The sequence below is a fragment of the Apiospora phragmitis genome, assembly GCF_038363925.1.
Source record: "Apiospora phragmitis strain CBS 135458 chromosome Unknown utg000001l:1.0-2902119.0:1.0-2906034.0, whole genome shotgun sequence".
Classification (NCBI taxonomy): domain Eukaryota; kingdom Fungi; phylum Ascomycota; class Sordariomycetes; order Amphisphaeriales; family Apiosporaceae; genus Apiospora; species Apiospora phragmitis.
The window spans coordinates 758,944-1,246,512 of NW_027117399.1; the positions used below are offsets into that span (position 1 = coordinate 758,944).

General features: G+C 52.8%; 161 protein-coding genes across 161 annotated transcripts; 89 read left to right on the forward strand and 72 right to left on the reverse strand.

Annotated features, from left to right (window-relative positions):
* Nucleotides 1-1,875: 1,875 nt before the first annotated feature.
* PG994_000221 (uncharacterized protein) lies at nucleotides 1,876-2,925 on the forward strand (the record flags this gene model as incomplete). The annotated part of the gene is made up of 1 exon (XM_066851630.1): nucleotides 1,876-2,925. The coding sequence occupies one exon, from the start codon at nucleotides 1,876-1,878 to the stop codon at nucleotides 2,923-2,925; it is 1,050 nt and encodes a 349-aa protein (XP_066722262.1).
* Nucleotides 2,926-3,214: 289 nt separating this feature from the next.
* Nucleotides 3,215-5,382, reverse strand: PG994_000222 (Transcription initiation factor IIF subunit alpha; the record flags this gene model as incomplete). The annotated part of the gene is made up of 2 exons (XM_066851631.1): nucleotides 3,215-3,922; nucleotides 3,985-5,382. The coding sequence occupies 2 exons, from the start codon at nucleotides 5,380-5,382 to the stop codon at nucleotides 3,215-3,217; spliced, it is 2,106 nt and encodes a 701-aa protein (XP_066722263.1).
* A 4,123-nt stretch (nucleotides 5,383-9,505) lies between these two features.
* On the reverse strand, nucleotides 9,506-10,660 carry PG994_000223 (uncharacterized protein; the record flags this gene model as incomplete). Its single annotated transcript, XM_066851632.1, is given in 4 exon segments — nucleotides 9,506-9,748; nucleotides 9,794-9,860; nucleotides 9,875-10,399; nucleotides 10,467-10,660. The coding sequence occupies 4 exon segments, from the start codon at nucleotides 10,658-10,660 to the stop codon at nucleotides 9,506-9,508; spliced, it is 1,029 nt and encodes a 342-aa protein (XP_066722264.1).
* Nucleotides 10,661-15,490: 4,830 nt separating this feature from the next.
* Nucleotides 15,491-16,829, reverse strand: PG994_000224 (uncharacterized protein; the record flags this gene model as incomplete). Its single annotated transcript, XM_066851633.1, has 4 exons — nucleotides 15,491-15,683; nucleotides 15,749-15,941; nucleotides 16,039-16,334; nucleotides 16,546-16,829. 4 exons carry the CDS (start codon nucleotides 16,827-16,829, stop codon nucleotides 15,491-15,493), a joined length of 966 nt encoding a protein of 321 aa, XP_066722265.1.
* Nucleotides 16,830-18,724: 1,895 nt separating this feature from the next.
* PG994_000225 (uncharacterized protein) lies at nucleotides 18,725-19,976 on the forward strand (the record flags this gene model as incomplete). The annotated part of the gene is made up of 4 exons (XM_066851634.1): nucleotides 18,725-18,747; nucleotides 18,806-18,943; nucleotides 18,999-19,096; nucleotides 19,156-19,976. 4 exons carry the CDS (start codon nucleotides 18,725-18,727, stop codon nucleotides 19,974-19,976), a joined length of 1,080 nt encoding a protein of 359 aa, XP_066722266.1.
* Nucleotides 19,977-20,388: 412 nt separating this feature from the next.
* On the forward strand, nucleotides 20,389-21,826 carry PG994_000226 (glycosyltransferase; the record flags this gene model as incomplete). Its single annotated transcript, XM_066851635.1, has 3 exons — nucleotides 20,389-20,539; nucleotides 20,613-20,857; nucleotides 20,927-21,826. 3 exons carry the CDS (start codon nucleotides 20,389-20,391, stop codon nucleotides 21,824-21,826), a joined length of 1,296 nt encoding a protein of 431 aa, XP_066722267.1.
* A 26-nt stretch (nucleotides 21,827-21,852) lies between these two features.
* PG994_000227 (S1-like domain-containing protein) lies at nucleotides 21,853-22,315 on the reverse strand (the record flags this gene model as incomplete). The annotated part of the gene is made up of 3 exons (XM_066851636.1): nucleotides 21,853-21,949; nucleotides 22,004-22,077; nucleotides 22,103-22,315. 3 exons carry the CDS (start codon nucleotides 22,313-22,315, stop codon nucleotides 21,853-21,855), a joined length of 384 nt encoding a protein of 127 aa, XP_066722268.1.
* Nucleotides 22,316-23,466: 1,151 nt separating this feature from the next.
* PG994_000228 (MFS efflux transporter) lies at nucleotides 23,467-25,326 on the forward strand (the record flags this gene model as incomplete). Its single annotated transcript, XM_066851637.1, has 3 exons — nucleotides 23,467-23,912; nucleotides 24,005-24,270; nucleotides 24,392-25,326. The coding sequence occupies 3 exons, from the start codon at nucleotides 23,467-23,469 to the stop codon at nucleotides 25,324-25,326; spliced, it is 1,647 nt and encodes a 548-aa protein (XP_066722269.1).
* Nucleotides 25,327-26,199: 873 nt separating this feature from the next.
* On the reverse strand, nucleotides 26,200-27,053 carry PG994_000229 (2-3-diketo-5-methylthio-1-phosphopentane phosphatase; the record flags this gene model as incomplete). The annotated part of the gene is made up of 2 exons (XM_066851638.1): nucleotides 26,200-26,333; nucleotides 26,417-27,053. 2 exons carry the CDS (start codon nucleotides 27,051-27,053, stop codon nucleotides 26,200-26,202), a joined length of 771 nt encoding a protein of 256 aa, XP_066722270.1.
* An 892-nt stretch (nucleotides 27,054-27,945) lies between these two features.
* PG994_000230 (uncharacterized protein) lies at nucleotides 27,946-29,346 on the forward strand (the record flags this gene model as incomplete). The annotated part of the gene is made up of 1 exon (XM_066851639.1): nucleotides 27,946-29,346. The coding sequence occupies one exon, from the start codon at nucleotides 27,946-27,948 to the stop codon at nucleotides 29,344-29,346; it is 1,401 nt and encodes a 466-aa protein (XP_066722271.1).
* Nucleotides 29,347-31,475: 2,129 nt separating this feature from the next.
* On the reverse strand, nucleotides 31,476-34,004 carry PG994_000231 (calcium-independent protein kinase C; the record flags this gene model as incomplete). Its single annotated transcript, XM_066851640.1, is given in 6 exon segments — nucleotides 31,476-31,487; nucleotides 31,510-31,950; nucleotides 31,961-32,207; nucleotides 32,220-33,201; nucleotides 33,249-33,522; nucleotides 33,555-34,004. 6 exon segments carry the CDS (start codon nucleotides 34,002-34,004, stop codon nucleotides 31,476-31,478), a joined length of 2,406 nt encoding a protein of 801 aa, XP_066722272.1.
* Nucleotides 34,005-36,226: 2,222 nt separating this feature from the next.
* PG994_000232 (uncharacterized protein) lies at nucleotides 36,227-37,174 on the forward strand (the record flags this gene model as incomplete). Its single annotated transcript, XM_066851641.1, has 3 exons — nucleotides 36,227-36,516; nucleotides 36,563-37,040; nucleotides 37,094-37,174. 3 exons carry the CDS (start codon nucleotides 36,227-36,229, stop codon nucleotides 37,172-37,174), a joined length of 849 nt encoding a protein of 282 aa, XP_066722273.1.
* Nucleotides 37,175-37,426: 252 nt separating this feature from the next.
* Nucleotides 37,427-39,362, reverse strand: PG994_000233 (uncharacterized protein; the record flags this gene model as incomplete). Its single annotated transcript, XM_066851642.1, has 4 exons — nucleotides 37,427-38,805; nucleotides 38,914-39,000; nucleotides 39,052-39,108; nucleotides 39,164-39,362. The coding sequence occupies 4 exons, from the start codon at nucleotides 39,360-39,362 to the stop codon at nucleotides 37,427-37,429; spliced, it is 1,722 nt and encodes a 573-aa protein (XP_066722274.1).
* Nucleotides 39,363-40,717: 1,355 nt separating this feature from the next.
* PG994_000234 (retinol dehydrogenase 13) lies at nucleotides 40,718-41,596 on the forward strand (the record flags this gene model as incomplete). The annotated part of the gene is made up of 1 exon (XM_066851643.1): nucleotides 40,718-41,596. One exon carries the CDS (start codon nucleotides 40,718-40,720, stop codon nucleotides 41,594-41,596), a length of 879 nt encoding a protein of 292 aa, XP_066722275.1.
* A 556-nt stretch (nucleotides 41,597-42,152) lies between these two features.
* On the forward strand, nucleotides 42,153-42,723 carry PG994_000235 (adaptor protein complex AP-2 small subunit; the record flags this gene model as incomplete). Its single annotated transcript, XM_066851644.1, has 3 exons — nucleotides 42,153-42,184; nucleotides 42,251-42,320; nucleotides 42,394-42,723. The coding sequence occupies 3 exons, from the start codon at nucleotides 42,153-42,155 to the stop codon at nucleotides 42,721-42,723; spliced, it is 432 nt and encodes a 143-aa protein (XP_066722276.1).
* A 3,985-nt stretch (nucleotides 42,724-46,708) lies between these two features.
* PG994_000236 (uncharacterized protein) lies at nucleotides 46,709-47,670 on the reverse strand (the record flags this gene model as incomplete). The annotated part of the gene is made up of 3 exons (XM_066851645.1): nucleotides 46,709-47,111; nucleotides 47,144-47,589; nucleotides 47,647-47,670. The coding sequence occupies 3 exons, from the start codon at nucleotides 47,668-47,670 to the stop codon at nucleotides 46,709-46,711; spliced, it is 873 nt and encodes a 290-aa protein (XP_066722277.1).
* Nucleotides 47,671-48,401: 731 nt separating this feature from the next.
* PG994_000237 (ubiquitin conjugating) lies at nucleotides 48,402-49,493 on the reverse strand (the record flags this gene model as incomplete). The annotated part of the gene is made up of 1 exon (XM_066851646.1): nucleotides 48,402-49,493. The coding sequence occupies one exon, from the start codon at nucleotides 49,491-49,493 to the stop codon at nucleotides 48,402-48,404; it is 1,092 nt and encodes a 363-aa protein (XP_066722278.1).
* A 999-nt stretch (nucleotides 49,494-50,492) lies between these two features.
* PG994_000238 (leucine carboxyl methyltransferase 1) lies at nucleotides 50,493-51,709 on the forward strand (the record flags this gene model as incomplete). The annotated part of the gene is made up of 2 exons (XM_066851647.1): nucleotides 50,493-50,760; nucleotides 50,859-51,709. The coding sequence occupies 2 exons, from the start codon at nucleotides 50,493-50,495 to the stop codon at nucleotides 51,707-51,709; spliced, it is 1,119 nt and encodes a 372-aa protein (XP_066722279.1).
* A 765-nt stretch (nucleotides 51,710-52,474) lies between these two features.
* Nucleotides 52,475-53,434, forward strand: PG994_000239 (Spt3; the record flags this gene model as incomplete). The annotated part of the gene is made up of 1 exon (XM_066851648.1): nucleotides 52,475-53,434. The coding sequence occupies one exon, from the start codon at nucleotides 52,475-52,477 to the stop codon at nucleotides 53,432-53,434; it is 960 nt and encodes a 319-aa protein (XP_066722280.1).
* A 1,224-nt stretch (nucleotides 53,435-54,658) lies between these two features.
* Nucleotides 54,659-55,295, forward strand: PG994_000240 (ubiquitin-conjugating enzyme; the record flags this gene model as incomplete). The annotated part of the gene is made up of 4 exons (XM_066851649.1): nucleotides 54,659-54,700; nucleotides 54,757-54,821; nucleotides 54,887-55,111; nucleotides 55,172-55,295. The coding sequence occupies 4 exons, from the start codon at nucleotides 54,659-54,661 to the stop codon at nucleotides 55,293-55,295; spliced, it is 456 nt and encodes a 151-aa protein (XP_066722281.1).
* A 1,450-nt stretch (nucleotides 55,296-56,745) lies between these two features.
* Nucleotides 56,746-59,660, forward strand: PG994_000241 (uncharacterized protein; the record flags this gene model as incomplete). Its single annotated transcript, XM_066851650.1, has 3 exons — nucleotides 56,746-56,865; nucleotides 56,940-59,371; nucleotides 59,426-59,660. The coding sequence occupies 3 exons, from the start codon at nucleotides 56,746-56,748 to the stop codon at nucleotides 59,658-59,660; spliced, it is 2,787 nt and encodes a 928-aa protein (XP_066722282.1).
* Nucleotides 59,661-60,590: 930 nt separating this feature from the next.
* PG994_000242 (Acetyl-CoA acetyltransferase) lies at nucleotides 60,591-62,009 on the forward strand (the record flags this gene model as incomplete). The annotated part of the gene is made up of 3 exons (XM_066851651.1): nucleotides 60,591-60,743; nucleotides 60,814-61,758; nucleotides 61,812-62,009. The coding sequence occupies 3 exons, from the start codon at nucleotides 60,591-60,593 to the stop codon at nucleotides 62,007-62,009; spliced, it is 1,296 nt and encodes a 431-aa protein (XP_066722283.1).
* A 647-nt stretch (nucleotides 62,010-62,656) lies between these two features.
* PG994_000243 (uncharacterized protein) lies at nucleotides 62,657-64,388 on the forward strand (the record flags this gene model as incomplete). The annotated part of the gene is made up of 4 exons (XM_066851652.1): nucleotides 62,657-62,985; nucleotides 63,062-63,375; nucleotides 63,434-64,071; nucleotides 64,107-64,388. The coding sequence occupies 4 exons, from the start codon at nucleotides 62,657-62,659 to the stop codon at nucleotides 64,386-64,388; spliced, it is 1,563 nt and encodes a 520-aa protein (XP_066722284.1).
* An 801-nt stretch (nucleotides 64,389-65,189) lies between these two features.
* PG994_000244 (uncharacterized protein) lies at nucleotides 65,190-67,533 on the reverse strand (the record flags this gene model as incomplete). Its single annotated transcript, XM_066851653.1, has 4 exons — nucleotides 65,190-65,773; nucleotides 65,904-65,943; nucleotides 65,991-67,181; nucleotides 67,234-67,533. 4 exons carry the CDS (start codon nucleotides 67,531-67,533, stop codon nucleotides 65,190-65,192), a joined length of 2,115 nt encoding a protein of 704 aa, XP_066722285.1.
* A 1,314-nt stretch (nucleotides 67,534-68,847) lies between these two features.
* Nucleotides 68,848-69,527, forward strand: PG994_000245 (uncharacterized protein; the record flags this gene model as incomplete). The annotated part of the gene is made up of 2 exons (XM_066851654.1): nucleotides 68,848-68,965; nucleotides 69,025-69,527. 2 exons carry the CDS (start codon nucleotides 68,848-68,850, stop codon nucleotides 69,525-69,527), a joined length of 621 nt encoding a protein of 206 aa, XP_066722286.1.
* Nucleotides 69,528-70,474: 947 nt separating this feature from the next.
* PG994_000246 (uncharacterized protein) lies at nucleotides 70,475-72,310 on the forward strand (the record flags this gene model as incomplete). Its single annotated transcript, XM_066851655.1, has 3 exons — nucleotides 70,475-71,027; nucleotides 71,098-71,387; nucleotides 71,513-72,310. The coding sequence occupies 3 exons, from the start codon at nucleotides 70,475-70,477 to the stop codon at nucleotides 72,308-72,310; spliced, it is 1,641 nt and encodes a 546-aa protein (XP_066722287.1).
* Nucleotides 72,311-72,982: 672 nt separating this feature from the next.
* On the reverse strand, nucleotides 72,983-76,869 carry PG994_000247 (uncharacterized protein; the record flags this gene model as incomplete). Its single annotated transcript, XM_066851656.1, has 7 exons — nucleotides 72,983-73,129; nucleotides 73,180-73,313; nucleotides 73,381-75,171; nucleotides 75,231-76,022; nucleotides 76,321-76,530; nucleotides 76,696-76,726; nucleotides 76,804-76,869. The coding sequence occupies 7 exons, from the start codon at nucleotides 76,867-76,869 to the stop codon at nucleotides 72,983-72,985; spliced, it is 3,171 nt and encodes a 1,056-aa protein (XP_066722288.1).
* An 8,344-nt stretch (nucleotides 76,870-85,213) lies between these two features.
* Nucleotides 85,214-85,483, reverse strand: PG994_000248 (uncharacterized protein; the record flags this gene model as incomplete). Its single annotated transcript, XM_066851657.1, has 2 exons — nucleotides 85,214-85,316; nucleotides 85,374-85,483. 2 exons carry the CDS (start codon nucleotides 85,481-85,483, stop codon nucleotides 85,214-85,216), a joined length of 213 nt encoding a protein of 70 aa, XP_066722289.1.
* Nucleotides 85,484-88,743: 3,260 nt separating this feature from the next.
* PG994_000249 (isocitrate nad-dependent) lies at nucleotides 88,744-90,255 on the reverse strand (the record flags this gene model as incomplete). Its single annotated transcript, XM_066851658.1, has 6 exons — nucleotides 88,744-89,145; nucleotides 89,196-89,534; nucleotides 89,606-89,728; nucleotides 89,788-89,874; nucleotides 90,043-90,114; nucleotides 90,169-90,255. The coding sequence occupies 6 exons, from the start codon at nucleotides 90,253-90,255 to the stop codon at nucleotides 88,744-88,746; spliced, it is 1,110 nt and encodes a 369-aa protein (XP_066722290.1).
* A 914-nt stretch (nucleotides 90,256-91,169) lies between these two features.
* Nucleotides 91,170-94,349, forward strand: PG994_000250 (exocyst complex component Sec5; the record flags this gene model as incomplete). The annotated part of the gene is made up of 3 exons (XM_066851659.1): nucleotides 91,170-93,599; nucleotides 93,664-93,921; nucleotides 94,008-94,349. 3 exons carry the CDS (start codon nucleotides 91,170-91,172, stop codon nucleotides 94,347-94,349), a joined length of 3,030 nt encoding a protein of 1,009 aa, XP_066722291.1.
* A 1,395-nt stretch (nucleotides 94,350-95,744) lies between these two features.
* PG994_000251 (uncharacterized protein) lies at nucleotides 95,745-96,863 on the forward strand (the record flags this gene model as incomplete). Its single annotated transcript, XM_066851660.1, has 1 exon — nucleotides 95,745-96,863. The coding sequence occupies one exon, from the start codon at nucleotides 95,745-95,747 to the stop codon at nucleotides 96,861-96,863; it is 1,119 nt and encodes a 372-aa protein (XP_066722292.1).
* Nucleotides 96,864-97,173: 310 nt separating this feature from the next.
* On the reverse strand, nucleotides 97,174-98,031 carry PG994_000252 (uncharacterized protein; the record flags this gene model as incomplete). Its single annotated transcript, XM_066851661.1, has 1 exon — nucleotides 97,174-98,031. One exon carries the CDS (start codon nucleotides 98,029-98,031, stop codon nucleotides 97,174-97,176), a length of 858 nt encoding a protein of 285 aa, XP_066722293.1.
* Nucleotides 98,032-99,327: 1,296 nt separating this feature from the next.
* On the forward strand, nucleotides 99,328-102,977 carry PG994_000253 (uncharacterized protein; the record flags this gene model as incomplete). Its single annotated transcript, XM_066851662.1, has 2 exons — nucleotides 99,328-100,892; nucleotides 100,952-102,977. The coding sequence occupies 2 exons, from the start codon at nucleotides 99,328-99,330 to the stop codon at nucleotides 102,975-102,977; spliced, it is 3,591 nt and encodes a 1,196-aa protein (XP_066722294.1).
* A 1,332-nt stretch (nucleotides 102,978-104,309) lies between these two features.
* On the reverse strand, nucleotides 104,310-107,103 carry PG994_000254 (uncharacterized protein; the record flags this gene model as incomplete). Its single annotated transcript, XM_066851663.1, has 4 exons — nucleotides 104,310-104,407; nucleotides 104,465-105,094; nucleotides 105,165-106,932; nucleotides 107,092-107,103. The coding sequence occupies 4 exons, from the start codon at nucleotides 107,101-107,103 to the stop codon at nucleotides 104,310-104,312; spliced, it is 2,508 nt and encodes an 835-aa protein (XP_066722295.1).
* A 775-nt stretch (nucleotides 107,104-107,878) lies between these two features.
* PG994_000255 (NADPH--cytochrome P450 reductase) lies at nucleotides 107,879-110,069 on the reverse strand (the record flags this gene model as incomplete). Its single annotated transcript, XM_066851664.1, has 3 exons — nucleotides 107,879-107,896; nucleotides 107,953-108,231; nucleotides 108,285-110,069. 3 exons carry the CDS (start codon nucleotides 110,067-110,069, stop codon nucleotides 107,879-107,881), a joined length of 2,082 nt encoding a protein of 693 aa, XP_066722296.1.
* A 3,282-nt stretch (nucleotides 110,070-113,351) lies between these two features.
* Nucleotides 113,352-121,332, forward strand: PG994_000256 (cell morphogenesis N-terminal-domain-containing protein; the record flags this gene model as incomplete). Its single annotated transcript, XM_066851665.1, has 5 exons — nucleotides 113,352-114,146; nucleotides 114,200-115,244; nucleotides 115,286-117,593; nucleotides 117,743-118,509; nucleotides 118,610-121,332. Coding segments are annotated over 5 exons (7,638 nt in total), but the record flags the coding sequence as incomplete, so codon positions are not given.
* A 935-nt stretch (nucleotides 121,333-122,267) lies between these two features.
* On the reverse strand, nucleotides 122,268-122,771 carry PG994_000257 (uncharacterized protein; the record flags this gene model as incomplete). The annotated part of the gene is made up of 1 exon (XM_066851666.1): nucleotides 122,268-122,771. The coding sequence occupies one exon, from the start codon at nucleotides 122,769-122,771 to the stop codon at nucleotides 122,268-122,270; it is 504 nt and encodes a 167-aa protein (XP_066722298.1).
* A 529-nt stretch (nucleotides 122,772-123,300) lies between these two features.
* On the forward strand, nucleotides 123,301-126,736 carry PG994_000258 (uncharacterized protein; the record flags this gene model as incomplete). The annotated part of the gene is made up of 2 exons (XM_066851667.1): nucleotides 123,301-126,586; nucleotides 126,609-126,736. The coding sequence occupies 2 exons, from the start codon at nucleotides 123,301-123,303 to the stop codon at nucleotides 126,734-126,736; spliced, it is 3,414 nt and encodes a 1,137-aa protein (XP_066722299.1).
* Nucleotides 126,737-129,503: 2,767 nt separating this feature from the next.
* Nucleotides 129,504-130,949, forward strand: PG994_000259 (uncharacterized protein; the record flags this gene model as incomplete). The annotated part of the gene is made up of 2 exons (XM_066851668.1): nucleotides 129,504-130,514; nucleotides 130,596-130,949. 2 exons carry the CDS (start codon nucleotides 129,504-129,506, stop codon nucleotides 130,947-130,949), a joined length of 1,365 nt encoding a protein of 454 aa, XP_066722300.1.
* Nucleotides 130,950-131,315: 366 nt separating this feature from the next.
* PG994_000260 (LolP protein) lies at nucleotides 131,316-132,842 on the forward strand (the record flags this gene model as incomplete). Its single annotated transcript, XM_066851669.1, has 4 exons — nucleotides 131,316-131,343; nucleotides 131,684-132,290; nucleotides 132,499-132,562; nucleotides 132,654-132,842. The coding sequence occupies 4 exons, from the start codon at nucleotides 131,316-131,318 to the stop codon at nucleotides 132,840-132,842; spliced, it is 888 nt and encodes a 295-aa protein (XP_066722301.1).
* Nucleotides 132,843-133,030: 188 nt separating this feature from the next.
* PG994_000261 (uncharacterized protein) lies at nucleotides 133,031-133,629 on the forward strand (the record flags this gene model as incomplete). The annotated part of the gene is made up of 2 exons (XM_066851670.1): nucleotides 133,031-133,345; nucleotides 133,510-133,629. The coding sequence occupies 2 exons, from the start codon at nucleotides 133,031-133,033 to the stop codon at nucleotides 133,627-133,629; spliced, it is 435 nt and encodes a 144-aa protein (XP_066722302.1).
* A 559-nt stretch (nucleotides 133,630-134,188) lies between these two features.
* PG994_000262 (uncharacterized protein) lies at nucleotides 134,189-134,585 on the reverse strand (the record flags this gene model as incomplete). The annotated part of the gene is made up of 2 exons (XM_066851671.1): nucleotides 134,189-134,371; nucleotides 134,445-134,585. The coding sequence occupies 2 exons, from the start codon at nucleotides 134,583-134,585 to the stop codon at nucleotides 134,189-134,191; spliced, it is 324 nt and encodes a 107-aa protein (XP_066722303.1).
* A 732-nt stretch (nucleotides 134,586-135,317) lies between these two features.
* Nucleotides 135,318-138,866, forward strand: PG994_000263 (uncharacterized protein; the record flags this gene model as incomplete). Its single annotated transcript, XM_066851672.1, has 5 exons — nucleotides 135,318-135,378; nucleotides 135,438-136,681; nucleotides 136,737-137,842; nucleotides 137,910-138,432; nucleotides 138,567-138,866. The coding sequence occupies 5 exons, from the start codon at nucleotides 135,318-135,320 to the stop codon at nucleotides 138,864-138,866; spliced, it is 3,234 nt and encodes a 1,077-aa protein (XP_066722304.1).
* Nucleotides 138,867-140,027: 1,161 nt separating this feature from the next.
* Nucleotides 140,028-140,654, forward strand: PG994_000264 (uncharacterized protein; the record flags this gene model as incomplete). Its single annotated transcript, XM_066851673.1, has 1 exon — nucleotides 140,028-140,654. One exon carries the CDS (start codon nucleotides 140,028-140,030, stop codon nucleotides 140,652-140,654), a length of 627 nt encoding a protein of 208 aa, XP_066722305.1.
* A 1,308-nt stretch (nucleotides 140,655-141,962) lies between these two features.
* On the forward strand, nucleotides 141,963-143,558 carry PG994_000265 (uncharacterized protein; the record flags this gene model as incomplete). The annotated part of the gene is made up of 6 exons (XM_066851674.1): nucleotides 141,963-142,077; nucleotides 142,125-142,273; nucleotides 142,540-142,675; nucleotides 142,758-143,187; nucleotides 143,273-143,354; nucleotides 143,430-143,558. The coding sequence occupies 6 exons, from the start codon at nucleotides 141,963-141,965 to the stop codon at nucleotides 143,556-143,558; spliced, it is 1,041 nt and encodes a 346-aa protein (XP_066722306.1).
* A 522-nt stretch (nucleotides 143,559-144,080) lies between these two features.
* Nucleotides 144,081-144,344, reverse strand: PG994_000266 (uncharacterized protein; the record flags this gene model as incomplete). The annotated part of the gene is made up of 1 exon (XM_066851675.1): nucleotides 144,081-144,344. One exon carries the CDS (start codon nucleotides 144,342-144,344, stop codon nucleotides 144,081-144,083), a length of 264 nt encoding a protein of 87 aa, XP_066722307.1.
* Nucleotides 144,345-144,883: 539 nt separating this feature from the next.
* Nucleotides 144,884-145,426, forward strand: PG994_000267 (uncharacterized protein; the record flags this gene model as incomplete). Its single annotated transcript, XM_066851676.1, has 2 exons — nucleotides 144,884-144,939; nucleotides 144,988-145,426. 2 exons carry the CDS (start codon nucleotides 144,884-144,886, stop codon nucleotides 145,424-145,426), a joined length of 495 nt encoding a protein of 164 aa, XP_066722308.1.
* Nucleotides 145,427-145,971: 545 nt separating this feature from the next.
* Nucleotides 145,972-146,805, forward strand: PG994_000268 (chitin binding protein; the record flags this gene model as incomplete). Its single annotated transcript, XM_066851677.1, has 1 exon — nucleotides 145,972-146,805. One exon carries the CDS (start codon nucleotides 145,972-145,974, stop codon nucleotides 146,803-146,805), a length of 834 nt encoding a protein of 277 aa, XP_066722309.1.
* A 470-nt stretch (nucleotides 146,806-147,275) lies between these two features.
* On the reverse strand, nucleotides 147,276-148,671 carry PG994_000269 (glyoxalase family protein; the record flags this gene model as incomplete). Its single annotated transcript, XM_066851678.1, has 6 exons — nucleotides 147,276-147,465; nucleotides 147,555-147,702; nucleotides 147,765-147,861; nucleotides 147,949-148,101; nucleotides 148,244-148,531; nucleotides 148,591-148,671. 6 exons carry the CDS (start codon nucleotides 148,669-148,671, stop codon nucleotides 147,276-147,278), a joined length of 957 nt encoding a protein of 318 aa, XP_066722310.1.
* A 1,671-nt stretch (nucleotides 148,672-150,342) lies between these two features.
* Nucleotides 150,343-151,119, forward strand: PG994_000270 (magnesium-dependent phosphatase-1; the record flags this gene model as incomplete). The annotated part of the gene is made up of 1 exon (XM_066851679.1): nucleotides 150,343-151,119. The coding sequence occupies one exon, from the start codon at nucleotides 150,343-150,345 to the stop codon at nucleotides 151,117-151,119; it is 777 nt and encodes a 258-aa protein (XP_066722311.1).
* Nucleotides 151,120-151,458: 339 nt separating this feature from the next.
* On the reverse strand, nucleotides 151,459-153,092 carry PG994_000271 (uncharacterized protein; the record flags this gene model as incomplete). Its single annotated transcript, XM_066851680.1, has 4 exons — nucleotides 151,459-152,078; nucleotides 152,147-152,426; nucleotides 152,555-152,798; nucleotides 152,890-153,092. Coding segments are annotated over 4 exons (1,347 nt in total), but the record flags the coding sequence as incomplete, so codon positions are not given.
* A 1,165-nt stretch (nucleotides 153,093-154,257) lies between these two features.
* Nucleotides 154,258-154,818, reverse strand: PG994_000272 (uncharacterized protein; the record flags this gene model as incomplete). The annotated part of the gene is made up of 1 exon (XM_066851681.1): nucleotides 154,258-154,818. The coding sequence occupies one exon, from the start codon at nucleotides 154,816-154,818 to the stop codon at nucleotides 154,258-154,260; it is 561 nt and encodes a 186-aa protein (XP_066722313.1).
* A 2,904-nt stretch (nucleotides 154,819-157,722) lies between these two features.
* PG994_000273 (dihydroxy-acid/6-phosphogluconate dehydratase) lies at nucleotides 157,723-159,715 on the forward strand (the record flags this gene model as incomplete). Its single annotated transcript, XM_066851682.1, has 4 exons — nucleotides 157,723-157,887; nucleotides 157,970-158,150; nucleotides 158,242-158,453; nucleotides 158,525-159,715. The coding sequence occupies 4 exons, from the start codon at nucleotides 157,723-157,725 to the stop codon at nucleotides 159,713-159,715; spliced, it is 1,749 nt and encodes a 582-aa protein (XP_066722314.1).
* Nucleotides 159,716-159,909: 194 nt separating this feature from the next.
* PG994_000274 (OPT oligopeptide transporter protein-domain-containing protein) lies at nucleotides 159,910-162,752 on the reverse strand (the record flags this gene model as incomplete). The annotated part of the gene is made up of 7 exons (XM_066851683.1): nucleotides 159,910-160,099; nucleotides 160,191-160,390; nucleotides 160,504-160,765; nucleotides 160,834-161,528; nucleotides 161,612-161,917; nucleotides 161,974-162,350; nucleotides 162,440-162,752. 7 exons carry the CDS (start codon nucleotides 162,750-162,752, stop codon nucleotides 159,910-159,912), a joined length of 2,343 nt encoding a protein of 780 aa, XP_066722315.1.
* Nucleotides 162,753-164,618: 1,866 nt separating this feature from the next.
* PG994_000275 (atp-dependent rna helicase protein) lies at nucleotides 164,619-166,893 on the forward strand (the record flags this gene model as incomplete). The annotated part of the gene is made up of 3 exons (XM_066851684.1): nucleotides 164,619-165,004; nucleotides 165,064-165,584; nucleotides 165,707-166,893. The coding sequence occupies 3 exons, from the start codon at nucleotides 164,619-164,621 to the stop codon at nucleotides 166,891-166,893; spliced, it is 2,094 nt and encodes a 697-aa protein (XP_066722316.1).
* A 686-nt stretch (nucleotides 166,894-167,579) lies between these two features.
* On the reverse strand, nucleotides 167,580-168,275 carry PG994_000276 (uncharacterized protein; the record flags this gene model as incomplete). The annotated part of the gene is made up of 2 exons (XM_066851685.1): nucleotides 167,580-167,912; nucleotides 168,027-168,275. 2 exons carry the CDS (start codon nucleotides 168,273-168,275, stop codon nucleotides 167,580-167,582), a joined length of 582 nt encoding a protein of 193 aa, XP_066722317.1.
* A 3,428-nt stretch (nucleotides 168,276-171,703) lies between these two features.
* Nucleotides 171,704-173,952, forward strand: PG994_000277 (uncharacterized protein; the record flags this gene model as incomplete). The annotated part of the gene is made up of 5 exons (XM_066851686.1): nucleotides 171,704-172,699; nucleotides 172,750-173,141; nucleotides 173,286-173,583; nucleotides 173,636-173,712; nucleotides 173,778-173,952. 5 exons carry the CDS (start codon nucleotides 171,704-171,706, stop codon nucleotides 173,950-173,952), a joined length of 1,938 nt encoding a protein of 645 aa, XP_066722318.1.
* Nucleotides 173,953-174,434: 482 nt separating this feature from the next.
* PG994_000278 (uncharacterized protein) lies at nucleotides 174,435-175,442 on the forward strand (the record flags this gene model as incomplete). The annotated part of the gene is made up of 1 exon (XM_066851687.1): nucleotides 174,435-175,442. The coding sequence occupies one exon, from the start codon at nucleotides 174,435-174,437 to the stop codon at nucleotides 175,440-175,442; it is 1,008 nt and encodes a 335-aa protein (XP_066722319.1).
* A 1,075-nt stretch (nucleotides 175,443-176,517) lies between these two features.
* Nucleotides 176,518-179,789, reverse strand: PG994_000279 (Importin-beta domain-containing protein; the record flags this gene model as incomplete). The annotated part of the gene is given in 6 exon segments (XM_066851688.1): nucleotides 176,518-176,894; nucleotides 176,944-177,065; nucleotides 177,126-177,712; nucleotides 177,788-178,864; nucleotides 178,925-179,544; nucleotides 179,558-179,789. The coding sequence occupies 6 exon segments, from the start codon at nucleotides 179,787-179,789 to the stop codon at nucleotides 176,518-176,520; spliced, it is 3,015 nt and encodes a 1,004-aa protein (XP_066722320.1).
* A 1,319-nt stretch (nucleotides 179,790-181,108) lies between these two features.
* Nucleotides 181,109-181,918, forward strand: PG994_000280 (mitotic spindle assembly checkpoint protein MAD2; the record flags this gene model as incomplete). Its single annotated transcript, XM_066851689.1, has 1 exon — nucleotides 181,109-181,918. The coding sequence occupies one exon, from the start codon at nucleotides 181,109-181,111 to the stop codon at nucleotides 181,916-181,918; it is 810 nt and encodes a 269-aa protein (XP_066722321.1).
* A 58-nt stretch (nucleotides 181,919-181,976) lies between these two features.
* PG994_000281 (ankyrin repeat protein) lies at nucleotides 181,977-182,783 on the reverse strand (the record flags this gene model as incomplete). The annotated part of the gene is made up of 1 exon (XM_066851690.1): nucleotides 181,977-182,783. One exon carries the CDS (start codon nucleotides 182,781-182,783, stop codon nucleotides 181,977-181,979), a length of 807 nt encoding a protein of 268 aa, XP_066722322.1.
* A 994-nt stretch (nucleotides 182,784-183,777) lies between these two features.
* On the forward strand, nucleotides 183,778-184,827 carry PG994_000282 (DNA damage-binding protein 1a; the record flags this gene model as incomplete). The annotated part of the gene is made up of 2 exons (XM_066851691.1): nucleotides 183,778-183,874; nucleotides 183,974-184,827. The coding sequence occupies 2 exons, from the start codon at nucleotides 183,778-183,780 to the stop codon at nucleotides 184,825-184,827; spliced, it is 951 nt and encodes a 316-aa protein (XP_066722323.1).
* Nucleotides 184,828-184,913: 86 nt separating this feature from the next.
* On the forward strand, nucleotides 184,914-187,081 carry PG994_000283 (uncharacterized protein; the record flags this gene model as incomplete). The annotated part of the gene is made up of 2 exons (XM_066851692.1): nucleotides 184,914-185,203; nucleotides 185,272-187,081. The coding sequence occupies 2 exons, from the start codon at nucleotides 184,914-184,916 to the stop codon at nucleotides 187,079-187,081; spliced, it is 2,100 nt and encodes a 699-aa protein (XP_066722324.1).
* Nucleotides 187,082-188,053: 972 nt separating this feature from the next.
* Nucleotides 188,054-189,117, forward strand: PG994_000284 (uncharacterized protein; the record flags this gene model as incomplete). The annotated part of the gene is made up of 3 exons (XM_066851693.1): nucleotides 188,054-188,324; nucleotides 188,481-188,720; nucleotides 188,936-189,117. The coding sequence occupies 3 exons, from the start codon at nucleotides 188,054-188,056 to the stop codon at nucleotides 189,115-189,117; spliced, it is 693 nt and encodes a 230-aa protein (XP_066722325.1).
* A 3,287-nt stretch (nucleotides 189,118-192,404) lies between these two features.
* On the forward strand, nucleotides 192,405-193,844 carry PG994_000285 (uncharacterized protein; the record flags this gene model as incomplete). Its single annotated transcript, XM_066851694.1, has 1 exon — nucleotides 192,405-193,844. The coding sequence occupies one exon, from the start codon at nucleotides 192,405-192,407 to the stop codon at nucleotides 193,842-193,844; it is 1,440 nt and encodes a 479-aa protein (XP_066722326.1).
* A 737-nt stretch (nucleotides 193,845-194,581) lies between these two features.
* Nucleotides 194,582-196,314, reverse strand: PG994_000286 (uncharacterized protein; the record flags this gene model as incomplete). Its single annotated transcript, XM_066851695.1, has 3 exons — nucleotides 194,582-195,009; nucleotides 195,059-195,822; nucleotides 195,887-196,314. 3 exons carry the CDS (start codon nucleotides 196,312-196,314, stop codon nucleotides 194,582-194,584), a joined length of 1,620 nt encoding a protein of 539 aa, XP_066722327.1.
* A 535-nt stretch (nucleotides 196,315-196,849) lies between these two features.
* On the forward strand, nucleotides 196,850-198,637 carry PG994_000287 (uncharacterized protein; the record flags this gene model as incomplete). Its single annotated transcript, XM_066851696.1, has 3 exons — nucleotides 196,850-196,937; nucleotides 196,991-197,076; nucleotides 197,132-198,637. The coding sequence occupies 3 exons, from the start codon at nucleotides 196,850-196,852 to the stop codon at nucleotides 198,635-198,637; spliced, it is 1,680 nt and encodes a 559-aa protein (XP_066722328.1).
* A 1,229-nt stretch (nucleotides 198,638-199,866) lies between these two features.
* On the forward strand, nucleotides 199,867-201,040 carry PG994_000288 (uncharacterized protein; the record flags this gene model as incomplete). The annotated part of the gene is made up of 2 exons (XM_066851697.1): nucleotides 199,867-200,750; nucleotides 200,776-201,040. The coding sequence occupies 2 exons, from the start codon at nucleotides 199,867-199,869 to the stop codon at nucleotides 201,038-201,040; spliced, it is 1,149 nt and encodes a 382-aa protein (XP_066722329.1).
* Nucleotides 201,041-203,281: 2,241 nt separating this feature from the next.
* On the forward strand, nucleotides 203,282-205,549 carry PG994_000289 (uncharacterized protein; the record flags this gene model as incomplete). The annotated part of the gene is made up of 3 exons (XM_066851698.1): nucleotides 203,282-204,536; nucleotides 204,598-204,839; nucleotides 205,055-205,549. The coding sequence occupies 3 exons, from the start codon at nucleotides 203,282-203,284 to the stop codon at nucleotides 205,547-205,549; spliced, it is 1,992 nt and encodes a 663-aa protein (XP_066722330.1).
* A 74-nt stretch (nucleotides 205,550-205,623) lies between these two features.
* PG994_000290 (uncharacterized protein) lies at nucleotides 205,624-206,178 on the forward strand (the record flags this gene model as incomplete). The annotated part of the gene is made up of 1 exon (XM_066851699.1): nucleotides 205,624-206,178. One exon carries the CDS (start codon nucleotides 205,624-205,626, stop codon nucleotides 206,176-206,178), a length of 555 nt encoding a protein of 184 aa, XP_066722331.1.
* A 1,187-nt stretch (nucleotides 206,179-207,365) lies between these two features.
* PG994_000291 (glycoside hydrolase family 2 protein) lies at nucleotides 207,366-210,004 on the forward strand (the record flags this gene model as incomplete). The annotated part of the gene is made up of 4 exons (XM_066851700.1): nucleotides 207,366-207,631; nucleotides 207,664-208,486; nucleotides 208,552-209,679; nucleotides 209,714-210,004. 4 exons carry the CDS (start codon nucleotides 207,366-207,368, stop codon nucleotides 210,002-210,004), a joined length of 2,508 nt encoding a protein of 835 aa, XP_066722332.1.
* Nucleotides 210,005-210,412: 408 nt separating this feature from the next.
* PG994_000292 (uncharacterized protein) lies at nucleotides 210,413-210,892 on the reverse strand (the record flags this gene model as incomplete). Its single annotated transcript, XM_066851701.1, has 2 exons — nucleotides 210,413-210,698; nucleotides 210,774-210,892. 2 exons carry the CDS (start codon nucleotides 210,890-210,892, stop codon nucleotides 210,413-210,415), a joined length of 405 nt encoding a protein of 134 aa, XP_066722333.1.
* A 1,107-nt stretch (nucleotides 210,893-211,999) lies between these two features.
* On the forward strand, nucleotides 212,000-216,759 carry PG994_000293 (Rho guanine nucleotide exchange factor gef2; the record flags this gene model as incomplete). Its single annotated transcript, XM_066851702.1, has 5 exons — nucleotides 212,000-212,428; nucleotides 212,484-214,275; nucleotides 214,335-215,280; nucleotides 215,357-216,105; nucleotides 216,149-216,759. The coding sequence occupies 5 exons, from the start codon at nucleotides 212,000-212,002 to the stop codon at nucleotides 216,757-216,759; spliced, it is 4,527 nt and encodes a 1,508-aa protein (XP_066722334.1).
* A 1,731-nt stretch (nucleotides 216,760-218,490) lies between these two features.
* On the reverse strand, nucleotides 218,491-220,840 carry PG994_000294 (mfs general substrate transporter; the record flags this gene model as incomplete). The annotated part of the gene is made up of 4 exons (XM_066851703.1): nucleotides 218,491-219,639; nucleotides 219,724-220,065; nucleotides 220,132-220,542; nucleotides 220,607-220,840. Coding segments are annotated over 4 exons (2,136 nt in total), but the record flags the coding sequence as incomplete, so codon positions are not given.
* Nucleotides 220,841-221,936: 1,096 nt separating this feature from the next.
* On the forward strand, nucleotides 221,937-222,899 carry PG994_000295 (uncharacterized protein; the record flags this gene model as incomplete). Its single annotated transcript, XM_066851704.1, has 1 exon — nucleotides 221,937-222,899. The coding sequence occupies one exon, from the start codon at nucleotides 221,937-221,939 to the stop codon at nucleotides 222,897-222,899; it is 963 nt and encodes a 320-aa protein (XP_066722336.1).
* A 305-nt stretch (nucleotides 222,900-223,204) lies between these two features.
* Nucleotides 223,205-226,078, reverse strand: PG994_000296 (Rad4 transglutaminase-like domain-containing protein; the record flags this gene model as incomplete). Its single annotated transcript, XM_066851705.1, has 1 exon — nucleotides 223,205-226,078. One exon carries the CDS (start codon nucleotides 226,076-226,078, stop codon nucleotides 223,205-223,207), a length of 2,874 nt encoding a protein of 957 aa, XP_066722337.1.
* Nucleotides 226,079-226,791: 713 nt separating this feature from the next.
* On the forward strand, nucleotides 226,792-227,730 carry PG994_000297 (uncharacterized protein; the record flags this gene model as incomplete). Its single annotated transcript, XM_066851706.1, has 1 exon — nucleotides 226,792-227,730. One exon carries the CDS (start codon nucleotides 226,792-226,794, stop codon nucleotides 227,728-227,730), a length of 939 nt encoding a protein of 312 aa, XP_066722338.1.
* A 295-nt stretch (nucleotides 227,731-228,025) lies between these two features.
* On the reverse strand, nucleotides 228,026-228,817 carry PG994_000298 (uncharacterized protein; the record flags this gene model as incomplete). The annotated part of the gene is made up of 1 exon (XM_066851707.1): nucleotides 228,026-228,817. The coding sequence occupies one exon, from the start codon at nucleotides 228,815-228,817 to the stop codon at nucleotides 228,026-228,028; it is 792 nt and encodes a 263-aa protein (XP_066722339.1).
* Nucleotides 228,818-229,595: 778 nt separating this feature from the next.
* Nucleotides 229,596-230,001, forward strand: PG994_000299 (uncharacterized protein; the record flags this gene model as incomplete). The annotated part of the gene is made up of 2 exons (XM_066851708.1): nucleotides 229,596-229,643; nucleotides 229,765-230,001. The coding sequence occupies 2 exons, from the start codon at nucleotides 229,596-229,598 to the stop codon at nucleotides 229,999-230,001; spliced, it is 285 nt and encodes a 94-aa protein (XP_066722340.1).
* A 603-nt stretch (nucleotides 230,002-230,604) lies between these two features.
* On the forward strand, nucleotides 230,605-231,427 carry PG994_000300 (uncharacterized protein; the record flags this gene model as incomplete). Its single annotated transcript, XM_066851709.1, has 2 exons — nucleotides 230,605-230,878; nucleotides 230,955-231,427. The coding sequence occupies 2 exons, from the start codon at nucleotides 230,605-230,607 to the stop codon at nucleotides 231,425-231,427; spliced, it is 747 nt and encodes a 248-aa protein (XP_066722341.1).
* Nucleotides 231,428-231,499: 72 nt separating this feature from the next.
* On the forward strand, nucleotides 231,500-232,527 carry PG994_000301 (uncharacterized protein; the record flags this gene model as incomplete). The annotated part of the gene is made up of 2 exons (XM_066851710.1): nucleotides 231,500-231,567; nucleotides 231,714-232,527. 2 exons carry the CDS (start codon nucleotides 231,500-231,502, stop codon nucleotides 232,525-232,527), a joined length of 882 nt encoding a protein of 293 aa, XP_066722342.1.
* A 430-nt stretch (nucleotides 232,528-232,957) lies between these two features.
* On the reverse strand, nucleotides 232,958-233,947 carry PG994_000302 (ribokinase; the record flags this gene model as incomplete). Its single annotated transcript, XM_066851711.1, has 1 exon — nucleotides 232,958-233,947. The coding sequence occupies one exon, from the start codon at nucleotides 233,945-233,947 to the stop codon at nucleotides 232,958-232,960; it is 990 nt and encodes a 329-aa protein (XP_066722343.1).
* A 910-nt stretch (nucleotides 233,948-234,857) lies between these two features.
* On the forward strand, nucleotides 234,858-236,278 carry PG994_000303 (monooxygenase; the record flags this gene model as incomplete). The annotated part of the gene is made up of 2 exons (XM_066851712.1): nucleotides 234,858-234,900; nucleotides 234,978-236,278. 2 exons carry the CDS (start codon nucleotides 234,858-234,860, stop codon nucleotides 236,276-236,278), a joined length of 1,344 nt encoding a protein of 447 aa, XP_066722344.1.
* A 552-nt stretch (nucleotides 236,279-236,830) lies between these two features.
* On the reverse strand, nucleotides 236,831-237,211 carry PG994_000304 (uncharacterized protein; the record flags this gene model as incomplete). Its single annotated transcript, XM_066851713.1, has 1 exon — nucleotides 236,831-237,211. The coding sequence occupies one exon, from the start codon at nucleotides 237,209-237,211 to the stop codon at nucleotides 236,831-236,833; it is 381 nt and encodes a 126-aa protein (XP_066722345.1).
* Nucleotides 237,212-239,459: 2,248 nt separating this feature from the next.
* PG994_000305 (uncharacterized protein) lies at nucleotides 239,460-240,335 on the forward strand (the record flags this gene model as incomplete). Its single annotated transcript, XM_066851714.1, has 1 exon — nucleotides 239,460-240,335. The coding sequence occupies one exon, from the start codon at nucleotides 239,460-239,462 to the stop codon at nucleotides 240,333-240,335; it is 876 nt and encodes a 291-aa protein (XP_066722346.1).
* Nucleotides 240,336-240,713: 378 nt separating this feature from the next.
* Nucleotides 240,714-242,409, reverse strand: PG994_000306 (purine-cytosine permease fcy22 protein; the record flags this gene model as incomplete). The annotated part of the gene is made up of 3 exons (XM_066851715.1): nucleotides 240,714-241,410; nucleotides 241,467-242,033; nucleotides 242,102-242,409. 3 exons carry the CDS (start codon nucleotides 242,407-242,409, stop codon nucleotides 240,714-240,716), a joined length of 1,572 nt encoding a protein of 523 aa, XP_066722347.1.
* Nucleotides 242,410-255,205: 12,796 nt separating this feature from the next.
* On the forward strand, nucleotides 255,206-257,170 carry PG994_000307 (uncharacterized protein; the record flags this gene model as incomplete). The annotated part of the gene is made up of 6 exons (XM_066851716.1): nucleotides 255,206-255,317; nucleotides 255,394-255,703; nucleotides 255,759-255,817; nucleotides 255,870-255,909; nucleotides 255,965-256,483; nucleotides 256,534-257,170. The coding sequence occupies 6 exons, from the start codon at nucleotides 255,206-255,208 to the stop codon at nucleotides 257,168-257,170; spliced, it is 1,677 nt and encodes a 558-aa protein (XP_066722348.1).
* A 3,281-nt stretch (nucleotides 257,171-260,451) lies between these two features.
* On the forward strand, nucleotides 260,452-263,682 carry PG994_000308 (c6 zinc finger domain containing protein; the record flags this gene model as incomplete). The annotated part of the gene is made up of 4 exons (XM_066851717.1): nucleotides 260,452-260,768; nucleotides 260,875-261,744; nucleotides 261,794-262,721; nucleotides 262,780-263,682. 4 exons carry the CDS (start codon nucleotides 260,452-260,454, stop codon nucleotides 263,680-263,682), a joined length of 3,018 nt encoding a protein of 1,005 aa, XP_066722349.1.
* A 1,276-nt stretch (nucleotides 263,683-264,958) lies between these two features.
* Nucleotides 264,959-265,603, reverse strand: PG994_000309 (Flavin-binding monooxygenase-like protein; the record flags this gene model as incomplete). The annotated part of the gene is made up of 1 exon (XM_066851718.1): nucleotides 264,959-265,603. One exon carries the CDS (start codon nucleotides 265,601-265,603, stop codon nucleotides 264,959-264,961), a length of 645 nt encoding a protein of 214 aa, XP_066722350.1.
* Nucleotides 265,604-266,748: 1,145 nt separating this feature from the next.
* On the reverse strand, nucleotides 266,749-267,545 carry PG994_000310 (uncharacterized protein; the record flags this gene model as incomplete). Its single annotated transcript, XM_066851719.1, has 2 exons — nucleotides 266,749-267,440; nucleotides 267,509-267,545. The coding sequence occupies 2 exons, from the start codon at nucleotides 267,543-267,545 to the stop codon at nucleotides 266,749-266,751; spliced, it is 729 nt and encodes a 242-aa protein (XP_066722351.1).
* A 1,430-nt stretch (nucleotides 267,546-268,975) lies between these two features.
* On the forward strand, nucleotides 268,976-270,055 carry PG994_000311 (uncharacterized protein; the record flags this gene model as incomplete). Its single annotated transcript, XM_066851720.1, has 1 exon — nucleotides 268,976-270,055. One exon carries the CDS (start codon nucleotides 268,976-268,978, stop codon nucleotides 270,053-270,055), a length of 1,080 nt encoding a protein of 359 aa, XP_066722352.1.
* Nucleotides 270,056-270,348: 293 nt separating this feature from the next.
* On the forward strand, nucleotides 270,349-271,587 carry PG994_000312 (glutathione-dependent formaldehyde-activating enzyme; the record flags this gene model as incomplete). Its single annotated transcript, XM_066851721.1, has 4 exons — nucleotides 270,349-270,582; nucleotides 270,654-270,756; nucleotides 270,956-271,191; nucleotides 271,267-271,587. The coding sequence occupies 4 exons, from the start codon at nucleotides 270,349-270,351 to the stop codon at nucleotides 271,585-271,587; spliced, it is 894 nt and encodes a 297-aa protein (XP_066722353.1).
* Nucleotides 271,588-271,651: 64 nt separating this feature from the next.
* Nucleotides 271,652-273,066, reverse strand: PG994_000313 (GRF zinc finger domain-containing protein; the record flags this gene model as incomplete). The annotated part of the gene is made up of 2 exons (XM_066851722.1): nucleotides 271,652-272,380; nucleotides 272,473-273,066. 2 exons carry the CDS (start codon nucleotides 273,064-273,066, stop codon nucleotides 271,652-271,654), a joined length of 1,323 nt encoding a protein of 440 aa, XP_066722354.1.
* Nucleotides 273,067-273,632: 566 nt separating this feature from the next.
* Nucleotides 273,633-274,772, forward strand: PG994_000314 (uncharacterized protein; the record flags this gene model as incomplete). Its single annotated transcript, XM_066851723.1, has 2 exons — nucleotides 273,633-274,031; nucleotides 274,110-274,772. The coding sequence occupies 2 exons, from the start codon at nucleotides 273,633-273,635 to the stop codon at nucleotides 274,770-274,772; spliced, it is 1,062 nt and encodes a 353-aa protein (XP_066722355.1).
* A 795-nt stretch (nucleotides 274,773-275,567) lies between these two features.
* PG994_000315 (uncharacterized protein) lies at nucleotides 275,568-278,528 on the reverse strand (the record flags this gene model as incomplete). Its single annotated transcript, XM_066851724.1, has 10 exons — nucleotides 275,568-275,614; nucleotides 275,687-276,269; nucleotides 276,390-276,435; nucleotides 276,495-276,754; nucleotides 276,807-276,875; nucleotides 276,932-277,526; nucleotides 277,645-277,834; nucleotides 277,897-278,038; nucleotides 278,107-278,155; nucleotides 278,239-278,528. 10 exons carry the CDS (start codon nucleotides 278,526-278,528, stop codon nucleotides 275,568-275,570), a joined length of 2,271 nt encoding a protein of 756 aa, XP_066722356.1.
* A 770-nt stretch (nucleotides 278,529-279,298) lies between these two features.
* PG994_000316 (uncharacterized protein) lies at nucleotides 279,299-280,076 on the forward strand (the record flags this gene model as incomplete). The annotated part of the gene is made up of 3 exons (XM_066851725.1): nucleotides 279,299-279,616; nucleotides 279,760-279,859; nucleotides 279,901-280,076. The coding sequence occupies 3 exons, from the start codon at nucleotides 279,299-279,301 to the stop codon at nucleotides 280,074-280,076; spliced, it is 594 nt and encodes a 197-aa protein (XP_066722357.1).
* Nucleotides 280,077-281,851: 1,775 nt separating this feature from the next.
* On the forward strand, nucleotides 281,852-283,557 carry PG994_000317 (uncharacterized protein; the record flags this gene model as incomplete). Its single annotated transcript, XM_066851726.1, has 2 exons — nucleotides 281,852-282,434; nucleotides 282,482-283,557. 2 exons carry the CDS (start codon nucleotides 281,852-281,854, stop codon nucleotides 283,555-283,557), a joined length of 1,659 nt encoding a protein of 552 aa, XP_066722358.1.
* Nucleotides 283,558-284,243: 686 nt separating this feature from the next.
* PG994_000318 (condensin subunit protein) lies at nucleotides 284,244-287,984 on the forward strand (the record flags this gene model as incomplete). Its single annotated transcript, XM_066851727.1, has 4 exons — nucleotides 284,244-284,311; nucleotides 284,384-284,504; nucleotides 284,562-287,650; nucleotides 287,720-287,984. The coding sequence occupies 4 exons, from the start codon at nucleotides 284,244-284,246 to the stop codon at nucleotides 287,982-287,984; spliced, it is 3,543 nt and encodes a 1,180-aa protein (XP_066722359.1).
* A 273-nt stretch (nucleotides 287,985-288,257) lies between these two features.
* PG994_000319 (uncharacterized protein) lies at nucleotides 288,258-289,831 on the reverse strand (the record flags this gene model as incomplete). Its single annotated transcript, XM_066851728.1, has 5 exons — nucleotides 288,258-288,717; nucleotides 288,798-288,903; nucleotides 288,987-289,127; nucleotides 289,202-289,314; nucleotides 289,374-289,831. 5 exons carry the CDS (start codon nucleotides 289,829-289,831, stop codon nucleotides 288,258-288,260), a joined length of 1,278 nt encoding a protein of 425 aa, XP_066722360.1.
* Nucleotides 289,832-290,956: 1,125 nt separating this feature from the next.
* PG994_000320 (uncharacterized protein) lies at nucleotides 290,957-292,806 on the reverse strand (the record flags this gene model as incomplete). The annotated part of the gene is made up of 6 exons (XM_066851729.1): nucleotides 290,957-291,016; nucleotides 291,068-291,209; nucleotides 291,268-291,408; nucleotides 291,521-291,878; nucleotides 291,941-292,410; nucleotides 292,556-292,806. 6 exons carry the CDS (start codon nucleotides 292,804-292,806, stop codon nucleotides 290,957-290,959), a joined length of 1,422 nt encoding a protein of 473 aa, XP_066722361.1.
* Nucleotides 292,807-293,289: 483 nt separating this feature from the next.
* PG994_000321 (uncharacterized protein) lies at nucleotides 293,290-295,874 on the reverse strand (the record flags this gene model as incomplete). Its single annotated transcript, XM_066851730.1, has 6 exons — nucleotides 293,290-293,373; nucleotides 294,538-294,834; nucleotides 294,889-295,348; nucleotides 295,453-295,549; nucleotides 295,608-295,703; nucleotides 295,760-295,874. The coding sequence occupies 6 exons, from the start codon at nucleotides 295,872-295,874 to the stop codon at nucleotides 293,290-293,292; spliced, it is 1,149 nt and encodes a 382-aa protein (XP_066722362.1).
* A 704-nt stretch (nucleotides 295,875-296,578) lies between these two features.
* Nucleotides 296,579-298,143, forward strand: PG994_000322 (Mob1/phocein family protein; the record flags this gene model as incomplete). Its single annotated transcript, XM_066851731.1, has 2 exons — nucleotides 296,579-296,680; nucleotides 296,740-298,143. The coding sequence occupies 2 exons, from the start codon at nucleotides 296,579-296,581 to the stop codon at nucleotides 298,141-298,143; spliced, it is 1,506 nt and encodes a 501-aa protein (XP_066722363.1).
* A 15-nt stretch (nucleotides 298,144-298,158) lies between these two features.
* On the forward strand, nucleotides 298,159-298,455 carry PG994_000323 (uncharacterized protein; the record flags this gene model as incomplete). The annotated part of the gene is made up of 1 exon (XM_066851732.1): nucleotides 298,159-298,455. The coding sequence occupies one exon, from the start codon at nucleotides 298,159-298,161 to the stop codon at nucleotides 298,453-298,455; it is 297 nt and encodes a 98-aa protein (XP_066722364.1).
* A 1,178-nt stretch (nucleotides 298,456-299,633) lies between these two features.
* PG994_000324 (uncharacterized protein) lies at nucleotides 299,634-302,025 on the reverse strand (the record flags this gene model as incomplete). The annotated part of the gene is made up of 5 exons (XM_066851733.1): nucleotides 299,634-299,877; nucleotides 299,991-300,790; nucleotides 300,850-301,586; nucleotides 301,641-301,668; nucleotides 301,720-302,025. The coding sequence occupies 5 exons, from the start codon at nucleotides 302,023-302,025 to the stop codon at nucleotides 299,634-299,636; spliced, it is 2,115 nt and encodes a 704-aa protein (XP_066722365.1).
* An 8,160-nt stretch (nucleotides 302,026-310,185) lies between these two features.
* On the reverse strand, nucleotides 310,186-310,629 carry PG994_000325 (transposable element tc1 transposase; the record flags this gene model as incomplete). Its single annotated transcript, XM_066851734.1, has 1 exon — nucleotides 310,186-310,629. One exon carries the CDS (start codon nucleotides 310,627-310,629, stop codon nucleotides 310,186-310,188), a length of 444 nt encoding a protein of 147 aa, XP_066722366.1.
* Nucleotides 310,630-311,336: 707 nt separating this feature from the next.
* PG994_000326 (MOSC domain-containing protein) lies at nucleotides 311,337-312,857 on the forward strand (the record flags this gene model as incomplete). Its single annotated transcript, XM_066851735.1, has 3 exons — nucleotides 311,337-312,263; nucleotides 312,327-312,438; nucleotides 312,511-312,857. The coding sequence occupies 3 exons, from the start codon at nucleotides 311,337-311,339 to the stop codon at nucleotides 312,855-312,857; spliced, it is 1,386 nt and encodes a 461-aa protein (XP_066722367.1).
* Nucleotides 312,858-313,152: 295 nt separating this feature from the next.
* On the reverse strand, nucleotides 313,153-315,861 carry PG994_000327 (alpha-L-fucosidase 2 precursor; the record flags this gene model as incomplete). The annotated part of the gene is made up of 6 exons (XM_066851736.1): nucleotides 313,153-314,388; nucleotides 314,447-314,456; nucleotides 314,521-314,950; nucleotides 315,016-315,242; nucleotides 315,306-315,462; nucleotides 315,534-315,861. The coding sequence occupies 6 exons, from the start codon at nucleotides 315,859-315,861 to the stop codon at nucleotides 313,153-313,155; spliced, it is 2,388 nt and encodes a 795-aa protein (XP_066722368.1).
* Nucleotides 315,862-316,870: 1,009 nt separating this feature from the next.
* PG994_000328 (cytochrome P450) lies at nucleotides 316,871-318,861 on the reverse strand (the record flags this gene model as incomplete). Its single annotated transcript, XM_066851737.1, has 6 exons — nucleotides 316,871-317,324; nucleotides 317,393-317,766; nucleotides 317,826-318,260; nucleotides 318,316-318,475; nucleotides 318,528-318,630; nucleotides 318,795-318,861. 6 exons carry the CDS (start codon nucleotides 318,859-318,861, stop codon nucleotides 316,871-316,873), a joined length of 1,593 nt encoding a protein of 530 aa, XP_066722369.1.
* Nucleotides 318,862-320,122: 1,261 nt separating this feature from the next.
* Nucleotides 320,123-321,418, forward strand: PG994_000329 (uncharacterized protein; the record flags this gene model as incomplete). Its single annotated transcript, XM_066851738.1, has 3 exons — nucleotides 320,123-320,237; nucleotides 320,300-320,852; nucleotides 320,908-321,418. 3 exons carry the CDS (start codon nucleotides 320,123-320,125, stop codon nucleotides 321,416-321,418), a joined length of 1,179 nt encoding a protein of 392 aa, XP_066722370.1.
* Nucleotides 321,419-322,267: 849 nt separating this feature from the next.
* On the forward strand, nucleotides 322,268-322,936 carry PG994_000330 (RING/U-box; the record flags this gene model as incomplete). Its single annotated transcript, XM_066851739.1, has 1 exon — nucleotides 322,268-322,936. The coding sequence occupies one exon, from the start codon at nucleotides 322,268-322,270 to the stop codon at nucleotides 322,934-322,936; it is 669 nt and encodes a 222-aa protein (XP_066722371.1).
* A 292-nt stretch (nucleotides 322,937-323,228) lies between these two features.
* On the reverse strand, nucleotides 323,229-324,412 carry PG994_000331 (S1 p1 nuclease; the record flags this gene model as incomplete). Its single annotated transcript, XM_066851740.1, has 4 exons — nucleotides 323,229-323,497; nucleotides 323,601-323,799; nucleotides 323,875-323,931; nucleotides 324,047-324,412. The coding sequence occupies 4 exons, from the start codon at nucleotides 324,410-324,412 to the stop codon at nucleotides 323,229-323,231; spliced, it is 891 nt and encodes a 296-aa protein (XP_066722372.1).
* Nucleotides 324,413-325,142: 730 nt separating this feature from the next.
* Nucleotides 325,143-327,186, reverse strand: PG994_000332 (ATPase synthesis protein 25- mitochondrial; the record flags this gene model as incomplete). The annotated part of the gene is made up of 3 exons (XM_066851741.1): nucleotides 325,143-326,285; nucleotides 326,396-326,809; nucleotides 326,890-327,186. 3 exons carry the CDS (start codon nucleotides 327,184-327,186, stop codon nucleotides 325,143-325,145), a joined length of 1,854 nt encoding a protein of 617 aa, XP_066722373.1.
* Nucleotides 327,187-328,102: 916 nt separating this feature from the next.
* PG994_000333 (DNA-directed RNA polymerase) lies at nucleotides 328,103-332,066 on the forward strand (the record flags this gene model as incomplete). The annotated part of the gene is made up of 4 exons (XM_066851742.1): nucleotides 328,103-328,841; nucleotides 328,900-330,156; nucleotides 330,222-330,974; nucleotides 331,045-332,066. The coding sequence occupies 4 exons, from the start codon at nucleotides 328,103-328,105 to the stop codon at nucleotides 332,064-332,066; spliced, it is 3,771 nt and encodes a 1,256-aa protein (XP_066722374.1).
* A 757-nt stretch (nucleotides 332,067-332,823) lies between these two features.
* PG994_000334 (ATP synthase subunit C-domain-containing protein) lies at nucleotides 332,824-333,652 on the reverse strand (the record flags this gene model as incomplete). Its single annotated transcript, XM_066851743.1, has 4 exons — nucleotides 332,824-333,244; nucleotides 333,320-333,411; nucleotides 333,475-333,509; nucleotides 333,589-333,652. The coding sequence occupies 4 exons, from the start codon at nucleotides 333,650-333,652 to the stop codon at nucleotides 332,824-332,826; spliced, it is 612 nt and encodes a 203-aa protein (XP_066722375.1).
* Nucleotides 333,653-334,283: 631 nt separating this feature from the next.
* On the forward strand, nucleotides 334,284-335,492 carry PG994_000335 (tRNA-aminoacylation cofactor ARC1; the record flags this gene model as incomplete). The annotated part of the gene is made up of 1 exon (XM_066851744.1): nucleotides 334,284-335,492. The coding sequence occupies one exon, from the start codon at nucleotides 334,284-334,286 to the stop codon at nucleotides 335,490-335,492; it is 1,209 nt and encodes a 402-aa protein (XP_066722376.1).
* A 207-nt stretch (nucleotides 335,493-335,699) lies between these two features.
* On the reverse strand, nucleotides 335,700-336,159 carry PG994_000336 (uncharacterized protein; the record flags this gene model as incomplete). Its single annotated transcript, XM_066851745.1, has 2 exons — nucleotides 335,700-335,938; nucleotides 336,000-336,159. The coding sequence occupies 2 exons, from the start codon at nucleotides 336,157-336,159 to the stop codon at nucleotides 335,700-335,702; spliced, it is 399 nt and encodes a 132-aa protein (XP_066722377.1).
* Nucleotides 336,160-338,229: 2,070 nt separating this feature from the next.
* Nucleotides 338,230-339,465, forward strand: PG994_000337 (uncharacterized protein; the record flags this gene model as incomplete). The annotated part of the gene is given in 5 exon segments (XM_066851746.1): nucleotides 338,230-338,581; nucleotides 338,715-338,899; nucleotides 338,913-339,103; nucleotides 339,167-339,214; nucleotides 339,339-339,465. 5 exon segments carry the CDS (start codon nucleotides 338,230-338,232, stop codon nucleotides 339,463-339,465), a joined length of 903 nt encoding a protein of 300 aa, XP_066722378.1.
* Nucleotides 339,466-340,389: 924 nt separating this feature from the next.
* PG994_000338 (uncharacterized protein) lies at nucleotides 340,390-342,234 on the forward strand (the record flags this gene model as incomplete). The annotated part of the gene is made up of 7 exons (XM_066851747.1): nucleotides 340,390-340,895; nucleotides 340,990-341,067; nucleotides 341,147-341,558; nucleotides 341,616-341,674; nucleotides 341,743-341,786; nucleotides 341,912-341,998; nucleotides 342,071-342,234. The coding sequence occupies 7 exons, from the start codon at nucleotides 340,390-340,392 to the stop codon at nucleotides 342,232-342,234; spliced, it is 1,350 nt and encodes a 449-aa protein (XP_066722379.1).
* An 851-nt stretch (nucleotides 342,235-343,085) lies between these two features.
* PG994_000339 (Inner centromere protein-related protein pic1) lies at nucleotides 343,086-347,236 on the forward strand (the record flags this gene model as incomplete). The annotated part of the gene is made up of 5 exons (XM_066851748.1): nucleotides 343,086-343,261; nucleotides 343,326-343,416; nucleotides 343,475-344,709; nucleotides 344,757-345,352; nucleotides 345,411-347,236. 5 exons carry the CDS (start codon nucleotides 343,086-343,088, stop codon nucleotides 347,234-347,236), a joined length of 3,924 nt encoding a protein of 1,307 aa, XP_066722380.1.
* A 2,908-nt stretch (nucleotides 347,237-350,144) lies between these two features.
* On the forward strand, nucleotides 350,145-353,163 carry PG994_000340 (DnaJ domain-containing protein; the record flags this gene model as incomplete). Its single annotated transcript, XM_066851749.1, has 4 exons — nucleotides 350,145-350,241; nucleotides 350,340-350,797; nucleotides 350,832-351,450; nucleotides 351,503-353,163. 4 exons carry the CDS (start codon nucleotides 350,145-350,147, stop codon nucleotides 353,161-353,163), a joined length of 2,835 nt encoding a protein of 944 aa, XP_066722381.1.
* Nucleotides 353,164-354,501: 1,338 nt separating this feature from the next.
* On the forward strand, nucleotides 354,502-355,449 carry PG994_000341 (uncharacterized protein; the record flags this gene model as incomplete). The annotated part of the gene is made up of 1 exon (XM_066851750.1): nucleotides 354,502-355,449. One exon carries the CDS (start codon nucleotides 354,502-354,504, stop codon nucleotides 355,447-355,449), a length of 948 nt encoding a protein of 315 aa, XP_066722382.1.
* A 273-nt stretch (nucleotides 355,450-355,722) lies between these two features.
* Nucleotides 355,723-358,139, reverse strand: PG994_000342 (uncharacterized protein; the record flags this gene model as incomplete). The annotated part of the gene is made up of 2 exons (XM_066851751.1): nucleotides 355,723-357,962; nucleotides 358,040-358,139. 2 exons carry the CDS (start codon nucleotides 358,137-358,139, stop codon nucleotides 355,723-355,725), a joined length of 2,340 nt encoding a protein of 779 aa, XP_066722383.1.
* Nucleotides 358,140-358,409: 270 nt separating this feature from the next.
* Nucleotides 358,410-358,784, reverse strand: PG994_000343 (uncharacterized protein; the record flags this gene model as incomplete). The annotated part of the gene is made up of 2 exons (XM_066851752.1): nucleotides 358,410-358,602; nucleotides 358,771-358,784. 2 exons carry the CDS (start codon nucleotides 358,782-358,784, stop codon nucleotides 358,410-358,412), a joined length of 207 nt encoding a protein of 68 aa, XP_066722384.1.
* A 902-nt stretch (nucleotides 358,785-359,686) lies between these two features.
* On the reverse strand, nucleotides 359,687-360,535 carry PG994_000344 (uncharacterized protein; the record flags this gene model as incomplete). The annotated part of the gene is made up of 1 exon (XM_066851753.1): nucleotides 359,687-360,535. One exon carries the CDS (start codon nucleotides 360,533-360,535, stop codon nucleotides 359,687-359,689), a length of 849 nt encoding a protein of 282 aa, XP_066722385.1.
* A 722-nt stretch (nucleotides 360,536-361,257) lies between these two features.
* Nucleotides 361,258-362,166, reverse strand: PG994_000345 (uncharacterized protein; the record flags this gene model as incomplete). The annotated part of the gene is made up of 1 exon (XM_066851754.1): nucleotides 361,258-362,166. One exon carries the CDS (start codon nucleotides 362,164-362,166, stop codon nucleotides 361,258-361,260), a length of 909 nt encoding a protein of 302 aa, XP_066722386.1.
* Nucleotides 362,167-362,934: 768 nt separating this feature from the next.
* PG994_000346 (uncharacterized protein) lies at nucleotides 362,935-364,418 on the reverse strand (the record flags this gene model as incomplete). The annotated part of the gene is made up of 2 exons (XM_066851755.1): nucleotides 362,935-364,107; nucleotides 364,167-364,418. The coding sequence occupies 2 exons, from the start codon at nucleotides 364,416-364,418 to the stop codon at nucleotides 362,935-362,937; spliced, it is 1,425 nt and encodes a 474-aa protein (XP_066722387.1).
* Nucleotides 364,419-365,044: 626 nt separating this feature from the next.
* On the forward strand, nucleotides 365,045-365,640 carry PG994_000347 (vacuolar ATP synthase subunit F; the record flags this gene model as incomplete). Its single annotated transcript, XM_066851756.1, has 4 exons — nucleotides 365,045-365,101; nucleotides 365,186-365,221; nucleotides 365,295-365,432; nucleotides 365,500-365,640. 4 exons carry the CDS (start codon nucleotides 365,045-365,047, stop codon nucleotides 365,638-365,640), a joined length of 372 nt encoding a protein of 123 aa, XP_066722388.1.
* Nucleotides 365,641-366,114: 474 nt separating this feature from the next.
* Nucleotides 366,115-366,824, reverse strand: PG994_000348 (phosphatidylglycerol phosphatidylinositol transfer protein; the record flags this gene model as incomplete). Its single annotated transcript, XM_066851757.1, has 3 exons — nucleotides 366,115-366,219; nucleotides 366,291-366,507; nucleotides 366,622-366,824. The coding sequence occupies 3 exons, from the start codon at nucleotides 366,822-366,824 to the stop codon at nucleotides 366,115-366,117; spliced, it is 525 nt and encodes a 174-aa protein (XP_066722389.1).
* A 1,067-nt stretch (nucleotides 366,825-367,891) lies between these two features.
* PG994_000349 (uncharacterized protein) lies at nucleotides 367,892-370,897 on the reverse strand (the record flags this gene model as incomplete). The annotated part of the gene is made up of 6 exons (XM_066851758.1): nucleotides 367,892-368,463; nucleotides 368,609-368,842; nucleotides 368,894-368,971; nucleotides 369,041-369,361; nucleotides 369,411-370,645; nucleotides 370,713-370,897. The coding sequence occupies 6 exons, from the start codon at nucleotides 370,895-370,897 to the stop codon at nucleotides 367,892-367,894; spliced, it is 2,625 nt and encodes an 874-aa protein (XP_066722390.1).
* Nucleotides 370,898-373,537: 2,640 nt separating this feature from the next.
* PG994_000350 (uncharacterized protein) lies at nucleotides 373,538-375,198 on the forward strand (the record flags this gene model as incomplete). The annotated part of the gene is made up of 2 exons (XM_066851759.1): nucleotides 373,538-374,764; nucleotides 374,791-375,198. 2 exons carry the CDS (start codon nucleotides 373,538-373,540, stop codon nucleotides 375,196-375,198), a joined length of 1,635 nt encoding a protein of 544 aa, XP_066722391.1.
* A 1,113-nt stretch (nucleotides 375,199-376,311) lies between these two features.
* PG994_000351 (uncharacterized protein) lies at nucleotides 376,312-379,570 on the forward strand (the record flags this gene model as incomplete). Its single annotated transcript, XM_066851760.1, is given in 2 exon segments — nucleotides 376,312-378,349; nucleotides 378,363-379,570. 2 exon segments carry the CDS (start codon nucleotides 376,312-376,314, stop codon nucleotides 379,568-379,570), a joined length of 3,246 nt encoding a protein of 1,081 aa, XP_066722392.1.
* Nucleotides 379,571-386,167: 6,597 nt separating this feature from the next.
* Nucleotides 386,168-387,653, forward strand: PG994_000352 (uncharacterized protein; the record flags this gene model as incomplete). Its single annotated transcript, XM_066851761.1, has 4 exons — nucleotides 386,168-386,297; nucleotides 386,359-386,636; nucleotides 386,880-386,951; nucleotides 387,069-387,653. The coding sequence occupies 4 exons, from the start codon at nucleotides 386,168-386,170 to the stop codon at nucleotides 387,651-387,653; spliced, it is 1,065 nt and encodes a 354-aa protein (XP_066722393.1).
* Nucleotides 387,654-388,807: 1,154 nt separating this feature from the next.
* On the reverse strand, nucleotides 388,808-389,504 carry PG994_000353 (uncharacterized protein; the record flags this gene model as incomplete). The annotated part of the gene is made up of 3 exons (XM_066851762.1): nucleotides 388,808-388,856; nucleotides 388,983-389,112; nucleotides 389,249-389,504. The coding sequence occupies 3 exons, from the start codon at nucleotides 389,502-389,504 to the stop codon at nucleotides 388,808-388,810; spliced, it is 435 nt and encodes a 144-aa protein (XP_066722394.1).
* A 2,124-nt stretch (nucleotides 389,505-391,628) lies between these two features.
* Nucleotides 391,629-393,518, forward strand: PG994_000354 (Transmembrane protein; the record flags this gene model as incomplete). The annotated part of the gene is made up of 4 exons (XM_066851763.1): nucleotides 391,629-391,671; nucleotides 391,863-392,270; nucleotides 392,354-392,439; nucleotides 392,505-393,518. The coding sequence occupies 4 exons, from the start codon at nucleotides 391,629-391,631 to the stop codon at nucleotides 393,516-393,518; spliced, it is 1,551 nt and encodes a 516-aa protein (XP_066722395.1).
* Nucleotides 393,519-394,987: 1,469 nt separating this feature from the next.
* PG994_000355 (uncharacterized protein) lies at nucleotides 394,988-402,273 on the reverse strand (the record flags this gene model as incomplete). Its single annotated transcript, XM_066851764.1, has 4 exons — nucleotides 394,988-397,424; nucleotides 397,479-397,567; nucleotides 397,619-400,648; nucleotides 400,699-402,273. 4 exons carry the CDS (start codon nucleotides 402,271-402,273, stop codon nucleotides 394,988-394,990), a joined length of 7,131 nt encoding a protein of 2,376 aa, XP_066722396.1.
* A 966-nt stretch (nucleotides 402,274-403,239) lies between these two features.
* On the forward strand, nucleotides 403,240-404,879 carry PG994_000356 (Homoserine; the record flags this gene model as incomplete). Its single annotated transcript, XM_066851765.1, has 2 exons — nucleotides 403,240-403,751; nucleotides 403,805-404,879. 2 exons carry the CDS (start codon nucleotides 403,240-403,242, stop codon nucleotides 404,877-404,879), a joined length of 1,587 nt encoding a protein of 528 aa, XP_066722397.1.
* Nucleotides 404,880-407,342: 2,463 nt separating this feature from the next.
* On the forward strand, nucleotides 407,343-409,757 carry PG994_000357 (major facilitator superfamily domain-containing protein; the record flags this gene model as incomplete). Its single annotated transcript, XM_066851766.1, has 5 exons — nucleotides 407,343-407,879; nucleotides 407,924-408,544; nucleotides 408,599-408,883; nucleotides 409,026-409,200; nucleotides 409,279-409,757. 5 exons carry the CDS (start codon nucleotides 407,343-407,345, stop codon nucleotides 409,755-409,757), a joined length of 2,097 nt encoding a protein of 698 aa, XP_066722398.1.
* A 265-nt stretch (nucleotides 409,758-410,022) lies between these two features.
* Nucleotides 410,023-411,635, reverse strand: PG994_000358 (glycosyl hydrolase family 43; the record flags this gene model as incomplete). Its single annotated transcript, XM_066851767.1, has 2 exons — nucleotides 410,023-410,257; nucleotides 410,284-411,635. The coding sequence occupies 2 exons, from the start codon at nucleotides 411,633-411,635 to the stop codon at nucleotides 410,023-410,025; spliced, it is 1,587 nt and encodes a 528-aa protein (XP_066722399.1).
* An 838-nt stretch (nucleotides 411,636-412,473) lies between these two features.
* PG994_000359 (uncharacterized protein) lies at nucleotides 412,474-415,036 on the reverse strand (the record flags this gene model as incomplete). The annotated part of the gene is made up of 7 exons (XM_066851768.1): nucleotides 412,474-413,075; nucleotides 413,165-413,740; nucleotides 413,782-413,942; nucleotides 414,017-414,704; nucleotides 414,790-414,850; nucleotides 414,907-414,929; nucleotides 415,024-415,036. The coding sequence occupies 7 exons, from the start codon at nucleotides 415,034-415,036 to the stop codon at nucleotides 412,474-412,476; spliced, it is 2,124 nt and encodes a 707-aa protein (XP_066722400.1).
* Nucleotides 415,037-415,988: 952 nt separating this feature from the next.
* Nucleotides 415,989-417,965, forward strand: PG994_000360 (Vacuolar protein sorting-associated protein 17; the record flags this gene model as incomplete). The annotated part of the gene is made up of 3 exons (XM_066851769.1): nucleotides 415,989-416,501; nucleotides 416,595-417,018; nucleotides 417,088-417,965. The coding sequence occupies 3 exons, from the start codon at nucleotides 415,989-415,991 to the stop codon at nucleotides 417,963-417,965; spliced, it is 1,815 nt and encodes a 604-aa protein (XP_066722401.1).
* A 5,249-nt stretch (nucleotides 417,966-423,214) lies between these two features.
* PG994_000361 (uncharacterized protein) lies at nucleotides 423,215-424,648 on the forward strand (the record flags this gene model as incomplete). Its single annotated transcript, XM_066851770.1, has 4 exons — nucleotides 423,215-423,286; nucleotides 423,389-423,607; nucleotides 423,668-423,759; nucleotides 423,811-424,648. 4 exons carry the CDS (start codon nucleotides 423,215-423,217, stop codon nucleotides 424,646-424,648), a joined length of 1,221 nt encoding a protein of 406 aa, XP_066722402.1.
* An 832-nt stretch (nucleotides 424,649-425,480) lies between these two features.
* On the reverse strand, nucleotides 425,481-426,806 carry PG994_000362 (uncharacterized protein; the record flags this gene model as incomplete). Its single annotated transcript, XM_066851771.1, has 3 exons — nucleotides 425,481-425,996; nucleotides 426,025-426,476; nucleotides 426,545-426,806. 3 exons carry the CDS (start codon nucleotides 426,804-426,806, stop codon nucleotides 425,481-425,483), a joined length of 1,230 nt encoding a protein of 409 aa, XP_066722403.1.
* Nucleotides 426,807-427,787: 981 nt separating this feature from the next.
* Nucleotides 427,788-429,614, forward strand: PG994_000363 (uncharacterized protein; the record flags this gene model as incomplete). Its single annotated transcript, XM_066851772.1, has 1 exon — nucleotides 427,788-429,614. The coding sequence occupies one exon, from the start codon at nucleotides 427,788-427,790 to the stop codon at nucleotides 429,612-429,614; it is 1,827 nt and encodes a 608-aa protein (XP_066722404.1).
* Nucleotides 429,615-429,813: 199 nt separating this feature from the next.
* On the reverse strand, nucleotides 429,814-431,084 carry PG994_000364 (uncharacterized protein; the record flags this gene model as incomplete). The annotated part of the gene is made up of 2 exons (XM_066851773.1): nucleotides 429,814-429,819; nucleotides 430,104-431,084. 2 exons carry the CDS (start codon nucleotides 431,082-431,084, stop codon nucleotides 429,814-429,816), a joined length of 987 nt encoding a protein of 328 aa, XP_066722405.1.
* An 868-nt stretch (nucleotides 431,085-431,952) lies between these two features.
* PG994_000365 (cyclin-like protein) lies at nucleotides 431,953-433,007 on the reverse strand (the record flags this gene model as incomplete). Its single annotated transcript, XM_066851774.1, has 2 exons — nucleotides 431,953-432,711; nucleotides 432,780-433,007. 2 exons carry the CDS (start codon nucleotides 433,005-433,007, stop codon nucleotides 431,953-431,955), a joined length of 987 nt encoding a protein of 328 aa, XP_066722406.1.
* A 455-nt stretch (nucleotides 433,008-433,462) lies between these two features.
* On the reverse strand, nucleotides 433,463-435,091 carry PG994_000366 (uncharacterized protein; the record flags this gene model as incomplete). The annotated part of the gene is made up of 3 exons (XM_066851775.1): nucleotides 433,463-433,713; nucleotides 433,758-435,012; nucleotides 435,068-435,091. 3 exons carry the CDS (start codon nucleotides 435,089-435,091, stop codon nucleotides 433,463-433,465), a joined length of 1,530 nt encoding a protein of 509 aa, XP_066722407.1.
* A 1,143-nt stretch (nucleotides 435,092-436,234) lies between these two features.
* PG994_000367 (GRAM domain-containing protein) lies at nucleotides 436,235-440,837 on the forward strand (the record flags this gene model as incomplete). The annotated part of the gene is made up of 3 exons (XM_066851776.1): nucleotides 436,235-436,539; nucleotides 437,427-440,020; nucleotides 440,074-440,837. 3 exons carry the CDS (start codon nucleotides 436,235-436,237, stop codon nucleotides 440,835-440,837), a joined length of 3,663 nt encoding a protein of 1,220 aa, XP_066722408.1.
* Nucleotides 440,838-441,944: 1,107 nt separating this feature from the next.
* Nucleotides 441,945-443,566, reverse strand: PG994_000368 (uncharacterized protein; the record flags this gene model as incomplete). The annotated part of the gene is made up of 6 exons (XM_066851777.1): nucleotides 441,945-442,648; nucleotides 442,784-442,971; nucleotides 443,020-443,083; nucleotides 443,126-443,241; nucleotides 443,310-443,336; nucleotides 443,421-443,566. 6 exons carry the CDS (start codon nucleotides 443,564-443,566, stop codon nucleotides 441,945-441,947), a joined length of 1,245 nt encoding a protein of 414 aa, XP_066722409.1.
* A 2,538-nt stretch (nucleotides 443,567-446,104) lies between these two features.
* PG994_000369 (Pre-mRNA-splicing factor) lies at nucleotides 446,105-448,441 on the forward strand (the record flags this gene model as incomplete). Its single annotated transcript, XM_066851778.1, has 1 exon — nucleotides 446,105-448,441. One exon carries the CDS (start codon nucleotides 446,105-446,107, stop codon nucleotides 448,439-448,441), a length of 2,337 nt encoding a protein of 778 aa, XP_066722410.1.
* Nucleotides 448,442-449,053: 612 nt separating this feature from the next.
* On the forward strand, nucleotides 449,054-451,303 carry PG994_000370 (major facilitator superfamily domain-containing protein; the record flags this gene model as incomplete). The annotated part of the gene is made up of 4 exons (XM_066851779.1): nucleotides 449,054-449,913; nucleotides 450,022-450,304; nucleotides 450,379-450,403; nucleotides 450,456-451,303. The coding sequence occupies 4 exons, from the start codon at nucleotides 449,054-449,056 to the stop codon at nucleotides 451,301-451,303; spliced, it is 2,016 nt and encodes a 671-aa protein (XP_066722411.1).
* A 355-nt stretch (nucleotides 451,304-451,658) lies between these two features.
* Nucleotides 451,659-453,424, reverse strand: PG994_000371 (hexokinase family; the record flags this gene model as incomplete). Its single annotated transcript, XM_066851780.1, has 2 exons — nucleotides 451,659-453,048; nucleotides 453,243-453,424. The coding sequence occupies 2 exons, from the start codon at nucleotides 453,422-453,424 to the stop codon at nucleotides 451,659-451,661; spliced, it is 1,572 nt and encodes a 523-aa protein (XP_066722412.1).
* A 1,115-nt stretch (nucleotides 453,425-454,539) lies between these two features.
* PG994_000372 (uncharacterized protein) lies at nucleotides 454,540-455,384 on the forward strand (the record flags this gene model as incomplete). The annotated part of the gene is made up of 2 exons (XM_066851781.1): nucleotides 454,540-455,175; nucleotides 455,241-455,384. Coding segments are annotated over 2 exons (780 nt in total), but the record flags the coding sequence as incomplete, so codon positions are not given.
* PG994_000373 (uncharacterized protein) lies at nucleotides 455,350-456,430 on the reverse strand (the record flags this gene model as incomplete). The annotated part of the gene is made up of 2 exons (XM_066851782.1): nucleotides 455,350-456,266; nucleotides 456,355-456,430. The coding sequence occupies 2 exons, from the start codon at nucleotides 456,428-456,430 to the stop codon at nucleotides 455,350-455,352; spliced, it is 993 nt and encodes a 330-aa protein (XP_066722414.1).
* A 603-nt stretch (nucleotides 456,431-457,033) lies between these two features.
* PG994_000374 (uncharacterized protein) lies at nucleotides 457,034-458,219 on the forward strand (the record flags this gene model as incomplete). Its single annotated transcript, XM_066851783.1, has 2 exons — nucleotides 457,034-457,528; nucleotides 457,587-458,219. 2 exons carry the CDS (start codon nucleotides 457,034-457,036, stop codon nucleotides 458,217-458,219), a joined length of 1,128 nt encoding a protein of 375 aa, XP_066722415.1.
* A 158-nt stretch (nucleotides 458,220-458,377) lies between these two features.
* On the reverse strand, nucleotides 458,378-459,256 carry PG994_000375 (uncharacterized protein; the record flags this gene model as incomplete). Its single annotated transcript, XM_066851784.1, has 2 exons — nucleotides 458,378-458,743; nucleotides 458,801-459,256. The coding sequence occupies 2 exons, from the start codon at nucleotides 459,254-459,256 to the stop codon at nucleotides 458,378-458,380; spliced, it is 822 nt and encodes a 273-aa protein (XP_066722416.1).
* A 1,564-nt stretch (nucleotides 459,257-460,820) lies between these two features.
* On the forward strand, nucleotides 460,821-464,796 carry PG994_000376 (uncharacterized protein; the record flags this gene model as incomplete). The annotated part of the gene is made up of 3 exons (XM_066851785.1): nucleotides 460,821-460,876; nucleotides 460,982-463,999; nucleotides 464,082-464,796. 3 exons carry the CDS (start codon nucleotides 460,821-460,823, stop codon nucleotides 464,794-464,796), a joined length of 3,789 nt encoding a protein of 1,262 aa, XP_066722417.1.
* A 979-nt stretch (nucleotides 464,797-465,775) lies between these two features.
* Nucleotides 465,776-467,140, forward strand: PG994_000377 (La domain-containing protein; the record flags this gene model as incomplete). The annotated part of the gene is made up of 2 exons (XM_066851786.1): nucleotides 465,776-466,129; nucleotides 466,187-467,140. The coding sequence occupies 2 exons, from the start codon at nucleotides 465,776-465,778 to the stop codon at nucleotides 467,138-467,140; spliced, it is 1,308 nt and encodes a 435-aa protein (XP_066722418.1).
* Nucleotides 467,141-467,682: 542 nt separating this feature from the next.
* On the reverse strand, nucleotides 467,683-469,721 carry PG994_000378 (MFS general substrate transporter; the record flags this gene model as incomplete). The annotated part of the gene is made up of 3 exons (XM_066851787.1): nucleotides 467,683-468,614; nucleotides 468,718-468,983; nucleotides 469,099-469,721. The coding sequence occupies 3 exons, from the start codon at nucleotides 469,719-469,721 to the stop codon at nucleotides 467,683-467,685; spliced, it is 1,821 nt and encodes a 606-aa protein (XP_066722419.1).
* A 1,450-nt stretch (nucleotides 469,722-471,171) lies between these two features.
* Nucleotides 471,172-472,028, reverse strand: PG994_000379 (uncharacterized protein; the record flags this gene model as incomplete). Its single annotated transcript, XM_066851788.1, has 2 exons — nucleotides 471,172-471,319; nucleotides 471,559-472,028. The coding sequence occupies 2 exons, from the start codon at nucleotides 472,026-472,028 to the stop codon at nucleotides 471,172-471,174; spliced, it is 618 nt and encodes a 205-aa protein (XP_066722420.1).
* A 661-nt stretch (nucleotides 472,029-472,689) lies between these two features.
* On the reverse strand, nucleotides 472,690-475,404 carry PG994_000380 (uncharacterized protein; the record flags this gene model as incomplete). The annotated part of the gene is made up of 2 exons (XM_066851789.1): nucleotides 472,690-473,773; nucleotides 473,831-475,404. The coding sequence occupies 2 exons, from the start codon at nucleotides 475,402-475,404 to the stop codon at nucleotides 472,690-472,692; spliced, it is 2,658 nt and encodes an 885-aa protein (XP_066722421.1).
* A 1,618-nt stretch (nucleotides 475,405-477,022) lies between these two features.
* On the reverse strand, nucleotides 477,023-477,719 carry PG994_000381 (uncharacterized protein; the record flags this gene model as incomplete). The annotated part of the gene is made up of 3 exons (XM_066851790.1): nucleotides 477,023-477,350; nucleotides 477,422-477,524; nucleotides 477,614-477,719. 3 exons carry the CDS (start codon nucleotides 477,717-477,719, stop codon nucleotides 477,023-477,025), a joined length of 537 nt encoding a protein of 178 aa, XP_066722422.1.
* Between the last annotated feature and the right edge of the window lie 9,850 nt (nucleotides 477,720-487,569).

The following is a 487,569-nucleotide window of genomic DNA, read 5'->3' on the forward strand; positions in this document are numbered from 1 at the left end:
CACGACACACTATGTTCCGAATGTAATGCACAAATCCGGAGGTCACTTTCTGGGCTTTCCGCAACGACCTCCAAGTGTCCATCGCGATTCAATGCCCAGGGTCTCTCAGAGATTAACTTCCGACCCCCGTGGCCCTTGTACCAATGCGCAGTTGGTATGGAGAGTCTTCATACATACAGGCTGTCGACACAACAACCTTATCGCGGTATCTACATCTACCAGGCTCGAGACATACCTCTTGCTCTAATAATAAACACTGCAATCGCTGTACTTGGTGAGTATCCGTTATTGATCTGTACATAAACTATTGAATTGGTGGGGCTTATTGCCATTACGATGTACGCGGTACGGCCCCCCTTTCTGCAGGCAAGAGGGGGGCGGGGTTGCTGGTGTGCTGGTGTGCTGGTCGCCTCGATATTGTCTGTGATCTGCTGCCCCAGTCCAGTACCCAGTCCCCTGCAGCTGCTTGGCCCTGCAGGCTGCACGGGGGTGGACATCCTGCAACGTGATTTGTTGAAGCTACTGAATAGGAAACAGGCACACACTTTGATGGGTTCAAGCGTGCAATCTGATGGATGGATGGTGATGAAGGCGCCGTACCGTATTACCTCATTTCCCGACCCTCGATAATGCCCACGACGGCGAAAATGGGATTACTATTGGTGTCGGTGGCCCAGGTGGCCCGGCCTTGGGGTCATCTGATCATTTCATGCTTAAGCTAGATGGCGTCAGAAGGCCCAGCGCCACTGGAGAAAGACCTCGAGGCGTGCCACCGGTTTCAGCTGACGACCTGGGCTAGAGGCTCCGAGACGTTCAACGCGAATCCAAACAAGTTTCCCAAGGTTTCAACATCAAAGTCAAAAGAACATACCGGAGAAGATGAATTACCGTTCTCGTCAACGAAAAACCAATAGGAAGCCATGACGCTGTCATTCCATCCTTAGCAGGCTGAGCCATACCTTCTGCTAATGCCTGACCCAGCCACAGCATTGGATGCAGCTGACCTGGAACAATGTACATCACGATATCCATGCCAGTCAGCTCCGAGGAATCTTGACCGTAAGGAAGTGTCGAGAAAACGCCGAATTGCATGTGTACCTAATAAAGTTGAGGATATCATCACCTTCAGCAACCACAACCACAAGCCAGCACTGGTGTACTCTGTTCATCGCAACTGAAGATTACGTCATCTCAACTGATACGCACCAGGCACACCATCATCACAGGTCTCGGATGAGACGAACTCCAGCAGTAGCAAATCTATTCCAGACCTCAGGTTTCAAGGTAATTTAGGTAATGGTTACTTACAGTACCCATCCGAGTAATTTTCTGTGTTTCGATTGCTCATGGCAACACTTGACAAGGGGATGTGTGCTTCCCGCAAGACAGGGGCTGTCTTAGTCCCGAAGCGACCAGATAGTGAACGAAGCGACCAGATACTGACAATGTTGAACTTCATCAATCTCCCATTGCCTGATATACCTAGAAATAACCACGCGCATACGAATCTAAATTGACATATGTTATATTGAAATCCCTAAGCAGGCTTTCAACGTACGTTTCATTGCTATCATCAGGTGGGCTTGAATTAGCTGGCAATGGGATACTGAGTCCCCTAGTGAGTGAGTGTAGGCCGTCCCCAGCCTTATTGATAACGATAAGAAACTGCATGGGCGCAATGGACTTCACCCAAACACATCTAGATTCAGCAGCTTTGTATCTACAGCCTCGCCAAAAGATAGCCATCTTTCAACAGCCGACAACATTTACAGCAATACCTTGTCCGAATTCCATTTTCGCCAGAAATAAGTTTTACTTGGTCCCATTGATCGCCCAACGTTCGAATCGATTCGGGCTCGCATTTCTCCCGAAACAATGCCATCCGACCTGTCGTCCTACCTAGCGACACGCTACCTGACCGCCGACCCCAAACCATCATCCAAAAAGCGCAAGCGCAAGCAAGACCCAAACGCCGGTCTAATCATCGCAGATGACGAGGAGACCGGCTGGTCGCGGACAGCACAAGGCGACGAAGACGAGGACGGCGAAGGCGGCGGACCCGCGACCGTTGCAGGCACCTCGGCCGAGTTCCGCAAGGCCAAGAAGTCCGGCTGGAAAGTGCTGGGGGCGCCGATCCCCTCCACCTCGGAGCAAAAAGGAAATAAGGATGCCGACGCCGCAGCAGCTGATGCGATCCTAGCCTCGGCGGCGCAGGAATCGGCCGAGACGGGCGGCGGCGAGAACGGCGACGATGACGGCAACGCGCCCGCCGTGGTGCAAACCATGTCGGACGGCACGCACGCGGGCCTGCAGTCGGCGGCCGCGGTGTCGGCGCAGCTTGAGAAGCGGCGCCGGCTCGAGCGCGAGGCCTACGAGCGCGACCACCCGCACGCCCAGGAGGCCGAGACGGTGTACCGCGACGCGACGGGGCGGCGCGTCGACGTCAGCATGAAGCGCGCCGAGGCGCGGCGGCTGGCGGCCGAGGCGGCGGCCCGCGAGCAGGCCAAGAAGGACGCGCTGCGCGGCGAGGTGCAGCAGGCGGAGGCCCGGCGCCGCCGCGAGGAGCTCGACGACGTCCGTGTCAAGGGCGTCGCCCGCCACGCCGACGACGAGGACATGAACGCCGAGATGAGGGCCCAGTCGCGGTGGGGCGACACCATGGCCGACTTCGTCGGCAAGTCGGACGGTGGTGGCGGCCGCCGCCGCTCGGGGGCGCTGGTGAAGGCAGGGGCCAGTAAGAAGAAGACCAAGGATCGACGGCCGGTATACCAAGGTGCGGCGCCACCGAATCGGTATGGTATCAAGCCGGGTTACCGATGGGATGGCGTGGACAGGGGCAACGGTTTCGAGGCCGATAGATTCAAGGCCATTAACCGAGTAGTGCGGAATAAAGACCTTGATTATAATTGGCAGATGGACGAGTAAAGATCCTCACAGTACCAGGAGGAGGCAGGAGGCAGCTTTGCATTTAATGGATATACCCCTTTTTGAGCGTATGGCTCTATCACCAATTATGCCAGATCAGGAAACGCAGTGATACACAATGCCTCGAAGCAGATGATAGTTCATGTATGATTGATTAGCAATGCGATCTTGAGCTAGCGCATGCGGAACTATGTGTTTATACAGAATTTCTATTGAATCACGCCGAAACCCAAAGAATTGTTGGTTGCCTCTCACGAAGCCATCTAGGCGGCATTTGCTCCACGGGGGCCTAAACCTTCCTCGAAAGGAGCTTGGTCTTGGAATCATACTTAGTGTTTTCCTTCACCAGCTTGATCCAGAGGTTTCTCGCCATCTGTCCTGGCTTGTCGCCGACACGTCTGTCGAACTTACGCAGCAGCTGTGCAATACTAATGCCCTGCGGTGGAATGTGTTCGATGATGTCGGCGCCCGTCACAGGCTCCATAGGCGAGGTTGCCGAGGGCGGGTTGGGACTACCAGCACGCGAGCCTGTCGGGGTACCCTTGGAGTGGGTGCCGATGCTGAGCTGGTTGCCGCCGGCCTTCTTCTTCTTCTTGATGCCGCCTGCGCCGTCAGACATATCTCCTCCCGTTGCCTCGCCGTCACTCGTGGAACCAGAAAGATGCGATGGGTTGCCGACCATCAGGGGGGTTGAGCTGCGGCTGCCAGTAAGTGAAGCCGTACTCGGGCCAGTTTTGGCCTTCTTCTTTCGCGTCGACTCGGTGCCACTAGAGTCGGAGACACCGGGTGAGCCAGCACGCTTCAAAGACTTGCCCTTCTTCCCCGATTCGGCGGCAACCTTCTTGGCATGGACTGTGTCGCTGCCTTTGTAAGCACCGCTTTTGTCCTTTTCCTTTTCTTTATCCTTGTCCTTGGCATCCTTATCGTCTTCCTTCTTGGCCTCATCATCGTCACTATCGGAATCGGAGTCGCTCTGGTCCAACGTGTAAGCATAGCTCTCCTCGCATCCAAAGGGACGAAAACAAGAAGGGAAGCAATAGGAAAATAAGAACCACTCACGGAACTAGCAAATGGATCCCTTTCTCTCTCGGAATCATCACTATCGTACTGGAACTGCTTGTCGCGTTTCTTGAGGGCCTTCTTCAGATCCTTACCCAGCAGCTTCCTTTCCAACTCTTCCTTCTTCTCCTTCGCCTCTTCATTGTCAACCTCACGCTCATCTGCGTCGCCAAACAGATTAGCGCCAAGCTGCTCGCGACGGACCCTGTCTTTGCTGTCTTTTGCATCTTCATCGCGATCAGGTTCAAAGCCTGCGGTCTCGTCATCGTCCTGGAACTCGTCGCCGGACACATCTAGCTCGTTGTGGTCTTGGACCTCACGACGAGAAACGGAGCGGAAGGTAGCACTCTCCTGCTTGACATTGGGACCACCATTGACGATTCGACGGGACTCAACCATAGCCTGTTCACTCTTCTCGCGCTGGGCATCTCTCATAGCCCACCTGGAGACTGGTGCTTTTTTGCTCATTACCTTCTCGGCTTCCTCAATGCTCAATGCGTTCACGTTGGCCCTCTTTGATACGAATTTGTACCATTTCTCCAGTGGAATCATCCGGCAGACTCCATTCTGTACGGCCAGAGCGAGTTTGGCATCTGAAAGAGGTGCCTCATACTGGCCTGTCCACACGTGCTTGCCATCAGCATCCTCCAAGTGCCATGGAAGAGCTTCCTCGTAGCGAATTTCGTTCTCCTTCTTCTGCTTCTCGGTCCGAGCCCCGTAGTGCACCTGAGTGCCTGGCTTCTTCTGCTTTGTTTCTTTTGGGTTCTTCTTGGGCGCGGTGTCTTTCATAACGGGCGCCTTCATGGCATTGTCGTGCTCGCGCTGTGCTTCTCGCTCTGCCTTGAGTTGTGCTAGCTTCTCGGATTCCTCAGTCTGCTCAGATGTAGGTTCTACTATCTCCTCCTTAACTTCGCGACCGGGCGGAGGCTGTCTTGGGTCCCGTCGGTGCAGCGTAACAGGGCGGACGAAATCATTCTGGTCTGAGGGATCCAGGCCTTGAGTCTTCTTGTCTTTCTGCGGAGGAGCAAGCCGCATAACGTGGTGACGCTGGCCTTCCTTTGAGCCCTTCTTGCTCAATATCAAAGGCAACTCTTCGCAGCCGGGAGGCGCAGGTGTCGACCAGCCGCCAAAATTGGCTCGCGCGGCCTCGATTTGTGCCATTGTTGGTATGCCACGAGGCTGAACCATCTTCTCGGGTGCGACTTTGGTTGGAGCGGCGGTGTTCTTGGAATTGGCATGCATTGGTGTCCCCGGGGCATGAACACCTGCCGGACGCGGCTTTGGTTTCTGTCGCGGTACGAGTGGGTTTCCAACAGGCTTTCGTTTGCGAAGAGGTGCTGCGCTTGTCGGAGGAGTTGGCCCTTGGCCATTAGGGCTACCCGGAGGTAACGCGCTCATGATGGGCGGCTTTTTCTCCAAGCGCGGTGTAACTCTCTAGAAGCGTAGAGTTAAATGGAGTTTGTTTCCGAGTTTGTGGGAGGAGCACTGGAAGCCCGAGTTTATCGAGCGAGCACGTTCATTTACAAACAAGAGGCGGATCTGGAACAAGCCAGACAAGAATGATGCAAGAAGAATGTGATGCCGGTAAACCAAACTACTTCGAGAGAAGGGCGAGACCTTGGGCGACGCGAGGCAAAGAACCGATCAGAAATGCCAGGCCGCAGCAATTTGGATGCAGCTGCGGGCGACACCAAATATTATGAGAAGTGTTGCAGGAGAGTTGTAGATGCGCCTCGCGACAAGAAGGCAAAGATGGGGAGATGTGAGGTTTGCCTGATGAATGCGGCCAACATTTGATTGATTGATGCCGCATGACAAAGAAAACAGCCAGTGCCAGCCATGGGAGCCGCAGTAGCCTAGCCTGGCAAGCCTGGCACTTGGTCCCCACTGCTGGGGGGGGGGGAGCTTGAGACGTCCTTATGAAAGTGGGGCACTGTCCCAGGCAGCCAGGAACAGATCAACATTGAGTACAGCCCTACCAAGCCATAGAGTATGCTGCCGGCAATCATGTGAGTCTTACATGTAGTATGTAGAAATTGACTTGATAAGAAGAGTCCAATACAACCATGCAGCATTATAGAGGAAGGTATGCAGCATTGTCACATATGGTTTATGTGCTGCGGATAACATATGAGCCACCCCTATCTCGGCTTTGTGCTGCGCTGCTATTCTTCCTATGGTTTTCGAGGAGCAACCCAAACGACATCTCCGTGATTCGTTTGTTAGTTATCAGACGCAGAGTATCATCTTCGCACCAGAAACCGCACTATGTCCCGATGGCCATGCCTGAAACCGCTGTAGTCCAGATACTCATGTTGTTGACCTCCTAAAAGGTTTCGGCAAAGGAGAATCATTTCAGCCTGTTCCGTGATTCAGGGTCTAGAATACCGAATAGTTCTAACAATATGGCTTCAAAGACGCCACGTTTTCTTGCTGGCAGGCCTGGAAGGGGTTCTCATGAATGGCCTCGCCGGCTGTGGCCTAGTATAGATCAATTGGCCAAAGGATCTCAAAATACGAAAAGGCCCAAGTGCATCTATTGAGCTGTTTTGGTATGGGATCGTGTGAATATAGTGCCTGTTAGGTAGATGAATAGTAGGAAGCTTTCCGATATGGCAGATACAGTCACTTGGATAAGCCTTGAGGGTATCTGTTCCCCTCGTCATCAAGCACAGGACAATGGCAATAATATCATACCCGTCTGAACAGACTGTTCCGCAACCGTCATTGGACTGGTTCATTTTCATTCACCAAAGGATGCAAGCTCGGCCAGAGTTGATCCCAAACCCACACACGTCTCATACTCCTCGACTTGAAATGCAAACAGCTTGAATCTACGTGGTAGTTTCATCAGCGTATTATATTACCCGATGTCAAATCTTCGAAGCTTGTTTTATCATTAGAGGAGTATAAATTCAATGAAGTCAAGCTTTCGAGAAGTTTTTTAAAATACTGGTAATTGTAGATATATTAGATAGATTAAGTAAGTGTAGTGCATATACTGTTCTATCCCGAAAGGGCTGCGGCATCAATGGATCAAGAATACACTGCGTATCGTAGGTACATGGCATCGATATACGGTGCCATTGGGGATACGGAGTTCCCTGAGTCAAAGGAGCAGACGTGGAATCTACTAGTCACTGTAACCCTATCTCGCTATGGCAATAGCCTTTGCCGTTTCTGAGGTGGTGTGCCATAGTGGTGTATCCCCATTGCTTCAAGGTGCGTCGGAAATATATCACGACGTATGTATTTGGTCCGTAATAGCATTTGAGGATGCCTCTACTTTCTCAATGCCCGAGCCAAGGTCCCCATACTCCCTGGATATCAGCGTGTACATCAATGTGTTTGTCAATTACTTACCCATATACCCCTTTCTATTAATCTAGAGAGGTCATATGTCTTGTTAGATGCCAAGGCAAGAGCTAAGTGGCACATTCGCTCTGATCATTTTGGGGGAAAGTGAGTTAAACGAGCACAAGAGGTGAGCGATATGGCCTAGTCGTCATATCCCCAGTGCTCGATTCGACAATAGTGAAGATCAATACCTCAAAGTACTCCTATTACTGGACTATTCTTAGCACGCCACGACTACTACTCCTGTTCATCATAAAGGGTATATGGAACCCCTAAAATAGACGGATAGACATATCAATTACGGGCCACCTGCAAACCTATCCTCCAATAGTCTTTTATATGTGGGTATACGGAGCCTCATCACTGATGTGCAGATCTCTGGAAATTTCCCGGTCTACGTTATGCCTCTTTCGAACCCATGAATATCAGGGGAGGTTGATCGACGCGACTAGCAGCTCCGGTAGTATGACTTGCAGTGTAGAAGCTAATCTAGATACCCTTCTTCTTCTCACCATAGTAGTATCAATACAAGAAACTAGCTAAAGTGTCGTGGAGGCTCTACGCGCGGCTTGATTCACAGCCGCTTTCCATGGCAGTCCTTTAGCACCAACACTACTTTCCTAGCCGTCTCCTTCAGTGTGTTTCTAGCCTCTCCAGGTCTTTCCTTTCCGCCTGCGGTGCCGATTCCGCCCATGCAACACCAAGCGCCAGACCAAGCCAGACCAACCTATACTTAGCCAGGGGCGCCCCCCTTTCTTTTTCACTCGACTTCAGCCCCGTGAAGTGTGAGTCCAGAGAAGCTTGACTCCGGACAGGCACGCGGCTTGTGGCGCTAGGCTTTGACAGTTCGTGTTGGCTGGCGCAGATAACAGAGCGGTCAAAAGAAGAAAGAGAAAATCCTGACTGTCATTCTTTCTTGGAAGCTGTCGGTGTTAACCTCATTCAGGAGGTGGTTAGGACGATCAGGGTTCTAGTAAGTAAGGCAAGCTTAAAGTCAATCATTGATAGCGTTGATCAACATATATCGTATCTTAGTAACCTAGCCGGTGGTTCTTTAGCGCCTCGTCGGTTAGGCGGCCATACCCTATTCACCTAAGTAGGTGACCCTTCAGCCGCTAATAACGTGTAACCACACGTGGTATGTGAATCCAAACCCGAAGGAAACCCGGTTTGACTGTATGTTGGACGGAGTTCTATCGTAAGTATCGGGACACGCAATCTGCCACCGAGTATGCTCTTGGTTGACCAGAAACCATCCACAGCAGACTTACTTCAGATTCTTTGTCGCACACGCGGTCATCCCTCGTAAGGCAACTACAGATGCACACAAGAAACGCCTAGATTCCGTAGCCCCGGGTTACCTACCTGGCTCTAGTGATACCTGCCAGGCTCATGTAGCGTGAAACGCCGGCATGAAGTCCAATGTGACGAATGAGATGAAAACTGTCAGCTGTGCTTCTACACCGCAAGACAGGGAAGCCTTTCATTTGAGTACGGCCTCGTGCCGGAAGGCAAGGGAGGAAAGTGGATGGTAGTGGCCCTTTGTGGCTCCTTCGCTTCTTAACCCATCTGTATGGATGCATCACTTCGCGGTGAAGTAGATTCCAGTAGAACGGCTCCGGTTGCCTCTCACCCTCCACACTCTGCTGTATGCCATCCCCGCCGTACCAGGGTCTGGGGCCCGACCCGGCGGCTTGTCACGCACATGGCTGCCGCATTGTCTTTGCTTTATTTGGTGGCAAAGCCAATAAACTTGTGTGTATCACCAGATTGGTCAATTCTATTGGTCGTGTCGCTTATGTCTTCTTTGAGGTTCTCAGTCATATACCGATTATTCCGTGATTTGGGGTATCACATAAGCACGCCGCTCTTCTTCAGCTACTTTGCAGCTGTCACGAGGGGCCAGGTTGATGGAACTCTTGTTACACCACGCTACCCATTACCCGTGACACAGGTTTCCAGGTAATGCATCTTCGAGCCTACAAAGCTGACAGGAGCAGATAACAAATGAATATGTCTATATTGGCTCTGATAGTATGCAGTGTTATATATGTGAAATAAGATAAGTATAAGGGTATCAAGAAAAGAAAATATGAATGTAGCACGCTTCGGCTAAAACCCCAACAACTCCATGCAAGCACAAGTGAGGCCCCAGCCAAATGTGTTATTCGACAGAGAGTTGGGCTAAGCGCTCGTGGAGGAGCATTAATTCCTCTGGACTAGGCCCAGGCAGACCCTTTTTCGGTGCCAACAATGGGCAATCTGAGCAAAGCTTATGAGAGCAATTGCCGCACTCGGTAGCCTCCAAGGCATCGGCCGGGAATCTCCCATTACATTCGTGGCATATATGCCTGGGCGACCAACTTGCCCCGGGCTCATCGTTCGGATACCCCTGGGGGTATTTCTTCTGTTTGAGACTGAAGAGAAAAAGAGTGTTAGTCAGTATGTGTACCTGGTCTGTAGTGGTATGGTTGAACTCACGGTATTCGTTCACAGTCGCCACAGCGCTTGTGGCCGCACTGGTCACAGATACGGGAAGGCGCCTTGAACAATGCTTGACACTCGTGACAATATCTCCTTATCCGCATCCGATGCTTCTTGTGAACTTGGTCTTGGCCACCGGGATTTCGGCTCGGACGGCTCAGTATAATAGGGGTCCTCTAGTCCATAGTGAGGAATGATTGGTGCTAGGTCTTGGTTTTTCTGAGCCGTAGCTGTAGCGTCGCGTCTTTGTCGGCTGGCCTTCTTCTCCTCCTCGGTCCGCTTGGGTGGGCTGCGGGCACACTGGTCACAACGGCGGTGTTGGCATCCAGGGCATGAGTTGCCCGTGCCAAAGGTTGCTTGACACTTGTGACATGTCCTGTGAATTCGAATCCGTACCGGTTTCTCAACCCGAAGGACATCGCCCCGGGCCGCATTCCACTCAGCAGGCTTTACTTCCAAGCCGAACCTGTCGCCCAACCTCCTCGCGCGCTCATCATACACCTGAGAGCGAGGTATCCTGGTGGCGTTCTCAGGTGTTGCCGTCTTGAGGGGTGCACTAGGCACAGCGGAGCTACTGTTACGTTAGATGCTTTATAGAACAAGACCATAGGCATAAAGTGTTGGAACAATGCAGTACGTACCTTGCCAAAGGATTCACGGGTGCTTCTTTTCTTGTTCGCGGATCGCTGGTTGGTGCTTTGTGTGATTGCTCGCTAGGCCTCTTGAGGATTGTCCTCATGCGCGAAAGGCCACGAAGAACTTTGCCCAAGCCTTTCCTATCCTTCCCCTTGGCCCCCTCCGACCGCGCCGATGCTTCCATTGCTGAAGAGCTCATGTTGTTGTCCGTATTTCTTGACAAGCTAGAAACAGATCTCAAGTCCAATCGTACCAACTCCGTCCCACTGGTAAATATCTTCCAGATAACTGACCAAGGTCTTGGGGAGCCGCTCTTGCAGTCCTGATCTGACCAGTTACGACAATCGTCATATACATCCAATGAGTAAACCAAATTCGATTTGCATAATCCGGATTTGCAGCAGAAAAGACCTCTTGCAACGGCCTGGCCGCTGAACAATGTTCTGCGTAACGAAGCGGGCAGGTGTTTGCAGCTACCAGTCAATTGGTGGCGGTATCCGGTGTCGACAAAGTAAATGTAAAAAAAAAAAAAAAAAAAAAAAGGCGGTGCGAGAACTCCGTAGCGGCCGATATATCATTTACTACTTGTGGTATCAGATCGCGCTCTCCTTCCGCGCAAAGGCGATATCGATATCCACTAAACGAAGAATTGCCGAGAGACGTCCTCTGCTTTGTTTGCAGCGTGTGAAGTCGAAAAAGGAGATATTTCAGTGGAATTTGTGAGACATAGAATTCAAAGATCAACAATCGATCATTTACTGCCCCGCGACGAGGCCAGGCCAGAGCGGTCGAGGGTCATGGAATGAGGAGAAGTGGGAAAGGAAGCGAAAGAAAACCGACAGGTTGGGGTGGACGGGGCCTCGAGTTGTACTGAAAAGCCATACGCACGTGCTGGGTACAGTGCAGTAGGAGCATGTATGTATGAGGTGTAGTATGTAGGCAGGTTATTTAGGATGTAGACTCTTTCTTCTTTTCTACTCTTTCCCTCTTTTACTTTTCTTGGTAGCTACAGCTAGGTTACCCTCCTACTGTACCTAATCTATTGCTAGTTTTCTCGACTTTCCCAGTACAACCACACCCCCATTCAGACCCTGGTTCCCACCTAATGCTCTTTTGGGGGCCTCTGTCCGCCGCAGGGTGACAGACCCGGCACAGGCTACAGGGTGTCAAGTACCCGAACACCCAAACGGAGCTTGCCCAACCAGGCCTTGGACTGCCCTGGAGTCCTTTGAGTCTTTGACGACTGCTGGATGTGGAGACGTGCATAGGAGGGGCGGGTCTTGCAGGCAGTGTCTTCCGGAATGGTGGGATTTGCCCATCAAATAGATCTTGGCTTTGTAGCAAGTACATATGCCTAATACCCAGAGCAGACATTCGTCGGCGACGATCACGAAACATATAACTGGAGTTGCTCGAGAGAGAGCGTCCGCATAGGACCGCACCTCCTCATAGAGCATGCAATAGGGCTACTAGTAGATGGATCAAATGGAGGCCCTTTTTGAGGGGCTTGCGAGCTGTGTTGAATCAGGCACATACATGACACACATCTGAATGGACAGGACCTACCTGCACGAGTCAGAATAGATTGGTCGTGCGCTTGCTTCAATGGTAGGTTATCGATGCCGCCCCAGAAGCCGCCGTCCCCGCGCTACTTACCAAGTCCACGGAATTCCTCCAGGACCCCAACCCAAACTCAAAAACTTCAAAAACTTGGTGAGGGCTCATCAGAGGAACTGGCAGACGGGCGTCCCTGAGACGAGTATCCCGTCGGACATATTGCTCCCCTAGGTATCGTGTGCGGCTGGCCTAGCACTGTTCTTTACGTACGTTGTGCCTTCTCAGCTTAGCTACATATCTTCAACACGAGAGATTCCAAAAGCTAGCAGCTTTGTTTCACATGCGCCACTGTTCAAACATACAGGCATACGCTGGCTGCTCACGACAGGTACAGTACATACCTTCCCCCCCTACCCTGCCATGCCAGCTCTGTACCACCCATCAGATCAGCCCATTATTGATTTAGCGTGTTCACCAGAACGGGCACTTCTGATGTCCGAGCTCTCTCCGATGGCCCCCCTGATGGTGTTGCAACAAACTAGGATAGTTGGCTGGCTCCATAGTTCAATAGGCTCATCTCCCCAGGAGAACGTTACAAGCAACATGAAGGTGGTGGGGGCTGCCGTCAGCACTGTATTCTCTGTTATGGTTCATGAATAATGTTATAAATCCGAGATCGTCGGTTCGCGTGCGAGTGACGTTGTGTTGGTCCGTTTGCGCAAAATCATGGAGAGAAAACCATGAAGAGGAGGGCGTACTCCCTAGGGTGAGTCGCGAATTGTTTAGCGAATTCACAGCTACTACTAGGTCATGTTACTATAGTATAGGGACTTGTCATGCGGACGGCATCAGCTTTAGGACTACTGTAATAGTAAGCAGCGCAACTATACTATACTAGTGCCTAAACTGGGTAATGAAGCTATTCTACTACTATTATCTTATGATAATCAAACAAGATACGCATCTGCAATGCAGTCTAGTATAGTACTATTTATGCTGTCGCATCGCACATGGAAACGACTGTCTGCTGGTCTAGTTGGGACGTTAGCTGCAAGCTACTGTGGCCAACGTGGCAGACACTGTTTTGCCCGTCGTGTCGCATGTTTCTTCGGAGCATATTACTCCCTACTGTCTAGGCTAAGGTACGGTACACATATCACATCCAAAGGCGTTGGGTTATAGGCATCTGGAAACCCTACACTGACTTCTGATTTGTTTGAATATCCCGGAAGTATATTCCTGATCACCGTCGAGTCTGACAGCCAATGACGAGGTCTCTCCAAGTCAGCGATCTCATGTTCTCGCAAATCCGTCAGCAGCCGAGATCACGGTACACCCACTTTTGACGCAACCCTCCCTCACCAAGAGCGACAGCCGACTGGGGCATCGCGCCAAGACCCGAAGCACTATGACCTCTTTCTCGAACCATTTCGGAAATAATGGTGTGGAGGTCGGGCGCTTTTCAATTTTGAAGAGATGGAAGTCGCCTCAGAACTTAGAAGGAACCGGATATATTCATGTTTGGTTTATGTACTGAATGGTTGGTGATATATCAGTAGTATATTCTGACTTACAAAAATTGCTACTTGAACAAGACAGAAAATGTGACGAGAAACGCTCGAATTAGAACAAATGCGAAGGATTGCCTTCTGTTGTTTGACTTGATCGTTTCGTCCGAGTCCACACTTGACCAAATCCCAAATACCTAAACAAACGGTCGGGATTTGAAATGTACGTACTGTACTGTACTCATCTCAACCACGGAGATGTTGCTGCGTATCCGAAGCGCTGGAAAGCATGATCCCTGCCAACCTAAGGTTGTGAGTAGCCGGGCGGCTGTACCTCATCTCAGGCACTCCGTTCCGCCGCTGGTAAAAGTACGATGGGCAATTGGGACAACACACGACTGCATGTGGTGAAAGCAATGCATACGCCCATACGCCCACTTGGGTGTTGGTTGATGAATTGCATGCATGCAAACCAACGGCCCCCGTTCCATTCCCGGCCGTCTTGGATGTCCGTGAATCCTCTCTGCTCTGCCTCCCGGTTTGCAAGCCGCACGAGTCAGCCAGCCAAGTCAAGCCGCTGTTCGTTCCTTGCATTGCATGTGTATGGCCTTCCTTGGCTAGGTTCGGCACTTACATATATACCTCAGCTTCTAAACATTTGGCGGAGTCTCACCGCATCGTGCTGCTTCGACATTGTGACGAGGGGGCCACGGAATAAAACCGTCTACCATGGGCGGGCTAAGAGCAGCCACAGTATGTAAGTAAGATAGAGTTACGCCACCAAAGTCCAGAATGGTGTCAGATCATTAAAACAGTCGGAGAATTCTTTGAAAATCCAATGCGTCGGGCTAAAGGAGAGCTGAACGCTGGGCTAGGGGTGGCTGCACCGCTAGAGTCTCGTTGGTTGTCCGTGTCCATGCTGCCCCAAAATAGAAGAATCCTGATACGTCAACGGAGGCTCTACCAGTAATAAGTTTACTCTTCTTGCCAGCACTTTCATGCCTTAAAAACAAACCAATCAACTCCGGTCCCAGTAACTAACTCACATCATGATCCTCCTCCGTGCATTACATACATGAGCTACAGATACGGGTGTGTGAGACAAGCATAATCAAGCGTTCCGCTCCCTTGGGTTAATCCAGCGGTCAACCAGGAGCAGCACGCACCAAGTTCGCCACGTACCAGTTCACCGGAAGCCCCAAGCGACCCGAGGACCCAGCTTTGCCTTTCCGTTGAAGAAAGAAGGAAAAGCATGACGAAACCCCTACGTTCCCCCTCTCCCTTGACCGACAAAGTTGCTCCTCTTAATTTAACGACTGGCTGGGTGCACACATTGTCAGAAAACGGTCCATGTCTCAAGAAGCAAATAAAGAATTGACTTGTCATCGTTACACCGGTTTCTGTTCAGCCGTCGAGTCGCACTCGCCAAAGGGATCGGTACCGTCGAACCGGATCGTCAACGTTACACACACACGCTTCAACCGGTAGTTTGGTTTGCAGGAGGGAATGAGGGGAAGCTGGAAGAGTATAAATTGCTTATTCAGCCCGTGCCACTGCACTGGATTTTGCTTTATTGCCAATGGGAGCGGGTGGACTGGAGAATTAAGTCGGTCAGCCAGTTGCCAGTCGTCATCTCACCGCATTCTTTTTTCTGGCTCATTGCTCATTTGTGCCGAATTGAAAGAGGGCGGCCAATGAGCGCGCAGATTCCAGCAATTCCCCTAGATCGCGTGTATATACCAGCAGCGTGTCGCTGCTGCTAAGATCTCACCTGAGATTGCTTACGTATGCTGTGTGTGAATGTAACTCTGGCGCCTATTGTCTCGCAAGATCAGCCGAGCACCGAAGGTCTGTGGCTTGACCTGTAGAGGGGAGGGGAGTAAACTCCGTCAGCTCAAAGTGGATTGAGTATTGATAGAAAGGGGTTGGTCACTTGGTGATTTATATACAGAGAAAAGAGAAGGTTAACAGGAAGAGAAAAAGAAAGCCCGTCTTACGTATTCCTTGTACTGGACGCCGTCCTCGAGCTTGAACATGTCGAGGTTGCTGGACCAGCCGCCGGCGCTGATGTCGTACGTCTCGACGCGCTTGAAGGCGAGGCACAGCTTCATGTCGTCCACGACGTCGTTGAGGCTCTGGTCGACCTTGGACTCGCGGCTGCTCGAGGCGTCGTGCTCGCGACCAGGAAGTTGTTGGGGCCGGACTGCGCCGCGCTGCTCTACTGCCCGAAGGCCTCCCACTTGCGGCTCTCGGCCTTGCTCGCGCTGATGTCCCAGACGACGTTCTTGGAGTCGGCGGCCGCGAGGCCCACGATCTGCTTGGCGTGCGTCTCGAAGCCGCCCAGCGTCCAGGCCGGGCGCTGGTACACGTTGGCTGCGTCGACGGTCTCAGAGGCCGTGTACTCGCAGTCTGTGGCTTGCATGGTGATTCTGGCCAGCAATAATCAGTGACAAGTCAGTTGGCCAATGCCTCCTTAAACGTGAAAAAAAGAACAAAATGCGAAGAAACATACCCGGGCGTAGACGTGGCGCCTGGTTCAGCTTGCGGAGGAGGTTGGCGTAGACCGCGCCATAGATCTCGCGCGTCTTGTTCTCGACCTTGACGGCCGTGTTCCACCAGCCCTCGCGCAGGTTCCCGAGCTTGTCCGAGACGCGGTCCTCGTAGGGTTCCGGGTCCTCGGCCCGCTCGCGGCACTCGAGCACGTACTTCTTGTACGCCTGCAGCTCCTTCTTCTCCTGGTTCGCGTAGCTTTGCTTCCGTGTCTCCAGGTCCGAGCGGAGCTTGAAGAGCTCCTCCTTGGCTGTCGCGCTCGTGGCATTCTCCTGCGAAGAGAGGTGAGAATAAGTAAGGGATAGTGCTAGAGGGGTAAAGGAGGCAAGGGAATGAAAGAGTGGTTCGGGTTATTGGGAATATCTCACAGGCTTGACGAACTCCATCCATCTTATTGTATTGTTCAAGTTAGTTTGTATAAACCTATTATACACGATAGCAAAGCGGTCGTTGAGACGTGAAGACGTACCTGGCCAGATGCTGGATGTAGTCTATATCCGTCTTCACGTAGAAAGGTGATCCGTCATTCTCCATCAGGTAATTGGAGTAATCGTGGATCCGCTTGTTGAAAACGGGCAAGGCGCTGTTGGCACCGCCGCCGAATGCACGCGATGGCGGTGCGATATAGAGGCGCTGCTTGGGACTGACCTGGGTCGCCCCAAGAAGGTAGCCCTTGACCTCGTTGGCGTAGGCAAACCAGACGGCCTGGTTGTTGTCAGGAATCTTGACGCACTGGGGCTCCTCGACAGACATTGTGTGTATAGGGTGTGCGTGAAGATTGGGAATCTTATAAGATGGATGTTGAACAGAGTATGGGGGTAATCAGGTTGTGCTTCACTATGGTGATGATGAGACTGGATCTTTAGAGTAAAGCGAAGGGGATACAGCCTTTTATAATCCGGCTATCATCACGATGTGAAATTTACTCACATCGCTGTTCTAGGGCTTCCAACAAAATCTTCAGCATACAAGCTCCTCCTGGCCGCTATCTGCATCTGCTGTTTACCCGCCCATCGTATATGACAGCTTCTCTGGAACCATGGGCCGGTTCAGAGCAGTTACAGGTCTGAAATGATGTGTATTGGCATATATCTGATTCAGACACCATACACGATGAAGCATTCATCAAGGGCGACATCCACTTGCCAGTAGTACCTCGTAGAATGCGGAACTTCTGAGGCAAATTTACTTTATGGAGAATGCAGCAGCCATCCCACCCATTGTACCAATAGACTGGTTGAGCCAACGCCGGACTTACATGTCTTTCGTCATTCTTGTTTGCACATGATTCCTTTCTCATCTATCTATAAACCGTCAGCTTCCTTGAAACGACATATTAATAACACAAGCTGGGCACGAAGGTGGTGAATCTGATCACTGGGTTTGCTGTTGCAATTTGCAACCTCTGCTGCCAGAAGCAGCAGCAACAAGAGTTGCGAGTGTTAATAGAAGAGAGGAGTGCTAAGGTCGCTAGTCGCTCAGACGTAAATTATCCCATATGAAGCTCAACCCCTTCCTGTGCTGAGTCTGCGTTCAGCGTTACATGATACGGAGGAGGTTATGGCGTACGCTAGGAGCAGGGGCGTGGTTTATCAGCATATTGCTGTCACAATATGAAACTGTTCTTTGTCTTTAACATCGTATGGGTCTAGTTCACGGCAAATTATGCCCCCCCCCCCCATCAGTCAACTGATGACCTGGGAATAGACCCCGTTCATGGTCATACCTACTCACCGCAGACCTATGAGCCGTGGCTTCGAGGGGCTGGATGTGACATGTATGGCATGTTCAACTGAGCTCTTTTGCCGTACTTGGGGTATCACTTCGACAACGACATCCTAAGAGGGGCCTAGGGGTGATGTGCGACCAGAGGTTCGAACACAGATACCTGCAAAGGCTCTAGTGCTGCAACCTAAACTCACGAAACATACTTATCATCTCTCATACTTCATTGTACGTGAGACTAACAGGACAGCCAATACTGAAGACCCTGGGGTCTCGCTTCATCTCTATGATGTGTGGGCCTTGCACCGGTACTGTCCGATACAGCAGGTATATCCATTTCCGAAGGAAGAGAAGGCCGAGTAAGATCATATCGACCCAAGTCTCTGGGAAGAGTTGTTCAAGTTGCGATACGGCAGGATATTGGCAGAATAACGACAAGAAAGCCGGCGAGGTGAATAAGGATTCGCCAAGGCCAATAGTATATGAGTCACACCGAAGTAGAACATGCACACGATCTGCTGTATGCTGCTGTTGCAGCGTATCAACCATAACGAATACGACTGACATGAGCTTATCTCAATGACTAAGGTACGGGAATGTTCCGAATTTGGTCGGCTCGGTACTTTTGATAGCGCAAGGGCCCCGCCGCCGATGGAAGCCGATTGGCCACTGGATGGACACCAACAACCTATGCGTGCCCTATTACGATACCGATTGCTTTACTACTACGGAGTACATATCCGTTATCTCAGCTATATATATACATATAGTTCACCTATTCATGTTGAGTTGGAACAGATGTGTCTCGCATTCATCGTTCCTGTCGACAAATCGATGCATCTCGAGTAGGCGCAATAGAGTTACTGCCCATCGAAGAACCAAGCCATCCCTACTTTGGCCGGAATCGACTTAGACTAGTGACCATGCCGAATATCGTGGTGGTTGGGTATGTAGAACCAGTCCACCAGCATTCACAAGGTCAAGGCTAACACGATTTTACAAAGCGCCGGAGTGTCTGGACTGACATCAGCCTACCTCTTGTCAAAAAATGGTGCCAACACCATCACAGTCGTTGCCAAACATATGCCCGGAGACTATGACATAGAATACGCATCTCCATGGGCTGGCGCAAATGTTCTACCGTAAGTAAAGAGATCCCATCTTGCGCCGCATAGGTCCGGTGTTGACAAAACCAAGGATGGCCACCAAAGCTTCGAGCCGATGGGAACGGCAGACATGGCCAGAATTGAAGAGACTAGCCGAGGAGGTGCCCGAGGCAGGCATTCATAAGATGAGTATGTACACAGATAAAGGTTTTGTTGATCACCGCCCATGCTGACAAGGCCAAATAGAGTCGCGGGTGTACCGGCGGGAGAAGGACCTCGAGAAGCTACGCAAGGGGAGTACGCTTTCGATGGTCTATTCAAGGAAAACCCCTGGTACAAGACGCTGTTTGAAGATTTCCGCGAGCTGTCAAAAGACGAGCTCTCGCGCGATGTTGCTTCGGGCGCCGAGTTCACCTCCGTCTGCATCAACACCATGCTCTACCTGCCATGGCTCGTCGGCAAATGCCGCGCGAACGGCGTCGTGTTCAAGCGAGGCGTCCTTAAGCACATCTCGGAGGCTGCCGCGTGGAGCCACGCGGGGGGCTCCAAAAAGGTCGACTTCGTCATCAACACGACGGGGCTGATGGCTTCGCGGCTCGGAGGCGTCGCCGACCAGGACGTCGTCCCCGTCCGGGGCCAGATCGTGGTCGTCCGGAACGAGGCGCCGTACATGGTCACTAAGTCGGGCACCGACGACGCCGAGGATGAGGTCTTCTACATCATGACGCGTGCTGCCGGAGGCGGCACCATCCTGGGCGGCACCTACCAGAAGGGCCAGTGGGAGAGCCAGCCCGACCCGAACATCGCCATGCGGATCATGAAGCGCGCAGTAGAGATGGTCCCGGAGCTGGCCGATGGCAAGGGCGTGCAGGGACTGGATATCGTTCGCCACGGAGTTGGGCTTCGACCATATCGAAATGGCGGCGTGCGCTTAGAGAAGGAAAGGATTGAGGGTACCTGGGTTGTCCACAATTACGGCCATGCTGGTTGGGGATATCAAGGTTCTTATGGATGTGCTGAACGCGTTGTTGAGCTGGTTGATGAAGCCTCGAACCAGCCCAAGCTGTAAGAACCTGTGGGCGTATACAAGAAACAATAGTCTTCAAGCGTTACTGGTATGCAAGAAAACATCTATGGGTGCTATAGCCTACTTCCTTAGGTGTTCCTATGTATCTGTAGTACAAGCACACCACCCAACAGGGTGAAGTTATAACCGAGGAATCAATCGAAGTGGTGAACCTACGAAATCCATTAGTAGAGATTAGCGGCTTACCGTCTGAACCCCAACCGCTACCATCTAATTTTAGCGTGCCAAGTCCCATCCAGCGCACCCGCACGGGTACCCAATAAGCAAACACCCTTGACAGTTCGTGTCTCGATCTGCCCTTAAACTGAACGTCATTCTTTCAATACATCAACGCGGCTGAACGCGTAGCGCAGCGTAGCGAGCATCCATCTAGGCCGCTAAAAACAACACCACGATGGCAGATCAACAGCCAGGACTCGTTGCGCAGGCTCGAAATCTCGTCTTCGACATTGCCAATCGTCGCCATGTCCTCTCCAAGCTGGTGCCCGTCGGCCTCTTCCTCCTGGATGCCGTGCTGTGCGCCTTGATCATATGGAAGGTCCCCTGTAAGATGCAATGCCAAAACAAACCTTACTCTATTCTGAAAGGGACCAAGTACTAACAGAGTCTACCTTATAGACACCGAGATTGACTGGAAGGCATACATGGAACAGGTGGCCCAGTATGTGTCAGGCGAACGCGATTACACCGTCATCAAGGGAGGCACCGGCCCCCTCGTCTACCCGGCCGCCCATGTTTACACCTATACCGCGCTGTACAACATCACCGACGAAGGAAAGAACATTGTTTTCGCACAGGAGCTCTTTGCGGGTTTATACATGGTCTCGCTGGCACTGGTCATGACGTGCTACTGGAAAGCCAAGGTAGGTTAGGTTGTCCAGATGGCAGAACTTCTTTGGCTGGCGCGCGAGCAGATATCTAACCTCGAACAGGTTCCTCCCTACGTCTTTCCTCTGTTAATCGCATCCAAGCGACTGCACAGCATATTCGTCCTGCGTTGTTTCAACGATTGCTTTGCCGTCTTCTTCTTTTGGGCCACCATCTGGTGTTTCCAACGCAAGGCATGGACTCTCGGCTGTATGGCTTTCACATGGGGTCTGGGGATTAAAATGACTCTACTGCTGATTCTTCCCGCTATTGGCGTCATCTTACTCCAAGGCCGGGGTTTCGCCGGAGCTCTCAGGTCGGCTGCGATCATTGCCCAGGTCCAATTCGTCATTGGCGCTCCCTTTTTGAGGGAAAATGCACGCGGCTACTTGTCACGAGCTTTTGAGCTGTCGAGGCAGTTTTTCTTCAAATGGACTGTGAATTGGCGTTTCGTAGGCGAAGACGTCTTTCTCAGTCGACCCTTTACCCTCTCACTTCTAGGTCTACACGTGGCAGTCCTGGCTACTTTCGCCATCCAAAAGTGGCTTAAACCTTCGCGCAAGTCTCTGGCGGCGATCATAGCTCCCATCCTGCAATTCCACTCGCCTTTCAGTGCCCAGGAAGAGCCTATGGTGGCCTCGGGTGTCACTGCGACGTACATCATGACCACCATACTTTCGGCCAACATCATCGGACTCCTTTTTGCTCGGTCCCTTCACTATCAATTCTATACCTATATCGCCTGGGCCACCCCGTACCTCCTGTGGCGAAGTGGTACTCACCCCATATTCCAGTATGGTCTGTGGGCAGTCCAAGAATGGGCTTGGAATGTCTTTCCCAGCACGTCTGTCAGTTCCGGTGTCGTAATCGCCGTGATGGTTATTACTACGGCTTCGTCATGGTTTGCTGCAAACCAGGACTTTGAGTCTGTGCCGCGGATACTGCCGAGAGCGAAGAAGACATGATTGATGCAAGAGACGCCGTTGATAATTCAGTCGTCATCCTCCGAATCGGAAGGGGGCATCTTGCCGACGTTGGATTCTCCTTCATCCTCGTCGTCGTAAGTGTTCTTTGCGAACTCCTTGGGCCTAAGGTCGGATTAGCGTACAAAATTCGTCCATGGCAGGAAGGATTGGAGGTACCAATAGCTCTGCTTGCGCCATGCTTTCTCGTCGCGGACAATATTGGAAATGCCGCCCTCGGCTCTACTTTTGGCCTCGGGGGTAGGGGTATAGGTCCACCAGGACGTAACCGCCGCGCTTAATCCAGATGGTGTTTCGGAAGCGATCGGCGAGTTCCACTACCACGGTCTTTCGGCTGGGCAAGAGACAACCGTACATATTGTTTCCTTCGGCCTTGATGACACGCGCAAGAGACTGGTTCTCGCTGAGCGTATCCGGAGGGGTCATGGACTCCTCGGCCGCGGCACGAATATCACGCTTAGGCCTGCCCATCTTCAAACCTAGTGTCTGCTTCCGGGTTTGATGTGCAGGGTTCAGTCCGAGGTGGTATGGAGAAAAGTGCGCTGATGGAGGATTTGAGGGCCCAGGAACGGGCAATTTTTGGCAGCTACTATGGGTGCGGGATCTACCGGGGTTCTTCCGATCCATAAGTTCAGACATCAAAGTTGACCAGCAGTAGCCTAGATTTGTCTGTACACGTACATACAACAAGAAATAAGACAAAAATCTTGAACCATATCATATGGAAGATCTGCCGATGTTTTCTATGTTACCCTTCTTAAGCTTGCTGTGGGCAGGTAACGGTGCCACTCATGAAGACGAATTCATACTTCGTGTCACCTTCGTGTGTTGAGAGATCAATGCCCACCATTGTACGTCCAAGCTATCGGTCTTGTGGCAAGATAATCCATGAGATTCTTGATGGTAATACAGGCAAGCTTCCGTATTTACCTACTTGTTTATTAATCTACGATGGACTTGGAAGTACACCAGACATATTGGTCAGCAGCCAGGCCCGCGGAGCTGGGCGGAGTTGATTACAGCAAGACCCCATTCCCCCACGCCCGCCATTAATAAAATGCGGGGGATCCATACCCGCTACAACTCTCTCCTTGAACCGGGACTGGTTTCTGGAACACCACCACTATCAACCCCAGGGGCCGGCCTTGCGGCTGGTTGGCCGCCGCCGTAGTTTCTACGACGATTTCCCTGTAGCATGTGCCACTGTGCCACCTCACTTATCTAGGTGCGTCTTTGGCCATCCCTGTTTATGACCATGATCGGAACGATACCTTGTGAGATAACCACAACAGCGTTGCCTAAGAGAACTGGCGCCCATGAGTTCAAGGATTCGTCATCATGTGTACGTATTTGCTATTCCCCGCTGCCAAGTACAAAGATGGGCCAGAACCCAGGGTTCACCGATGAGCCTCATTCACTACTTGATTACAAACCCCTTCCTGTTTCCCAGTCTCGAGAAGCCGAGAAAGCTGTTACGGCCTTGGCTTCAATATATTTATTGTTAGACGTACTTTCAGACCGCTCCTGAGCCATTGGTGCTCGTTTGGTGAATCCTTTCCTTCCGCGCCTTCTCATTCAACTGTGCTCATCAACCAAATAAACAATCTTTACAAATAATCAAGATGGACTCGCCCATGTTCGGGGCTCTGGTCCACGTGGATTCCGCTGCCGCTCCCTTGTTACCGGCCACTCCTGGGCGAGTCGTCTCGCGTACGTATCCCGCCGTGCCGCAGCAGGACGACGATATCGAGCTCCAGGCAACAAATAAGCCACGGATTCACCACCAACACACCAGCTCGTCTTCGGGGCCACCGCTGTCAAGCCCCGTCGGTTGCCGGGATGAGGAAGCAATGCCGGCACGGACTTCTGCTGCTGGCGGCGGCATCTCCGGCTCGTCTTCTCCTACTCTGAGCACAGGCGGAGGGGGAGAAGCAGACGCCGTGGAAGCCATGCAGAGCCTCTCCGACCCGCCCATGAACTGGTACAGGCTGATGTCGATCTGTCTGATGCAGCTCCTGGGCGGACTCAACGACGCCGCGCCCGGTGCTTTGATCCCATATATAGAGACGTAAGAAAAATTTAAGCCCAGCCCCAACCAATCGTTTGCAATTGTCATTACCGTATTGTTTTAGTCCATAACTAAAACGAAAATTGATGCAGCCATTACAATATTGGCTACGCCGTGGTATCGCTCATCTTCATCGGCAATGCCCTCGGCTTCATCATGGCCGCGCCCTTCATTGACACGATCCGGGCCCGGCTGGGCCGAGCCAAAACGCTGGCCCTGAGCCAAGCCTTGATGGCCTGCGGGTACATCCCCATGGTCTGCACTGCGCCATTCCCGCTTATCGTGATATGCTTCTTTCTTATCGGGTTCGGCTACGCCGTGAGTCTAGCTATCGGGAATGTGTTCTGCGCTAACTTGCGTGAGTTCTCTCTCTCTTTATACTATACCTATCTTCATATCTGCACTGGACCTACTCCCCGCCGTAGTCTATTACTCTAATGGGGTATTCACTATGACTGGAAGAACTCAATTCTGTAAAGGGAGGGAGGGCATTGACTCGATACATCTGCTATGCTACAAGACTAACAGCGACCATAAAGGTCATGGAACCGCCATGCTCGGCGCCATGCATGGTAGCTATGGGGTAGGCGGTACTGTCGGGCCCATCATCGCTACCACGATCGTGACCGTCGGGCATACCATCTGGTCGCGCTACTACTTCCTCACGCTGTCCCTAGCCGTCATCAACCTTGTCTTCGCGACATGGGCGTTCTGGGCGTACGAGAGGGATGTTTCTTCTCTGCCCACAACGACGATGCCGCCGACTACTAATACCTCCTCGGCCGCGGCGCCACAGCCGGTAGTCGGCAGTAGCAGCAGCGCCATGTTCGCCGCATTCAAGTCCAAAGTGGTGGTCCTGGGCGCACTGTTCATCTTCGCCTACCAGGGCGCTGAGGTGTCCATCTCGGGCTGGGTCATCTCGTTCCTGATGACGGAGCGGCCCGCGAGCGGCGTGGACCCGGCATCCATCGGGTACGTGACTGCGGGCTTCTGGGCGGGCATCACGCTGGGCCGGTTCCTACTGTCGCCGCTCGCGAGCCGCGTGGGCGTTGGCGAGAAGACGTTCGTGTACATCCTCGTGGCCGGCTCGGCCGTCTTCGAGGCCCTGGTCTGGTGGGTGCCCAACGTCATTGGGGAGTCAGTGGCGCTCGCCGTCGTCGGCCTCCTGCTGGGCCCCGTCTACCCCTGCGCCGCCTCCGTCTTCACCAAGTCGCTGAACCGGCGCGAGCAGGTCAGCGGCCTGGGCGTCATCAGCGCGTTCGGCAGCTCCGGCGGGGCCGTGGCGCCCTTCACCACGGGCATGCTGGCGCAGGTCGCGGGCACCTTCGTCCTCCACCCCATCGCCATCGCCCTCTTCGCCGCCATGACGGTCTGCTGGTACGGCATCCCGGCCGTCCGGAAGAGGACCGAGTAGAGCTCCCGCGTGTAGAGCGGGGAGGCGATCCGGTGGGACTTCTTCTTGGACGAAATCATGGACTTAGTGATCATGGTGTGCTGGGAGATGCTTTGCTTGGAAGCCATGGCTTCGACTAAACTGATATGTGTTCAGAGGTCTGGTGTGTGAACTGGTTGGGCGTACAGATGGATATGTAGAAAGCGGTATATAGATGCTATAAGATGGTGTGGATTTGTTCGAGTTTGTGCGGTGTCCCGTCTCCAGCTTCTTGTATTCGGCGCGAATCTCTAAAACATCTGAGGATCCCCTTTCCGGTCATTTATTCGGCGTCTCTTTTGGAAACGCAGGCCTGTGTGGGTCAGCTTGCTCAGTATACATCGTGCCATAACCACACGATCAAGAATTCCCAGCCCAGATAATAGCGAGACATTTTCGTTCTTGTGAGTCTCGAATCGCTTTGAAGATAGATCGGAGCTCAGTATCAGTTCTAGGTGGCAATCGAACGAACGACATCACGATTATGTGGATCTTCGTTGCAACTGCGGCATGCCGACGCCGGCACATATCGAGGGCACGGTGACTGACTCCTCTAACCCCGGCCTTTATTGCGGCCTTGTATGAAGATGATAAACCGGAAATCTCTGGCATCCACCACAACGTTAAAAATTGTGGAATCCTCTCGGTCTACGCTGTTATACGCGAGAGTAACCAGTTCAGTAAGGCGTGCTGTTGTTGTAGCTCTCGAGTGGTGTCTGTAGCGCAACCCATGTGAACGCCGCGTCTATTCCTCTATTTTGTTTCTATCATGTCTATTTGCATGAATTGTAGATGTCTGAAAAATGCTCAAATCTATCGCATACCGTCCTGACAAGTGGCACCATCATATATACTTTAGTCGCGGCCAGTGGCAGCCTCCTGGACGGTCTTCTTGCCCTCGACGACGCTCTGGACAATCTTGTGGATGTCTGCAAAGCTGTGGAAGACAGTGAAAGGCACCTTCTCTCTCTCGCAGTATAAAACCAGATCTGTTTTGGTGAAAAGGACAAGTTAGCAAGTTTTATGAACGGCATATTTCTTCGCGACACCGATAAAGGGCCGATATGCTTACCCCGGCCGGCCCTAGCGAACAGCAGATCCGTCTCCTTGGCGGCCGAAAGATCCGACACACCGTCGCCGGCGTAGAACATGACGGGGCGGTCCTTGAGCGCGGCGTACGGGCGGATCTCGAGGCTCTTGTCGTGGCCGTGCTCGCTCTCGTCGTGGTAGGTGATGGTCCAGCCGCCCTCCTCGTTGATGTCGGTGTGGCCCGGGCTCGGCATGACGTCGCTGCTGACGATCTGCATGTGCTTGACGGCCTCGTCGCCGACCAGGTGGGCCAGCAGGGCGCGGATGACGGGCTGCATGCCGCCCGACAGCACGACGACCGGGACGTTGTTGGCGCGACACCAGCCGAAGAACTGCTTGAAGGCCGGGTCCAGCTTGATGTTGGCCGTCAGCACGCGCAGGCACTCGTCGAAGGGCGTCTGGACGCTGTCCAGCATCTCCTTGAACGAGTCGGCGAAGGTGCGCTTGCCGTCGAGCACGTCGTCCATGCACTTGCGGCGCTTCTCGTAGCCGAAGCCCAGATTGTCTGTCATGTAGTCATTGCTGTCCTCCAACGTGATGGTTCCATCGAAGTCGGTGAAGAAGATGGCCTTGGGGTTTGTGGCCAGGGCAGGCAGGTTGGTCTGGTTGGTTGAACCCATGATTGCTTGCCGGGATTTGTCTGTGTAGGCGTAGTAATTCCTTTCTATGCCGGTCAATGCGATATAAGCAAAGGTTGGTAAATGAAGTACCAACCCTGGAGTGAGAGAAGTTGCGACTTTGTTTTTTTCCAGAAAGAATCTATGAAATGACGTCACGCAGAACGGATGAGATGTGAAACGAGTGCTCCTATAAGAGAAGATATAAGACGTCTATGCTTTCGGGGTGTTTTGGATAGAGGGAAGAAGAAGAAGGGGAAGAGGGAGAGAGGGAGGTAGAGGAAGGGGGTAATCAAGTGTTGTAAAACTTGTCGCGACTCAGAGCACTCACCCTCTAAAAGAGTAGGAGGTACTTCCTATTCACTCAGCTTCCAGGTAGGTAACTGACCGAACCAAAGATGGTGGGATGGATTTCCTGTTACTCGCTCCGTACTAAAAACACGATATAGTCCCGCCAATTGAGCCGGTGTAATAAGAGAAAGCTACCCCTCCATCCGTCACCGATACCTACCCAAGCAGGTGGGGTGGATAATCAGAAGGGCCCTCGTTGGACGATCGCTGCATCGACCAGTCAGTCCCTACTCCCTGCACATGCCGTCTTGGATGGGCAGGCGGTGAGAGCCTTGGCCAGCATCAATCGATCTTACCGGGGATGACGGAACGGACCACTGGATAGTGGACTGTGTGCCTCGGACCTTGGGTTTTTTACAGTGCTGCGTGCTACGTGCTACTAGACTACAGGCGACAGGGCTACCTATTGTCTCGGCACCCATTGGAAAATACTCTCTTAAGGTTAGGCATTTTGACAGACCCGAGGAGTCTCGAGCTTCGAGCAAGCCAGGCCTCCAGCACCTAGAAGGTGTTGCGAGACTATTTCAATTGCCTCAATTGGAATATGCCACCTTCTCGAGTATGGCGGCCCATACTCGGGATGAGCACACGCTTGCTGCACGAGCAATCGCCAACAATATCCGTCGTGCCGGCCTCGAAGAGGTTCAAGCTCGTGCTTGACGACTACAGCTTCAATCCCAAGTATAAGAGCCAACTACGCTGCTTTTCGTCCAGGCCTCCTCCCGACGGTGGACAGCCCCCCGACTTTTCGCATCTCGACCCCAGCAATGCCTCGCAACCGCCCCTGCCGCGAACTACTCCATCAGCATCATCGTCTCGCCCTCCGTCCTCGTCACCATCTTCCACCTCTTCAGAATCCACTGCCAATGCCGGTCCTTCCTCCAAAGATGGCACCGCGTCGAAAAAGGCCTCCTCCGACCAGCAAGGCTCCGCCTCCAGTGACATCACGACCGACCCCTCTCTGCCCTCGCAATCCCCGAACGCCTCGCCCATGGCCGATAAGTTCTCCTCCTTCATGGACCGCTTCCAGTCCTCCCTGTTCCGGGCCTCGCAGCGCGTCAACCAGCTGACCGGCTACACGGGCATCGAGACGCTCAAGTCGCGCATCTCGGACCTCGAGGCCTCCCTGGCCGCGGCCCAGGAGCACCTGCACGAGACCCGCAACACCTACAAGTCGCGCGTCGACGAGCGCTCCGCGACGCAGCGCGAGGTGACGACCCTGCTGGCCCGCCAGAAGACCTGGACCCCGGCCGACTTCGAGCGCTTCACCAGCCTCTACCGCTCCGACTACGAGCTCGAGACGGGCGTCGCCGACAGCGCCCGCGAGCTCGAGGAGGCCGAGCGCGAGACGGAGCGCCTCAACCACGACCTCAGCTCCGGCATCCTGGCCCGCTACCACGAGGAGCAGATCTGGAGCGACAAGATCCGCCGCATGAGTACCTGGGGCACCTGGGGCCTCATGGGCGTCAACGTCCTGCTGTTCCTCGTCCTGCAGTTCGGTGCCGAGCCCTGGCGCCGCGCCCGCCTAGTTAGGGGTTTCGAGCAGAAGGTCCGCGAGGCCCTTGAGGAGGAGCGCATCGTCCGCGAGTTCGAGAGAGAAGAGGATCGACGACAGCAGAAGCAGCAGCAGCAGCCTGAGGTATTCACGACGGCAGCCGACGCTACTATCCCGGCGGAAGCGGAGATAACCAGCAGCCCTGATCCCGTTATTATGGCGGAAGGGATACCCGTCGAGATCGATACTGCAGAGTCGACTTCTACGCCGGCGTCCTGGCGGGAGCTGTTAACAACACCGTCATCTTGGAAAGAAGCCGCCCGCGATCTGGTGAGCGATCGCAAGGTCGCCATACGGATGCGGGATGTATCATTGGTAGCATTAGAAGGCGTCGCGGCTGGTGCCGCCGTAGCGGGTACCGTTGCCGTTTTCTTGATGAGGAGAACGTGAACAAAGAAGGAGAGGCCCCTTTTGGAGACGAGAGAGCCATCTCCTCTCTTCCGTCTTACGCAGAGAAAACTACATGTATATATATGTATAATGTTTGAACAGACGAAACCTGTAAAAAATGAAATGTACTTATCGTCACGGTCACAAAGTCGACGTGTACCCATATCAGGGCAACACTGCATCAGACCATGTCGCAATATAGCATTGCTGCTAAGATCATTATCCAGGGCACAGGGCTGAAGAACAAGCTCGAATGAGTAAGGGGTTGTATTAGCAATCGTAATCCATTGACATCAGCCGCTACCGGTATTTTCGCTTTCTATTCGAGTATGGTGATGGATACCTCAGAGCCTGAGGGTGGGAGGAAGGGGAGCAACTGGATGCGGCTATGTCCCGGATGCATGTTTTTCCTAAAAAGACATTCCCGTATAGCCATCCCCTTTCTCCTTTCCGGTTAGGCACATGGACGAGAGGCCTCCGCATCCTCCATTCTTGCAAAAATGGTATAGTGGCACCTGCGCTTCCATATATCACTCTCTAAAAGTGCTACCTTGTATATTCTCACTTCCGACTCTTCCAAAGAGCCGTCCGTCATTCAGCACATTCTCCTCGCTTTTTTCCATCCGGCCATACTAATTCAAAACAACGAACGCTTTCTCGTAGAACATGATGGAAGAGTGAATGACGAAACATGATTAGGCCCAGGATTGCTCAACACCTCCCGGCATTCCCACTATCGGCAGCCGTGCGAAGAGAACAGGGCAGCGATAACGAACTGGACTTAGCCCGCTGTAAATCGACGATGTCCGGAGTCGAGGATCGATCGAGTCCTGAATTGGATATCATCCGCGTTGCACTGACCCAAGGAATTAATGTTGGATATCATGGACAACAGTTGCTTAATCAAAGTCGGACGTGTACGAGAATCCACGGAACTCCTCTTGCATAGCTTGCGAAAGCACTGTAGGAAACTGTTAGTGTCTGTATAGCGAACCAGAATTGGCACAATAAAGAGTATAACTTACCCGACTGCACGGGAGTGAGTACAGGTGTAACACTAGTAAACTCTGAATCGAAGTTGCTGGTATCCGTTGCATTCTTGATCTGCGGCATGAACGGCGGGGTCTCTCGCTTGTGGTAGATATCATCCCAGTTGATGTTGCGGAAGAATGGCTGGTTCATGATCTCCTGAGCATCTGTGGGACCGCTCCCAAGACGTTGATCAGGTTCTCGTGTGAGGAGTTTCTGCAGAATGGACACAGAGTCTCGCGGCATATGAATAGGATACAGCGGCTCGTCTGCCAGAATAGCATCGTAAATCTCGTCTTCATCCTCACCTCGGAACGGAGACTGTTGTAGAAGCATTTGGTAGATCAACACTCCGAAAGCCCACCAGTCGACAGCACGGCCATATTTCTTATCTAACAGGATCTACAGAACACGTTAGTACCGGGGCAGCCCAAACAGTTCTCGCAGCTAAAACTTACTTCCGGTGCCATGAACTCAGGGGTACCGCAGAATGTGCTTGTGGTAGAACCGTACCACATGTCTTCCTTGCATAGACCGTAATCAGCGATCTTGATGTGACCATCCAGGGTCAATAGAATGTTATCAAGCTTGAGATCACGGTAAATGACGCCATTTTCGTGGAAGTACTTCAAGGCCAAGCAGACCTCGGCGGCGTAGAATCTGGAGGAGGTTAGCCGCGAGTAGTTACAACGTAGCAAGCATGACTTACTGTGCGCGCTTTGGCCCGAATTTGCCGCGCTGAATGTGCAACATCAAATCACCACCACTGATGTACTCCATGACGAAGTAGACTCGGGTTTCTGTCTGGAAGCAGGCATGAAGGTTCGTCAGGAACGGATGTCGTTCGCGGTTAGCAATCAAGAAAACTCTCTTCTCCGAACGTATGCTTTCCACTTCGTCGTTCTCGATGATAAACTCCTTTTTCAATACCTTGATTGCAAAAAGGCGCCTCGACTTCTTCGTCTCTGCCAACATGACCTTTCCGAAGTTACCCTTTCCAAGGACAGCCAAGAAATTGAAATGATCCAACCCAATTCGTTGGCCGGTTCCCGGATCTGTTGCAAGAGGCAACGGCTTTCTTGAACTGGACACAGCGGAAGTCACAGGTTCAACTGAAGATGGCTTGGGGATAACGGGGGCACTCTGTTGATACATAGGCTGCTGGGTCTGCTGCGGGGGCAGCTGCTGTTGAATGGGATGAGTCTGCTGCGGTTGCTGCATCTGTGGCTGGCTGGCATAGTTATCGACGTTGGCATACGCTTGAGGATTGTACTTGGGCTGCTGGGGAGCGCCATACCCCTGGCTTTGTGCATACGGATCTTCATAGGGATCCACGGGACCACTACTGTACGTCCCAGTCCGACCGGCGGATGGATCCGAATACTGTGAGCCCGAGGTTCGCGCGCCCTGGGAAGCCATCGTGCCGCTCATAGCAGCCGAGGCGGCGGCGGCGGCAGCCATAGACCCACCCGTTGAGGTGCGTTCTGGATGCATGGGCCTTTGCGGAGATGTTTGGCCATACATGGCCTTGGCTGCATTGGTTGCGTCTTGCGATGCCTGCGAGGCAATACTTGGCTGGTAGGACGGAGCACCAAATGGAGAGGTCGGACCTTCGCTTGACGGGCTCATTTTCCCCTGTCGCAGGGTTCTTATCGCTCAACGATGACACCTTAGACTGTCGCTGCTTTTGGGTTCGAATACCCTCGAGGATTTGATTGGCCACAGCCATACTCATACCACAAAAGTCGGGTACCAAATGCACACACGCAGCGTGAGCTGTGAGATTGCATTCTGTGTGGGGATTAGCCTCTGCGGTCAGCCAAAACAAAACGCTTTCTTCTTACCTGAACACTTTCGACAATTCTTCTTTGCCAAATGGAAGCATATAACCACAGTGACAGCACCAGTTGGCAGTGACGTTGGAGAACGGCGTAAACCTGTGAGGAATGCGGTGGTTGATCTTCTCTTCGTCCGGGTCCGTCTCGGCGTTAGACTTGCTAATACACTTTGTGACGACGCTGCTGTAGCATTTCGTATGGCAGGTGTACTTGCAGTCCTCGCACTGCATACCGGCGGAATATTTGAGGAAGTCACCGCAAAGCGCACATCGCATGATGTTGTAGAACTGGTGCTGGACAAATTTGTGGCCGTACATCTCATGGACCTCTTCCTTCCTCTGGCGCACAGCTCCTTTACGACCAAGACCAAGGTCTACGGGGCGACGATCCTTATTCATCTTCGTGAAATTCAGTTGCAGGTGAATTCCACCAGATGGCTCCAGAGCAAACCAGGCATCGATCGGCTGGTTGGCAATCTGCGGGGTGGCTTGAGCGCCAAAAGATGTCTGTTGTGGCGGGCTCTGGAAGCCAGGAGATCCAGGGGGCGGGCTGAACTGAGGCTGCTGTGGTGTCATCGGGAATTGCGCAGGTGGTGCACCCGCGTTGCCAATCTGGTTCGCGGAGACCCATCCTGAGTTGTTGACCTCGGCCTCGATTCGTTTGCGGCGCATCTCCTCAATGATATCGGAAATCCGAACCCAAAGCATACCGATGGGAAGGGCATGTTCGCCAGGTTTATCGTAGACCGTGAGCTCCATCTCGTTGGCTTCCCGAACTTCAATGTTGTGATATTCACCTTCCCATCTGTCATTGCGTGCAACTTTGGTACGTGCGACAATGTTATCCTCGACCTTGACAGCAACAAAAGTCTCGGGGCCGCGGGAGAATCTTGCGGTACTAGCATGATCTACGTCCCTGACCTGAATGACCCTGAATGAGAGTTGACCAGTAAGGGGCTTCCTCAAGTTAGGCATGTTGATGCTGTCATCTAGACATGCGTTAGTCCAAGTACACCACAGAAATCAAGAGACGTACCATCGGGAGAATCGCCAGACTCAAAATCGTCAATATGCAGTTCCTCGTATCTCTTGAGCGCTTGCTTGAGCAGCTGGATCTTCTGTTTGCTCTCGACCCGCTTGGCAGCTGCGTCTGCCTTGCTCTTCCTATCGCCGTCCATCCCATACAGCTGCACCATTTTCTCGATACCCTTGAGGTACTGCTCTTCGACGTTCAGTTTGAACTGAATTTGACTCAGCATGAGCTGGATGCGCGGGCCAAGGTATTGGGTGTCGTATTTGATGAGATCGAGCTTCGTGAAGTTGGGCCTGGTTTTAGGCATACCTGAGCCAGGTCCAGGGGAGCATAAGGATGCCGGGGAGGCATGAGGTCACCATGGCCTCCGACCTGACTATACTGAGCCGAGCCGTACGATCCACGATCACCGCTTTGTCCCGTGTAACCACCACTGGAATCCTTGGGCGGCGGCGTGGGTGGACCTTCGCTGTCGTTCAGCAGATCCGAGCCGCTCTTGGGTCGTAGCGAACCAACTGCTGTTGAACCGGAGCTGAGACTCATATTATCGACTCCTTGCCCCAAACGCTTCACTTGGAGGTCTCGAAGCTTATCCTCAAAGAAGCTGATATTTCTCCGGGCATCGCGTATTTGACTGTTAATCCGGGATCTGACATCTTCGTTGCCCGTCTGCTGAAGCATCGAGTTTGCAGCATTAAGCAAAGCTTTCTCGCGCTCAATCTTCTTGTAGATCTGGGACATCTGTTCTTCTTCGTTCATCCTGGCGGCGGGTTGCGCGTCGTCACGCGCGGGGCCAGTCTTTGTGGGAGGGCGCGATCTTTGTTGGTTGAGCAGAGACGAGGGAGGCTCTGAAGAGAATGGCTGCCGAGTGGTGCGGCTAGCGTTATCGATATTATTGCCAAAAGATCATCAAGATCGAGCGACCAAGAGATTCGCAGGCTAATGGATTGCAAAAAGTGGAAGACTGCAGTCTCCGAGAAGGAGGATCTTGACCTTACGGGCCGTAACGTTAGTGGGGGGGGGGAGACAAAGCAGTTTAGTGGCTGCGGTCGCAATAAGGTGGTAGAGAAACAGGTAGAAATGCAAACCCCCCAAGGCGGCTGGGCTACATTAGCCCACCAAGGTAATAGGTCGGGATTGTTGGGCCGGGGTTCGAGAAGGAGTGGCGCGAGGATGAGCGCTATGGGAGAGCGTGTATGGGTGTGTAATGATGGGTGGTGTGCGTGTGAGCGTGTGCGAGTGTGTGGTGTGTGTACAGTAGGAGGATGATGACGAGATGGCGGGGTTTTCTGTGTTGTGGGTGCCCGGATTGGGATGGCCAGGATGAAATGGGGTGAGCAGGTACAGAGATGCCAAAAGAGAGGGGGAGCAGCACGCAGAGAAAGCACAGACAGACAGATAGGCCAACACTTGGAAGTCAAGTAGAACAAAGTACGTACTAGTAATAAATGCGGTGGGGATAGGGAGATCGAGTGTCGTAGTGGCAGCTTGAATTCCCTGTTTGAACTCAAAAGAGGTAGGAATCCTGTCTTGCCATGTGCCGTCGTCCCTAGCGATTCGAAGGGTGGGAATCAGGTAAAAGCGATGCTGTGGACAGGCTAGGCCGACTGTGCGAGTTCAACATGCGCGGGGCGCCGGATGAGTGCTGCGAATGTTTCCTGCTACAAAGAAGGAAGTCGACACAACCCGAGCTGCCGAGAGAGTGTTTTTAAGGGCGTAGGTAGAGAAAGAAAGAGACGGTCTGCACTGGAGGATCAAAACTTCCTGTCCCTACTTACATGTACCCGACCAACCGAATTGGTGCCCTCAGCAAACCTCAGATTTATTAGGACCATTCGCATTGGGAAGTGAGATTCTAAAAGGGAACTCGGCAAAGAAGCCCCTCCCAAGTGGCAGAGAGGTGGGTTCCTAGTATGTAGAGGGGGATTACGGAGTACTGTAGACAATTATGATATGAGGGTGGGGGAGAGAGAACTTGAAGACAACAGAATATTATTAATAAATCCCAAAGTCAAGTTATTAATCAACATTCAGTTTCAAGATTTGAGACGATGGATTTCGTCTCCTGCCCGATGGCATTGAGGATGCCCAACCTCAGCGACTACCCTGATCAACAGATCGCAACATACTGTTGCTTAGCGAATGCATTCGAAAACAATGCTTCATGCCGGGAGGGTTCTAAAGCAAGTCACCCGTAAGATTTCTACATACATTATGTAGCTATATTTTGTGTAGGTATGCAGGTATTTGGTATTCTCACTGCTTGCTACCTACGCATTTCCTCTCAACTTCCAATACCAGGCGCAAGTAGCCAGTCTTATCTACAAGACGAAGCCCTTCTTTTTGTATCACTTGTATTGCCGTGTAGGACTCACGAGTCGCGCCATGAGCTTTGTGCATACTTAGGCCTTAAAGTCCTTGAGTCCGCGCCATCCATGCCGCGTTTCAAAGCCATATCCATGTCGCAAGTCGGACTGCGGGCAGGAGGGAGCTTTGGCCAGGGAAATCGTCTCATAGCATGTGAGTCAGGTTGCATTTTGACAGGCCCGGTAAGGCCTATCGATGTCGGGGATAGCCTCGGAAACAATGTTGGTTTACCGTGGTATGTAAACATCATGCCCAAATGCTGAAGTTCGGTTCTAATGGTAATTCGGCCAGACCGCCATGCATTTTCTTTGGGCTCGTAAGTAGAAGCATACAGGAATCAGCCGATTAAAACTGCCAATCTTTTCAGCGTGTCAATTTGTTGCAACAAACCATCAGTTGGCGAAGTCAATGCAGGTGTGTGTGTGTATGCGTGTGTCAAGTGCTAAGATCTTACCTCCTTTTTACGAACAATCGCCAACCAATCCCATGCCCCCTGTAAAGACCCCAGTAAGATCCGATAACCATCTCCAAATCCTCAGAGAGCACCACCGACCTTTTGCCTCGCTCCGACTGAAGTATCTGTAGGCCATTAAGACTACCCACAAGCAATCACCATGACATCAGCAGACCTAAAAGCCCTCCTCGGCCCGGAGGTTCTCAGCCTGGCCGTGGCCGAGATGCTACCCTGGGATAAGCACGCCGCGATCGACTTCGGCGAAGCCATCGACTGGATCTTCTTCGGCGGCGCCCTCCGCGACACGCCGCACCACCTCATCACGGCCGAGGAAGAGGCCTTCCTGCACCAGAAGACCCTCTCGGCCTTGGAAATCCTCGCCTCCATTGGCCTCGCCAACATCGACATGCCGGGCCTGCTCGAGACCCTCCTGCCGCCCCCGGCAGACCCGTCCTTCCCGGAGCAGGCCCTCGGCCTCCAGCTGGTCCTGGACTAGGCGCCCCGGGAGCTCCTGGACGGGCCCCTGGACGACCGCTGGGTCTACGGCTACTTCGGCGAGCTGTCGGCCGCCCTGGCGCAGCAGCTCCGCGCCCTTCCCGAGGCCCAGTCGCCGCACAGCGCGGTGGAAAGACAGCGTATCGCTTGACTACTTCGTCTGGGCGCGACTATGGTTTGCGGCCCCCATCGTGCACCATGAGGCCCTGGCGCACGAGGCCGTGGCCATGACGGAAGAGCTGCGCGTGCTTGTGGAGAGCGAGTACGAAGGCGGCGCCCGTGACCCGTATCGGGATCTGCCCAACGAGGTGCGCTGGGATCATTACGGGTTCCCTCGCATGCTAGAGGCGCGCCAGGGGCCCCCGAAAGGAGAGGACGGAAAGAGCAGCGTGACCGCTGGCTGTTTCTGGATCTGCGCCCTGCTCGATCTGCATTATCCCATCTTGATCGGTATCCCTATCGAAACAGCGTGCTGGGCTGTGTGTCGACGCCGGATGAGGCAGATTGGTTGCAGAAGGCCGTGTTCTTCAAGTCACCGGCGCCAGAGGTGGTGAAGCGTATCAAAGAGGATGTAGAGGCTGGGTGTTGGTCACCTATAGGAGCAGAGCTATAGATGGGGCAGCAAGACACATGAACCATGGCATATTTTTAGTTACGAACACATACAACGCATGTGAAGAGCTATGCGTACCCTACTTCAAGGTAGTGACAAGGGCTTTCATTCATGAAGCTGATACTATGCATTGCTATAGGCCATTGATTTTTTAACCCTCCAGGGTAATTGTGTTGTCCTTCATACAGTCATCACGATATTATGCAGTGCTCTCTCTGCCTCAGCTGGAGCCAACATCCGCGGAACCGACCGCTAGCTAGCCTCCTGGATGCTCGGAGGCAGGGGCAAGACGAATTCGTCGGGAACTGCACCTGCCAGCATTTCCAGCCGGCTATTCTTCCGACCAACATATACGCCTTTGGAATCTGCACGATTGTTCAGATATGCCTGGACGTCTTCCACCTCTCTCTTAGCTAGAGCTGCATCGAATTTATTCTGATCAAGAATAGCCATCAGCCGTGAGGTTTCGTAGAATCTGCCTCTAATCACCGTTTCGTCCTTCGTTACGTTTTGAAGGACAGGTACCCATTGAAACTGAGTACCAGTTGCTGCTCTGATTCCATCACGGAAAGCCTTCTCCTTGAACATTGCAGATGGTATTTGAGTCTGTTGAACGACTGGTTGCTGAAGGGGAATCTCCTCTAGCCGGTAGATGTCACCGGTGAAAAACAAACCATCGGTTTCGCCGCTCTTGGCAGTGAAGATCTCTTTGAGAACCATCAGGATAGGCATGTTCTTGGGCCATGCCGGGTCCATCTCTTGCGGGGTGAGTCGGATTCGAACGGCCTCACCAACATTGATTCTTTCTGCGCCGAGAAATATACCTCGAACGAATAGTTTACCGCCACTGGACCTCGAGTCTGATATGACATTGAACAGTGAATACGAGTGGTCAATCTCGATCAAGGCTTTCTTGGATCCTTCCACTCCAACAAGCTCCTGCCTGGAAGGGTTGTCTTGGGCATACTTGGCAACAATTTGGCTCCACGGCGCGTTTCGTACCCAAGTGTTTTGTAGTTCAGGGAGGTTAACGGCAGGAACACTGAACGCAAGGAAAGGCCGCATCTCGTTCTCAGGTCTGAGGTGAGGTTCCAGCTGGAGGAGTGAGTGTGCTAACTGCTTTATGCTATATCGCAATCTACCGTCTTGAGTCGCAGGTTGAAGCTTCTGCAGCACTATACCCAAACGCCACGTAGGATTTGTTAAGAACCACACAGCTTCGCCCTCCCGAAACACGGCTTTATCATCTGGTTGAGGAGTGGCCATCGTTTGGCTGCCAACAGGGGCGAGATTTTGTGCATGGGTAGAGGGATCAGTGGCCACAGGTCCAGGGATTGTCTTGAGCTGAGCAGGTGCAACCGCACCCATTGGTTGCTGTACTGGCTTTACAGCTGGGGCAGGCTTCGTTGCCACGGAAGACGCAGATGCGGTCCTACTCATCGGCGTTGCTGAGACAGCTGCAGTTCCTGTAGATATAGACGAACCCCTTGGAGCCGCTATAGACGACGGAGCTGATGGTGCAGGAACAGGGGCTGGCTGCGGCCACCACGACGGCTTTGCCTGTTCAGGGTTGCAGAGCTGACAAGAGCAGAGGCCTTTATCTTTGCTACCGCCAACAATCCATAAAAGATCTAGTTAGGTTAGAAATGTTGATCCTGCAACTCACATAATCTTTCCGCGTCGTGGAAGGATGACGAAGCGACGGAGGGAAATGACAGAACAAAAGAATTTGTGCTTACGTGGGAAAAAGTCGTTGGGTGAGCGAAAAGCCTTGGGTTTGTTCCCGTGAGGGTAACCATACAGATAGTAATCTAGACGGTTTTGCGCTGTACCGAGTTGTCAGTGGCAGGCTCTAGAACGTGATCAGCCCATCATACCTGTCTTGTAGCGTATATGGTAGTGATCTGGCAGTTTGTCGAGGAAATAGCCTCGATCTGTTATGATTAGTCCATGTTCCCCTTGGTATATACTAAGCGATGCGATTCATACCTTGGTGTTCAGGGCCTGGCAGAAACTGGTCTCGGAGCAGGGCCCCGAGCCTGAACAGCCAGGCGACGTAGCGTTTGTCATCTTCCGGTAGTTTCTGGTGGCCTGAGTTGAAGTCGCTTTCTGCCCAGGCCTTGCCGTCGCTGCTGCCAGGAGCGAGCGTAAATGGGTAGGCCTCACTGCTGCCGGATCCCGCAGCCATGGTGTCGGTGATAGCAATAGCGATGAGGATGGGTGAAGGTTCCAACAGCCAGTATGGAAATGCATTAGGTTAGAGCTGGGAGGTAACATGGGTCAGTCCAATGGCACGCCGCGCTTGGGCCAGAACGCCAATATTCTTTTAAGGCCTGAGCCTGGCTGGGGTACTTGCACGGCGACAGCACTTACGGAGTAATAAAGAAGTAATAAGCACCTGCAGTGTCTCACTTTCCATTAGAAGAAGCCTACAAGGTGTCGCAGTTTACGTGTGACACTATTTCTACCTGCTCAAGAAGACCTAAATTATTACTCAACTTAGAACTGAAGACGTAGGTACGTAAAGAAGTAGGTAAGTATACTCACATGTATACAAGTAGGTTCCTAGACAGGGTAGGTTACTGTAGAGACTTACAGCAAGACGGGCACCATGCAACGTCAAAAGGCGATGCATAGTGTCAATTAGCTGCCAGCCTCCGTCGTTATCCTATGACTAAATTTAATACATCTGCAACATCCTTTAAGAAAACATTTAAGAGTCTCTGGAGCGACCATAAGGCAAACTAGAGAACTGCGCTTATATTGAAGTGTTCTTACATAATTGGATTCGCTGTGAGACCACTCCTGCAACTAGCGGACTTAAGCGGCAACAACCACGGACCCTGCAGGAGATGGACTCAGCCGCATACATATGCTGATCTTGGGATAGTAGTAACAATCTGGTATGCGTTGCCCCATGTGACCCTTTTCAGAATCATTATACTAGTTATAGCCTTGCTCGTCCAAGTTTATAGGAAGAAAGCCCATGCAGGGTCACGGCGATTGCATGTCTTATTACCGCCTCCACAGCCACAACGATGGTGGTGGGAATTCGAGGTACTGTCGAAACTCGCCAAAGTAGGCTACACTTGTGGTATCAGTACTGCTATACAATGATTACCCACGGTCCTTACTAATATAATGGAGAACCGACGAGTTCAGGCTCGGGCTTAAAGGAATTAAGTCACCAAAGGGGGTCTATGTCGACGAGCACTCTGGTATAAAAGACAGCCCGTTGCTGGCTGGGTTGAGTTAGGAAGTTGCATCGTCCATACCATATTATACAGCAAGCGTTCTGTCGAGACTCATATATCACACCCAAACACCATGGATGCAACCTTTGGAGCTACTACAGATGGTATCACCGTGGTCCGCCACTTCGCTGATCAGGTTAAGGGAAGAACGTGTAAGTTTCTCGAGCATGGCCCAGTCAACGTGAACTGAAACTGTACTAACAGATGCTGCCAGTCCTCTTGACTGGTCCTAGCAAAGGTGGCATCGGCTCGGGAGACGGTCATCAGCCTCGCTCATGGATCCCCGGCTATGATTGTCCTCATCGGACGGTCCCTGGCTAAAGCGCAAGACGCCATCAACATTATCGAGAAAATCAATGCAGACATCCGAGTGAAGTTTGTCGAGACCGACCTGGCCTCGTTGAAGAGCGTCAGAAAGGCGGCCGAGACTATCCTCGACGACGACGAGATTCCCCAAATCGATGTCGTCATCAACAACGCTGGCATCATGGCCTGTCCCTACACGCTGACCGAGGACGGCATCGAGCTCCAGCTCGCCGCGAGCCTGACCGGCCACTTCGTGCTGACCAACAAGATCATGCCCAAAATCTTGGCCGCCGGTGCCGGCAGCAGAATCGTGTTCGTGAGCAGCGCGGCTCATCGGTACCGCCCCTTCAACCTGGAGGACCCCAACTTCGCCGCCGAGGGCGCCTACACCGAGTACGACGGCTACAGCTCGGCCAAGTCGGCCGAGATGCTGTACGGGGTCGCGCTGAATCGACGCCTGGCGGCGTCGCGCGGCATCCGTACCTACGCGTTGCACCCGGGGGGTATCGCGACGAATCTGCAGGACCACGCCAAGGCCGGGGGCGAGGCGCACATGATGGAAGTGTTCGACAAGGTCTGCCGGGTCATTAACGGCATCTCCATCGCCGACTACCTCGCGCAAAACCCCTACAAGACGCTGCAGCAAGGCTGTTCCACGACGCTCGTCGCGGCTCTAGACCCCGACCTGGTGAACCGTGATGGCTACTTCCTGGAAGATTGCACCCTGACCACGGACCCGGCCTTGGCTAAGCCGTGGGCTACGGATGCTGACCTCGCGGAGAAGTGCTGGAAGAAGACTGAGGAGTTGGTTGGGAGACCTATGAGTTCTAGCTTAACCAACAAGGGTCCATTTGGAACATAAATATAGACAATTCTTTTCTGTAGGGCTTAGATATAGATGAACCTGACAAGCAAGCCGTCTTCAATTTTGATGAGGTCCAGATTTGGGTTATGTATTTCAACTCATCTCAAGCAGGTGAGTCTCAAGATGGCTGTATACCTAACAGTACCAAGTTTATTGTTTGTGATTTGTCGCAATAGACTTCATCAAAAAGAGTTATTAGTAATAGCTAGTGCCCATTAGATTTTGCTTCATTTCGAGCAACGCATCGCTTTCTTCCTCCGATTCCGGAATCCAACTTATTGTAGGTACATCAGGTGTGTGATGTGAAAGCGTTGTTGTAGGCTGGTAAGGGGACAGTCCCGGTATTATCCTGGGGCATGTACAGGTAATTAGTGCTTCTTAGGTAAGGGTATTCCCCCACTACGGATTTGCGCAACGGGAGCCGGGATCTTGCATCTCTCCTTTCTCGAGAATACCGTCCTCCAGCTTTTTGGACCTGGAACAATCCCGCCGCGGTAACATCAGTATTCTCTGGGCAAGTACAGAGAAAAAAAACGGATAGGGAGCTACAAAGATGCTCTCCTTCATATTAGTCCAGAACCGGCAGTAAGAGAAGACGAGTTCCCAATTGCTCCCGCATTGGCGCAACAACTAACAAGAGTGCGAGCGCAGAGGCAAAACGCGCCTAGCGAAATGGTACTCCCCGTACAGCGACGACGAGAAAGTCAAGCTTAAAGGCGAAGTGCGTACCTATCTACCTCAATCTCTCTCGCCGCTAGAAACACCGTCACTAACAAACATTGGCCGACAAATAGGTCCACCGCCTAGTCGCCCCGCGCGACCAAAAGTACCAGAGCAACTTCGTCGAGTTCCGGAACCACAAGATCGTGTACCGCCGTTACGCGGGCCTGTTCTTCTGCGCCTGCGTCGACACCAACGACAACGAGCTGGCGTACCTCGAGGCCATCCACTTCTTCGTCGAGGTCCTCGACGCCTTCTTCGGCAACGTCTGCGAGCTCGACCTCGTCTTCAACTTCTACAAGGTCTACGCCATCCTCGACGAGGTCTTCCTCGCCGGCGAGATCGAGGAGACGAGCAAACAGGTCGTCTTGACGCGCCTCGAACACCTGGACAAACTGGAATGAGAAGTGGCAAAGAACAAAAAGGAAATCTTAAATCATTGGTAGCAGGGAGGGTGGCAAGCAAACGACTGCACACGTCTGACCGAGCTGTAACCCTTGAGGTTGCAATACTGTCCGATCGGTCTGGTTTATTTGCCGGTATGGCTGTATAGGGGAGCGCAAATCCATTGGCATGGCGTCTGGCGTAACTGGCATGGAAGAGAGGTTCAGTCTGAAAGTCTGAGGATCAGGATACGATCTGGGCATTTTGAATGCATACGCAGTGCTGGTGAAGCAGTTACACGCATCACCAATGGCCGAGTTTTCGATATGCGGTAGTCTATTCGACTACCCATGTTAAGGTCATCCAGATTGCAATACCGCCCACCCTCTCCTCAAACATGCTCCAGGAGTGAACACAGTGTTATGCCAGTCCTGATTTGTGGCATTTTCCCGTCTGTGGCATGTATGCCATATAGGTGTACAAAGGGATGCAACCAACGGCGAATGCTTCTTCAAACGATACATTCATGCCAGGCAGTCAAACGTCATATCTTGTTACAGGAACCCTGGGTGCACAAACAATGAATAGCGGTGCTAGACCATTCGATCTTCTCCTACACCGCTTACAGGTGCCGTCCAGAAACATGAATTAAATAGCAATTATCTCGGTACTAAGCTTAAGAGGAATCCACCGCCGCCATCATGGGAATAGGAAGTGACAGATCACGCCGAACTCCCTGTTATTGCTGCAAAATGCCAAGATTATAGCAAATCCCCTGGGTTACCTCCACCCCCCTTGGCAGCAATTGATGGGCGGCCCTCAAATCGTCTACCATGGGCGACCACTACGGCCGCCTCAAGAAAAGTGTGCGAGAATCACTGTTGCTGGGATTCTCAAGCCCTTACCGGGATTGGCTCTCCTGAAACAACTTCAGCAACTGTTGATAGATTGGAGGCCATAGGAGGGCATTAGTGGACAATATACCTTTAGTATCTGAAGCCGTGTCATCCAAGCATCCCATCATCTCAGCCGCTGTTTTCCTTCTCAGACGAGGATTCACGACCAGAACCGTCAGTCCGGGAAACAGACGGATGACTGCTTCACTATAGGGAGGACTTGTTAGTAGCCGGTATTGGTTGCCATCTGGATCGACCGTCAACGTCGAATCGCCAGTCTCAGTAGCATCAATGACCTCCTCCAACATGATGTCCATTTGCGAAGCACAGACAGCCTCTATATAATCTTCGTCTTCTCCCATCTGTGCGCCAAGTGTATGAAGGAAGTCGTGTGCTTCAGCAGCAGCTGGCCTATCGGGTTCTCGATCGAGGCTACGTGTGCCAGGACTGGCCATAGGTACGTCCTCCTGGGGCAAGAAGTTTGACATATTGTCGCGATATGTTTCACCTACTCCAAAGGACAATGCCTGGATGTTCTGCATGAACGAGTCCCCGTCATCATAAGAGAGCCTGCCTTCTGTATCTGGCTTGCGTAGTATCACGGCGTGGCTTCCGTCAGGCTTGGGAGACCTCGAGCGATCATCACGACGGCTGTTCTTGCTAGGCCGATAGCTATCTCTATCCCTGTTTCTTCTGTTCTTGCTTCTCCTAGTCTCTCTCGCCGGAGTGGCCGGAAGGGGAGGCGCTTCGTGGAAAGGTGATGATCGGGTAAGAGGCGTTGGTGTGTTAAATCTACCTCTGTACCATACGATGGCGAAGTGTCGCCTGGGGAAGAGAGTGATCTCTCTCTATAGCTGGGGCGGTATCTATCTGTGACCTCACCACGAGCTCGAGGAGGGCTTCCCGGGCGGTAGCTGTCAGAATACTGACGAATTGGCAGGCTGAGTTGACTAGATGATCGTTCTCTGCGACCTTGCCAATTATCCGAGTCCTCGTCCAAGCGCTTAGCGGCAGCCTCCTTTCGTTTGGTAGTGAGTGACCAGTACATGCTGTTCTCTGGGCAGAGGGTTCCAAGATGAACCCCCAACTTTCCGCAAAAGTTGCATTGATAGTCAGGGGCAGGTGCTGTATCATAACAAGGGTCTAGATTGGTTGGACAGTCCTGGACTAGGTGGCCTTATCAAGGGTCAGTAGAGTAATCTGCCAAAATTCTGTAAGGGACTAACCAGACTTGTGGCACCGTTTGCATATATACTTCTGTTGCTTCGAATGTGCCTTCTTGCTCTTCGTCGCCTCTGATCCGGAATCTACGGGTTGTTTCTTCTTAGTTCTCGATGAATCCTACTTTGAGCTGCCGTTGCTTTCCTTGGAAAGGTACTCCGGGCTGAGCCTGATAGCTATTGTTCGGTTACGCAGATGCATATACCTCTGCTCTTGAGCTCTCGAATTGGCAGATGGCAGTTCTTCTGACCGAAGTGTATGACCATTAGGAAATATTAGCTTACCTCCTTTGTTCATCAAAGGCAGATCCTTCGCAAGTTGCGAGTTCTGACAGGGACTTTGAGGTGACCTTGCCCTTTTATTATTTACGATTGGGATGCCATTGGCACCAGTCCTTTTCCTACCAACAACACCCATGGTCCTTTTCTCAGTGCTGGAGGGTGAAAAGGCTTTCAGAGCTGACTCGGGGTGGTCATTGATACCAATCAGATGGGATCGGGAGCTGTGAATATGACTGTCAGGTTGAGATGGTGTATGCTGCTTGCCTTCGAGGATTTGACGTATTTCGTCTTCGACCATCAAGTACTTGCGACAGCTCGAGGGGTCTTTTTGGACAGCGAGGTCCTGCCAATATTTGAACGAAGAATAGAGGATGTTGTCCTCAAACCCGCGACTTCTGAGTGAATAAATCCAATACCGGACGAGTGAGTCCCCTCGCACAAGCATGTCCTTCACGACTTGCTGGTGAAGCCATTCCAGATACTTGTCAAGCACCTCCTGTCCGTGATAATCGAGTCCAAAGTCAACATCAATACTGTGTTCGAGCTGGGAGAGGGATATTTGATCGAGGTTCAGAGGAGCGAACGCATCGGAAATCTGGTCTGGATCCATGGCTTTACTGTAGACAGACTTCGTCAACAACTCAATGATCACGGATCGAGAGCTGGGAGACTGGCCAAATGTCTGCGGCTTTCAGGAACAATAGATGCTGCGATCGTGTTTGGGTGTGCGGTTTCTGGGTACTTCGTAGGTAGATCAAGCAGAAAAACAAACGCAGCTGGAAGTCACCAACACAGTGGCTCGAAGAAGGTCGCTCTTTCCTACCTTTGCACAATGTGACCAGTGAGTGACTAGTCCCACATCATCTGATTGATTATCCGCGGAATTCAGAAGATAGAGAATGGGATAAAAAGGAGGCCACGGGGAAAGCTGGACGTTCCTGAAATAGCGGTAGGGACCGGAATGTTTTCCAGTGCTACTTTGAGGGGATAGTCGAGTGGAATTGGGCGGCAAGCTGCTCGGTTCTGTCTGATAAAGTACGGCAAAATTAGACCAAGCCATCAGCCAGAATTCATTGCAAGGAGACTGAACTGGCCCGTTTGGCTGATAATGATGTCCTCGCCCACTGTCTCTGCATCAAGCATCTCTGGAAATGGGAATTGAAAACCTGCCTGACTATCTGGTAGGCAGGTACCTCACTTAAAGCAACACTGCCGAGCATAAAACCCGCCCGCTCTTCGTATCTGATGATCTGGGGAAGACGGGAGATATCCGATGCCTAAACAATACACAATGACATTTGGTTTGAACAGCAAAACCCATGAGCGAAATAGAACAGACCTACAGTATCCATCCATATTGAGACATTTGGTTGCAAGGCATCGCCGTTTGTAAGACTCGGTCATCAAAGGAGACCTCGCTGCAGCTTCCCGCTTCACAGGCACTTGATTGGCAACAGAGGTTTGTTTGATTGAAGCCTATGGAACTCGGAGCCCCAGGCAGTCCTGACAAAGATGGTGACAGCTTATTTAATACAGAAATCTCCGAACGCCACCCATAACATTGACGAATACAAGATGCGCATGAAAACAAAGCATATTTGCTACCCCTAGCGCTTCAACGCTGCAAAGCGGGCTGCAAGATCATCCACGCTTGGCACATCATCTGCCAGCCCCCCCTTTCTTTCCGTGTTCTTGCTGGCTATGCCGGCATCGAGCATCTTCTTGCTGGGCTTTAGCTCGGCCGAGTTAAGCGTGATTTTGGGCCGAGGATTCTCCGTAGATGGACTTGGCGGGTTGACGTGCAGAGGGCTTTGGGGGCCCAAGGTGCGTGGTGGTGTGGCTCTGCTGAGGTCTTCCCTCTCCTGTGCCGCTTTGCTGTCCGCCGGTATTTCGGGCTCTACAATCTTCTGTGCCTGTCCTCCGCTGGGGTTGTCGTCCACGTCGTCGTCCACGAAGTCCGGAGGGTCGCCCAAGTTCGTGGGGCGCTTCGGCCAGTCCACGCCGTATGCCCTTGCGATCTCTTCCAGTACCCCGTAACTAACTCTTCTTTTGGCGGGGTCACGCTGAGCTTCTTCACCACCTTCTCCGAGACCTTGTCGTCCGAGTTCTCCGTGGCGGTCACGACGAACTCCTTGCCAAACTTCTCCCAGAACAGCAGCCGAACCGCCTGGAGCTCCTTGATCTCCGTTTTCGGTGCCGCATAGATAATACTCTTCACAGCCTCCTCCAGTCCCGGGTCGCACTGCGGCGCTTCTAATAACCCTGCACGCGCGATCAGGAGTTCGCAGTACAGTTCGAGGATCTCGTGGAGTTCTGTGATGATATCGGTGCGAATGATGTTCTCGACGCGAATTCTGGCAGAATCAACCTTGCCCGTCTCTAACAGTTGGGCCATGGTCCGCCGCGCGGCTTTGGAAAGAGCCTCGTCTCGTTTCTGCACCATGCGCAATCTTGCGATCGCAAGTTTCAGTTGAACTTTGATCCTTGTCTAATCCCGAGGAGTTAGCTAATCGTGTGCCACAGATCGAGAGGACGTTTCGCATACCAGCAGTGTCGCCGAGGGTGCCATGATGGATTAGGATACGGGGTGATTCCCGGGGCTTCTTGATATGAGCTCTTATGATACGGTCAAATTGGGGGTAAAGGTAAGGTAAAGAGAGGCAGAGTTGACAGAGCGGTTTGGTTGGAGATCGGTTGCCCCGCGGCCGTTATTTGGTATGATCGTCGGGTCCTGCCTACGGCTCCACCTGAGCTGTGCTGGTGTGGGGTAAAATGATACTGTATGTAAGCCTCAAGTGTCAAGGTCGGGCCAGCTTCTGGATCTGGAAGGCTACCTGGTCCGTCTCCGTACCTAAGGACCCTCTACGTCACCCCTTGTTCTACTTTGAATAGACCGACTTCGAGACAAGCGACCAATCATTGAACATTCATCTAAGCGGATGGCTTGTGATGTGCCATCCAACCATGTATAGAATGGGCTTCATACATTTATACGTGACGTGAAGTATCAGCAGCTATGGCTAGACAGAAGGGTGTTTTGTCAACTTATTTTATAATCCTAGGCGTGCAACAGCACAATACATAAAAATTCGAAATATATAAAAATGCAAGTCTCTTGATCATGGCTAGTTCCAATTCCCCCCTTTAAACCATTTGCGCCTTTGTCTTTTACACTGTTCAAAACAACGCATCTTCGCCATGGCAGCATTCATCAGCTGTGAGTAAGATTCCGAATTCTGATCTAAGTCAATGCACGTATAGGGAGGAGAGCCGTTTTAGCTAGCTTATGATTTCCACCACTTAGTCCTGGGTTGGTTGGCTAGCCTTGATCATAAATATGACCTGGGGGACGACAATAAGCGAGAAAATGAAGTTGAGAGCAATGCCAACACCGAAGATCTTCAGGTACAGCTTGACAAGGCGGACCCAGGAAGTACGCGAGAAAGTGTTCCAAGCATCCTTCATGCTCACGAAACCACGACCACCAACAATGGCGGGCTCGAGAGTGCCCTGGAAGGAGCGGTCAAAGGGGATGATCGTCTCATCTTCCTCGGGCAATAGAGACGCCTGGACCCGAGTAAGCACAACGTGTGCCGGGATCGTCAGGAAGATAGTAAGGAGCAACATGACGATCATGACGACGAGGCCTTTCCACACATCACTGCCCTGAGGCTCGGGGACTACACCAGGTCTCTTAGGGTCCCAAACGCTCATACCCATGACACGAGCAAGGAATTTCGGGAAACCCTGCTGGATCTCGAGAGTGACAAAGTACACGGCGGTAGGCAACGCGCAGGCGCGGAAAGCCTGCTTGAAACCGGGCAGACGCTGCCAAAAATGCTTGTCGGAGGGGGCCGAGATGACGATGTGTAGCCAGGCGGCATAGAGCTGGACAAGAGCGACGGCCGAGATCAGGGCGGCGACAGGCTTGAAGTGGCTCAAGATAGGCAGCACGCTGACAACACCATACACAAATAGAGTGCTGAACGAAAGCGCAATCCAACAGACAAGACCACGGAAGTTAGAGCGCCAGCCGCCAATACCGATCAGTGTGCGGTGGATGTTGCGGAAGCTGGCGGTAATCTGAACGGTCTGCGGGGATGCACGAGCAGCCTCGTCGGCCACGGGAGCGGAATCTTCAACAACGGACTGGTCATCCTCGTTAAGCGATACAGGGTCGTACGCAGGTGGAGCCGGGTCCTCGATCATGGCGAGCACCGGGTACAGGTTGTTCATGGTGTACCCGACGTAGATGAAGAGGGGAATGAAGATGAGGAAATCGATGAACATCAACGGCCAGGACCAGCCAGGCAATTGACGGACGGGCCTATCGCCATCCTGATAGGCGACAGCGGCCCGCTTGTAGACGGCGGCAGCAACGTCTTTATACATAATAGCCGAGTCTGCAATGGTAATTCGAGTAGACAGACTTTTTGGAATTGTGAAGATTGTAGGAAATGCAATTGAAACCAATGAAAAGCAGCTGGACTTGAAGGAATAAAAGGCCAGAAAAAGATGAGACAAACAACGAAAGAGGCGGATGACGGGTTTTAATAAAAAGAACCAAAGGAATGAGTAATTGAGAGTCGATCCTCCAGTCCCCTTGAATGGATGCTGTTAGGCAGCACCTGCACACTGCGCCACCCGACGCTTTGCAAGCGCCCCCGTAGGCTAGCCGCTTACCTGCCTAACTCAGTCCTACATCATCACCATCGTACAGGCTGCAAATCGAATCGAACCCCACCAGACTAACGATTCCTTTCAGTCGGGTCTGTTGGACGCCTGGTATTTATGACTTGCTTGTCCGTAAAGCTTGGCTGGCAACAGGTGCAGAATGGAGGTCTTTGATATTGAACTACTATGGTTTCTTATATGTAAGCGTCTGTGAGCAATCGATCCCACGCACCTGTCTCAGATAGCGCATACATGTTGCGAATACGGTGTCATCAGCACCTACAGACTTGCCTGCCGTGCCGTAATCCGAAGCCATCCTCAAGCGCCACTCCACATTATGTAGCCGCTTACGTTACCAGAGATCTGGTTAAAGTAGCAATCATTTGGGTGATATTCATCCATAAATTCAACATCGTCGTCGATGTTTTGAAGATGGCTCGGGGTTGATAGTTCTACCCATGTCTGTCAACAGGTGGACATCTTACAGCGCTGATACATGCATGTAGTGGTGTTGTCTCAGTGCAGTAAGTCCGAAAATAGCACACTACATGCAGCAGCAGCTACAAGCTAGGACCCTTTATGACCCCACCTGTATCCGTTCGCCGATCAACCTCATGGCGGGGGTTTGCGTCACTCCAGGGATACCTTCTGCGCAAAGCTACATCTTCCTTCAAGACCAGCTACGGCCAATAATTCATGTCATTCGATCAACATATAATGGCCGCCCCTTCGATACCTAACCTCCTCTCTCTTCGGGGCTCAAGAGGTGGCGGGCGTGGTCGGGGAAGTCGTCGTGGCGGCCCCTTTGGGGGTACTGCTGCATCAGGACCGAGCCACGACACCACAATCCAGGGCACCGACACTGACGCGTCCGTCTCACGCCTGAGTGCTGTAGATATGGGCTACTTGGAAGACCCATACGCACAGTACTTTGTGCAGAACCAAATGGGCCCGGCGACACGGAGATTACCCATAATCAATCGAGGTGAGATGAATACGACTAGAGAACGAACAGTAGTCTCTTCAACTATTTGCCGCGGCGAGTGCTAAGGCTAAAGGCAGGGACTTATACGCGAACCAAAGCCTTGGATCGGCTTATCGATGCTTTCTTGTCTTCTGATCTTGGTTCTGGCACGGGGAAGAAGCAGATTGTGTCGCTTGGGGCGGGCACAGATACTCGCTGCTTCCGATTGCTCTCCCGCAACAATGTGACGGGGCTCATCTATCATGAGGTAGATTTTCCCACAATATCTTCCAAAAAGCGACAGGTTGTTCAGAGTACACCAGCTTTGCGGAACACCATTACCCCTGATCCCCCGCACGCTGAGCACGATGCTTCCTCAACCTCGTCTTGGAGCAGCACCCACCTACCGAACAATTGCGAGTACTGGTGTCATGGGATAGACCTGCGTGACCTCGCACAAGCCACGACCCCCCCTTTGCCAGGCCTGCAGCCAGGCGTCCCCACGTTACTAGTATCGGAATGCTGTCTGTGCTATCTTCAGACAAGTCAGGGCAAGGATGTCATTAAGCACTTCACCGAACAGTTGCCAGATCTTTCCATCATAATCTATGAACCTGTCAAGCCCGGGGACCCCTTTGGTAAGCAGATGGTGGCTAATCTAGGAGCTCGAAGGATTCATATGCCCACGTTGGAGGACTATCGTGAGCCCGCAGATCAGGAGACACGACTCAAAGAGGCCGGGTTTCAGACTTCCAAGGCTATGACTGTTGAGGCTATCTGGAAGCAGTGGATCAAACCCGAAGAAAAGAAAGGGTCGATGAGCTCGAGGGCCTCGATGAGGTTGAAGAGTGGAATTTACTTGCCGACCACTATGTCGTGGCATGGGGTTGGAGAGGTAATGGCTTTCAAGCTTGGAAGAACATATGATGACGATCGATCAGCCGGTTCCTTACGGTCTGTTCTATCATGAGGGAGACCAAGAGAGAATTGATCATAGTCCCAGAATCTGCGTAGGTACCCTGAGTTACTACTACATTGAATCCAGAGGGGATCGTGGTGTGACCAGTGGCTAATATCCTACCGATTCACCTAGAAGACCAAGGGCAGGGAAACAACTAACAGGCCAACACTTGGTATGTCCTAAATACAGAACTATAAAAACCCCATATTGAAATACTGGTGTATATTCTCTACATTTACCAAGTATATTACTTATGTAACCTCACTACGGATAGGGATAACCACAAAGCTTCTGCGGGTCCACAAATGTCGTCCGCCACAGATCAATGTCTTGCAGCTGGATCATCAGCCTCAACCCCAGCCACCATCTATACAAAGTGGGTACATGTGCCTTGCTGAACCAAGCGCGCCCAAAGCTTAAAGTGACTCTTTGGGAACCGTGGAACCTCGCTTTCTTTGTGACGATTAAGCCAGCAAGCTACCTCTTTTGAACGGTTCACTTGGAAGCCTCATAAACTCTGTGTCTCCGGGCTGGCTTAAATCTATTCTCGCCAGATCTTTGCTGCCTCATAAGTGGATCAAACCTTGCTCCGTTCTACATGTATTTATTTCTCGGGCCTTACTTTGCTCGATCTATCTTATTTCTAATTACCTCTCCTCCCAGCTGAATCTCATCCTTGCCGACTCTTTATCAACTTGTTTTTGGCAACAAGTATACTACATCACATCACATATCCGATTCCCACGTCTGTAACGTCAGCTCACCAATTTCAACATGGCGGATTCAAAGCAGCACAAATACCGCCAGGAGATCCAGCAGATGATGTATGTCTCAGGGGAGGCTGGTGAACCATCAGTTGAGACCACTGCTATGATCGAAGAAATTGTGCGTCAGCAAGTCATAGAAATGCTACGCAGCTGTACAGAGCTAGCAGCACGCCGAGGCGCTCGTGCCATCACCATCAACGATCTTATCTTCCAGATCCGTGATGATGCTCCTAAGGTCTCACGGCTACGCACATTCCTCAGCTGGAAGGATGTACGAAAAAATGCTCGTGATTCAGACGAGAAAGGCGGTGACGTGGAGATGGGCGTGGCCGATGACCCGGCCGGCGCCGGTGTCGTTGCTGGTCCCGCTGTCGAAGAGGCAACCAAGAAGAACAAAAAGGCCAAGGTGAAGCTACCTTGGGAGCCTTCTAGCTTCTACAGCCAGGAGGTCCCCGAACGGGATGACGAAGAAGACGAGGAGGAGGAAGAGATGAACATCATCACTCTCCAGCGTCTCCGCAAGGCCGACGAGCGTACGAAAGCAATGACCAGAGAAGAGTACGTCACCTGGTCCGAGTACCGCCAAGCGTCATTCACCTACCGCAAGGGCAAACGCTTCAGAGAATGGGCTGGCTTCGGTATCGTGACGGACAGCAAACCTTCGGATGATATCGTCGATATTCTGGGTTTCTTGACGTTTGAGATGGTCCAGACTCTGACCGAGGAAGCCCTCAAAATCAAAGACCAAGAGGATAATTGGAAGGAACGCAGTGGAGGCGAGAGCACTGGTAGCAAAAAGCGCAAGCTGGCCCAAGGACTATTCGACCCGCCAAGTGAAGGCAGAGCACCAGTTGAGTCGAGGCATATCCAGGAGGCCTTCCGTCGGCTACAGACTAGACCCAAGAGGTCGCGAGCAATGCTCAACGGCACCCGACTTCAGCAAAGGACCAACCTTAAGCTGTTCTAAAAAAGAAAAGAAAAACCCCAGTACAGCTGCTGCAGCCACAGTCGAGGTCGCTATATGTACGACTATCATATCCACTTCGAAGTTCGACCTGGGTTCAAGCATCAACGGACTTACGTTAAGGGTTGCTTTGCTGTTGAGAGCTTCGGGAGAAAAAGAAACCACCGCACAAAAGTTCGGCAAAAGACCACGAGCAAGAGAAAAACGAGTTGCCCTCGCGGCGTTGGCCTTCCGCCCTTTGGATATTGGAAGTTGAAGCGAGTGCTGGTTAGTCTGGTATATGACTTGAAGTCGATGGGCTACTATTGTCATAATTGGAGGATTTTTTAGCATATAACGGTGCAGGCGATTTGGGACTTGGAGGTTCGGGTTTTGTTTGGCGTCATTGGAAAGGACGGCGGGATACCCATTTCTATAATTGATCATTCAGGGTTATTTGATCAGAGCAGATATTAAATGTTCAATCCTATCAACAACACTGGCACTGTCTACTTCGTTCGTACTGTGCTATGCAAGACACAAGAACTGTCACGATGTTCTAACTAACGTCCATGTCACAGCTGCTCGGCTTCAGATGCCTATAGGTATTGGACACGCTCCAATTGCTGCCAATGGCTGTTGTTAATCCGTCCCAATTATTTTTACCCATGTCTGGTTATCATACTGCCATCAGTTATCCCGGAAACAGCTGCCCCGGATCGCGTAAAATGACATTTTTTGCCTTGTCTACCTACTAGTGCAGTGCTATAGAGGGGGGGTCTATCCTCTGTTGCTTTTGTGTTTTTAATCAGGTATGGCAGGTGTAAGACTGAATACAACAGAGTGCTCTAAATTGTTTACTCTGCATTGTGATATCCCAAATTTCTTTTGTGCAATCATTCTCAAGCAGACGCAGACAAACATACGCCCCCTGGAGTGCGGATGTCCAGCTGCCCCGCATTGCATTGAAGCAACCAGATACGACCTTGGGTACTTGCATCACGTGGGGCATTGTGCTTATCGGTGGTGTTGCAGGTCGGCTGTTGCGTGACTACCACTGACCGAGGCGTCCCCCCCAAACTACTTTTATTCCAGGAGGCCTGTATCAACTTTCTACAGCCTTCAGAAGCAATCGCCATCTTCTTCTCTACCATTTTCTCCCGGGGCTTCTAGAAACGTATCTTCGAAGTCTTGCTCCTCTCTGGCCGAACTCCATTCATCGTCATCCACCGACCATAACTTGCCACCATGTCTACAGCCGCTCGTCGCCGTTTGATGCGAGACTTCAAGGTGCCTTGTCTCCCTACGATTTTTTTACGAGGGCTCCCGCTGACATTTAGATACAGCGCATGCAAACCGATCCTCCCGCTGGCGTATCTGCATCCCCCGTTCCCGACAACGTCATGACCTGGTATGCTACTACTGACGAACCTTCCGAGTTTTGGACCCCGCGCAGTACTGACACCGGAACATCAGGAATGCCGTCATAATAGGACCTGCGGACACTCCCTTTGAGGATGGAACCTTTCGCCTCGTGATGCACTTCGAGGAACAATACCCAAACAAGCCGCCCGCCGTCAAGTTCATCAGCCAGATGTTCCACCCCAATGTCTACGCCACGGGCGAACTGTGTCTCGATATCCTGCAGAACCGATGGAGTCCCACGTACGACGTCGCCGCTGTGTTAACCAGCATTCAGAGGTAAGATTACGGGCATGCAAGTCAATATTCACAGGAATCGGGATCTGACTGAACGAATAGTCTTCTGAACGACCCGAACACGGGCTCTCCGGCCAACGTGGAGGCGTCGAATCTCTATAAAGATAATCGCAAGGAATACACGAAGAGAGTCCGGGAAACCGTCGAGAAGAGCTGGGAAGATTGAGGGTTACATTTTCAAAGTTGGAACGGTCTATGTTCGCCGCATGTGTTTGGCTCTGGGTTTACGGAGCAATGCGGCCGACATCGGCAAGTCGAAAACTCACCGTTCTTGCATCTTCGGTGGAGAGCGTAACTCAGAGGACGGCGACCTTGCCGTTATCGCGATGAGGCTTTGATTTAGGCGTTACGTCAGGCGTAGGTTAGGGATAGGCGCGTGATACCGGATGAATGCTGCTTTCTTGTCACGGTCTCTTCAAGGCTGGTTTTCTGCTTCTTTCCGAGGTCTTCAGGTAGTCTTCCTCAGTGGTCTGGCACATGGCATAGCTCCCGGAGTTTCTCAATGAACATGAACATTCAATCATACCTGGTCTGGCAAGTAAATATGTAGGCGGTCTGAACACGAAATAGAGGCTTGATTTCCAGCACTCATGCAAGTGGATATGTCAAGTAAGTAGTCACAAGTACGGAGTACGTGTAGGTGAATGGCGACCTGTCTGTCCCCTGTTTGTTGACGTAAGTGCTGCGAATTGTCGGTACTGACGCCAACAAGTCGGTCGTCAATGCCGCAATATTGAATGGATTCGAATCGTTGGGATGAAGTTTTACAGACGTTTGCGGTTGCATTAATAGGGCAAATGAGCATCATTACATACCGAGTCAATGTTATTGTTATTTACATCCCGTCAGCCACTTGCACTTTGGGTACATGCAATTACATGTAAACATGCAGTGCCCAATGACTTGTTCCACGACCCCACTAGACTGCTGCTAATCACTTGACATAACCCATCGCTAATCGACAGTTTGTACAGCAAGCAGCCCGCTGTAAACACACCGAAACCCCCCCTGAACCCCTCATGGATAGCGCAATAGCGTGACCATCGATGAGTAAAGTGAAAAAAGTAGGGGACCCATGCCCAGCACGCCAGCCAATCCAGGCACAATAGGCACGGACAGACAAGGCACCACCGCCTAGTCAGTAGAAACCGTATCCCCGATGTCAAACAGATCCGGCCCCCAGACACTTGTCCAGGTGTGACTGCCCATCCCGTGTGAACCCTGTTTTCTTTTGCTCTGCACCGCAACCTCCCATCTCGTCCCCTTTACTACGTTCCCTTCTCCAAATCGGCTCGGGAAACGCGACGTAACGGCTGCACCTCCTTTATCCACCACACCCTCTGTGCTGGGAGACACGAAAAAGCCATATTGTCATATTTTTATGACCTATCCGCCGATCTCGTCGGCCGAGATAGGTCTTCTTGATATCTGTTCCTGTTCCCTTGCCGAGCAAGCTGCAGCGAGCCGCATCCTGCATCGATTTTATCTACGGTTCCTGACATGATTTTGAGGGCACCGAGCGCCCTTTATCATCGTCCTCTGCACCGCTGATTGCTGAACCCAGTATCGGCTTCGTACAGCACCCCCAAAGATATTCTCTTTCGGCGCCGTTCACCATGTCGGCCCCAAATACGATCAAGGTCGTCGCCCGCTTTCGACCTCAAAATAAGGTTGAGCTGGCCTCGGGTGGCCAGCCTATAGTTACTTTCGATGGCGACGATACCTGTAAAATAAACGTAGGTACCCGACTGCAACCCATGGCGGAGGCGGGGGCGATGCGCATCCATTCTAACCATGATATATACATTAGTCTGCCGAGGCAACTGGCGGCTTCACTTTCGATCGCGTCTTTGATATGCAATCTCAGCAATCTACTATATTTGATTATTCCATCAAACCAACAGTAGACGATATTCTTAACGGTTACAATGGAACCGTCTTCGCTTACGGGCAGACGGGTGCCGGAAAGTCCTATACCATGATGGGAACAAATATAGAAGACGAGGAAGGGAAGGGTGTCACACCGCGTATCGTGGAGCAGATCTTCAGCAGCATCATGGCGAGTCCTGGAACCATCGAGTACACCGTCCGAGTCAGCTATATGGAGATCTACATGGAACGCATTCGAGATTTGCTACAACCCCAGAACGATAATCTGCCGGTACACGAAGAGAAGAACAGGGGTGTATATGTCAAAGGTCTTCTCGAGATCTACGTCTCAAGTGTGCAGGAAGTCTTCGAGGTCATGAGGAGGGGAGGAAACGCTCGAGCAGTCGCCGCCACCAACATGAACCAAGAGTCGTCGCGATCACACTCCATATTCGTCATCACGATTACCCAGAAGAACATCGAGACCGGCTCGGCCAAGAGCGGCCAGCTTTTCTTGGTAGATTTGGCTGGTAGCGAAAAGGTCGGCAAGACAGGTGCGAGTGGGCAAACGTTGGAGGAGGCAAAGAAGATCAACAAGAGCTTGAGTGCTCTTGGTATGGTCATCAACGCCCTGACCGACGGAAAATCATCCCACGTTCCTTACCGAGACTCCAAGTTGACAAGAATCTTGCAAGAATCTCTAGGAGGGAACAGCAGGACAACCTTGATCATCAACTGTTCGCCCAGTAGTTACAACGATGCCGAAACGTTGAGCACCCTACGGTTCGGTATGAGAGCCAAGTCGATCAAGAACAAGGCGAAGGTCAATGCCGAACTCAGCCCGGCCGAACTAAAGGCTATGCTCAAGAAGGCGCAAATGAGCATCTCCACATTCGAGAACTATATATCGAACCTGGAGGGCGAGGTGCAGCTTTGGCGTACTGGCGACAGCGTTCCCAAAGACAAATGGACACCAGCGTTTTCTGCCGAGGGTGTGATGGTTACCAAGGCCGACGCCGCAAAGGCCGCCAGGCCATCGACGCCATCGCGTTTGGTAGCTGATAGCCGGGCGGAGACACCTGCCCCGGCAGAACGATCTGGCACTCCTAGTATCCCTCTGGATAAGGACGAGAGAGAGGAGTTCCTTCGAAGAGAGAATGAGCTTCAAGACCAACTGTCGGAGAAGGAATCCCAAGTTGTCAATGCAGAGAAGAGCCTTGCCGAATCAAAGGAGGAGCTCAGCTTCTTGAAGGATCACGACAGCAAGCTAGGCAAGGAAAACGAGAAGCTCACGACAGAAGTCAACGAGGCCAAGATGCAGCTCGAGCGTTTGACTTTCGAGAGCAAGGAGGCGCAGATCACCATGGACGCTTTGAAAGAGGCCAATGGGGAGCTCACCACAGAACTGGACGAAGTCAAACAGCAGCTTCTAGATGTCAAGATGAGTGCCAAGGAGACAACTGCTGTCACTGATGAAAAGGAGAAGAAGAAGGCAGAGAAGATGGCTAAGATGATGGCCGGCTTCGATCTCGGAGGCGACGTCTTCAGCGAGAACGAGAAGTCTATCGCGGAAGCTATTAAGCAGCTCGATACGTTGCACGAGCTCAGCTCAACGGGTGACCCGATACCCCCTGATGACCTTCAGGACATCAAAGCCAAACTTGTCGAGACACAAGGCATCGTCAGACAAGCGGAATTGTCTCTTTACAGTGGCATGTCCAGCGATTCTGAGGCGCGCCGGAGGATGGAGCTGGAGACCAAGCTGCAAACTCTGCAACAAGAATACGAAGACCTCCTGTCGCGAAACCTGAGCGAGGCAGATGCGGAGGAAGTCAAGGATCGCCTTAAGGATGCTTATGCTAGCAAGCAGACTACCCAGATGGAATTGGTGGACGAGTTGAAGGCAGACATCGCGCAGAAGGCTGCGGAGAACTCGCGCATGAAGACGCTCATCGAAGACCTCCAGGGTCGCGTCAAGGCGGGTACAGTGCCTACCCCTGGCCTGGCAAATGGCAAGACTGTTCAGCAGCAAATTGCCGAATTCGATGTAATGAAGAAGAGTCTGATGCGCGACTTGCAGAACCGCTGCGAGCGCGTTGTAGAACTCGAGATCAGCCTCGACGAGACTCGCGAGCAGTACAACAACGTCTTGCGGTCGTCCAACAACAGGGCGCAGCAGAAGAAGATGGCCTTCCTTGAACGCAACCTCGAGCAGCTTACCCAGGTGCAGCGCCAGCTTGTGGAGCAGAATGGTGCCCTCAAAAAGGAGGTAGCGATCGCTGAGCGCAAGCTTATTGCAAGGAATGAGCGTATCCAGAGCTTGGAGAGCTTGCTACAGGACAGCCAGGAGAAGCTGACAGCGGCGAACCACAGGTATTTGCGATTGCTCAAACCCCTTAACTTACATGGTACTAATGATAATTCTAGATTCGAGTCTCAGCTTACAGCTGTCAAGGAGCGTCTCGAAGCTGCCAAGGCAGGCTCCACGCGCGGCCTCGGCTCACCCACCGGCAACGGTGGCTTCAGCTTCGGCAGCCGCATCGCGAAGCCTCTGCGCGGCGGGGGCGACTCGAGTGTTCCTGCCCCGGTTCCTACTATTGCCAACCTGCAGAACGAGGGTGGTGGTGGCAAGCGAAGCAGCTGGTTCTTCCAGAAGTCCTAGGGACAGTTATAAGGAGATTGATTTCCATCATCGAGGCAGGAGTAGTGCCAATCAGCGACAAGGCTTTCTCGCCCAGACTTTGTCGTGGTACTAGTCAACTGTTTCCCATTTCACTTGTTGCCCCTAAGGTAAACTGGGCGAGGTAGAGCAGACGATAGACCAGAACGTTGGGCCGGACTTTATACCCTATACCCTGTTTGGTGTCGTCCTTGTTGGATGAACATCAGGCTTGGGCCGACGTGGAAAATCAGCGGAGGTAGACAGATTACGATGGGACACGATGGGAGGCCAGAATGTTGGATTTCTATGCATGAAGACTAGGCGCGGTAGGAGTCGCCAGAGGATCACTCTCGCCACTTGTGTTTTCTTGATGATACGCGGACGTGCGGCTTCTTACTGGTAGGATGACGACGAATGGGATATGCGATATGCCTGTGTCTTTTCCTTATTTCTGAACAACCCTGCTCCGATGGTTCCGGCTATATAGGTCGTATACTCCCAATTGTGCTGCTGCGATCTGGTCGTGAAGTAACAACTAGACTCATACCACTAAATGCATTAGTAAGACAATTCACCCAAAATAGGGGGGGTACTTGCTCTACATGCCAGTCTGATTCCAGATACGTCACCGTCTCACATGAAAATAATACCGAGGGAGGCAAGTACTGTAGGTGGGTTAGCGTAGTACTTGGGCGGCGAGCTACCCCAACATTGGGACCCTGTCGGAAACGCGGGGCCGACTCAAGCCGGGGAACGTGAAATGTGAAGCTGATCCATGTTGACGGCTTAACTCTCTCTCCCTTGCCTTCTGAGCATTCTTTTCTTCTCGTCCCAATTCTGCTTTGTTGCTTGTCGTAACGGGCCTTTTTGCCTTCAACCCGATTCCATACTCGTTCAGTTCTCTTCACGGCACTATAGTGCGTTCTCACCATGGTATTGCTCGCAAGACCCGCCACTCGGACTTGCCTCCACTCAGCCGCTCGGTATCCCTCGGCAATAAGACACTTCACGGCGCAAGCAGCTCTACGTCAAGAGATTCGCGATGCTTATATTCTCAGTGCTGCAAGGACACCCACCGCCAAGGTTCGTTCGTCATTCTACTATGTCTCTGTGTGTATGCCACACATTCTCTCGAGTCTAACAGATGACGTAGTTCAATGGTGCTTTTCTGACGGTGCCGGCGCCGAAATTGGGTGCCGTGGCTATCAAGTCTGCCCTTGAGAAATCCAAAGTCCCGACCGAGAAGATCACCGATGTCTACATGGGCAATGTGCTCCAGGGAAATATAGGCCAGGCACCAGCTCGACAGGCTTCGATCTTTGCCGGCCTGCCCTCGAGTGTGGAGGCCATCACCATCAACAAGGTGTGTGCCTCGGGCCTAAAGGCCGTCGTCTTTGCGGCGCAAAACATACAACTGGGACTCGCTGATGCCCAGGTCGCCGGTGGTATGGAAAACATGTCGCAGGTGCCCTACTACGTGCCTCGCTCGAGCAGTCTGCCCGCGTTTGGCCACGTCAAGATGGAGGACGGCCTGATCAAGGACGGCTTGACCGACGTATACGACCAGTTCCACATGGGCATCTGTGCCGAGACCACGGCTAAGAAACACGAAATTACGCGGGAGATGCAGGATGCGTACGCGATCCAGTCCTACGAGCGCGCGCAGGCCGCCTGGAAAGACAAGGCCTTTGCCGACGAGATTGCGCCGGTGACGGTGAAGGGCCGCAAAGGCGATACAATCATCGATACCGACGAAGGCTATCTCGATGTCAAGTTGGACAAGGTGCCTACACTGAAGCCGGCATTCATCCGGGATGGTACGGGCACGGTCACAGCGGCCAACTCGTCCACCCTCAACGATGGCGCCAGTGCTCTTGTCCTGGGCAGCAAGGCCATCGCACAAGAATATGGCGCCGGGTCTCGAGTGCTTGCACGGATATGCGGCTCGGCGGATGCAGCCATTGACCCTGTGGACTTCCCGATTGCACCTGCCAAGGCCGTTCCCATTGCCCTCGAGAGAGCGGGCATCAGTAAGGACCAGGTCGCTGTCTGGGAGTTCAACGAGGCCTTTGCGGCCGTCATCAAGGCCAATGAAAAGGTAAATCCAACACCGATACGGGCTGCAATTTAACGCTAACGATTATATGATAGATACTTGGTCTCGAGGACGCCCGAGTCAACCCGCTTGGAGGTGCCATCTCACTGGGCCACGCGCTTGGGAGCTCTGGTTCGCGCATTCTCACGACGCTGCTTCACCAGCTCAAACCTGGCGAGTACGGTGTTGCTGCCATCTGCAACGGAGGCGGCGCTGCTACTGCTGTCGTTGTGCAGCGCATCGAGTCTGTCTAAGTTGAATGTGAAAAATACATAATGGTAGATACCCGTTAAAAAGGACGTTGTGTCTAGGACTGTGTAGCTGTCGAATGACGACCCTTGCTTATCTCGAAGCCAGAATGCAATGCGTTTGTAATGCACCTAGCAGTGCTTGTGCTGTCGACCTACTTCAACGAAACATTAAGCAGGTGTGCATGTGGTAGGTTAATCCGTACATAAAGAGAGGTTCAAGCTGTACATATGTAGGCCAGGTACTACCGTTTTATGCCCCACCCCTGCGTTGGCCCGCATACCGCGTCTTGGTCCAACTCCGATTGGCAGCCCCCACTACCTTACCTTACCTCCCCCAAAGTACGCTGCAGTTCTTCGAGATCGGATCTTCCCATGCTGTTGCTCTGCTCCTGCTCATGCTCAAGCTACACCCAACAACAACACACTTAGACTACCGATACCGATACGATTTCAGCAACTCCAGCCTCAATTGAGTCTTGGACTCCCATTCACTACAGCGTGGAAGGACACCTACAAATAGCCCACGAACACGAATCCATCAGTCGCAATCCTCGTTGTGTTCACTCATGCGCCGACCCTAGGAACGCCGGAGAGGAACATCGACGGGGAATCGAGGTGCAACGAAGAGGGGCAACGAGCGCCGAGTCGCCATGTCTTTGACCGTGCAGTTCTTGAGCGAGATCCGCAAATTCCTCAAGAACCGGAATGGCCACGGGCTGCGCGGGTTGCTGCTGGTCGAGCCGCCGGTGCCGAATAATTACTACCAGCTCGCCGACGAACTCAAGCAGGGCTACCGCAACGGCGCGTCGCTGCTCAAGCTGGTCGACAAATGCCTCCCCGAAGACGACAATGTGTCAGACGATGAAGGGACGGCATGGCCGGGTTTCGTCTCTTTCATGAAGGACTACCTCGAGTACTGGCGCGATGTGGATTTCGACGACCTCCTCGGCGCCCATCAGCTGCTTACCGCTCTCACAAAGTAAGGAGTCTCTCAACTGCCTGGGTGTACTGCAATATTGCTGTTGGGTGCGAGTGCTGATTTCCCCGTGTCACAGTTCCTGCACGACCGCGCTCAACAACCCGACCTACGGTACGATTATGTTGCAGACGAGCATATCATTATGTGGTTGCCTGTCCAAGTTGTCGATGATGCTTAATAAGCGCCCCGACCTCACTCAGAAATTACAGACGGTGGACGCCGGCGAGGAGGAGCAAAAGTCCATCGTCGAAACGACGGCGGAAATTATACAGAAGGTCTTCACTGCGTGTCTGACTGATAGGTCAAGTCAGCGCCATGAACAACCCAAGGGGAAGAAGACGGGAGTGTATACATTTGCCAATGTGACTTTGAAGTTGCTGTTTGCTGTGAGTACATCCTCAAGACTCTTGCATATAATACTGCAAACATAACTAATCATCCTTTGTAGGCTCGGAAAACGCATCTGGCGAAGCAGCTTTTCACAAATATCACAGCCAAAGCGCCGCCGTTATCATTCTACCCGGCAGCGCAGCGGGTTACTTTCTCTACTACCTTGGACGCTTCCACTTCATTAATAATCACTTCAGCCGGGCAGCGCAATGTTATCAAGAGGCTTATCTCGAAACGCCTCAGCGGTTCGAGAGTCACAGGTGGTTGGTCCTCACCTATCTCATACCTTGTAATTTGCTGCTCGGCCGGATACCATCGCCACAACTCCTTCAGCGACCAGAAGCACAGTTGTTAGCGCCCATATACATGCCGTTTGTCGAGGCCATGCGGACGGGGAATTTCCTGCGATTCCAAGCAGCTCTGGATGCTAACGAGAAATGGCTGTTCAGCCGTGGCGTCTTCTTGACCCTTCTCTTCCGCCTGCGCCCCATGGTCTGGCGAGCATTTTCACGGCGTACCTTTCTCCTGACATACATTGCACCCACAGAAGCGGATTCCCGTAAGGCGGCTACGTTAGAGTTATCGCATCTTCTTACAACAGCCACGTTTGTACAGAAGCGTCTCGAGGGCTACTTGCCTGCTCACCCAGGCCGCAAACCGCGACAACCACACATCAACTCGATGTTCCTCAAGGCCGTATCCAACCGCGCCGCCGGCTCGGATGAGCACAGCACGCTAGCGCCGCCGCCAGGGGGGCCGAGATCCTACGTCCCAACGAAGGACTCGTTTGGGGCAACATGCCCGTCACCGAGGACCACATAGAGAACTTTGTAGCATCGCTCGTTGCGCAGGGGCTACTTCACGGCTTCATCGCACATTCCCAGGGTCGCTTTGCCATTATCGGTGCGAAGCAGAAGGGTGCTGTGGCAGCCGGCTGGCCCCCACCAGCTGAAATCCTAGCCACGGGTCTCAAGGCAGGAGAGGATGTGCCTGGGTGGGTTAAGCGGGTGTGAAAAGGGTCTGCAGGTACAAAGGGGTAGCATGTGCGGACAAGAGAGCCACATAGCTACTTTTCTAGACCCAAATTTGCTTTGACATTGCTATGGAAGGAGGGTGTGTTGCACGTTTTATTGGCATGAGCGCTGGATTTGGATTGGTTGTGGTCTTGATACCCTACATTGTCAACATGATACTACGCGGGCTCATACCCCGGCTGGCGTTGTATGTTGAGGTGCTCTGAATCTTCACGTATACTAAAAGCTATAGAAATGATTTTTTTTATGGCGTATCCTCCTCTATCAACTTCCCCGTGGACTTTACGATTACGACGTTTAACTAACGATATGCAATCCCATACCCTTTGCCCTTAATTCTCACACATTAATAACCTTCTGAAGCAGCTATCTCACATTTCTACAGTAGCATCTGAAGCATCAAGCCCGGTGGTTTGCATCCTGGTTTATATACTTTCTGCTATGTACAGTACAATCTGTCGTGGTATGTGCTAAAGTCTAATATTGCTCGCTTCGACGAACTTGTGATGATGAGAGGCGAAAGACAGCCTGGGGATATCAACCATGAAGCAAAACACCCCGATCCAAACCCAATACAATACGCCCCTTGACTATCTGACTTCTCCTAGAATGTCTCGTAGAGATAGATGGTGGTACTTTGAAAAGCGCCTCTGAACGACCACTATATGCCAAATGCCGCAAGGGCTTTTTGAAAAACTCGCACTCATCCCTCACCAAACTCTCGAGCCTGGCTCTGCTGCTGTAGATCTTGGTCTTGATTTTGGGTTTGGGCCTGGACACCTAGGGTTCGCAGTCTCTCGAGAGCAGGCCCTCTGCTACTACAGGGTTGCCGTTGATCAGGCTCGAAAATGCATTGCCCCCATATCCTACATCTCCCTTCCTCAACTTATCGTATCGACTAATGTGGCTGTCCACGCCACCAAGGCTTGAGACATTGCTCGACTCTTGTGTGGTAGGGTGGCTGCCTTGGGAAGACCCTGGGTTGCTCTGCGATGATCTCTCGGGGAATCTCAGGGGAACAGGCTCCATCACCGCATTATTGCCAGCAAAATCAAGCGAGAAGTCTTGGTGTATCGTCTTCATTGCGGCCCCCGCCATACCGTCCGCAGCGTCGAAACCATGGCTAGAGGGGCCGAAGTAGATACCCGAGCTCCGCCTCCTAAAGGCCTTTTCGGCAGCCAGGCTAGCTCCAGGGCCAGTTCCGACGGAACTTGGTGGATGCATGACACGTATCGGTTTGTAGGCCGTAAATCTCGGGTCAGGCAGACTTATCTCGTTTCGCAACCTCTCCTTACCGTCCGGCACCCGGTTCGCAAAGACGACACGAAATGGACTTGTATAGGTAGTATCGACCCTTCGAAGGGCTGCAAATGTGCAGATGCACTAGATAACGCAAGATGGGCCTGTCCCCCACCCCTATAGCCTCTGCGCCTGGAAGATGATCGATTATAGGACCGTTGGAGTAGCTGCGTTGCCGAATAAACGTCTTCGTACCCGGCTCCATGCCTGCTAGGTCATAAGGAACAAGGAACAGCTTGACAGCTGTCTTATTCGGGTTCTTTATGATGATCTGGATCTGACCCTTTTCGGGAATTCGATAGCTTCCCCAGGCGGGGCTCGCGGTGAGCTCGACGTTCGCTTAAGTCGCTGCGAGTTCCGCGCCTCGTGGTTCGGGCCATCGTTCATATTAAGGGTGTCATCCTCTGCCATGCGTGCCCTATTCTGTGCTTTCCGCTTTGCCCGGGCGTCTTCCTCTGGATTTGAAAGCCCGTTTTCGAGATCTACTTGGCCTACATACGGACTGGGCCCGTCATCTTCTTTGGATCTCCCGTGAGAGGATGTAGCATAACTGTAAAATACGGCTGGGAAAGGTAATGTCACGTGGGGCGGACACCTAAGACTGGATTTGCACTTGCCTAGACCCAATACTCCAATTTGGGCGACGAAGTCTAGAGGTTTGGACGGGGTTGTAGACATGCGCCCGCGTAATATACTTTCTTCGTAGGAACCCACCATGGATGCATGCTGTATGGGAGAAGTATCGGAACTAAAAGAAGGCAACCTTGATCGGAGGAGTCCTGGCGTCTGTGGAGATGTACCAGTGATCGAGAGGTTGGGTGTAGAAGTTAGAGACCGTCGGGGTTGGTGCGCCTGGTATGGGAACGTCCTCTCGTGTCTTAACGGAGGGGCCTGTCTTGCGACTTGGCCTTGCGAAGAGAAGCCATATGAACCACTATGAGTGGACATGAGGGTATGACGGCGAGGGTTTCTCGCACCGATCTCGATGCCTTCCATAGGAGAAGTAGGACCGAGATCCTCGTTGACTTCAGTCTGAACCAAGGGGCTCGTTGGGGGCTTATATACAAAGCTTCTCGATAGAGACGACGACAGCGGTGAAGAGAATCGCGGTTCTCTTGAGGACTCTACCCCCATATGTCGGGTTTCGAACTGGAAGGGCGTGAAATCGCGCGGAGGCGTGGTGGCCAGCCACGGGTGCCCATCATCACATACCACACTATCATTCTGGTTCAGAATACTGTCTCTGCTCCTTCTCGACTCCGTGGACGCCTCGTCTTGTGTGAAATCACCACTGTGTAGAGCAGACCGGGGCCGCTCAACGCTCAGTCCTTCCTGCAGCCGTCTCTCGTCGTCAGAACCATGGTCTCGTTTCTCTGGGGTTATCGTGGGGGGTGGTAGCAGAGTGGGCGAGTTGGGCGCGGGTTTCGGGCTTCGGGATGGCGTAATGGGTTCACGATCCCATAAGGACTCGTACTGATGATCAATTAGCTTGTTCCCTTACCAGCCGGTAATGAAGGTTGCCCACGTGTCGATTTGCAACCCAAGTCGGACTTTCACCTCTCTTCAACCGCTCAATCAGCTCTGCGCGGTCGGTGCAAGGTGTTGGATCTTCACCCTCCGAAGTCTTCTCCGGGGTAGTGGGCCTGGGGCTGTCTGGTATTGGCCCTTCGCATAGCTCAGTCCGTATGCTCTCTTCAGACGGTTGCCTTGCCAGAGATCTGCCATGCAAGTGAGGCGCTCCGGAACCCAAAGGGCTGGGCGGTGACGCCATGGCAGGTTTCTCAATCGGCACCTCCCTCTCCGAATCTTCTTGGAAGATGGGCATGTCAAATCACACTTCAGAAGCGACAACGACGAAAGTCGTAAACGGATGTGTCATGAGTCAAATTCAATCATGGCGTACAGGGTCTCTTGGTGAATGAGCAGTTTGTTCGTGCTCGCGCTGTATCTTTCACGTAAGGGACGTTGGAGTATATGTCGTAACGGCTGACTCGACTTCTGGCTTAGGATGCTGGCCGAGCTCTCGAAGGTTTAGACGGAGGTCCTAATCCTTCGAATACAATTTCCATTCATATACTTGGTGCAGTTTCAGAACTGAGAAGAGCGAAGTAAAAGGCAAACGAGAAGTGCCTGGGTCGTTTCGAAGACGGACAGGAATTCTCGGGTGTGGTTAAGTACGTACGTAATAAGGCGAACGAAACGAGATGGTGCGGATGAACGGGAACTGACTGCATCGGGCTCGTTGCGTCCATTTCATTCCAGTCAGTGGAAGGACCATGTACTTACACTGGATCTATCCAAGCTCAGCAAGCAAGGGCGTTGGGTTGAGCCAGATAGATTGATGGATGGGCAGGCGCTCAGTGGAATTACGGGTATCTGACATCAATTGATTGACAGATAGCAACGAACGAATGACTCTTTTTCTGGACCAGCCGACTTTATGATGAGTGTCGGGAGTAGTAGCGCATGGCGCAACGTAACATGAATGGGCAAGCGGGACTGACGGAACCAGTTTTAGAAAGAGAGACATGGGGAATTGCCTGCAGGGCTATTGACGTTCTGACATGGATTAGGGGTCGTGGTGTTGTGGTTGTGACTGCAATTAGCAATTAGCGAGCAATAAACCCTTCCAGATGCTGCCCGAAACAGCAGATTAGCCACCGCCAACACAGCAACACATGATTGCGCCAGCTGGCTCCAGGTCATTTTGGGGCGTTCGAAATCGGGGGTCCTCATCTAAAATAACACCTAAAGTTCCTACAGTAGCCGATGGGGGGGCCAGGGTCACAGGGTCGGTCAGCTTCACTGTTCAGCGGCCATTTCCCAGCAGGGGGCCCATCGAACCTGCCTAAGGTAATTATCCCGCTGTGCAGCGCGCACTAGGAGATTGGGGAAAGGCAATACCCAAGCAGGCGATAGATGGGCGATTGAAGTGCATTAGGCACTTCATGTGGTGGGGTATCTGCTTAACCACGCCAGTTCCTCCTCTCCACTTTGCACCGCTGCTGCTTTATCGATAACCACTTTTTCCTCATCGTGCAATTGTTCACCTTGAGAGCCAAGGAGACGTACACATCGCCAGTCATCACACGCAGTAAAGAAATAGAACCAGGGTTGATCACGTGTACGAAGCAACACCATGGCTTCCAAACGGCCACTTGAAGATGACGTTGCTGGTGCGCCAGAAGCCAAGAAGCCCAAGAAGGGTTTCCGTGTAGGACCTGAAAATCTGCCAGATGGCCCCTGGCGACGGAAAAGTAAGAGCTGAACCACGCATACGTATTTGAACTATAGGTATGCTAACAATGGACAACAGTCGACAAGGTCAAGAAGGGCTTGATCGAGAAGGCCAAGTTAAAGAAGCAGTATGCAAAGATCAAGGCCGCCGAGGAGCAGGCCGGCGGGAAGCCAACCAGTGGGGAGCAAGGCGTCGATGGCGACGCCGAAGCAGACGTGCTCGAGGCCCAGATTCACCCAGAGCGGCAGGCTATGCTGGATGAGGACGAGCCGGAAGGCGAGCCCGAGCCAGAAGCGGACGCAGCGAGGCCGCGTCGCCCCCGAGGTCCGAAGCAGCGGAGGCCGGATTACTTCGAAAAGGCCAAGTCTGAAGCTGAGCGCAAGAAGGCGGCGACCGAGGAGCGCGAAAAGGAGTTCCAACGGAGGAACGAGGAACGCCAGCGGAGGATAGAGGAACGCGAGCGGTTCAGGAAAGCCATGAAGAAAGCGCGGGCGCCAGGCCGCGATGGTCAGCGCAGGCTAGGAAGGGAGAGCGGCTTGCTTCTCGACAAGGCTAAGCGAATGATGGGTGATGGAAAGTGAGCATCCAATGGGCTTCGGAATTTACCCAGCTGTCCTACGGATGGAGTTGATGCCGCCTCCCTTCAGAAACTGCGCGGCTTCCGTAGCAGCATGAAACAGGCTTGCTCCGATATCCAGCCTTCGGAACAGTCGAAGATATGGTTAAGCGATGCTAGCAACCTCGGTATTATGAGCGGCTCATCCATACGAACGCATAGTAGCTGTTCTATGTCGACCCAAAGCGAATGAATACTTTGAAAAGGGCGCTAAAGCGAGGCAAAGGAGTATATCTAATGATAAATTGTCAACGTCCCGATCATCAAACTCTCTATTTATACGACGCTGCTCCTCGTGTTCCTTGTTTGGGGCACTACGTCACACATACGTGCTCTTTGCTTTGCAAAGCAACTCGACATCTCGGCTGCTTCGTGAGGTGAGATTACCCCACTTAGCCCGAGAACCCATAGATGTCTGCTTTAGCTCTCAATGCATTCTGACCTCACCCCTAGGTATCAACATCTAAAGCTAGCTACCTGTGTACACAACCCTTCGAGGCACAGCTACTTGGCCTGGCCTGTATGAACCTTTAGCTACGAACACCAAATCAATGAAGGCCTTCATATCTCACCTTCGACGCCCAGCTGCCTCGTCGTCGACAACCTCCTCCCAATCATCACCGGACTATCCCAGCCTGGTCAACGGTTCTCCCCGTAGAACTCCATCTCCAGATTGTGTCATATATCAACCACGATGATGTGATTGCCTGTCTGCACACGAGCCATTCTCTAAGGAATATCTGGGAGTCCCCCAGCATATGGCCTACGCTCGCAGATCGCTGGTACCCGGGACTATCCACCCAGCTCCGCCTCACTATCCCGGTCTCCCGCTGCGGCGCCGCGTTCCGCCGATTCCTGACCCGGAATCGGCGCCATAGCCAGGGTTGGTTTCTCTCGTCCCTGCACCACGGCATGCGCCTCGAGGATGACGAGTACTTCACGGCACCGCTGAGCCGCGCCTTGCCCGTCGCCCAGGGCGGCGTGCATGAGTACGCCGCAGTGCCGGATCTATGTCCTCTCGCACCGCCCCTCACCTCCTCAGGACAGGAGGCGACGGAGGAGAGCGACGATAGGGGCCATCATTACACAAGACTAGCCCACTTCGTAGCCTACGCAAACGGCCGCATCGCCTGGTGGCCGGAGGCGTACAGCCTGCCCTACTTCGCCATCATCGACGACCTCCGCACCCGCCAGCGCCGCGGCTACCTGTTCCCGGGCCACGGCAAGGACCGGACGGGGTACATGACGAGCCTCGGCGACACCATGCTGCTGATGGCGCGGGGGCGGACGCTGCACGCGTGGAACTTCGCGGACGGAAACGACGGCGGGGCCGCGGAGTCCTTGCGCTCGGTCGTGATGCCGCAGCGCATAGCCCGCACGCTGAGCGAGGACGACACGGTGCTGATCGTGTCGCAGGGCGGCGAGGTGTGGCTCTGGCGCCCGCGCTTTCACCGCCACGACGGCCGTCAGCCGCAGAAGGAAGAAGAGCCGCCCCCGCAAGATCGACATAGCGAGCGCTCACTGCTACGTCCCAGGCCACGTGCTCTCGGACCGCTATGACATCCGCGACATCGCCTACCGGGCGTGCCGCGTCGGGCTGCGGGTCCAACAGCCGCCGCCGCCGCCGCCCACTGCGGCACCTTCTTCGTCTTCGTCTTCGTTTATGAGCGGCGGCGGTGACAACGACGACGACTTCAAACAACAGTCCCTCGTAACGACGAGGACCAACAACCACAATAACAATGTGATCACGCTGGATTTCGTGCTCCACCCGGCCCGCCGCGACGTCTTCTTCCTCGCCACCCTGCAGGACCGGAAACTGACCGTCTACGAGTTCAGCACCGATGGCGCGCTGCTCGGCATCTCCCACCCCGACTACCCTTGCCCGTCTCTGCATAACAACAGTACCAATAGCGCTGCTACTACTACTACTACTGAACAGCAGCCTAGCAACCCTCTTCTCCCACTCCCTGGGCCGCCCACCGCGGCGGCCTGCGCTGGGAGAAGACGAGCGCGCACGGCGACTTCAGCCTGCTCCCCGTCTGGCTGGGCGGGCAGCAGACCAACGGCCCCTTTGACGCGACGGGCGCCGCGGCTGGGGCCGGGGCGCCCGTCATCTGCCCGCAGTGCCGCGACGCCGGCTTCGTTGCCGTCTGCTTCAACGTCTACGCCAAGACGTTCGCGTACCCCTGCTTTGAGACTGGGGCGGCGCTCGACCACCACCTGGGCGGCGGCAGCAGCAGCAGCAGTAGCCTCGAGGCGTTCCGGCTCTGGAACGGATGTTTGACGGAACGGCTCTCGGCCATGGAGGGCAGAGAAGAGTGGCCGCTGATGGTGCTCCGGCCGTGCCGTCGTCTTCGGGGACCATCGAGCCAAGGAACCGAAGAAGAACAACGACAACAAGAAGGGGCAGGGCAGGGGCAGGAGGGGGAGGATGGTCATGTCCCTCTTTACACCACGACGCACACAAGGAGGCGCGCGGATGATCACCCTCTAGTTGCGCGTCGACGCCAGGTGTCTATGCAATCGAACTGGAAAATGTGGCAAATACTGTCCCCGGACTCCCAGAAGCGATTACGACGCACTGTCAAGTTTGCCCTGGACCCAGACCAGATTGCAGAGGATCGCATCCAGAGACAAGGCTCCAATCCCACGCCTTCGCTTGGTGTACAATCACTCTGGGGAGATGACAATTTTCTCATCTACGTGAACGATCAAGGATATACCGCGTGGAAATTTAGCAGCTAGATGTCGCAGACACAAGAGAACGGAATCAGCCATAGTTAGTAACATCACATGCTGAAGGCAAGTCAGGGGACTGAGAGATAAGAATGACAACCACGAGGATCGAGACCCGAATCAGCTTTGGTATAATAGTTCTTTGACATTTGTGACTTTGTACTGTCCAAATCCACGTCACCTTTCGCAGCCACTTAGCGAAAGTCGCGTCATCACCGCTTCCCAAATGCGCAACATGGCTTATCATAGGAATACCGCAGATTCTTGTACTCCAACAAAGAAAAGAACATGTAGAAAAACGCTCCGAATTGCATTCGCGGCCGCACCCTTTGCGACACTCCAAAGTGAGCAAACTCCAACGAAACTAATAACGGCACTGCTTGCAAGGATATTAAACTTCCATGACGCCAACAAGTGGACAGCTGTAGCAGAGAGCATTCCTGAAAAGAAGAGAATCTGATCCAACGATGGGAGGTAGAGGTGTCCTTTCTGATCGGCTATCCGAGAGAAAGGGCTATATGATATCATAAAAGGGGGAGGGCCGGGAGGTCACCTCGCGGGCCTGGCCTCCCGCTGTCATGATCATGACGTGAGGTAACCGATCCGCCCAGGGACAGCTTCCATCGTCAAGGGTGAGTTATGTACAAGGTCGCCGGTTTGGGCAAGATGCTAGCAGACTTTTCAATCCTCTGAGAAGATGATGTGGCTATTCTCGATAATGAACTGAACGGCGAGGTTCTTGGCGTGCATGTCGGTCATCTCGCGCTCGATCGTCCTGTCCCTCATAATAGTAGGTGCGAAGACGACGGCAAGGTTCTTGGGTGACATCTATTTTTCTGGTTAACGAATGCTGACACGAGCAATAGAATAGTACTCACGAGGTTCTCCCGCTCACGTTTGGCTACACGTGCAAGATGGAACATAAGGAACTCGAGACAGTCGCGATGCTTCTGTGGCAGGGCGTTGAACGTCTTCCGTAGATGGTCATACTTTTCTTCGTTGGTCGCAAAGGCTATGGAACAGGTCAGTACAATGTAACTAAAATACAAGCAACTGGAGTGGAGCGGGATGGTGCGTACAATTGGTTTCCAGGACGCGATCGTAGACGTCGTAGGTTAAAAGAGGAGTAGGAAGCTTTCTGAAGTATTGTTTCAGCACGCTGGTGACAGCAGTGATGTCGATGTCGGGGTCGGAGATGTCAAAGTTTTCAGTCGTGTTGAAACCATCCTGGACCATCTTCACCTGGGAGTTACCACCGGTCTTTCGGTAGATACCTTCCGTGTCCATACCACGGAGCTCGACCTCCTCGATGCAACGGGTGACAACACAGGGAATCTGCCTTCGCTCAAAGTCGGCTCTTTCAGAAAGCTCAGAACCGAAAAGAACAGACGCAGCCTCCGCAATAGTATGTTGTGAGGAGTTCATGGCTGCCATATTCTTGGGCATGGTGTTGGTCTTCTTGTTGAAATTAAAGAAGCCCTGGCGGGCAGCGTCGGGCCCTTGTCTAGGTTGACCGTTGGCAGGCGGCGGAACTTGAGCCACCGGAGACTCGACCTGGACATGGGTCATGTTGTACGGTAGGCCAATGTTCTCGATGTTCAATCCCTGCTGGTCGCGACGTTCAGGTTGCTGCAGAGCGCCCACCGTCCTGTTGACACCCTTGGCAATGTTCTGGGCCATGGCCTTGGAGCCCTTCTTCCAACTGAATTTTTGTACCTTGCCCTTGCGAATGTTGACGACTGTCGGGCCCTGCTCGACGATAGGTTCCTCCTGATCTGGTATCAAGGTAGTGCCAGTTTGCATGCTAGCGTTGTCGAGGCTCACAGAGTGGTTCGACGAGCCGCCCTTGTGCTGGTTGTAAATTCCTAGGCCATTCATCGGGGACCGGACATCCTGTGGGTTCGAATGATTCTTGAATCTCTCCTGAATTTGGTGGGTGAGATCGTTGTTCATGTCGGCTAATTGGGCGTTCTTGGAGGACAGCTGCTCAAACTCCAATAATGCTCGATCTCGGTCGGCGACGGCTTTGTTCTTTTCGTCGACCAGCTCATCGCGTTCGGAGTGAAGCTGTTCCAGCGTGGCAGACATGGATTGTTTGAGCTTCTCCAGCTTCTGGACGAACTCTTTAATGGCCGACTCCTCCAAGTCCCCAAGGTCCACTGGGTGTCCCGTATCTTTGGCCTTTTCCACATAACCAGCCAACACTTCTAACTGGCGAATCATAATCTCCGTCTGTGTGTCCAGTACCGAAACCGTCTTTCGCTTCTCTTCCAACTTCTGGTTGATAGTTTTTAGATCTTTTTCACTGGTGAATTGGCGTTCCAGTTCTGCAACCCGGTTTTCCGAATTGCGCAGTCGCCGTTTCAGCAAAGCCGGATTATCGGTTGTCGACATCGAAACTGGACTCGTTGTGTCATGATGGCCATTCAATGAATCCTCCAGAATCGGCGTTTTAGGCCAGTGAGGCGACGTAGTTGCACGTGTTGACTCACTGACACTGCGCGTATGACCCATACGACCCATGGCACCGCTTTGTTCTGCGCTGTTGGTTCTTCCATGGCGCACCGCATTCGACACTCGGCGCAAGATAGACGATGAGCCCTCGTCCGTTCCAAGGATGCGCGCCATGTCTTCCTCCATCGTGAACTCCCCGCCGGAGCTCCATCTCGGAAGCTTGGGTGATGTCTTGTTCTCGCTCACTTCCGGCAAAGAAGTGACGGATTCCTTACCACCGGCATGCGTAGGAGGCAACGGAGGCGCTCGTGGGGCCATATATGTATCACTCAACTTGTGCTCTGCGCTAGGCCGTGAAGGTTGCGTATGATCTTCGCCTCCCATGGATCTCGACATCGGTGCAAGATTACCGTTGCCTGATGAATGTTAGCTGCATATGCCCGAGACCGTTTCGCTTTCCACAGGGAGTACATACCATTGCCCATCTTTGGCCCAGTTTGCGGCACTTCCTTGCGCGCAATGGGTCGAGCCATGCTCGATGGCCCAAGGGAAGAATCCATTGACCGAATCTCGTCCTCGTCCCTAGATCGCGACTCATGAGAGCTGCGAGACGTTCCAGACTGGTCGACCGTCTGCGACAGCAGCTGAGACGCATCTGCAATAGCTTTGTCTGTCCTGCCTGGGCTTTCACTGTGCCGCCCTCTACTTGATTCCTGTACGCTGCCCGATTGGGAATCAGTACGGGTGTTGGCTTTCTTGCTCTTCGGGGCATCCTGCAATTTGAACCCTTCAGACTGGGACTTCTCGTTCGCCGGCTTTCGAGACCGTTCATCATTCCTAGACGACTTGGATAACTTTCTACCCAAATCCTTCGCAGGCGGACTGTCGTAATCAGAGGAGGGCGCTCGTGCCTTCTCCTGGAAGGCAATATGCGGAGTTGATGTTTGAGATTCTCCCTTCCTGTCTGGCTTTTGGCCGTCTCTTGAAATGCTGAAATAGTCCTTCTCTCTCGACTGTCTGCCATGGTCTGGAGCAGAAACCTCTCTGGTCGACTGCGGTGTCTCGGATGGGATAGGACTCGGGTCCAAGGCCACAGGGATAAAGAAATCATGGTCGTCCCCAGTCGCATGGTTAGACTCACGGCCCATGAAGTGAGACGAGTTGCGGTTGTTACGGTAGGTGTTCGAAGGAAGAGAAAGCGAGGGTTCCTTCGAGTGCTCCGCGCGCCGCTCAGGTGATCGAGCTGGCCTTGAGCTGTTCCTCGAGCCTGATGAATCATGTTGGTGATATGTCGGTCGAGGCCGCGGGGGATAGCTCTGTTGGAGTATTGTCGGAGTCGGGATCTACTCGATCGTTGGAGAAAGCACCATTGGGTATGGCATTTGGGGGAAGCGCAGGGAGACTCTTGTCTACTATCATGGGCGAACCGTCTTTTTCTCGCGCTTTATTCTGGGCTGCAACTTTCGATTTTTTCCTCCTCCTTGCCATCAAGGATTCATGACAGCTCATGCAGAATATACCCTGCGAGGTCCTGGCGTACCGCAGATTCTCGATCTTCCTCTTACAGTTTCGACATCGAAAGCAGGTAGCACAGAATGCTTGGTCACCAGTGAGAATGGCAAGATCCTCAATCTTGTTGCCGCAGGCACTGCAGCTGTAGGTGCAGTTGTTACAAATAAGGGAGCCATCTCCGAGAAGCAACAAGTTTGCATCGGAATCGAGGAGCGTGCCGCAGGTGTTGCAACGGAAACAGTTCAGATGCCATCGGTTGCCGGCTATGTCAACATCGTCAGCACCATCCAGTCGAATGTTAGATGTACTGAAAAGGGACGTCATTGCTCAAGACAAGAAGATAAGTGGACGAGGTGGTCAAAGACCGGCAGAGGAGGCACTACTCAGTGCAGATATGGGTATAGAAGCTCTTGTATATGGAGACTTACCCAGCTCAAACGCTTTGCCCTCCTCGAGTATCTAAGTTTGAACACAATTAGCACCCGAAAGTGTGAATATCGTTGGTGGCGTCGTTGCCCTTGAGTATATCTCCTTACCTCACCACAGCCCTTGCAGGGGAAGTTTTCCTCGCCCTCCAGCTGGCTTTCCAGATATTCGTCCATATTCAATTCGGATAGAGGCCGCACACGAGTCGGCAGGTTTTACGGGCAATCGATCGCTACTTGGCAGCGGTGTGGTCGCATACGACAGGTCGAAGGCCAAGGCGGCCGGGCGAGTAGGTTGGTAGGTATCGCAAGGTGGGTGAGGCGGGTGGCAGCTATGGGAACATGAACAATTGCCCCAGGGGTAAGTATCAACGCCGCGCCGGCGATGATGCAACAGCAGTTACAGCGGGAGAAATTGAAAGGCTGAGGTTGGCGGCTCGGTAGCAAGCTTGGGATCCTTTTGGCAAGGCACCGTCGAAAGTTTAGCCAAATCAAAAAAAAGCCTGGGCCGGGCAAGATCTGATCTCACTCTCCTCTGAACTTCAGTCCCAGTGGTCGGACGCACGGTGTCGATCCAAGGAGGGAACAGCCACGAACCCCAACCTAAAGTGTCTGGCAAAGGAGTCGTGCCTGTGCGTCGTCGTTGTTGATGTTGACGGAGACTGACTCGACGGGACAGCTGAGGCAAATGCGCTTGTATCCGGGGAGTAATGTATAAGGGAGGCGCACCGAATCTAGTCTTGAGCAGCAACCGTATATTTTGTCGCTTGTTCAAAGACAGATAGACGTGAAACAAGGAAACACGGAGAGACAGACACGTAGTATAATAATGTGCGCGGGCCTTCTAGCGAACAGCTTCCACTATCATGGTCCCCGGGCGAGAGGGAGGATCCCACTTGATGCAATTAATAGACAGATTGTTTTGTCCGTGATGTGTGTGTGTGGGAGGAAAAGAGAGGTGCATGTATTTCTCGAAGGGGGGGGCGGCCAATGTCGTCGTTGCGCCTCTCCTGCCCGTCTCGTCTTTTGCCTTGCGTCTAAAGCCTAGCAACCTAACCTACTTCTTTTACTTTACTGTGATAATAGGGGGGGGGAGGGCCTGCCTTGAAGGGGGGGGTGTGTTCGGAACTTCCAAACAGGCTCGAAAACAGAAAGTGGGAAGGGACTAGAAAAGCACAGTGTCGGTCTAGTCGAGTTCGACTGTACAACAATGAACATTGACGGCGGTCGAATTGCATCCAATCCAATCCATGCCAGCAAGCAGCCTGTAGCAATCGAGGTCTGCAGCACACTCAGTGAGGGTGAGGGGGGCGTTAGCAGGCTAGAGCCGACAGTGGTTAGCGTTGCGCTTCAGTTTCTAGCGCCACCTCTCACCCTGGCTCTGGGCCCATGGCCCAATGCTGCCCCTGACAGACGCCAGACGGGGCCGAGCCAGCGAGCTGCGAGAGTGAGTGTAAGTCCTGCAGCAGCACACTAACACCTACAGATCGTGGGGGCATGAGGGCTTGTCGAGTTTGTGCGCGTTGATGATAACCATATATATGCAGTGTAGGTATGTGGGATTCCGTCCCGAGAGTTTGATGATTTAAGCACTAGGTAGGTATAACAAATACAAACATCGGATTTGTGTAGTTGACGGGAGTCATCACCATCCAAAAACTTCGGATCAGACCCGAGTAAGGGTGCTTGTTCACAGCAAGGCTCAGCCTCATCTCTCAAACCCAACCTTCAACAGACATGTAGGGTACCCGGCAGATGTCAAGGCCAGGCATTGGTTTGTTTGGCCTTCGCTGTAGATGGCAAGTACCATCTACCGCGTACCGCCCAACAGTGATGTTATTTCGACTTTGGAAAATCAGTGTATCAGCTTCAAGCGTTGGAAGCAGGAGGCCGGGTTGGAAAGCCGCAACTCAGCTTTCGCAAAGGCTGAAACGTAAAATGCATTAGCGAGCCAATGGCCTTGGTCGGACGAAAAAGCCAGGGTATTAGGGTATTCAATTCCAGACGTTACATTGTAACGCTCATGCCTGGCAGTGGTGGTATCCGACCTTGGCGGGTTGCACTGGAACTTCCTGGCAGGCTGGCGTATTGATTACTTCATCATCTGCAATCAGCATCGTTATGTATACTCATGTTGTCCTGCTTCACTTGGAACTCCGATCCGAAGGCATACACAAGAATTGGAAGGTGGCCCCTCTGCTCGTCAAGCCCCTTAAATTTTTATCCTCTCCCACTGAAGTAATTACATGTAAAGATAGTCTTCGCAAATAAGCGCGCCGAAGGGCGCCTCCCTGCCTCTAGATGATGCCGGTGGGCGATGCCATCATGATTGATAATCAAGTAGCAAGATGACACTCTTTACGGAGTAATAAAAGTGCTACATTAACATCAGGCTCAAACCTTACGCAAGACCAGAACCAGATGAAGAATTCTCCGTTCAATGACAGTGACAGATCCTGACACTTCCTCCATTTCACCGCCATACGACAATTCGTAAGAGGCACATCATCAACCCTCTGACCGCTACAATTTCGATGTGATCTAACCGTTGCAGACGTGGCTCGCATAGTGGCTGTGCTCATCTGCGAATTCGTGTGTATTTATAGCATGCCTGTGGATTGAAACAAAGACCAAGCATGTATGTAATCGGCATCCTTCGCTCCATTCAATTTCATCAGCTCAGCTGCAGGCCGCGTCGAACACTTCCAATTGCCAATGTTGGTGATGGGAGAAACTACAAGCACGCACATACATACATCTCCATACCGTTGTTCTGCATGTGGGCCTCTGATCTGGTGCTGCTGCTGTGCTGTGCAGCCACCAACCACTAGATGGCCCCTACCACTGTTCTAACCTAACATAGGCCCTGCATCTGGACCCTACGATCGGCGCTGCAGCCAGCCAAAGATGGCTTCGCTGGCGTTTTTGGTGGCTTCATCGCGTGCGCTATACCAAATTAAAGGGTCCGCTGCTTGTCAGTTGAGTGACAGGACGGTAGTATACAGCAACTCTAAGAATGATGAATCCGCTGAGTCGGGAAGGTTGTCTGTTAGCTGTCTGGCGCCCCTTATCTGGCACCTTGCGCTCCCCTGAGTCCTGTCTTCATCCCATTCTCGGGTTCTGTGCCTGGTGCCTGTCTGGCAAGGGACAAGCAGGAGTGCAGGAGTGGGCGCATCCGCGAAAAAGAACCAGGGACCCCAACTGTTTCATCTAGACAGTCCCACTACTCTGCCGAACATCGAAACAACTCCTATTTTGTTATTCCGACCTTGTTAACCTTATTAGTACACCTGCACAGTGTATGGGTGTGTAGATGTGGCTCAGCAAGCTCCTCAGTCCCGTTCATCTTCATCTTCATAATCATCGACTTATCAGTGAAGGGCTTCTCATTACGCAGGCCGAGGTGCACGCCGACTCGCCTGCTCGCTGCCGTCATTACAATCCAATTTACCAAACAATTCGAGAGAAACTGGTAGACCCGCAGCGACCTGCATATGCACATACTTGGTTCGTACATTATGCTGTCGTAGCAAGAGATACTGTGGAGATCCCATCTTACTTTCAATTACCAAGACTCTGTCAATGTTGGATGGACGAGTGTCACCATATGCCAAGATGAATCGCGGCTGTACATAAGTCTACTGAAAGGCGAAAAATCAGCCCTGTACGGCACCAGCTTTTGGATAAGTGCATTCCAATCAATAGAAAGACTTCCTCGACAGCTTCCTGCTGCGGGAGCGTCCGCCGCAGCAAACTGTCCTTTGAGGATCAGTCGCATGAGACCTGTCTTCCGGCATATCGGATATTCGTCTCCTCGTCTCGTTGAAATGAGCTCGACCATATTAGCACCGCATCGATATTAGCTCCAAGCTACGCTACTCGTGCATATGCCACTACATTCAGCTCATCAGTAAGTAGTTGCCATCTCATGGCTAGATTCAAGGTGCCTGGGTTCAAGGTGCAATTCGAAACGTGGTGCCGACAGTGCTCGAACCAAAAGCAAAACCACTTAAAAATGTACGTACAAGCTCGCTTGATATTCTGATCCGTATCTTGCTTCCCCGGAGCAAGGTATGCATGTCGGGTACAACACTGGGATATATTTCCAGTTTACTTTTATAGTACTGGCTTGTCACTCCTGGCTTCAGTCCTCGTGCCCCTGACCGTGGCTTTCTGCAACGCGCACAGGAGGTATGTAGATCAACCCAAGTCGATGATCTGAGGATCCCAGGGATACGGGAACGTCACACACGACGGGAACTCCGGAACATACAAAACAGGAAGAACCCATCACACAAGGTTCTCCGGCCCCTTCCTTGTGTTAGGAGAGATACTTGGATACAATTTGTATCAATTTGTAGATTATGGGGATTGCTTCTTAAGTACAGTAAAGCCATGGGCTCTCACCCTACAACAAGGAGACGGGGAAACAGGCGAGTGGCAGGAGTTTCAGCGATCCAATTGATACGTCGGACATTTTCAGTCTTAATCTCGACAGTATCCGGGGCACCCCCTAACTGCGACTCCACACACGAAAACGGTCGTCAAGCTCCACCCTCTCGTCATCCAGCCGGTCGATCATGCATCTCACTTCCCAAGTTGCCAAGACCTCTTAGAGAGGACGTATGGGTCTAGGTATATATCAACCTCCCGTCCATTCGATCATAACTCTTGCTTGTGTATATGCATATATACGATTACTCCAACACTCAGGTTGTCCGCTAGCTCATTACTCTGCATACCTACATGAATCCCTAGACGATCGGTCCCTCAACAGAGTTTGGAGATGGTCGAGGCTTGCGATTGTTGCCTTGCCAGCATGTTTTTGTTACTTTCTTCTTCCGATTAGATCAACGCCCTGAGCATATTTGTTCTGCGAAACGTTACGCTTGCATATGCATACATATACAGTGCAGCTGCAGTCTGTATTTTGGCCCCTGGCAGTTACAGGAGCCCGGGTCATGGGAAATGAAAAAGTCTATGTCACACGGCAAAACAAATACACCAAGATGGCGCGTCGCAAGTATATATAACGTAGGTGCATATGCGCGCCGCCCTCGAATACTTATTGCGAAAACGTGCGACATGCATGTGGTAGCCAAGGTTGCACCAAGGGGGGCGGGCGTGAGATTTGTTCGAGAAGTGCCAGTCTACAATTGCGGTTAATATAACTCGCCCGGTTTTGTGTGGGAGTCGGACGCTGTGCTATGTACTCTACTGACTGCACGATCATACAAGCAGTTAATTACCTGTACCGGCGTTGGCCAGCTTTTCATGTCGCAGCGTGTCTTGGTACTGGATGCTGCTGTGAGTCAAAATAACTTAGGTAGGGGCCGTCCCGTGGTTATTGTCAATGCCATTTCCCGATCGATACTCATTCCTTATGATCCCTCCAAGATTTCGACGGCTCGGCCAAAGCTGGCGCATGACGCCGTACTCGCTTTACAGGCGTAGTTACACCCATTGATATGCATAGTCTTGTAAGCAATAAGAAACAGAAAGTAAGACCAGTAATACTGTGTTGTTTGCCCATGGTTGGATTCCAATCAATCAGGAGATAGATGCTATGGATGGAAACCACCAGACACTCAGCCAAGGGAAACAGACGACCGACTTGCCCCCTTTGCCACCCGTTTCGCTCGACTATGTAAGACGAAGTTGATTCAGCTGGCTCAACAGGCCGTAAAGCTGTTAGCAACAATGAAGGCCAATAAGAGAAGGTATAGCTGAAGCTTGAGCCTGAAGCACTGCTTGTAAGCCTCCCCCAATAGTTTCGCTGCATTGACTGCAATGTCTAGATATGAGTCAGTCGTACCGGGCAAGACGGCAAGAGAACACGTCCCATCAGTATTTCTGTGAAACCATGGATGTCAACTTCCTCCGCTGAACATCTTGTGAAGCCGTTGCAGCACTAGAGATGATGTCAACATCGACTCATAGGTAGGTGTCTGGTATACTATGTAGGTATTCCTTACATACTCAGGGCGCTCGCGCAGTTTTGGGATCTCTCATGACTACATCCTGATATGGATAAGTGTTGGCTATCGCGGGACGCTCCTGAAGAAATACAGGCACAATCTCATAGTCGCCCGTTCGCAAAGAGTTGCCCAGCTTCCCCGAATGTGATAACACCATTAGTGAGAATCAACATGATGGAGAGGAATCAGGGTCTTTGTGGTTTCCTTTGTCAATATTTTCTTGTCGGTGTTGGTCTTGCCCAGAACACCATAGCATTCTAGGAGGCGCCCTAAACACGACTTCAGACCTGTCCATTTGACAAGCATCAAGGCATTGACGCTGAAATGGGTCCTACGAGGGTGGTGACGGCGACTCTTGGGGATGAACGCCTTCAGTCAAAAATGCGGTTTGCCTAACCTCTTCTCGAACCTGGGCTTACACCTGCTATTGCGATGGCATGGCCTGGCACCAATTCAGTCACCATCGAGGTTTTCTCCAGCATATCACTCCGCCCAGATAGGAAAACCAACTACAGCCTACCAACGGCCCAGCGCAAGCACTATCATGCCGCGTACGTGCCTCGTTCTCTCACGGATGGCCCGGGGGACATTGGAGTACTGACTTGATTACCACACGTTGAGGAGGCGTGTTATCGACAGTTGACCCAGGCTTATAATTTGACAAGAATATGCTTGAGTTATGGCAAGTCACGTGGCCATTGTGCAGATATGGACAGGTTTAAGGGTTGACGAGACATGCAGGAAGAATAGAGCCAACGGGTGTGATCTAATACGGAAATACTGCACCCCTGTATCGGTTTACCTGCTAGCTCGACGTTCTATCTGCCAGCACCTCCAGTGGCTCACAAAGGACATCTGATGTGCCAAACACCAAAGAACGGGTAGATGGAACAGCTCTGTTAAGAGCCGTACTTAGCCACCGCTGCTTGTGTCGACACGGAGCCCCTTCGTCTTCTGCTCACCCCTGCCCGGGAAATAGCATGTGCTGATCAGCGCGGTCCCACGTCAGATATATCAAGGCAGACGTGGCAAGACGTATACGTCTGTTTTCGTTCGCTACCCGTGTACAGTTCCAATACAAGACCCCACGCAGAGGAAAGGGGTTGTCGTACTCTGCGAAAATTCACAGCCCGATATGCGAGATCCGGAAGGGAATCCAGGGGAAGATAGCCCGACCTGAGCGTTCCTGGCGCTTCATCAAAATTGTGCAAATACATGTTATACGCTACGATTAATGACCTGAAATTTAATGTTCCAACATTTTATGGCCGCAGACGGCGGTTCTAGATTATCTCGTAGTGGACAACAAGGGGATAGTATCTATCTGGGGATGGCTAGTCTCCAATACCACCACGCCGCCTCATTTACATAATAACAGGGCTGACCCTGATTATATTAATATCATATCTTGTATAGGGTAGCGAATGGGGGGAAGATAATGCAGGCTCATGACTCTCGCATAATAGAAAGCTGAACTCCGTAGCCGGGGGATTACAAGTCGGCGCCAACGACCCCGGATTAGTGCCGCGATACTTCTTTCCAGGAAGCCGGCCATACGGGATTCGTCGACTGTACCCGTGCGCACGGTAGTTTACTGGGAAGTAATAGGGCCAACTGGTCAAAAAGGGCCGACCTCCGCTTTGGAGGTTATGGGGATATGGGGAACGAGTTGGAGCGACTGTTTCTCCGTCATGAGCACGCTTACTGTTGAACCTTTGCTTCGATTATAGTTGCCGCATTCGGTTTGGGTAGACCATATTGCGAATATCACTATGTCAACTGGGCGTGCTAAAAAAAATTGATCCACACATTTAGTCGAGCCCTGAGACCGATAGTCGGGGGCCTCGACAGTTTGATAAATAAAGAGAGGGCACTGTCAACTTATGTGATGATCTGCATAGACATTTAGGAGGATGAGGTCATTGCAAACATATCTACTTTATTAACTTGTGTTGCGTCAGCGTGAATGATACTCGTAACCAACCTAGTTTGGTAGTGCAGGCTGGAGAAGACCGAGTATAGTGAAGCGGTATGTTGCTGTGGGAAACAAAAACCAGAGAAACGCCGAGGCGGGTCTCCGCCTTTCCTAGAGAGGATCCATACCGCCCAACCTATCTAGTTACATAAACAAATGGATATTTTTCCAACTCCGTCGCGCAGAATGCATATCAGTTGACTTATTGATGGATGTGGTCGTTCGTTGAGCGTTGATTGGTGCCGCGAGATGGGGATACCATGGGAAAGCAGGGAACAGATGGAGAAAACGCCCCCATCTTAGCAAGTAATGTCGTCGATAAGCTTTCCCGTCTGCAGATTCCAACTGTGCTCGACATGCGTGGGAGCCACTGGGTAATGAAGCTGGTAGGCAAGGGGGAAGACGCCATAATTTTCCAATATATGCTCGTTACCCATCCTGGCTGTTTGGGTTCCAATTTCATGCCAAGACTGGGGATATCCAGGGGTCCCCGAGTCGGTGATTGGTAAGATAGTTGCGTCACCCAATCACCGCGTTAAGGTTTGGCAGATCTGGGCGCAGAGGAACTCTAATGGTGGGACGAAGTAGTGCTTGTAGCCGACGAGATAGACGCATCAGAGTCGGCGCGGTTGATGCCGGGAGTTGCATCAGTGGCAACGCGTGACTTCTCACTGTAGAAGGGTTAACAAATATCGGGAAACAGAAATATTCATCGAGGGAGGACATACAGAGCTTGTCTGTTGGAGTGAAGAGTGCACTTCCACTTGCCACCTTTGGTGTTCAAAGTGAACGAGAGGGGCTTGGTGTCGAGGACGGACTTGATGTTGTGGTTAGGCATTTTGGAGGTGTTTGGGTGTATTTGCTATACCAAAAAAGGATGTTGGTTCAAGGTGTGGAAGGGTTTGCGAGTTGGTTGCAGACAAGTAGACGTAGGTAGACGGAAGAGGCTCGAACGACGACGGTGGTATCAGGAGGATAATGTAGAAGACGAGTAGAAGAGTTGAAGGTGAGGGACAGTAGCGTAGATTTATATGTCTGAGTAGAGTGGAAGGAGCTTGCTCGGCTTCCTCAACGTAAAGTAGGGGGAACTGGAGATAGGTCCAATCATTACCGAGTGGCACTTACACTCTCTCCGGCTGGAGCCCCAACTCAGAAACCGCGAGAAGCCCTTATCTGCGGTATTACTCACCCTGTACAAGTTGAATCGTACATAAGTTGGAATGAGCGATTTATTAGTGCCCATCCAATCTGTTTAGGGTGGAGTACGTACAGTACATAACGTATTGCAACATATGTTCGTTCCGGCGTGCGAGGCTGGACGGATCGAGGATGCCCTGCACGAGTGGGAATGCTAGTAGGACCGATACTGTCACCGTTCTGGGCATAGTTGCACCAGCGCCGCCGCCCTGCTTCTCATTCGCTGTAGACCCTTCACACCCACCCTCTACACTTCGAGTTCAAGAAAGCCACAACAGTCGCATGCTACATGCATGCAGGAGGTTACTGTATATGGCTTGTACAAAAATAATCAGCCTATGGGACTCCAGCCCTCCGCTTCTCCTCGGGGGTTTACTCTCGCGTGATTTTGCACTTACTGTGCTTCTTGTGTGGGATCAACTGGCAACTTCCACCAATGTGGATGTTTGTCAATGACCTGACTACAAGATGCAATGCTTCTAGAAAGGCTGTTAGTCAGATGCATGTAGGCAAAGCCAAAAGCCCCCTCGGGAATAACAGCCGGGCTCAAGTCCACCCACGGCCTCGGAACACCGATCGCGAACCCCATCGAATCGTCACGGAAACCAGTAACCTAGCCAGTCAACCCACCTGCTTGCTGCCTGTAGAGATTTATGCACGCAGCTCGTGAGAACTGCACTGTTAGTCGAGTTTATGGTGGATGACATTCGAATTTTCTAGGAGGCCTAGGGGCCTAGAGGGAACCATCATACGTTGCCACACTTATCTATTGTGGGATTCCCGAGCGCGCCGCTTCGGTATGCAGCAATGTAAGGCTCCCTGCGTCTTTTTGATGCCAAGCCTGGTTGCAGATGCCACCAAAGCTTAACAAAGCTTCCAGAACGTTTCTTCATTTTCGTACAGCAGTAGTCTGGATCAAGAGGCTTTCCGATCCAAGTAAGTTCTGTCGTCGATCCTAGCCAAGGGGCGTGGCATAGCGCTCATTTGATTGTATTTTCAGCATGAGCAAAGTACGTGTACACAGGAAGCCAACTCCGTGAGTTCCGGCTCGATCTTCGCAGTAAGTATTAGTAAAGTCTATGTGTTGCTTTGACTACCAGCATTGGCCATTTGCGCTCGTTTGCGATTGAATGGATTTGCCGGTGGCCGAATGATTTCGCTCTTCGGATGACTCGAAAAGGCGAAGCCGACAATTCTCCCGCTCCTACAACGGAGTACCCTCCAGGTCAATCCACATGTAGTCGTAAACACCCCGGCCGACCGACTGTGCCGACTCCCACGCCACTGCGCACCATGCTGACTTATGACGTTACACCCACTAGGCACTTCGAGGAAACAATCAAAAGCTTGTCTCCATTAACCTTTTTGATTCCTTCGCCTAGCCTTAGCCTCCTTGGATGGATGCAGGGGAGAGAGAAGTTGTTGTTGTTGTTGGCTGAATGGCGCCATCAATAAATGAATCAATTTCTCTCAACTCATCGCACATGTCCTCCCATTCCATTCGGTTTACCCGAGGAGCTACAACTACCATCTTTTCCGTGCCTTCAAGTTCATGACCATCGTTACCCACCTTCGCCATGGTGGCTGAGACAGACACGCTCACATATGTATGCCTTACTGTGCATATGTAAGGTAGGTACGGAGTAGTCTACGTTGGATTCCATATTACATTACTGTAATGCTGTGCCGCGGAGATATACTGTAAGCGCTTGGCACATGTGCGCCGTATAGAAATATGCCTTGACTACACCACCGATTGGTTAACATCTAGCTGATCGTCGTCAGTCTTCCAATGCTTTCAGTTTCAACTGTACATGTAGTACGCAGCAGCGGGAGCAGGGAAGTTCCAGCCGCGTGCCCAATTGCCCCTTCCGACAACCGAGAGCCGCGTAAGGAGGCGTCGTGATTTTTCACCAACTTCAAAGCTATGTGAGGAGGACAGTCAAATAGGTTACCCTGTCCATCCAATTCTGATGCACTTATTACTTCATGCCTCATGACCATGCATGCTCTGGAGCCCTCGGACGAAAAGCAAACTGGATTTTGGGAATGGCCCCCATGCAACGCTGCATGCAGAAGAATTCCTTTTGTACATTCGCATCTGCAGCTAGAGACGCACCCCCAGACTGACATGCCGTCCCCCCACACGGCACTTGTGGATGAAGAGTCGTGTACGGACAGATACCGCATTTCCCCAATACCCTGAAACCAGCAACCCTGGCCGATGCATCCCGTCACTGGCCGAGCCCTCAAGTTTGGGCGGGGTCAGTGAAGACATACAACGCCAATGTCCTCTCTATGCCACCTATGTATCCTGGGATTGTAACATATATAGGAGTGGCAACTAGACCTGGGAAGCAATACTCGAGCATGTTCGGCATTGGGTGAAAATCTGATGGTCTTCCGGAAGCGCATACATATTGGCATACTGTAGCCTCCAGGTAGTTCGTCCCGTCATTGCGCGGGAGCTGCCGTCTCGGCTCCGCTAACTCGCAACTACAAGCCAAGAGCGCATATCTACTTCGTCGCGATGGGTACCTAGATGATGAAGAATGCAGCTCGGAACTGCCACATACTACGTACGGAAGATACAGCTAGTTAATGACGATACGCGTCAGACATGCTTCCTAGGAGTTGTGCCTGCCATACCAGTAACGTAGCACAAGGCACAGCCATACTTACCTACCCATAGTAATCACCGAGGAATGGTATCACGACACGTGCCTTCATACAGATCCTGTGTTTCTGAATTCATTTCTATTCAATCAATCATGCCGATTCGTCCCGTCTGTTGTACAGTCTACTGTGTAAAACTACCCCTCCCTTGCGCTCCCACTGTGATGCATTATAGGGAAGGAAAGTAGAGAAGGAAAGTGGATGATCGCCGAGGGATGGTGGTATCTACAGTCTAGAGATGATGGCCTGGGCATAGTCGGTGGTGCTGGCCTTGCCGCCCAGATCGCCCGTCAACGCCTTGCCTTCCGCCAGGGTATCAAAAGCAGCACGCTCGATTCTGTTCGCGTACTCGTTCAGGCCCATATGTCGCAGCATCATCATGGAGCTGAGAAGCAGAGCCGTGGGGTTGGCCTTTCCTTGACCAGCAATATCCGGAGCTGAACCGTGGACGGCCTCGAAGATGGAGCATTGGTCACCAATGTTGCCGGAGGGCGTGAGACCGAGACCACCGATCAGGCCAGCGCACATGTCGGACAGAATGTCACCGTAAAGGTTGGGCATGACCAGGACCTTATCGTTGTAGGGCAGAGGGTCGGTAACCATCTTCAGGCAAGTGTTGTCGAGCAGCTCAGCATCGAATTCAATGTGGGGAAGTCCTTGGCAACATCCTTGGCGACGTTCAGGAACAGACCGTCGGACATCTTCATGATAGTGGCCTTGTGGACGACGCGGACCTTCTTGCGACCGATCTCGGTGGCGTGCTGGAAAGCGAATCGCAAAACACGCTCGCTAGCCTCGCGAGTGATGAGCTTGATGCTCTGGACGACACCATCAACCACAATGTGCTCAATTCCGGAGTATTCACCCTCGGTGTTCTCACGGATGAGAACAGTGTCGACACCGTCGTAAGGGGTCTTGTAGCCGGCAACAGATCGGCAAGGTCGCAGGTTGGCGAAGAGGTTGAATGTGCGGCGCAGGGTAAGGTTGAGGGAAACGTGACCCTTGCCAATGGGAGTCTGGTGATTCGGAACTAGTTAGAGATTCTGCCGTCCTTTGTTTCTTAAAGGTCTGGAAGGGGTATACTCACGGCGAGGGGTCCCTTAAGGGCAACCTTATTCCTCTCGATGCTCTCAATTGTCGCCGGGGGGATGGTGGTCTTGCCGTCGATGAGCATAGGTGTGACGTCAACGGGCTCCCAAGAGACAGGTGCCTGCATTTTTCTTTTAGCTGGAAATCCTGGCGTATCTCAGACTATTGGTAATAACAAACCTTGGCGGCGGCGAAGATGTCCTTCACAGCCTGCGAGATCTCAGGACCAATACCATCTCCCTCAATGATCGAGACTGGGAAGTTTCCCTATGTGGATATCCAGTTAGACGGGTATCCTATAACGTCGCATGGTTCACCGTGATGTTGTGACTCGTGGTGATTGTCGATTGCACAGGCAGCATGGCATGGCAAGTAGACTGAGTGCTTTTATATTGCGCAAATCGATCGCGAGGTTTGGATGCAGGAAAGACATACACTGGCGTCCTTTTGTCCGGTGAACTTGGCCACCTTGTCTGAGTAGAATCGTCGGTTCTGCCATTGAGATATCTGTTAGTTGCCAATGGCGCAAGTAGGCAGAGCCAGGCGGCATGTTGGTCTCACCTGGAAAGATAGAGTTGCAGCGGCGCGAGGAGCTGCGCGGACGCATTGGCGTCGCATGGGCGCCGAGACGCTTCGAATGGCCAGCATTGTGAATATTGTCGGAGAGGAGCGGGTATAAAAGATGTAGAAAAGCTCCTGCAAACTGCGTGAATGGCGTTGAGGCTAGCAATACAAAAATTCAGTTGGTATTCTGCAGGCAAAGAGCTTTCTTCGAGGGATAAAAGCTTCGGTATCACTCACACTACGGCTGGCCCCGGCTATGCTATCAGATGTAAATTTGCTCTAGCCTAGTCCGACAGGCGGCTAAAATCCGGCTTAAATAAGTAAAGAAATATGTCATTGAGCGTCTTCTCCGAAAGCTTCGATACAAGCCTTCTCTACATATTATTTCTTATCTACATTTCGATTAGCCATGGCCACACTCTCTAGGTGATTTGAAGACAACATGTTCCCATACACGGTTATCAAGCTGCTTGAGTGCTCACATATGGGAGATAGGGGAAGATGTATGCAGGCGGCACACGATACGGTTGACCTCAGTAGGCTGGGCGCATGATCCGATTTGAACGTGGAAATGGAACCAGGAACATACAATCCTATATTCGCCAGCCTAGTAACGAGGCAATTGGGGGAAAAGACTCAACCTGGACTTATTAGTGTATTAAACTTTGTGTAGGTATCAAAAGGCCTAACTCAATTGCATACTTATAATACTATCTTGGACTGTAAGCATGATACCGTTTCAAACGTCATTCGTCGATTATGTATGACCCACCTTTTCCCGGCAGGAGTCTTAGGCACAAATGGGGCCGGACGGTCGCAAACCTCTAGGGAGACAGGGATACCGAGTCCCGTGGATTACCATTGCGACGCCCATCCCCGACTTCAAGACAATACATCCCGCCAAAACATAGGCATCGTCTGCAACTGGTCTCATGTCGGTATCCTGATGAGAAAAATGCTTGGTCTCGACGGCCATCAATTGAGCATATGATATAGCCATGGCTGCCCCCGACTTCGAGCGAAACGTGCTGGAGTTCTACGGCGTACCGACCGCATTTCCGGCAGAATGGCCCACGGATAAGGACAACAGCGACGCTTCGGACAGCGAGGCCGACCTGAAAAAGCAGAAACACAACCGTCGCAAATCACGATACCAAGCCCTTGAGCGCGCTGTCAGTAATAGAACAAGCATCGTGCCCGGTTCCGAAATATCGACAGGTGGTGTTGGTAGTCTGGTACAGCGGGACGAGCCTGATCCCCTGGGAGGCAGCGACAGCGTCGTGGGGTCCTTGCGACGCTTTGGATTTCCTGTACAAGACGACCCACGATTAAGAACCAAATTTCTGTTGTCCTCGACCAACTTTTCGCCATCGCTATTCCTTTCCCAACTACATGCGCTCGACGATACCCGGATGCTCGAGTCTGGTCTGGACAGCCTATCCCAATCTATTGACCTGAAGTCTGCGTCTCTGAAGGTCCTTGTCGAGTCCAACTTCGAACGATTCGTCAAGGCCAAGGCTACCATCGACAATGTCTATAAAGAAATGAAGTACAGGGGTGCCGAGCCGCCATCGCCGACACGGGCACGCGCTCACTCGAGGCATGCTAGCAGGAGCAGCTTCAGGAATAGTATTGGTGGCGCTGCTTTGGGTGCAAACCCGCTGGTCTCACCCCTGTCTCCGGGTGCAGATGCTCGGAAAAAGAATGCTTTGGTAAAAGAAAGCGATTATGGTGTAATGGGTATCAAGACACCGCTGCTCGATGTTTCAGCCAAAGCGGAAGATGTATGGGGTCCTGCGCTCGGCGGACGAGAGAAGGAGGAGAACCTGAAGACGGTCCAGTACTCCATCGAACGCTTCAGGGACTATATCGAAGCCAGCTCCAACGTAGCTGACAGCATTAAGCGGCGTGATTATGAGACTCTGGTAGAAGAGTACACTCGCGCACGCCGCTTCGCTGATGACGCGAGGAGACTGGTGCAAGACTTAGGCACCACTGCGCCAAGCGAAAGCCAAGCCTATCAGATATTGCTGGCCGCTCGCATGTGGTACGATGTCGACGATCAGATGCAGACGTTCAAAAGGGATATCTGGAAGAAGCTCATTTCGCTCAACGGCGTGTCCAAGACAGAGGTACAAGCCGGCCGGCCCCAAGATCAACACATGGAGTTGATTACTCTGCTCCTTGAGCTTGGCGTGGAAGACAACCCCATCTGGGTATGGCTACTTAGCAGGTATGATTACCTGAAGGGTAAGATCTCGTCTGTAGCAGATCGTGGAAAAGTCGAGATTGAGGTCCTCAGACGACGACTGGCCAATGGGCAGAAGCCAACACCGCAAAGCGTGGCAGGACATCTTCGGGCACTCGGCCGGCAATCCGTTGAAAGCAAACCAGATGGAATTGATTCACCAGACGTAATCGAACTGTGGGAAAAAATGCTTCAATTCCTGAACATGCTACTATCGACACAAGGGATTCTGGGCGAAATTTTAGAATTCTGGCAGACAGTAGATGGCTTTATCGAGGGCAAGACGCAGTCATCTCTTCCTATCGGGTTCAATGGAGAGTCCCGCCAGCATCATCGCCTATCAGAGCAGGGTACGCTCGATCTAAGGAAGGGCACAGTTGAACTTGTCGACATGATACGACAACATGTCCTCGAATTCTTTGCCGGCGCGCCCCCTGAGGACATCTCGCTCCTTTTCTCACCTTTGCCGCCATCACCTGGAACGCCAGTATCGGCATCGTTGACACCCACCGCGCTCCGGGATCCCAGATTCAACTTTGACTCGAACAACTTGCCGCCACCATCCCCAAGACGCGGCGAGGCTTGGGAGAAGTTTGCTTTCTGGCCGCCCAACGCCAATTCGGTCAGTGGCGTGCACTATCTCTCAAAGATGCTGGCTTTTGTCGGGTCTGGTGCATCCGAGATGGCTAGCATCACGCCAGTAACCCAGTTTGATGAGAAACAGGTTGAGCATCTCAAGACCCTGGTCGGTGCGGCTCGGGAGAGGTGTGTCACCGCTATCTGTGCTGCGTGGAATAAGGATGCCGAGAACATCAAGTATGTCGAGGACTGGCAAAGGTCTCGGGAGCTGGGTGATGTAACTCGCATGCCCACAACATTTGCTGCTTTTGAAGGAGCTTTGCTGGGCGGGATGCAAAAGATACTCTACATTTCTGAAGCCATGACCAAGCCTGACACTGCTGATATTGTTCTGCCTCCGCCAACGAAACTATTGCAGATGGTGCGCAGTCAGTACGTGACTACACTGTACAAGGCGCTAAGTGGCATGGTGGAAAATGCCGAAAGGTCGATCAAGAAAGCCGACGATGAGTGGACGACGGACTTGGAGACGCCAATTCACTCTGGGAGCGCGAGGGCTTCTCTCAACGTCGGGATGAAGGGCATCGACGCTGGTGACCGGGTAAGTTGCGCTTGCTTTTCTAATCGGAGGAAGATGAACTATATAAGCTAACATCATGAATCAGAATGTCCGCATGCTTCTGACCCTCAGCAACCTACAAGCCTTACGCTCTCAAGTGGTCCCGAACCTGAATGGCCAATTTGAGAATTCGTTTTCAGTCAAACTCACCGACGAATCCAAAACAATCAAGGATGTGCTAGGCCAAATCGATGCGCGCCTGTTCCAAACGTACACCAAGCCGTCCATTGAGAACCTGCGCCGCATAATTCACGCTGGGCTTTCCGAGGATCCTAACTGGGGAAGCTCACCAAAACCAGCCGAAGTCAAGCCGTATATCACGAGGCTTTGCTATCGCTGGTTCTTGTCCATACACAAGTGTCCACCACCGCGCCTTCTCTTACGCCGCAGATTCTCTCCTACCTCCTGGAGCAGCTTTCGCGCGAACTGCTGGAAGCCTTCAAGGCGCGGTCTGCACGCTACGACTTGGGGGCTCTCATGCAGGCCACGCTGGACGTCGAGTTCGTTGCGCAGACTCTTAGCCAGTACACGACGGAGCGCGCCAGCGGCCTTCAGAGCGAGATCTATAGCATGCTGGACAGCCGCACGGACGACGCGGCTCGCGCCCGGCTGCAGGGCGAGTTGCCCGGGATGCGAGATGTGCTGAAGAAGCTGCGCGACCTCAGCAAGAACTCCTTTGCTTGCTTTAAGAAGCCGCGGAAGAGCCAGGTTGAAAGGACTGTGACGGGTTGATGGAGCAGAGGAAATAGCAGGAGTTTATGACGAAATTCGCCCACTTACATACAGTAGCCATAATGAGACGAATGTTAAATGTTCTAACAGGTAAATATGGATCATCACCAGACCCGACGGAACTTCATTTGGACCTGTAGTTTTTTTTGTATTAAATTGCTCGTTGGTTCTCAAAAGCACTCACGCGTTGGAGCAGAATTATGCACATATAATCCCTACCGTCGTATGCCTAATACTACATGTACCAGCATGTGTATGAAAACAGTGAGCCATTATTGTGTCTGCATATCTCAAGCAGTATGCAGCTACAAGTAAGCTGTACTGGGGGTCAATGCCCCGCGCCAAGGTCGTGAGGTCGTCACTCTCAATCTTACCGTTCCAATACTCGGCTCTATATGGCATATGGTAATCTGCCTGCCGGTTCAATTATGATCGAGACTCTTTGTCCATTTGCGATCTCGAGGGTTGTAACTTGTAGCACTGAAACTGCAAAGGCCCACGGCTTTTGTGACGGCCTTGGAAATCCGATCCGAGTTACGTAGGTAGGCTTGCGCAGAATAAGTCCAGGTGGTGTACGCCACGCGGGCTTTGAGTTCCGATTCCTGGAGCGCAATGGCGCTTAGGTACTCGCCATGGACCACGGGCACGGCAAGTAGGTGGTAGCAGGCGACAGACATGGATGGCAATGAACGCTTGTAATGAAGAGTGGAGGGGAAACTCCCGTATCATCCAAACCCAGGCAAAACCATAACGGTGTAGGTACATGATCATCCAAAGCTCTTTCTGGAAGTCTGCCTTCCCCAGGCATTTTCCTGTCTCCCGGTACATCCATCCGTTTACCTCGAATTACAACCCTCCCTCCTATCTCCCCTCCTACTTATTCCCTTTCCTCATTCCATCAACATCGATTTTGTCTTCAAGAGGCCGTGAAGTCGTGTCTCATCTCGCCGAAATGCCTGCTCCATTGGCCATCAAAGGTATGTCTGTCTATTTCTATTTGGGGCAGGAGATTGCCCCGCCCCCGTCGATCCATAGCCTGTCGATCCCCTCTTTTCTCCCACCATGATTGGCAACGTCCCTAGGTGCCTCATGGCGGCACCTGAGCTCTGAGCTCTGCTAGGTTGTCAAGTGTTGGTGCGTGGAGCGTTTCGACTGCTGCCAATCAAATGGTCAGTTAGTAAACCTGAAGCTCCAACGCCCAGTGGTGGCGAAAACGCACGAGGCGAAGCGGTTGCGTGGCTGGACATTGTTACTTGGCCACCATGCTACCTATTTGAGATTGATGAATTGCTTTCCTAATCATTTCTTGTTATTCCTCCCTGCCTTGGGTTTTGCATCCTTTTTTGTCTGGACATTGGCATATCATAATCTTTCGTCGTTCAAATCCCTGCCAATATGCCACCTATTAACCATGCCGCACTATCAGTCGGCGTTATCGCCGCGTCGGTTGTGATAGCCGCCGGCATCGCTATCTACGAATCGCCAGAGTTGCGACGGATGGCCGAAGATCTTCGACGGCGTATCGCAATCGCCCTACATTCACTTGGGGACAGCATCAGCCCGCAAGACCGTGAGAATCTGTTTAACCGACCGGAAGACGCCGAAGGCTTTCTTCGCTCGCGGGGTATCGATGTCCGAGAAGGCGAGCTGGGTGTTGATGCAGATGACGAAACCCGTCGCCGCCAGCGAGAAGAATTAATGTATTGGAATGCGATTGCCGAAGAGAAGCGGGGAAAACAGCACGTCAAAGAAGAGAGCCTGTCCACGCCTAAGACCAAGACAAGTTTCGATGAATTTCTGAAGCAAGATGCGAGCGGCGATCAGGGAACTTTCGTCTTCAGCACCGGAGCCAACGTCAGAGGCGAAGAAGCTGACGGCTTGAGACGCCGCGGAGATGGACCACGAAGCCTGAACTACTCCCCATACACGAACCTTTTTGCTGACGAGAACGGCATCGACGAGCACGTTGCGCTTGAGAATAGCTTGATGGACCTCGAACAGGAAGAAGACGACACCGATATTTATAGCGTCTCGCACGTCGCCCGCGATGAGACGCCGAGAAGTGCCACTCTTTCCGCTCCGCCTGAGCACATGCCCAGCCTTATCGATGCCGCAACTCCTGCACAGGCTCCCCCTTCTACCCTTGAGCGACAACTGGGCCAGGACGAATACATGACAGCAGGCCCTGAAGACCGTGATGATGCTTACAGTTCTATCCAAGCCTGGGCGCAGACAGCGCATCCCAGCTTCTACTCGCCTCTCCCAGAGTCGCCCGCTGGTCCGCTCTCCGAACCCGAACTGGCCAGCGAGGGCATGCGCACACCGACGGATTCCAACTCGCTCGCTGGTTCCGGGGAGGATCTGGCGGAAGACGCACGCTCGGTCGACTCACAGGGACACTCACGGTACTACGATGTGGTCAGCGAGTCCGAAGGCATGGCCACCCCCAACAGTTGGTCTGAGGTCGGTAGCGTTGTCAGTGAGAACGATGGGCCCCAGCCCATCCACTCGTAACCTACTCGACAAAATTCGTTACTGTATTCTTCGTATGGTGTTACAATAGGGTTTTATGGGGCCAAGGCGTCGATAGGATCAAGGGGTTTTATGGCATTTCTGCATTCGTCTTTCTGGCAATTGAGTATTCCTGGCGTCTGGAAGTCACATGAACATACGGATATCATCATTTCTCAGTATACACAATTTGTGTTCTATATTTCTATTTATAATAATGTGATCGCAGGTCCATGCTACAGTACTCTTCATCAGCACTTGTGCATTTGCATGTCTTTGAACGTGGAGATGATGCAAAAACTACGACAGTAACTTAAGTCTGCGTGGCTTCATCCAAAGTCTGCTTGCCATCCTGGGGGCCGGCACCACTATCACCTTTGGCTTGTAATGTTTTCCCGTAATCTTCCCAGAGCTGTTCCACTGGCCGACCCAGCGTTCCGGTCCAAAAGGCCTTCTCCTCATACTTTTCGGCTCGCAACTTCTCGTTCAGCTTCCTCACCGTTCCCTTCCCAAATCGACCTTCCAAGTACTCGAGGAAATATGCCGTGTGTTGGTAGCCAGCGTCCCACTTGGCCGCCCGCTCCTTCTTCCAGTGCGGCGGTGCCAGCCCGCACTGCAGCCGTACCCAGTCGGCGATGCCCTCGATCAGCCCGCCCGGGGCGGCGCCCTGGCCGTTCCACTGGTGGCAGTGAACCAGCTCGTGCGTCAGCACGCCCGTGATCTCGTGGGTGCGCCGCCCGGCCGGGTTGATGCCGGCCACGTACTCGAGCGAGAGGTGGATCTCCTTGTGGTCGTCGTCCAGGTCGATGCCCGTCGTGTAGGCGACGCCGCCCATGGGCCGCAGGATCAGCGTCACGGACCGCGTGGGGGGCGGGTGTAGGTGCGGATATCCTGGCGCATTGTACAGGTGGGAGAGAACGTTCTGCACGGCGGCGCTGAAGATTTGCGGCGGCACCACGGAGGTCAGGAAGATGGAGGACCCCGGGTGCGCGAGGTCGTGGAACTGCAGACGGAGTTTGGGGAGGTCGAAGGAGGTGGTGGTTGGTGTGGAGGAGGAGTCGGCAGACTTGGTGAAGGGGGACCCGGAGGATTCGGTCACGGGTACCACCCCACCCGGAGGCACGGGCGACGGAGTAGGCTCCGCGTCGGTTGGGGAGGAGGAGAGCATCATGCTGGTAAGACATACCGGGCATGAAGACGGGCAAGGGGACAGGGGTGGTTAAGGATGGCAGAGGCATATAATAGGATATTTGGACGAAAAAAAATGACAGTCAACCTCTATGCACTTTCGGTTGCTGTGTGTGATTGTGCTGCTGCAGGTGTCGCTGATGCGGGGTTGCCTGCTGCCGCCTTTATGTGTTCATCCAAATCGGGAGGACCAGTGGCCGGCATCTACTTATTTAGGTAGGTCAATGTCTACATAGTTGAGGATCTATTGGTGTATTTGATGTGCTATGAAACCTTTTCGCATATTAAGTCTCCTACAGGCTATCTACTATTTGATTTGACACGACTGATGGACATCTTGCTCCTGGAACAAAGCAAGATGTCTAGATGATGCCTTCACTTGTATACGTACGTGCATCAACCAACCATGAAGTCTCAGCGAGGTTGTTGCTGCTGCTGAATCTGCCCCTCATTTTTACAAATAAGTGCCCGTATCATGCCTATTCGAGATCACCGTCTGGGTTGGCAAGGGTACTGTCCTCTAGTTACAGGGGACCATGCCGCTCTAGTGTGGGCGAACGGCCGCTAGAGTCTGGCTAGAGACCCAATCAATGTCTCGCTTTGGCGGGTTTTCTATTAGGCCCAAGTCTTTCGTTGGGCTGGATTGAGATAAAGGCTGAAACTCCACAATCTATCGGCGTTGAGTCTCCGCAGAAGCTGTTTGCTGCATGCGAGTTGGAGTTGCAGCTGCTGCATGCTGTGTGGTTGATCGGCAACAGCTCGACTTGATTGACTGGTCCCGGGAAAAACACAACACCTGTCTGGTCCCTATCATTGGGCTGTGGGATGCGTCGCGACAACAAAACCTGCTACACCATCTCATATGCTTCTTTTTCGCTGTTAACGGCCTCCCGTTCGCAACCACCATCGACTGATCCATAGCCATCTGACAAATCACAACCGCAATCCTGGCATGTCCTTGACCAATGTCATTATTGCATATTCTAGATCCTACTTGAACAAGCCAGTCCTTTGCGAAGCCAACACCAACCCTACACCCAGTCTGAGTACGTTTTCTTCTTTTCTTCTCTATTTCCTGTCTAGCACGGCAGCCAGACGGAATAAAAAGACGCTCCTCTGATCCACGTTCTTTTTTTCTCTCGCTACCTGAACCCCTTCGGCCGAATGCGACGCGCACGAGGACGATTACTAACTGTTCTGTAACTTTCTATAGAGAGAGAAAACCGATACCCGTTGACTTGTCGAAATATCAGCTCACATACCCTTGCGACGGGTGAAGATGGCGGAAAAGCTTACCGACCAGCAGGTCGCTGACCTGATGGCGATATTGAAAAAAGATGTCTCCGTCGATACGAAAGCCCATCACGTCACTGCCGCCAAGTCCGCCATCAAGCAGCATAACGTTCCGGACACGTGTGTCGCGCCGCTCTTCGAGGCCCTGCGACTGGCTTCGAGCTCCCAGCACTCCTTCCTTGTCAATGCCGGCTTTACCGCACTCAACCACCTACTTACGCGCCTGTCACGACAGGAGCCCAAGTATATCCTGAAGGAAGCAAAGCATACGATGCCGCTGATTGTGGACAAGCTGGGTGATCCAAAGGATAAGTTCAGGGCTCTGGCCATCCAAGCTATGACGACCATGTACGGGGCTGCGCCAATCGAGGCCGAGCGATTCGTGCGCAACGTCGCTATGGCCGGGAAAAATCCCCGGGCCAAGGAAGCGAGTATGCAGTGGCTGCTGCAGATGCATAAGGAGCACGGCTTGCAGTTCAGAGTATACGTTCCCACACTAATGGAGCTGTTGGAGGATGCCGATGGAATGGTGCGCGACACCGCCAAGATGACAGTTATAGAACTGTTCAGGTGCGCTCCCCCGAATATTACGTGCTCTTCATTTGCCGCGAACGCTGACCAAGTGTTTTGTAGAGACGCCCCGAATGCTGCGAAATCCGATTTGAAGAAACAGCTAAAGAACTTCAAGGTGCGCCCAGCGATAGAATCGGCCATTGTGAAGGAACTAGCCCCTGGCCCTGCGACAGCCAAAAGAGCGATGCCCGAGGAACGACCAGATTCTGCGCCTCTCGTCAGGCCGAGAGGCAACTTGGCCGCCAGTGTGTCCTCCATATCTAGCGAGAGACCTACAACGCCCGCACCAGAGCTGCGTCTGGAACCAGTCGACCCTGCATACGTCAACACGTCGCGTGAGCTAGATGATATCTTCCGGGAGATGCACCCATGGTTTGAGGGCAAGGAGACCGAACAAAACTGGCTGAAACGCGAAGAAAGCATGACGAAGTTAAGAAAGATCATTGCCGGAAATGTGCCTCAAAACTTCCCCGATCAGTTTTTGGCTTCGTGTAAGAGCATGCTAGATGGCATCATCAAGGCATGCATGACCCTACGAACAAGTTTGGCGAAGGAGGGATGCGCTCTTGTTCAAGACATGGCCATAACTTTCGGCCCTGGTATGGATCCCATGGTCGAGTTACTGATGCAGACTTTCATCAAGCTTTGTGCCGCGACCAAGAAGATCATGTCACAGCTGGCCAATGGCTGTGTTGATACGATTCTCGGCAGAACTACCTACAATGCTAGGATCATGCAACATGTCTGGGGTGCCTGCCAGGACAAGAACGTACAGCCCCGGACCTATACCGCCGGATGGTTGAAGACACTGATCAACAAGGAGTCGCACCATAAGCACCACCTTGAACATTCAGGGGGTCTCGAGCTCATAGAGAAGTGCATCAAGAAGGGTCTAGGTGATGCGAACCCTGGCGTTCGTGAGCAGATGCGGTCAACATATTGGGTATTTGCTACTGTTTGGCCCGCGAGAGCAGAAGCGTGAGCTGGCCCAGCCCCCTTCTCTAGAAATCGAGGCAGTGTACTGACTTGTTTGATAGGATTATGGAGAACCTAGATTCTACGGCGCAGAAGCTTTTACAAAAGGACCCTCACAATCCCAACTCGCCCAAGAAGGGAGCTGAGCCAGCAGCGCGCCCAGGCATGGGCTTCTCAAAGAGCACAATAACAACCTCATCGAAACCATCGCTGAGAGACGCTATGCTGGCACAGAAAAAGGCTCTTGCGGTAAAGAATCTACCAGTACGCCCAGGCTCTGCAATGGCTACGATATCCCCGCAGCGCGCAGCGCCCACGATATCGACATCGACATCGAGCTCTTCCGCCCAATCCAGCGCTGCTGCATCTACAGGTCAGACGCGGGCGAAAGCTATGGCTGGCCATGGAGGTATGTCTGCTGCCCCTACGAGGCCTGTACGAAAGCGACCCGAGATGGCGCCCCGGCCAGAAATGGCGCCCCGACCCGCTACTGCCGGGCCGTATTCCGGTCGCAACAACGATGGCCTATTATCCGAGAGATCCAGTCCTGGCGAGGTCAGATCCAAGGCTGTCACCCCCAAAGTCATCTCGGGGTCCCCTAGGAGGACGGCTCCGAGACCTAGACCCGGGCACCAACCTACACTCAGCGAGTCTAGTGTACTGAGCCCGCCAAGACCAACGACGGCGACAGGCAAGGCGGCAGCTGCGGAATCGCCACAACAGACCCCGGTCAAAGCTCAGACTACCATGCCTGCGTTTGATCCTAGTAGTAGCCCTTCGAAGGCAGATGAAGAGTTCTCTCTGGTCGTCCCAAACGTCTCAGAGCTCAAAGAACATGTCAGACCGATACCTACAAGGGAGCCGTCTGTGGTTCCTGAGCCGCAGGAGGTACACCAAGAGCCCGCAGCACATGTGGAAACTGTAAAGTCTCCGGAGCCTATAGTGTCCCCGGCCCCCGCAGAACCTGCAGAGTCCATGGCATCTCCAGAACCTGTAGAATCTTTGGAGCCCACAGAAAACCCACAACCCGTGGAACAACCTGTGGAAGTCTCAGAGCCCGCGGTGCCTGTCCCAGAACCTGTCCAGCCCGAAGAGGTGAAACTCAGTGAGGGGAGGGAGGAGACACTACCGGGAACGCCGTCAAAAACACTCCAGGTCTATGAGGATCCTTTCACTGCTGGATCCCCCTCCACTACCCCACGGCCCAGAACCAATGGGGATTTTGAGCGACCTGTTTTGGAAGCAAGACATGTCAATGAAGATGCCGCCCGCTTGACTTTGACTCCGAGCGCTGTCGACGGCGTAGGGGAGGACGCACCAGTCAGTCGAGAAAAAGCCCGCCAGCATACTCGCCTACTAGAAAGTGGTACTGCGCGCGTCAAGTCGCGCACTCTCGACGTCCACGGATTCCGCAAATTACAGTCTCTTATACGGGATAACAATGGTCTTTTCACAGACGACAGATTTGATGCGCTCCTTGTCGGGCTGTTCCAGTATCTGGAAGCCCCTCTGCCGGATCTCAGCACTGGGAAGTTGCAGGATGTCAAGGCCCAAGTCTTGGCGACTATCAAACTTCTCTTGAAGAAACTACGTGACAACTTTCAACCTCACGTCTCGATGGGGTTGGAAGCATTACTTACTACCCGCGCCGCCTACGAAGCCCGCACGCATATCGTCAGTGGTCTGGAGCTCTTGGCCGATGAGCTTGTGCTTCTCGGAGACGCTGACGAGATCACCGTCACCATGACGCGCCGCCTGCGCGAAATGGAGATGGACGCCGCCGGCTCTCGTAGCCTCAGCATGGGCCTGCACGTGCTCAAGCAGCTTATCGACACGCGCCCCACGTTCACCCCCAATGATAGCGAGACCGGTGGGTTGGCCAACCTCGCGGCCCGCTGCCTCGAGAGCCGGGAGAGCGGCGTGCGCATGGACGCCGTCCAGCTCTGCGTTGCCCTGCACGCGCGTGTCGGCGAGCACAAGTTCTGGGAGTGCATGAAGGGGGTGAAGGACGACCCCAAGAGCCTCATCACGTACTACGTGGTCAAGCGCCAACGGGAGACGTCCGCCGGCCCGACAGCGGCCGCTTAGTTGAAAGGCTGCTGCTGGACCGCGGTGGCCCTGGCCTGGTGTCTGGCCTGGCTGGCGTTCGCTTGGGCTTGCGCCTGCCTGTACTGGTCGCTTGCCCTCCTTCGATGGGCTTCTTCTGGCCCTTCTTCTTTTTTCTCTTCTCTCTTTGCCTGCCCTTGTTCTTGTCACTCTGCACCATTTCCTCCCCCGTCGTCAAAGTCTCTTTTCCCTCGTAAGGGTTTCGAGATGCAAACCGACTGGCGGAGAGGTAGCAGGCAGTAAATGAACACACAAACATAAAAAGAGAGGGAGAGAGGGAGGCGTGGGTACTACTACATACTACATCGGAGTTTCACCTTTGTGATGGCGTGTCGGGCTACTACTATACCTCTTGTTTTTTTCTTCTCTTCTACTTCCCTTCGTTTTCTTAATTCACTCCTTCATCTTGACCGCACAAGAGAGGAGATAGGGAAAGGCGGAAATTCGGCGCGCTCGAATCGGAATTTTGGGGAGTTTCCAGGAAGGGTTTTGTATTATCTTGTGTGCAACGGAAAAATGGCGGTTTGAAGGGAGTTGGCTGTTTTGGTCATTTTTAATGTGACGAGAGGGAGAAACGAGGGAAAGAGACGTGATAGAACCTTTCTAGTTTTTCCCTCTTCTCCGCGGTTCTCTGGTTTGTGTAGGACAGTGAGAGGAAGGGGTTCTTTGTATACTTTATACGGATTTTTGTAATGATACGATACTTTTTGCGAGTATAATAATATGTTGAAACATTTCCTTTATAAAACCCGATTGCAATTCTATGTTCACTATGCTGCTGAATATGCATTCAAGTGGGAAACACGTGGCTATATCGACTGTAAACCGTGTCCGAGCCACCGTACGAGTAAGTAGCTGACAGAAAACACACGAGACCGTAAAACGCCGCTCTTCTTAGACTCCTGCTATGGGGTGGGTATCTTGTCCAAGAAGCATCTAATCCACAGTACCAACCGAAGCCTTTTTACCTTTCTGTCACTGCATCATTACATCGTTGCCTTCATTGACACGGCGATGAAAGACCAAATGTTTCACCCGAATGTCGCGAGACACCCTATATATCCTTCCCCCTTCCTCCAGAGGCACCAAAGCACCCATGCTGGCAAAGTTCGTGGATGACCTCACCCTTTTACAAATAGCCATCCCTATTCGTGCTCGGTACTTTTCACTGCCACTAGCCATACGGAAGCCGTATGTGACAAAATTCGACAAGACTTGCCCCCCCCGCCTGTTTTGAGTGGCCACAGTGGAAACAGCATGCCGCATCACGAAATGGGATCTCACTTCGAGTGTTATAATCTCGCCACATGCCTCTTAAGTAAGGAGAAGATTGGAGCAAAAGAGGAACTCGAGCGACCTTGAGTCAGACTGGTCAAAAGAGAAGTGATCCCTCCGTTCCTGTAGAAAGGCACCTACATAACGTTAGCAATGGCCCCATAGTATCGGGGGCTAGGAGTGGGAGGCCTTACAGGTCACATTCAAATCCCTATAATACTTCTTTACTATCTCATCATGTTGTTCATCAGCCACAAGAGGCGTATCCGAATCAGGCGCTGTTGCTCTAGGAAGAGTATGTCGGATCATCAGGAGCATCCGCAGGAGGACGCAGAGTCCGTATCCCTGATGATAGAAATGGTTGGGCTGTTTCTCGAGAGGCCATTGCTGCCGGATGCTCTCGCCTTCCCAAGCCTTGAAGGCCCATGTGGTCTTCTCAACGCAGTTCAAGAAAACCATGGCGGTGAGAAACATGGGGAATCCCAGCTTCGTCTTGCCGTCCTGCAAGTTGCGCTGAATCCCGTTGAGAAGACTCTTACTGGTAGCAGCAGCTTTTCGCTCAGCCCCGGCAGTAAGCTGAGTGCAGATATTCGTGAAGATTTCGTTGTGAGAATCATCGTTGACCTCGACAATACCACCGCTCCCGTCGCTCATCTTCCTAAGAAAAGACCACTGGCGTTCACGATCCATCAGCTCTACCAGGCCCCAAAGATCCAAAGATCTTCGCAATAGCTCATCATTGCTTTCTTCCACGACTTGCATGGCGCACTCGAGGGTAACCCGTACATGAGACGATTGCTCGCGCTTGATAAGCTCAGGCAAAACTTGGCGCATGTACGTTCTCTACTTTGGCCGGAATGTCCTCCTTATTGGAGTCAATCATAACCAGCGTACCGGGAGCCTCGGGATCGACTTTCTGTTCCTGGGCATCCTTGGTCGAGTAACCCTCCAGCATCTGCAAAACCATCTGGTGCCCAGTTTCCTTGAAATGAGATGCTTCGATAACGACACCTTTGTTGGATAAGGTGTATTCGCTCTTCAGCTCGTTTATGCGCTTCTGTGCAATAACAACCTGAACGCCAGCCGAGTAGAGTTCGAGTTGCTCGGCTAGCTTTGTTCGCACGCATCCAGTAAGCCAGACCCGAGGCGACAGGACCTTTCGACAGGTATCACACGGAGTGCCCTTTGAGCACACCTTCCGCAATATCCGACATCGTATACAAGCACCAATACGGCGGACTTCCTGGACCTCCTTCCGTCGTTCCGAGTCGAACCGGGCTCGCGCATGCTTCGAGCGTGTTCCATTGGGGCTGATTGTCTCCATCCGCATGCCTCCTTTGGCAAGGCTAAACGCAAGCTGCTGACTCTGGCTGCTCACCGTGGCCGGTGCCTGGAGGCCTTCGGGGATATATGTAAGCTCCGCCCAAGGGGTTCCGGTGATGTTAACGTGATGATCGCCAGGAGTTGCAGGGCGTTTGGCGTTGGTAGCTGAAGGTGGTGAAAATTCGATTAACATGTCCGTGTCCCCAGTCAGACCCTCGGTCACGAGAGGAGCAGTGGCTTCAGAAGTGGTGGTCTGCACGTTGGATACGGGTGGTTCCAGTCCTGTTGATGGATTCGTGTTGGCATCTAATTCAGGGGGAAAGGGAGCATCGGGGAGAGGCTGTTCCCCGTTGGCCTCCGAGGTGGGTGCAAACTGTATTGATTCGACAGCTTCCAAATTCTCCTCAGGGGCCGATGTTACAGGACACTCAGCAGTGTCCATGGACTCTGAAGTTGTCTCATGATGCAATACCTGGTGTAATTGAGGATCAAGAAAGGACGGGTTCAGCCGAGCAGTAGCTGCCACGGCCATCGAGAGATTCGAGTCAGTGGGTACGCCATCAGCTTGTAGGAGATTCTGCAACTTCTCTTCTGTGGTCAGCTCGTGCTCATGCTGCATATCATGCTGCATTTCGTGTTGCATTCCATTCTGTATCTCGTGCTGCAACTCATGCTGCAATTCGTGTGGCATCTCTTGTGGCATTTCATGTGGCAACCCATGTGGCATTTCATGTGGCATTTCATGTGGCATTTCGTGCTGCATACCGTGCTGCATCTCTTGCTGCATCTCATGCTGGGCGGTTTCTAATCCTGGCTGATCTTCGGTCGGCGGATGACCATCGAAAGCCAAGGGCTGGCCTTCCATGGTGAACTGCTCGTGAAGCTGCTGGAAATCATGGTGTTCCATGGGAGCAAGCAGACTGTCAGCGAAGGGTGCTGAAGTCGCATCGACGGGCTGGTTGCGGTTATGCGGCACATGGTCATCATGCTTCTCGCTCAGGTCGATCTGACGGGAAACCTCGGCCAACGTCTCGAGGGCAGTCCAATTACTTTGCGTCAAGGCAAGTGCATTGGCCGCCGAGATGTTGTTCTGGGCGTTGTTGGCCCTGTTACTGCGGGCAGCCGCCGTGTTCCCAGAAATGCCATGGAGGGCTAAGCACGCATTGATCCTCTCGGCTTCAGAGATGGCAGGGCAGTTCTTGGTCAGATGGTTTGTCAAAGAGTCGATGCGGCCCTTGGCAAAGTGCTCGCCACATTTGACACAAGTATGCGCATATCTGTTACTGTTGTCCTTTAGCTTCTCGCCTCTCTCAAAGTAAGAGAGGATGACTGGATTGGGCTATTTGAATCGATACTAGTCAGCAACCTGCCGTACAATATGAGGAAATTGTCCGTCATTGCAAATGCCCGAAATTGGGAGAGAAAATATTGAATGCATTCATTCCATTCTCACATCAACAGGATCAAAGTGAAGGCAAGGACGCAGTTAAACACTTACCTTTCGACCCATTGTAAGTGCGTCGCGATGGCGATGCTCATGCGACAGGCAGGTGGAAGGCGGTGAGAACAAATTTGGGCGGTGAATGGGGGTTGAGAAATAGAACCGGAAATATTTGTCGGTGCTGGTGGCTTAGTGGGATGTCCATCTGATTTTTTTTCTTCCAATGGAGCTCGCAGGGTTAGTGGGAGTACTTGGCCAAGAGATGGGGAACTGTAGACTCCGTCAGGTAATGTTTAGTTTCATTCAAGCACGGTTATTCGGTATCTGTAGTGGCTGATAGCAGCTTACTAACTCATAAGTTGGGAGGTAGGTTATGTACTCCGTACGGAGTCAGTCGGCGACCCCCACAGGGCCCCTCAGTGCCCAAATGCCTGGAAATGGTTTTAGGTTTAGGTGTATCGTGGGTGTGTGCCAGTGTGGTTCCCAGTACCGTTCCCTGTTGGGTTCAATACATAATTCAGTGATGGTGTCATTTTAGTGGGTGATGGGAGTATGTAATTATTCAGAATCATGTGAAAGAAAATACACTCGTTCTAAAAATTGACATGCCCATTACGAGACGTAAAACAATCGTCTACTGCTATATCGTCGTATCAGATTTATACGAACCCCTCCTTCAAGTCTATAGCTTCGTCCCGGAATCTGATAATCCATTTGCGCCTCCCATGATCAAGTAGCGCTGTTGAATCGACTATGGGCATCCATCAAGCAGCCAGGTAACACCGGAGCCATGCATGAACCCCTTAATCACCGCCAAAAGCTTACCCATCCCAGGCCAGCTCCATTATGACCAAACATCCTCCTAAAGCCAAAGGTTAGCAGGCATTGCCCCCACGTGAGACACTTGGTTTTACGTACCTGGTATTGATTGGATGCCCTCATGTTCTTCACGATCTCCTCTGCTTTGGCCTCGGGGATGCCTCGCTGCTCCGAGATAATCTGGGCGAGGACTGTGTTGACCTCGCGTGCCATGTTTGCGGCATCACCACACACATAGACATAAGCCTTCTTCTCTAGCAGCTCGTTGATCTCCTTTGAACGTTCCTTGAGAAGGTGTTGGACATAAACCTTCTTGGGACCCTCTCTCGAGAAAGCAGTGGGCATCTCGAACGCATCGCCCAGGACCTTCTTGCGTTCCTACGACGATGTAAGCGGGTGAGTTAAACTAGAAGAAACAGCCATTTACTTACCTCCCATTCGGACTCATACATAAAGTCCTCGCTTCGCTTCCGGCAACCAAAGAAGAGTATAGTCTTGCCCACATTCTCGCCATCCTCGGCTTGCTTGGCACGTTCTTGCACGAAACCTCGGAAAGGCGCAACACCCGTTCCAGGGCCGATCATAATGATGGGCTTAGACGGGTCGGAGGGAAGCTTGAAGTTAGAGTGACGCACGTGTACCGGCACATGAATGCCATCGTACTTGTTGCGAGGACCGCAGATCTCGTACGTTAGGCCAAACGGCTTGGGGTCCGGCTCGCCATTTTGCTTCTGTTTGAGAGCAAGTAGATAATTGGTGGCCACACCTTGGAAGGGATCGGCGCGTCCAGGGATTAGTTGAGACTCGACCACAGCTGTGATGGATATCTTCTTGGGCTGTACAAGAGAAGACGAAGAGATGGAGTAGTATCGGGGTTGCAATTTGGTCAGACCTTCGATGAAAGCAGAGAAAGGTACGTTATTCCACTTCTGGCCACCGCCAACAGTACGCAAAAGACCGGCGAGGTTGTAGTGGTACTTGCTAACCTTTTCATGGAAGTAATCCTTATCTTGTCCGAGCTTTGTCATCTCCGCTTTGGAGGACTCATCGGGGGCGAAAGCAGCAAGAGTGGCGACGAACTGACGAGAAATGGGAGCACAGATTTCCATGTGGTATCGCGCAATAGCATCAAAGGTTGTAGGGGTCGGGAAGGGAACTTTGGCCGTGGGCTCGAGAGCTTTGACGCTAATAACAGTGTCCCGTTTCTCAGTGAGACCAAGGATGTCCAGGAAATAGTCAACCTCTTGACCGGCGTTAGTGGGCCAGATAGCGATGTGGTCACCAGTCTGGTAGGACAAGTTCGAGCCACTGATATCGACTTCCATGTGTAGGCAGTTGCGATCCTTGACGTTGAAGATCTCCTTGGACTCGACAATAGGTGCGATGTAAGGGTTGTGGGCGTTGAAGGGACCGCGAGCAGAGCCCTCGAGGTGCATCTTGTTGGGTTCGCCAACGTAAACCTCCGGCGAATCTTTGGTAAGGCCTTCACGCTCAACAATGCCGAAGATAGGCTCGTACTGTGCCTCTCGCTCCTCCAGTCCCATCTTCTTTGCAAGAGCAGCCCACATGGGCTCCTTCCAGGCTAGGAAGTCTTCTTCCATTGTTCCAGCACCGTCATCGCCCTCACCAGCATCGCCGATTCTGTGGGCACCGAGCTTCGTCAAAGCCTTGTCGACGTTACGGACCATAGAGTTGTAGTGTTCGTAGGTGTTGTTGCCTAGACCGAATGTGACATACTTCAGGGTGCCCAGAGGCGGGTCGGCCGACTCGGAGAAGGAGACGTCTTCGCCCGTGATAAATTCGTAGAAATCAACTGCATTATCAGTGGGCTCGCCTTCACCGTAAGTAGCGAGAACGAAAAAGATGACCTTGTCTTCCGGGAGCTGGTCGAGGTTGTCGTAGTCATAGTCCTCGAGGTCGGCTACCATAGTCTCGAGCCCAAAGCGGCTCTTGCCCTCTTTCGCCAATCTTGAGGCGTAGTCCTCTGCAGTGCCAGTTTGGGAGCCATAGAAGATGATGCAGTTTTTGCCGGCTTCCTCGATCTTCTCGATGATGTTTCTCGTCTTGCCAGCTTTCAAGCCGTTGGTGTTGGCGAACGAGTTGGCATAGGGATCTTTGGTGACACCCCATAACTTGCCCTTGGTGAAATAGGCGGCTGTGGCCAGTAAGATAACCGACAGGACAATAATGTCCAGAGTGTCGAGTTGCGTTGCCATGATGGTGTTGCCTACTTTCACAGAAGCCTCGTAGGAAAGCGGGAGGAACCCGAGGTTTGTCGCTAGCAGTGGCGGGCCACGTTTTGGTAAAAGTGGCGATGCACTGGGCGTATACTGTATGCGATCAGGGTGGAGAGTGAAGTTGAACCGCTCGTCTGCCCCTAGTCCGGCCCGGAAGTGTCACAGAACACGACTTGAAGTCACCCAAACGAAGCAAATCGTTAGGTGTGAGCCTCCTAAGATGTTTGCTGGTGGAGGACAGTAATTGAATGCGGGTTGTGTTTGGGAAAGTGTGGCCGTAAGCAGGAACAAAAGGGTAACCTAAGTCAATCTCTCGAAAGTTCCCGGCGGGAAATAATCCTCCCCGTAGTCGGGCCCAGGTAAGGCAGGACCTAGCAGCCTAGGTAAGGGAGAGAGGTGCTTCTGATAGGCGAGCACTGGCTCTGTAGTGTGAGTGGGTGAGTGAGTGGGTGCGTGTGTGCGTGTGTGCGTGTGTGCGTGTGTGCGCTCGCTGCACGGTTGGGACGGACCAAGACGGCAACCAATTCTTCTGGTTGTTCCCGTCGCACCTCAAATTTGGGGGCGGAAGGATTAGTGGGATGCGATTTGGCCACGCTGTCCAGTCCGAACCACTCCACTCAATAGCCGTATGGTATCGAGAGTAGGGAACCCCGCAAAGTGCTGCTCTAGGAAGACCAGAGGGTTGGGTAAGGGAGATACGGGATGAGGGGATCGTAAGACAGTGGAATGGAAAGAAACCCGTGGAAGAATTCGATTGCATATGATGAAGATGGAGGAGGGTCTTTCCCACGGACTTAGACTGCGGGAGGCGTATGACCTTGAGTTCTGTTGAGGTGCAGCTTGTATCCGGGCTATATATCTGCTATATGATTGGTACATGCCTCTCTTCCTGTCCAAACTAGATTGATAACCTCTCGTTTTCAGTCAGTCATACTAATATCTATGCAGGGTGATGACGGCTTGATCAAATAGTCCAATCAATTACCCAAAGACTAGGCAGTTAATAAGACTATGTTGCCTGAGCACGTCTCTCCTGTCCGTGTGTATATTTCGATTGGTACAGTAAACAAGCACTGTATCATGCCACTTGCAGCACACTAACACTTGGCCCGGCTTGACCCGTCTTGTCTTGTTATCCACGTCCGGCTGCTCGAGTTCCCGTCCGTCGGGGACCGAATATCTATGTATGCAGATAAAGATCTCGCACTTGTACTCAAAATGCTGCAGTTGATGTAATTAACTTTAGAGGCGCATCATCATGTACATAGATGCCACCTGCTTTATGTACGTACATATGTATCCATGCTCGCTCATACCGGGTCCCGGTAGCTGTCGAGGTCGCCTACCCGTAGGTATCTGCATGTGTTTCAATGTGTATGAGAGGCAGCATGATTCATAATGTTAATGATTTGAGAATCATGTAGTCATCATCGAACACCTTAAGGTTGAAGTGGATGCAGGCGACCGAACCAGAAGCTTTCTGTTGATACCCGAATCTCTGGTAAGTTCCAATCTGCTTTCACAGACCACGTCTGATGCGATGGCTGATCGAGAAGGTAGGTATGTATTGGCATCGACATGTAGCGCCAAATTACCTTAGGTAATCTTCGGGTTTGGGCACGCCCAGTTTGACCTTAATGCAAGTAGAAACTTCCGACTTGTCAAGCCACCTCAAGCGGCAGCCCCGAATGCACTTGTCGGCGCCATAATGCTCATTCATATCATACCCAAGTATGTACCTACTTGAGGGGTTCTGCATCTCGCGCTCCTCATGATGAAGTGCACACAGCTCAGTGAATCCGATTACAGTTCTTAGCCGTAAGGGTATCAATTAGATTCATCAAGATAAGAAGACAGTCATAGCATACTTGTTGTGTACAACTTATTGTAACGAGTGCGAGTCTGGTGTATCTTAGGTACATGAGATACCTACATGCAGGTGGCATACCGCGCTAGGTAAGCGCATTGAAGTGGCTTTGCCCAAGGAAGTAAATCAAATGCCGGGACCAGAACTGGCAGGTGTAGGTAGTGGTAGATGCTAACGCCTGCTGCCTTTCGAGATGCCGTACATACACGCAGCACGGCCATCTCAATCGGAGTATATACGATCAGTTCAGGGGCGAGATGACAAGTCGCACACGAGATAGCTCTTGATAGAAAAACGAGGATACAGACCAATCTATCAAGTGAACACTGTTCTTGCTTCACGACTTACTGCGACCCCCATTGATGTCTCTAGCAGGTATTGTATGTACCGCCGAGGAGGCTCCTCGGCTCCTCTAGTATTCTAGAGTCTATCCAGCAAGCTAGGACGCAGTGGAAGAAGGGGACATGTATATCTTATGTGTAGACTTGCCTATATTGGGCGCATTTGAGCCGGAACGACTCAAAGTGTATATCGCGGCATAATGTACGGCTGGTCTCAGTCTTTACACGTGTATACATACTTGTAGCTTTGCAGCTCTGCTCTGTACAGCAGATTAAGCTTCAGGATCAGTGAAACCTGTCTTCCGCAGACTGAATTGACTGGCAGCCTTTCGATCCGCCTGTGGCTTGATTGCCGAATCCCTTCGCAAGTTGACAACCCAACGTTGAGTGAGCAAACAACATGACCGGTGTATGTAAATCTGATAGGTCATCGTCTCGTACCTTGCATGCCCATGGACCCAAAATTGTGATGGAGCAGCGGGACGATATTAGCGAGTCGTTCGCTAGGAACAGAAGAAGCACGAGGCTCCAAGATGCCATAGCGCGCAACCTCCCTCGCTAGAAGGCACAGCAGAGGGAAGAAAAGAAAAAGGACGGGGATGCATCATCAGGTGCCCGGGGCATTTTCAATTTAATCCTCCCTCCGTTGCGACCCCGTACAGTAAATTTACATCATAGCCATCGATATTATCCGTCCAGCCAATTCATCAAATTCGATGCAGCAAACACAGCCAGTACCGGTCCTGATGCCATAAGAGAGATCATGGGGCAAGGTTTATATATGACATGATGATGAGGTGTGAGTGTGTTGGTTTCCATATCTGCCCAACCTTTCAATTACGGTCCTTTTCCTCTCAATCCTGGCCGTACCCCGTCCGTACCCCATGTAGCGTCCACCCTGATCAGTCGAAACACAAGCTTGCGGCCGGCGTCGCGCCCCAATCTGAGCGCGCGGAACAGCGTTTGGCGGCCAAAAAGCTTCCTGACCGCACAAACGTCGTGTTTCACAAGAGAGGGGTGAACCGTCTAGGATAAGGTGTTTGGAGAGTGTAGTTACTGTATTCGATGCCGTTACTGACATCTTCGTCGGTATTTGTAGCTCCGTCGCAGGCGCTCGCAGAACTTGGCCAAGATCCACTGAGGCACTCTCCTCGTTCAACATCACGGCTCAACGTCCTCGACGAGGATGAAAGCTGGGAGAACACCATACGACCTCTCCCTCTATCTCTAGAGCCGCCCACTAGCCGGTCGGTTCCGCATTCTCGAGAATCTTCCTTCGACAAGATCCAGTCCATTGGACTCGCCGGCATACCAGAGTCCCCGCCACCGTCCGCAGGCCCGATCGCCTCGCCACGGCTTCCGACCTCAGCCGGTTCTCGTCAGGGCTTTGCTGGTATTCTGGAAAGAGTGATAGATCCGAAGGCGACGGCGTATGGGCATCACCGGCAAACATCCATCGTCCATGGGTTCCAACACTCGAGGAATGGAAGTTTGGCCAGCACGTCCTCGAGTCCACTGAGCCCACAGATGATTGCTGCCGCCGGCGTTGGGTTACTGAACGACAAAACGGAATCGCATGGGACGGGTCGAATGGAGACGGATGCGACCATGGCTTCCCGACCGCCAACAGCCTTGTCAGGCTCAACCGCGAACTCCAGCATACATGCCACGTTAGAGAGGACCTTATCCACGACCGAAAGCAATTCGGGAACACTTACGCAGAGAAGGGTAGAGCGTATGCATAGCAGGTCAAGACGGGACCATGCCCACCACCCGTCACACTCTTCGCGACATCACAACGAAAACAAAACCGTCGGCGAGTATGCCTTGCATGTCCTATTTACACATGTAAGCTGGAAAATGACCCCGAGCCCTATATAAGCATGCTAATCCCCACCAAGTTCATCGCGCTCGCTGAGGAGAAGCTGAATGAGTGCATTACTGTCCCATTTGACCCTGAGCCGCAGATAGAGCAGATCTGCGGCCCCGGGGCAGACCCGGCTTTTGACCAGTTCATTGTAGCTCTTGGACACATTGCAAAACAGAGGCCAAAACCTCTGATCGATCTGATTATGTTATGGAGGAAACACAAGAGCGAATCAGCCAGTGAAGCAAGACAGCAGCTCCAGCAATCAAGAGGCGCCCCTACTAGTGCCCCCCTTCTGAGACGCAACACCGAGCCGGTACAAGTCGGTATTGCGAACGCATCGGCTTCAGAGGCCGGGGCAGCAAATAGCCCAACGTCACTTGCCGCGAAACAAGAGTATGTGGCCCAGGCCGAACGTCGGTCTATCGTGTCCATCTATATACTCTGTCGTGTTCTCTTGGAGGTTATCAGTCAAAGTAGTCTCAGCTCCATCACGGTCGAAATGGAAGACAAACTCGAAAGCATCATCTTTGGCCAACTTAAGATTGCCGACATTGAACAACTCTTTGTGTCTCCATTGAAGTTGGCCAACTGGAACCTGTTCGCTCAGCTTCTAGGGGTTATGAGTGAGATCAATTTCGTCAGTGTTACAGATAGATTCATCGTCGACCTCGATCGTTCGCTCCAGGAATATACCGCCCGAAGCCCTACCACGGCAAAAGACCCTGAAGGCCAGATGGAGCTGGTGTTGGGGGGAATGAAGCACCTGCGCATCAATATTGAGAACGACCTTGCATGGGAGCAGTCGTGTGATTTTCTAGTTTCGCTGGGAAGGCTTTTCGCTAAATCGCATGGCCAAAAGGTCAAATCAGCATTCTGTCAAGTCTTGGACACGCTCCTCCTGCCAATCGCCGCCAAAGCAAGCAATAGTCATTTCACCCATCCCAAATGGGGAGAAGTCATCAGTAACACTACACCTCGCTTGGCGCAGATGTTCGTCAAACCCCGTCACTGGCAATTTGCATTCCCCTTGACGGCTACCATGGTCTGCGTCTCACCCCTGAAACGTCAAGTTCACAGTGGTTGCAGCTTGTTCTACCCCTACAACCACGATTGAAAGACCGGACCATGCGGCCGTTGTGCCTCCAAGTCGTTTCGAGACTCCTCTGGACCTACCTCTACCGGAGCAACGACGCCCTGACTGGCGTTGCTCGAAAACTAGATGAAGTCATGAAACTCGTGATACCGCCTACCAAGCGAACTTTCACACCTGCCGACACAGCTGTGTCGGGCCCCCTCATCCAGATAATCAGAATAATTGGGTACAAGCATACGGAGTACTGCTTCAAGAACATTATTTTCCCCCTAATTAATGCGGATCTATTCAACTCGAATAAGGATCTGAAAGTCGAGCAACTTGACCCGGACAGGATAGTCATCGGCATAAGAGCATTTCTAGTGGTCGTGTCAGACCTGGAGAAGGGCGAAGACGGCCGCCCTCCGTTCCCGCTCGAGTACGCACCACCGCCTCCTTCGGACAGGGTCGCTCCAGGCTCGCCTTCAGCTGTCTCAACACAATATCTTCCGCTTAATGGAACACCAGCACTGATCCAGGACGATTCGCTCTCCAAGCTCGTCCGGCTCGATGCACTCAGCGACGTAGCGAGGGAGTACTACAAAAAGTTCTCGGAGATCCTCGGCAAGATCACCATCATATGTGATAATACATTTGGTGGACAAGCCGCTCTGGATGAAAAGTTCAACAGTCCAGGTCCCAAGACACCAATCGCCGAGACCTTCAACTTCACTAGGCGAGAAGATCATCAAAGCCCTGCTGAGCAGAAACAGGCGTTCTATGAGCTTCTCCATGTTGCTGTACAGGCACTACCTCGCTGTCTCTCCAGCGATATCCCGTTCAACCCTCTCATCAACCTTCTATGCACGGGAACTGCCCATGTACAAACAAATATCGCTGAATCTTCTGCCCAATCACTCAAGTCCATCGCCCGGCAATCCCATGCGAATCAAGTCACAATGGGATTCGCCCGCTTCATATTCAATTTTGATGACCGATACTCTACAATGTCTGATGGAGGTATGCTCGGGCCTGGGCATATTGAGAACACTTTGCGGCTTTACGTTGAGCTTTTACAGATTTGGAGAGATGAAATACGAGAAAAGACAAGGGAAGCAGTTTCTGGTCCTAATGAAGGCAATATCACGGATAAAAGGGGGATGAAGCTGGATTTATCAAGTATCTGGGCCGAAGTTGAGCATGTCGAAGCGCGCGGTTTGTTCTTTCTCTGCTCCCAATCTCGGAGAGTGAGATACTTTGCAGTCACAGTTCTTCGACTCATTACAGAATTTGATAGCGCCCTGGGCAAGGACAATGCGCTCGAAAAGGGGAACCAGCGTCTGATTGACATCCTCGAAAATGATTCGGAGCAAGTCATGAGTTTTAAAGACGAGCTGCTGTCGGTGGCAGAACGGAGCCGCCTGCAACGCGGCAAACAGAATGGCAACAACCGGGGTGCCTTGATCGAGCTTTGTACGAGTGACGTCTCTTACGACACGACACTATGGTTCAAGATCTTCCCCAACCTCATCCGGATCGCCTATGATCGATGCCCCTTTACGGTTACGATTGGTCGAGATCTGGTTTGCAACCGAATACTCCAAATGTACAAAGGCATTGTGATCATGTCAGAACCCACCCGAGGACTCTACTACGGCTCTGACCCTGGAAGTGCTCGATACAATACAAGAACGCCGGTAGCTCAGCCAGATGTTCTTGTTGAGCAGTTCAAGCTGTATCTCACATTCGCTTGTACGACCCTAGTTGACACCGGCACTGCTCAACCCGGGCTCGTGCAGGGCAATCACGCACGAAAAGGGTCGAGGTCTTCTGACAAGATCATCTCTGCCCGGATCCTGTTCAAGTATCTGATTCCTCTGCTACAGGTGTCGTCGGCTTCTGTCCGTGAGGCTGTCGTCCTAGCTATGGGTTCCATCAACATCAACATATATCGCACGTTGCTAGAAGAACTTGCTAGTCAGGTCGCGAGATGCAATGATGAAGCTCGAGCCCGGATTCACCAGCGCACTAATAGCGGCCCTCGTCGAAACCGCAAGATGGATCTGCTGCGAACGGAACTTACTCATGTCTACAAGCTCACCTCCCACTTCCTCAAAGAGCCCGAGGTCTACAATGATGATTGGATCTTGAATAACCTCACTGCATACACGAAAGATCTCAAGCTGTTCCTAATGGATGGCGAGGTACAGATGGATTGGGAATTCCAGAAGCTGCGACGTCATTATTGTGGCCTCATGGAGGAATTATTCGAGGGTATCAACCGAGCCCGAGACCCCTCCCGATGGTTGACCTTTGAGGCTCGCAAGTCCTCTTTCGCGCTGATGGAAGACTGGTGCGGTTTTTCTCCAAATCAACCACAAATTCGACAGAGGGAAGATACGATGAGACAATCCATGATCGACCAACAGTCGGTCGGCGAGCGAGGACGCTGTCTGCAGCGATGGAGATCGAGAAAAGGAATCTGAGGACTGCGGCTTTAAGCGCTATGGCGGCGCTTTGCTCTGGTCCCATCAGCGTTACCACCGAAAGCGGCGTGAACCTGTCCTTTGACATACGACGCATGCTCGCATGGGTCGAGACCATCTTCAACTCAGGTAGCGACCGTCTGAACCTCATTGGACGGCGTGCTCTGAAAAACCTCATCGTTTTCAACCAAGTCGAACACTCATATCTCCTTGAGCACTGCATCGCACGCTGCTATTTGGCCGACGCTTCAAAGGTTCTCGAGAGTTATTTCGCCGTCGTAACCGAGGTTCTTCTACAACACACTGACTATCCGTCGCCTTTCTGGAGACTTCTCGGGCTATGCCTCTTTACGCTTGGTAATGACGCAAGCGAGATCCGATCCAAATCAGCACGCGTTCTGCGAGCTCTCGAAGAGCGGCAACAGGCCGGACGTACTTCGAAGATCCAGGATTTCGATATCAGCATATCTGACAAAACAAAGGCCGTATATAAACTGGCTCAATTTGAAATCTCCAAGCGTCTTGCGAAGCAACATCCAGAGCTCGCCTTCCATATCTTTTCCGAATTCACCCTCTACTTCAAGAGCCTTCAGGCAGGAGCTCAGCGTAATGTGGTGGCTGTGATCTTGCCCTGGATCCAAACCATTGAGCTCAAAATCGATCCCAATGGGGGCCCTGTAGCCAGCTCATACGTGCTTCTCGCGAATTTGCTGGAGATCACAATCAAATCCAGCGCGGCTTTGCACAACGAAGTCCAAGCATTGTGGCAAGCGTTGGCAACTGGTCCGCATCCGGGCAATGTTCGACTCGTCATGGACTTCATCATCTCTCTTCTGCCTCGAAAGGCGGGAACAGAACTTTGTTGAATACGCCAAGCAAATAGTGGTCTTCCTATCGAGCGCTCCAAGTGCGCCTGGTATCAAAGTGGTCGAGTTTCTACTGATGCAGATCACGCCCAAGGCCATGGTTCCGAATGAGAAAAGAGAAGCCGTACCACCACCCCCAGACGTCAACCAATTACCATATTGTGCCGACCTTGCCGAGGCTCTTCCGGTTGGCACCAAACAAGCTGGATTTTCTCTTGGGCAACTGGCTCTGATCCTACTCGTGGACCTGATGGTATCCCCCGTGCAGCTCACCGCCGACAACCTGCCGGTCCTGTTGCAAGTCGTCACAGTTCTATGGGACCACTACACTCCACTTGTCCAGGAGCAAGCCCGTGAGATGCTTGTTCACCTTATCCATGAACTCGTCATCTCAAAAATGGATGACGCTGCACCGATGGAGACGAAAGAGTCCATTGAAAACCTGATCGATGCCATTCGTCGCCACGACCGTACTGTGGTTTGGAATTATGAAGACAACAACGGAAAAGTCGTTGACCGTGAGAACAACGTGCCACAGAGCATGGAGTATCTCACTGCCCAGGTCGTGAAAACATTCGAAATCACATTTCCTGGAATCAAAGAGCAATGGAGCCGCCTCTCCTTGACATGGGCTACCTCGTGCCCTGTACGGCATTTGGCCTGTCGGTCATTCCAAATTTTCCGATGCATCTTGACGTCGATGGATCAGCTCATGCTGGGAGACATGCTCGCAAGATTATCTAACACCATTGCAGACGAAGACTCCGAAATCCAAACATTCTCCATGGAAATCCTGACAACGCTGAAGACACTCATCGTCAAGTTGGACACCGACAAGCTCTTGGCTTTGCCTCAGCTGTTTTGGACCACATGTGCTTGCTTGGAATCTATCAATGAGCGGGAGTTCCTTGAAGCTGTGGATATGCTCAACGAGTTCCTGGAGAAACTTGACTTCTATGATCCAACCGTTCGCCGTATTTTGGCGGAAGGACAACCTCCACGGTGGGACGGCTCTTTTGAAGGATTGCAGAATCTGCTTTACAAGGGGCTACGATCATCAATATGCCTGGAGCCAACTTTGAAGACCTTGGACAAGCTGGTGCAGTTACCGAGCGACCACTTGATCGGGATGGATGACCGCCTGTTTTTCACTACCCTTGCTAACTTTCCTCGTTTCTTGGAGGCCCTAGAACAGGACCTGGACAGACTGCCCGACGATGTCATGCAATCCGCGGATATCCTGTTTGCAGTTGCTGAGGCCCAGGGCTTTCAGACCATCTGTGCTGCTCTAGATGGATTCATGAGCTGTGGGTACCGTAGCAGCCATGACTTCCTTTTGCAGCTATTCTATGCCCTTCGTGACGTCTATCTACCACGACTGGATGTCAGCATGCTTGTCATGCTGATGGGGTTCCTGACCAATAGCATACCGCCAGTTAAGATCATGACCATGCGGATTCTGAGCGTCATCATCCCCGAAACGGAGATGAGGAAGCCCGAGATTGCCGGGCACGGTTCAGATCTAATTTCGCCGCTCCTGCGTCTGCTTCAGAGCGAGTACTGCATGGAAGCCCTCGAGGTATTGGGTAGCATTATGACCATGTCGGGATCTTCTATGGACAAGCATCATCTCCGAATGAGCATGACAAGGGCGTCATCTAAAGCCGTGCGCAAAGAGTACGAGAGAACTCAGAGTCTGTTCGGTATACCCGAAGAATCTGGTTGGGCCGTCCCTATACCTGCTAAGAAGACAGACATCACGCGCGCCAATATCCACGCTGCTTTCTATGTTTGCCAGTCCGATGCGGAGAACGGGACACCGACTGAGCCTACCCCGACTCCCGAGGTCGAATTTCACAATGATGACTTCCCCTATGGCTACTTCCAGGCGCCAGATCGCAGCGATACCATGATGTCGGATGATGTTCGTAATGAGGGTCCATCAGGAGCGGACCTGGTCACGAGACTCGACAGCCTTGACGACTTCTTCGACGACTTATCTCAGAGCCCACCAAGCGAGGGCCGCTCATCTCGCACCGTTACTGAATTTTCGCCAGAAGGCTACGAAAGCACCACTCAGCTCTACGATGAGCAGATCCTACCCATCCTCCATCAGGCCAGCAGCAATACGTCGTTCCAAAACGGCTTCGTCGACCGTCCACCGCCAGGTGGCTTCTCCCCGCGGGATGTACCTAGCAGTGCCAATACCATGAACCCTGGCGCTTTCAGCATTGCCGCCAACAATCAAAATTCCATGAACCTGATGACGACCACCATCGTCCGCCCGCCCTTGCATAACCGCTCCATCACGTCGCCATCGGCGCCCGCGAGCTATACCCCGCAAATGGGCGACTCGTTCGCGTCCGACGACGAGCTGGCAGAGGACGTCTTCTCGGACGGCGATGATGCCGCGACACTGGCTGGCAGCGGCAGTGCCGGTAGTGTCAGCGGCGGTGGCAGTGGCGGCAATCAGTATTCCACCGCCGGAGCCGGCGCCGGGGGTGGCGCGCCGGGGCCAGGCGAGAACAGCAACTTCTTTCTCGAGTCCATGATCCGCCCCGTCAAGCAGGCCACGCGCAGCCACATGCGCCGTCTCACGGGCGGGCGCTCGCGCGACGCCGAGCGCCAGCGCGACCTCTTCCGCACGCAGCAGATCGGCCAGATCTCCAGCCCCCAGGTGCCCAAGGTGCCCAACAGCTATCTTGTGAAATCGCCGGATTCGCCGGGTGATATGCTGTGATCACATACACACACGCTCCATAGGGATAGGACAGGGCCGGGGCGGGCGATGTGGGAGGATGGTGATGGTAACGAATGACTTAATTGTACGAAACAGGGAATGAATATGTGGTGGAAGGAAATTTTGTGTAATAACGAGTCGTGATTGATGTTATCTTCGGCCCGGCGCGGTAGGTTATTACAGAGACATCTGGTTACGTTTCTAGCCACTATATCACTGGAATTTGGAGGAAGGTTTATATACCTATGTATGTATCGTCGAGACAATACCCAAAAGATTTTACGGTCTAGGCGGAAGGCGAATATAGCAATTCTTCAAATGGATAATAGCAAACAGATAATAGCAAGTGTACGAAATGTCGACCTCATATCTATCACTACTGGCCGCTCTGCCTCTACTTGCAGACGACTATCAGGGGTCCGATCAGAAGAACTACGCGTGTATATATACTATCTTTTGGTGCGTCGTGGTTGTACACATACAGCGCATGATCGCAAATGGGCTGGTCTCCGAAACATGATTAGTAGTCGGTAAAAACCCCCGAAGAAGCATCAAATAAAAGTGGCAGCCCAATGCATGATTCGTTGTCATGAGCTTGGTACGCCGGAGCCGGCGGGTTAGTGGTCACAGTAAAATAGGGGATTGGGTACCTGAAGGAATTCACGCGCAATCTTTGGAAAGAAGTATTAGCATCATTTGTGTTCATGAGATATCTTGATTGTTTGTGAGACGAACCCTAAAAGCAACATTTCTAAACCCTAGCGCAAGACTCCTATCCTGTCAGCCGTGAGTACTCCCTGTTTCTGCAACAGAGTGAAGGGCATATCCGCTCGTCGTTATCTGGACCGTGTCCTCGTCATCTAGAAGAAAGCAAGCTTGTGTTGAAGCAGCCAACCACCTTGGGTGGTTGGTATGGGAAGGTGGTGAAGAAGAGACTAGTATCGGTATCTGGTAGAGTAGTCTTTGGGACTGACGACCAGACCACGGCCCTTCTTGGCGCCCTTGTAAACAGTCTCGGTGATGTCGATGAGTTCTTGTTTGTCTTCTAGAACCCAGTTGATCTTGTTGTTGTTTCCGGTTCCGCAGTCGACCATGATATGCTTATTGCGGAAGAAGAACATGATGGTGCAGGCGTCGTACAATTCTGTTGGTTGCGCCGATTGATTAGTTCGTGGCCTGCGGAAAGATGCGCTGAGGGGCTTGATGTGGTAGTACTTACCATACATCTGGTTGAAATCTGGGACCTGGTCAATGTCGCACAGGTAGATGACGCAGAAGTTGGATACGGCGTTGGCGATCTTGTAGAGCATCTCGTCCTGCCTCATGCAGTCAGGATCCCAGTCTCTGCCGAATCGAATCAGGACGAGGCGATCTTCTTCCGAGAGGATGGCCTGGTCCACATGCCATCCCGTCTTGAGATGCGGAAGCACGAACGACATGATGAAAACAACAAGAAGTTTGCGTGTAGGGTCGTGAGGCGCGAAGGCGGAGTGGAAGATCCCACGACGTCTGGTGTTTGGAGTTTGACTGATGCAAGTGTGGGGTTTGGCGTGAGCGGGAAGTACATCAGGTGGGGGCATTCCTAAGTACTTACCTAGCCAGGAGCCGCAAGTACCTGTCAGTAGAAGCTAGTCCAGAAATAGAAGGCGGTCAGTTGCTCTATCTACAATCAGAAGGACTTGCCGGCAGAATCAGTACGACACCTTCAACTTTTTTAGTGGAGATTAACCATTTAGCTTCAATCGATGCATGATACGGAACATTAGGTGAAAAGTGCAGCAACATCGCAAAGAGATACATGTTGCATACACGGCAGATTTACCTCTTTTCGCAACGATTTGTCTCAGCCGAGGGTCTCCGGGAGCGGCTACAGGATCACTGCATCTTGGATATGAGAGGACGCTGAAAAGACAGCGGCTATAAGTCTTGTACTCCCATTCGGTTGATCCTCTGAGCCTAGGAGGAAAGATGATGAAACGGAAGAGGAATCCTGGTCGCGATGCGCCTCATGCCAACCCTACCGATACAACAAGGCCTCCCAAGAGGAAGCGCAATGTTGTCCACGAGGCGCCCACCTCGGAAGAGGTTCACACAGCCAGGCAACTCCACCATCTCTTGACGTTTGAGCAAGACTTGCGCAATTCCCGGCACGGCCTTCAGTCATTCAAGGAACTCCTCGATGCCATTGTGAACGACAAGCAAGTCACGCATGGCGCCAAGTTGGAGATTCTCACACAGTACCTTGATCTGACTAAGCCCAGGGAGTTTGAGGACGAGGTGCCCGTCTATCTCCCCGACATCATGGAAACTTGGAGCTTGGCGGCACAGATGGACAATGAGATCATCATGTCAGCAGTCGTCGTCGTCCTTGCCCTGCTCTTGAGGGTGTTATCAGACCATGTGGAGCTTGTGCCGACCGGTTTGGGCATTGCCCGTACCATTCTCCAGAAGCGCCAGCAAGAGCTTCTGGCCAAGAACCTATCAGCGCAAAAGGGGAGGGACTTCATCATATCGCCGAGTTTGAGACTGGTCAGGGAGGTAATCTGTCTAGATGGCGGCGCCCTTGCCGCGCCGACATTCCGGGCAAGAAACTTTACTTTGAAGTCATTGGCAAGGAACATGGGCCTCCGCTATCTCGGTGAAGGTGCAGAGGACCCCCAGAGACCTTCCATCCGAACCAATGCCGTCAGAGTATTCATGAGCTGTCTCAAGTATCTTCAGGTTGAGGCTAAGAAAGAGCTTCTATACCAGAAGGATGCTGTGGCCGCTCTAATGCGAGAACTCAGAGAAGACCCCTCGTACCTCATTCTGGAGATCCTCCATACCTTGAGAGACTCTGTTGTGCTGGATTCGAAATTGCCAAAAGACGTGAAAATTCGGCTCCTCAATGCACAATCACTGATACGGATATCCTCACTTTATACATATCATCAGGGGTCATCGCCAGCAGATGCTGATCAGGAGGTCCAGCAGGCAGCCCACACTTTCTTAATCGCAGCTTGCACGAGCACAGCGGCCGGTATAATACGACCTCAGAGTGGCTATTATCCCGACGGAGTCGATTCCGATGCCATCATTAACTCCGATCCTGATGATGTCAACGAGCCGGGCCTAGAGAGTGTGCCATGGATGGACAAGTTCAACGATGAAGTGCCCGTCCGCAACACTATGCTTGCCGAGTTCATCCAGACGCTTCGGCCGTGGTCAAGTCTAAAGCAGAATGAACTGCTTACTGCAATATTCGCAGCTTGCCCTGAACTCGTGGCCAACTACTACACCAGCAAAAGAGCATTTGGATTTGATCCGAAATTGTCCGCCACTTGGATCGGCTATTCTACACTCATTTTTAACACTATACGCCTCAACGTCCCCCCATTCTTTGGCCATCCCAACCAGTACGCCAAACTACCACCACCTACCTCAATTGTGCTTGGCAACATCCTCCCACTACCATTGGATGCGAAGACCATATCCCGCTGCTTGACCCTTACGCAAAACTCCAAACTCATATCTTTCTTCGCGGTCCGATTACTCGTAGTAGCTCTAGAAAAGCTTGCAGCTGTGTTGGAAATGCACAGGCAGGCTTCTCTTTCATCCAGTTCGCTTTGGAAGGATGCTGCCCGCCGGCTCGTGGAGGAATTCTGCCGGCGCGTACCTAACTTGAAAGACATCGTCGTAAGCGCTTATCGTGCCTTGTCCGATGACGACCTTCTACAACGAGTGGCTGTGACGCGATGCCTCCTATTGTACCATGAAGTAATTCCTCAACTTGCACTAGCGGCCAAGTTTGACTTTTCTTCGTTACTGTCCACTGCTATCAAGAATTTCGAAGCGTCAGAAGAAGAGAAAGAGGTTCGTTCGCTGCGGTTGCTAGAACTCGCAAATATCTCTGCGATTGCCGAGTACTCGCCTGGTATGAAATGGTTCTCTCATGGCAAGGATTACCAACACTCGCCTTTCATGACTCTGCTACGGCTGTTCACCGAAAACACCCAGGAGATGTTTACAGGGAAGTCGACCAACACACTGTTGTTTGTCGCTGAATCGCATGGCCTCGTCACAGGACAGTCACGGGGATCGGGCATCGAGCCGTTGATGGATGCCCTCCGGAAACAGGAGCACATTGATTCTGATATATGGGCTTTCCTGGACAACTGCGTGGAGCGGTGTGCGAGATCCCCGATCAAGTACCAGGAACTCATCATGGAGTTAAGATCTAAGCATGCGGATGGAGCAAAGACATTGGGAGACCTATCCATAACACCTTTGATGATGACCATGGTAGAGCAGCTACCTTTTGCGGTATCCTCGATGGCCAAGGGCAAAGCTCTCACCAGCCTCGCTGTGTTCCTGTCTGATTACCTCGGGGTTTCAAGGGAAGCAGGCATAGCGGATGTAATGCTCAAGGACGTGTTACAGAAGTTCAAAGGAGCATTCGGGAAGACAGAGACACAGAACAGTCTTTTCTTGTCGGACCTTCACGTTTCAGACGATATGGAGGTTGACGATGTCCCTGCCACGAATGGTCAAATTGAGGCCGATCACAGCGAACTGGGACGAGAAGAGGCGGAACAGCTTGAACAGCTGCTTCATGTGCCTGTCAAAGCTAGCAAGGACAACAATGCTTTGATGAACTGGTCATCCAAAACACCGGAAGAGCTGGTGGAAGAAGGCTACACAGCATCGGTTATCTGGCTCCTCTCATCGGAGCACCCTAGTATCCGTAAGGAGGCTCTGACCAGCTTGACCAAGATCGCACTCAAGGTCAAAGAATCAAGCTACGAAGAGAACGAACAGGTTTGGCTTCTGCTTTCGGAGCTGACCGAGACAGCCAGGTCGGTCATTGGTGAGGGCACGATGCCCAATACCATCCTGGCCTTTGTCTGTCGCGCGCTTGACATCTTGAAAAGCCCGACGCATGCCCTGTACCCGAAGCTCAACACATTTCTCACTCGCGGGCCCATCTGGGATCTCGATAAGGTCCCGATGGTCCAAGAGATCTTGCACGAAGGGCCTACGGCTGACGAAGCCTATTATACGGAGCTGAGCTGGCTTCTTTCCTATCTGCTAGATTCTCTCCGTAGTACAGCTGATGTGGCCGTCTTCCACAAGAGGAAGGTGTTTGAACGGGTGTTGGTACTCATGTCCAACCCTTACATGGGGCCCAATCTTCGCACACACATACTGCGGATCATCTACCGAGCTACGACAGTGGAAGGGAGGAAGCGATACGCTGGTGACTCGGTTCGGTGGTGTGAGTTGGCTATCGGCACAAGGGTTCACCAGTCCTACGGACGGGGATGTCTGCAGGGCCTTGGCTAAGCGATTATGTGCCACCTGCAGCGCGGGACGACTCGAGGCCTGGGCCAAATACTCGGGGAAAGACCTCGAGCAAGCACTGTAAGAACAATATAGATGGAGATAATACTTTGCCCTTTGAAATAAAATACCCACAATTCAGAGAAGCGTGCCACGGGGAAATTGCGGCATTCATTCATAACTTATGTAAACAAATTCCGTGGGGTTGTAGATCCAGATATCTCAAACTGGGGTATTCTCCCTGTGGAACTCGGGGCCCGTATTTGCGTCAAGCTCGCGCTCTTTCAAGATAAGGTGCATGCCGTGATGCATAGGTATGGAGTATACAAATGGATACCTCGTTCTTCCATCCTTCAGCTACCTGGCCAGAACTGGCAGACTGGCTACCTCTCTCAAGCTGCAATCTTTCATATTGGTAAAAGTGAGAATAGCATGCTTAAGCTTTCAAATTACTATTCAGGGTTATTGAAGACTAATAAATGAAGTCTCCAGGGAATCAAGGGTACCTGCTTATATTAGTATCAGGTAATGTGTGTGATACTTTGCTAGGAACCGCACACACTAGGGAGTACCTAGCAATGAGTTTAGAAACAACACGATGGGAGCGAGCATACTCTGGATTCTAGACTCCAGAGAATACGAACTGCGATATCCGTACGCGCTCCCTTTACATATAGGTCATACCCCTGTTAGTAGATATGGGGGAAAGTAGATATGTTGGTGTTAATGCATATTTTTCGGCCGTCAGCGCTGATTTTGGTGTACTAACAGATAAAACAGATAACAGATATGCTTTCTGAAAATATCTGATTACAAGGGTCTGTACAGGGGGGGGGGGCCGGATCCCTGTACACCCCCTGTACACGCTGATTTTAGGTATAAAATCTGACCTTTTCAGTGTCAACAGGCCTCCCCCCCCCCCAACCACTACCCGCACCACTATATGCATACAGCACCACCACATACAGTACCACATACAGCACCACATACAGCACCACCACCAACAGCACTATCTGATACGGTCACATGGGTTATCGCGATTGATCTCATCACAATTGATGTTGTTGGCGGTGTTGTTGGCGGCGCTATTGGTGGTGCTGTATGTGCTGCATGTGCTGCATGTGCTGTATGCGGTGGTGCAGAATTGGTGCCTTTTGGGTGGGAAAATGCACCAATTATGGAGCCCCATAAAAAGTCACGTGTGAGCCCTTAAGTAGATATGCTGGGGAAAACGCATAAATATTCGATGCCCGAGTCTCATCTATTAACAGGGGTAGGCCCTGTATCTTCTTCTCAGTCTGAAGAGCGGAGGGATGCCAAGCAGCATTACGAATCGCCAGCCAGCGATCTACAAAAGCCATCCGACGATCCGAATAAGGGACTAGTGGGACAACATACGACGACGACTGCCCAGTAGGACGTATCCGTACTGTATGACGAAACGGTCTGTCTCTCCACTTATATCCGCGTCACACAAGCCTGATCTCTCGTTTCAGATGGCCGACGACGACGAGAGCGAGTGTGGTCGGAGCATGTTTCATGTCCCTTTTTTCCCTTCGTGTACAGGGCGCATTTTGTCTCAGAATCAGTCAGCAAACTGCTTGCCTGGCTTGCTGGTGCTTAGCTCTTACTGGGATTGAATGGGTATCCCCTTTTTGGTAGTGATATGGAAAAGATGCATACCAGTATCAATGCTAGTCAGGCCAAGTCACTGAAATAGTACAAAGCTTATTCGGCCTTGCTGGCCAATAATCGGGCGGCTAAGCGCGTAAAGGTGAAACGGATCAGTGGCCTGGGCCTGGCCGTCCAACTACCAACCCAACAGGGCGGATGTTTGTGAGGCGCTGACTGTTTTCTGAACATCCATCCGCCGTTGGCAGTTGGGGTCGACTAGCGACCTCGCGACCGGGACCCGTAAGCGCCAAACGTTCCGGAAGAAGCAATTACCAGAAGTACGGGCTGGAACATGGAACAAGCCTCTCCTCCAGTGGTCTATCTCGATTGGTCTCGAGAACGCTCGCACAGAACGGCAGCATTCCAACTCTGGTTACTTCCCCTCCCGATCAGCAAGCCACCACTTCCGACTCCCTGGCCCAAGCAAAGCGATTCGCCAGTTCGGATTTGGCCATCTGCTTGCTGCTCGCTCAGGGGAGAGGGGTCTGGTTGAGGGTAAGCTGGCAAGTTCCGGGCCCCCAAGCCAGTCAAAGCCAGCACCCAAGCACCAAGCCTGTTCCAACTCCCATCTTGGGTAGCATTCGTTTCCTTCCTGGCCCCTGCATCAGCCGACTTTGGACTTTGGGGGCCCACAAGTACTTCTGACGACACCCAAGCTGGCCGTGGTTGATCTGTATCAACCGAATATTTTGTAACAATGGTTTGAGATCGGCATCAACCAATTGCGAAGACCGGGTCGCCCCGGGGTAGGGAGGGGCGGCCGGGCAAAGACACAAGCTTGACAAGGAAAAAGAAGAGCCATGGCAACGTACGCACATGGGGTAGATTCGTCAGCTGTGCCCCAGAAATGATGCATACTAGGTGCTAGGTTGTACACAAGCGCTGCCACTCTCTATTCTTGGGATGCACGGGTGGTGCTACTTGTACAATGAGCCGCGCCCGTTCTGGAACCAACGGCCTTTTTCATTCTTCTGCTTATGCCGGACAGTGAGTGAGTTGAGTTGCTAAGTTTATACCGGTAGTGAAACATATCTTAAAGTCGTCAGACCCCCTTCCAGAGAACCAGGCCAGAGAGGACTGTGTCTTCGTCTTCTTCCCCGGAAGTGTAGTATGCTTGCCGCTCACTGATCCATCCCATCCTCCACACGCCCGCCCCGTAATAGTCTATCATTATCATCATGTACGCCCATTCTCTCAAGCCGCGCTCTCGGTTACTGTCGCCCGTGTTCGTCTTCTTCTTCAGTCTCTTTGTCTTCTTTCAGCTCATCCGCTGGTGCCGGCCCACCCCCGGGGCTAGCCATCGGATATTGGTCGAGGAGGAATCGGGAGAGTCCTGCAAGCACCACGATGGCCTCTCCGACGTCTTCGTCGTCTTCAAGACGGGCGCCACCGAGGCCCTAGACCAGGTGCCCACCCACCTCGCCACCAGCCTGCGCTGCGTCCCGCACTACGCCATCTTCTCCGACTATGACGAGGTCATCGACGGCGTGCACGTCCAGGACGCCCTCGACGAGGTCCGCAGCGACCTCAAGGAAACCCACCCGGACTTCAAGTACTACCAGCGTTTGCAGGAGGGCGGCCGGTCCGCCTTTTCCGACAAGGAGAACGCCCTGTGGGCCGCCACCCAGAGCACCATCGCGGGCCGCGACACGCCCGGCTGGCGGCTGGACAAGTGGAAGTTCCTGCCCGCCGCCGAGAAGGCGCTGCGCCAGGGGGCCGGTACGGGCGCCAACTGGTACGTCTTCTACGAGGGCGATAGCTACATCTTCTGGCGCAACGTGCTGGACTGGATCTCCAACCTCGACCCGGCCCAGCCGCACTACCTCGGCAACCCCATGATCATCGGCGACGTCGCCTTCGCCCACGGCGGCTCCGGCTTCGTGCTGTCGCGCACCGCGCTCGAGATGGTCGTCGAGTACCGCCGCCAGAACCTCGAGTTCTACGATGCCTTCACCGCGAGCCACTGGGCCGGCGACTGCGTCCTGGGCAAGGCCCTCGCCGACGCCGGCGTCCCCCTGCTCTACGCCCGCCCCAACCTCCACGGCGACCACCCGGCCGAGCTGGGCTTCTTGGGCTCCGTCTCCGATCCCACGAGCCAGGACTGGTGCTACAACATCGCCAGCTACCACCACATGGCGCCATCTGACATTGTGCAGATGTCCATGTTCGAGCGCCAGTGGAACAGAGGGGTAAGTCACCTTTGGCTTTTTTGAAGCTCATCCTTCCCGAATAATAAGGTTTACGTTCGCTGACCTCGATTCATGAAACAGAACCGCACGATCTTACGGCACGGAGACGTCTTCACGAACTGGGTCCTACCGCACATCACGTCACGCCGCGATGCATGGGATAACTTGTCCGAAGACGCGGTGGAGTACCCCGAAGGCACAACCATCACCATGCGGGACTGCTACAAGGTTTGCCTGGGCCAGCCGGACTGCATGCAGTACTCGCTCTCTGGGCAGTCGACGTGCAGGACGTCCAAGATGATGCGGCTCGGCCACCGCCGCCCGGCGGTCGAGGGCGAGGAGACCATGGCGTCGGGCTGGATGACGCATCGGGTGAATGCGTTTGTGGAAGTCATGGACGAGTACTGCGGCCAAGAGGGCTGGGTATTACCATAGACTGGGTTCTATTCTTTCTTGCTTTCTTTTTTCTATGCCCATTTTGTGTAGAATGGCTTGATTTCTATTTATTTTGTACTTGGGGATTATCTGGAGCGACGGCGTTAAAGGGGGGTACCAATTAAACATCATCTGCAGGATAGCGGCGGAGATGGGGAAGAGGAGCATTGCATCGTTTGGGGTTTCCAGAACGAAGGTCCCCATACCCATGGGTAGAACTGTATAAAATAGCGAGGCTTCACTGGCCATCATCCAGCATATTCATGAATCTCTACTAGAAAATTTCAAATCATCAAGCAACATAATCTTCACTGCTCCTTTGTCCTTTGGGGGCCTGTAGTGCTCCAACGATGCCAAGGGGAAATGATGTTCGCCACTGCATCTTCCTCCGATGGTAACCCATCCTTTTGGCTGGGAACCGGCTCCCTCTCCCTGTGCCCCGATCATGCAGTAACACATAGCCGTGCGGAGAATGATATCCGTCCTTTACAGACAGAGGAATGCGGAGGGCTCGTACGATCCTTTACCCCACTGCGTGATATATATAGGTCGCTCGTTCACCGGGTCTCTAAAATTTAACACACACAATTTGTCGGAGTCAAATAGGCAATTATAGAGCCTTATGCTCTCCAGACGGACTTCATAGTGACTGGACTGTACTGAAGTACACAGACCACATACCATACACAGCCAAACTGGGATCATGGAGTATTCGGCACATATCTGACTCCTAGCCGGAATAGTGTTATCGTTCTGGCTGGTGTCTACCGCCGTTTCCTGGTGGCGGCTCCGTCACGTTCCGGGCCCTTTCTTCGCCTCGGTCTCATGGCTATGGACCCCGTACAAGATCTTCCGCTGCCGTGGCAGCGACCACTTGCAACTGCGGAAGTACGGGTCCGTGGTGCGGACTGGCCCAAACCAAGTTGTCATTGACGACCCTCAGGCCTTCCGGCAGGTCAACGGGGCCCGCAGCCTGGCCAACCGGAGCACGTGGTACTCGGCCACCAAGCTGGACCCGCTGCAGGACACCACGTTCTCGTCGCTCGAGATCGGCCCGCACGACCGGCTCAAGGCGAAGTCGGCGTCGGCCTACAGCGGGCGCGACGGCGGCGTCGACTTCGAGGCGGCCGTCGATAGGACCACCAAGTATTTCATCGAGGCCATCCGTCACCGGCACCTTTCTAAGGGGGGCGACGACCTCGTCGAGGTCGACTTCGCCCACCTCATTCGCTACTTCACCCTCGACCTCATCACGGACGTCGGCTACGGGCAGAGGTTCGGCTTCCTGGATGGCAAGGACGACGAGTATCATTACACTGAGGGGATCGAGCAGTGGGAGGTGTATATTGGCATGCTGGGCGAGATACCGCCGCTACGCAATCTGCTTGTTAATCCTATCATTTCACCTTGGGTTGCCCCTAAGCCAGGAGGGGAGTATGGGATAAGTAAAATTTTGGGGTAAAGGCCACCTCCCCTTTTCGTCAGCTGCCAATAGACTCGGGGAAGGGTCGAAGCCAGGCAGATGCTAACAGGATATGTACTCGGATAGTATTGCTCACCAAATCATTGTCGGGCGTTTCGCAGACGACGCGAAGGATCGAGGAGACATGATCGTAAGTTCCGAGAAAAACAAACCCGTCCTGTTCCTCAGAATCACCAGCCTAAGAAAGATAAAAGCTTGAATGAAAACTAACCGTCACTCAGGGAGCCTTCATGCGCAGCGGAATGAGCCAACGGGAAACTCTAGCCGAATCATTCGTTCAGACTCTGGCTGGTTCAGACACTACAGCCATCGTCATCCGCACGACCATGTTGCATGCCATAACTGCGCCCAGGGTCTACCAGCGCCTGGAACAGGACATCAAGGCTGCAGGCGAAGGCTGCAGGCGTTGATAAGTCGTCCCCTATCAGCAACGAACAGGCTAAGAGCCTTTCTTACTTTCAGGTGAGCAGATCATCCCAGTGCCTCACTCTATAACTATCGTTGTTCTCCTATCTCTCCTCTGTCGAGTAAAATCGCATCTCCTGGTGAGCAGGAGTTAGGCTGACCCCTGTCTCTCTACCTACCACGCCAGGCCGTCATGTGGGAAGGCTTCCGGATGGGCCCACCCGCACTGTACGGCCTGTTCAAGGTCCTCCCGCCGGGCGGCGCGACGGTCTGCGGCGTCCCGCTGCCCGGCGGTACGTCGGTCGGCGCCAACTACGTCGCCATGATGCAGCGGGCCGACGTCTTCGGCCGGGATGCGCACCTGTTCCGCCCCGAGCGGTTCCTCGAGTGCGACGAGGTGGCCAGGAAGGAGATGGTCCGCACGGTGGAGCTCCTCTTCGGGTACGGGAGGTGGCAGTGCGCGGGCAAGAACTTGGCGATGATTGAGCTGAACAAGATCTTCTTTGAGGTGAGTGACTTCCCTTTCGTTTCCCTCTTCTTGCGATGATCGGGGTAGAAAAGGGTATATAAATATGTTCTCTTCTTCTTCTTTTCTTCCCTCTATTGGGAAGGGGAGAAGAACGAACTACTGAGCATGCTGTTAATCATAAACTGACTCATTCGCCTCGGTAGCTGCTGAGGGCTTTCGACTTCCAGATTGTATATCCCGGCAAGGCGTGGGAAGCGAAGTCGACGACTATCAACATACAGAGTAAGATGTGGGTCAAGATCACGGAGGCATCAGATGAATAGTGTGGCTCGGTTTCGTGAAGCGGATATTCACATTACTCGCAGCGTGTATACTGTCTTTCCCTAATACTAAGTTTGAGCTGCAAAAGGGAACAATACGAGTCCTCCTGGATGTATAAGGTTGGCCACGACACAGGTATCTTTATCATACATATTTTACCCCGAAAGCCCCTATATATATATATATATATATGTGTGTGTGTGTGTGGCAATAAAAACAGACGGAAAAGTCGGATGGCTTAGGATGGTGAGGACGACTAGTAAGCAGTGCTCAGCTGAGCCGATAAGGCGGCCATACTCATAAATTGTTCACAAGAGTATTCGAGATGTCCAGATGTAGTGTTTCAACTTATTCAGGTAATACAAAGCTTAGGTATTAATGCCATGTGGCAGAGCCGGACCCTCTCACGCACGCCCCGCAGGACCCTGTTACAGTACTGCGCTACCCCTCTATTGCGTCTTAACCTCCTGATCCAGCTCGACGGCCTTAACGTGCTCGTGGCTCTCCATGGTGCTCATGGAGTCTTTTAGGGAACTCAACACTGGTATTGGGCAAGAAGTGTCAGCTTGAGTTGAGATTGATGCGGCATTTGGGATAGGAAAGAAAGGCGAAGGTGTAGTAGGTAGCAACATACGAGAATCCCTTGATGAGGTTGTACTCGTGGCCGATCTTGCCGCCCTGGTCCTCGGCATGCTTCTTCGCAGCGGCGATGTGTTCGGCCGAAGCATCGGGCTTGCAGGTGACCTGTTCCGGTAGATGTTAGAAATCTTCATGGATGAAGAGCCAAACGAAACGTGCGCCACGACGGTAGACGTACAATGTAGGTAGGCATCTTGGCTTGTGTAGATTCGCGGAAGAATCGCTTGGAGGTTGTTGGCTTTAGATAATGGGAGCGTAAAGAAGTGGGCTTGGGAGTTGATGTTTGTCTTGGGAAGAGGAGAAGCTGTCGAGGAGGCATGGGATATTAATAAGAGAAGAGGCCGCTGCCTTGTTTACCTACTGAGGATCCAACCCCATCAACAGCTACCTAACCTACCTACCTAACCATACTACGAGAGCCTACGGATAGAGACAAAGGAGTGGGCGCGCACTGCATACGTCATGCCGCTAGCTTATGCCTAAGGTTGCCTCTTGAAGCCGAGCAGTCAGTCACGCACACCACATGAGACGAGACGACACGACATCTTCAGTGACCACACACACACACACATGCAACCAGGAACTGCTAGAACAAGGACTGGTTTTCGCGGCCCAACCAAGTTTTTGGGAGTCAGCTCTTGTCGTGATGCATCTATCATAGACATACTAGTTGACCGATGTCTTACTTGCATCTACTATACTAGTGGCTGCTTGGCAAACGACAACAGCAACCTGCGACGTCGTAAGTATGGGCAGAATGAGGGGTCATCATCACTGTTGCGCCGGCTGTAAGACTGGTTATCTTATCAAGCCCACTGCCCCTCCCCCCCAAGCCCCTCTTCCCATTGAGGGACTCCACGGTACGAAGGTACAAGTCATAGCGTCCCGTTAAACTGCCCCACATCGATAGAATCGATAAGCTCTGATTAGATAACCATCTCGAACTTTTTTTTTGCTGGTAAGAGAACTTCCCATATGGAGTGTACATAGAGATATCGATCCTGGCTTGTGAACGGTTCTGGTGCTTTTTACATGAGAAACGCCGCCCATCATGGAGGACCAGTCGCATAAGCCTCATCGCAAGGCAAAAGAAAAGAAGAAGCACTCCGGAGGTTGGTAATTATCTTTTCCCTTCTCAATTGCCTTGTCCTAACCGCGTTTGTCCTTCTAGATGTCAATCCCAAGGCCTTCGGTGTTTCCAACCCGGGCAAGCTTGCGAGGCAAGCCGCTCGCTCGCAGGATATCAAAGAGAAAAGCTTTCACGTTCCTCTCGCCGACCGTACACCCGACCAAGCGCCTGCACCTCGTCTCGTCTCGATTGTTGGCCCGCCCGGCGTTGGAAAGACCACACTTCTGAAGTCGCTGGTTCGCAGATATGCTAAGGAGACCCTGCAAGAGCCCCAGGGCCCTATTACTGTAGTCACGTCCAAGAAACAACGTTTGACCTTTCAAGAATGCCCCAATACGTTAGAAGCCATGGTAGATACGGCCAAGGTGGCCGATATTGTCTTGCTGATGATTGACGGTAACTACGGGTTTGAAATGGAAACTATGGAGTTTCTCAACGTCTTGAGTGCCACGGGTATGCCAGGAAATGTCTTCGGTGTCCTGACTCATTTGGATCTTTTCCGAAAACCCCAAGCGCTGAAAGATGCAAAGAAGCGACTGAAGCACCGACTCTGGAGCGAGCTCTACAACGGCGCCCACCTATTCTACTTGTCGGGAGTGATCAACGGACGCTACCCTGACCGCGAGATCCACAACTTGTCGCGTTTCCTTTCGGTCATGAAGAACCCCCGACCTTTGGTCTGGCGTAACTCGCATTGCTACTCTGTCATCGACTCGTTCCGAGACATTACGCATCCTACAGCCATGGAGGAAGACAAAAGTTGCGACCGAACAATCGCCCTGAGCGGATACCTGAGGGGTACGAACCTTGCGGCCGAGGGACAAAGAGTTACGGTGCCTGGCCTCGGCGACTTCACCGTATCCCAAGTTCAGGCGTTGCCGGATCCATGCCCGACACCTCAAATGATACAGGCAATGGCCAAAATAACAGGAAAGACTGGCAGGAGGAGGCTGGATGAGAAAGACAAGAAAGTCCACGCGCCCATGTCTGACAGATCTGGTCTTAAGATCGATGGAGACGCAATCTGGATCACGCGGGAGAAGGGTTTCAACTTCGACAAGGACGCCGAGGGCGTCGAACGCGGCGAAGGCGAAGAACTCATCATTTCACTGCAGGATCAGAAGAGGCTGCTCGGCCAAACCGATGATGGCGTACAACTTTTCCGTGGCGGCGAGAAGATCTCGAAGGTCGCCGAGGAAGAGGACACTGGCAGGAAGAAGCACAGAACCGTCAGGGTGGCCGAGAGAGACGAGGACGAAGATGAAATCGTGGACGATGAGGGCTTCGTTAGTAGCGGAGGAGGACGCTGGGTCTGACGAGGAAGCCGAGTTCAGTGAACAGAAACTGGGCAAACTTTTCCGGCAAGATAAGGACAAGGCTGGTAATGAAGACGACTTCGCCTTCGCCGACAGCGACTCCGATATGGGTGATCTTGGCTCCGAATACGAGGACGAAGAAGCCGATGATGATTCGGACGACGATGCAGATCTCGACGACGAATACCAAGCAGAAAGCCGATGGAAGGAGAACCTGACGCAAAGAGCATCGAGTATGTACGGCAAGCGTCCATCATATCGAACTGCTGACCTTGCGCGGCTGATGTACAGTACATCCATTTCTGCTGATGAGGTTCTACAAAGATGGAAAGGCGAGGTTGAGGAGGAGGAAGACGAAGACGACATCGAAGCAGCTGACGAAGATGATTTCTTCAAGAAGACCAAGAATGAAAAAGACGCAATAACCGATGATCGTGCTTTGCCTGCCTACGACTACGAGCAACTCGCTGCCAAGTGGGCCCTAGAAGATAACATCGAGCTCATCCGAGAGCGATTTACCACTGCGAATCTCAATGGCGCTGACGGGGAAGGTGAAGATGGCGAAGACGGGTTTGGGAACGAAGACAGTGAGGGTGATGGAGAATTTGAGGATCTTGAAACTGGCGAAGTTCACAAGGCCGAATCAAAGCCATTGGAAGACTTCGACGAGGAGCGTGCCCAGAACGCGAAGCGTAAAGAGGAACTGAAGCTTCGGTTCGAACAAGAAGATCGTGAGGGTTTTGCCAACGATAAGGCCAATGCTCGGCGTGAAGCTGGTGCAGATGCCGACGAGTTCGGCGAGAACGAATGGTATGACAGGCAGAAGGCTGTCATCCAAAAGCAGCTTGACATCAACAACGCCGAGTTCGAGGCACTGGATGAGTCGCAGCGTGTCAGTGTTGAGGGATACCGCGCCGGCCAGTATGTGACCATTACGATCGAGGGTGTGCCAGCCGAGTTCACCGAGAACTTCGATGCTCGTATGCCAATAATTGTTGGTGGAATTACTCCGACTGAAGACCGATTCGGATTCTGCCAGGCAAGAATCAAGAGACATCGATGGCATAAGAAGATCCTCAAGTCCGGAGACCCTCTTATCATCTCTCTGGGTTGGCGCAGATTCCAGACTCTGTAAGCACCATCCCCTCTACACGTTCCAGTCGACATTAGGATGCCCAAGCTAACTGAATACACCCAGTCCCATGTATAGTATATCCGACAATCGGACAAGGAACCGCCTACTAAAGTACACTCCTGAGCACATGCATTGTTTTGCTACCTGGTGGGGTCCTCTGATAGCACCCAACACTGGTTTCGTTGCTTTCAACACCTTGTCGTCCCAGAACCCTGGCTTCAGAATTGCTGCCACGGGTACGATTTTGAGCGTTGATGAGACGACCGAGACTGTCAAGAAGCTCAAGTTGACCGGTGTACCTTACAAGATCTTCAAGAACACTGCTTTCATCAAGGATATGTTCAATTCGTCTCTTGAAGTGGCCAAGATGGAGGGTGTGGCCATCAAGACGGTTTCCGGCATCCGTGGTCAGATCAAGAAAGCTCTAAGCAAGGACGATGGCAAGTTCCGTGCTACCTTCGAAGACAAGATACTGATGAGCGATCTTGTGATTATGCGCGCCTGGTATCCTATTAAACCCCACCGTTACTACAACCCTGTGACGAATCTTCTGGGAGGATGGCAGGGCATGCGGTTGACTGGCGAGGTTCGGCGAGACCAAGGCTTGCCCGCGCCGCAGAACAAGGACAGTAAGTATAAGCCGATTGAGAGAGCAACGCGCCATTTCAATCCTCTGAGGGTGCCCCGTGCTCTGCCGCCGAGCTGCCCTACAAATCCCAGATCATCCAGACAAAGGCTCAGCGCCACAAGACGTACACGCAGAAGCGTGCCGTGGTTTTGGGAGGCGAGGAGAAGAAGGCGCGCGACCTCATGCAGAAACTCACGACCATTCGCAAAGACACCATCGCGAAGCGTCACGCCAAAAAGGAGGAGAAGCGTGCGGAATTCCGCAAGAAGATGGCGACTCTCGCTGAGAAGAAGGAACAGCGCGAGAAGAGAGAGACTAAAGACTACTGGCGCCAAGAGGGCCGCAAGAGGAAGGCGGACGAGAGCGGCGGCGGCGGGAAGAGGAGACGATAGTCCTGTTCTCGTTACTCGGATTTGCGTGCTGTGTTTCTATCAAAACAAGCTGTATACTTAGACATATAGTATCTGCCCGGCTTAGAGGCGTATATAAAACCTTTTATTTTCATGATGCCAGACGTCTCTTGTTCAGCATCTGTAAGTCACTATTGTAACAGGCAATGTTAGCCAGCCCCTGAATCTGGAGTTAGGGTAGATTTAGAAGCCTGTTGCTGCGATGGGGAAGATGCCGCCAAACCAGATGCCAGCTCAGCAAGGTAAATAATGATAAGCATAATAAACACATCTTTCAGTTCCGAGAGACCTATCTGGTCGCCCCTTCATCTTGAGGCGGCGCTACGTTGTGTTCCATCCATGAGTGTTTTCAGTGCTTGCCGACGCACTTGAGCATGATTCTGGAGAGTTATAATCAAGGCCAGCAAAACAGCCACAATACTTCCGTCGTCTTCGCTTTCGGTTTGCCGTTTTAGGTTATGCACAATAGGAACTACGGGCTGCACTAGCGATCAGCAAGGCACCTTGGCGGCCCTCGTATCGTCTGGTCGGGACTCGGTATACTGGTACGCATGTGTAGCTGCCACACACTTCATCTTAAGCCGCCCATGTTATTCACCTCATACTAGAGCACCATGGCCCACCACGAAGCAGCTACGCCTTGGCTACTCCGAGGAACAGATGCCGTTGACACGCATGAACCACCATATCCATATAGTTCATCACCAGCATAACACAAGCATTACCATTGAGTATCCGTTTCTTATGTAAAGATTGGGCAACAGAAGGGCCCCCAAAAAACATACGTCGGTTGCACTTGAGTTAAGGACCATAACAAGCTCGCCTAGACACCGCAATACCCAGCTGGGCTCACGGTATGCGGTCTAGTCAGTGAACTTGGCCCACGAGGTTCAACGTATCTTCTGAAGTCGCCAAGCCAAGCCAGGTTTGGGCTAACGCTTCAACGGCCACCGTAAACACACAGCACATCTCGTGTTGGGGGGCTCAAACATGCTCTAGTTCGTACATCAGGTGCTTATAATATATCCCCTTGTTCATCCTCGTTCGAACAAGGACATCGGAACGTTGCTGTGACTTGCTAACCACGTCTTCTCCTCTCTCCTCCCCATCCAGTCACTGGACCCCTCTTCTTGCTTCACCACGATGCGTGTTCATATTGCATTGCTCGCCTTGTTCGGCCTGCTGGCCGATGCGCAGTCCTGGATGCGGATGACCAGCCCGAGGCCCATCACCAAGAGGGGACCCGGTGGGCCATGCGAAGACATGGATCCCTACGACCGGTCCCACGTCCAAGAGTGGCCCGTCAATGGCCATGACGTCGGCCTCGCCTTCACCACGAGCAACTCCTTCGTCACCCTCCAAGCGACGCTAATCAACAATGGTTCCATCTACGACTTCGAAGACCTGCAGTCGCAGATTCACATCCACCGAGCGGATGACTACTGCTTCATGCGCATCCGGGGCATTGACGAGTGGATCGGCGAGCCTGCGCTCTTCCAGGTCAAGCAATATGTCCCCGGCCATGGCTACAACTTTACGGTATGTCTGGAAAGAACGGCCCCATGTGCAGGCGAGAGCGCACTTGGGCGAGATAATAGGCTGACCGAGGCCCAACAGTGTGCGGCCATCAAATTCGTCGAAGGAGGCCCGCACAAGCCGACCTGCCGCGGCTTCCACGAGCAGCTCGAGGGGGTGGTAGCGAACCCGCTAGATGGTCCGCCGATGCAGGAGGGCGATGGGGAAATCAAGTATGTTGAAGCCGACGAGTGAGAAGAGTACGACAACGATGTCTTAGACAAGTTGCTTGAGGCGTGGCATCAATAGTCGGCTTTCCTTCATACCTGACAAGCGTGGGATGTCACATAATAAGTCCTAACGGCTATTTTGTTCTTTTTTTCTCGAGCATAGGGCCACATGAGCACCAGATAGGAAGTTGGAAGCCCCAGATCACAAATGTACAGCCGCTTTCGGACAAGCTGTACCTCCCGTCGGAGGAACCGCAGCAGAGACACTATAGTACATACAGTACAACTTAATACATGACATCTATAGTACTAATGCATAACATAATCCATGATGGATTAGGCCAGCCAATTCGACCGAGCTGCGGTAGAGTCAGTAGGGCCAGTAGAGATAGAATAAAGAGGCATAAGCTTTGCTATTGGCTGCCTTCAATTCGACGAAATCAATATCAATTACGGAAATCCCTGCGAACGATGCCGGACAGCCGAGGTTGGACATCGATGTCTGATTGGCCAGAGGACCGGCGTATTTTCCGGAGTTTTTTTGCTTTTACTGCCTGGGATCACCATGACCAACCAGTCTAAATCATAAGTAGCATTTTTCCCGTGGGAAAATTCTCACGAGATGGTAATTTACCATCGACATTCGACCAAATACCATGGCAAGGGTTACTGCACCCTTGTTCCTTGCCTGCGCATGACGTGTAATGACGGATGGAAGGGAGGGTCGGTGTAGAGGTTGGGGAGTCCCAAAGATGGTTGATCATGCAACTTGGGCGGAGCAACGCGGCTTCTATCGTATAGTTAGATAGGAGTTGCAACTTTGGGGGGGGCCACGGAGAGGGTGGCAGAGGAGGATCAGAGACAGAAACATACATATGATACTAACCTTGGCATGAGAGTCGCCCGGAGGTAAGTCTCCTTGCCATGCCTATACATCTAGGTATGTTACCCACTCCCGACTCTCCCTTTTCTGCTGCTCGGGCAGCCATACCGGCGACGCCAAGCAAACGCCCTCAAGTATAACCTGGACTATCCCCATCATTCGATTTTGCAGGCGGGTAGTCGTCGACAGCAGTCTATCACACTCATACCATCCTATCATGCATCATCAAAACACCCAACATACTCGGCACCGCCCTTTAGCGCCCAAGGGCAGCCCCCATCCTAGAGTACTGGCACCTCAACCTGACCTGAAGGGCAATATAAGACCCAGGCGTCAGATAACCAAGCGTGCCGTAAGTCTGAACGGTGCTATACAAACCCATATAATGCACCCGCCCTTTTCCCGACTTCTGGACTCTCTACTGAATGTTCTTCATATCCAGTGTAAGCCATGCCAAGCGAAAAAGGTCAAGGTATGGCTCCTCCCAAAACCGAGCGGCGCAGCTGCATGGGCGTCGTCATGCACCCCTTCTACTTCCCACCTAATAGCCTTGGGTCCTTTGCTAGTGTGACGGCAACTCGCCATGCGCGCGTTGCACCCTGCGCGAGGTAGAATGCGTTTCCAGTGTCCTCAGCGACAAGGCCTCTTTGCAAAATGCCCGTGCCAATTTGGAAGACTACAAGAGCGTCTTCGCCGCTCTACGAAGCGGAAGCGATGGAGAGGCAGCTGAGATATTGGCACGCCTGAGAATGGGCATGGATGTCAGCGTCATTGCGGTGCTTTTGCGGGAAGCCCCGGGCGAAACCCCAGCTTCCTGCCCCCAAGGCCAACACACGCAGTTGAGTCCCTCGAATCCGCACAAGCCGACTTGGTCGTTGCGCACGCTCGAGCAAAGCTTCCTCTACGGATATGAGCTAGCATGACACGAAAATATGGCAAGAGCCTCTGCTGCAGGTAAGCTACCTACAATGAGCCCTCGACTTGCCGTATTATATATAAATATATATATATCTGAGATGTGCTCTAGCTCCGATTCTTTGGTAACCTGCCGTTCTCGAGCGGATTCAAGGCGAACCATTACCCGGCGAAGGTCCAGGATGTGCAGGTATCGAATATTTGCAATGATCTTTGGGCGGCCGTGCCGGCAAACTGCCGCCCCGGAGGTGTGTTGCTCTGATTCCCAACACGTAACCCTTCACTTTTGGTCTAGGTTTGCTCACGATATATGCAGGATACCTTACCAAGGGTGCTCTCTCGGGATACTTGACATCGCCCATCAGCTGATTGCCGCCGGCACGCCGGCGCGCGTGATCAACGGGGAACGCCACAACGTGTTGGCCGTCGCCAGCCCCGCCGAGTTCGCCCGGTCGTCGCTCCTGTCCCAGTGGGCGGCCAGATTCATCTTCAGCATCACGGGCACGACCCGCAGCCTCACGTCCATTACCGCCGCCTGGCGTGTTTGGGTCCTGATGCGGTGGAGGATCGATCCATCGCCCGAGACGTATGCGGCCATGCCGGAATGGATGCGGCCTACGATCAAGCAGCTGCTGTATCCCCATGTGGAGATTGTTGATTTGGTTGCCTATCCCAAGCTGCGAGACGCGGTGATTTCCCGGCCTTCTGCGCAGGCCCACCCGGATCTCGTGTGGCTGATGGATGCGTATCGAGGTTGCAGGTAGGAGGCCCATTCTGAAACCAGCATCACACACACGGCGCTTATGCTTGGATGGAAGCATCGTCTAACTCGGGTACATTTGCAGATGCAGCTTTGCTATGGAATTTCCCGAGATCGTTTGTTACAACAAGACAACTGGCCAGCCGGACTTCACAGACCACGCAAAGGTATGCATTTAACCGCTGGGTAACACGATGTATAACCCCCTTGCCGTGGTGGAAACTTACGAGGACTATGGACAGGCATGCGTCGCAGACCTGGACAATTGGACAATTGGCCCAGTTTTCCGCCGGTATCTACCGAATATGGACCAGCTCGTGGACATTGGCCTCGATGATGATTTCCCGGAGCCGAGGACACCGCTAGGATAGCTGGATCGTCAGACCCCTTCTGGCTATGTGATGACCATGGACCATAGATTTGGTGGGCGATTATAGAGCCGCGTAGTTTTCTTATAACGAAGGAGACGTCCGCGTAGCAGAGTATCTCTAGAGAACGACTTTGGAAGTCAGTAGTAACCTAGCGACCTGGTATTCTCTCGCAGATCTTTTCTCTGTTTTCCGCGTCAACTTCGCAACCTCTTCATCGAGAATCCCGCACGGTGTTTCGCCCGCGGGCGGAGGGTTGGGTCCGCTCCATTCTCCGGAAGTAGACGGGCCAGCGCATTGGGGCAAGAAGGGCGGATTTTAATTAACCTTGGAAGAACGTGGTGGCCACAGTAGGTGCAGAGGCGTGTTCGTCATACCACGAAAGGGCCGTGTATGTTTATAGGAGGGGTGTTTGTTTGTAGCCAGACGATACATCTCGACACTCCGAGTGGTCCAGGAGGTAGCGGGCCAGATCCACCTAGCGTGCAGCGCAGGCGTCGATGAGATCTCGTGGCATGCTGGCCCTCACCGACTGCGATCCTGAGTTTCTTGGTACGTGACGAGGGTGCGGTAGGCTTCAATACTTTCATTCACCACGGCACACAAGAAGACATCTTTACTGCGACCCGAGCTAGAGTGAACCGCGCCGTGTTTTGCGAGGTACGCTTCGAGCGCCACGGCATTGTTCCGTCTGCTACTGTCAGCCAGAGTCTGGACGCAGGTTGCCCACTCTTGGAGCTCTTCGTGGTCGTCGAACCCATACGATGGAGGCGACGATAGGTTCGCCATATCCACTGAAGATTGCGATGAATACTACTTTTCGACGTGCCCTGATGCGACTCTGGGCCTTCTTCGACAAACAACTTTCATGGCGCCCTGGGCGAAGGGTTTAGATGGGACCACTACACCAAACAACCCAAAAGGAAGAGAAATGAGCCGCCCTGGCTTTGGGTACCTTGAGAGTTTGGATTGGCCAAAATATCTTTGAGAACTTTGCACAGGCTGTCTCTGAAATAATCGGTCACTCGCCATTCGCTTCGATGATCCCATGGTGCTTAGAAGACATTTGAGCCGCGGAAAAGGCCAAGCGGAAAGGACGGCCCAGACGGGATCTTGCCAGTGGAGAGTTATTGTTGTTGTTATTGCCTTGTCGGCGGTATGTTTATTACAATTCGTGTCGCTCGCACATAGCCTCTGGACGTTAATGAAATATTCCAAAGCTGGTTTGACAGTTACAATACGTCAAAGTTAAGACACTCGATCTCCCGTGGTAAACTAGCGGTTCGTTCAAACTGCCGTTTTAGGTAATTGCCGAGAGGAGGCTAACCATGATCTGCCAGGGAAAGGCCGACAAGTCGCGGAGAAATTATGTCCGCGGTTGGCGGTCGGGACATCAGATGAAATTTTCTGGATAGGATCTTAAGATTAGCAGGGTAGTCGGCGATTGCGAGCCTCGAGATGGCTTTGAGACCCCGCTGTCGGGGGACGTGCTGGTCAATTTCCAGACGAGGTCATCGTCTGGAGTTGCCCATGGCCATGCTAGCCCGTCTCAGAAGCAACCCCCCGTTGCGGCCCCACTTGCGCGTTTCCAGATGATTGCAAACCCCCTGGATTTTGGCGATGTCGCTATGCCCGACCTGGTCGATATGATCCCCCGTCACCTCTCCCATCCACCACCTCGGCGCGAACCAAGCATGCGGATTGGACCAACGCACTCCCATCTCCACTTGGATCGTCGCAGATACAGCACCAACACATGCATCCTAGACTCAAGTCATATCAGGAGCACCCGCACTGCCGGGGGTCTATGCTGGTCTGCCGGGGGCTGCGACCTTGAGGCTCTGCGAGTCAACGGCCACTCCAGTCTGTGATTCGGCCTTCATCATGTCATTGGCAAGGGTGTTGCTACAAAACGCTATCACGACATGGGACGAAACCGTTACCCAATATCAGGAACCAAGCAAGGACCCCCCTCGGTCCATGTCAGCCGACATTTCTCTGGGCCTCTTCGGCCAGACGTGGGGGGCCCATGATCCATCCAGTCTTGAGGTGAAGGACCGTTCGTTATTCGGAAGAAGCCAGCAGTGCTGTCTCTGGCCGAGTGGTGGGGGGAAAGGAGGTTTGTAGGTTGCGTCCAGGAAAGTATATAGAGAGGCCATGAGTCGCGGCACTCTCTTCGATTCTTTTGCTACTCTCTCCAGCAGTCCAGTTCAGATCTCTTCCTCCCTTCGCTTTTAACCATCTTCATTCTTTTCAGGTCGGTGACCTCCACGTTCTTTCTACACTCTACCACGAGACCCATTCACAGCACAGGTGCAACCTTTCAGCCCGTTTTCCAAAAACAGATACTAGCAACCTTGCTATAGCCAGCCGCTTCTTCAAAACACCAATCACCACCACAGCAAATTTCGTCAAGATGCAGTACGCACTTACTTTCGTCGCCTTCGCCGCCCCGGCCCTTATCTCGGCCCATGGCGCCATCTCCTCGCCCAAGCCCCGTTCTGCCGGTAAGGCCATGGCCGCCGCGTGCGGTCAACAGGTGCAGAACCAGCAGTCCTCGGACGCCTTCGGCAACATCCAGGGCGAGCTGCAGGTGGTGGGCAAGGACATGACCGCGGACTGCAACCTCTGGCTCTGCAAGGGCTTCCAGTTCGACGACAACTCGGCCAACGTCCAGTCCTTCACCACCGGCCAGAAGGTCCCCATCACCTTCGACCTGCGCGCACCCCACACCGGTACCGCCAACATCTCCATCGTCGACACCAAGTCCAACAGCATCATCGGCGAGCCCCTCAAGACCTACGACACCTTCGCGTCCAACTCGGCGCCCCAGGCCGCCGACGAGAAGAGCGTCACCGTCACCATCCCCGACCTCGGCGGCAAGTGCGCCACCGCCGGCGAGTGTGTCATCCAGCACTACTGGGACGCCCGCTCCATCGACCAGACCTACGAGTCCTGTATCGACTTCACCGTCGGCGGTGGAGGTGCCGGTGCCGCCGCGCCCGCCCCCTCGGCTGCGGCCCCCACCACTTCCGCGGCTGCTAACGCGCCCGCCCCTACCACCCTCGCGACCCAGACCCGCACTGCCACCAGCGCTCCTGCTGCCGGCGGTGATGCTCCCGCTACCGGCGGATCCGGCGCTGCCTTGTACGCTCAGTGCGGCGGCAATGGCTTCACCGGCGCCAGCTCCTGCGCCGAGGGTACCTGCAAGAAGCAGAACGACTACTACTCCCAGTGCGTGCCCAACTGAGGGGTATTGAACCCGAGTTGGATGGATGAATTTCATTGGTGCAGGCTTTAGCTTCATTGTATATATGATTTCTTAAATTTCCTTCCAAAAAGCATTTAGGGGAGTGGGGAGTATTTGAACTGTGTATAGATGCAGCAAGACCTGGACATATATAAAATATTCAGATGTTTTCTCATTGCAAATTTGGTTTCCAACCTACTTGGTCTCTTTCCGTGACCTTCTGTAACTGTTGTAATGATGACGCCCTACGCTTGCTGAAAAGGAGTGTCCATCAAGTAGTTTGTGGATGCTCGTACACCCTTTGCGCCTGTTTCCTTCAGAATCGACGTGTTAAGTACAGTGAAATTCATTGATTTTGTCCTCATAGTCGCAAGTCTCACTCATTTTTTCTCTTTGACAAACTGCCCCGAAAACCAATCTCATGGAATAAGTCCAAGTCGCTAAATACACATAGTTACTCTAGGAAGTCACTAGGAACGTCGGGTCCTGAATTTCATTTGGTCAGCTGCCAAGATCATGAAGGGAAGGGTTTTCGGTGGAATGGACTTACCCCAGACATGCAAGCTATCGGGTGACGCTTTTGAGCGGTGGGGAGGCTGCGTGTCGTCCACCAGATCCCCGTCTACGTAGTGTTCCATGATGTTACCGGTAGGATCAAACCTGACAAAGTTGGTTAGTATATCCGTTTCATACATGTAACCCATCATGTAAAATGGTCGGGAAAGGAACCCCTTTTCTTTCTCACTTACCAGTAATCGAAGATCTGGCTGCCTAGAACGTGTCTTCCGACGCCCCAGCAGTTCTTGTAGCCCTTCTCCCTCAGCCAGTCGTGACCCAGGACCTGGGTGTCGAAGTCATGCGTCTCATAAGAAGTGTGATGGACGTGGAACTTGGGGCCTAACAGTCAGGTTATTATGAGTACTGCAAGAGACATCACTCATCTTTTGGCAAAGACTTACCTTGGTAGAAGAAGAAGCAGTGGTGGTCGACGGGCTCCTTTCCGCGGTCCAGCCGCAAGAAGCAGGTGATATCAGTACCAGCATCGTCGTGCACGAGCTAGGGGAGAGCAATGTCAGCGAATTACTTGAAATCGGATCTAGTCGAGCCCTTTTTCAAAAGGTCACGTGGATATTTCAGACTTACATCACTCGCGATAAGGTTGAAATGAGTTGTGTAGAATTCGTAGGCCTTGGCGTAGTTAGTACTACAGTGACCCCAGTGGCCAAGCTTGTGCACCGGGGCCGGTCTCTTCTGGAAGCGCTGGAAGTGGTTCTTCGGTCGGTTCTTCTCGAAAGGCTGATCGAGACAAGATGAAAAACACCACGTCAGTCACATGACGAATCACAAGATTACCCCATTGGCGATTCACGTCGCAGGGCGAGCTCTACCGCAGTCGGGGGGGGGGGGGGTAAGAGGGCTGCCATAGATCTAGACTTACGTAATTTATGGGCTCCTGCGGGAGCGGGACCTCGAGGACTCCCGCCTCCTCCTGGCCGTAGACGAGGTGGAAGGGGAAGTTGTCGACGGGGTCGTAGAAAGTGACGCACTTGCCCTTGCCGGGGGCGTCCTCGAGCTCGTAGACCTTGGTGGCCTTGGGCAGGGTCTCGGCGGCGTAGCGCAGCTCGTCCTCGGACTCGACGACGTAGCCGACGCCGGCGAACTCGTCCCGGTCCGCCTTGACGGCGCACACGACCCAGGGCGCCGTGCCGTAGCCGCGGAAGTAGATCTTCTCGTCGCCGTTGACTCGCTTCTCCTCGGTGAAGCCGAAGTCGTTAAACCACTGACCGCCTTCTCCATGTCCTGGTACTTGTAGTACGCATGGCTGATCCGGTTCAGGATGATCTTCCGGGGTGCCTCGGCAGCCATGGTGGGGAAGGTTTGCCGGGAGATGTACCGGTAATAATATGTAGTTGCAAATTACCTTGTAGCGGAAGTGAGTAAACGAATCACCGGTCTCAAATGGCAGCCGTGCAGTTTTATATAACAGCAAGGCTTGTTTGTGAGTGATCTAGGATAAAGGATGGCAAGAAATGAGCTCTTCTCTTAGACGGACAAAGCCTTGGGGGAGAAATGGCAGGGCATTGATATATATAGGACGATGGCTAAAACACCGGAGTCCGCCAACTAACCCGGCCACCCTGTATTTCCCCGCAAAGCATCTATGGATTTAACCCAATCGAGTATATCGAGACTGGATAGAAAGCTACTGATTGGGCCTATCGGGATCAATTGAGCAGAGAAATGCCGAGTCGGTCGGCAGAGAATAGAGGTAAAATAGATGATCAGCAGGCGCGAAACTGGCCCATGGTCATCTCTGCTAATAGCTTACGCAGACTACTACATAGGGAGCCACCACTGTCGCATTCCGGCATCCCGTCTTCACAGGAGCCTCGTTCCCCCGCAGTAACTTGATGCAGGAGTAGTCGGAGATATGTAGGTTGCCTACGAGTCCAAGTCGGCATTTCGAACGGGGCCCAAATGGGTGAATTGGAGAAACATGAAGGTAACCTATTGCAGATCGTACAGTATGAATGAACGTAGGAGCCACCTGTGCGTATGTTCGATCCGCCAGCCACGATGGTTTACCGACATGCGCTACTTATTACCCCATGGATTTGCAGCAACGGAAAAGGCAGGTGCAGTTAAATCCGAATAAACCCATATTTCCGAGTTGAATACGGAGTAGTCGACGACTGGATTCTACTCCAGTCAGGTCCAACAAGTCAGAGCCCTCCTATCGAGACATCAACAGTATGAAGTGATCTCGGACATAATTCTGAGTCCGTCACAAGTTGGAGGGGTTATGGTCCCCCTCCCCGCATAGGTTATATGTAGTCCCTATCTCTCCCTGCATACTTACTCGGAACTCCTTTATCTAGCTTTTGCCCTAGCTAGCCTTCGCGAGACCTACAGCCTACAGGGGGTGATGTACATCTAAAATCATACAAGGTAAAGGCACGAGTTCGAAGATATTTAGAATTCACTTCTTGAAAAACATGAACACAGTCCTACTGTATGAAAGGAAGTGAGCGTCTGGCTACATTGTGCTGGATATATTTCCCCAGTACGCATACGATGTAGGTACCGTCTGCCGCTACTGTCCAGTGTTCCGCGGCGCTATTGGAGTCCCACAACGCTCTAAATTGGAACCCCATGACGACAGACAGGCCTGGCCCCCAAAAAAGGCCTGAGATGCAGATGCAGGGCACGGGCAGGGGCTGTTGCGACGTCGCTTGCTCACTGGCCTCGCCCCCAATTCAGCCCCTCTATCAATCAAAGCAAACCTTGAGGCTGAAGGACCAACACCGCAATTCAGGATCCAAATCCTACCCTAGCCTTACCTGCATATTGGGAACTGTAACCTAGGCTACAACCTGAATGCCACTTTGGCTTTCGCGAGCAACCTTGTTCCTTTTCACTCTCTTGATCGCAATCGTTGCAATTCTATCCACCACTGCCCCCGAACGGGCCACCGATCTCACCACCACCACCTCCTCCTCCAACGCCGCCGCTTTCGCCGCCGCCGCTATCGCCAACATGGTCAAGAAGCTCTCGAAGGCGAGCACCAACACGTCCCTGGCGTCGACGGCCTCGAGCTCGACGACGGACCTCAACCGCGGCGGCCCCTCGCCGGTCCAGCCCCCGCCGCGCCTGCTGCCCTCGATCCTGACCGACGGCGGCCCGCTGCCGCGCCTCGTCGTCTTCGACCTCGACTACACGCTCTGGCCCTTCTGGGTGGATACGCACGTGTACCCGCCCCTGAAGGTCGTGCCCGGCAGCCAGAACGCGGCCGCCGTCGACAAGGTGGGCGAGACCTTCGCCTTCTACGCCGACGTGCCCTCGGTGCTGCACGGCCTCGGCATCGCGGGTATCAAGATCGCCGTCGCGAGCCGGACGTGCGCGCCCGACCTGGGCCGCGAGCTCCTGAAGATGCTGCACGTGCCCGCGCTGGGGTCCATCTTCAGCGGCATCGGCGGCTCCAGCTCCGGCAGCAGCGGCGGCGGGAAGGAGAAGGAAGCCGCCGTGACGGCCTTCACCGCCGCGCTCGGCCGCAAGGACAAGGCGCGCCGCGCGCTCGACTTCTTCGACGCCGGGCTCGAGATCTACCCGAGCTCCAAGATCCGCCACTTCGAGGCCATCCACAAGAAGACGGGCATCCCTTACACCGAGATGCTCTTCTTTGACGACGAGAGCCGGAACCGCGAGACCGAGAGCTTAGGTGTCACAATGCGCTTGGTGCGCGACGGCGTTTCGTGGCAGGAGGTCGAAAAGGGCATCATGGACTGGAGGAAACGCCGGTCTGGCAAAAACTAGAATGGCCACACACTGCGCCAGCGACGAGCCTGGGGACAATGATGGGCATCGTACAGTCACTAGAACATGGCCACCACGTGATGCTCTGGACAAAATATGTCGAATGGTTTTGTATTTAAGCGAGGTGTTTGGAGTTGGTAGATTAGCATAAGTCATGGTATATAGAAGGCAACAAGGCAACCAAAATTCGACATGCCAACAATGTCCATCCACAAGATATATCGTCTATTGCACAAGTGTACCAAAAGAGATGGTATAAATCTTTCGCCCTTCAATACCCACAAAAAGAGGCCTCAATTATTCGTATGCTCTATACGTAACCCGATAGGATGCCCATATTTACTGGACCGCGGTTGGTTCCTTCGAAGGTACAGTGTCTGCCACAGTCTTCTCGGAGAGCTCAGTCGACTCAACTCCCTTGCTCTCCTTCGCTGCTTCGGAAATGGAGAGTTTGTTCAGGTCAACAGCTGCAGCATCTACGGTCTTGTGTGCCTCTCCATTTGTCGCTGGGGCAGTTGCAGCCGCATCCGCTGGGGCGGAGGAGGGCGCCACAGCTTTGTCCTCGCCAAACTTTTGGTTCGGGAAGGCCACGGGAATTGTGGCGACGCGCTCGTTTCTTTGCTTCTTATCCTTGGTACCGACAGCCATAAGCTCGAGACGCTTGCCGTCGTCGTACGGCCGCCAGTACATGGGTCTCGGGGGCAGCGCAGTGTGGCCGTTCTCCCACGTCATGAGTCGCTTCACCTCGTCGTCAAACTTGGGCTCTTCGAAGAATTTCCATTCCATCTCGCCGCCGTAGGCCTTGGGAATGTTCTTGATGTCGATGAAGGAAGTCAAGACTGGCAGCACATCGGTCGGGCCGAGAATGAAGATCTTGGAGACGGTAACTGGGTCGAACCAGCGCTTGACCCAGCCCCATACTGTCGAGAAGAAGACTGGAGCGCCGATGATGAAGATGCCTGCACCCATTCGGATTAATACCAAACCCTTACAGAGACAAAAGGGGCCAGAGAAGGAATATACGCACGGTCGAGAGTCTCGGGGTAGTGGGCAGTCGCCAGCATGCTGGCTGCCTGCATATGCGACTTGAGGTTCCAGAACATGCGCAAGCTGACTTGGGAAATGTCCACGATGTTTGTGCTCAGGGTGATTGGCGTCTCTGCATACTCTCGATCGGTGCACTGGGTGCACAGCGGCTGCGCGAACCGCGTCAGGTTCTCGTACAGCGCAAAGAGGCGCAGGAGCTTCGCGGGGGTGGTGCCGTCCGTCTTGGCGCTGCTATAAGTGGTGTCGGTCGACTTCTCATACTTGGCTACCGTGTTGGAGTCGAGGTGCCGTATTTGGTAAACGTAGATTGGAATGCCCCTATATTCCCCTCCGTTAGTACATGGACGTGGTGGTGCCCGCAAACTTTTTGTTGAAATGCAAGTCATACCGTCGATCGCGTCGTCCCGTGAACATGGGGTACTGCACGCTTCTTGGTAAGCAAATCATGTTCATCCACAGTGTTCCGTTTCGTTTCGTTTCGGGGGCTCACAAGCTTCTTGGAAGTTTCGTAGGCATCGACATCGATGGTGTTATAGAGGACGTCTATCTCGTTGGCCTTGCGGAACTTTTCGGTCTCGCTGAACTGGCCGTACGCATCTTGGACTATCCACTTGCGCGCCCGGAGATATCGCCTGTAGGGTTGCCCAATGGCGTCAGCTCTCGCATCCTCTTCTTTCTCTCTCCCGGGTGACTACAGCAGGGCAGGACTAGGTAGGCGCATACAGCAACGTAGGGTCATCGTGCGATGGTGGTGGTCCCGGAGTCCAAGCCCCCTTCTCTTGGAGGAAGACCTTGAAGTCCTTGAGGGCCTGCTCTTCAGATGCGGTGAGATGGCCAAGGTGACCCTGTGGATATCCGTGTTCGACCCCGCCAGCCGACGGAACCCGATGAATCGAGCTCGACTTGGTCATGGTAGGCAACAGATAAGCTATAGAGTATATGGTACGATAGCTATAGGCAAGCAGGAGAGTAGTAGTAAGAAACTGATCCAAAATAGGAAGGTTTCAAAGGATGCCAACGAAGGAGGGAAGAAACGAAGCGAGGTGTGCTACGTGCAACAACAAGAAGTTCGTCGGTGTTAGTTGAGCACAGGAATAAGTAAGCCAGGAAATTTGGGTAATGATGAACAATACAAATGCTGCAGGTACCCCCAGTTCTGCCAGCAAACAAGCCAAATTAAGTAATGGGCACCCAGCTGTAATAATACCTGTCACTCGGCTAACCTAGCAGTAGCAAGTTAGATTGCAAGGGATTAGAAAGCAAATCTGGGAGACTGGGAGGCGATGGCAAATCACCATTTCAATCTTCTTTCCAACCCTCATCTTTTCGTCTGTCCTATGTTCGTCACGTCCTACTTGCACCCGCTCCAGCCGTCTGGGTCTGCCCAATTTTAGCGCCTGAATCTTCGGTGTTGTGCAGCCGCTGGGCGCTTTAGCAGCTATTCATCCGGATGTGTGCGTGCGTGCCGGCTGAGCTACCCGACGCTTCTGTTACGCCGCCAGATGAATGACGTTTTACTAGCACTTCTGTGCGATTCGTGCATCTTGTCGTTTGCGTGGTGTCAAGATCGGTCAGATGGACACGAACTTCCCATCGGGTCTGCCATAGTAAGCAAGGTACGTCAAAGGAAATAACGAAATGAAATAAAATAAAATATCGCAAGCATCAGGTAGGTGTATGGATGTTACGTCCATTACATCCGCCTTCTCCGTCGCATAAGGGAAGAAATCCATCGTCTTGACGTCAACCCATGCATCCCTTCCCAAACTATGGGCTGCACTAGTGCTGACATCCCAACATCCCTAGCCTAATCGTTTTTCATCTCTCTTATTGGAACCTTACCGCATGGTACACAGCAGTGCACTATTGACGCATGTGTCCGGGTTGCACACCACCCAAGCAAACCTGAGTAACATTGAAACAATTACTTGAGGCGAAATTGACTTTTGTTTTACTCAATGTGATTAAGACTAACTGCTGCCAAGTACTTATTCTGTTGGCTTTTATTCATATTGGGGGTGCCCATAAGATTTGGTGGCTTCGACTAACACTCCATTGGTATTGCCATGGCTTGCCATTTCGCCTATCATTTTAGAGGCGGCATGTCCGACAGCCCGTAGTGTTCGCCAAACGGATCCCAGCTCGGGTCGGTGTGCCTCTCATACTCGATCCCCAGCGCCAGCTCCGCCGCCGCCGCCTCGCCCCACACGTGCCCGATCCAGGCGAACACGGTGTCGATGGCGGCCGTAACCCCCGAACCCGTGAAGACGTGCCCGTCCCGGACCCAGCGCGCCCGCGCGACCCAGTACGTCCTGGGCCGTACGCCACCGTCACGGCCCAGCTGCGCTTGTTGGTCGTCGCCCGCCGGCCGTCCAGCACGCCCGCGCGCGTCGCGATCCCCGCTCCCGTGCAGGACGCGACCAGGTACCGCAGGCGCGGGAACACGTCGCGGACGAACTGGATCGTGTTGTCGAGGTCGGGCGCCCGCGTGCCGAGGCCGCCCGGGACCAGCAGCATGTCGAGCTCGAGGCTCTGGTCCCGGACGACGGAGTCGAAGGTGTGGCTCGGCACGATGACCTCGCCGAAGCTCGAGTTGGACACACTCATGGCTCGGGGCGCTGTGGATACGGGGTCCAGGGTCGCGGCGATCATGTAGAGATTGAGCTGCCGCTGGAGCGAGAGCAGATTCAGCGGCTCGAGGGATCCGAAGACGTCGACCACATCGAACGATGGGAAGAGCACGACGCCGATGTTCTTGACCGGCTTGGCTACACAGCCGAGTTAGTTGTTTTGCGTACCGAAAACATCTCAGTTGCCTTACAACCCGTATCATTTGATTGGCATAGTGCGGCTTGCACCAGGTAAGGGAGCAGCAGAAGCAACCCGGAACCGTAGGTTTTCATTGTGGCTAACGTATCCCACAAGCGAATGTCCCACACAAGCGAATGTCCCATTCTTTTATACCCCTTCTAATAAAATATAAGTTAATTTCACCACAACGTATTTAAAATATTAAAATTAATCGGAATCCTTATCTCTAGATACTTCTATATCATTCTAATAAGTGCGCGTATTATGCCCGGGCTCTCTATAGATTCTATAGCGTTGTGAGTATATCCTAAACGTCCTCGTACGACCACTCCTCCGACGCGATTCGTCTTGTAACTATTTATCAATGTCCTTTTAAAACTGTAAGTCTTTTCTAGTTTATATACGAAGTGATCTTTTATTTTATAGCCGTTTTTTTTTTCGTACGGCGGCGCCGGCTAAGCATTTTATTTACCTTTTAAAGTATCGCGTTCTTATTTTTTAAAAGAGTAACTCGGTATATAATATATGTTATAGCCTTTATAATTTAATTAAAACTAATTAAAATAAACGTTAAAAAACTATTTTAATATTATACGATACGGTTTCGAACGTATTCGGTTTAAAATTAAACTTTAATCGGGTTATTTAAGGTTTTTAATTCTTAAGGAAGAGGTAGGCCGAAAGATGTCCCCGGAGGTGTTAAAGTACGTAGCTTTATATTTAATTGTGAAATAATATATTCCGGATCGTACGGAACGAGTTTTATCCTTCGAAAGCTTCCTCGTATATTCGAAACGGTGAAAATCGCCTGGAACGCTTTTAAAAACGTTAGTAGGAAGTCCTCTTTTAAAATATAGGTGATATACGCTCGTATAAGATATTTAATTTCTTTCCCGTACACCCTTTTTAATATACGAAAACAGCCGATATTAAAAGGTTAGAGCTTATATAATAAATAAGAAGGTATATAGAGTATAATAATCGAGTTCTCTTTATAGTAGAGCTCGAAAGCTATCGAGTAGTGGCTTTCGTGGCCGTTTAGGACTAGGAGGCGATAACGACCCTTCGTACGAGACCTGGTATATTAATTAAAGTGTCGAATCTAGTCCTCGCCTCTTTTATTCGTGGTCTAGCCATTTTTGGTAACTGCGATCACCTAGTCCTTCGGCAATGGGCTGTTTTCGTACTAAGAAGAGAGGTGCGTTTTCCCGGTAAAGATGATGTACGGAGGGATGGCGTAACCGTGTAATCCGACGCCCTGGATAACTGTAACCTATTCCCGGTTCCTTTGCTGTATTGCCTTAGGCTTTCCGCGTCGATTGGAGGTGGTTACGATTATTTCGGACGAGATTTAGCCTATAAGAAAGCCGGTCTCGTCGAAATTATAAATATCCTCTTTTTAGATCCCGTACTTATAAATTATATTCCGTACGAAGGTAAACTATACGCGATACGTATCGGGATCTTTATAGAGGACTTTTTAATAATCGATTCTTCGGTTAAAACGCGTCCGGAGGTCTAGTTATTATTATACGAAGTTAAAGGCCTAATTAACGCCGACGCGTCCCGCGTTACGTAAATTAAATAATCGATTCGTTATATTTTTTATATTACTTAACCGAGGAAAAAACGATCGCGTATTTAAATTAATAATATATCGAATAATCGTATTTTCTTCGGAATTTAAAAGCTTTTAAAAATTCGTAAGTATTTCGCGTCGTATAGGTTAATTATTTCGTTTATATTATAAAGTTTTTAATAGGACGTAATAAATTAATATAGCCTTTCGTACGCTTAAAGTTAAATCTTTCTAGAGCGCTTAAAACGTTAGAATTATATCACTCTCTTTTTAAAGTTATAGCATTTTCGGACGTAAAAGAATATAAAAAAAGGTTGAGGCTATGAAGAAATTTATGAAAGTAGGACATTCGCTTGTGTGGGACATTCGCTTGTGGGATACGTTAGGCTTTGTGTGATACCGGGTAATCCCTTATTGAGAGCTGAAGAATCTAGGGAGCAGCACGATGATAAGTCTTGGTCGCCATGGTCTATATATACCTAGTCAAGCTGTTTGCCATGCCGTCCGCCTCATGCCAAGATATACCAGGTGTGTTGCTAGTTAAGGGGGTATTTCTTGTTGAGAGGCATCGGTGTGTTGAGTATAATCCATTTCCCAGGGGTTGGTGTGCATGGACTATTGGTGAGCAAGTTCGAGCAAGTATTGCAGTAATTCGTCTTACACACTCTTTGAACAAAGTCTACTGTATCGGGCAACCGATTAAGCTCCGTACATGGTTATAGCCACACATAGATATAGCCACACATGGTTATAGCCACACATGGCTAGTATTACTAATAAGTAAGCACCTTCTATACGAATCGTGCATTCAAATTCAATCATATGAGATAATCCTTATGAGACAATCAGTATACTATACACCTTGACCAGGCCTGCCACCAGAGTAGATTATTTGAGGTATGACTGGGAGGGGGAATACAATGCATCGGACGATGAACCCTGGTGAATTGAGAAGAAGTCTGATCTAGTTGGGATGATGATGATGAGGGATTTGTAAGGTTGGAGTTATACCCCTCGGCTCGGAGGCGGGGCTTGACTCCGAATGTAAGTGAACCTCCCCGCTCTGCATCGGATCCGTCATGACGCGGTCTTACCGGCGATAGGTTGTACAACTCGCATCATTCCCTCTTATACTCGGAGTAAGACGCTGTCTCATAATATCAGATATGGACGAGCCAAGCAAGGCGTCAGCAAACAAGGTGGCAACCTCGGACTATGACCTTGCCAAGACCCTATCTTCTACCACTGGTCTCCGCCAGAGTCTGTCGTCATATGGAGATACTCATTTCTCGCTCTTCCTGCGAAAGGCCTTCATCAAGGCACTGGGTATAGTGAGGATGCCCTCTCCCGTCCAATCGTAGGGATCGTGAACACATCTCGGGGTTCAACCCCTGCCATGCCAACGGTCCGCAGCTGCTCGAAGCCGCCAAGCGAGGCGTGCACCTCGCGGGCGGCCTGGCGGTCGACTTCCCGACCATCAGTTTGCACGAATCTTTCGCTGCCCCCACGAGTATGTTTCTACGAAACCTGATGAGTATGGATACCGAGGAGATGATCCGGGCGCAACCGGTGGATTCCGTAGTGCTGATTGGGGGTAAGTAGACCAATCTCCTGTCCAATTCCGTATGTGGTGCTCCTAAAATCAGAGGTCGGTTGACAACTGGCTGAATCGTTATGTTCTCAAGGCTGCGACAAGACAACTCCAGCTCAACTAATGGGCGCCATTTCTGCAAACAAAGCAGCTATACATCTGGTCACGGGCCCGATGATGCCGGGGAGCCATAACGGTGTCCGCATAGGGGCATGTACAGACTGCCGGAACAACTGGGCCAAATACCGTGCTGGTGGAATCGATATAGAAGAGATCGCTGAGCTAAACGATGAATTGGCTCCTACTGTAAGTCTATTGTTTTGGCCGGGGACCATAATTGGTAGCTAAGGCTAGTCTCATACCGTGTACGTCTCAAGGCGGGAACATGTGGTGTAATGGGGACAGCCAGCACGATGGCTTGCCTTCTAGTCGCTTTGGGGATGATGCCCCTGAAGGGTGCAACCCCCGCCGCCGTCTCTTCAGCCCGCCTCCGCATCGCCGAGGACGCGGGAGCTCGCGCCGTCTTCTTGACCCAAAACCCTCGCCTGACCCCGCAGGCTATTCTAAGCCGCGAGTCCTTCGTCAACGCCATCACCGTGCTCCAGGCCATCGGAGGCTCGACCAACGCCATCGTGCATCTCCTCGCCATCGCGAACCGGCACCCGGCCGTCGCGGGGCAGATCACCCTGGACACCGTCGACGAGGTCGGCCGCCGCACGCCGCTGCTGGTCGACCTGAAGCCCAGCGGCGACAACTACATGACGGACTTCCACGCCGCGGGCGGCATGCCGGCCCTGCTCCATCAGCTGCGCCCGCTGCTGCACCTCGACGCCCTGACCGTGACGGGCCAGACCCTGGGGCAGGAGCTAGATCTAGCGGGGCCCGCCCGCCCCATAGCCCCTGATAGCCCCGTAAACTGTATCCGCCCCTTCGACGCCCCCCTGTACCCGCAGTCGTCGCTCGTGGTGCTGCGCGGCAACCTGGCGCCGCGGGGCGCCGTCGTCAAGGCCAGCGCGTCCAAGGACCGCCGCCTGCTCTCTCACTCGGGGCCCGCCGTCGTCTTCAGGGGCACCGCGGATCTCGCGCGGCGCATCGATGACCTGCACCTCGCGGCGACGGCCGACAGCGTTCTGGTGCTGCAGGGCATCGGACCCGTGGGGCACCCGGGGATGCCGGAGGCGGGTATGGTGCCCATACCGCGCGGGCTGGCGGCGCAGGGGGTGGGCGACATGCTGCGCATCTCGGACGGCCGGATGAGCGGGACGGCGGGCGGGACCATTGTTCTGCACGTGGCGCCGGAGGCGGCGGACCCGTCCTCGGTGCTCGGCATTGTCGAGCACGGCGATGTGATTACGTGCGATGTGGAGACTAGGTCGTTGCGGGTCGAGCTCACCGACGAAGAGATCCAGAGCCGGGTCTTTCGGAGGAGGCAGGCAGCAACAGCAGATACTACAAGTCTGGGTGAAGCCAGTGGCAGTGACAGTGGTGGTGGCGGCGGCTCGGCTCCGCACTGGGTTGAAAGGGAGAGAATGAGGGGCTACAGGGGGACTATACATGCGCTCAGTTAACCAGGCAGACGAAGGAGCCGACTTTGAGTTTTTGACGGCGGCTGGGCCGACAAGGCGGAGTTAGGTGATCAAGAGAACTGCAGGCTTTTATTGAGGACAGGCAGTCCTTCGGTACGCGTAAGGCGCCGGACAACGAATGAGTGGGAAATAAGGATATCTTGGGACATAACCGTGTTCTAAATGGGTATAAAGAATCAAGTCGCAGGGTCCATCATGCAAAAATCGACATTGCCACGCCTATTACCCCAGTACGTCGGAAACGTGACTGGCTTTCCGCTCGCACCAAGAAAAGCAAAAGTGAGGATGAAGATGATGACCTGAGTTCCACCTTCAAGGCCGGCACAAAGCACATAGTTAAACTTGAGAAACCACTCCGGCTTGTAACTGCAGAAGTCCCGGTTGTCAGTAAGGAAGTCACGCTCATACACTTATGTATGGAGGAGCGGGGATTTGGTATATAGGGGGTTGAACTTACCGGCGGAGGTAAAACTGACTCCAGAACGCGATCAGGAAATACATCAAGATGGACGAGTTGATGCCCGAAACTAAATAGCCAATGTGCCACGCGATGATGGGTATGTTGACCTTGTCGAAGCCGTACTTTGGCATGTAACGGTGCGCGAAGTACAGGGGCAGTGGCGCCGCAAAGCCGAGGACAAGCCCCAGAGGCACCCACTGGTAAGTGCTTCCCAGGAGTACATGTATTTCGAAAGACCGCCCTTTTCGCGTGGAAGAGGTTGTCAGTACATGCATTTGAGGGTATGGAGGTCAAGGGGCGGCTGGCTTACCCAGGTAATGGCTTGCGTGTTGAAGCTCTGGAGGTGAGCGCCAGACCAGATGTGAGTTCCTTCGATGGAAAGCAGGATGTCTCTCTGCGCCTCTGTGATGCTCATCATGACGGCATAGTTGATAAGACCGCCCGACAGAGTCCCCACAAGCTGCATCGTCAGCGTGCAGCGCGGCGAGAGCTTTGCGTATTGCGCTAGCTTAAAGTCGGCGAGCAAGACAAGGCCTTGGTAGACGGAGGTCGCGCCGAAGAGAGTAAAGTACCTGACCGCAGTTGATTAGACGAAACTTCCGTAAACGGCCGTGGGGGAAGGTGTATAAGCGACACGTACATGTTAGCCAATGGCTTGCCAGGCTCCATGTAAGCTCCTATCATCTGGATGACGGATGTGACAGGGGCACCGAAGCCTGTGATGGCAACCTGCGCTCCAATGAAGAGTATGAACACCCATGCCATCCCTATGGCAATGAGAAAGGCCCACCATTGCATGCCGGAATTGGTCTGCTGGATACATATGAGTCCCGCAGCCGCGGCGATGAGGAAGATTATGCCGAACCACCAGTCTGGAACAGGCTTGTATTTGAGCATGAGCCGGTAATGGGGATCAAGGCCCTCTTCGTCTCCCTCTTTCTCGCGGGCTTTCTCCTTCTTCTCCTTCTTCCAAGGCATCCACGTTTCAGCTCTGGCCAACTTTCTCAGGTTCGCCAGTGTTACGGAGGACCAAGCGCATTTCAGGTCGTCCCAATTGTAGAGAAGCATGTGTGTGATGGTTGCCGTAATTGCTAGGTTCTCTGTAAGCACGTATTGGGCGAAACTGGCCGCCATGTATGGTATGCCTTCTTCCTCGACCTGGACATCATCGACAACGCCCTGGGCGTCCAGAATGGCGTTCTGCGGGTAAACCACGTAGTGCGTGGAGTTTGACTTGGGAGAGAATAGGAGTTGAGAGAGCAAGGGGAAATCCTTCGCTCTCCAAATGTTTCCGTAGTACATTCCTGAGACAAACTGCCACGTTAAGGCAGATACCTATGACAACATTGACTTGAGTCTGATGAATCGTTAGCAAGCACTTCCCGCTCCGTAGCAAACGCGAACAGTACAGTACGTACACTGAGTGGGATGAACAGCGCGGAACTTCCAATGTACTGGAAGTCGAAGCAGAGGGAAAAGAGCCCAAGTCCCTCGTTTCCATTGGCTCCGCCAAAGATGCGCGTGAAGTGCATGCTGTTTTGCTTTACAAGACAGAAAATGCTGACCCCTGTCAAAAGGGGCATGATGTATTGAGGCATGACCTCCCAAACAAACATACAGGCAAACGCCCAGTAGAAGAGCTTCAACTGTGACTTCACCTCCTTCCTTTTCCGATGGAGGGTTTCGAGTAATGACATGAGGGGTAAACTCCCCGGGTGAACAAACTACAGCATTCGTCAGTCTTTTGCCGAATCTTGCAGGGAAAGGAGCTTCAACCCACTTTGGTGGGATAAACCAGAGCCTTGCGCAGGACCCCGGCAATACCATAACCCAGACACTGGGAGGAGAAGATCAGGAGAATGCAGATTGCCGTGTGTGGCAACTGGTGGTACCACAGCTTCTGGACAGCCAGTACCTGTGTTGCTTTAGCAGAGTGGGCCGCGGTCGAAGACATGATCAGTATTGCGGCGTGCTCCTTGCTATTAAAGGGGTGGGGGTTGAGGAAGCGGCCAAGCCACCCTCGCCGCGGAATCAGCTCCATCGCAAGGGCAATGACATAGCTGACAACGCAGAGAAAGATCGTGGAGATGCCCACGCCCTGAGGCTTAAACATGTACACCGTTGCAAGGCTCGAGGATAGAGCAGAAAGTCCCAGACCTAAAGAACATCCAAATATTAGTACATTTTCAACCATTATCGCTATTGCGAGACCCGCCTGCGGACCTGATAGAGTTTGGGTCACTCACCTATAAACCAAGTTCTGAAAGTCCAAGGGTTAAGTGAAGGGTCGTCCTCGACATGAAGGGCATAGAGTCCGATCTTTGCCATGTTGTTGACCTTCTCCGCTGCCGTCCTCCTGACGACTGAAGTAGGCCCGGGATCGTCAGAACCACGGCGGGAGTCATCGTTGCAACTTGATCCATGGTCTCCATCTTCAACGGTGGCATAGTGTATGATGGGTTTCTCCTTGTAGTCTGAATCTTGGGACTCGGAAGCAGTCAGTTGAGCGCCAGTCAATGCAGACGAGCTGCCTTGGTCAGAAGTAACCGTAGAAATCATGGCGACGATCGTATTAGCTACCAACCTTACTTCCTATCAATCAGCTAGAGAGTCGACGTGTCTTTATAAAGACATAGGCGCAGTCAACTGATGTCGCCTCTTGCCGACTGATCCCGACATCATGCGGTAGACAACGCAAGCTTGCGATATTTCCGGGTAAGTTTCAAGATATGCCGCAGACAGGTTGACTCGTGTAAGCCTTCTCCGTCAAACCAAAAGTCCCATGATTGATGCGCCCCGACGGCGCGCTGCCTCCAATGCCGTTTGGTTTGCGAACGTGCAGGCAACATGCTTTCCACAAAGCATACTCCGGTGTCTTGCCTTAGCTGGTCATCTGGTCTTGGGGGCAGGATAGGGCCGACCCATACTAGGGAGAACGGAAGAGTTGGGATGTGGCAGCACAGGGCCAGAGCCCGAGGCAAGTCCATGAGGAGGAATCCCGGCCACCTTGAGATTATGCGCGCACCCACGGGCACGATTGGCTTCCTTCCCGCTGCCGACGGGCAGAGTTGACGCGATGATCGGCCAATGACACTCGGCATCTGCAGCTATATAGCGGTAGCGTCCGCCCGGGGGCAGGAGAGTTGATGTGCCATTACTCGCACCGCATGCATGCCGGGCTATATCTTTGAAGGTTCCGAAGCCAACTATACGCTAATCGTAAGTTGCAGTGCCCCCGCCGGGATCTCATGCGATCCGAGTAAAACCATTCGAAGTGATTATAAGCCTCTCCTTAAAGCCCGATTCTCGACGGGTCTTCGGCATACCACAGTGTTTGCTGGACCAGATCCATTGAAGAGAATATCTTGGATGGTTTGATCGAGGGTGGGAAAGTGACGATGGTCTACCTGTTTCATGCGTTGGATCAGATACCGAGTTAAGTCAGCGACGGATAGTATATCCTCTGGCTGCCTCCCTCCCGGCGGTTATGTGTACCCATCTACTGGAGCAATCGTCGTACCTGGATATTTCCCCAACATAACCCTTCAGAGCACTGCTAAGTACTTATACTAGATTGTAAGCTGTTAGATTCATACATTATTGGAGGCCTTCGTTGAGCCGGTGAAGCGAAATTACTGCATCCAGCTATCTGTTCGAACAAGCTCCAAGTGTTGTCAGGGTCTAACGTAAGCTCCTACAGCTGGTGGAATGCAGACTTAGTTATGTGTCTCCCTATATGTAGTTATGATGTTGCTCATTTCTGGAAAGGCTCGAATTCAGTCAAGACTTGTTCCATGCCCAGCCCATATTTGTCTTCCATGCTCCGCCACATACTAAGCCACGAGTCTGGAAAGGGGGTTTGCGAATACTCGAATTAGGTAGCAGGCCACACCTCGTTTGGACTGGACCATGTACGAGCGAGCACGTAGTATGTGATCCCGTAGTCTTTCTCAACGTAACATCCAGCCAACTCGAAAGGAATACCTAAGATCAGCTTCTTGCCATCGTGAGAAAGGAACCTTAGGTCAAGAGGTAGGTAGGTATGTACTCATTTGTTGAAGACCTCCAATCAATTGAGGGCTGAATGGTCAAGTATCACGTGCAGGACCTTGACTCCACTACAGAAAGCAGCGGCCATACGATTGGATACTGAGCGACCCACCCAGCCAAGTCAGATAAGCACCCGATAGCAGCCCTTTGGTGCGATAAAGCCCGTCTCCCATCAAAAAAAATTCCGAAGTGGCAGGACGCGATAAGGCGAAGAGAAAGTCTCAGTGCTGCACTCTCTCCAATTGCTTCCCTTCTCAACCCACAGCATCATTGTGACTCGACATCCGAGATCACACTGCCTTCCACCCATTCCTTCACGAGACTACTAGTATTCTGTTGCCTTTTGTTTCTCTTAACTCCTGTATCGTTTTAATAATGTTCAAGGCTTCAGTGCAGAGGCAGGTGCGACTCGGCCATGCCGTCGCCCGCCGTCAAGTCTCTGCTCTTTCTTCTACCAGAGGCCTTCGCTTCCAGACTCTCGAGCAGCACACATGCCGCCTTCGCCAGTCGATAGGCGCTCAACCCGTCTCCTTGAGATGCCTTTCCCAGAGGCTGTACTCCTCCGAGTCCGCTGCGGCCGCTGAACCAAACGATGATGCCAGTCCTGCCTCTACCCCCCAGCTCATCACACGATTCGCCGATCTCTCCAAGCTCGGAGTTCACCCGCGCCTCGTTGATGCCATAACAAATGGCATGAAGTACGAGACCATGACTGATGTTCAGTCCAAGACGATAAATGCTGCTCTGAATGGCGTTGATCTGTACGCATATGCCCTCTCCCCAGCATTCCCGACTTTGGCTAATCTGCTATGTTCTACAGTGTCGCACAAGCAAAGACCGGTACTGGAAAGACTCTAGCCTTTTTGGTTCCTCTACTTCAACGACTGTTAACCGCCGAGCCTGACCTGGCTGATAAGTACAAGCGTCGGAGTGCTCGATCTGACGATGTCAAGGCCATCATCATGTCCCCTACTCGCGAATTGGCTGAGCAAATCGGTGTCGAAGCCAAGAAGCTGGTACAAAACACCGGTATCGTTGTACAAACCGCTGTCGGTGGTACTAGAAAGAGAGAAGCTCTCTTCAAGATGCAGCGAGAAGGTTGCCATATTCTTGTGGCCACTCCGGGTCGTCTCAAGGACCTTCTCACAGACACCTACGCCGGCGTTGCTGCGCCAAACCTGCGAGCATTTGTGCTCGACGAGGCTGATCGCATGCTGGATGTTGGCTTTTCCGACGATATCTTGGAGATTCTGTCTTTCCTGCCCAAGATTAAGGATGTTGATAGGCAAACTCTTTTGTTTTCAGCTACCATTCCTCGCGAAGTTGTCGGTCTTGCCAAGAGTCTGGTCAAGACCGACAACTTCGAATTCGTTCAGACAATCAACCCGGATGAAGCCCCTACACACGAGCGAATTCCCCAGAACTTGGTCGTTTGCCGCGGATACGAGAATTACTTCCCGCAGTCCTGGAGCTTGCCGATAAGGCCCGTCAGCTACATAATTCTGACCCCGAAAAGCCCCCTTTCAAGGCCATCTTGTTCTTCAGCAACACCGCCACGGTACAATTCGCCAATGAGGTGTTCCGATCCACCCCTCTTGCCGACCGTCGCTCAGGTATCCCAGTCTTCGACATTCACTCAAAATTGTCGCAACCGCAACGTACCAGGGCTGCTGAACTCTTCCGCAGTGCTAAAGAAGGTATTCTGGTGTCTTCCGATGTTACTGCTCGAGGAATGGATTTCCCCGGTGTAACCCATGTTATCCAGATTGGTCTGCCACCGGATCGTGACCAGTACATTCACCGACTTGGTCGTACTGGACGTGCTGGACGCTCCGGCGAAGGCTGGCTTCTGCTTGCCCAGGAAGAAGTTGACGAGGCCCGACGCCGTCTTCCAGGTCTCCCGATCAAGCCCAACAAGACGGTTGAAGTGGCCCAAGTGGACGTGACCCAGGGCAAAGAAGCACAGGGGGAAACTGGTCAATACATCAGCGACATTGCTAAGGCGTACGAGGATGTACCAAAGGCCCTGTACAGGGACACATACTACGCTCTACTGGGTCAGAAATTCGGCGAGGGTTCAGGGGTAGATGACGTTGTTTCCCTCCTCAACAGGTGGTGTCAACAAGGGATGGGCTGGGAAGAAGTTCCTGCTATCTCTCCGAGCAGTGCACAAAAACGAGGTCTTAGCCGTGTTCGTGGAATAAGGGTTGGTCACAATCCAGTGGACGAGGAAAGAAGTCTCGGCGGTTTCGGTGCTCGTTTCGGCTCGCGGGATGGCGGAAGCGGCGACCGATTTGGAGGCAGTCGATCCGGAGGCGACCGATTCGGAGGCAGTCGATCCGGAGGCGATCGATTTGGTTCTCCAGGCGACCGCCAACCTTCATGGATGGGCCGGGGCTCTCGGGGCAGCCGAGGCGGCGGCGGCTTCGGTGGAGGCCGAGGCGGCGGCGGCGGTTTTGGTGGAGGCCGAGGCGGCGGCGGCGGTTTTGGTGGAGGCCGAGGCGGCGGCGGCGGCTTCGGTGGAGGCCGAGGCGGCGGCGGCGGTAGCGGCCGAGGACGCCCCCAGGGCTTCGACGGCAAGTTTTCTGAGCGAGTTGATCGGCCCGACGGTGGCTACAGCGGTCAAGGTCGAGGCTCTTCCAGTTTCTAGGTAATTGACTATGGGCATCTTCGTGCCATGTCTTTTGATCTTAAGAGCTTCAACGACGCGTCAGGGCGAATCTGGCCCTCACGACTGTATAGATATCGACGAGCGATGTACATTACGAGAACTCTGAGCCAGGCGGTTTCAGGCGATGCCATTCTATGATTGGCGTCATATACCACTTGCGGGAAAGCGCAGTATTGCCTGGAGTTTGAGGATTACTTACTGCTTGATTTCAAGTCACGAAAATGGGCTGGGACGATAGGGTCGATGAGGATCCTCGCACAGGAAATCTCTACTTTTGATTTGATGTACGATGAGAGGAGTAGGAGATGATACAGTCTATTCTGATGTACAAAACGCGAGGAATTATAAAAATGAAGCAAACTCATTAAACATCATGCTGTGACCTCATCAGCCAACAGGCCAAAGCGAATTGCGAAGTGATCGACGGAAACCAAACTAAACTGAAGTCGCAACCGCTCTCTATTCATGTCCTCGTAATATGCCAATTCTTGAAGTGGTAAGTTGATGAATACCAATACATATACATGTAGAGAGTGGAGGCCCCCTTGCCTTTGGTCTCTTCTACTTGATGTTCTTCCCAACCAAATTTGAGTTGAGTAGTTTCGCTGTGTGAATGTTGTCTCTGCACTCTTTCTTGCGGACAGCCGACACCACTGCTACCGCCATTATTGACTGCCAGTCCCGGCCCTTTCCGCAGCAATCTTGGCCTCCATCTTTCGCCGGGCCGCTATTATCATCTCGTCTCGTCGCCTCTGTAGTGCGCTCTGCCGCTCGTCGCGGTTCGAACTCCAGGCCTTGCCTTTCCCATCCACCGAGTCACCGTTTTCGGCGCCGCCGGATGACTCGCTGATCCGGCTCTGCAAGTTGTACCGCGTGATGAGGTCTGGCTCTGTGGACTTGGGGACGGCGGGCTTTTGTTGATGAGACCGAGCTGTCGCTGAGGAGGCAGCGTTGGCTGGCGAGCGCGGAGGCGATGGCGGTTGGAAGGTGACCGGGGGCTATATGAGTGGAGGGGGTGGCATTATCAGTATCGCATGGTCGTAGCAGCAGGAGTAGTAAAAAGGAGGCAAGTAAAGAAAGAAAGAAAGAAAGAGCCAAGAAGGTTAACGTACCGTTTCTATCCGCCCGCTCAGGACGCGCTCCGTCGTCGCCGATATGCTGCCGCCGGTCCGCTGCAGGTCCCACAGGATGGTGCGCCGGTCGAGCTGCGGGAACATCTGCTGTATGCGCTCGACGGCGGCCTCGCGGGGCTGCTGCTGCGACGCGGGCGCGGGCGACGAGAAGAACAGGTAGCGCACGACCAGCCCGCCGAGCACGACGATCAGGATCAGGGACGGGAGGGATATTTGTTCGTCCGCCATCGTGTTCCGTCGAGTTCCCCCTAGGGCCAGGGAGGGCAACAAGCTCGAGCGGTAGCTAAGGGAGGTTACACAGAGGGAATAAATATGTCGACAAGTCCGGATAGTCTCTCCTTCCTTGGTTCCTTGTTTGGATCGAGGCTAGAGGTTGCGTGTAGTATTCGAGGGCCTGTTGGTTGGTTGGTAAGGGGAAAAAGGCAGGATGGCGAGAGAGGGGAGGTCTGGAGGTCTGCAATAATCGAAAGACAACCCTGGAACCTGTCGCGTGGCTACCGAGTCGTTAGGCCGGAGCTAAATCGAGGTTATGTTGTGTGCTTACTTAAGGCGACAGCCGTGGCCAGAATTGACTTTCAGTGGACCTGTTTACTGTTTAGGGAGGCATTTAGTGGGGGTAGATTCCTAGGAATCTGCCTCTTGGCCTCTGTTTCGAAGCCATCCATCTATCAATTGGAACTAGGCCTTGCAGCTTTACCTGGACTTTCAACATTCTAGGTCCGCCCAGAGACACGCAGAATGTTGAACTTCACTTGGCCCGTGGCTGGTTTCTAGAATGAGCACACACTATCATGTCGCACAATACTCGGCCCAGTGCAGCTAAGAGGTTGTCGTGTGACCCAGCCGATGAAGCAACCTGGCGACAGTTGGGTATACTTGGGTGAAGACCTAGTACATTTGTCGCTGCGGCCAGCCATGTAGTCTGCCCTATATGATGTATATCACATACGACCGAACTCATGGTAATGTTCACCCTAGAGCTTCTGTAGGAATATGAGTGTATTTGTGTGCAGTATAAGATATTAGCTAGTCTATGTGTAGACAGTTTGATCACTCTTTGATTTCTATTTATCCAAAACTCCGTCTTCTTCCCGTTAATGCGTGATAAAGTATGCGCTCTGTATAGCATGGCATGGCAGTCATGGTATAAGGCAATAATTCTCCTTGAAAGTCCGATGTGTATGAGAAAGTCGGTAGTGTCAATATTCCAGCCAGGTGTTCGGCCGAGTTTCGCTTCAATCGTCCCGAGACCACCCCGAACCCGTGCCGATAGGGATTTCGTTCATGACAGAATATAGGCTACCATTGAACTATTAATACAGTTGATGAAGAACTCTGGGTGCCTAAAAATGAGAAATCAGTAGCAAGAACACTGTATACCATTGCTCACAGTCATCTTTGGAACGTTCCGCCCCACATGGGAGTACCGACAGCCCCTATTAGACAGCGCCGGTACTACAAACATTCCATATCAGAACGCTCGAACGTCCGCAGGCCATCCAACTCGACTTTCTGTAATAGATTCTACATGTTGAGAACCATGGGGTTGTCCGAACCCATCTTCAACAGAGCTGAGATCGAGATACGGGCACCGCCTGCACTGGTTCAATCTGTCGTAGTATCGGACAAGGCCTATTATCCGCCCACAAACACAAACCCCAGTGACACCCTACTGACCTCAGTTCGCAGCTTCTGGACTTTGCCCGATACAGGGACTGGACACACAAGTCGCGCTGGTCCATCATGATGGACAAAGAGGTACAAGACCTGAAGCCCGGCGACTGCCTCCGGGTCGATCTGGGCGGCTTGTCTTTCCGGCCAACTCTTGTGGTGAGTGAAACATCATTTCAGTCTCGCCCTGGCACGCGCCCTCTCTGTCTGATTGGTAGAATCCCGACTAATCAACTGCCGGCTGACATGTTCAGCACATCGCGGAAGACTCGTTCACTTGGGATGGAAGCTTATGGGGGCTCCTGGTAGGACGCCATTTTTTGACGCCCTGCCGAGCGAGAAGACACCAGGTAGCACGCTTTTTGTCCAGAAGGGAGGAGTGGTCGGGGCCCTTATCAGTACCTTTCCGTCTAGGGAAGAAGAAGCAGTGGGATCATGGCGCGGGGTGGGATATGTTCAACGAGGATATCAAAGCCGAGTGCGAGAGAAGGTGTAGCTGAACGGAACATTGTCCCGGCCTCGCCCTCCCCATGACCAGGAACTCCAGCAGGGCAAAAAGAAGATTGATAAACAGCCTCGAGAGGCAAAAGAAACGACCCAGACGGGATTCGAACTGAATATGGATGTTAGTATTTGGGTCAATTGAGCCAATTAGAATGGTGTAACATACCCCGCAATCTTCAGAGTGAAGGAAATCGGTGAACCGAAATCTGACGCGATACCATTTCGCCACCAGGCCCGTTGTTGGATGAAAGATTGAGACTTTTGCAAAACTATATACCCCACCATAGCGAAGAATGGCATATTTGTTCTTCAAGTGGGATGGGGCGCCTAGGGAATGGATACCTGCACGTAAGAGGTAGGTAGGATGGGTACCGGTTGGTTCCGGACCCTAATCTAAGTATGTAAGTAGGTACCTAACCTTAGGTAGGAGCGTATGTATAGCGGTTGCCCCTGAACCTGTATATGAGAGACCCGAATATGCAAAAGTCAATGCATAATGGAGTCGTGCCGCACCATTTCTTATAAATGATAAGTACCTACTCTATGAACCAGATGTTATAGATGACCTTGGAGAGAGCGTGCAGTTGAAGGGATTTCTACTATAAAGTTGCTCCAGGACCCCTGTCGTGGGGGCCAAGCTATAACCCCCACCATCAAGGCTTATTGTCCAAACCGCCAGCACGGCACTCGGGGCATTTTGGTACATGTAAATGTCAAATCACACACGTTCGAGATGCTTGTGTACTGGATAATAGCTTTGGACTCATGGTCTGTATACAGCTTTGGTGAACATCAAGGTAGCATGAGTGCTTGACAAAACTCCGAACGAACCATATCTAAGCACCAAAAGCTATACATTTCGACATGTTACCGATGCTCGCATAATAATCGGGTGTCTTATCAGTGTCCCTGCTGGCATGAGACCAGGATGGTTCAAATACCATAGGCTATGCGACAAGTACGAATCCCGTCTAACAACGAAGTGATTCATAATATACCATGGCCCTTCTTAGCGCTTCAGCTCAAAGTAAGGGTCTCACGATACGAAGATTCCAATCGCGAATGCCCTGATATCAGGTCATTAAAACGCATATGCAGTGTGAAATCAAGACCGATCCGGTTCCTTAGGATGAATTCTTTCCCATTTCACTCTTCCTTGGGACGGCTTAATGTAGAGATAAGAGTCACTACGTGAATGCTTCAAAGGGGAATGCATGAGGTGGTGTTCCAAATAAGAATGATTGCCTGTGGGTACTGTAGTAGCGAGCTAAGGCACTCGGCAGTCGCCCTTTGCCTGCGGCTGCCTCGTCAAACGGGGATTCGCAAGGCAGGATTAATACTATATCAATGGCTGTCTAGCCCGGTCTCTTTTCTACTTATCCTCCTCCTCAAGTGCTTCAACCGCTTGAAACACCAAAGAAATCACCTCACTCCCGGAACTAACCGCTAACGCTGCTTCATCATGGGGCGCGTTGTGAACGATGATGAGGGCGAGATCTGGCAAAGCAGATCTCCCAGAAGACATCAGGCTTTATCCAGTCCAGCAATCATCGCGACCTACTGGATATCGTGGACTCTCTCGATCCCATGGCGTCAGCCATTACGTCGACCTTCCTCAGATCATTGTGTGCGGTAGTCAGTCCTCGGGGAAAAGCTCCACCCTTGAGGCGATATCGGGCATTGCGTTCCCAACCAGCGAGGGACTCTGCACTCGCTTTGCCACTGAGCTGGTCCTGCGACGCGGCGATAAGCCCGAGATCAAGGTCCATATCCAGCCGGGCGCGAGCAGAAGCGAGGAGGACAGAATCAAGCTTTCTGCCTTCTCGGAAGGGGCAACGGAGCAGGATGACTTCGCAAAGATTATTGAGTCGGCCAAGAGCGTCATGGGGCTTGGCGATGGAGAAGAGTCAAAAGTATTCAGTACGGACGTGCTGCGTATCGAAAGCACGTCGCCCACTGCACCAAACCTGACGCTTGTCGATCTACCGGGTCTCTTCGGTGCGTCGGACAAGAACCAGTTAGATGATGATGCGACTCTAGTCGAAAGCCTGGTGTTGTCCTACATGAAGCAACGCCGCAGTATTATCTTAGCTGTGGTTTCAGCCGACAACTCTTTCGCTAACCAGCCAGTGACAAAGTTCGCACGAAAGATCGATCCGTCAGGAACTCGAACTCTTGGTCTGATCACCAAGTCAGACAGAATCGACCAAGGCTCGGACAGTGAAAGATATTACACCGAGTTGGCCCAAAACGGCAATGTGAAGCTTACCTTGGGCTGGCATGTTCTGCGCAACAAGAGCCATGCAACATCTGATGATAGCCCAGAGCAACGAGGCGAGAGAGAGTCTGAGTTCTTTTCCAGCTCGGCCTGGCGAATCCTTGACCCTTCGCAACTTGGCGTAGAAGCCTTGAGAGACAGGCTGCGCGAGGCTCTCTGGAACCAGATACGCATAGGGCTTCCAGGCGTCAAGTCCGAGGTACAGCCGGAATAAAAGACTGCTCGAGCAAACTGAAGCAATTGGGAAAGTCTCGAAGCACACCGAGGGAGAAGCACCACTATCTCCACCAGATTAGTAGTCGACTGAGTGTCTTGGTGCGAGCTTCCATCGATGGGGTGTACGCCGATGCGTTCTTCGAGTCCTACCCAGGCCAGCCAGATGCCTTTGAGAGACGCCTTCGCGCAAATGTTCAGACAACACTTGCTAATTATGCCGAAAAGATGCGAGTCTATGGACATGCTCTGGAGATAGTCGAGTCAGGCCTTCAACCTACCCGTACTTCAAAGTACAAATATACGTGGAGAGCTGACTATCTCAAAGTCGTGGAAGAATTGATGGAGGAATGCAGAGGACGGGAGCTGCCTGGCACCTATAACCCTCTGGTTGTCGGTGATCTATTCGCTCGACAGTGCAAGCCCTGGTAGGCCATCACGACCAACCTGGTTGAGGAGATCCATGAAGCAGCAGCGACTACATTCAACAAGATGGTGTCTGAAATATGCGACCAGAACACACACGGTCGCCTGATGAAGGGACTGATACAGCCTTCACTGCATCAGCTCAGGAAGGATTTGAAGGCAAAATTAGACGAGCTGCTGATGCCTCACCTATCAATTCACCAAATTACTTACAGCGACTACCTCACAGACACGGTCCAGGAAATCCAAGATAACCGGCATAGTCGTGACTTTGATCGGATCACTCTCGAGGTCATGAATAAATTTCGGCATCAGCTAGCCGAGGGCCTGCATGACAAGGTACCGCTGAAAGAACTTCTTGATGAACTTGAAGAAGGCACACGTCCTGATGTGCGAAATTACTCTGCTTCTCTTGCTGCCGATGTTGCTGCAGCATACTATACTGTAAGGAAGCCCCACCATGCTGACGTTGTGTTGAGATACTTATGGATTTTAGGTCGCCTTGAAGAAGTTCACCGACGATGTCAGCGTCAATGCTGTCGAAGCTTGCCTTATCCAGAAGCTCCCTGACGTGTAAGTTGCGAATGACCAGCCTAACAATAAGCGCGGCATGATAATAAATCACTGACAATTTTTAGGCTATCGCCCGAGGTCGTCTGGGATCTCTCGGATGAGCAGATCGACCAGCTAGGGTCCGAAGATGACAGCACCATAACGGAGAGGAACGAAGTGACGAAGAAGCTGGGGATCCTCGAGCAGGGTCTTCAGGATCTCGATGCTTTCACGGCCCGATCTGGTATTCACGCAGTCTAAAGCACAAACGTTGTAGCTTCGTGATGCTGGTCTGGTTCATTCAAGGCGGGTTATAGTCTGCTTTCGATACTTAAGCCTGGTTGCTGGTAGAGCAATGTGTGCATCACTACATATTTCTAGATAGGAGCACTGAATACTAACTAGATTCTAGAAGGGCACTTGCGTAGGTACTACTGTAAGCTGCCCAAGCTGCAGCTTCATGTGCCCCTCATTCCCCACGTTCAGCAAGCTGCAGCCTACAGGCACCAAAGCACTACGTAGATGAATGACATGATTACCAGACATCTCCATGCACCAACAACATAACCCAGCTTCGATATCTTTGTATGCGAAAGCAGACATCCTATAAATGTAGTCAATTTACCTTTTTACTCTGGACCCAGGCTTAGAACTTTCCCATCATCCTTCAAAGCATCACCTCCATCCATCATAACAACCCATCGCATTTGAAGTCGATCGTCGATCTTTCCACATACCCGACAATGTCTACGAATCCTCTAAGCCCGGCTGCCCTTCTTCAGGGCATGGCAGATGCTCTTCCTACACATGCACAAGGCGATACGACATCCGATCTGAGCAGCTCTCATGATGCTCTTGCGCTTTTCGCCCACGCCTGCATGGCATCCCTTGACTTCCGCCTGATGGGTTTTGACGAGTCCAAAAACGATGAAGCAACATGCCGCGACCTTGCGCCGCGCCTGCCAGAGAACTGGAACGCATCATTCAACAACTGCAGCTTCGTCTACGCCCACTCCCAGTCAGCCCTGCGCTTCGTCATCAAAGTTGACCGCATGGGTGGCAAGGCCGAGATCCGTGGCTTGGCAATCGACGACGACCGCATCGCTCGTGTCGAAGTCACATCGAAGGACTTTATCTCGAACGGCGCCTTGCCTGTCCGGATCACACTGACACCCGAGTCGACCGAGGATCGAAGCGACCTGCCCCAGAAACTCCAGGCAGTGTTCATTAACGAAGCTCGGATCACTGACCTGGCAAGCCTGATCAAGATCAACATCATCCAGAAGCTACTACCATCTTTGCAAAAGGAGGGATACGAGGAGAGCCCCGACGACAGGGCCGCGAGAGAAGATGCCGAGGACGCCGGGCGCCGCCCACCTCGACAACCAGTCATGCCCCAGCCTATACCCCAGCCTGCACAGCCAAATCCGTACGGCGGTCCTGTCGACCCACCTCCGCGGCATCCTGTGCCAGCAGGAGACTTTCCTCCTCCGGGTTTCGAAGATGAGCTCGAAGTCAACAGACCACCACGCGGGTTCCCTCCCGGCGCGTCGCCGTTTGGTAATCTTGGCGCGGACGACTTGAACCCCCCTGGCCTGAGGACCCCACGACCCCTTCAGACCGAGTATTGGAGGGCTTCCTCGCCCTGGCGGTGGGCATCGTGGAATGCATCCTACCTTCGAAGACATCGGCGGGGGTGGCATTGGCGGCGAGCCGTACGACCCTCAAGCACCCCCCGGGGCCCGTTTTGACCCCTTGGGACCTGGCGGGATGCCACGACTCGGTGGCCGCAGACCAGGTGGCGGAAACAACCCCTATGGTGGTTTTGGGGGGGTTTGGAGGAGACATCATATAAGCCCCGAGGGAGCGGCGGTATGATGAATCGGTCATGAGATATTGGTTTTGCACTTTGGGCGTTCTGGGTTTCACGAATGATGGTACATGCCAAATTGTTACAAAGTGGTGAAAACGATGCCACGACGCCTGGGAAAGTTAACTTGTGCATCTGTACGACTAGAAAAGGAGTGATACACTCCGCCCTGTTGTATCTATACCTGTCTTATTAATTACGGGTTGCCCCCTGCTGAAAAGTACAACAGATCCCAAGTGCCCATGCGTTGCCGCGATGTCTCTTCGTGTGAGATAGATGGAGTCTGCAGCATGTCTAATCCATCATATCCAACAGTTTATCTGTCACAATCACCATTACATTCCTCCAAGAATATCTAGCGGTAAATGAGTCCGAAAATATAAAGAGCGCACACCCCCTATGAGGCATTCCTTGAATAAGCTGTGAACCATGTATGAATATCCAAAACCATATAGACTACTAATAGAGTAAGCTCAGTGACGCCCTTTTACGTAACTTTATTGTGATATGGCCAAAGGTGGGATAGCCAGGGACGAGATAGATGGGGTAACTGGCTGGCAATAGGATAGCCGACTGGCACTGGGATAGCTGGTCAGCATTATACAAGTCTAATAGCAGAAATCACCCATGGTCGCCTAGTGCCATAAGGACGTGCTCGTTACCTTATACTTGTCACATGCAGCATAAGTGCTGCAGTTGACGCGAAATTAATATTCTATCTTGATTTCATTATCTATGTAGTCTGGTTACGATCCAGTGCTCCATCCCCCTTGCTGAGGGAAGGGAGGATGGTACGTGGCTAGTTCATATACTTGGTGGCCGGGGTCTGATTCATCAGAGAACGTAACATATAATTAGAAGCCTCGTTCATCTGCGCGACTCCAATCGTGTAACACTGCCAGTGTATGCTATAGTACCCAATGCCTTCCTTAGCGCCTGTCTCTTCCGCAGCCCATTCAGGATCCGACAGTGTTCAGCTTCTGCTTCTCCTCATCCGTCAACATTTCGAACCAATTGTGGAAGTCGGGCGTTTGCGCCACGCGCCGGAAGAAGTCAGTCAAGAACCGGTTAGTCTCGTCGTCCTGGTGGCGGTTCATACTAGAAGCCTCGAGGTAACTCATGAGATCGTTCTTGGTACTTCCAAGGCTGAGGTCTACTGTATCAGGCTCGTCCTCCCAGCCATCCTCGTCTTCCTCTTCCTCGTCGGCGAACTTGGCGGCGGCGGCGGCGGCAGCCGTCGACGCGTTCTGCGCCCCGGAGGCGGAAGCAAGCTCCTCAACTAAGATCTTAATGATCTTAAGGGTAGCAGGTACTATCGTGTATTGGTCTGGATCTGCTACATAATAAGTATCGGGCAAGGGGGGAATGGAGGACCGACTTACTCTCTTTCGCCCTCGAGCGCGTCATAATCCTGTCGCTAACGGGAACAATCAAATCGCCCTTGACCATAGTCTGCGCTATGCGAGGATCATTCAATTCATACAGCTTTGACAGCGCGATAACACTGTTGGGGAATGCAAGTCAGGTTTAAGGCTTTGATGAAATGCTTTGTTCGCCGACTTACTTTTGGCGGATTTCATCGAAGCCAGCAAAGATGACCGAGTTCTCGAGCCATTTGGCGAGCACAACTTGCAGGCCGGGCTGTCCGTTCCCATGGGCGTCAGGGATCTGCAATTGGCTGAGGAATTCAACGACGGCGTCTGCCCTTTCCATTGACAGCCGTGCAAAGACCAAGATAAGTGACTGGATGAATGGCGCTGCCTCGGCTGTTGCAAGGCGTGTAGCAACCGCTTTGAGAAGAGGATCGAGGTATTCGCCAAGTCTCTCGGGCCCAGCCTTCTCGACGAGCTCTGCTGCCAGACCACCGACTTCACTAGCTGCGTGGTCCTCTATCTCAGGCTTGAGAAGTCGATCTATGACTCGGAGGCAGATCTCTACGCCAGTGGTGCCATTTTCGTCTTGGTAACTGAAAACTTGGTGGTGACCATGCTGGAGAAGATACTTGACTGACTCAACACCTGGCCGTAGTACCTCCCCTTCAACGCTTTCCATCAATAAACGGGTCAACTTGGGTAATGTGGCTGCCACGAAGCCGGGAGGAAGGGGCTCGGAACCATATTGCGTCAAAGCAGCCATCAGTTCCGTCGCAAACTATGATGTATGTCAGCGGGGGATCAACCACCAAGGATAATTGCAAAGTGGGCAAGCAGAACCACATATACATACCGTTACAAGGGGATCATCAGATGTGACATTAGCAGCGTCGAATGTAGACGTCAACGAGGGCAGAACCTTCTGGCATAGTGCCTGGTAGAGGTGCGGGTCTGCCATGGTCTGCACGATGTCCTCAAAAGTTTCGCAGATCATCATAGTGACCTGGAAATTATTGGCACCGTGCTTCGCAATCTGGAAGAGCAGGTCTAGAGCAGGCACATCGTTTGAAAGGGCGACACGCTTGTCAATATTGATGGCAGCCCGCAACGTCTCAGCTAAACTTATCAGGAGATCGTCGGCTTCCTCGAGAGTTGTCATATCCTTGTTCATGATCCACTGGCCAATGGCCTGTACGACCTGAGCTTGGCCATTCGGTTGAACAGCGCCTCCTGTGACGAATCCTTCCAGAGCTCTGATGCAAGCAACCTGAACGATCTCTGTCTCTTCCGGCGCATTTATCGCGGTTATAACGGGCTCGAGGAAACCGGCAGCCACTCCATGGCATCTTATGAGCTGCCCGGCGACCAGGAAGCCTCGAGCGCGTAGCAATGGTTCGTCGCGGCGGTTAATGCAGTAGTCCACCAGTTCGAGGTAGGCTTGGACAATCTCGACTGGCACTTCCTTGCCACAGTCTAAGAAGTCGCTGATGAGCATGTTAAGCAAGAACAACGCAGCTTCTTGGGTTCTCCACGAAGGCGACTCAGTTGCAAACACGGTCTTGGTGTGAGCGAACAGACCCTCGAAAACCCCGTTCTTTAGCCACTCGCCCAGTTTGCACAAGAGATCGCCACAAGCAGTTCGAGGTGTGTAGTTAGCGCTGACAGACCACTCCTCGGCGAGGTAAAGGGAAACGTCTATGTCCCACAGTTCCTCTTCTTCGGAAGTGATTCTAGCATACGAAGTAGTGAGCTTCATGACATCGATAACCCAGGGTGTTTCATGGGCAGTAGGGTGGGCCTTGAGTCTTTCCTCGAGTCCGCTCTGCACTGGCTTGGCTTTGAGGCAACCGTTCAGGAAATGAGCTCTTCCAGGACGAGGAAATCCAGAGTATAGGGAGGGCCGTCGGCATCCTCCAAACGCCCCTGAGCACTGCCATTTACAATATAAAGTTGCTCATAAGGGGTGGAGAGAAGCACGAGTTCTGCCCACGCAGCTTCGAAGAAATGAGGCGTCTGCGGGGAGCAGCAAGTTGGGGAACACGTTCTTGACCTTGAGAAGGCATCTGACGACCTGGAGCTTCAATGCGATAATGCCATTCCATTCCTCGGGTTGATTATCGAGTTCTGTTTCTGGGAGTGGCGGTAGCGGCAGCTTCATGGTCTGCAAAAAGAAAGGGAACCAGCCTGCCAGGGCTTGTTCGGCAAAGGCCTTGACATCTTGTGGGTGGTCTTCCTTGACCTGGTCCATCAGGTCAAAGCAGCCTCGAAAGACGGAGACTGCCAGAGCGCGGAGGATGGGCTTGCGATCGCTTTCACCCACGGCTACCTCGTATACGACCTTAACGATGTCCTGGGCCATGCTGAAGAACTGGTCATCGCTCAAGCTCTCGTCGACAAGGTCGCAGAGGATCTTGAGCGCGCCGTGTAGATGGAGCTCGTCTCCGGAGTTGATGGAACCAAAGAGCGTGGGTAGAAGGGCCGGCCATCTCTCCGGGAAGTCTGCATTGGCGATTCTGCCTACAGCGAAGCTGGCTGCTGACTTGATTTTGCGCTCCGAGTGGAGGGCGAGCTCGAGGAGGATCGGTCGGATTTGGTCCTTGGCGGCATCGGCTATGGGAATGACAGGGCCATCGTCGCTCTCTCCGCTCCAATTTCTCCTCAATGAAGAGGCGCAGGACGCTGATAGCTTGTTGGCGAATCTCGACGCTGATAGACGTGTGGCTTGCGATGTTGACGAGGGATAACGGGTAGGCAGGGTTCGCCTGGGCCTGCTTCAGGTCGAGTTCGGCTTGCTTGCGTGGGCCCTCGGCGGCGAGCTGGGTATTCGCCAGCACCTGAACGAGCTGGTCTTCCATCGTGACCATTCGTGAGCTCGTAGGGTTAAGGGGGTAATCGAAAGATGCAGCCCAAGAAACAATGGTGGAAGTCGGGTCGAGTAGAAGTAATAAATTAAAGGTATGATCTGGCCGAGTGTAGGGGTTTAAAGTGGGATTTTCGGAGGGGGTCGTTTACCCGTTGTTCAATTGTTCAATGTTCGTCCCACTTGCCCGAAAAGAAAGTCAACAAACTTGTTTGCGCGGGGTCCGTGTTGATGGGACAATAGTGATGATGCCAATGGGATCACTTGCTTGGTTATACAGAAAGGAATAAAAGGAGCGAGGAGAGATCCCAGTCGGATAAGAACGAAAGAGCGGATTCAATTCAGGTTCTGTTACAAGTCGATTAGACGGATTGTCGGTCAAGCTATCTACGACTAACACATAAGATGCGAGGAAATCTTGGATACTGGAGCTGGGTTGGTTAAACATCGGTGGGGGACCTGCAGCAGGCGCGTCCTGGACTCTGGACTCTGGACTCTGGACTCTTGGGCAGCATCAAAGTACCATCCCATCAATCCCATTCCATCCACGACTCGCATCCGGAATTGGGGGTCGCGAGGCAGCCGGATGTCTGCCTTGCCGTGTAGACTCGGAGAGATCAAAGTAAACCGAAACCGCTCTCGCATACTTCATGTTAATCATAATCCCCTCCTGTGTTCTACATACAGTAGATGAATCATGCAACGACAAAGAGGTAGGCATACTGAGTACATACGAATGGGTAACCTGAATACCCAACAGGTAGACGTGGAATCTTACGACGTGCGCATCGGATACCATGCTGATGAAAATCAAAAGCTACACGTGGGATTTACGAGCCGGGCCTTGTAAAACCGTATTTCGCGTTTTTGTAAAATTGGCGTCTCACTTTACGCGTTTGCATTTACCCCTCAACGCGTGTTCTTAAAATGCCCATCTTGTCATAGGGCTGATCGATGCTAGTCTTGGCACCTAGGCCGTGATGCTAATGCATGGTTGACCGACGCCTTTTCTAGCTTGGTTCAGCTGCTGCCCGTGGCACAGTATCTCCCCCAAACGTTAGCGGGCAAATAAAACAAAACCATATATCGATCGTCCTACTACGCCAGTCCCGATGGTGGCAGATATAACGGTGACTGTGTTCACCTAGGGAACCAGAACCGTCTCGCCGCCGCTCCGTTCCCTCAAGTGGATCTACTGCCACAGTCGGTCACAAAGGCTCGTCTACATAAGTACTTACCTAAAGACAATCCTATACATAATTGGTTCTAGGATCGGCACTCCAATCGGGTCTGTCATAAGCTGTCTCTCGAATAATGGCAACGACATCCCAGGCCCAAGGCGGCCTATCGGTGTCCCTGCCGCAAGCCTCGCACCTCCTCACCTCCTTCACGCATTTCCTAACCGTGGCCATCCACAACGTTCTCTATTACCGGTCCCTGTACCCGCCGGCGACCTTCCTCACGGCCCGGGCCTACAACCTGGCGGTCCACCAGTCGCGGCACCCGGGCGTTTGCACCTGGGTCAGCGACGCCGTGTCGGCGATCCGCGTGCAGCTGATCAACGGCGCGGTCGAGCGCGTCGCCCTCGCGGTCCATGCGCCGGGACCCAGGTGCTGGAGCGGTGGATGTTCGACCTCCGCGCTTTCCCGCCTTCACGGGCGTCAAGGGCAGCAGCCACCAGATCCCAGTGGCGGCGGCGGCAGTCGGCGAGATGAGGAAGGCGACGGCGTCGGACCCGGAGGCCCGGGCAGCCTCCAGGCCGCTGAAGCATCGAGTAGCAGCGACAAGATCAACTGGACGGATGTAGATGAGGGATTTCGTGCCGCGGTCCGGAAAATGGCAAGTGCGGCCGAGCAGCTGCCGCCTTTGCCAGAAGGCTGCACCTACACGGTGGCGGTCGAGCTGCGAGACGAGAGCGAGGCTCCTATAGGGTATCCGCAACATTGGATCCCGTCGCAGCCGAACCTACAGACAAAGTCAAAGACGAGACTAGAGGCTGGGCGTGATATCGGTGGTGCGAAGACCGCCGCCATCAGAATTGTGGAAGCAGGCCCCTTATACTTCGACTGTTGGGTGGAACTAGGAAAGGAATTGGCCTCATCGTCGTCGTCGTCTCGGCAATAATCACTAGACGGGTACTGCCAATAATACTATATAGAATGTGTCTTGCAGAGTATTCTGTTCAGTCAAATAACAAGACGCCTCCAACGATAGGGCCGGTAGCGCCCGATTTTCGTAAGTATTGCACTGCGTCTTCCTGGCCGTTAGCCGCAGCGGTTTGTAATGCGGTCTGGCCTCCCCAGCCGGCTGAAGCATCGATATCGGCCTTTGCCTTCAGTAGCATCTCTGGTATGGTTATATACCCCTTTTGCGCGGCTGCATGGAGCGCTCGGCCACCCTTGAACGAACTCCCTTCCGCGTCCACGTCCGCCCCGGCATCGATCAGCACCTTGACGATCTCCTCACTACCCACGCAGCAAGCCGCCTGGAGCGCTGTTATGCCCTTGTGTCGGCTAGGAGGCGCATTGACATCAGCACCGTGCTGCGGTTGGAGCAAGAGCTGCACGATCTGCAGATCCCCGACCGACGCCGCCGCGGCGAGAGCCGTGCGACCCGCCGTACCCGCCGGCTTCGCGTTCACGTCGGCCCCGGCGCCCAGCAAAAGCTCGACCATCTTCAAGTCCCGCGCCTCGGCGGCCACTTGTAGCGCCGTGCGGCCGTGGTAGCGCAGCGCGGGGGCGTTGATGTCGGCGTTGCATTCCTGCAGCAGGAACGAAACGACGGACGGGTTTCCCGACCGGCAGGCCTGTTGGAGGGCGTTCCGTCGCCGTTGTTGCCGCCGGGAGCCTCGACGTCCGCGCCCGCGGCCACTAGGTGCCGGACCACGGCCTCGTGCCCGAAGAGGCAGGCCGCCTGGAGGGCCGTGTTGCCGTAATAGCCGGCGGGCGGGGCGTTCACGTCTGCGCCGTCGTCCCGGATCAGCTTTCATCCAGAGCTAGGTCCCCGTCCTTGCTGGCGAGCTGCAGCGGGGTCCAGCACTCGTCCTCCTCGTCAAACTCTCCCAGGTCGAACCCCCCTCTGTAGGGGTCGGTGGGAGTGAGAGCACCTCAGCGGGCGTTCGAGGCCATTGGGTTGTCTGCATGTTGTATGTTTGTGTGAAAGGAAGACTCCTCGCAATGTTCCATATAAAAAGGTTTAATACCACTGGTCGTCGGGTCATCAAAAATCCTCAAGACAGCTGTCTTCTATGTATGTACGTTTGATGGCCGATCGTCCATCCACCTCCTTATCTGGCCCCTTTCAAAAGTCACACACGAGCCAGGAACTGGTATGCGGATATATTAGTAGAGAGTAGGGGTAGGCAAGAAGTCGGTGTATTAATGGGATGGGCCACGGCGGGGCAACTGTCCATCCATATGGAGTGAATATGAGACACTAGTTGAACATGGTAATGTATCCTCCGGGCCAGCCAGTCATATGGGAAGCATTGGATATCTCTACAACTGGCGAAGAACTGCCAGAATTAACCAGGAAGATCACAGCCAACAGGAAGGTGGCCTCGAATCTGTCTTGCTTCTGAATGTGGTTACCGTATCAGCCAGCTTACTTAAGATTACTTGGCTAACCTACAATAGCATGGGCGGCGGCTAGTACCCTCGAATGGCACGGTTCAGTGTTGCATCCTACCTATGTAGCGCATCCACTCCGTTTAGAGCTGTCGGGATTAACAGTCCCGGGCTTTAGCTGCACATCGGCCATGGCATCATAGAACACCGATCGAAGCTCCAATCCCGCCCGCCCTCAGCTTCTTTGGGATCTGTTAATACCAAAAGCAGCGTTGGAGGGGCACATAGAATGATAAGGTCTTTTACAAACGCAGACGACACCTCTTGTGCCATCAATTTGCAAGCTCCTCCTGTGGACTTGCTCTCGTCTGTTTTGCATCGCCCTTGTTGCAGAGCCATGATCCATACTCCAACATCATGGCCTACGTAGTGCCCATTCATCGGCCACATAGCGTGCGCCATGCACTGCGCGCCTCGTTATACCCGGAAGACGAGGATGATTGTTTGGTTCTTGGTAGGTGCAATCCGTCTCCCTAAGAAGAGTTCATTCTTTCTTACAAATGGTTGAACAACAAACATGGAAACTGACCTCTGTGCGCCTTCCTCCAAAAAGCAAAGCGAACCGACTCGAGTTCTGGAAAGTCGACGGCGAAACAGGCCTGTTGGTCGAGGTTGACTCGAAAGTCGTCAATGGCACCATCACCATGCTGCAGCGGTTGCGGCCGAGGGACGCCGACACCGACCAGCTCTTCATTGGGACGGACCGCTTCGAATATTTCACCCTCGGATGGGACGAAAAGACCCAAGGACTCAATCGCTACTCATTCTGCTACGATAAAACGAGAAGCATATGAGGGATTCGCAGAGCCAGGATCAGTGTATAGTCGATCCGTCAGGCCGATTCATGATAATATTGGTTTGGGAAGGAGTCTTGAATGTGGCCCGCATGCACCACGTCAAATCCAAGAGGCTGGAGCTCGACTGGCAAGACCAGATCCGTATCAGGAGCTGTTCATAAGGTCCGCCACGTTTCTGCACGTGGAAACTGGCCAGCCAAAGGTCGCATTCTTGTATCAGACTCGGACCGACAACCCGGACGCCCAACTCGTCACGTACCGCCTCTACTCCGACGACAGGAACAATGCAGTATCCAACTTCGAGACCAAGGACCAAATAGAACGATTTGAAATCCAGGACCCTGGCGCGGCCATGTTAATACCTGTCGGTCGGGGAGAAGAGGAACACAAGCGCTATATTGTCCGGAACGCCCAACAAGCACGCGCCCAGCTGGGTGGCTTCATTGTCGTAGGAGAGACGCGGCTGCTATATTACGATGACGCCGCTAAGAAGACGGTCGAAACTGCTCTTGTTGAGCCTTCCATTTCGTCGCCTGGGCTGAATACAATGTGTCTCATTACTTCATCGGAGACGACTATGGCACCCTTTGGCTGCTCGAGATCCAACTAGAAAATGGCGCCGTTGTGACCGGGCTGGAAATGAAAAAGATCGGGACTACTTCACGGGCAAACCGTTTAGTCTACCTGGGAGACAACATGCTATTTGTCGCTTCGCATTACGGCAATTCTCAGTTGTTCAGAGTGAACCCAGAGAATTATACTATTGAGCTCGTCCAGGAGCTGACGAATATCTCGCCCATATTGGATTTTACTATTATGGATATGGGCAACCGTGAGGGGGAAGAGCAGACAGTCAACGAGTACTCATCTGGGCAAGCCAGAATCGTTGCTGGCAGCGGTGTCCACAAAGACGGCAGCCTGAGGAGTGTCCGAAGTGGAGTCGGACTCGAAGACGTTGGTATCCTGGCCGACATGGACAATATACGGTCGCTATTTCCCATTCAGACCGGGGCCTCGTCCAAGTACGATACTTTATTAGTATCATTCCTCACAGAGACGAGAGCCTTTGCGTTCAGTGCGTGGGGGATATTGAAGAAGTCGAGGAGTTCAAAGGCACATCGTTAAACGAGCATAGTTTGGTGGCTCAGAACCTTTCGGATGGGCGTTTGATCCAGGTTACTCCTAGCAGCGTGCGGCTTATTGATGTTGAGGGCGGCGTTGCCATCTCCAGCTGGAGTCCTGCAGCTGGCCAGACTATTACTAATGCATCGGCTAACAATGACTGGATCCTACTGTCTGTCAACGGTAACAGTCTCATATCACTCGGAATAGAACATGACCTCATCCGCACAGAACACAACGACCTCGGAGAAAAGGAACAGGTTGCTTGCATACATCTGCCGCCTCAGTACCCAAGCATTGGCGTGGTAGGGTTCTGGAAATCAGGGACAATATCCATCATGGATCTCAAAACCCTCCAGCCTTTGCATACCGAATCTCTCAGGAAACAGGACGACCTGACTTCGGTTCCCCGTGACATTGTGCTTGCTCAGGTTTTGCCACCCGAGTCTTCCGGGCCCAGTCTGTTTGTTGCAATGGAAGACGGGTTCGTATTCACGTTTAATGTGTCAAAATCCGATTTCGCTCTATCGGGACGCAAGAGTATCGTCCTTGGCACACGGCATGCACGCTTGCAGCTTATTCCGAAGCCGAACGGTGTTTACAATCTTTTCTCTACGAGTGAACACTCTAGCCTGATTTATGCGTCTCATGGTCGCATCATCTACTCGGCCGTAACAGCACAGGACGCCACGTGTGTGTGTCCCTTTGACACGGAGGCATTCCCGGAATGCATGGCACTGGCCACCGAAACCACTTTGAAACTCGCTCTCATTGATGATGAGCGCCGGACTCATGTTCAGACACTCCCAATAGGACAGACTGTGAGGCGGATAGCTTACTCTCGAAACGAGCGGGCCTTTGGACTGGGATGTGTGAAGAGAGAAGTGCTCAACAACGAAGAAATAATCACCAGTTCTTTCCGGCTCGTCGACGAGGTAGTTTTCGACAAGATTGGTGAGGACTTGGTACTCGAAGGCTCCTCAGGACCAGAAATGGTGGAGGCGGTATTCCGAGCTGAACTCACAGACTCTTACGGGAACAAAGTAGAACGGTTCCTTGTTGGTACAAGCTACCTCAGCGATATTCAGCCCAACCCCGGTTCGCAAGACGACTTCAGGGGACGAATCCTAGTTGTGGGCATCGATAGCGACCGCAACCCCTATGTGGTTACGCAACGCGGCGTCAAGGGGGCATGTAGATGTTTCGGTGTTATCGGCGACTACATTGTGGCAGCGCTTGCTAAGACTGTGGTCGTCTACCGGTACAACGAGGTATCGACAACGTACGCTAAGATGGATCGCGTTGCCTCCTATCGACCCTCCACTTATCCCGTCGATCTTGCCATCGAAGGGGATACAATCGCGGTGGCTGATCTGATGAAGTCAATGAGTCTCGTCAAGTTTACCCCGCCGGTTGATGATGAGCCGGCGAAGTTGGAGGAGTTGGGCAGGCATTACCAAGCTTCGTGGGCCACGTCAATATGTCATATTGAGGGCGAATCATGGCTTGAGTCGGATGCGCAAGGCAACCTAATGGTACTTCGCCGCAACTCGTCAGGTGTTACAGAAGATGACAAGAGGAGTATGACTATCACCAGCGAATTCAATCTGGGAGACATGGTCAACAGGATCAGGAAAGTAACGGTCGACGCAAGCGAGAATGCCATTGTTGTCCCTCGAGCGTTCCTCGGCACGGTACGTCACTTTTTTTTTGGCTTGAATCACATTTTGGACAGCCGCTAACACATAAGAAACAGGTCGAGGGTGGCATTTATCTATTTGGAACCATGACGGACAGTATGCTTGACTTACTACATCGCTTGCAAGAAGCATTAGTAAAACGGATCGGGACAATTGGGGACTTGAAGTTTAATAAATTCCGCTCTTTTATCAGTGAGCAGCGGAAGAGACGGAACCATACAGATACATAGACGGTGAGCTCATTGAGCGTTTCTTAGACGCGGACGAGGGAGACGCAGCAGGAAATGGTCGAGGGTCTGGCCGGATGTCGAGAGTATACGGAATTTGGTCGAGGAGCTAAAGCGTTTGCATTGAGGATCAGACTGGAAATTGGGTTACTGTATGTACCGGACGTGTTACTCCATGCCTTAGATATGCAGTCAAAATGTGTTGCATGTGGGATGCCCTGAATGCCGCGGCAATATTGTAACGCTTTTGGTATTATAGTTCTGCTGCCAGCTCTTCCATACCTATTCGTTGGTACTCGCATTTGTCTCATTGCCGGTTAAGGTACCAGTTAGATATCCAGTAACCCCATTATTAAGTACTTTAAGTGCTCGTCCTGTTCCTCTCGCCATTGGCTATCCCGTCTTTCAGGGCCCCTCACCAGTCACTGAATGCCAAGGTTACATAAAAATATTTAGGGATGTATTTACATGTACTTACTGTAGACGGCTCCCTAATGAAGTAATCCCTAGGCAACTTATTATCTAAGCAGTCGGCTGGGCAGGTGGCGACCAGCTGGAGTGTCGTCAACAACAGCTTCGACGAATTAGCAAGTCGCAATTTGGCAGCTGCACAGACCAGTCAGCTTTTGTATGAGGCCACTCCAAGCCGAGCTTGTTCCGTTTCGGTAATCGTCCCAGAAATTTGGAAAAGACCTCAAGCAGGTAAAGCAGCTTCCGATTGATTCTCTCCGGACGACCTCCCAATTTCAACCTCCCAATTGAATCCACAACCTACCTCCCCATCGTCATGGCGCCTTTGACTATCGCATCGCGCGCCCTCGCGCGAGAGGCTTCCAAGACCGCCACCCTCCGCTCCGTCCGCGCTCTCTCCACCTCCAGCTCGCTCCGTGATGGCAACTACAGCAGCCCCTTCAAGGGCGAGACCAAGGCTTCCAACATCCCCGACTGGGGCAGCTACATGACCAAGAACTCTATCGGCTCGAACAACCTGGTCTCCTACTTCATGGTCGGTGCCATGGGCGCCATTACCGCCGCCGGTGCCAAGTCGACTGTTCAAGGTGAGTGATAAGATGGGTTAGGGCGACGACACGGAGCCATTGAGTCGCCAACAATACACGGTCATGCCCGCGGTGGCCAGGTTGGAGATGCGACTCAGCAGCTAGCTCGTTTTGTATTGCCAATGGCTCGCTAACCCGTGACACCCTCCACTGCAGAGTTCCTGAAGAACATGTCCGCGTCCGCGATGTCTTGGCCATGGCCAAGGTCGAGGTCGACCTCAACGCCATCCCCGAGGGCAAGAACGTCATCATCAAGTGGCGAGGCAAGCCCGTTTTCATCCGACACCGAACCCAGGGCGAGATCAATGAGGCCAACAAGATTGACGTCAAGTCTCTGCGAGAACCCCCAGGCCGACGAGGATCGTGTGCAGAAGCCTGAGTGGCTGGTTATGCTGGGTACGTCATTGTGAACATCACCTCAAGGATTCCTACTTTTGGATTGGGTCAAATGTCGACGATGTGGCATTGCGCATTATACCCGATGATGTCAATTCGTCGATGTGCGCGAGGCCTCAATGTCCGACTGATATCCTTACCCCTGAAACGCGGCGAATATCCTTCCGTGACCGCCAGCAACCTGCAAAATTGAAACTAACGCTGGTACTGAATAGGTGTCTGCACGCATTTGGGTTGTGTGCCTATCGGCGAGGCTGGTGACTTTGGTGGTTGGTTCTGCCCCTGCCACGGTTCTCACTACGATATCTCCGGACGTATAAGGAAGGGCCCTGCTCCTCTCAACCTGGAAATTCCCGAGTACGAGTTCCCCGAGGACGACAAGTTGATCATCGGTTAAGCGTGGATCTCGTGTACAAATATTAGACTGCCGAAAAGAAGGGAATTTGGCACGCTTTCTCCATTGTCCGCTTCCCAGCTATAGACTTGATGCGATGGGGGATACCTCGACATTCTCGGACTTTCCTTAGACATTATCAGCCTCCGCTAATCCTGTACAAAACCAAGCACGTCCAGATTTGAGTTGCTGTGTCTGTCCCATCGCGTGCTCCAAGGCGGCTATTCCTACCACGACTATCGTATCTGTGTTAGGAATATGCAAAGAATTTGGGTTGAAAATAGCCAGGTGCTAGGGGGAATGTACTAGGCATAAGAAAGAACATATCATATCCATCACCAGTGTAATGATGGGAATGCCTTCCGAAACGTGACTGAAATGAGCCGGCCGAGCCAGAGTTGCGATGAGCCCCTTCGAAACGCTTTATTTGACTCTACCAAATGTAACATCAGATTGCATTGCATTGAGCGCTTACCTGATAGATCGACTTTTGTCATGCGGATGGCACCGAGAGGAGAATCGTCGATTGTTTTGCTCTCCATCCAACCGGGCAGAGTCGACCAAGGCACGCGCGCGTAGGAAATTTTGTACACAGTGCTCAATGACACGCAGACAATTTGATTCCATTTACTTCCGTTCCGATACCCAGCAAAGACTCTAGGAAAACAATGCATATGCCACCCCCTTGCGAGAGCTTATTGCCGATATAAGGGGTTGCAAATGGAGTATTGCAATGTTCGAACTCCCGAGTAATTTACACTATATTTCCAACCTCGACATTCAGATTAAGAATATGAATACATTGAGTCTGGCAGGTGCTGCTGTGGATGTTTGACTCTTCTACTATCACGCTCCCGTGACTTGGTGTTTAGCAAGCCCGGAGCGACTCGGATCATAGATCTGCCGCCTTTCTGCCCTAGCCTGATCGTCCTGGTCTAATTGACTTGATCTGATGTCCCAATGCAACATGGCAACGTCTCCTGCATTGTATGTAGATATACCGGACGAACTATCGAACAGATCAGCGGATGGCCCCTGAAAGTGCCAAGTGCTTCAGATTTGATCGATGATTTGCGTGAGGGCTGTAGCGGAAGGCGATCTTTCCGGAATGCGACCTCACATGGGATGGTTATTTTCCCTCTTTCCTCATTGAGACCGTTTGAAGTTTGAACTGGCGGTAATCGAACCAGCTTTAGCACGAAGGATCCAAGCTATGTTTGTTGTATGTTGAGGAGCGTTAGCCGTGTGTGCTTCACGTTTATGTCCACGGAATTACGGAGCGTCATTTGGCCTAGGACGGCCCTGTATGTCGTGTGTCAATCTAGAAACGAACGAGAAGGGAACTCCTAACTAGGTGTATGCATGTAGTGTACGACAAACAGAAGTCTATCAATGCCAACCAGCACTATTTTGCCGTTGAAAGCTGTCAGAGAAGACGAACAGGCGGGATAGCATAGCAAGAGACGGCAGGTTTTGCCTTGGCGGTATGATTGCCGTGCGAGAGAATGCCCGTCCTCCCAGTAGGTCCTCCATGGCCCCTCACTGGTGTTTTGTGTGTGACATTCTCTCGTCTCATGTAGCAGGGAAACGCCAATACTTGCCCATGGGCTGTGCCTGCTTGTGCTGTGTCGCTATCCAGAAGATCAATCGCCCAAATTACCCACTTCCTCTTTTCTCAGGACTCTGAACTTCGGCCTGGTCCGCACAAACTGGACATACAAACCAGGAACATGATCAGCCATAGCGGCCCCATTAGACGACCTCGCAGAAAGAGGTGTGACTTTTCAGTCGACCGCAATGGATGAACACGTCCCAGCTAGCGCCTACGGGACGCGGTGCTCCGAACCAAGTTCCTGATGAAGAATCGCCTTATTAATCCTAGAGAGTCCATACAATGACACTTGATATCGGCAATGGCCGAACAGGTGTTGAATATCGTGGACCTAGCAGTCTAGGCAAGCTTCTGGGTAAGCGAAGGAGACGTTGGAAAGATGCACCCATGCAACCATGCCCACGACCCCCTATCACTCCGCTTGCTGCGAGCCACTAGCCACTAAGGTTAGGCTTAATCAGTAGGCTTAACTCCCCGCGAACACCCTCAGCAACCAATCAGCGGTACATCTGGTAAAAAGCTTGGCTCTCAGGTCTCCCAGGTTAATAATGGGGGGTTGCGGCTCAAGTGAGACGTTTCGGGTTGCGACTCTCTGACTTTGCATACGTACTTCATTTTTGCTCCGTTCTGTTTCATCTCATCTCCATCTCATTGATGATTCTTATCGGATGAGCCCAAGTTAACCTTAAGAGGTAAAGCCACGACATTGTTTAAGCTTGATCATCCCTGCCGACTGCCCCATTCGAGCCACTGACCACTTGAGGTCGAGGCTCTCGTCCGAAATCTTGAGCTCCCATCCATGCTGAACTTCGTCCGATTTGTTTTTCTTGAGGAGGCGGCGGCGGCCCGTTGTCCATCAAAAGTCAATGTCACTGACCGACTATAAACACCATCAAGCTATGATCCTAGGAGAAAACAAAATAAAATAAAAACAACTGCTAAACAGCAACCACAAACGACTGAACAAGTCTGCCAGTGTGACGGTCTCTTCATGGCACCCATGGTCGTGAAACGTCCCAGCCGCCCAGTGACGTTTGCTTTTTGCCTGTTGTCTGTGTACTATGTACCCCGGCATATGGACCAAGATGGGAAAGCTAGGGGCAGGTCTATTTTCCATGGCCCATAAACGGTTGCAAGTGTAACGCAAGCGAAGGTCTCTGCTCCTTGCGGCTCGCATGGCCTTCGGCAGGGCCTTCTGCCGAAGAAGCGCCCACTTTTCCCACAGCAGTTCGTGGAGCACGTTCCTGCGATGCCATGGCATTGGGCTTGCTTCCCAAGATGATCTGCTTGATCGAGACCGTTACCTGCTCGTGCATCAGAGACACACAGCACCCTGAATGGTGGCATCTGGGCGGGTCGGACTAACACCCTGCCAGATGGAAAACATCCATGGATGAGGTGCCTGGGACTCTCACGACTCTCGCATCTGCTGTGTATATATGGACAGTAGTCCTCGCCAACTCATCAGGAGAGGTCCTTTCCATCTTCATCCACCGACAAGTGCCTGCGCTTCTCTACTTGTAACGTTCTTTTCGCTACTAGTTCTGTGAACTATCTTTGAATCTTTTATACATTCTTTATTATTAGTGCTCTGGATCGACTTCCCTTCTTTAGGCCGGGCCTTATCTTGCAAGCATAATCTTACGATCTTTATATATCTACATCTAAAACCGACAAGATGAAGTTCGAGTCAACTGCTGCTTTGGCGGTCATGCTGGGCGTGGCCACTGCCCGCCCTGATGCCGTTCTGCAGGCTCTCAACCGCCAGTTGTCCCGCCGAGAGGTTCCCCAGGAGCACTCACACGACAACATCCTTAACGTCGTGGCTGCTTCGCTGAAGCTCGACAACCCTGACAACATCCAGGACCCCGTCTTCTCGCTGCTTGGAAACAAGGCCGCAGCTGAGGGTGCTGGCGACGTCAAGGACCTGGACTGCCTGCAGCAGCGCATCGCTGACCAGGCTTTCACCAACGCCAAGGCCGCCAACGATGTCGATGGCATGGCCAACGCCCTGATCTTCCGCGCCCTCGAGCGCAACACCGCATCCGTCGGCCTGGCCTCCGTCCTCTGCAAGTCCGAGACGGCCAAGAATCCCGAGGTCGCCGCTCTCCAGCAGCACCAGGACCCGGCCTCCGACGGCGCCGCCGAGCTCAACAAGCAGATCGCCATGACCCTGGCCACGCAGCTGAGCGCCATTGGCGCCGACCCGACCCTGGCCATCCAGTCGGGCACCTTCGCCCCCGGCAAGGTCGGCGATGAGACCGGCGCCGGCAACACCTGTGACGACATTGACCCCAAGGGCTGCATCAACACCAAGGGCCTTCTCGTCCCCGACGTCACCGAGGCTGAGATCCAAGCCGCCGTCGCTGGCGGTTCCGGCGCTGCTGTTGGCAACTCGACCAGCGCTACCCCGGCCAAGAACGCTGGAAGCAGAGCCAGTGCTAGCGCCGTCGCTTCAGCTCCTGCCTCTGCTTCTTCTTCTGCGGCCAAAGCCAAGCAATCCGGTGCTGCCAACTCTGGTAACGCTAACAACAACAACAACGCTGGCAGCGGTTCTGCCGCTACTGCCACCAACCTCAACAAGTTCACCGGCTCCACCGGTGCTGCCCTTATTCCCATCACTTCCGATGCAGCCTCCAAGAAGCCCTTCGGCGTCAACGGCTCCCAGTTCGTGAACCTGGGCGCGGCCGCCCAGCGCGCCTGCGACGTCCAGAAGAACGCCTGCGCCAACGCCGTCAACGGCGGCAAGGACAACTCCATCAAGGTCTCGGACTGCGACGCCCAGCAGCAGCAGTGCGTGTCGGCCAACGGCGGCAAGAAGCGCCGCCAGGCCGGCGGCCTCGACACGGGCTCGTGCGGCTCGCCCGCCATCCAGTTCTCCGCCAACCTGGCCGACCGCAAGGGTGAGTCCGCCTTCGTGCCCGTCAACACCAAGGACTTCGCCCACGGCTCCGCCCAGAAGCCCGGCATCATCACCCAGTTCATCTGCCAGCAGCTCGGCTCCAAGTGCAAGGCCAGCGCCGCCACCGTCAGCGAGTGCAACCAGGCCGCCCAGGCCGCCAACGCGGCTTCGGGACAGGCTGCGGCCGATGCCTTCAACTCTGCTCTCGGCGTCTAAAACATGTATGAAATAAAGTAAATACTATGACGGCGGGGAATGAGTTGTGAGATGGGTTGGGTTGATAGGGGATTGGTTCATCCCCTGACAGCCAGGGAAGGACAACCTGTTTATGGGATGAAAATGGAACTATATATTGATGATATTCTATGCCTACTAGCAAGGCATCATTACGCCAGATTATGAAAACAAGATTTAACTTAACACCTCATCGATATTTCGGTCAATGAACAAACAAGTGATGGCGTCAAAGAACACGAAGTAATCATGCACTCATGGAGCGAATTGAGTGCCGTGCTGAAGTTATTAGCTTCATGCCAGGCTGCTGTTGTCGAGAGACCTATACGTGAGCATCACAAAATCAAGGGCATGTTGGGGTTTACTCTGGGCGTGGTATGATTGATTAAGCTGGAAATAATTTGTTGGCACTCCAATGAGAATGTTGTTCATACTCGCTCTGGCTGATTGTAAGCTTCTGGGTTTCCTTGGGATAAACATAGTATTGAGTTCAGTAGCAAGCCATTTTTTCATTGTGGGCCATATCGATATAGTATTTCTAGTACTACCTGGTCTTCGGCTCGAGATACATTTTTTATTCTTTTCTATAAGCCAATTCAGTAACACTGACATCCCACTGCATCATGCCCAGCCAAAACTACCATAATCCAGCCTATACCGCCCTTGCGCTTAGACCATGACGTCGACGCATGAATGAAAAGAGTCGGCATTTGTGGCGCTTAGTAGCTGCGTCCGAACATGACATAGCTGTGAGCAGTAGCCTGGCATTCGGGGTTGAGGCACTTGGTGCCTTCAGCCATCGGCTCTGGCTGCTCGAAAGGAATGCACAGACTCTTCATGCCCATGGAAGGCGCCTGAGGGACCGAGGCATCGGGGCTCTCATCATGTTTGGTGGTTGTAAGGTCCTTGATCTTATCCTCGCACTTGGGTTCCTGGCAGAAGGGAATGAGGACTACATTCTTGGCATCGAGAGCAGTGATGACCTTCTCCCACTCCTTGACAACAACACGATGCTCGTCAAAGGAGGCCTTGGCCTTGGTGTACAGGTCCTTCTGGATGGTCTCCAGAAGCTCGGGCACCTTTGTGCCGACCTCAGCAATGGGAATGGTGCCCTTCTCGCCTGTGTCACGACGGGCGTAACTGACGACTTCCTTGGCAGCATCCTTGGGTCCAAACTCGATGCGCAGAGGGAACACCCTTGAGCTCCCAATCATTGAACTTCCAGGCAGGAGTGTATCCTTCTCTTTGATCTTCTTCTGTCCGTACACCAGCGGACAAAAGTGTCTTCTTGATATCTTGAAGTTGGGCGCCGTGAGCTGCCTTAACCTCCTCCGTGACGCTCTTGGTGATACCGACAGGGACAATGATAACCTGGATCTTCGCGATTCGTGGGGGGAGAACCAAGCCCTTATCGTCACCATGGATCATGACCATGACACCGATCACACGTGTTGAAAGACCCCAGGAATTCTGCCACACATTAATGTGCTTTCCCTTCTCTGCAGGATCTTCCACGGTGATGTCGAACATCTTACTGAAGTTTTGGCCCAAGCAGTGGGACGTGGCACCCTGGATACCACGGCCGTTGGATGGGATGTATCCTTCGACTGTTGTCGTGTAGTATCCACCAGCGAACTTCTCGTTCTCGGTCTTCTTGCCACGTACCACTGGGACGGCCAGGATTTCTTCATAGATTCGAGCGTACAGCTCAAGAATCTGTAGAACCTCTTCGCCGGCAAGCTTCTCGGTCAAGTGTGCAGTGTGGCCCTCTTGCCATAAGAATTCGCGCGCTCGGAGGAAAGGCGTGGTTTGCTTCGCTTCCCATCTGACAACCGAGTTCCACTGGTTCAGTCTGAAGGGCAGGTCTCGGTGCGAGCGGATCCACTTGGCATAGTAAGGGTACATGACGGCTTCCGATGTAGGACGAACCGCGACGGGAACCTCAAGGTTCTTATCACCACTATCGGATGGACAAATTAGCTGACTGTAACGAGACAATGATTTAACCCAGTAAAACAACTTACGCCTTGGTAACCCAGGCCAGTTCAGGAGCAAAACCCTCCACATGATCCTTCTCCTTCTCGAGTGACTTCGCTGACAAGAACATAGGGAAGTTGGTCTCGTCGACACCCATGGCCTCGATTTCGGCGGTGAACCACTTGCGAATAACATTCCAGATGTACATAGTAGCTGGGCGCATGATGAAGAAGCCGGAGATCTCGGTATAGTACTCGATCATCTCAGCCTTCAGCACAACCTCCTGGTACCATTGGGAGAAGTTATCGGCTTTAGATACGGTGATACCGATGATGTCGTCCGTTTTCTTACCACCGATCACAGGCATAGTCGCTTGCTTTGCAGCCTTTGCAGCCTTCTCGGCCGCCTTCTTCGCTTCCTTCTCGGCCTTCTTCATCGCGCTCTTCGACTGCTCGGGTGCAGGTGCGTCCGCCATGATTGCAACGTGGGCAAAGGTTGCCGTCAAGATAGGAGAAATGGGGCAAGCTTAGGCAGTAAAATATCCCGAGTTTTCGTGAAGAATGGCTCAATTGATACCTGTGGTGACGGACGATTTCTTGGACGGTTCGCCGCCCGAGTCACTTGCCCAATCGGTCGGGTAGCTGTCGCGAAACAGGGGAGGCAGTGCCTGGGAAATTTAGCAGAAACAGTCCCGCGTTTTCGATAGTCGTACAGTGCGTCCCTATTGGAAAGGAGGGGTCCAGTCATGGAGGGGCAAGTACTGGATAAATCAAAATCGTGCAATTAACAGGTATGAAAGCGGCCCGGATCAATCTCGGGCCCGCCCAAAGCAAAATTATTGAAGCTCTAGCAGCCCGAATACCTGTAGCAACGACGATAAGCTAGGCTCCTACCTGGCTGCATCACGACAAAGCCCGAACCGACCACCGTACTTCCTGCTATTTTCTCGAATCTCCCGTTCCACTCGTTCCTGTGTACGCATTAGAAGAGATCGAGATCGACCCGACAAAATGGCTTCTATGTTCGAGCAGCCCGGAAACGGGACCCTGTTCTTAGGAGGCCAGAAAATCTCTGGCGCCGACATCAGAGATCAGAATGGTAGGACAGTGAAAGTTTTACCCGAGGATTCGTTCTAACAGTACCTCTCTCAGTTTTGGCTACCCAAGCTATCGCAAATGTTGTCAAGAGCTCATTCGGCCCCAGCGGTCTGGATAAGATGATGGTGGACGATATCGGCGTCAGTAGCTGCCAACTACCTCATTTGGGATTGCTTTTGCTGATAATTATTGCAGGATGTAACAGTTACCAACGACGGTGCGACGATTCTCAGCTTACTAGATGTCGAACACCCGGCTGGCAAGATTCTCGTCGACTTGGCCCACCAGCAGGATAAGGAGGTTGGAGATGGCACAACATCTGTGGTTTTGATCGCCGCCGAGCTTCTGCGACGAGGCAACGAGCTCATGAAGAACAAGATCCACCCCACGACCATCATTACGGGCTACCGATTGGCCATGCGTGAAGCGATCAAGTACATGAACGAGAATATCAGCATAAAAGTCGAGCAGCTGGAGAAGGAGTCATTGTTCAGTATTGCTAAGACGTCCATGTCTAGCAAGATCATTGGTGCCGACTCGGATTTCTTTGCTCAGATGGTCGTCGACGCCATGCAAGCCGTCAGAACCTCCAACAACAGAAATGAAGTTAAATACCCCGTCAAGGCCGTCAACATCCTCAAGGCACACGGAAAGAGCTCGCTCGAGTCTATGCTGGTCAAGGGTTACGCATTGAACTGCACCGTGGCTTCTCAGGCAATGAACACGCGGATAATAGACGCCAAGATTGCATGCTTGGATATGAACTTACAGAAGGAGCGTATGAAATTGGGCGTTCAGATTACCATTGATGACCCCCAACAGCTGGAACAGATCCGTGCCCGAGAGTCCGGTATGGTCATCGACAGAGTCGAGATGATTCTCAAGGCTGGTGCCAATGTGGTTCTCACGACCAAGGGAATCGACGATATGGTACTGAAGCTGTTCGTCGAGCGAGGCGCAATGGCTGTTAGACGATGCAAGAAGGAGGATCTGAGACGAATTGCCAAGGCCACCGGTGCGACTCTGCTCAGCACTCTGTCCGATTTGAACGGCGATGAGAAGTTCGAGCCCTCGTACCTTGGTTATGCTGAGGAGGTTGTACAAGAGCGAATCTCGGACGACGAGTGCATCCTGGTCAAGGGCACCAAGACACACTCATCGGCATCTATTCTTCTTCGTGGCCCTAACGACTTTACCTTGGATGAAATGGAGCGCTCGGTACACGATTCCCTTTGCGCTGTCAAGCGAACTCTAGAAAGTGGAAGCATCGTTCCCGGAGGCGGTGCCGTCGAGACTGCCCTTCACATCTACCTGGAAGAGTATGCCGGCACCGTTGGATCAAGAGAGCAGCTGGCTATTGGGGAGTTTGCACAGTCGCTTTTGGTTATTCCCAAGACGCTGGCTGTCAACGCGGCCAAGGACGCCAGTGAGCTCGTAGCGCAGCTACGATCAAGGCACGCCATATCTCAACGGACGCAAGAGGGTGACGCTACACAGGACGTGAAGACAATTTCCCGCATGAAGGGCTACAAGAACTACGGTCTGGATCTGTCCAAGGGCAAGGTGGTGGATGAGATTAAGGCAGGTGTATTGGAGCCCAGCATCAGCAAGATTCGGCAGCTCAAGAGTGCGGTCGAGGGCTTGCATTGCCATCATGAGGATAGATACTCTGATCAAGCTGGACCCAGAGCAGAGAGGTGAAGAGGATGATGGCCACGGACACTGAGAGATATGAATTACTCCGCTTACCTACCAGGTGTTCTGCATCAAAGATGAGAAAGGGTACGGAAAGCCTAGAAAGATTTCGATTCCTACGCAGAAAGCTACCATCGTAGGACTAGATGATGGATAATTCGACTCTTAGTCAAGAGGCAACTTGTATAGCGTGAAGTAGACTTTGCTCGTGCAGTCTGCTTCATCACTTGATCTGTGGAAGCCAATCGAGTTGATGATTGGATCTGCGCGTGAGTACAGAAGCAAACGCATCGTGACCTCGGCTGTCAGAGGGATCTGCCCAGACGAAGATCCGGGTGGTTGGCGTCGGCCCCACGCTGCGTTCCATCCTAACCTAGTCAATCTAAACCATCCAACAACCTGTACGAACCTTGACCTGAGGCTGATAGATTGCATTTCTCTTTGTCAATAAGACGATGCCGTACACGTAGTGGTTGCATAATTGGATTAGAGGCTGACGAGCCAAACTACACTAAGCCCATCACTGTCGCAGACTAAGGTGGTTCATATGACCCGGACTCAAGATAAGGAAGAATAGACACGACGTCGGCTCTCGAGTTAGCCCCAAACCCCAGGTTTTCCACATGGGCCTTGCTGGGCAGAATGAGGAGGATACTACCTAAGTATCTACCTAGCAATTGTCATGGCTCTAGTAGTATGCTGCAATTGTCGAAGAAAGGAGATAAGGCAAGAGGGTATGATTCAATGAGAGTCTAGTCGGCAACTACATGCTCTGCACGTACGACCTTCACAGTTATGGCGCTGCCAGCAACTGAATCCGGGGACCCCCGTCCAATTCCGCAGTCAGAACTGTAGATTCCGTCGAGGTCGTGCTGGTATTGTTATGCCGAGCGCCGTTGCGCCTGGTCGATCGCTACCTGCGCTTCCCTACGTCTATTCTATTCTATTAGTCACAATTAGGACAATCCCCGAGCATGAGAAGACTAAAAAGGGAATCGAGAACCCACTTTCACCCACGCCTACTACATTCCTCTGTTGAACACCTACGTCTCACTCGAATTCCACCAGATTGTTTTCAGATTGCCACTACATCCCTACGTAGATATCCTCAGAACCTCTAGTATTCTTATCCTAACATACGTCTCCAGATTGATACAAGGCGCTAGTGCTACTGTCCAAATCTGAATATATAAAAACAAGTCCACCCTTCTCACCGACACCCAAAGCATTCTACAATGGGCTCTCTCCCTCATACAAGCCTCCCCGATGCGGAATCTTCTGACCTGATTCTTACACATCCAACCCAAGATGAGAAATATGCAACATGGCGGCTAAACTCAAAGGAGTGGAAGGGTGCCCTTTCTGAGGAGGACTACCTCCGACGAGAACCTTATATGGAGACAGTGCCGCTGTCGAAGGACGGAGGCATGCAGCATTGGGTTCTCACATCGGAAGCCTCTCCGGAGGGGTCTAAGCGGACCGTGCTCTCCAGCTGCGAGACCCTCCGCAAGCGGGTCCTCGTTGGAGACGCCGCTGGCCAAGTCAAGGAGGGAATCGCCTACGGGGTAGGGAGCGTTTTCACAGATCCCGCGCTCAGGGGCAACCGATATGGGGCCCGAATGCTGAGAGAGCTCGAGAAGGTGCTGCGAAATGGTGCCGAGCCTCCTGAATGCCAACAGCAGAGACCCCTAGCCAGTGCTTTGTGGAGCGACATCGGGAAACAATTCTATGCTAAGAAGGGGTGGCCAGCCTATCCAAGTCTGCACGTTACCTTTGCCATCCCTGGAGGGGTAGCAGCAGGTGACGCCGAAGCAGCACGCCATGCTCGACCCATTACCTACGACAACTTGAAAGAGCTCTGCGACTTGGACGAGAAGCTCATGAGAGAGCAGCTTGCGAAGCCCCGAAGCGATGGAAAGATGAGGTTCTGCTTCGCACCCGACTACGACATTATGCGGTGGCATTTCTATCGAGATGACATTATTGCGCGAGCCCTCTTCAAGGATCGAGGTCCGACGGAGACAAAAGGGGCTGTAGCTGGCCCGGATGGAAAACGTGTCTGGGTACTATGGGTCAGGAACTTCCACGAGAACCCGCAAGACACAGCCAAAAATAAAATGTACATCCTTCGTCTCGTAATTGAGGAACGAAACGGCCCCCGCCGAGGAACTTGCCGAGTCGTTTGCCGCAGTTATGGCCAAGGCTCACGGGTACGCGAGGGACTGGAAGTTGGGCAAGATTGATCTGTGGAATCCGACAGCCACCATCTCGTCGCTTATCGAGGCCAGCAGGCTGCAGTCGGAAATCGTCGAAAGGCACGTTGACAGTATTCCCAGCATGAGGTGGTACGGGGAAGACGAAGGAGAGCATGTTGAATGGGTTGCAAACGAGAAATATTGCTGGAATTGATCGCTACTTGAATACCTTACCAGGGGCCTATTGGGCAGGGAGCCGCCTGGCACTTGGCATTATGTCTTTCTGAACAACTTCTACTTGTATTTTTTAAGAACAGTCTTCACAGTGTCGAATCCGAGAATGACAAACACCGACCGGCATGGAATGCAATACGTGACTAAACAAACACTGCCTAGCTCTACTCTACTATTGAAGTGCTGTCTAGATGTGGTGTGACATATTGTAATAAAATGGGCGATACGGAACATGTCTGTATGTTACAAGTGATGGGTGATAGATCGTAAATGACCTCGTGCTCCTCGAAAGAATGAAATGGAAACAACTTAGAAAATTCGTACTCGAGTTGATCCGATCAACTTTCTCAACCCGTAAAAGGCCATTTCAAAGTTGTAAATATTATCAAACAGAATCTCGAACCTAAAGAATTAGGTAGTATTTATTTTGAGCGCAGGGCGATGACTTCGTGCTTCTCATCAATGGCCCCCTTTGCGGAGAGCAGGTCCGGAATGGAGAAGATCGCTAGCTACCGTAGCTACATATGGTTAGACGGGTCTATCTCAAGTTAGGAGCCCAATCAAGTCGGGGCAACTTAGAAGGAACCTAAGGTATGTTAGGTGCGTACCTACCTCATGTCTGGGGTATGGCGCATAGCTGATGCTAGATACTAGAGACAGCTTAGGTAACCTACATAGTGTTAACAGAGTATAGGTAGGTTCGAAATAACTAGGGGCGTAAGGTTGTTCCATGCACTGATTACCTCCATGTTTCTGAGTAGGCATTGTGTGATGATGGCGGGATTCGCTATCAACAATGTGTACATTGGGCTGTGGGAAGTGGGCGTCCATGGGCGGAACGAGCCCTTATGGATAACCTATAAAATAGGAAACCTAGAATTGACGAGTAAAGGCTTGCCTTGCAGGTGGACTTACTTCATTCACTTTGGCCTGTCGCAAAAAGGAAAGCAATGGCCCAGCGACAGACACTTTTTGGGAACCTGCGATTTCCAGTCTCCCGCATCGCATCGCATCGGGGTGTTTGTCCCTTCAACAACAACAATAATAACAATAACAACTGCCTACTCGGGCGAGAGACGACCACATCAATGATCTCTTCCCTGGCCTCCAAAGTTGCTCCTCGCTTGTTCCGATTAGATAGAGCGTCTTACATGTCTACACCTCACCTCGTTCCTTAGAGTAGACGCAAAGCGCTGCGAGCAACCTTGCTGTCTCCCCGCTTCCCTTCCTGTTTTGGCGCCTTCCGAGGGTGCATTCATTTCACACTTCACGTCTTGTCCTTTGATTCCCGACAAAATAATACCACTACTGAGCGCACCGAATAACTCCATCCGTCTGGTCCAACTCGTCTTGTTTCTCCCCCGTCACGCCAGTCTATTATTTCTAGGAAGTTCACATCTACCAAGTCCGACCTGATGCACAGCCATCTATTGCATTTGCATCTCACATTCCGGCAACGAGTGTGATGACTTGCACTCCAATCACCAATATCGGTGGTATCCTGACCTTGGTAAGTCCAATTTTCCCAGCACTCGTCGCTCCATGCGCCTAGCATATCCAGGTGCCCTACATGATTGAATCCCTCGTCATCTACTGGGGGACCAAATGCTCTACAATGGTCGTACCGTTGGTTTTGACGACAAGGCACAAAACACACCCAAACCAATGCGGTCGGTCCTCTGGGTTTTTAGGAAGAAACTGTCCTTCACTCCAGCCCCAGTGCGACTCTGAACTTATGACTTGTTCAAACCTTCCACTACCTTTTCCATTCTTCATTGCAGCCCAGCAATCGCAAGCCCCCCACATGTAGGCATTGTGGTTTTACCATCATCTGGTTCTACTTTCGCGCACTTCATTGGCCTGGCCCATGATATTCTGGATCTCCCAGTTTTGGATCTCCCGGCTTACAATCGGCTGTGCTTCTGTGCCCTTCACAGACTTGGTTTGGGTACACTCTAGCACAGAGACGGCAGCCGTTTGGTGAAAGGCTAATCGTTGGCTGGCCACAAGACGCGGTGGTTCCAGTATCTACGATCATTGTGTCCATATTTACTGACTCTCATATATACTTTCTCTGCAATTAGCTAACCATTTCAAGACAGACAAATACGTGGAAGTTGCTTGGGTGTCGCGCTCCTTAGCCCGTGACCCGATTTCGGTGGTCGTAGAATCTCTGTGGTGCCCGAAGGAGTAGAAAGCCAACCACCAGAACATCGCAGACATGAGTGACCCCGTCGACGGTAAACTGGGGTTCTTGGCAGAAGTAATCGATCTCGTCGATTCTGATTCGGAGGATGGCCCTGGGGACTTCAGCCAAGTTTCGATACTGCAGAAGCAAACATGCCTATCCCACGTTCTAAGTGTCTTTGAAGACATCTGCCCGACTCATCTGGCAGGACTTGCCGAAATGCACAACCACAATGCTGAGCTCATTGTCGCCTTGATCGTTGACCAACAAGAGAATGGCACCCCTTACCCAAAACGTGAAAACACTAAGAAACGGAAGCGCGGGGAAACCACTTCACCCACGGTCGAGGAAAGTGCAGCGATTAGAGCAAGATTGCACGACCCAGAGTACAACCGAGTCATGACTACATCTCGGTATAAGGACATGGCCGTGGCACTGATCTCACAGGACTATCCTAAGGTACCCAAAAATACGATCAAAAACCTCCTTGCTAAGCATGGATCATCTGTCTTCCATACTTACACGACCATGGATGAAGCAGCGCGAAATTGGGACGCTGCAGCACCGCTCTGGACTGAAAAAAAGACGGCGACCAAGTTAGAGGTCAAATATAGCCGACAAACCATAAATGATCAACTGGTCCGCGAAGACATTCCAGCGGACGAGTTAGCGGCGCTGAAAGAATTTGTGGCCGCAAGGCGCGTCCGGGAAGAGCACGAAGCAAAGGCGGCTGCAGAAGCTGAGGAGGACGCCAACAGGGACAGAGCCATTACGAGCGGACAGGTGGCCGAATGCGGCTGTTGTCTCGACGACGTCCCCCTTAACCGCATGGTGCAGTGCGACGCAGAGGAGGCTCATTCGTTCTGTAGGCCCTGCATGAGAAAACAAGCAGAGAGCCAGATAGGCTACCAAAAATACCAGCTCACTTGCATGTCCATGGAAGGATGTCAGGCTGGCTTCTCGGCATCACAAAGGCGAACGTTTCTTGACGAGAAGTTGCAAATTGCTCTGGACCGTATCGAACAGCAAGCGATGCTTGAGATGGCAGGGATAGAAAGCCTTGAGACCTGTCCATTCTGCCCCTTCGCGATGGAGTATCCACCAGTTGAAGAAAACAAGGAATTCCGGTGCGCGAATGCGGACTGTGAGGTTGTCAGTTGCCGATTGTGCCGCAAGGTGACACACATACCTAAAAACTGCGCTGAAGCTGCAGCCGAAGAAGGACATGAAGCTCGCCACACTATTGAGGAGGCCATGAGCGAAGCCATGATACGACGATGCAATTCTTGTAAGAAACTCTCCCGGGCACAGCTCCAAACCGAACAGCCGAACCTAATAATGGAATCTAGGCAAAAACCCCTTTATCAAACAGGATGGATGTAACAAGATAACATGCACACGATGTAGGACAATACAGTGCTATGTCTGCCGCCAGACTGTGAAGGGCTACGACCATTTCAACGATGCTACTCGTGGTGGAAAAGAAGGCCAATGTCCGCTGTTCGACGCGACGGAAGAGCGCCATGAAGCCGAAGTCCAACGTGCCCAAGAGGAGATGAGGAAGAAAGTCGCGGATGAGAACCCAGAATTGGTAATTTCTAGTATTTCTTAACCCCATCTATCTGAATGATCCCTTACCTGGAATGGCCTATGTACGTACGGGCCCAGTGGCCCTGGGGTTCTATTAATCCCAAACTAGGAAGATTTCGTGGCTATTGCGCACGCTGCCTGCCCCCTCCAGTCCTCATTCATGTGTGCCTTTCGTACCGAAAGAGAAAGTATCAAATACTAACCTGCTATGCATAGGACAACACTGCACTGGACATCAAGGTTTCAAACAAGGTGCAGGAAGACGACAAGAAACGCAAAGAGAGAGACCCCCGTTATCTTAATGAGATAAGAGGCGGTCGGCATTTCTCTCTGAACTTCCTGGGCGGCCATCCTCTTGTCCTTCCGCTAGTACCTGCACCACTCCGTCCCGGCCAAGCTAATGCCCTAGGACCTGATGTGCAGATGAGGCAGGCTGATGCCCCAAGACCGGAGGTACAAATAGAACAGGATAATGGCAACCACCAGCAACAGCGACTGGGGCATTTACATGCAGCACAACGAGCGCATCAACGCATCGTGAAACAGTTTGACAACAGGAAGAAGGACCTGCTTGCAAGGATTGCAGATCAGGCACCGTTTGGCAGGGCAGCCATATCCCAAGGACCGCAACCCGCAGGCTATCAGGGCGTGATCGCACAACCTGCCCCACTCAACCTGCCCCCCAAATGGAGAAGTAGCGCTGGACGTTGATCCAAACGACTGGATCGTGCGAGTACCTTTGGGAAGGGCACATCGCCAGCATCGGCCGAATGGCAATCACAACAATGAGGCTCTGGGGGCTTTTCTACAAGATCAGGGGAGATGGTCGTGAGCAAGTCCAAGCCCGTCCTCGATTATTATCTGCTGAAGCTCAACCGGGATTTCGGCGTTATACTGGACTAGCACAAAGGCTGTTTGGCAACGACCACCAAGTAGCGGCTGCTGCTGACGGACGTGCTCCGAACTATGCCAATCGCCGGCGAGGTGTTCTCCCAGGCAATGATGATGTTCTGCACGGTCGGGGCGCACGTCAAGAGGAGCCACACAACGCTTTCATTCTAGGTGGGACGGGCCCAGATGTATTGGGGCTGATGCCTCCTGCTTTCGCACAAAAACCTGAATTCCCTGGAATGCGCGAGTTCTTTGAACCTCCACTAATGGGCCCAGTAGCAGTGAATCGATTACATAGGGGCTGTCAGGCTCTGCTACGGAATCCCGAGCAACCAGAACAACGGCTAGGCCGACAATTCGGATCAGCCAACCCGGTTAGACGTCCGTTGGCACGACAAGTAAACGCTGGGCCGGCATCAGCCCGTGGCGTACAGAACAACAGGGCTTAGAGAGCATTGAGTGCTGATGATGATGAGTTCTTCGATAGGCAATCGTCAGGGGATGATGAGGGGACGGAGAACCTAAGAAGGGAAGGTTGGTTGGTTCACTTGCCTTCACCTTGGACTCCTGTTCTCCTGGCACATTCTCTGTGCCTTTTTTTCAGCGACAACCTGAGTATTTGTTGCATTATCCACTTGATGTGCAAGGCAATAGGACTTCTTTCTTCAGCAATGTGGCCATGGCGATGATACGGACGGAATTTGATACCCAGGATGCAGCGTTTGTTTGCACTTACATTTATTTCTGAGCGCAGCCACAAGCTTGGCGCTTCGGTAGCGCATACATATCCTCATGTCAAGTATGACGTTAAATGGACAATGAATTCCCGAACAAGCAACGATGTCAACCAGTCTGAGACCGCATGTATGTGTGTATCCCCGTAATGGTGAAAGTCCTGCTTTCACCAGATATGGGTATTGTATGGACGGGTCAGGGATAACTTAGGCTCATTGGCCCAACTCTTGAGGGTTGGTTCCGTTGGGTATAGTATATCCGGTTGCATAGACTGCCCTGCCGATCATTTTGCAACCTACTTGTTAATTGGACTTCCCTCGATCATTGACATCAAGACTAGAATTGTGCATGTCCGTATCGGGAAGGGGCCGATGGCAACTGGGACGATCATCGAAGACCAAGGTCGAATTCGCGTATATCTCGCTGACCCCGCATATAGGCCTCTCCGCATGTTCCATAACCCCTCCAATAGCCGGCCTTCAGCTCCGCTTATAGAAGTCTATTTTGCATATATTGAAGGAAATGTCGGAACAGGTGATGATCGAAAGGTATACTTTCCTTGTTTCCATGATCAGGTTGTCATATATTCCCCCCACATCACATGCTCGGTCCGTAGCGGTCCGTCCAGTCTCTTCCGCCGCAGCAGGAAGATACAGTAGTCTCTGCAGTCCCGGCTCGCCTCCTGCGGGTGATTCTTGGCTCACGTATCTCCCCTCCATGGTGTTACATCCATTGGTAAGGCGATATCCCGGCCCCTGCAGTTCGGTGTAGCGAATTCCGCGAACAATCTTCCGCCTCGGCAGAAGAATGTAGGCTCCAATCGATTATAAAGTAGATAATGTAGGCTGTGCGTCTCCGATGCCCTTGTGTATCACCGCCTGTGCTTTACCTACATCGCAATATGGCCAGATCTTTCCACTTGGCGTGCAGCCGTGGTGCTGCCTACGGGCTTACCCTGCTCTCGTTATTATTACTGGCGGTTGTTGGCGCTGGGGCGGAGAGAACGCGCCTCAGTCTCAACCAGGGCTGGCGTTTCTCGCGATTTGAGTCGGCTCCCGACGGTCTGTCCTATGAAACACTGCGGCCGTGGATCCTGCCCTCGGCCAACGACTTCATAATCAATGGCGATCAGCACAAGAGCCCTGATGGAGCGACCCCGGGAGCAACGTCGAGTACACGCAGTCTTCTTTCGACGACAGCGCCTGGGAAGCTGTGAACGTACCGCACGATTGGGCGATCAAGGGACCCTTTGGTGCTCCAGGCATCAGCGGCGGGATGGGTCGTCTGCCTTCCAATGGGATTGGTTGGTACCGGCGGACGGTGTCGTTGGAGGAAGCCGATGTGGGCAAGTCCATCTTCCTGGACATCGACGGCGCCATGTCACACTCGGCGGTCTGGCTGAACGGCGAGCTCGTCGGGGGGTGGCCATTCGGCTACGCCTCGTTCCGGCTGGACTTGACGCCCCATCTGAAGGTCGGCGACGACAATATACTGGCGGTCCGCTTGGAAAACAAGCTAGACTCGTCCCGTTGGTACCCCGGTGCGGGTCTCTACCGCAATGTCTGGCTCGTCAAAGTCGACCCCGTCCACGTGAGGCAGTTCGGCACTTACATTACAACGCCAGCCGTTTCGGCTGAAGCGGCGACCGTCCATCTTGCTGTCGAGATCCAGAACAAGGGAAATTCCAGCCAGAAGGTGGAAGTCGCAACCGATATTTTCGTCTTCGACGCAGCTAGCGGACAGCCGACGGGAGACGCCGTGGCCACTTTCCCGCAAGCCACGATCCAACTCGCAGCCGGTGCGAAGCAGTCGGTCAATGAGTCGACAGAGGTTCAAAATCCTGCGCTTTGGGGACCCCTACCAACACAGAAGCCTAACCAATATGTGGCCGTGACGAGCGTATTAAAGGGAAACAGCACTGTGGTCGATACATACCAGACCCCCTTCGGAATCCGTACCGTAGCCTATAGCGCAGACCAAGGCGGTATCTTGGTCAACGGGGAGAAAGCCTACATCCAGGGCGTATGCAACCACCACGACCTCGGGGCGCTCGGGCTGCATTCAACAACCGCGCCGCGCGACGCCAGCTGGAGATGCTGCAGGATATGGGTGTCAACGCGCTGCGGACGTCTCATAACCCGCCCGCACCTGAGCTCATGGAGATGGCCGACAGCATGGGCATTCTCGTCTTCGACGAGCTGTTCGACGCCTGGACGGAGGCGAAAGTCGAAAACGACTACAGCACGCTCTTCGGCGACTGGCACGAGCCGGACCTGCGTTCCTTTGTGCGCCGCGACCGCAACCACGCCTCCGTCGTCGTCTGGAGCATCGGCAACGAGATCCCCGAGCAGACCAGCAGCGCGGGCGCGCGCATCGCGGCGGAGCTGGTGGCGCTGATGCACGAAGAGGACCCCACGCGGCCCGCGACGTCGGCCATGAACAACGCGGGTCCCAACACGGACTTTGCGCGGAGCCTCGACGTGGCCAGCCTGAATTACCAGGGCGAGGGCCACGGCGACTCGTGGTCGAGCACCTTCCCGGCCTTCCACAGCGCCTTTCCGAACAAGATGATCTGGACCAGCGAGAGCTCGTCGGTGCTGAGCACGCGCGGCACCTACATCTACCCCGTGGCGGCCAACAGCAGCGCCGTCGTGGGCAAGAGCAATGCGGGGGCCAACTACACCTCGCTCGAGGTCAGCGCCTACGAGCTGTACGGGCCCTCCTGGGGCGCGTCGCCCGACAAGGTCTTCGCCATGCAGGACCGCTACCCCTACGTCGCCGGCGAGTTCGTCTGGACCGGGTTTGATTATATCGGCGAGCCGACGCCCTACGACGAGGAAGCCCTGGCGCGCAGCTCCTACTTCGGCATCATTGATCTGGCCGGCTTCCGCAAGGACCGGTTCTATCTATACCAAGCACGCTGGCGCCCCGACTTCGCCCAGGCGCACATCCTGCCGCACTGGAGCTGGGGTGTGGAGCGCGAGGGCCAGGTCACGCCCGTCCACGTCTTCTCGTCGGGCGACGAGGCCGAGCTGTTCGTGAACGGCCAGTCGGCCGGCCGCGTCTCGCGAGACCCGAAGCAGGAGTACCGCTTCCGCTGGGACGACGTCGTCTACGCGCCGGGAGACCTCCGCGTCGTCGCGTACAAGGACGGCCAGCCGTGGGCCGAGGACACCAGGCGCACCGTGGGCGCCGCCGCGGGGCTGAACGTCACGGTGGACCGCGCGTCGATTGGGGGCCTCGGGCGAGGACCTCGCCTTCGTTTCGGTGGCCGTGGTGGATGCCAGGGGGGTTGTCGTGCCGGAGGCGGCGAACGAGATTACTTTTTCGGTCGGGGGTGGCGGTGGTGCTGGGGAGATTGTGGCTACGGACAATGGGCAGCCGACGGACCAGACGCCGTTTCCTTCCAAGACGCGGAAGGCCTTCAGTGGACTGGCTTTGGCCATTGTGAAGGGGAAGGCTGGGCAGGCAGGGGAGGTCGTGGTTGAGGCTAAGGCAGATGGGCTGGAAGGGGGGAGTGTTACAATTCAGGTCGGTTAAGGAGTTTCGGAAATTCGAGAACTCGCATATGTATCGCCATTCAATATTGAGAGGTTATAGGGAGCCCCGATAGTTCTAGACGTAAACCAACATATTGTGTCATCCTCTCAGTCCTCTGAGCCATTCATAGGATCTTTGACAGCAACGACACGCCATCCATCTCCTATTGACTAAAGATGCTTGTTCTAACTAAGGGATCCATTCGGAAGCCTCAATTGCTAGGGGTCCGAGTGCATTGGCTCATAAGGTGTACCATACAATGGTAGCATCGCTGAGGATGGTAGACCCCTTTTTGTTTGGGTTCAAGTTCCGCAACCCTATGAGCAGGAGACAACACGCAGATCCATGGCACTAAGCCACGGTAATCTATACAGGCGACGCGGTTTTTCGAGACAGCAGCAGAGACACTCATCGGGTTTTGGCAAACTTCTCATGCCATTTTCCTCGTGCAAGCGGCTTCGCGGTCTCTCCCGTAGTGTCGGGAACGAGCTCGACGCTGTCATGGATTGTGGAGATGGCCTTCAGTTCCGTTTGCCCGGGTTGAGCAGCTGGGGCAGAGGACTCCTCTGGTGACGACGATGCAGGGGCAGGAGCCAGGAGAATCAGGGCGTTGGATGTGTTCTTCTGGCGCAGACCCCAGGTTTGACCGCCGTGCTTAACCACAGCCGACACGGCCGAGGACTCGAGCTTCAAGCTTTGTTTGCATCGAGGTCAATTTGAAGGACTTCTTTCGTCATGGCGCGTGAACCTCGAGCTTCGGTAGACTTACACGGGTGGATCGTCGGATTCCAGCAGAGCCAGCAGCTCCGGTGGCAGTTCCAGGAGCTTGTAGCCTATGCCATCAGGAGCGTGGGCGAGCGGTATCCCTGAGTTATCCTGGCTGGACATGGTTCGCAATGGTTTCTTTTTTTGATATTTGATAGAATTCTCCAGCAACGGCCAGTCTTTCTGGGGGATTCGTCGTGGTGCAGGTTACATGGTCTGGATTTGATTCCCGCTGCTAAAAAGAGTATACCGAGGAGGATCCATAAGGTACGTGCCCATGTACCTCCAACCTCTTAGATCATGTTAGGCGGCGATGTGACTTCAGCACCGAGAGAGAGAGCTTTTGACAAGCGGGGTGAAGCTGCCACTGGCAACCGGCTCAATGTGTCATACACATGTTTTTGTAGTTGCTTTTTTTTCTTCACCCCTGCTTCATCCAGCAAGGAAAACATGGCAATTTCTTAAAGCTTGAAATATTTTCTCGTTGATGTATTGGATCCTGGGTCAATTGACATCAACACATCTCTCTCTCTCGCTTGGTTGTGTACCTCCCTGGATATCTTCACCGCTGGATACATACTAAGCTACATAATATCTACCTAATAAATCAACGGCTGCACAGACAGGCCTATTGCCTGCATTGCAATGGCGATTGTTCAGTATTATTGCCTCTTATTTACTCTTGAAGGAAGGGAACGCAGCCGACTGCAGGATTTCATGCAGTAGAGCGCTCCATAAAAAGCACGTATGTAAACAATTCGATCCATGCCACATGCAGCTCTGGCCAAAGTCCCAGTCCCCTCGATAGCAAGCAACACGAAAAGCGGGCTTCGTCCAACAGGCAAGCAGCCTGACTTGTGTTTATTTGAGGCTGGCACCAATAACTACCTACCCAATCCAGGACGGTGTGCAACCCAGGCCCGTGCAAACCCAAGAGCTCATCTTTTTTTGGCAAATAACCTACAACAGACGCGACGTCAATCGCCGAATCCCTGCAGCCCAAACTGTCTCTTGTCTGTCTTGTCGACTGTTTCACTGCATCCGCCAAAGTCGGGGTCGAGTTGGCGTTGTTGTTGTTGTTTTTTTGTTCTCGTCGCTCGTTGCCGTGTGTAAACACCGCCTTTCTTGGACCACACCAACACTCTCATCGCATCGACTAAAGTGCTGATCTCCAGCACCATCCGGAAGAGTCCATCCTGGCCAGCATGAACGAGGCCTGTTGAAGCGGCCATGGTTCGCGTCACCGAAGAGCTGGCGCTGTCGCCAGAACATGTCACTCTTTATCGTACAACCGACCCTCTGCTAGGCCATCTCCCGATTCTGATCTTCCACGGCCCTTCCACGACGGCCAATTACACCTTCAACAGCTCGCGCGTCCAAGTCCATATATACACTCTAGCAGGTTTCCAGTCCTTCCCTCGAGTCACAATATCGCCCAATTCGCCTTTCTACAATGTCGTCAACCATCTCCCGCGCGAATTCCAGGTCGACGAGATCTATCGCGCGCTCGCCTTTGGCCTGTACAAGTATTTCCACGAGCTGCCCGAGGCCGTCAAAAGCCACATTAGACAACAGTTTCCTACCACCAAGGGTCGCCGCCCAGGTTCGTCGCCGACTCTGTTTGGAGAACAGCATGCCGCAGATATCGCCCAGACCATGGTCAAGTCCGACGTTTTCGCCAGAGGTCGCCCAAAAACTACATATGGCACTGCAGACGCAGCATATTAGCAATGTCGACATTGACTTGGTCCTGCCGCCAGGCTCCATCATCCCACTGCAGCCTGTCCAGGAACTGGAGGAGCTACCCGAAGATGAAGACGAATTCATGGACCCTACTTTGCGCCAGTACGGCATGTACACCCCTTTGATCAAGCTCTTCGGGGAGCCCATGTTCTTACCCACTTCGAGGCTAAAACGCGCGCCTTCGAAACCGACGGCGCTCAACAGATCCAAGTCGTTTACGAAAGACCAGAAGGTCGAGCTGCGGAGGAAATTGGCCGAGCTGATGGACACTGAAGAGCGCTACGTGTTCAAGATGAACGAACTGGTCAAGCATATCGCGGATGAGTATCGGCAGAAGGCCAAGACGAAGACCACAGGCAGCTTTAGTCCGACGATCGAAGATGTTGAGAAGCTGTTTCCCAGATCGTCTGACCGTATCCTCCAGGTCAACACCGCGTTCATGCAGGAGTTGCGCAAGGTCATGGATGACACCGAGGAGGAAGCTGTGAAAGACATAGAGTCTGGGACCACCACGAGAGTGGGTGTATCAGGCAGTATCTTGGGCAAGTCCAAAGATCCTAGCGGTGCTATGGCCATGGCCAAAGTTATGATGGAGTGGTTTCCTCAATTCACGGACTGCTATCAAGACTACATTCGTGCGAGTCAGCATTTCCCACAGCTCATCACGGCCTTTGTTGGCAATCAATCAAGCTTTTCCCAACGAGTGGCGGCCACAGGCGAGCAACACCTGCGCTCGATACTCATTGAGCCGGTTCAGCGACTTCCGCGATATAGTCTTGTTATCGATCAGATTGTCAACTGTCTGCCAATGACACACCCAGCTCTGCAGCCCATGCTGAAGGCCCGAGACATCATCGCAAGTATCTGCTCAATGGACGAGCCCCTAGCGGACAAACCCCAAATCACCACTCGGCTGCGGAACATGATAGAGAGCTGGCCAGGTGATCTAGAGCCTAAAGGAAGACTGATACTTGCTGTTGATTTTTCGGAATTGCCAGCCCCTTATCAAGCTGATGCGCCCATTGACATTGATACCGGTGAACGAGCCGGGATATTCTTACTGTTTTCTGACTGTATCGTCATGGTCAAGAAGCTGTATGGAGGGAATATGCATTCGCGGGACCTGCTACGGGAAATCGACAAACCTTCGGCACAGGGACTGCTCATGTCCATGACTAATGCTGCAGGTGGCCAAGCATCATACGAGTTGGCATTTGCAGGATGGCACGGTCTTGCGAATGTCCGTTTCACGGAGTCGGCTGATGGGCGGCTTGTCTGGATGACTTCTACCAAAGAGATGAATGGTGCTCATGCCGGAGAACATGTTACCAACCCCGCGATAACGTCGCGCTGTTTCCTTCTCCAAGAGGCATACGAAGGAAGGGCTACTAAATGGCTCGAGGACATCGTCAAAGCCCGGGTAGAAGGTCGTTTTGGTGAAGTGGAAAGGGAAAATCCAAGCTGGACCCTTAGATCTGTACGAATGCCCGACACCGGTCTCGGTATCTTTGCTGCTGTGTTCCAGGAAGGATTGGATCAACTGATCGAGGGGCGCAAGGAACCAGCTCCTATCCGCATCGTAGTGGATCATGAGAAGGGAACAAAGCAGTCTCCCATTGGACATTATGGCGTGGAGATCGTTTCCGACGTGAAAACTGGTGATATGCAACGCAAGGTTGTGATCATAACAGTAGGACTAAGCGGCAAGAAGTCTACAGACGATGTTGCTCTTGAGGACTTTTTGCCTACTCTTGCCCGGAGAGGTAAGTAATTCCGCATTCCTTCAAGGTCTATACATGAAATGAAGACTAACAATCCCTAGTCATCCAACTGCTTAGCACACAACACAATGTGTCCAATCCCGGACTTGCACCCGCACTTGTCAACTTCCACACCAAAATCCTGCGAGGCCTGAACCTCACTAATCGTGTCGAGAAGACTCGCTCTTTCCTGGCATCATCCCCTGTCAAGATGCTTACCAGTTTCTTGGGCGGTGGCAACAGTACAGAAAATCTCAACTCTCCTAAACATCAGCCACGAACCCCTGTGACGCCGCTCTACCCTCCGCCTCTTAGCAGATCCAACAGTTCAGCCAAAGACGCAGGTTCCTTATACGGGTCAGCTAGAAGCCGGGACAACATCAAATTAGGTGCAGATGACGACAGGCCCGAGAACCCGCTCGTTCGACTTGAGCAGACCTTTACTGGTTACATGGCTAGTCTCCATAGCCGGAAGGGCAATTTCATCGGCCGGTTGATACTGAACAGAGGTGCCGTTGATGAGCTTTCTGTCAATGACCTCTACAACAAGCTCATCGAAAGCCCATTTGATATCGATACGAGCTCAGACCTCACAACAGACGTAGTATTTGTGGCGTTTGAGAAGTTTGTGAAAATTGCCTGGCGCGAGCAGATGGGGCCGATCATGTCGATGAAGGCTCTCGATGCGCTCCAAGCGCGGGCGGCAAAGAGACTCCCAGGCGATTTTGCCGACTTCGTGCATTTCCTATTTTCCGATATGGCACCTCAAAACCGGCGGGCTTTTACTGCATTGATCAAGCTCCTAGCCGACTTACTTGATGGCTGTGGCAACGACGGTGACCGCGGTGCTCTTACACTTGCCTTTGCTGAGCTTCTCGTGGATGATGGCTCTGCCCATGACTACATCAATCTACTCGATCTGCTTGTAGATGATTGCGACCGCATTTTCGACACGGGGCCTGCAGATTTTGGTCCTCTTCTTCTGGGACCGGGTGGTTCAGCTTATGAGTCAATGAATTCGACTACTCGTAGTGTGAAGTCGCACACTGGCTCATTGACCTCGAACGCCTCTTTCTCTACGCAGAAAACTCGGGTTCGACACGCTGCTACGCCAAAACTCCAAGACAGAAGCTGACACGCGGTCATCCGTCTGGCGAAGCTTGAGCAAGCATGGGGGTACCAATGGCAGAAATCCCGCTACTGGAGAGAGCTCCAGCCTGAGCAGGGCCTCTATAGCCCGGGCCAAGTCGATTGATATGGGGATGCCGACTATGCCGAACAAGCAACGGCGGCCTGGCTCAAGAGACAGGCCCCCTATCGCCGGTGCGTTTGATGACTCCTACGCGCGGCCAGTTAGCTCTCAGAGACTTGAGACTATTGGGGAACCAGAGAACGAAGATACGGCTGGGAAGACTTCCAGGAGGAAGCGACGAAGCTCACTATCAGATCTCAAAACCCTGATGGCGGCCGCGAGCCTCGAGGACGATGATGAATCCGAGCCAGAGCAATTGCCACCAGCTCTGCAGCCCTTATCACGCATGAGAGAGACGTCTCAGAAATTCAACTCGGGGCCCCGGATTCCTTCTCCATCAAGCCGGATTCCGACGCCCCCTGGCCGAAAGCCTTCTCCATCTGGGACATCTACAAACCCCTCGACCTCGCTGTCCAGAATACCTATAAGCCCCTTGATGTCGCCGACTAAAATGCCTATGAGCCCCTCAACCAACGGTCGCCCAAGGCCACAAAAGGAAAATCTTTCAGAATCGATGCTTCAAACCTCCAAGAAGTCCTCGCCACCAAGGACAGGAACAGTAAGGAAGGGACATGGCCGAGGTTTATCTACATCCCAAATTCCCATGCTCAAATCATCACGGAGTGCTTCCTCTCGGCGACTCACCACTTTCGCCTGAACGTCCAACGTCGAGTCCAACGAAGACTAATTCGGGTAAATTACGGCTTCAGTCACCACAGAAACTTCGGGAGCGTCTCCAAACCGAGAAGCAAGCAGTCGAGTCGGTCGATGCAAATTTGCAGTCAGAATTGTCGAGGATCACTGCGGATATGGCCCGCATGAACTCGTCACTTCCTCGATCTGCAATGACGGAAATCAAATCCTTGTCGGAAAGCATGACGGCGCTGGAGACCACCATACCCAGTATGGTTCAACAGCTTACGAAACAACACGAGAAACTGCAAAGGGATATGGACAACACGCTTAGAGCGACGGAAGCCAAGGTGAGAGAGATCGACCAGCTCTACAAGGAAAGCACGGCGGAGAATGAGCTCCTGTACGAGAAGTTCAACACGGAGCTTGCGAGGATTGTTCGGGCACTCAAGGGCAAAAGCGGAGAAAAGGAGGAGATCATGACCAAGATGAAAGAAGCCACGGAGGAGACGGCGCGGGTCAAGAAGGAAAATGCCAGGCTGAGGCGGGAGATGGCAAGCCTGCGCAGCATGGTCAAGGGGGCGACTGCCGACGCCGCCTAGAAGGCCGGGTCACTGTTTAGGAGGTTGATTAAGCGGTTGGCGTTTTGGTTGCTTTGGAGAATGGACAGCGCCATCAGGGCGGCTCGGGGGGCGTTGCATGGCGAGGTGTTCTGATTAGAAGCTGTTCAAAAGGTGGCTGGCTTAGGCCGTGAGCGAGTAATGGCGGGTTGGGGATGACCAGTATCATGACTATGAATGAGTATGACCAGCCATGAAATGAACGACTATTCGCAATATCCTATCATCCTTCCTTTTTACTGTACAGTAGTGGTAGAGTCTGGGTCGTGTCATGTCCTAATGCGGACAGACCACGACTACTTACGACTAGGTCGTGGACTAGCAGGAGCAGATGACATACGATGATGATGGCTGAACCTATTTGGGTGCCGTCTAACCTTCAGATCCAACCTCATTCTCATCTGATGCTTTGACGGAGACCAGCCGGTGGAGCCAGACTTCCCCTCACTTGCGGGCTTGAACGCCACGATTTACGTCTTACTGACATGGGACCAGCGTCATCGATCTCCATGTGATGTTTCATGGGAGGACTAATGGGATAACCCCAAACTACTAAAGGAGGCATGGCGGTAGAAAGCAGCCAAGAAGAGAGACGAGGGACGTGACGTTTCTATATAAATCCCTCCCCGACTCGCGGACACCTTGATGGTTGAAAGTCTTCCTCTTCCCAAACACACTCAGTCCAATCAAAACTTGCTCATCACCACAATACACACACTATACTCAATCTATCTCCAAAGACGATCCCTACCTACCCCATCAAACTATTCGACATGGGTTGCTCTTGCACTTCTTCGGGCTCTTGCTCCTGCGCCAGCTCCGGCACTTGCCAGTGCGGCAAGGAGTGCTCCTGCTCCAACTGCCCTGTAGGTCTACCGTGTCTGTCGATGCGTTGCCTCACTGGGCAACCGGTGCGGAACGCTCACTCGAGGGATCCATCGTTAACCATGTCCATATAGAAGCACTAAAAATAGTCCACGACCAAATCCACTCGCTCGAGGGTCTCGTTAGTCAGTGCGGTTGGCGGAATCTGAAGGTTTCTTAGGCTGGAAGTCCTTAGGATGGAAGTCTTGGGGAGAATGGAAACTTTTTGATGTCAAATACCTTCATTTATTCACCATGGCAAGTTCAATAACGACTGTCTATCTGCACGTTCCCGCTCCAGTGAAGCTGAGCCTTGCATACATCATCTTGTGGCCTTGCTCGCGACCCTCGAAATAAAATCCACGCATTTTAGACGTTTCATCGTACCTTGGTTAATTCGATTACCGTTCTAAAAACTGGAATAAGCGGCTTCAGATGACTTGAGAACTCAAGCAGGTTCTAAATGCCCAAGGGTCAATAGTAGTGCTATAAGTAGCCAGTACTCGATATTGTAGCTTATCACACAATGTCACATCATCTCTTAGCCAAAGTGACACTTGTTATGCAATAAGTACCAGGGGCATTCCCGTAACGCCTTCGTGCAAAATTCGATATGTGCCGCTAACCTGAAGATAAACCCCCCTATTTGTTTTCCAACAGAAAAAGTCATAATCGTGTAATTCACATAATGGGGAACAGGCGAGAGAAAAAACCCCGCCTACCTCCTTCCACTCCCCTTTTTTCAATAACCATCGCGTTGTAATATCACGCTAATAACCCGAGGCTGCGAGTCTCTCTGGCCTCCTGGCGACGGCGAGATCACCGGCCTCGGCACCTGCGGCCCGTTGTTCAGGAGGTAGCGGTCGCGAGGGTTGTCCGTCGCGACGCGCACAGGCAGCCGCCGGCCGCCGGCGGCGAAGTAGTACGACACGGCGGGCGCCTGCTCGATGTTGCGCACGACAGGGATGATTTTGCCGCTGCGCCGGTCGGACACCCGCGAGTCCAGCCCGGTGCGGTCGTCGAAGCCCGACCCGTGCATCGGCTCCAGCGGCACCACCTCGCTGTAGACCGACGCCGTGTAGAATGAGGTCCCGGCGTTGCCGGGCCGTAGTCCCCGGGAAGAGGGGTGTCGTCGTCGCCGCCGCCCAGGCCCATGCCGCCCCCGTACAGCTGCGACAGGGCCACGGTGCTGCGGTTGCGGCGGCTGTAGCGGTCGGTGGGCGCCGTGACCATGGACATGAGGTGGTGGCTGGCGCGCTTCGACATGCGCGCCAGCCGCTTCTCCAGCACGTCGAGGTTCTCGCGCATCTCGGCGCCGTCGCCGCCGTCGAGCACGAAGCGCGACTCGAGGATCCGGTCCATGCTGTGGTGCTGGATGAACAGGCTGGCGAGGAAGCCGACGCAGGCCATGGCCGTCATGATCCAGAAGACGCCGCGGAAGCCGTGGATGTAGGCCTGGACGGCGCCGACGCGCGTGGGGTTCAGCGGCGGCATGCGGTCGAGCTCGGCGACGAAGGCCTCGGCCTCGTGGGCGATGCGCTCGGGCAGGCCGAGCTCGTCGAGCTTGGCCGACATGAAGTTCTGGAATACGGTGCCGCCCACGGCCACGCCGATGGACATGCCCAGCGTGCGCATGAAGGCGTACATGGCGGCCGCACGCCCGCAGTCCTCGGTGCGCGAGATGGCCTGGATCGCCACGTTGACGCTCGTCAGCATCATGCCGTTGCCGATGCCGAAGACGGCGAAGACGGCCGCCCACAGCGCCGTGCCTGTGTCCTCGTCCAGGTCCTGCAGCAGGCCGCAGCCGACGGCCGTCAGGACCAGGCCGGCCCAGACGGCCCAGCGGAAGCGCCCCAGGCGCGAGGCCAGGATGGACACGACGATGCTGCCCGGCACGAGGCAGCAGGAGACGGGGAGGAGGTTTACGCCCGACTGGGTGGGGGTTGTCGAACGAACCGCCATGAAGTAGAACGGGACGTAGTATAGGGCGCAGAAGAGCTACACAATCAGTTCAGGAGAGTCAGTCGCTGCTTCACAGGATCTCTATGTTTTTTGCTTTACCTCTGGCAGAAGAAGACATACCAAAAAGCCTTGGGCAAAGGCACATGTATAGGCGGCAACAGCGGACCTGGAGCTGAAGATGGACGGCCGCAGGAACGGCTCGCGTGCACAGTGCACCTCCCACATGATGGTGAAAAATACAGCAACCGTCCCCGCGACCATGGGTACGATAACCTGGATGCTCGACCAGCCATACTCGATCCCGGCCCAGGAGAGGCCGACCAGGAAGCTGGTCATACCGCCGATGAACAAGAAGCCGCCGACCCAGTCGACGCGCTTCATTTTGGATGCGAAGCTGGATTTCTCTCCACTGAGCTTGACAAAAATCGGTACAGTGACGAGACCGATGAGGCAAAATGGGAACTGCAGGTTGGCAAATAGAGAAAGCAGTCAGTTTCCCAGGCCAACAAATGGAGGGTAAAAGCTCACATTGATGTAGAAGCACCACTTCCAATTGAGTTTGTCGACGAAAACGCCCCCGATCAAAGGTCCGATGACACTGCCAATGGCCCAGGCAGCAAGCACGATGGAAAAGTACTTAGGACGCTGCCGTAGAGGGACGATGTCGGCATAGATGACCTGGCCCATCGTGATGATGCCTCCACCCCCGATTCCTTGTAGGGTTCGGCCGGCAAAGAAGACGGTGAAGTTCTTGGCGATGGGGGCGCAGAGTGCAGTTCCTGCCGTAAAGAAGACAACCGAGCTGAAGAGCATTTCTTTCCGGCCGAATATATCCGATAGGGCTGCGATGAAGGGCTGGGAGACGGCACAGGCCAACAGATACGAGGTCCCAGCCCAGAATGCATCTATTGTCGAGCCATCCAGTTCCAGTGCTAGACTCTACAGTTATCAGAAATAAGTGTCAGCTTGTTGGCGGTGATATCACAGGCATCCCCATACATACCGGCAGTACAGGTACGAGAACAGTGGCATCGAGAGCCACCATAACCGAGACTATAGCAATCGAAATCATGCAACACCACTCCTGCCGCCCGGGCGTCCATTCCGGGCAGCAACAATGGCGCCCTGTTCCACGGACGACGACGACGACGACGACGATGATGATAGCTTTCCCATATTGATTCAAAACGAGTGTGGACCTCAAAAGAGGGAAGAAAAGCGCAGAAACAGAAAGCCCTCCTACTTGGGTAGAGCCGGCAGTAAAGAACGACAGTGGTGGGAAGAAACGAAAGGAATGGGAGGCAACGAAAGGAAGGGAAGGCGAACAGAGCTTGCAAGTAGGTATCACACACGAGAAGCAGTGGCAGTCTTACAGACAGATATGAGCCGGGCGAAGAAGGAAGAAAGAAAGTGGCGCCCCTATCTTAGGACAGCATCAAAGCGTCGCCATAGCACAGTTGTGACACACGGCAGATGGCATGCCAGGATCTTCCACGAGATCAGATTCGAATGTCGAATCGATCTTTAGCGACGCAATTCCAGTTTATAATCTTACTGTCTGACTTGGTGCGCCGTTGCTTGTCCTCTCAGTGACCTAGCGGAAAGGTGGCGTCAACGGCGAGATGTCTAAAAGGCACGTTGCAATTTCTGCTGTTATTTGATCCTCGAGGAAGGCTGACTGCAGTCCTGGCCGATTATCCTCTTGTATCTGCCAAGGTGCATTTGTTACTCGGCTTTCGGCTTCTAGATCCCACCGGATGTTCCTTTCTCCTGAGTCGTTTGATTGCGAGACTACCCGATGGCTTAGTTAAGCTTCACCCGCCGCCCCCTAGGCACCGCCGTGGTCTCGGTCTCGGTCTAATACCCACAGGAACTGGACAGACGTACTAAGTAAGCAGGTAAGATATAGCGAGCACGTCCAAATATGGACCAGCTCCTGCCACGGTCCGGGGACATCTTTCCGAAACGCATAGGCTACGAGGTTACCTACCCCTTGGAGTTCCGTTACTTACACACCTACCATTATAGTCTTCGTTCTGTAGTAGGCATTGTGGAAATAAGACAGGATGCTTGATGCCTTTAAACAAGATTCGCAGACACGCCCCTATTTCGCCCAAGGACACGGCCATGGAGAAGCGGACCGTCTTCGCATATGCATTCATCATCATATCTTCTCGGCTTCAGCATAGGGGGGCCGCTGCCCAGATTCCAGATGCTCTTGGCTGTTACTTTTCACTCTGGTCTTTCCACCCTGCCATCTCTAACGTTCCTTTCATGTCTATCATTACTACCACTACTTCTTCCACCTCTTGGTACGTAGTCCATCGGTCATAATGGGCCACCCATCCGAGGAAAACAAATTCATACCCGGATTCACATGGCTCGCGCCCTCCATCTGGGTCCAAGACCGGCATATGCCGTCCCTCTCCAAGAAGGCACAAGCCTTTGCGGGCGGCGCCTTCCCTTTCAACCGCCAGGGGGCGCCGGCCATGATCCTCATCACGTCGTGGACGGGGGCCCTGCCCAAGCACATCGCCAAGTACACGCAGACCTACAACGAGATCTACCCGTACACGCCCATCATGGTGGTGACGACGTCGGTCGACGACCTGCTGCTCTGGTCGACCGAGAAGAAGGTGGCCGCCCTCACCGCGGCCGTGGGCTACATCCAGGGCCGCACGAGCAGCTGCTTCGGCGCCGCGGCCCTCGAGGGGCAGGGCGGGGGCCAGCAGCAGCAGCCCAGCCTGCTGCTGCACGCCTTCTCCGAGGGCGGCTCCAACAAGGCCGTGTGCGTGGCGCGGGCGTACCTGTCGATGACGCGGCGGCAGCTGCCCGTGGGCGCCTTCGTGTTCGACAGCACGCCCGGCACGGCGCGGTTCATGAGCAACGTCAACGCGTTCAAGCGGTCGCTGCCGCAGAACATCCTGGTGCGGTCCCTCGGCGTGGCCGTCGGCTTCGTCATCCTGGCGGTGGCCTGGGTCCTCATCGCGGCCTGTGTGGGCTACGAGAACAACACCATCAGCAAGACGCGGCGCGCCCTCAACGACGAGGGCCTCTGGCCGTGCGTCGGGGTCCCGCGCGCCTACATCTTCTCCGAGGCCGACGACCTGATCCGGTGGAAGGACGTCGAGGACCACGCCGAGGAGAGCGCGCGCCGCTTCAAGATCCCCAGCCTCGTCGTCCGCTACAAGAAGACGGCGCACTGCAACCACGCGCGCGAGGACCCGCAGTACTACTGGAGCGTTGTCAAGATGACCTGGGAATCGAGAGACGTGGAGCGCCTCGGGTCCTTGTGAGCAGGATGCAGGTACTCAGAGGTACTAAATGCATCATATCATGGTGGCGGTGACTCAACATGTCGAGTGTAGCTGGGCTATACATCGGAGAATACTCAGGCGTTAATGTTTGCTGATTATGAGCGATGCCTTTTATTTGTTGGGATAACATTTTCATAGATACTGGCGTATAGACTTAAAAACAATAGTAGTCTCTTGAATTCTTACAACCGGATTTGATCCTTCTTTATCGCGAATAAGATACTGCTCGCTACTGTAAAACTATATGCTCGATAGCACTGCCCCTATAGTGATTCCTAGTTAGTTTATTCTATCTCAAATGGGTCAACCCCATCGTCGTCGTCGTCGTCGTCTTCATGGCCCATGGGGAAATAGCTCGAAGAATGAGTCTGTTTCGGCTCGTCATCGTCATCATCTTCCTCATGGCCTTCTGGCAAGAACCCGCCGCCCATATTCTCGTCTTTCTCCTTCATGGCTCGCAAATCGGCATCATCACCATCGTCGCCTGGATCGCCCCCTTTCCCAGAACCCTTGCCGTTAGGGTGAAAGACCTCGATATCCTCAACATTGGCGTATTCCTGCTTGAGCCGATCGGCCACACGCAGACCCATGATGAACTTGCGCCAGCCGCTCAGAGCCGCCTTGCGCCGTTTCTCGTCTTCTTTCCGCTTACGCTCCGCCTCGTCCTTCTCGAGTTCCTCGAGCACGCGCTCCTCGTGCTCCTCGGCAACAACGACGCCGTGGATAACAGGTACAGCCATGCGGTGGCCGAACTCGAACCCGACTACGGCCTCAGCGAAGTCGATCCCGAGGCGCTTGCAAACCTTCACGGTGCCGCGGTACGGCACGTGGACCGCGCCCTCAGGGCACATGTGCTCGGCGAACATGTCGATGTTGCCGTAGTCGTTCTTGGGGATAACGCCGTCTTTGATGGGTTCCGGGATGATCCAGTCGGTCTGGTCGATACTGTATAGTGGCTGAAGCACCTTTTCGCCCGTCCGCGCCTCCATCTCGGCGATCTCGCGCCGTCGGTTGGTAGTGGCGGCGCGGTACGGCGCGTGCTTCAGGGGCTCTGCGTCGGGCAGCGGTGCCCGGCCTGACTTATGCCATGTTTCGGCGCTCTTGACCTCGACCACATCCTTGCGGAGGTACACGTCCTCCTCTTCGACCTTGTTGCCTTTACCCTTATTGCGGAAGACCTTGACAGGGACTGCCGAGGGGAGTAGCGCTTCTTCCCGCTTGAGGTGCCTTGCGAGCACGTACTCTTTCGACTGCTTGTAGTATTGTAGAGTCTCTTCGCCCTCCTTGACTTCCTTCTTCTCGGGAACAGCCGGCTTTAGATCTGTCGACTCTTCGAGCTCATCGATCTCGGTAACAGGCTGCTTCCTACTACCGCGAGCGTAGCCACTCATAATCTTCTTGAACCAGTCGAATTGCTCATATCTCTTGACTTTGCCGTGTGTGTTGTAGATAGGCACCTTCTCCACAGGCATCCTGAACCCTTTGGTTCGCCCAGGATATAATCGCTTCTTGAGATACCGTACAGTGACATCCTTGGCCGTTCCATCTTGCGAAAAGCCAACCACATAGGCCATGATTTGTTTGGCTTTATCAGCCTTGCTTCCGCGAGGCTCGAGCGACTCAATAAGCTCCCTGCTTGTGCCAATGACAGACTTGACAATCGCATCAACAGGTAGATATTCATTCGTAACCGGTGACAGAACTTCAGTCCAGTAGTGCGGAAACTCCAAATCCTTGTCGAACGACTTGGCCGGTCCTTTAGGCTTTGTGCGCTCGAAGGTGACCTCAACTACTGAATCGTCATCATTTTCTTCGCTGATAGGGTCCGCAAACTCGTCTGATTCATCTAGGTCCATCGTCAAAGCATCGGCATCACTTTTGCGAGTACGTCGTCGTGTCGGTCGAGCGAGAGGCTTCTTCTTCTTTGTTGCAGAGGCTGCTTTGTCGTTTGTACTGGACTCTCCTTTCCCACTGGTGCTCGCCTCCTTGGCCGGCTTATCTTCACCGGCTTCCTCTGCCTTACTCCAGCCGAAGCCCAGACATTGTAGGTTTGCCACCAAGCGTGCCTCGAGACCAAGCCCGCGCAGGAGTGCGGTGAACAATTGAGCTCCTACATCCCGGCTGCCGTTACATTCTTGCGCGCAAATCCGGAATTCCTCCAAGGTTTTGATGCGCTCACCATACTTTTCGGGGTCGTGTTCTTCGTTTTCGTGTCCTCCCCTAATCTTGGCCAACCTTCTCATATCCATGTAACCAATTTTCCTCAGCCCCGGTTGCATAACTCGAAACCTTTGCTTCCACCACGCATTCAACAACTTCATAAGTCTGAAGAGTGGATCGCCGTGGCTCATGTCAGGAACACCTTTCTCGAGTCTCTCGGCAGCTTTCCCCCAAACCCTCGTAGGTTTCTGGGCTGCCTGCTTTCCTTTCCCTTTTGACCTCAACTGCGGTTTTCCTTTAACATTCTTCTTGTCCTTGGGGACTTCTTCCTCCTGAGCCGCATCAAGCCCGCTACTTCGTCTCCAGCGCTCGACGTCTTCCCATAACCGCGGCGGCAGGTGTGATATCATGATAGCTTGGACTTCCTGGTCACATAGCCACGAGTTCCTGATGGCATTATGCCACATGAGGAATTGCACATGCATACAATGGGTGAGAATCCGAGCTTGTTTCTCCTGTTTTGTAGGCCCCTTTTTGCCCAAATTCGTGGACAGGGGTATTTTGTCTTGGTAAAGAGTCAGCTCTAGATCTCCCGAGAGCACCGGATCTGATTGGTGTTCATGGTCCGGGACATCCTCAAATTCCATATCATCGTCGTCTTCCGACGCATCAACGGTCTCGTTGCCGACCTTCTGTCTCTTGGCAGCCGGGACATCTTCGAACTCGGCGTCCGAATGAGAGCTTAGCGAGCTGCTGTCGCTTGCATCGTCTTCATCTTCATGCATTTGTTGCAAAGCGGACTTCACTTTCTCAGCAGAACGCTGCTTTACACCCGCATCCAAATCATCAAATAAAGTAGATTTGCGCGGTATAGCTCTCTTCTTCGGTGTAACCTGTGCCTTCGCGTTGCCTTTCCCTCTGGCGGACGCCTTTTCAACGCGTGCACCTTTCACAGGTGACCTGGAGCGCAGCCGTTTGCGAGGGACGTGAGGTGGCATTTTGTCGCCGCGTAACGAACGATGGAAGATGCAAAATGTGGCCAAGGGAGAGTGTTAAGAGAGAGCAAATCAAACTGGTCTTGGCGACATGACAAACAGGTAGTTGAAGTATGGTCTTATCAAAAACCAAAAGCAAACTGCAGCATCGTCATTGAAATTGCATGTATGAATAACATGAGTGAGTGACCTCATTGAATCTGCCTCCCCAGATTCAGCACTAAAGCCATTAGGGTCCGATCTGCTGGAATGGAGCCAGGTTACTTTTTATCTTTAGCGTGCAAACCCACTGTCAGGACAGCCAAAGTAGAGGCCTGTTGATTCAGCTAGGTGCTAGGGGCGCAGAAAGCCTTACCTTAGGTACATTCAGGTACTTCTTTACCACACTAGGTAAAGTTACAGGTAGTGACAAATGAGAGACAATTCGAGACCCTTCTTCTGACACTATCTCATTTCAGCTTGCGCAATCGCAACAGCAGCCTTGCAATAATACGCACCTTGCCATTTGGTAGGTACACGTTGCCGAGGCTGTTCCCCTTTCGCCTCCCAGCTATTTCTTGGGTAAACTGTCATTCGTAGGGCCAGTAGCCTACCTACAGCTAAATAAGGCGGGTTGTGAATAGGCTTACACACCCGTCGGCCAACCTAGAAGATTCCACATTTCTTGATACTCTCGTATATATCCTATATCCTCACCAGCGTGGCCCAATCTCAAGATGGCTTCCTCCTCTTCGAACAGCGAGAACCCCGACACGTCCTACGTCAAGATGGACACCGCCGACGCCACCCTCATCGGCAAACACTGCGAGTACGAATACTGCAACCAGCTCGACTTCCTACCCTTCGCCTGCCAGTCCTGCAAGCACACCTTCTGCCTCGACCACCGGACCGAGACCGCCCACCGATGCGCCAACGAAGGGGCCTGGGCCCGCCGGCGGCGCGAGGCGCAGCTCGCCCAGCCCAGCGCGGGCGAGGGCAAGCGCATGCGCGACTTCGTCGCCCAGAAGCCGTGCGCGGGGCCGGACTGCAAGACGACGGTGGGCACCTCGCTGACGCCCGGCGTGCACTGCGACCGCTGCAACCGGGACTACTGCCTGAAGCACCGGCTGCAGGAGGACCACGACTGCAAGAACCTGGTCCCGCTGGGCGCGCGCCCGTCGCAGCAGAAGATCGACGCGGGCCGGGAGGCGGCGCGCAGCGCCTTCGCCCGCTTCAAGGCCTGGGGCACGCAGAAGCGCGAGCAGGCGTCGCGGGCCCTGCCCAAGCCGAAGCCGACGAGCGCGAGCGCCCGGCTCGTCGCCGTCAACAACCTCAAGAAGACGGCCAAGGGCGACGCCAAGCTCCCTGCGGAGAAGCGGGTTTACCTCTACGTGGAAGCCGAGGCCGAGACCACGACCGCCAAGTTCCCCAAGGGCGAGTTCTTCTTCAGCAAGGACTGGGTGGTAGGTCGCCTTCTGGACGTAGCGGCCAAGGGGCTTCAGGTCGAGAACGTGAACAACTCTTCGGCCGACGAGAAAGACAAGCTACGGGTATTCCACGTGGAGGGAGGCCGCATCCTCGAGTATAACGAGAAGATAGGCGTCGCATTGACGAGCGGGAATACGGTGGTTTTATTAAGAGGCGTGGGTGCCCCTGAGGACTTGATTCAAATGTAGCATGTTCAGCGTATTGACGAGCTGATGACTTTGCATTAACGGCGTTCTGGCGGGTATAGATACCTCCACATCGGGCAGAATTTGGCATTTATTCACCATCGAACCACACACGACATTCTTCCATCGCGATTTCATAATATGTTTACGGTTGTTACAATAGTGTTGCTTTCGAACATCGAATCCATGTACAAAAAATGCATCATGGATTCTCATCTCGTAACTGCATGAGTTGAGATATCCCCCAACGCCAAACTAATGTTTCCATTCCAGAGCGCCGGTTTCGCCCCCTTTATCATTACAATTCCTTTTCCTTGGGTTTCTTGGAGACAGGTTTATGAGAAAGCGCATCTTCACGCCCGGTAGAGGGCAGCCCTCTCACGTAATCCTCTCCACCATAGAGCGAAAAGCCCTTGTGGAAGAGCCATTCGACTGCTCCCTCGACAGGCTTGTCGAACAGCGTAGGCAGCGCCGGCACAACCGCCAGACCCAAACCGATGGGACCATAGGTGCGCAGTCTTGCATTCTTTACATTCTTCATAACCCGTCCTGAATACCGCACGACGCTGTGGATCGTGAAGGCCGGCAGACCCATACTGGCAAGACTCTGGAAGATACCTCGCTGCACCATGACGGTCCTGTAGTCCTCGAGCGGCAACACCTCACCCGGCGGTGCGGCCACAGCGGCGGCAGCAGCTGCCGCCCCGTCCGGAGTTGAGATCACGTGGTTGGTCAGGCCCGTAGCCTTCTGGGCGCGCTCACTAAGCTCGACGGTCGGGTCGATCTTGCGCTGGTTCTGCCAGTAGGCCTTGTAACCCTCGTAGCTCACGTCGCCGAGGATGTAGGCCCAGCTGACACCGTAGGCGCCGCGGACGAGCCAGGGGTGGGCGACGGGGCGGAACGACTCGCCGATGTCCGACGTGTAGGCGACGTAGCGGTGGGCGGACAGCATGATGGTGCGCAGGCGGGTGGCGTACGCGGCGTAGCGCACGTTGGACTCGGTGCTGTCCGGGACGTAGCTATCTACCAGCTCGTCGTAGAAGTTCTCCTCCTTGTCCTCCTTGTCCTCCTTGTCCACCAGGCGCCGCATGCCCGCGGGAGCTTCTTACGCTCCGGCAGGCGGCTGGGGTCGAAGTCGGTGGCATCTTTGCGAGGATCGGGTGTCGTCGATGGGGGTGCAACGGCTTGGGGTGATGCCGGTGATTCATCGGTGGCATGGTGCGATTTATCGGTACCTTTTCCTTTTCCCCACAGCCAAGACATATTGAAAGAAGACTTCGTTCAACAGCAAAAAATAGTCGCCAACGAATTTACCAATGCAAATAGACGAGTCTATTGCCAACCGGGAGTTCAATACTAGATGGTGAAAAGTCTATGCAGGTCGTATTGGATGGCTGAAGTTAGGACGAGAGGGAACCCGTTCCTACTTCATGCTATGCTAAAGTATTGCTACATAAGCTGCTCTACTACATAGGTGACGTCGCGAATGCATCTTCCCCATTGGAAGCTTCCTTAACTCCAGCGGTTACAGGGGTGCGAGCTCTCGGACTTTAGAAGATTGGCGCTGTCCTCGGGTAAGATCGGTACCTAAGGCGCATCCTTCTTTGTCGGTTTCTCGGAGCCTGCTTATTCCGCTAAATGGAGCTGTGTCTATCCGCACCAGCTGGCGTGCTGGTACCTAAACCCACCAGCTTCTCGATGGTCAGTGCGTCGGCAGAAGCAGCAAATTGAAGCTCCGTCTACCAAAGATCAATTACTGCGCAGTTTTGGCATTGGAAGTCTTACCATATCCGATTTACCATCAACCTCTCACTTTCCACCCACCACCTACCTACCCGCAGCAGGTCAATCGCTCCAATACCGCCAAGATGGTTCAGATGTACAGCATTGCCGGCCAAAAGATTGGCTCCCACTACGTTAGTCGCCCGCCCCCAGGGTCCCGAGATGTCCCATGTCGAACCCGAACTCCGATGCCCACGTCTACAACAAAACTTGCCAGCCATTGCGCTTCCATTGCTAACTCTTGCCATTGAACAGCTCGCCATGGGTGTCCTCTCTGCGCTCTTCGGCGGTACTTACCTCGCCGTCAGCGGTCCCAGCCCTGCCAAGAAGGCTGCTCAGACTCCTCCCATCAACGCCTCAAGCCCCGACGAGGAGGACTTCATCAAGTGCGCCTTCGATCCCCTCTCAAGCCCCCCGAACACGATAGCTAATATTTCTGGCGTTAGGAAATTCCTGGACTCGGCGGACAAGGATGAGAAGGCCAAGCACTAGACTGGCGGCATTTGTATGAGACGGTACTCGGTCGACAGGCACGGCATGCGGGATCCGACCAATTGTACATTTATAGACACGGTAAACACCGGAATGAGATAATTGGAATTGCAAGCCGCTCAACCACTTGTTGCGAGACGACGAAGGAAGCCGTCGGATGATCCCACGGGGTCTCATTCAATGTGACGCCCCTTCAATTGCTACATTACTACCACACCCGCATGGAGAACGTGCCTGCTAGTTTGTGGAAGTTAAGCACCATGAATCCGAGGCATGTGAAGCTTCCCCAGGCAGGTGGAAGCGAGTTGCCCGCAGTAACCACCTCTACAGCTTCCACCCCAGCGCTGCTTAAGACTGAGTCTCTTTTGGTACAGTTGTTCCGATAGATTGGTTGAAGGGAACTGCGGAAGCAGCCATTTCACAGAACCTCGGCTAGACGTGGTAGGCTCATATATCATCAAACGGTCTACCCGAAAAAAAATCAAGAATGTCTGGGGGAAGTCGCTGTCCACTTGCTAGCCTTACCGCGACTTGGGATACGAAGCCCGATCTACCAGTCCAGTTCCAGCTCAAGTACCATTTTCGCATTTCAACACACTTACGATGGCGATCAAAGATATGGAAGCATTGTTGACTCCGCCAGCGCTCCATATTGTCAAGGAAGAGGAGCAGGCATCATCGGATCATTATTGCAGTCCCACGAGAAATTCTAGCACCAGCACCACCGCAAGTATTGATCGAGACCCTTGGCGGATGCACCCTCAGTCTTTGACAGTCGTCAAGAAACGGCGAAACGCGCACAGCCAGTCCTGTAGCAGTGATAACAACGAGAGCGCTTTCGGGGAACCGGTAGTGAACCTAAACTCTCCGGAGCAGAGTGAGTTGCGATGGCTTAGCCGCCTAGTTAATGCCTCGTACCCCTAAACGAAACAGACTCCTCACAATAACCACAGATCCAAGCACACCCAAGCACAAAGCTTCAATGATGTCTCGGAGAGCTTCAAGCTATCATATACTAAGGAGCACGCCAAAGTTGTTGACTAAGCTAAGGTCGTTCTCGAATGGCCGTGCATTATCCTCGAAGACCACTTGCCGCCACTACGACTTACGAGGGCGCGAAACAAGCGGCTCTTCGTATGGCTCACCCCTGGCAACCCGAGTCTCTTCGCGGTCCGGGCCACCGGAGTCTCGCAGCTGCAGCAGCACCGAGGCGTCGTACGACCCCGAGCCGTTCCTGCCCCTCGGCTACGACGGGTTCTATGGGGAGCAGAGCAAAGGCGGCACGCGGCAACCAAGCGGCGGCTCTCTCTCCTCCGTGCAAGTGTCGGACGGATCGTCTACTATCCAGGACCCCTATCTCCTCGTTCCCCATGTGGCCATCACGCCCGAAGCTAAGACGCTGGAGAACGGCCGCACCATGGTCTAGGCGGCTATCGAGATCTCCGGCCAGCTCTGCCGCCCGTACTCGGTCGACTCCTCCCGCGGCTTCGAGAACGCGATGCACAGCAACCAGTGCTTCCTCCCTGTGCATCATTGCGAAGAAGGCCTTGCGCGATATGGTTACCTGTACGATATCGACGTCCAAGTTCTCCCCACCTCGGAGAGTGTGATTATTGACATCTTGGACGAACCCACTAGCAGGTTGGTTGCTGTGACTCCTCTGCTCGGCTGTGCGAGGAAAGACAGTAATGCTGACAGCAATAATGATATAGGGTGCTTGGTCCCGGCTCCAGCTTGCTTACGCTTGTCCAAGCCCGCATCAACGCCTCACCGCCTCCCCGTATTGACGGAGAGGCACACGGCGACGACCCGGACGGCTTGATGGCGGACCTCGAGTACCACCTCGGCAACGTCCAGACCGAGTATATCGAAGTGCGGCTGTCGTACTCGCACTCCGGCTTTCCAACGTTCAACGATATCGGTGGCGCAGGCACGGCAGTGGCTATAGAAGGCGTGTCGCAATCCCGCACGCACCTCGAGACCCGGGTGACCGGCGTCATCACCCGGAACAACCCCATGTCAGCCTGGTCGCCGCGGCCCACGCCCTGCGCGCCCGTGTCCAACACCCTGTTCGCCATAATCGCGGCACACTGGGGTCCTATCCGAGCCAACGACATCATGCACCGCATCATCGCCAGCCGGTCCACGCCGCGCAAGGTGGCCGTGACTACGGCAACGAGCACGGCCACGACAACCCCAAAGAGCCCGCTCCGTCACAGACGAGCAGGTACGGACATTCAGGGCAGCGACGAGACGGTCCGGGCTGCGGCTGTTCCTCCGGAGCGAACGGCTACAGCGCCACCCCTACGAGTGCCGAGGCGGCAGACTAGCCTGCGAAGGGGAACCCTAAGCCTGAGCCCACCAAAAACGGCGGTGGGCTGCCCGGAAAGGCCCGAAAGCTATGGACGGAGATGCGGCGTACTTCTTCAGGAAGTCAACCGAGCTACTACGCAAGTAGTGTCAAACGGATCCCCGGATCCTCGACAGACTATCAGCCATCTGGTCTCTCGAAGAAGTCGGGGGTAGCAGGAGGGGAGAGGACGGACAGACGGGAACTGTTACGCGATATGGCTATGCACGATGTTGTTGCTGAGTCCATATTCCTTTCCAGTATCGTTCCAACCCCTGACGAGTACTATATGGGTGGTAGAAGGATGATGCAACATCCCGAGAACGAAGGCCCCGAAGCGGCTACCGATGGAGAAAGAAAAAGGGGTTAATGCATAACGAAGAGAGGGGGTTTCCATCATATCAGTTGTTAAAAGGAGGTGGCCGCCCTTCTCAAAGGCTACAAGGCTACAATTCGTGGTTTCTTGCGTAAAAAAAAGCAGCATAAGGGGTAGCCTTTTCTCGGAGATTTTTTACTGTTTCTTATTGATGGTAGAAGTAGCTCGCATTACAATCGAGTAAAGTACTTGACACTGCTTCGCTTTTGACCACTTCATTCGTTGACCACCTAGAGCTCATCACGCCAGGGTATGGAGTCCTGCGCTCCCAGCTTCTCGACCGTCTTCGCCGCCGCCTTGTTGGCCTTGCGCACGGCAGCCGCAATGTCGAACGGCTTCCCCTGCGCCTTGGCGGCCACGAACTCGAGCGCGTACGAGCCGGCAAACGTGTCGCCCGCGGCCGTCGTGTCCACGACCTTGGCCTTCTCGGCGGGCACGAGCCCCTGCTGCGCGCCGTCGGCGCTGCGGTAGAAGACGCCGCGGCCGCCCAGCGTCACGATGACGGTCTGGACGCCGCGGACCTGAAATTTCTGGGCCACAGCCGCGAGTCCGGCCTCGTCCTCGAGGTCGGCCTCCTTCACGCCGCCCAGGGTCGCCGCCTCGGTCTCGTTGACGAGCAGGTGCGCTAAACCCTGATACGCCTCCTCGGCCAGGTCGGGCGTGGCTGGCGCCGGGTTGAACAGCACGTCGACTCCCGCGGCGCGCGCGGCCCGCAGCGCGGCCAGGACCGTCGGGTGCGGGATCTCGAGCTGCATGATGAGCAGGTCCGGCTTGGGGCCGGGCAGGGTCGCGAAGTCGGCCGGTTGCAGCGAGTGGTTGGCCTCGGGCGATAGGATGATGCGGTTCTCGCCCGTCGGCTCGTCGACGACGATAAGGGCGATGCCCGTCTTGGCCGGGTCCGGGCGCACGGTCACGCCCGAGGCGTCGACGCCGTGCGCGGCCAGGTTCTTCACCAGGATGTCGCCGTAGGTGTCGGCGCCCACGGCGCCGAGCATGCGGACGTGGGCAGTCTCTTTTCTATCTTGGACGGAGGCCCGGGTCCGGGACAGCTTGGCACAGGCGACGGCTTGGTTGGCGCCCTTGCCGCCCGGCGAGACGGAGAAGGAGGTCGAGGTTAGCGTCTCGCCTGGGAGGGGGTGGTGTGGCACATAGGAGACTAGGTCGATGTTGAGGGACCCTAGGACGGTGATGAGGGGTACTTGGGTATTGGTGGCAGCCATGGTAGATTTAAATTACTGCTAAAGTGTCAGGGGTTGATTGGTTTCGTTCCAATGCAGGAGCTCCGATTGGCCTGCTCACGCTTGATCAGATCCGATATGCCTTTTTGCTCTGGTTGGGCCTTGATACTGTAAACGTCAGGTCTAGATGCACATGCGGAGCAACGTCAGCGGGTTGTTTGGTATTGGCTGTTTTGGGGAAGTGAAACTGACTCGAAGCCTCGAGCGGTACTGGTGGACGGTAGCGGCAGAAGTACAGCAGCAGTAGCAGTAGCTCTATGCAATTGCAGTTGAATGTTTCGAGCCACAGCACGTCATCAGCGGATTGGGGCAGACAAGGGCAGCCACAGTGTGTGTTTGTGTTTATGTTTATCGGCCGTTTTAAATCGCCGAGCTGTCCTGGCGGTTGCCGTGATTCGTAGCTTTTGGGTTCCAGCTTTGGGTTCCAGCCTACGTGTGAATTATTACCCGGTCAGGACCAAGTTCGGGTCGATTCGTCTTTCCAGAACTTCACGAACATGCCGATGACCCACGAGATTGGCTTACCCCACATTCAACAGGTGGTAGACTGTACATATGTAGAAGACTTGCTCCGTATTACCCCACACCAAATACTTTGCTTGTGCATCCCTACAAGTACATGTTGCGCTGCATGAACTCGTGATAAGTAATATGTCATCAAGTCCTTCCTTCCCAGACTCCTGCCAAGGAGCATCAGATATTTCCCTTACAGCTGCTCCCTGACAGGAAGCTTTGCCTAGGCCCAGGCCTATTTATTTCGTGACCGACCCTTTCAAGTCGGATCTCCCTGTTCTCGTAATTATTCGGTGGTTTACTCTCCCAGTTTCACAAAATTTCAAAACCCCGCTACCTTCCACGGCATAAAATTGCCTTCGACTTATACGGGAGAGCCATGGCGGACGTTAGGGATCTTCGGATCTCGATCATAGGCGCAGGTGAGCCCCTTGTCTAAAACACCGCGAGTGCCCCTTGACCAAAGTATGGTGACAATTAACACTCCCTCCCTGCTTAGGCATGGGCGGCCTGGCCAGCGCGCTCTGCTTCGCGAAAAAAGGCTTCAAGCACATTGACGTCTACGAGACGGCGTCCAACCTGGGCTTCGTGGGCGCCGGCATCCAGCTGGCCCCCAACATGCTGCGCATCCTGGATCGTCTGGGCTGCTGGGAGGGCTCGCAGCTGCAGCGCGAGGCGACCACGGTGCTGGAGACCAAGATTGTGGACGGCCCCACTAACAGTGAGCTCGCCCACGTCGACCTGTCCGACGTGAAGAACAAGTACAGCTACCCGCACTGCACGGGACACCGCGCCTCGCTCGCCGGCGGCCTGTACGAGGCGTGCCAGAAGGAGGCGGGCGTCACCTTCCACTTTGCCACGTCGCTCGTGCGGGTCGACTCCTTCGGCCCGGGAAAGCCGAAGATTACGCTGAAGCCCCGGGACGGCGAGGAGAAGACCCTGGAGACCGATGTGTTGATCGGCGCCGATGGGATCAAGTCGGCAACGCGCTACGCCATGCTTCGCGAGCTCAAGATCGATGCCGAGGTCGAGGACACGGGGCAGGCATGCTACCGGATCATGCTACCTCGTGAGCAGATGGAACCCTACCCCGAACTCCTGGAACTCCTGGACGCCAAGTGCGCCATGCGTTGGATTGGCGAGAAGCGCCACATCGTGGCATACCCCATCGGCGGGCACACCATCTACAACCTGTCAACATGCCAGCCCGACACAAATTTCGCGGCCGCCACCAATGCGACATACACCACCAAGGGCGACAAAAGCACCATGAAGAAGGTCTACAACAATTTCTGCCCCCTGGTCCAGCAGATGCTCGACATGGTCCCCGAGGGCGAGGTCTGCGAATGGCGGCTACGCAGCCACAAGGTCTTGTCCCAATGGACGCTGGGGTCCGCCGCGCTCTTGGGCGATGCCTGCCACCCCACGCTGCCGCACATGGCGCAGGGCGCCGCCATGGCCATCGAGGACGCGGCTGTGCTGGCCGAAGTGGTGACCCTGACGCCCGGGGCCAACATCGACCCGGAAGCCCTGGCCAAGTCGCTGCGGGTCTACGAGCTCCTCCGGAAGGAGACGACCTGGAATCGCGTCGAGATGGCGGCCTACTCGGGCCGGACACTGCACCTGGGCGAGGGTAAGGCCAAGGCGGAGCGCGACCAGCAGTTCGCCATGGCGAGAGAAAAGGGTGCGCCGGTGCCGGACAAGTGGGCCAGTCCCGAAGTCCAACAGGCAATCTATAGTCACGACTGTATGAAGGAGGCCGCAGAGAAGTTCTCGGAACTTTACAGCAGTCTCACATGACGAGATATATTGTGGCATACGTCATTGGGAATCGGACATTGCAGCTTATCCATTAGCTAGTTAGCCATTGAACATGCGACTGGGCCTCAAGAATCTGATATTTGCACTGAGAGAAAAAGAGTGCTGATCAATTACAAACAGGACTAACTATGTTGACAGTCGTCGTATAAACGTCGAGGCGATACTGTAGAGCCAGCGTTCCAGACGTTGCGATCGATGAAAAGACCTTGTCCAAACCCCCTATACGCCGTGCTCCTGATGCTCAAATGATGATAAAAAGATAGTGGCTGGCCTCGACCAAGGCATAGGACATAATCCTCGACAGCCGAGCGCATGTTCCTCCAAGTATGCAAATTGTACAAGGTCTAGACAAGCAACCTGAGCAGTGCTAATTCCATGGTATCGTACACTCCCCTCCGCATGTGGTCACGATCTTTGCGTAAGTAAAGTGTCTCGTAGCCCCGAAAATATGAGCTTCTTCACCGGACGTATCTTCTTTTCCTCGGATTTATTCCCATCCATAAGTTTTTTTCCCCGACTTCCCTTCTAAGCCTAGAACAGCAAACAGTCCAAGCAGCAGCAGCAGGCCAGACTGGCCAGCAGGGCCTCTGCGAAACTCGGGCCGCCCGACCGCTGGTTCTGGTATTGGCCTTGGGGGTAGTAGCCCGGCTGGCCGTAGTAGCCCTGCTGCGGCGGGTACCCGGGGCCGTAGCCAGGTTGTTGCTGGTAATAGCCCATCTGCGGTCCTGGCTGGTAGTAGCCACCCTGCGGCGGCGGCATCCCGCCGTACCCCCCGTACTGTCCGTCGGGCGGTGGCGGGTAGCCCCCGGGCTGTTGCTGTGACGGGTGCGGTGGTTGCTGTTGGTAGGCCGGCTGTGGTTGCTGCGGGCCACCGGGGTAGGCTGGCGGTTCATCGCCGTTGGGCTTCGACATCTTTTCTGGTTTGGTGGTGGAGTTGTAGTACGTATGTTGCTGTGGGCTTATTCGTCGGGGCCTTTCGGGCGCACTGGACGTAGTTCGACAGGAGGTGACAGATGGGTCGTCGACGAGGTGACAGACGGTCGATTTGTAGGGAAGAGAAGAATGGCGGTATTAGGTTAGGTTAGGCGACGTGATGAGTGAGCTCAGTTGTAAAAGGAATAGGTTAGGTCAGCAGTCCGGCTACTGCGGGCGAGAGAGACACGAAGCCCGGATGTGGTACTAAAAGGGAGTTAGGAATTGTGGCGAAGCGAAACAGCTGACAAACACCCCGCGCAAGCCAATGTCTTTGAGATAAATCGAACTTCCGGAATAATGATTATCAAAATAAACGGGGAGCTTGGCGATGGATAGATTGTGTGTACTACAAGACTCTTGGCAAAGAAACGAAGAGCTTGGCGAGCAAACGAGACAACTGAGAGAGATTATTCACAGGAAAGTCCAGAGGGATAGGACCTAGGTAGCTTAGGATATCGGATATAGGGGATGCCTATTTCCGTTTCACGAACACGAGAACGGACATGTGATGTGTGATTGATCGATTTGCCTTCAGCTAGAGCGTACCCAGCGAAGGGGGTCAGGGTCAGTTCTGTATCAAGAGATGCACAATACGCGCGATCGCGAGTCGCAAACCTTACAGCGTAGGGACGTCAACCCCCTTCCGGTGTACCCAGAAACCCAAGATGTCTCAGGTTTGCGCAGCCAACCGGAAGGCCGGATTGCGAGGGGTGGTTCTTCAGCTTGGGTGTCAAGCTTACGTGCAGTTGACGGGGAACGGGGTCCTAAAGCCCCGAGCGAGCCCAATTGGAAACTTCCATACCTAAAGTACGGAGTACAGTATCTGCCCATTTGCATCGCCACAAAGCAACCCTTAAGTCGGAGGGTGTGGCGTTTCAAAGACCCACGCCTCGATAGCGGAACAGATGCCAAGACGCGAATGCTTCCGCAAAAGCAAACAACCTGTTTGTCGGAGGAATTGCTTTTCACCGGCTGCATCTTGAACGAAGAATCCGCCCCCCTTGCAAGACGGGCATGCCTCCGACCTGCACGGAAGTCACGGGCTATTGCCGTGAGCAGAAGTAATGTCGTGTCTCCCTTGTTGCTTATCTGTGATATCCAACATCTGTGCCGTTTGTTCCGGCTGGCCGGATGAGCGATTCGAACCTCACCGGATGCAAGGCACTGGCATGTGTCGAGTACCCGACTTATCTGCTGCGGCCTGGGAATGATGCTGTAAAAGCCTACTAAGCACGAATAGTTGCTTTTATTTGAAGTTGCGCTGATCTGATTTATTGAAGTTACCTCTCAACTCTAACTTGATAGTGACAACTTGATCAACCGAGGTACAGAGGATCTGACTTATGTGTATTAATACTACCCTGAGGAGCGCGGGCTATTCGTTCGTGTCTATCCGTACTTTACTATATGCATTTCTCTTAAAGATGATAGATGGACGTTGCTTTTCGCTGCCACTTACATACTTGATCATACCATTGCATAATCGGAGTTGCCATGCATGCACGTTGGATCTGAACTAGGCAGGTTGCATGTTGTACGTGTATGAAGTCCATATGATACATCGCATTCCACGCAGGGTGCATGTTCCTATGTGGATGAGGATGAGGATGTGGTGAGGTTTTGTTTTTCTTTCTTTCTGTATATTATTGAAAGTCTAGTAGTATACCCGCAGAGAGTTATAGCGGGGTACAGCTGTGTCGTTTTTGCATTTACGAAACCCGATTGGACGTACAAACCTACTATTGGGCAAAGCTTGCACCTTCCATTCATGGACACCTACATAGGTACCTTGACCGGCTAGGGTCCTCCACGTCATACTACTGCCAGAGAGTTCCTCCCGTCTTCCCCTGCGGGAAAAAGCACACCGGTCCAGCGCAAAAAGGAAGCAAAGGACGTGTACCGTTAGTTACTACTCCTTCTGGTTAGGTCACTGGTCTCCTCATGCTAAGGAGATCCCAAAGGAAGCGATCGCCGTTCACAAAGCAGCCTCACCGAGCGTGACGAACCTCTGGCTGGCAGGACTGGCACAATTGGCCATCGGATGGTTCCTGGGCAGTCTCTCGGCCCGGCCCATTGCGCATAACGACTGCGGAGCACCGCCACTGATCGCCGTCGGGACAGTGGATATTCGCCAGACCGCACCCCCGGACAACACGAATAGGGGGGATTCCCGGCCACAGCCAAGATGAGCGAAGCAACCCTGACCTTCCCGGAGGCCGACGCCCGCAAGCTCGAGCCTCACCTGCCCCCCAAGCCGTCGAGCACCACCGCGGCTGCGGCTTCAGGCACTCGGGAGGATGCGGACCCACCACCACCACCACCACAACGACCCTTCGTGACCCTGACCTACGCGACCTCCCTGGATTCGGCCCTGGCCCTCGCGCCCGGCACCCGGACCGCCCTGTCCGGCCCGCAGTCCAAGGCCATGACGCACTACCTGCGCAGCCGGCACGCCGCCATCTGCGTCGGCGTGGGCACGGCCCTGGCCGACAACCCGGGCCTGAACTGCCGCATCGCCCCTAGCGCTAGTGACGACGGCAATGGCCAGCCACGGCAGCCGCGGCCCATCGTCATCGATCCGCACCAGCGCTGGGCCTTCACGGACCAGAGCAAAGTCCTGCAGCTTGCTCGCGCGGACCGCGGCCTCGCGCCCTACATCCTCATCGCCGTGGCGGGTCCGGAGCCGCCCGCGGAGCGCAGACAGCTGCTCGAGGAGCTGGGTGGCAAGTATATCTGTCTAGGAGACTCGTCTTCCTTCGTCATGGAGTGGCGCGACATCCTCCGCGCCGTCAGGAACGAGGGCCTGGACAGCATCATGGTGGAGGGCGGCGGACAAGTCATCAGTTCGCTGCTGGGGGCGCCAAACGCCGAGCTGATCGACTCCGTCATCATCACTGTCGCGCCGACGTGGCTGGGCGCCGGCAGCGTCTTCGTCTCCCCTGCCCGGAGGCTGGATAGCGAGGGCAAACCCATGTCAGCGGGGAGGCTCGTGGACACGGCTTGGATACCGCTGGGGGAGGATGTCGTCTTGTGCGGCAAGATCGCCAAGACCAGCTCTTAGCTAGATACATACTTAGCTTATATGTAGATATTGCCTACTTAGCTAAGATTGGCTCGTGAATTACGTCCTTTTTCTATATCGTCATTCTGATGCATCCATGCTGGTCTAAGTCAACTTTATGCCAGGCACAGTAGTACAGCTCAGCCTTCCTTTCTTGGCAAAAGACACGAACTGCGAAGGAGCCGATAGGGGTGATGGTAAACATCATTATCTTTATTCGGTATATAGTGGCAATAAAATATCTAGACACAACAGTTGAATGTTGTCTATCTATCTCCCTCCGAGCATGTCCATCTAGGATATCCTAACGTGGTATGCATTATGTCATAATCATCATCTACCCATCAACCGACACCATTTTGTATTCAACTTGGCGACTTATAGATGACCTCTCCACTTGATCTCGAGCCATCGGAACGGCAAGTAGAATACCGCGGTGACGAAAAAGGCCATCTCGAACCCGATGTCGCCCGTCTTCTTCGCGATGGGCCCCGTATACCAGGCCTCAGCCATGCCCGGGATGACGAGGCCCATCGAGAGCAGCGACGCCGCCAAGGCCGCGAGGCCGCTCGGGAGCCTGCCGCCCACATTCCAGACGGCGTGGTCGTAGGTCGCGTAGTTGCGGCGGCGGAAGACGAGGAACTCCTCGAGCAGGACGGCGTCAAAACAGCCCGCCCAGTAGCCGATGAGGGCCAGGAAGTTCTCCAGGGACGTCTCCCACTGCTCGGCTACCCTGATGCCGATGGGGATCATGACGACGCTGACGACGACGATGAAGGCGTACCGCGGCACCCGGGTGAAGATGGGCACCAGCATCTGCAGGTTCAGCGCGATCGAGTACATGGAGATGGCGAGCTGGCCCAGGACGCTGAGGGCCAGCAGGACCAGGACGAACTTGCCGAACCCGTGGGCGGGCTCGAGCATGGCGGCCAGCACGCCGCCCGCGCCGTAGGAGTCGTACGCCTCGGACCAGCCTTCAACCACTGGTACGGCACCGCCCATAGCGGCCCCGAGAACAAGCAGCGGAACCGAAGGAGTGAGGAGGCCGAGGTAAATATAGGTGAAGATCTTGACTCTATATCGAATTAGCAACAGGCCTCAAGTAAGTAGATGAAACAGGTTGTGACTTACTTAGATGCTTTTGGGTTGTAGTAAACGGAGTAGTCGGATGCAGTGCCACCAAACGTGATGAAATATCCCGCGATCAGGCCCGCGTAGGAGACGACTTGTGGTGCTGTGACGGGCGCGGCCTCAGCCTGGTTGAAGAGGAACCTGCCTCCGCAACCGACCGTGATGACCAATGCAATGAGGTTTGGGATCCAGCTCCATCGCTCCCATGCGTGCAGAGCTCGAAAGCCCAGGAAGGACACGCCAAAGCCGATGAGGATGGTGATGATGATGCCGACGTCGACGCTCACGTGCCCGGGGTTGATCGCGGCGATGGTCTGACCTCCGACAATGGCGGAGATGAGAGTGAACCCGGTCACGGTAGCGGCATTCAGGAGAAGCGGGAGTGTCACAATATACAGCCCCCAAGAGTACCTGGCTTGCACGAGCTGTCTCATGCCGGTCTTGTAGCCCCCGCAACCCATGTAAGCGGGTGGGATCGAGCATAGCAGCGAGAAAAACAGGATCGTCAACGAGGCATCCCGTAGACTCATGCCGAATGCCGTAGTGCCTAGCATGCCTGTAGGGATACTGTTCATAAACTTAGTTAGCACCGAAGCATCCAAGAAATAGGGCAGTCACGGAAAGCGGCAACATACGGCAAGACACAAAGCAGAGCCGTCGAGAAGACGGTGAAGAGATTGTGGTATCTCGTGTCGGTGCGGCTTTCGACCGGCACCGGCTTGACGCCATTGTCCTCGACACCGGCATCCAGAAGCCGCTGGTACCACTGTGGGTTGCTTTCGAGCCCCGGCTTGTACACGACGCCGTCCTCCACGGTGAGGTAGGATGCAAGGCCACCGTGCTTGCGGTTTCCGACCCCGGCCTCCACGTCCTCATGGAGGTGGGTGTCCTTCTCGGGCGGTGTTTCGGAAGCCATTGGACGCACGTGATGCGGTTCCTGCATTAAGGCGGAGGCTGCGATATGCTGGTGGAGCTTTGCGACAAGAGCAAGGAGGATCCCGAGAACACAGGCTTCCGGAGCTGTGCAGGATGACGGCCCCGTCGAGTCCGACTCGATTAGATTTCTCCACACCACGTGGTAGAACAGCGCTACTCGATCCCCTAATATTCTCTCGCCTGAATCTGCCTCGAGATTCTCCGGTCGCTGCACAGAGCCGGATCGGAGTGAGATGGGTTACGCAGATCAGCTGAGCGGCGTTCATATAATTCTTACTATTGCCTCTGTACTCGGCCTATTTTAGACTGCACCGCGCGACGAACGGGCGAGAAAAAAATCAAACTAAACCAGTCATCTATCCGAAGGCCCAGACGGACCGTTCTCGCCACTTAAAAGCGGACCTTGGACTGTGGGATTTACTTAGTTTGGCAAGTGCCTTGTGCCGGCGCGTGGGTTCCCGGGAATTCTAGTTTGTCACGGGTCCGCCTGAGATACTACAACAGGGCCGAGAAATGGACTGAACTGCCTGCAACCTGATTGCCGGCCTGATGCCATGATGGAAACCACGAATGGCGGCGCCATGATATCCTGCAGTTTGCTGGCTTTGCTCTCGGTTATTTACTTGGCAGTGATGTCCCGGCAGGCAAGCAAGAGGGAAAACATGCGTGATAGAAAACTTGACAGATAATAATGATAACCTAATATATCGAATTGCTCGGGTGTGGGCCCGGCAAGATCAATGTTGAATGCAGCCGGCTTGATCCGGCTCTAGCTCGGCTTAAGCCTTGGTTTTTAGTGAGCGTGGTACCTGTAAGATATGCCCAATGTCATTAGGTAAGAAGGGGGCTATTTTCAACGACACAGGAACGGAAAAGAGGTGTAAATCTAGGTTGGATTGACGATAGCTTCTCCGTATGATATAGTATAAACCATCGGCCTTCAAGTCGCATCGTACATGTAGCTATAGTTGCACGAGCATATTCACCCGCCGCCACCAGCGCCAGAGTCCAACGGATGTGAGCGCAAGAGGATGATGACAGCTTGACTGATGTCAATTGTGCAGGTGATTCACCAAGCCCATAGGTAGATGAAAGGATCCCATGTTATTCCGCTTGGATAGTCGAGCAAGCCACTTCGCGTGGGATTTTGCGTGCTCATCAGGCAGTTAACTGGTGGACCAGCATTCCCGCATATCAGCTTGACAACAAGCCGGGCGTACCAGGGCCGGCTCGGGATGTGGCCGACGCGTACTGATACTTGGGCCTACGCATATACAAGAGCAGGTCTCTGTAGCCCTATCACTCGCTTAGCACGTCTCGCATAATGCCGCCTCGCTACTTGAGCAGATATCGGCAGGCGCACGCAAGATAAGAGCCCCTGCTCCTTGCTCAGGTCCGCGTCAGCCCGACTCGTCTATTGGGACACTTTGGGGAATACAAGTCGGCCCTTGCCGTGGGGGTAGCATGGCTGAGGGTGCCCCTTCCATGTTTGCTCGTTTGCCTTCCTGCCGTGCTACAGAAAGCAGAAAAGCGGGAAGCGCCCGAGGCGATCAACCGTGCCACCAATCCCATCGGGCGCGGAAAGCCGGGTAAGTCCCAGGGTGGTGGTCAGCTCGCTGGTATCGCCTTTCACATACCGCCAGACCCTCTGACCCTCTCCCTTACAGCTCTCAAACCCTGCATCCACTGCCAAAAAGAAAGGCAACCGAGACAATGCGCTGGACAGGCAAGAACCTGTCTCAGTGACAATGCATGCCTTCTCCCTCACCTTGACAGGATGCCGTGGCTTGCTGAAGGAAGTACATCTAGAGCTCCCCGGGCGGTACTTGCGGTTGCACAATCCCAATAAAGAACAATAGCCATGCGGCATTTGTCCCTAGTGGCTCGATATATTACCGCCACATTATGCAGTGTTTCTGCTCTGCTGGTCAGATATCATTGATCCCACTCTGTCGGGTCAGCGAACGACGCCTATGTACCTTCTAGAAACAAGTAAAATAAAGATCAACTGGGAGGGAGGTATTTACTTTGGCGCTGTCGATATCAGAACTGCACATAGAGAAGATGCAAATGCCGCTCGAGCGAGGAATGCCCTGGGTGTAAGTCATGTTAATTCTTACCCTTCCCCTTTCCCCTGCCCCCGCGTTCGGTGTGTCGCGAAGCCAATTATTGTTCGAAGGCTTACACACCATGAATGGCTTGGTGACGTCTATCATTTGAGCTGGAGGTCTCCCTCGACACAGCACGAATCCTCTCGGATGTGCCGGCGAGGGGCTACATACTATGGATTGCTATGTGTACGTGTCGCGAGTACGTCTTTTCTTGCCAATTGGTGAAATTGCCCATGCCATAACTGTCCAAGCACCATGTTCAAAAATACACGTCGTAACAGGGCGGACTGGCGGGCTTAGGGCGGATGGAGGCGTTGTGGTCCTTTGGGGGGGGGGGGTGCAACTCGCGAACTGCTGCATGGCACTAGAAACATAATCGTCCAGGGCCGACATTCGATGCTACGTGCTTTCTTTCTTCTCATCGCCATGCCACTCGGTAATAGCAGGGGGGACAGCGGGAATTATGTGCGATCATATGACTTCTCAAACTGCCTCCCCTAGAATAGCAAAGTCGTGGGGCAGAATTGACGTTCTCAGCGAGGTCTGCATGAATACCTCTCAGCCTACATGTACATGAGGTAATCACGCCAGCAGACTGGCGGAGGTCATGGGTATCATGAGGGTAGGTTGTACACCATCCAGCACATCCGCCGAATGCATTGATCGCCCCTCAAACACGCTGTATCTGGACGGCACGGGTACTTCTATCTGATGCGTGGCCAAGGCGAGCCTTCTGCTACCGTCCAATGGTACATATCACAGTATACCACTTGGCTAAAACGTTCAGCCATACGAGAGAGCTAGCCCGAGGGCATTCTAAGTGAGGCATGACTGCAGCGGTGTGATGCAGCTTTTCCTCAGACAGGGAAAGGCCATTCGTCAGCGACTTGGCTCTGGCCTAGGTTAAGGACGTTGTGGCTGACCTGCTGCTGGGGCGGAGCCCCCCGAATTGGGCTTCTGTCCAGTGTTCCCCCGGGTACACCAATACGCCTGCCGCCTGCCTAAGAAGCCAGCCTGCCAGTTAGAGATGAAGAAAGCTCAAGATTGGTTTGGTGCCGATAGCTTACTTCTAGGAAAAGAATCTTCACCTGACAGCCCAGGTGACCCAGCAAGTCTGTATCGCCAAGAGCAACTAGCTCCCGGGGATCTATCCCCGACTGCATACTTCATAAGGCTTAGGTCCTGGAAGACAAGCTCGAAGCTAACTAGCTGCATGGGGAGGAGCCGCCTACAAGATCCATATTGCCTGATCGAGTAAGATACAGTCCTGCTGGAAGTAGGTTCCTAATCTTAACCAAAGAGTAGGGAACATGGGGGGAGGGGGTCATGGTCTGTGCCATAGATACGTACAGTAGCCCTGCGATGGCCGGGGTCTGGATACATATGTACGTTAGTAAAGACTCCGATGCGACGGTACCGCAGTCTGCCAAGCCCTGGAATCGCTGGATCCGGGGCCGACCGTTACGGGCGAATTGTCTCTTTCGGTGTTGGCAGCTTGAGGTCGTGTTGTTCCTTAGCAATGACCGGGATCTTATACGCGGGGGGGGGGGGCACACTGGGTCAGATGGCTGGCTGGGTTGCATATCGTGGGCTGACTGATATGATCACTGCCTTGGAATGTTGTCTTCTCCTACGGCATGAAGTTCCAAGGTTGGTTGGCGTCTGCTGGCAGGCTTTTCCTCTGTACTCATCTGTACAGTACATTCGCCTACGACCAAATGCTGAGACGTCGTAGCCTAGTGCGGCCGTGAGCTGAGTATGCCATGACCTTCGACGGCTCTTCGATAGCGGGACATCTCCCATGGCATGGTGCACTGTACCAGGATTAATGATAACCCCAGGACTCGATTGTCAGCACCGTCTCGGCCATCATGGCTTGGTCCACAAGTCTGGACGGTGTAAGATAGGAGAGACATGAAGGAGCGGGGTCGCTCACCGGACTTTGGAGGCCCCAGCCGTCCTGGCTCTTATCATTCGCCTTCGAGTCTTCTTATATGGTTTCCTTGTATGGTCACGATCCAATCATTGCCATTCTCTCGGTGAGGAAGCTGGTGTTGTCTCTGGTGCAGCCTCCTGAAACAGAGGTCATGTAAGTGTGTAACGTCAGAACATCGTCAGAATATCGTCAACCCTAGTCAATATCCTTGTTGGTTTCTCGTGCTGCCTGTGGTCCAGTTGCCAGCCTCGCAGCCTCGAAAATGGTCAGATGACCTTTTCCGATGCCCGCCGTCAGTTAGGGTGACGATACTTATGTGTTATCCAAGTCAAAGCCAGGCCGAATATCTTCCAGTCAAGCGAGCCTTCCTATTTGTATTTGTATGAATGAGCTCGTCCCTGGTTGCCCAATCAAGAACCCATGCCAGTCTTGAGGGCTGTGAGGCCGATGACTAGACTGGCGCGCCTTGCTCATCTGGGAAGTCAATATCAGTGAAGTATTGACCGTCGAGACCAATTAAGGAAGTGTGCCCTTCTTTGCAGGGTCTGGTTGTGACCTGTCAGGCCCGGTCCCCATTGGTCACATGTATACTTAAGGTAGCGTAGTGCACGATGCGGTGGTATGTATGGAGATGTGGTCAAGGAAGTGACGGCCCGAAACGTTCCTTCCGTGGTCCGGGGACCAGGCGGTGCGAAGGTGGTCTGACACTTATTATAGACCTCTCTCTGCTGGGTTTGCGCTCATCTACCTCACCTACCACCTACCTCCTAGTGAACCAGCACACCACCAACAGGACCGGTGAAGAAGCTACCATGCAAATCTTACGTGTTTTCTGATTTACTGCCCTTACTCGACCGCTAATATACCCTACAATCCCGTTCGCCGACTACATGGGTATGCAACCTCTCTGGCTGGTGCGAAGCCCACGAAACTGCTTGGACTAGACTCGGATTGGCACGCGTGTTGGATTGACAGCAAGCCCATGGAAACGCTCAAGTGCCTTACACCCGAATATCCCAGTAACGCCTACGTGCATATACTCAGTACTCAGACCACTTCGGAACGGATTAGCAGTTGACATAGACTAGCAAGCTGCAATAAACGCATGACAAGCATAACAATCAAGTGTCCAATATCACACCGTCTCGGGCTTCACCCATAGCGGAGCGCGGCTTGAACGCCTCACATCCGGAGGTGTTGGTGAACTTGACAGTCACGCCATACTGACATATCATATCCCTGCTTACGTTTTCATTGATGGCTGTATATCACCATCAATTGCACCAACGAGAAAAAGTTTGTTAGCGTTTCTTGAAAGCGTTTTATGACACGTCAAGGCATTCTCAGCCTCCAGCAACCGTAGCCAAAAATATCATGCAGCCGCTTTCAGCCGGGATAACTCTTCCAATATCCGAGAGCGGCCCCTCATAGGCATTTTGCATGAAAAGATGAACACTTTTACCGGATACGAAAACGTTCAAACCCAGAATAAAACCTGCTGAACTGGTAAATTGAGCTCACCGGTGAGCGGGCCTGGACAGTCGGGCATCAACGACGGCGAAGCGTCTGTGCCATCAATATAAAGCCTTGCTTGTTTGACATGACGAGGGTGCAAAACCGTGCCGATGTCGCCGACCTCCAATTCGTGGTGGACGGTTAATCTGCATTGCTCAGTCACTCACATCTTCAACCTCCACCGGCATCCCTCCCACCGACATGAAAGGGTTGGCCCATAGCATTGTCGTCCAACTTTCTGATTGGCGCAGACAGGCCCGGGTGAGTATGTCTGGGTAGAGCGGGTATGCTAGTTAGTATGTATGTATGCCAACTCATAGATGCCAGACGCAGTCGTCTCGACCACTGTGACCTGATGTTGCTCAGATCAGTGTGGATGCAACCCGCCTCGCACCAGGAAGTCGCTGAAGGATCCCCCGACAGGATGAGAATGGAGAGTGGGCGCCGAGATCGTCTCACCAGTGCGCGACAGCCTCTGTCAGGCGGAAAGATGTGTAACCCAGACGAGGTTGCCTTGACGGAACCCCAAAGTCAGGCAACCAAGATTACACAAGTTGGCTGACAGCCTAGTGGGCACAGGGTTGACCGCCGCTGGGTTCTGTGTGTTTGTTTCCGTCTGGAGCGAGAGCCTAGCTTTGACTGGGTTTGGTCCTTTTTCTTCCTACCTGCATGCGGCCCCAAGTCGAGACCCATTTCATGTAGGGAAACGTCAACGTCATCGCAGGAATGCCCTGGTTATCTTCCGAGACTGCATGCAAGGCTTCGACTCGGATGCACGCTTTCGATCGGGAGGTGCTGAGAGCGCACAGCCTTACAGAAGAACCCCGCCACCACACACCACCGTATCAAGTTGGGTTGAATACATCAAGCCCAAGACAGTATCCGAGGTATCAAATTGCGGTCCCGACGAGACAAACCTCGTTGGCCATGGATCTTTTTTTTTTTTTTTTTTTACAATGACGAAATAATTGACCGTTGGGCATGTATTTCTTCCCAACCGTTGCACTTTACTCCCGTAAGTATGCGCGCTCTCACCGCCTTGACAGGAAACGTGTCTCATTCCTCGCCAAGTGGTGGTGTGGTGTGTGTCTGTGTATGTGTGCTGTGTGTGTGCGTGCTTGAACACACACACACACCATAGAATCATGTAACCAAAGCCAGTCTTATTCTGGCAATCCGCTCGAACATCGAGAGAAGGGAGGCCCCAGCCTAGCATGGAAGCTTTTTATGGAGACCATCATGGCGCTGCAGGGAGAGAGCAGGCTTGGGAAGTTGAGGGGCGGGCTTGTCTGGGCTTGTGCGAGCCCCGGGGAGCCGGGTAAGTCTTTCCATGGACCCGAGCGAGTTTGTGCGACGAGCTAGGAGAGCAAGTCGGATGAGAGTCTGCACATTTTGATTAAAAAAAAAAAAAAAAAACCGACGGTGCACAAATCTGGACAGCCACACTCTGACACTCCGCCTCCTTTATTTTTATTTTTGTGCTTTGCACACGCTAACAGAAGCTTCTTATTAATCTATGCAGCAACGAAGAGGGGGGGGGGGGGGAAGAGACAGATGCAACGGCGGACTGAGCCAGCCCATTCGGGACACTGCCGGGTTCCCAGAACGGAGCCACGCTATTTCAGACGAAACTTACGCACCAACAAGACCAGTCGATTGTGAAAAGTGATTGGTCAATGATTATTGTTCTCCTTTATTTTCCAGAATCCCTTCATAGCGTCAGGTACCCGCCTAGCTCGACAGTAGTTCTGTTTCTTCGGGCTTGCCGGTGCCGCGTCTAAGAGTCTCTGAGAACGGCAACCCGCCGGGTGAGCCGCGGTCCAGTGAGGAGACCAGCAGGCCAGTCGGGCAGCCAAGCCAAATGAACGCTTTGCTCTTAGACAACAAGCCAACCCTGGTTTGCAGCGTTCTCTCGTCACAGTTAAGCGCCACTCAATCAAATAGACCCAGCAAGAATGGTGCGCTTCTTCTCCTCTTCCCAGCACCTTAGGTAGAAGTACAGTACGCAGCAACCTAGTGGGAACTAAAAGTCCGGTCTCAACAATAACGAAACAACCCCTCTAAAAGCATTTGATTTTCCCGATTTGAAGATGTTTCTTCCGATTATCAAGATGGGTTGGAATATTTTCGTCTCGGTTCAGGCAGATGCGTTACCGGGATTGTACCGGAGATGTGCGCATGTATGGAGTATGTACTGCTGTGAAAATTCACTACCGCTGGGCGGTGGGTGACCCTGTTGTTGGCTCTTCTTCGATACAAACTTTATTATCCGCGGTCAGTCAGTAAGGAGTTGATTGATGGGCCTTCTTGGCAGGCCAGCAGGGTTCAAGGACCAGGAAGGCAGCGAGCCTTGCCCCGGATGTTGGCTCGATAGCTCGAAAATTGTGCATCTCAAAGCTGCATGACATGCATGCGTGAGGAGGAACAGATGAACGCATGCATGTGGAGGTGCCCGTTTTGCTTGGTTGCAATTGGTGCTGGGCTTTTGTTAGGATAGACTCGCTCGCCTGATACCCGAGGACTAACAGCCGATGCTCTCTTTTCAACGTGATCAACTAGGTAACCTACATACACAATGCTATCTCATGGTTTTCTCCCTTATCGTCTACTTGCCTATTGCTTCCCATTTTACTTTTGCCGATGATACCTCGCCAAAACCAGGGCCACTCGTCACCAAACGTGCGCACCTTATCAAGGCAAGGAAAGCTTACCCTTCCTTACCTGGATTACTCGTCAGATGATCGCTCGCCTATGCGAGGAAAGGAGGGGCCCGCAAAAAGGGGGCGACTAAGACAAGCAAACTCCACAGCTTGTGCTGAAACGGACTTTTAGATTGTTGGTCGGCACCAAGTCAGGACCCGGCGATCGTTTTCGAGAAGATCATGATAGTATGAGTTAGTTCGGTAACCTACTCGTACATGAACCATAGATATATTAGGTGGGTATGACGATAGAGAGTAATTGATCGACAGGCACATACATATGCTTGCATATACGCTTTTATACCTGAGGCATCCCGCCTCCCGAGATTTATCAGCCACTAACTATATGTATTGTATGTTTCTACACAGGAGAGACCCTGAAGGTCGAACTTGTGACAACCTGGCACTTGGTCCTCCGGCTTTCCGGGGGTGAACCCAGTTTCCCTCAAACGCCAATGGATACGATATTGGAAGAAATGAAGGTTGTTGGATCATGAAAAAGAAATGGAAATGAGATTTGCTGGTCTCCAGTCGCTAGCTCCACTGATAGAATCATTCTAGAACGGAGCTATTACCGAGCCCCTTGAAAATTGAATCATAGTTCTCTCCTCCTGACCCGCCGTGTTTCGTCACAATCACTCCAGTCTCCTGTATGTACCTAGAGTACAGTACCACAGTACCCGGGCGTGCACGGGGCGCTCGTCCTCGTACACTTTTTGCATTGCCTCTCCGTGTGTGCTGTACGGAAGCTGTGGAAAGAATGGAAAGAATGGAAGCTGAATCTCCACCAAACACGAAACCCCAGTTATTCAAAGATGGTGGCTTGACTTCTGGGTGTGACCCGTTGAGCTGTCCCTGTCACACAATGAGCAGGGAAGAGGCGGGTGCTGGCTGGTGCGGAGTACGTACTTTTGGTCGGGCTGCGCTTGATAGCGTTGTATTAAAATAACTCCTGCACGCAGCAACGTGGCGATCACTGCCGGCACTTCTGCGACGCTTCCCCGGGCTCTATGCAGCGCTGGGCATGCTTCAATCGCTGATTCGCTGCAACATCCGGTACAGTAACCGTACAGTACATCCTTCCTTACTACAACGCTGCACCAGTAGGTAGAGAGACCTTTTCGAAAGAAGCCTTTCAGGTGTTGTTTTGAAACTCCTTTACCGATGCGAAAATTTGCTGAGGCGCCCAAAATCACCCGACAATCAAGCGAGAAATTCACCACATCATTTGCCTTTTCGTTTCTTTTGCTTCCCCGGTTCAAAAGACGGCCGGGAGTTGCAGTAGTAGGTCTCCTCACTCGTAGAAGCGGGTTGTTCGTTACCAGGATTCGGATACATTGAATCCATACTAGTACAGTAGATGTAGATTTAACCCAGAATGACCTAACCCCCGGAGGAAACAACCTTGATTGGGCTCGTGAGATCCCACGGGATAATACTTGGGAACGGACAGGCGATGAATAATATCAACCTTGCTATTGATTGAATATGGACAAGGCTGATTAACCCTTTCTGATCTGGCAGCAAGACCTTATAGCTGTCAACGGCCGGCTGTCGACGATGTAGAATCAATACATAATCTTACCGGCACGCCATGGCTATCAGCCCTGTCTCTCACAACCCCAACAGGGCCACGCGAGTTCGGCTAATGGGCCAGGGTGAGGGAGCTGAACACGGCTGTATGTACCTTCATATCTACCTACGTACGGTGTAGATCAGGTACACCGATACTCTACACGCTGCGACTCCGCGAAGAGACAAAACATGGTAACGAGCAGGAGATCGCCTTATGTATGCAACGCGCCGTTAAACACTCCGGGCCACGAGATTAATGGTAGTATCGGTTCGATGGTCTGGTTGCACAATACTAGGAATACAGCTTTGTCACCTCCCTGCCTCGGCCCGAAATCAATTAACTCCTCTGTAACATCTCAGCTGTACAATGGCTTTTCATCGATGCGCGAGAGGAACAATGCAGGACTGCGCGGCGCCGCACTGCATGCAATCAGGAAGCCACGCCTGGCAACTGGGTACGGGTTTCTCTGCACTCACATCACATATCCGACCTAAGCCATCTGTTTTAGTGTCAGATAAGACATCACATCCATGCGGGATGTGGTGGTGCAGCCTGGGGTAAGTATAAGCTCGAATTCCCAATACGGTATGACCGAGGGTGGGATTTCTCTGGCCGAAAGTTAGGAGTACTTCTCGCTTGAGTGGCTGGAGTATCAATTCTATACTCGGGCTGGTATGTGAAGACAAAAAGGAATATACAAATAACTATAATATTTACTTACATATAGATCATCAAATGGTGGGAGCGGATGCTGACCCTGTTTTTCTTTTGTCTGTTTTTGTTTTTTTTGCTCTCTCAGGCCGGAGTTATATGAGCTAAATTAAGGTTCGTTGATGATCTCCCAAGTGAGGAAGAAATAAAACAAAAACCGGCCGACAGATTATTGCCGGCAGACCGCCATGACAAGAGCAGGTGCATCATGGAATCTTGTGCGACATGATACTTCAAACACCAATCCGAGCACCGAATCAGAAAACCTGGATTCCATGGCATGCTTGCTCCTCGTACTTGCTGGCCAACCCAAAGATTCCAATTCGATGCGTCAGACTCCATTGGCAGCTGCGCCACGCAGGGACTGGAGCCCCAAAGGCCCTGGAGAGCAGGCGGTCGGTGATCGGTAAGGTTATGCAGCTGCCAGCTCACATCAGAAACTGGTCCAGTTAACTTTTTGAGCCAACAGCAGATCGTCATCGGCTTTTGGTACCAGAACCAGAAATTCGAGGTCCCGTCAGGTATCGAAAAGAAAATCCCACCTTACTTTCCATGCACACAGATCAAATACATGGCTGTTGATTCCTCAAATGTTCTGCGGGCCACTTCTCGGCTGGTACGGCAGCCCACAGCCTGCTACGTCAATAATCATTGGGGATTGGTGCCGACTCCCTTCCACAGACAACAAGCAACGCACGGAAACTATAAGTCGGGCGTAGCATATAGAAATTGAGAGCATCTCGCTCCCCTTTCCCGGCCTCGTACAGCCTACAGCAGCACGTGCAGGTCAGGCGCGCTCCGTCGGTCACTGATCCGAAGCGCTCTGATCTGCTACGTACAGTTGAGCTTCCCGACAGATAAGCTGCCACGACATACGGCGTGGTCCCGTGAGGATGACTGCATTCAAGCCCAGCATACCTGTTATCACTTCCCTCACCGCCTGGACTTCTGGGACAGGACAGGACAGAGAGAGAGTCACTGTAGTCCGCTCTCAGATCCTCCACCCGGTATGGTGCTCCACCGTGGACGCATTGGATGTGCCGGGATGTGACTGAATGGGCTGCCCAATGAGATTTCCCCCTGTTCGATGTGATTACCAAGTCCAGCTGCATGGAAGGGGTGCTGCCCCTTTAGGGAAAGCGCGTGCTCGTTCTTTTTTCACCATTTCTTTTTTAGCAGCTACCTAGGTTAGGGGGAACTCTTAATTTGTGTCTCCATCTTTGTAATCGCCCGAGGTTTGGCGCATACTTTTTTTTTCTTCACCCCGGTGCTGGGCAGTGAGCCAACCCCTGGTCAAAAGCAAGTGGGAGCCCATCGGCCACGGTCTACAGGGATCACCCTCAACGTCGCGAGGTCCAACCCACTTATCCAATCCATGTGGTTAAGACGATGTTTCCACCGGCCGCCCTGTCATTCTTGACCGGGGATTCTCATTTTATAGCCGGATCCCAGCATGGCTTGTTAGGAGAAGATGACTCCTACGTCAGCCAGCTCGTGCTAGTACCGGCATACACCCATCCATAATACTTGTACCTCGCTGTCCACAAGTAATACATACAAACGAGCCATGGGCTCCACAGCGAAACCAGTGGTACGGAACCAGTTCCAGAGGCTCCCATGCCACTTTGGACACTATCGCCTCACTCACCGGGGGCTCCTAGGCACCTTGTACCTGGGGGAGGATCGTTTATTCAAGTCTCACATTCGCTTGCTTTTCTGGATCCTGTCACCGCCGGTTCAATCTTACAGGAAAACCAATTTATTATCCGCATGGCACCTCGCACTCCTTGTTTGACTGATATGTAGCTCTGCCTACGGACTCCACTCCCCACGACTGGACTGACTACTTATACATATTATCCCGTCTTTCTCGATCCGTCGTAGTCTGTTGGCCGTCAACCCTCTCCTTCCATCTTTACAAGATTCCGGTACAGCCACCTAGTTGCTGCTTTGTACTTTCAAAGTCGTTCGTACTTGAAGGTCATTATCACTCACCCATTCCTTACCTGCAAGCAGTAAACAACTTCAGAACGACTGCCACCTCTGCCGCCCTCGCTGGACGTCAATGGTACTATCTCAGCCCAGCTACCACAACCCAGAAGACTCGTGGAGCAACTACATCAACCGCCCCGTGTACAGCTCAAGGCCTGTGGCCTAGAAGACCCTTGAGTGGACCATCAGGCTGTTATATTTCTTCAGCCTGCACCACATTTGCTGTCCGCAGACAAGTAAAGCCAAGCACCATCGCCATCATGACTACACCTCAAGCTCGGGGTCTTGAAACCCCCTGCCTATCGAAAGGGTCCCTTCTTCCAGTTGAGACTCTGGCGCCGCCTTTCCCCAGGAGACAGATGCTTGTGTTAGGTATGTTGAGCGGTCCAGCTTGGCTCTCGCGCCCCTGCGGATGTATCGAGCAAGTTCATAACTAATCGTTCGCTAGCCATCTGCCGTATTTGCGAGCCCATCGCGTTTATGGGAATATTTCCCTACGTTTATTACATGGTCAAAGACTTTCATATCACGGAAGACCACAACAAAATCTCATTCTACGCTGGCTTAGTGACATCGGCATTCACATTTGCCGAGTTCTCAACGGGCTTTCTCTGGGGTCGCCTAAGTGACAGAGTCGGCCGTAAACCTGTCTTACTAACTGGCCTCATTGGTACCGCACTGAGTGTCTTGATCTTTGGATTTGCGCAGAATCTCTGGGTGGCGCTTGCGGCGCGTGCCATTGGAGGCTTGCTCAATGGGTCAGTACAAGCGCTCGTTTAAATCTCGAGGATGGCTATGCTAACACTGGTATAGCAACATGGGAGTTCTGCAGTCTACTGTGACTGAACTGGTGACCGCTAAGGAGCATAGACGTGAGTTCTATCCAACGGAAATTCGATTTCAAGCGACTAACAGGGTCCTTAGCGCGTGCCTTCACGATGATGCCAATTGTCTGGTGCATTGGGTTAGTCTTATCCGCCTTGAGGTGAAGTGAATCTTTCGCTAACTGTTCTCTAAAGATCGATTATCGGCCCTATGATTGGTGGAGCTCTCGCAAAGCCTTGTGAAACCTACCCTAACCTGTTCGCCAAAGGCTCGATTTGGGACGCTTACCCGTACCTACTCCCCAACCTGTTCAGCGCCTTCGTTGTGCTGGTCGGGGTTATCACTGGGTTTCTTTTCCTTGAGGAAACTCACTACGAGAAGAAACGACAACAGGATCGCGGAGTAGAACTTGGCAACTGGCTCGTCGCCAAGGCCTCGGGTCTCTGGTCGTGGAGAACTGTCTCTGAACGGGACTCCAAATTCTCGTCAGCCTCTGAATATCAACCCCTCTTGGCCCCCGAAGAGCAACTGCCAGGTTACCGAACTACCGAGAACTCGCCAGCGAATTCACCGCGTATCAACACTGTACGGCCCGTTGTTGGGCAACCAGAGACGCTTAGCCTTGATGAGATGACCGCGGCAAATGCAACAAGCTCTAAGAAATTCACACGCCCTGTACTACTCAACGTGGCTGCTTTCGGTATTCTTGCATTGTAGGTCTACAAATTCACGGCAGTGAGTTCTCTCGCTAACATTTCACTAGTCACACAATGACCTTCGATTCCTTGCTGCCCACCTTCCTGGCCACCGAAGCGCCGAACCCCCCGAAGCCGATGGCTCTGCCCTTCAAATTTGTGGGCGGTTTCGGATTTAGCACGGCGGAAACCGGCGTCCTGATGAGTGGCCAGGGCATTTACTCGATGTTGATCAACGCCTTCCTCGTCCCTTTCGCCATTGGACGTCTGGGTCACCTCCGCGTATTCCAACTTGTGGCCGTGGCCTATTTCGCACTCTACCTGGTGACGCCATACCTTGTGCTGTTACCCGATAACCTACGCATGGTCGGCATTTGCTTCATCATTGTGTGGAAGTCGACATTCTCGAGTCTCGCCTACCCCAGCAATGCCATGCTCACTGCCGATGCCGCACCCAGCCAGAGAGCTCTTGGTACCATCAATGGCGTTGCTGCGTCAACGGCGAGTTTGTGCCGGGCCCTTGCCCCGGCCGTTTCGGGTATGCTTTACGCTTTCGGTCTCGACACGGGCTACTCGGGTCTTGCCTGGTGGTTCAGTGCCCTTGTTACTATTGCTGGAGCATTCCTTGCCCTCCGCATTCCCACACAGAAGACATATGACGAGAAAGCCCAGGGTGACCTCGAAGCCGCGACTTCCTCGGAATAAGCAGCTACTTACTACAGTACGCTCGGTGCCCTGGATTCATCGAGCACACCGCGCAGCGGCATACTTTACGACTGAAAAGATATATCTTACCAAGAGAGTATAGAGGAGCCATGGATATCTTGTCGATTCACGAATTACGACCCTTTTCACAAAATGTTTTTATGGCCAACCGGTCTTTTCGAGTTAGGACAGCATTAGGAAACCTCAGGGAGGGACAGGGCGAAACACTGCAACAACAACAATACGGGTATAGAAGGAACAGGGCCTCGGATGGCAAAGGGATACGGTACGGCATAAGGAATCAGGGATTTGGGATCTGGGGTGTTTTGCTTTCAGCTCTGCTTTTCTTGATAGCATGCAACTTGGCGGCATGCACGAATGGGACAATGCATAGACTCGGGATGATCTCGAGGGGCGTTGGCTTTTGATCAATTTCTGGTTGTTTGGGGGGAAAAGAAAGACATTGTCCTGTGGAGGTGCCGGGCTCAAGAAACCCGGCATCATTTCATTAGGCAAGAGAGGCAACTCTCGTTTTGTTATTGTTTAACATGTTGTTGATGGATGGGATATACCACTGGGTCTTGTTTTTGTGTGTGCGCGCGCAGTTTGGTTTCAGTTTGGTTTTTCCTATGGGTTTGCTTTTTGGACGGCCAGACGAGAAAAGGGGCTTTATGAATTTTTGTGCCAGGACTAGTTTACAGCAAGAGATACCAACCTACAGTTTGATTTGGTCATTTGTATCTCATATTGCATGAATGAGTATGGAGTCTGGCCGCCTACCGGGCTGCATTAAGGGGCATACTTGGAGACAGCGGAAATGAGAGAGAAGCAACTTCTTGGGCCTTTTCATCATCGACATGCAAATGCACTATGCTTTGCCCATCGTGATAACGTAGTAGTAGCCTGTGATATGCCTTCGCGTTTTCTCCCCGGTTCCAAGGACGGCAGGTACATAGTCTATCTACCTAACCCAATCTGAAGCACCAACTGATCTGTCATTCGAATTTCTAGTACATGTCTGACAAAGGCCCAACCTGATGCAAACTCAATGTGCGTTGCATCTCGTACGAAAAGTAAAGTTATGTGGTGATGGACATTGACGGCATTTGTCGTCCTCACCGCGACCCCACCCTTCAGACTTTGAAGCTGTATGAGACACTTGACCGTTGTGGAATAATTGCTTTTCTTTCTCGGTATATGTCTTGGAGTTGGACCCTCCCCCCTGCAGCTCTGCCCATCATATGCAGTCCGTCGTCCGAGTGTTGTGTCTCAACAAGCGAGTGCTTTCTTCTACTCATCCAGGCCAGGCCATGGCACAAAAGGGCGGTAAAGAGGGGCGTGTCTGGTACATGATTGACCGAGAGGAGGTCTCGTCCGTGTGCGGTTCTTTTTTGTAAGTGCTAGTGTGCCCGGCACCGGGCCTTGGTTTGTTGCTTGGCTCTTTCTTGACACGTAAAATCATTACCTAAGTACATATATAGGCGACATTACCAACCAGGGGGGGTGTATGCAAATCGAGAAATTTGAGCGCAAAATGAAGCAATACGGGCATGTGATCACAAGCCGATTGGATAATAGGGGCTCGGCTCGGAACTGCCCCATGGCTATAAGTTCTTCGCGTCACTAGTAAGGCGTACTCAACTTTGGATACTCAAGCTGTGATAGGCTAGGCTCTTCCTGTTTTGGCAGACCTGTCAAAAAAACGGTGTGTTGGTGTTCGTTTAGGTTAGTAATTTGTGTTCTGATGGCGTCTTATATGAACCAGTGATGGGGAATGAACGACAGCCCTTTCGGCAAGGAGAAACTACCTAGCGCCAACACCTACTACTGACTATAGTTTATTATTATTCTTGAAAATGGAAAAGTCTTTTTCCCTCCCGATCTTTATAACTGGCCAGGTTCAATCAACACAACCCGCTTGGCCGGGGTTCCATCCGACGGAGCACAGTTGGTTACCTTTGCCATGTTGTCGTCACTGGAAGACGGAAGGAGCTGCTGGTGGCCCCCCTATGTGGGAGATGCAGGTGGGCCCCCCTCTTCCCCTCCCCCGACCGATCACGTCCACCATCATATGCCCCGTCCAGCAGCATGTTAGGTATCCAAGCATTTGGCATTTGTCAAGCAGTCTGGCAGGTTGGCGTTTGGGATCTCGGGGAGAGAGTGGGTAGTGTCAAGTGTGGGGGTTCCACGTTCCCAATCCTCCAACGAGTTCGGGCAGAGCGGAGCGGACTGTGGAGAGAGAGAGGCCATGGCTGCATGGGGCGCGAAGGTAGATCATTCTTTTCCCTTTGATCCTTATCAATGCCAGCCAAGGACCCCTCCACCCTGCCACCCTCGTCAGAAATCCTCGTCAGCTGGTGGCAGAGAAAAGCCAATTGCTCAAATGCATTTGCTATGCCGCGCCCCTCAGGGCAAATGCCTTCCGTCACAAACTGGTATTGACATGACTTACGTATGTCAATGTATGTAGGTAAGAAAGGCAGAGTAGGACTCGGCTGACCCATGTAGCTTGCTTATCCTAGATGGTCCCGACAGTGTGTTATCTCGAATCTCTCGTATCAAGCAAGCTATCAATCAATCAAGCTACCAACCTGTCTGTCCTGCCTATCCTCAAGCTCAAGCTCATCTCCTACCACTCGCTGTGTTACCTACCTATCTAACTTGACGTGACAACTGCCCAACTCTTGCTAAATACCTCATTGACGGTTACATGAGGCATCTTCAGTTCAATTGGTATATACTATATAGATGTATATGTCATCATCTATATACGTAATTGAGCCTAGCCTTCCCCATCCTCCTTCACCTTAGCCTACCCGCCAATTCTTCTCACTTTGCGACCAACCAACAGTCATCAGCATACCTATCGTACCGACTTATTCAAGGTCGCAGCTGGACATCATCATTCACAAGACTTCATTAACGAGCAAAAGCTACTGCTAGGTAGCTTTGTCGCTGCGAAGCATCATCTTGCGGTCTGGACTACGCTCTTTCTCACTTTTGTTTCTCAAGAGCTTCGTTCCCCTCCCCGCATTATAGCTGCCACCAAAGCTCTTACGAAGGAAGCCTCGGATCCCCCGAATCCCAAAAAAACCGCGATACTACAGAAATGGGGGGTTAGGCATTGTCAAACTTGGGATTCGCCAGTCGACAAAAGCTGCAGCTACTTGTTGCACCTTGCGCCAGCTTACGCGCCAGAGTTCGAGCTCGATTCTCCGTCAGTGGGCAGCCATCATTGTCTGTGTGTGCTCGACAAGTCAGCCCGAGCTGCGAATTTACCAATGTCGACGCACTCATCGCCCACTCCGGACACCCATCCGCCCAAACGACCAAGGCGGTCCTCGCCCGAGAGAGCCTCCCCGAACACCGCCGCGCCAGCTGCTCCGACATCGCCTGCCACCGATCAGTCGCCAACCGATGCTGCGACTGGAGTTAAGATCGGACAGAGCAGCAATTTCCGCAATGTTAGCGCCTGCAACCGCTGCCGCCTGCGCAAGAACCGCTGCGACCAAAAGCTTCCGAGCTGTGCGAGCTGCGAGAAAGCTCGAGTGCCCTGTGTAGGCTATGACCCTATAACGAAGCGAGAGATTCCTCGGAGGTTAGTCAATGGCTCTATTCTCTTACCGCTACTCTGCGGGGAAAATGCGCAACCTTGCGCAAGTTCCGTGTTCAGTTGTGTCGGCGGTACGCTGACGTAATTCTAGCTATGTCTACTATCTCGAAACGCGCGTCGAGCAGTTAGAGGCGCTGCTACGCGCCAACATCATTCAGTTTCCGCCCTCGGAGGACCTCGATCACTGCTCTCGGACAGGCGCGGACGGTGGCGCTGGTGTCTCACCGACCGATGGCAACCAACCCGGCCCACACGACTCACCAGACCGCCGCGCACCATTACGTCAAGACGGCAATGCGAACGATAATGGCAGGCAAAATCATAACACCAATCGTGGGATCGCACCCTCCAAGAGGCAACTCGGGTCAGCCAATGGCGTCTCCTTTGCGCGAGTGGTGTTTGCTGCAGTCCAATCCTCTATGGGCGACCAGCGGTCGAGCTCCGACAAGACTGGGGGCGCACGTCCGTATAAACCGATAGCTGGCAATGGAGCCGTTGCATCGGGCACTTCAATGCGAGACTCGTTCTTTGGCTTGCATACCAAGCCCACTATCAGCCAGGCCGAGTTTCCTAACAAGGAACTGGCCCTGAAATTGGTGAACTTGTACTTTGAACATGCCAACCCCCAGATACCCGTCCTACATCGCGTCAACTTCATGGAAATGTTTGAACTAGCCTACGCCAGTGAAGGCAGGATCAGGGGTCCAAGGGAGCTGTACATTCTAAATATGGTCTTCGCTATTGGTGGCGGTATTATCATGGATGGGCAGGCCTTCAAACCTACGGAAGGTAATGGCGAAGCAAAAGGGTCCAGACAAGCCCAGCCTGAAGAGTACCATGCCAGTGCTATTGTCCACTTGGAGGCATGTCTAAGCATCAGTGGGGGCGGGCTAGAAGAGCTACAAGCTGTGCTGTTGCTTGCCAACTTTGCCTTGCTTCGTCCAGTTCCCCCTGGCTTGTGGTAAGTTTTATAGAAGCTGTGTTTCAGTTCGTCACTAATAAGCCCGCAGGTACATCGTCGGCGTAGCTGTCCGCTTGGCCGTCGATCTCGGTCTTCATTATGAGGACGGCAAAGATGTGGAAGTTGGTCTGCCCAATGGTAACCCTGGACCGCCCGCAGAGGCCGAAAATCCACGTGAGGCGTACTGGAAGGAGAAAGGAAGACGCGAGTATGTGCGAGATATGCGAAGAAGGCTCTGGTGGTGCACATACTCCTTCGATCGACTCGTTAGCGCTTGCGTCGGCCGGCCTTTCGGGGTGTCGGATCAGGTCGTCACCACGGAATTCCCCTCGCTCCTAGACGACAAGTACATAACGCTTTCCGGCCTCAATCCACCATCTGGGACCGAAAGCTCCTATAAGATTGTTGCCTACCACTACTTCCGTCTTCGCCTGCTACAGTCGGAAATCCTCCAGGTTCTTCAGTACCAGCAAGCACTCATTGCGAGGAAAACGGGCCAAAACAGTGGCAACAAGTACATGCACACGCATCTGCCTTCTCCATTCCTAGACCGATTTGACTCATTCCGATCTTGGAGGAGAGATATCGACAGACGTCTATTGGAATGGAAAAACAGTTCCCCTACAAGGGAAGATTCAGGCGTGGCCTTCTCCACCGAGTTCTTAGACCTCAACTACTGGCAAGCCATAATTATGCTGTATAGACAAAGTCTTAGCATCCCTGCTATGTTCGAGGGCGAATACAACACCTCGAAAGAGATGGATAGCCCCTCGATCTACCCGGCGGAGCAAGGGGAAGATGTAGAAAGAGTCTACCTCAAAGTTGCGGAAGCAGGACAAAAGATCATTCGTCTATACCGACAATTACATGTCATGGGTCTCGTCAACTACACCTACTTAGCAACGCATCATCTGTTCATGGCAGGCATTTCGTATCTTTATGCCATCTGGCATTCACGTATAGTACGAAGCCGGCTGGTAAGTTTGCCATAACTATTCTTTCTTCTTCCGGAATCTGGCTAACAATAAACAATAGAGCAATGACGAGGTCGACTTCACGATACTTGCAGCTACGTCGGTCTTCTCCGATCTCATCGAGAAATGCCCCCCAGCAGAGGCGTGTCGGGATGCTTTCGATCGTACGTCAAAAGCCACAATCAAAATGGCTTCCTCGAAAGGTGGCTTCGGCCGAATTGTCAATCGGTCCAAACATAGCTCCAAGGGGAGCCATGACCGAGACTACATTTCGGCTCGTGATGCGACTGCGAACCGCCAAAAGCAACATCAGTACCGGGCATCGATGGAACAGGCCAATTTCCGGCCAACCCCTCAGTCCCAATTCGACATGACCTCGACTCCGTCAACTGATGGATTTGCCATGAACAATTTCTCCAACCAGTTGCGCCCCATGCAACCGAACCAGCAGTTCAGTCTTTCGATGCCAAGCATCAAGCCAGACCCAGACGGCTTTTCCATGCTGCGCGGCCTGGCGACCACGAACCTGAGCAATAGTGCTAGCCCCGACACGAACACAGGTCCAGATAACTCGTCCATCGACCCCGTTCTCTTGCCATCCCCTGCGGGCCAGCAGGTGCAGTCCCCCATCTCCGTGGCCAGCCTCGCCACGCCCGTCTCGGCCCCGGGAACCAGCATGGCCAACATCCTGAACCACACAACATCGCCGACATCCTCGGCCTTTACGCCCGGCGGGCAGCAGCTCAACTACGCCGACCTCCAGGGCATGGGCTTCCTGCAGGGCCTGGCCAACATGGGCGGGCCCGGCGCCTTCGACGGTGACATGAGCGGCGAGCAGCAGATGGACCTCGGCTTCGGCCTGGGCTGGGAGGGCACGCATCACGATTTCAGCGACGGGCAGCAACTCGACCTGTTTGACGGCTTCTTCTTCGGCGGCCAGACGGGAGGCGGCGGTGGCGGGTGACGAAGTGAAGGAAGATGATTAATCGGCAGAAAATATCGGAGCCTGTAGAGTTGATTGTCACGGTCATGAATTTTCAAAGGCTTGGGAAGAGGGATTAGAGGGAATATGGGATATAATCGCTTAAAACAGACGAATGTCTGGTCACCATCTTCGATGGGATTGGGTCGGACTGGATTTGGCTTGTTTCTCGGGATATGAATCGATTGATGGAACTGTCATGCATACTGCAAAGATAATACCCTATGATAATTTACTTAGTTTTTTTCGTTTCTGCCTGAGACGTCCCCCTTGAGACTCTTTGGTATCTCTTTGCCTACAGCCCCGGGGCTTCCTTCTTCGATTAGGCCAAGTGCAGCTCGCTGACCATGAGACAGCTCTCAGCAGTTGTAGTAACGGTATGGCGTGTTAAAAGTGAGGTCAAGACATCCCATTCCAGTAGTGAACATCAATGCTGTTGTATCACCTGCTACAGCGGTAATGTAAAACTGTTACGGTAACTTGGAATGGGATATAGTATAACCGTCTGATGGCTTTTTGAGGCACCCCGTTTTCTGTTAACAATTATCCCGTTGTAGTGATAAAGAAAGCTTGCTTGACATTATTTCCCCGCAATCCATCGTTTACTCCCTCGATCTCTCCGACATCTTCTTTCTCGCAATCGTCATGGCAACAGACTCATAAGGCCAATCAGTCCCCAAGTCAGCGAGGCCACTCTCCAGATCAACCCGATGAGCCACCTGGATGGTAGTCGGTGTTACCATCGACAACGACGGACTCATCGGTGTAGATACCAAGACCACATGCCTTACCCTTGCTGCCAGTTTCCGTGGCTTCAGACACGGGGATAACATTATGTATTATCTTGTGATAATATTATTCGCAGTAGCTTCCGTTGTATGGCTGCTATGGCCTCGGTCACAGCTTCGACAGCATCCGGTCGATCGCCATTGCGGCTGTCAGTTTCGGTGGCTAGAGGGATGACTTCTTGCATAGATGGGACGCACAGCCCATCTATGTACAGCTGTAGCTTGAAATCATCTACAGGCCTCGCTAAAATGTGCTTTTCTCCGTACACCAGGTGAGTCTTTGCCGAGTCAGGTTGTCGGTCGAAATCGTCGTCATCATCCAGGTTCAGATGGTGTCGCATTGCGCCCAGCAATATTCCATACATCTTTCTGCATCCTCTCAGCAGGAAAACGAGTACGAATCTCTCCGACCATAGCACCAGGAGGAATAAAGGAGTGAGGATCCGAAACATGGTAACAACGAGAAACCCCTAGATTTTCGACTGCTTCAATCCATGCGGCTCCAGAAACGTCAGTGGCCAGAAAATCAAGACACACAAGGCGCACACAATAGTCGACACAAGCTGCCCCGTGACCCAGGTGAGAGAGCCGCCCCAGGGAGCAATGAACTTGAGCCATTCGTTGGCCTGGTAAAGATCCTCCTGGCCTTTGATAAAATAGCGGAAGCGCGCAGTCTTGTCGCCAGGGGGAATGATTGTGTTGGCATCTGCCGGTCGGCCGTCCTCGTCGACGGGAAGGTGTGCCAGCTCAAGGACGGTGACGAGTTTGGCGTGGGATTGCCACAGGCTGAAGGGGACAAACCAAAGCGTGAAGACCTGGCGCATGGTGAGGTACAGCAAGTTGTGCTGTTGGTCGAGCACTCTGGAGTCGACATGGATCTCGATTTTGGGGCTGAGAATACGATACCACTGGTAAATGAAGCCGACAAAGGTACGAGAATCGATTCTCCCGAGGAAGGGCAGGTCTACTCCTGAGAAGGAGGGCACTCTGCACAAAGGATGAATGAAGTAGGCATCTGGGGTGAAATAGTCGTCCAAGATGGCCTTCTGGTCGTCGGCGCTGCCTTCGCAGAGCGTGGTGACGATGCCGTCGATTTCGCGGACTGGATGGTCCATTGCAAGGGAGTTTTGAGCTATGGTGAGGAGACAGATGGCTGTGATGGGGATTGAGATTGTCGGACAGGTAGAGTTGAAGACGAGAAGAACAATTGTTGTATTTCTACCTGGATGCTGAAACGAAACGAAGTGCCATTGCTCCGTAAGTCATCAGAAGTTGCGAAGGCCTCGGCGGCACCTGCCCCTGTATGATGATGTCATCTCGCTAACGTTACGTTAGCGCTTTCTTCCATCAGGGGAAGTCGCATGGATGAGGTGCCGGTGGCCGGGGCGTGCCTGCTTGTAAACTTATAAGTCAGCAGCAGCTCGAGCTCCTTCAAATAAAATGCACCTTTATTACGGGAAGCTCAATCCTGTTTGTACCTTCGTGTCACCCAAAGCTCAATTCTGTTCTGGGCACCTATATTCCAACGAATCTGAAATCATTTGTGGCAGGTTCAAGTAAAAGCAACAACTGGATGATTGAGATATGAAGCGTCCGAGGCATGTCTATGTCGCCCCCTTGGTACGAGGGAGGTCGAAATAAACATGTGAAAATAAGAACCGAGTCCAGAATCCACTTGCACCGAAAGCCTGAATGTCATGCTCGAGCCTCGGGACGCAGTTACTCACTGTCCACCACAAATCACCTTTTAGTTTAGCTCTCTTTGACGATTACGAGTATGCGATTGCCTAGGTAAAGTACTTAAGTATGTAACATGTTGCCCAGCCGAAAGTCTTACGTTCAGATCGTTTGAAGCCCAGAGCCCGAAGGCCAGGCTCGCTAGGCCAGTGGTTATGAGTTTGCTACTGCGCGTACTGCTTGAATCCAACTGTTTTTGACCGCGATACCGCATGCGAGAGGCGGAGCGGCGCATAAAATGAAGAATTATCTAACGATGTACAGTTTTTCCATAACGACCCATCCCAATGACTGATCTCAGAACCACTACCGCCTGTCCTGGCTTGTGTATGCGGACAGAAAAGTACATCACCAAAGTAGGTCAGGTCCTCGATGGAGAACATAAGTGTCCTCTTCGCCAATTATGTCCAGTGAACTCCTCTGGTAGCTCGAAAATCATACATTGTGTGTACCCCCTGAGACCTGGTATCCGCTAGCTGCTTCCATTATAACGTGACAACAAAACGTGACGCATCATTTCTCTCTAATCGTATCGTCGGCGCGACTCGCTGCGGCGGCGACTCATACTCCGCATCGGCTCGTCGCCGCCCGCGTAGCGGTATGGGTCGACGTCTCTATACCCGCTGCTGCGCCGCTCGCTGCTTCTCCTCCGGTGGCGCCTGCTCTCGCGCCTCCTCGGCGGCGTGTGCTCCTCGATGACCACGACCTCGTCGTCAGACTCGTCGCTCATGGGCGGAGGCGGGAGCGGGGGCCCGGACATGCGCTGCGGGGGCGGCCCACGGTTCCTGCGCGCCGTCGTCGTCTCCTCGACGACGATGCGCTCGGGGGGCGGCGGCACGACGCGCTCCTCGCGCATCTCGACCGTCTCGCGCCGCCGCCCGACGGAGCGCGAGCGCGAGTGGTGCCGCTGGCTGCGCCGGTGCTTGCGGGACTTGCGCGTCACGACGGAGCCCGACACGAGGGAGCCCTCGGTCTCGACGATGACGTTGGTGTTGCCGCGGCCGTTGCCCAGGTTGACGCACGTGTAGACCAGCCAGAGGACGAGCAGGAAGCCGGCGATGGACCCCAGCACGATGCCCACCACCCACCCCGGCTCGGGCCCCGAGGGCGCGTTGCCGTATCCTGGGGCACGGTCGAGACACCGGTCGCGAGCCGCGGGAATAACCTCGTCACCGTCGAGGCGAGGCTCAGGGTCCGTGTGGGGGTGGCGGGCGACTGCGGCTGGTTTCTTGAACGGAATGGCGACTCGGTCGGGAGATGGGATGCGAAGTCGTGCGCGAGACTGCGTACAGTCTTTACTAAAGGCGGCGGTGGTGGCATTGCGACTTATTAAGGCTTATTCAATCCCGCAGGTTTCCAGAGCGACGCGGGAAAGATGGCATGAAGAAACAGTCTACTCTCTAGTAAAGATGATAATAACTGAACAGAGCGCAATTCAAGAAAGCACAAATCTCCAAGCAGGTAAACGCAGCATTGGCATGGTGGGAGCTGCGCGTCTGTTCGGGCAAGGACGAAACGAGAGCGTTTGTCAGCCTCCGAAATAACAAAAATAATGAATGGCGCTGGAGTGCTGACAATAGATGCAGATTGCGCTGGAGGGGCGCCGCAGCAACCGGCCGATCGGTTTGGAGCCAGTGGGCGAGACTCAACGGTAACGCTGCCTAGACCCACTAGCCCCCCCCCCCCCAAGAAGCATCCAATCAATCGACCAACAGAGAATGCTGTGCGCTCTTCTGCGTAACGCAATCAACGAGTGACAGCTTCTGTAGTAGATGCCAGCTGCACAATCGGAAGAAAAAGCATGGAAAAGAATGGTTTCAGAACGTTGGCAAGATAAGTGGTGGGTATCATACTGGTTGTACATCATCGTGGCTTATTACGAGAGGTTGGACTCGACTACTTGTTTAGTGGGCATATCATTAGTGTGGAGCGCACTAACAATACCAACATACAGGTACTTACCTACCCACCCCATGCGACTCTATGATAGAGATATCATATGCATTCATATACCTAGCTGAGTACGGGTTGTAAAATGTTACTACCACCTAATCAACTATACACATATATTTTCCAAGCTGAGATGCAAGGTACATATGAATATTCTCGTTTGGAGGTTGCATGTACCTCGTGTAAGTTAGGAGCCAGTCAAGTGTATCTGAAAATGTGGCCTCGTTCATACAATGATCGACGGGTTTTTGAAAGAGACTCCCATAGTACCATATGGTCTCAAAGGGACGCTATAGAGACCAGTTTGAGGCATCATTGTCGACCCCTTCCGCATCCGGTGGACAATGCTGCCTTTGGTACGAACGAATCTGGTGTCCTTTATTAGCAGTATAGAAAGCTGGTGTCAACTGCCTGGCTCTTCGGTTATCGTAGATTTCCCTGCTAAACTACATGTTTTCTGAACATCTTCATTTCTTACAAATTATAGAGCATAGCAAAGTGCCGCAGACACCAAAACCGCACTTCAGAAAACATGAACCAGCCCGCGACGCAGGGCAAGGGGGATAAGAGAAAGTTCGAGGCGGGCGTGGCAACAGATGGCAAGTCGTCCGCCACGCGCAAAAGGACACGCGGCCAATACCTCCAAGGCCAAGATGTCGCCTTGAACGAGCTGACGCCCCGGCTGAAGGTGGCACGCATCGCCGTCGACCACAGCCAAAGCGTGGTAAACGACCGTCAACCCTCGCCTGGCCAACGCGGGGTGCCCGCCCCTAAGCAACTTCGCCGTGCCCCTCAACGCCATGAACCGGCTGCAGGAGAGAATCAACGACGAGATCACCCCGCGCAGCATGGTGTCGGCCCTGCTGTGGGACCAGGCCTGGCTGCAGGAGCCAGACATCGCGCTCGTCCTCAACTTGGACGGCTGCGCCTTCTTCGAGTGCAACCAGAAGGAACTCGACGAGGAGCTGAAGAAGTGGGAGCCCCAGAGTGCAGTAGATGGGGAGGACGTCTGGGTTAACTACCAAAACCTCATGATGCAAATGCGGCAGGCCGAGTACGTCTTCTGGCCCTACCAGTTCCGGGAGAACCGACCAACCAACGGCGGTGTAAACAGGGGGTCCTGGGTCTTGATCGTGATGCGCATCGAGACCATCGAGCTGAGCACGGACTTATACGATCGCTACGCGTCCCAGATTGCCATCATAGACCCCCGACCCGAGAGCGACCCAAACTTGGAGCACCGCGGAGATTCGATCGTTCAACGACTGCCTCTGCTGCTGGAACACGCGCACATTCGCGTGGACGATGACTCGTGGATAGATGACGTATTTGACGTACCAGATGTCCTGCAAGACTGGAACGCCTGGGCCACGGGCCACCAGTGCTACCTGTACGCGCACGAGCTGTTCCGGCGGCTGCGGTTTCAGTGGGGGACGCAGCGCGGGCAGTTCGTCGAGTCCTTCTGGCAGCCGATCCAGGAGGGCTTCAACAGCGAGCTCGCGCGGAAGCTGATGGCGTCCGCGTGCGCGCACCGCGCCATCGAGAAGTCCGAGTACTACGGGCGGCTCGCCATCGAGTTCCCCGGGTTCGCCAGCTCGGCAGATGCGTACAACTACCGGCCTTCGGCCGTGGATAGTCGCACGGAGGCGCAGAAGGAGTTCGACGGGTCGAAAGCAGCGGAAAACCCCACCCGGATGATTATAAACAGGCCCAGAGACATTGGACTGTGGTCCAAGTGGTTGGATGCCGACCAGCGGTGGAAGGGTAAATGGACCTATGTCCGGGCTCAGGGAGCGTTCCCGGAAGGGCCGAATCTCACCAGAGACGAAGCACGTTATGAGGCCAATCGCCAGACACAGTTGGATGATCCTGACCTCTAGATAGGAGCGGTTTGAAATTTGCTAATACCATACGTAATATTGCTGGACAAATGAAGATAGAATCTTGTGTGCGCCCGGAGATAAGCTGCGAAAAGTGCGAGGTCCTGTGCCGATGCAACTGTGGGGAAGTCGCATGCAGCCGTGGCGAATGATGTGTAAGATGCCAGTCCCTATAAGGCTGGACGGACTTCCGTCGATTTTGATTGCCGGCCGTTTCTTCCATTTCCCCTTTGCCACCTCAGCTCGCCAGTTCTTTGAGAACCCCGACAAGCAGCCAAGTACAGACGAGAGCCATGGCAGAACCGCAAGGGCTGCTCAAAACCTATCGTGGCAACTGCCACTGCAAAGAGTTCGTTTACGAGGCTGAAATCCCCGAGATACGCGCCGCGAATGAATGCAACTGTAGCATATGTACCAAGAAAGGCGCTCTTTGGGTTTCTCCCTCGAAGGACTCCTTTCATTGGGTCAAGGGCGACGAAGATGACCTCACTGACTATACCTTTGGGAGAATGTTAGTGAGCCATAAAGTGAGATAGTATCTCTGTTTGCATTCAGAGGAATTGCTTCGTTTGAGCTAATAGTCGCGTGGTTGATATAGTTCTGTCCCACCTGTGGTACAGCGCTCCTCGCCAGGGGTTTCACGCATGAACCTCAGCCTGGCGACGAGCCTCAGTTCGTCCTCAATGTAAGCAATTCTTCCAGTCAGTGATTTAGTGTGTGTGTGTGAGAGAGAGAGAGAAAGACGAATAGAGCAATAACAGTGGCCCAGGCAAGAGCAATCCAAGATTTGAATATATATAGCCTTGAGCGTCGCCCGTAAGTTCCGCACTTACTCGGTAATCCATTCTCAAAGCTGCCATCTCTTTTTGCAACGTTAACGAAGCCTTTTATCCCCTGTAGTACCGCCGCGATTGGGCTGGACTGACGTTACTTTTAGCTTTGACGGTGCTTCCTTTCCACCTCCATACGACCCGCCCCTATTTGTTGGCCCTGAGCCTCAGGCCAACGTCAGGGGCGGCACTGTCTATCACGGCAGTTGTCATTGCGGAGCTGTGACGCTCGCATTAAGGAGCAAGCCGCTGGACAGGAGCTATTCTTCCGGCATGGCTGAATGCAATTGCAGCATCTGCAGCAGAGTACGTCGTCCACACACAAACGCTGGCTGTTACCCCTAGCTTGGGTATAAACCAAAACCTAACGCGTGAGAGCAGCTTGGTGTGGCTTGGCTGTACCCCAAGGCGAACCAGATCGTTATGAATGGGCAAGAGCATCTGACATACTACATCATGGGTAACGGAATGCTAGCCAAAGGCTTCTGCGAGATTTGCGGCGTGCCCATCGACAACAAGTTCCAAGAGCTCAACGGCAGCGAGACTTCCCGCTTGTCTTATAAAAACCAGATCTTTTACGCCATCTCTAAGGACGGCTGGTTCTTGAACGCCAAGATCATGAACGATGTTGACTTCTCCCAGATGAGGGTCCGGTATCTGAATGGGTGGAACAACCTCAAGCCGGCCTATGTCAACCCCTGATTATGCGAGACAGGGTTCTTTTGACGACGAGCTGGCTGTTCAACGCTCGACAGCGTTATGGCGATCAAGAGCTCAAGTTTTTGGCAGGATTGCCCTTCTTATACCGAGCTTCATCCCAGCTCGGATTTCCATCGTCATCAAAGTCTGCCCATTGGAAGAATGAACAGTTCTCCTTTTCGGGGACATAGCCTCGGTGACACATCCAGAAATACTTGCCCCAATTCTCTTTCCTTTTCTGGACCACCTTGAGAACAGCGGGAATGCCACACTTGCACCGCGGAGTGAACTTGGGGTGGAGACTTGGCTTGTAGTCCCTATACGTGATATTGATTCTTCTGCTGCCTGCGATAGGGTGGGGATCGATTGCTTGAGCAGGCGCTATCGAGTGCTTCCATTCCTCTTGCATCTCTGCATGCATCACCAGGAGAGAGTTGTGAGGTAGATGTATCGCAATTTGGCCTTCGGCATCGGCGTTTTCTTTACTGTTGTCATCGGAGGCTTTAGGAACTACTCGTCTGACTCGGAATTCCCGGGCAACTCCAAGCGACAGGGAGCCGATGACAGCTCTGGGCCCCAGATATGTCAACTGGTCGCTGTGGTAGCCCACGTTCTCCTGAGGTCCGGTGTAGCAGTTGGCAAAAGCGGCATTGGGCTTCCATGGATCGGGGGACTGGAACTTCAACTTTTGACCGCCAGGGTACTTGGTCTTTATGCGTTTCTCGATCTCCTTATTTACTCCTTCTTGAACAAGCGGTTTGACCCGAAGCAACTGAGGTGTGATTTTACGGACATCCTACGCAAGTCAGTTTCTTCTATTGAATACAAGATACTAGGGACTAGTAACATCCATGCCGATCCTGTCTGCTAGATCAAGTAAGTACTCACCGTAAGCTTCGCTCCGTTGTAAAAGTACTCGTACTTCTGGTTATGCAACTCCAGGTCTGTTTCCACATAGAATGTTGAGGTATGTGGGCTTGAGACCACGTTGTCAAATAGCTTGAAGGTGATCTTTTCAAACGACTTGGACTCCTGCAGCATCTCTTTGAGTAGGTCGTTGGCTATCTCAGGAGGAAGGAAGCTATGGACGATACTGCATGGTGTATGCTCAGCAATATCGTCCGGATCGTACAAATGCAGCGTAGCCCCTTTCTTAGACAAAATTTTGGCTTGTTGGGGGGACGTAGACTTCTCAGTGGTACGAGATGCGAATAATTTCAAAGACGTCTGGGAACCCACCACGCCACTGAAATGCGATTTCTTTACCGGCGATGGGACTGCATCGGTCAAGGAGGCTGCCGCAGCCTTCACAGACCCGTCGTGGGCAAGTAACGCTTCTAGCAGAGCTTCTTGGCTGAAGTCAGGGTAGAGGGATGAAAGCATGGCAAGTTTGACGTCAGTGGGCTCGTCATCTTCTTCATCATATGCCGATGTTGAGGCTGTATCCAATTTCCGCTTCCTTCCTTTCAGAAAAGCTTCCATGATGATGTTTTGGAAGCCAGTCGTTTATGATATCAGGTGCGGAACCTTCATTGCGAGGAGAGGAACCAACGAAGATAGGCCCTAAAAGATCCGTAGTTGATTGAGCCCCTATAAACTCGGTGCAATCTGCAATTTCAATAAGAATTAATATCGCCTCTGGTGATGACTAGAGTATGTAGGTAGATGTGAGGCCGGCCTAGATACTTAGGCAACCAACACAATAATGCGTCATGTCAAGTAGTGAGAGCCCATTAGCAGCTTGGCGCCTAGAAACCCTCTAATCGTGTTTAATCCAGCGGGACGGGGCTGATGTCCACACTAAATACTCCCTAACCACACTAACCTAGCCTCCAATCGGCAGCGAAGGCGGGGCCTCGGCATGATGGGCTTTGGTGGGGGTTGAATGATCATCGTCACGAGCTTTGGAGCTTTCCAGTGACCCAAATGCTCAATCACACTGAACTTTCCCAGTTTCCGGCTCACCGTCCCTATATGTAGCAACTTGTGTATATATATATGAACCGAATGGTATTCCTTGTTTTGGGCGAGTGAAGAACACACGAACCATGGCGTCTATGCTGGAGTTCCGGACGCCTGGATTCAACCCGTACGCCGTCAAATACTCGCCCTACTTCGACTCGCGCATCGCCGTCGTGTCGGCCGCCAACTACGGTATCGTGGGAAATGGGCGGCTGTTCTGCCTGGGCCTGGGCCCCCAGGGGATCCAGGTCGAAAAGACCTTCGACACGAACGATGCGCAGTACGACCTGGCCTGGTCCGAGATCAACGAGAACCAGCTGCTCGCGGCGTGCGGCGACGGCTCCATCAAGCTCTACGACGTGAACATGCCGCAGTTCCCCGTCATGAACTTCCACGAGCACAAGCGCGAGACCTTTTCCGTGGCCTGGAGTCCGGTCACCAAAGAAACCTTCGCCTCCAGTTCTTGGGACGGGACCATCAAGATTGTGTGTTCCCATCGCCGCCGCCACCCATGCTGCTGCCACCGCATTGATAACTTTGGCTGACATTGTGCTGCTCGCTAGTGGTCACCAGCGAGACAAGAGTCGATCAAGACGTTACCGGTAGGGAACTGCACCTACAGCACCTCGTACTGCCCGTCGAACCCGCACATCATCTCGGCCGTCTCGACCGACTCACACCTGCGCATCTTCGACCTGCGCACGCCTGTGAGCGCGCAGTATCACCTCACGACCAAGATCCCCGTGCACGCGCTGCCGGCCGTGCTGCTTCCCCCGGGGGTGGCGCCGCCCGCGATGCCGGCCGAGATCCTAACGCACGACTGGAATAAGTACAACGACACCGTCATCGCCACGGGCGGCGTCGACCGCGTGATCCGCACCTTCGACATCCGCAACCCCTCGGCGGGGCCCGCGTCGCTGATGACGGGCCACAGCTACGCCGTGCGGCGGCTGGCCTGGAGCCCACACGCCCGCGACATCCTGATCAGCGCCAGCTACGACATGACGGTGCGCCTCTGGACCGACGGCTCGACCATGGCGCAGCAGCAGCAAGGCCCTTCGCCCGTGAAACCCGGGGTCCAGCTCGGCGTGATGAACCGGCATACCGAGTTCGTCACAGGCGTGGACTGGTGCCTGTTCGGCGTCGGGGGCTGGGTTGCTACTGTGGGCTGGGACGAGCGCGTGTTATTATGGGATGCAAATGCGCTTCTTCAGGGCCGTGGGTAGCCAACACACAGCGGACAAAGACAACGACGGGAAGACTGTGTTTCGATCTTGATTAACCTTGGGCTTGCATGTATGGCGTTCAAGGCGATGGCCATCAAACGGCAAGAGGACCATCATATTTCCAGTATAAAGGGTGGCATATATTATGAGTATCGCGGTTGTATTATGGTGGTGTGCACTTGTTACATGTACAAGTGTGTATTCGGGCTCTCCCTTTCATACCTGGTACAACCGTAGTTTGTGCTAATATAGATAAAAGGGTCAGTAGTCCTGTCCGAAGATCCCACAGGAGAGCTAAGGGAAGGAGCCACGTTCCCATCGCTTCGCGGGCAGAGTTCATACGGCACAATAGTGCAGATTTCATCGGGCGGTTTGCTGGCTTCCTGACCTACTTTCCAACGCAGTAGATGGCCAATGGACGAAGCGGCAAAAGGCGGACGAGAAGGCACGAAGAAGCCGGCCTTGTGAGTGATCGGACACCCCTCGAGACTCATCACCAAAAGGGTCCTATCTCATAATTCATCTTGAGCCCCCAAACCTAATGAGTGAGGAAAACAACATCTGCATCACAGCATGATACAGAATTTCAACTGGGAAATCATAACCAGGCACTGGGCCATACACTTAGGGAGAAAAGCAGGGGATAACGTTGAAGCCAGGATAAGGGGTTGAAGTCCTAAATCTGTGTAATTGAGATCCACAGCTAGATACATAAACAAACATATATTACACAAATCATCCTTAACTCCAGACCTATACAATACTGTCGGGCTTATATAGAGCACTACGTTCCCCTCATGCATCGAAGTTCACTGACGAATACACCTTGTCTCGAATTTGGTCTAACAATGATTTTGGTCAATATCAAACATTACATATAATAATATCAAGTGAAGGGCTGCATGCTTGCTTACCTCTCATTCCGCCCAAAGCTTCGAAAGCAGTCCCATAGTTCTCAAGCGTCGCTAATATAGAAAGCATGCCCTGTTGGAGGCGCCCCAACAGATCATTGACAAGCACGTCATTGCTGGTGGTACCCTGGGGGTATGTCGCTTGTGTTTTGTCGTAAACCGAGAGGAGCACGTAGGCGCATTGCATAGCGCAGCATGCGAACGATGGCATCGTCCGGGGCGCGATGACATTTGATCTCAGCGCCAAGTAGCAGGGAGGGTCGCATAACTGAGAGGATGGGTTGGGGTAAGGTAAAGAATCAAACGCTTGCGCAATATTCAGGGACGACTTCAGGCAGATCTTGGCTGACTGGTGACTGCTAAAGGGGAATATTAAAGCCAAAGGCGACTGGTATGCTCGTCCTATCTGGCTATGAGCGTTGGAGCTGTTTGACCCTGCCGGTGACGAGCTCGCTGCTGTGTGATGGGACGATGCAGGGGAGCTGGGCGACTGCTTATCGCAGCACGAAGGCCAAAGCATTAGTTCGGGTGTGTTTTTATCTTTCTCCGAGATGGCCTTCAGATCGCAGTGTTTCCCCGAGAATATCTGTTGGTTGCGTATTAGCAAAGGCAGAGGCATATATAAGCGAGCAGCAGCTGCCCAGCGGCCGGGGATCGCGCAAGCCGTCTCTGATAAGTATGCAACGAAAAGGAGCACAGCACTTACTGGAGCATCGAAGAAAGCACAATAGCGATGGACCTTAATGCGCGCACTGTATATAAACTTAGTCCAAGTTGCAAGAATCGCCAAATATGGTGTGACGTGACCAACCTGTTCAACTTGATCCGAGCCATACATCGCAGTGAGTGGGCCACCACGGCCTCGTCATTATTTACTGGCTGTGTCATAGGGCAGTTCAGAACCCACTGTTCACTCTCGGTGACTAAGGGCTTTAGGAATATTTCCAATTCCATCATACGTTGATACGAAGGAGTCATGTCTGCTTCGGTAGCCATTGCCTTATTGAGATCAATGACAAACTCTGTCGCGGCCAATATTGCCTGTTGGGATTTCATGAACCAGTACCATGCCTTCAATGCCATATTAGTAAGGGGTAGGCTTGATTGGCTGAAAGAAACGAACCTGAGGATCTGACTTGAGAGTCGGAGCATGGGCTGTAAAGCTCGGCGTGAATATCGCAAAGCTTGGGTGCTAATATGAAGGCAGTTTAGATAGTGCATCCAGGCTAGCGAAACTGATTCCCTTACCGAGTTGCTAACGATGCAGCTTTGGCAGTAGCAAATATAGGTCATCCACCACACCCGCCGCCTGCATTCCGAGTAGGCGTCCTCAACGTCGCCCTGGAGGTGAAGAGAAAGGTCCATAGCAAGCATCATGGCTGTACTGGCACGGTTCTTCGTTTTCTTCAAGTTTCCTCTTTGGGCATACTCGTAGACGCTTAGTATGTTGAGAGCAATGATGCTCTCAAGATCTATAGGAACATCTGGGCAAAAGGCGGGTCGACGAGGCACATCATCAGGCTCCTCGAGGGCTTTGCGGGGTTCGACAGAGGATTCTGGTCTTTCGGAATCCAATTCTATGCTCTCAATAGCTGCCTGTGCGACAAACTGGGCATACTTCCGGCGGAAGACCACCGAGTCTTCTGCGAGGGAGTTGCGGTCCTGGGGGCAGGGGATGAGGGCTAGCAAGGCCGAAATAGCCAGACCAAGTGGCGACGAAGACTCATCTATATCATTCGGTCTATTCTGGAAAAATGGTGTTGGCTCATCAGGCCCTGGTGGACAATGTGGCGCTGGTAGTATAGGGAAGAAAGGATGTATCCATATATAGTAGGCATTGAGACTGTCGGCCGGGTTAGTCGTGGGAACTATCATGGAACCAGCAACATGCCCCCTTTCTCCCAGGGACCTGGGGTTGGTGATGGGAAATCACGGAAAGGGGGCAGGATAGGTCTACTCACACGTCTGCATCCGAGTCATAGACCCTGACCATAGGGTCATTTGTCTCACCCTCGGTGGGTGAGGTATTGGCTTGAGAACCATCAGAGTGGCTGTTCATGAACAAGCTATCGAAGAGGACGCCACTATTGTCGAGTGCATCCCCCAGGTTCTTCAACCCAGCTCCGGGGTCAATGTAATTTTCTATCGAGACTATTCCTCTAATTAGTTTCTCGTAGCATCGGGAAAGCACCGTAGCGATTGAGGTTTCATACGGCTGATGCCATCCCCTTTATGCTCTCTGGGAGCCAGGTTGTCAGGCTCCTGACTGGTCTCGGGCGGCTGCGTCTTCTTGCGAAAACGTGGCCCACCTCGTCTGCTGGGCTTGTAGATGCATTGACGTTCTTTGGCAACACACTGCGCACTTCAGTCTCAGTCACGACGCTGCGGCCCGCGGGCTCTCTGGGGACGCGTTTCCCACTTACACTGGCGCACGAAGGGCGCTCGCCGTTACATCTTGTCCGGGAACCTCGACTACGGCCAAACAATCAGCATCGCGATTGACAACATGTACACATAGACACAATACAATAGTGCGCAGGTTGGTTCAGCCTTACCAAGCTAAGCAGGCGACTTTGACGGGTGGGACGGCGAATTTCCTCCTCGGCTGCGGCGCCGATTGGGGAGCAGTGTCGACCTCAGCCATTTCCGGTAGTCCCGCAGTTTGCCGGGACAGACGGACAGAAGCCCCGGGAAGCTGGGGGTGTTCTAACGGGTCGTGGGCGGCGGGAATCCTGGCAGAGGACAAGTGGGGACAATTGGCATGGCGTGCGCCGGTGATGGAAATAAATGTGGTAGAGGGTAGGACAGCCCAGTCGCCGAGGGTATGGATTTGAGGAGTCGACATGAGAGAATTGGATTAGCAGATAATATGGGGGTGTTTCGAGTATCGAAAGTGGGGTAGCAGAAGAAGCAAAGAACCCCTCGAATACCATCAATCATTCATCAATCTGTCTGCATGCTCAGGCGCCTGAGCAGTAGCCTGACTTCCTGAGCAGTGAGGAGGTCCATTTCCAGGCAGTCACCATCCATCGGCAGGACTTGGCACCCGGCTTTAACTGGATTCTGGATTATACAGTGCTATATACTGAGTAGTACTAGGTTAGTAGAGTAAGCTCGATGAATTGGAGCTGGCGGCGGGAACAGGTAGCAGTCATTAGTAGTGCCTGCAAAGTGGGCTGTTACAACAAGTACATGTGGATTGGTAAGACGCCTAAGGTAACTATGAGTCTGGTAAGTACCTAGTAAATGCAAATAAATCTATGAGGTCTGCCCACTGAGTGCTGTATTTCAAGGATGATGTCAATTTAGAGCTCTATTGAGCTGGCCAGCATCATCCATGACACAACGCCAACCCATTTCACACAACAGCTGTAGCAAACTTATTGTGTTGATTTGAGTTTGTTTTCATCTTCTCGGTCCAGACCTGAATGGCTGAAAAGGGTCAACAGGTCCGAAACAACAAAACCCGACAACAAACAAAGTCGCTGATTATTTACTGTTTACCAAATGAGAAGCTGGAGGTATAGACTGGCAGACGACCTGCTGTACAATTGTTGCTAGAGGGTATAGGATGAATATAATATTAATAACATGAAGCCAGTTCACAATAACTAGATGAACCCATATGGTCTCCGCGTCTCTCGTCTCGTCATAGCAGCGTCGGGCTTGGACGGCTTTCGTAAATGGCTGGCTCTGCCGGCAAATTCTCTGAACCTGCGGCTCGGGTTCTTCTGCGGCACTGGCGGTGTCGAGTCAGTGTTGCTCATGTTGGCATATGTGCCGATGATCTCGGACAGCACCGATATCCCCGTCAACCGACCCTTTACCGGACGTCTCTGGTTGACGGGCGGTTCGGGCACTAGCAAAGCGCCTCTGACCTCCCTCACGCCGGGTGCTTCTGGCACAACCCTTTCTTCCGGTATCCTGGCCGTAGTAGGGCTTCTCAGGCTGGCTATCTGAGACCCTGCCCTTGATGGCAGGCGATCTTCCGTCAATTGCCGGTGAAGCTTCGGGGCCGAAAAGATCATGCTTTCTGTCGGAAGGCGTCCGCCAGAAGGTTGAAAACTATCGTCCAGGTTAGATACCACACTGTCCCTGTTGACCTGCAGGTTTCGTTTAGCACGCACATTAGCAATCGCAAATCCGGAGGGTGGCAACTCACTTTTTTGTTCGATGGTAAGCCATAATAGTGAGGATACCGTTTCCTCATATAGTAGGGAATGCCGTGAAGTCCCAAGACGATAGCACCGACCAGGGCACTGGCTGCCGAGGCCCACGATGCCAGACTCATGGTGGTGCCAAGCTGGTTATCGAAATTGGCAAACCTTCCAACGAGGTAGAGGACCAGCCAGGCCACCATGACACTGGCATCTACGCCCACGATCCACCATGACCAGACATGCCTCAGAAAGATAGCCACCACCATCCAGAACAGCGAGAGACCCGAGACGGCCACCACCGATATATCGAAAGGGCGTAGCGTCTTGATCATGAGGATTGGTATCGCAACGTGCACGGCGCAGGCTATACCGACGGGAAGGACCTGGAAGGCTCGGAAGATGGCCACGATGATGTCGCCATTGCTCCCAAGCGACCCGGGCTTGGGAGCAGGAGGGGGTTCCTTGACCTTGGCGAGCTTATCTGGAAGTTTGAGCTTATCTGGAAGTTTGAGCTTGCCTTTGGCTGCTAAGAACTTGGTATACTCTGGGTTCCCGAGATCAGAAGACGTGGTGGACCAATGGCTCTGCTCACTTTTAAGGAGTGTGATGGGAGACGACGACATACTCAACGACGAGACGTCACAGTTAGAAGAAGAGCAGTATCCTGACCGCTGGCCGCGACCAATCCATAAGGTCTAACGGACTGAATGAATGAAAGTCGTTCATCTCCAGAAATATCTCGAAGTCCCTACCGCGGCTGGGCGTGGGCAGTGCTGGTTTTTTAGCTTTTCTACGACTTACAAGATCGGCCCTGATCCGAGCTGTCAAGACAGAGTTTGGTAAGGGTGCGCTGTCCAAGATTATGCGAGAGTCGCACTATAGTATAGTTTATTAACATATGGCTACTAATCAAATGACAGGATGTTATATCAGTGGTCGTATGCGGTTTCAGGCGTAATATGCAAGCGCGCGCCGCTACTATCGGTCAGGTGTAGGCCCCACCTGCATGAAGCAGCGGACCAACAGCCGTGGCGGTGATGCCGGCTCTGCGTGCCCTGAGTGGTAGCACGCCTCGTAAAACTTACCAAATAACCCCCCCGACAAGCTTCGAGGCTATGTTCGATCCTGCTTCTGCCTGCCGACCAGCGTACCCAGCTCGGCGAATAGAAGCCAGCAGGTGGAAGTGGCGAGATGTGACGGGAAGTGGGTTTGCAACTTGTGATAAACAGACGAGCTTGGTTGGAACAGTAAGACGCGTATTATGATGGGTCGGCTGTCGGGTAGGTTTCTTGCATTTTGCATCTGCACATGGAACTTACCGAAGCATGTCCCAAAAGATGTTGATCACCGGAACACTAATATCTGCGATGCGATGCGCCGATGCTACTATATCAGACGAACGAGCACGGCAGAACAGTACTTAAATATGTAGGACAGCAGACGATACGACATATATCTTGATGGTTAACCATTTCTGGTGTCATCGGAGCTTTCTCCAAGGCCTGTTCCGGTTTCAGTCGTTTTGTCGCTTAGGCCAGCCAGCCCCCCCCCACGCGATCAAACCGATCCAATCCCCCACGAGGCGGCACTCGTGGCACTAAGCATGATTCAGGTGCACCGTCCACATAAGCCGTCCGAGTAATGGTTTATGTATCAGGGAGGTTATCGGGACTTATTAGGTTATCTGGGTTTATCGGCTTCTGGCCTCGGGTAACAATAGAGCCTTTTGTCGGTTTTTGTCGGTATTGACCCTGGACTTCTTCGGATGATTGGCCTTGTTCTTGTTTTTAATTTTTGGCCTCTGACGCCATTGCTCCCAGTAGATTGGCACCGCTAATTTGCTTTGACAGGCCTCAAGTCATCTGATCGCAGAATTGCCCATGATAGCCAAGCGCTGAATAAACCTTTGAACTCGTCGCATCCTTTGCATTTTCTTAGTTGGTTATGTTCTTGGATATCGCATTCACTCCTTATTTCTCCCGGTATCAGAGGCTAGCTCATGAAGAAAATGCCCCTCCGAATATCTTCAACCCCTCCTGCCCGGCTCCTATCAACCAGATCTGTCGCACGAATAGCAGCGAGCCGGTCGCTATGTTTTCAATGTCTGGAGAGGGCTGGTAATCGGCCGCTATCTGCTCTGACTTTGTCAACCGCCAATTTGCGGGGGTGTACGCCACATCCGGCCATTGTGCGGCCTCCTGGCCTCCGGCGACTTGCGACGGTAGCGGATGTCCCAGCAGAGAAGCGTGTGTCCAAGCGCAGAGTTCATCGCAAAAGTACAGGGAAGCTAATATCCCCAACAGCTACGGCGCCTGAAAGCCACGGCCCGATACAGGAGTACGATCGACGTGTCGCGGAAGGTCGACTGCGCGAAGATGAACACCAGCGCGGCATCATCCAAAGCCTACAGCACTTACACGACGACCTTGTCAACTACCGAGCGCGGCCCGTTGTTCATCCCACCCTCGAGTCACTGAAACCTCAAAAGTTCTTGTTCGGGTGGTTTGGTGGGAAGCAGAGCAGCAAAAGCCCGCTACAAGAGATACCGGCGGATTTACCGCGCGGGCTTTATCTATATGGCGATGTTGGAAGTGGAAAGACTATGTTGATGGACCTCTACTACGACACACTGCCCAAGTCTGTTCAGTCGAAGACAAGGTACATTTCCATAACTTCATGCAGGATGTCCACAAGCGGCTTCACAAAATGAAGATGGAGCATGGCAACGATATCGACGCCGTGCCGTTCATCGCAGCCGATATTGCAGAGGCAGCAAACGTGCTCTGCTTTGATGAGTTCCAATGTACCGACGTCGCCGATGCTATGATTTTGCGTAGGTTGCTCGAGGCGCTCATGTCGCATGGGGTAGTGTTAGTGACAACGTCCAACCGGCATCCCGATGAGCTATACAAGAACGGCATCCAACGTGAATCATTCATCCCGGCCATCAACCTGCTCAAGACTCGCTTGCATGTCATCAATTTAGATTCGCCGACAGACTACCGAAAGATCCCGCGGCCGCCGTCTGGTGTTTACCACTGCACTCTGGACAGCCATGCTGCTTCGCATGCCGAAAAGTGGTTCCGTTTTCTCGGCGACCGGGACTCGCCTGAGGCTCACTCTGAAGTGCAGAAAGTCTGGGGCCGAGAGATCTATGTTCCACGCGTCAGCGGGCGTTGCGCTTGGTTCACCTTTGATGAGCTGATTAGGAAGGCGACTGGTGCTGCCGACTACATCGAGCTCATGCGCAGCTACGATGCGTTCGTGGTGACCGAGGTGCCGGGCATGACTTTCCGGGAACGTGATCTTGCCCGCCGCTTCATCACGTTCATCGACGCAGTTTACGAGTCCCATGCCAAGCTCGTCTTGACGACCGCAGTGCCGCTGACAGAGCTGTTCATCTCCGCCCAAGAGATGAAGGAATCGATGAAGAAAGACGGCAAAGAGCCGGCAGAAGACGAGGGTAGCGACTCCATGGACGCCATGCACCACATGCTGGAGGACTTGGACAGCAACATCGATCAGCTGAAAAGCTCCAGCCTGTTTTCTGGCGACGAGGAGCGGTTTGCTTTTGCCAGAGCCCTGTCTAGGCTGAGCGAGATGGGAAGCAAAGAATGGGTTGAACGGGGCATGGGCTTGGAGCATCTCGGTGGAAAGAAAGAGAAGGACGACTGGGCCAAGGTTCGCAGCCACCAGATGGAAGACAGCATGTAACGGAGTCTTTTAAGCGTCTCTTTACATTTGCATTTTTAGGGAGCATCGCCATGGCGTTAAGGATACCAAGCAGCCTTATCGATTATCTGTCATTACTTCGAGCTTGGCTCTCCCCGTAGACTGGCATGGCTGTCATCAGGTGCATCGGTGCCTTGAGACCACAACAGCCAAGGTCTGAGGGCTGTCCATGGTCTGAACCCAAATACCCTAGGTAGAATTCGAAGATAAGTAGACAAACAGCTACAACGAGCTAAATGGTCAAACTCCATGACAGCTACTGCGGCGCCCATTTTCCACCGCAGTAAACGACAAAGACGTACGTGCACCTAAGACGAGCAGTCCTCATAAGTGTGTACTATGTAGCCTACCTAGTCTAGGAAATAGACAGAGGGATAAGAATCAGATACCCTGAAAACCATCACTAAAGTAAGGCGCCAGTGCATTGAATTTCAGTACATTCGGACTGATTACATAATACATGGCAATTGGTAAGGCGAACAGTACAGCAGCCGGATGACCACACTAGTCCTGATTGGGCTGTTGAATCAACAAAACACGATTTGTTTGGAGGGGAAAAGTCGCGACCCGTTAATGGGAAATAGAATGGGGAAGAAGAACATGACCAAGAGATCAACAATCAACAGCAACACAGCCCAGAGTGTCATTGCGAAGCACACAAGACCACGATGAGGGTGACAGAGGTAATTATAGACGGCTTCAAGTCGTATGCAGTGAGGACGGTCATTTCAGGATGGTGAGTGCATTTCCCCTCTTTGCGACAGCCCATGAACTGCTGGTTGTTACATTACTGACTGCGATCGCACAGGGACGAGTCCTTCAACTCCATTACCGGTCTGAACGGTAGTGGAAAGTCCAACATTCTAGATGCCATATGCTTCGTTCTCGGCATCACGAACATGACGACGGTGCGAGCGCAGAATTTACAGGTACGGAAATCATAAGGAACGATCCCATATCGGAGTATGCTGCTGATTCTGCTCCAGGATCTCATTTACAAGCGAGGCCAAGCCGGCGTGACGAAAGCAAGTGTTACGATAGTCTTTGACAACAGGGACAAGAACAAGTCCCCTATCGGCTTCGAAGAGTATGCGACAATCAGTGTGACGAGGCAAATCGTCCTTGGCGGCACCTCCAAATACCTCATCAACGGCCACCGAGCGCAACAGCAAACGGTGCAAAACCTGTTCCAGTCGGTCCAGCTCAACATCAACAACCCCAACTTCCTTATTATGCAGGGTCGTATCACAAAAGTGCTGAACATGAAGGCGGTGGAAATCCTCGCAATGATCGAGGAAGCGGCCGGCACACGCATGTTCGAAGACCGTAGGGACAAGGCACTGAAGACCATGTCGAAGAAGGATATGAAGCTGCAAGAGATCACCGAACTCCTGCGCGACGAGATCGAGCCGAAACTCGAAAAGTTAAGAACGGAGAAACGCGCCTTCCTGGATTTCCAACAGACGCAAAACGATCTCGAAAGGTTGACCCGAGTGGTAGTGGCACACGACTACGTCAAGTATCAGGAGAAGCTCGAACAGTCAGGGGCAGACCTTGGGAACAAGAAGCAACGGCAAAAGGACCTCGAGGACTCGGCGGCTCGACTCAAGAGCGAAATATCGCATCTTGAAGAGGATGTGAAGAGGGTGAAATCGCAAAGAGACAAAGAGCTAAGGAAGGGTGGCAAGGCTCAGGCTCTCGAGGAGGAGGTAAAGAAGCACTGCAACGAGCTGGTACGACTTGCGACTGTCATGGAACTGAAGAACTCGAGCAAGACCGAGGAGGAGGAGCGGAAAACCTCGGTTCAGAAGAACGTTGCTGAGCTTGAAGCGCTGCTCAAAGAGAAGACAGAAGCTTTTGAGGAAACCAAGGCGAAACACGACACGGCCAAGGAAGAGAGCGTGAGGCAGAGCCAGGACGCCGAGTCCAAGGAAGAGCTTCTCCAGACACTTCAGACCGGTGTTGCTTCCAAGGAAGGCCAGGAAAGCGGCTACCAGGGCCAACTCCAGGACGCCAGGAACCGGGCCGCCAATGCAGCAACAGAACAAGAACAAGCGAAGTTAAAGATAACACATCTCGAGAAGCGCATCAAGGAGGAAGAGCCGCGCGCCAAGAAAGCCAAAGAGCAGAACGCTGGCTTGCTGAAGGATATCGAGGGCTTGAAAGCACAGTCGCAGAAGCTCGAGGCCCATCTGGCCAAGCTTGGTTTCCAGCCTGGGCAAGAAGAGGAGATGTACAAGGATGAATCAGCCTTACAGCAGTCCATTCGCAACCTACGGCAAGAAGCCGATGCCCTCAAGCGCAAAGTGGCCAATTTCGATTTCAATTACACGAATCCCACGCCGGACTTCGACCGTTCCAAGGTGAAAGGCCTTGTCGCACAACTCTTCACCCTCGACAAAGAGCATACCCGAGCTGGAACCGCCCTGGAGATTTGCGCTGGTGGTCGCCTGTACAACGTGGTTGTCGACAATGAAGTTACCGGTACGCAACTGCTGCAAGGCGGCAAGCTTCGAAAGCGAGTGACCATCATCCCCTTGAACAAAATCAACTCTTTCAAGGCTTCGGTGCAGACCATTGCTACAGCACAAAAAATTGCTCCGGGCAAGGTGGATCTGGCTCTTGAGCTCGTCGGATACGACGAGGAGGTTTCTGCAGCCATGGGATTCGTCTTTGGCAACACTCTGATCTGCGAGGACGCCGAGACGGCGAAACGAGTCACATTCGATCCCAATGTTCGCATGAGAAGCATTACGCTGGACGGCGACTCGTACGACCCATCTGGAACCCTCTCCGGTGGAAGTGCGCCTAACTCCAGTGGTGTCCTCATCACTCTGCAGAAGCTCAATGACCTCACTCGCCAGCTAGGCGAAGCCCAGGCATCTCTAGCTCAGCTACAGGGCCGCATTTCAAAGGAGAAGTCCAAGCTTGACCAGGCACGCAAGATCAAGCAGGACCTCGACCTGAAGTCCCACGAGATCAAGCTTGCGGAGGAGCAGATCAGTGGCAACTCTTCGTCGTCCATCATCCAAGAAGTTGAGAACATGAAGGAGAACATTGTTCAACTGAAAGCAGCTAGTGAGACTGCTAAAAAACGACAAGCCGAGGCCAGCGCCGATGTGAAACGGATTGAGAAGGATATGAAGGATTTCGAGAACAATAAGGACTCCAAACTCGTTGAGCTACAGGCTTCTCTTGATGAGCTGCGGGCTACGCTGTCTAAGAACTCATCGGCCCTCAAGACACTACAGAAGGAGGTGCAAAATGCACAGCTAGATGCAGAACAAGTCTCGGGCGATCTTACGGCAGCGCGGGAACAGCTCCAGGAGGTTGAGCTCGCCATTAAGTCTCAGCAACAGGAGATCGAGGAACTCGTCAAGAAACAATCAACGCTCCAAGAAACTCACGACGAGGTCCAGGCCGCGTTGGACGATGAACGCGCGAAACTCACTCTCTTCGATGACGAGCTCCGTTCATTGGAGGAAGCCATGAGGTCCAAGAACAGCCGTGTCGCCGAGGAAGGCCTGGAAATGCAGAAGCTTGGCCACACCGTCGAGAAGTTCCACAAGGAGCAGCAAAACGCCGTCCAAGCCGTGGCGCATATGGAGAAGGAGCACGATTGGATTGCCGACGAGAAGGACAACTTCGGACGCACGGGTACCCCGTATGACTTCAAGGGCCAGAATATTGCCGAGTGCAAGGCTACGCTCAAGACCTTGACAGATCGTTTCCAGGGCATGAAGAAGAAGATCAACCTTAAGGTCATGAACATGATCGACAGCGTCGAGAAGAAGGAGGTCTCCCTCAAGCACATGATGAAAACGGTTATCCGGGACAAGCGGAAGATCGAGGAGACTATCATCAGTCTCGACGACTACAAGAAGAAGGCTCTCCTGGAAACTTGGGAGAAGGTCAACGGAGATTTTGGAAACATCTTCTCCGAGCTGCTGCCCGGAGGCAGTTTCGCCAAGCTCGACCCGCCCGAAGGCAAGACGATCAACGAAGGTCTCGAGGTCAAGGTTTGTCTTGGTAAGGTGTGGAAGCAGAGTCTGACGGAATTGAGTGGTGGTCAAAGGTATGTTATCCCCAACTCTCTTGACAGACCAGGTCACAGGATGTAGATATGGCTAACACGTACACGCAGATCCCTCGTTGCTCTATCCCTCATCATGGCCCTGCTACAGTTTAAGCCCGCTCCCATGTACATTCTGGACGAAGTGGATGCTGCGCTGGATCTGTCGCACACGCAGAATATCGGCCGCCTGATCAAGACGCGCTTCAAGGGCTCTCAGTTCATCGTCGTCAGTTTGAAAGACGGCATGTTCCAGAACGCCAACCGCATCTTCCGCACTCGCTTCTCCGAGGGTACCAGTATGGTGCAGGCGCTTACGGCTGCCGACTTCAAGTAGTCTGTCTGTTTTTGCACGTTGAGACTTGGGCATTTTCTTTGGAACCAGGCTTATGAACCTGGTCAGGTTACGGCTGTGACGATTGAACGAGTATATGATGATTGGCAGGTAGTTGACAGGATTTTTGAAGAATTATGTATTCATGCAAGGCTATATATTCATGTCTGGATGCCTTTAAGGGGCTTTCACGATGGATCTCTATTACAGGCTCCCAATGCAAATTAATGAACCACCCTCCAGTAATTTGCTTTGTTAGTTTGTTTTATTGTATGGTTATATGAGTTGATTGTGGTCTTCGTAGGACAGGTCCGGGATGGATATATCCTCGGATTCGATGACATCAGCGTCGGCGAAAAGCTCTTGTACTTCCTTGAGGATATGCTCGTCGTCTTCTTCGCCCTCGTTGAAGTTTTTCTTGCCCTTGTACCAGTCTGCGCCCCTGCGCATCCCTTCTTCGACCCTGTCCGCCAGCTGACGGAAGGTCCACCCTTGGACGTGTAGCTCCCGCTGCGGCACACCCAGAGGAGCTCCCTCAGGAGAGGATCGAGGGTCTTTCTCGCCCCGCGCCGGGCGGCATTGGCAAGGTTTCGCAGGTTCTGAGATGTCTTTGGTCAGTATATCATCAAAAGTAGGACTAGAGAGTCCTTTTCCTGAAAAAGCAGGCAAGAAAGTACTCACACTATAGATAAGTTCTTCTTCGATTCTCTGAACCACCTCGATCCAACTTTCGTCTCTACGGGCAGTTAAGTCAGTTTCTTTGTCAGGGCATAAATGGAAGTTCGAGAGGCGACAGAGGCGGCGATGTGGACTTACGTCGATGTATCCACTCGGCACATTATGCCCAAGTCGATCATCTTGAGAATTGGGGTCAAGCTGTTCTCTGGCTCGGCCGAGAGCTCATGGAAAGCTCCAAACATCACTGTTGGGCCGGTTAACAGCTCCGAAAGAAACGGATTGGGCTCAGGGCACCCATAGAAATGGCAGTCTTCAAAAAGAACTCACGGTTGTTTGGGTGATTGTAGATATCCTTGTTCAGCACGACCGATTCGGGATGCCCGGCCCCGTCAGCTGGCCATTCTTCAAGCCGAACCGGCCCTTTGTCGAGGCCGTTCTGGTACAGCATGGCGGCGGCGATTCGAATGACTACAACGCATAGGAGTGAACAACCACGGACCACGTATTTTCAAAAAAGAATCAGGCTTGACGTCTGGACTTACAGCACCCAAATACCTTCCAGATGAACCGGTTCGGCACTGGCTTCTTTCGCGCCTCAATGCACTCGATGAGCCGTAGGAACGTGCCGCCCTCGAGAATGTCGAAGAGGATCCAGCTTGATACGCCGTACAGAGGACTTTCGTCATGGAAGTCATGGTAGGCGAGCAGGTGTACCATGTGCGCCGCTGACGACCAGAGCTGGAGGAACTACTACTTGTAATATCAGTAGTAGCAGAACTTTGTCCTCGCCATCGCAGCCCGTGCACACTGCCGAAGTAGCCCGAGCTGATATGGCCTTCGTACTCGTACCGTCCATTGCTGCGGCTGCCGAGGAAGTAGTCCTTGATGGCCTGGAGCTCATTGGTCGGCGGCGGCGGAAGTTCGATGTTGAGGTCGTTCGCGTTCGCGGGGCCCCTCCAGGCCCTTCTCCCGTTCTGAAACGGCAGGATAGCCTCTAAGGAGTCACCTGACGTGAGGAACGCCGAAGTGGCAGTGTCGTAGTCGGTGTCCGTCATGGGCTCGTCCCACGACCATTCCGGGATGTTGCTGTTGGCGTTGCTATCTTCATTGTCTCCTGGCGTGTTAGGTTGCTCGTCGATCCACATGTACGAGCCAGCATTGTCGCTCGACATGGCGCCAGTGTATGGCCCTATGGGCACGGTTTACCTGGGACAAGTAAATGGACTTGGGTGTATAGAAGCACTGCCCGAAAAGCCACATGTGGGTTTAACAAATGGAGAACAATGTGCAACGATGAATAGATTTATATATGCTTCATTGCACTTTGAGAACAAACTTGCTTTGTATCAGCGATTGTTGTGAATGGAATATGCTCAGGGGTAAATAAGCCAAGGAAGCCAATCACAGCTTCAGCACGGAAAAACAACTTTTTAAGACATGTTTCGTTGCACATTCGAATGCGAAATGCACACACATGAATCACGAATATTTCTTAGTCACTAAACTATTTAGTCGGATTTCTTTGCTTGTTGAACCCTTAGTTTAGACAGAGAGCATGTCATGAGCTGTTGAGTGAAGAAGATGGACGAATTAATACACAAGCTACCCCTATGCGACATCACGTGGTGGGGATGGACCCCTTGCAGCTCATTTTCCAAGAGACATACGCCTGAGTGGCTAGCATGTAAGCCAAGGAAGATAACAAGAATACAGATAGCCTCTTATATTACAAAGTGGTGCTGAAGGTTGGCGTTTCGATAGCGCCACCAAGAACCTCAACATGATGACAAACAAGCCTGATAGATTATAGGAATGAATTCATAACGGATAAAGCCATAATGGCGTAGAGCCAGCAGTGACTCAACCAGCCTGGGAGGGGATCTCATTGATGCTACTGTGACTTGGACTACCCAGCTGTTGAGCAGAAGAGAAGCCACAATCTTGCAGATGAGGCATAACTCAAATCTGTGTGCTTACATCATACACTGCTACAATCACGCGAATACGAGCGGGGATGAGAATTTACCAGGGTGAGGCTGCAAAAGCTCTCTATTGATTCAAGCCCCAGTTGCTCGAAAAATGAAGCCTAGCCTTATGTTGTAGGTGGGAAAACGCCTTGCCAGCCGATACCGAGCAGTCTGGCGTCCGTGAAAACAACGCGTCCAGTGCCTAATGATGCCGTGTTCCCTGGCTCTGCATACGCCGATAGCAAAACGTCAGATCCTTCGTTGGTCGAGACTCCTCATGCGGAGCATAGCATACAAAACCCCCCATGTGTGCAACAAACCTGGCCTATTTTATGCTGCAGCGGCCCCGTTGGCCGTGTCCAGGTCTGCATAGTACAAAACCAGTTCTCGCTATGCCGTGTTAGCTAACATGCCGTATTCAAGGGTTGCGCCAGAACTTACCCTAGTCTTTTGCCAGGTCGCTGTGTCCCAGATGATGTAGTAGCCCTGCTCGTGTTGATGGCTTAGAAGACGCGGTGTCATAATCTCATCCTTCGTCAACCACAGCTGGTGCTTCTTGTGCCATCTCCAGTTCCGGTTATTCCTCGAGGACAGTTAGCACATGGCATTACACACGGGCATTTGCGATCACTAATACTTACAGCTCCATGGCTGCTTGGTGCTGCTTGACGTCACCAGGACAGCTGTAGAAGATCCACATCAAAGTTTCCTCGTTGAAGCTGGATATTTTGTTATCCAGAGGCTGCACGTTGCTGACACTGTAGCATTCGGGAAGACGGAAACTCGGAATCACAGGCCGGGGGTGTGTCATTAACCACGGACACCTGCTGCGTAGTGATGAGTCTAGAGGACTTGTTAATTACGGCTTCATCATCAGGCGGAGGTGTAACTCACTCGGTAGACTGCAGGTTCAAGCCAAACTGTGCCGGATCAATACCTGTTATAGCAGCTTGGTAATCCGGGTAGTTGTTCATCAGAGTTCGCAGGCCCTTGATACCCCACTTATCTATGGGTGCCATACCAGCCAGAGGATCGTTCACTGAGGCAGACTGGGTGTCATTCGCGTCCTTTGCCTTGGCTCCCAGAGGTACATTGTTGCCGATAGCACCGAGTGGATTTCGGCTTTCTGAAGACTGAGCTGCAGCTTCTTGTGAAGACGACTGGGATGCTAGGCTATCGTCTCGAAAGCCCGGAGGTTTTTGGCGTTGCTCTTCACCAATAGCACCCCGTGAATCTTGGGGTCGTCCAGAACCTGGTGAATATGGGTTTAGCTGATGTGAATTCGACAAGTGCAGAAGATATTGCACGTCTTACCGGGAGCACTCGATACGTCGGGCGACCTAACCTGGCCTGATCGGGAATTCTCAGAGAGAGCATTCAGCAAGCCATTGCCGGCTCTGCTGCCTTGCATCCCAGGGGCAGGACTTGTGGTGGCGCCAAAGCCTAGCGTTGACATCAGGTTGGAGCCGCGTTCCTGGCCGATATCACCGTTGCCGTTTCTGAAGCCGCTGTTGTTATTGTTGTTCAAAGGAGGGAAATCGTCGATACTGCTAGGCTGAGGCTGGGATGGCTGGCCTACGCTGCCTTGAGAACCACCAAATCGGAAGGATCCCTGGTTGGAACCGAGTCGTGAAGAGGAGAATATATCTTCTTGTCCTTGCTGAGACAAGGGAGTACCTTGGTTCCGCTGTATGGGAGGCATGTTCCTGCTACCAGCCGACGACCATAAAGATGATTGGCTTGTTGAAGGGAGTTGCGCGTTGTTCGACAATGACGGGAATTCCCTGGGACGGAGGTTAGTATGGATTAAAATGAAGACAAGCAGGCACCATGGTGTGTGGAGATGAGATGAGGGGTTTGTGAATGGGATAACCAGACAGGCCAACGTGCAAACGCGATGGATGGAATGGGCTCCTCAGCTTTGAGTACCGTTTGTCGAAGTTGGAAGCGTGCAGGCTAAGGCTTCCTGCAAGTGAAGAGCGAGCAGGGCTGTTAGGCTTGTGTGCATCGTTCTCGTCTTGCTTGTCCTGCGCATCATCCTCGCTTTGTTTGACCTGCGGCTCGCCCTGCGGCTCGTCCGCCGGCGTGTCCTGTGGGCCATCCTGTTGCTCCAGCCCCGTCTTCTTTTGCTGCCGCTTCGCAGCACGCTTCTGCTTCTTGGAGAGCACGCCAGTAGCCATGATGAAACGATGCAATGTGATATTGCCCAAAAAACTCCAGCGACCAAAACAGAATGTAACGATATTGAGAATACACATGCAAAAGCAGGTAGAGCACGTAGGAAGCTGGCAGGGAGGATATGATTTTTGTGTTGGGTGTTACTGGGGAAGGAAGCTCGAGTAGCAATTGTTGCATGGCGTAAGAGCCCCCCAAAACACCGAGCTTTGTCGGAAACAATGGAAAGGAAGGCACCTACGATAAGTCCAGTGGTGTAGCTGGTGACGAGCCGCTAAGGCTTTGTGCAAAACTGATGTTCCCGCCTAATTGTCTTGACGAGTTCTGAAGTCCTGCGCCGCTCATTGGCATCCCAGCGCCGAAGGCCCAGCCACCACTATTATTCGCTATAGGCGCAAGGAGCAAATGTCAGTTACGCTTTCCTAAAACACCACAATGTAATTGCGCATATGGTCCCATACCCATCTTGCCATTCGGTAACCTATTAGTTACCCCTCTCCCAGGCTGTTGTGGTTGTTGTTGGCCACCACCGAATCCTGTCGGCATCCCTCGTAGGGTTTGCGGTACCGCGCCTGGAGAGATGTACTATTAGCCAATGCCAAAGACAACCAACGGGCATCCTCCGAGTCCATCGTGTGGGCAAATGTATCTCAAGATGGCAGGTTCGATCTCTCAAATGCGTCTCATCGGGTGGCCGGAGGGGGAGGGGGGCCTCGATGCCCTCGAGGCTGCTGCTTGGATGGTGTTTCTAGCCTCGCCAGGTTGAGCTAAGGAGCCCGGCAGCCCCGAGCGGCAGGCATATCAATCCAGGCCCCAATGATCGGCCGGGATAGTCGCACAGCTCTGCTCTGCACATGGTACCCCTTGAGGGTCGCGGGACGGCGAGGACGAGATGGGCGCGCATGGGAACACAAGTCGTCGAGGTTTCGTGGAAGGCAAACAGCGGGGCACGCGAGGCTTGGGAAACAGGAAGGGTTGGCTGTACCTGGTCGATTCATGACTTCTGCTGAGGGTGTTGGGGTTCTCTATCGTACTCTTCTGGATCTCGCGGGTTACGGGTCTCGTGCGTCGTCGTTGGGGCCTCGCAGAAATGGGGATGAGACTTTGCTGCAAGAAAGTGGCATATGTTCGTTCCACAGGTCGCCAGCCTGTAGGTTAACGAATTCCCCATATTAACTCACTGATGGCCCAAGCGTCGCCCATCAAGATGTGTGTATGTAGGTACATGTATTCATGTATTTATCGACATGGGGATGGGGCTGCTCATACCGCGCTAGTCAACAGCCTTGCGACTATCGCTGTCGCATCCCCACACTCTACGATATGCATACATCTTAATTACCTAGCTAGCCGGGTATATCGATTGGGCATAGTTTGGGCGACACCACCTGAGAGCGGAATCGATCCTATTTGCGCCTACGCCGACGGGCATCGTCCTTTTTGTCCCCAGCTTCCACCTTTCTTTGTTACGGCCCCGTACCCTTACATCCTTTGCCTTCTGTCGAGTACTTCAAGCATCCCAAGGAAAACGTGTAATGTCTGACAACTGCAGCAACTTTGATCATACTCGCTTTCTGGCTACGCTTAAATTGTCTCAAGGCTGTTGTTCTGTCTTGGCGGTTCCTCCGAACGAGAGGCCATGGCTACGTTCCACCTGCTCCATTGCTCGCTCAACATGACCCTCATAATTAATTGAGAGCATTGAGGAAGCTGCGTTCCAAATCATTGGCCTGCACTTGTCTTCCTATTATGACCACCTTGCCTTGCAGAGGAGTGTCCACCCCATTTTCAGGGGTAGGCTGGGACGGCGCGTCGAAGATCTCGAAGACCTCTCTGACACCCTGTACCATCTTCATTTGTCTGTTTTGGAATACAAGACGCGCCTTCAACCGATGAACCTCCAACCCTTCGCTCTGCTTCTCATCCATGCCCGGCACATCGCCTTCCCACAGGACAGACCTCAGCCAGCCGTCGACCTTTTCAAGTTGTTCGGGCAATAAAAACGGTACGTTGATGGCAACAGTGGAGATTGTCTGCGCAATGTGTCAGTGAAATCGGATGAATACTTGGGGCATCTCTACACAAACCGGATCCAAGTGGCTATGCCCCTTTACCGCGGTGTCCAATGCATCAACCTTGTCGTAGGCATGGAGGTCGAGTAGAAACCCTTCTAGCTCAGGGACGACGCCCTGTTTCGTGACGTGGATCTTAGCGAGACCATTGATGGCTTGGATGCGGTCCTTGACTTTATCGAGGCCAGCATCATCCACAAGATCAGACTTGTTAATGACTATGACATCGGCATGTGATATTTGAACATGCGCAGTAGTCATGAGGGGTCCATGCCCCTCGTGATCATCATGCCCCTCGACCTTACCAGCCGGATCGTCCAGGCTCTTCAGTATATTCTTGGCATCGACCAAAGTGACGATACCGTCCAAATAGATTGTGCTTCCGAGCCCATCGTCCACCCCAGAATAGGGGCGCCAGGTTGCCAGGGTCGGCCAAGCCGGTGGTTTCCAGCAGGATATAATCGAATGCGCCCTTCTTTTCCATCAAGGACTCGATGGCATTTACGCCAGAATCTCTGCGATGGTATTAGCCCGTACAGGCCTGTGTGGGTAAGGGTAAATAGCGTCTGCTTTTCTTACTTTACTGAGCAGCAGATACAGCCGTTGCCAACTTCAAGCCACTCTTCGACTTGCTCTCCGCCCTTGTTCACGGTGAGAGACTTCTCAATATCAATTGCTGTTGCTCCATCAGTCCCCATAATTCCGATCAGGGTGCCTGGTCTCAGGCAACCTACAGTCACCAAATTCGTTCATAATAACCGCGATTTTCTTGCCATGTTGAGCGGTTAAGATATAATTCAGGAGGGTAGTCTTCCCTGCCCCAAGGTAACCTGTATAATACTGTATTAACACAATTCGGGTCGTAGAAGTCCAAGTGGTACCATACCTGTCACTATAGTAATGGGGACCTTGAGTGGCTTCTCAGACGGTTCTTCTGGTTCAACAACCCCGCCGGACGTAGTCTCGACCAGCTCGGGTGGGAAATCATCATCGGCCTCCATATTGGGGAGTTATTTCCAAAGAGAGATTGAATCGAGGAGGGTAGATACTGAACGGAACAAATCCAGACTTATTAGCTTCGCTTTTTGCAAGTATTTGTTACGGTCTAATAAGCTGTTACCTATTTGATTGGTAATGTTGCTTCTCGTTTGCAGAGCAGCCAGCAGTGATGCAATGCAAATATGGGGTTTATTGGATAAATACAATTTCATGTGATACATACTTACAGGTTATGCAGTTATGAATAAAATAAGGGTCCCGCGTCCACCCATGAGGTAAGGTACCACCACTAAAGACAACAGGGATTAGCTCAGCAGCCGCCTACAGCTCAGCTCATGCCTGGCGACTGACACGCCCTCATGCAACTTCCACCGAATTGATTTGTTGCGTCGCACCGCGTCTCGGCCAGCTAGCCGCCCAAACCTGCAAGTCCTTTGCCAACATCACATCTGTGGCAATACGGCCACGTCTACATGTCCAACGACTTCTGCGAGCGCATATCCGTCTCCGCCCATCAATACCAACAAATACTAAAGAGCCCTGTCATTCGAGGCTTGGGCCTCTCTTACTTCTTTCTGTCTCTCTCATCATGTCGACCCTGCCGCCCAGTTCCCCGCGATTACCCAGTCCACCTCCCCGGCCGAGATCCAACTCGGACCCAGATCCCCCGGCCTAGGGAACCACCGCCAGCCGTCAAGCGCAAGAGATGGAGCAGACTATGGCAGATGCCAATGCGAAGCGGCGCATACATCCAGGTACCAAGGCTGAGAACATGGCTGCCGGTCCTCCCTTGGTACCTTTGTCTGAAGTACGTTCCCGGATTTGCGCAGAATCCCTCCCAAGCCTTTTACTGACCTTCGACTGCAGCTAGAATCCGCTTTCCAGCTCCAGGAGCATCTTGCAGCTTTGCATTATCACCACAGTGCCTCCAACACCCAGCCCATTACTAGACAAACCGCCGAGAAGCTTGCGACGCCCCCGCCAGGCATCGATCGCACACTCTGGCTGTACGAACTTTGTCGCTTCCTCATCGCCCAATGCAACAGCCTCATTGTGGGCTTTCTTTTCGACAACCCGCCCTGCTCACAAGCCACGTGTCCTGAGATGAGGGCTTCTGAATGGCAGTTTCTGTGCGCCGTTCACGACCAGCCCAAGAGCTGCTGCGCTATCGACTATTGCTGCCACACCCTTGATTGGGCTGCCAATGTGGTCACCAACCCCAAGATCTTCCCTTCGCGTTTTGTCGTCGCAGCAGAGGGCCACGACAAAGGTGCCGTGCTGAAGAACCTGGTTAATGTCTTCCGTCGGCTGCATCGCATCTTCGCGCACGCCTGGTTCCAACACCGTGGCGTGTTCTGGACCGTGGAAGCCCAGACCGGACTCTACGTCTTCTTCAAAACGACATGCGACCTGTACGACTTGCTGCCCGCCGAGAACTACAAACTACCTCCTGAGGCAGAGGGGTTGGAACCGGCACAGCCCGAAAAGGAGGAGGGCCAGTCTAGGGTCACGGCCATAGCAAGGCCGCTGTCGCGAGAAAGAGACGAAAACGCCCAAGACGATGACCAGCCGCTTCATGCTCGGCGTAGCAACACTGCGCGTCATTCAAGCCGCCCATCTCTGAGCACCACCGTGACTACAATCGAAGAACACGAAGACGAAAATTCGGACGTAGCGAACAAGCTGAGGAACATGCATCTCGGCTCACGTCCCGAGATTGTGGAAGAGGAGTCGGAGATCGAGGTGCCAGTTATTGTGGAGGGCGAAATGTTTAATCAAGGACCGGCTGAAACGTCGAACTCGCCCGAACAGCGAGAGCCCAAGGAGCCCACCAAGGTCTCTACGCACGAAGAGGGAGATGCTCCTACACTTGGCCACGAGGAACCGCTTAACATGGAGGCAAACGGAGAGCCCCAGGGCCAAGCAAGTCTTGAAGCAGAGTTAGGTACTGAGAACCTGCCTGATTCTAAGGATGAATCAACGGAGCAGCCTAATGACACAAGTATCAAAGATTTCGCATCATCCGCACCATATGCATCCCCAGCAGAGGCTATAGAGAAAGAGGAGGAAGCAGAGAAAGACAAGAAGGGCAAAAAGAGCAAGAAGGGCAAGAAAGCTGAGAAGGCCGAGAAAGTCGAGGAAGACGAGAAAGATTCCACGATACAAACCACAGAAGTCACCAATGCTGACGAGCCGACGCCCAAGGAGAACACGGAAGCGGCGCCCGAGGACGAGAAGACGCCATCCTCCTCATCGTCCGATGGTACTTAGGAGGACCCGGGACTCATGAAGCAGAGATCGCAGCAAATTTTGGTCGAAGAAGAGCAAGACGGGGCTGCTACGCCTCGGAGGACGGCGCCAAGCAGCAATAATGGGCGCATAGGCAACATTGTGTCCAACTTTGCCTGGCGCCACGCCAGGAAGAAGAGCAAAGACAGCAACAAGGACGCGAACGAGGTCTTCGAGGACGACGCTGACGAAGTCAAGGCTATCATCGAGCAAAGCAGCCGTCGTCGTCCGGGGGCTACTACTACTGTCACCAAGGGGCTACAGCAGAGGAGCCCTGAATCGACGACCAAATAGCTCTAAGGGGAAAGAAAGAGGATGACTTAGGAAATGGGATGAGGATATGAAAACGTGCGCATGCGCGCCGGCGTAGTAGGCGCGTAGCAAAGAAAGTTAGTAATCATGAAGGAACGGAGTGTCACGAATAATAGTACAACATAACTTACATACATCCGGTGTAATACGCAGAATGAGGGAGAAGGCCTGTATGATATCGTGTGGAATGACGTGGCGCCGGGGCACGCAGACTAGTACATGTACATCAGATGAAAGAGGCTGTCATAACTACTTAGGCACAAATGTTAAGGAAAGCAAGCAATCCTGATAGTCTCATTTATTCATCACGCATATGTGTGCATTATGAAGCGAGATCCAAATTCCGCCTGCTAACTTAGTGTACGGCTCGGACGCACCGATCTGCTCTCCAAAATTCGGATGCGGAACTCAACAGCGGAAGAGGCTAGGACAGATACAATTCATGTGCTTGTCGCCTATTCAATAACAGAAAACTATGTGGTATATATATGAATAAATAGTATATCGTCCCAAAGCCCGCTACCCGACCAACATCTTGTCCTCTTGGGACCCTTCGATGTACCCCCGTTTTCGGTTCCGAACGCCTTTCTTCAAAGAGAGTTAGAACCATGCCAAAACCCGGTGGCAAGTAACATGATAAACGTATATAAATAGTATGATGTTACTTCGTTACTCGGGGTGGATGGGCATTGAAACAACGCAAGTGACAGGGGGCTCGAACCCCTGTACGTGCATAGGGAGCTGCATCGAACTGCCGCACCAGTTTGGATCTTGCTTTCTTCCCTGATGATCTGTAAGGCAGATCCTGTCGTATAATCCTTGTCGAACTTGCCGAAGTTTGATGTAACCGCATGGGCGGAATTCGTGAGTGCTGCGTTCAGTGACTGGCGTGGCATCGAAGTATTCCAGCTTGTTTTGCTCACTGAGAACTGATTCATGCTTGTATATTGCACATACAACAGCACAAAAAACAGCATGTTACAATGGGACTGTTCCAGTGTTGTTTTGGCATTGGGACCTTTTTCGACGTAGCCAGTCCGATTCTGGCATACGACCCCTGGGGCGGGCCAAATATTATATCCAATTGCTAGAACAGTGCCATATGAATAACTTTTCCGACAAGACCCTGAGTCTGTTCTTTTGACGTTGTCCACCGTCTTTTAGTTTCCGTTAGACGGGCCGGAACCGGCCGGTACTGTTGGCGATTGTACCCCTTCGTAATCTAAGCGCATTTTGGCAAAGACCGAAGCCATATCACGTACATCCTCGCTTTGCTTATTAACAGGGACACCATTGCGCTCATCTGCAAAAGCTCGTGTTTCTTGCAGAATTGGGGTGAATCCGTCGTCGTTGGGAATCCACCAATGAATGCACGTAGGGTCCCGGAAGATTAATGCCATACGACTGCGTATGGTGAATGGGGCAGATACCTAAGGAACACACAGTCAGTACAAGATCTGCCGAAAAGAAGGGCCCGATTGAAGCCAAGGTAGCGATGGCGAAAGTCAGGAACTTACCCAGATCGCTCGATCAAGGCGAACTTGCGTCTCATCCACATGTGATGCTTCAGGTCCCTCGGTACAAAAATAGCTGCGATAACCAAACATGCCTGGAGCATCGCCAAGGTTCCCGATGGCCTTTGGGGCCACTTCTCGACGTTGTCGAAGATCTGGCAGATCGCCATCGAAAGCTCCCGAAGTTCTTGGGTGGGTTCCTGTTGAAGCCTCCCTGGCTCTTGGCTCTTATGCATGACAAAAACCGAATGCCATTCTGCTAAAAGCAGTGTCGTCGGGAACAAATGACCCTTATAAAGGTAAGCGGGTGCATACGAATCGACAATGTCGTCGTCTTCAAGGGGCTGTCTCCACGTGAATCCGGTTTCGAGATAAGCTGAGTCGACCATACTGGGATCGAGGTTATTGCGCCACTTCTGCAATTGCGCTGTCAAGCCAGTATACTCGGAAGCAAATTCCTCTCCAGATATCTCGCCACGTTTGGCCTTTGCATACAGGAAAGACATATCGACGGAGATTAGACGGAGTTGAGCCGAGGAAGCTTCTTGCTTCCAAAGTATGCCTTCCGGATCAGACTGACGCTGGCTCTCGTGGTATTCCACGGTTGCTGAAAACCATTCCCGGGGAAGCCGTGTTTCGTAACCCCCTAGCATACCGACAAACACGTCGAATCGAACGTACCAAGTCAGTATGGTCCGCGAGATGAATGATTGCATAGCTGATTGCGGTGTATACAGCTGTGTTAGAATTTGGAGCGCAGCCTTTTGGTGGCCGCTGAGATTGACCCAATCACCTAGGTATTCCTGGACATTCATATCAGCACCATTGCCTCAGGATCTACCATGGACGAACATGTAATTACCTCGATTGTAGCTAGTTGCAAGATGGTCAGCAGCGTCGCTGTATTTTGCTTGCCCCCTTTCTTGAAAGCCTCAAGTAACAGGGTTACGCTTTTGTTGTAGTATTGAAGAAACTCGGAGATGTTGCCGCTCGGGTTCTGAATGGTGCGGTGGTACGCTGCAAAGCCCACGAGAGCGTATAGCAGAGCCTCGTTGCCGCTTTGCACAGCAACACTGGGGAGGAACTTCATGAAAAACTCATGGGCGTCGAATACCATGCAATAGCTGTAGTGGGTCATGTTGTCGCAGAAGTATTGAAGATAGAAGTGCAGATCTGGAGGCAGGTGTGACCATTCCGACGGCCCTGCTTGAATCGAAGGATCCGGTGGGAGGCTCGGTGTAGCGAAACTGACGCTCGTTCCGGTAGACACGGATGGTGACGTGCTCTTCGTGCCTTCCAGAGATGGTGTCTCGGAACTTTGTCGGGTGCCGGATCTTTGGAGGTTCAGGGTCGAGGCTGTGCTTCTTCTTCGCAGTGACGAAAACGATTGCTGTGGTCGTAGGCCGCTCCCGGTTGGTTCATCCTCGTCCGCGATGGTGTCAAGCCTGGCATCCCTTTCACCCTCGTCTTCTACTTCGTCAGATGCTGTACCAGGGCTGTCTGCTTGCCCCGAACCATCCCTCGAGCTCGATTGTCCCGAAGAGCCTTTCCCAGATGTCTGGTCGGGATATGTGCACTCTCTCTTGCCCTTGCGGCATCCTACACGATACGATCAGTCCTGTATTACCCCACCAACGATGAGGAAAAGCTCACTTTCACAAATGGGGTGAGTTTCGTCGCACTAGTCCTCGGTCAGCGGGGTTATTCCTCGTCGATGAACGCTTCGCCGTACCTTGACTCGTCTGTTGCGGCATGTATAACATCCTGACCTGGTCCGGCGATGCTTGACGTGTTCCAGCCCTGGCGTTGACTTCTTCCGACCGCGGCTGCTTGGAGGCTTGGGTGCTTGGAACATGATCGGGTCCGGGAACCCAGTAAAATATCCTAGGTTTTGGTACGAGCTAGCCATGGGTCCTCCGCTGCTTGCCATTGGCATAGTCGGGATTTGAGATTGTGTGATGCCGTCTGAAGGGTAGTTATGGGAAGAGCCCTCTTCGGCCCCCGGTTGAGGTGGGATGTACTGATTATACTCGTCCATCGCCAAGTAGATGTAATACTGTGGCTTGATAAGCCCGCGTCGTTTGGTGTAATCGGAACAAATGTTGATATCCTGACTATCCTTGCAAAACCTAGGCAGTGGAGAGTTCAACGAATGCGGAGGGTTGTGATGATCAGGCAGCGGCCCCAAAAGACTATTCGAGATGAGGCGTTCGGATGGTCGTGATACAGCCTAACGGCGCCGTGGATATCGCAAGTTGGGCCGGTATCTAGCTGCCTAGCTAATCGATGTCCGGAGGAAAGGTCGGTCAAAGAGGAACGGTGCGAAATATACAAAGAAGCTGGTGATGAATCATTAGAAGTCGGGTCGCCTCTTGACAGTCGAGTGAGAGCGGAAGGATATGGCAAGCGCTGGTGGGATGGGTTTCGAGGCGGAGGCTCGATTAGGTCAATGGACGAGTTGCAAGCAATGCTACAAGATCATTTTCATGCGCACTTAGCCGCCACGAACGGAATCTTTTGGGCAAGAGAGGGCGGGATGCGAAGCTGTTAAGGGACCTCAGGTCCTTTACTTGAATGCCTGCTCTCACGGGACCCAGAACCCGCATCTAACGAACAATTTCCACAGGATCTACCGGCAGGGTAGGTAGCGGAGCTGCTATCTCGAATATGGTCACTAGGGAAAACACCAACCCCTGGAAGTGTCAGAGTTACCAAGCTGGCCCTGGCAAACCCGAACTCTGCAGTACGTGTGTCGCAAAGCTCCCTTGGTTGCAGATGGAGATAAGAGGAGCCCGGAATGCCTTGTGCATACGGGACAGTGGGACCACTGCGTTATGGGCGGATGATGCTTATGATGCGTGGTGCCTCCGCTTGGTGGTCAACGGGGAGGGGGTTCGACAGCCAAATATATGGCGCCTCTCACAGAACCCCGATGCGGCCGGGCCCGTCGTTGCTTTGCACGAAATGAGTAATGCCTGCGAGGGCTGAACGGTCAGGCCGTGCTCAGGAAGTGGCGTATGCAGGCAGAGTTGAACAACAGCACTTGAAAAGATGATCGCTGGCCGGCGGCTGTGTTTCAAACCTGCCTCGTGGCTCGTCAAGGAGAAGGCGATGATGGGTGAGCTATGCGTGGGTGTGGGCGGAAGGCGTGTCCAGGGAGGCCGTTGTACACGGACAGGATATCGTCAGAGGACTGGTGATTGTTAGGTTAATGAACTTGGCCAAACAGAACGGCTGCCCGGTAACTGACTGACTTAAGTGAGTGACAGGGTACAAGGTGTGCTGGGGTATACCTTGTCTGATATAGGGTGCTTGCAACGTAGAATAAACAGACCGAGTTACCGGCACTGGAGCTTGACTAGAAGCGGAACATATGCGTTATGCGTCAAAAAGGGCCATGTGCCATAAATGTATCGAATTACGGAAACAAGAATTTCCCAACGGTGGGAACGAACTATTTGGACAGGTATGCACCGGATGAGGTCGTAGAAGCTGCTCAATGGCGTGGAACGGCGCAATAAGAGTTATTCCGTCAGTACGATCCCGTCCTGTCTATTGTTGCAGCAGGGGGGCACGGCCTACAGTAGAGCTGTTCCAGGAAGAAGAAGAAGTTTGTATGTATGAAATGGCAGGGGATGTTTTTCCCCTTCGCTTTTTTCCAGCTCTGGCCGCTAAATGAACGCCCTTCCCATGTGGGTTGATTGATGCGATATCGTGGTCCTCCTGTCCAGGCAAGCAGCCTACGATGGGGGAATCCCTTGGAACCTGCGGCGGCGCACGCACAGGGCCTGCTGCTACTGCTGCTGCCGCCACCCGTACCAGACACAGACAGTATAATAAAGCCAGCACTGAGATAAGATCGCGGCAACAGAGACTGGGGGTCTTCATCCCAGGCCCGGGCATCCACAACTTTTGACCTAGTGGTGGGGAGGTTTGGGGGTGGTGTTACTGACAGGGATCCCAAGGTATGTTTTTTGCTGTTCATGCGGTTTCATCAACCGTCAGCCAGTCTAGTCTGTAGCTGAGAAAAGAAAAGGGAAAGTAGAAGAGGAATGGCGGAAGAACCCGTGAAGCATGATAAGGCTGTGGGTAATTCGATGAGACGTTTCGACGCCAACAACGATGGATATCTCGATAGTGGCAGGTAGAGATGCATCGTAGCATGCCATGTTTGCAGTCGTCGTTCAATGATGGGGTGGAAATCCTTGCAGCCGGTCAAAGTCTCGGCGGATAGCTGCCCGGCCGTCCAATTAGTTCCAAGCTTCGGGGGTTTGCAAGTGGCTCCAGTGTCCAGCTCAGAATCAGGACAACTGAGTACAGTCATGTTCTGTCAGTATATCATGGTGCTACATACATACGCCGAGTTGCAGCTAATAACCCAAACCCACTTGGGGGTTCTCTACGGGCTAATGCGTACAGTACCTAACATGCATACATACACAATGAGGCGTGCAGCTTGCATGATCATCCGTGCACCACCAGAGACTAACTTATAAGCAGCTGCTGAATGAGATCTTACTAAACGCATTAGTGATGGGAGATGAGAGACGATCACGAAAAGCAAAGCAAAGCCATCCCAGAGGACGAGAACGCATCGAGGCTGGCTCTGGGTCCAAGCCAGGGCTGGATGGACAGTGGGATGGGATAACCCAGCCCGGAGTCGATGGATAAGGTACCTAGATAGCACGACGTACTTGCGTCTGGTAGATCGATCTTTTACAAGGGTTGGCCGGCAGGGTGCCACTGAAAGGAGGGAAGATTTCATTGCCTACCTATACGCTTATAGCATACATACAGACTGTACATAAACCTCCCACGAATGAGAGGCAAGGGCTTGTTCGAGGACTTCACTCAGTACAACATAGAATAATGTTCCTGGCAATAGATACGAAACCCGTTTTCCCAGAATAGACGGCGCTGAAAGGGCCGTCCGATACATGGGACGAACCGCTCACAAGCCAATTCGACGCACGAGACACCCGTCTCTCGGCCAAATTTAGTGCTTTTTCAACGGCGCCTATTCTGTGCGAGCGCCATCAACAAACAGAAACTGCAGCTACTGGCATAATACAAACCCATGCCAGGTAGCGGGGGCGCTGAATTTGCAGACCCGGATAGCGTCTTGCAGTCTCATCAGCAGATTGACAGATTCTTTGCGCGCCCTGACTACTTTTGTACACGAGAGGGGAGAACCTTCGCGGCATGGGACGGTGGATAGCGCATCAAGCATCTGATGAGCCCGAATCCTTGCAGGTGCATCGGGTTCTCGCAGTGACGCAGCCGGTTGGTGCACAAAATGAAGAGGACAAGTAGGACGTCATGGTTTAACCGCCCCAGAAAAAGCGAAGGAACGAAAGAAGGAAAAGTGTTGACGCCAAAGCGCTGGAACACCGAACTCCTAGACTCCACTACATCATGGATGGAATATCAGCCACTTTCTCCAGTGTCCACACGTGGGACTGTCATCCCCTCAAATGTCTTGGCTTTCCATATCCGTATTCCCAGTGCTTTTAGACAGACGCGGTTGTTTCGCGTCAGAATGCTCATCTTGAATCAGGCATTGATTCCTTTCTATAGTTAGCCTGTGGTTGCGGAAGTATTTCTCGAACCCCCGAGCGTTCAGCATCTCGCCCGGTATCTCCTAAGTCGACTCGTATCTTCTAGCGTCTGGTCGAGGTCCCCGACAATAATGGTTCACCGGTCACAGAAAAATGCCCTTTTCTATTGGATATTATAGCTGTTTAACCTAGTATGAAGATTGTTGCTGACCCGGCAATCCATCTTTGGCCGCGCACATGGCTGACGTCTATGCGTTGTCGTACGATAAGGCTACTGTTTTGTTGGGAGACAATCATTGGTTGTCTCGGCTCTCTTCATGCGACTATGCAAAGAACGAAGAAACAGCATCTAGGCAGCCCTGGAAACATGTTCCTGAGGGGCGTTTTCTGGGCATACCTCAGCATGCACGACGTAGTATGTCCAAGGCTAGTATCTTATAGTGTCGTTGTTCAACACGGTGAATTCCGTCTCTTGTTTTCTGCGGCTCTTACCGACCGAATTAACCACCGTGGGTTACATCCACATACAACGCTGCTTGCGGATCATGGCGAGCTACCACATTGGTAGGCAAGTACCTAAGTTACGTCTTACTGTTGCCAGCCATTTCGATGATCCAATCTCATTTTACTCCCTACATACAGTACATCCTCAGCCAGGTAAACCTAGTCTGGCGCAGAAATATGCATGAGGTGTGACGGCAGATACATGCCTTTCATGGATGCAAGCAGAAAAGAAATGGGAAGACCATAGGTCACATGTAGGCATCCATGATAAAGCCGCTGTACGGTACGCTCATACGGGCATGGACTGAACAAGAACGGCAGAAAAACAACACGCAAGAGCGGAACAGATTCCCGGTCCTATGGATCCGAACGCCATCTCAAGTGAAGGTGTGATTTACATACCTGCCTACATGCTGTAGGTAAGGAGTACGACCCTGCTGCTACTACGACGCCCATGCAAGTCTTGAAGTGTGGGGTTGACCAACTCCGACTGTTCGAGCTTGTGCATTGGGTTTGGTCACCTACAGTAGTGTGTCTCCTGCTTGCTGCCTCCCCCTTCCAATGACCCGTTACGAGTATATGCCTCTATGCTATCTGCTAGGTATTCTGGCTTGGTTGTTCTAGCAGGTGACTCTTGTGTAGATTCGGTCCCATTGTAACGGGCGACCGCCGTGCTGCCGTCGATCTGGCCGAGTCAATATCGCCGGCCTCCAGAAGTCGAGGACAAGTCCAAGAGAAGTCCAAGAGACTCGGGAAATTACCCTCCAACCCAAATCCCACGGTGACCGCTACAAGAGACTACTGCACGTACTAGCAGGACATGCTCAGGGCGATCTCTATGTAGATTTTGACAGCTGGGTTCTGAGATGGGGGAGGGAAAACGAGAAACGGAGAAAAGAGGGGGCTCCGTTCGGCCCTCACCCTGTCCCCTGCCCCCTGCCCGATGATCCCAGAGCGTGTCTGGGCTACAGGCCGCTCGTCACACTTTCCGCTTTGTGACCCCCGATATCTGAAACATATTTGAGGTGAAAATGTCAGCAAAGATTAGCATGTATTAGGATGGCTTGATAGGGGCTGGCACACAGAAGATACTATGAACCAAGAAAAAAAGGTATGATACACACATGCAAGCAAGCATCCATACCATACATCACACATCCAATAGTAAGGGATTATCCACAGCAAACCTAAACTAGTGGTAGGATTGTACCTACCTTGTAGTTGCCAGTAATTCGCTGTGTTTTTGTTTTGTGTATCGTAAGCCTACATCCTACTGCCTTGCCTACCTGTCCTGTCCTCGGAGTTCGTTGGAGGGGTGGATTCTGGGCTTGCAGCTCACTACTCCACCATCCACCATGCGCACTCTCAAGAAAAAGATTATGGCTAGAACAGTCCCCAAACGTGCAGTGTGCAGCACAGGGAAAGGGAAAGTACATGATCCGAGCAGTATGCATACTCCCTGCCTCCTTCTGTATGGAGACAGGCCTGAAAAAACACCTTTGTAATAACGGGACCGATAGCATGTCTATTATTAGTTCTGTCCAGACCAGCCGTTTGGGTCGCGCAAATCACGGCCGAGACGTAGCGGCGCAACCCCTTCAGCCTCTGACATCGGGACTCGGCGCATTTGTCGCAATTGGAAGAGGACCAAGCAGACTACACACCTATTTGCGCGTAGATACTTGGTTTCTTGAGAGGTAACTTTAGAATTTGACTGGGTGAGGGTGGGCCTGCACAATCCTTTCTTTTCCAGCTAGTAGATATCATGTCATAAAGAAGGGCCCATGGATGGGCCGTGAAGAAACGGCGCCGAGCTACCACTAGACTTCGGAGCCAGCAAAGTACCGAGAGAAAGCTGGATATGTGCCGGGATAGCGGCAGATTTCCGCCGCCGACGACTTTAGCATTACTCGTACCGTACTACATGCAGCAATGTACGTGAGTAGGTTAGGCAGGAGTCGTTGTTCATTCCGCATGCTGAGCGGCAGGGTCGGTAGGCTATAACACTGTCATTATCGACAATCTTGGTAACACGGGAGAGGGAATCCTGGGCAGCTAATCAGGACCTGCAGGCCGTTATTGTCACGATTGGGCGTGCCGCTCGTGGGACTTTCTGGTTCCGTCGAAGCATTGTAACGATAGCACACCATGCCCATCACATACCCTGCTTGATATGTATGTATGAAGAGGTCAAAGCACAATTTCCTGGTAATTGTTCGGTCTATGCAGAGGCCTGACATTAGTTCGGAGTGCCAGCCGCGCCGATATGTCCGTTGGGAAACAAGCATCATCAACCAGTCGGAAGATACCAAAGGATGGCTCTCTCTCTCTTTCTCTGTTACTCTCCCTCTCCCTCTGGGCGATGCTCTTTGTCTCTCACGTTGCTTTGGTTGCATCCGGAAAATAACTATTAGCAACTTAACCTGACCATGAGCATGTTACCTGCCTGCCTGTGAGTGCTCCCCTGACCCACGACAACTACTCCGCACTACTACTGCCCGTATCTGCCAGATCCCAATCGATGTAATTGACCCGACCACACCATTGCCTTCAGCTTCAGCTTCCATGTTGCGATGTAGTGTAGCTGCTCTTCATATTTGAAGTGCGAAGAATGCTTGACAATGACTGTCGTGTTGTTTAGGTATACGGTGTCATGTTGGGTGTTCATCAAGCTGAGACATGGCCGTTGAGATACTCGATGGATTTCGTTCAATTACTGCATGCAGATCGAGATGATCCAATGCAACCTACCATAAGCCGGACGCTTGCTATGGGTGGCGGCAGGCAGGCCGGGCTACCAGAATTAATATCCCTAAATACCACGCAACCACGTACGTCCCGGATGGATTCCCCCCATCTTGGGCCTTTCTGAGCTCGAAAAGGCAGTCGAGCTGGCCGCCCAACGGGTCGCCCTGACTATTTGGCTCTAGGAAGGTTGGTAGGGTGTCACCAAGACGCTCATAAGTTGCCAGACGTCGTATCCAGTGCTGGATTAGGACATGACAACATACATCGCCGCCATGTTTCCCAAGGTGCAGGCGGGCGGGTTGCCGACCGGTCCCTTCCCCTCGATCGAAATGGACAGGCTGCAACCCAAGAATCTCCAAACCGGCGGTCAGTTTACCAACCTAGCGGATGACAATACACAATTCCACGAGTCTACCGGCTCAGGCTGAACGGGTTGCGGCACCGCGGGTCACCGTCCAAAACAATACCCGGCGGGACAGACCGAATCCAGAAATAATGTCAGAATGACGCTTCCCGTCTCTGGACCAGAACGAACTACCAATTTGTTGCATTTCGGAGGTCCCGTATTTGCCATTGATCGAAGACGTAGAGAGCTGAATCTCGAAAATCTCGACTCTTGTGATGCGCGCCAATCATGTCATGACTTTTCTTTTCCCCCGTTTTCGCAGCTCACCCCTTAATAAGGCCTAAGCTAAAAAACCCGTACTATGGTGTTAGGGGTAAGTTTCCCTTTTCTACTTGTACTATGACCCATCCATGCACGGGCCAAAACCTTGGCATCCCCTCCTGATACATTTTATTAGTATTTCGTATGCATTCCATTGGCCTCGATTACAGCCATACATCTCTCGGGCATAGATTGTAAAAGTGACTGTAAATAATCATCCGGTAATTCATCCCAGGCCTCCTTAACCCAAATCCGAAGCCGGTCATACGAAGGCTTCTCGATAAGACCGTACTTATCTTCAAAATAATCCTTCATCCAATTCCAACACATCTCTATTGGATTTAAATCAGGGGAATAAGGTGGCCATTGGATAATTTGGATACCTCTTTCCTGTAGATCTAGAATCGTACCACTGGCAGAATGAGCTGGCGCACCATCCTACATTAGAATCAGCTGGTCCCCGAGCTGTTGTTAACAAAGTTGTATCCAGCCATGGATGATTGGAATTGTATAGGATCAATGTCTCGACAGTAATAGAACCCCAATCCTTTTCCCAGAATATACCAGGTCCTTTTCCGAGGCCCGAAAAACAGCCCCAGAACATCCAGCCGTGCTTTCGTTGGTATCGCTCGATAATACAGGTTGGATCCCATTCCTCTCCCGGTCTTCGGGTAACGTACTGTTTCCGATGGTGTCCTCCCGTAATCCAGGTCTCGTCGGTCTAAAGGACTCGAGCCCATTGTTTTGGGGTCCAGTCCTTATGTTCGAGGGCCCAGGCCAGGCGTTTCTGTCGGTTGGTTTCGGATATTGGTGGTTTTTGAGGGGCAGTATATCGTTTGAATCCAAGTCGACGGAGGGTAGATCGTATAACGTATACTCTAAAGAGGGACTGGAAGAGGATAACGGAGAGTTGGAGGAACGAGGCTTTGCGTCCTTCTTTAGAGCTAGTCACGAAAGAAACGAGTTCTTTTTCTTGCTTACGGGAAAGGACCCGAGGTCGGCCAGACCTCTTCGCTACATTGCTCGAAGGAGCCTTAATAGTAGTCTTAATCTGGTCGATAGAAAATCCAGTAATATCGTGAATCTCGGCTTTCGTTTTATTACCCTCAGAATAAAGGGTTCGGATACGTTGGCGGTCGTCGTTCGTAAGGTGCTTCGTACCCATCGTATCGTACTGCGTATCGTAATTGAGGAACGCGTCATTTTCCAAAAGAATGAAAAGAAGTACTGATTCTCTGAGCCCAAGTACGCTATACTGTAATTAGTATGGTGCCTCCTTGGCGGTGGATCATCGGTACTTGACAAGGGGGGGGAAAACTTATGCCTGATACCGTAGTAGCGGCCTTTAGTGCCTAGCTCAACACCGGTGTACTACTAGCATTGATTGACTTTGGCCAAAGCAACAAAAGAAAACCCCGAGGAGACAACCGGGTGGCGGCATCGCTGCGATTGCCGTTGATAGATCATTCGCCTCACCTGGGGTTTCCAAACAAAACAAATAACCCGGATACCTGGGCACTTTCTGTTTCTGCCATCGATGGAAGACAGTCGAAATCGTCACGTGACTGGCCATTGTCAGACGTGGTCGGACGACGGTGTTCAGGAGTTGGCACATGAGTGGAGCAAAACCTCGACCTCCTGTGTGTGGAAGGGGCGTTTCAGAGTCGCATCTTCGCCCTCTGCCTAGCGAGTCGTGTCATCCAACATCAGAACAGAAACATAATAAAACTCACAACCGACGAGGTTTCTATATACGTGTCAATTGATAATGATCACATCAACCGTCTGCCAATTTTCGTGATTTCTCAAGCAATCTCCTTTTATTTCAACATCTCGAAACTTCCGTCAGCGGACCACCCGGCATCTCCAACCATGGCCGGACTAATAGATCTCGAGGGCCTGAACCTGGATGCCAATGGCGTTTTCATGCTGGGAATGACCATCCTGGCTTTCCTCATACCCATTGTCCTCATCCTGCCGCCCGTGCCACTGCAAAAGAGCGATGCCCTGGTGCAGACGCACTCGCTAGCGGGCCTGGGCGCCGCCAAGAGCAACCTGAAGAAGCAGCACGCGGCAGCGGCGCACGCCGCGCGCGACGGGCAGCCGGCCGCCATCCAGAGCCTCGTCATCTACCCGGTCAAGTCGTGCCGGGGCATCGAGCTGGGCAAGAGCAAGGTGCTGCCGCACGGCCTGCAGCACGACCGCATCTACACGTTCGCGCAGCTGCGGAGCCCGTTTCCCGCCCCAGTGGCGGCGGACGGTAGTGGCAGTGGCAAGGGGGGCAAGGACGGCAAGGAGGAAGAAGAAGAATGCTGGGACTTCATCACGCAGCGCCAGTTCGCGCGCCTCGCCACCGTCGTCGTCGAGCTCTGGCTCCCCGACGAGATGAAGCTGCGCCGCCAGGGCCTGAACCTCAAGTCCACGCGCGAGACCTGGATGATCCTGCGCTTCCCCTGGCGCGAGCGTGGCTGGCGCGGCTGGCTCGAGGCCATGGCTGCCAAGCTGGCCGGCGGGCTGCGGGCGGAACCGCAGCGCGAGGTGCTCTTGCCGGTGGACTTCCCGTCGGAGCAGGAGATCGAGGAGCGGGGCTACACGCACGAGAATGTCCGGATCTGGAAGGAGCGCGTCCGCGCGCTCAACATGGAGAAGGACCTTTCAGAAGAGCTGCGCCTCTACCTGGGCGTCAGCAATAGGCTGGGTCTGTTCCGGCTCGATCCCGCGGCATTGAGGGAGGTACATGCGTGCGCGCCTAGTAAAGAGACCGCAGGCTGCCAGTCAGTCACGGGTTTCCAGGATGCGGTAAGTCGCCACCTGGAGGTATTATTCCATGGCGAATTTAAAGGCTAACACGCATAATATTAGTACCCTGTGAATATTCAAAATCTCAACAGCGTTCAACAGTTCAGCTCCGAGATACTCAAAGATGCCGGACTAAAAACGTTGGATGTCCTGAGGTTCAGACCCAACATAATCCGTAAGTGTTTGCGATCAATGAAATGGAGGGGTTCGTTCTAAAGCTGTAATATCTGACCTACGGCCGCAATAGTTTCCGGCGCCCCTGCATATGAAGAAGAAACCTGGAAGAAGATCTGCCTCAAATCCGGCAGCTCTGGACTCTACAACCCGGTGCGGTTCCATATCGCTTGTCGCACAACGCGCTGCAAGTTGCCCAACGTTGATCCCGCAGACGGCACGCGCCATCCTTCGGAGCCAGACCGGACCTTGCGTAAAGTGCGCAATGTCGACGAAGGCGCTCCACTTAAGGGGTGCTTGGGCATGCAGTCGATTCCCCTTTTCGACAAGGGACTGAGCGGTGATGACCTTGAGACATGGATAGGAGTAGGGATGACGCTAGAGGTCGAAGAAACGGGCAAGCACGTAATTCCTAAATAGACGGTTGCTAGTAGAGGCACTTATATACAACAGGGCGGGCTCAAGCCCAGTCGAATGATATATATATACCAGATTCACACTGCCCCGGCAAAAGACGTTGCAAAGACGACATTCGTATATTGAACAGGGTCTAGGTCTGCACTGGATCAATCGCCCCGGTACCAAATATACAAATCTCCCTCCTGGTCACCGTTGAGACGCTTCCAACATTTCATTATTGACCATAGGCCACCAGAATAAAGTCAAGTTCGCTTCAATACAATCGGCATTACTACCAGGACACAGCTGAGGTGCACTAAGGGGTGATCTCAAAGACTTCACCCGCTGTCGTCGAAAGGGGTTCGCTATACGCAGTCCCGTTGACTGAGAACGGAGAGCCATCGGCCAGACGCAGCGCCAACGTGCCGCCGATGCGCGAGGTCACCGTCGCGCGAGTCAGCTTGCCGCCGGACCAGGCCATGTCCACCACAAAACCGCCGCGGGCCACGAGGCCCGTGACGGAGCCGGTGCCGACGGCAGAGGGCAGCGCGGGCAGGAGGTGGACGACGTTGTGGCTCTGCAGCAGCATCTCGGCGACGGCGGACGTGAAGCCGAAGTTGCCGTCGATCTGGAAAGGGGACCCGGGCCCGCTGTCGGTGTTCCAGAGGTTGGGCGAGGGATAGCGCTGCAGGAACGCGACGGCGCTCTCCCAGACCTTGGCGCCGTCCAGGAGCCGCGCGTACAGGTTCATGACCCACGTGCGGCTCCAGCCCGTGCTGCCCGACCCGGTCTGCATGCGGTGGTCGACGAGCTTGCGCGCGGCCGCCGCCCAGTCGGACGCGTTGAGCGGCGCGAAGTGCGAGCCCGGGTACAGGCCCCAGATGGCCGACATGTGCCGGTGGCCCGGCTCGCCCTCGCCGTACTCGCGCCGCCACTCGAGCATCTGGCCGTAGGAGCCGACGGCCGGCGGGCGGATCTGGGACAGGTAGGTGCGGGCGTTGGCGCAGTCGTTCCCGGCCAGCCCGAGGGCCTCGCACGTCTGGATGACGGCGGTGAAGAGCTCCGTCAGCAGCGAGTTGTCCATCTGGACGCTGATGTCGACGCCCTCGGTCCGGCCGCCGGTGCGCATGTCGCCGGGGACGACGAAGGGGTTCTCGGGCGAGAGGGTGGGGCCCGTCGTCTTGAAGTCGTTCCAGTCGAACATGTAGCAGTAGTAGAACTGCGCCGCGCTCTGCAGGATCGGCCAGGCCTCGTCCCGGAGGAACCCCTTGTCGCCCGTGAAGCGGTAGTGCTCCATGGTGTGGAGCGCGAGCCAGGCGGAGCCCATCGGCCACATGGTGTAGGGCGTGCCGTAGTCGACGGGGGCCGCGTCCCCCCAGAGGTCGATGTTGTGATGGAGCACGAAGCCGCCGTTGTTGCAGTCGTACATAACATTGGCCATAGTCTGGCCGCGCGTCTTGGCCACCCTAATGAGGTCAAACAGGGGCTTATGCGTCTCCTGCAGGTTGGTCACCTCTGCCGGCCAGTAGTTCATCTCGGTGTTTATGTTAATCTGTGGTATGGTCAGCAGGTGGACCAAACACACATATCCATGGCAGTATTTTACTTACGGTGTACTTGCTACAGATTTATTAAAAGTCAGTGATTGGCTTCAATGCAATGTGGAAGGCGAACTGTAACTCACCTTCCCCAAGAGGGAGAGAAGTCCTTGTTCCAGAGACCTTGGAGATTGGCTGGAAGTGACAGATTACCCGTGTCTCTGGACGAAGCTACTAGGAGATGACGTCCGAAGTTGAACATCAGAGTAGCCATCTGAGGGTCGGCATTGGCGTTACGCTTGTAGTTGGATAGACGAGTTTTGGTATCCGAATTGCCAGCAGAGCCCGAAGACCCCAGGTTGAGGCTGACCCTTCCGGTCAGGGCAGTATTGTCTTTGATAGAGGCTTCGCGCACGGCAGCATACCCAGCTTTGGTCGCTGCGTCTAGGCTGGTCTTCAGGGCAGACTCCCACGCGCTCTGGCTGGAGTAGCGGTACGATGTTCGAGCGTCAAAGAAAATGTCCACCGTTGTGGCGCCGGTAACTATTATTGATCTACCGTCGCTGCTGACGCTTCCTAATAAAGGGGGGCTCACTCATCAGTATCTTTAGATGTTGCTGGAGAAAGCAGAAGTAACATACCTCCAGTGTTTACGATTCGTGCTTCAGATTTGAAGGTGATTGCGCCGGAAGACTGGCCACTGTTGCCGCTCAGGATCACCGAGGCTGCATCATTTGAAGTCGAAGCCGTCTGTGAGGTGGTGTATTGACCTCGGGACATAGTAACTTTCACATTCAGCTGCCCGGCCTCGCTAGCATTCATTCTCATCGCTATCACGCCATGAGGACAGCTTCCGATATATTCACGTCTATTATAGAGAGTCAGTAACAGAAAAAAGAAAAAAAACTATGGGGGCAGAAAGACAGCTTACGTATAGTTGACGTTATTGTAGTTGTACGTAACAAATGCCGTGCCCTGGTATGTATCAAAATACCGAAGCAGGTTGTTTCTTCCGTTGCCATGCCCAAAAGAGATTGTCATATCACCCAGAGGATTGTATTGCTGGCACGAGTTAGGGTTACCAGCCACTTAACAATCGTCAGCAACCAGATACACACACAATGGGATCATAGGGAGAATATATACAGGACCAACATACTGTTCTGAAGGACTGCTTGGCCAGCTCCAGTGATGTCGCCGCTCATAAGTTGAGAGCGGATGGTGTTCAAGGCATTCTTGGAGTTCCGGTTGGCACGATCCTGCCACGGTCCGCTCCAAATGGAGTTCTCGTTGAGAGAGATCTTCTCGTCACCCGTGCCGTAGATGGCAGCGCCAAGTCGGCCATTTCCAATGGGGAGGGTAGATGCGAAGTCGTCGCCGGCATCACTGCTATACCAAGCAAATCGTGAAGCATCCCATTGCGCCTGTGTGAGGGGAACCAAGGCCAACAAAGTGGCGATAGCGACTCTGATCAAAGTGGGGGCCATTTCAGGATTCAGTCCAGTCCGTGATAATGCGGCCTGGAATAACCACCTTCAAATATATTATACTCGTTAGGGAGACGTGCTTGATTCTTATACGCATCATCCCTTCTAAAAAAACGGGTGTCAAGCTAAACCGGGGTGGCAAGCCATCGTCGGCTCATGTTGTCACAGTGTATGATTCTCTCTAAGGACGGAATTGGTTTATTCGCGGGGAAATGCAGGTTGACGTCTTGGCAGGGAACGGCTCACCACCGTCCGTTACCCTTTATAGTGGTTACAGGGAACGAGCCGACTACTACGCTGAGAACGAAGCTCTTCCATGTTACGACCATGGCGGAGCCGTTAGGAATTTAGAACATATCGAGATTGGCAGTTGGCGCAGTACGGAGTATTGATCAAGTTGCAAGGGGATGGCCGGGCTAGTCGCACCAATAGGGAGACTTTTCTTGCCGTGGTGTGGCACTATGTTAATCAAGTTAGGTCGCATTATTCTCTGCAACGCTACGGGCGGAGTCTTGGAGTCGAGATCGAGTAAAGAATGCCTTCTTGGTTCCAGATTGCCGAGTGTTGCGAGATGAATCCTTTAGCAAACCTAACTAATGGGGAACTGCAGTCAGATAGAAACCAATGCTTCAACCGGGCATTTTCTCGCGGTGGCCACCATATACACAGACACATGGTCAACGTGTGCCTTACAAGAGAGCCGATCACCAAAAGAGCCGATCACCAAACGGAAACCGGCGATTCATCTTCTGGGTTTTGTCCATGGAGATCAAGTCGAAGGCTGCATGAGTTCATTACTCTGCACAGGTATACAAAGCCCTTGATGGTCAATCGTTAGACTAGTACCTATCAGGGTAGCCATGAAAGTCTTATAATCACCTAGTGTTTAATCCACGTACGTGTTGAGCGTTCTCAGGGTGTGGGCTTAGCCATCAATAACCAACCCCAGTCTTCCAAATTGTTCTCCTTCCCTACTCGAGGCCCATCTCATTTCATCCGACTTGGCGTCTTATTCGGAAGCCAAAGTCGAGAACTTCATTCCCTCGGGGACCGCTTTCCACTGCTGATTAGCATCGAGCAATGTCTCGCAGTGCTTCCACTCCTCTCGGATGGTCTGCGCGTGTTCGGCACTCCGCGGCGTCAGCTTCACGGGGAACGGTTCGGGGTGAACCAAGAACCCCTGTGACAGCTTCGAAGGGTCCGGCGTGATCTCGCTGCCGTCAGGGGCGACAACTTTCTCGACAAGCAGTGCCCAGAGGATCCTGGACATGCAGAGAAACAGGGAGCGCTCAGCGGTGTGCATGCCCACACAGATACGGCGTCCGGACCCAAATACGAAATGGTCTCTTTTCGACACATCGGGGTTGGCGGCGGCCTCGGCGGCAATCTGGTCGTCGCCCAGATAGCGCGTAGGGTCGAACACGTCAGGGTGAGCGTAGCGCTTGGGATCTCGGTGAATGCCCCTATGAATAGGATCTTAGACAAACCGCTCGAAATAACAGCAGGCATTTCTCAAAAGGATGCAGCTTACCACACGTTCGTTACGATCGAAGCATTCTTCGGTATCTTGTAACCCATGTACTCGTCGTCTCTCATAGCGCAATGTGGTACCCCCAGAATAGCTGTGGGCATCCAGCGCAGGGTCTCCTTAAGAATGGCTCGGATGTATGGCAAATCTGGCGCGTCGTCGATCGTAGGCATCCTTCCACCACACACACGATCAAGTTCTTCCTGGGCTGTTTTTTGCTCGTCCGGGTATAGTATCATTGCCTGAACGAATCCCATTACAGTATTGGCTGTGGTATCATAGCCGGCCTCGAGAATAGTGGCGGCAACGTAAGCAGCTTCATCGTCCGAGAAGTCACCCCCTTTCTGAGCATTGAAGACGTCGATACCGAAACATGGCTGTGACAAATAGTAAGCAATCATACTAGTGATGGGCGACATATACGGGCGGGCCATACCAATGAGGTTTTGTTGTTGATTCTCCGCTTACACTCGGTCCAGTGACCAAAGAATAGCTCCTTCTCATTTGCGTGCTGGATTTTGGCCTTCCTACTTGCTGGAAGAAGCGAGTCCGGCAGCTTCCTCAGGATTGGATAGAAATCAAGTAAAGCAGACCCGGTAGAACCCACAGTTGGCACAAATTCGTCAACGACGTTATATAGGTGCTTCAGGTTTGGATCGTGGATACTGGATGTTCGGAAACCATAGATCATTTGCGACACGAGAGAGGTGGTGAAGCGGCGAACGTGATCAACCCATAAATCCGGTTCATCCAAAAGGCCGCACATCAACCGCTTGGCCTCAAGGTCCTGGTACGGCACATAAGCCTTGGCGGCTCGGACATTCAATACGACATGGAAGAGCTTGTGGATCACTCTCCATCGATCTCCATGCTGTGTCTAATGTCAGTCGCTTCGCACTGGCGTTGGATGGGGCGAGACAGCATACCATAAAGAGCATTCGATGGTTGTTGCTAACAATCCTCGCAATGTACAAGTCTGGACGGGAATTGTAGATGCTCCCTCGCTTGTCGAGCAAGTCTTTGATAGCTCGGTCGGAGCTGAGTACAATCGTGGCGGAGGTTCCAAGCATCAAGGAGAAAACCGGCCTGCCAACTATTAGCCAAGCCTACAGACCAGCATTGTATATCTTGGCCTAACCCATATTCTTCTGCCCATTTCTTCATTTGTAAATGTGGATTCTCTTTGGGCATAAGGTGTAGATTCCCAAGTAACGGTATAGTAGGAGGCCCTGGAGGGTAACCTGGAGGCCTGCGGCCTATCGACTCTCGACGTTAGCATGTGTTGCTCTTCGAGGTAGCAATTGGTATGCAGCAGAAGGTCATGTCAGTAGTTCTACCATGAGCTGCCTCTTCAACCCTCAAATAAGACTGGGATAGGGAGGAGTGAGGCCCGAAATTTACTTACCGATTCGCAGCAGCTGCCTGAGCATGTAACACAGTGCTACAAGCACGGGAAGAAACCAAAGATCCATCATGATAGGCGAGTGTAAGCTATAGCTTGCTACGGTAGTTTCAGAATGAGAGATGAGTTCCCAGAAGAGTCTTGACGGCCGCGACTCTCTGCTTTAAAGAGTGCGAAGTGGATATATGATATGACCCCAAGACAAGGCCATACGAACTCCGCACCTTGGGCTCTGGGAGATGCATATAATACTACCGAAGTACTAATCATCGCCATATCCGGAAACTAAGACGAACCACCGGTGCAATACATGCATAGCTCCGGTAAATATGATTGGGTGAGATTCCCATGAAGGTTGCACTATATACGCAACCGCACCATGCTTTCCTGTCTGACAGCATTCGGCTTTTCAAAGACAGCCAGTGGTCGTATAATGTCACCTGACAGCATAACCGAATATGGGGTACTGATAATCATTCATCCACTCACATGTATGGACTATGTTTATTTGAGTGTAACATAATGATTGGTCCTCTTCTTTAGCGACAATGATGTGTTATATGTAGGAGGCGCCGAGCCGGTCGCAAATTATTGCCGGAGCAACGAAGCACAATCGGCTAGGACAGCAAATGTTCCCAATGTAGGTGAATGTACGAATCTTACCGATCAGTCGCTTTTCCCCGGGCGAGGACCGGGGAAAGATTTATATCCGTCCTGCCAGCTCACAGGAAGATGGAAAGCAGAAGGCACTTCGGAGATCAATGGAGTAAAGCAGCAGATGGCAAAACGAAGATCAAAACGACTTCTTACATGTGAGTGAACAATGACAAAAGGATGGATGGACGTGCATATGATTGAAGCACCTATTACCTAACATGTATACGGTTTCTGATATAATGGTTTGGTGTTTGCAATCAGATCATGCCTGCAAGGTCCGAGTAGGTAATGTTGAGGCAGCTGAAAATATAATGCAGTCAGTGATCCTCTCAACTCCTCTTTTCAGTTCGACTGTTTTGCGATATGATATAGTTGATATCGCAAACTGCATGTAGGTAGTTGAACTTGGTCAGATGCATTTCTATGTAGAAAATGTGACGGTGTTATACCCCCGTTTTCATGTGAAGGTTGGTGGGGCATGAGCTGGATGGGGCTTTCATCAATATCTGGTTGCTTAACGATTAGTGGACTATGGACGGCTCAACCACTGAGTATACCTACGCGTTCTGAGTACCCCAAATCATCTAAGCCTGTAATTCGAATCCCTTTTAATTTGGTAACCTCAGCAGTTCGACTTCTTTGTACAGATCTCACAAAGGGAGCAGCAGTACGACATGACACCCCGAGTATCGGTCAAGGCCTTTCTGGCCATAGCCCGTACAGCTCTAACCGCCCCACCATCAAAACGGCAAACACCTCTCACCTTTGTCGTGGGCAATGAGTCGGCCGGTAAGTCTGCCCGGCTCATACCACATCCACTCATGTTACCGAGTCTGACATTAGTCTCTCAGATCTCGACTCCCTGTGCTCGGCCATTCTGCTGGCCTACCTGCGCACCCATTCGCCCCCGCATACACTGCACATCCCCCTTTGTCACATCCCGCGAGATGATTTATCCCTGCGCCCCGAGTTCACCTCGGTGCTGCGCCGCGCGGGAACCTCGCCTGATGATGTCATCAACCTTTCCGAGCTGCCAGGAGCCGGGAGCTTGAGTCCTGCCGACACGCGCTGGCTGCTCGTCGACCACAACGCGCTGACGGGCCAGCTGGCCCAGCTCTACAGCGCTCAGATCGAGGCCTGCATCGATCACCACGCCGACGAGGCCAAGGTGCCCCGGGACAGCCCGCTGCGCGTCATCGAGAAGAGGGGGAGCTGCGCAAGCCTCGTCGTGGCGCAATGCCGCGATGCCTGGGACGCGCTGTCTGCCACGTCGTCGTCTGAGGAGGAGGAGGGAGCACGGGCAGTCGATGCCAACTTGGCCTATCTGGGCCTTGGCCCCATCTTGATCGACACTTCCAACCTCCAGAATGCGGACAAGACGACAAAGTTTGACACGGACGCTGCGTCGTACTCTTGAGTCCAAGTTGAAAGGCGGCGCCGAGTCTGCTGCCGCCAGAAGCGCAAGTGGCTCGTCGGCATCCTACGAGAGAAAGGCATTTCACGACGAGGTTGCGAACCTAAAGGAAGACATCACGTCCTTGTCATTACGCGATATCCTGCGAAAAGATTACAAGGAGTGGGAGGATGCTGGTGTACGGCTGGGCACATCGTCGGTACCACAGGATTTCGCCTTCCTGGCCAAGAAGGCTGGGGGCGAGGACGCGCTGGCCGAGCGGATACGCGAATGGGCCAAAGAGAAGGACTTGGGGCTCATGGCAGTGCTGACGACATCATCAGACGATGGAAAATTCAAGAGAGAGATGCTGGTATGGGCGCAATCAGAGGAGGCTGTCCAAGCAGCTAAGAAATTTGAGAAGCAACGCAGCGAAGAGCTGGGCTTGAGTCCATGGAACAATGGCACACTCGACGTTGATGGAGAGGGTCGTTGGAGGAGGTGCTGGGCTCAAGCGAACATAAAAAACAGCCGGAAACAAATTGCGCCCATGCTACGCGAGGCACTGGGTGCGTAGGTAGGCCATCCGCAAATGTCCATAGCCAAGTGAGTATACATTGCTTTCCTGGTAAATACGCCCCAATATCTCTTTCCATTGACATACAGCTTGCTAGTTGGATGTGATTTGCAACGAACAACGGCCTTTGTTCTGCGGCTTGTCAACATGATAGAGTGGCATGAATGGCTATTGTTATTGTCGGCTCATGTCTTCGGGCCATTGTTGCCAAATATTTCGCTTTGTCTGTCCCCCGAGAAATGGTCGATATAAAGCCAGAGATTACGGCCCGTATTGTTTTTCATATGTAGAAACGCAGCACACAAACACTCAGGGTTCCTTACGCTTAAACGTTGACACGTTTTGACAATGGCTACCAACATGTCTGGAACAGGAGAAAATGGGCATGTACCCAACCATAGCCAGAGCGCAAGTGAGCCTCCGCCACCTCCGCCTACATCCTCTGTAGTTCCTCCTCCCCCGCCACCACCTGCTCCCCACCCTCCTCGACCAGTCGTGGCTATCCCTCAAGGGTTGGAATCTGCCTCTTGGCGTCAGACGGCACCGATTCCTACGGTTGAGCTAACCCCGATTCCGCTTCAAGAGGCCGCCCCTGCAAGAAGGCTCCGTGAGTTAACTCCGATTCCTCTCCAGGAGACTCCCCCTGCAAGAAGGCGGCTCCGTGAGCTAAGACCCGCTCCTCCACGCGAGGAAGTGCCACGCGAGGAAAGGCGTGGCCCAAATCTCGCTCTATCGTCCGAGGTAGTTAACGTGGCTTTGCCGCAGCCGCAGCCCACACAGATACCTTTCCAGGCGCCGCCGCAGCCCCAGCCGCCCCAGCCGCAACCTGAAACCATCTCCATTCCCGCAATGTACGCGCCCCCGCCCGGGAACCTCCACCCGTTGTTGATGCAGATGTACATCCACTACCAAGACCCCGGCCGCCAGCAAGCGCGCATCATCTCCCACACGGCGCAGTTCCGCGACATCTCGCCCTACATCGACACGGGCCTCGACCCCGCGAGCGGCCAGCCCGTGCTTCTCGACCTCGAGTGCCCGTGCTACCACTACCACCTCGACGTGCCGCGGCGGGTGTCGCCCAACGACTTCCCGGACGCGCCGCTCGAGCCCCTGGCCGTGCTGCCCTGCGGCCACATGCTGGGCGCGCACTGCCTGGACCGCTGGATGCGCGACCTCGATGACGAGGGCAAGGAGCCCGACTGCCCGCTCTGCCGCTTCAAGCTGACCTACCGCAAGTGCGGCTGCCTCCTGCGCGTCCGCGAGTACAACTGGCTGCTCCCCCGCGAGCAGCAAATACCGCTCACCCTGCCCGAGGGCGGCCGTGTGGACCTGAACTGTGGGCCGCACCGCGACCGCCGCGCCGAGAGGAAGCTGCGCAAGTGGATGGACGAGCACTTGCCGGCGAACGCGGCGCACGGGTCGATCACGAGGGCGCAAGAGATGCGCCTTCATGCTTGCATCGGTGGACTGGCTCGATCAGCTAGGAACTGGCATCGGGAAAATGCACCCAGATGGTAAGGTAAGGTAAGGTAAGTGGTGGCTTTGTCGGGTGTATTAGTGCAACCGTTCGTCCCTTGCGTGAATACATGGTTTTGTCTTTGGCCCGCGTGGAATCCTCGAATCCCTTGTCAATGCTAAACTGTAAATACTATAGATTACTAGATGTAATTATAAGATAAAACAGACAGCGCCTTGGATGTGGTTTTCATAGTGGAACGTCAAGTCATTATTAATTCGAGTACTTGGTCAATAATAATAATAGCAACCCCTTTTTGTTACCACCCAAGCTAACTCACTGTGACTAAATGGTTTAAACAGCAGAAGCAATAGCATCGAGCCACTTTGCTAGGCGGTATCCTTGTTTTGCGATCTGCAGGGAAACAACTGGCTGCCCCCTCGTCGTGTAATCGCCGCCCAAGTCCTGATCCTCCACGGCACTGACACCCCCCTCAAGCACGGTCGAGCAGACATAGGCATTGGACTCGGTGGCCCAGCCTAGAGTGATGTTCTGAGCATCCGCAAGGCTTAAATCGCTCACCCAGCCAGCAGCCTGGGACTCGTAGATGCCAGACTTGATTGCTATCAGGTTGCAGAGAGAGAGAGTCAGCACACGAAAACATGCATATTGCGTGCTCATCAAAGGTTGAGGTCTAGGAAAGAGGGAGGAAGGACGAGAACGCACCCATGGTCAAATTGGCAGCCCATGACCTAGCAGAAGTCAAGGAGGAGCCACCCGAGACAGACTCGGGGATCTCGGAGTCCCAGACGTGGTGCAGGTTGGTTTCCTCGCCGCTATAATCGACAGGAATCCCATTTCCACCCTTTTCGAGGTTCTCATTATGTAGCGGCTGCCCTATGTCCCCGAGAAAATGGATAACAAACTAAAAACCGGGTGGCATTTAGTGATAGTCTTAGGCACTGCCGGAAGCCAGGATACTTCAAGCAGATATACATACCTTGGCAGCCATCTGGCGCTCTGACGAGTCTAAATCCGCGTCCAGCAGGCGGTTGGTCTACCACATGTCAGCTATTCTGTCTGCTCGCACCCTCTCTCTCTCCTCTCTCCGCCCCTTCCTGTCCAGTAAAAAAGTAACGCGAAGCGAACAGCTAAGCCCGGGGTCTACTCACATAATTCGAGATAGCGCTCACGATGCACCCGCCCTCGCCGCAGTCGCGCGCGAAGTCGACGCCGCAGCTCGAGGGCGGGCTGTCCTGGGCGTCGATGTAGTGGAAGCCGGACGAGAACTTGCCGGCCTCGGTGTGGCCGTACGGGTCGGCCCAGCTCGCGACCGAGGCGAGGTAGTTGGCGGAGGCATCCGCCATGAGGTTCTGGAAGTAGGTACAGGTGCCCGCGGCAACAAAGTCGGTGGCGACGTACGCCACCGTCTCGTGGCCCATGGCGCCCCAGGCTTGAACGCCAGGGAGCAGAAGGGATGCTGCCGTGGCCGCGGAGAGGAGCATCTTGTTGTTGCTGCTGGCTGGGATGCGGATCATTTCGACAAAAAAAGGCTACAAGAGTTCGTTTGGAGACGTAGTCTTGTGGTCCTGGGAGATTTTAAGGTCCAACAGGTGACAGGAGCCCTCCCAGCATCGTACTTATACCATGCCATGCGCACATGACGGATCGAGCCACACCACTGGCGTTAGCTGCATCGACAAGATGGAAGACAATTTCACTGCCGCTGGCTATGTTGTGAAACAGGGCCAATCAAGCAATTGTAACTACCACAACAGGCCTGTCAGGGCCATCTATGCGCACTAGGACAGGCACCACTTGCCCGCCAGCCAATCGCGCGCCGCACGTTGCCAAGCTTCACGGGGTCGTTCGCTAGATCCGCTAGAGCGCCCCAGCACCTTTGATTACTTTATGTGGCTACACAATGCACACCGCACATCGTTTGTGGTGCGCAAGATAACGAACTGGATGCTCAATAATCAGCTTCACATGCAGACATGCCTAGAGCTGCAGAACAATGATTCCAGCGACAGAGACGAGCATCGGCGTCCCAAGCCATAATATATACATTCGTTGTAAAAGTACAGTTAACTTTTAGCATCTCATCACAAGGCCGTAGTGGCGCCTCCTTCGGAGTACTGCACGAGAATATGTGACCCGTGCAACCGTTCAATGTCTTTCCATGAGACGGCAATAATTCCTAGAAACATCGTACATTTGGGTAAACGGAAACACCCAGGACGACTAGCAGCTCTCGTACGCAGCCACTTAGATCGAAGGGATGATACTCCTAACGAGCTTGACAAACTCCCGATTCGCCAATGCTTGTGTTAAGGGACTGCCTGAATCAACTGGCAATGTCGCGGCGTGCTCTTCTGCTCGAGGATCGGCAAGACGGACACATCCGAGGACTGCCTCGCGCACACCATGAGTGGGCTGGACCGGCGGGTTTTCCTTCAGCATCTCCGGGAAACAACGACGAAGCGCCGAGGCGCAAAGGGTGGATGATTGTGTTCTCGTCATCAGACGGTACATGTACAGATAAAGAGATTCTGACCGCGGCTGCATGTATTGGGGCGGCATGCGCCATACTTCCCAAAAGCGATCCCAGTTTTGCTGCCTTGCATATGCGCCGAGGAGCTTAACCAGCAGATCCTCACCCATGTAAGGCAATCGAGCTTGCACCAGGAGAACTTCGAGTCGTGTCTGAAGAGCCATGGTTGCTGTGTCGGCGTCTGAATCCATGGAGATGGCCTCAATTATTGCAACAATGACGTCATTGGTGATGACGTTCTGGCCACGGAGTTGCAACGAGCCGAGAAGATCCAGAGCTGCCGCATTCTTCTCTTGCAAGGCGGCATCAGATGCAGAGTAAATACAAGAGAGAATGTCGAGGCATTGCTCTCGCGAGGCCAGTATAGCACCTGTGCGGTATTGCGTTACCAAGGTTCTGATGTTGTCGATTCCGGAGTACGATGGGTGTCTGAGCTGACGGCCCCTACACTCTAGAGCCAATCGCAGACTCCATATGTATTCTGAAGGTACATCTTGAATGGCTAACGCTAACAACCGATCGAACGCAGGAGAAGCCAGCAAATCTTTCATCTCCGCTGAAGTAGCCTGATGTACATGAGTATGGAGTAGCTCAAGAGCGCGAAGCTTCTCCTCTCCGGCATACCGTAGCTGCTTCGATAATTCTTTTAAGTGCCCCTTAGGATAGGCTTCCTGCGAAGAGGCAGATGTCGTTGGGCTGCTGTGAACAGTTGAAGAAGTAGACATCGATTTGGACTGCGTTGAAGCAAGACGGTTAGCGCCAGGCGTTTGATCGGATGGCAAGTGCGGTCGTGTTGGAGGATGTGTTATTGAAGACTGTCCTGGCGCAGCAATGCCTGTAGCCGGATTTGCTGCATCCTTTTGCGAATTTTGAAGTGCCTGTCTCTCCATTGATCTCTGCCACAGGGTTTCGAGGCCAAGCTCTGCTCTTCGGGCCTCTGTCATGATCTGAACCACGATTGTGGAACCTTTCTGGGGACACCGAAACCAGCGACGCGGCCGTCCTCGGAAACAACAGTAACGTCCTCGCTGCTGCGGTTAAGGGTTCCCAGATTAACACAGATCCAACCAGTTGAGATGCCATCATCGGCGTCATCGGTGCCCATGGTGCCCAGGAACTTCGCCCTCTTGGCTTTTCTCCGGAGCTTGGTCTTGCGCTCGTTCGGGCCCAGCAAACCATCGGCATCGGCGTGGACTTTGTGTTGGTAGCGTAGCCAGCGCACCAAGCGGCTTGCAGAGACGTGGAGGTGGCGCTCGCTACGTGCGTTTCCAAACAACATGATCAAGTTGGGGCCTAATGCGGCGGGCGGGTTAAGCTCCCGCAAGTTTAGCAGCGAGAGCTCTTCAAGACCCATTTCCTCGGTTGTATATTCCAGCAGCGACTGGATGATAGCAGGTGAATCTGCCGGCACCTCTGGCAAGGGGGCGGTTCAGCCACTGGCGCATGGGTGGGTGGCTCTACCTGGAGATACCAAGGAACCTCTGCATCTTGCGAGTCTGCCACTTGACCATCCTCAGCAATCTCGGGCTCCGTTTCCTGTGGGGATTGGGGCTTGCCAGCTTCACTTGACGATGAACGAACAGGCGCCGCGGAAAAGCGGCGCAAAGCTGGAACCGAGAGAGCGAGACGCCTGGTAGTGTATGCTTGAGATGTAATGTAAGGGGACGTTGGTGCGAGGAACAGCTTAAACACGGAAGCACGACAATGAGAGCAACCTGCTGAAGCTGCCGCTTCCAGTGCACGTCTGGCAGCCATCATCTCATGCCGTAGCGTAGCGGTATGAGTTGCCAGTGGAAGAAGATAAGAAGAATTGAAATCGTGATGTGAGAACCAGTCCTTCTACTGCTCTCGTCTAGACCTCCAGCTCTAATCCAATGATGAACAAAATGGGCAGTTAGTTTACAGATACCTACGCTATCGGAAAATCTTAAAGCTCCCGTCTCCCAGCTGTACTCGTAGGTACCGACCACCTATGGAAGCAGAGCGAGCTGGAGGCGGGGTTGTTTCTTCTAGATTATATCCAATGAGAAGCCCGAATTCCGTACCCCGCTAAGCTCAGAACTTGTTAGAGTCTTCAGTACATGACTTATGCACTTATCAATCAAAACGATGGAAAAATTTGGGCTGAAAATAAACTGGACCCCCGAAGCCGATTACAATTGTCGTTTTGCCTCTCACGATAAACTATTCCTTCACCTTGGTCCTTATCCATCCTTCCTCCCATTTGATGAATACTCCTCGGGTTCATTTGGTTGAAGGCCGAGCATAGACACTGTTGGTTGTCTTGCAACCTGTACTTTACCTCTTTTCTTCCATTGTACTATCTATCCTCCGTTTAATGTGGGCTGAGGCCGTCGTGGGTATCTATCAACCTGCTCGCAGTTAACTTGGTCTGCCGCCGCTCCTTTGCCTCCCACATTTCCTACCAATCTCAGCCGGTACACTTTGTCGCAATGTTTGTGCGACCTTCGGCTGAGGGAGCCTGTCGCTACCGAGGACACAGACTATGAGACGACCCCAGCTGTCCTCAAGATGTCCCTCGCTCCAGACTTCCGCTACGACGCCGAGTCTACGGCCTTTAGTCACACGACCAGATCTACTCCCTTGGAGACGGAGAACCAACGCGCCTGTTACTCCGGGCTCGCTTCACGATAGCAGACTGTTAGCCACGGCCATGGATGATCCCCGAACCCGCTCATTGTCCGCCGCCTACCCTCCGCCGCCCCCGGCACTGCCTCGCTTCCTTTACGAATTGCGCTCATTCGATCCTTCGCACCCGTTGATGGTGACAGAGCCCGAAGACCCTCTACCACGATCGCGCACATCCCCAGCTGGTGTTCCAGGCGAAGCCGATTCCATGATGTCAGTCTTCGAGGCCTGTATTCAGGTTGACCAGTTGGACCGCGCTGCGGCTGTCCTTAAGCGCTTCGGTGACATGAATGTTCTATCGGGGGACGAATTGATCAGACTTCATAATGTTTTCCTTCATGCCAATATAGAGCAGTTCTACAATCGCCCGAATCTCAAGTGGGCCGAGTCTATGCGGACATGGTACGAAACGCGAATCCGAGCCATGGGTCTTCCCCAGAACGCCGAGACTATCGCCTCCATGCTGAAGGTTTCGCTGCTCTCCAACTACGAACCTGAAAAACTCGAGCGGCTAGTCAATCGTTACATGGGCATGATGCCTGGTGATGCTGGTCTCGAAGTCTTCACATATTCCAGTATTCTATCCGACCAGGATCTCGCCACCATTACGAGCTTGTGCACTACCCACAACATAGATCCGGACGCTTTCGTGGATCTCCCCATGGAGGAAGAACCAGACCTGTCCGAGTTAACACATGACCCAGTGGCAGCTGAGTCAACAACAACAACAACAACAACAAACAACCCTTCAGTACCTGGAACCGGTGGGTCCGAAGTACTTTCCCGTGCCCCAAAAGGGCCTTGGTCTGAAATCACTGCAAGAAGTGCTATCTTTCTTCTCTGATATCAAAGGACGGGATTTGTCAGGACTTTCCTACAACGAAAAACGTGAGATACAATCCAGGCTTGAACGTGATTGTGTTGATGCTGCAATTCGCCGCTGGAGAGAAGAGAACGATAATTTGAAAAAGATGGGGCGAAACTCATCTTTATCAACCACTGCCTTGAATTCTCAGCTTTATGATTGGCAAGTGGCTCTTGAAGCAAAACTGGAGGAAGAATTCACCTCCTTCGAGGAGTCGGAGACTCGCCCGAACAAGAACCAGGCGGATATGGAGCGGTGTGTCTACGCCCCTTTTATGAGACAATCTACCCCAACTCGTTTGGCTGCCGTTACGATTTTAAGTATCCTCAACATCATTGCCCAACAGGGTGCCGATAACGGAGCCCTGATAGGACCGGCCATTCAAACCCTCGGCAAGGCTGTCGAAGAAGACATCAGATCGCAACAGCGCGGTGCTGAGCGCGCCCTTGAGCACAAGCTGAAGGCCGCCGAGTACGCTCGGAGGCGCGTACTTCGACGAAGCCCAGACGAAGCGGAATCATCACCTTCATCTCAGCCCCTAGAAGCGGAGTCTGCCACCAACCAGTCAAACGTCGTGGAAGCACCCAAATTTGATACTGCAACATGGCCTGTCTATGTCAAAACACAACTCGGCGCTGCTTTAGTCTCGGCTCTCATTGATACTGCTAAGGTCACAGTTCGACGGGAGCATCCGGAGACGAAGAAGATGGTGAGCCAGGTTCAACCAGCTTTTGCCCATAATGCTGTATTCAAAAAAGGAAAGAGGGTTGGCATGATTGCACCCAACAAATACCTATCTGATCTTCTGAAGCGCGAACCTCGTGCGGATTTCCTCGCACGCCATTTGCCCATGTTGGTAGAACCCGAGCCATGGACAAAATTTGACAAGGGCGGATTTATCAACTCTCATTCCACGGTCATCCGCGTCAAACACGGCGAGGTCGACCAAAAGATTTACGCAGAAGCGGCCATCAAGAGGGGTGACATGGAGCAGGTCTGCAAAGGACTGGATGTTCTCGGCAAGACTGGTTGGAAGGTTAACCGGCCGATCTTTGATGTCATGCTCCAGGCATGGAACAGCGGGGAGGGAATTGCGAATATACCACCACTCAACCCAGACATCCCACATCCAGCGGAACCCGAGTCCCACGAGGACCCGATGCAACGAAGAACATGGATTCGCGCAGTCAAAGCCGCTGAAAACGAGAAATCAGGTCTTCATTCGGAACGATGCTTCATGAATTTTCAACTTGAAATCGCCAATGCTTTCAAGGAGCAGACTTTCTATTCCCCCACAACATGGATTTTCGTGGTCGCGCCTACCCAATTCCAACTTACCTGAATCATATGGGTGCCGACAATACGCGTGGTCTTCTACAATTTGCTCAAGGCAAGACACTCGGCGAGAGTGGCCTGAGATGGTTAAAGGTTCACTTGGCCAATGTTTTCGGCTTTGACAAGGCAAGCATCTCTGAACGCGAACAATTTGCGATGGATAACCTGGAAAACATCCGCGACTCTGTGGCGAACCCACTGAACGGGAATGGTTGGTGGTTGAAAGCCGAGGATAATTGGCAATGCTTGGCAGCTTGTTTCGAACTCAAGGCTGCAATGGACTTACCTGATCCAACCCAATATGTCTCACATCTTCCTGTCCACCAGGATGGTACTTGCAACGGCCTTCAGCATTACGCTGCCCTAGGCGGCGATCTTTGGGGTGCCCAGCAGGTCAATCTTGTCCCTGGAGATCGACCTGCTGACGTGTATTCGGCTGTGGCCAACCTCGTCAAGGAGAGTGTAGCTGAGGATATCAAGTCGGATAACTTCCTTGCTAAAGCCGTCAATGGCAAGATCACTCGAAAGGTTGTGAAGCAAACGGTAATGACCAATGTCTACGGAGTCACATATATTGGAGCTCGAGCCCAGGTGAAGAAACAACTGGATGCGGCGTATCCTCATATCGAGACTGAGACTGGCGTTCCTTCCTTCTTACTGGCCTCTTATCTTGCGGTCAAGATCTTCAAAGCTCTCGGTACTATGTTTCGTGGAGCCCACGATATTCAGTATTGGCTCGGGAGAATGTGCTGGCCGTGTATGCAAAGCCCTGACCCCTGAGCAGATGGACAGGCTCGAACAAAAAGACTCGGCAACTGAGAAGTCGAAGAAAAAGAAGTTAGGAGTCAAGAAGATGTCACCGACAGATGAGCTCTTGAGTCAATTCAGATCGACGATTGTTTGGACGACGCCGCTACGCCTACCGGTTGTCCAACCCTACCGCAAAACTGCTACCCGATGCATCTCTACATCATTGCAAGACCTCAATCTTCAAGTTCCCGATCGAGCGGACCCCGTCAACCGGCGGAAGCAGCTTCAAGCTTTCCCTCCCAACTTCATTCATTCGCTGGATGCTACGCACATGCTTCTCTCAGCTCTCGAATGCAATGAGTTGGGTCTCCAGTTCGCTGCTGTTCACGACTCCTTTTGGACCCATGCGGGAGATGTTGACGTGATGAACCGTGTACTTCGTGATTCTTTCATCCGTATTCACAGCGAGAACGTCATTGAACGACTGGCTTCTGAGTTTGAAGCACGCTACAAGGGCTCGCTTTATCTTGCTAAGGTGCCTCCTGGCACCCAGGTGGATAAAGAAATTGCAGCACATCGAAAAGCAGTTAAGCTCAGTCTGCAACAAGAATTGCTTCAGGAACGACAACGACTCCAGCTTCTCAGTTCTGATGATCCTGCCGATGTCGAAAAAGGAAAAAGTTTGAAGACCCCAGCAAGCATTTTTGAGGCTTATGAGGCAGCACACGAATCAATTGCCGCCGAGGATTTGGAGGAAGTAGGTCTTGGAAATCTGCCGCCAGTCGAAACAATCGTCAAGGCGCAGGAACTTGAGGAGGGCGAGGAAAAGACGACAGAAATTGCATCTGGTGAAAACCCGGAGTACGCCCAATCGTTGATGCATGCTGGCCACTTCGAAACGACGGTCACTGCGAAGAAGAAGAAGGTCGTTACCTCGAAAGCCACCCACATTTGGTTGCCACTCAAGATCCCCAAGATCCCTGAGAAGGGTAATTTCGATGTCTCCGAGTTAAAGACGAGCCAATACTTCTTCTCCTGATTGTAGAACGCGCACTTGTGACGATGTACAAGTCAACGATTTTCCAAGGGAAAACAAAAAGGGGGGGGGGAGGGGGGACACGGCTAAGACTACACGATTAGATGGGGAGGGCGGCATTTACCAGCGATCGCATTTGGTGGCATTTACAGTTTGGTGAGGGGCGTTTTGGGTGATGGAAAATGTATAGCAAGCTGATGTGGGAATTCTTGTTTCAACCCGTGTATTATACCCGCGAATAATATGGAGGCTAGAGAACATCTTGGCAGTCCGGAGATCTGCATTATGATAAGGGTGGTGTAAATCTGTCTACTCCAATGTATAAGCATAGATGGCCAGTCGCCCCTAGGCAGTCTGACCTCTCTGTATACCGTATAAAGCCTAAAGAATACTTAGCGTTATGACCGACATACACTTGTCTATTTGGTGCCATTATCCTACCCAGATTGTTGAGCCATCAGTGTATAAATACCTCACATTTTCGTCATCTAGACCGAGAATCTAAAGACAACTAACACGTCACGCTCAAACAAGATACTTCAAATTCCAATATTGGTACATTGCTAAAGCGGTCCCAGATACTACACACAATGCACTCCCTGACTTGCATTCATTCCTCCAAAAACGCCGGAGGTCCCAAGCTAGGTCCCAAATGCATGTCGCGAGTCCCTTCCAAGGCTCGCGATACTCCTTGTATCTCCTACATCTATACAGTTTTCCATCTTCGTGTGCCCATTCTCATCCTCATTCGAATGCGACACTATGCTTGGAAGCCAAAGTCGTTGGCCTTGCCCTGAACCAGCAGACCAACAATCAAACCGAAAAGACCGAGGACAGAGCTGAAGATTTCGATGACAAGGATCTTGACGAATAGCGAGGCATCGGCAGCATCAGCCAGAGCAGCACCGGAACCGTTCATGCCGACGGCAACACCGCAGACCAGGTTGCAGCCGCCGACGGTCAGGCCAGCCCAGAACAAGGCAAAGCCGGTGTAGTAGCTGTTGGCGTCGGCCAGCATATCCTCGCTGACGGAGCCGACCTTGGACGAGAAGACTATGGCCATGATGACACCATAGATTGCGACGACCTCGCAGAAGATGATCGAGATCAGGTTCTTGGTTCGGATTCGGGGTGCCTTGACGCCGGCGCCGAGGATGGAGGATCCGGTAATGAAAATGCCCCTGTAATACCGCGCAGTTAGATGCAAGGACTATAACATATGCGAGGCGATGGCGGAGGCAGATTATATTTCTTACCATGCAGCTCCCACAACAGAAAGTCCAATGCAAAGTGCTATTCCGAGGGAGGCCCAGGCGTAGGGCGATACTGATACTAGAAATGCTCCGACCTGTGATGACCATCACGTCAGTACCGAGTTTCAATCGACGAGTCGGCATGCGGAGTTACTTACGTTAAATGCCTCGCCGCTGCCAGTGAAGAGCATGTCTGTTGGGTCGCATCAGGGTTAGATCTGACGAGTGCATCATGCCGAGCCTCCAGCATTTCGGGTGTGTTTACTACTCACAAGCTCCAATGACGAGGAGGGCGGTCGTCAGGCTGCCGACGCCATAGCTGTAGCTGTAGCCCATCGTGAAAGAGATGAAATCAATTCTGCCGTGTGCAGGTCGGTTCGAAGGGGAAAAGAAGAGAGGCAGAGAGAAAGATGAGATGGGGGTCGTGAACAAACAGCTCTCTGCTTCGATGAGGTAGCTTGAGTCTCCTGCAACTCAAATCTCGCGACGGGACTGGACTCTGGAGACTCTGGATTGGACGGGCCAGGCAAGCCGTTTTCGAGCTCCACTGCAGGTCAAGGACGACGACTCAAGAAGCAGTGAGGTATCCACATACTTGGCGAGGTACGTACCTCCTTTGCCTTGGCCGGAGGACGGCGATTCAAAGGTTCCGTTATGGTCGTCATCGCGTTGACCTAGCGCAGACTTATGCATTTATGAAGCATCTGACTCAAATTCCCCGTTTATGCATCCAAGCGAAATTACGGATATCGCCCAAGTCAATAAATCGCGGGGCAATTGGAGCAAAGAAGCTGCCCAAAATTCAGTTTGGATCCCCCGCCAACCCCCATCATCACCATCCCACCAAAATACAAAATATTGCCTGCTTGTGTGAGTAGGTGATATAGTCAGACTCGTCAAGCTGTCGCTCTTTCCGAGACTCTTACGTCCTGTTATCAGGAGCATACCCCCTTTTCGCTCCTTCACAATGGCTGCCTTTTGCACCCAGAAGTATAGTCCCGCCGAGGAGACCGAGATTCAGCAATGGACCACCACCGCGGACCGGCTGAAGTCATCTCCTAACGATGTCTCCATCCTCGAGTCTCTGAACACCCATCTCTCGACCCGCACCACTCTCCTTGGTACTAAGCCGTCCAAGGCTGATGTTTCCATCTACGAGACCCTGGCCCCGACCGTCTTTGCTTGGTCTCCCGAACAGCGAACCGGTGAGAAGGGTTACCACAACATCGTCCGCCACATCGACTTCGTCCAGAACTCCCCCGTCTTTGGCCTTGAGGTCAAGGACTCGGACAAGATCAATATTGACCCTGATAATGTTCTTTACGTCAAGCCTCCTCATGACGCCAAGGCCGAGAAGGAGCGCCTGAAGAAGGAGAAGGCTGCTGCCGCCGCCGCCGCTGCCGGTGGCGCTCAGGCTACCGTTGCCGACCGCACGAAGGCCGCCGCCGAGACGGTTGTACAGAAGGCTACCGAGGCTAAGGATGCCGTCGCAGCTGCTGTGGGTGCTGGCGGCGAGGCCAAGCCCAAGAAGGAGAAGAAGGAGAAGGCCCCCAAGCAACAGAAGGCCCCCGCCGCTGCCGCGCCGCCTACCCCTGCGCTTATCGACCTCCGAGTCGGACACATCCTCAAGGCCATCAAGCACCCTGAAGCCGACAGCTTGTTTGTCTCGACTATTGCCATGGGCGACAAGGAGGCGACGGAAGACTACACTGAATATGAGGGCCAGATCTGCCGGACGGTCTGCTCAGGTCTCAACGGACTGGTTCCCCTGGAGGAGATGCAAGGACGCAAGGTTGTCGTCGTTGCCAACCTGAAGCCTGTCAAGATGCGAGGCATCAAGTCTTGCGCTATGGTCCTGGCAGCGTCGCCTAAGTTGAAGGAAGGCGAGGTCGATGATCACAAGGGCCCGGTTGAACTCGTGAGCCCGCCCGCAGATGCCAAGGCAGGTGAGCGCGTCAACTTCCAGGGCTGGGAGGGCGAGCCGGAAGGTGTGCTCAACCCCAAGAAGAAGGTTTGGGAGATGTTCCAGCCTGGCTTCACGACTACCGACGAGCTGGAGGTCGCTTTCGATCCTGGCTTGGTGAAGGAGACCGGCAAGGAGGGTCTGGGCAAGCTGTTCACTGCAAGCGGAGGCAAGTGTACAGTGAAGAGCCTGAAGGGAGCCACAGTGCGATAAAGTGTGTATTATGTCGAATACTAAGCTTATACGAAATAGACGAATGAATGAATGACTGCTCGCTGTATAGAGCAAGATCTCGGGACAACCCTCATTACATAACCCCATGAACATGTTTTGAACTCCGAGCTTTTTGATATCACCACCACATTCGGTACTTCTCGTTTAGTCCGCAATCCCTATTACCGACTCCTCGAACCCGGCAGCCTACCAAACCGTTGGCTTGGGGGTGATCGTTGCGGGAACAGTTTGCGCGCATCCCATAGTTTGCGTTATAGTCTCAGTAGGGAAAACACAGCCGGTTGGGCTTGTAGGGCACGGCGCATCGACGTACACCGTCGGTGTCTCGGCACAGCAGTCCGTGGCGCACGGCACCTCCAAATTCTCGACTGCCACCGTCATAAGACACATGATGTCAGTCGGGGCATTGTAAGTTGGGCAGAGTTCTATTTTGATCATTTGTTAGTTTGTTTGGTACTCATTCATGCCATCGATATGGATGCGTACCGGAAGCACGGGTCTTGGTATAGGTGTAGCACTCGTGCGTTTTGACGCCGGCAGTGGTGTGCTCCCAGTCGTCCCAGGTCGTGGAGCAGTGGGCAGGCTGGTCAGCGGCCGATACCGCTGTCAGCATCACCAACAGACCGACAGCTAGGGAGGAGCGCATGTTGAAATGTTCAGACACGGTGTCTTTAGGGAGGCGTAGTAGGTATTGGCGCAAAGGCTTGGGATAATATAATGGATTGCTTGGTACGAGTTACTCTGGTCAATGACTCGGCAGACTGATGTCTCTCAACAGGTCTCATCCATCTGGGAAAGGGGGGCAGCCAGATATATACAGAATATTTTAATTTGCCAAGTGATATGACCGAAAAGTTCTTATATGGGCGCTGTGCCTCAGCCTACCTTTACAGTAGATCCCACTATTGATCCTTCCAATATTGATCCTTTCAACGATGCTGTCCTTAAGCCGACCAGTCCGACATGAGGTTGGGCTAGACCTCGCCGGACCTTTGTTGGAGATGATCTACGGGCCAATAGGGGGCGGGCGGATGAGGTAACAGAAATTCAAGACATCAACGCAGTTGCTTTTCGGTTCCTAACCGGGCTGCTTCAGCACCGTCGTCGCAGAACCAACTACTGACTGGCTGCAAGCCAAGAAGAGGATGTAACGGATCATGACCGAAAATTATTTTCGCCCGACAGCCCATCTCCCATCACGTTGCTGCGACCGAAAAGTTCTAGTTGCGCGGCAGTTCGGATGCTGCTACTCGTATATAGTGCTCACTGCAGAAGCGAAATGATGATGGGCAAAGGGGAGCGGCGCGGGGGCTAAAAATAAGTGGTGTGTTCCAGCGGGTGTGCCCATTGACTTTTGTTTCCCCAGATGCCACTGGCCGACCTGCTCAGTCCAGCCAGGCACCAAACCAACCAGGATTCGAGAAGGAATGCTGACAGCATTGAAGGAACGGCTGGCCATACCAAGCCAATCATCAAGAGTGTTGGAGTTATTAAGGCTGTTTAGACGGCAGAAACCTCCCACTCGAACCCGAGCTATTTGTTTTTGCATCTCGATGTCTGTCAGGGTCTCTACCACCCCCATAGTACATACAATACACCCAATTGAGAATACTTAACCACTGTCGAGTGTTGTCGGCCATTGTCAAGCGAGGTGCGCATATGGACAGCAGACGACGCTCGTTCTCTTGGCTTTGCGTTAATATCCTACAAGCATCAGTAAGGCCGCGCGACATCATGAGATAAACCGTGCTGTCTGTACTCCGCTGCCAGTCCGAGAATGTTTGTTACATGTGCACATTTGTTTACCCGACTGTATGCAGATATGCACTGTTTGCTCTCTTGGCTCTTGCTACACTCGGATGGGGAGCCGCGAGATCCGGGATCAAGGCTACACGGCCTGTATGGGCCCATCCGAATAGCTCTCCCGTTGGCATCAGACTCTAGAAGCATCGCCACGTATGAGTACCCTCAAGCTCATCCAGATAGAGTATGTGCCAAGGCAAGAGAGTCTCCTTGTATTCAGGTTTCGTGTATCCATAGGCTGACTTGAAGTCTGAGATTTTGGGATTCTTCGCGGTGCTTTCATCAGAGAGGCTGCACTTGTAGCTTCCATTCTTCTTCCTGCCTTTGGCGTACCTGCAGGGCAGATTTGGTCTCTTCCCTTCGCGTAAGTGGAAAATATAACCAACCAAAATGCGCGTTCCTGGGGAGAGATCTCTGGAAGAAAGCTCACCTTCCGATCTTGATGTCCGGGGCCGCAGAAGGTTGCATTGCATATAGTATCGAGGAAGCCCAGGAACGCGCAGGCCAGGAACCCTTTCCGTTATGTAACGGTGATGGCGACGTACCGACGATTATCAAAGGCTATTGATGGCTGTCTGTATTCGACGAGGCGAGAAACACCTCACTGCCTTGATATACTGACGATGAATACGATCACACGAATCTAGCCCTGACGGCCTCCCGGGACTGTGCGGCAGGTCAGACCAGTACCGGGTGATGGTGGGTCCACCACCTGCCGGCTATTCCTGGTTTACTACAAGCTTAGCCAGAGCTCCGTCGTCGGCACCGGTCCCACTTCCGTCATGGAGAATTTTGAGCTGTACTGCAGCAATTTTTTGTTTGGTTTCCTAAGAGCCGAGTGCAGCTCATTGAGATCGGACGATTATTCGCGTTACTGAACGATCCTCGATCGGTAAAAACATACATCTTCGCAATGTCGCCTCAAGTGGTAACGTCCATCGACGTCTCCTCACTGCCTTTGATTGCGCGGGGCAAGGTCAGAGACCTGTACGAAGTCAATGACTCCACGCTTCTCTTCTCCACGACCGACCGTATCTCAGCCTACGATGTGGTCATGGAGAATGGAATCCCCTTCAAGGGCGCCGTCCTGACCCAGTTGACTGCACACTGGTTTTCCGTGCTGAAGGAGAAGATTCCGGACCTCAAGACTCACTTCATCACCCTAGACCCGCCGGGCGGCCTGACCCCTGCCGAGACAGAGCTGGTCCGTGGCCGGAGCATGCAGGTCCGCAAATTCAAGGTCTTTCCTATCGAGGCCATCGTGCGTACGTTTCACGCCTATATTGTTTCGTTGGGATGGTCTACGTCTTTTTTTCATTGAGCCCACCGCCGCCTATGGCGGGGATGATGACCAGAAATGCCTGTCACGTTGACTTACTAACGCACGGGAGGATACAGGCGGCTACATAACCGGCTCAGCATGGAAAGAATACGAGACCAAAGGCACCGTCCACGGCATCCCGCAGCCCGCCGGCCTGAAGCAGTGCGCCGCGTTCCCCGCCGGCGCGCTGTACACGCCGAGCACCAAGGCGGAGATGGGCGCTCACGACGAGAACATCTCGCCGGAGCAGGCTGCCAAAATCGTCGGGGGAGAAGTACGCCGGCCGCATCGAGAAGCTCGCGCTGGACCTGTACAATACGGGTGCCGAGTACGCCCGCGCCCGGGGCATCATCATCGCCGACGTCAAGTTCGAGTTCGGCCTCGACGAGGCGACCGACGAGATCGTCTTGATTGACGAGGTCCTAACGCCCGACTCGTCGCGGTTCTGGCCCGCGGACAAGTACGAGTGAGTTGCAGTGTCATTATGAACCGTTTCTACCACCTGTGTGAAGCTAACACTATGTTCTAGGGTCGGTCGTGACCAGCAGAGCTTTGACAAGCAGTACCTTCGAAACTGGTAAGAAGTCCTGAGTGTAGTGCTCGTTATTGCCTCCTTTCTACATCACCCTTGCCTATCATATAATTCGATTGCGCGCTGCATCTCTCCTTTCTGAGCGTACCGAAACTGACTTAGGTTGTAGGTTGACAAAAGAGGGCCTGAAAGCCAAGGAGGGCGTCGAGGTGCCCAAGGACATTGCTGACGCCACAAGTGCAAAGTACAAGGAGGCTTTCCGAATGTTGACTGGGAAATCTCTGGAGGTGCTATAAGCGCCGGAGTCGATGAGAGGCGCATCCCTCATGGAAACCACCTCGCTAGGAGTGTAAACAGTACGTCTTCGCCTTCTTATTCAAAGAGAATGGTCTTCATACATATATGTACATAACATAACAGTGAGACCGGAGCATTATCCGTGATGGGTTTCTTTTGGGTTTTTCGTCATCTTTGATCGCAGTTCCGCCGTCCGTGTTGTCTCATATACCACCTCATCCCTACCGCCGCCGCCACCCCCTCCCTCCATATAATTCTTCGCTTCGTAGTCAATCCAGCCGGAACGCTCTTTGCATCTTTTGTGGCAATCCCTATCACTGTTCGTTGAGGACCACAGTGCAAAAAGTACAGATTGACAGCCACCAATCTGACAGTGGACACACATCCTACTTGAAACCTATTCATGCCTGGCTCCTGAGGTACTGTTAATACCATATCAGGATTCGCAAGAGCTCGGCCGAACGCCGAGGAGTGCGTCGGAGTTTGGCCGTGGGGGAAACAGAACACGAACGCAACGGCGGAAGCAGTTTCCTCACACCGCAGTCCCAAGCCTTACCCGTTGAGGCGTCCAGCCCCATTGTGTGGTGGGGATAGCGTAGGGACTCCCCACACAACCTCATACATACTGGCTCGGCACATTTTTGTTGACTACTGTGTTGACAGCTCTGGAACTGATGGCATGACACGTTTTTGATCCCAGAATGGCAGTGACTGTCCTACGGTTTTGATATCAATCGGACCTATGACGGGCGCAGCATATCAATGGGCAGGTGCCCGTCCAATTGCCGTGGTGTTGTTGCCAGGGTTGGCTACGATGGTGCTGGGGATGTATATATAGGGTGTGTACACCTCGGGCCTTGATTCCCGCCTTCTTCCCCGACTTTCTACTTTGGTACTGGGGGGTTTCGACGGAAGTATCTAGCATGTTCTTCCTTCCAGCTTTTGCCAGCAGTCTCCTGGTCGCCGCCGCTCGCGGCGCGGACCTCACCGTCCCGACCGCCAACGGCGAGGTCCGAGGAACCATCAACGCGACCTCCCCGCACGTCCGGCAGTTCCTGGGCATCCCCTTCGCCGAGCCGCCGGTGGCCAAGCTCCGGTTCCAGCCGCAGGTCAAGTACGCAGCGAAGGATCGCGACATCGACGCCAAGGCCTTCGCCCCCTCGTGCATGCAGCCCCTCACGACGCCCGAGGCGGACGCCAAGGACGTCTTCCACGTCTACATGCCGCAGCTGCTGCCCGGCAGCCCCGCCCAGAGCGAGGACTGCCTCTACCTGAACGTGTATGCGCCGCTGGAGCCTGCGGCGCCCAAGCTGCCCGTGTTCGTCTGGACCGCGGGCGGGGGGTTCGCCTCGAACGGCGCCAATGTGCCCTACCAGGTTCCCGATCCGTGGGTGGAGCGCACGCAGGGCCATGTTGTTGTGACGATCAAGTAAGCGAGGAATCGAATCATGAATGGGGATGATGTGCGCCGTATCCCTGATAAGCCTGTGATTGTCTAACCGAGGATTATGTGTGTGTATTAGTTACCGACTGAATCTCTTTGGATACCCCAATGTGGCTGCACAGTCAACCAACGTGGGTTTGATGGACCAGCGATTGGCGTGAGTCTCAACTTTGCCCTCTATCTTTCCGGACGGTATGGACAGAAGTACTGATTGCTACGTTTCGGTGGCGCATAAGTGTTGAATGGGTTCGCGACAACATTGCCGCGTTCGGAGGTGACGCTGACCGCATCGTCCTCTGGGGCCAGTCAGCTGGTGCCTGGTCGGTAAACTATTTCGGCTACGCGTATCCAGAGGATCCCATTGTCAAGGGGCTCATCGCCGAATCGGGCGGTTCCACGGTCTTCGCCGCGGGTGACGACGAGCACCGCGGCTTCTCCGCCGTCGCGAAGAACGCTGGCTGCGGCGACCTGGACGCGGCGGCCGAAATGGCCTGCATGCAGACGGTCGATGCACAGAAGCTGCAGAAGGTCTTTGCGAACACGACGGGGTTTATGTTTGGGCCGGTCGTCGACAACGTCACGGTCTTCGCAGACTCCAAGGACCGAGCCCAAAAAGGATTGGTGGCCAAGCTCCCTGCGATCCTGGGAGTGAACAGCCGAGAGGGCTCGTCGTTTGCGCCCTGGACAGCTGAGTAGGGCGTAAAGGAGGCAGACATGATCTCGGGCTCCAAGGTCATTTTGTGTCCCACTATTGGCGAGATTCGGTAAGTACAGCCATGATCGCGCATATGTGAGACTTTACTGTGTTACCTGGAGCTGACACTTAATGCAGTGACCGTGTCGAGGCCGGGTTGACAACCTACCGATACTTCTACAGTGGAAATTTCTCCAACATCACGCCAGCTCCTTGGCTGGGGAGCTACTCACAGCAGTAAGTGCAACGAGACATGCCCCTCTAAGGCTCGGCATACAGAACTAACCCACGGCCCTCGCATTGTTAGGTGAATTACCCCTGATTTTCGGGACTCACCACCAGTACAACCATAACTCGACCGACTTTGAGTGGAACGTCAGCCACGCTATGCAGGGCAAGTAGTTTTTGTTTGATTTCTCCATGATTACGAAGGATCACAGCTAACCTGGTTGGAACTCCGTTGCAGATCTGTGGTTGTCCTTTGCGACCAACCCCGATGCGACGCCGAGTTCTGATGCGTTTAACTGGCCCAAGTACGACCCAGCCGCGGATACCGTCGCCTCGTTCGCCAGCGCCGACAATGTTGTCGTCCGGCTTGATGGGCATGGCATTAATGACATCTGTACTTAGGAAAAGGGGGGTACAGACAGGATTCGATGGTTGCTCTGTAGGCACGAAAGACATGTTTGGAACACGTAGATGAAGGCAGGTTCTGTAAGACCTGACTCAAGCGACCTAGTTCTGCAGAAGGGCTGAGTTGCCCATTCAAATGAAGCAGGATATATCGCAGCATACACGCTTGAGACGGAGTCACCCTGTCTTTTGAAGACCTAGCGGTTCGTCCGGTGTGTTTCATGAGAGCGGTAACTGAATACATTACTTACCTACTTAAGTAATTTGGGAAATATCCCAGGAGGTAGCACGAGCCACGCTGTCTTGTATGTCAATACCTACTGTCCCAGTAATGATCTCATATCACCTGCCTGTCATGATATTATGATATTTTTTTTTCTCCTGCTTCCCCCACCTTTTTTGCCAGCGGCGATATTCCTACTGGAGTACAGAGGATCGTGAATCCATGGTGTGTCAATTATTTGCCGAAAAGGTGGGGCGATAGCTTTTTTTTTGGTTCAGTCTTATCAAAGTGCTCCTGCCCACTGGCCTTTGTTTACTCACAGAGCTGCTCCACCAATCAGACGCGAATTGCGGGCATCTCGACCAAATCGGGCTTGCCCACACTGACGAACACCATCGACCTCCAATCCTACACTCAATCATCAAATTCCACATCGACAACTTACGCCTTTCGTTTTACTGCTCCTATTCCATGCGTGAACAATGCTTACTTGATCTTTATACAACGCCCCGGCCGATTCCGATTGCTGCACTTGCCATTTTCTGGCTATAAAACGCGCTCAGCTCCTCGCTGACACGTTCACGAGCCTTTGCCCGCACCGCGTTCCTATCCCCCAAAAGTCGCCATGGCTGGCCCACGAGCAACGCGTCTGCAGGTCGGCTCTGCGCCCTGGGTCGCCGAAGAGAGGTCTTCGGCGCTTCAGATTGCCCACGATGAGGTCGAGGAGTTTTCCTATTCGGCGCGTAACGACTTCGATTGGCTGAACGAACACATGGCCGACATCTTCAGCGAGAACCAGATGTGAGTCCCATCTTCCGCCACATCGTGAAGCCTGCCCTGCGCATTCCAGCTGACCGTGCCATAGCAACGTCGCCGAGATTTTCAAAACACCAGGCAAGTTACGTGGCAAAACACCCAGGACTGCGCGCAAAGCGAACCCAGGAGAGGCCCGAGTGGTATGTTTCACTATCTGCCAAAAGTATATTAAAATTGCCATGGCTGACAAGTCTACAGCCACTGTCCAACATCTTCTCGGCTACTCCCAAGGGAGCACCCAATCCATTCGTCCTTTCCAAAGCTGAACGGAATCACACGCCCAAGGTCAAAATCGCCGCCGACCCACAGCCTGCCCCCCAGCCGAGCCCTGCGAGGATAGACAAACCCACCAGTCCTGTCAAGGATGCCAAGGTCATCTCATCCGTCGTAGATTCGGGCTACCACGGGAGTCAATCGCAAGACGTTATGGACGTGGATTACAACGACGCGGAGTCTGCTTTTGAGGAGGAAGCAACACAGCCGTTCAGCATTGCGGTAGACACACAAACTGACCATGAGGACTTGGACCCATCATCGCCTGAAAAGGAACAGGAACAGCAGCAAAGCCCTGCTCAGCATCCATCCGAGCCCACAAGCGAGCCCGTAGGCGATGAGATGGAAACCGAGTACTCCATAGCCCAAGTCGCGAAGGTCAATTCACCACCTGCCAAGGCAACACATCACCACGAAAGTACCACGCCGGCCGGCTCGCCTGTCCAGCCTCAAGAGGAGCCAGAAGAAGAGCCAAAAGAGGAACCAGAAGACCAACCTGGGACATCACCCGTCAAATCGTCGCCAGAGAAAGCCATTATTCCATCTGCACAACAAGCACCGCCTGCCGAAGAGACCGAACCTGATGTTGTGGACGAAGACATGGACGACGCTCCTCCCTCCGAGGGATCAAGTCCTATCAGGCCGGTTGTTCGCAAGAGCAGTCTGAACTTTGCGTCTCTACCGGCCCGAGAGCCCATAACACACAAGAGTACTGGAAACCGGATATCAAGGACGAGCCATCTAGAGCAAACACGAACAAGCTACTACAACCGACACACCGGTGGCAAATCTCTTGGTAACGTCAGGCATGAGGCAACGGACGACGAGAATGATAGCGATCTCGATGACGAAGTCGAGGAAGTCACCGTCACAAAACCTATTGACTCTGACGACGCTGTTGCACACAACAAAACTTACACGCAGCGGCTGCAGGATCAGATCAGCAAGCTTGGCCAACTGCAACCCCAAGCGTCCCGGCCATCAAAATCGATTGCCAATGCTGTACCAGCTATACAGCCGAGTCTGCCAGCCGCAATGACACCAGCTCCGCAGCCTACGCTGAAACACAAGTCCATTCTGTCCCCCAAAACTCACACAACACCTGGAGCTTTCCCCGAGGATGAAGTGGAAGCGGAAGCGGAAGAAGACGACGAAGACGAGTGGATCAAGCCTTTGGCACTCCCGACAACGCGTCAAACATGTTCAGTCCTCGCCCAGGAATGCCTAAGAGCCACACGGCGGATGTCATGGAAGGAGTTTCTGGCAAGGAGACCATTGGTATGGAGGACTTTGTGTTCCCCAAAACCCGACAGCAGTCTCCTCAAAAGCCTGCTACTCTACAGAGAGCAGCAACCACATATAGCCACCAAAAGTCAGCTTCTGTGCCTGTATTGCCGAAACTCGATCAGGCAGAAGATGATGGAGGGGAACTCCAGAAGACCAATTCAGTTTCCAACCCGCCTCTTGCAACTGTCTCTGAGACAGAGGCAGATGTGCCCAGCAGTTTGGGGTCTCCATCTCGCCCATTCCGAGATAGCCCTTTGAAGCAGGTCAAGAACAAACTTTCTTCCATTCTAGGGAGGTCAAAAGGCCTGCTAGTCAGCAGTGCCGCGTCCAGCGCTGAAGGAAAAGCATCGCTGCTGTCTCCTTCGACGCCGCGGCTAGGGTTTCATGCTGGACCGTCTACTATGTCGATTGACCAACAAAGTGGCCGAGAAGCCCAGCCACTGTACCCGGATCTAAGCAAGCATGCTTCTGCTACGAGTGCAGTTCCTCCTGCTAGCCCAACGCGCACAGAGGGTCGTAAAACAAGGGCATCTATTGAGCGAGACAAGGCAGAGGAAAAAACGCAAACAGAAAGAAGCCAAGGAGTCAAAACGGTTGGCTGACCAAATGGACAAACTCGAGAAGGAAAGGGCCAAGGAGCGAGAAAAAGCACGAGTCTTCAGCAAGGAACAGGAAAGGATCGCAGCCATGGAGAAGCAAGTTGCGGCACAAAAGGAAAAGGAGAAGAAGGCTCCGGCTCCCCCACCAACCCCGACCCAGCCAACGCGGACAAGCCCTCGCAAAGCAAAAGAACAATCCGAGGAAGCCACAGCTGATGACGAAGACGATGTTGATATGTTGGATGCGCCAACTACCACCACAACCATGCCTCCTCCTTCGGTTTCACGACCTGTAGCACCGCCCTCAGCTACCAAGGGCCGCGAAATCAAGAGACCCATAAGACCAACCCGAGAACCCGCAGGAAAGACTACGCAACCACGGACCATGATCCGCGTCAATCTGGGCTCTCAACAACCCCAGTTCCACCCATCCAGCAGCACTGCAACGCCCAGTGTAAACGAGCCCTCCAACCCAACTGGGTCCCAGTCACAGCTGAAGCTCAAGCAAAGTCAATCGAGTTTGCAATCCAAGTCTTCGACCCAGAACCTAAACAGCTCCATCTCCTCGTCCGGCCGACCTAAGGCGCTGGAAATGGCAGAGCGTAAGAAAGAGCGGGATGAGCGGGAAGCCCAGCGCAAACAGGAGGCCAAGGCTGAGATGGAGCGCAAAAAGGCGGCTACCCAGGAAGAAAAGAGGCGTCAAGAGCAGCAGAAACGACTCGAGGCCGAAAGGCAAAAGGACGAAGAACGCAGACAAGCCGCTGCTCAGGCCGAAGCGAAGAAGAATGCGCACAGACAGGCTATGCTGGAGAAGGCTAAGCAAACGAGGGCTCCTCCTCCGGCGGCCCGATCAGTCAATGGTCAGCCCGAGTTCAGGAGTATCAATCAGAATGAACCCAACCGGCCTCCTTTGCGGATGACTACGCATCGTTCGCAAGAGGACCTCGGCCGTTCAGTGCTTCAGAACACGGCTAAGCCCGCCACCAAGCGCCCGTTGCAACAAGACAACAAGGAGGCCAAGCGAATGCGCATGACCAGCGAATTCGACGATCTTGAGATGGAGCACCAGCCTAGCTTGCAAGGACTGCCGGTTCGCCCATCCAATGGCCTTAAGAAGGTGACTGCTGCGACGATACTTCCGCAGAGTCAAAAACCCTCGAAACCTCGGGAGCTGCCAGCCAAGTCCATGTTCCCTGCCGGTTATGCCAATGTGCCGCAGGGGGGTGCCAACAGGGACTTGTATAAAACCAGTGTTACTGGGCAACAAGTACAAAGCAAGACAGCACACCCGCTGGATATGGCCCAGGTCTCCAAGGGAGCTATTCCGTTTGCAGCGAACCCTAACCCAGCTGGTCCCTCGCACAAGACACCTGCTCGACCTATGGGGGTTATGGGCGCTAAGTCCGTCGCCAAGTCGGCAACCCGATCATCGCCTCGCTTCCAAAACGGCGAGGAAATTGAACTCCAGGAGATCGACACGGACGAGGATGATTCGGATAATGAGGATCGCAAGGAGATATTTGCCTCTTGGACAGATTCCCCGGCCCTTCGCGAGGCACTGGCAGGTCAGGAGAGGGTAGATCCGATGACCATCTTTGGAGCTCCGGCGCCACTGAACATGGAGGCCGTGTTCAGCAAGAGCAAGGACCGCTTCCACAAGTTCCGGGCGAGGACATCAAGTGCCAATTGGAGCGGTCCTGATGGGCTCACCGAGGAAGAGATCCGGAAAGATTTGGCGGCTCGGGAGAAGCTGAGGCGGGATGGCGCTTGGTCGTACGATATGGGCAAGGAGCTTTTGTAGAATTACTGTTCGAATTGTTTGCTCTTAATGACTGGGACGGTGCTGATGGCGGCATCGTTATAGGCTGGAGTCGACCTCCCTCATGTTCATATGGGAGTGCCATGGTAGGCGTTTGTTGGGTTTTTACGATCAGTCCATCCGTATATACACATACGAAGGCGATGCATCCTCATAGAGCAGGCAAGCAGAGCAATGTTTACATCCTTTAATTGGATAACTTGTATTGGTTGCTTTCATTGATCTGAATTGCGAAGCCCCTGGGCACTATCATGGTGAAGAAGTATCACGACTAAACTGAGATATGATCAGGAGTAATGTATGATGACGTGACAACTTCATGCTCTAGTCTCGTTAGCTATACTGGTATGACGATGAGAGACGGGCATAATTTGCTTTATTTGCTATGCATGTGCTGTGCATCACGGCACAGCATCAAGTTTCCCAGTTTGTGCTTCGTTCCGATTTGCTGCTGCAGTTTAGTAACCTAAGATGCACCTCCATCCCCAGTCTGTTAACGTTTTGCCCTTGTGACCATGGACACGGACGGACGACTGCCTTGAAAAAGGGGGTTCTAGAGGCTTGAAGCTGTCCTATCGCATGTCTCAATCCTACATTTTGGTGCTACAAAGCACAAACAGATCAATGAAAAATGACACATGGCAGCTAGTAAGCTGATGTGTAGCAAACGTAGCGAGGTTTCACGAATCACTTTCACGAGCGGTTCATTCCGATGGGTGGTGTCAGCGGATATCTGCGCTGCAAATGCTCTCCGCATCTAAGAAGAACCTACCCACATCTAGCACGGGCTCCTCAAAATGAAATGCGCATATCCCAGACCCTTCTTCGTGCCTCAGTGAGGGAATCCCTGTTCTCAAGCTGGAGGAATCGATTTCCGTTCGTAAGAGAGCAGGATTGCGAATATTAAAGAAGAATACCGAGGACTAGTCTATATAGGGAGTCGCCGGAGATTCCTAGGCAGAGTGAGTGTATGTGCACATATTTTATTTCGAGGAGCCCGAGCCATGTCGCTGGCTGAGTAACTCCCTAGAGTCCCCTTCTATAGGGCGGTGATGTGGGACGTATACAAGGTTATTTTTCAAAAAGCAAGCTGCATATAGAGTCAATACGAGCGAGATGGATCCACGAACTAGCAGGCGGTTCGCCAAGGCTCGGTATAGTCGGTCCTCTGCAGTCGCCTCAAAAGGAAGTATTGGCTTTCTGCTCATCAACTGCATGCACGCTGACGACGATTAACCCATGGCCCCCATTGTCCTTTGCAGCCCAGTGCTTCGTCAAAGAGAGTGGGAGCCTGAGAGGCTGGCTGACCTGCATAGGCCGTTCGGTGCGAGCCCGGGTTGACGTCATGCCGAAACAACGCGGCCCTGTCTTTGTTTTGGGGACAGACGGACTGACTGACTGCTGCCCCACGGTTCGTTCAATATCTGGTTGCGGGTGTGGAGGGGAGGGGATAGGTGAAATGAATGGAGTTTGCTGCATGACAGCTGTAGGGACGTCGAATGGAGTGCTAGTATACCCCGTACGTCGTAAGCTGAGAGTAGCAACATGCCATGTGATGACGTGACGCTCGCTCTCGAGTTCAGTCATCAACCAGCAAGTTTGATTACCTGTTCCTGTCTACAGCGGGATGGGATCAGGTGGTGTCATTTCCAGCAATAGTAACTGCAGTATAGAGAGGGCCTGCGTGGCTTGCATGTCTTGTGCTTCCTGGCCTCAAAGAGAGGTGGGGGGGGAATGATGTCTCTCTCCTCTTATGAGGCGGTCTAGGATTTGCCGCTTCTACCTCTGTGTCTGTCAATCAGTCTCTCTGGGTGATAGGTATTTCAGCAGGCATAAGGAAGGGTCAGTCATTCAACGATGATGCGTAGGTTAAAGGATAGGTAGGGAAATGATCTCTTTCTGAGTACATATTTGATTAACTTACAGCCCAATCTGGAAGACCCGTCCCGCACTAGAATAGAACAAAGTAAGGTTAGTTGCAGACAGCACTTGTTCAATGACGGGCAGCAGCCTGGGATTGTTCCACTATCCCACCTTGCCCACTAAGAAAATGGGAACAGGCCCAAAGGCCCTGAGCTGCGCGTGCTGCTGCCCCGCCCCGCCCCAGGAAACGCGGCTGCTCAGCCTCTATCTGCGTTATCACAAGTCACTGACTGCTGAGAGAACCCTACATTAATCAAATAGCTTGCTTACTTATGTATCCTGGGCAACCCAACGTCGTATCGAGCGAGGTAATCAACTAGGTTCCTTTCTTTACCACTTCGCCCAAGGCTGCTGCTTCTTGTTGCCTTCTTTTTTGTATTGTTGCAAGAAAGATCTGCGTCGGTATTTGGTGTACCGCTGACCGAATAAAAGTGCCGTCTTTGGCAAACGCAAACTGCACGCTGTAGGTATTCGCATGTATTCACAGGGTTCTATCAAGTACTTTGCTGCTGTCCCTGTCCCTGCTCAAAAGCACATTGTATTCACCGCTGACCCTCGCGCATAGCTTCCCATATCCGACTTTTTTCTCATAGAACCAAAATTCCATGCTCGCCAACTTGCGACAACTACTTTCCACCTGATCTACACCCCAAGTCAAGGCTTGGATCTTCCATCTGTTGCATCATCTTGGCCGGCTCTTGCTTCGGTTTGCAACGTCCCTTTTCTCGACGCTCACACCCTACAACATTCGCAAACTTCAACCGGGACCTCCACGAGTCGAGTCACTCTCATACCCTCGCACACCTTCACGGCAAAAATACACTGGGTGCGCGGCTGGAGCTGCACCGTGAGTGGAGCATAGGAGGAACCGCGGTCTTGGAGTCCGGGATGCTAGGTTTCTCCCTACATCGCCGAGTATCATTATCTACAAACTCTCCAGGCCCGGCATACCGGACACGCTGCCAGGATGGTCAAGCTTGACCCAACCCGCAACTATTATGCGGACCTCGAGGTCTCGCCCACTGCGACGGTCGACGAGATCAAGAAGCAGTTCAGGAAACTTGGTAAGTGAAGCGTGCTACTTAGCAGCAACCCATGGTATAAAAATTGCCAGAACAGAGCGTACTAGAGCATGCCACTGATCGTTGCAACTTTTCCGCAGCTCTCAAGTACCACCCAGACCGGAATCCCGGTAGAGAAGCCGAAGTGAACTCCAAGTTTCAAATCATCCAATCGGCGCATGAGATTCTCACCGATGAGACGCAACGAAGGAAATACGACGACACACTACGCAGCAATAGGTCGAGATACCCAGGTGCTTCTGGGTACGAGGGAATCCATGGGCAGATGCAGCAAAGGCATACCCGCCGCCCCCTCGGCGGGCCCCTGCGACTAACAATGCGCAAAGCCGCCCAACTTCGGGGGCTCAGCGCTACTCGCACTTCACTGGTGGCAGTGTTCCACGTGGTGGTAAGACCGCCTCGGGGAAGGACGGCGCCGATGCCAGCAGCAAATGGAATCACTATAAGGCCTGGGAGAGCATGCGGCCAAATTCCCGCGATAGACCAGTCCCTCCTCCCCCTACCCCTGGCCGAGCGCCGACTTCTGCCACGCGGGAAAGTAAGGCTTCCGACTCAGAACCCAATATCCCCAGAGCAGCTTCCCAGAAGCAGAAGGCACAGGCCTCGTTTGGAAACAGCGCCAGACGAGCTGGGTACACCCGCGTTCTCCTGGCTTAGGTGATGAACCCCCGGCTCCCAACAAGAACTACTACACCGACCGCACCCACACGAACATATTCAACGAAATGTCTGCAAGCGCTGCTCGAAAGGCTCGTAATGCCTCCGCACAAGTGCCCCCTGACCCATTGGCTCAATTCCGGGAGAACTACATGGAGGGGCATCGAAGTACGCCTTACCACACCCCTGGCGGAGAGAAGACTAGTCTATTCGAGGAAGGTTCTGGCTTAGGTCGAGCCAAGAGCACCCGGGAAACGTCGCGAAAGGATGGCAGCGAAGATCTGGGTACTGACACATTCCCTTTCCCATCACAACGGCCGCGTAGCTCCAGTACACCCCGCACTTCTAGTAATGATGGAGGATCCGAGGATTCTGGTAGAGCCAGTAATGCGGCAAACATTGGCAGTAGAAGGACCGCAAATAACGGCAATACATTCCCTTCACGAGCCAGTGATCGCTACAAGCCGCGGCCTAGCACGACTGATTCGACAAATGAGCCTTCTGCTGCCGCGCCTGGGCAGCCTACCACTGAACGTAAGTTGACCCCTGACCGGCCCTTTCTAGATATCGTACTGACATCATCAAGCTTCGACAGCCAACACAGGCGCTAGCCCATCAGTGTATGCACCTCCCACTTCGCGATGCTTTATACCTTCTCTTTATCCTTCTGCTTCTCCGTCCCATTCACTTGGCGGGCAAACGACCGAGACTGGCAACAGTGGCCAGGCTCAAGATACTCGAGCTGCCTCTAATATACGCACTTCAAGTGGAGTCGCGAACCCTGAGATGTCTCAACGGCGTCCATTCAAGAAAGCGTTTGCACAAGAGAAGCTGAAACCTATGACGCTTGAGGAACATGCCGCGGCCCTTTACGGCGACACGCTATTTGGCAATCACGATGAACTCAAGACCGGCGCTGATGACCCAAACTCTAGTTTCACCTTCTCCAGCGATCCTACCGCATCCACTCAAAGTCCAGGCCAAGCCCGGTTTGGCGCCAACGGCAGCTCTGAGAATATTAACACCAGATTTGTTGACGACCAGGATGAAGATGGATGGGAGTTCAAGGCGGGTGGTCCATCCGCAGGCTCACCAACACCCTCTAGAAAGGGCTCTCGCTCTGGCGGCCGCCTTGGACGATCGCCTGCCAGACCAGTTCCACGACCGCGTCAAGCCACTAACCCAATGCCCTCAACCCAGGAGAGCGAAGAGGAGCTCTCCAAGGCAGGGTTTTCTGCGGGAGAATGGAGCGAGAAAATAGGGCCTCAGCACTTTGTCCCTCAGCCGACCAAGAGTGTCTCGGGATCGCCCATCCGCCGAGCACCCTCAAGGAAGAATTCCAAGCCAGTGAAGATGACTATGGGTACCGCTGGGCTGGTTGAGGACGAAGAGAGTAGTTCGAGTGATGGGTGGCGGGAGGTTCCCCCGACCCCGAATGGTACCGACAGTCCGAACGCCATGGATATTGATCCCCCTGAAAACGGGGACGCTACGCCAAAAGGACCAGCCCATGGGGTACGTAACATTCACGTGGAACCCAGCCGACCCGAATGGCGAGCAGGCAAAGTGGAAGGAGCTGCTCCTCCTGTACCCCCGCGTCCAACTTCGACCATCGAGGCAGCTCACGCAGCCGGGGCCGGACACGAAGATATGCAGTCGACTTCAGCCCCCGCGAGCGCGAACCCCTTTGCAGCTCCCGTAGGCGGGTCAGAAGATTCCGAAGAATTCAGAACCACTTTCGCCGACTTCAAGAAATGCGAGCCGTTTGCTGAACCGGTCCCTTCGGGTTTGAAATCGTTCGCCGATCTCAAGTCGACATTGCCGTTTGATAGCAAACCCTCGGAGACGATCCCTCTCGAGAGGGAGCAACCTGTAGGTGTGTCGCTCGACTTCCCTACGCCGCCGGTCGCACCACGACTGCCTCCCACGATGGCGGTCCCGTCTATTAGACCTAGCGTGACGCAGTTTAGAAAGTACGCCCAAGACTTTGGCAACTACATGGACAAATGGGAAGTCTTCAACCAGAAGGTCCTAGATCATTTCGTTGCTCGACAGGAGCAGTACAAACTGCGACGTCAGCAACTCGGCGTGGCCTGGCTAGACTCGGCTCAGGGTGGAGATGTTGCCCGTCTCTACCAGAACGAGATCGAGCAGGACCATGAGGTTCGCAAGAAATGGTCCCAGTGGTGCGATGAACACCAGAGTCGTATGCGCGAGTATGTGACGTTCCGAGACAGGGTAAAGTAGGACTTCTGCCCTGACCCCTGGTTGCGTCAGATTAGCGGGCAAGGTCTTGTGGGTAGCCACCACCCAACACCCCAAGCATCAATCCGACGCTGAACTACTCGACCCTGAGGATTTGGCTTGCAAGTTCACACTTGCCTTTAGAGTCTCGATAGACTTGATTGGTTGTCTTTACGAATTTTTACGATGGATAGATACGAAAGATACCCCGGATTATGCAGCATTTCTCGGGCGTATGCTGCCACTCATCCTACCAGCAAACCGACGACGATTGCATAACGGTTACTGATAGTACTTTAGGAGGACGGCTAGCATGGAGCAGAAGAGCTGTACGGTGTTTGGGAGGTTTATTGTATGATTATGAGAGGGAGGTGAGCACATGGGTGTCTTAACTGGACATATACGACAGAAGAAAACCACCCAGCAAGAATTGGCACTGCTGAGCACGGGAACCGCCATGCATATGCAGCCTTTCTTCCCATGGACCTTGCTTGCGCTTGGCTTTTGCTGATTGGGTATATCTACTGAGACTCACTCGGTCTGCTTTGGTCAACCCAGATTTTGTCAGGAAGTTGAGAAAAGTGCAGAGAAGGTTTTCTGTCTTTGTCAGGTCCCCTGCTAAGATGGGCTGGATGGACTGGATCAGTCAGCTGAAGACTTTGCCTTTACCTTACCCGGCTGCGAGCTTCATGGAGAGAGATATTAGCCATGGCTAGAGAGTAATCAATCTACTACAGTACTTTCCCGAAATGGTACCCCTTGTCTGTTGTGCTGTGTTTTCCTGTGTGGATTGCCGTAAAAAGAGAACGTTCTCTGCCATTTGTCAGCTTCCTGCTAATATAGTGTGTAGTGACCATACTTGCGCCGGAGTCCGGGCATAATACCAAGCCATCATAGTAACCACTAAGTCTGATTGATTACTAAATACCAAACGATGAGATCCTGCTTCAAGTCAAAAGTGTACGGCTGGGCTGGAGACGAAAATAGGTTTGTTTGCCTTGATGACTACGATGCCAACATGCCCCCTTTTTACATGTTGATGACCAATCCGAAAGGGTACTCGGCATCTTAGGAGTGCCGAGCTATCACGGAATAAGAGGTAGGGCATATTTTCAGAAGTCAGGAAGAAGGAAGGGGGGACGCATACAAGCATCACCGTATACGCATTCTAAGTTGCATGGAATACGTCCAGGATATAAAAGGCACGCGAACCTCCCACAAGTAAGGCCTGTTACCAATATTTTTAAGAAGTGTACTCGAGCAACAAGTGACTCTTCCATCGACTTCACTTCCAAAGGCGTAAACCCTCCTACTAGTAGTAATATTACCACTACCATCATCATGTCCTCTCTCTCCAAACAGCCCCGCAACATCACCGTCGTCGGCGCCGCCGGCAACCTCGGCTCCGCCATCCTCTCCGCGCTCCTGGCGCAGGGGATCCACACCGTCTCCGTGATCACGCGGGCCGACTCCAAGTCGATCAAGGACCGCATCCTGGCCGCCGCGGGCGTCGCCCGCGTGCACCGCGGCGGCTACGACGACGCCGCGTTCCTGGCCGAGGCCCTCAAGGGCCAGGACGCGCTCGTCCTCGCCGTCGGCCACGGCGGCTACGACGCGCAGGAGCCCCTGATGCGCGCCGCCGCCCGGGCCGGCGTGGCCTGGGTCGTGCCCTGCGAGTTCGGCTCGGACCGGACCAACGCGCGGCTCTTCGCCGACGTGGGCGCGCTGCTCATGGCGGCAAAGGAAAAGCACCGCGCGCTCGCCGAGGAGCTGGGCCTGCGCTGGCTGGGCGTCGTCAACAACCCCTGGCTCGACTTCTGCATGCGCGGCGGCTACTTCGGCGTCGACGCGGGCCAGAAGACGGCCACGCTCTGGACCGACTGCACCGCCAAGGCCAACCTCGCGACCCTCGACCGTGTCGGCCAGAGCCTGGCGGCGCTGCTGGGCCTGCCCCAGGACGAGCTCGCGGCGCGCTACGGCAACTCGTGGATCTACTTCAGCTCGTTCCGGGCGTCGCAGCGCCACCTCTTCGAGAGCGTGCTCCGGGTCACGGGGACGACCGAGAAGGAGTGGCAGGTGACGCACAAGAGCCTCGAGCAGGACGTTCGGCGGCAAGCGGCAGCCGAGGAGGCCAACGGGAACCCGTTTGCCAGGGCCATGCTGCTGTTCCCCTTGACGTTCGCCGAGGGCTATGGTGGCGATTATAATGATAAGCTGGTGGATTATGAGCTGTTGGGACTGGAGAAGGAGGAAAATATGGACGAGGTCATCAAGAAGACAATCGTATAGATATGCGTCTGAATAAAGTAAGGATAGTGAGATATATGTCCCCTGATTCGCAGTTGTGAGGAGATGGACTTTCTGGTAATTACTGTTGAACAAGGGAGGCATTAGCAGCAGCAGCAAATGCATGACAGACACAAGCAGTAGTGTGAAGAGTAATTAACTTTGCATTGGGCAAATCATCTTATTAATGAGGCCTGCTATATTAACGACACGATGGTAACTTTTGCGCGTTTGAACGTGATAATCGTAACAAATTTCTGGTAATCCCGCCTTGGGTTACCAATCAATGGGGTTCTTAATTTCCTCTCCACGGTTTGTCTTGGGGACTGGAACAGCCTTTGCCGCCAGCTTACCGCCCTGACCTTTCCTCCTCAAGTACGAAGCTCCATCGATCCATGGGGTCTCCTGGCTGACCTTCTTCTCATGGTCAACGATTTTGTCGTCGAGCTGCATGGTGAGACCAATGTCATCCAGTCCGTTGATCAAGCAATGCTTGCGGAACTCCTCGACATCGAACTTGCAGAGCTCGTTGCCCTTCTCGTCACGAACCACCTGGTTTGGCAGATCGATCTCAATCTCCCTTCCAGCACGAGCCTCGGCCGCCACATTCTCCAGGTCGGCCGAGTCCGTAATCCGGATAGGCAGCATGCCGTTCTTGAAGGTGTTGTTGAAGAAGATATCGGCGAATGAGGGAGCGATTATACATTTCATTCCAAAGTCGAGCAGAGCCCAAGGAGCGTGCTCTCGGGAGCTGCCGCATCCAAAGTTGACACCAGTGCACACCAGGATTTTGGCATGTGTGTAAGGCTCTTGGTTAAGAACAAATTTAGGGTTTGGTGATCCATCTTCAAGGTAGCGCCAGTCATTGAAGAGCGCAGAACCAAGGCCAGTTCGCTTAATAGTCTTGAGGAACTGCTTGGGGATGATCGCGTCTGTGTCAATGTTGTTATTGTCCATCGGCGCAGCGATACCCCGGTGTACCAGGAATTTGGGAAGTCCTTGAGAACCCTTGGCCTCTGACCCCATGTGGTTGGTGGTCGGGGAGCTGTCAAGGGGCTGGTCGGTAAGTTCTTCTCGCGATCTCTCGTCGGTAGCAGCTCGCTCGTCAATCTTGCCATGCGTTGATGCCGAGTGTGCCTGGAAAGCCTCGATATGGGGGCTAGCCTTGTACTGCGTGAGGCTTCGCACGTCTGTGAGCTTGCCAACAATGCCCGCTGCTGCTGCCATAACAGGTGACATAAGATGAGTACGGCCCTGGGCACCCTGGCGACCCTCAAAGTTTCGGTTGCTCGTGCTGGCGCATCGTTCCTTGGGGGAGAGAATATCGGGGTTCATGCCCAGGCACATGCTGCATCCAGCCTCTCTCCAGTCGAATCCTGCATCTGTGAAGATCTTGTCCAAGCCCTCAGCTTCGGCTTGGTCTTTCACCAAGCCGGAACCAGGGACAACCATGGCATGCACTACATTGTCGGCCTTCTTCCTACCCTTGACTACCTGGGCCGCGGCTCGCAGATCCTCGATACGAGAGTTGGTGCAAGATCCAATGAAGACCTTGTCAATCGCAATATCTTGCATTGGTGTGCCGGCAGTGAGTCCCATGTACTCCAACATTCGCCGGCCAGCCTTCTTCTTGGACTCGCTGCTGAATGACTCGGGGTCAGGGACGACGCCGGTGATAGGAACGACATCTTCGGGGCTAGTTCCCCAGGTAATGGTAGGAACAATCTCGCTGCCGTCGATCTGGACATCGATATCATACTTGGCGCCAGGGTCCGACTGGAGAGTCTTCCAGTAGGCGACAGCCTGGTCCCATTCGGCGGAGGGGAAAGGGGGGGCCAGGGGCTTGCCCTTGAGATACTCAAAAGTGACCTCGTCAGGGGCGACCATGCCAGCGCGGGCACCACCTTCGATAGCCATGTTGCAGATAGACATACGAGCCTCCATGCTCAAACTACGGATGACAGAGCCGCAGAACTCAATTACACAACCAGTGCCACCAGCGGTACCGATCTGACCAATGGCATGCAGGACGACATCCTTGGAGCTGACACCAGGAGCCAACTCGCCATCGACTTGTATCCTCATGTTCTTGCTCCTCTTTGTAATAAGACATTGCGTGGCCAGCACGTGCTCAACCTCAGAAGTGCCAATGCCCGTGGCGAAAGCACCAAAGGCGCCGTGTGTCGAGGTGTGGCTGTCGCCGCAGACGAGGGTGGTGCCGGGCAGGGTGAAGCCTTGCTCGGGCCCGATGACGTGGACAATACCCTGGCGCTTGTCGCCGAGTCCGAAGTATGTGAGGCCGAAGTCTTTTACGTTCTCTTCGAGAGTCACGCACTGCAGACGGGAATCATCCTCCTCAATGAAGGTGGCAATGTCCTTGATGCCCTTTCGGGATTTGGTAGGGACATTGTGGTCCGTGGTGGCGAGGGTGCAGTCAGGTCTCCGGACCTTGCGGCCGGCATTTCTGAGTCCCTCGAAGGCTTGTGGGGAGGTGACCTCGTGGACTAGGTGGCGATCTAGTGATAACACGATGGTTATATTTCCAGCCGTCGACCTAGGTCAAGGGAGATTGGATGGGTTGCTGCCAACTTACCAATATACAACAAAACAGTGCCGTCCAGCTTCTCATCAACAACATGAGAACTGAAGACCTTGTCGTACAGAGACGCAGGTGCGCTGTCTGTAGCGGGCATCTTGAGACAAATGTATTGGTATCTCTAGCTTCCTTGCTATCTGTAATAAGTTTTGTAAAAGAGAGAAGGAAGGGTTGGAATAATGGATATCAGTGAATTACCCTCGAGTGGAAAGACCCAAGGACTTGTTGAAAGGCTGGAGGAGGTGCGAGGGGAGGATGGGCCAGAACGACAGTTGTTTCAAGTTGAACGGAAATGAATCAATTGGAAGCAGGGCGAGTAACCTTCATACTAAAATAGATATTCTCGGCTTCAAATCTTCGAGGCCTTTCAGACGCCGCAATCGGCCGCTGGAATGGTGGCTCCGACGTCGGGAGGGGCGTTTGGATTATTTTCGAAGGCTTGGTTGGAGATCTGGGCAACGTCATTGGCAATGCAGGCCTTGCCATTGGCCAACCCCACCCGCTGCGTGTTCCGAACCTCCAAATTCTCCATCCTGTCCCATCCTTTCAGGTCGCCTTGGCTGCTTAGCGCAGAGACGGGGGAGAAATGTACTGTATCTGATCTTGGCCAGGATCCGATGCTGGTGATCCCTCACCCTTCACGTGCAGTGTCACACTGCGCCATGCAGCTCGTCAGGCAAGCAAAAAGCATACTGCCGAACCTGTGCAATCCGAGTCTAGCCGCTTACCGACTGGACGGCATTTCATTGGCGAACTCTATCATGCTTGGATTCGGGAATAGAATCTGCCGACACAGCATGAGGAAGAGGAAACATACTTCCTCTTGTTCTTCTTGATTTCTTTCCCGGCCAACCCGAAAAACTTGTACAGTATTTCCGGGTCCGCGGTGGACGTAGCTCCTTATATTAAATCCACTTGCTGCGATATCTGGAGTTTCGAAGAAAAAGCCGGTAAAGAGCCAGTGGCCAGCGCCTATGGATGAGGAGGAAGTCCGGTCCCGCGGCAAGAAGACAGGCCCGAGATAAACCATTCGATATTAAGCCTACTGGTATAACACAACAGGAACCCTGATAACTACCTTCCCCTTCCAGTCGGTTTGCTTCCGATGCCAAAACTCCCGTTTACCCGATCTCCTGCCCGATCCCGTCCAATCTCCCCCACTTCACCGGAGACTGGGCGCCGATATCCGGTACCGGCCATGCATCCCAACCTCTAATCATACCCTCAGGTCGACGTTAACCTACAAGTTGTGATTCACCATATAATAAACACTCCGTACGGTCTTGAAGACATGCACGCCCGAGGCCACGCCTACAAGTAAAGAGACTCCCGCAAAGAGGAAGACCCCCACATCAGCCCATGTGCTCTCCTCTCGATGGCGTCTCTTCCAGAGCTCGCTCTCGCCATCGAACACAGGGCGCATAACAGCCCACCAGTACTTGATAGTCGCCCATGCCCAACTAGTAATTGCCAAAGCTATCGTCTGTAGAGTGTTCATAGCATCGTACTTGCGGGGCTTAGGCGGCGTACCCTCTTCGCCTTTTCCTTTGGCCTTGACCGTCACCTGCTTCTCCCCCGCGCCTTTCTCCTTTTTGTCGGGTGACTTGTCCTTGCTTTTCTTTACCGGCGTTTCCTTTGGAGGAGCTACCTGGGCTTTTGATGCTTCTCCTGTGACTGCAGCATTGCTATACGCGCGGCTCCTCGGACGGTGGCCTCGCGATGCTTCGCGTTTGACTGTGTTTTGCCGAGTTGATGTTTCGGCGGCGATGCAGCTCTTTGGGTTAAGCTGCTCTCTCCGTCCTTGTTTCTCGAGGTCCCGCGGGCTAGTCGAGACTGTGATCCTTCTGACGACTTTGGGCGGCGTATCTCCACAATCTTGGCCGATGCAGTACCGAAAATGGGAACCGAGCGGCTGTATGTGTGTCTCGGCGAGCCGTTCTGCATTGTACTGGGACGGGAAAGTGTCGTGCGGTCCTCTGCTCTGTTGGTCAACCTGCCGAATGGTCGAGGTGATATGTTGTTCAAGCTCCGAGTCGCTGGAGCGTCGGTAAAGCCTGTCGCGTGTCCGTCCAGTTGTCCTAACATTGCCCCCGAGATAGGTTGGATCAGCAGAGCGTGAGCGTAGCCAGTAGTGGTGATGATGGGTGTGTAAACAGAGTCTTTGTTCTGGCTTGTCCCGTCCCTTCTTTCGATGGTCTCGATAATCTCGGTCGACCATTCGACTGTGCGCTCGCCCTTTACTTCTCGAGGCATTTCGCCTGGGAAGGGCACTTCCTTCGGGGTCTTCTCCTTGTCCTTGTCTAACGATGCCCCTGCCTTGCTCTCCGTCTTCCTGCCTTGGCGAGCCCCCTCTTGGTTGCAATCCTTCGTGGGGTCTATCGGTCCCTTCTCGGTATGATTGTTTGCGCTTCGTGGTCGAGCCAGGTTTTCTACTGACTTCTGGGCTACCACCTCTCTGACGCTCACTTGGTTGTATATCGGCTGGCGGAGCATGCCAGCCTCGCCGGGGTGTAGGGCTGGGTGATGTTGATGCTCGTGCGTGTTTTTCGTTAGATCTATAGCCGACTGGCTTCGGTCCAATCTTTGGGGGGCGGTGAAGTGATTCTTCGTGGGCTCTCTCGACGTCAACTGGGATGAGATCGCTGTAGCTGCGGCGAGGGATTGGCTTTCGGGCCATCGGTCTTTCGAACTGCACCCGTCTTTCTGACTGGGCGGTGGGGGGTACCCATGGTTCACGTCTAGTGGCCTCTGTTCTGTCCCCGCCGTTGGGGTGGCTACGGCTCCCAGGCGATAATCCGGGATTATCAACCCATCGAAGTGATCTAGTTGGGATGGTAGATTGATCGAGAGCGATCTCTCGTTCTGTTGTATCATCAACGATGAGGTCACTGTAGCTCGGTGTGTGCCGAGCCCCCCTGGATCCGTGGCTCGGCGCCGGCGTCCCCATAAAAAATGCTTCCCAGCTCGGAGAGGATTCGGAACCTGACCATCAGCTTTTGTGCCGCTATCCACATGGTCTTGACCGGAAGGAGATACAGCGCGGCTAACTGGGCGAGATGGCGTATGGATAATGGTGTCTGCCGATGACTCTGCATATCGCCGTCGTTTTCGGAGCTTGTTGCCGCCCTCCTGTCGACGTGGCGGAGATAGTGGGGACGCCCTCGCCGGTTGTTTGCCTTTACCTTCTTTACGGCTTATACCGAACTCGTTCTCACTTACATGTTCATCTGGCCCTGGACGATATCAGTGCTACTAGTCGAGTGTTTCAGCACGAACGTGCTGAGCTCACGGTTCCCAGACTCAGTGTTGGTAAACGACTGGGCAATCGGACTCAGCCCAGGTTCCCTGACGGACGACCATTCTCTCCCGTGCTTCCTCCACCCCAGCGGCCCCTGTTGCTGTTGCAGTGCCGTCTTCGCTTGCTCGAGCTTGTCTAGCTTCAACTGCGCCTTCTCCATGCGGTGCTTCTCCTTTGCCCACCCCTCCATTCGCTTCGCATCTTCATAATTGCGCTCGGCCTGCCGTACGCGTTTAGTGAGCTTACTCATCTCTATCTTGGTTGACGGTGGCGTCAGTTCTGAGCTGACGCTGTCAGTGGGAGTCAATACGTTATATTGACCTGTCTGTGGGTTGGCTCCTGTGACCCCGAGCCAGTCTCCACTGGCTTTGAGTTCGCGATGTTTTCGCTGACTACGCTGCTTGCGTCTCAAGAGATGGTGCGTCTCCGCTGCAGATAAACGACGGTCTGTCTGCTGAAAAGGAGTCGGTGGACGTCCCGCGGCGGGGCTAGACTTTGGGCGCGTAGGTTCTGACCTGCGGGAAGGGTTGTGGACGTGATCTTCTTCAAGTTCCAGACGTCGACGAATGGGTAGGTCTTCTGCTATGTTCCAGTCTTTCAATGCCTCGGGGTTGATACCAACGTCACGGTAGGCAGACTCAGTGCTCTTGTTGTCCAAGCTACGAATAGTGCCTCCTTGTTCAGGGCGATGGATAGGGAGGATCTTTCCTAGGAAACCTCCGAACGACCTGGCCTTCTTGCGAGTTGGGTTGTTGTTGTTGTTGTTGTTGTTGTTGTTGTTGTTGTTGTTGTATTGGGGAGAACTCGCGTTCCCAGGCTGATCCATGGCTGAAAGATAGAAGAACCCTAATAAAGACAAAGATGGCAGAGGTTTGCGTGAAAAGCTTCGACACAATGGGCGATTGCATTCGTTACTAATGCATGCGGCAACGGAGGATGAGGGAAAGTAATGGCTCCGGGGTAAAGTTTGAGATCACGAGAAGGAATCCTTGTACCAGCCATCTACCCCGGATTAGTAAAGAATACACGGAATAAGGAGTTCCTCGGCGAGCTCGAGGCAAACATCGAAGCTAATGTTCCATCTCCCAAGCATGCACCGTACTTGCCAGTCAAATAGACTACACAGTAGGTGCTTGCTAACCAAAGTAACTCGCTTCACACCCGCTCGCTCCTGCCCTTTGCCCAAACATATGATTGCAAGCAGCCACAAGTTCCGGTTCCAACACAGGGGCCATGGGGCACTTGTGTGGTGGTAAGGTGTTGAGAAGTATAAAGAATACTCAAATAGCTTGACATAATACCCACTAACCAGATACTCTTATTCGAGGGGGCCGAATGATAGCTTGGCCGTGAAGAAACTCACATCTTCTGTAGATTATATCGATACTGCATAGGCATGCGCCTCGAACCAGGCTCACGTCAAATCACGACGCAGGATGGAGTTCAGAGTAAGAAAATCCATGGCATTAGTAGATGGAGAGTGCGTATCTCACTCTGTATTGGTATAGAAGACAACCGCACAACGCCGATGAATGCTACCCTATGTAATCCCGCACTGCCATAATAGATCGAGCCTCTTGCGATCTTGTGTGCTCTAGTAATTATTAAACATGGAGGGATATCTCTCGTAGCTCTTCTGCTGTGGCCTGGCCCAAGGATTGTGCGCAACCTGGTTCAACGATGCCGCAGTCCCTGTGCTCTTCCTGACACTCTTAAGCGGACTGCTGCTACGGTCTCGGGCCTGATAAGCCTGGAACTGTTCAAGCTTGGCCATCTCACTGTTGTTCCGCGGCGATCTAAACCCGAGGTCACCCAAGCTAGGGGCCTTCTTCAGGGGTGAACTAGGATGCGTGTGGATGCCAAGGTAACCCCCGTTCCCCTGGGTCTGCGTTTGGGTGGTAGAGGTCGTTGACACAGCTTGCGAGGGAGTAGGGTTCATTGGCGTGGGAAAGCCGGGAGTACTGCGCCGCATTGCTGATGGCCGGCTATTAGCACTGGATGTAAAGGCATCGCTCTGTCTCGACACCGCTCGCGGAGTGAACAGCCCCTGGCTTGGAACACCTCTTGTGCTCGGCCGAGCCGGCGTCACATCTCCGTCGGGGTTGAAATGCTTGGCATAGTTGGGGTTGGGGTTTGTGCGGAAGCCTCGGCGCAGGACTGTGCTGGGAGTCCCAACTTCAACAGCCTCCTGTTCGTTCCCAATGTCATCTTGAGATAGCTGGGTCGACGCGTCTCTCACGGTAGGATAGAGCTGGGGGTGGACGAATTTGGTGTCGTACTCGTGCATGACCTCCTTTTGAATTATCGAGGTATCCTTATTCTGCTGAGAAAATCTTGATTGCAGGAACCACATCTGACTTGATAGAATGACTTGCAGGAACAGACACTTGACAACGGTAACGCTGGGTCGGGGGTCGAGAGGCTCCAAAGGTAGGAAGATCCAATATACTAGCACATGGCCTGGACTGAACAGGCTAAACAGGCGCAGGCAAATGGGCAATGGATCCCACACTGCAATCTCCCAGACATCTCGGGTACGATCCGGGTGAGCTCTCGATTCAGCGCTCTCGGGGCTTATCATGTGCGACAGGAAGCGCAGTGGCGAAGACGCCACTGGGGAAGACTGGACGCGTACACGGCTTGCCGACGGGGTGTTCTGTTCCTTTTCGACGTCGGCCTCGAACAGTCGGTATTTCCGGGTACGGTTCAAGGTATAGAAGGCGTTCAGCCCTGCGAAGCCTACGAGGAACCAGACGATCGTTCCGACCTATGCAGCGTATTAGCAACCAGATGAACAATTCATCTCGGACAACTTCTTCGACTTACCACGAAGACCACCCATCCCGAGTCGGTCTCATCACCGAAGACATCGTCTGAAGTACTCTTTCGTCCGGAGTTCGCTCGCGCAATCAGGAAGGCAAAGTTGAATGCAAGGCCCAACTGGGTGCCCACGACGTTGGAATTCCAGTCGCGTGTCTCGATCTCTTCGGATAGCCAGAGCAACAGATCCATAATATTCAGCGAAGCCTTGACGCGCTCCATGAGCGGCCTTTTGCGCACCAGTCGAGCAGGCGGCATGTTGATGGTCGAGCTGTGTGAAATACTCCTGGGTGGTCGATGACGGATGGTGATAGATGATGCCTGAACAGAGTTGCACAAACTCACAGGTCTAATGGGAACCAGCCAAATTAGTCCATCGATCCCAGTAGAATCCGTTGGTGCAACGTCTTTGACAAAGGGGGTGATCGGCCAATGTGGTGGTGTTGGAGGACAAACGTCGTCAGAATGTTCTTTGTTTTCGCAAAAACAACATCACTTTGTCGGGGCGGCACCTGCATCGATTGCTACATGTACCTAGGGGTCCACCACAACTGTCTTAGGCTGTTAGGTTCTTTTGCTACAGTGAGCTCAGGTGGGGGCAGGTGGGATGAGAACCCGCTAAACCAGCCCCTTGAAGCCTGACCAACAAGCAGAGCTGGGGGAGGAAGGGCCTTCCTTAGGTAAGCTCAACCTGCTACAGCATTCCCGCTTTAGCAGCTTGACGAGAGCCAATTACTGACCTAGCTATTACTCGCCCGGAGATTGATGGATAAGATATAGGCTTGCGATCAACAACCTACATACATACATACAACTCCCTCCACCGACACACCAACGAGGCTGCCCCAGATCCTGCGGCTCCCTGACACTTCCAAGTCATCATCATGGCTTCCACAGCAGACTACAAGGACAGACAATTCCTTGCCGTCATCGGCGACGAGGTATGGGAACGAGAACGAGCGACGTCATGCACCACCACACCTCCAGAGCTCGCACACATCTAATGCTAACCAACCCTCCCAAAGGACTCGGTCACTGGTCTCCTGTTGGCAGGTATCGGCGTAAGTGCATATGTCTTCACTTCAAAAGCCTTCTTATGATTGCAACTGGCTGATGTATCGACACGAACTACAGCATGTCACGGACCCGCCCGACTCGCAGAAGAACTTCCTCGTCGTAGACAACAAGACGGAGACGTCTGCCATCGAGGCCGCATTCGAGTCCTTCACCGAGCAGCGCAAGGATATCGGCATCGTCCTGATCAATCAACATGTCAGTCCACTGATTGACCGAGAGCCCAAGGGGCAGAAAACGGAGTGCTGACCAGCTACTTTTGCAGATCGCCGAGAAGATCAGGCATCGAATTGATACGTACACAGCAGCTTTCCCTACAGTTCTGGAAATCCCCAGCAAAGAGCACCCCTACGACCCCGAGAAAGATAGCGTACTGAGAAGAGTGAGGAGGTTGTTTGGAGAGTAAGCTGGACGGGTATTCTTTGATCAAAGGGCGCACGTTGTATCAGTATTAGTGGTATGGGTGACTTCACTGGGAGACAACATTGCTCAACACTACACGTCGTTTCCGGAATTCAGCTGCGTACTTGAGTGTCATTTTCAGACCGTGCATGGAGGGCATGGGAAATAGCATCCTTTCTATCAGGCCTCGAGACAAGTTACGACTCTTCTAGAATATCAATATCTGTGCATTGCTTGTACATCTCTGATCTTGTCCATTACACCCGTCAACACAAAACATCAAGTACGGCATCGAAAAGCCAAACAAACTCAGGTCTGAAAGCAATAGAGAGCAGTAATAGAATTCCATTATTCCCGGTCAAACAGTGCCTGAAAACAAATATGCTTAGATGCCAATCCTCGTCGACTTCGTCGTGTCAAGCTGAAACAACACCACGGTGCTTGCCGCGTGGTGGAAACGTTCTGCTGTCATCGTAATCTACAGCTCATTGCTCTTGCTTCCACCAAACTGCACGGTAGCCTCGAGGCAAGTGATGGGCTTGTCATCGGCGTTGAGGACCTCGGCATGGACAGTGTATTTTCCCTGTTTTAGATAGTCAGTTACACGTACGAAGCACAAAAGGCGGGAGCGGAAGAAGGGGTGGGTCAACGTACGGGGGGCACTTCTTTGGGAATCTCGACCGACTTGGTAATGCTGAGGACGCCCTTTTCAATGGGGCACTTGAGGTCGGCCTTGTCAGTCTGCTCGCAAAGATCGACCTCCTGGTTGATGAGGCGAATCAGACCGTACTTGACTACGAGGTTAATGTAAGCGCCTTCAAGAATGGGCTCGTAGACGGTTCCGGTGGCCTTGATCTCCAAGGTAGAGCCCCTGCATTAGTGAGCAGAAATGTTAGCCTCAAGGTTTACATGGAGTGCATCGCCGTCAGCTTTGCGTGGCGCATGATGGGCTGGATTGGGGGATCATTCGCTGGGCCGCACATACGCCTCGGGAGGGTTAGGCGACAGGTCAACTGCCGTGATGGAGACAATATCGCTGGTGTGCTCGGCGTTGCAGTAGACCAGCGGGTTGGAGCCCGGGACGCTGGGCTTGTCGTCGGCGGTCTTGACATCCTGCGAGAAGAAGCCAGGCAGGGCGGAGGCAGCCGAGGCGCAAGCGGCCAGGCAGGTGGCAGTAGTGAATCGCATGATGAACTACTGATGGCGAGAACTTGGATGGATACCTAGGTGTCTAAGTGTATGTGTATGCGTGCGAGTGTTCTGGTCCAATGATGAAATTTGGAGTTGTCTCGGAGGAGCAGTTGAGGTGTATAAACAAATGATGGAAGATGAATCAGCCCGTCCCTAGATCTTGCAGTGGACTGCGAGATAGTGATAAATGATAGCGGAGCATGCACTGTATGTAAGCCTGGAACGTTAACAGTTTACTGACTGACCGCTGCTGCACGTGGGGATTGGATATGCCACAAGCAGTGTGTGCGATGGAGGCGGAGACCGGGCAGTGGACGTCATCTGACTGCAATAAAGAACATGCGAGCCTTGGCTTCCGTTGGGGAAAAGAGCCACTAAGCCCCGTTCGGTTTGTTTCGCCTAGGATTGGAATCCAGTGGTTGGGGGGAGGGGATGTCCAGGCACGGGGCGCTTAGACTCGACTCCAACTGCCTGTTCTACTTGTACTCCAGCTATCTCGATCAGAAAGTGATACACCCTAGGTTACTTGTAACATCCAACAGGCTACAGGTATTTCAGGTTGGTTGTATTATAGCAAACCCAGGCCATTGTTGCAACTCTAGCATGCTATTTATTAAGATATCTTAAAAAGGTGATACTTGTTGTATATGCTTATTTGCATCGTCTTACTACCTAGGTAGGTAACCCAATCGGTTTGTACATGCTATGCAGGTACTGATCCAAGTGGATTAGGTAATTAAAGAAGATAGCTTTCAAAATCATCATGATCCGGTGTTGAGTTGATAAAATCATAAAATCCGTACACTACACCAACAAACAGAAAAGAATCATGACCAAATTGCCATCGGTCGAAACGGGTATCAAACAATAAGTCATCCAATACTGCCATAAAGCCTCGTCCTTGCCGCCATCACGTATTAAAGGAAACTGCCTCCGCATTATAACTTGATACCAAATAGCATCTCGTCTCTCTCTACCATGAGGTAACCGTATACCCTCTATGCGCCCCATAAGCACTTTTGCAATCAACACAGAACGTAGTTCTGGTCCTCATCGGCAAACCCCTAATAGTAGATCTTCTCCTCCCAAAGAGGTGGGCGGACAGTCTCTGTGTCCCATTCAAGCTTGTTCTTGTCGTTCAGGATGCACCCTTCATCCATGATAGGGATAACCTTGCCGCTGTCTCTGACCTCCTGCTTCGAAATACCTGCGGCATCCGAAGGGATCCAAAGCAATGGCGTCGCACTGTTAACCTCGGGGGGATAATAGGCGTTGCGTGCAACCTCGTCACTATAGAGGTTGTTGAAGTCGAGGGAATCCTCGGGCACGATCTTGCGCAAGGTCGCGTAATCGCAATGGGTCCATGGCTTGAGGAACTTGGTGAAGAGACCAGGCTTCTTCCCGCTCGTGGTAGTGGTGGTGGCTGGGCCGTCCACCTCGCGTTTCGGCTCGCTGTGGCCGTTCTTGAGCTCGTTGCTGCCGCCAGAAACACCAGAGACACCAGAGCCTGTGTGTGCTTGCAGTCTCAAGGAGCTCTCCTCAAGCTCGAGAGACCGAGGCAGATTGTATAGCAATGGGTCAAGCGCGCTGTTGATTGTAATGTGGAAGAGTGCCGTGAATATCGTGAAAATAATCACTAGCAGTTGTGTTAGCAGGAAACAGGCAACTGAGTGTTATTCTCCGGTGTTTTGTCTTTTCCGCACGAGAGCTTAATGTATCTCGGGAGGGCCAGGTATGAGGCTGACGCAACACCGGCGAAGAGTGACGGGTAGAATACTTACTAAGAATGAGAGGGCCGATAGCGACAGATGCACCAAACAAGCCGATCATGCAAAGTTCGGCAATGTATATGCCGGCGAAGAGCTGCTTCAGCGCACGAGGATAAATCAAGCCACGTGTGTCAATCGTTGTGTCCGTCACAAACAGGATGTTGTAGCGCCATGCGAGATAGAACAGTCCCAAGCCAATAGTTGCAAATCCCACTACCAATGGAGCGATTGCGGCATAGCAAAGACCTAGTCGTGGTTAGCAGGGAAACGAGAATTATATACAAGGCTTAAACTTACTGATAACCACAATATTTGTGTAAACAGGCATGACGCTTCCCCATGAGATGGCAGTGAGATTGGCCCACTTGGTATACACTGAGAAGAGCGTTAGTTACAAGGGAACTCTTTCAATTACAGGTGTGGTCAGGGGCAGATGTGGCTTACTGGCACGAGGAGTCCCTGTAAGAAACTTGTACATCAGAGTGAAAATGACAAAGCCAACAACCTGAGAAAGGACACCCGACGCGATGCCAAGACCTTGAACAATAAAGTATGGAATGAAGAAGTTGGAAGCCTTGGGGAGGTTCTGAGCCAAGACCGTCGTAACGCTGGAGGGGTCGTCGGCGATCTGCTTTGCGACAGCTGTGGCAGCGGAAGTCATGGTCGTAATCAGGAAGACCTGAATCACTTGGAAGGCGAAGTAGGCATTTTGCGTGAACAGCTCAACTCTTGACAATGACGGCTCACCGGCCGCACGTGCGCATACTACAAGGGTTAGCCAATGATACTTCAAACGGGAGACTCGTGTACTTACATCGCATGATAACGGGGACAAGAGACATCAAGATCGACAGTGCGACCGAGGGAAGAAGACCAGAGACGACGCCCATGATCACCTGTGGGATTTTGTTGAGCCACGTGAGGAAGGAGATGGTCTTGAGGTGGTCCACATTCGAGATAATGCCAACAACACCAACAGGGATTGCCCAGAAGATGATCAAGACGGTGATGAAAGCGATGACGGCAAAGCGACGGATGACGCGCTGCCACCATGATACTTGCAGTGCCTTCCAAACCACCTCACCAGGGGTGATACCAATGTACTTAGGCGTCATTTGGAGAGCCTGGTGATGGGCAAGAACTTGATTAGCCGACTCCGCCTGGAACTGAGTAAAGAACTCGATGAAGACTGATGGGATTTTCTTGGCTGATCCGGCCCGGTAACTGGTCTGAGCTGCGTCGACTTCTGGGATGAGACGCTCCAACTCGGATCGGCACCAGTTGATCGTGTCGACCTTCTTGCCAACGAGACCGAGTGTACCAATACGATGGGTTGGCCGTTTCTTATTAGGTACCCAGCGAGCTGACAAGCTGCCTGGCTCGGCATCGTGAGAGGCCTCAGTTCGCTCATCTGCACCACCCTTCTTGATCGACTTCAGACGCTCGCCGTTGGCAAGTTTGAGCAGCTTCACTTCAGCCTTCTCAAGTTTCATTGCGACCTTGTCACGCTCCTTGACTAACTCTTCCAGCTTCTTCGTGTCCCCGGTAATCCAAATGTTCTTCACCGCGTCTTCGCCGAAGACTTTGCGCAGTCTCGACTCGTCCAAATAAGCTGCTGGAACAGAGACAAAGAGGACAGTACGAGAGGAGATGCGGTTTGCGTAAAATGGCGACAGAAGAAACGCTTGCCGCAGGTTGATGTAGTAGATGCACTCTCGCAGCACCATGTACATGACGAATCCGTAGAAAAGCCATGCTGCGAAACAGTGGGCATAAAACCGGTTCTTGCCTCCAGGCGTTTCGGTGTTGATGTTGGAGTAGGAAAGGATGTTCAGCTGCGATTGTCCTCCACCACCTGTAGCGTTCACGGGGAAGAGGATAGGCCACAGAATGCAACATCCCACGAAACAGATGGTCGTCACAATGCGCATGAAGCGCAAGAAGAGGAACGCATCTAAAGATTGGTGTTGTAGAGCGTACTCATCTGGGATCTTCCAGAATGCGCCAATCCAATTGAATAACCCAGTTGGCAAAGCAGGAGATCGTTCACTATATGGCAGATATGTGGTCAATAGGGCGCTCATGTGAGGTTTGGGAGTGCTTATAGAATACATACCTCTCTCGAATGCTCCCCAGATACGTTCGGGGTGCGTAGTAGCGTCTCTGGCTCTTTCTTAGGATCAAGAAGATGACCAGGTAGATGCCAGAGACCACTGCGACTGGGACCAAAGTCGATACCAGACTGGAGAGCGAGGCATCGTCTCCCTTCTCCCGAGCTGACCCGATGTTAGGGTCGCTCATACTGCTGACTGATTGTCGAGTTTTGCTGCGATTTGGATCCTAACGGCCACTGAAAATGTGGTTGTTGACAAGGGGAAAGAAAACAAGGTGTGGAAGCCGCACGCGAGGCACGATCCCAGTACTATATATGTTAGGTAGTGGCGTCTTAGCAGCAACCGGAAGGGGTCGACTATTATTCCACTTTGCTGTCCAAGCGATTGTTCCGCTGTGTCCTTCCAGCGATTATTTCACTGTTTGTTGTCTCTTGTCAAATGTGTCGACGGCAATCCAAACTTGGCGGCCTACGTATCTTGTATGTAGGTACTTGGTTAGGTATCCACCCAGGGTCAGGGTCTGACTCCTCCAGATACAATTGAGTCCTCTCGTTTGGGAGGGAGACGATGAAAAGAATGAAGCATCCAGAGAACTGGATCCAAGCCCCAGGTCGTCTAGACTGGTCCTTTTTGAACCTCGCTGAGATTGAGCCTGCAAGCTGGAAAAAGTAATACAGAGGGTGGGTGGGTAATGACGATGTCCAAGTCTCCAAGATCTTGCATGCCCAGATCCCTGTCTGACAAGGTGCCCCTAAATGATGTGTACAGGGGTAGCTTCTGGGTTAGCCTACTAACTTAGTCTGTGCGTGGACCTGGATCTCAGCCGGTATTGTTGGCCAATGACGAAGTTGACATGCGATGTAGATGTGGACTCCCGATGGATGGTAGCAGTGAAATGGCGGGCAAATCAAGGCATCACATGCATGCGATTATGGGTCGTACAGCTCTATTCAGTCGCTGAAAGAAGGTAGAGAAGGAGAGAAGTGAAAAACTTGCTGGAAGGCTTCAGTTATGCCCCTTGCTTGAATTGCCAGCCACTCTAGGTATTATTCGGTTCATGTTCCCGAGCATTGTTGCATTTGGACCAGCACCCTTCCATGGAAACGATAGTAATGATATCACTCAGGGTGGATAGGAAGCACCGCTGCATCCCAATTTGCGGCAACCACGTTGACTAGGGCGGATGGCATGTAGGTATCCTAGAGGTTTGAAGTTTCGGGGCACCTGCCCTCTATCCACCGATTCCACCCCCAATTAAGCAGCATGTCTCCCAGAGTCCCAGCCTGCGGCATTCTCATCTGATAGGCCGTGCCAAATTTGCTATGGGACGATGGACACGCTATTTGGGATTTGCATCAGGTTCAGCGCTGGTTGCACAAGCTAAGGACCCAATCACCAGCAGAAGCGGCAAAGATATCCCGAGAAAGTCCAATAACCCACCCAGGCAGCCAGGCTATGTAGTCGTAGCACCATATAGATCAGACATATCGCCTCCCGCGACATTCTCGTTACGACCACTGCTGCTTGTTGAGCGCCCTCATTGTTCTTGTGTAGTGGTACATGGTTCTTCCATTGGATTGGCCTTACACAAGCACAGCTACATGTACCGCAGCTGTGAAACCTCCCTAACCGTTGCGATGCCAACGTGTCGGTCGGCAGGGTTGCAACAATTGGCTTTGTGTCGTTCAAAATGACTTTACATGCACACATGGCACTTTGCGAAGCCGCAAACATGTTGTTTGTCCGCTGGCGGCCTCTACGAAGTAGAGCAAGCCCTCAGCAAAGTTTCCCTGCAGCCCACTTGGACAGTCCTTAAAAGTAGCAGCGAGGGTCCCTCAGCTCCTTGGGACGGCTTGGGGATGTTTTCACGAGGGATGGGTCTAGACCCCTCCGCATCCCCTCCCCCCTTCCAGTCAACCCGCAGGGTCTAGCAGTGCAGTAGGTTCAATAAGTGTGTCTGGTAGGCGTGTGGTACGCAAGTACACATACACTGCCGCATAATCAATCAATTCCACGCCACAGCCCAGGTTAAGACGCTGCATAGCATATCAAATGTCGGGTAGCATTGGCGAATCGCTAATCGCTAACTGCTATGCTTATTATAAAGCGTGAATGAATGCGGCCGCATCTTATATACATACGGAACGGGCCTGGTTAGAAGCAAGCACGTACTTTACGAGAGTGGTTGCTCTCATTTGAAGGCTGTTTCAGGTAAGTAGATATGCGGATGGGAACATGTATATCAAAACAAGAATTTGGACAATGCGTTCGGCAACTCCCATTCCAAGAGAAAAGTTCAAGTCTGCAGTCACCGAGACTGCATATCACATGTGACACCTGCAGCATTGGATCCTCTCTCGCTGCGAGCGACACGATTATGCGACATATACAACACTCGAAATCGTCTGTACAACATCATAATGGTGTGGTATTGGATCAAACAGGAGGCCTCACTGGGATGGGATTCGCAGTTGGCGTGAGGCTTTGCAACCGACATTCAGGTGGGTGCACTAGGCCGCGAATACCTTCAGCCAGAAGGACATCGTCGCCAGGAATAGCTCAAGCATTCAAGCATGACAAAGGTGCTTTGTCGACCAAAACAGCAACTTAATGTTGTTTCTGGAATGGCATGTCTTATTTCGACATTCCTGCCTCGCGAGCGGCAGCTCATCCCTTGATAAAAACCGACAAAGGGCGACCTAAGCATGTTTATGTTCATGTAGTTGTTTTCCCGCGTAGATCGCGTCGTTGTTTTGCTTTATCCTCTGTATCCTACTGTGTTGTTTCCAAGAGAATCCGTTTGCCTCACCATACCTAAGTAGCCAAGATGTCGTCGCAGGTCATTGACCCATACAAGAAGCAGAAGGAGTACGTGGAAGGCAACGACTACGCCTTGCCGTACGTCTCCAGCCATCTACAGGAAAACAACACCAAGGTCGACCCAGAGCTCTTCAAGCATGTCAACTGCAGTTACCTGTCGACCCCGGGGAGGCCGCCTACGCTGGAGGCGCTGAAGCAACACGCGCAATCTCTTGCCGTTCTGATCTCACACCTTGCCCCGGCCCAGGCCGCCGGAGAGATCGATAACCAGAACAGCGGCAGTGCCGATGCGCAGTCCTTCAAGCCGGAAGAAGCCTTCGATTGGCTCAATGACCTCTCCACTCATTACAAGAGCGACGACCCGGATCACCATAGACCCCTGAACAGTCTAGTCAATCTGGTCAAGAGTAACAGTGACACGAAAGGTGTCGAGTTCCACTGTGCTCTGGAATGCAATGGTGGCATTGCAAGGATTGAGGATCTCCAAGATGAGTACAAACGCGAAGTCCCCAGAAGACCATATCAGCGACATGTGAATCTTCTGCGGCACGCAAATGAGTGTCTCGAGATTCTTGATCACGAGTATTCCGCTACCGGTGGATTACTATCGATCCTGCCGGCGGATTATGAGCCTGAGGCAAAGGAGTACGAGGACATCAAGAAAACATACATTGGACAATGGCTTGTCTTCACCCAGCGGCTGATCAGCCGAACGCACGAATTAGAAAAGCAACTGGCAACGAATTTGGATGCACTCGAAGGCGATGCTGTAGTACCGATGCAACACATGAGCGCTCATGGCCCCGACGGACGCAGCGGGCGCACTGTGGTATACCCACAAGATCGCTGGGTGCTCGCCAATGCAGGAGACGATGTATTGGAGTACCTGCACAACGCCATGGACAAGAAGGAACACACCATGGATGGTGATTCCTCCTACGCAAGGGCTGAAGGCATTAATGGCGAGGCGCTGATGACTGTAGGAGAGAAGGAGCGTGGCATTGTCACGCTCGACTTGAACACCAGATACTACCGTCTCAGGGGCTACGGCCGTGGGCCGATTTTCGTTCTCCCTGCCTACGCTGATCGCCCAGGCACCGTATACACACGAGAGCTTGAGAATCGGCCGACTGCCGTGAGGATGCGTGCTCCCGAGTTCCCCGAGCGCGTCAGTAACCTCCAGAACCAGAACGAGACCTACAAGACAGAGCGCGACACCTACTATAACGAGAACGCGGAGCTCAAGCAGAAACTGGCCAGGCAGAGTCGCAGATCGACAGCCATGTCAAGGATGCCGAGCAAGCCCGTCGCAAACTTGCTGCTTTCACCCGGTCTTCCAACAGCGACAGCCACGCTCTCGACACGGAGCTGGAGACGTACCTGCAGAAGATCGACGACGCGCAGACGAGACTTGGCAAGCTGGAGAAGGAGGAGAGTTCTCTCCAGAGCATCCAGCAGAAGCTTGCTTCCAACCAATATTCCTGGACCGAAGTTGGACGGATTGCCCCTCGTGATGCAGATGGCAATGTGACGGATGCAGCTCTGCAGGCTGTGGCGGACATTGTGAAGAAGGTCAACGAGGAGAATGCCGAGTTAAGGAAGCGCATGTGCGAGTACAGGCGCGAGGAGATCAAGAGTGGCCCGCCAGCTCCAGCCCCATCCTCGTGATTGTGTGTCGATTAAGGGTTGGGCAACAGAACATTGAAGGTTCGTCGGAGTTGAGTGCCTAAGGTGGACCGGAATTGGGATGGCTTAGAGGGGGGTCGTCGTCGTCATGTACTGTATCCAACACTGGCTGTTTTGTTTGTAATGCGTATTATTGTACGGGGTAACTCCTCTAATAATTGACCCAATCTGACCCGGATTGTGAATTGCATCATCTATAGATATTTGCGAGTAAGGCTGACGATGTTATTGTTATCTTCCCAATCCGAGGGGTGTAATCTAGACAGCCTAGAAATAATGGATCGCGACATGGGTGTGCCCAGAATAGTAGCTACTATCCGACGAACTTGGGCGTTGATAAGTGGGCGGGTGATATACGCGTTCATGTACGACTCCGACTGCGCATCTGGGTAGGATAGGGGAGTTTTGCGAGTTGCTCGGCCAACCGCTGCCCGCAAACACTGCAACCCTGCAAGCCACCCTTCCCTGATTCTGCCTGCCCCCCTCTATTGGAACTTGTAAGATGGCCGGGACACTGTCAGACATTGGAAGAAACAAATGCCTAGAGACCTGGGGTTTACTTTTGGAAAATCCCTTCGGCCTGCTCTGCACTCTGAAGATCTCACTCAACGTTTATCCTGGACGATAAAACATTCCATCTAAGACCATCGCCGTTGACTGCAGTTTTCTGATTGACTTTTGTTCCCGTTCCCAAGTGTTGATTTTCGGTCGGCCCGTGTCACGATCCGCTCCACCACGGCACTTTTCTTGTCTGGGGAACCTTTGTTAATCTGTCTGGGCCACCCACTGGTCGACCCTCTAGCCAGTTGTCAGTCCCAGCTGCTGCTCTGTGCTCAAGATAGTCCCTGTTCACTTTCAACGGCAACGCACGCAGGGCGAACGACAACGCATCTGCAGCCCCGCCATCCATCTTGAAGGGTCCCGGTTGTTTGCCGATGAGCCCGCCCTATTCTATTGGAGTATTTGGCTATTTGGCTCTGACCTATAGTCCTGCTCGGACGCCCCTGGATGCTTCTTCTGTCTGTCTCTCCCGTAGTTTCGACAAGATAGATGATGCATCGGAGCTGAATACCTAGGATGCTACGCCCCGTTGGGATGGTGTCGTCGCCGTATTGTGGTCTCTGCGACCTCTCATCGTTCAATATTATGTCGCCGCAGATCGCAGCAGCTATCCGCTGTTCAGCTTGGGTCATCGTCTGGTCGCTTCTGATAAGCGGCGCCCAGGCCCAGGCACTTCCATACGTTCCCACGACAATTATAATACCGGGATCATCATCGCCAGATGGACAGAACCTGAGCGCAGACATCGCCTACATCTTCGCGCCTCGAGATGACACCGTGGACCTTCTCTCCCTGAACGTGTCAAGTACCGTGAAAGCTGCGGACAAGACGATACGCACAGTCAGCTCGGGTTTGCCGTTCTTAGCCAGCAACAACACGGTCTTCGCTCCCACCGCGGCCGACAATGGATCCCTCATCGTCTATACAGGGGACTGTAACTCGTCCAGTAGCGCTGCGTTATGGATCCTCAACTATGCCGCAGGCAATGGCCCGGCAAGCTGGACCGAAATTCCAACACCGCTCGAAGATGACTCACTTTACGCGGGGCCAGGCATGCTTGGAGCAAGCATGGGCTTTTCTACAACCCTCCAGCCTACAAGATCACCGGCAACCATCTATACATACGGAGGCATGTGCCCGTCAGAAAACTCCAGCGCCGCCGGGACTCAAGCCGATGGAAAATATTCGAACCAGATGGTAAAGATCACGCCTCCGGGAATAGGGGGAAGTGGATACTCAGTCGAGACCGTGGCCAACAAAGGAGCACCCATCCCCGAAGCTGGCTTCACGCTCACAGAGTTACCTCCATCAATTTCTAACCGGTCTGGCGTAGTGACCCAGCAGGTCAATCATGTCCTCTTGGGAGGCCATACGAAAACGGCTTTTGTCAACATGAGCACAGCTGCTATCTGGAGTCTTCCAGAAGAGAGTTGGGGCTACGTGCACATTGACGTGGCCACGGAATCCAGTTCCAGAACTCAGTTCGCAACCAAGAGCACCAGCGAAGACATTAATCCAAGATCTGGACACATGGCCATTCTCAACGAGGATGGAACTGCCATTGTGGTATTTGGAGGCTGGGTCGGGGATACTGATACACCTGCCACGCCTCAAATGCTTGTCCTTGAAGTTGGCGCTGGCTACGGTGGCAATGGAGTATGGCAATGGTCTGTTCCCAACAATCAACCACCCGGACCTGGAATCTATGGACATGGTGCAACTTTACTACCCGGCAACGTCATGATGGTCTACGGTGGACACATAACCTCTCCCAAAGCAAGCAAAGTAAAAAGGCAAGCAACAGACCTTGCTAGCAACGAACCTAGGTTTCTCAATGTCACTGCTATGTCATGGTCGGACGTTTACAACAATCCGACTTACATCGCTGCCGGTGGTGTGGCTGCGACAAGCTCGAACGACGACGTCAAGAGACGCCTCGGCCTGGGGCTGGGGCTGGGGCTGGGAATCGCTGCAATAGTCGGTGCGTCACTTGTCTACTGTTGCTATGGTCAGCACCAACGTCTCAAGTACGCCGCCCGAGAGCAGGCCATTCGCTCGTTAGCTCAAGACAACGCTCGTTTTCTTAGCGACGGAGATGACGATCCAATGATGGAGCAAGATAATCATCCGAGGGCTTGGTATGCTGGTGGACACGACCCATACCATGCTGGCAACCAGTCACTTAGCTATGAGAGTTTGCGCGCCGGCCGAGGCAGCATGGATGGCCACCAAGGCCTTATGCAAGCTATGCCAATCATAAGAAAGCCAGTGGCTCCTCGAGCAGCCAAGGGACAGTATCAACCAACCTCACCCGGAACTTACGACTCTTTCCTTGATCACCGTACCCGTGGGGCCGGCGCTATTCACCCGATCTACGAGGACGATGAAGACGATGAGGCTCGTGATGCCGAAGAACCTATGAGTCCTTCCACGCCAGTTACCGACCCCAACCGCCACTCGAACCCCTTCGCGACGCCAACGCAAGAACGGCACGAACGGCCCTTGTCACTTCCCCCCACCCGCCCGAAGATCCGGAACCCCGAGTCCAGAACCGTCACAAAGGAGGCAGTCCGTAACTGATCCAGAGGTCCAAGACTGGATGTCAGATGTCGACGCTGCAGACGCGCTGCTGACCTCCCGCATGGCGACGACACCCAAAGGAAATACCGGCAAGATCTCGCCGGTTCGGAGCAATAACACTGTTAAGTCTACCCGCTCCGCGCCTGGGCCGGATGACGAGTCACGGACAGGAAGCGGACTTTCAGACGCAAACCGAAGCAACATCTCACGCTCGAACTCCCTCCGCCTCGGCGGCCCGCCCGGCTTCGGCGTGGGGCCAGCGACAGCCGCTGCAGAAGGCCGACAGGGAACCAGTGGAAGCAATGGCAGCAGCAACAGTACTGCGAGTGTACCATCTGGAAATTCATACAACACTGCCAAGTCAAGTTTTCCTGCTTTGCAAGCCGAAGGCCCTGCTCTACTCATGGGCCGAAGCAGCCTGGCCTACGAAGAAGACGACGAACCTGGAAGCCCCAGTAAGAACAAACCCCGCCGCGGGTGGTTTGGTAGTCTACGTCGTGTATTCCACGGCACGACACCCTCTGCATCCCCATCGGACAGCGAAAAGGCCGGCAGCCCGCGGCGCGACAGTATGGTTGAGACTTCAGATTACGACCCCCGGTATGGCGGGCTAGGCAGCATTGCTGCCGGCGGACTGTTGAGGAGAAAAGCGGGACGGGAAGCGTGGGAGGCTTCTGATCGACATCCCGACACACCAGGCAAGGAAAGGGTATCGCGTGACGATGAGTCAGACGAATGGGATATCGAAAAGGCGGTCGAGAAGAGGCTCGTCCAGGTTATGTTCACGGTGCCTAGAGAGCCCCTGCGGATAACCAACGGCGAGCCCGATCTCGAGAGCGGAGAGGACGTTGTGCTTGTCGATCCTCATGAGGTGGAAGCGGACGTAGGAGACGGGTATCACGCCATCACTACGGACGACATAGAAGAAGCAGCACCAGCACCGGCGATGGCGATGGCGCGGCATTCGAGCAAGGGCTCCAATCAGGAGACGCAGCAGCAGCAGCAGCACGGGTTAACAAGACTTATCAGCAGCAGCAGCAGCAGCAAATATCCTAGGGAAACGGCCGACTCGGCGCTCGGCACGGAAATTGGGTCGCCTACCAGTGAGAGCGGGAGGCCGCTGTCGAGCGGCTCGCACGAATTGCTGGCGGTCCCGGAAGAGCGGTACGACTCTCTGAGCACCCCCGTCGCGAAAATCTTTCGAGGTTGGTAGCGACTTGGAAATGTACCCCTCCGGCGCGTCGGCGTCGGCCCACAGCGAGGGCGAAGTGCTGTCTGCCGAAGCCGTCACGTTGGAGAGACCCCGCACGCGTGTTCTGGCCATGGTAGAAAGATTCGAAAGCAGGAGTCGAACTCCTAGTCCGGACCGGCCTTGACATGGCTAGCTTGTTTTCTGCGCACTCTCTTCGGGTGTGACAGTATTCAATTATTGCTTTTCTCTTCTCGATCATATCAAGGGCGTTCTGGGACAAACAGGCTACGGGGGTTGGGGAGTATTACGGCGCGATGGGACTGCGCTACTTGGATGGTCTAGGAGGATCTGGGAGGACAAAGCTGAGACTCTTCATGAGCTGGGGTTGCATTCGCTGGCAGACTTGGGCGGCTCACTTGTTTAATTGGGCGTTTTTACTGGTCTCTCTGTACCACGTGAAGGAGGGGGCATTGACCTTGTTCTTGCCTGCATCTTTGCTTGCTTATCTGGATTTGTAAGGGTGCGGAAAAGGGTGCGGAGGCCTATTTTCATGTATTACTTGTTGAACTTGACATTAGGTAGATGGCTAGGTCAAGTGGCAGGTGTTATGTATGTTGAATCTATCAAAATATCGGCAGTCAGTAGGAGGCTGCTGCTGTGTATAACCGACACGGCCTTATCTTAGTATCATTAGGTATGTTTGAGATCGGATCGATATGTGCGATGCGTCTTTTCTTGGGTCAGATCCGAAGTGGATCGTGACCCGACCCCTTTCCAGGGTGTAACCCGACCATTCGGTTCGTGACAAGAGCGACGCGAAAGACAGCGTTGATGGTGAGTGGTTTGCAGTGTTTCCTTTTCCCACATATGATGTGAAAAGTAACCTCTTGATACAATGGGCCATGGCGGGCTTTTTTTCTCCGGAATGGGGATGTGCGTGACGATCGACATTCGCGCGTCGAGGCTGGAAGCCGATCCTCATATCAGCTGCTACTGTATTACTTTTCAGCTCTCCCCCTCCCCCTCCCGGGCAGCGGGCTACTTGGCTCCGCCCAGAGTTCCGCAATTGTTTTGTTTGCTGGCTGGCTGGCAAACTAGCAAAAGACTACAACAACGTGCACCCCGAGAGCCCGTGAACCAATGAATCTGTAACGCGGGTAGCTGCCGATGACACGCGCTATATTTGCCTGGTGGGATGAATCGAATGTACGGAGTTTTGTATGTGTGTATGATGAGGTAGAGAGAGCCCTGGTTGATCGAGCAACATACACCATCATATACTTGTATATGCTGCTACACTTCAGACACAGCCATAACTTAGGGCCAGGATTGGACAAGGCAGACGTCATCTGTAGACGATGCCTTGATTATATATGGCGAGTCTTGATGTGCAAAACTTGGCTTCCTGCTTTGAGTGATTGGTGCCATCATGGGATGCTTGGTTGCTGCCATGATTGTCAGCGCTTGCAATTGCACTTTGAGTTGGCGTGTTCTGTAGATCCATGACAGCGGTGCCTGCCAGGCGCATTGCAATCTCCATTCGCAGAGATATCCGTACAGGTTTTGTTCAACCACGGGGATTCCCCCATGACCCGTCCGGCACCCCTATTGGGTGTCGCCGATCCGGCGCTTAAGCTTGTTTCCGTACACGTGTCTGGCAAGGTATCGAGTAGATAGACCACTTGGACTGTTTCCTCTGTGAGCCCTGCATGAGTCGAAATGCATACATACGTCGAGAGTAGGCATATATAGTCGAGCCTCGGTACGGGCGACAACTAAGAGAATCGAACCCTGTGAACCGTGACTTCGGAGAGCCCAGACGCGGTCCCGCAAGCCGAGATCTTGGGTATGAAGCCGATTATCCTATGTGACGTGGAGCGGCGGCAGACACGCGGCGCGACCCTAGAATGGCTCTCAGAGCCCGAGGGACCGGCTGGGAAAAGGAGGTAGTTGGTTGCGAGCCCATGGCAGAAATGATATTAATTGATTGGATTTTCTGACGTGAGAAGTGATCGGTTAGGTACTTTTATTGATTATATGCATGTATCGTATTTCCCCGACCGAATCTAAGACGCGCAGGTAGACGGAGAGAGCGGTCTTGTTAAGATACGGCGTGCTTCCGTAAACGGAGACCCCCGGCACCGTCACCTAGTCTCGCCCGCTCACCGGGGGTATAGGCGTAGCTACACCCTCCCGTCGGAGGTGCCCTTCGGCAACATGTGTATGAGCCTGCGTGCAGCAGGACTGATTCGACAATTCAAGAGGTTGGCGTGGGGAGAAAAAAAGGGTGTAGATGAGTGGAAGCATGTATGTATGTTGGAGATGTACTCCGTAGGGTAGGGATTTCTCGTGTCTGGGCGAGTTCATGCAGAGGGTCATGCAAGTCAAAAATCAGCTAAGCATGCACATGCAACCACTACACCCTCTCCTCCGGACTCCCAAGTATGTATGAAGTGGGGGGGTTCTCAACAATCAATCACTGCTTCATCGTGCCAGTGTCGATGTAGAATCACAGCACTTCCATCTGGCAATCGTCGAAGGTGGTATCATCGTCGTCGACGTGGATAAGAAGCTGGAACCTTCCTTTGCGGGTCGAAAAGTCAACTGCGATATCCCGGGCATCACGTCCCCCTCTCACGTCTTTTCTCCTGGAAAAGTCCGGAGTTATCCAGTACATACGATGATCACGGCCAAGTGGATCTGACGATGTTCCCTCTTCTTCTCCGCGGAACCACGCGATTGCAGCACATGCCATGAAGCTACCATGACAACACTGCCGCAATGCCCCTCTTCTACGAATCTTCGAGACCTTTTCCTGCACCGGCAGAGGCGGCAGTTTTGGGGTTCGTTTAAATTAACCCACTCTGGTCGACCAGCTAGCTGCCAGCCAATCTGCACGCCGACAAAATAGTATTGCTAGTTCGGCTGCGCTGTGCGAATAGGAGTATGTAGGTGCTCTGCAAGACTTGGAGATAGCTGCAGCTGCATCAAACGTAAAAGACTAGTAGGTAGGTTATGTATGTATGTACATGTAGACAAGAGTAGCAATTGTTGCTTCGATACTGTGGCGTATGTGCTTTTATGTCATCCATCTCACTACCAGCCACCGTTCGTATTTTCACATGGTGGTATGGAGCCGTGCACTCTTGATCTTGACAATACGAGCAGTACCTACATACTACCTACCTAGGCAGGCTAACCAGAGGACTTCCGGAATTAGGACTGGCTGTGCCTTACAAATCATACGACTGGCCCGTCCACGTACGGTATATCAAGGACCACTTGACAGCTCTGAGCCACCCCGTGATGCTGATATACGGGAATGAGCAAAGCCAACGTGATTTCCACGTCTCGTATGTGCTATCGGGAGGAATATTTAGCTGCTAGGTTAGTGGTTTTCTTCGCGGTTGGCGGAAGAGGCGTTTGACGAAGCTTTGTCGTCTTCAGCAAGCAAGGGACTCCCATGTAGAAGGGGTTCGTAAAAACCCAAATCAGGGATATCCAGACCACTACATGCACTCGCTTCATCTTTAAAGTATTATTGGGGAACGTTGATATTTATATTGTACATATTTTAACAGTGTGACTTGGAGTTGACCTATGTGCGCTTCATTACTCCAGCTCGATAGATTTGCAGGGTCCTAGGCTAGATAGCGACAATAATTGGGACAATCTTCCCGTCGTCCCAGATACATGGTGGATTTGCAGGACCTCAGGTATCGACTTCTACGAGATTGCCACATCTCCCTGTCTCATCTGAGGCCCGCTGCTTCCCAACCGAGTACTGCTGAAAGATAAGCAGACAGGGCAGAAATAGCGGCAGATCATTCAATAGAAAAGATACAATAACCTAGATACGTAGCACTTGTGTCGCCGCTTCGTTCCGTTGTTGTTGTTTCGAAAGAAAAAATCTCCAACTTCCCAGGGCTCGATTTCATTAGCGAGGATGGACGGTACACGAGCGACAGTCACAGCTCATCGCTGTCGCATATCGAAGGCTGAATAGTAAGTATGTAGTCTACCAACCTCAAACAGTAGCGCATCTACCATTACTTACATAGAGTAGATGAATGGCACAGCTAAGGCTGGATTGACTCGAGGAGGCTCCAGTAGAGGCTCGTAACCGCCGCAACGGATCCACGATGGAGTTCTCTCTCTCCGCCGACGGGGTTTTTGCTACCTCGTCGCGCTCTTGTGTAATTGTACTTGTAGAAGGCGGAGTGATGACGACATATGGTCCACTGGCTGAGCGAGTTCCCAGGTCCGTGCCGATAGTCCTTGGTTGTGGATCTATATTACACCCTTCTATTAGGATGTCAAGGTTTATGGGGGTTGGGCAGGCGAATCTACACGGACGGCTATCCGTGCTCGGGCATCGCTGTCTTATTATCCATCCCCAAAAAGTGATTTATTGTAATTTAGCATCTTGCGCCACCTTCAACGTCAACACACCTGCCAAAGGCGAAAGAGGAAGAGAGCCACTGCTGTGAGTGTCACTTCTCACTTACATGCTACAGTGCGTGTATGTGCGTAGGTAGTAATACATGCGGGCAGGCATCGAAGTGATATCGGCATCCTTTCGGAACGCCGGAAAATAGCAGCCTCGAAATTAATTCCCAGGGAGGCATTGCAGTCATGATCCAAAAGGTGCCAGCCAACATGTTACGTGCGACGCAACCCGCCAACCCGCGTTGGCCAAAGGTGTCTGTCTGCTCACCAGAGGCTCCGTGCACATGATACGCCTAACCCAAAGCGTACCGTAGCCGACGATCAATTTCAGGGCAAGGTTCTTTGGTGTATTTGGAGTAGTGCCTGCCAATTTGGCCCAAAGCTTCCTTGAGGGATCCATTTCAGAGAGAGAGAGACAGCGCGAGAGAGGGGAAGAGAGAGAGACTACTACTTGTAGTTAGTAGACACACATTGATACAACCATTGCCTTCGTCCCATACATGCTGGGCTACGTGTGTGCCATTGATTGTTTGCATGATTCACGAAGAAGAAGAAGAAGAAGAAGAAGAAGAGGACGAACAATTCCAAGCAAATAGACAGGCATGATAATAAGCAAGAGAAGCCCCGAGTAGATCCAATACTCTGCTAGTGCGTATCAGCAATGATGAGTAATTTCAGCGGGAACCGTGGGGGATGACGGTATTGAGTGACAGAGGCGTGTGGGTGGTGGATGGAAGGAAGAGCTGGCAACGGGACGGGCTATTATTGCAATTTTCCCATTCTTTCGAGGTTCAAATTCTCCAGATTCCCGTGCATTCGTTTCTTGTTGATTATTGCTTTCGGTCTTCTTTCCCACCTGCTACCCCTGTTGAGACGCATGCCTGCTTTCGTTCGTTGCTCTTTTCACCCCCTCCCAATGTTGTATTGTCTCTCGCTTCAATCAATTCTTGTTCACTAAAGTCACTCTCAATAAACAACAGGCTTGCCTGTTTCTGTCGTTCGTTTGGTTCCGCTTCCTTGGAAATCCTCCTGCCAGCCCAGCCTCGGTCTTCTTTTCTTCGCTGTCACTCTCGCTTCTTCGTCGGCCTCCAGCCATTGAGGAGACGGTGTACGTGCACATAATACACACATATGCGCCATACGCACAAGCACAAGCACATACACACACCTACGTACAAATTACCAGTACATCGATCTCGCCCAAAACGGGAAACAGGTTAGGTACTTGTTTCGCGTACGACGACCTCAATTTAGGTGCCTACCACTACCAGCCCGCTCTGAGTGTGTGCGCTAGCTCTTTTGTCTCTGCTCTCCACCCCTGGTCGACTACTGCAGGCCAAAAATAAAAGAAAGAAAAAATAAAAAATAACCACCACATCACCCACACCACAACAAGGCAGGTCAAGGATACTACCCGGGACCAGTTCTTGGTCTCTGAATCCACCCGTCACCGATCGTTCTTGGCACTTGCACCAGCAACTCGTCTCCAATACTTCCCGGCTCTCCCACATCGCCTCTACCCAACTACGCCCAATCACATTCTGCCTGCCTAGCAATTTCGAGACCTGGGTCTCAGTCGGCGGCACTCTTTTCTACTAGCCCTCCGATTTCTCTTTTTCCCTCCCCTACTAGTAGCGATCCCTTCTCTTTCTCTCCCTTCCATCCAGACCTCATAATTTGTCTGTCAGGATCTCGACCGTCCATCTGTCCTTTCTTCCCTCGCTCAACAGAAGGACACAGCCAGTCAGGTCTTCGGTCTCTTCCTCCAGTTTACGGACACAGCAACCGTACTGGACGACGCCAGCTCCATCATCCGCGGAGCTGTTGGTGGTGCATCTCAATACCTTCCACCACAGAACAGACACACTGTCATGGACAGGAAAAGCAGCGCTTTCTACCTCTGAATTTCTTGTGGTACAACACGACTGCCTCCTATCCGATATCTGGTTGGAAACAATAGATTGTAAGTAAGGCATTATTTGGGCTGCCTGGCCCATGCACATATTTCTCCAGTTGACCAGTACCTGGCCGATTATTGAGATTCACTACCCGATCCGACACATCAACATGGCACTTCTGCCAACGGAGAATCTGATTTTACTAGCCATGTATCATTCGGGGCTGCGCTTACCATAGCCTAACAGGTTGAATCTATCGAGATCTCCAATCATGGTTTATTCTCAACCGACCGGGTCTTTACTGACTCTGGTCACTCTACTGGCTCTGGTGAAGATAGCCATGGGAGCTTCAATTCCCATGACATATTGCGCTAGTATTAACACTGCTTCAGGCGGTTCCAGTAAGTACCTTACTCGCTCACGATACAGCCTGGCTTGTCGGTGCTGACCCTTTTTTCAAAGCCAGCAGTATCTATCAGTCCGACGGTCTTTGCCGTGACCAATGCACCCAAGCGGGAACAGCCTTTGCCATTATACAGGGCCAGAACTGCTGGTGTAGTGATATCGAACCGGCTAGATCTGTTCAAGTCTCGACATCAAAATGCAACACAAAATGCTCCGGGTATCCCGATGATACATGCGGAGGGGATGGCCTGTGGGGATACATGATGCTCGGCAAAGACCCTTCTGGGACCCAAGGAGCCGACAATCCGTCGCCGACTGCGACGACAACTGCCCAGGTAAGTTTTCCCAGCACACCTTTGCCTGCTGTGTTTCTATCTCTCGTCATTTCTCTTTCTTTATTGCTTTCCTGCGGGGGTCATGTCCAGTTTTCCTGGTGTATCAAGCGCGGGCAGATGCGGTGCCATTGTGTCTTCTGCTTCTTCGGTTGCGTTGTGTGCATTTCTGGCAACATCGATCTTCTGGAGGTTCTCTTACTTAACAGCGTGAGATGTCAGGGCACCATAACTGAGACTATACAGAATACTGTTACCCTCAGTCCTACTACTCATGATTCTCCACCTGTATTCACCACTGTCACTAATAAGCCGGCTGTATGCAACCAACTATTTTTCTTGATAGCCCAGCCCAAGGGCGCCCCCAATTTCATTTGTCATTAGATATAGATATCATCTATACCAGGAATGCCAAACTAACAGAAATACCCATAGTCCTCAGCTGATCCTTCACCTGACCCGAAAACAGAGGAGCCGCTCCCGAAACCATCGCCAAGCATGTTAGTTTCCACTGTGACAAAAGATGGAAGCGTCAGCCTCGCAACTGTTACTGTGTATCCGCCACCAGTAGCGACGAGTGCGAATAGCAAGGAGACACCCGCGGTGGAATCCGGCTCTAAAGGATTGTCGACCGGTGCAGCGGTTGGTGTGGCAGTCGGTGTCTTGGGATTTCTCATTATTATGGGAGCGATCGGGGCTTTCTTCTGGCTTCGACGAAAACGGCACAATCAAAACCAGGCCCTGCTAGATCGACAGAACAGCGTGCGAGGCAGCTCTGCCGGCATGATGAGCACACCCAGAACTGAGATGGCATCGACCTGGGACGGCGACTCGATGGGCCGAAGGAACAGTCGACTAATGCCACATGATCCTCGCATGGACCCTTACGCCACAAACATCTATGGACGCTTCGATAACAAGAGCCATGAGAGCATCAATACCCTACGAGATGACCGGGACTACTCCAGAAGAGTACTCCGTACAACGAACCCTGATCCTATGGATGGTGATCATCCGTGAGGCACATGATTACATTTCAGGCAAGGCTGGGTTCAGAAAAAGGGATTATTGATGACGCACACGATACTCGGACGGGTCCAGATTTGGGTCACCTGCATTTGCATTTTTTGAGATACCAGGGACGGCGTTCTACGGAGAATTGGGGTTCTAGGACAAAGAAGGGAGTTCAGACGCACAAACATGGCGAGCTATGGCCGACCAAACATATGACCGACGGGGCCCTCTGGCAGAGATGGGAACTGTACGAATGCGGGATTCTAATATCCTATATTACCACGTCTCGACGACTGGTTTCAAGAACTACACACGCGATCATGGCGGCAACGGTTCCAGTTACACGATATTGGTGCACGAGCAGCATCGGAACGCAGTCGAATTTCCTCGTGTCCGATATTAGGTGCAGCTCTTCGAGCTTGAGCGAGATCACGGAAGGCCCAATCGTGGCGAAGCATGATGCGTCGTGCGGTGTTCTCATAGATTGTGTGGCATGTACATAAGGGTGTGGCATCCATCCGGACCACAATAGCGATTTGATCATGTTACATGATCTTGACGCTCTACTCTGGAATATTCTAATAAAGAAGCAAGGTATTCTCAACAATCGACTGCTTCCTATGACTTTGATGGTCTTAATGAAATCATATGATACTTGACTGCCCGGGTAGAGATCGCTCGTCGCCCTTGGGCATATTTTCGGTTTGGCCATACGGCGTTCAGGAGTATAGGCAAATTTATTCGTTATCTGATGCCTAGAGAGTGGATTATACAGGCAAATTGTCCCTGTGATACGAAATACACTCTGTGCTATTTTCTGGGCCAAATCCCTTGATGGACAGAACTCGGCAAAGTGTAGAAAGCTCATCTTGTGCTGATCGGTATTACCTAGAATCGGCGTGGCTGCTGTAGGTACATGATTTAAAATGAGGATGTGCCTAGGCCTTGACTTTGCCATTACGGCACATTCCTTCTGAAAGCAAACAGCCAACAGCAGGCGCTTGGCCCTACTTGGCAAGCAACTAGCGAAATGCTACAAAAGTATTCAACTGAGGGAGCCAAATCACTTATGATTCTAGTAAGATCACAAGTGTCGATGCACAACATTGTGCGTGATTTGAAGAGGCAAAATACATGTAGGTATGCTAGGAGCGGGAGGACTACTTGCCGAGAACCTTTTCGGCGCGTTTTCGTTTCTCTACTGACGCGCTAGAGTTCTAGTAGCTGGGCTTGTCTCCGTAGCTAATCTCCAAGGGAATCTCCCCTTTTGCAGCTAGAGCACGGCTAATGGGCCGGCGCATATCTCGAGGGGTACACTCAATATTATGGACTCACATATGCTGAGCGGGTTTTCCCTCGTTGTCCATCTCCGGCGGCGTGCGGGGCTCATTACCGACGACTCGGGTGTTCGGACTTTTACCACAAGGCACGCTGGCAGCTCTCGCTCTCTCCTTGCTCACGGTTCCTTGCCGGGAACATAGCGAGTGCGTCATGGAAGTGCCGATTATGATGCAAGTGGCTGGAACTGCCGTTTACTTTGTCTTACCACTCTGAGATTGCTTATTGGTAAAGTCTGAGTTCGGTAACCGGTGTTGATTGACTTTCGGGAGCTGCGCCATTGGCGTAGCCCGTGGCTACTGTGGTGCTACCATGTGACAAGCCTACCCATTCGCAGTGTTTCCGGCTGTGAATATCGAGCCGGATGTTGTCGCTCGAAAAGTCAGATCCCCGGTCCGTCAAGCTTCCGGAGGCGGCGTGCTTTGTGACGGAGCCCGCACTCCTATTGAATTCCAATGTGGCAGAGTGATGTTGGCGACTTACTCTGTGCTGGGCCTCGGATCCGAAAGGGACGGCCATGGTTTTTCTTCTTCTCCCCCTTTGTCCCCCCGCACCCCCTTTTATCCCCCTTATACCTTCTGTATTAGTTAATAGTTGATCTGTCTCTTCGTGTCAGCCCAAGGGAGCAAATAATCGGATGGGAGCTTGCTTTTCGTAGTCCATGCAGCATCATTCGAACCGTATTCTCCTGCCTGAGAGAAAAAGAAACCCAAGATAGGTTGCAGCTGGGAACGACTTCTGTACCCCTGAGTGTGTTCTGACTCAATTATCTCACTCACAAAGCAGGCCCTGCACGCGGATGCATGCAGATGCACATTCCAAAGTGTTGCTCTTCCCCCCTTCCTCCCTTCCCCCAATTCATGATCTTGACCATTTTCATCTCGTACGACATGAATAATGGTGCTGCGGTCAGCCTTCAACATCCCTCCAAGCACCATGGCTGCGATGCCTGAGGTTCGCCAAGAATAGCCGCACAACGATCTTCGTTGAGGTGACTCGACCTGGCCCACTGCCCACTGCCCACTGCCAGCCCCATCACCGATGCTGATTCAATAAGGCTGAAAAGTAATTATTGGTACGTAGGCGACTGCATGTCTCAGACCCCGATGACCCCCGTGTCAAGCTGCGTGAATCAGCCCCTGTTGTTGCTCTCGCAAGTGCTATAATGTGCAGCGGACATTGGGGGACCATGAACGGTGCGAGTTGGCAATATCGTATTCTCTTGGCCATCGTCGGTTGGTTGATGGGTTCCGTAATGTTGAGGGGAATAATTGCTTCGCCGTCTCTTGGCTTGGATTGTAAGTAGGCAGCGATGCTGAGTCTGCCTCGTAGTGGCAGAAATGAGATTGTTGTCGTCTGATAATGGCGACCTGGATTACCTCGGTGCATGCTTCTATGGGTCGTTCTATCTCATATCCGACCGTTGTCCGTCCGGCCCCGTGGTCCAGCTTTGACGGATCGTGAGCTTGGCGGATAGATACACAGACAGCGGGGAGATGTGCCAATCTGCGTTAAAAGGTTATTCAGATCAGAGACGATTAGACAGATAGACTAGGGCTGTAGGTCTGCGCATTTATATATACATACAGACATCGGATCAGATGGGCAGTTGCATTGATTGACATGATGTGATGCCGAATTCCACATGGATACCCTGACTGAAGCTGCTAATAATAAGTAAACATGCTATAGTGGGTAGTGGGGGTGTCGCTGCTTAGGCTCTCAGACTCTCTAGGCTCATTAGTGTTAGACTCTCTCAGTTGCTTTCATTTCATGCAACCAGGGCCACTCAGCCTTAAGTGCCCCGACGACTCGGGCGGTTTGGTTCTTTGGTTCGCTGTCGGCCTGAGAAGGGGGCAGAGAAGGGCCCCTCTTCACTGACTGCTGTTACAGGTGCTACCCTGCAATCTCGGCCTGATTCGTAGGGGCTTCGTCGCACAAAGCTGCGCCTCTTGCGTCTCACCTGCCCAGGTTGTTCTTCTCTGCCAGCACCAGCACCACCACCTCACCTCGACCTCGACCTCCATTGCTTCGAGATGGATGGTGATGCACAAGGGAGCACACACACATCACGCACACGCCCACACCGTCATTCCAGCACTGCCACTTCTCTGTGTTAGCCATAGTTCGACCTTGCATGGCAAACTACGATTGATCGCCTCCATCTACCGTATTCTCTACCACTTATCTGCAGTCACATATATAGCATCCGGGCCCGACTAGTCTGTTTCTACCTCTTGGCACAATCTGTTTAATGAAGAACCTCCTTCGTTTCGCAACGTCGTAGTGACAGCCAACTTTTCTTGCATCCCAATTCCAACCTGGCACCTGCCTTTCCGCCGTCTCCAATCAACCACTACAAACTGTCTGCGCCAAATCGTAGTAGGACCTTCCTGCATCCCATCGCACTTTTCACCGGATTCCGACCATCGAGAGAAGACACCAACCATCGCAGGCTGAGAGGAATTGGTGGGAAGCGCGAGCGCTGCGATCCAGTGCCAAGCTGTCAGGAACGGGAATCGCGACACGACAGAAAACGGGATATAGCAGGCGCCATTGTATCTGAATGGTTTCTCGGGGGCAACGAGCGAAGAAGAGAATAAGGGCCCGAATGACGCCGGTACGACAAAGCAAGCGACAAGTATGTGGAATTTAACATGTAATACCACGTTGGAGGAACTGCGAGGTAAGTCGTCGCGACCTGATTGATTGAATGCTGTTGAGTTGAACCTTGCCGCCCCCCCCAAAAACGTCTTGGCTCTAAATAAGCCTCGATCATCCCGTCTTGTCATGCATATGCTCCCAATCGCCAAGATGATTGATTATGGAACAGACGAACCTGATGCTGACCACCAACCCTGTGTTTAATCTGTATAGTCGGTTCTGAAGTGGAAATTGTCCACGGCTTCACCTTCCACCGGCTGGCCATTATTGTTGGAGGCGGCTGTGCTGTCATCGCAACCCTCACGAGCCTGTACCTGGTATGGATGCATGCCCTCAACTACACCAAGCCCCGAGAACAGAAACACATTATTCGCATTCTGTTCATGATCCCCATCTATTCCATCTCGGCCTTCCTGTGCATCTGGAAGTATTGGCATGCCGTCTACTACCAGGTCATCAGCGACTGTTATGAAGCCTTCGCCATTTCCTCCTTCTTTGCCCTCATGTGCCATTATGTCGCTCCCGACTTGCACGAGCAAAAGGAATACTTTCGCTACATGTCCCCCATGAAACCATGGGTCTGGCCCGTCAACTGGTTCGCCAAATGTTGCGGCGGTGACCGTGGCGCCTGGAGGACCCCAAGAGCGGACTGACATGGTTCAACATCGTCTGGATTGGCGTATATCACTACTGCTTTATCCGAGTGGCCATGACCATAACCGCCGTGATTACCGAGTATTTTGACCGGTACTGCGAAACCTCGAACAACCCTGTTTTTGCCCACATCTGGGTAAGTCTTCTCTGTAGCCATGAGCCTCCACGGGTATGCGCCTCTAACCATAGTATCAATTATAGGTCCTCATCCTTGAGTCGCTAGCGGTTACCATTGCTATGTACTGTCTCATCCAGTTCTACATACAGATGAAGGAACCCCTGGCCGAGCATAAACCTTTCCTGAAGGTCTTGGCCATCAAACTCGTCATTTTCCTGTCTTTCTGGCAAACCACTGCCATCTCTGTAGGCACGTCCACGTTGGGCATCATACAGCCTAATGAGGTTCTGGCCTATCCTGACCTCAAGGTCGGCATCCCATCCCTCCTCCTCTGCTTCGAGATGGCCGTCTTTGCTATTCTGCATATCTGGGCCTTCCCCTACCAGCCATATGTCCCGGGCGCCAAAGCATCATATTACCCGCCCTCTGACCCAGCCCTGGGCTTGGGGATCCGAGAAAATGAACGCGGTGCTCCGAAAGGAGGCTTCATGGGCCTCATGGCTATACTGGACGCTCTGAACCTCTGGGACGTGATCAAATCGTTTGGCCGTGGTATTCGTTGGCTCTTTGTAGGCGTTAAGAAACGCCACAATGACATCAGCTACTCGACCAAGGTCAACTCCGAGGGTGTCGACACGAGTTATCCCATGAGGCCTTATGGAAACGACCCAGGAACCAAAAGCACCGACCACTTGCCAATAGCCACCGAGTTCCGTCGGAGTCAATTTGGGATGCCCGGTGAACAGCATTTGACGGAAATCCCCGAGGAGAATGCTGCCTTGATTGACAACGTTCAAGGCATCTCCGGGTCGCCGCCACGACGAGGAAGGGATGCCAGCCCCCCTTACCGAGACCCGTATACCGCCGGGTATTACGACGGACCACTAACAGCACCACCGAATTCGGCCGTCAGGCCCTATCAGCCGTATCCAGGTGATAACGGCGATCTGGGTGAAGCTATGCGCCCGCAGCATAATGGTACCCCTTATAGAGAGAGCGAACGGCAGTACTATCAACGGCAGCACCGGAATGGTAAGTTTCAGCAGGCCGAATCGGACATCAACACAGATGAAAGTTGGGAACGCCCTATGGGGTGACCGAGGGCCGCCGCCACCGCCGGGCGGCGCGTTTTAGCTAACAAAATGAAAGGGGGCCGGAAAATAAATACGAGAAAGCATACCGGCCATCCTTGATGAAGCTGTAACGATACCACGTAGCCCCTATTCACTTGTTGAAGTAATATGGCTTCTTCTTTGTCTTTTTCTCTCCCTTATTTTGCATTGAGATACCACCCAATGATTTACTGGCTGGCTGGTTTAAATCTCTTCAGTTCGGCGTCTAGGACACTATTAAAAGCAATACATCACCGCATTATACTATTCACTACACTTAGCTATGTTTGCTCGTCTTTACTGTGTGAAGTCCCCCGGACTATTTGACCGCTTGTGTGTTCAGGCTGGGGTCAAGTCAATGAAGCCGATCGACTTAGATCAACCGTTTTGCCCGCACTTAGATGCGGTCTCTTATCTCCTTGCCTTCTAATCTACACTGTGGAAACAGACACTAACAAACGTGACTGTCTATAGTTTATAAGATTTTGCCAGGAAAATACACTTTCTCTATTTAACGATGTGTCACAAGTCCGTAGAACATGGATGTGCTCACATCCTGCCCCTTAACGAGCACATAGGCTCAGCTTAAAGGGGCAAGTGGAAAGAAAGCGTTCCCATTAGTCCATCATGCCTCCTTTTTCTCATATGTACAAACCCATCCATCCATCCCCCGCAACGCCCAACCAAGTTCGCCTTTGTTGTCGATAGTGTGTTATACACAATGCTGCAAAATAAAGATATTACGAAACACGGAGAATAACAAGCCGCCAGGCCCAACGGCGGGGGTTTCACAGTGTCTTCGTGTCTAGTCAAATTCGTTGGGGTATCTCGAGAAGGGGAAAAAGCGCCTCCGCTAGTAGTGGGAAGCAAAGAGAGGAAATAAATATTATTCGTCAATCTTGCTGGTTGGGTTTGCTCGCTCCGGTCCTGCCTGTTTGTTTGTGCCTGAATGGACAATGCCGAAAAATGTCAAGCGGGAAATTCACTGGCACAAGACCTCCCCTCCTGGGCACGCTGGCCGGATGATTTCTCGTTTTCCCTCTAGTAGTCATTCCCCCTGAAAACGCCATGACAATGCCAATGCCTTCCGCTGTGGAATAATAGAAGAAACCCGGACCAATGTGAATGAAGTAAAAATGATGTGTGATTTGTTTATAGGAAATTCCAACTGCTGAGAGTAGCGACCGGTTGTTTTGCTCTGACTGTAAATCTGCTCTCGTTCTGCTTGCTGCCTGCATCTCTCTCTCTCTTTCTCTCTTTCGTATGATGATGATGATGTACAAGGTGATACATGGTCGACAGTTGCCATCTTAGACGTGGGATAATACACCGGACGCTGCTAGCGCTGTCTCTGTCTCTTGTGGCTGTCGGGTGTCGGTGCCGAATAGCCTCCCTCCTCGCTTCGGCGCTTTCGGCTGCCACGCCCGCCGTCTTCGCCTCTCGGTTCTCTAGGCCTATGGTTCCTCGCCCCGCGGGGTTCCGCCAATTCCGCCCCCATGGCCGCCACCTCCTCTTCCGCCTCCTCCGCTACGCGAATGCTCTTCGTGTCGACCACTACCACCGTCACCGCGGTGGCGGGATTCCCGTCCTCCTCCGTCACCTCGTCCATTACCCACAACTTCGGCACGGCCACCGAACTGAGTGTCTCTAGCATTGCTCGAAGACGACTCCCGACCTGATCGCCGCGAAGAAAACTCTCTACCGCCATCTCTGACTCCACTGCCAGGCACGCCGGCGCCGGCTTCCCGCTCGTGGTAGTCTCGATGATCTTTTGACCTCGAATCACGGCTCGGGCTCTGGTCACGACTACGCGTAACGCGCTCCGATTGATCATGGTGACGCCGGCTTCGCTCGCGATCACCACGACCTGACCGTTCATCTCCATTAGCACCACCACGAGACGAGTTGGGCTGTTCAGCGCGATCTGCGAAAGGCTCAGGCCGCTCGTGCACAGGCGTCGATACAGGTGATGCTCCTGTGAGTACCTGGGCATCAGACCCAGCAAGATTGCTGCGCGAACTGCGCCCTCGCAGACTGCCTCCACGGCCAGCTGGGTCTGCGCCAGAGAGAAGATTATTAATGCCAGCAAGCTGCCTCCGGCTGCCACCCTTTGCCCGGTCAGTAGATCCCGAAGGACCAGTTGGCACAGACGGGCTGTTATTTCTATCTGGGCCGGGGGTGATAGGTATCGCCCCCGAAGGCGGACGAGAGCCTCCATGGTTGGAAGGCATCGATGGTCTGTCTGGGGTCTGTAACGGTGGTAGAGACCTGCCGTGCTGAGATGGACCGCTGGGAGGCTGGTTTGCACCAATCTGATTCATACGATCGGGGTGAACAGCGACAGAGTTGACCCCAGAACCAGGGAATGCTGGTTGTGGAGAAGACGGCTGTGCAGGAGCAACACCCAACTGCCTGAGGCGGTCGGGATGGATACCTGGGCCTGAACTATTGGGCACTGACGGGGAATTCGCGGGGGCATTTCCAGACCCGGCAGCCGGCGGGCCACGCCGTGGCCTCGAGGACGCAGGACCCGTAGGAGGAAGGTGCCTCTCGGGAGATGCTCCTCGTTGGGGAGCATCCATGTTCGGATATCTACCGTCACCACGGACAGGCTGCTGGTGGTTCTGCGGCGGCGGAGGACGTGTCATATTACGACCCCGTCCTCGTGGGCCTTCAGGGGTATTTGTTGGCATATCTGTCACTGACGGAATGGCGTTCAGTCTTCCATAATTGAGGTCCTGCTGGCTTGCTCGAAGGCGTTCGGCTTCCCCACGGGCCCCGGATGGAGTTGATTGAAAAACGTTGCCAACGTCTCGTGCCTTTTCCGTCGCACGGTCACCTTCGCGGTCAACACGATGGCCAGAAGAGAGCATCGCTTCGTTTCGGTCGTCTCTGGAAGGCGTTGAATGGTCCCCACGATACGGGCGAGATGGGCGATCATCCCGATTCTGCTCACCGGATCGTGTTTCGGAACGCTCTGTCTTGCGCGAGGGCGAATGGTGACGACTGCCACGATCCCGACTTTCCTCTCTTGACGGACGGCCTGTTGTCCTTGAATCGGCCATCAAGGCTGCGCGAGCGGGATTAACTAGTGGATCCGGTGCATCGGCACCTATAAGCCGTGCTCGTTCAGGATTGACTGTTGGACCCGGGATTTCGGTTTGCGCAGGAGGGGGCATCGATTTGGCATCCGGCTGTGCATCCCTTGCAACTCGGGCGGAATCTGTCGTACGCCCGCCAGTCGCTGAAGCTGCACGATCTCGTGATGATCGAGTCTCTCTATCATGGGTAGCTGGTGGCTCCCAGCGAGGTGGACCCTCGGTCCGTGGTGTGGTCCGATCTCGATCAGAACGTGACGCTTCCCTGGGAAGGCTATCCGTAGGGCGTCTATCGTTGCTGAAGGAATCTCTTGGCGGCCGAGTAGTTCTCGTGCCCTCGCTGGCTCTTGGATCTCGAGGTTCTCGAGGTTCGCGTGCATCTCGAGTGTCTCTTACATCCCTGCGCTCTCTTACATCTCGGTGTTCACGCGGATGCCCGCTTTCAGCCACAGCGCGGACTTGGGCATATTCATCCTGTCTAAAATGGCCCGGAAGTGGCACATCAGGTCGATTCGGCAGCCCAGGTGGAAGGCTAGGTAAAGTCGATGACTTCAATGGTTCTCGCCTGCCGTTAGGAGCCGGACTCTGAGTTGACGGACGCGCAGTCGGCGTGCTCGGTCGACCTGGTCTAGCAAGCTCTGTCTTCTGTGGTAGCGTATTCGGCTTGTGCGAGGATGAAGGTAAAGCTTCATTATCTTTCCTCTGGGCGTCTGGCGAAGCTGCGGAGCCAGGTTTATGGTCCTTCACCTCGCCATCTTCGTCATCGGCAGTTGGTTTTGATCGTCCGGCAGTGCTATGGCAAGGTTAGGTAAGCTACGAAAACGCTTCAACTTTTGAAGCGACTCACCTCGTAGGCTTGAACTCTGGCGCATTGGGTCGGAGGCTTGGTGGTTTGCTTGCATCCGCGGCTCTCTTTTCTTCAGAAGTGTCACCGGTCTGCATGATGTTAGGATTTGACAATAAAGACAATGACCAATAGACACTTACGACGTTAGATCGGAAAGCCTGTACCATGACCCATCTGGACTCGTGCTTTTTCAGAGCCGAAGCAGCTGTATTTGCCGTGACAGATAAGTCCACACGGTGGCCCTGGCCGTCTTCGTCGTTTTTGGTTGCTGCTTCACGCTCGGCGATCTTCTGCAGAAGTTGCATAAACTGTTTGCCCATGAAGTCGACAGCTGGGAAGTAATCGAGAGCTGCTTTAAGAATGGTTATGGCGTTGCGGATATGCATCCATTCAGTTCCCTGAAGACAAGACCTGAGTGCTGCACACATATTTCTATGCCAAGTCCAGAGTTGGTCGCGGAAATGATCATGTTCCATCATCGACGAAGGCTTGCCCTCCTCGTCAACTGTGATAGCAAACCCAGCGTGCTTGCCATTTCTGGTTGCTTCTTTCTCATAAGCATCCTTGCTCTTGTGCCATTTTGCAAGGTCCCCAAGAGAAAGCTTGATGAAACGTCCCAAGAACTCAGCCTCGCGAATGCTGCAGCCAAAGAGCATAGATCGGAGTCTATTGACGCTGAAGAAGCGCTCATAGAGAGCCGTGATTTTGAAATTGGCCACCTGGTTGTCATGCAAGAATCTGATCATCTTGTGGCAGAAGTCTGCATCGCCTGGGGAGAGCAGCATTCTTGGGACAATGCATTCCTCGATCAGGACGTCGGCAATCATATTTTGTCTGTCCTTGCCGCCTGAAATCCAGGCTGGCGCAGATTTTAGCAGCATAACCTTGGTTTTGCCTACTCTCTCCTTCACATGGTTCACTTCCGTGGTCAGCTTCGACGCAATCTGTGTAAGCTCGTCACGTCTGCGCCTGTTCTTGTCCTGGCCATTCTTGGTCATGTCGCTCCGGTCTTTTTTGAGGAAATCCAATTCCCTTGATATCCGTACAGTCTCAGCGTTGTAGCTGCTGGCTGGGATGCTGAGATCACTCGTCTGTAATGCCCAGAACAGAACATAGAATTCAGGACTGACCGAGCTCCATAGATCAGGAGGCAGTTGAGCTTGGACGGCTTGGATAATGGGATGCAGGACTTCTAGGAAATGATCTGGCTTCTGCGAGTTCGCGCTCGGGGTTGGGGGGCCCTCCATAGACGGCACTTTGTTGTCCTGGCCATCGATTGCCATCATATCCTCCGATGACTGTGATGCTACCAAGCCATTATTGGTATCGTCTTTGTTCTCCATAGGAATATCGCCTTCCACATCTGCTGCAGATTCAGCAGGTGTGCTCGACGAGAGCCTTCGACCCTTGAAACCAACCGCACCTGGGCCGGTCAGATAGTGGGCAAGACTGACACGTCCGATCAAAAAGGCCAAATCTGCATCGAGTCCGTACTCGGTCATGAGCTCGGAAATGCTGGGAACGAGATTATCGAACTCCTCGGGCTGAAGGTTGCTCCGCAGCAATTCTACATATTGAACCAGGGCTTGTTGAGAGTCGTCAATGAGGGTTGCTATGTACTTGATGTGGGTATCACTCTCGGAAAGGTGATAGATGGCGGATTGTCTGTACTGTGCCATATTTGTCAGAAGCCGCGGGGCAAGTTCGGTTTGGACCAAGGCTTTCATAAAGCGAGAACCACTCTTGGCGGATTCGAAGCGTTTGTCTCCTAAGTTGATAAATGTCTGGCGCCTGAGCACCTCGCCGCCACTGAGCGCGGCCAGCTGAGCATCGGTAAAGTCGATATCCGAAACGATGCCACCCATGGAGGTGACCAGCTCGCGCAGGATGACTAGGTCGGTCGAGTTGCCGCGGGAAAGCTGGTCATTGACGTACTGGATAAGAGGAGTTGGGTTCATGTTGCCATAACGACGGAAAACTTTTCCTGAGAACTTGGAGAGCGCTTGCAGCCATTTGCTTGTCAGGAGCACGGAGCCTTCTTGGGTCCTGCTGCGCTGTTTGCCACCGAGTGAGCTCATGAGCGACCATACCAGTACATCGTGACCGAGATCGGTGAAATACTTGGCACACTCGACGAACGCTTCGATTAGATTGCTGTAGGCTTCGATCTGGTCGAGCGCAACCTTGCAGACGATACCTGGCGAAAACAAGGCAACCTTGGCGAGGTGTTTGGCTGAGCTAGAAATATTCTGCAACGACAGCCGCTTCAGAATCGCCAAAGTGTCCAAGCGAGCGTATTTGAAAGCTTTCGTCATTGCCGGAACCCTGGAAATCTGCCCTTCGTAGCATTCGGCGTATATGTTATATCGCACCTGGCTAGGATAGTTTTTCAGAAGATTCCAGACAGCGTCAACAACATCGACATTGGAGGTTGCTAGGTTCAAGGCGGGAACAATAAGACGCTTCAATAGATCTTGCCATCTGTCAATGTTCGATTGCGAAGTGTCTTGATGAAGACTTCTAGCGCCGATGGCTGTGAGTTTCTTCAGTAAGGCAGGTGATCTGCCGATATTCACACCAGACACATTTAGTAAGGTGCTGCAAAGTGTGAACACATCGTCGACCGTGTGGCAGACTGGGACGTTATCTGACCACTCCTTGAGATAGTACTCGTACGGAAGGCCCCTGTTGAAACCATTTGCGTGAGGCCACTTGAGAGGTTTTGGCGGTTCCCGCTCAGTCAGCTTCACGCTACCCTTGGAGACCCCTGATTGATCCGCGGCCAACTCCCGTTTGCAGATGTTACCTGCGAAAGGGGTGGTCTCTTTTGGTCGTGTGTCCTGGTAGACTTTCTCAATGGAATAAAGAAGGATACGGTTGATGGGTGAAATGATCTCATCAGGATACGCCTCCGTTAACCACGGAAAGCGCCCTAGCAGAAAAAGTGCTTCCGGAATGGCGCCAATCAGCAGAAGGTGCTGAACTAGATCTACTTTGAGGACCTCCTTGGGTTCAGGAATATTCTCTTCAAGTGCGGTCTTCGCGCTGGCGTCTTTGGAATCCGCCTCAGGTTTCGCGGCCTGAGGATCGCGAGTACGAGTGGGCAGCGTGGGAAGAGTGTCATCGGGCAATGCGCCAGCTCTGAGCAGCGCATTGGGCTCCACCCTTGCCTGTCTTTCTTCTCCTTCTCTTCGAGCTCTTGTGTACGTCTCTCCCTTACTGCATCCATCTTCTCATCCTCTGGCCACAGATGGGGATACAAGTCGGGAAGGGAGAAGAACCCAACTTTAATCAAATAAGCTGCGAGATAGAACAGATTGGCGGGAATGATCTCGTCCTTGTCTCGTGCCTGTGAAGTATAGAAACGGAGCTTGAACCCGAACAGCTGGGCTGCTGTCTGGTTGCCACTTGGAGGGATAGTCTTGGTTGCCTTAATCCATTCTAGTTCGAACTCGGTCTTAGCTCGTGAGCTTGGTGCTGTGTTGAGGAATGATATAATGTCCGCATCTGTGGCTCGTCTACCTCCCAGCTCAAAGAAGGCGTCGAGGTGAGCCTCTCGGGCTCGGTCCCAGAAGGCGATGTCGCGTTGCACTCGCCTCGAGTCCATGTCGGCTTGTTCGTCGGGTGTCAGCTGGAATGAGGCGCCTGGCAAAGCCCACCGAGGGAGACCGCCGGTGATAACAGGGTCATAGTTCTCGATTTGACTTGATGGCCACCACGAACTGACCCTGAGGAACATAGTGAAGTAGCGGAAAGTCCTCATCATTGTAGAGGCAAAGACGTCGATGACGATATCCAGGACACGGCCAACATCCATGTCGAACGTGCCAATCAGACCTTTGATACGCTCGAATCCAGCCTCGACACCTGCTCTAGTGAGCTGCTCTTGGTTTAAGCTATGCGGTGTCCAGTAAAGTTCTGTGATAAGCTTGGCAAAGCCCTCGGACTCTTCTCGAAGAAGGTTGTAATTGTTCTGGCGATAAAGGATATTCGTCGCGTAGCGAATACCCATCCTTGCGAACGTATTCCGGACCAGGCCCAATTTATCTAGAACCGATACATCGAGCGCCTGTCTGAGAAGTTCGGGTGATACTTCAGAAGCAACAATGAAGTCGCGGAAACGAGGTTTGGAGGCTTCATCCTCGCTGTCGAAGAACATAGAGATGGTGTCAACAAAAAGGTCATGCGCATTAAAGGTGAAATCCATCCCCTGACTATCGTCAGTCTCAGGCTGTGGGCCGAGTATTTCCTTGATGCATGAGCCGGCCTCGGTTGGGTCAAGTCGATTCTCCATGACGACGCGAGTGAATTCTTGAGATATTGTGGCGATCTCTTCGACATCCTCGTCATTTCTCGAGGCAATGCCATGCTCAATAACCTCTTGGCGGCCGCTTTGCTTCCACGCCGACAAGCGAGGACTTGTCAGCACCGCGTATGTGTAGTTTGACGACATGACTGGAGACGGAGGAGGAGCCATGGATACGGTGGGTGTTGCCGGCGGCGGAATATTCACGGACTGTGGCGCCTTTTGCGATGCTGAAGTGGACGGTCGGGCGACAGGCGAAGTGATGGGACCACGGTTGTTCATAGTCTGATTCGTTGACGCATTTGAATCGCGGCGCTCGGCATTTCTTGATCGCGTGTTTCTACCACCACCAGCATTACCGGATCGGCGGCGATTGCCTCCCTCGTACCCATCTCGATCATGTTGAGCTAGAGAGGTATCTAGAGGCCGATGGGGGGATGGTCGAGGAGTATCAGAGGCTGGCTCGTTTCTCTTGCGCTTCGGAGGCATTTTGAGCGTCGCGCAGGGTCTGTTCCGGGTTGGTCAGCAGCAGCTCGGGACGACTGATGGACAGGACGACCAAGATGCAAAGCGGTTTTCGAGATATCAAACGGAGAGACCTACTCAAGCTGCAAAGGACAAACGGAAGCCTCGATAAAGCTGCATCAACCACTTCCAGGCCTACGGCTGAACTGTGAATGTCGCGCTCCCGGTGTTGGGTACCATTCGGTGGTAGGTAGAAAGAATCGCACGTTGATTAATGGTCTAGGCGGGAAAAAGAACCTTGGTCCAAAGGCAAAGAGGGAACAAAGAAAACAGAGATGGGGGTTGTTGTACTGGAGACAAGTTATTCTTGTCTAAGATAAAAGAGTGCACCATACATGGATGGTTGGTCGGGCAAGTGGCCTTTCCAGAACAGATTAGGGTCGCGCAGCACTGGAAAGAGAAAGAAGCTCTGGTCGCAACTGGCCGGAAGTTGAGGCTGAAAGGTTGATGTTGAAGCCGAATGGAGCTGGACGCGGCTCGCGTGGAGAATTGGCACGAAGAAGCTGCGATTGTAGGCTCTACAGATGAATTGTAGGTCAGGTCAGTCTCAGCCTCGCTGTTCTTCAAGGTCTGCAGCAGCTGCTCAATTGACTGCGACTGTGGACTGTGCCCACTCAACCACTGTGCTGCTCCAAAGTCTAAGGTACCTGCCATATGTACTTTATGTGGTTATACGCTACACGGGGGTGTGGCTCTAGACAGATATGGCGGGCTTGACTCATTGCGTGCTTTTGCCTCGACGTTTAGTACATAACTGCGATCTACCTCCGGTTTTTCGACCGATATTAGGACCTGACGTTTTCATGTGTACCTACAGTATCTACCGGGCCATCCACAGAGACTTGTTTGCAAACCCTCTCAAAGCGCCCGAGACAGCATCTTAAACTGTGTGATTCCAATTCAATATGGCACTTGACGACAACGTCTCGAATGGCTCTAAGCCAAGATTCGGTGAGTTACAACTACTCGATGGCGCTGTTTCCCTTCAAACCACCCGTATTCCGAGTTTCATCTTGCGCCAGCAAAAGTATGGTGACTGAATACTTCCAAGAAAGAACTCGGCAGCAACCTGAGAATCCGTATGCTGCCATGATTCCGGACCAGGAAATCGCCATCATTCCCTCCTTCACGCTGGAATCGGGTGTCACCCTGAACAATGTGCCCCTGGCATACACCACCCGCGGCAAGCTGTCCGCTAACCGGGACAATGCCATGGTCATCTGCCATGCCCTGACTGGGAGTGCCGATGTTAGTGATTGGTGGGGCCCGCTGCTTGGCGGCCCTGGCCGTGCCTTTGATACCTCAAGATTCTTCATCATCTGTTTGAACAGCTTGGGTAGTCCATATGGCACGGCTAGCCCAGTCACCGCGAAGGATGGCGACCCGAGCAAGGAAAGATATGGCCCCGAGTTTCCTCTCACTACAGTTCGGGATGATGTCAAGTAAGTTGTTATAACAAGAATCTCACGTAGAGCCGAGCTGATTGCCTCCATAGGCTACACAAGATGCTACTGGACGATCTAGCCGTTCGCCAAGTGGCGACTGTCATTGGTGGTTCTATGGGAGGCATGCTTGTTCTCGAGTGGGCATACTTCGGCAAAGACTATGTCCGCAGCATTGTACCCATCGCCACTTCCAGCAGGCACAGTGCCTGGGGAATTAGCTGGGGTGAAGCGCAAAGGCAGAGCATTTATGCTGACCCCAAGTACGATGATGGGTATTACTCTTTCGAGGATCCTCCCGTGACAGGACTAGGCGCTGCACGTATGTCGGCCCTGTTGATGTATCGCAGCAGGAACTCTTTCGAAGCAAGATTTGGCCGTAACATCCCGGATCCGGCTAGGCATCAGACCATTCGTGAGAAGCCACGCCCCAGTACCCCCTCGGAAGCTCATTTCCACATTCACAACGATGGACATACGGTTACGCGCACGAATTTATCACGCACCAGCAGCGGATCGCTCCAGCAAGTCAAAGTCACCAAGGAAGCCGACGATTCATCCACCGATCCATCAGCCAAGGTGGAAGTGAACTCCCTGGACCCGCAGTTCTCCAGGCCTAAGCAACCCGTTGAAAGCCTCACAGGCGGCGACTCGGTTCCTACGACGACGTACTTTTCTGCCCAGTCCTACCTGCGTTATCAGGGCCAGAAGTTTGTCAAGCGTTTCGATGGTAACTGCTACATCGCCATCACGCGAAAGTTGGATACGCACGACGTTTCTCGCTACCGGGCGGACACTATTGCCGAGGCTCTAGCGCTCATTGAGCAACCGACTCTTGTCCTTGGGATCGAGAGTGACGGACTATTCACGTTTGCTGAGCAGCAGGAGCTTGCCCAACACATCAAGAATGCCAGACTTTGCGAGATCGTTAGCCAGGAGGGCCATGACGCTTTCTTGCTGCAGTTTGAGCAGGTCAATCGCCACATCTTGGACTTCCTTACCGAAGTCCTACCCGACATCATGCTCAAGGAGGGTGAGGCCGCTGCAGAAGTGGAAGCCGGTGTTGGCCAGATAACCAAATCGAGTGTATTTGGCGAAGCAGAAGTAGAAGACATCACTGCATGGTAGGCTCTATACAGTATTCCTGCAATATAATAGATTCGCTTGACCCCCGAGTCTTTCCGCCTTAGCAGGGGCTCGGGTGTTGATATTGCGTTGATACACGATTTGTTCGCACAATAATTGCCAAAACCATCAAATCATCATCGCCTAGTGCTCTCCGGGGCTTGCTGGGGGTCGACAGGTGCACAGCGGGCTCTCTCGATTATTTGAGTAGATATGCCGATGAAGTTTAGACGTAAAGTCTCAAGATGACGATTTGCCCCGGGCAGAGAAGAACGCTTTGATTCCTGTGACGGCAGCCCATCCGACTACAGCCACCGTGACTGCCAGACGAAGCTCCCTTGCTACAGCGGTTGCTGATTGACTGAAGTGGATGGCGTGGACATGGTTTATCGTGCCCGAGTGCTGGGCCGCCAGAGCAAATGATTCCATTGTTGATCAGAGAGATGCGGTCCAAGCTGGCAGCGGTTGTTCCTTAATTGGGTGAAAATACTGGGATAGGATGCATGGCGGAGAAGTGATTGGAGTTGGTTGTGCCTGGAAATGGTTATCACCAGGTACATAGTCCACTACGTCAGTAGTAGGTTTTTTTTGTCGTAGGGTTTTTGCTAGTGCCGGCAGATATCTGCTTGCTGACAAAGGCGCCTTATCGGTTTTGGCTAAGAGGTAAGTAGGTACTCCGTACTTAGCCATAACCAACACTTCCATTTGTCTACATGGGTTATATTTACATGTGCGACTCGATGTCGCGAGTGTATACCTTCATGTTTTCTTTAATGCTGAGAGATAGTAGCATTCTTGGTTGGAAGTTGACATTCACGCTAGGTCTCCTCGCCTTGATCGAACTTGGCTTGGGCCAAGCTCCAACTAGTTAAAAAAAGATTGATTGGATTGACTGCTACGGCGAGAGACTCAGAAAAGGCACGGTTAGGCTGCTGTCGTTTACTGTACCTGCAGATAAGAAGGAAGTCTTGGGAACTCCATAGCATCTCTCAAGTACGGTACATTGATCGGACACGTTGAAAGTCTGGTTCCATTTGCTGTAAGCCATATCTTGTCAGCAAACGAATAGTAAAAATCACCATTTTTGAGATCGCGCTCGACAAATGGATTGCTGGTACGGTACCTGTGTCGTAAGCTGCCAAGGCTGCCACGATCACGAATATTAGCTCAAGCCGGCCGTTGAGATCTCGAAGAGGCCGTTCACCGAACCATGAGACTAGCGGATTGGCGGAACAGTCACCGGTGAAGTCGACTTGCAGGCAATAAAACTTGTCCCATCGTCGAGAGAGGGCCGCAGCCGAAGGCACGTTTTCGTGTTTGCGGTTTTTATTGGTAGCAAGGCGGTACCAAACAGGGGGCGGGCTGTTGGTTTCAGCCGCAATGAGCGCCTGCATCCAACGTAGCCGACACGCCGATTAGGATCCGGAGAGGCACTGATTTCAACTTCTACGGTACTACGATCCCAACTGATGGATTTTCCAGCAACCCACAAGGAGAACGTTCGGCAGACGGTGCACGTGTTGATGAACGAAGGCTCCTTGGATTTTTCCGAAGGGAAAAGACAACGGCGATGGCGTTAGAGTTGGCTTGGCGGCCGAGCTTCAAGGAGCAAGGGCGCCCATACTTCAAGACGGGGTGACGTACGGGGTTCATCCGTGGGCATTGATTTGACAGCTCCTGATTTAGACCTATCAACCATTTATTAGAGTACAGCAACGACACCACATGATTCCCTGCCAAGCAAGGGAATCAGAACGCTTCGACATGGGACCAGCATGCTTGCTTCCAGTCAGGTACCCGATCGAATGGCTTTCTCTTCGTGCTCCTTTGGGTCTTTCATTTATCTGATACATGTCATGCACTTATATGCCATACGTACACATCACCCCGTTGGGTTGTTTCCGGCGAGCACAGGCATAGGCATGAGTTCTTGTCCAGTGTGACGACTGTCAGACTGCCCTGGCCACAACCTTCGTCAGAGACCCTTGTCAGTGGCACGAGTCTTACGACTCCATATCACCCATGAGGCCTGCCCGCAGCTAGGATTGGACGGCCGTGATGCGGGCTACTTCAGCCCACCGAGTGCCCCTGCTTACCTATATTGGGGTCTCGCCCGCACTGCCGGCTATGCGAGCGTCTACAGACGCGACCTGTTAAGCCTAGGGATCTGCATCTCCAAGCCTTCCCGCTTCTTCTTTGATCCAATCGCCCTGTATCTTTTTTTCATGTTCATCTTCCGAGTATTGAGGCACTACCGACCTATCGCTAAGTCTCACAACGTCAAACAGTCTGGGCCTAAGAAGCATTTTCTGTCCTTGCCTGCTCTTCATCAACAACCCCTCGAGGCCGACATGTGCACTTGGTAAGCGCCCTCCTGCCTGGCGCAATGAGCCGAGGCTCGAAATAGGCATCTCCTTTCACGATTAGTTGTTAGTACAGCGCCTGTGGCGTTGGTCGCAGCTTACTATGGACATGCTACCGGAGCCCGCCGCTCCGGCCTCAAATGGCCGGACATTTGGTGGAAATCGAGCATTCCACAACTTCTTCAACGATTTCAGCCACATCCAGGACCCCAATCTGAGGCGGCGGCTGGCACTTTCCGAGATCGACAAGGTCCCCTTTGGCTTCTACCACATCCGAGCAGTCCTAGTCGCCGGCATTGGCTTCTTCCTCGACTCCTACGACATCTTCGCCATCAACTTGATCACGACGCTACTGGGTGTAGTGTTCTGGCACGGTCCGCCGGAAAAGGCCGTGAACGGGTATGGCGGGAACTACGGCACCTTACCGACGCCCGTGAGCCAAGCCCTGAAGGCATCGACAAGCGCCGGTATTGTCGTTGGTCAGATCCTGTTCGGTTGGTTAGCCGATGTCTTTGGCCGGAGACGGATGTACGGCGTCGAGCTAGCCATCATTGTGGTAGCTACGTTTGGTTGCACCCTAGTGGCGCCATCCCAAGCCATGAGTTTTACTGGACTGATGGTTAGATCCCTATATCCGACTGTAACGTCTTGGGACCTTTACTAACATAGGACTTGGATGTGAAGGCTTTCTGGAGAGTGATGATGGGCGTTGGAATCGGCGGGGACTACCCGTTGAGCTCAGTGATCACTTCTGAGTTTGCCCCAACCAGATGGAGAGGTATAAACCGCTTTACTACATTCCAGCAGGCGGAAGCACTTGACGCTAACTTTATAGGGGCCATGATGTCGGCGGTTTTCTCCATGCAGGGTATCGGCCAGCTTGTGGCAGCGCTGGTAGCGCTAGTAGTCACGGCGTCCTTTGAAAATGCTTACCACGGTGCGGCCAATGTCGGGTCTTGCGATGTAGCATGCCGAACTGCTGCGGATCGATCTTGGCGCTTAATCGTCGGTATTGGAGCATTACCGGCTTGCTTCGCTTTATACTACCGAATCACCATTCCTGAAACTCCAAGGTACACGTTTGAGGTAGCAAGAGACGTTGAAAAGGCCGATGCGGACATAAAAGCCTATATGGCAAGCAAGGCGGAAGGGGAGGTCGACGAGGTTCAGCAGGCGAGGATGAAAAAAGTTGCCTCGCCGGCACTCAACATACCTTCGGCATCATGGCCAGACTTGTATTCCTATTTCAGGCAGTGGAAAAACGCAAAAATGCTTATTGGCACTACGATGAGCTGGTTCTTCCTAGTATGAAAACCCCTTTCAAGACTACCTGTTGCTAGTATGGCTGACCATGCCTAGGACCTGGCCTTCTATGGCCTTGGATTGAATAACACAATCGTGCTTCATGCCATCGGTTATGCCACTGGCGATACTCTTTACGAACAACTGTTTAACAATGCCATTGGTACTATTATCTCAGCCGTGGCCGGGTCGCTCCCCGGCTACTGGATGGCGATATTCACCATCGATACCATCGGGCGAAAGCCCTTACAGATATTTGGCTTCATGGCCCTTACCATCATATTCTCCGTTTTGGGTTTCTACTACCATCACCTGAACCAAGGCGCTATGCTCTCATTATATGTGATTGCCCAATTCTTTTTCAACTGGGGCCCGAATACTACAACCTTCATCGTCCCCTGCCGAATGCTTCCCCACACGCTATAGGTCTTCTGGTCACGGGCTATCGGCAGCGATGGGCAAGATCGGGGCTATCATCGCTCAGGTTATCTCGATCCCCCTCCTTAGCAAGAATTCACCCGTGGACTGCAAGGGAAGCCAGTGCTCACCGTGGCTCGACAGACTGATGCAGATCTTTGCTCTGTTCATGCTGTGCGGCACCTTCGTATCGTTCTTGATCCCTGAGACCAAGGGCCTTACCCTGGAAGAACTAGCAGGAGGTACGTCTCCAGATAAAATCAAAGACATCACACCAAACGTGAGACTGCGAATTCACCGCTGACACATGTATCCTTCAGAGCAACCAACCTCATACAACGCAGGCCGCAACGGCAGTTTTATTGCACCTCCACAACGGTGGTGGAATCCTTTCCAAGGCGGACAACCGGCAGGCTTTTACTACCCTCGTTTCAAGAAGGGCGCACGGAACCCGCGTGTCGGAATCATGACTTCTCCCGAAATGGCGGCCCGGCAGCAACAACAGCATCAAGAAGCCCACGATCGCCACTCGAGGAGGGCAGGCAGCAGCCGCAGTGGCAAGTGGTCGCGGCGGAGGGGAAGTAGCAACGACACGGCAGGATTCGAGATGAGCAGCACGAGTTCCACCACGGGCATCGTGCCGGGCGGGACGGTGGTGCGGGAGGATGGCGATACTAGTGGGGCCCACGGCGGACTGCTGCCGGGTTGGGGTGTCGGATGGGGCAGGATCGACCGCGGAGGGCACCCGACCTCGATTGAGAACATTAATCTACAGGACGTGGGACACCTATTACGATAGTATAGACTAACGAAAACAAAAAAAGAACGAGTGATCCGAGCAACGGGCGAGTGCCAACTGGAGAGTGTTTGGATGGGGAAGTGGATTGTATAGGCTGGGCTGTTGTGATTTGCTAATGCCCCTTTCCACCTCGATTAGCCGGCATCGGGTTGCTGAGGGTAAGAGTTCCACCACTACTATTGCTGTGACTAAATCATGTCTACCTACACATCGGGGTACTTTGGGAGTCCTTCTACGGCTTGTATCGAGCCATATCCATCTACTATCACACCACATACCGATCCGATTTATCCTGCACCGGACGATAGACAAAGTAGTCGAATTTGGCCTGTTTCGCGGTCCCATTCACGTCCGAGCAAGCCATGCCCACAAAAGCTCCGGTGAAGCTGCCATGCGCCTGGTGGCCACCGCACTCGTCCGAGAGGATGGTCGCGTCCAGCACCGGCCCGATCTCCTTGAGCTCCTCGCCCTCCATAGCGTAGTAGAACTGCAGCCGGTCGCTGCGGATAGTGAGCGCCAGCTTCACCTTGCCCTTGCGGGGATCGGCACGGGGTCCGGGAACGGCATCCGCAGCTTGCCGTCGGGCCACGACGCCTCGGAGCACATGACCAGCAGCTCCCGCTGCCCGTCCGAGTGCGCCGTCACCGCGAGGTAGAAGAAGTTGTACCGGCAGTAGTACGCCGTCAGCCCTGCAAACTGCCGCTCGTCGTCTGGGGCGAAGTCGAGGACGGTCTCGGCGTCGTAGGAGAAGTGCTGCTGTCGCCGGGCCACCAGGGACTGCTCGAACCAGGACCCGATTGACTCGCGCCCCGTCAGGACGAGCTTGCCGCTCTCGATGGCCAGGATGCGCTCCGGCTCGGGTGTGCGGAGCCACTGGAAATCCTTGTGCAGGTCCTTTTCAAAGGTGTAGCGCTGCTCTGCCCAGAAGTGGCTTTCGTCCGGATTGCTGGGCACTTCGACGTGCAGGGACGGGACGGGTCCGTCCTTGACGTACAGCCAGTCGTCGTCTGACCAATACGCCTCCTGGATGGCCGTCTCGCGGCCGAGCACGCATCGACGCTTCTGCGTCATAGGGCGACCACACAGATGCACGAGGTAGGTCTTGCCGTCCAGCGTGTCTACGATGTCACCGTGGCCGGCCCGCTGCAAGGCTGCGAAGGGTGCATCTTTGGAAGACAGAATGGGGTTCTGCGGGTGGACTTCGTACGGACCCCAGATATCGCGGGACCTGGCCAAAGTGCAAGCGTGCTCGTAGGCCGTCCCGGCCTCGGCAGTCAGGAGGTAGTACCACCCGTTGCGCTTATACAGATGCGGAGCTTCCACGAGATCCAGCTCGGTGCCGTGGAAGATTGTCTTCATGGGCCCCACAAGCTTGCCCTCGGACGGGCTGAACTCCTGCAGTCGGATCCCCGCAAACGAACGGGGCCGGCGCCGGTGGTCTTGGATCATGTTGACGAACCACTTGCGCCCGTCGTCGTCGTGGAACAGCGACGGGTCGAAGCCGGACGAGTTGGCGTAGACCGGGTCGGACCACGGGCCCTCGATGGCCGGCGCGTGGACAATGTAGTTGTGCGCGTCCTTAATCGAGCCGTCCTTGCGCTTCACGTCGGTGTAGACGAGCCAGAACTGGTCGCCGTCGTGCGTGAGGCAGGGGGCCCAGACGCCGCAGCTGTCGGGGTCGCCGCGCATGTCCAGCTGGCTTTTGCGCGTCAGGGGCCGCGTGACCAGCTCCCAATTCGCAAGGTCTGTCGAGTGGTGAATCTGCACTCCCGGAAACCACTCGAATGTGGAGGTCGCGATGTAGTAGTCTCCGCCGACCCGGAGGATCGACGGGTCCGGATTGAACCCGGGGAGAATGGGGTTGCGGACCTGTGGCATCTTTACATACTACTTGCTCGTGTATCTTGACACTCCCCTGTATATTGGCAGTCCAAGTCACGGCAAGGAGAGAAATAGAGAGAAGAAAGTAGCTTGCTTTTTCTCAAGTGTTCACATATGTTTGCATGTTTGAAGATCAGCTATCCAAATGTGATACTTATAAGTCACTCAACGAACGCGGAGTAGAGTAATTTAGCCTGATTACAACAGTATGCCCAGAGTGAGCCCCCCACAGCTTCCCCAATAATTCCGCGGGTAATACAGTTGTATAGAGTTGGGGTAAGCCACCGTTTACCCACTGCCCCCACTGCCGCCTTATGTGGACCAAGCCTGATGAACATGGTATCGAAGCTGTAAGCCACCGGCACGGAAGTAACAGGAGGCATGGCTCATTGTCGATGGACCTTCGATCGTATGATATGGACCGGATTATGCGATGTTATATCCACTAGTAGGTTTTTATTGTTTTTGTCGGACAGGCAGACACACGACAATCCCGGGTCGGACCTTGGGTGGTGGCCCCTGGGACGCCCTGACTGCATCTTTGCTTCCAAGCTTAAGTATTTTCGATGACGGGGTGTTAAATATGCCACTGCCGATCACAAGCGCTCCAATTTACTTCATATACAAGAAGCGCGTAATAACGGACAATATAAAAAGCAAAACATGAAGACTTGGAATGAACCATGAATCAGGGGTATTGTAACCGAGTACAGTGTATTCTGTATCATGCAGCCAGGGGGCTGGGATTTGGAACGACAGTTGAGAATGTATATATAGATCACGTCAAATGTGGAAGGAAACCCAAACGAGATATTTCTACTTATTCTTACACCCATCAGAGTGCCTTCTCTCGCGCGCCCGTGACTCGCACAAATGTATCCAGCGCCATAGTCAGGGAGTGTCTACCCGCTGTCTTGCTCCGCAAGACGTTGTCGTAGTCGAGCATCTCCTTGAGAGGGACCTGGGCGACAATCTCGAGCATCCGGAGGCTGCCCTGCCTCGTCTCGCGCAGCGAGGTCTGGAACTCGTAGGGGTCTGGCGGCGCGTAGATGTCCGAGACCTCGATGCGACCACCTTCCCGGACCGCGGTGTTATCCTGCATATCTCGCACCTCGAGGACTTGGCCTCCTCGAGCAGAATGCAGGTCATGCTGGACGGCTTTTGCTGCCGACTCCGGGCAGGTGATCGTCACACTCATGACAGGCTCGAGGATTCCGATGTTCTCCTCCCTCTTCTTGTACGATTCGACCACGGCCGTCCTCACCGCTCTCTGTGCCGCACCAACATAGTGCCCAGCCGGTGTTGGCCCGAAGTAGTCGGTCGAAGCATCAAAGGTGATTGTAAGCAAACATTGGTTGAATGGCGCCCCTTTTCTTGGACCAGCTGCCAATGCAGCAATGGCTCCATTCACCAGCTGTGGCCTGATCTCCGCCGGATCTAAATCGCTCATATCGGCACCAGGAAACAATACTCTGATGATATTACCGTCCTTTCGGTCTCGGAGTGAGTGAGTGCTTCGAACTCACTAGCATCCAGCGGCTCAACAAGTGCACTACATGCGGCCATTCCAGGTTTACCAGCAATCGGCTTGTCGATGACAGCTCTATGGATGTCTGTGGGAATGGTTACGCATTCCTTGTATTCCACTTGAATACCTCCCCAGAGAGCTTCAACCTTATAATGATTTTCCAACCGATCTCGAGCGATCTCCAAGTGCAAAGACCCCATGCCAGAGAGCGTGAACTCGTCCGACTTTTCGTTGTAAGACCACCTGACACTAGGATCTTCTCTGGATAGGTTTTCTAAAGAGGCTTCTATGTGCTTCAGACCCGAGGGGGTCTTAGGCTCCATAACCAGGAATGCCACTGCTGGTGGAATATCTGGAGGCCGCACTTTGACTTGGCCAATCTTGGTTGTGGGTTTTTTGTTCCCAGTAAAGGCCATGAGTGTATCACCCGTCCGCGCCCTCTTTAGTCCTGTCAGGGCGCCGATCTGGCCCGGTGTCAAGTGGGGGATCTCCATATGGTTTTTGGCCGAGATTTGCATGATGTTCAATGGTCTCTCGAAGTCTTGTAGGTTGGAATCCACAAAGGCGTATTTTTCTTCAGAAGTCCCTGGTAATTTCGTACCCAGGTCAGCATACCCCTTTTTGGGTCGTTGACAACCTTGAAGACAGAGGCCACAGCCTCGACCTGCGTTTGTTCTTTCTTTGACACTTTGGCATGACGGGTTGCTTCTATGACCTTGCTCAGTGGCTGAATTTCTGATCCAATTCGCACATTCAACTCCGGGCGGTCTTGCGGGCTGGGCAAGTAGTCAATAACAGCATCTAATAATGGCTTGACTCCGATGTTTTTCAGGCTTGAACCGGCAAATACCGGAATAAGAGATCCTTCGCCACTACTGATGACACGGCGGATGGCACCTTTAATCTCCTCGACGGCGATGTCGCCCCTTGGTCCGTCCATAAGTCCAAGAGCCGTTCGTCCTGATCACAGAGCTGTTCGATGAGCCTATCCCTTGCCCGTTCGATTTCATCGGTGAAGGGCGGAGTCTGTTTCGCCAGTTCTTCGGGGCTATTGTCATCCTTCGCAGCATGTGGCCAACTTACGACCGAACGCGATGCCACATCCACGATGCCCTTGACAGTGTCGTTCTCCCACCAAGGAATCTGGCAGACCAGAGGCATCCCGTTAAGCTTCATGCCGATGTCTTGGACCGACTTCTTGAATGAGGCTCCTTCCCTGTCGAGCTTGTTGACCAAGATAATCCGGGGCACCTTGAACTCCTGAGCGGAGGCCCACACTCTCTCAGTATGAGCTTCGACGCCCTCCACGCCATCAATAACACATACGGCGCCGTCAAGAATTGGAATGCAGCGCTCAACCTCGAACCGAAAATCCACGTGTCCAGGTGTGTCGATGAGGTTTATTATGTGTTCATGGGCTCCCGGCCTCAAGCGTTCGGGGGGGGGCCACTTGAAGGTGATGGCAGCAGACTGAATGGTGATGCCTCTCTTCATCTCCATGGGTAGAAAGTCGGTCACGGTGTTTCCGCGATCAACGTCTACAAAATTTGTTAGTAGGCTTGAATCAAACAAGTATGAACTCAAGTATTATTTTTTACATGCGATTCAGTGAGCATAACTTACTTCCTAAGTGCCTGGTTGCGCCACTGTTGTACAACATGGCCTCGGTGGTGGTTGTTTTCCCCTGTGAACATGTCAGAATGCGTCTTTGGTCTTGCGGGTTGGGGCAATTCGACTTACAGCATCGACGTGAGCAATGATGCCTATGTTGCGGATAGAATCTAGGACAGAGTCTCGCTGCCCCCTTGAAGGAGAAGAGATAGGCCTACGGAGAGGCAGGGCATTGGCCCCTCTTACACAAGCCGGCCATGATGAGACCGGGCCTGGGCGTCGAAGGACTGCCCTGACAGGTGTGCACAAGCCCATCCCTCCAATTCGACGTGGGTAGAGTGGCATATGCATGCCATTGAACGCCCTGATGTATACCTGTAGGCCTACGTCAATTCTTAGGACTTACTGGGTGACCAAGCGATGGGATCTATGTCTAGAATGCAGCATCTGTCACGGTCCTTATATGCATCTCAACCCCGGCAAGACGAGGCGTTACAATGTGTGTGTTGCTTGTACCTTTTAGAAGTTGGTCCGTAGATGTTGTTTGTACTACGAACAGCCTGGATCATCCAGACAGACGGACTTGATATAGGCGTGTAGGCAGTATCACTCGAATCAATTTTGCAAGTTCTTCAACTAGACGAGCGCACTTGCAGCAGACAAGGGTCGATTGATCAATTGGAGGCAGGTACCCAAGCAAGTAAAAGCCGCTTGTGCTGATCGGGTCTAGCGCAGCTCGCCCCTCCTTCCAAGGGGACTCATCGCCATCTGATTGGTCGTGGATCGTACGCATAGAATGTTGAGAGTCTTGCCCGGTTGATTGCATGAGCGCATGAGAGGTACCTAACGAGGAGGCGCAAGCTTCCACCACAGTTCACTTCGTTGATCGTCACCAAAGTGAGCTTGCATAAGGCAACAAACAATCAAGACATCGAATTTTCTCTCATCACCACTACCCCAAAACGGCGGATTGTGCTTCTTGTCGGCTTGCTCTTTTTCTGCAGACAGGTCCCTGGACCACAGAATGCATGGCTTGAACAGTTGAGGTCCCTCTTTCTCTTATCCTAAGGTTACCCAGGCCCACCACGATAGGTCTCACCAGGGAGTTCTGGACTGCCAGACGGACCGCGCTGCCAACGTCATAATATCTTACCCTCCTAGCCATTGTCGCCGACTTCCGCTTCTTACCGACACCACACCACACCATCGCCATGGACTACCGTTCGACCATGGCCGACGACGAGAACCCGGCCGGTAGCTCACCTTGGGGTTCATCGCCTCCTGCATCACCTCGGCGCAACCAGTCTGCCAATTATAGCTCATTGGGCAACGAAGCCACCTATGGTGGATACGGATCCCAGGATCCTAGCAATGGACTGCAACACGACGACTTGACCACGAATGCTTTTGCGAGACCCAATACTGCTAGCAGTACAGCTTCTACCCATGAGTACAACTCATCACAACAAGGCGAATCGTCGCAACAGCCAGAGGCCGGCGCTTCCTCAGAGCAGGAACAGCATGGCGATGATGCCGGAGCGCCACAACCGGCTGGCGAGGAGCAATCGCAGCCTCAGGGGGAAGCCGGCGCACCCGTCGGACAGGGACAGCAGCAGCAGCAGCAAGCCCGAAAACCGAGCTACCCACAGTACAAGTTGCAGGCAAAGATCACCGGTTTGGAGCGCACAGGCAGGAAAGATCCCATCCTGAGATTTGATGTTCACGTACGTATCGCGAAACAGAATGTACCCTTCTGATGACAAGCTGAACTAACGAGTGCGTCTAGAGCAAACATACCCAGATTCCGTACTACACAGTTCCGCGATGTCCGCCGCCTCCATTCCGAATTCGCAAAGCTCGCCGATCATCTGATATCCGCCAATCCAGAAGCACTCGTTCCCGCAGTACCGCCAGCATTGACATCGGCTGGGGCGGGGACAGACGAGGACGAGTTACGAGTCAAGGGCCTGATGCAAAGGTGGTTGAACTACGTCTGCAGCAATGAAGTCTTGATGAGGGATGAGGAGATGGTTCTGTTTGTAGAAAGCGATTTTGGCTATAGTCCTATGGTGAAAAGGAAGCAGCCTGCCACCGGTGTGCGCAGGAAGCTTCTGAAACAATTCGCCCCGCCGCCGGATGATACCCCTGAGCTTTCGGATGCTCGTCCAATTGTCAAGCTTTTCTATCTTGGTTCAATGGATGCTGGTCACAAGGTCGACAAACTAGTCAAGGCTCGAAGAGGTACAGAGAAGCAACCCATCTTGAACCCATTTGTGGATCTACAGGAGAACGTCTACTGACTTTACATAGGACTTGGCCTCGCGGAATCTGACTATGGTGTCAAACTCGGTGGAATGAACGTACAGGAGCCTCACCAAGGTCTTGCTAGCGCCTATCGCAAGCTCGGAAAAGTGGTGCAAACGGTTGGAGATTGCCATGCCGCTCAGGCGACTGCAGAGGCTACGACCATTGGAGATCCGTTCCAATATCACTCACAGGATGCCTTCATTGTCAAAGAAACCTTGACCAATCGCCAACTTCTTATTCGAGAATTCTTGCAAGCTCAGGAGAGCACGCGTAGCAAACTGAATGCGGCAGATCGTCTCAAGGCCAGCTCGAACGTGCGGCGCGACAAGGTTGACGAAGCCATCACCGCACTTGATGATGCGCGCAACAACGAGTTCGAGCTCATGAGGAAAACCACACGTGTTACGCAGAACTTGGTGCACGAAAAGCGCAAGTGGTTCACTCGCACCACAACCGACCTACGCATGAGCATCCGCGAGTTCGTTCTGCGCGAGATCGAGGCAGAGCGGCGCACGCTGGCCCTACTCGAGGGTGTGCGCCCGGACATCCGGGCCATCGATAACTCAGGCGGTCTGAGCAGACTGGGCCGCGAGGCGCACCCGACTGTTCGGAGGGCCAGCATGGCCGCCAGTCAGGGCCCCAAGGGCGATGCCTGGAGCGGTGTGCCGCGACGCACGGACAACCTCAGCCGGAGCGTCTCTGGCAGCATCATGACGTCCAACGTGGCCGGGGGTGAGGAGGCGGGCGAGGACGTTGCTGGAGGCGTGGCTGGGAAGGCTCCCAGCAGCGGCACCAGGGGCCTGAGCGGTCTGGCTGAAGACGACGAGGACAGGGTGGATGCCCGAAATGCTGCGAGTCGATTGGCGACGAGCACGTTTTAAAAATGTGGCACTGGTGATGGATGGATGGGGCGTCAAGGAGATAAGGATGGGTGAACATGGCAGCTTGGCAAAGTTGGTAGGACAAAGTCCATAGGCAGAAGATACGAGAGGCCTGTAGGAGATGATAGTAGTTGAACGTCGACAGCAGACCCAGCTTCAGTTCGGATGCGATAGCATTGTATTTTACCCAAGGCTCACCAGTGTTCCCATGTTTCTACATTTCCCATTCTGCCTGACCATATCGCACCACCGCCGAGGGTACACCGTAGTGTAGCCTGTTATCTTGAGTCGTGCATAAATACTTGTCCAACTCCGCCTTCTGCCTCCCGCTTTTGCTTTTGCAGGAGGATTAAGTGCATATATGCAGAAGTGATAGATAAGCTAGGTATCTGCACGCGTTACATGCTTTTTTTTGGAGCATCATGGAGGAGTGGAATGAAGTTCGAATATGTATGATGTTTATTATACCTCCTAATTACACGCACACACAGGGCCCCAGCTGCTAAATGTTGATACTACCACGGATCTCACCGCTACTGCGTGCTCTCTCGATGGGTTGAATTGCTTGGCCGGTACATGAAGGAAACTTGGGTGTAGGGGAAACAACCCTTTCTATATTCACCTTTGCCGAGGTCAGCATCCGCGTTTTGCGCCGGGCAGAGAATAGCCCATCCTTTAACACGCAGCATGTCTGTCGTTTACTTCAACGTTGCTTCTCTTCCATCACATGTGGTCAAGCAATGACACACACACACACACACACACGGGGCCGTGTTTCGCTCTCATACATATGAGAGAAAGGGGGAAGGGGCGAGGAAGTTTGAGAAGTATGTAGGTATGTACTTAGACAACAATGTGGCCGGCAATGTAGTGTAACCCGAACTGAAAGACAAGTCTGGAGTTACACTGCCTAGGGCTTAGGTGGACAATCAAGCTCGAGATGTGAACGACGAGATCTCGTGGCAATGCCACTCCTAGTTCACATGTGTGAAACTATCTGATTACTCATTTACCGAAATACTCCCAACGAGGCTTGTCACAATGGTTTTCTGTTGTACTCGCTTACTTAGGTAGTATATACCATCTAAGCTGGGCCGTTCCGGGTGGGGAGAAGCGATGAATGGTAAACCTCAATAGGATATCCGTACAAGGACATATAAAATGAGTTGAGCGGGCCGCAGTCCTGCTATGCGTTGCGTCCGCAGAAGATAGATCTTTGGGTGTGTGACATGACCAAACATCAGAACGATCGCGACATCATCACACTAGCTCTGACTTGCTTCTGGGGGACCGTGGATACATCGTGGGCTGACCGTCGAACCCGATTGATGGAGAGACGAGGAAAGCCTTACTGATAGCCATACACATGTCAAAATGCTTTCAACGGAAGTCTCCATCGCTGCGCATGTTTGTATGCATCTTGTCAAAGCTAGCTACAGGAGAAACTGCGTAGATGGCTTACCGAGTCCTCCAGTAACTTCATGCAGCTCGCCTGCCTTATCTCTCAACTAGCCGATGCCAATTATTGGCCCTGGTTGATTGGGCCGAAAGAATCGGCCAGGCTTGGCTAGCAAACACTCAACATATGCTTTTTCGTGTCGAATGTGTTTGCCATCATCAACATAGTGCAGAAAAATGAGTGTGGCCAAGGTCCCCAAAGGATGTCTTGCTTTGTGTTTAGCCGGTATGGGAATTCCATCTTGAATCCTAGTGCGCCGAGCAACAAACACTATGCATGTAAAAGACTCGTTCATTGCGGAGACGAAACGGCTGGGGGATACAGCATGCAAGACGGGCTACACTGGTAAGGCAGACTCTCACAACCTGGCAAGCCTCCCCAAGGTGACGGTGCTTGCTTCTGCATCGAATATGTGACTGTCAACTGTCAAGCCGCCATCGTGGAATCACGGCGCAAGGGGCCGACGTTTGTGGGCCCATACTGTCCCAACCCTAGACAGCTCCTCATGCAAAGACGGTCGACTTGCTTGTTGGGCCATCTGCAAGCCTAGGCTCTGCACCAAACCCTGTCTTCATATTACCCTTTGAAACCCACGGAGTAGAGCAGATCTGGGATACAAGACTCGAAGTCCGGTACTCTGTGAGTATCGGGTAGGTCACGTTGAGGCTGTGCCTCGAGGTGATTCCTGTAGATGGGATGGTATAGATTTTGACAAGAAGATAATATTGGGTTCTTGGTTGGAGCCCAGATCTGCGCCGCCGTTATATCACAAGAGACGTGGCAAGCTGTGAGAAGGGGAGTCCAACGCCTTGACGCTTGTATGTTCATATAAGGTTGTTGAACATTGGCCAGTATGTGGTCTGTTACATGAAGATAATTGGGGGAAGTGGGCAAGGCGGACAGGGCGGATTTCTTCCCGCGAGTTCGCTTAAGTAGAGGTATAGTATGACTCAACTTCCAGAATATAATGCACTTGCCGTCCGTTGAGCGGCCACACACTGAATATAGTGTAAGCGCAGGTGTAACGGTACATGATCTAGGTCAGACCATCAGCTTCAAATCAATTCCAGGCTGAAAGGAACAACGTTCGTGTGTTCTCCAACTCACATATATCAGAAATAGGTTCCCCACATTGGCCTGACAATTGAACACCCAAACAAAATACATAAATTCTATATCCTTCATTAAGAGATCCGATATTGCAGGTCTCAAGTAAACTGGTAGCCAACAAATAACTGGATACGAAAGCGGGCTTAGTTATTAAGCCGATCATTTCTGGCAAGTTCGAGACTAGCCGATGCTGTTTAAACAACTTGGATCAAAATACAGTCGAATCCTTTGCCAAGATGGAATCCTATGAGCTTCTCTGCTGAAGAACTACATAATTGGTAGTGGGCCGATTGGCTGGGATAGCTCCGAGGAGACAGACACATAGACACAAGTCCACACCTATGTCGATTTCTGGCTGAGTTCAAATGCTCATGCTGGGATATCCGGACCGATTGACCTAAGCAGTAACAATTGGCAGGGCCATGGGAGGATCGTAAGCTAGGAGAGCTTCCCAAACATTCCGACTACCTCTTCGGTTGAAGGAGGGATGGATGGTATTAGCATGTTTATTGGAAGTGGTGATCCACTATGGCCTGGTTGGCATGCCTTGGCCTCCCCGAGCTATCTATCGTCGTGACATCTGTTTCCGTGCCTTAATACCTTTATACAGTAGGGTGGTATTCCAACATGACCCTTGTCCATGGTTCCCGCTGCTATGGTCTTGCCAAACGACAATCTCTCTGCAGCCTGCACTGGAAAGAAATACCACTTCCGAATGGGACATCTCGACGGAGGGAAAGACTAAAAGTAGCAATAATGTACGTAGGTATCCATAGATACCGGCTGATCAGAGATAAGTGGTCTTCATATTTAGAGTCATAATGTTTGTTCATCATAAGAAAATGCGCGCTGCGCCAGGAGATGGTGTGATGGCTGCACGCGTTGCTGATCCTCCAAGGGAAGAAAGAGCCAGGCAGCTGATTCGAAGCGGCTCGTGAGCTTGGTGTTATTACTGTATAAGTGCGAGTGCTGATGGGCAAAATACCTAATAATGTAGGTAGTGGGCCGCATCCAATGCTACTACTCGTACCCAACACGGGGTGAGGAAACCTCGATTTTGTCCCGGCCTGTAGTTTGTCGTACTTTCCCCATGTTCAAAGCAACAACACAACACGCCTTCTCTCGACACGACTTGGAAAGTCATCATTGATTGCCATCAAACACTGTCGATGTGTCGCCAAAACAAAGATCTTCGTCTACTGAAAGACTTGATCTACATGATGAGCAATAGGGGGGTTTTGTATCTACCGACCAGCAAGAGACGATGCCGGCGATCGGATGTATGATACATAAACCAGACTCGGCTTCTCTATGGTTTCAATACTAATTGTATCATACATAATCATTCGGTGGAAGGCAACTCGCTATTGGCTTCTTTATTTCGAAGGAGCCGCGGCCTCTCAGGCATAGCTGTCTATTCTAACGACCCTCACTTGGTCCTCACACCCTCCAGTCATTGAACTTGAGATTATACCGCTTTCCTGTTGCCCAAGTGGCAGGCAAACCTCACAAAGGCTCAGCGATTGTCCTGCTTCTCCTCTGTTATGATCTACTTCATACCGCTCGGGGCTGTCTCCGTAAGCCGCAACCGATATCTTACTAAACCGACTTAGTATTGATTGGCGGTCTCTGCCGATCTTGGATATTCATTCTACATGGAGATGGATGCATTTCAGTTGATATTCGGATCCTCTCCTCGCATCGGATCGGCCCATACACACAGCAACATTGTTTGCCTACCGACTAGTAAGATAGTGTCATGTCATAGTTGACCGATTGTACCATGCCTACTTGGTCAGATTTGGTCTCCTCCGCTGTCATGGCTTCCTATCCGAGTGGCGGCAGGCTGGGAGGTATGCTTCCAAGTGGAGCCTTTCGCAGCCGACGAACAGGAGCCAGCGTCTGGACGCGATGAAGCAGGGTCCCCACCTATACCTAGCCGTCGATTATACATACACCATGCAGCTTTCCGAGGTGACCGGCTCACACTCGGTACCTGAATCACACTATCCGACAGCATCTCTGCAGGCATAGGTACATCAGAACCCTGTGGGCTACAACCACTGTTTACTATACCATCCACGGCCATGGACCTTGCGCTCCAAGTCCTGTGGAATGATGCCCTTTGCTGCATCGTCGCTAGCTGCTTGCATAATATCTCCCGAGATTGTAAAGTGGCCCGCGTTGCTTGTTGAGATAACTCGTTGCTATCTAACTGGACCTGGCAAAACTGCACAATGCTTCACAGGCATCAGAAACATTGGATCAGCCGCGGCCCACAGAGACCACCTCGATACTCTCTGTGTAGTCGATGACTGAAGTCGATACATACAAGCACTGTTTCTTGACAGAGCGGTTCAAATATCATGGTTCCCCATCATGTACATAAGGAGTGGGGGGTTTCTCCCACCTTTTTCTACCTACACCCACATGCTGGCTTCCTGGTTCTCTATCTACGACTTTATCTGTGTCAAGAAAGCCTCAATCTGTCTCTGCCTCCTTGGTACAACCATCATCTGCCTTTACCGAGCTGCCTTTTCAGGTCCTCATACTTGACCCTGAACCAACCCATAGTTGTGGGTTGCGCCTACCGATAGCGCCATCAATACATCCCACGCCCATCCCACGCTTCTAATATCTGTCAATGGCTCCGTCGGCCATGATTGATGAGATGGCACCAATGCATCTACCCGTTCATTCCAAGTCCTCGGTCAATGTATCTGTCTTGCATGGACCAAGAGACTTACGATTGGTGAGTTAAAATATACCCCAGCTTACTTGTTACACGGATCGGGACCGTCTTACTAGCTCTTACATATATACATGCGGAGTACTAACAAACTTATCTGTGCAGGAAGTCAGACCCATCGAAGACCCAGGTGTCGGGGAGCTCCAGATTGCTATCAAGTCGACAGGGATCTGCGGGTCCGACGTTTCATACTACAACAAGTTTGCAAATGGTGACTTGTGTGCTTGTGCGCCCTTGTCACTTGGCCATGAATCGTCCGGCGTCGTTGTGGCCATGGGGTCGCACGTATCGGACTTCCGAATTGGCGATAGAGTCGCTCTAGAAGTAGGTTTACCCTGCGGGCAGTGTATTATCTGCCGCAAGGGTAGATACAACCTCTGCAAGCGAATGCGGTTCAGAAGTAGTGCGAAGAGTGTCCCTCACTTCCAGGGCACATTACAAGAGAGGATAAATCATCCAGCTGCCTGGTGTTATAAGTACGCTCCTGCAAATATACGGAATATGTTCGCCTGACTAACTAGATACAGGCTTCCGGAGCACGTGTCCTTCGATGCAGCGGCCTTGCTCGAACCGCTATCCGTGGCTATACACGCCGTGAACCGTGCCTGCCCAACTCCCGGCTCGTCTGCCCTTGTCATGGGTGCGGGTACAGTTGGTCTCCTCACTGCAGCCATGGCGCGCCGTTCGGGGTGTACAAATGTCACTATATGTGATCTTGACGTGGGCCGGGTAGATTATGCTCTCAGTAAGGGCTTTGCTACCCATGGCTACGTTATTCAGCGCCCCCTGCATACCTCATCTAGTAGCTCCTCCTTCAGCACTGATGCATCGGGTGCATCTACGCCTCTAGAAGTTGGTGCCATGACCCCTGCAAGTCTGTTCTCCGACTCAATCCACGGGAAGCTGGAGGGCGCTAAGGGGCTAGCCGCCGAGCTGCTCACATTGACGAATACCGTCTTTGGCCTACAGGATGAAGACGAGAACGAGGGCGTGGACTATAGCTTCGAGTGTACCGGAAAGGAGGTATGTATGCACACCAGCATTTACGCAACAAGACCAGGCGGCAAGGTCATCATGGTTGGAATGGGTACCCCTATCCAAACCCTACCCTTGTCTGCTGCCCACCTCCGAGAAGTCGACATCCTTGGCATCTTTCGCTATGCCAACACATACCCAACCGGTATTCGCTTACTCTGTGGTCAGCAGAACGGCAGTGGTTATGGAGGCTACCAGTTCCCAAAGTTGGATGATATGGTTACGCATCGCTTCAAGGGCCTTGCCGCTGCCAAGAAGGCATTTGAACTCGCAAGTCGGACCATGGACGACAATGGCAATTTGGTATTAAAGGTCGTCATCGAAGCTTGAATAAGGGGGTCAAATTGAACTCGAGTTTATTTTGCTTAACCCCCTTCTCCTTCCTTCCCCGCCCCCCCATCATCAAATCTCAGAGCGAGAAAAAAAAGGCAGAAGTGGCAAAGCCATACCCTCCAGAAACAAGAAGGAAAACGGAAACACGGTCGGATTAATGCTTGTAAATTTCTTCAGTCTCGTTAACGATGCATATGAATAATTCTGGGGATATACAGGACTGGAGGCCTTTTCTTGGCTTTGAAACGGGCTAGAGCGCTATGGGTGGTCATGTTCTGTTTATGCGATGTTTTGTCTTGACCTGTTGGTTATTCCTCTCCTACGTATTTTGGCATGTACGAACAATTTTCCAATATTTTATATATTAGATTCTTTTACTTCCGGGGATGCCTGGCGGCTGGCTTACTGTGTTTTCCTTTTCTAATGCGAATAATTCAACCTGTAATAGGGGTTCACGTCTATTATATCTATTTGGCTGACTACCACCGACTTCTTCTGAACCGTGCTACCAAAGTAGGCAATTAGTTGGCTAAGGAACATTTTGGTATTTCCACACCCATACGGACACGAGGAAGAAGGTGCACATGGTAGCAGTCCTCTGTATTATTCACCAAGGCTGCTAGGATTGTCTAGTCTTGGGCTGATCCATATGCCTATGGAAAACCTACTGTCTTCCACTCTAAACCTGCCTAACAATTTGACTCACTTAAGTTAGTCATTTTGCTGTCAAAGCCACCATAGTACGCCTCCTTCGCCATGCCAATGCAAGTAAAACAGAATTCGTTGTTTGCATCCCCAGTTCATTCACGGAATGGGATCTCCCAACGTTTCAAATAACTCCCTCTAAAATGCGAGATGTGAGATCTCCCGGGCCAGCCATGTTGTAACTGCCGCTGCCTCCCACATCGTGCATGTTCTTCCTGTTATTTCCCTTGGCAGCCTCGACCGCGCTATGCTTCTTGGCTATATTGCGGGCGTCGATAGAGCTGCCCATGACTTCATTCAGCAGGGACATGAGCTGGACATCGTTGCGTTCGCTGAGCATCTCTTCCTCGAAGGCGCCGGTTGCCGAAGGCACAATGAGCGCCAGGCGGTGGGCCAGGGCTTGGATAGACCGCAGGATCGTGTGTGACGGAACAGAGTGAGGCATTGTGCCCTGGCTAGGCTGCGTGGAAGCGGCAACCGTGTCGCCTCCTGTGAAGGAAGGCGGGAGCTGCTCAAGATATGCGACGAGAAGCTGTATCCGGGATTGGAGCATTTTGATGGCGTTGGCCTTTCCGCTCAGGGACATGATGAGCTCCTCGTCTTCCGGGGATAACACATGCTCTTCCGGGGGCGGCAGCCGCTTCGTCCTCGGCCTTATCGGGACTCACTATGCGCCGCTTGCCCTTTGGGTCTGTATCGACGGCCACCATCTGGGGCTTCTTCTGCTCCTTGGTCTCAACCGCAGTTGCATTTCCGGCTCCCCGAACAACAAAGTCCATACTGACCATCTCGGCCTCGCCAGTCTCCACTGAGTATGGCAGCTCTCTGAACTTGAGCTTGAGGGGCGCGTCGCCGTCTCTCATCTCCTTGTCCTCGCCGCCATGGTCAGCCTTGGGCTCGTCTACCTCGAGGTTGCTCTCGTATATCGTCAAGGGCAATTTGCTGCCTGCTGAATGGTCGACGGCCTCCTCGGAGTGGAAGGCCAGTAACAGTGATGACTCGTTGTGTTCGGAGAGGAGCCAGTTGTGGATGGGCACGACAGAGGGCATCGGGCCGGTCTTGGGGGTGACGGTGTACCATCCGACAAGATCGAGTTGAGGCGCTTTGTGGATGGTTTTCACTGGAAGATCATGGTTATTAGGGTGTTCCTATTGGAGTCTGTTCGGGTCGTTTGGCTTGGCTACTTACTTTGATCCAGTCTGGTTGCAAACCAGTCCGGCTCCAGCACCACATTGCCGTCTTTTACAGTCGTAGCACATTCAAATGCGTGCTCGATGGTGATTTCGCGGCCATTTTGTTGACCCAACAATGCTCCCACTACAGGGCCCTTTTGCTCGCGCAAAGTGTGTCGTGTGATGTAATCGGAGATGGTCAAAAGGACGAGGGGATGCAACACAGCTTGAAGGCCCGAGTCGGTGGACTTCTGCGTTGAGATCAGCGGGTTCTCCATGGTGCCCGGGTCTGGATTTGTCTTCTCGCAACAAGGCTGCGGAAATGTAGAAGGGTGGAGGGGAGTGAGCGAGGACTTCCGTTGTTGTTGATCTAGCTGTCCAAAATCAAACAAATACGCAGGATGGTTAATTGGCAATCGATCTGCCAAAGGTAACCTGTAAGGCTGCTATCAATTGATCTGGAGCAGTAGGCAGCCAGGCAGCTACCTGCAGCAAATACCCCGCCATCAATTAAGACCTATGGAATTACATAATGGGGAGCTGGAGGTTCAAAGGTGGAGCACATCTCTCCTTCGCTGCCTAGCAAACAGCACTGAAGCACATCAAAGTCACTGACTGGCCACCCGGGCTGTATCAAACTTGAAAACCCCCGGTCCTCTTTCGTCTTCACTCTTCATTCCCCCTTTTCTTCCTTTTGGAAATGGGTTTCCCCCAAACGACTGTACTGTGCCAGGTCCGGACTAATTAAATATATGCAGGTCATATTAGATGGCAACCCCAGCTGTTTGTGGGGAGCAGTTCACTGAGCGCATGCTTTCCTTTCATCCAGGGGGCTTTGTCGCAATACCTGCTTCTGTATTGCACCTTTGTTATTATAGCGTTATGCTTTCCATACTTTTCCTTTTCGAGGTTGTCGATGCTCGTGAGTCTGCAAGTACTAGGTGAACAGTCCTTTCCCAAACACTCCATACGAATACTTCTTGTCGTGCGATGTGACCTGACTTGCTGTCTTTTTTTCTTGGTCTCAGATGCCCCTTTAACAATACATTGCTATGTTGATAGTGCTGCCGGCCGCTAAAGAGTCTACTGCCTTTCAGACCGGCAGAGAAATGGTCTGTTTGAATAGATATGTATATGAAGTCAGGTACCTGATCCCAGCAGCCGAAATACATCTCACAAGTCTCCTGTACTCATCTTCCATGTGATGTTGTGCCCTTCTGCCACCCTAGGGACACTTGCTTCCACTTAAAGTGACCGTCATGTCTTCAAGTCAGGCCCCTACACAGAGTGGGAACAGCTTGATGTATCTCAACCATCAAACTCAGCATGGAAATGTTACGCGGCAGGTTATGAGAGCCATTGCTCCAGTGACCCCGGCGAAGCGGCCTGATGCGGAGGTTGATGATGTCCAGTTCATCTCCTCCAAACCCGTCAAGAGACAGAAAGTTGACCATCCCGCGAGCAGCCCGGTAGTCAACACCATCATGCCCATTCAACAGCCTGACCTTCAGCCAGTGTCTCAATCTCAACCAGTCCCACGGATGAACTGTGGCGGCTCTCTCATCACACCGGTTGCTGCAGCCCCTATTGCTGATAACGACATGAGCTGGCCGAATAGTGAGATCAACCATTCACATGACAGACGTATCACTACAGGCATGGTTGGGCTCCCTTCAGGCTTTTCCGACTGGGAATCCATCTTCGGATATCGTGGCTGTTCACTCCCTGAGCTTGAGAGCTATAGCATGAGCGCAGCTCGTCTCAAACCATCCATTCTTAGTTCGCCTGATATCTCTCCAAAGCAGATTCCCAAGATGGTGGCCTCGGCAGATTCGCAGCCAGGACTTCCACCAAGTGAGAGTAATGATATGCTGCAGTACAACCAGACACCTCGACCTAACCCGAATCCCACTTCGACAGCTGTGATGAGTACACCAGCCAGCCACGAAATAGCCCAACCCAGTGCTACCGTTCCAACTATAGTTCAACAGAAGGAAACTATGGGCATAGTTGAAGGTTGTCCAGAGAAGGTGGCCGAGAGTACGCCACCAATGCCTCACCAGTCTCCTCGTGACAGCAAACCTAACCAGATACAACAACAACAGACTCCTTCGGAGCAGCCGACCTCTACCACTGACAACCCCACTCAACCTCATGCGAGCAAACAGTCATGTATGGCATGTATGCAGATGCAACAGCGCGCGGCTTTTGCTAGGGCACAAGGCCTGCCTTTTTTCAACCCGAATATGCCGCTTCACATGCTACCCCCGGGATCTTATCATCCATCCTTTGGCCCACAGCCACATCCGCAGTTCATGCCAGCAATGCATGCAGGCCTGCACGGGTTTGGACCTGGCTTCAGTCCCATGATGATGCCAATGAATACACAAGCTTATAGCGGCCCTGTTATGTCCTCACCGACGCTATCTCACCAACATGCTGTTCAACCGATGTCCCCCAGACCGACAACAGCAGCAGCAGCGCAACATCGACAGCAGACAGAGAAAACGCCCGAGACAGGCCTGGACAACGCCGCCGACCCGGGCGGAAACTGGCTTAACCAATCTACCGTCGCCGCCGCCGCCGCAGCAGCTCCCCCTACAACCGCAGCTGGCTCAGAAAGTCCGGCCAAGCGATCGCGCCCACCGCTACCGCTACCGCTACCGCTACCACCACCCCAACAACACCCCTCGCTCGCGCAGCCGACCTACCGCAAGCCCTCGCCCAACCTGATCGTCGACGTGGCCGAGACGTGCCAGGAGAATTTCCCCTTCGCTGAGGTCGCGCGGCGGCACGACACCACCGTGGAGAAAGTGGCCGACGTCTTCACCGCCCTCGTCCAGGTGCCCCTCCTGCGCTGCCCCAAGGACCGGCGCCGGGCCGGCCGTCTGGCGCACGAGCGCGTCAAGGAGTACAACAGGACCAAGCAGGAGCTGCAGGAAGCGGCGGCGGAGGCGGCAAAAGGACAAGGGGTGGGCAGTGGTAACAATTCTTCTCTTGGGGTTGGTGGGCAGCAAGGCGTTGTTCAGTCTCAGATCGTGGTGAGACCTCTTGATATCGCCAATGCTTTGGGGCCCACTGAGTGAGGATTACCCCCGAAACCAGTTTTCTTCAGAGCTGGGATCGAGCAGCGAGGTAATTTTTGGGCATCTTTGCAATCAATGTTCGGGCACTGGGGATGTATGGCGGTATTCACTCTATAACCATGACATAGTTGCTGTACAAATTTGGAATTCTATTCGTTTACAGGGAAAACTTATTTACTTACCATTGTTATCAACCCCTCTAGGGCTACAATAAAAACATATACGTTCCCTTAGTAAGGGACTACCATAATAAACATATACCTAACCCATAACCCGATGATATCCCGGAGCTTCGGAAATTGAGTGAATAGAAAAAGAGATAGCGGGGAGAAAAGGAGAGAGAAAAGCGTCCAACCTCACCGCTGTTGGTGCTGAGAAGGTATATAAGGCTTTATAGATCATACTTCTTCTTCGATCCCCGCACGGCTTGCACAGAGGCTCTCTTGCTCTGATTTGCACGCGCGACGTCCGGCGTCCATTGCGAGTTACTGCGTGAATGGTCCGGAGGGGAAAGCCGGTGATGGTTGTCTTGTCGTCGCGGGGCGGCAACGAACCGACCTTCAACCAGATGTCCTCGTCGTCGTCATCGTTGTCGTCAATATGGTACGAATCATGGTCGTCGTTGTATTTCAGGTTAGAGAAGGAGAGAAACTCAGATTCCCCCAATACTTCACGGCCCCTTTGCTTGCGAAGCTGAGGATAGCCTCGGTGCGAGTACGTAGTTTGGGGGTCGCTGCCGGACCGCAGGTCCTGGTCACCGTACTCGTCTTCGGAGATGTGGTAGCCCGTTCTCGTTTCTTCGTAGGATGAGTAGGAGGAGTAGTCGTCGTCGTCCTTCAAGATTGTCTGCACTTCTTCTTCTTCTTCATCGTATTCCAATTCTTCTTCCACTTCCTCTTCTTCATGTTGACGCTGCTTCTCCTCCTCCTTTTTGTATAGTTGTTGCAGCTCTCGCAGGCTTTCCTTGTTGTCCCACACGAGCTGTCTCCCGATCCACGCGGCACTCAGTCCCCGATCATCTTCCACCGTCCAGCAGGGCGGATAGACGAGCTCCGGCGCTGGTATAATACTCCAATCGATCGCAGCGATCTCTTCCTCCGCGCCGCGGTTGAGTTTATTCAATCTATCTCTCTCGGTGGCTGCACCGAGACGATCGCCCTTCCGCCAGTACTCCTCAACGCAGTCGTTGATTGCCTTGACGCAGCGAGCCTTTTGCCGGTTTATTTCCCACCGTTTCATGCGGGGCATGCAGCGGGCGCAACTGTCATCTATCGGTACAACCGCGACAGGCTCGTTGTCATTGTCACCGCTGTGGAGATGCGGGCAAGGCTCGTCAAGCGGCTCGGGAATTACGAGGCCCTCGGCTGGTGTTGTGGGCGGGTTAAGGCACTGGTAGCGGCGGCAGTGGGAGGTGTAGTGGGCGATGGAGTGATTGCATCGGGTCATGCGGTAGATCTTCCCAATACACATCTTGTGAGTGGCCCTTTTCTCCCTTTGAATATAAGTCCAAGCTCCGTATCCAAGTTTGTTGCAAGTACAAGGTGTTGAGGATGGCCGCGCTTACGCTGGAAAGTTTGCGAGAAAGGGATAAAGAATGGAAGATGCAGATGATATCTCAGACAAGAGAATGAATGTGTTCGTGAGGTTTTTCGTCTTCGAGCTTTTGGGACTAGAATTTCGGCCGAGTGGCTGTTTGTCATATGATATACAAGCTGGGGTCCGACTACGACAACGCATTGTCGCCTTTGAAGCTGCTTGTGTTTTATGGATATGCCATTGTCTTGTCAACAATATGTGCTTGTTGGACGACAAGGGCGAGGTCAACATGGCCCTTATGCCCGACTAATCATCGAAGAAATGGCTTGTTCCTTCACCGGGTTCTTTGAGGTTCTGTCAGGAGATAGCGGATGCTCGTGGGTTGCCACATGTTCTGTATTGCCATGGTTGATTACGTCCGAGGAAGGTTGTGTGAGTTTTGCCTCCCTTCCCCCCTTTCTAAGCATGCCCCTAACTCGTATTCAATGGGCGTAGATACGGTGGTCCAAATTCGTAAACTGCTAGCCATGACCAAGACAGGCCGAATTGTAAATTAAAGAGACTGCTGTTGGCAAGCAAAGAGTCGTGCTGGGGCGCTGTCGTCCGAAATGGTTTTGCTTGAGCACGAGACCATAGACAGCTAGGCTAATTGTTCCCAAGGCAAGCCGTCTCTCGCTCAGCAGGTTCTCCAGCCAGTTTTGCCGCATAAGACCCTATGACTTCTTCTCCGAAAAAGATTGATACAAGATTTGCTCGATAAGGGAAGCTGAAACTATGCCCACGAAACGCGTTGGGTTCTGGCTCAGCTGTCCATCTGGTCAGTTCTTTCATCCAGACTCCTCATCAGGATATCTTCCTCTGTCAACTGGGCGGCAGCGCCGCCGCCGCCAGCGGTAGTAGCGCCATTCCCCAGGACCATGCCTCGCTTGCGCATCTCCGTCTCGATCCCCGCCCTCGTCACCATATTCCCCTCGCGCAGTTCCGCCGAGGCCTCTTCGCGCCCAGCCCGCACGGCGCCCTCGACGCTTCGCATGCCCACGACCAGGAAGCCGAGCTCCTCGCGGTCGATGTCGAAGACCTCCCACCAGGCGCACTCGGGCATCTTGGCGTCCAGGTCCTTGGCCGCGTTGTAGATGGCGGCGACAGCCAGTGCGGACGGCTGGTGCGTCAGGTAGAGGAGCTGCGGCGACAGCAGCGCCGTGTTCAGGTACGCGACGACGCGCTGTGCCAGCCGCGCCGAGGGGCTCACGCCCAGGAAGTCCAGCGCTTTGAGGTAGGTGACCGCGAGGCCGTGCGGGAGCGCCACGTGGGTGTCGAAGGACAGGGCGCAGAGGATCCGCGACTCGAGCGCCAAGACCCGGGCGTAGGCTTCGTTGTAGCTGGCTTCGGAGAGGTAGTAGAGCGTCTTTTCGGGCTTGGACGGTAGCGACGGACCCGAGGAGGGGCGGAAGAGGGGCGAGAGAGGCGAGAGCAGGTAGGCGTATACGTTGCAGAGGTCGCGAGGTGCTGCTGGGTGCGAGCTGAGCTTTGCGACGAGAAAGAGCGACGCTGCTGAGATGTCCTGTAACGCAATAGGGGGTTAGTTTATGCTGCCGCATTGAAGTTGGGACAGTCATGAAAAGAACATACACTGAATTCGTCGGGGAAGGGCCAGGAGATGGTGACCCAGTAGCGGGCGAGTACTACATTAGCCTGCGCCGTAACCGACTGTGGTAACCGCAAAAGCAGGCCAGCTGCTTGCGTGAGGCTTTGCATGGAGAGGAATATGGTGTCTTGTAGATCCTGGGGTAAGGCATTGAGAGTCGAGCGGCCGTACAGCTGCTCAACTGTCGCCAAAGGGTTGGTCATGTGTGACATGGTCGAAATAGGCAAACCGCAGCCCGCGAGCTTTTTCATTCGTCAATCTTGAGCCGGTCACTCACCCAAGTTATCTAAGTAGGTTACAAGCTGGACGATGATGTATTTTGGAATGTTTGTTTGGGTAAAACTGGAGCTTGGAGCTCTAAGGTCAAGCTCGGGTCTGTTCCGATAAGGGTCGATAAGCTATAACCTACCTACACAGCGCCCAAGTAGGAATTAATAGGAGCCAGACAAACCCGTATCTGCTGCGACGGTACGATCGTGAAACACACGCCTATCTCACTGATCCACGAGCAACATACCAACGCATGGAACAATCCTCAAGCGATTTATCAGATCCATGGTTGTACGTCATAGGGATATCGTATTTGGGAATGTGAATTTGGCATATCTGTTGACAGCTAGATGTCTATAGCGAGACTGGAATGGCTGCCTCCGCTTGCTCGCTCTACTCAAGTCAAATTTATGGACTTGGCCGCATCGTCCGTTGTTACCTCTGAACTTCCCTGGGCTCCTCCGCCTGCCCGCCGAGCTTTGGCCCCGGCCTTGAGCTGATCCCACTTCTCTCTGTAACGGACTAGATTTGCGCGGGCCTTGTTATAGTCCTTCTGCAACTCCTCCATCTTCTTTGTGTAGAGGAGTAGTTGCTCCTCCAGCTCGAGATTTCTCTTCTTCAGCACATCGTCACCTGACCCGGATCTGCCTGCCGAGGGTCCCGGGGTGAGCCCGGACGCATGAGTCGCATACTTTCGGCAAGTCTCATTCCTGAATTCTGGGACATCAGTTCAAACGCATGGAGTCGCTTGCTTTGCTGATCAATCGCATCCTTCAAGCTTTTGTTCTCCAAGTAGAGCTCTTCCACCACGTTGCTCAACTCTCTCTCAGATGCCGTCTTCCCCGTCTTCCTTCTGAGGCCTGGTGACGATGGTATTTGAGACTCTTTCGCGTCAACAAAGTCATCTTCGTCCAATTCTTCGGCCACCCTCCCAAGCTCATGAGCCGAAGCGCCCATTCGCCGTTTCTCTTTATCAGCGAATGTAAGAATATTGGCGTAAGAGACAGTATGACCGCTAGTGGGTACGACGTAAAAAGAGTCATTTGCGCCTTGGCCGTCCCTCGCGATCGCTTTAAGTGCGGCTTTCGAGTAGAACTTGCTAAGGTCCGGCTCCGCCGCGGCGGAAGTTGGGGGCTTGGATCGGCTTTTCTTCTGCACTGATGTCTCCGGTGCGTGAGCTGGCTCCTCAATCACATCTTCACTAATAAGGGGAAGGCCTGCAAACGCTAAAGGGGCAGAGATTCTGTTGATGATGCTACCAAAAGCATTGTAGAATCGGGAAAACCCCTCCTCGCTGGTTGCGGTCGGGCTCCCCGACGATCGATGCGATTGCGTAGGTGCTGTGACCTTCCGGTATTCGGAGCTATTTTGTCTCGAAGGCTTGTCGGGCCGTTCGGCATGGTCAAGCATATTCTGCATCTTGGATTTCGACGTTGAATCGCTCCTGCGCGGGGAGGGCGCCACATTACCTGGCGCTTCCGTGTTGGAAACACTTGGACTGAGCGGCTGTGAGCGGTATCTGGATGTCTTGATTCCGCGGGCAGATGCCAAGTTACTTGCAATAGTAGAGCCGAGCTCTCGTGAGGGATAACTCGTTTGTCTAGACAATGTTGGCATAGGCTGCGACTGTTTCTCCCCGGAACCGGTCTCCACCTTGGAAGACTGTATCTCGCCATCTGCAGCTGTAGAGGCCCTCTCCTTCTCATCCGCTTCCGTGGCATTCTCCGCGGTGGTCTGGGAGATAGGGCGTTGTCGGGGAACCTTGAGAAGTTCGGATAGTCTCTTGTGGTGCTGCTCGAGCAGATTCAAGGTCCTAAGTGCCTCGACGCTCGTGGTACTCTTCGCTGCATTGGCAAACTCGCCAGCAGCTCTCGTGTGCTCATTAATGGCAACAGTAGAGTTGGCTGAGTGGGTTGCCTCGGCCGCAGCCTTGGCATGATCATGTGCCTAGACCCCGTATGGTCATTATATGCCGTGACGATACGGGAACAGTGCGCCTCACCTTGATCAGAGGTGCTGCCTCCATGCTGACTGCAATCGGTAGAGCTTGACCGGCATTAAGGTCAGTCCGGTGAGCTCAAAGAACGTCGCAAATATCGGGCCAAAGAAGGATGGTAGTTCCGACGCGCGAGCGCTTCGTAGATTATGGTCGGAATGGTGAGGTAGGTCGGTTGGATCTTGTTCTTGTTAATCATCAATCAGCCATAAGCGTTTGTAAAGGCGTCAAGTAGATGTATGGAGCGGTTGAGGTAATGTTTAATGTCTGTCACTTTGAATTCAGCGGGGTTGGGGGACTTGGGGGCCAAGGGGCCTGGCCTTGAGGCTTTGGGGCCAAGGGCCTAGCTTGCTAGGTGCTATGGGGAGCTAAAGCCCGGCTAAGTGCATGCACTAATTGTGTAGCTGGGGAATTCAAGCCACCCCCCATCTACCTAAGCAAGGAAGTACATAATAAATGTGGGAAATATGACAATGACAAGAATAATCTTGAATCGACTGGACCGGACTCATTCGTCCGCCAACATGCTTTGTGTGACCCCGTCATTTGTACTATTCTTGATGTCTCTGGTAACAAAACGATCAACTACGCGCGGGTGATGATGCATCGTCTTCAGTTCATTCAGGATGCTTACCTATTCTAGGCATAAGGTCATGATTGCAAGGGGGGCTTGCAATCAGATCGCTCAACTTGGAGAGACGGCCTGGTTTGGCGAATGATGACAGTTCGGTTATTCGTGGGGTTCGTGTTATATATTCGGTTAGATGCTGCTTCTTTGCAGCCAAATATCATCGCAGCTTAGCCCAACAACATCATCGCAGTCCTAACCCATGAGTCCAGTTCCCCAGCTTCCAGTCTTGGCCCCGATGTGTCCGGAGCATTGAAGCGTAGAATGTACCACACGGCAGAAACGGCAATCTCGCACACCTGCAGGTCTCACCGGACACTGCAATCGAAGCTAGACGGCCACCTTCGGCCATGACGACACGAAGTGCACCTTGTATTTGAGACCGTTCTTTCGCGTAAATCGTCATCCCGCTTTGTTCCGCCCTCAGCAACGTCGCGCCCAGCTGTGGCCCGACTCAACATATCGGGGCATACAAGCATATCTGTCGCCATACATCTTTGCCTTGTTGACTTGTCGAGCGTCGTCCAATACCACGAACCTGCAATATGGACGCTATCAATAACACCAGTCATAAGGTTGAGCAGCAGGTTGAGAGACTGCTGCCCAAGAAACTCGCAGCTAGGCGTCGCTGGAGGAAGCAAGCGTCCCGAGAGAGTTTTGGCTCAGCAGCAAGTAACGAGGTGCCATCGCGTGGCAGTAGCTCGCACAGCCGTGAGCCACACGAAAACGCCAACGAAGACGAAGACGAGCGAAGCCACGAGAGCCATAGCACCGACACGCCGTCGCAATCCAGGGACAATTTGGACGAAGGAGTTGATCTGGAGACGCTCGACGAATACTCGCTCGACTCGTAAGTCTCGTTTTGTTCTTTCTCACTGCCCGAACCAAAACGTGGAGGACATCGGATAGGTGCTTGACGTTAGTTTCAAGTTTCTTTTGTTTCCCCTTACCACCTCCCCACGATTTTCGATATTACGGTTGCTTCTATATCAGGTTCAAGGGGTTCTAGGTGCATCCATGCAACAGCCACGCGGCCAGGAGATCCAGTTGGTCTTCCTGCAGAGCGCCAGCCAGTGCTAAAAAGTGCCCGCCTAGGACAGTAGAACCACCTTTTCCGTTGTTGAACTCCCCATATTATTGACGATCCCGATACGAGCGTGTCGTCTGAAATATTACGGCTCGCAACCAAAGGAGGGAGCGCATGGCACGTACCCCCAGCTGCATTGCATATGTTAGGTACGGGAAGCTAGAGCAGAGCCCATCGCGAAACTCGTTACCTGGACGTGGGTTCCATTCCATCTTTCTCGTTTCCAGGCCCCCAGGGACCCCCAGGACCCCCCAAGCCCCTTATTGTGCAGGCTGCAGCGTTCAAGCTATTTATTAGTAACTTAGCTGTATCTGGGATCTCGGGCTCTTTCCAGGCCTAGCCCTCCACTCTAGATGTTTGGTTCCGTCCCGTTTTCCAGCCTGCCTCCCTCACATCGTCAGCCCGTCGCAATTTAGCATTTCCAACACCACCCTAGCCGTCATTGAACTGCTCTGCTCCTCCCTATTCTTGTCCCAACTGCCACCGAGCATATATTCACCGGGATATGCTGGACTGTTTTCTTTGCTCTCCAAGCGCTACCTCTGACCTCATTCCATTACCAATTTATCTAACTTTCTACTTTCCTCTTTGTCTTCGAACCACCAGGGCTCCAACCGACGAGCAATTTCATTTAAAGTCTGACTTGATAGGACCCCTAGCAGATCTTCTGCCCGACGACCCACTGTCCCTTCGACGCACCCGTCCCAGATCGGCCACTTAACCACATCGTCGCCTCTTGTCCAAGCACAACACGCACTTGAAGTGCAGAGTCTCGACACGCTGGCGTCCGAAACCATCCCCGACGACGCCCTCTCCAGATCCGCCACATACTCAGTATCCGTTTCCTCAGACAACTCTTATTCTGCCGAGCCAACCCGCAAGCTATCTGTTAGCAAGACCGGCTTGCAGCCTCCGCAGAGTCAGACCTCGAGACGATCGAGGTCGCCTGCTGGAAGGATCAAGAACGTCTTCAGGACTAAAAGGACCTCGAGTGCCACTCCTAGTTTCGACAGCCAGAAATCAGACAAGACCGACAGATCGGACCCAGCAAGTTTTGATCCCGGGGCTTCAGCGGAGTCCCTTCATGAGTCTGGCGTTGCACCATCCCCTCAAAAGTCGACACGACGCACGGGTCGAGGTTCCGACGCGTCTTTGGTTCCTCCCCGTACGCCTCCATCCGAGGAGCCAGCTGCGCCTGTTATAGTGAACACGCCGCCTACACCGCCGCTTGGGAGTGACCAGTCAAGGCAGAGGTCGAGGAGTCGGGCCGGTAGCATTGAGCGGCCTGCTACCTCCAGCAACATCCCGTATGCGGGGTTGTCAACACATCGGCGTATGAGATCCGGCTCTGGGACTAGTATTGGACCAAGCAAGCTTTCGAACTTCACACTCGCCCCTCTCACGCCCACGCCCGAGAACGGCCCTCTTACACCTGGAGGAGGAGGTTTCTTCTCGTCTATGCTTTCTGCTGCGCAGAACGCTGCCACCACGCTAAGTAGTACTGTGTCCAACTCGAACATTAGCATTGGGAAGGATAGGCCGAAAACCCCTATTCCAACTGAATCACAAGAAGGAGACGGCCATACGACAGAAGTAGAGTCATCAGCGAATCAAACAGGAGAGGTCAAGATGGGTGAACCGGCAGTTAAAACACTGGGCATGGGAGACCTGAGTCTCGACCAGCTGGGCATCCAGGAGCCCAGCAGCGGTGCGCCCACTCCGCAGCTATCAAGATTTCCCGAACATCTGTCCGAGTCTCGGGGGCGATCCGAATCGGCTCCTGCAGAACGTGCGTCTCTTAGCCTGGAGGATCCGGACTCACGGCCCCGGTCGCTCTACGAATCGGCAGTCATGAGCGACCGCAGCCCCCCAACTTCCCTTTTCGAAGGGAAGTCTGGTGTGCAAAGAAGCAACAGCATTCGAAGCGCCATGGGCCGAAGACGGAAGCGCGGCAGTACTGGCGGCACTGCCAACACCAGTGGAACCACAACCACCATCGGCGCCGCTATTGCTGCAGCAAACGCTTCTGTTGCTCATCCGAATGCCGCTGGAAGCACACCAAAGCTTACAGGCTTTGCCGTGGCGAGTAAGAAGCGTAACCGGGACTTTCACACCTTATTCAAGAGTGTACCCGATGACGATTATCTCATTGAGGATTACAGCTGTGCTCTACAGAGGGAGATCCTCGCCCATGGGAGACTGTACGTATCGGAAGGGCATCTATGCTTTAGCAGTAACATCTTCGGGTGGGTAACTACGCTTGTTATGAGCTTCGACGAGATAGTATCTGTCGAGAAGAGGAGCACAGCATTACTATTCAAGAATGGTTTGATGATATCGACATTACATGCGAAGCATGTCTTCGCCAGTTTCACCAGTCGAGATTCCACCTATGACCTCATTGTGAATATTTGGAAGCTTGGTCATCCTACCTTGAAGAGTTCTTTGAATGGCGTGTCTATAGACGAGACCGGCGGTGACAAGACGGAGAAAGTCGACGACATGGATGTATCGGCATACCAGAGTGGCTCCGGCTCCGACGTTATGGACGACGAAGATGGTGGCAGTGACTCGGGCGAAGATGTTTACGACGAGGACGAGGAGGATGCTGACAATAATGAGGTTACCCAACCGACAGAGCCCAGCCCTACTGATACCGACGCAGAAAAGTCTGGCGGTCGTAAGGTCTCTGGCGCACTCGGTACAAATGTTCCTTCGGCCAAAACGCAAGATGGTACAGCAACGACAACCGGTGGTGACGATTTCCCAGGTCCAGCGACCCATGCACCTACCGACTGCGGAGATTCCGCCGCGCATTACGAGCGAGCCTTGGCCGACGAGATCATTGCAGCCCCAATGGGGAAAGTCTATAATCTCATTTTCGGCCCAGCCTCTGTGAAATTTATGCAAAATTGGTTGACGGGCGAGCAGAAATGCACCGACTTCCAGATGGAGGACAAGATTGGCTTGACCCAGGACAACAAGACTCGAGGGTACTCGTACATCAAACCTCTTAATGCGTCTATTGGACCGAAGCAGACAAAGTGCATCACGACAGAAACCCTCGAACAACTCGATCTGGGAAAGTCTGTCAACATTTTGTGCGTTACGCAGAACCCAGACGTACCCAGCGGCAATGTGTTCAGCGTGAAAACCAAGTATTGTCTCAGTTGGGCGGAGAACAATGCTACTCGGATGCAGGTAACTTGCACTATAGAGTGGACTGGAAAGAGTTGGCTAAAAGGTTAGTAACGACTCTTGTCCGTTAGACAGGGGATGGTGTACTGACCGAACCAGGACCGATTGAGAAGGGCGCCAACGATGGCCAAATACAGTACTGTAAAGATTTGACAGCTGTGATCCGGGCGGCTGTAACTACTCAACCCCGTTCTGCCGCAGTCAACAATGGCCCAGCCGGAAAGGGCAAGAAGAAGGGCCGCAAGGGCAAACCGACTGAGGCTTCCAAGGAATCTCAAGGCGGTGTGAGCTCTTCAGCCGCAGCCAAGACCCCGGATTGGGGCCTATTTGAACCCCTTCGTGGCATTCTTGGCCCAGTATTCGATATTGCAAAGCCCATCCTTACTGGCAATGTGGTGTATGGGCTTCTCGTGGGATTGCTGGTGGCATCCTGGTTTGGCTTCGGCTTCAACCCGCGGCAATCCGGCCCTGGCTACGGGCACGGACTTGGGTTTGCCAACCATGCGGATCGGATAGTGGCTTACGAAGAGATTTGGCGTCGAGAGGAAAGCGACCTCTGGGACTGGCTCGAAGAGCGAGTCGGACTCCATCGTATGAACGAGGGCGCGATGCCGATTCGGAAACGCGTAGTCGAGCCGCGCTCATTTGAGGAGAAAATCCGCGAGGAGCGTATGAACGAGCGCGAGATTGCAGAGGCTATCCGAGTTACCGAAGAGAAGCTGCAGATGCTCAAGGACGTTCATGGCCGAAAGGGGTCGAATGGACACCCTGCCGCTGCTAGTGGCGGATCGTCAACAGGAGGAAAGACGGGCAAACCTACCCAAAAGTCCGCAGAGATAACAAACACAGAGCAGGTTGTTTAAAAGCATTCAGGGGTTGGAGAGATGGGTGATGGAAACGCGACGACCACGGCGACGCAGTATAACTGCGTTTGTCAGATGTCCTCAATTCAGCGAATACAAACTAGAGTTTACTTTGTAGTATTTTATATTTGTACATCAATTATTCTTGGTGTTCTTTGTTTTCCACTGTGACAGCTGTCTATGTTAGCAATCAGTTTCTGGGCAAACCTTTCGTTCGACGTCGCAAACGGGGATCGAGTCTTCACTCGGCAACTTTTCCCTCTATTGGCCCTATTCCAAAGATCCATTCGACTTTGCTTATTAGGCTTTTGTGGACCCTGAGGGATCCCAGGGTTTCGGTGACACTACCCGGGTGTTGCTAGTCATCTTCGATTCGACATGAGTACCGGCAACGCTTCGGTGAAAGGCTTCGGCGAAACCGGCGCTCTGGTAAACGGGAATGGGACTCGGTGGCTTGCCTGAAGTTGCTCAAGTCCAATTACTACTAGTAGACCTGCTTCCCTAGCGCTCCCGGTACTCGCAAAACGTATGTTTCCTTCCGGCCCGCCAGGAAACTAGTGAATACTACTCGATGCTCTACTGTCCATAAGCGCCTCTTATTTCAAATACGGTAGGCGATACACGAGATTTTCATGCTGAAAGCATACCCGCGATGGGTCCTTTTTTCTAAAGAGTCAAAGTTCGCTCGAATGAAGTCCCCTGCTGACTCGCCAGAGGACAGCGTGAGAAGACTTGCCCGTGGTTTAAGCGGAATGCCGGAGACAGCCGTAGACTAGAACAGTCTATTGATTCTAGTAGGGTTCTGAAAGCAGATTGCACGGAAAAGGAAATATACTTGCTTTTCCAACCAGGTAGACGTCGTTGCTATACCCCCGACGGAAGCAGCAGCTCCTTTTCCATCCCACAAGTCACGACACGAAGAACTCCACTAGAGTTGGGACCAAGACAGAATGCATCTAGCATACATGACGAGGAAAAAATAGGGGATGTATGTATGTATTCTGGTTCTGTGTGGTCCTTCCCGGATCTAGAATATAATATGCAAAATCCATAAAGAATACCCTTTGGCCTGGCGTAAACGCATGGCAGGCTGCCTTCGGGCCTTTTCTAGACGCGGCTTCCAGCCTCAATAGTAGTAGTAACTCCATCCCTGGGAAATTTCCTCTCCGAGTCCGAATCAATATCCTTATCAAGGTACGTACCCCTTCTCGGCCCACGTAGATCCTCCATCCGCACCACGGTATCGACGCCCTTGGAGAGCTTGATGCTGGTGCTCCGCTGCTTGGATGCGGAATCACGCCGGTTGTACTGCAAGTGCTGTGAAGCTCGACGGGTAGTCTCCTTCTTCTTCTGGAACCACCCGGGCACGAAAGTTTGATACATCCTCTCTCGGAATGGGCGCGTCGTGCCGAAGACGACAAAGGCCAGCAGGCTGGCCGTCACGCCCGGCATGTTGAAGTACGTCACTGAAATGGCGCGTCCGGCGCTCATATCCGGCACGGCTGCTGCGGCGTCGCGGTTGTTGTTCTGCTGGGCGGCAATCTGGAAGATGATGTTCACGACTTCGAAAATTCTAGTAGAGGGCGATAACACCTGGTCAGCAAAAAATAGAAGAGAAAACGAAGTTTCCTCATCCAGCCAGGGGCTGGGCAAACTTACGCAAGAAACACGAAGGCTATGGTGAATCAAATCAACAACCATCTGTTGTATATGCCTTGGTTTCGAGGTTTGCGTCCACTCCCACTGGCCTGAGGTCCGGCCGAGGTAGTTTCGGTCGACGATGACTTCTTGCCGTACCCGTGGGACCAAGTCTTGAGCTAGCGTCATGTGTGGATGTATCTGGCAAGAATCATAATGAGGAAGACACAACCTCCGAAACAACTTAAGGCGACTATAATGTTTCTTAGCTCGTGGTGACGTGGTGACAGTTGTTGTGCGAAACTTACATTCAATGTCGGCCAGCACGATAAACCCCACGAAAGAAGACTGGACCACCGGGACTTGGAGTAGGCAAACCGTGAGAAGGGGCAGCGCAACTGATATGATCTTGCCGGCAGCATTGACCTGCTTGAAAATCCGTCTCCAACGAGGCTTGTCGGACCACCCGTAAACGGACTGTGTGAGGGAGAACGCCCTACTCTGTTAATAACCCTAGTCCACGGTGTAGGTTGGAGTTTCTTACCAGAACAGGACAAATGTCGCCTCGACCGTATAGCAATAAAACTCTGACCGCATATGTTTAGACCCTGGATGTGTATAGATAGATATGCCTTGCTCGGAATACTCACGTATATAGAAGAGAACCAAGTCCAACCCAACTGAGCCGTTTGCTATCGTCAGCTGCGGGTTTCCAACGTGCTCGGTCTTGTTGTTGAACTGAGCCGTGATGACATCTTCCCAGAAGCTAGGAGTACAGTCAGTAAGTATTCAATGCCTGCTGAGGTCGTGTTTATTGGGTGGCCTGGCTCTTACATGTAGTCGTGGAACTGCTGGATGATGCTGCAAGTTGTCGATAGAAGAGTGAAATACGAGATACACGCAACGTATGTGAACGACTATTAGCCGGGGCATTGCTGCAATGACGACTCGGGAAGTAGAAACTCACAGCTGAGTCCCTCTTCATGGACCAGGAGGAGCCACACCATCACGATGTTGCATATTTCGCAGACAAGGGAGTAAAACAACACTCCTACGGCAGTGCCGACAGCGTCCGCCGGGAGTTGTGACATGTTGCCGCGAGTCCTTTGGTCGCTTGCTGGCCTGTACAGCTAAGGGTTGTATAAGGGAAGACGCAGTGGAGTTGTATACAGCTTGATGCTTGAAAGGGGTCAAACATTCTTGTGTTCAATGTTGCATTGTGGCCAAGCGCTGGAGGGCGAACTCGTGAGTCAAGCTCACGTCAGTGTTCGCAGCGGGCCAAGTCATATATCTTACATGTTGGCACGAACCGCGAGGTGCCCGAGTGCTGGTAGAGTCCATAGTGGCTACGACCAAGATGTGAGACGATCTGTGGAGGATGATTGGAAGTTAGGCCAAGGCATGAGATCGGACCAGGGATGGTCCCGGTAGGGAAGGAAACTATACTCTAACTATCTCATGCTATTTTATAGGTGCCGGGCACATGGCCGATGCCCACTTGGCCGCAAAACAGAATCGTACTCGGGTTGCCGACCCTAAAGTACTACTAGAGTAGCAGGAAATGATCTAGTTCATAGTTCTAGTGATGTCCTACTCTGTATGAGGGCGATACAACACAGACTGTAAGGTCGAAAACCGTCGGCCGTCAAAACTGCCTAAACTGAAGTTGGAAGTTGGAGCGGACTCGATTAGATAGAGTTCTGCTAGTCATTGCGGGCCAGATCCAGCCGTATGGCATTGATTGCAGTCATGGAACAGGGACCGGCCCCGTTTCCGGCTTCATCAGCCGTAGCACCAAAGGGGATTCACGTAGATCACCCATACTTTCCGCTTGAGCGGCCGCTTCAGCTCGTTCTTGCGTCGCCGAGGCGTGCGAGATGCTCAACTCTTTATACACCACTTGCTTACATTCTTGGATATTTTTGGGTCGCCGAGACGTGTAGGAGCTCGGCGATGACAGGACACTATGTTGGGTGGTTCTAGAAGCAGCAGGAAGTCCAAAACGGCCTTTCTGACAGCGTGTAGATCTTCGAAACCACTACTGTAGCATCTCCAACCTTTACAACTGCAGTACTTGACGGGAAGGCAAATAGGCTACTTCGCTTTAGCGTGCAATGAGGTGCCTATCTTTCTTTCTGATTATTTGGTACCCGAACAAGTAGTTGACACTCAGGCGTCCTTGAAGTAGAAGGTTAGCAACAGACATCTGGTAGTCGTATGCATACTACTACATGTATAATGTAACTCGGCGAATCTCCTATAAGCGTACGACGGTTAAGCAGTGGGAGTGTGGGTCATGATCTGAGCAAGGGGGAAAACGTGGAAGGCGTGCCCCACGGCGGTGCGCACGCGAGTTGTCTAGCCCAAGCTGGCGAAGACTGAGGTGTACGGCACACGGATATGGACATGATATACTTATCTGATCTCAAATCCGGGTTACCGGCCGAATGGCCAAATCGAGCAAGTAGCTGCACCCATACCCGATAAGACTATAAAAGCCGGGCACTGGATGGAAGCGGATCAAAGCTAAAGCTAGTGAATACCGAGTTTTCATGCCGGAAGGGGTCCCTCACTACCTACTGGAAATCGAAACAAGCCAGGCAACAATGGACCCCTGGCGACGCGAATCGAAGAGTAGCTGCCCTGCTTCGCAAGTTGGGCCGAAAACCGACATACACTCTACACCCTGAAAGTTTGTTTAAATCGTACCTTTGTGTGAGAGCCATTGTACAGGTATTCCATGCGTCTGCAATACCTCTATCGTGCTGGAACGTATAACGGCTGTTTTACGGTAGTATTCCTCTTTAATTTTTATGTTTCCAATGGGACGTCCAAGTATCTCCTACGCAAAAATAGCCTGTCGATACTTCATCTCATGTCCGAAACGGTATCCGTCAATTAACAAACTTTCAGGGGGTAACGTGTACATCTCATGGTGCAGGCTACAGCGGGTATTCTTCCCGGAAACATTGCAGCACAGCGGAGCATGGCTGTAGTGGGGAAACGAACAGATATCATTACAATGGCCAAGTAGCCCAGGATAGGCCCTCAATCTGCGTTCTCTGGGTAACGGCCGACCATCAGTTGCAGTGAGATGTTGCTCACCTTGTAATAAAGAAAAGACAAAACAAAAAAAAACTAGCTGGTCAGTTGAAGGAATGCCGTGATCAAATCAAAGGTGTCAGGAATGTTCGATAACGTCGCCGGATGGCCGGTTTGACAACCAGCTCCTCAGAAGAGCTACGTAGAATACGACTCAAGACAACATTCAGAAACAAGAGAATCAACGAGGTAAGCAGGCAGCAAGCAGTCTGCTTGGCGAGGATTGCCGCCATGCATGCTTACCCTCGTCCTGATATGCAAGCCGTAAGTGCCAAGTAGGTTAAGGAGGGACCCGCTGTCCCTAAAGCTTATCGATAAAGAGCAGCTGCAGCCACAAGCAAGCCTCGTCACTGCCACAGCTGATTGCTGATTGCTTGACGTGCTCGTAACTTTTGCGCTTCTAACCGCGACGGGCAGACGACCAACTTTTTGATAGCAGGAAGTCGGCGTCACGCCGCGTTCTATCATATCCTCCCACAACACCTGACCCTGCATTTTTTCCTTTCTTTCAGCATTCCCGGATCAAGATGCCAGTCGTCAAAGGAGGTGTTTGGACCAACGCCGAGGATGAGATCCTCAAGGCGTCCGTCTCCAAATACGGCTTGAATCAATGGGCACGCGTCTCGTCCTTGCTGCAGCGCAAAACAGCAAAACAATGCAAGGCAAGATGGAGCGAGTGGTTGGATCCGAGCATCAAGAAGATAGAATGGAGCAAAGAGGAGGATGAAAAGCTCTTGCATTTGGCCAAATTGATGCCAACACAATGGCGCACCATTGCTCCCCTTGTCGGCCGCACCGCAAACCAATGTCTCGAGCGATACCAGAAGCTACTAGACGAAGCCGAAAGCCGGGAATCAGGTTCTCTTGGATTGACTGGACCTGAAGGCGGCGAAACACAAGCTCCCACTGCCGACGATGTTCGAAGACTACGACCTGGCGAAGTCGATCCAAATCCGGAAAGCAAGCCCGCCAAGCCTGACACCATCGACCTCGACGAAGATGAGAAGGAGATGCTTAGCGAGGCGCGAGCCCGTCTCGCCAACACACAGGGTAAAAAGGCCAAGCGGAAAGAGCGTGAGCGCCAGCAGGAGGAGTCGCGCCGCGTTGCTGCATTGCAAAAGCGTCGCGAGCTGAAAACAGCTGGCATAAACATCAAAGTGGTTACACGAAAGCCGGGACAGATGGACTATAATGCCGATATTCCTTTCGAGAAGGCGCCTACGAGAGGGTTCTACGACACTAGCGAAGAACAGCACCTCAACGAGCGAGAACGTGCCCTTTTCAACCCCCAGAAGCAACAGCTTGCCAATAAGCGCAAAGGTGAGCAGGATGACGAAGGGGAAAGGAAGAAGCGCAAGAACGACAAAGAAGGTCCGTCGGCGTCCATGCAAGCAGCCTTGAAGGCTGGACAAATGCAGAAGATCCGGGAGGCAGAGCAGAGCAGCAAGCGCCGAGCATTGAACCTGCCGGCGCCCCAGGTCGGCGAAGGCGAGCTCGAGGAGATTGTCAAGATGGGAATGATGGGTGAACGCGCTAGCTCCCTGGCTCAGTCCAGTGAGAACGATGCTACGAGAGGCCTTGTCAACACCTACTCGACCATTACCTCACAAACCCCCATCCGGACTCCCATGGCACCGGCTCAGGAGGATCATATCGCGAATGAGATTCGTAACATTAAAGCTCTAACAAACAACCAATCGGCTCTTTTGGGTGGAGAGAACGCCGACCTGGAGGAGGGTGCCGGCTCAACTGGTTTTGAAAGCGCCACACCCCGCAAGCAAGTAATGTCGACGCCGAACCCATTAGCCACACCTCTCCGGAACGGTGCCAATGGTGTCGGGGCTACTCCTGGAAGAGCTGGCCAGACTCCTCTCCGAACGCCACGCGATAGCTTTGCGCTCAACGCCGGGAACGAGATGGCGCTGGTCGGGGGGTCGGCTCGTGCACGAGAGATGGCAGTCAAGCATCAACTGAAGCAAGGCCTCGCCTCCTTGCCGAAGCCGAAGGAGTCGGACTGGGAGCTTGAGGCGCCAGAGGACCAGATGGAGGTTGTCGTTGCCGAGGAGTCAGTGGAGGACGCTGCAGTTCGAGATCGACGCGAACGGGAGATTCGCGAGGCTCAAGAAGCCCTGGAGCGCAAGCGGCGCACGCAGGTTTTGCAGAAAGAACTACCACGGCCCGAATCGGTCGATTTTGATGCCTTGATAAAGGAAGCAGCAGCAATCGAAGACCCGGTGGAAGCCTTGATAGCCCGGGAGGCCGCCCTCCTACTCGCGAATGACGCGGCAAGGTACCCTATACCCGGTTCCAGGACCAAAGCGAATTCCATCAATCTGGCCCAAATCGATGATAACGCTTTGGCCGAGGCACGACTACAAATACTTCTTGAGGTCAAAGACCAGCCGAAGCCGGAAGCAGTTGCTTCTGTTTTTGAACGCGAGAATGCCAATGCTTTGATGCTCGGGCTGGGCTGTTACGAGGACGACGAGGAGGATGCCCAGACACAAACGATGAAAACGGCATTTGATAATGTACAAAACACGACGATAGAGATTGCCGAGAAATGCTCCAAGGTCGAGAAAAAACTGGGACTTCATCTCGGCGGCTACCAGAACAGAGCCAAAGTACTACGACAGAAGATGGCCCAAGCGGCAGAGGAGCTCGAAAAGGCCCAATTCGCACTCAATGCCTTCAGCACCTTGAATATCTCGGAAGAGATAGCTATCAGGAGCCGGCTAGAGGCCCTGCGGGAAGAGGTCGCATACGTCAGTCGGAGAGAGCGGGAAGCCCAGGAGCAATACAGGGAAGCGAAGGAAGAACTGGATGCTATTGGCGGCGTGCATGGCGTTAACGGGTATCATTAAATAGCGAAGCCAAGGCGCTTCATCTGGCATTGTATATTAATAGCAGGTTGCAGACAGCCAACACGGACCAGCGTACCCCAATTGAGGGGGGCAGCAGATACTATCATCTTTGTATAACTTACGCATTACTTTGGAAAATTGCATGATGGTTTTTCGACCGAACACATCCGCTAGCCATGCACGTTACGTTGTATGCATGCCGTTATAGCATACGAGGAATCTAGGTTGGACGTGAATCAGCGAAACACAAACATGACATCGCCGATACTGAAGATTCAGGATGGAGGCTTGGCTACCCCGAAGCCGAGTGCCGCCCCGGGAAGAAGTAGTCGTTGGATCTACCCCGGTTGGTGGGTTGGTCTTTTGTCGCTAGTACATAGTATTCGTAGATAAAACGGGCACACTATTATTCTCCATTGACTGCGTGCGTCTTCATTGCTTTTTGCCTATATCTCACTATAACCTAGGAGCTAAAGTCTGAAGTGCGGTGTTGAGTCACTCGCTGACTGCACTGTTCCACCCTTGCTTGTCGCCCTCACAGCTATTCTTCTATGAGCGATGACAATAAAGTTGCTCAGATTAGCATCATCTTCGGCCACGATTGGTAACATGATGGGCTCAGACTCCAATGGCAGCCACAACCCACCTCCATGGTCCGGGCATGGTGGCACAGATCAGCCCTCTGACGATGAGCGCACAACGCTCCTCGGCGCCGACGGCTCGTATGGCACTCACTACACGAGCAATAATCCCCAAACGAGAGAGCACCAGCATCAGCATCATCACCACTTGGACGCGAACGATTCTGATCTTCTCCTAGCCCGGACCACGTCCGCTTCCAGTGCAGCGGCTCTTGCACCAGAACTGCTCGAGTCTACCATGCTCCGGGGCCGCCAGTTTTCACACAGCTCCGCCAAGCGGCCGCTTCTTTCACCAGCGCCCGGCTCTGTCGGATCCGACCATGGCTCGGCGATTGCCGATGCCGAGTCCGTCAACGGTATCCACAGATACGCCGCCAATGGAAACGCAGATGCGGCAATAGACGAGGAAGCAGCATCGTCCACCGCGTCGTCGAGGGAATTCTTGATCGACACGGACCCGAGCCTGTTCCGGGTCATCTTCGGCGGCGTCCTGCTCGTCTACTTCATCGCCAACTTCGACGGCACCATCATGGCCTCGTCGCACCCCGTCATCACCTCGTACTTCCGCAGCTCCAACCAGGCCTCCTGGCTGTCCACGGCCTTCCTGCTGACCAGCACCGCCGTCCAGCCCGTCTTCGGCCGCCTCAGCGACACCATCGGCCGCAAGCCGCCTTACCTGTTCGCCATGGCCGTCTTCACCCTCGCCACGGTCTGGTGCGCCCTCGCGGACAGCATAACGAGCTTCATCCTCGCGCGCGCCGTCTGCGGGCTCGGCGCGGGCGGTATGCTGAATATGGGCAGCATCGTTGTCAGCGATATGGTGAACATCGAGTAAGTTTGGGGGTTTTTACATCAGTAGTGTGCAACCACTACGCCGGGAAGAGCCGACGATAGGTGATACGGTAGCTAATGTTTCACGTACCCCCCTTTACCGCACAGACGCCGTGGCATGTATCAGAGCTTCATCAACATCATCTACGGCTTGGCCGCCGCGTCGGGGGCCGCGCTCGGCGGTGTCATGGCCGATACCCTGGGTTGGCGCTGGGAGTTTGGTGTCCAGGTGTTTCCCCTCGTGGGGTGCTTTGCGCTGGCAGCCTGGACGATGCCGCCCGACCTAGGTCTGTACGTTGAACGGGAAACCTTTGTCGAAGCCGTCAAGGCTTTCGATTGGACGGGCACTATCCTCCTCACGAGTTCAACCACGTTCCTCATTCTAGGCTTGGTGAGATCTTTACCCTCCTCTTCTTCCTTCATGTCCCATCTTGTGTGAATGACGTATTGACACATCTATCCTAGAATCTTGGGGGTAATGTACTACCATGTAAGTCACTATCAAGAAGCTCTGTGATATATATACATTAACACGCAGTCAGGGTCTCACCCTTTCATAATCGCCGCGTTGGCGGTATTTGCTATTCTGTTCTCTAGTTGCCTGTATGCCGAGTCCAGAGCGCAGAGGCCGATCATGCCACTGGAGCTCCTGCGTTCCAGCCCGCGCGCCAACCTGGTCTTTGCCAACTTCATCGCCTGCTTCCTGCTCAACGCGGTCCTGTTCAATGCGCCGCTCTACTTCCAAGCCGTCCTGCTCATGACCGCCACGGCTTCGGGCCTGCGCCTCATCGTCCCCGTCGCGGTCGCCGCCACCGTCGGCACCCTGACGGGCTTCCTGATCACGCGGACGCAGCGCCTCAAGTGGCCGCTCGTCCTCGGCGCCGTCGGCTACGTGCTGGGCACCGTGGCGCTGGCCGCGCTGGGCCGCGGCTGGCCCTGGTGGGCCTACCTGCTGGTCCTGGCCCCCTCGGCCATGGGCCAGGGCTTCCAGTTCCCGGGGACCTTCATCGCCGTGCTGCGCGCGAGCGCCCAGGCCGAGCAGGCCGTCGTCACCAGCACCCTGATGCTCTGGCGCGCCCTCGGCAACGTCATGGGCGTCGCGGGCAGCAGCCTCGCCCTGCAGAATGCTCTGCTGCGCTACCTGCAAGAGTACGTGGTCTCGGACGGCACGCCCCAGGGCGACGAGGCCAGGCGCGAGCTCATTGCGAAGGTCCGTGAGAGCGTCGAGGCCGTCGCGATGCTGGAGGACCCCGCCGTGCGCGAGCAAGTTGTGTCCAGTTACGAGGCCGCGCTGCGGATGACGTTTCTCTGCTGCATTGGGCTGGCGGTTGCTAATATGGCGCTGCTTCTGCCCGTCAAGCTGCCGCGGTTGGGGACCCGCAAGCAATAATTGGGTTGTTTAAATTGCCTGATTCTTAAGGGGTAAAGAGCGATATTGAGAGAGAGAGAGGCAAAGTCTTTTTAATGGCTCTGTAAAGCCAAGATTAATGATACCTAACCTATTTATCTAACTACGTTTCTACAGCCGTTTGGCATCCCTACGGTTCAAGCTTAGGCCCTGAAATGGTCAGTTTTCAGGGATAGCCCAAAGTCGTACAGCAAAAGCACGTGTCTATTTCAGCTTCTAAATCAACGTAGTATTGTAGTCTAAATGCCTGAGGAATTGGTGACGCTTGGTAAGATACGCTTACGCTACGCTAATGCTTTGAAGAAAGACCCTGGTGACGATGCACGCAATTGCCAACTTATACCTTTGTCAACTCATATTGAGCTTGGGCAGCCCCACAGAGCACACCTGCTCCCGTGATACCCCCGTCGTGGCAAGGGCTCAAGGTGACACGGAAGGGAGGCTCAGGGCCAAATTCTTTCCGGAGAATGTCGTCCAGGAAGCTTTGGCAGTCCGCCAGGTAGTCTTGAAAATGTGCTATACAACCTCCGGTGTACCCGACTACCAGGTCTGTGGATGCCGCGGATGATCCGTTGGTTTTTGAGTGGTGTTGTTGTTCCGTTTTGTCATGCTTAGGAGAATCCCGCAAAGGTATGTCGCCAGCGCATGCGAGCAAGCCGACAGTAGCCGCTGCGACGATACCAGCAGCTCTGACCTCGATGGCTTTGGCGATTTTGTAGACCTTGATCGCCGTATCCTCCGTCCACGCAAATGCCGAGTTCGTATCCGTGACGGGAAACTCTGCCTTGAGCTTTTCCAGGAGGACAGAAGGGTGTGGAGGCTTAAAGTGGCTCAAGAAAGTCGTGGTAAGCCCAAACCTCTGCTGCAGTTTTGCTGGAAGAGCCTCCTTGGAAAACCCTCGATAGTTCTCTAGGTAGTCGAGCAGGATGAGGCGGCCAAGCTCTCCCAGATACCGTCCCGCAGTCATATACTCTAGGGGCTGGAAGCCGGGCACTTCACCGGCTGCGTCTAGTTGCTCGTCCCACTTGCTGATGAGCCCAAGAGCCCTCAACGCCGGGGCAGTTCCGTTGATGGACCACTCGGTATTTACGGCGATTCTTTGGTCATCTGGGTTGTGCCCATTGAGAACCTCGACCTTGGGTAGCTTGCTGGGGTGTAGCATACTTTGCCTCAACGGGATCGTGGCGTTCGAACCGGTTCCACAGATAAGGCCCATGGCGGCTTTCCGTGACTGGTTTTCTTGGGATTGGTAAACAAATGACACTAGAGTCGAGACTGCATCGTTGGCTATCGCCGCGATCCGGATAGGAGGCAGTTCCGTTGCCGATTCCCGCCAGGTTTCATACCCTTTCAGCAGGTGGGAGCCCAGATCTGCCTTGGAGGTGATCGCGAAGCCCTTACCCATGGACATGAGCTCAGCCTGGGATAAGGTATGTTGGACCATGGGGAAACTGAACGTGACACCTAACGGCAGTGTAACATCCCGAGGCAAGCCGAAGGACTGGCAGCCATCTGCTACAATCTCGGCAATACATTTGCCTATCCAGGAGAACAGCTCGTCGGGATGCTCATTTTTGAGATGGTCAAAGATGGGCCATGACTTTTCTAGGTGTCGACGTAGCCGCACTGGATGCCCACTGCCATTCTGTAGATCAAGCTTGGGTTGGGAAGTGCTGTCTTCTTTACCCAGCAGCTCGACAAAGCCAACCCTGAGGTTAGTCCCGCCGCTAACAGGGAGAGGTCAGTAGGGGAGATTCTGGTTTTGAACTGAAGGGTATTGGAGTTTTCTTTACATGTCAATCGCGAGGTACCTAAAGACAAGTCAGCCAAAAGTATTTTCTCTCATGCACACATATAAATATATTTATTGCCAAGACGCCCCCTTACAGGAGCGAGCCTATCAAATCAAAGGATGACGTACCTCCCCTTCTCGCTCCCTTTGGGCGGTCTCAGTATGGACTCGGAGACAGGCGTTGCTAAGAATTGAACGGGTGACTCTGCAGCTAATTGCTGGAAAGCACCGCACAGCTCTCGAGCCAGTTGATGAGCGGTCTCGACATTGAAATAGAGTGGCCGCAGGTAATCTTCGATTTCTGGCTCCATGGGGGGTTGTATATTTTGTATCTGATGACCTCCGAGTCGAATGAGGTGGTGGTGGTGAGTGTGGGGTAATATGCACTCAGGCCATCGGCTACAGCAGCCTCCCAAGTATTGAGATGTAATTGTGGAAACTGGGAGGATGTACTTGGACTGAAAGGCGATATAAAGACTTGAGAATGTTCAGTAGAGTTTGAATCGGGAGAATACGAACGAGGCGATGCCGTCTTTAAGAAGTACTCTGCCTGAACACGAGGTTCTATGTAGGCACCAAAGATTGGAAATGCCGAGCCAACCTTTATTTAGTAGTATTGGTAGTATCGGTCGTGTGTCCCAGATATAGGGATAAGGAACGTTGCAATTGTCGGCCTGCTAGCGACTATGGAGACCATGGAGGTGACATATGGAGACAAGTATTGATTAATGTAGGGTCAGGTCGGTAGGCAAAGTTGGCAAGGTACACGCGCTCAGTCATTGAATTGGCATGCGGCATCTATCAATCAATATCCATGAATCTGTGTATAGTACAGCCAGCCACATGCGTCCTTCACGTCAGTACCTTCGTGGCCAATCCCGTTATGTCTCCCTCCATTTCGGCTACACACTCGTGACGATTCCTATCGAATTTCTTCGTCTGCCTCCTGGCTGACCTTCAGTTTGTATCTTTAGGTCGTTACAGGGAGGTCCGGCCTCGTCAGTAAACCGGCCTGCCAACCGCCACATTGATACCTAACAGTGCCACATAGGTACTTACGCTAGCCTATCAGATGCAAGCTGGCGCCCCCAAACCCGCCTAGCAGTTTGAAACCCGATCAACTGAACATCCCATATGTAACACTACCAGGGGAGCCGGCTGGTTAAGGTTCGAGCATCTGTCTCGCGCGCATCGTATCATATGCGCAGCCTGTAGTTACCAGTATTCTGTCAACCTACATCCACCTTTCATCATCACCGTCACACTCTTCTGTTGCTACATTTTGGTATTCATTTGGTATTCAATACATTCCGACGTTATCTTCTCACTGCATTGTAGTGTGACATGTGCCATCACTACGTCTAAATAGCTCAAACATCGCCTTTTGTTCACGTCCTTAAATACGAACCATGGCTTCGCATATCAGTCTTGCCTCGTGGGAGACGAGAAGCGACCGACCAGAACCCGTTCCGCTCGGAGAGCCCGTCCCTGGATCATGATTCCCGTCGCACTCATCGTGCTCTACACCGTCTACGCCATCCGAAACACGGCTGCGATACCCGCCGCGGACTGGACATCATCGCCTATCACTGCTGACCCGAAGAAGTCGACAGAGGTGGCCGCTACACCCAAGGCGCACAAAGCCGGGACCCTCGTGCCGCTGGAAGCGCATATAATGAGCAAATGCCCCGACGCCAAGGATTGCCTCAAGGAGATGATCCTGCCCGCCATGATGCGCGTCTACGAGAAGGTCAACTTCACCACGTCCTATATTGGGAAAACGACCGAGAACGACGGCGTCGAATGCAAGCACGGCCCGGAGGAATGCATGGGCAACATCATCGAGCTTTGTGCCGCGCATCTCTACCCGGACCCCAAGATGAGCCTCGGCTTCACCATGTGCTTGACTCGAGATTATAAGGATATACCCCAGCGAGAATTAGTGGAGGACTGCGCACTCGAGCATGGCATCGACTTCGAGAAGTTGAACAACTGCGCAGCCCAAGACGACGGGGCATTTGGGTTGCGCATGCTTAGGGACAGCGTGAGCCGGAGTGCTACGGTATGTTCATCCTGATATCTACAATTTTTCTGTTGTAGCATACTAACAATTTGTTATCATAATAGGCCGGCGTCACGAAGAGCTGCACTGTCCGATTAAACGAGGAGATCTACTGCATAAGAGACGGCGGGGAGTGGAAGGATTGCCCAAGCGGTTCGGGATTCAGTGACCTTATTATTGCTGTGGAGAAGCTTTATGGCCGTTCTTGAGAGGCTCGAATATTTCTGTCCATAAATCCGACTGTTCACCAACCGTGTAGCACAAAGGAATCGTGTCCATACCCGTTTCGTCGTCTCCGGTCATACGCTCTAACTGATCGATCACACTATCAAGCGCGATCGCCTTGCCCACCGACTGTGTCGAGGTTGCCTCCAGATTGGCGTGCACGATGTGGATGTGTAGATGATAGTATGTAGGGTGGTAGTGGAAGAAGAGCTTCAGCTGGTCTTCCTCGATCTGCGGGTAGGTAGCGACCGTCGCGTCAATCGTCTTTGCCCTCATGTGCTTGAGCCAGGGTATGTGTCGCTTCTTGAGGTCTCGCAGACTCCACAGGTCCCGTCGCTCAACGATGGCCAGCAGGTGCAGCGACTCGATGGTTTTGCGGTCCCAGTGCAGGTTCGGTAGCAGCAGGAAGCCCTCGTCCCCGTCCCGCCCCAGCGGTGTCCTGTAGATCACGTCCTCGACCTCTTTGCGTCCCTCGATGATGTTGTAGACCCAATTCAGGCGCCCTTCTTCCCGGCCGACCTGCATGAACGGGCGGACCTTTTCGCGGTAGATCTCGGGGGTCTCGGTCACGTAGCGGGAGCCTTGTTTGCTGTGCTTTCGGATGTGCTTCTCGGTGCAGGGGCAGATCAGATCGATCTTGAAATCGGCGAATTTGTCCTTGTTGCCGTCTTCGTTGAATACTGGACCGCCACTGCCCAAGAACCACGAGTAGATGTCATTGTTGCCCAGGTTCGTCAGGCTGCGCAGGTTGGCCGGGAGGGCGGACAGGTATTCCGGGGCATCGGGGAAGGGCGCGCGCTCGAGGACGAGGAGAGCGGGCTGGGCGTCGATTTGGCCGTATAGAGCGATGCGTCTACCTCCCTCATCTACCTGATATTTAGCATCCTTTCATATCTTGCGGCGGAGTATAGGCTGAGCCGCATGGGTCGGGTCATTCTGGGATGGTTGGATTACCTTGGTTGAGTACACGCTCGAACTGGAACTTGGGTACTAGGGCCTCGGCCTGGCTCTTCGACTCGTCTGCTGCCATGCTGGAGGGCCTCTATGCTGGCTTGGAGTTAATTCCTCTACTACTCTGGGTGCATATGTGCCTACACAGCTGTGATCGAGACTGCCCCTCCTCGATGTGATAACAGCCCCGCTGACCCCGCTGGACACACTGCTTTCGAGGGTCCCAGTCTTGCCCGCTTGGGTGAGGGGCTCTTCCCGGGGGGCTAGCACCTAATCATGTAGGACATCTCGTGTACGACAATGGATTCCGAGGAGCGCGAGGCAAGGTGCAGGCGGCAATCGACTTACTTCAGTGGCTTGTTGAGGGGTCATTCATCATGGGCTTGGCAACAGCCTGCTACTGCAACGCTATGGCGGCTATTCCAACCACAAGGAGAGGATCACTTCAATATATACTCCATAGGTACTACTCTTGCCTTATCCCAACTGCAACCCCCCAGTTCCAAGTTACAACACAACCCAAAGCTCATATCCAATCTACCAACTCTTCCCACCGGAGAATTGAAAGCATCACCTTCTTACGTATCAGGCTACATTGCCTCTAGGCTGTGAAGAACGTCCAATGTTGCCATTATATTAGTTATAGGAACTCATCTACAGCACAAGGACGGAAAATCCGCCAATGCATCAATTACAGCACCGACCATCGCTGGTAGAACGATTTCAGGCTCAGCTCGTCAACCAGCAAGACACATCGCCACTTAAGAAGTTACCACCGGAGGTGAGGACTCATATTTACAAGTACGCACTTACGGAGGGGCCGGCAGAGAGTGTTCAGCATCACCAATTTGCCGTCCGCTACGATCACAATGACGAGCAACTCACGCCGCGGCCGTCATTTGGGACCCCTTCTGTAACTCGTAATATCGCGGGCTTTGACTGGGTTCGACCTGGCAACCCTTCGGCAATGGTAATCTTTGTGGGTCTATTACAAACCTGCAAATTTGTTTACCTAGAATCCGTCAGCATACCATGGACACAGAGGGAGCACAAGTTCTACTTTTTTCGCGGTCTACCTAGACAGGCCGACAACCTAGCCCAGGCTCGTTTCGAGCGGTTCTTCTCAAAGACGTCGCTTGAACAGTCACCTGTGCCAGGGCAAAGGTATTGGGATCTGGTGAGCCAAGAATACACTGTGGGGACCACTGCAAAGCATACTGATTACCCTCTTCTAGATCCGAAGTATCAGAATATTCCCTCAAATGTATTGGCTCGAAGACTCCAGTCACAAAAACCTCATTTGGGTTGTCTCGAACACTAAATGGTTTTCCAATGTGGAGAGTCTCCGGATGACTTTCAGACGAGGTGACTGGTGGTATTGGGAGCGCGATGAAACCCTGACGATCAACCCGTTCCGCAATGGGGGCTCGAATCAGCAAATGCACCAAGACATGCTCACGACGCGGCAGGGTGGCCAGGTGCCGTTCGTGGAAAACACGTGGGGTCTCGCTTTTGAGAAGATGCCCAAGCTCAAAACGCTCATCATTGACTTCGAGACGAGCAAGGACAAGAAGCAGGAGATGGAGGAGATAGTAAAATGGGCGCAGAAATGGAAGTTCCCCGCTGCTACCACCCCTGGAGAACCTACCAGACATTTCAGTGCTGAGAGCAACCCAGTTGAGAAAATGAGCTGGCAAGGACTTCCGTACCATTGGGGTGATTTCTGCGTTGGGTGTCACAAACCACGTTGGGGGCCGATCAATCCAGACTGTCCAGACTGTATGGAGGAAAATAAGCTGAAGGGCTGGGGATACGGGCCACGGCTACTAGTTTGGACGCTTTCGTGGTATTCAGTTCGTAAGGACTGAAGGAGTGTCATTTCATCTCATTGTTGTAAGGGAGGCCGTCTTTGTCTGAGTACCACATTCATTAAGGAGACACCAGTGTCACTTTGTATAGCCTATATCCTACATAGGATAGCCCAACTATCGCAAGTAAGCTTGGAGATATAACTTGGCAACGTCTGTTAAGCCTGGACAACGCTCGAAATAACCTGAAGTAACTGGGTCCTTGGGCCTTCACTCCAAAAGGGGCTGTGATCACTTTCGATCTCGACAATCTTGCAGCCCGACGCCTGAGCTAACGCTTTCTGCGCTTGGAAGGGGAAGATATTGTCCTTGGTACAAGCGACGTAGGTTTTGGGAACAGTGACGTCGCCTGCTACAAACTGCACGGGCGCGTTTTTACTTGCCTTACTCTGATGCACCAGCCAGCGTCCCATCTCGTCTCTCTTGTCCTTGGGTAGAAGGTTGTAGAACTGATCTCCTGCGCTCTCGGTGACTAGCTTGTAGTGTATCCCCTGCCATTCGAAAGGCGAGTGAATCAGCAAGGACTAGTCTAAGCCAGCGTATGGCTGAGCAGGCAAAGAACAAACAGCGATCACACTCACCTCGGGATAGTAAAGACCCTTGACGTTCTCTTCCCCACCGACAAACCCGATGACGCTCATGCCCTTCTCGGGAAACGCAAAAGCCGCGACGTAGACGACGGCCCTGACGCCCCCGGGGAGGCCGCGCGTGTTGCGCTCCACCACCGACTGGTTCTCGGCGGCGGCGCTGCCGGCGACGCCGCCCTGCGAGTGGCACACGAGCACGGCCTCGCGGCCCGCGTCCAGCAGCGGCAGCAGTGTTCGGTGTATCTGCTGCACGTCGTCGACGTAGGTCTTGCCCGCGACACTGTCGTCGGACCCCGTCGAGGGCAGCGCCGGCGCCAGCACCGTGTAGCTGTGGGGCGGGGCCTGGAGTGCGCTGATGAGGGGCTGGTAGAAGACGGGCGGGTGGAAGGCGCCGTGGACGATGACGATGACGGGGGACGATGGAGATGAGGAGGGAGATGAGGCCAGCATGGTGAGTTGTTGTGAGTGAGATATGCGATATATGCGTACAATTGTATTGCTTCAAGTGATCGCTAAGTACCTACCTACATACCTAAGAGGTATGTATATGTTCTTACTTCACTCTGTCCCCCTCTTGTTCGTTTGCGCACCAATAGAAACAGTACTATGCAGATGGTCGAGAGCAGAGCATAGTTCGGAAGTGAACCCAATCCAAGACATATCCCCCGCAGCCTTGTACTACAATGTCACATTGTTTAATAGAGAGCCAAGAGAGGGGGAATAGAGTTCTGTGTGGCACCAAAAGTAAGTTCACCTAACCTACGGAGCAAAGACTGCAGTACGTCGTACACTGGACCGGCGATAGCATGCTCGCCAGGCGATATTTCCGGCTTGAGTCAGACCCCTTGTGGCAGCGGCTAGACTGTTGGCCGCGTTCCCTCCAGACTATATAAAATACTTTACATTATAATCCCGGAAATTCTATATAATTAAGTGCATATCAAAATCGACTCCCAGCACTGGAGGGAGCCGTCGGTATGACGTCATACATCCGGCATGGGGAATTCTTTTCGCATGCTACACATGTGGGCCTTGAGATGGGGAAAAACAGAATGCCTTGGATCAGAAGACGATGGCTGGTGCATAAGATGAGTTTAATACAACTTCGCCAATTTCGCTTCACAAAGGCTATCAGCCCTCTATATATGTATCAATCATACATGCCATCTCGGGCTACCTTTCTCCACGCCCTGCCTTTGACTCGCTTTCGACCTCCAGTTGACTACACGTAGGTATCACAGAAAGTAAAAGATGGAAAAGTGACACTACAGCCAATCAGCATCAGCAGATCTGTATGGGAGTTCGGGTACATGCACACACCAGTGACAGGCTTTTTTACACCCCTAGACACAATGACAGAACATGCCCAATGCTACCTAACCCCATCTAGCAGCAGCACCTAGCATGGGCTATCGAGATCCTAGGCGATGGCGATTTGGTGCACTAGAGAAAGCCATGCGTGCCATAGTAGGGAGCACAGCTAGCATGGGTTTGTATCCGTTCCAGGGCACTCAGCGCCCGCACTGCGCACCAGAACTTGCCGCAATCCCCTCTGCTTATTGCCCGGTTCAATCATGATTTAGCAGGTCCTTGACCGAAAAGATCCACTTCGCCTCTCGCCTGCGGCCCTGTTGCTTTCCTGCTCGTCGGTTACATGTGGCACGGAAAACCACCTCCGCGACTGCCTGTCGCCGCTTGCCTTTGGTAATCTTTCTCGAGTTGCTCCTACACGTACCTACCAACCGAACGGGATCATGATTACTGTGCATACTGTGCATACTGTACTCCATACTCCAGTCTGTCATCTCTCGGTTGCCTTCGCCGAGGCTTTGGTGGTGCAACACTTGCTAGTTGCCAACTCCTCCATCAGGCGCGCCACGCGGTTTCTAGATGAACACGTACTCTGTTGCGATAGTTGTGGGTTCCTGCTAAATTCCAGAGAAAACCAGCTGTGTGATCATCGCCTCATAATCACCCGTTCAAACGTCTTTCGCCGTAGCTTGGTGCTGTCGCTATGACGGCAGCCAGGGCCGGAGTGACTGAGGCCGCCCGGGAGCGAGAGACATTTAGGTCAGATACGAACCCCGATCTTTGCTGACCTCTCTCTCACACATTGCCCCAGCAAAGATAGCTGATACCTCTCGACAGATATGAGCCAAACCTACGGCTGCATAGTACCCCGAATGACACGGGCAACCAACTGCCCAATTCGGAACTACGGACATCCGAGGATGCCATTCTAACATCTTTTGCCCAGCTGGTGGCGTGTCGGCTCAACGCGACTCGCGTCTTCATATCGCTTTTTGACCAGCACCGCCAGTATATTATCGCGGAAGCCACGGCAACATTGCCGTTATCACCTAGTCTTACCCATACCCAACGGGGTGAAGATGAGCTTCTTCTTTGCGGGACTTCTATCCCCAAAGCCGACGGCATATGTGGCCGCGTTCTCGATGCCGGGGAAGCAGAGGATGAGCAGGGGAACATTGCCCTTCCAGTCATAGTAATTCCCGACCTTCACTCAGACACTGGGATTGCTTCCAAACCCTACTGTACCTCTGGCAAGCTCGGCCGTGCTTTTGCGGGGGTTCCCATCCGGACTCGAAATGGAATCAACATTGGAGTTTTGAGTCTTTTCAAAGAATCGCTCCCTACAGACGGCTGGGATGACCTTCATTCCCTAATCCTACGTGATATGTCACATTGTATCGTGGAACACCTGCGGTCTAAACGGGCTCGCATATCAAGCCAGCGTGCACAGAGAATGGCACGCGCGATAGGGTCTTTCGTGGAGAACAGATCAACACTCCCATATTGGGAGTTCGGGGGGACTGCTGAGTTCCCAGAAGAAGAAGAGACCGGCGAAGGTGCTCTGAATGCGAAACAGCAAGCCAAAGATCGCGACGTGCCAACCCCTCTCGACGAGGACCAGCTATTCCATGATGGACTATTCTCGGCTAAACTCAGTCATGAGCCAGACCAGCTCTCGGACAACGTGGGCTCAAGCGTGGACGATCTGAAATCCCGACTGGAAGAGTCGTTAAATTCGGCCGGTTCAGTGCAAGCGAGTGGTACGCAGACTCCCAAGTCAGACACATCGATATCTCCTGAGGAGTTGAACACGGCCGAAGGGATATTCTCCCGTGCTGCAAACATCATTCGCGAGGCTATCGAAACTGAGGGTGTGGTGTTTCTCGATGCCGTGCCGAAGGCTTTTGGCAGTCTGACAAAGGAGTCCGAGTCCCAAGAAAAGTTGCCACCGCCATTGCCTACTCCTTTGGACACATCCAGCAGCGATGAAACAAGGTCTAGTAATGCAGCGAGTGGTGACACCAGTGCTTACGCGGACATCTTGGCGTTTTCCACATCCGAATTTTCTAGTATTAACATGGATAAGCCTTCGCCGCTTACTCATCTGTTGTCAACCAAGCTTCTGAGGGCTATCATACGAAAGTATCCTACAGGGGCAATCTTGAACTTTGACGAAGATGGAACTATCCAAACAGCTGATCCCTCAACCGATGACCAAGTCAGCACTTCAACGGAAAAACAGCAGGATCATGAATCTTCTGCCCCTCGACGTTCACGAGGCCAGTCACGCGCTCGCCAGGGCTCAAAATGGAAAGAAACACCCGAGGAAGGGTTATATAAGGTCTTTATTGGAGCTCGCAGCGTGGCTTTTGTACCTGTATGGGATCAGAAAAAGGAGAAATGCATTGTGGGAGGATTTGCTTATACCCGCACGCCTACAAGGGTCCTTACACGCACCGGGGAGCTCAGTTACTTCCGAGCGTTCGCCATGATTATCATGTCGGAAATCCACCGATTAGAGACATCCCTATCCAATAAATCCCAGTCGGATGTCCTAAGCTCACTTTCTCATGAACTGCGGTCACCGCTCCACGGAATGGTTCTTGGCATTGAGCTCTTGACGGACACATTCTTGGACGCATTTCAGGGAAACGTCCTACACACGATGGAGACATGTGGACGCACACTCGCAGATACCATTGACCATCTACTTTATTTCTCCAAGGTCAATAATTATGTTGGTCCCGACAAACGCCCGGATCAAGGAGCACGAGGTCTACGTTTAGGGACTTGGCCTAATCTGGAGGCTGGGATGAAAAGTATCTACATGAATGTTCAACTCGACTCTTTGGTGGAAGAAGTGGTCGAGAGCGTGTTTGCTGGTTTCAACTTCTTCATGCTCTCTGCCGGGCAGATTCAACGTGACAGTCGCGAAACCGGGCAAGATGTCGAGGCGCTCCGCCGCAACGACCGGAGACAGGCTATGGAAGAAATCGAGCATACTAAAAGAGGCGCCGAGGAATACCCAGAGGGTCTACCAGGAGGTTACGCCGTGCCGCTTCTTGTCGACCTGGATATCGACCCGGTGGTTTCTCATTACTTCCGAACTATTCCTGGTGGGGTTAGACGAATCATCATGAATTTACTTGGGAATGCACTCAAGTACACCAGCTCGGGATCTATAAGGGTTACACTCTCACAAGAGTGGGGGCGTACCAAACGAATGCGGGGTAGCGGTCAACTTGTTAGGTTGACCGTGGCAGACACGGGGAGAGGTATATCACAGGAATACCTCCGTGAAAGTCTGTATCAAGCCTTTGCACAGGAAGACCGGTTGGCTCCAGGCCTCGGACTTGGTCTCAATGTAGTCAAGAAGGTTGCAACCTCGCTTGGTGGCAGAGTCACGGTGGACAGCGAGATAGGACTGGGCACGACGATCACAGTGCTGATGCCCCTACAGCCGGTCACTCCTGCCGATTCGACTAGCACGACGGAGGAGGAAGAGGCTGAGCTGGCCTTCTTTGCAAACCAAAGACGGGAGCTGAAGGGGCTGCGCATATGCCTGGTCGGTTTCGACACACCTTTACGCCTTCCTCTGCGTCACAAGGGCTCAATCGAGGCGAAAACCACGCCCCAATCTGTCTGGAAAACATGTCGGAACTGGCTGCAAATGGAGGTGGTATCAACAACCGAAGCAACAGAAGTTGCGCCCGACTTGATTCTCTGCGAGGATTCGGCAACATCCAATACTTACATGTCAAGCCCGGAATCCTTGAAGGCACCCGTTGTGGTCATGTGCGCTGATGCGCCGACGGCATTCCGACGATCTTCCGATGTCGGCGCAATATGTGGCTCTCGCGCCATGGACTTCGTCTCTCAGCCGTATGTTTATACCTCTTGAGATCCCAGACCCCCGCAGTTGTGTTTTCATTCGAGACACTGGTACTGACCTTGATGACTATAGACTCGGGCCTCGCAAGCTTGCCAGAATCTTGTTGGCTGCCGTGAAGCGCTGGGTTGAGCACCAAGATACTGTAACACCACCACCCCGGCCGCACTCCTCGCTTACCCTAGATCTACCTCCTTCGCGGCACAACCTTGGCTCTAGGCGCACACCTTCTCGGACTTCTAACACGAGCGAGGCCAGTCCCAGAGCCACTCGAGTATCCCACGGGAGATCTGAAGATGGCCGACCTCGTACGAGCGGCGACAGGTCTCGCCCGGAATCTCTTCGGCCCGAGGCACAGGCTCAGGAAGCACAGCCCAACAAATCTTCGGGCTCAGTCGAGGTTGAGCCTCCACCAAAATTTCTGCTCGTCGACGATAACCCGATAAACCTGAGGATTCTTTCTGCTTACATGAAGAAGCTGAATCTGTCGTTCGCATTAGCGGAAGATGGGCAAGAAGCCGTGGACAAAGTCTGCCAACTTCCTGGGCAAATTGCATGCATCTTTATGGACATCAACATGCCTCGTCTGGATGGGCTACAAGCGACGCGCCAAATCCGCAACTTCGAGCAGACGCATGGACACCCACAGTCGACCATTATCGCGTTGTCCGGTCTTGCTTCCTTCAGTGTGCAACAGGAAGCCTTCCAGAGCGGTATCGAGTTATTCCTAACCAAACCGGTCAAGTTGAAAGAAATCAGCGAAATTCTTACGGCTCGGGGACTGTTATGAAGTGGTTTTGGGCGGTAGGAGAAGGTGTTTCAAGCAGTGGAAGTCCTTTTAGAACATAAGCGCACACGCATCATAGCAATGGTTTTAAGATTCCCAGCGATATCACTTAATGAGAGAGCTGGTCTTGGCAAAGAACACGAACATGAACAATTATTTACCCATGATTAGACAGACAGTCAGTAGATGGATCGTGCATGTGTATTAGCTGGCTCTAGATCTTCAGAGGAGCGGCAGATGGTTGATGGTCCTGCTCCCAGCCTCTCTGGCCATTGATTGTGGGGTAAAGGACCAAAGACTCAAGACCCCTAATTGGTGCGCGCCTGCATTCACTACGAGGGTGGGCCGGTGCCAAGAGTGGGACATGCAAGGCCGACAGAAACTTTTTGAGAACTGACGGCTTTTTAGCTTGAGAGCTCCCCACTCATTATCCAAAAAGAATATTTTGTTCGCGACCGACGGGCAACCTTCCGTTCTTTGCACTCTACTTCCTCAACGGAGATACGACAACCCACAGTCCTACCTAGGTACCTACTTAAAAAGACCGAGTCCCAAGCCCATAGACTCTTCTCTGGACTGAAGAATCTCGGAATCGCAAAGACCAGTTACTGGTAAGTTACGAGAATCATCCTTTGCCCTGCTTGCTTGCCTGCTTGCTTGCAACCTTGCTTCCTTCAGCCCCGGACGAGTCACACCGCGTATGAGTCGAATGCCCCGCGCATCCAATCATTCTTGTTCTTTGCAACCTTGTCCATTGAATTGAGCCTCAAGAAGACTTGCTCACGCCGGTTTCCTACCGACATCTTGTTTATCATCCCCTCCCCTCGTTCCTGGTCAAAAGACGAACCTCCCGTCTCAACTCAACCCCCACACCCCACCATCTCTCGTCTTGGATTGCACTCGAGTCCTCTGTCGCCCATTCAACCAACTGTGACTAAGAAAAGGCGTGGATCATAGTATCCGAAACATCAAGGTCGACATCATGTCTGACCAGGATACCAAGCCCCTCGAGGCCAGCACTGTTGCTGCCCCCGTAGAGTCTACCGAAGCTGCCCCTGCCACGGAGCCTGTTGTCGTATCTGAAGAAGCGAGTGTTAAGGCTGAGAACGACAAGCCTGCTACCACCACTGAAGAAGCTGGCGCCAAGACCGAGGACGACAAACCTGTCGCAGAAACCAATGGCAACAAAACGAGCGAGGTCTCGGTTCTCAACCCTCCCAAGAACATGCTGAGGGTCAAACGCGACTTTGGTGCGCAGGACGGCAACACCAAGGCGAACAAGTTCGACCCCACTGTCTTGGAGGAAACCTCGGACCCAGTTCTAATCCGATCTCAGGTACGTTCTTCATGCCTCCTCTAGCACGGGTGTAATTACTGACCCTACCGAATACAGGTCCACTTCTACTTCAGCGATAGCAACCTGGCGTCGGACAAGTTCATGCGCGAGCAGACCGGCGGCACCGAGAACAAGGCTATACCATTGACCACCATCACTTCCTTCAAGCGTATGCGCCGTTTCCAACCTCAATCGGCCGTCATCACTGCTCTGAAGGAGAGCAACTTCATCGTCATTGAAGGAGAGGAGGGCAAAGAGACTATTCGCCGACAGAAGGCATGGGACCCCACCAAGGCCACCAAACTCGAGGAACGGAGCATCTATGTTAAGGGTTTCGGTAACGAGATCCCCTCGACCCAATTCGATATCGAGGCGTTCTTTACCCAGTACGGCGAGATCCATTCAGTTCGTCTCCGACGTGGTGACGATGGTGGTTTCAAGGGCTCTGTCTTTGTTGAATGGGCTGACCAGGAGACGGCCGAGAAATTCATGGCTCTCGACCCCAAGCCTACCTGGAAGGAGCACGATCTGTTGATTATGTGGAAGGCCGAGTACACAAAACAGAAGAACGACGCCATCAGGGAAGGCAAGATCCAACCAAAGAACAACCACGGCAAACCTTTCCACCGCGGCCGGGGCCGAGGAGGCTTCCGCGGCACCCAGCGAGACGGCGCCGATGCCAACGACTGGAAGAAACGCCGGGATGTGGATCAGAAGCGCGGCTTTGCTGAACGCCGTGATAGTCACGACCAGCGCGGGCGCGGTCGTGGCCGTGGCCGTGGAGGCCGAGGTCGGGGTGATCACCGAGGTGGTCGCGGCAGGGATCAGGCCGAGGAGCAGTCAGAAAAGAAGGAGTCTGCCAAGGCCACCAATGAGAATGGCGAGCTTCCAGCTCCCAAGATTAACATCGGCGCCGATACCAACGGCAAGCGCGCCAGAGACGACGACGCTGAGAAGGACCGCCCAGCAAAGAAGGTTGATACTAAGGAATCTGCTGCGGAGACTTCATGAGTTGGTCTACCATGCTGCGATAATTCTCCAGGAATCCTATCTTACTAGACAGTGGCGGTTACTCACCACCCCGTCTTGTGTTTCGTCTCCCAGACGTGGGTCGATTTGTGTGATTATAACAAAGGGAGGTTACATCTTATGATACCATCAAAAAAGTCCTCATCTTCGGATACATACATCTTTCGGATGCCTGCACGATGGGAATCTCCGGCTCTATGCCGATAGGGACAATTTGCGGTCACTGGCGTTTTGGCTGTTTGCTTTCCTTGCTCAATAGAAGAGCATTACGAACAAAACGTTGTTTTACATGTAGAGCCCCCGTAACAATTATATGTGACTATTCGTGTAATTCAGCCGACATGTGCTGCTATAGTTTTCAAGCAGGAAATTCGTGCGGGTAACGGCACTTGGGAAAGTTAGGAGCTTGACCCGGAACTGTAACGGATCTGTGTCAAATCTTGATATTGTCTACATTTATTTCATGATACGTGATGTTAAATTACATGCATAACCCATCGTTTGTTTAATCTTATTATCTACCTTCAGCGTCTGCCAGCCGCGAACGGGCTCCGCTTGCGCAGGGACTCGCCGTAGTACCACAGCAGCACGGGGCTGGGCCAGCCGATGACGATGCCGAGGAAGGCGAGCAGGGAGTTGCCCCAGCCCAGGCCGAGGCGGTCGTACAGGCTGGAGGCGAACAGGGGGAAGCCGAAGCCGGCGAGGGAGCGCATGACGGTGGCGGCGCCGACGGCGCTGGCGGCGTAGCGCGTGTACGTGTCGACGAGGAAGCCCTGGACGCACTGGAAGCCGATGATGGTGCCGATGGAGAAGAGGCAGGCCCCGATGTTGGGGCCGATCCAGTGCGTCTTGTACTCAGCCGTCCAGCCGTAGATGAAGAGGCCCACGGGGATGAGGATCGCGCCGGGCACCATCATCGGGACGCGGTACTCAGGGCGGCCGACGCCCGAGCCGCCTCGGCGGGCGTCGCGCCGCTTCAGCGCGGCGTAGATGCGGTCCTGCAGCGGGGCGCACACCTGGGCGCCGAGGAAGAAGCCGAGCCCGAGGGAGATGTAGTTGAGCCCACCGATGCCGAGGGACTCGCCGTAGCCGCCCTGCGAGGGCGGGCCCGAGAACAGGGCCGGGAAGGAGACGAGCACGATGTACATGAGGCCGTACAGGTACATCATGTAGAGCGCCAGGACCTGGATGATGAGTTGCGTGGCCAGCAGGCGGAAGGGCCGCGCGACGGCGGTGCGCAGCGTCCGCGCCACGGTGCGGTCCGGGTCGTCGTAGGGGGTGTGCAGGTCGGGGTTGCCCGTCTCCGTGACGAGCCGCTGGCGCTTCCACTTCAGGAGCACGGGCGCGTACGTCTCGCGCAGGAAGACGAGGCCGAGCAGCTGAATGCCGGCGTCGGCGATGGTGGTGGCCCAGAAGGACCAGCGCCAGGTGGTGTTCTCGGTGATGAAAGCGCCGGCTTTGAAAGGGCAACAACAAAAGAAAATCGGTATTAGTCAACTCACAGCTATGTGGCAATTGGAGAGAGAAAGAGAGGAAAAGGGGGGCGGGTGTCGTCGTACCTATAGGTCCTATAGCCGGGCCAAGGAGTGGCATCAGCGAGTAGATGGACATGGCCTTACCACGCTCCTCGGCTGTGAATAGATCGGCCAAGACACCGCCGCCGATAGCGAGAGGTGCGGAGCCGCCTAGGCCAGCTAGTAAGCGAAAAACAATCAATTGCGCCTTCGTCCTTGCGAGGCCGCAGCCCAGATTAAAACAGAGGTAGAGGATGTTGGTGGTTTGCAAGACCACGATACGGCCAAATAGTTCAGATAGGGGTCCCCACCTAACCGAGCGTGCCAAGTCAGCTTCTTCCGAGCAAAACCCGAGATTAGGAGGTAGCAGAGAGGGTATAGACAAATCCACACGTCCGGGATACACATATGTACAGCCACACTTACACTAAAGGCCCGATGGCATAAGCGAGGATGAAGATGGAGAGAACGAGAGCCTGCTGGGTGCCGGGCGGTATGCCCAGCTCGTCACCGATGACGCCCAGAGAGGGCGCGACGAGGGACGAGGACAGCGGCGACATGAGGGTGAAGCACGAAACGATGAAGACGGCCCGCCACTTCTTGGAGAAGGCCCAGTTCTTGGGGTTGGCCGGGTCGTCGGGCCCCGTCCAGGTCACCAGGTCGGGGTCGTCGGGGTTGATCGCGGTGCTAGCCCTTGTCTTCTCCTGCTCTAGGGGGGCGTCGCCACCGCCCTCGCCGCCCTCGCCGCCCTCGCCGCTGATCTCGAGGTCCCGCCGGCTCTCGATGCCGTCGTACACTTCCGACACGGTCCGTGACAGCGGGGGCTCCCGGCTGGGTGGCGGCATGGCATTGACGCTTAGCGAAGAGGAAGTGACGGAGGCGTGGGTGGTCGACCCATCACCGTCGTCATCGTCGTCCTTGAGTGTCCGCTTCTTTTCGACGCTGCCACTACTCCGGGTTTTCGTGTTGGTTTCTGGTGCCCCGAAATCAGTAATTTCGCTATTGTCGCCCTTGCCCGGCGACGGCTCCGTCGCACGGGGTTGCGCCATGGCCACTCAGTGTCTCGGTACTGAACTCTTTTTGTTTACAATGCAGCCAATCAGGAGTAAGCTGCACAGACAAATACGGTAATGTGCTCTTGGCAATGGCAAGCCGTCAAGCAAGGAAGTATTATAGGATTTATATAGATAAAAGGAAAAGGGGAGGGGCGGGAAGCAGGCTAGTGCTAGGGGTACGGTCTGGATAGGATGTTCAGACTGTCTGGGTAAAGGAAGCCCGTATGGAGGAACAGCCGAGGCGGTGATGCATTCAATGGTGGCGGAAGTAGAAGAATCCCCTGGCTGGCCCCAACAAAACCCCGTTGGTGATATGGAGTTGACATGGGAGCTGTTAGCATCTGCCGACCCGGTTTTTATACGGGACTTTTTACACCTTGATCTGACTGGATGGAAAGAGCTTGTTTGATTACCCTCCAGTAGGCTTCCAGGTCGGGTCATTGTTCGCGTAGCGAGGGCATGCGTTAACGCCGAGGTCGGGTCTTGTGAGTAAGTCGAGAGAGTGAGAGTCGCGGCTAGTGGTATTAGTAAAATGAGAGCAGTCCGAGATACTGCACAGGTGATGGAGGGATATGCCAGTTGGAGATGATAACCTTCTGTCGTGATACACCGACTCCAGGCTTCACCTGGTTTTGTTTTCGCATACATACTAGGTACGTATGCAATGCGATGCAACATGGCGACTCCATCTCAAGATCGCTCTGGTGTGTTCCGAGTGGATGGGTCGGTGGAGATGGGATGGGGATTCATCTCAATCCCGTTGAATCAGGCCGGTCGTGTATTACAAACCGCTAAAGCCGTGTTGAAGCTGGATACCTCAACCCTGCACGTCATGATCAGGACTTTCACTTTTTGCCTAACCGGACGAGTTAGCGTGACCAATCATTTGGAGTTGATGCAGCTGCTAACTCTGAGTGTCCCATCGAGTCAAAGGTTAAAAAAAAATCAAGTGGCTAGTAGCCCGGAAGCGTTGCCGCACTTAAAAGCTTAAGTCAGTAGGTACTGTAGTTAGTTAAACATGGTCCCGAACCGGTGGAAGCCGAGTGCGGCAATCTATCGGGTGGGTGCTTCCGAACCTCACCTGCCTCTGTTGCACACTCGGGTTTCCGGGATGCAACCGCTGCTTAGTTTCATCGCAAACTTCTTCCAGATGCTAACACATCGAGCAAGCCTCAATTCACAATCGCGCATAGGCGCGCAAGTCACGGCGATAATATTGGCTGCAAGGAAGTTAATGAGCTTTCGAGTATCTCCCTCTATATACTTGAATAGAAAACCAGGTCGGTTTTGTTCTTCCTCAAGGCTTCCCTGGTCCTGCCATAGTCAAATCAACGTCGACTTTGTCCCAGGACGTTATCGACTTGGCTGATGAAACGCCCGATGTGCAATGCTTCGTTGCCTCTTCTTGAACAAGGCTCGAGCATCAGCAGCAAGCAGCAACACCTTAGTACTTGGTATCTCCAATGTCGAATCGGATGTTGGTATCGCTTTCTCCGCCGCAAGGTCCGTTGCCATTGACATGGATCTGGTCGTTGGTGGAGAAGTTGCCAGTGGCCACATCGAGCCAACTCCAGAGGTCAAGGTTGCCGACCCTATAATTTAGAGAGAGAAAATTCAGTCACAATGTTGGTAAAGTACTGGTTGAAGGATGCTTGGTGGGGTCATGGTAACGAGGAAGAGGAAATAACAATGAGTGTGACTTCGTTTTCCTGATTGGGGAGAGCGAATGAAAGTGAAATCCGTGAACGGAAGGAGTAACACCCAAAGAGGAATCGAGAAAATTGCAACGTAGAAGAGAAATGGGAGGAAAAAGAAAGAGAGAAAGACTTACTTCAGCTCCCCGTCGCCTCCGTCCCATCGGAAGCAAGAGAACTTGCAGGTGCCGACGGTAGCCAGCGTGTACATGGCGTGCCAGTTGGTGGTTGCCCAGTAGCCGCTCTTCTGGTCCATGGCCGCCATGAGGGCCTGGCAGTCGCTCAGCGAGGCGATCGGGACCGCGTTGTTGTCAACGCCAATGGCCGACATGTCGATGGGGCAGTTGGCGACAGGCATGTCCTCGGCGGTGAACGGGACGTTAGCAGGGGGGGCCGGGCTGCGGCCGACGAGTCCGGAGGTGGTGCGAGTAGAGGCGGCAACGTCGGCGTCGGTGGAGACGAAGTCGGAGCGGAGGTAGAGCACATCCTTGCTGCCGTCCGGCTTGGTCACCTCGTGCGAAGTGAAGCCAGGCTTGGCGGGGAGGACGGCGCCGAGGACGGTGGCGGCCAAGGCCAAGTGGGCGAGGATGTTAATGGTCAGCTGCATCTTGACGACTAGATTGTTTTTGGCTGGTTTGGATGGGTGGTCGTATTGTGCTATCTTGGACTTGTCGAATGAGTGTGTGCTCGGGAAGAGTTCGTAAAGGAATAACCAATGTGTTTTGCGTCAAGCAGCGAAAGATCTCAGCAAGGGAGTAGAAGATGAGGGATCAGTTGACGTTTCTGAGTAGCAAAACGAGTGTGCTGAGAAAAGGTTGGCTTCTGGAGAGAAATTGGGAAACAGTTGTGGTGTTGCAAATTTCAGTTAATGTTGAAGTCGCAGCAATGGTCTAAATAGATTTCACCTATAATTTAGATCATATTCAATTCTCCAGGACCTGCCTGTTCTTGTATGCACTTCTCAATCAAGGCCTGCCCGCGCTGACACACTATCATGCAACGCACATTACCATAATCTTTAACCACTTTGCTCGTTCAGAAAAGCTTGCATTGCTATGACGAGTCCACCATGAGAACATTATCGTCAATGATCCATAGTTGATCATAAAAAATCATAAACCTCGCTGAACTCCTTGTTTCCATTTGGTATCCTTTTGCAAGCCTAGTCCGCTGCTCCCCCTTCGAACACACCATGGCTTACCAGAACACATTCCGTTAACTGAAAGACTCCATACTGGGCAGTTGCCTGAACAAAATGTCTGACTTGATCATTCAAGACCAGGAAGAGAGTCCCACGGGGTCATGGAACTGGCAAGACTCTCAATACTATCGAAATCAAATCTAGATGCTGGAGGGGAACGCTGAGTGGTAGTAGTAGGGTTCCCGGTGCTATTAGCATTGGCTGTGAACATAAATACCGATGGGTCTGCTGATATTCCAGTATTGTGGTTGTTGGTCGTCCAGGTATCAAAGCTGGATTGCCAATTGGCGCCATCTCTCAAATACCAGTCCGAGCCGTCGATGGCGTAAGCCGAGCTTGGCGTCACGTTCCGCGTGGCTGTCCGTGACGGCTGGCTAGAGTCACCACTGCTATTGGAAACAGCGGCATAAGATCGAGCGTAGCTCGGGATCGTGTGAGCTAATGGTGTTTGACGCCAAGTCGCGCCGGTCACATTGTCCATACTCAAGGCGGCCGGGTTTTTGCCGGCTGTGCCGCTTCCGACTGTTTGCATATTTGGCAGTTTACCGAAATCGGTGGACCCCGAGGCAAACCTGCCCATCATCTCGGGCGATATTGTCGAAGCAGGTGCCATACGTGAGCCGGGGCCGTTGGTATACGTGACAAGATGCGCGGGACTATACTGTTCTTGCTTTGCAGCCGGTGGCGAAGGTGATGCTGTCACATGGGATTTGGGAGAAGGTACTTCGGATGTGCTGAAGGTACCCCATCTCTCGTCAGCCCGCTGCAGCGAATGAGCTGCTTCTTCGGGGAGTTCGACATTCCATTTGCGCACCAAAACACTGAGGATGTTCAGGGTCCGCCTACCGCAGAGCCAATCTTCGGCGATTTCCTCGAGGTGCTTGATACCGTGCGTGATATCTCGTTTGGCAGTCTTTTCTGGGAGGTTGAGTAGATGAATGGTACAGGCAGAATGGAGCATATACACGGCTATGTTGCAAATTTGTCGCAGGTTGTAGAGTTTCTTGTACAGCCTCATGAGCTTGGAGATCGCTCCCGCATTGGCCGTGCAGATTCGCCGTGGCGACACATGTGGCGGCAAGGGCGATGCATTGGGCGCGTACTTGAGAAAGGGCCTGAATAGATGGATGTACTGAAGATGGAAAAACATACTAGGAACATGGTTAGTCGCTCTGGGCATTACATCGTTTTAGCTGGCATCGACTTACTGCATCAGGATTGCGTTGGGTAATTGCCCTTCCTTGGGCTCCAGCTCTTTGGGCAATTCCTTCCGCCAGTCTTCCAAACGTCTATGCAATTCGCTGAGCTTCTTGAGCTCCACGGACTTGCCACTCGACCTTCCTATATGGCTGGGATGATAGAAGAACAGTAGCAAGTCGCTGCTGATCTCGCAGAGTTTCGATAATTGAAGACCTATTGCGCGTGTCCGTGAGGGTTGCCTCGACGTTTCGTCCGAGCCAGCATCGGTATATGGAGACCAGTCTTCGGCATCCTCGTCAGGAAAGACGTCGTATTTTGGAACGTTGTACGAGTTCTTGGGTAGTTGAGGCAGGCGTCCTAGGTAATTAGACCAGCATTTATCAAATAAGAAGCAGCCCCAGAAGGTTATTCGTCGCGCGTCCACCTCCTGGTCTTCTAACCGTTCGTTGTCCGTACTGATTCCCCCGATGTCAAGATTGAGCCCAAGATCTTGGGCCATTCGGAAACTCATGCCGCTGTATACCCAGCCCTTGGCCTCCCGTCCGCAGCCAGCCTCTCTGACCGACATCAGAGCCAGTGCTTGGACCGTGGTCAACCGCGGCTTCTCATACTCGTCATTCTCCACAATAAGCCGCTTGCATTCTGCGAAAAAGTGGTCTCCTTTGGTCCAGCTATCGCCCGAGTTGGCGAATGCGCCATCTACATCGGTGAAGTGACAGCCCAATGCAAGCATTGCATTGACCAGCAGAGAGGAGCAGTAGGTGGTTTTGTGGGGGATTCCCTTAGGCTTGCCCCTGAAGAAGTCTTGGTAGAACAGATTCTTCGACAAAGTTGCGAAATAAGGGTAATGCCAGTTGAAATACATGTTCATTAAATGAACAACGAGTTCCCTATCTTTGGTGACATCAGACCAGCTGGTGATTGGATCTTCGCTGGATGCGTTGCTGTCCTGGGGCTCTGGTTCTGGGTTGTGTGCAGTAGGGTTGCCAAGATAGATCAGATGTGAAGTGCCTCCAATGAAGCGTACGGATCCGTTCTCCAACCGCAACTCGCCCATCTTCCTTGCCAGTTCCCTCTCTCCCTCAATGGGCATTCCTACGGTATAGTCTTCCTCTGTTGGGTTCACTTCGTCGGTGTTGCCATACTCCTGCTTCAGGATTGACTCGGCCACCATATCCAGGCTGTCGCACGTGCGGATCTTCTTGACAATCTCGGGGACGTCTTCCTCGTCGGCATTCAAGATAGCCTCTATAAGGATCTGGAGCGTCGAACTTTGGGCCTTCATGCTATCGATCTTCTCCCGGTATACCCCTTTCCGCCGATGATCCGAGTTCGGATCGTAGACACACTCGGTGCCATAGACACTGGAGCAAGCCGCACAGCTCGGCAAGGCCCCATCGCATTTACTCTTCCTCTTTCTGCAGGCTATGCACGCCGTACTGACACAGCGTCGCTTTTGTGCCGCACTCTCGCCCCCGCGCCTCGACTTCTTCTTGTTCGAGGATGGCGCTGTGCCAGGAACCCCGATGCTGGGGTTAGCCAGAGGTTGCGAATGCGACAGAGACGAAGTCGAGCCCTCCATGATGGCCAATACCCTTCCTTGCCAACCCTGGTTAGTCTGATGGGGATAGATCTGGGGTATTTGGCTCGAGGAATTGCTGCGACTGGACGATCGATGGCAGGCCAATTACGCTGGAATCGGATGCGCGGAGCTAAGCTTGGGAGGTCGGGTCAGGGGCCCAGTGTCGCAGAGGGTCATCAAGTATCGGCGTCGAACGGGTATCTCAACCAGCCTCTGTCGGCCTCGGATATGCGCTCGATGGCTGGCAAAAAGTCGGTGGCGAATGGCCTCGATATATCATTGTGATATTCAACGGATTCGTGCCTGGCTCAGAGTGGTGACGAGGAAGGCTGCAAGAGGGCTCGAATTGGCTGGCAGCCTGGCTTAGAGAGGATGGGCGATAACATGGGGAGATACTTGAGTGTCAGCCAGTGTGCCCCTCCGGTTTTAGGTCCTAGGTTAATAAAGGTATTTACTTGGAGCGACCTGCCCCGCCCCTCAAGCCACGACCGCCTCAGCTGCAGTGTGAGAGATTATGCTTCGCCTGAGTCGCTCGGCAATTCTTATTCACCCTAGCAGAGAGTTGCCGGCGCCGAAAGGGAAATCAGAGGTGGTTTGTGGACTGGAGCAACGTAGAGAATGGGAATGCATGGCGGCAGACGACGTTTCTCGACTCGACCCTTCAACCAGCAATTCCCGGAGACGGGAGACGAGAGCAAACGCGCCCAAGGACACGGAAGAGATAAGATCGCCAATGTGGCGTCATCTATTTGGGCACAAGAGCCAATGAGAATGGGCCAATTGCAAAATGGCAGAGATAACGAGTTTGGCATTTCCATACATATCTCCCCCAACGCCCCCAGACTTTCAGACGTGCACAGTGCTCGAGTCCATCCGGGGAATGAATGGCTGACGGCCTTTACCCCATGGAGTGGTCTAATATTATGCATATATGATTCGCCAGGACTTCAATTGAATGGAAGCTCTTTGGTCCACTATCTTGAAATATTTATCTACCTGCATTCAAATGTCTTGGCGATCCTTCAATGTCGTGCGTGCCGTGCCATGCCCAATGGGATTGGATGGGTTTTATCTAGGCTTGCGAGTACCAATCACAATTCTCAGCTTCCCTTAGCAGCTCCAAGCCATTATGTAGCAACATGCACCAGCTAGCTTGTTGAGCTGGAGGTCCCTTGTCAACACCCGTCATGTTATTCGAATTGACAACAAAACTGCAAAGACCACCGGCGTGGGGGTGGGTCTTCGTTATGGCCATGTTGCCCAACCAGCCCAGTGGGCTACAGTACTTCTCCCGTATACGTTGATGGACACGGTAATCCGAGCTTTGAACCGTATCACATGTGCTTGAATGATGAGCACCTAGGCTACTTTAGGTATCTGTACTTCTAAAATAACTTATTTACAGGGCGGGAGAGAAATATGTGCCTGACTGAGCCTCGGTTAAGACATAGCATTTGGCTGACTATGTTCCAACCCTGGTACTTCTTTGATACCGATTTCCATACCAGCACAAGGTGTGTACCTAAAGTAAGAACAGCGCAGAGGTCTGCACTTGGCCTTAAAGCCCTAAGCAAGTCTGTCCTCTTTTCCATCCTGGAACCTGGAACCTGATGGATCTTCAAAGTCTCGTTGATATCCGATCCGCATCGAAGAAGATGGCCTTGACCAAATCCCGGATGGAAGCATCGCTCTCCAGGTCAACATTGTATCCGGGATATCTCTCCCGGTACCAAGCCTGTGTCCTCGTCGAAACGGCAGCGATCACATCCGCTGCCACTACTCTCAGGTCTGCTTGGTCCCAAGAGCTCATCATGGCCAAATTAGAGAGCTCAGCGTCCAACGGGACGTCACGCGCCGACGTGCGAAGCCCAGCCGTAACGAGGTCTGATATCTGGTCGGCTATGCCGTCAAGGAGGGCGGCCGTCTTGGTAAGCCACTGGCTTTCACTACAAATGTCTGGCGGTTAGAGGGGGTTTTGTTCAGGTTCTGCTTGGCAAAGAAGTTATGATTGGTTTACCCTCTAGTCCTTTGCCTCTGGCACTCTCCCACATCGATCATCTTCAATATCGGGGTCAGTCGATGCTCAGGACTCCCGTCGGCGTTGAGGCTGCCAAACATCACTATTCTCAGAGGTTAAAGTCAGCTGCAGAAGTAGAGAGGAGCTTTGCCAGCTCGTAGGAAGCAATGATGAGAGATCGTATGAACCTACTGTTCTGGTCGTGAAGATCGACATTGCTTATGATATGGGTGTAGTTATCCTTCTCCGCTCTCTCAATCTGTTCCGGGCCTCTGGCATACAGGTTTGGCCACGCCATGGCGATGCACATTCGGACCACTATCCACGTGTCGGTTAGCAGGGGCTGTTCAGCAGCGAGCGTCGTATATGACAGCTCACAGCATAAGGTAATGCGCCAAATCATTCTGTTCGGGAATGTTCTCCCGAGTCTCCTCAGCCTAGTAGTAAACTGGCGAAAGGTTCCATTCTCGAGGTATTCCAAGTATATCCAATCCGATACGAGCTGGCTTGCGCCTTCCACGCGTCTGCGCAGTGGATCATCGGTAATCGGTACCCTGTTAACGACATGTGCCGCCGCCTGGAGAGCCTAGACCAGGACAAGAGGAATTCTGGTTAACCAAATAGTATCTCAGGGAAAGAAGTGTGTAGGTCCCCATCAAGGGCAATGGGCAATTGGGAGTGGCTTACATTAAGCACGTCGATCTCTGAAATCCAGTTATCTTCACCCGACGGAAGGTTTTTAGAGAAGGGAACTTTTAAGGCGAAACGTTGGTCAAATGACAGAGTATCTTTAACCTTGAAGACGCACCCGTAAGCCCCTTCGCCGATGCGCCCTCGTTCTTATACCGAGGATGGTCGGCGAAGTAAAGCTGGACGTTATTCGTGAAGCGGGCCCCCATTCTACTTCAATATCCGAAGGTAAGGTAAGGTAGGTATAACTCTACACCATCAACATTTGCTGGGCGGTCACTCAGAGCATTCATGCTTCTGTTAATAGTGGGAGGCTCTTCAGGGTCAAAGGCCGGGGGTCTTCTTCGCAACCATACCATAATGAATGAATGGCAAGGGCATCGTTTGGAGGCCATGTCTTTGCCAACAAAGGTTGCTCTCCCGCTTTCAGGCTAGCAGCCTCTCATACAAAGGAGGACAAAGAACTCGAAGTCAACAAGTTATAATAGCATTAGAAGAAAGCATGCTGTGGCAGCCATTTCGAGTGTGATGCTGGCCAAACACGGCTCTGCGGGACTCACCATAGACTCGACACAGATTGGCCAAACTATTTACAGTATATGGCTGGCTAGGTCAAAGTCAGACCAAGCATCAGATTCAATACTGAGATCAATGGTGGCATTGACGCTACCGTGATTGCCTGGAATAATTCTTGTTCTGGGCCTCACCTGGACTGAGCAGTCGCTACAAGAGTGCTAAATTGGGGTAGCCTTCCTTGACCATCATCAACCAGCGCGTGACACTATCCCTTACCCATAACATAGTATAAGAAGACGAAAACATGTAACAATGGAGAATTTACATAGCGCTATTGCTACTTTTGCCAAAATGCTGCTCGAAGTCATTGAAAGCAAGTGACATGAGTATGGATATATATGAGAATGGACATACATGAGCCTAAGCAATATTCTTTTCGTGGCTTCTAAATTACATTCTAAACTCTCCTATCAATAAGGAAACCATTATTGAGAGAGACCATGATGCCTATGGGCTCAGAAGGGACTTATTCGGAACAACTCGTATCATCAATGGGGAAAGGGGGAGACAACCTGCTACATGTTGGATCACACCAGGAGAAAGCCCACCACAGCGGATGATATGTTTCATATAGTAGCAATTAAATCCTCAAAGAAATATACCAGTAAGTCTACGTACGTCCCTTCTCCTACACCTACCGTTCTCCGCCAATCTGCTATCCCCACAGCCACGACCCATGGCTACGTCAAAGTTTGAACACTCCCGCAACCACTCTAACGACGAACCAACGTACAGGTCCTACTCGAAGGGTCAATAAATATCTAGATATATCATTACTCCCTTGGCCGGGTCGGTATAGCCTAGCGGTTAATATTGTTATCTCATTATACTTATAAAGGCAAGAGGGTTCAACTCCCTCTGCGGTCACTTTTTCGAGTCCCTCTAGGAGCAACTTTTTTCTCTCTTTCTATTTTATCTTCGCTTCTTTCTCCCGCCTTCTACTATTTTAGTTCTCTTGCACATGGAACCTGACTGCAATGCGACGGATCCTAAAGTCTATGCAACCAGAGCTGCGTGTTCCTTGATGGGGTAGTCGAGAGTATTTCCTGAGTCCCAAATTTCTCACTACAGTATCTTATCCTTGCGGCACTCTCTGTCCACTGCCGCATAATTCTTCGGTAGATCATCAGCACGGAAACCTAGCTGGGGATCTACAATGATACGAGTAGTCAAGCCATCCACACATGCCTAGCACGTCCGCTGGCCAGGCAGGGGGTTCAAAGGAGAACGGCTGAGTCCTTGGATTTCGACCAAGGCCTTCTACGGGATGCTCAGAACTTGTGTGGACAATAGGTCTTGCAATCATGTTTCCCAAATTAGTCACGCATTTGGAGTTGTTACAGAACCAGAGCCCCTTGTTCTCGATGAGTGGATCTTCTCTTACGCACGCCGTAACCCAACGCGAGGAGTATTGCTCTGGTTTTGAGCTCGTTACACATAGACATGCCAAACTGGTCCATACACTCCCTCCTCTTCTCACGCCACGTAGTATGGACAAGAAGGGGTGGCTCGTTTCCGAATAGAACCCTCCCTCCCCCCTATAGCGAAGATACGTACGGAACTCGGCATCTGCCCAATGAGGTTCTAGGGATCGTCTCATGAATGATGTCGACCAGGGCGTCCAAGATAGGGAGGGTGGCGACCCTTTGGAGGATGCAGCTGCCTCGCGCCCCTATTCCAGTTGGGGCCGTGGGGCAGTGTTTTACCCACGACGGGCTCCGAAACAATCACTATGCACCCTCTTTCGTGTGGCAAGCAGACTTGTTTTGTCGTAGCGTAGGTATGTCAAGGGATGGGGGCCACCGCGCGCAACCCGTCGAGGGGTTGTTGGGTCACCTAGATGAGACGACAGAGGGTGTGTCATCGTCTCACGTTGTTCGTGATGGTGACTTGACGGGGTGATCGAGGCGAATGGGAAGGAGCACTCTGGAGTCCGGGTAACAGGTACCCGTCAGCTTGGATGACGACAAACAAGTGCCATACTCGCTTCGCACTGACGATGGTCGTTTCCTTAGGGCCGGCTCCGAAAGCGACCGACTTGGCATCAATTGGCACGCACGGAGGTGACACGGGGCAACCCCTTTTCTCTACAGATATAGTTGCGACAACGTGATCGACCGGTCACTGGCTATCATTCATTTCGATATTACCCCGTATTATCATTTCCGACGTCGTCCATGCTCACAGCGGTGTGTGGAGCATCAGACGAAACGAGAACAAGTCCTCTGCCGCCTCCTATCTGAGGGTGTCAAAAGGGGCGAGATCGTCCCATCGTGAGGTCAGGTACGAAGATCACAGACACTTCAGCCGTCCCCTCCCCCCCTCTTCGTTCAAACGTGTCACATCTCGGTGGTTTAACCTTCATCGTTAGGACCACCTTTCTTGAAAGCACATCACACACACCTGTAAGGTCCGGTCATTTCCACACAGACCTGGTGTGTAATATCGTGGGGGATCCTCATGTGCGCACACGCACTGCGCAGTGGCATAGCGCATGAGCCTGACGCTATGCAGTAAAACAATTACCCCCCTGATGACTGTGGTTCTCGAAATAATGCAGATGAGGCCTTGACCGCACCCAGGCCAAGCCAGCCGTGTCACAGATACTTCTACTCAAGGTGAGAAGAAGAGGCTCTGAACGTCGAGAAAATGCATTTCTATTGTTACAACTCGTCCGGTTTCACCTCCCGGATAAGATCTCTTGCTACGGATCAAGTCAGAGTACCATTCAAACAAGCAAGGCACGGTCTAAGGTCAGCCCAAGAGGTTCACTAGAGAGCCGGCTCGAAGCTACACCAGAGTAGATGGGAGATATCTCTAGACGGGATGAGCATGAGGAAGACTGTACATACGCGAGGGCTCTAAGCCCACCTCGGCCACTTGGACTCACCCATATACCCCCCTCGGAATAACTCCCGCAGAAGCGTGTTTAGGTGCTCAGATAGATCGCTACCCGCAGCGACAGATAGGGAGGTCGAACGACCTCAACAGTGCTCGCTGCATTGACAGGATGAACGGCGGTAAAGGCGGTTAAACAACTCTCGCGTCGACAGCGAAACGTCACTGTCAGTGCCCCGATCTCTTTGACGTCGCTTTCTCATTCTGGCAAGCAGACTCAGCCGTGAGAAGGTAGTTGTAGCCAATCATCGTGGCAATGGGTCCTCCTTTGATCGCAGGCAGCGTGCTTCCCCTTCCCCCAAAGAAGATGATGACCCAAAGGAGACGTTCTGCCAGCCTGAAGCATTCCGATCCAGTATGTGTGGAATGACGATACACCTAGCAACGGTACATAGTCGTCCGCCTAGGCCGTCGTACCATGTTATGTCTCGCGGCCGAAAAAGGGGCCGCGCACAGTCCAGCCGTCAGTCGGTAGTAGCAAGTAAGCGATATAAACAGCGGCAACAAGTAACGAAGACGGCAGCTGTAGCGCAGTGCTCGTGAATGCACACGCACATACATACACAGACCTACATACGCAGGTAGACTTAGGTACGCACACTTCGCTTCGACGTACTTCAAGACTGAATAAGAAATCCGGCATTGGTGAACGGGCCTAGGTTAGTGTATGCTCGATGATGGATCCTGGTTCAGGGCCGACTACTGATTGACTGGGGAGCAGCACACCACCTCGTGGTCGTTTTGTTTTTTTCTTACCCCCTCACCCCCTTCGCTTCTCTGGCCCCCACAGTTCGGGATGGAATACGACGTGCAAAGCCTCTCGTACTTCTGGCTTGGCCAGGTCGGCCTCCATCCCATCCCCAAGAAAATTAAATCGAATTGGTTGCATGCAACATCATGTATGTACGTAGGTATGTAAGCGAATGCGGGGAGAGTACATCAAATACAGAGAAGAAGAACAGGGAACCCCTACCGTCAAACCCTCTCGCTGATCAAGCGCACGATAGTATAAGCTGTATGTATATTGTATTTGAAGGCACACACATATACACACACACACAGAGAGAGAGAGAGTTATATCCCCTGTAAAGCCAAGCCCCGGCCGAGCCTTCTACGTAGGACTCCCTCATTCACTGTGTAAGCAGCTCGGGTAGGCGAAAGAATGACCTCGGTCATACCGTTGTGCTCTTCGATCTCTTGGGTGTTCGCAAACAAGCCCCTCGATAGGGGCAGTAGTAGCGCGCCCCCGATGCACGGGATCTGGGTCTATACTGGGTTGGAACAACATCGTCATCGTGAGTTATGTTTGTCTTATATCACACCTCAACAAGAATAAACTCTAAGGTCGAAAAGAATTACTACGGAGGAAGGAAATGAGTGTGGGTGGCGGTGGCTGGAAGAAGGGCATCAATGAAGAAGCCATTGGCAGGGATGCAATATATTGAATACAGCTCAGGCCGGGGATAAGGATCGATTTGGCGCAACGTTATTCGCTTTTTAATTTACGTTGCGGCGACTTTACGGTTACTCATTTATTTTCCTTGTTCGAGTTCTGATCGTCCCTTTTTGTGTGCCCGAAACCCGTGCTCGTAATGGAAGTGTATCAGTGAATCCATGTGACTTTGACCGTCAAAACTACTTCATGGGAGTCTGATCACTCTTACCCACTTCACGGATAGTGAATACTGTACATTTCGATGAAGGAAAGACCCCAGGTTTCTGATGAGAGCGGGCCAGTGAGGAGTAATAGCAGAGAACGATATTATTGACCGTCATGGTTATCTATTCGCGGACTGAGATTGTGTCTCCACAACCCAATACGCTTTCTTCCCCTCCAGCTCAGAACGACATGTCCACCTGAAGCTGATCGTGTCTGCATCAGGCACGGTACTGGGTCTCGGGCTTCCGTTCTCATTCGTCTCGGTTAACGGAGGCTGGAGAAGGAGAAGAACAAGAAGCGGAAAGCAAGGAACCCGGGGTTTCTCACGTACAGAAAGCATGAATGCGTCAGCTGTATGGCATACAGCTGCACTTCTATATGCGTGCATATATATAAAGTAGCATGGGCGAGTAGCATGCAGAGAAGGAGTATGCAGATGGTCAAAGCTAGCCATGCACGTTCGGACGACCCGTCTAGGCTTGGTAGTAGCAGCAGCAGCCAGCGACAAGCTGGCAGGTCTTACTCCCCTCCCAGAAGCCCGCCCCTGTCTGACAGATGCAACTCCAGATCGCCGTGTGTGTGCTAAGTAGGAGCCCTATCGGGCAAGGCTCCAATCTGGAAGCATAGCCGGTTTTCCTGGTGATGCACTTGTGTGGCCACTCCATATAATTTTCCGAGCTGTCTGGACTTTAACATTAAGCTCATCCATCCCGCAAGGCAACAAGGGAGGCTAGCTTAATGTCAAACGTCGTGTGGTGTAGAGCCACGCTCGCTCTCATGGGGCACGTAAGAGGCAAGGAGGTTGGAACCTCCGGTTGTGACCTTCTCCTCAGCTTGGCTTCATGTGGAGCCCTTTCCGGGATCCTTGACGATCCGGGGAAGCTGGTCCTGTCTTGTGAATGGTTCGCCACAGGCCCCTCCTTCCCATCACTATGTACCTCATACCGGGGGCTATACTGGTTCCTACATATATAGATCTATCAGATGAACTTGCATCAACGTTGTAGCTATCGCTTGGACATGGTAGCTCCCAGTATGTGGCTGCATCTAGAGCAACAGCTTAGTGCGGCCCAAGACCTTTACTCTCTGGGCGGCTGATAAGGGACAAATCCTACCAGACAAGCTTCAGATAGCATACGGCAACATTACGATGGAGACTCATGTAACCTGAGTAGTATCCTTGGCATATATGCGGGTCTTACTAGAATCGTAAGTAGGGTTGCAGGCAAGGCGTTGTTCAGCGTCGCGATGCCTTTGCATGCCTGTCAATCCTACCTGGCGGAGAGGGTTTGCCGATGTCAACTTTTCGATCTTGTGGGTTTGGATTGTTGAAATACAGAAGGCGACATATTTTGTTAGAAACACGTGCAGACACAGGCGTGTACCTTTTTCCTTTGTGTTTTCTCGAGTGCCTATGGCTTTCGGCTGTAACAAGCTTTGGGTACCAGCTATAAGCTACCAGAGGATACTGTAGCTTGATGATTGTCTTAGGATCGTATATCTGGCAGTTCATTTCAACAACTTGGTATTCATAACCTGGTTTCAAGGTGTCATCCGGGATATGGTGTAACAGTTCAACCCTAACTGTGTAGTCATGGATGCCCACCGTTGCGGAATGTCATATACAGACTGTCCTACCTCGTAATAAATGCTGAAGTCCTGAAATCATCAGACGAGGAAGCCCAGATATCGAAAATAGGGGGACGGAGATGAGCATAGCCAGACTTCCGGCAGCTCACCATTTGCTGAACAAGATGAGTTCCATTGGTGCTGGGGGGCTGATCTGCGCAACCGTGACATAGCGTGATCCTCGATCAAGATCCCTCAGGCGGAGTTTCTATCCGTACGAGCGGTGATGGGAACCACACCAGAGGTCGTAAGGATACATTCGCGTTGGTCCAGCTTGGAGCACGCTGAGCTGAGTGAGAATTGTCGTTCAGGTCTTTTCTTTTTCATCAAGCTGCTCCAGGAAACTCGGTCCTCCTGCCGCCAAATGACTGTTGGCCGCTCCAAACCCACCCAGATTTTGGGACAACAGGTGTCCTAGGTTGTCTTGGCATCGCTACCATGGGAGCGATGCAATGTAAGGCCGGCTCGTTGTGGTCAACGTTGAGTGCGCATGTAGTGTGTAGTCCATGTGAGGATTTGACAGGCTGCCATTCCGCCCAGGTGCTGGCACTGCAGACCTTGCCATAGCGGTGGCAGGCACCCACTTGCGAACAACGACAGTTGCCCTCGGGATTTGGGGATACATGATATAAGAGTGCCGTTATAGCATCCCAGTCTCCTAGACACGGCTCATGGACGCGGCAGAGTACCTGCAGGTCAAGCCATGCCCGATGCGACAGGACCCTTCGAGCAATTCTCGAGTCTCGCTTCCAGAACGGACTAGTCCCAACAGTCATATGTCGTTGCATGCATACAGATGGTGCACCCGCAGGCGTCATAACGCTATGCGTGTCTCAGTGCGGATGTCTGAGCTGACGACTGCTTGGTTGGCTCTAGACTCGACCGGAGAAGTGGAGGGTGACGTTATGAGAAGCCCGTTGTTACCACTGTCTGAGCGCACCTGTCATACGAGAAATAGTAGTTGTTGGAAGAGACTGCTACTTGATTTTCAGACCGTATATCGACTGGCTACGATTTGATTCATAGCCTTCCAAGTAGCAAATAAGTCATAGTATGAAGGAGTCCTCATGGGCCAGGGGAGGATGAGATGCATTCGAGCCCTGAACATAGTATCGCAACAGCCATATCTCGTCGCATGCCGGGACCATTGCCGTAAGGTTATTTGATATGCAGCCCCGTTGTGGTGCGGCCGTAGCGCCATTCTCAAATTCCGGATCCGAAGACGGTGGAGTGTGTGGCAGTCGTCCGAGCGGTTGGAGCAAGCGTCCAGCCATTGTGGTCCCCCCCGACTTGAACGAATGAAGATGAGTCCTAGGTTCCTACTAAAGACGAAGCCATCAGTTAACAGATTTGAGCTCAACTACACAGGAATATTGCTCGTTACATATGGACCAGTGACAAGTTCAAGGATAGGATTGGTTTGTGGAGTTTGTACAAGCCAGAATCCCGCCAATGAGGGGTGTCCCGCGCTGTTGATGCATACAATCCAGAAGGCGGCTGACTGGATGATATGACATTGGAGGGAACGAATGGGAGTTTCGGTCCGATCACCGTGAAGGGAACCAGGCACCATGCGATGGCAGAGCCCGCCAACCCGCTAGTGCCTTCCAGCCTTGCATATCAGTGCTCATCTTTGCTGGATGCGGATGACCGTGCCAGGCCGCCCGGCGGCAGGGCGGCTTGGGCCGGGAATGGTCGTGCAACCCATGCTAGAACAGCGAGCCCAAGATGAAATACAACCTCTACATTTCTTTGTCCCTTTCTTTTTTGGTACAACATGAGAATGGCGCAGAGGCTGTGGCTGAGAAAATCCTCCCAATTCCGAAAGACGAGAAGAGAGAGGAAGGATAAGTTGAACCTCGAAGTGAATACGAGCCCATCCCTCTAATTGCGGCGACACGTGTTTCACCCTGCCGTCAAACCTAGACTTTCGCGATGACAGGACGGATCCGGACCAAAGTGCTGGGAGATAGTAATCCAGCAGCTCCTTTGGAGTCCTTTGGAGACATCTCTGCCAACAACAATAATCTCTGCCAGCCCCTTTTCATCGTACTTACTATTAGCATGAAACAAGCCCAGGTATTTTAGCTTTCTAGCTTTAGGGTTTCCTGTATCTCGTTGAGTGGAGAGACTTGGGTGACAACCAGCCTGATTTACAAGAGCTACAGATGGGATCCCTGCCCGAATAAACTTGCTTTCCCCAGGCTGTTCCCGACTCCCGAGTCCAGAAAAGCACGAGAGCGGATCTGGGGATTGCCAGACAGATGCGGGAGATGCTTCTCGCTACCGACAGGCAAACAAACAGGCGAAAGGCAGGAATGCTCTGATGAACCCCCTTGGACCCCTGTGCGCTCTCGTACCCATCAGATAGGCACGTAAAAGGCTGAGAGCGCCCCAGATAGAGTAATAGAAAGGACACGTTCCTGGGGGCGCTTCCGAGTTTGACCAAGACGTACTATTCGAGAAGTGCAGCTGCAGGTCCCCGTTAACCAAATTGTTCTCGTGGATCGAGCTTCGGTATTTGTGCGCGGGTGAAGCATGTCTGCCACGAGGGTTTCAGCCTAAACGCGAGTATAGATGCTTATCGAATAGGAGATTTATTCAGTGTCTCGAGTTCGAAACACTTGATAAAGTATATATTTGTCTTCGTCGTTAGGGAGTTTTCGTGATCAATAAAGGTAAAGGAGTCGATACG